Raw genomic sequence first — 531,898 nt, 5'->3', positions numbered from 1 at the left:
GTGATCATGGATTCCTAGACTGGCCAGAGGGTGTGTGGGACAGATGGAAGGACAGTCAGTCCCTTGCTTCTGGGCACACAGAAGGTGTGGGATCTCTCCGGCCATTTAACCATGAAGGGGCTGAGGAAACGGCCCAGAAAACAGGTGCAGACTGTAGGTCCCGGCCAGGCTCCCAGGACAGTGGTGTGCTCCGTGACAGCTGAGGCCAGCAGAAGACCCAGGTCCCTCAACCCACCCATTTGCAGCCAGTAACTGAGGGTGCCACCAGCCAGTGACACCACTTACGAGGGATCTGCAGAAAACAGGGGTGAGGGATGGTCTGAGGCCAGTCCCTCTACCTGTCCCCACGCCCACCAGGGAAGTCAGGAGAGCCTTTGTGCTCAAAGTCACCCCAGTCCAGCCCCCGGGAGGTAGGACAACACTCCCCCATCCCAGAGGGCACAAAGACGGTCAGCCCTGGGCAATGGTGGTGGGAACCCTGGCCCTTGGGGTGGCGGGGTGGCAGATGGCACAGCAAGGAATCTCGATGGAGTCAATGAGCTGGGCCAGTTCTCTGGTATCCCGCCCTGCCCATGCAGGGTCACCGTGCCCCTAAAGTGCCAGCCATGGGGCTCCACACATAAGTAGTCTGCACGGGGACAACCTACTTTATTTATTTATTTATCTATCTATCTATCTATTTTATTTTTTTGAGACGGAGTATTGCTCTGTCGCACAGGCTAGAGTGCAGCTGCACGATCTCAGCTCACTGCAACCTCTGCCTCCAGGGGTTCAGGCAATTCTCCTGCCTCAGCCTCCCAAGTAGCTGGGATTACAGGCGTCCGCTGCTATGCTCAGCTAATTTTTTGTATTTTTAGTAGAGATGGGGTTTCGCCATGTTGGCCAGGCTGGTCTTGAACTCCTGACCTCAGGTGATCCACCCACCTCAGCCTCCAAAAGTACTAGGATTACAGGCGTGAGCCACCGTGCCTGGCCCCCACTTTAGTTAGAAGGTACAGCCGCTACACTTGTGAATAAAGTGAGGACCGTCTCCCACCTGCCCCCAATACAGCCCTGAATACTCTTCCCCATACTCCATCCGGATTTCCACCACAGAACGTGGCCCCTTCAGATGTGCAAACACACCTGGGGAAGAGTGACCGCCCGGTCACTGTGTGACTTCTTCCTTCGGTGGCTGGACGGCTTCCTCCCTGGCTGCAGCAGGGACTCTGACCAGCAGGAGAGCCTGGGGCACCAGTGGGGGCTGGGGTGGAGGGGAGGGGGAGTTCTGCTGAGGTCTACAGCTGCTCAGGCCCACCTGACTGTGAGGGCCAGACCTGTGCCCTGGACTGGGGGAGGAGGGGGAGTCAGATTTGTGTTTTCTGGCTCAGTTTGGCCTCTGCCTCGGGTAAGTGCTTTCTGGACTTCCATTTGCCATTCTTGCACTGAGAAAATATTATGAAACACAAGGTTCCTGGCCGCAGAGGCTGTGCCATGCTACGAGGAGGCAAAGACAAAGGAATAATTACAGCACCACTAAGGCTATGAGGGGGTGCTGCAGGGGCCCAGGGAGCACAGACAGGGGGCCCCAAACCTTGTTGAAGGCATCTGGGCAGGCTTCCTGGAGGAGGTATGCCTGAGAGGATGAAGAGTTCACCAAAGAGGGGGAGGGGCAACGGTGTTTCTGGCTGAGGGGACTGCATGAGCGTAGCCCTGGGGCAGGCCAGAAGCTTCTCTTTGGGCCAGTGGGAGCTGTTCCCGGGCTGGATCTCCTGGTGCCGGGTGAAGGTGGAGAGGAACAGGAACTGGCTCAAACGAGGTTTGTGTGGCCGGGACTAGATGTTTGGATGTCACCCTGTCTGTGGGGAGCCATGGAGGGGATTTGCTTGGTGGAGGGACGTGCCCTGAGCCCCATGAGGAAGGGGGACCGTGGGCTAAGAGTGAAGAGTGAAGGAGAGAGCCCCTTGCGGAGGCCAGGGCGGGTGTCCAGGTGGGAGGGGCTGTGGCCTGGGCCAGATGGGGACAGAGTTGGTGGAGCTGGGAGATGTTTCGGATGCAGCAAAAAAAAAAAAAACAAAAAAAAAAAACCAGGAATTGGTGACTTGGTGATGGGCTGGGGAGACTGGGAGCCTTCAAAGCCAGTTTGCAGACTGGGCATGTTGGCTCACGCCTGTAATCCCAGCACTTTGGGAGGCCAAGGCAGGCAGATCACTTGAGATCAGGAGTTCGAGATCAGCCTTGCCAACATGGTGAAACCCCGTCTCTACTAAAAATACAAAAATTTGCCGGGCATGGTGGGGCACACCTATAATCCCAGCTACTCGGGAGGCTGAGGCAGGAGAATCACTTGAACCCAGGAGGCGGAGGTTGCGGTGAGCCGAGATCAGGCCATTGCACTCCAGCCTGATAGAGTGAGATTCTGCCAAAAAAAAAAAAAAAAAAAAAAAGCCGGTTTGGGGTTAGACACACAGGAGTGACCAGGAAGAAGAGACCCTGGCCATGGGACTTGCCTGTTGGAAGCCTCTGGAAGATGCAGGCCTGTCCTCCCACCCAGACAAGAGCTGGGGTCCAACCTGGCTTGAGCGTCCTCCTAGGCACAAAGCTTGCTCCCTTTCCCCATCTGGGGGATCTGTGCCTGCATTTGGTCCAGAGCATGGGGGCCCAGAGCAGAGCACTCACGGGCAGCCGGGAAGAGCAGGCTGTTTTCCCCCAAGAAGCACTAACCTGGGAGCTCGTGAGTGGACAGACCCCCCAACCCAGGCCCCTGGCCAGTGCTCCAGGCCTGGTGCAGGCATCTCAGGCCTTTCTACTTTTCAACCCAAAGGGAGGGCACCCTGAAGAATCGCCAGGCTGAGGCTGCCTGTGCAGTGATGAGGTCACACCAGGTGGGGGCCTGGGAGGCCGGTCCCAGGAAGGCCAGCTTCAGAAAAAAACGGGGACCTTCCCACGGAGGTGCTGGCCTTGCCGTTGGACCATGAGGATGTTAATGTCACTTCCTCCGAGCGCTCTAGAGAAAACAAACCAGCTTAATCGTTTACACATGCTGCTCCGGGAAGCTGAGGGAGGGGTCGAGGCAGCCCTCCCTATAAAAGAGAAAATATTCAAACACTGCTGTCGCTATTGTAGCCCTAATTGCAGGGCTGTGTGGGCAGCTTCCTGGGCACCCATCCCACGGTATCATTTTTCCATGAGGACAAGGTACCCAAGGCCCTGCCCTGGGCTGGAGAACTTGCTGCCTTTGCCCATTTGGCCAAGTGAGCTTGAGTTTGGGAGAGGGCATTGCGTGTCTCTGCTTTTATTTTTTTTTATGTGAAATAAAAGAACTTGAGAGAGAAAGGGAGGGGGAAGGAGAGAGAGAGATTGAAGGAAAGACAGTCAGCTCTTGCAAAAACCCAAACCAGAGAAATAAAGACTAGAGTTTCTGGTCCTGTGACCCTGGACAAGGCACTTCTCTGGGACTTGGTTTCCTTGTCTGTAAAATGGGGATAATTACAGAACCCACTGCATAGGGTTGTTGGCACAAAGTTCCCGCCCATAAATGGGTGCCTCAGTGTTTACGGTGGAGGAGCACAGGGTGAAGGATGGAGTTTGAGAAAATATACGTACTCCCCTTCCTGGGGTGAAATGGCACTTTCTCTGTCCAGAGACCCGGCATACCCGGTCCAGAGGCTCTTCCCCCGTTCCTTTGATGCCCACTCGCCTTAGGAGCCCCAGTTGGGGACCCAAATCAACTTGGTACCTCCGGCTCCTGCACCTTTGCTTCTCGCCCCTGGGGGGCGCCGTGGGGCCGCTGCAGGGCCCTGGACTGGGTTCCCGCGATGTGGCCGCACACACCCCATCCTCTCCGCTCTCCTGGGAGATCTCCAGAGCTGGCAACGGGCTCCTGACCCAGCCTCCTCTGGAAAGACAAAGAAACAAGCAAATCCCAAACCACCAGCAGGGGTTACAGCGTTTACAGAAGCGTTAGGAAACAGGAACCAACAGCCGTGAAGATATTCACATGCTTTCACCCAGCAAACCCATCTCTAAGCTCTACTTTGAAAAATAATCAAAATCTCAAAATCAGGGGGCGGGGGAAGCAATGTGCACATCAGTGTTTATCACATATTTTATATGTGCAATGTAAAAAATCTGGAAAGACACCAGCCAAAATGTGAGTAGCTTAAATTTTTTTTGAGACTGAGTCTCACTCTGTCACCCAGGCTGGAGTGTGGCACAACCTCGGCTCACTGCAACCTCCGCCTCCCTGGTTCAATTGGTTCTACTGCCACAGGCTCTCGAGTAGCTGGGACTACAGGCCTGCGCCACTATACCCAACTAACTTTTTGTATTTTTAGTAGAGACAGGGTTTCACCATGTTGGCCAGGCTCGTCTCAAACTCCTGACCTCAGGCAATCCACCTGCCTGGGCCTCCCAAAGTGCTGGGATTATAGGGGTGAGCCGCTCCGCCAGGCCAATTAGCTTAAATTTTATGGTGACTCACAATCCACGAGTCTCCATATTTTTTAAATAACTGTATAGAAAAAACAATCTTTAAAAAGAAAGCAGGCCAATGTAACAGCCTCGAGTACATAATAAGGTCTTCAAAGGTTAAAAAAAAATGTGCTTTTGGCTGGGACTGGTGGCTCACACCTGTAATCCCAACACTTTGGGAGGCCGAGGCGGGCGGATAATGAGGTCAGGATTTTGAGACCAGCCTGGCCAGCATGGTGAAACCTCGTCTCTACTAAAAATACAAAAATTAGCCGGGCGTGGTGGCGCACACCTGTAGTCCCAGCTACTCAGGAGGCTGAGGCAGGAGAATTGCTTGAATCCGGGAGGCGGAGGTTGCAGTGAACTGAGATCATGCCACTGTACTCCAGCCTGGGTGACAGAGTGAGACTCCGTCTCAAAAAAAAAAAAAAGTGCTTTCTTCCCTGTGTTTTGTGTCCCCCTGGTGCCTCACACAGAGCTAGATGTGTCCTCCGGATACTTGCTGGTCAGTGGAGGTACTGGAAACAGTGTGTTTGAGAACATCTGTCTCCCAGGCTGGAGTGCAGTGGTGAGATCCTTGCTCACTATAACTTCAAACTCTTGGACTCAAGTGATTCTCCCGCTCTGGCCTCTCCAACTGCTGGGATTACAGGTGTGAGCCACTGCGTAATGGCTCTCCAAGAACTTCTTAATTCTTAGTTCACACCTTAGAAAAAGTGGGAATGGATTGAGCTTGGGATATAAGGCAGTCAGGAATGAGCACCTTGAAATCAGAAGGGGGACTCAAAAGAGAGATGGTGTGGTAGATACAATTCTAACATGGCCCTGCCAGCCGGGCGCAGTGGCACGCACCTGTAATCTCAGCACTTTGGGAGGCCGAGGTAGGCAGATCACCTGAGGTCAGGAGTTTGAGATCAGCCTGGCCAACATGGCATCTCTACTAAAAATACAAAAAATTAGCCAGGCGTGGTGGCGCACACCTGTAATCCCAGCTACTCGATAGGCTGAGGCAGAAGAATCGCTTGAACCCGGGAGGTGGAGGTTGCAGTGAGCCAAGATCACACCACTGAACTCCAGCCTGCACTGCAGAGCAAGACTCCATCTCAAAAAAAAAAAAAAAGATGGCCCTGTGATTCCCACCCCAGGTAGTCCCACCTTTGTGTAATCCCTTCTCCATGAGCAGAAACTGTGGCTTGTTTCTGACAAATAGAGTACGGCAAAGGTGAAAGGATTTTTCAGATGTAATTAAGGTCTCCAATCAGTTGACTTTGATGTAAGCAAAAGGAAGATTCTCCCTGATGGGCCTGACCTAATCAGGCGAGCCTTTTGAAAGATCCAGGTTGTCCCTGAAAGAAGAGATTCCAAGCAGACAGCCACTTTCCTGCTGAGCTGGAAGACACAAACAGCTATGCTGTGAAGTGCCTGCGGAAGGGGAGGCCGCTAGGAACTGAGGGCTTCAGTTTCAGAACAACAAGGAGCCCAATTCTGCCTACAATTCAAACAAGCTTGGAAGAAGACACTGAGCTTCAAGTGAGACTCAGCCTGGATGACACCTCGATTGCAGCCCTGGGAGGTCCTGAGCACAGCACCAAGCTGAGCCTTGCCCAGACTCCTGACCTACAGAAACTGTAGGATCGTACGTGTGTATAGTTTTAAACTGGCAACTTGTTACACAGCCATAGAAAACTAACACAGGTGGGAATGAAGCTTGAAAGTTTACCTTGGCTGGGTGCGGTAGCTCACACCTGTAATCCCAGCACTTTGGGAGGCCGAGACGGGAGTATCACCTGAGGGTCAAGAGTTGGAGACCAGCCTGGCCAATAAGGTGAAACCCCGTCTCTACTAAAAATACAAAAATTGGACAGGCGTGGTGGTGCACACCTGTAATCCCAGCTTCTCCAGAGGCTGAGACAGGAGAATTTCTTGAACCTGGGGGGCAGAGATTATAGTGAGCCAAGATTGCCCCATTGCATTCTTGCCTGGGCGACAGAGCAAGACTCTGTCTCCCCCCCGCAAAAAAAAAAGAAAGAAAGAAAAGAAAGTTCACCTTGAGCTTGGCCTCCCTTGGCCCACAGGACACCCAGGGAACCTGCAGACCTGCCACAGAGCAGACTGGATGGTAGGCCCCTGCTCTAATTACCTGCCAGTCCACAGTAACAGCCTCTTGTCTTATTTAGCTCCTTCCTGGCCATTCTGCACAGTCAACAGGCCAGTTGTCTAAAACACAGCCTTGATCATGTCTCTTCCCTGCCTAGAGCCTCCCTTGGCTCCCCAGGGCCCTTGCAGCAAAGATCAATCACCCAGGCCAGGTGTCTACAGTGCCACCATCCAACCTTAACCCCGCCTTGTCCCTACCCAGATTTTTTTTTTTTTTTTTTTTGAGACAGAGTTTCGCTCTTGTTGCCCAGGCTGGAGTGCAATGGCACAATCTTGGCTCACTGCAATCGCCACCTCCCAAGTTCAAGCGATTCTCCTGCCTCAGCCTCCTGAGTAGCTGGGACTACAGGCACCTGCCACCACGCCTGATTCATTTTGTATTTTTAGTAGGGACAAGGTTTTACCATGTTGGCCAGGCTGGTCACAAACTCCTGGCCTCAGGTGATCCGCCCGCCTCAGCCTCCCAAAGTGCTGGGATTACAGGCGTGAGCTGCTGCACCTGGCCAGATTCTTCAGACAATCCTAACAATTTGGTCCCCTCTTTCCACTGTATCCCTCCTCCCTGTCCCCCTGTAGCAACAGCTTCCCATCTAACCCATTTGCCAGCAAAAATCCACTCCAATGAGGTTACAATGTAGTGTCACCTTTTAAATTTATTTTTATGTATTATTATTATTATTTTGAGACGTGGCCTCACTCTGTCACCCAGGCTGAAGTGCAGTGGCATGATCTGGGCTCACTGCAACCTCCGCCTCTTGCCTCAGCCTCCCAAGTACCTGGGACTACAGGCATGCGCCACCACACCCAGCTAATTTTTGTATTTATTTTTTGAGACGGGGTTTCACCATGTTGCCCAGTCTGGTTTCGAACTCCAGTCTCAAATGATCCACCCACCTGGGCCTCCCAAAGTGCTGGGATTACAGGCGTGAGCCACTGCGCCTGGCCAAGTTCAATTCTGGACAGTCAGCAAACATAATAAAAAATATATATAACTCCGTGTTATAATTTTATATTTGGAAAATGGAAAAAAAGCCCTCGTTTCATAATTCAAACTTCTAAAAGTGAAGCTACTCAAAGTCTTCTTGGCTGGTGTAGATACTGAGGGGGCAGCCACCGTCACCTGGGTGGCCTCAAACCTGCATCTCCAGGGACCATCACAATAACATCATCAAAAGGGGCTTAGAGGTGGAGAAACACTGCCTACCTCCCAGGCTCACTCTCTCTTTTAGACATATATATATATATCTATCCACATATATCCATATTACATTATATATGTTTAACATGCATAGTAAAATAATCTGGAAAGTCATAAACCATAATGTGACCAGTGACTTTTTTCAGGGAGGTGGGATTCTGGGTGGTCCCTATTCTTTATATATATGCTTGTAAATTTCTCTACTTGGGTGCTAAAAATTGACAACACTCTAAAAAATCCCGTCCAAATTGGAACCATCTTTTTGGAGGACAATATGTACTACACGTCTTACAAACAGACATGCCTTTTTGACCCAGCAGTTTTACTTCTAGAAACGTATTTTAGGAGGGGCACAGTGGCTCACGCCTGTAATCCCAGCACTTTGGGAGGCTGAGGCACTAGGATCGCTTGTGTCCAGGAGTTTGAGACCAGCCTGGGCAACATAGCGAGACCTTGTCTCTACAAAAAAGTCAAAAAATTGGCCAAGTGTGATGGTGCATGCCTGTGGTCCCAGCTATTTGGGAGGCTGAGGTGGAAGGATCACTTGAGCCCAGGAGGTCAAGGCTGCAGTGAGCTATGATTATGCCACTGCACTACAGCCTGGATGACAGAGCAAGACCCTGTCTTGGAAAGAAAGAAGAAAGAAAAGAAAAGAAAGGAAGGGAGGGAGGGAAAGAAGGAAAGAAAGAAAAGAAAAGAGAGATGGGGAGGGAGGGAGGGAAGGGAGGAAGGAAAGAAAAGGAAGGAAGGAAGGGAGAGAAAGAAACATACTTTAACGAAATGGCTGTGAGGTAGGAGGTGGGACTCAACTCTGGAGGTGGGGCTCAGACACCGGACCAGTTGAGGACTAGCCAAAACAGGGACGAGGGCAGAAGCAGCTTTCCATACCACAGGTCACCAGTGTGCCATGTCAGTTTACTATCCCCATGGCAACACCCGGGAGTTACCCCCCATTTCCATGGCAATGACCCAACAACCCAAAAGTGACTACCCCTTCCCTAGAAATTTCTGCATAAACTTCCCCTTAATCTACATTAATTAAAATATAATTAAAAGTAGGTATAAATATGTCCGCAAAACTGCCCTAAGCTGCCCCTCTCTACCCGTGGGGGTAGCCCTGTTCTGCAGGAGCAGTCACGGAGCTGTGACACCGTTGCTTCAATAAAGCTGTTTTCTTCTGCTCTACCATGGCTTGCCCTTGAATTATTTACTGGGCAAAGCCAAGAACCATCACGGGCTAAGCCCTGCTTTGAGGCTCGCCTGTCCTGCATCCGCTGTGCACAGAGATTGATGTACGAAGACGCCCATTGAAAGCATGGCGTGTGCTCATGCACCCTGATGAATCAATTATCCAACAACGAGGGCTGATTAAATAAATGATGAGGGTCTCCAGGATGATGACGTACCGTGCAAGGGCACTGTCACAGTTCATGCTACTGACCACCGAGACCCCTAGGAGTACATGCAGATGTATGATCAAAGGAAATTCTCAAGCGATGATAAAAAAAAGCAAGTCTTAGGTGTCTCTTCAAGGCTGTGAGCCCCGAGCACAGACAGCACTCACCGCTGTGACACACTGGCGTCTCCCCAATGCTGAGAAACCCTCTGTAAATATCTTTTGCTGTGGAATTCCATCCTGAATATAAACAACCCTCTAGTCTTCAATTTGGTCCGGTGGGGGAAAAAACAACCTGAGCCTCCCTGTGGCCCTCTGCTTATGTCCACACACACGTGCATGTACACACTCATCATTCACATCCGTTTCTTCACTTAACATGTCTTCCCCAGGAGCCGGGGACACAGGCACGGCAGAGAACGGCACAGACCGAAATCCCGGTGCCCCTCAAGTGCACATCCTAGGGGGACATGGGCAATGAGATAAAGACACAGAAGGTAAAGGGGGTCTGCACACCGACGACCTCGAGGTACCTTGCTGGCCTCTTGAGAACTTGGCCTTCGTCCAAGCAGGATCAAAGCCACCTGAGGGCTTTGCACACAGGGGTGATGGGGGCCTCTGACTCTGGGTGGGGAGTGACCGTAAGGGCCCAGGGTAGACTCAGGGATCCAGTCGGGAGGTACTGCAGTGACCCAGGGCCCCACTGCAAGGCGCTTGAACAGGAGTCCCAGAGCGCCCGGAGCCCGGCCTGGGTCAGCCTCCGCATGGTGATTCCTGGAGGGGTTGATGTTTCTCTTGTGAGCTCTTGTGAGCTTTCCTGTAGTTTCTAAACCTGTGACATTGACCATTACTTGCAAGTACATATAATTAACAAGTTCAGAAACTTAAACAAGCCTTTCTTTTGTTTTCGAGACAGAGTCTCGCTCTGTCACCCAGGCTGGAGTGCCGTGGTGCAATCTCGGCTCACTTCAACCTTCGCCTCCCGGGTTCAAGCGATTCTCCTGCCTCAGCCTCCTGAGTTGCTGGGATTATAGGCGCGCGCCACCACACCTGGCTAATCGTTGTTTTTGTTGTTGTTGTTGTTGTTTGTGGTTTTTTTGTTGTTGTTGTTTTGAGACGGAGTCTCAATCTGTCACCAGGCTGGAGTACAGTGGTGCGATCTTGGCTCATTGCAACCTCCGACTCCAAGGTTCAAGCGATTCCCCTGTCTCAGCCTCCCGAGTAGCTGGGATTACAGGCACCCGCCCACCACGCCCAGCTAATTTTTGTTATTTTTAGTAGAGATGAGGTTTCACCGTGTTTGCCAGGATGGTCTTGATCTCCAGACCTCGTGATCTGCCCGCCTTGGCCTCCTAAAGTGCTGGGATTACAGGTGTGAGCCACTGCACGCAACCTAATCTTTGTATTTTTAATAGAGATGGAGTTTTGCCATGTTGGCCAGGCTGGACTCGAACTCCTGGTCTCAAATGATCAGCCTGGCTGGGCCTCCCAAAGTGCTGGGATTGATTTACAGGAGTAAGCCACTGCACCCAGCCTAAAAACGTAAACAAGTTTTAATTCAAGCGATGCCTCTCCTGGGAAGCCTGCCTGGATTCTTACCAGCCCCAACAGATAATCCCCTCTTTGGACTGCCTTGAATTAGAAACAGTGCAACCTTCTAGCCTGGCCTGCCTGGAAACCTGTTCCCAACCGCAGCATCCTCCCAGGATACACACACAGAGGTCCAGGAATCCCCTCAATCCTGTGGACTCTGCCTCCCCAGGGGGTCCCCAGGTTCGGTCCCTGCCTCGCAGACCAGCATCCAAGGCGGTGAACAGCAGGCCCCTCTGTCCACTGTCATCATTGCCTGCCCTCATCCTCACCCTCAAGGTCCTCACGCACCAGGGAGGTTCTCAGAAGCCTTGAGACATTAGACTCATTAACCTGTTTGTCGAGGGAGCCCCAGGAGGTCCTTGGTGGGCCTGTCATGGGAGATGGGGGAGCCCAGGTGGGCAGGGCACAGCTGCCATCACCTGCCATGGGCTTCCTCCTAAGAAGGTGTGTGGGGTGGGAATGAAGGCTTCTGTAACATGAGATCTCACTGACATATCATGAAAAGAGGCCCCCAGATTGCTATCCTGTTCCCTGGGCCTTGGGTCTACATGAATTCCAACTGCTCACTCAGAGCTCGGGAGAAGATGCCCCAGACAGTGGGCCCCAACTAGGGCAGCTTCAGCTTCGCAGGCCTGGACCTTGGTCCCATTCACTGCCCCCAAGAGGAAAGAGTCCTTGCCTGCCTCCCTGAATCGAGGCTCTGGGCCCCCCAGGCTTCTGCTCAGTGCCCTCTGCCCCCTAGACCACAGACAGCCGAGGCCCACCCTTCCCAGTGCCCCCAACTCCAGGGTCAGGAAGGAGGAGACAGCCCCCAGGGGTTGAGCTAAATCTGGGGGGAGTTGGGAGGAAGATGGGCTGCAGGCATGGGGGGCCGCAGGCGTGGGGGGCCGCAGGCGTGGGGATGAGGTCAGGAAGAACCCCGCCAGTGCCTGAGGTCATCTTGCACTCGGTACCAATTCCCGCTCTGCCTCTGGTCAGTTCAGAAGATGCGATCAACCATGAGGTGCTTTAGCCAGGCGTGGTGCACACGTCTGTGGTCCCAGCTACTCAGGAGGCTGAGGTGGGAGGATTGCCTGAGCCCAGGAATTCAAGGCTGCAGTGAGCTGCAATCGTGCCACTGCTTTCCAACTCGGATGATAGAGCCAGACTCCCCCCGCCCCCATCTGTTAGAAAAAGAAAAGGATGCGGCTGGGCGCGGTGGCTCACACCTGTAATCCCAGCACTTTGGGAGGCCGAGGCGGGCGGATCACCAGGTCAGGAGTTCGAGACCAGCCTGGCCAACATGGTGAAACCCCGTCTCTACTAAAAATACAAAAATTAGCCTGGTGTGGTGGCGCATGCCTGTAATCCCAGCTACTCGGCAGGCTGAGGCAGGAGAATCGCTTGAACCCGGGAGGCGGAGGCTGCAGTGAGCCGAGATCATGCCACTGCACTCTAGCCTGGGCTAGAGCAAGACTGTTGTCTCAGAAAAGAAAAAAGAAAACCATGAGATGCCCTCCCTGCCTTGCTGGCCTACTGTGCTCCACTGCCGCCCGGGAGATGGGCCCTGGCCCCCTAGGGCCCTGGCTGTGGAGCCAGGAGACCTCTTCCTGGCCCTCCCCATCCCCGAGGGTTGGGTCTGATCTTGGGTGGGAGCAGCACAGGCCTCCAGGGCCTCCTTCTCTCCCTTAAAAAATTCAATGGGCTCCTCATAGCAGCCCAGACACCATCGTGGGTACTGCCCCTCTCTTCTCTCCCCCGCACCTGGGTCCTCCAGCTCCTGGGCGAGTAGCCAGGGGACTGTCCAAGCCACTGGGGAAGCAAGAGCCATGCCACTGCCCACTGTGTCCACTGCCTGGCTGTCCACACCCCCTGCCCTCCCACAGCAGAGCCAGAGGTCCCCTTAGGAAACAAAGCCAGCCATGCCAAGCCCATCCCGGCGTGACCCACAGCCCCAGACTCCCTGATAAGGGCCAGAGGCTCGTGACCCCACACTGCTGATCCCTTTAGCCCCTCCCACACCTACACCTCCTTTCTATGCCCATCTGTCTCCCACCCCCACCTCCCTTCCATACCCACCACTCCCCCACACCCACCCCCAACCCAGCCCAACCCAAGCCTCCCTTCCATACGCACCACTCCCACAACACCCTCACCCACCCCACCCCACCCTGTCTTCCTTTCATACCCCAATCCTCCCACACACACACCCCCAACACCCACCCCACCCCACCCCTCCCTTCCATGTCCCAATCTTCCCCCACCCCCACCCGCACCCCTGCCCCTCCCTTCCATACCCACCCCTCCCCCACACTCATCCCCAACACCCACCCCACCCCTACCCCTCCCTTCCATATCCACCCCTTCTCCACACCCCCCACGCCTCCCTTTCATACCCCATCCCTCCCCCATCCCCACTCCCTCCCCCTACCCCCACGCCCCTCCGTACATCTCCCCTCCACACCATCAACCCTCACACTTCCCCTCCCCAACTTTCCCCACCGCCCTCCACTTCCCAAGCTCAAGGTGGAGGGGTCTGGGGAGAGCTGCTGAGCTCTTCTCTTTGCTCCTTGCTTTCTTGGCTTGGACGGTCCCCTTAAAACCGCTCTTTCACCCCCCACCGCAGGTGAGTTGCCCCCTCCCCAGGCAGCCGCTCCCCAGCAGAGGTTAAAAGGCCCCATCTGCCTCCATCAGGGCGCTGAGCCTTGGGGTCATCACGGGCGCCGTCCTGCGGAGCCCGCCCACCCCAGGCTGGAGCTGCATGCATGGGGACGGGGGGCAGGATGAGGTTGCCACCCCAGCATCGGGCACCACCCCACCCTGAGGAGGCACTCACAAGCCGACATAACAGGGGCGGTGCCGGGCAGGGGACCTCATGGGCTTGTGGTCTCTGCGGCTCCAGTGTGGTGGGGGCCGCCTCCTTCACCCACGCCCCAGGTTCACAGTATTGCCATGGGCATCCGATGCCCCTGCTCACCTGGGTCCGGTGGGTTCCCAGCAGGTTATTTTGCCCACAGAGCCCCTCTTTCCCCAGGAAGGAAAATATAAATATAAAAACGCACGCTGCTGTGGCCAGGCACGGTGGCTCACTCCTGTAATCCCAGCACTTTGGGAGGCTGAGGCAGGCAGATCACTTGAGGTCAGGAGCTCGAGACCAGCCTGGCCAACATGGTGAAACCCTGTCTCTACTAAAAATACAAAAATTAGCCGGGTGTGGTGGCGCATGCCTGTATGTAATCCCAGCTACTCGGGAGGCGGAGACAGGAGAATCGTTTGAACCTGGGAAGGAGAGGTTGCAGTGAGCCGAGATGGCACCACTGCACTCCAGCCTGGGTGACAGAGTGAGACTCCATCTCAAACAACAACAACAACAACAAGAATGCACGCTGGGTTCGCCTCCTGGATGGCCCCTGCCCTGGGATCTGTCCTCCCTCTGGCCTTACACTGTCTGAGCCCAGGGACAGCGGGCAAGTCACCTCTCCCCTGTGAGGAGACACCCCCCCACAAGCCTCCTTCCTGTGAACCTTGCCTCTCTCATCTAAAAACCCTCACCTTCCTCATCTAGAAAGCGGAAATCCCTCCTGCCTCGGATTGTTTTGGGGATTTTTTTTTTTTTTTTTTTGAGACAGTTTCCCTCTGTTGCCCGGGCTGGAGTGCAGTGGTGGGATCTCGGCTCACTGCAGCCTCAACTTCCCAGGCTCAAGCGATCCTCCTGCCTCAGCCTCCCGAGTAGCTGGGACCATAGGCAGGCACCATTACACCCGGCTAATTCTTTTTTTTTTTTTTTTTGGTAGAAAAGGGATCTAGCTCTGTTGCCCAGGCTAGTCTCAAACCCCTGGGCTCAGATCTTCCAACTTCGGCCTCCCAAAGTGCTTGAATTACAGACATATGTTGGAAAAAAATCCAACTAGTATGCCCAGCCCAACGCTTAGCAAGCAGTAGGTGCTCAATACTGGATCGCGCCCTTCCCGTTTCTCTCCCGAGAGCCGCCGCGGCCCAAAAACAGAGGCGTCCCCTTACCACCAGGGGGCAGTGTTTCCCCTCTCAGCTCCGAACGGGACCCGGGGCCTCACGGCGCTTTCTGGCGGGGCCTGGGGTCCCTGCGCTGCTGGAGAACCCCCGGCACGGCAGGTCCCATCCGTTAGAGGGGCTCCGGCCTCGGGGTGCTGGGAGGGGGCGTTCAGGGAAAGTGAGGCCGTGCAGCACAGGGGCTCCGCCCAGGGACTTTGGCAGCCCCGACTTTCAGACCCGGCCCTGCACTTCCGGGCGCTGGCCTCCTGGAGTCTCCGTGTCCTAGTTGACGGAGCTGATAATGGCAGCCCGCGGGCAGGGCAGCCCCGCAGGGAGGGGTGACCTGGCCGGGGCAGGATTTGGGTGCTCCTGGCTCCCCTCGCCAGATGCCACCTTACCCGCCCCAACGGGAGGCAGGAGGCTGCTGCTTGCTGTGTGATTAACACCCAGCCAGGGCGCGTTGGTGTCTGCGCCAGAGATCTTGTCCCGCCAAACTGGCTGTAGACAGTCACCGGCAAGAACGCCCAGCGCGCTGGAGCATCAGGCCAGCTTGGGCAGCAGGGAACACCAGGAACGCGCAACCCAAGACGAGGTGCTGGGCCCAGCTGGCAGACACTTCCATTTAATGACTAAAAATCACACATCTCGGGTCTAGGAGCACACACACACACACACACACACACACACACACACACACACACACGGATTCCCCATCAAGGGGACATTTGCAGTTTCCAAACCTTGAAGATACTGAAGGGACCAGAAAGTTCCTTTGAGTGGCTGGTCACCCAAAGCTCCCGGTCCTCCACCCACAGCCCTTTGGAGGGACTCAAACCTTGGGAGGAGAAGGCTGAGCTTCCTGTGGGCCCCTCCCACCCACACCTGAGCCAGAGAGAAGACTGCAGCAAAGACATCCAAAGCCAATGGCAAGGGAAGCGTCAGCGGGGGCAGAGGAGCCAGCCCTGTCCTTGGCTCACCCAGCTTCCACCATACAGGAACCCAAGACCCCAGCCTTGCTTCCACAGAGAACTGGCAGGGGTCCCCTGGCCTGGCCATCACAGGGACTCACATGGGAGCCTTTTAAAACTCCAGATGGTGGCTGAGCACAGTGATTCATGCCTGTCATCCCAGCACTTTGGGAGGCCGAGGCCGGTGGATCACTTGAGGCCAGGAGTTCGAGACCCTCCTGGGCAACATGGTGAACCCCTGTCTCTACTAAAAATACAAAAATTAGCCGGGTATGGTGATACGCGCCTGTAATCCCAGCTACTCAGGAGGCTGAGGCGGAAGAATCGCTTGAACCCGGGAGGCGGAGGCTGCAGTGAGCCAGATTGTACCACTTCACTCCAGCTTGGGCAACAGAGCAAGACTCTGTCTTGGAAAAAAAAAAATACAGATGGCCAGGCTTGCCTCTAGATTGGCTGGGCCAGAATTTCTGGGGTGAGTCTGAAAAGTCTGCATTCTTAGCCCGGGATTCAGATGATCATTAGGTTTGGGAATCTTAAATAGAGTCTCCCTTCTCTCTTTTCACTGTTAGGGAGGGAGAGGGAGTGATGTTTTTGATGCTCTGTTACTTTAGCTGAAGGATTTTCTATCAGTCTTCACAATCTGTCTTGAAATGGTTCCCATCAGCCACTTCGTGCAGGAATCCAAGGGGCTAAGAAACATACACACACACATACACATACACACACACACGGGCACACACACAGGCCCACTGTGCCCAGAGACCCACACGCGCAGCAGGCTGCCAGGAAACCAGGACTCAGGGCCCACCACAATCTGGAAGGAACATCAAGTCCCCAGGTATAGCCACGGCGGCTCTTGGCCCATGGTCTGGTGGCCAAGGAGGCATCAGCTGCTGGTCACAGGTGGCGGGCCGCTTCCCAGAGGATCTGCAGAGCCATGGAGGCGCAGGGGAGCTGGGCCAGGGTGTAGGTCACGGAGCGGATGGGTGCCCGCAGCTTCCCCAGGTAGGCCACGGTGTGTACCACACGGCCCAGGAGGAAGACCAGGAAGTGCATCCAGGCGACAAAAGGGTTAGGACCCAGAAAGGAGTAGACAAAGCCCAGGAAAAGGAAGGGGTAGATGGTCTCCATGTCGTTCCGGTGGGCCCTGGGGAGACAAGAGGGGTGCGGTCAGCCAGGTATTAGCTTTGGGGCCATAGGCCCTTTTGAGAGTGTCATGGAAGCTGGGGGTGCTTTGACCCACTGGGGGTCATTTCAGGCATATCACACACTCAAATCCATTCACGGCCAGGTCAAGGAGATGGATACCCCAGAGTCCAGAAGAAGGCAGCTCCAAGCTTATGCTTGCAAGCAGCTGAGGCAGCGAGGCCACGTCATGGGCTGGGAGTCAGAGGGCTACTGGTCCAGGATGCTCTTACCATACCTCTATGGCTTGCCAGGACCCCACTCCTGCCATACTCTCCCCCGCCTTCCTCTCTAGCCCTTGGACACCAGGCAGGAAAAGTGGGACTCAGAGGTGCTGAGAGCTTTACAGAGCCAACGAGTGGAGGAGCTGGGATTGGAACCGAGTTCTGACTGGAGTTTGTGCTCTTTACCTCCAGGGCAGGGCTTCTCTGAGTCAGGCCTGAGGTCATCCTCCTTCTGAATGCAGCTTCCTGGGCCCCTCCCGAGTAGAAGGGGCTAGAGCCCAAGAGCAGGCCTTTGAAATGAATGCCGGGCTCTCTCCTTTTCCCCCTAAATCTAACTACCACCTGTCCTTTCAGGGACAATCATAACAAGATCCGCTCCCACTCACTGGAGCCAACTGATGGCCAGCCCCCGGTGAAGCTCTTCATTTTACATATCCTTTCCTGCCTCTTTTTCTGTTGAAAGGAATCAAGCATGTGCATATGTGTGGCGGGGGCGGAGGGGCTCTGTATAACCCCACCATAAATAAATGACCAAGAAAGAAAACTCAGAAAACTCACCTACTTCTGCTGGTTCACATTTTCCAGACTTCTACTAATGGCCGGCTTCCTTTATGAAGGGTGGGGAGGTTGAGTCCCATAAATTAGAGACTGAATGAGCAACTAAACCCATAGATTGCCACATTGGAAGCTCAAATAAACAGGAATTCAGTGCCCAGGCCATGACCTCCCCCAAGGACAGGCCACGCGTGTAAGGTGCAGGAACAGAAGCATGTTCTCTGGGCCTTCCTGCTGACATACATTCCACCAATAACACCGTCTCCTCGGGCCAGGCCCAGACTAGCAGCACTGAGTGGGGACCCGCTGCAGGATCCTCCTCTTCCCTCCCACTGGCAAGATGATTCTTGGGCCAGTGCGATGGTGTGTGGGCCTGACCAAAAGGAAAGAGGGGGCCTGGAGTGCTTGGCCACCACACACTGTAGGAAGCTCTGCAGCGTGCCTGGGGTGGGGGTGGGCAGGGAAGGAGACATCTGTGCAGAAGCCTGAATGATGAGAAGCTGGCCCTGCAGGGGAAAAGCATTCCAGGAAGGAAGACCAGTGTGTGCAAAGGTCCTGAGGTCACAATAAGCACAGCATGTTCAATGTGCAGAAAGGTGAGCCCATGGCTACAGTGCGGTGCACAAGAGGGAGTGAGGCAGATAAGAGAGGGAGAGGAATTCAATCTGAGTGTACAAAACTCCTGTAAACCCAGCAGGGCCTAGATCTTTCTCAGGCCAAACTCAGGACACAGCACCTGGCATCTGGGTCCCCATATCCCGAGACTGACATGAACCCCTCTTCTTCTTTTCCCCCAGATCCTGACCTTGCAACCCAGACACAAGGAAAGCAAGTCTGTGGCAGGGCAGTTCTCACCCAGCGGTGGGGAACACTGTGGCCTGCCTGTGTCTGTCAGAGGCTGGCTCTGGATAGATCCTGGGGTACTGCCCTCAGGGAAGACATAAGAGGGAGATTACAGACTCACGCCTGTAATCCCAGCACTTTGGGAGGCCAAGGCGGGCGGATCACCTGAGGTCAGGAGTTCGAGACCAGCCTGGCCAACATGGTGAAACCCTGTCTCTACTAAAAATACAAAATTAGCCAGCCATGGTGGTGCATGCCTGTAATCCCAGCTACTCAGGAGGCTGAGGCAGGAGAATCACTTGAACCGGGCAGGTGGAGATTGCAGTGAGCTGAGATCATGCCATTGTACTCCAGCCTGGGCAAAAAGAGGGAAACTCCCTCTCAAAAAAATAAATAAATAAAATAAAAGAGAGGGAGAAACCAAAGACTGGGGCCACCTCCCTGTCAAGTAAGTCCCTTACCAGGACTGATGAGGAAAGGCAATAGGTGTTCCTCCAAAATCACTCCATCCTTGGCCGGGTGCAGTGGCTCATGCCTGTAATCCCAGCATTTTGGGAGGCTGAGGCTGGTGGATCACTTGAGGACAGGAGTTTGAGACCTACCTGGCCAACATGGCAAAATCCCATCTCTACTAAAAGTACAAAAAAAAAAAAAAATTAGCTGGACATGGTGGTGTGTGCTTGTAGTTCCCAGCTACTCAGGAGGCTGAGGCAGGGAATCACTTAAACCTGGGAGGTGGAGGTTGCAGTGAGCCAAGATCGTGTCACTGCACTCCAGCCTGGGCGACAGAGTGAGTGAGACTCTGTCTCAAAAAAAAAAAACAAAACATAACAAAACAAAAATCACGCCGTCCTCTGGCAATCGAGCTGTGGGTCCCCACATCCCCCTACAGGCTGATTAGAGGGACACCCTTGGAAAACCCATTTTTGATTATGTCCCAAAATGAGGTCTGCCTGTCACAAGTGATTCACAAGGGAGTGCCACCTGGATGAGGAGTTTTGTAATGTTTATTTGAAAGTTCCAGGAAAAGCACAACCAGCATATGCAACTCGTTCACTCAGCTATTCCTTAAAGTATGTGTTGATATTTTAAGAGTAAGTCCTTTGGGAGGCTGAGGCGGGCGGATCACGAGGTCAGGAGATCGAGACCATCCTGGCTGATATGGTGAAACCCCATCTCTACTAAAAATACAAAAATCAGTCAGGCGTGGTGGCAGGCGCCTGTAGTCCCAGCTACTCGGGAGGCTGAGGCAGGGGAATCTCTTGAACCCGGGAGACAGAGGTTGCAGTGAGCCAACATCGCGCCACTGCACTCCAGCCTGGGCAACAGAGTGAGACTCCGTCTCAAAAAAAAAAAAAGAATAAGTCAATGTTTGGAAAGCTGTTAAGAGAATCATGGTACAGATAGTTCACAAACATAGCCAAACCCTGAAGAGTGGGTGAAGGAAAGAAGTTGGGGAACACAGGGTGGGAAAGGAGGAACAAGACGGGAAGTTCATGGCAGACGTGGATCCTGCTCTGCCTGGCATGTCTGCAGGCTGGGGAGGAGCAGGCCTTGCAGAAAAAGCGGGGACTGAGCCCCAACTTCTATTTCCAGCCATTGGGCAGCAATTCAGCGGTCACCAGCGTGGGAGGAGAGGTGGTCAGGAGCTCTGACTGTCAGCCCCTGGGGCTGGCCCGGCCCTCCCTCACTCGTCTGGTCTGTCTCAAACCGCAGAGGGGCCCCTCCGAGGCCGCAGTGGCCAGGGACAGGGAGCAATGGAGACACCAAGGAATGATGGAAGAAAGCTCACCTCCCTCCTCCCACCTCCAGGCTCCAATCCGAGAGACATGGAGGCAGGCACGTACCACAGACATGCTCGGGTGAAATGCATCATTCAAATAATAACCATTTTTTTAAGGTAAAAGCCACCCAAAGCAAATTCCTACTACACTGGACTTGTATCGCCTCCTGCAGCATCAGGCCTGCCCTCACCCTCCACAGAGTTTTCCACACCAGCTGCATTTTCCTGCATAGGTGACAGCGGTGAGGACAGTGATCCCCAGATGGCCAGGACAGGGACAGCTGCTGGCCGCTCCACAGGGTCTCCTCTTCTCTCCCCCAGCCCTGCTGGCATCCACGGTGGGACCAATTTCCTTGACTTTGTATCGGGGTTGACGCAATGCAGTGCCTGCTTTGTTTCAAAGGCAGGTATACAAGACAGTGAAATCGCCTTCCCGTAGAGGGACAGCCTCAGGAGCAGAACCGAGAGTGCCAGGCCCCTCCTCAGAGTGCCAAGTGAGTGAATTCCTGGAAAGTGCTTACAACACTCCTGGACACTGAGTAGGAAGATCTTTTTTTTGAGACAGAGTCTCGCTCTGTGCCCCAGGCTGGAGTGCAGTGGCGTGATCTCGGCTCACTGCAACCTCCACCTCCTGGGTTCAAGCGATTTTCGTGCTTCAGCCTCCTGAGTAGCTGAGACTACAGGCGAGCCCCACCACACCTGACTAATTTTTGTATTTTTAGTAGAGACGGGGTTTTGCCATGTTGGCCAGGCTCGTCTCAAACTCCTAAGCTCAGGTGATCTACCCGCCTCAGCCTCCCAAAGTGCAGGGATTACAGATGTGAGCCACTGTGCTTGACTGAGTAGGGAGATTTTAAGCAAGCCGCCATCTCCTCCATCGCCATCACCAGCCCTGTCCTGGACACCATCGCTAAAGCTCACTTCACCCTCTTGGCTTTGCCAGACTTTCTGACTGCCCTCAGATGCTCCAGCCAAATGAATCGAAAGCACGTTATGGGGCTGGGTGTGGTGGCACACACCTGTGATCTCAGGCTGAAGTGGGAGGATCACTTGGGCGCTGGAATCAGCCTGAGCAACGTAGCAAGATCCCGTCTCTACAACAATAAAAATTTAAAAATTAGCCAGGCATGGTGGCACGTGTCTGTGGTCCCAGCTACTCAAGAGGCTGAGGTGAGAAGATCGTTTGAGCCCAGGAGGTCAAGGCATCAGTGAGCCAGGATTCCACTGCACTCCAGCCTGGGCGACAGAGCAAGACCCTGTCACAAAAAAAAAAAAAAAAAAAAAAAAAAGACCGGGCGAGGCGGCTCACGCATGTAATACCAACACTTTGGGGAGGCCGAGGCAGGCAGATCACTTGAGGTCAGGAGTTCAAGACCAGCCTAGCCAACATGGTGAAATCCTGCATCTACTAAAAATACAAAAATTAGCCAGGAGTGGGGGCAGGCACCTGTAATCCCAGCTACTCAGGAGGCTGAAGCAGAAGAATCACTTGAACCTGGGAGGCGGAGGTTGCAGCAAGCCGAAACCACGCTATTGCACTCCAGCCTGGGCAACAAGAGTGAAAGTCCATCTCAAAAAAAAAAAAAAAATTTTTTTTTGAGTACTTCATGGTGCAGCCGGAAGGGAGTGTTAGGCTGGAAACCTCCAGTTCTGCTGTGGTGCTTATTAGCTCCATGGCCTCAGGCAAATCTCTCTCACTCTCTGGGACTGCGTTCACTATGTACAAAATGTACATGCTGGATGACATCTAAGGGACTTCTAGGGCTGACATTTTGGGACCCAATTTCCTGACAAACCAGTTCACTCAGTTTAAGTCTATATGCTCCAAACAGAAATGCTCCAAGCTTAGGTCGCACGTTTGCCTCTCTTCTTTGGGACCACACAGGTAACCCCTCCGTGCAGTTCCACACACCCAACCTCAGATTCTGGCCCAGACGCACATTGCCGGGAACTCTGGATAGGTATCCTGAAAAGGTGGCTGGTCCCTGGCTTCTCCCAGAACTAGGCTCACATTTGGACTCCAGCATGTGCTAACCTGCAAGGCAGATTTATGCTCCAAGAACCAAGACTGAAGTGCTTTCCTATTTGACAGAAGGGTGACTCGAATCATACCATAAACCCTGGTCTAATATTTAACCAACTTTTGCTTCCAGGTGGTCTCCCCCTTCGGGTTCCAGCCAGTTCTCCGGTAGCAGACGGCAGGATATAGAATTCTCTTAGTTCTGCACACTCAAGTTTCCATGAGGTTCTGTGAAATCAGGTGGCAGAGGAGGGGCCCAGGGGACCCAGGCACTCCCCAGGTCTGACTTGGGCCCAGTATACAGTCGGCCTCCAGTAAGTCCAAATGGCTATAAAGTATTATTAGATAAGAGGCGCTCAGAAAGTGCTGAAATGAATTTCAACCATTGAAACCCCAGTACTGTAGATGATGGGTTATTTTGGGCTGGGCGCAGTGGCTCACGCCTGTAATCCCAGCACTTTGGAAGGCCGAGGCAGGTGGATCACCTGAGGTCAGGAGTTTGAGACCAGCCTGGCCAACATGGTGAAACTCTGTCTCTACTAAAAAAAAAAATACAAAAATTAGCTGGCGTGGTCACAGGTGCCTGTAATCCCAGCCACTCGGGAGGCTGAGGCAGGGGAATTGCTCGAACCCGGGAGGCAGATGTTGCAGAGAGCCGAGATCATGCCATTGCATTTCAGCCTGGGGGACAAGAGCGAAACTCTGTCTCAAAAAAAAAAAAAAGATTGGTTAGGTGGAAATGTCTCGGCGCCACCCGGGTCTATTGTCTCTCCATGGGGCATGGTTTCAGTCAGTAAAAATAAACCAAGTATCTGTAAGGCCACTTGGCCACTCCTGTGCCACATTGTGCCACATGAAAGCTTTGCTACATAAAACCTCTGCAGCCTGGGAGGAGCCAAAACGCATCCTCTTGGTGGCTGCTGTGAGCTGGCCCCGGGTGACCCACCGTCCTGGCCTCCTGCTGCCTGGACAGCTCATCCCATCCTTCTCCACTGTCCAGGAGGGCCGCCACAGCTGGGGACAAGAGTCACCAATGGAAGTCATGTATGGAGAAGGCTTCTGTTCCTGAAAGTACAGCCAGTGCTTAGCACAGTGTCTTGGATGTAGTAAGTGCTAATGGAGAGACGGGCCTCATATGAAGGATTTGAAAGGGTAAAATAGCAAGGAATTTCACTTCCTACATGACACAGGTCTGTAATTTTTTTAAAACCACAAGTGGACATATTATTGTCAATGGCCAAGAAAAACATAAGAAAAAAAACCCACAGACTTTCTTTCAAGTGAAAGAAATTTGTATTATTTAAATGACAGTGTCCCACCCATTTCCGCCTGTGATGCAGGGGAATGCGTTGAGACCCGTGAGACAGTTTGTCTCCGGCCTCAGCCTGTCCAGCTCTCCGTCCTCCCCACTTCCCCTTCAGGCTCTTCCGATGACCCCAACCCCTGGAGTGCCACCGCCTCACTCTCCAGCTAACTGGTAAAAGATGGCAGAGCAGAAACTGCCAAAAAAATTTAATATTGACTGTGATTATGTGAAATTAGCATTTAGTCTCTGAGGGATTTTACGAAGCCAGTTTTTTAAGAAACTTTTTTTTTTTTTTGAGATGGAGTCTCGCTCTATCCCCCAAGCTGGAGCGCAGTGGCGCAATCTTGGCTTACTGCAACCTCCGCCTCCTGGGTTCATGCCATTCTCCCGCCTCAGCCTCCCGAGTAGCTGGGACTACGGGCCCGTGCCACCATGCCCGGCTAATTTTTGTATCTTTAGTGGAGACAGGGTTTCGCCATGTTGGCCAGGCTGGCCTAGAACTCCTGACCTCAAGTGATCTGCCGGCCCTCGAAAATGTTGGGATTATAGGCATGAGCCACCACATCTGGTCAAGAATAATTTGTTTAGTAACATTTACCAACATGGAAAGTGTTCGCAAAATAATGTTAATAAAAGAAAATCAGAACTCCAAATTGGGTGTACCTAATGCATGCCTAATTTTATGGAAAATATTTAGCTATAGAAGACAAAGAGGAGAGAGATGCAAGTGTGAACTGTGAATAGAACTGTGAGTGGTTTTCCTTTCTGTCTCTGTGTTTTTTCAGTATTACCCAAATCCTCTGTAATGAGTTCTGATTTTTATAATGAGGAAATTCATTTTAACTGACCAGGGGGATGTTAAGCATATGCAAAGATGTTCAACTTCACTAAGAATAAAGAATTGCAAAGCAAAACAAAAATGTGATATAAATTTTCACCTATCACCTTGGTAGGAATCCACCCAAATATGCCAATACAATGAGTTGTCAGTTGCATTGTCAGAGGGATGGAAAAATGGCTCCCACACCAGTAGTGAGACATGATTTTGTTGCATCCTGCGGTTTTGCTCACACATACCCATAAAGGCAAATGAAAAAAGTGTTGAGGCCGGGTGCGGTGGCTCATGCCTGTAATCCTAGCAGTTTGGGAGGCCGAGGCGGACAGATCATCTGAGGTCAGGAGTTCCAGACCAGCCTGGCCAACATAGTGAAACCCCATCTCTACTAAAAATACAAAAATTAGCCAGGCATGATGGTGCACGCCTGTAGCCCCAGCTACTTGGGAGGCTGAGGCAGGAGAATCGCTTGAACTCGGGTGGCGGAGGTTGCAGTGAGCCAAGGTGGCACCGCTGCACTCCAGCCTGGGCAACAGAGTGAGACTCTGTCTCAAAAAAAAAAAAAAAAAAAAAAAGAGGTGTTGAGGCCTTCTGTTCATAACACAGAAGGAGCCCAAATGCCCATCACAGGGGAATTGGTTAGGGAAGTTATGGGCTGTACATTCAACAGAGTGGCAACATAAATACTGGAGCACCAATGCAGTGAATGCAACTCCTCTGTGAGCCGATATGGAACAACCTCTGTTGCCATATTAAAAAAAAAAAAGCATAGTACGGACCAGAGGATAAAGGGTGATTCTATGGGGCGGAACGGGAAAAGCGTGGTACACACGTTTGTAAATGCAGCAAATCTCTGTGGGAAGATGCATGGCCATTGGCAGGAGTGTTTGCCCCTGGCCAGGAGAACTGCGTAGTGCCTGGAGGTCAGAGGTAGGAGGGAGACTGAATGTTCACTGAAGTCACCACCTTTCTCACTTTGTAATTATGAGTCATGACCACGTCTTACTTTTCCAAAGTTCATTTGAAATTAAATCATTGAATAAAGTAAAACAGTCAGAGAAGATCAGGAACACAGAAAACCTCAGCCCCTGGGAGTCCTCCAAGTCCCCTGTGTGCAGAAGAAGTTCTGAAAGGGCAGGCCATGGCCAGGTGTGGCCAGGCCAGGGGCCCGAAGTACTTGCCTGAGGCAGCGTTCCACGTCAGGGTCACTCCTGCAATACTGGGGGCCTCCGTGTCTCAGGGCATCCTCGGGGTTGGCAAAGGCCTGAAATATACCAGTTGAGAGTCACTCCTCGTGAGACAAACGGCCCCGTCGCCTGGGGCTATGTTTTGTCCATGACCAGAGTTCACAGTGGCAGGACAGAGGTGCAGTTGCACACACACCCATCCAACCATCATCCACGATTCCTACCCTGTGCCAGGGGCTGGTAGCTCACCATGAAAAGGCCCCCCTGTCTCTGCTTTTATGAAGCTCACAGTCTGATGGGGGAGTTGCCTATGAACCAGGGAAGGCCAGGGTGTCTCACCTGTTAAGGAGAAGACACGGCTGGCCTTGAGAATGTTTACGTGGGACCTGACCCAGTCTGAGGCTCTGAGAAGGCTTCTCTGAGGCAGTGACATGAAAGCTGAGGCTTAGGGCTGGATGAGGTGGCTCACACCAGTAATCCCAGCACTTTGGAAGGCCAAGGCAGGGGGATCGTTTGAGCCCAGGAGTTCAAAACCAGCCTGGGCAACATAGCAAGACCCCATCTCTAAAACAAGCCAGGTGTGGTGGCTCACGCCTGTAATCCCAGCACTTTGGGAAGCCAAGATAGGAGGATTGCTTGAGCTTCCAGGAGTTTGAGACCAACCCGGGCAACATAGCAAGACCCCATCTCTAAAACAAACAAGCTGGGTACAGTGGCTCATGTCTGTAATCTCAGCACTTTGGGAGGCCGAGGCAGGTGGATCACTTGAGCTCAGGAGTTCAAGACCAGCCTGGGCAACATGATGAAACCCCCTCTATAAAAAATACAAAAATTAGCTGTGTGTGGTGATACACACCTGTGGTCCCAGCTACTTGGCAGGGCGGCTGAGGCAGGAGGATTGCTTGAGCCTGGGAGGTCGAGGCTACAGTGAGCCGTGATCTTGCCACTGCACACCAGCCTGGGCAACAGAGCCAGACTCTGTCTCCAAAAAAAATAAAACAAACAATCTGAGGCTTGAAAGATGCATTGACATTAACCAGATGAAGGGAGGGCTGGAGCAACAACATTCAAGGCAGAAGGGACAGCACGTGCAAAGGCCCTGAGGCTGGAAGAAGCTGGGCATGTGTGAAGAACAGAAAACCAGCACACGGGAGCACAGAGGGCAAGGGACAGGGGCCCAAGATAAAGGGACAGGGGTCATCAGGGGTCCTGGCAGCACCTGAAGAATTTGGACTTTGCACTAAAAGCCACGAGAAGGTCTTGAGAGCCCCGGGCTGAAAACCCAGCTCCGCGCTGATTAACCACAGGATCCTGAACTCTGAAAACTCAGGAGAAATCACAGCTCATGTGCTGTGTGACGAGTGAGAGGGAGACCTGGAGAAGCCGCTAGGACAATGCCCAGCACAAGGAGGTGCTCAGTGAATTGTCACTTTCTCTCATTGGAAAGCAGAGACATAAAGTCACACTGAGATCATCAGAGGCCCATGACTCTTGCTCCACTGTTCCCTGCTGGCATCCAGACAGTCAGACCCCACCAGGCCCACAGCAGAGCCTGAATCTCAGGAGCAGGTTTTCTAAATTGTTCAGCTGACGGCAAAGCCTGTGCGTCTGACTCATGACTGTCCCCCAAGGGCTGGTTTGTCCTCCCTGGTGGGCCTGCCCTGCCCTACCCCAGAGGAGAATGCAGCTCAGATCTTCGAGATTGGAACCTTCACACCCAAAATTCCTCTCTGCTGGCCCTGAAATCAGTGAATCACCAACACCGAAGGCTCTGTCCGTGGATCTGTGATACGTTTCAAGGGGCCTCAGCATACAGTGGGCACTGCCTTTAGGAGTCCACTGCCCATGGAGTTGCTCCCCCTGGAGATACAACTCAGATACAAGTCAGCCAGGCCAGAGCCAGCTGCAGTGCAGACCAGGAAGCCCCCAGTGTCAGCGGCCGAGGTGCCACCTTAGCTGGGGTGGAGGCCAGCCTTTGGTTGAGGTCCCTTGAAAGTGACCTGAGGCTGCGGTGCTCATGTTAATTTCAGTTACTTATAAGTCTTAAGGACAAACATTGGTGGGGCGTTGCATTTCTCCTGGCGCTGCTGTCACGACCCCCGTTTACAGGTGAGGACACTGAGCTCCCAGACTTTTCCAGGTCCCCAGGCTGGTGGGTGGAGGAGCTAGGGCCTGTGACTGTCACCTCCAGCAAGTCCTTCCTGGATGATGCTTAGCGCCCAGAGCAGAGATAAGAGGGGGCCACATTGTCATGAGGAACACCTCAGGAGCAGCCCAAGGAGTGGGGGTTTCCTTCTGCGGTGTCCCTGCCAATCAGGCAGAAAGGCTCTGGGACAGGTTCACCTCCTCCCTTCCGCGAATTCATGTTAAAAGGAAATCACAGCTGGGCACAGTGGCTCACACCTGTAATCCCAGAACTCCAGGAGGCCAAGATGGGAGGATCACTTGAGCCCAGGAGTTTGAGACCAGCCTGGGCAACATGGCAAAAGCCATCTCTACCAAAAACATAAAAAATTAAGAGCAGTGACGCACACCTATAGTCCCAGCTACTTGGGAGGCTGAAGTGGGAGGATCACCTGAGCCCAGGAAGTCGAGGCTACAGTGAGCTATGATCGCACAATTGCATTCCAGCCTGGGCCACAGAGCAAGACCCTGTCTCTAAAATAAATAAATAATAATTAAAAAAAAAAAAAAAGGAATCGCTGGCCTGCTGGTAAGAACCCAAGCCTCAGCCAGGTGTGGTGGCTCACGCCTGTAATTCCAACACTTTGGGAGGCTGAGGCGGGTGGATCACCTGAGGTCAGGAGTTCAAGACCAGCCTGGCCAACATGGTGAAACCCCATCTCTACTAAAAATACAAAAATTAGCAGGGCATGGTGGTGTGCGTCTGTAATGTCAGCTACCGGGGAGGCTGAGGCAGTAGAATTGCTTGAACCCAGGAGGTGGAGGTTGCAGTAAGCAGAGATCATGCCACTGCACTCCAGCCTGGACAGCAGAAAAAAAAAACAAAACAGAAACCCCCGCCTCCAAGACAGGATGTGGGCTCTGAAGCTGGACACTGGAGTTCAAACCGGGCTGTGTGACCTTCATAAGTGATGTCTCCTCTCTGAGCCCAGGTTCCTCACCTAGAAAACAGGATGACTATGGCGCCTCCCCTGCCCTCAGGGCTATGGCGGGGATCTCATGCTCAGCTCCGGGCCACATTCGGTCCTCGGGGAAGGATTCAATGAGTGAATGCAGCTGTTCTACTTGATGCCCGGATCCCATATCCCAGGACCAGCCAAGGCAGGGAGAAGTCAGAAGCTATCAGTGTGCTGTAGCCTCCGGGTATCCTATCACTTGGGCAGCTGCCCTGCCTTTAATCCTGCCTGTACCTGCAGCAGGGCCTGAGCCTGGCTTGTGGCCAAGATCCTCACTCCCCAGGATCCACCCGCATGCAGTGCCAGAGGCAGCCTCGCCTCACCTCGCCTTTGAACTGGACACAGGGGAAGACAGAGACAGTTTCAGGAAATGATTGCTTTATTAAAATACCTGGGGAGGAAGTAACAGGTGCCTGGGGTCTTTCTGCATTCTGCCGCCAGGACAGCCGACAAGCTCAGCCTATGACTTTGCAGACTCGCCAACCAGTGTGACGGACGCTACTGGAACTTGCCCCAGCCCAGCTCTGGGACTCGTTAATGTTGTTTTGGTTCAGGGGCTCGGATTAGTGGGGAAATTCCTCGCTGAGCACCCCGACGGTGCCCGGCTGGGAGCTGGCCTTTGGAGGCTACAGTGGGCTTGTTAGTGACATTTGCCAGGAGTTGGGAATTTCCACTTAAACGTTTCTCGGACTCCTGTTTCGCCGGTTCCCACTCCACCCAGCTATCAGACCTCCCGTGCCGGGAAGCCACCAGGTTAGACAGAGGCTTTGTGCTGTCACGCTCCCACACTCCACCCTCCAGAACCTGCTTCTCTCACAGACACTCGCTGGCTCTCTCCATGCCAAGAACTCAGCCCGGTGGCACGGCAAGCGAGTAAGTGCTCTTAAGCCAGAGAGGAGAAGGTGCAGGCCTTGCTGACACGTGGGACTGGCAGGAAGCCCCCCGGCAGGGCTGCAAGAGGTGCCCGCCTCCCAGCCCTGCACACACCTTGGCCACGTTTCCCTATCCCGGGGCTTTCCTGACAGGACGTGGAGAGAAGCAAGTATGACCCAGGCCAGGGACCCCCAGGGAAGCACGTACCTTCTTCCGCAGCCTCACTTGGCCCGTGATGATGGCCACCACGTACATCTTGATGACCAGCAGCGTGCTGCAGAGCAGGAAGGCCGGGAGGGCCGGGCTGCTCATCACCAGGCTGTGGGCAGGCATCTCTGGCCAGCGCAGCTCAACTGTGGGTGTGATCAGCTCGACAGAGGAGCAGCCTGCAGGGAAAGCACAAAGTGGGAGGGGAGAGCCTTCCTGCAGCCAGCACCGCCCACGACCCGCCCCACGGCAGCGGCAGCAGGGCCCCCTCCTCCTGTGAAGAGAAAGACAAGCAGTCGCCGGAGCTCCAAGAAGCAGAGAGTCTCCGGGTGTCCCGGACCCAGTCCCTGGCTCTGGAGCCCTCCTTCCAGGCAAATCCTCAAACACTTTCAAATCTGTTTCAAAGCTGTTTCCTTATCTATAGTGTGGGAGCATGTGGTGGTGCCTGCCTTCTAGGGAATGATAAGGCTGGGCACCTGGCAGGACCTCTGCACGTGGTGATTATCGCTGCCTCCTGCCCACCTCCGCAGGGTCAGGGTAGGTGGTGGGCATGAGAACCACGCCGTGCGCCCCCACGCTCAGCCTGGACAATGGAGCTGCAGCCACAACGGCATGACTTTGCCATCTGTGGCAGGCTGAAGGACGCCCTCCACCCCTGAAGACATCCATGTCCCAATCCCTAGAACCCGTGACTGTGACTATGTGGCAAAAGGGACTTTTCACATGGGATTTAGTAAGGATTTGAGATGGGAGAAATTATCCTAGTTTATCTGGGTGAGCCCAGAGTAATCAGAGGGGCCCTTCCAAGAGGGAGGCAGTAAAATTAGAGAAAAGATATAAAAACAGAGGCAGAATTAAGAGAGGAGATGAAAGGACGGAATAGGGGTCAGACAGGAGAGACGCTAACCTGCTGGCCTTGAAGATGAAGGAGAGATCATGGCCCAAGGAATACCAGGGGCCTCTAGAAACTGGAAAAGGGGACGAAACAAACTCTCTGCGTTCAGACAGAACGCAGCCCTCCCGACACTTTGATTTTAGCCCTGTGAGACCCACTTCAGCCTTCATCCACCAGAACTGTCAGAGAATGAAGCTGTGTTGTTTCAAGCCACTAAGTCTGTGGTAATTTGCTATAGCAGGGACGGGGAACCAGCACGTGGCTCCACTGACTTCCTGAGCATCACTTGACTATCCTGGAACTCTTTCCCCAGTCAAATGCTTTGATTCTTCATCACAAAATCTCCCCGAAAGACCCATCAACTGACTCTTCAGTAGAAAGCATCACCAGGCCGGGCGCGGTGGCTCACACCTGTAATTCCAGCACCTTGGGAGGCCAAGGGGGGCAGATTACCTGAAGTCAGAAGTTCAAGACCAGCCTGGGCAACATAGGGAGACTCCGTCTCTACAAAATTATTTTTAAATTAGCTGGGCATGGTGGTGCTCACCTGTAGTCCCAGCTACTCAGGAGGCTGAAGTGGGAGGATCACCTGAACCCAGGAGGCTGAGGCTGCGGTGAGCCATGTTCTCACCACTGCACTCTAGCCTGGGTGACAGAGCAAGACTCCGTCTCAAGAAAGAAAGAAAGCATCAATGTTTATTTCCTAAGATTCTTCGAATCCCTCACCTCAAAATCCTCACCTTGGCCAGGTGGCTTACACATGTAATCCCAGCACTTTGGTAGGCCGAAGGGGCGGATTATCTGAGGTCAGAAGTTTGAGACCAGCCTGGCCAACATGGTGAAACCCCCTCTCTACCAAAAATACAAAAATTAGCCAGACATGATGCAGACACCTGTAATCCCAGCTACTTGGGAGGCTGAGGCAGGAGAATCGCTTCAACCTGGGAAGTGGAGGTGCAGTGAGCCAAGATTGCACCACTGTACTCCAGCCTGGGCGACAGACCGAGACTCTGTCTCAAAAAAAATCCTCACCTTGCTGCATCCTGCCCCCTTCCCCGGGTTCTGGCAGGACCTCCACAAGGGCAGGGATCTTTTTTTTTTTTTTCTTGTGAGACAGACTCCTGCTCTGTCACCCAGGCTGGAGTGCAATGGCATGATCTCTGCTCACTGCAACCTCCACCTCCAGGTTCAAGCAATTCTCCTGCCTCCGCCTCCCCAGTAGCTAGGACTACAGGTGCCCACCACCACGCCCAGATAATTTTTGTAGTTTTAGTAGAGACGGGGTTTCACCATGTTGGCCAGGATGGTCTCAATCTCTTGACCTTGTGATCCACCCACCTCGGCCTCCCAAAGTGCTGGGATTACAGGCATGAGCCACCGCACCTGGCCAAGGGCAGGGATCTTGTACACGGTTCTTGCTCATTTATTTTTGCCAACACGTTTGGCTTTGCTGAGAGGTGCCCTGGGGAAGTGGGGCAAAGGGGAAAGGGAGAAACCAGTCTCCCATGCCTACTTCACTCTTGGGCTTGACCAGGTGCTTTGGGACAGCACCTGCCCAGAGAGACGGCTGTGTCAGTCCAACCTATGCCCCAAAGCAGCAGAGATCAAAGGGAAGATTGGCCAGAGCTAGATTTAGCCAGCCTCGAATCCCAAAGCCAGCCCTCAGCTGTAGCTGTGTGGCCTTAGGCAGGCAGGTTCCTCCTCTGAACGAGTTTCCTCAGCTGTAAAATGCAGCTGACCCTAAGTCACTCCCCAGCACAGTTGTGGGAGCTAAATAATTATTAAGCCCCTGGAACAAGTAGGCGCTCCGTTCAGTATCAGCCTCTGAGCTTCCGTTTCCTCCTGCTCAAAGGGAATAATGATCCCTACCTAGTAGGGTTGTCAGGAGGGAGACTCATAGAAATCCCTGCCCTTGTTGCTGGGGGAGGTGGGTGTGAGCAAGGTGGGGGTGGTGCCTTGCCCATTTGCTGTGTGCCAAGCAGTCCTTTATCCGAACAAAAGATGTGCTTGATAAACTGACTCCCGTGGGGAACTGCCAGGCCAGGCTGTCCCGGCCCCACAAGATAAATGATAGGTCACCATACCATCAGGGACGGAACATGGAAAGTACAAGATGCCCTGAGACACGTTTTATCTCTGGTTGTCTGTTGGAGGAGCTGTGCAAGCTCGCTTCTGGCTGATATTTCTGTCGGAGAAGAGAGAATCCCTGCCTCTCTCGCCCCCAGCCCGTGGGAACCCCTGCAGATAGCTACCTTCCTTGTCAAAAAGCTCAGCTATGAGGTTGGGGTCTGGTGGCTGTACCACCCCCAGAATCGTGGACCAGACACAGCCCAGGAGGGGCCCTTTGGTTGTCCTCCTTGGACTAGGGAGAGTGGCTCTTCCCTGACTGGTCTTCTGAAATAACAAGATAGAAAGCAGAGGCTGGGAAAACCAGCTTGGGGCAAAGAGCAGACGATCACCTCCTGCTACCCTGAGCCGAAAATAAGGGAGAGACTGTGTAGGGGAATTCGTATAACTGATGGACGTGATCTCAAGATAGGAATCTTTTCGTCACTGTCTACTGAAATGAACCTGCTAAGCCAGGGCCTGCCAAGGAGGACAAAATCTCTGATCTTTGGCCAAGAATTTCCCTGAAGCTGCCCTTGGCCAATGGAAGCTGCTGTTGTGGCTGTTGGGGGTGACGGTGATGGTGGTGTCACTTCTCTCTGAGCTTCCATTTCTTTGCCTGTAAGATGGGCTTGGTGTCCCCTGCCTTGCAGAGGGTGGGGGACAGGAGATGGTGTGTGCACAGTGTTGGGGGCTGGGGGACACTCACTGTGGCCTGGTCCTGAGGCCCACGGGAACTACAGCAGTGTGCCCACAACAATGAGGACAACAGAAGCCCCTGGAAATATTTTACATCTTGTCCTGGGTGGTGATTACCCAGGTGAATGCATATGTCAAAAGTCACTGAGATGGGCTGGGCCTTGTGGCTCATGCCTGTAATCCCAGCACTTTGCAAGGCCAAGGCAGGGGGATCACTTGAGGTCAGGAGTTCAAGAACAGCCTTGCCAACACAGTGAAACCCCGTCTCTACTAAAAATACAAAAATCAGCTGGGCGTGGTGGCGTGTGCCTGTAATTCCAGCTACTCAGGAGGCTGATGCAGGAAAATCACTTGAACCTGGGAGGCGGAGGTTGCAGTGAGCCAGGACTGCACCACTGTACTCCAGCCCGGGCGACAGAGCAAGACTGTCTCAAAAAGAGAAAAAAGTTACTGAGATGTATCTTCAAACCTTTTTACTTTACTATATTTTTTCGACCCATGAAAGTGAAAGTTCTTCCTATCCCCATTCGAAACCCTGAGCAGAGGCTCTGCCCTGTTGAAAACCATCCCGTGGCTTAGACCAGCGCCCTCCCTGGCATTTCCTGAGGAGCAGAAACCAAGCTCTTCACGCTGGCTGATTGTCCCTAACATCAGAGGAGGCTTAGAGAGGAGGAAGTGGCCCCACCTCTGCTGCTGGTTCCTGACCTTTGGGAGTATTGCTAGGCTTTCTGTAGCCAGTGATGGGGAAATAAATGCACAGTGATTTTTGTTTGTTTGTTTGTTTTTAAGACAGAGTTTCGCTCTTGTTGCCCAGGTTGGAGTGCAGTGGCGTGATCTCGGCTCACTGCAACCTCCGCCTCCAGGGTTCAAGCGAGTCTCCTGCCTCAGCCTCCAGAGTAGCTGGGATTACAGGCATGTGCCACCACTCCCAGCTAGTTTTTGTATCTTTAGTAGAGACAGGGTTTCACCATGTTGGCCAGGCTGGTGTCGAACTCCTGACCTCATGTGATCCACCTGCCTCTGACTCAGCCGAGCCTAGAAATCTAGGATTTTTCATTTTTGCTTAAAAAAAAAAAAAGTCAAATCACTTCCTTCCTTTTCAGCAAAGACCGCAGTGGCTCCCAATCTCACTCAGAGTAAAGCCGTCTGGGCCGGGCGCCGTGGCTCACTCCTGTAATCCCAGCACTTTGGGAGGCTGAGGCAGGAGGATCATGAGGTCAAGAGATTGAGACCATCCTAGCTAACATGGTGAAACTCCCTCTCTACTAAAAATACAAAAAATTAGCTGGGTGTGGTGGCACCGGCCTGTAATCCCAGCTACTCCCGAGGCTGAGGCAGGAGAATCTCTTGAACCTGGGAGGCGGAGGTTGCAGTGAGCTGAGATCGTACCACTGCACTCTAGCCTGGCAACAAAGTTGAGACTCCGCCGTCTTAAATAAATAAATAAATAAATAAATAAATAAATAAATAAATAAATAAAAAATAGCCAACGTCTGGACAACACCTCATGGTCCTGTCCTGTCTGCTCCCCATTTCTCTCGGAACTCCTCTTTTCTTCCGCCCCCCTCACTCACTAAGCCCAGCCACACTGCCCTCCGTGCTGGAATCTGTCAGACATAGTCATGTCTCTGGGCCCTTGCTATAATGGATCTCTCTGCCTAGAATTCTCCCCCAGGTTTCCACAAGGCTGACATCTCATCTCCTTCAAATCGTGGTTTGACTCTCACCTTCTCCATAAGGCTCACCCTGGCCACCTTATCTGTTCTGCAGTCTGCCCTGCCCTTCCCACTCCTGAGGCCACTTCCCTGCCTCCACTTTTCTTTCCATAGCGCATATCACCCAATAACACACCATCTAACTTTTTTTGTGTGTGTGAGACGGAGTCTCGCTCTATCACTCAGGCTGGAGTACAGGGGCGCGATCATCTCGGCTCACTGCAACTTCCGCCTCTGGGGTCAAGAGATTCTCCTGCCTCAGCCTCCAGAGTAGCTGGGATTACAGGTGCCCGCCACCATGCCCTAATTTATTTATTTTCTTTCTTTCTTTTTTTCTTTCTTTCTTTCTTTCTTTCTTTCTTTCTTTCTTTTTCTTTCTTTCTTTCTTTCTCTTTCTTTCTTTCCTTCCTTCCCTCTTTCTTTCTTTCCTTCTTCTTTCTTTTCCTTCCCTCCCTCCCTTCCTTCCTTCCTCTCTCTCTCTTTCTTTCTTTCTTTCTTTCTTTGACAGAGTCTTGATCTGTCACCCAGGCTGGAGTGCAGTGGCCCGATCTCGGCTCACTGCAATCTTCGCCTTCCAGGTTTAAGCGATTCTCCTGCCTCAGCCTCCCAAGTAGCTGGGATTACAGGCATGTGCCACCACGCCCAGCTAATTTTTGTATTTTTAGTAGAAACAAAGTTTCACCATATTGGCCAGGCTGGTCTTGAATTCCTGATCTCAGGTGATCCTCCCACCTCGGCCTCCCAAAATGCTGGGATTACAGGTGTGAGCCACCGTGCCTGGCCACGCCCAGCTACTTTTTGTATTTTTTAGTAGAGATGGGGTTTTGCCATGTTGGCCAGGCTTGTCTTAAACTCCTGACCTCAGGTGATCCGCCTGCCTTGGCCTCACAAAGTGCTGAGATTACAGGCATGAGCCACCATGCCCAGCCTCACACCATCTAACTTATTATCCCTACTGCCTAACATCTGTCCTCCTGGGGCAGGGCTCTTGGTTCACCAGTGAACTACAGGCACCAGTATCGTGCCTGATATATAGCCACAACCCCAATTTGTTAAATTGAACTAAGCTAATTTGTTTTGGATTTCTCTCCCTTATAAAAAAGAGTCTACACTGACATAAGTGAAAACCTCCACTTCTCTTCCAGGAGCTTGGCTCTGCATCCTGAAGCTTGGCCCTGGGTCCTGACTCCTGCCTTCCCGGAACACCCTGGGGGAGCCTGGCTGCCTGTCTTCTGATGGGGACAGAGCCAGGAGAGAGGCTTGTGCGTCTCCGAGAGGGACTGGGTGCTGAGCAGGCTGGTCTCCGAGAGGGACTAGGTGCTGGGCAGGCTGGGACCAGAACAAGGCCACTGAGGCATTACCCCAACACACCCTCCTTTGAACCATTCCATTTGGACTGGAAAAGACCGTGCATTTTAAATTTAGTTTGCATGTTGATACCACAAACACCCATCCAGGAGTGAAGAACACAGAAGCTGATATTTATTGACAAGTGTGAGTGGTTAGGACTAGAAGCTCCCTGTTAGGGAACCACTCATTGTGAGCTGCCTGCCTGGCTCCCAGGCCCAGCCCAGCCCCTGGAGCTCATTCCTGAGATAGCCAAGAGGGCTTTCAGGGATGATGCCACCCTGCTTAAGGACAGCAGTCAGATGGGTGATGGCCACGGGGTCACTGGGCATTGTCCTCTCACTCGACACTGGGCTAATCACAGAGGTCATCAGATTTCAGGGAGGTATATCTAGGAGGCCCGTTTTAGAGATATGGAGCCCGAGTCCTGGGTTAGTGGTTGTCCTTATCCTGACCCCACAGCTGGCCTTTGGTAGTGGAGGATGTTCTTGTCACACAGGCAGCCCTGTTCTAGCTGTGGGGCTGTCGGCTCGTGCCCCTGATACCTGGTAAGCTCTCAAGAGACAGCTGACTTTACTACTCAGCCTTCCACGTGCAATCTCAGGGTCCCTCCATTCCCTAACTTCATGCTTCCCTGAGTCAGGAAAGTGAAAGTGAGCTCTTCCCCTCTTAGAAATGTGGAAAAGCGGGACTGCTCCAGTGATAAGAAAGTTCCAGTGGTCAGAAAAGCCTGGAGGGCGGGCATGGTGGCTCACACCTGTCATTCCAACACTTTGGGAGGCCAGGGCGGGAGGGTCCCTTGACTGCAGAAGTGTGAGACCAGCCTGGGTAACACAGTGAGACCCTGTCTCTACCAAAAAAAAAAAAAAAAAAAAATTAGCCGGCCATGATGGTGCGCACCTGTAGTCCCAGCTACACTTGACCCCAGGTGTTCAAGGCTGCAGTGAGCCATGCTGTGATCCCGCCACTGCCCGGGTAAAAGAGCGAGACCCTGTCTCAAAATAAATAAATAAATAAAAATAAACAGGCCAGAAGCAGTGGCTCATGCCTGAAATCCCAGCACTTTGGGAGGTTGAGGCGGGCAGATCACGAGGTCAGGAGTTCGAAACCAGCCTGGCCAACATGGTGAAACCCCATCTCTACTAAAAATACAAAAAAATTAGCCGGGCATGGTGGTGGGTGCCTGTAATTCCAGCTACTCGGGAGGCTGAGGCAGGAGAATCACTTGAACCCAGGAGGTGGAGGTTACAGTGAGCCGAGATCACACCATTGTACTCCAGCCTGAGTGACAAGAATGAAACGCCATCTCAAAAAAAAAAAGAAAAGAAAAGAAAGCAAAGACAGGGTATCCACGCAATGGAATATTACTCAGCCATAAAAAGAAATGAAATCCTGACCCATGCTGTGACGTGGATGAACCTGGAAAACATGATGAGAAGGGAGAGAAGCCAGACATAAAAGGTCACTTTTTTTTTTTTTTTTTTGGTTTTTTTTTTTTTTTTGAGACGGAGAGTTGCCCAGGCTAGAGTGCAGTGGCGCCATCTCGGCTCACTGCAACCTCCACCTCCTGGGTTCAAGCGGTTCTTCTGCCTCAGCCTCTGGAGTAACTGGGACTACAGGTGCGTAGTCACATGTTTTATGATGATTCCACGCATATAAAATGTCCAGAATGGGCAAATCTATAGAGAGAGAAAGCAGATTTGTGGTTGCCAGCGGGTAGGCGGGGTGGGGAAATGGGAGTGACTGCTTCATGCGTATAAAGTTTTCTTCTGGGATGATGAAAATGTTCTGGAAATGGATGGTAAAGATGGTTGCAAAATATTGTGACTGTACCAATGACATGGAATTGCACACTTGAAGATGGTTAGTTTTATGGTCAGAGAAAACTGAAACTGAGCTTCTGTCTTGTTTATGGCTGAATTTACAGTGCCTAGCGTGGTGTGCGCCCAGAGCTGTGCTTGGTAAATATTTGTGGAAAGACAGACGGCCTGAACGTGTGCGTTAAATGCAGGGGAATTCTGCATTTAACTGCTGACTGTGATGCCGCCCTCTCCTTCTGTCTCTGGAGAGACAAACACACTTGTGACTGCCTGAGTTCTGACCACAGTCCAGCAGCCCCTGATGGAACCCATCTGCTGCTCCTTGGACTCTGGGCCTCTCATCCCACTGCTGATGTGCAGGGCTGTGGACACACAAGGAGCATTTCCTGGCTGAAGCTCCGGGACTGGACCCCGCTCACAGGAGAGGCGGATGGGGGAGAAGGAAGAGGAGAAATGTTTGTCTCAGCACAAACCACTGCCATTTCCAGGGAAGCTGCTGTCACCCTGAGTGTGGCTCAAAGCAGAGGCTCTGGAGTCAGAGGGAGCCGAGACCCTCCCATGCCTGGCTGCCCATGCATTAACTAGGCACATACAGTCTCAAGCTCACACGCACACGGCCCACACATGCTGCTTCCCACGGGCTGCAGAGGAGATGGGCAATTCCTGTGTGCAGCTCTCAGACACATCAGGGACCCATTTCCTAGGAGCCCTATGGGGAGCTCCGCATTCCTCAGATTGGATTCAGCCAGTGATTAGCTACCAGGAAGTTGGCTGGAGTTTTCAAACCACTCCCACTTTCCCAGTAGCCTCCAAGCCCCAAAACAACCTCCATTCCACAAGAAGCACCACCCCTTTCCCTGAGGGCCTTTGTCACCGGGACAGCACTTTATGACTTGTTTGTGTTTTTTTTTGTTGTTGTTTTGTTGTTGTTGTTGTTTGAGTCTTGCTCTGTTGCCCAGGCTGCAGGCTGGAGTGCAGTGGCATGATCTTGGCTCAGGTTCAAGTAATTCTCCTGCCTCAGCCTCCCGAGTAGCTGGGATTACAGGTGTGCACCACCATGCCTGGCTAGTTGTTTTTTTGTATTTTTAGTAGAGACGGGGTTTCACCATGTTGGCCAGGCTGGTCTTGAACTCCTGACCTCAAGTGATCCGCCCGCCTTGGCCTCCCAAAGTGCTGGGATTACAGGCGTGAGTCATCACGCCTGACGGACTGGTTTTTACTAATCATCCAAATATGCCAGATGCTGCAATTGTCAAGGAGGAAATGTGTGCATCTTATTTTACTTCTGATACAAGGGTCATCTCTGCAACTTCCTGAGTTCCATCTCAACTGCAACCTTCCCAGGCACGAGGAACTCATTATAGTAACAGTAATAACAGCAAACGGCTGGGCGTGGTGGCTCACGCCTGTAACCCCAGCACTTTGGGAGGCCGAGGCAGGCGGATCGCCTGAGGTCAGGAGTTCAAGGCCAGCCTGGCTAACATGGCGAAACCCCCATCTCTACTAAAAATACAAAAATTAGCTGGGCATGGTGGCGTGTGCCTATAATCCCAGCCACTTGGGAGTCTGAGGCGGAAGAATCGCTTGAACCTGGGAGGCGGAGGTTGCAGTGAGCCGAGATTTCGTCATAGCACTCCAGCCTGGGTAATAAGAGTGAAACTCTGTCAAAAAAAAAAAACAAAAAACAGCAAACAACGGTGTCATTTGTTAGGCACCTCCTAATGGCCAGACACTCTTTAGGTGCTTTATATTTTATACCAGCATCATCACCCTGTACTGTGGAGCATTATCAGGCACATGTTACAGAGGGAGATAAAGGATCAAGCCAGTGAATGACCTTACCTAAGAATAACAGATCTGGACAGAGATGTAGCTGGCTCCAGCCAGAGCCCATGCTCTTGACCCCCAGGCAGAGCTGAGAGAGCTGAGGTTTGAGTTCAGGCCAGCTGTTCCCTTCTTGCACAACTTTCCTTGTTCAAAATTATTCAAGATTCTTTCCTTATAGTGAGCTGGATCTGCCTTTTAGGGCCACAGAGAACACACACACGTACACACACACACACTCCCTCTCTCCCTTTTCCTCTCCACTGCCCTTCAGAAATTGGAGGACACCACCCAGTTCACCCAAAATCTTGTCTTCCAGGCGAAACAACCACTGCCCCGTGAGCTCATCCTTGGATGTCAGGTTTTCCAGCCCCTGTAACCACTGCTTCTTTGCAGTTTGTAAAGGTCCCTCTTAGAGGGGCCTTATCCCATGTGCTGCTGACTCAGCTCAGACTGCCGGGAGCCTCCATCCTTTGCTGGGACCCCCCTCACTGCTATTAGCACAGGAAGAATTGTGACTCCAAGCAGGTCTGGCCACATCATTTGTAAAGTCCAGTACAAAATGAAAATGCAAAGCCCCTTGTTCAAAAATTGTTAAGGCTCACGCCTGTAATCCCAGCACTTTGGGAGGCAGAGGCGGGCGGATCACGAGGTCAGGAGGTCGAGACCATCCTGGCTAACACGGTGAAACCCCGTCTCTACTAAAAAAAAAAAATACAAAAAATTAGCCGGGCGTGATAGCGGGGACCCGTAGTTCCAGCTACTCGGGAGGCTGAGGCAGGAGAATGGCGTGAACCCGGGAGGCGGAGCTTGCAGTGAGCCAAGATCGTGCCACTGCACTCCAGCCTGGGCGACAGAGAGAGACTCCGTCTCAAAAAAAAAAAAAAAAAAAGAGAATTTCAAGACAGGGACAGAAAAAATTAAAGCAAGCCTGGGGGTTCCTTCTTCGTGCAGGGCCCTGTGTGACTGCAGGAAGCCGGCCCAGATTCCAAGCTCAGGACGACTCGACAAAGGGCGAGTAAGGAAGACACGTCCTAATCAAAACCCACACAAACATAACATCAGAGATAGCTGAAGACACAATCAGCTTGGTAGGGCCTCTCATGATATAGCAAATACCAACATGTTATTATGAATAATAACATGAGCAGTAAACAGCAGCTAGCATCCTTCTGTGCTTCCTCTCAGCCAAGCAACAAGCAATTTTTTTTTCTTTTCTGAGACAAAATCTGGCTCTGTCACCCAGGCTGGAGTGCAGTAGTGAAATCTCAGCTCACTGCAGCCTCCGCCTCCCAAGTTCAAGCAATTCTCATGCCTCAGCCTCCCAAGTAGCTGGGATTACAGGCGCCCGCACCACACCCAGCTAATTTTTGTATTTTTAGTAGAGATGGGGTTTCGTCATGTTGGCCAGGCTGGTCTCGAACTCCTGGCCTCAAGTGATCTGCCTGCCTCGATCTCCCAAAATGTTGGGATTACAGGCGTGAGCCACCAGGCCTGGACGCAATTTTTTTTTTATTTTTTATTTTTTGAGACAGAGTCTCACTCTCTCACCAGGCTGGAGTGCAATGGCGTGATCGCGGCTCTCTGCAAGCTCTGCCTCATGGGTTCAAGTGATTCTCCTGCCTCAGCCTCCCAAGTATCTGGGACTGCAGGTATGCGCCACCACGCCCAGCTAATTTTTGTATTTTTAGTAGAGACAGGTTTCACCATGTTGGCCAGGCTGGTCTCGAACTTCTGACCTCGTGATCCGCCTGCCTCGGCTTCCCAAAGTGCTGGGATTACAGGCGTGAGTCACCGGGCCTGGCCTGTTTTTTAATTTTTATACTTTTTTCTTAAAAATGAAGACACAAACACACACGTTAGCCTAGGCCTACGCAGGGGCAGGATCATCAATATCACTGTCTTCCACCTCCACATCTTGTCCCACTGGAAGGTCTTCAGGGGCAATAACAGGCATGGAGCTGTCATCTCCTATGATGACAATGTTTCTTCTGGAATCCTTCCTGAAGGACCTATCTGAGGCTGTTTTACAGTTATCTTTTTTTTTTTGAGACAACACTGTCACGCAGGCTGGAGTACAGTGCTGGGATCGTGCCACACTGCAGCCTCAATTCCTGGGCTCAAGTGATCCTCTTGCCTTAGCCTCCCAAAGTGCTGGGACTATAAGTGTGAGCCATATGCCAAGTCTTTTTTTTTTTCTTTAATAAACCTTAGAGTGGTACAATGGCTAAGACATCACTAGGTGATAGGAATTCTTCAGGTCCATTATAATCTATGGGATCACCATCACGTATGCAGTCAGTTGTTAACCAAAATGTCATCATGAGGCACATGACCATAAATATATCCTTTTATATAAAAGTAGGAGCCAGGCATGGCAGCTCACACCTGTAATCCCAGCACTTTGGGAGGTTGAGGGAGGAGGATTGCTAAAGGCTGGGAGTTCAAGACCAGCCTGGGCAACATAATGAGACCTCATTTCTAAAATCAAATTTTTAAAAATTAGCCAGGCGTGGTGGCTCACACCTGTGTTCCCAGCTACTCAGGAAGCTGAGATGGGAGGATCACTTGAGCCCAGAAGGTTGAGGCTGCAGTGAGCAGTGATTGCACTGCTGCACTCCAGCCTCCTCCCGGGTGACAGAGTGAGACCCTGTCTCAAGGAAATGCAGATAGAGAGATAGATAGATAGACAGATAGATAGATAGATAGATAGGTAGGTAGATAGATAGATAGATAGATAGATAGATAGATAGATGATAGATAGATAGATTTACTATGCCATATAATTGACTCATGTGATTACGGCAGCTGAGAAGTACCATTAACTGCTGTCCACCCGCTGGAGACCCAGGAGAGCTGGTGGGGCAGTTCAGAGTCCAGAGGCCTGAGAACCAGGAAGCCAATGGTATAAATTTCAGTGCAAGGGCAGAAGATGAGAGGAGATGTCTCAGCTCAAGCAGGCAGGCAAGGAAAAAGGTGCAAATTCCTCCTTCCTCTGCCTTATTATTATTATTATTATTTTGAGACAGAATCTCACTCTATCTCCCAGGCTGGAGTGCCCTGGTGCAATCTCAGCTCACTGCAACCTCCACCTCCCAGGATCAAGTGATTCTTCTGCCTCAGCCTCCTGAGTAGCTGGGATTACAGGCGCATTTCACCACGCCTGGCTAATTTTTGTATTTTATTTATTTATTGTATTTATTTATTTTTTAGTTTATCTTTTTTGAGACGGAGTTTTACTCTGCAGCCCAAGCTGGAGTACAGTGGCGCGATCTCTGCTCACTGAAAGCTCTGCCTCCCCGGCTCAAGCAATTCTTGCGCCTCAGCCTCCTGAGTAGCTGGCACTACAAGTGTGCGCCGTCACATCTGGTTAATTTTTTGTATTTTAGTAGAGACACGGTTTTACCATGTTGCCCAGGATGGTCTCGAACTCCTGAGCTTAGGCTCTCTGCCCTTCTCAGCCTCCCAAAGTGCTGGGATTACAGACGTGAGCCACTGCACCTAGCCAAATTTTTGTATTTTTAGTAGAGGCGGGGTTTCACCATGTTGGCCAGGCTGGTCTTGAACTTCTGACCTCAAGTGATCCACCTGCCTCAGCTTCCCAAAGTGCTGGGGTTACAGGCGTGAGCCACTGTGCCCAACCTGCCTTTTGTTTTATTCAAGCCCATAACAGATTAGACGATGCCCACTGCCACTGGGGAGGGCACTGTATTGTGTCTGTGGATTCAAATGCCAATCACAGCCTCACAGACATACCCAGAGACAATGTGTAATCTGGGCACCTTTGGCCAATGAAACTGACCCAAAAGACTAACCATCACAAGTCCACCCCTTGTCAACTAGGTACCCTGTAGACATTTCCTAAACCGTACTTAATCTCCAAGTAAAGACAAAGCGAAGTCATAATTCCACCTAACACGATGCAACTCTCCTGCATACACCAGAAACACACTCATCCCTTCCCCGGAAGAGGATGTAAGAAGAGGAGAGTGATGTTTACGCTTCTCCTTGATATCCCATAGCTTAAATACTATGATATAAAATCAATACATCTTATGTTACATGATAAGAGAGTAAGAGAGGAAAGGAAACAAAGATATATACATATATATACACACACTCACAGACACACATGCAGAGAAAAATAAAGAGGAAAAACTGATGACAATCACAGTCTCTGTTTCTGTGGCTGACCACATGGTTATAGCTGGTATTTATAACCACCTTCTTCCACTACTGGTTCTGTACAACCTTTGCCTTCAGCAAGCACCTCAGCTGGTCATGTTTTTTTTTTTTTTTTGTCACCCAGGCTGGAGTGCAGTGGTACGATTTTGGCTCAATGCAGCCTCGACCTCCCGGGCTCAAGCGATCCTCCCACCTCAGTCTCCCAAGTAGCTGGGACCACAGGCACGCAGTTTCTGTATTTTTGGTAGAGGTGGGGTCTCTCCATGTTGGCCAGGCTGGTCTCAAACTCCTGACCTCATGTGATGCTCCCGCCTCAGCCTCCCAAATTGCTGGGATTACAGGTGTGCACCACCACACCCAGCCAGTCGTGATTCTTTATCTGGGTGGAGTGACACCCAAACCTTCATTCCTGAAGGGTCTGGGCCATTCATAGTCTGATCTAGATTGGGTTATTGTCATTTTCCACAGGCCATGGTGATACTAAGAGACGGCCTAAGGAGGCCGGGCGCTGTGGCTCACGCCTGTAATCTCAACACTTTGGGAGGCCAAGGTGGGCGGATCATGAGGTCAGGAGATCGAGACCATCCTGGCTAGCACGGTGAAACCCTATCCCTACTAAAACTACAAAATATTAGCCGGGCGTGATGGCGGGCTCCTGTAGTCCCAGCTACTCGGGAGGCTGAGGCAGGAGAATGGCGTGAACCCGGGAGGTGGAGCTTGCAGTGAGCCGAGATCACACCACTGCACTCCAGCCTGGGCGACAGAGCCACACTCGTCTCAAAAAAAAAAAAAAAAAAAAAAGACATGGCCTAAGGGGTCTCCTGCATTCCACACTCTTCCCTACCTCCATTGTGGAGCAGCAGCCCAATGTCCCCTTGGTGATCTGGATCAGTCACCCCAGCCCACACCATAGCTCCCTTCTTTCCCTGTTGACCCAGAGGCATGAGGAGCCCAAAGTGGCCGGGTGGCATCTTAACTTCCAGCTCAAAGGAATTGTTGTGTCTCCCGCTGGAAACACTCCTCCCTCTGGAACTAAGATCTTTAGGCCAACAGAGAATAAAGTCACAAGAACAAGAAGCACACATTTTTCCAGTAGGCCACTCAGAGTAATAGTGAGTGGTGCCACTCCCATTTTCACCTTTTGATTCCAGACCCATGAACCCTGGCTTTCAGAGAAACAGCACCATATATGGGCCGCTGGTTAAGAACATACACAGCGCGTGGCTGGGAGCGGTGGCTCACGCCTATAATCCCAACACTTTGAGAGGCTGAGGCTAGCAGATAATCTGAGATCAGGAGTTCAAGACCTGCCCAGGCAACATGGTGAAACCCCATCTCTACCAAAAAATACAAAAATTAGCCGGGTGTGATGGTACACGCCTATAGTCCCAGCTACTTGGGAAGCTGAGGCTCAGGAACCTGGGAGGCTGAGGTTGCAGTGAGCCGAGATCGTGCCACTGCACTCCAGCTGGGGTGACAGAACAAAAGAAAAAAAAAAAAGCAAGAATAAAGAAAAGATGGCTGTGTGCGGTGGCTCACACCTGTAATCCCAGCACTTTGGGAGGCTGAGGTGGGTGGATCACCTGAGGTCCAGACTTCAAGACCAGCCTGACCAACATGGTGAAACCTCATTTCTACTAAAAATACAAAAAATTAGCCAGGCATGGTGGCTCATACCCGTATCCTAGCTACTTGGGAGGTTGAGGCAGGAGAATCGCTTGAACCCGGGAGATAGAGGTTGCAGTGAGCTGAAATCGTGCCACTGCACTCCAGCCTGGGCAACAGAGTGAAACTCCGTCTCAAAAAAAGAAAAAAGAAAAGTGCACAACTAGGTACACTGCTTAAGTTTCTGCCCGCTGGGAGGATGACCCTTCCCCACTGTCCCTCAGGGGTGTCCCAGAGGGGAGCTGTAGTGCTGCAGTTGGCCACCTTCAGAGGATGCCCACATATCCTGCAGAACCATCCATAAACCAGGCCTGAGTCTCCTCTTCCTCGGTCACCTGATAGCGGGGAACTCCCTGTGAGCCATGGGTGCTTGAAGAGAGAAGGCAGGGTTGCAGGAGTGGGGACCTTCAGCATTTGGGCCACTTCATGTCACTTACTTCTGCCTTCAGGGCCTGCTCTGGCCTCGCCATGTATCTACCACTTCTAGGTGATGATGGGGTGCTGCTGTGCACACCCAACTTTATGGCTTGGCGGTCAAATTGCACCCAGTTCATGATGAGAAGCTCAAGTCACATGGTAATTTGGTTGTCCACGGTTAGGTGTTCAGTCTCCACTAAGGCCCTGTTCTGAACCTTACCCAAAACTAGTAGCTTTTTAGGTCACTCGGTAAATGGGCTGGAGTAACTAACACACCCAGATAAGGCATATGTTGCCTCCACACTGGGCATTGTGCCTCTTTTTTGCTTGCAGGAGAGGCGTAGTGCAACAATTTATCTTTCACCTTAAAAGAGACATCTGGACAGGCCCCACACCACTGGACTCCCAGAAATTTCACTGATAAAGAACTCTGAATTTTACTCATATTTATTTCTAACCTTGACATGCAAATGTCTTTACCAACAAGTCTAGATTACTTTTTTTTTTTTTTTTTTTGGAGAAGGAGTCTCACTCTGTCATCCAAGCAGGAGTGCAGCGATGCAATCTCGGCTCACTTCAACCTCCGCCTCCCAGGTTCAAGCAATTCTCCTGCCTCAGCCTCCCGAGTAGCTGGGACTACAGGAGCCCGCCACCACGCCCGGCTAATTTGTTTTGTTTTGTTTTTGTTGGTTGGTTTTTTTTTTTTTGAGACAGAGTCTCGCTCTGTCACCAGGCTGGAGTGCAATGGTGTGATCTCGGCTCACTACAACCTCCACCTCCCGGGTTCAAGAGATTCTCCTGCCTCAGCCTCCCAAGTAGCTGGGACTACAGGCACAAGCCACCATGCCCTGCTAATTTTTGTATTTTTAGTAGAGACAGGGTTTCACCATGTTGGCCAGGCTGGTCTCAAATTCCTGACCTCAGGCCTCGGCCTCCCAAAGTACTGGGATTATAGGCGTGAGCCACCATGCCCGACCTAGATTACTTATTGCTACCAATACTTCTTGCTCACGAGTTCCAATCAGAATAATGTCATCAGGTCGGGCTGGTACAGCAGCTACAATTGGAGTTACCACCTGGTTAAATGTATCATAATCCACTGTCATTCTCCAAGATCCATCTGTTTTCTGCACAGGACAAATAGGAGGGTTGAAAGGGGATGTGGGGAGAATCTTCAACCCTGCATCTTTCCAGTCCTTAATGGTGGCACTCATCTCTGCAATCCATCCAGGAATAAAGTGCTGCTTTTGATTTCCTAGGTAGAGGCAGTTCTAATGGCTTCTGCTCGACTTTTCCCACCATCAGGAAATCAATGTGGGATTCTGTCAGCTGCTCATATGTCTGTTCCAATTATGCACCTGGAGCTGGGAAAATAGCCGCAGGATGGGCTCAGGGACCCACTGGACACACTGTGAGAAGGACCTGAGTGAAAACTCGTGGGTCACGTGACCTTCATAAGCCCCTGCTCTGACTAGAGGGCCACAGTGACAGGTGAGGTCTCCTGGTGTCAGTATCAGTTCAGAGCCAGTGTCCAGTAGTCCCTGGGATATCTGATTATTTCCTTTCCCAGCGCAGTTACCCTGGTAAAGGTCTCTTTGGGGAAAGGTTGGGAGAAAGATTGGGGGTATAAATTTTTAGTAGCATACCAAAGTCCTTCGCCAAGGGCACCTGGCCTCTTCTTCATTCAAGAGGTCCTGGGTCTATAAACTGTCTCAAGTGTGAGGATTCATGGAGGGGCCCTGACTTTTTTTTTGAGGCGGAGTTTCGCTCTTCTTACCCAGGCTGGAGTGCACTGGCCTGATCTCGGCTCACTGCAACCTCCGCCTCCTGGGTTCAAGCAATTCTCCTGCCTCAGCCTCCTGAGTAGCTGGGATTACAGGCATGTGCCATCACGCCAGGCTAATTTTTGTATTTTTAGTAGAGACAGGGTTTCTCCATGTTGGTCAGGCTGGTCTCGAACTCCTGACCTTAGGTGATCTGCCCACCTCGGCCTCCCAAAGTGCTGGGATTACAGGCGTGAGCCACCGTGCCCGGCTTTTTTTTCTTTTGAGATGGAGTCTCGTTCCCGTCACGCAGACTGGAGTGCAGTGGCGCGATCTTGGCTCACTGCAACTTCTGCCTCCTGGGTTCAAGCGATTCTCCTGCCTCAGCCTCCTGAGTAGCTGAAACTACAGGCACTCACCGCCATGCCTGGCTAATTTTTTGTATTTTAGTAGAGATGGGGTTTCACCGTGTTGCCCAGGCTGGTCTCAAACTCCTGAGCTCAGGCAATCCGCCCGCCTCGGCCTCCCAAAGTACTGGGATTATAGGCGTGAGACACCACGCCTGGCCAATATTGACAAATTATTAGTGAGATATTTTACTTTCTTTTCCATATTAGGTCTCAAGGCCCAGTGTTGATTTTACACTCACTGCACGTGTCAGTTGGACTCAATTTGGACTCACCACATTTTGGGCCCTCGGTGATCACACCTGGCTTGTAGCTGCCATATTGGGTAGCACAGTTCTATAAAAAGGGATGGGTGAGAGTTATTTACTTTTTACTATATAATAAAGTATTCTAGGGCCAGGTGCAGTAGTGGCTCACACCTGTAATCCCAGCACTTTGGGAGGCCAAGGCAGAAAGACTGTTTGAGACCAGGAGTTCGAGACCCCATCTCTACAAAGAAACAAAAAGTTAGCCGGCCATGGTGGCACAGGCCTATAGTCCCAGCTACTCGGGAGGCTGAAGCAGGAGGATTGTTCCAACCCAGAAGCTCGAGGCTGCAGTGAGCTATGATCATGCCTGTGAATAGCCACTGCACTCCAGCCTGGGCAACATGGCAAGAGCCCATCTCAAAAACAAAACAAACAATACGAAGATGAAGCTGCCTTTGAGGGACGTGCCCAAGTCGCGGGCTGATTTTGAGCAAGCTGGTCTTAAAGGTCACCTCTACAAACTCTAACTTAATGCAGAAAGAGCAGCAAAAATCACTCTTCCCTCCATCTGTGAAATGGGAAATGTTAAAAAAGAAACAAAAACAAAAACAAAAAAAACTCCCCTTTCCATCCAAGATAATAATCCCAAACTAGGGGCTGAGTTTCACTGTTTGAAAAGTGCTTATTTTCTGTAACCACTTCATGCATTAAGCTTTCTTTTTTCTTTTCTTTTTTTCTGAGATGGAGTCTTGCTCTGTCACCCAGGCTGGATTACAGTGGTGTGATCTCAGCTCACTGAAACCTCCGCCTCCTGGGTTCAAGCGATTCTCCTGCCTCAGTCTCCGGAGTAGCTGGGATTACAGGTGCCTGCCACCACGCCCGGCTAATTTTTTGTATTTTTAGGAGAGACAGCGTTTCACTATGCTGGCCAGGCTAGTCTCGAACTCTCACCTCAAGTGATCCACCCACCTTGGCCTCCCAAAGTGCAGGGATTACAGGCGTGAATCAGCGTACCCTGCCACATTAAACCTTTTTTTTTTTTAGACAGAGTCTGGCTCTGTCACCATCCTGGAGTGCAGTGGTATGATCTTGGCTCACTGCAACCTCCACCTCCCAGGTTCAAGTGATTCTCTTCCCTCAACCTCCTAAGCAGCTGGGACTACAAGCGTGCGCCACCACACCTGGCTAATTTTTGTATTTTTAGTAGAGACAGGGTTTCACCATGTTGGCCAGGATGGTCTCGATCTCTTGATCTCATGATCCACCCACCTCGGCCTCCCAAAGTGCTGGGATTACAGGTGTGAGCCACCGCACCCAGCCACATTAAACTTTCTTAACCCATTTGCAGACAAGGGGAAACCGAGTCCTGGAGAGGCCAAGTAACCTGCCCACGATGGCCCATCAGCTGAGGAGCAGGAAGGAGAGAAGCCCTGAGCCCCTGCCTGGTTACCACCAGGCTCTACTGCTTCCTAGCTGAGCACCATACTGAGCCTCACTTCTTCCTTCTCTAAAATGGGCATGATAATAGACCTTCCTCCTAGGATTACTGAGATAGTCCAGATAGGAAATCATACCTGGTGTTACATGTAAGCTATCACTGCTATTGGTATTGCTGTTGTTATTTCAACAACTGAGACTCAACCAGGCCAGGCTAATCCCAGAGGCAAAGCTTTTATGCAGAGGACAAGCTTTTAACCAGTCCCACCAGCTAAAAGGGGTAGGAAGTGAGTACACCAACCACATTTACTCTGAGACAGTCAACAAATACACAGCAGCCGCTTAGGACACACAAGGAAGTTAACTCATCCCCCTTATGACCCTGGGTCGCCAGGGTTAGATGTGCTTCTGCCAACATAGCCCGAGGAGGAGGGAGTGTTTTGTGGGAGCCGCTTAACACCCTGTCCTCCGCACCCGGTGAGGTCCGCACCCGGTGAGGTCAGCACCCACTTTCCCACAACTATTGGGTAAACACACACCCAGCAAACCCTGCCTGAGGCCCAGGGCCAGGGACTCACGTGTGAAGGTCTGCAGCCTTCCACTGACTATTAGTGCAATGGGGTAGAGACTGGTAGAGAAAGCGTTGTCTCAGGCTGGGTGCAGTGGCTCATGCCTGTAATCTCAGCACTTTGGGAGATCGAGGCAGGAGGATCACTTGAGCCTTAGGAGTCTGAGACCAGCCTGGGCAATACAGGGAGATCTTGTCTCTACAAAAAGTTAAAAAAAAAAAAAAAAAACCCAGGCATGGTGGTGTATGTCTGTGGTCCTAGCTACTTAGGAGGCTGAGGTGGGAGGATCGCTTGAGCCTGGGAGGTCGAGGCTGCAGTGAGCCATGATCATGCCACTGCACTCCAACCTAGGTGCAAGAAAGAAAGAAAAGAAAGAGAGAAAGAGAGACAGAGAGAAAGAAAGAAAGGAAGAAAAAAGAAAGAAAGAAACAAAGAAACAAACAAACAAACAAAGAAGGAAGGAAGGAAAGAAAGAAAGAAAGAAAGAAAGAAGGAAAGGAAGGAAGGAAGGGGAGAGAGAAGGAAGGGAGGGAGGGAGGGAGGGAGGAAGGAAGAAAGGGAGGGAAGGATGGGTTTGTCTCTCAACGTAAGAACCAAAATGAAGACATGTGTGTCTACCAGGTGAGGAGAGAAGCACGGAGAAGAAAGGGGAGGGTTGGTGGGTCCCCCAGGAGCCTGGTTGGCTGGTTGGAAACCAGAGGGTGTACTGGACAAGGCCCAGAATGCGGACCTGCCTGGGCCCCAATAAGGGGTCCCTCCCCATCCACAGGTAGACGCATCGCCCCGAGGTAGACACATGTCCCCTAGGGAAGAAGCCTTCGGCTACTCCTCACGTGCAAGTCACATGCTCCTCTCCCTGCTGGCACCACCATGGCCACAGCTGATGGGCAGGGGTGAGCACCTGGCTGCAGGCAGCCAATGGCGAGGCCAGCCAGCAGCCTATGAAATCAACAGCCCGATGTGGGCCTGGGCTGAGACCCACCCCCCAGAGGAGGCTAGGCTCGTGGCCAAGGACTCGGCTGCCAGCAGCAGGAGCGGCCACAAGAATGTGTACCCCTGGGGATGACAAGAAGCCCCTACAGTGAAATCCACTTCGGCTCTTCACGGGCCCTGGGGTCTTCACCTGGGTCCTGTGCCCACAAGGTCTTGGGCCCCAGCACCCTCACAGCAAACCCCTTTATCCCGGGGTCTTCAGTGCACGTCTGGCCCAGCAACGGCAATGAAACCAACAAACTGCCACACACTAGAGCTGGGTCCTGCGGCTCTGCCACCTGCTCTGTCAAACGCTGGGGTCCACCAGAAGCCACGGCCCCTGCCAAAGGTCATTTTGGGTCTCACTTGTCATCTGGGTACTTAGGGTAAAACGATATTTTCTGTGCAAGCCCCTCATTGCTTCCCTGTCTCTCCCATCCCCTAACTCCACCACCATGAAGGCCTCCCTGCTCTCACCCCCTCCAAGAGCTGGATTTTCCCTGGCACAGAGAGCATAGCACCGACCCAGACAAGCCCTTTGCCACATGCATCCTGCCAGGCATGATTCTGGCCACAAGGACGCATCAACTGCCACTGGAGCTGTGGGTGTGTTGTCACTGTGAAGCACATTGCAGCAGCAGCTGAGAGGAGAGACCAACCAGCACCCTGGGGAGAGGGCTGCATGCAGAGGTTGGGAAGTCACACTTTGGCTTCAAGCCAAGCAGAAGATCTGGCCCAAGAAAACAGGCTCATACCTCCTGGACAGGGTGGCCAAGAGACAGAGCTTCAGCTCAGGCTGGGACGCCAATTGGGCAATAAAATTAATGACAATAATTATTATTATATAACAATGTTGATGACATTACTGGCCAACTTTACCTGCCAGACACTATGCTTGGTGCTTTATGTAGATCAGTTCATTGTCCTCATGTAGCAATCCTAGGAGGTGGGTCTATTATTATCTCTATCTTATTTTATTTTATTTTATATTTTTTAGAGGCAGAGTCTTGCTCTGTCACCCAGGCTGGAGTGCAATGGTGTGATCTTGGCTCACTGCAACCTCTGCCTCCCAGTCTCAAGCAATTCTCCTGCCTCAGCCTCCCGAGTAGCCGGGACTTCAGGTGCGTGCCACCACACCTGGCTAATTTTTTAATATTTTTTAGTAGAGACAGGGTTTCACCATGTTTGCCAGGCTGGTTTTGAACTCCTGACCTCAGGTGATCCACCTGCCTTGGCCTCCCAAAGTGCTGGGATTACAGGCATGAGCTACCTCGCCCGGCCTAATATCCCCATTTTAGAGATGAGAAAATTGAGGTTCAGAGGAGTGACATGACTTAACCAATGTCTGTGCTAAACTACAGTAAGATAGATTGATAGATAGATAGATAGATACCTATGTCTAACTATCTACCTACCTATTGACCTATCTACCTACCTACCAACCTGCCTGTCGCTCTATCTATGTGATATATATGAAAAAGACTCTTCAGAGAACTGACTCTGCTGATGCCCAGAATAGGGTGCGGGAGACTCATCAAGCTGATCTCCCATGCTGGGCCCAGCTGGATGTTCTGACTTTACCCAGAGTATCCAGATTCCAATTAACTATCTCGGAACCACAGTAAAGGAGCGTGTGCACTATAGTTGATTGCTCAGCCCAGAGCACAGGGCTGGGTAATCTTACTCCCAGAGGGTTCTGAGGTTGGAGCCTGGAATGGACCAGCTGTCTCCCTTGCCATTCAGCCCCACCCCCACCCCTGGAGCCAGGGACTCAAGCAGCCCAGCTTGACAGTCCTGGGAGGCCTGACCCCCGGCTGGGATCTCGTCATCAGCAATGCACCCAGGCTCTGGGGACAGCATGGTCTAGGGCCTCTGAATTGGCCATTATCCTAGAGGGAAGAAATGCTTCTCCCTCCTGGCTGAAAGCTGTCTTTGCTCCCAGTGATCACTTGCTCCCCAGCTCTGCACAGATTGACCCGCACACCTAGGCAGGCAAACACAGCAGTCCTAAGACCAAGAGCCAGGGTGAGGCCCTGGCAGAACAGCCATTGGAATGGGACACCGGAGTGTCCCCAGATGGCGCCCGGGGGTGGGGTGGACCTCTTGCCACAGCAGAGTCTCCAACCGGAGCCTGGGGTTCACCCAAGACAGCCGTGGCCCTCCCTCTCACCACTTACCCCGTCCCCAGGCGCCTCTGCCTGAGCTCATCAGGCAATGACCGCAGTGACGTCACCCGGGAGGCCACGGCCAGCTTGAAATCCAGGGAGCTCCAGGATCCTGCCTGCTCCTCCCTCTCTCTCTAGCATGACTCAGGCAGGGACTGGCCCTGGGCTGCGGAAAGGCTCTCCACTTTTACACAATTGCTTTCCTCACTCAAACCACAGGCCCTGTGGGGGCCCCCTCCTCTGTCTCTCAACCCTTTGCGGTTAGGGTTCAGATGCTGGGCAGATGAAGACCCTGTTTGCTGCGAGAAGCCAAGACCAAGCCTCAGGAAATTGCCACAGTGAAGGGAAGCTTCCTCCAGAGACACCCTCTGCCTTGCACTACTGGGTCCCGTCAGAGCTGCTTCATCCTCCCTCCTCCCTCCTCCTCTTCCCATCTCCTCCTCCCCCTTCCTCTTCTCTAACCAAGAAAGTGACTTGATAACTAAATTCAACTTGTTAGTGACGGGACCTGTGATTTTTCCAAAGGGTTGCTATATTTCTGAAAAACAAAGTCTGGTAGTAGAACGTATGTTCATTCATTCATTCATTCACGGAGGCGTGGAAGAGCAGTTAAAATCACGGTCAGACACCCTGTGGGTGTGTCCCAGCTCCTCTGCCATTTGCCACCTTTGCAACCATGGCCCAGTGACTTCCTGTCATTCCCCCATCCCCTCATCGGGGCTATGGCTCTGGCTTGTTAAGATGAGGCTTGCTGGGGGCTCCCAGCAGTTAGGACCCACCCAGGGCAAGGTGATGATTAGGAGAAAGGCTGAGGCTGGGCGAGGTGGCTCACGCCTGTAATCCCAGCATTTTCGGAGGCCTAGGCGGGAGGATCACATGAGGTCAGGAGTTAGAGACCAGCTTGGCCAACATGGTGAAACCCCATCTCTACTAAAAATACAAAAAATTAGCTGGGCGTGGTGGCTGGCACCTGTAATCCCAGCTACTCAGGAGGCTGAGGCAGGAGAATCGCTTGAACCTGGGAGGCGGAGGTTGCAGTGAGCTGAGATTGTGCCACTGCACTCCAGCCTGGGTGACAGAGCAAGAATCTGTCTCAAAAAAAAAAAGAAAAGAAAAGAAAAGAAAGAGGATGTCTCCAAAGGAGATGGGAGGGTTCTAGAAACCCAAATAGTAGAGTAGTAGAGACAGGCCCCAGGGGTGGAGAGGCCCAGGAAGGCAGATTTCTCCTTAATCACAAGGAAAGAAAGAACATTTTCTAGCAACAGAGAGGCTCTGGGGACATGGGATGCACAGCCTCAGGCCCACCTATCACTGAACATGTTTCAGCGTCCTGCAGAGGAGGGAGGCAGGCCTTGGAAAGTTCAGATTCCCCAAAGAGGAATGCATGGAAGCTTCTTTCCCTGCTGTCTACCTTAGTCAGCTCAGGCTGCCATAATAAAATGCCATTGCCAGGTGTGATGACTCACACCTGTAATCTCAGCACTTCGGAAGCCTGAGGCAGAAGGATCACTTGAACCCAGGAGTTCAGGACCAGCCTGGACAACATAGCAAGACCCCATCCTAAAAAAAAAAAAAAATAGCTAAGCGTGGTGGCATGCACCTGTAGTCCCAGCCACTTGGGATGCTGAAGCAGGAGGATGCCCTGAGCCCAGCCGTTTGAGGCTGCAGGGAGCCATGATGGTACCACTGCACTCCAGCCCAGGTGACAAAACAAGACCTTGGCTCTAAAATAAATAAATAAATAAATAAAATGCCACAGATTGGGTGCTTAAACAACAGGAATTTATTTCTTATGTTTGTGGAGACTGGGAAGTCCAAGATCCAGGTGCCTTCTCACTGTGTCCTTACATGGTGAGAGAGAGTGGAAGGAAGTTCCCTGGTGTCTCTTTTTATAAGGGTACTGATCCAATCTTGAGGGCCCCACCCTCATGACCTTATCAAACCCTAATCACCTCCGAAAGGCCCCAATCTCCAACGCCATCACATTGGGGATTTGGAGTTTGACGCACAAATTCTAGGGGGACACAATTCGGTCCTTAGCAAAAGGCCCCAATGGGTGCCTGCCCTGCCTCTCAGAACTGCACCCCACACCAGCAAAAGGGGGTGGCAACCTCCATGCTAGATTCCAATAGTATGTATGTATACATGTATGTATGTATGTATGTATGTATGTATGTATTTATTTATTTATTGAGATGGAGTTTTGCTCTTGTCGCCCGGCTGGAGTGCAGTGGTGCGATCTCAGCTCACTGCAACCTCCACCTCCTGGGTTCAAGCAGTTCGCCTGCTTCAGCCTCCCAAGTAGCTGGGATTACAGGCGCCTGCCACCAGGCGCCAGGGAAAAGACAAAGAAAGAAAAAGAAAGAAGAAAGAAAGAAAAAAGAAAGAGAGAGAGAGAGGGAGAGAGGAAGGAAAGAAGGAAGGAAGAAAGAAAGGAAGGAAGGAAAGAAGGGAAGGAGAGAGGGAAGGAAAAGAGAGAAAGAAAGAAAGAAAGAAAGAAAGAAAGAAAGAAAGAAAGAAAGAAAGAAAGAAGGAAAGAAAGAAAGAAAGGAAGGAAGGAAAAAGAGAGAGAAGGAGGGAGGGAGGGAAGGAAAAGACAGAGAAAGAAAGAGAAAGAAGAAAGAAAGAGGGAGAGAGGAAGGAAAGAAGGAAGGAAGGAAAGAAGGGAAGGAGGAGGGAGGGAAGGAGGGAGGGAGGGAAGGAAAAGACAGAGAAAGACAGAGAAAGAAAGAAAGAAAAGAGAAAGAAAGAAAGAGAAAGGAAAGAAGGAAGGCAGGGGAGGGAGGAAAGAAGGAAGGCAGGGGAGGGAGGAAAGAAGGAAGGCAGGGGAGGGAGGAAGGAAGGAAGGAAGGAAGGATTGATTGATTTTAAAAATGATTATTTAGGGTCAGGCGCGGTGGCCTGTAATCCCAGCACTTTGGGATGCCGAGGCGGGCGGATCACCTGAGGTCAGGAATTCGAGACCAGCCTGGACAATATGGCGAAATCCCATCTCTACTAAAAACACAAAAATTGGCTGAGCGTGGTGGCCCATGCCTGTAATCCCAGCTACTCAGGAGGCTGAGGAATGAGAATCTCGAACCCAGGAGGCAGAAGTTGCAGTGAGCTGAGATTGCACCATTGCACTCCAGCCTGGAGGACACCACCTCTCTCCATAAAATGTGGACAGTGGCACCTAGCAGACCGTTCTGAGGATTAAATGAGATTCAGGGTGCACTGCACTTTCCCCAGGCGCCTGGCCTGTGCAAGTTTTCACATGGGCTAGCAATGTTCATTAACCTGGATTCAATTCAGTCTGGGTTCTGGCTTCCCAAGACAACGAAATGCAAGGTTTAATCCTTGATTAGATCTTGAATTTAAAAAACAAAACAGGTTGGGCGTGATGGCTCACGCCTGTAATCCCAGCACTTTGGGAGGCCTAGGCACATGGATTACCTGAAGTCAGGAGTTGGAGACCAGCCTGGCCAACATGGCGAAACCCTGTCTCTACTAAAAATACAAAAATTAGCTAGGCATGGTGGCAGGTGCCTGTAATCCCAGCTACTGGAGAGGCTGAGGCAGGAGAATCGTTAGAACCCGGGAGGCGGAGGTTGCAGTGAGCTGAGATTGCGCCACTGCACTCCAGTCTGGGTGACAGAATGAGATCCCATCTTGAAAAAGAAATGAAAAGCAAAGCAAGACGGTATGGGTATTGTGGTTTTGGAAGAGCTGTCCTTAATCTTAGGAGATACATGATGAAGGGTGTAGGGGTGACATTTAAAAATGTCTGCAAAGTGCTTTGAAATAGGTCAGTTAAAAAAAACAAAAAAGAGAGGCCAGGTGTGGTGTGGCTCACACCTGTAATACGAGCACTTTGGGAGGCCAAGGTGGGAGGATCACTTGAGCCCAAGAGTTTAAGACCAGCCTGGTCAACATAATGAGACCAAACTCTAGAAAAAATGCAAAAATTAGTTGGGTGTGGTGTTGCATGCCTGTAGTCTCAGCTACTTGGGAGGCTGAGGTGGGAGGAACGCTTGAGCCTAGGAGGTTGAGGCTGCAGTGTACAAAGATTCCGCCACTGTACCCCAGCCTAGACAACAGAGCAGGACGCTGTCTCAGAAAGAGAGATCATATTGGGATGATGAAAATATTTTAAAACTGACTTATGTTGGTGGTTACACCATAGTAGGTTGGTAAATTGACTATGATGATGTGGTAAAATCCCTAAATTGCACACTTAAAAGGGTAAATTATGATATGGAAAATATGCCTCAATAATGCTACTTGAGACATTCACTGGATTAGACCAAATTGACCGATTTATTTATTTATTTAAGACGGAGTCTCACTCTGTCACTCAGGCTGGAGTGCAACGGTGTGATCTCAGCTCGCTGCAACCTTCGCCTTCTGGGTTCAAGAGATTCTCCTGCCTCAGCCTCTCGAGTAGCTGGATTACAGGCTCATGCTACTATGACCACTTAATTTTTGTATTTTTAGTAGAGATGGGGTTTCATCATGTTGGCCAGGCTGGTCCTGAACTCCTGACCTCAAGTGATCTGCCCACCTTGGCCTCTCAAAGTGCTGGGATTATAGGTGTAAGCAACCATGCCCCGCCTATTCTTTTTTCTTTTTCTTTTTTTTTTTTTGAGACGAAGTCTCACTCTGTCACCCAGGTTGTAGTGCAGTGGCATGATCTCAGCTCACTGCAGCCTTGGTCTCCCAGGCTCAAGTAATCCTCCCATCTCAGCCTCCTGAGTAGCCTGGGACTACATCCTGAGTAGCTGGGACTACAGACACACCACCATGCCCGGCTAATTTTTAAATTTTTCATAGAGACAGGGTCTCACTATGTTGTCCCGGGTGGTCTCAAACTCCTGGACTCAAGTGATACTCCCACCTCGGCCTCCCTACAAGAATGAGCCACCACGCCCAGCCCTGATTTTTTTTGTTGTTGTTCATTCCAAACAATTTTAAGTTTATCCCTGTGCTGGCCCTGGGATATGAGCGAGATAACCACCACCCCTTCCCAGAGGAATGCACAGCCCAGTCTAGGCAGAGCAAATACATGGTGAGGATTCTAGGGCCAAGAAGAGGGCAGGGATAAGATCACATGAGCTTAAGTTATGGGGCCCTGTGTGCCTGCTGGAGATAGGATAGTGTTCTCACTCTGTTGCCCAGGGTGGGTGCAGTAGTGCGGTCACAGCTCACTGCACCCTTGAACTCCTGGGCTCAAAGGATCCTCCCACCTTAGCCTCCCAAATAGCTGGGACTACAGGCTAGGTAATGTTATTATCATCCCTACTTTACAGATCAGAAAACCGAAGCCTAGAAAGGCTAAGACCATCACCCAGGGTCACAGAGCTGATCAGGAGCAGAGCCAGAAGATGGACTCAGGGCCTTTATGCCAAAGCCCAGGCATTCAGACTAACACGAATCATTCCAGCCTCCAGAAGGTGCACACGCCTCTGGTTGGTTCAGTGAACAGGGGTGGAATGATATCAATCAGACAAAGGGAAAGGGTCTGGGCATGGTGGTTCACATCTGTAATCCCAGCAGTTCGGGAGGCCGAGGTGGGTGGATCACCTGACCTCAGAAGTTTGAGACCAGCCTGGTCAACATGGTGAAACCCCATCTCTACTAAAAAATACAAAAATTAGCTGGGCGTGGTGTCATGCGCCTGTAATTCCAGCTACTTGAGAGGCTGAGGCAGGAGAATCGTTTGAACCCTGGAGGCTGAGGTTGCAGTGAGCCGAGATCACGCCACTGCACTCCAGCCTGGGCGACAGAGCGAGACTCCATCTCAAAAACAAAACAAAACAAAACAAAAAACCCAAAGGGATAGAAACTGGAATTTCCCTGAACCCCTGTTGGCATCTGTTTTAATGCTTAACAACTGCATCTCGGGTAACTTAGGAGACTAGAAAATAGGTATTTTGGCCGGGTGCGGTGGCTCACGCCTGTAATCCCAGCACTTTGGGAGGCCGAGGCGGGCGGATCACGAGGTCAGGAGATCGAGACCATCCTGGCTAACACGGTGAAACCCCGTCTCTACTAAAAATACAAAAAATTAGCCAGGCGTGGTGGTGGGTGCCTGTAGTTCCAGCTACTCGGGAGGCTGAGGCAGGAGAATGGCGAGAACCCGGGAGGTGGAGCTTACAGTGAGCCAAGATTGCACCACTGCACTCCAGCCTGGGCGGCAGAGCGAGACTCTGTCTCAAGAAAAAAAAAAAGAAAATAGGTACTTCACCAATACCTGTGAATGGTATTGAATGATATTGCTACTTTAACTAGGGGTTCTTTTGTTACCTGACTCCTGTTTTTCTTTTTCATTTTCTTTTTTCAAGACAGTTTCACTCTGTTGCCCAGGCTGGAGTGGCACGATTGTGGATCACTGCAGCCTCAAACTCCTGGGTTCAAGTGAACCTCCTGCCTCAGCCTCCAGAGTAGCTGGGACTACAGGTGCCATGCCACCACGCCCAGCTAATATTTTATTTTTTGTAGGGACAGGGGTCTTGCTATGTTGCCCAGGCTGGTCTCGAACTCCTGGACTCAAGCAATATGCCCTCCTCAGCCTCCCAAAGTGCTGGGATTACCAGCGTGAGCCACCGCACTCAGCTGTGACTGCTGTTTTTCTACCTTTACCTGTCTCTCATGTTCTCAAGTAAATTATCATCCTCTGTTTCTCTCTTGCAAAAACTGATTCTTCCTTGTGTCAAGTTGCTAGAAGGATCCCACAGCCCTCCCTCGGGTCTCCCCATTTCTAACCCGTAGTACTGGCCCCATCTAGTGGTTAGATTAGGGAAGTACCCCAGGCTCCCTCGGCCAAGCCCCTGGCGAGGCACGGTTGGGGAGAAATGGATGCTTTCTAGCCCTTCTCTCGCCCGCAAAAATAGCAACACTCTTCAGGTTACCAAAGGCCAGATTCTCCTGATGTGTGTAAGCTACCCCTCTAGAGACCATCTTAACTTTTTCATTTAATTATCAACTATTTCATCAAAGATAGAGGAGAGAACATACTCTCCACCCAGATTTAGCAGAGATTACATTTTGCATTTTGCTATATTTGCTTCAAATCTCTTTTTTTTTTTTTTTTTTTTGAGACAGGGTCTCGCTTTATTGCCCAGGCTGGAGTGCAGTGGCGCCATCACGGCTCACTGCAACCTCAACCTCCCGGGCTCAAGCAGTCCTCCCACCTCAACTTCCCGAGTAGCTGGGACTATAGGCGCGCAACACCATACCCAGCTAATTTTTGTATTTTTTGTAGAGACAGGGTCTTGTTACGTTGCCCAGGCTGGGCTTGAACTCCTGGACTCAAGTGATCCTCCTGCCTCAGCCTCCCAAAGTGCTGGGATTACAGGCATGAGCCACCGTGCCCGGCCTAGATCTCTGTATCTTTAATAAAACTAAAACTTCAAGCCCCATCACTTTGGGATTCCTCTCCAAAAGTTATCTCCATCTCTAAGTTGAAGTATATCAATTCCTTTTTTAAAAAAATTTTGTCACTCTCAGGATATGCTTAAATATCAGTTCCTTTTTTGTGTTTAGTTTTTACTTCAGCTACACATGTATTATGTGTCCATAAAAATGGATAGGGTGCTGTGGTGTTTTCTTTTTTTTTTTTTTTTGGAGATGGAGTCTCACTCTGTCACCCAGGCTGGAGTGCAATGGTGCAATCTTGGCTCACTGCAACCTCCGCCTCCTGAGCCCAAGCGACTCTCCTGCCTTGGCCTCCCGAGTAGCTGGGATTACAGGCGCCCGCCACCAGGCCCAGATAATTTTGCATTTTTAGTAGAGACAGGATTTTGCCATGTTGGCCAGGCTGATCTCAAACTCCTGACCTCAGGTGATCTACCCACCTCAGCCTCCCGAAGTGCTGGGATTACAGGCATGAGCCACCTTGCCCAGCTGTATTTTTATTTTTATTATTTTATTTTATTATTATTTTTTGAGATGGAGTCTCACTGTTGCCCAGGCTGGAGTGCAGTGGCGCTATCTCGGCTCACTGCAACCTCCACCTCCCAGGTTCAAGCAATTCTCTGCCTCAGCCTCCTGAGTAGCTGGGATTACAGGTGCCCACCATCACGCCCGGCTACTTTTTTGTATTTTTAGTAGAGACAGGGTTTCACCATCTTGGCCAGGCTGGTTTTGAATTCCTGACCTCGTGATCCACCCACCTTGGCCTCCCAAAGTGCTGGGATAACAGGCGTGAGCCACCGCACCCGGCATGCTGCATTTTTAATATGTAAATAGGCCAGGCATTGTGGCTTATGCCTGTAATTCCAGCAATTTGGGAGGCCAAGGCAGGCAGATCACTTGAGGCTAGGAGTTTAAGACCAGCCTGGCCAACATGATGAAACCCTGTCTTTACTAAAAATACAAAAATTAGCTGGGCGTGGTGGCTCATGCCTGTAATTCCAGCTACCCGAGAGGCTGAGGCATGACAATCGTTTTTTCTCGGGAGGCGGAGGTAGCAGTGAGCCGTGATCACACCACTGCACTTTAGCCTGGGCAATAGAGGAAGGAAGGAAAGAAAGAAGGAAGGGAAGGAAGGAAAGAAAGAAGGAAAGGAAGGAAGGAAGAAAGAAAGGAAGGAAGGAAGGAGGGAGGGAGAGAGGAGAGTGTATATCATCTTGCTACTTTTGCTTTTTCCTCACCTCTGACTCCTGAGATTTACTGATATGGACACACAATAGTTCAAGTGTATCCATTTTTAACTGCTATATAATATTTCGTTGTAGAACTGAACAATGGTTCATCCATTCTCTTAGTGATGGAAAATTAGGTTTGATTCCAATGTCTAATGTCATAAATCATGTTGCCATGAGCATCCTTGAATGTGTCTCCACATACAAATGTGTGGGTTCCTACAGGGCAGGGCTCTGCACCCTCCTTGCCATGAAGGTCACAGATGAGCAGCAGGAAGGTCTGCAGTAGCCAGAGCTGTGGCCCAGGCAGCTCCTCTGCCAGCTCCTCCCCTAGCCTCACTGGCTGTACAAATACCTACACTGTCCACATGAGCCATAATGTGATAAAGACTCAAAGAGTGGAATTTCTGGGTTGCAGGGTACACACATCTTCAGCTTCACTGGACATTGCCGAACTGGCCTTGTCTTCCTCCTTTGCTCTTTAACTGACTTCAGGGACTCTTGTTGTCCCCAAGAAATCTGGGGCTGCCATTTCCTGGGTATGTAGCTTAGGACTGAAGATCATCCAACCATCTATTCATTTCACAAATATTTGTTGACATCTGCTGTGCCATGAGTAATAAAGTTGTTTGTCTCTGACCCAGGAGACTCATGTCTTTGCCAGCCACCTTGTAACTGGCAGGCTAACTTGTGGGCTTGCAAGCAGGGCAAAATATCAGACCCTTCCCAGTTCTTGACAAGATGCTCTCCTTTTCCTGCCATGTGCGAAGCACTGGTCCAAGCCCTGGAGGGTGCAAAAGAGCCAAATCCCTGTCTCTACAAAAAAAAAAAAAAAAATTAATTAGCTGGGTGTGGTGATATGTGCCTAGTTCTAGCTACTCTTGAGGCTAAGGAGGGAGGACTGCTTGAGCCCAGGAGATTGAGGCTGCAGTGAGCCATGATCATACCACTGTACTCCAGCCTGGGCAAGAGAGTGAGACCTGTTTCTTAAAAAAAAAAAAAAAAAAAAGTCCCTATGGATACAACCCATTAACCTCCTTCTCCAACCTCGGATTGGTACCTTGGTGGTTGTCGGGCCTCTGAGCCCAAGCTAACCCATCATATCCCCTGTGACCTGCACGTATACATCCAGATGGCCTGAAGCAACTGAAGATCCACAAAAGACGACATTCCACCATTGTGATCTGTTCCTGCCCCACCCTCAACTGATCAACTGACCTTATGACAATACACGCTCCGCGCCCTTGTGATAATGCACTTTGTGATATTCCCCGCCCCCACCCCTCGCCCTTAAGAAGGTACTTTGTAATATTCTCCTCACCCTTAAGAAGGTACTTTGTAATATTCTCCCCGCCCTTGAGAATGTACTTTCTAAGATCCACCCCCTGCCCACAAAAAAATTGCTCCTAACTCCACTGCCTATCCCAAACCTATAAGAACTAATGATAACCCCACCACCCTTTGCTGACTCTCTTTTCGGACTCAGCCCGCCTGCACCCAGTTGAAATAAACAGCCTTGTTGCTCACACAAAGTCTGTTAGTGGACTCTTCACACGGAAGCGCGTGACAGTGGCGTGTGATCCCTTTGGACAGCAGCTTTCCTTTCCCCACTGTTTTGCTTTCTAAGTGGGTTGACAGCCTTTGAGTCCACAACCACCGGGAGGTCAACAGGCGTGGGCAAGTCTCAGGGTAAGAAGAAGCCAGCTCAGGGATAACCATATCCTGTAGAGAACTCACAGGTGAACAACTGAGCCTTGATTGAAAATAAATGACGGCCAAGGTCACACAGTCTATAGCGGCGTGGCTGGGCTTCAGACCAGTTATTCCCACGCCCAGTGCTTGGCCATCCCGTTTGTGATCGGTTTGGGGCTGGAGGTGGCACTTGGTTAGGGAACAATAGTGGGAGACCAGAGTACTGTGTATTCACAAACCCAAAGAACAGGAAGCTTTTCAACAGCAGCAGTAGCAATGTCCTTGGGGTGTATTTCAACAATACTGCACTTATAAAGAATTCTCCATGGGACAGCAGGAGTATCTCAGGTAAGGTTGGGAGAGCTTGGAGGAACGAAGCCTGGAGGGATTATGAAAGCAAAATGGACAATATGTGCCTGTATTTCCCCCAGCACAGCACTGATCCCACTGGACTGTAATTGCTAGAGACTTGCCCCTCTGCCCCCACCTCCCGACCAGGTGGGAGTCCTGGTGGGTGGTGCCAAGTCTTTCTTATTGACTGTTGAGTCCCAACACCTGACAAAGAGGAAGCCCCTGGCCACAAGTAGATAGGGGATACATTCCCAACATGAGTAGAATGGATGATAGTGGCCCAGAGTTCAAGGAGAGAACTTCCTGGAAGACTTGGCTCCCGCAACAGCCACCCCCTTATTTATTTATTTATCTTTTTTTTTTTTTTTTTTGAGATGGAGTCTCACTCTGTCACCTGGGCTGGAGTGCAGTGGTGAAATCTCGGCTCACTGCAACCTCCGCCTCCCGGGTTCAAGAGATTCTCCTCCCTCAGCCTCCCAAGTAGCTGGGATGACAGGCACACACCACTACACCCGGCTAATTTTGTGTATTTTTAGTAGAGAAAGGGTTTCACCATGTTGGCCAGGCTGGTCTCAAACTCCTGACCTCGTGATTCGCCTGCCTCAGCCTCCCAAAGTGCTGGGATTACAGGCGTGAGCCACCGCGCCTGGCCGCTAGCCATCCCCTTATTATCTCAGATTCCTGCACGTCCGTCTCACCGTACTTGCATCCCACACCGTGGCCACTTGTTTACTGGTCTGTCCTGAAAGCCCTCTGCTGAGAGGCCTCCACACTCATCATCTTAAGTGACCCTCAGGCAACCCTATAAGGTAAGGACAACCATGCCACCAACGAGGAAATTGAGACCTAGAGGGGTTGGGCAACCGGCCCAGGGTCATGTTCATGGTCATGGCAGAGGTGGAATTGGAACCCAGGCATTGTGCTCCTCCCTGTTGGACTGCTGGGGGAAAGAGGCAGGACAGTGGGGTGGAGCCCCCACATGAGCCCAGCGTCTGTCCTGGCTCCAGCACTTTCTTTTTTTCTTTTCTTTTTTTTTTAAGACGGAGTCTCACTCTGTCGCCCAGGCTGGAGCGCAGTGGCGCTATCTCGGCTCACTGCAATGTCTGCCTCCCGAGTTCAAGCAATTCTCCTGCCTCAGCCTCCTGAGCAGCTGGGATTACAGGCGCGCACCACCATGCCCGGCTAATTTTTTGTATTTTTAGTAGAGACGGGGTTTTACCATGTTGGTCAGGCTGGTCTCAAACTCCTGACCTCGTGATCCCCCGCCTCGGCCTCCCAACAGCACTTTCTAGATGTTTAGGAACTCCCTTGGGCAAGTGACTTCATTTCTCTGCAAGTCACCTTCTTTGCCTGCAAAACGCAGATTTCCAATCCGCTACCTCACAGGGTTGCTCTGGATTTAAATGAGATAATGACTGTAACGCTCCCAGAGCCTGGCACTGAGCAAGCATTTCATAAATAAAACACTATCTATCTAATAATAATATTTGTAACCGTCTATAACAAGTATACTAATCTATAGTGACAGAACGAGATCGGTGGTTGACAGGGAGGGAACGTGAGGGGAGAGACAAGAGAAAGGGATGACAAGGTGGCACGAGGAATCTTCTGGGCATGGTGGGTATGTTCACGACCTTGTTTGTGGCGATGGTTGCATGGGTGCGTACAAATGTCAAAACTTAGCAAATTGCACTTTTTTTTTTTGAGATGGAATTTCACTCTTGTCGCCCAGGCTGGAGTGCAGTGGCACGATCTGGGCTCACTGCCAACTCCACCTCCCGGGTTCAGGTGATTCTCCTGCCTCAGCCTCCCAAGTAGCTGGGATTACAGGTGCTCGCCGCCACACCCAGCTAATTTTTGTATTTTTAGTAGAGATATTTTTAGTAGAGCTGGGCGCTGCAAATTGCACACTTTAAATATGTGCAGTTTGTTCTATGTCAATGATACCTCAACAAAGCAGGTGAAAGCACATGCGATATTCTATGATCTTAAGATTTCATAGAAATAGGGCTGGGCTCAGTGGTTCACGCCTGTAATCCCAGCACTTTGAGAGGCCAAGGCAGGGGGATCACCTGAGCTCAGGAGTTCCAGACCATCATCCTGGGCAACATGGCAAAACCCTGTCTCTACTACAAATACAAAAATTAGCCAGGCATGATGGCACATGCCTATAATCCCTGCTACTCCGGAGGCTGAGGTGGGAGGATTGCCTGAGCCTGGGATCTTGAGCCATCACTGCACTCCAGCCTGGGTGATAGAGTGAGATCCTGTATTTAAAAAAAAAAGATTTCATAGAAATAGGCCACACATGGTGGCATGCACGTGTAATCCCAGCTACTCTGGAGGCTGAGGCAGGAGGATTGTGTGAAGCCAGGAGTTCAAGGCTGCAGTGAGCTATGATCACACCTGTGAATAGCCACTGCACTCCAATCTGGGCAACATGGTGAGACCCTGTCTCAAAAAACAAAACGACGAAACAAAAAGGTTTCATAGAAATAAACTGTGTAATATTGATACACAAAATACCAAACAAGAAAAGGAGAATGCCAAATACCATGTACCCCTTGCAAGGCCCCCTGAAAGATAGAGGCACTAACATTTGGATGAGAACAGAATTTAATGTAAACTTTTGACTTTTTTTTTTGAGACAGGGTCTCGCTCTGCCTTCAGGCTGGAGTGCAGTGGCACGATCACGGCTCACTGCAGCCTTGACCTCCAGGCTGAAGCAATCCTCCCACCTCAGCCTCCCGGGTAGTTGGGACTACAGGAACTCGCCATCACATCCGGCTAAATTTTGTAGTTTATAGTAGAGACGGGGTTTCGCCATGTTGCCCAGGCTGGTCTCAAACTCCTGGAATCCACCCACCCTGGCCCAACGTATTGGGATTACAGGTGTGAGCCACAGTGCCCAGTGGAACTGTTGACATGTTAAATAATCTAGACTTTTGAACTTTTTCTGTTAAGTTGTTGTTGTTTTTAGCCCATCTGGAGGTTGCAGATAAGCCCAGCTGCAGGTCCTCAAACCTGCAGCTCACCAGCACCCTCTAGTGCCTTCTTGGTGTGAGCACATGAAGTCTCCCAGCTGTGGGCAGTTTCTCGTCTATCAGCACAAGGATACCTCTCTTTACAATCCTCAAGTCTGACGCTGGGTGGGAAATGGGTGTGGATCCGGGGCGCTGTCTCTGGTCCTGAAAGTCACAGTCAGCCGCGAAACCTAAGTCCAGAGCCCTCTCTGCAGCTGAATCACCCTTCCACACCTTTCCCGGGCCTTCTTTCCATTTATGATGGCCTCGAGGAGTAAGCTGGTAGTTTTGAATGTTTTGGATTGACAATTTAAATGTCATAGGCAATGCTTCTGGACAGCAATGATAGAGTAAGGAGAGTGGCCAGGAGCAGTGGTTCATGCCTGTAATCCCCGCACTTTGGGAGGCCGAGGCGGGCGGATCACAAGGTCAAGAGATTGAGACCATCCTGGCCAACATGGTGAAATCCCGTCTCTACTAAAAATACAAAAATAAATTAGCCGGGCATGGTGGCGCATGCCTGTAATCCCAGCTACTTGGGAGGCCGAGGCAGGAGTATCGCTTGAATTCGGGAGGTGGAGGTTGCAGTGAGCTGAGATCACACCACTGCACCCCAGCCTGGCGAGAGAGCGAGACTCCATCTAAAGAAAAAAAAAGAGAAAAAAGAAAGAAAGAAAGAGTAAGGAGAATGGGAACGAGTGTGAGATGAGTAATATGCTGGCCTTCTAGCCACTCAGGACGACAGCCACCACAGACTCGGACAATTTATGAAAACCAAATATACAGTCTTAAAATAGAATGTGGGCCTAAATACCTGGAATCACCCCCTTGGTAAGATTTGTAACAAAAAGATTAATATGAGACCAGGCACAATGGCTCACATCTGCAATCCCAGCACTTTGGGAGGCCGAGGTGGGTGGATCACTTGAAGCCAGGAGTTCAAGACCAGCCTGGGCAACATGGTGAAACCCCGTCTCTACTAAAAATTAGCTGGGCATGATGGCGGGCGCCTGTAATCCCAGCTACTCAGAAGGCTAAAACATGAGAATCGCTTGAACTCAGGAGGCAGAGGTTGCAGTGAGCCAAGATCGCACCACTGCACTCCAGCCTGGACGACAGAGCAAGACTCTGTCTCAAAAAAAAGAATTAATGTGAACGGAGTTAATAATTTGAATGGAGCAGTGGACCCAAGAGCCATATTGGTGCTGACAAAATGGCAGCATTTATTATATAAAGCTTCAACGTGGTCCTGCAAGAGCTCTGACACCTAATGACATCTAGAGAAAATGTGAAAGTCCCTCAGCTGCCTGAAGGACAGTGTTATGGCAACTAATCCAAAAGAAAAGCTACAGGTCCTTCTTGCCTTTTTGACTTAAGCAGTCTTCATTGTTCACAGCAGTAAATTTTCTTTTTGGTTGTTGTTGTTTTGTTTTGTTTTTTGTTTTTTGTTTTAAGATGGAGCCTCCCTCTGTTGCCCAGACTGGAGTGCAGTGGTGCGATCTCGGGTCACTGCAACCTCCACCTCCTGGGGTTCACGCCATTCTCCTGCCTCAGCCTCCTGAGTAGCTGGGACTACAGTCACCTGCCACCACACCCGGCTAATTTTTGTATTTTCAGTAGAGATGGGGTTTCATCATGTTGGCCAGGCTGGTCCTGAACTCCTGACCTCAGGTGATCTGCCTGCCTCGGCCTCCCAAAGTGCTGGGATTATAGGCATCAGCCACTGTGCCTGGCCAATACCCACACTTTTAAGGGAACAAAATGTTATCCAAGTATTTACAGTAGCACTAACTGGGGCTGGGGAGACCCAGGCACAACGACCCCCAGCCCATGGCTCATTGATCCAAGGTCAACCAGCCCAGGTTGGGCCAATCAGGTCCTCTCTCTGCAAACTCAAAGTTGGACCCAAGCATGCAGGTATGGGAAGTGGCCAAGCCTGATCCACCTGTGGGCAATGTCCCAGCAAAAGGGCCCCCAACTCCTGCCCCTGAGTCCTAGACAACACCCCGGGGATCCTGCTCTTCCTGAGATGTGGTCAGTCCTCATTTCTCACATTTTTGTGAGTCACCCTGACTTCCTCTAACAAACCCTAAAAAAGCCCAAATCACGGTCAGCGTCTGTTGTTTGGCAACAAAGAACTTCAACTGATGGAGCAATTGGCTACCTAAGAGAGTGGGAGATGGGCAGCAGGTGCTTAGCGAATTGTGGGGACTGGGAAGCGATTACTGAGCCCACATGGGGAAAAATGCAGAGAGGTGCCCCCCTTCCCGCCACCCATCTTCCAGGAGAGGGGAGTACCAGTGCCCACAGTGACAAAGCAGCTAAGCCAATTTCACCTGGACCTCCCTGAGGACCACCTGCCTCCAAGAGGTCAGCTCCAGCACCCTGGGAAGTCACTGCCTCCGGCCAATCAATGGAGGGGTGACAGAGGCCAAGATCCCACCACCACCAGCACCAGGGCAGAGCAGTGGCTCTTCATGAAAGTGGGACCCTGAAATCTATTGAAAGATACCTTTGCTGGGCACGGTGGCTCACGGCTGTAATCCCAACACTTAGAGGCCAAGGCGGGAGGATTGCTTGAGCCCAGGAGTTTGAGACCAGCCTGGGCAACACAATGAGACCCCATCTCTATAAAAAATAAAAAATTAGCTGGGCACGGTGGCACACGCCTGTAGTCCCAGCTACTCAGGAGGCTGAGGTGGGAGGATCACTTTTGCCTCAGAGGTTGAAGCTGCAGTGAGCCGTGATCACACCACTGCACTCTAGCCTGGGTGACTGGGTGAGACTCTATCTCTAAACAAACAAACAAACATATCAGTGCTATTTTGGCAAGTTGTAATCAATGGAATGCTGACTCAATTCGGAATTTTAAATTCAGAGGCTCATGGTCATAGGAACTTAAAAAAATTTTTTTTGAATTTTAGTTGTGCTAAAAAACACATCATATAAAGTTTACCATCTTCACCATTTTTCAGGGTACAACTCAGTGGCATTAAGCATATTCACCTGTTGGACATCCAATCATCTCCAGAACTTTTCCTCTTCCCAAACTGAAGCTCTTGTCTCCATTAAACACTAACTCCACAGCCCCCCTTCCCCAGCCTCTGGAAACCACCTTTCTACTTTCTGTCTGTATGATTTTGACTTCTCTAAGGACCTCATAGAAGTGGAATCTTACAGTGTTTGTCTTCTTGTGACTGGCTTATTCTACCTAGTATAATGATCATAGAAACTTCTGATACACTTTAAAATTTCACTATATAGGCCGGGCGCGGTGGCTGACGCCTGTAATCCCAGCACTTTGGGAGGCCGAGGCAGGCGGACCACCTGAGGTCTGGAGTTCGAGACTAGCCTGACCAACATGGAGAAACCCCATCTCTACTAAAAATACAAAATTAGCCGGGGGGGTGGCGCATGCCTGTAATACCAGCTACTCCAGAGGCTGAGGCAGGAGAATGGCTTGAATCCAGGAGGCAGAGGTTGCTGTGAGCCGAGATCGCGCCATTGCACTCTAGCTTGGGCAACAAGAGTGAAACTCCATCTCAAAAAAAAAAAAAAAAAACAATTCACTATACAGCCAGGCGCAGTGGCTCATGCCTGTAATCCCAGCATGTTGGGAGGCCGAGGCGAGTGGATCACCTGAGCTCAGGAGTTTGAAATCAGCCTGACCAACATGGTGAAACCCCATCTCTACTAAACAAAAATCAGCTGGGTGTGGCGGCAGGTGCCTATAATCCCAGCTACTTGGGAGGCTGAGGCAGAAGAATCGCTTGAACCCAGGAGGCGGAGGTTGCAATGAGCCAAGATCATGCCATTGCACTCCAGCCTGGGCAACAAGAACAAAACTCCATCTCAAAAAAAAGAAAAAAGACACCAAACATGTGAGGTGGGCAGGAAACATGGATGGAAAAACCCCACTGTGCTTTCCTGTACCTGGGGCGGTGGAACTGCTGAGGGGTCCCTAGAGGCAGAGATGTCCAAGGCACGACTCCTGACATGTAACGGGGCTAGAGTTGCTGCCCGAGAAAAGGTCCCCCAAGCCCATCAGAATGAGCCTGCTTGGAGGCAGCCTCCCTAACCTCTGCAGAATAGCCCCCCTGGGGGTGCTAGCTTTTGAGTTTTTGAAGCGAAGTACCTAGAAGGACTTAGCTGAGATCACAAAAGAAATTGAGTTCACTGCCATAGGGCCCCCAGCACTTGCTTATGATGACATAGGAGCCGCGCTAAACCCGCTGCACTGGACGGGATGAGAAGCCTGAGGCTCAGAGAAGGTGGGTGACTTGCCCTGGGTCACATAGGAAACATGACAGCCAGAATGTAAACTCAGGCGGGTCTGCTTCCGGAGGCAGCATTTTGGAAAATTCTTTGTCCGACAGAAAGGGAGTGTGTTTTTCACAAATATTTGACATACGCTGTGGACATAGTACTGCACTAAGCACTACAGGTGAATAGAACAAACCCTGCCTTCGAGGTTACCGTACATTCGAGCAAACAGGGAAACGAGTCCCATTAGAGTATGAGAAACAAGACAGGCAGGGATGGGATGGGGAGGAGCAGGAGGACACCTGGGGAAGGTGGCAGGTCAGGGGAAGAGGCTGGGCCTGGAGCAGTCACCTAGCCTGGGGCTTGTCTTAGCTTCTCCCAGTAGTTCCCTCACCTGCAAATGAAACATTTGTTTCACAAGGTGTCACGAAGACACCTGGCTCAATCTTAGATGCTCAATTAAGGTAAACTCCTTTCATTTCCAAGGGGAAGGAGAGGAGCAGGGAAGAGGTTTCCTGAGACCTGTGGTGGATTAGAGATGCCCAGAGGGTCCCCAAAGGGGATGTCCTGGCCCTTGTGTGGTCGGTCCTTCATGGTGGGGACAGGCCCTTACTCTGCAGGGCCTTAGGCATCCCTGGCCCCCAGATCAGTCTGCCCTCTTGGAGAGTGTTCTATCCTTGAACACCAAGCACATATTTATGGAGCACCTACTGTGTCCTGGTCAGAGTTCTGGGAATTAGAGACACAGAGGACAAAAGACAAGGTCCCTGCCCTCCTGAAGCTCTCGTGGCAGTGGGAGAGGAGGGCAATAAACAAGGACTCAGATGGGGTGATAGGAGAGCGAGCAGGTGCCTGGGGGGTAGGAGTAAGGCTACTGTCGATGGGGGAGGTGGGCTTGGAGCTGAGGGTTAGAAGCTGTTAGCTGTGTGGGACTTGGAGGCAAGAGTCCAGGCTGAGAACATGTTATATGTGAAAACTCCGAGGCAGGAGAGAGAAGGGGTGGGGGGCCTGAGAACGAGGTAGCCTGTGGGATGAGAACGAGGGAGGCTGTGGGATGAGAAAGGCTCTCTGAGAGGAAAGTGCGCACATCACCGGGGCTGGGAGGTCAGAGGAAGGAGGGCACGTTTCTTCCCAAGGGTTTTGGGAAGCCATAGACAGGCACCAAGCAAGAATAGCAGGACCCAGTTCCTTGTAAAAAGACCACCTGTCCCAGTTGTAGGGAGAATGACTCAGAGAGGATGGGGTGAAGATGTTTGCACTTACCGTGACAGACACCCCGGTGGGAAGGACTTTTTTTTTTTTGAGGCAGAGTCTCACTCTGTTGCCCAGGCTGGAGTGCAGCAGCACAATCACAGCTCACTGCAAACTCCTGGGCTCAGGTGATCCTCCCACCTCAGCCTCCTGAGTAGCTGGGACCACAGGTGCAAGCTATCATGCCTGACTAATTTTTGTATTTTTTGTAGAGATGGGGTCTCGCTATATTGCCCGGGCTGGTCTCAAACTCCTGAGCTCAAGTGTTCCTGGGAGGGACATGTTTGGGGAAAGTGACCAAGGCTCCCATTTCAACTGTGCAGCTACTGGGCTGTCTAGGGAATAGCCAGAAGTGTCCTGGGTGTGGCCAGGTATGGGTCCTGGAGAAAGTTGGGGGCCTCTCACCCAGGGAGAGAGGGGAGAGAAAGAAGATCTGGAACTGAGCCTAGGGGCCTCTCAGGAGTTTAAGTGGGGAGGCTGGTGGCAGGGAGGGAGGATACCATTTAGCCAGGATGCAGGCTCCAGATCAGTTCCAAAGTCCCTCCCTGGCAGCTGCTGATTCAGAAGGGGGTTTCTAGCACCTGCAAGAAAAAGCATGACGCGGACGGGAGGATGGAGGGGGAAGGGGCTGCCAGGCAGAGCATGATTTGGGCAGAGGTCGTCACACATTTTTGCTCACACATCAGATTAACATTGAAAATTTTCATTGTGAGTTTATTTATTTATTTATTGAGATGGAGTCTCACCCTGTTGCCCAGGCTGGAGTGCAGTGACGCAATCTTGGCTCACTGCAACCTCCACCTGCCAGATTCAAGAGATTCTCCTGTCTCAGCCTCCCAAGTAGCTGGGATTACAGGTGCACATGCCACCATGTCTGGCTAATTTTTGTATTTTTAGTGGAGATGGGGTTTCACCATGCTGGCCAGGCTGGTCTGGAATTCCTGACCTCAGGTGATCTGTCCCCCTCGGCCTCCCAAAGTGCTGGGATTACAGGCATGAGTCACCTCGCCCTGCCCATTGTGAGTTTAAATGGTCACAAAAGACATAATTTTTGCACTTTAAGATAACACTGTAGGGCCGGGCGCGGTGGCTCACACCTGTAATCCCAGCACTTTGGGAGGCCAAGGCGGGCGGATCACGAGGTCAGGAGATCGAGACCATCCTGGCTAACACGGTGAAACCCCGTCTCTACTAAAAATACAAAAAAATAAATAAATTAGCTGGGTGTGGTGGCGGGCGCCTGTAGTCCCAGCTACTCAGGAGGCTGAGGCAGGAGAATGGCGTGAACCCGGGAGGCGGAGCTTGCAGTGAGCCGAGACCTCGCCACTGCACTCCAGCCTGGGTGACAGAGCGAGACTCCATCTCAAAAAAAAAAAAAAAAAAAAAAAGATAACACTGTTGCATTGCTTGTCTAATTACTCAGTGGAATCTAGATGCCACAGCAATGTAACCTCCCATCCATGTATCAAACACATGAACAAGTCAGACACTTATGATCTTTTTTGTACTAGAACCCGTATTTCCATTCCACTCTCTCATCAAATGTCATGTTAATGAAATTTTTTTCTTCCCCTTTTTTTTTTTTTTTTGCCTAACAGTCTTATTGATCATGCTATCTTATTTCTCTGCAACAAAAATATGTATATACTACAAATGAAAACTTAACATAGGCCGGGTGCAGCCTAAAACTATAAAACCTAATATAGTTTTTTTTTTTTTTTTCTGGTGACCACAAAACCCTAGGTATTAAATATTTCTTTTGGATTATTTTCAGTATACAATTGCTCAAAATAACATAAATAGGTTACAAACTTTTTTTTTTTTTTGAGAAGGAGTCTCACACTGTGGCCCAGGCTGGAGAGCAGTGGCACGATCTGGGCTCACTGCAACTTCCGCCTCCCGAGTTCAAGTGATTCTCCTGCGTCAGCCTCCTGAGTAGCTGGGATTACAGGTGTGCGCCCCTATGCCTGGCTAATTTTTGTATTTTTAGTAGAGACGGGATTTTGCCATGTTGGCCAGGCTGGTCTCAGACTCCTGATCTCAAGTGATCCGCCTGCCGAGGCCTTCCAAAGTGCTGGGATTACAGGCATGAGCCACCACGCCTGGCCAAAATTTTTTTTAAAAAGAAAAAACAATTAAAAAGAAATGTATTTCTCACAGTTCTGGAGGCTGGGGAGACCAAGATCAAGATGCCAGCAGATTTGGTGCCTGGTGAAGGTTGCCTTCTGCTTCCAAAATGGCGCCTTCTTGCTGTGTCCTCACGAGGCAGAAGTGGAAGGGTCTAGCTAGTTCCCTCAAGCCCTTTTTTTGAGACAGTCTTGCTCTGTTGCCCAGGCTGGAGTGCAGTGGCACGATCTCGGCTCACTGCAACCTCTACCTCTTAGGCTCAAGTGATTCTCTTGCCTTAGCCCCCCGAGTAGTTGGGATTACAGGCACCCGATACCACACCTGGCTATTTTTTGTATTTTTTAGTAGACACAGGGTTTCACCATGTTAGCCAGGCTGGTCTTGAACTCCTGGCCTTAAATGATCCACCTGCCTCCTCAAATGCTGGGATGATAGGCGTGAGTGACTGTGCCCAGCCCCTCAAGCCTTTTTTTTTTTTTTTTTTTTTTTGAGATGGAGTCTCACTCTGTCGCTCAGGCTGGAGTGTAGTGGCATGATCTCAGTTAACTGCAACCTCCGCCTCCTGGGTTCAAGCGATTCTCCTCCCTCAGCCTCCCGAGTAGCTGGGATTACAGGCACATGCCACCATGCCTGACTAATTTTTTGTATTTTTAGTAGAGATGGGGTTTCACCGTGTTAGCTAGGATGGTCTCGATCTCCTGATCTTGTGATCCGCCCGCCTCGGTCTCCCAAAGTGCTGGGATTACAGGCGTGAGCCACTGCGCCCATCCTCAAGCCCTTTTTATAAGGGTATGAATTCCATTAATGAGGGTAGAGCCCTCTTGGCCTAATCACCTCGAAAAAGGCTCCACCTCTTACGACCACCACAAAGGAGACTAACCATGGCACCAATCCACTTGTGTCTTGCAGGACATCGTGTGTATTTTGCTTGATGAATATCAGTTATTGAGTTTTGTAATTCCAGATCTATCTAAACACCACTCATCAAATCCTGCCAGCACCCCGGTATAATCCTTAAAGACAACAAACATTTCCTTTGTGAGCTAAACTGTCTCTCCTGACTTGTGAACTTCACAGGATGGTTGAGAGGGTCAAAGGAGGTGATAGTCCCAGCAAATGGTTCCTGTTGAACTCTTACTCTATGCGGTGCTAAGTGCTCCACGTGCATCAGCTCACTGGTACCCCAGCAATTCCAAGAAGGGACTGTTGTGATCCCCACTTTACAGTTAGGGAAACTGAGTCCCAGAAAGGTGGCATCACATTTCCAGAGCCACTCAGCTAGGAAGAAAGGGAACAAACCAGGTTGTGATTTATAATCCCAACCTCCTCTTCTCCCTCCCAACTCCTGATGCTGCAAAGCCTCTGGAGACAGCAGAGCTGCCCCTTTGTCCCACGTGGCTGCACCCTGATGAACACACCGGACTTGTCCAAGGCAGCCTCTTGGTCCTCAGGGTCAGCTGGAGAAGCATTTCAATTAGACAGACAGCATGGCCCTGGGTGCCAGGCTGCTTGTTAGACGGCCCTTGGAGAGATGCCGGCACAGCCTGACTCTTTCGGGCAGTGGTGGTGACATTCCTTGTGGTGGGACTTTCCTGCCTTAGGCCAGGCCTCTTCAGCCTGGGGTATGTGACCCTCTGAGGTAGGTGAAGACTTCCTAAGGGTGCATAAGAGTGGATCACTCTAAGGATCCTAATTCCAGAAACTCAACCTCTTTCCTCTTTCCTCCCTGGGTATGGCACCGGTGGCCCCAGCGGCCCCATGCTCCTTCTCATTTCCCCTTTCCCACTGGACTCTGGCTACTTGGAAAGGGGAAAAGTCACTTAGTAATTTCTTCCTATGGATATACGAAGTAAATGGAAAAAAAAAAAAGAGAGAACCCCAACCATCCTATTAAGAGATACATTTTCCATACACTTTTAGTTATTTAATTACTTATAAAAAGTTTGTGGGCTAAGAGTGGTGGTTCACATCTGTAATCCCAGCACTTTGGGAGGCCGAGGCAGGCGGATCACTTGAGGTCAGGAGTTCCAGACCAGCCTGGCCAACACGGTGAAACTGCATCTCTACTAAATCTCTACTAAAACTACAAAAAGTAGGCCGAGCACGGTGGCTACACCTGTAATCCCAGCACTTTGGGAGGCCGAGGTGGGCGGATCACGAGGTCAAGAGTTCGAGACCAGCCTGGCCAACATGGTGAAACCCCATCTCTACTAAAAACAGATGGGCATGGTAGTGCACACCTGTAATCCCAGCTACTGGGGAGGCTGAGGCAGGAGAATGGCTTGAACCCAGGAGGCGGAGGTTGCAGTGAGCGGAGATCATGCCACTGCACTCCAGCCTGGGTGACAGAGCGAGACTCCATCTCAAAAAAAAAAAAAAAAAATAGCTGGGCATCGTGATGCACACATGTAATCCCAGCTACTCGGAGGCTGAGGCAGGAGAATTGCTTGAACCTAAGAGGCAGAGGCTGCAGTGAGCCGAGATCATGCCACTGCACTCTGCACTCCAGCCTGGGCAACAGAGTGAGCTGCTGTCTCAAAAAAAAAAAAAGTTTAAGCCACTTCCCACGGCCAACTTCTATTCTTTTTTTTTTTTTCTTTTTTTTTGAGACGGAGTCTTGCTCTGTCGCCCAGGCTGGAATGCAGTGGCGCAATCTTGGCTCACTGCAACCTCTGCCTCCTGGGTTCAAGCCATTTTCCTGTCTCAGCCTCCCGAGTACCTGGGATTACAGGCGCGCACCACCACACCTGGCTAATTTTTGTATTTTTTGTAGAGACGGGATTTCACCATGTTGGCCAGGCTGGTCTCGAACTCCTGACCTCAGGTGATCTGCCTGCCTCGGCCTCCCAAAGTCCTGGGATTACAGGCATGAGCCAGTGCGCCTGGCCCTTCCATTCATTCTTTAGATCGCAACTGAGATAGGGAGGAGAAGATCCCTCCCCACCCACAGGCCTCTGTGCATCCTGCATTACAGCCTTGGCCCACCCTGGACATAAGCTGCCTGCTTGCTCATCTGTCTCCCTGACTAGTTACCTGGACCACGGCAACAGCCTCTTCACTGGCTCTCTGCCTTCCATTTCTTGTGAACCCAGCAGCCAGAATGATCTCTGATCTGACCATGTTGCTTCCTGTGTAAAACCCTCTGTGGCTCCCTATTACCCCCCAGAACAGAGGCCAAACTCCTCACAACATTCGCAAGGACTTCACCTTCCAGTCTCTGCCTGATTCTTCATCCCTATCTCTCACCACCTTCCGCCACGTGGAATCCTTTCAGTTCTCCAAACTGACTGTTGTTTTCTGCCTAAAACACTCTACTCATTTTTTGCCTGGCCTAACTCCCTCAGTGCCCAGCTTAGACAAAAGCCTTCCCTGTACCACTGTCCTATACTTCTCTGCCCACTCAGCATTGAGTCTCACCCCTTTGTCGGCCTCCCCCATAGACCGTCAGCTCTGAGAGGGCAGGGGCCAACTCCGTCCCCTCCTCTGCTGTCGTTCCTGGCATCCAGCAAGGGGCCTGCCACCTAGCGTGCTGAAAGAATGGACCTCGGGGTTTCAGTGTGGAAGCCTGGGCAGGTCTGTCTTGGGGCCGCTGCATCCCCAGTGCTCAGTCTAGGGCGCAGCACGGAGAGTTCGCAACTGTTTCAGGAAGAAGGCAGGCGGGTGGGCCGACCCAAGAAACGCACATTATACCTCCGGCGAAGTGAAGGGAGGGATAACAAAGCAAAGCTTGAGGGCTCTGAGAAGCTCTGAAGAAAACAAATCCAGCCATAAGCCCACTCCTGTAACCCCAGGCTTTGGAAGACGGAGGCAGGTAGATCGCTTGAGGTCAGGAGTTCGAGACCAGCTTGGGCCACATGGCGAAACCCCGTCTCTACTAAAAACACAAAAGTTGGCTGGGCGTGTTGGCGGGCACCTATAATCCCAGCTACTCCAGCAGCTGAGATGGGAGAATCGCTTGAACCTGGGAGGAAGAGTTTGCAGCGAGCCGAGATCCTGCCACTGCGCTCCAGCCTGGGCGACAGAGCCAGACCCTGTCCCCAATATACATATCAGATAAGAAAAAAAATATAAGAAAGTTTAAAAAAAATTTTTTTTGGCTTTTTTTTTTTTTTTTTTGAGACGGAGTCTAGCTCTGTCGTCCAGGCTGGAGTGCAGTGGCACGATCTCGGCTCACTGCAAGCTCCGCCTCCCAGGTTCACGCCATTCTCCTGCCTCAGCCTCCCGAGTAGCTGGGACTACAGGCGCCCGCCAACTTGCCCGGCTGATTTTTTGTATTTTTCGTAGTGATGGGATTTCACTGTGTTAGCCAGGATGGTCTTGATCTCCTGACCTCGTGATCCGCCTGCCTCAGCCTCCCAAAGTGCTGGGATTACAGGCGTGAGCCGCCGCGCCCGGCCAGCCTTTTTTTTTTTTTGAGACAGTTTCGCTCTTGTCGCCCAGGTTGGAGTGCAGTGGCACGATCTCGGCTAACTGCAACCTCCACCTCCTGGGTTCAAGAGATTCTCCTGCCTCAACCTCCCGAGTAGCTGGGATTACAGGCGCCCGCCACCACACCCGTCTAATTTTTTGTATTTTTAGTAGAGACGGGGTTTCGCCACGTTGAGCAGGCTGGTCTCGAACTCCTGACATCAGGTGATCCGCCGGCTTCAGCTTCCCAAAGTGCTGGGATTACAGGCGTGAGCCACGGCGCCCGGCCAAAAAAAAAAAAAATTTTTTTTTTTTTTTTGAGATATTTTTTCACTCTTGTTGCCCAGGCTGGAGTGCAATGGCGTGATCTTGGCTCGGCCTCCCAAAGTCCTGGGATTACAGGCGTGAGCCACCGCGCCCGGCCCGAAAAAATTTTTTTAAAAGAAAAGGGAAACAAAACAGTCTCCTACACCTTCGGACCACTCACAAGAACTATGGCACCGCCCTCCTCTCCGCCCCTCACCAACATGGCCGCCCCCAAGGGAGTGGGCGGGTCTGCGGGGCGGAAGTGACGCACGGACGGAAGTCCGTCCTGCCGCTTGGCCGCGGGGCGCCTGGCTCAGTGGCTTCTGCGGGCTTCGAGGAGCGGGATGTTGCGGGCTGGGTGGCTCCGGGGCGCCGCGGCGCTGGCGCTGCTGCTGGCGGCCCGAGTGGTGGCGGCGTTCGAGCCCATCACCGTGGGCCTAGCCATCGGGGCCGCGTCGGCCATCACCGGCTACCTGTCCTACAATGACATCTACTGCCGCTTCGCCGAGTGCTGCCGCGAGGATCGGCCGCTCAACGCTTCGGGTACGGCGCGCGCGCGAGCTGTGGGTCGGCGCTGCGGGGGGCGCGGGGGCGCGGAGGGACGGCCTCGTGGGCGCCTGGCACGGACCGGGCCCGTGGCATCTAGACCGCAGTGGTCCCAGCTGGGGTGGGCGGGGAGCGGATGGGGCGACCCCGGAACCGTTCGCGGGAACGCAGAAGCGGTGCCTTCGCAAACAGTCTCCAGATCGTGGGGCTGCCCCAGCGCCCTTCTAAAGCTCCCGTTCCTGGGGATCACAGGCGGAAGAAACGGAAAGTAGGTGGGCGGCCCTTCTGCGCCCTGCCAACCCTATTAAGTAGCTTTCAGACGTGCTGCGTCGCCCAGAAAGCCCACATTTGGCCCCTGGTTTTCCTGCAGGTCAGCAGGGGTGGCTGGGATTAGCAAGCGCTCAGTCAAGCGATGGTTCATCTCTGAATGAATGAACATTTAGCTTCCTTATCAGACCCCGAAGCGTTAAGGACCTCCACATACTCTTGAAAGTGGCATCGTTTGACTGCCTCGGCCCTAGGGTTTGGCAGACACCCTGCTGTGTCCCTGGATAATCTGTGCTTCTTGCTTTGGCTAGCTAAGAAAGTGCTGCGTTGCTGATGCATTTTTAAGGTCTGTTTCTCTCTTTGTTCTGGGGCTGTTCTTGCAGCTCTCAAGCTGGATTTGGAGGAGAAGCTGTTTGGACAGCATCTAGCCACGGAAGTGATTTTCAAGGCGCTGACTGGCTTCAGGAACAACAAAAATCCCAAGAAACCACTGACCCTTTCCTTACACGGCTGGGCTGGCACAGGCAAGAATTTTGTCAGTCAAATTGTGGCTGAAAATCTTCACCCAAAAGGTCTGAAGAGTAACTTTGTCCACCTGTTTGTATCGACTCTGCACTTCCCTCATGAGCAGAAGATAAAACTGTACCAGGCAAGAGAACCCGCTATTATCTCGTCCGCAGGCCAGTCGGACTGGTCCGGGTGACCTGCTCACTAACTCTGGCCTCTGCTTCTCTTTCCTTTGTGTTGCTGTAGCCCCCGGCTCCACTGAGTTAAGGCACACTTAGTCCAGGTAGTTACAAAGCTCTCCTACAGCATTTCTCTTACTTGGTTCCAAAACAGTCCAGTGGGGTAGGGGATGTTATTTCCATTAAAAGATGGGGAGCCAAGGGCCTGGCGCCGTGGCTCACGCCTGTAATCCCAGCACTTTGGGGAAGCCGAGGCGGGCGGATCATTTGAGGCCAGGAGTTTGAGACCAGCCTGGCCAACATGGTGAAACCCCATCTCTACCTAAAAGTACAAAAATTACCTGGGCACGGTGGCACGCACCTGTAATCCCAGCTACTTGGGAGGCTGAGGCAGGAGAATCGCTTGAACCTGGGTGGCAGAGGTTGCAGTGAGCTGAGATCGCGCCACTGTACTCGGTCTCAAAAAAAAAAAAAAAAAAAAAAAAAATGCCGGGCGCAGTGGCTCACGCCTGTAATCCCAGCACTTTCGGAGGCCGAGGGGGGCGGATCACGAGGTCAGGAGATCGAGACCATCCTGGCTAACACAGTGAGACCCCGTCTCTACTAAAAATACAAAAAATTAGCCGGGCATGGTGGCGGGCGCCTGTTGTCCCAGCTACTCGGGAGGCTGAGGCAGGAGAATGGCGTGAACCCGGGAGGCGGAGCTTGCAGTGAGCCGAGATCGCGCCACTGCACTCCAGCCTGGGCGACACAGTGAGACTGTGTCTCAAAAAAAAAAAGGGGGGGATGTAGTCAGGGCCAGGTGCAGTGGCTCACGCCTGTAATCCTAGCACTTTGGGATCCGCCAAGGCGGGCAGATCACCTGAGGTCGGGAGTTCGAGACCAGCCTGACCAACATGGAGAAACCCCGTCTCTACTGAAAATACAAAATTAGCCGAGTGTGATAGCGTGCGCCTGTAATTCAAGCTACTTGGGAGGCTGAGGCAGGAGAATCGCTTGAACCCAGGAGGCGGAGGTTGCAGTCAGCTGAGATTGTGCCACTGCACCCCAGCCTGGGCAACAGAGTGAGACTCTGTCTCAAAAAAAAAAGAAAAAAAAAAAAAAAGATGGAGCCTGGAGCCGAGAGGCAAGGTGACTTACTCCTACAATCTTTGTAGCAGAACAGGACCTTTGTAGCAGAACCAAAACCTCCCAACTCCCAGTTGACATGGTAGCCACCTTCTCTGGTGAGTGAAGGGATTTCACATCCCTAGCAGTGCAGTTGGTGAGAAGGGGCAGTCAGTCTTCAAGGATTTGCTCAGGCGTGGCTTCATTCAATGCTGCCCACTTCTGGTGCAGCCTCAGCTTTGCCTCTGTTCTTTGCAATGTAGCCTAGAGGTCTTTTTTCTCCTAAACAGGTTTTATTCCCTTTGTTCCTCCCATCCTTCATGTCCTTGGCATTGCTTTCTTCAAAGGAAGCCTCAAAGAACTGAACCTTGAGACCGTTTCTCCTTTTGAGATATTGTTTCCACATTCATTTTATATTAAGTTGTCTAGGAGGGTTAATTCTCATTTAAATGAATGTTGCCCTTGTCAAGGTTAACATTCCCACTGGCAACATAGCAAGACTCCATCTCTACAAAAAATAAAAAAATTAGCCAGGTGTAGTGGCATGCACCTGTAGTCCCAGCTACTTGGGAGGCTGAGATGGGAGGATCGCTTGAGCCCGGGAGGCTGAGCCTACAATGAACCATGGTCATGTCACTGCATTCCAGTCTGGGCGACAGAGTAAGACTCTATCTCAAAAAAAAAAAAAAAAAAAAAAAATTCCTCCTGTTAGGTGGGGACTGGAGAAAGAAATAGGAACTTAACTGAACAAGGAAGTAGAAGTGTTTGCCCAACAAACTGATGTGAGACAGGGAAGACTGCCAAAAAGGAAGGAAGGAAGGATTTTCTTGTTCTTTACATTCTTTATAAATCTCCGGAAACAGAGTAATATAAATGGATGAGGGCATGTCTGGGGGAGCTTCATGGTATAGCCTTTCACGCTTTGGGGTTGAGGGCTTGTTGCTTGAGTGTCTTTATGTTTGTTTCAAGAAAACATCTGGAACAGATGCTTTTCATGAAATGTCATTGAGTCAGCTCTGTTGGTCTGGGGCACTGTGTACTGTGCAGGTCTTGATCTAGTTCCTTATTCCTCAGTATGTCTGATAGTACTAACTTGAGATTGTAGTCCAAGAGAGATGAAAACTATGGCTAGGTTAGCAGTGAATGATATTCACGGATCTTGCCGGGTGGCTCATTCCTGTAATCTCAGCACTTTGGGAGGGTGAGGTGGGTGGATCACCTGAGGTCAGGAGTTTGAGACCAGCCTGGCCAACATGGCACAACCCTGTCTCTACTAAAAATACAAAAATTAGCCAGGCATGGTGTAGGGGATCGGGGCGCCTGTAGTCCCAACTACACGGGGGGCTGAGGCTGGGGAATCGCTTGAACCCAAGAGGCAGAGGTTGCAGTGAGCTGAGATCACGCCACTACACACCAGCCTGGGGGATAGAGTGAGACCCTGTTTCCAAAGACAAAAAAGAAAAGAAAAGAATCACGGATCTTGTACCTCTTATACCTTTAAAAAGTCAGATTTAATAGTCATTTGAGTTAGGAAAAAACTTCTCTGCATTTTAGCATCTATCTCTGCCAATTTCCACTTTTTAGAGATAAGGTTTTAGAAAAGCTGCTACCTAGCGAGTGGGGGTGAGGGTGCCATTCTAAGAGCTCTGACCTCGTCCTTCAGTGCATGAGGAGCAGATGGAGCCTGCGCGCCTCTTGGTGCACCCTTTGAGCTTCGCATCCTATTTCTTCTTTCATGGTCGGTCCAGGACCAGTTACAGAAGTGGATCCGCGGTAATGTGAGTGCATGTGCGAACTCTGTTTTCATATTTGACGAGATGGATAAATTGCATCCCGGGATCATTGACGCAATCAAGCCGTTTCTAGACTACTACGAGCAGGTTGACGGAGTGTCTTACCGCAAAGCCATCTTCATCTTTCTCAGGTCAGCGGGAGGCGGTTTTTTGGGGCACACAAGCCCTTCATTCTCTCAATGATAAAATGAGGTCCTGAGGACCATCAGCACTTTGTTTACCAGGACGAAAGTGCCTGCTTGGCACAAGGCACTTACCTACTGCTTTACTTTTCCTCTGCCAGTCTCAGCATGGCACACAGTGTGGGTTGTGGAAATGAACTAAAGAAATAATCACTGGGCCAGGCGCGGTGGCTCACACCTGTAATTCCAGCACTTTGGGAGGCCATGGCGGGCGGATCACCAGGAGATCAAGACCATCCTGGCTAACATGGTGAAACCCTGTCTCTACTAAAAATACAAAAATTAGCCGGGCGTGGTGGCGGGCGCCTGTAGTCCCATCTACTCAGGAGGCTGAGGCAAGAGAATGGCATGAACCTGGGAGGCGGAGCTTGCAGTGAGCCGAGATCACACCACGCACTCCAGCCTGGGTGACAGAGTGAGGCTCTGTCTCAAAAAAAAAAAAAAAGAAATAATCACTGATAGCAGGCAATTTTAGCCGGGCATCGTGGCATGTGCCTGGAGTCCCAGCTCCTGGGGAAGTCGAGGCAGGAGGATTGGTTGAGCCCAGGAGTTCAAGGTTTTATTGAGCTATGATCATACCACTGCACTCCTGCCTGGGTGACAATCAAGACCCCGACCCTAAAAATGAAACAGAAATGAAAACAGTTAATTTTATTAACTGTGCATGTTGGTTTTTACGGTTATAAAGGGCCATAGCATTATCCCAGCTAGTTGTGAATAAACACTTGAGGTTCCATGAGAGCACACTTTTTTGTCTAGTAGCACTCAGTAAATATTCCTTGATGAAAAATAGATCTTTGGCTGGGTGTGGTGGCTCACACCTGTAATCCTAGCACTTTGGGAGGCCAAGATGGGCAGATCACTTGAGGTCAGGATTTCAAGACCAGGCTGGCCAACATGGTGAAACCCCGTGTCTACTAAAAATACAGAAATTAGAAGGGGCGTCGTGGCGGGCGCCTGTAATCCCAGCTACTCAGGAGGTTGAGGCAGAAGAATCGCTTGAACCCGGAAGGTGGAGGTTGCAGTGAGCTGATATTGCGCCACTGCACTCCAGCCTGCATGACAGAGTGTCTCAAAAGGAAAAATAGAGCAGATTCATTTCTTGGTAAGACACAGAAGTCTTTTTTTTTTTTTTTTTTTTTGAGACCGAGTTTCATTTTTGTTGCCTGGGCTGGAGTGCATGATCTCGGCTCGCTGCAACCTCCACCTCCCGGGTTCAAACGATTCTCCCGCCTCAGCCTCCTGTGTAGCTGGGATTACAGGCATGCACCACCATTAGCCTGGCTAATTTTTGTGTTTTTAGTAGAGATGGGGTTACTCTATGTTGGTCAGGCTGGCCTTGAACTCCCGACCTCAGGTGATCTACCTGCCTCGGCCTCCCAAAGTGCTGGGATTGCAGGCGTAAGCCACCACACCCAGCAGACACAGAAGTCTTAATATGTGATTTTAATCTTTATTTCTCTGGCAAACTCAGCAATGCAGGCGGGGACCTTATAACTAAGACGGCTCTTGACTTTTGGCGGGCCGGAAGAAAGAGGGAAGACATTCAGCTGAAGGACCTGGAACCTGTACTGTCTGTCGGAGTCTTCAATAATAAACACAGTGAGTCCACCAGGGTAAAGGAGCCCCTTAACTGTCCAGCAGTGAGCCGTCTGCTCTTTCATTGAGTGTTTCACAAAGCCACAGGATCCCACTGGATTTCCTCACTTTGCTAAAGTCAGGAATTTCTTAGGGCATACTGTCCTAGAAACCAGTTAGTGAGTGTCCAGCTGAGTCCTACATGGGCTTGTTGCACACTGACAAGAGACTCTCTCAAGGGGTACGGACATGAGGAATGTGCTGAGGGTCGGGACTGGAGCTTGGCCAGGTGGTGGTGGTGGCAGGAAACCCAGCTGTGTCTTGTTCTGCAGGTGGCCTGTGGCACAGTGGACTGATCGACAAAAACCTCATTGATTACTTTATCCCCTTCCTGCCTTTGGAGTACAGACATGTGAAAATGTGTGTGAGGGCCGAGATGAGGGCCCGTGGTTCTGCTATAGATGAAGACATTGTCACAAGAGTGGCAGAGGAAATGACGTTTTTCCCCAGAGACGAGAAAATCTACTCAGACAAGGGCTGCAAGACTGTGCAGTCGCGGCTGGATTTCCACTGAGCTCCTATCCAGGTGGGGTAGGAGACAGCTGGGAGGCTCTGCACGCCAGAGGCCTTGCCTTTCACAAGAACCCTGAAGACCGCTTTGGGGTTTTGCCTGTTTGCACCTTAGACTTTTGGGATATAGAATATTTTTTTTTGAGACAAGGTCTCACTCCGTCATCCAAGCTGGAGTGCAGTGGTGCAATCCTCAACTCACTGCAACCTCCGCTCCCGGTTTGAGTGATTCTCATGCCTCAGCCTCCCGAGTAGCTGGGATTACAGGCATGAGCCACTGTGCCCAGCTAGGATATAGAATCACTGTGGAAAACACGTGAATCTATTGCGTGCATTTGTCATTTAGCAAGATGGCAGCAGTCCAGCTGTTCTTTGCAGCTGGAGATGAACTTTTTAAAATCCCCTTCGCACTTAATGTACTGACCGTGACAGAAGTACCTGAAAACAGCTGTGCGCGGCAGGCCCGGCAATAGCTTCTGACCCACAGCACCCGCGCCTCAGAAGCTACGGTCACAACTAAAGGAGTCCAGGGACTTGCTGCAGGCTGGGGGGCACTGGGTTCCCACCCGAAGGCTGGGGGGCACTGGGTGGTTCTCACCAGCAGGCTGCGGGGCACTGTGTTCTCATTGGCCAAAAACATCCTTTTGCTCTGTCTCGTTCTTTACACAGAGTTCACTGACCTGAAGTATACTCAGTTAAAATTGGGGGTGGAGGTGCAGACGGTGTCTGACCGGAGGATGTGGCCGTGCCCGCTGAGCACTCTTGATCTGAGCTGACCTGTCTGTGTGTGGGGTGGGGCCTTCACCTAAGACCTCTGCAGCAGACCTGGATAGACAGGTCCCTCCCGCCTGTCCATTGCTCTAGCTGCTAATACAGCCCTGGCTGTGGAATCCTTCACTGTCTCAGCGGGTATCAGCCCCAGCCTGCCTTGTGCCATATCTCAGCTTGGCTCTCTGCTAGAGTCCCCCCAACCATATATCATAGAGTTGAACAGTGAGACCGTTGGCTTTGAATTTGAGTCGTTGGTTCCCATGGTGAGATGCTTGTTAAGACTTTATACTTGGGTCAGTCTCTCACTTTATTTTGTAGAACCATTTGAAATCCTAGGATGTGCTTGTTCTGGAAGGATGACATGGGCCCAGACTGAACAAGTCAGCTTGATGATCTTAAATGATGGAAGTATAGGACGTTGCTTATTTTAAAAGAAGAGAAGGACACAAAATGCAATGACTGCTTAGTCCTTTCTCAGATACTCTTAAAACAATTTTTTATTGTTACATTTGTGGTAATACATGGTCACAACATGGATCAAACAAGGTCAGTCTAAAGTGGCAGGTCCTAGGTGTGACCTGATACCACCACCTTTGTGGCAGCACCAGGCTGGACTGCCCTGATCCCTGGGACGTGAGACTTAGCTTCCAGCCAGTGTGAATCATTGTATCTGTCTCATAATCAGCACAGCTGCAGACACAACAACGTGCAGCATTTTTTACATAAAAATATGGTAGAATTAATTTATGACATGGAAATGCCTTACGTGGTATCACACTTAGTCTTGAAAAAAAACACCAAGGTGACGGTTAAAATTTTTAGTACCTATCCTCAAATTGGAGCTAAGTTATACTTCTTTTATAACCTTTTGGGCATCTGGTCGAGAGGAGACAAGATTTTCTCTGTTTACAGTGATGCAATAAATATGTTTGCCACCTTTGGACTGCCGTTACTGATTTGTAACTTGAAAAGGCTATGGTTGATCATGACCCCCGCCTCCCCCACCTCCCTTATAAGATGTGGACAAGAGCTTTATTGACCTACTGACTATAAAATAGTAAATTCTAGATTTTATCATGTGAAATGCCACTTGCTAACTTTTTTTTTCTAGTTTATTTGGTTCCAAAGTTCAGAATGAATTTCAGCAGCACAGCTGTGAGACTCACCATATCCGGGACAGGCGGGTGGGCAGTCAGCGCGATACAGAAGCAATATTTACCTTAAAGGCTCTTCCCCAGACAAATAGAAGTTAAATTAGCTGATGGATATTTCATCAAAGAGATGGACTTTCTCCCAAAATTAACGTGGGAGGAAATTGATGTACTGGTAAAGTAAAACTCACCTCTGACATCCTGAACCTGAGCTCAGGTGAGGAAACCTAACCGTTGAAACTGGTAAATAAATCCTGGCCGGGTGCGGTGGCTCACACCTGTAATTCCAGCACTTTGGGAGGCCGAGGTGGGCGGATCACCTGAAGTGGGAAGTTTGAGACCAGCCTGACCAACATGGAGAAACCCCATCTCTACTAAAAATACAAAATTAGCTGGGTGTGGTGGCACATGCCTGTAATCCCAGCTACTAGGGAGGCTGAGGCAGGAGAATCGCTTGAATCTGGGAGGCAGAGGTTGTAGTGAGCCGAGATCGTGCCATTGCACTCCAGCCTGGGCAATAAGAGTGAAACTCCGTCTCAAAAAAAATCCTAGTTATGCTAATCTGATCTCAGCTTAATTACACATAACCCAGTATTGTCTCATCAGTGAATGGCTAACACCCACCCTCTTCACAGGATTGAGGATTAGCAGATTTACTAGAAAGCACAAACCCTCATCACCATCACCCCACCCACTCACTTATTTTCTCAGCTGAAGTTACTCAATTCCCAGGAGACTGACTTTCTAGGTCTGGTTCTCAGTCTTAACGCAGTTCCTATTCTACCTACACTGCCTCATCTACTAAGACTGAACCTTCCAAAACTGTCAGGGGACCCGTGTTCTCTAACTAGGGACTTCTGGTGCCTGGGCCACACTCTTCAAATGAATGATTAGACCTAATCTGTGACTCCCAGGGACATAGCAGGCTGGCTGCAGCTCAATACCAAGAACTTTCTAACGCTTGGAGCCATCTTTAGGTGCCCTGGGCTGCCCTAGCGGGACTCCATGCAGGCTGGGAAGCCATAAGGCAGAGGGTTCCTGCGTTAGACCTGCAGTCGAGGCCACAAACTCGTCTTCTGTGCCTACTAGAAGTGGTCCCTGCAGTGCTCTCTGCAGCAGCCGCACCCATGGGAGCACTGCCCACGTGCTGGGACACAGGCGTGTTGCATAAAATAAGGTGTGCTTACCTTAGTCTACGGCACTGTTCCTGCTGGCATCTCAGCTGTACTTGAACTCCGTGGCTGGGTGTCAGGAGCTCCAAGAACCCCACAATGGAGAGCGACTTCCCAGACCACTGGGTGAGGGCACAGAGCCATCCTAGGATCCTCAGATCCCTGTGTGAGACTTCGTTTCTTTCCAACCTGGATTGTTCTGCTAGGTCTTCACTTGCAGCCTTACCTCATAAGGTCTACAGTGGAGGGGCGCTTCTCCCTCTTCAAAAACGTACTCACCAATGACACAAGCAAAATTTTATTGTAAAACGGTAGCCGTTTGCATTTATAAAGAAAGACACCGTTCTCAGCATCCTCAGAAGGGGCAGCTAAGCTTTATAGGAGGTTTCGGGGATTCTGATTGAACCTAACAAATAATAGTATAAATGAGGAAGATTTAATATGGCAAAATTCACATAATTTAGAATCCAGCAGAGAGCACGTGTGGCTTATTCGGAATGGACAGTGAAGGGCCACCTTTTGCAAAATGGAATGACTGGCAAGTGACAAGTTGGAAATACTTTTCTTTCAAAAGACTGGTTCTAACAAATGTTGACAGTGTGGCCAAAATCACTCCCACAGCTCCCGTTGTTGCTAAGGTGAAAACCCTTGGAGAGGCTGTTTCAGGCTTATCTGTGGTGCCTGAAGGCGTCCTCTTACCTATATGTCCTTCATCTAAACACTTCACTGCCCCTGGCAGCATCCGCTGGGACTATCCTGGGACAGAGCTGGCTCATGCTCCAGCCACATCCCCAGGGATGCCCTCCTGTGGCACAAATGCCATGCATGTGTGCTTGGGCTCATTTCCAGTAAAGATACATCACAGTCTATGTAATAATGATGAGAACTTAAAAAAAACACACACACAAGGCCAACAACTTAGAATCTGAGCAGTCTCTCATAATGTTAAAAATCATTTTAAATAAAGTTACCACATTTTCAATAAAACTTATTCATCCTTCCTTGAAACAGAAACACTTGGAATTAAAACATAATTTGTAAAAAATCATGAGCCCTGCTATGAGTGGGCTGGGAGCTGGCTCCTTCCTTCTGTGCGTGTTTGGGAGGCTTCACGTCCTCGCCCGTGGTCCCTGGGTGGCCTGCAGGCACCAGGGGGTGGAAACAATGCCAGGGAGAATTCCTGTCACATCAGACAGGAACATTCACTGGATTCCTCTTCCAGGGAAAGGAGCTGGGGGTGGAAGTGTGGAAGGACTGAGTGTTGTTTCTTTTCCAACTCCAGGCAGTGACTCCGGCTGCCAGTCATGACTGTCAATCATCGTAGTAATAATCTAACTTGGTGAACACTGTTTTGCAACCTTTATCTGAGAAAACTCTCTCCTCTTTGGGGAAAAATGTCATCTCCTCAGCCACTCTGCTTACAATGTCTTCATCAATTTCATAGCCTCGGGACTGCATTTCCACTCGGATACACATTTTTAGGTGTTTGTATTCCAGGGGGAGGAAGGGAACAAAATAATCAATGAGGTTCCGGTCAATTAAGCTGCTGTGCCAGAAGCCACCTGGGAAGAAGAAACAAGGTGCTGTTCATCCACATCCACCCACCTGCCCTATAGACGCCTCCTGGGGGTCACTCACCTACCCTCCCATCCGTCCCACAAATGTCTACTGGGGGTCACCTATCCATGCCACACACACCTACTGGGGGTCACCCACCCTCCCATCCATCCCATACACACCTACTGGGTGTGCCCTCTCCCTTGTGGAGCTCCAGATCAGTGGGGAAGGCAGATGTTAACAGGCACCTGCACATTGTAATGCTTCTGTGACAGCCCTCTTTACACGGCGGGCTGGGGGAGGCCTCCCAAGGTATGACTTAAGAGATCGAAGATGGGAAAGAGGTCCTGGGGCCCAGGAACAAGCAGAGAGGCAGAGTGGGGAAGGCAGAGTTCCACAGAAAGCGGGAAGCAAGAAGAATTCCCGGGAAGGACTACCAGCCACGACTCTGTATTTGGGAACTTTTTGACTTTCCCTGGAGTTTCAGCAGCTGGACTAGCAACAGGGAAGCCTGCTGCCGCTGCCACAGTGCCCAGACCCTGCAGAGCATGTGGGCACCAAAACTAGCCTGGAGAGTGCAGATGTGCAGCCCACGCTGGGCTCCCCGTGAAGGCCTGGCCTTGGCCGTGTTTTCTCCCCTGAATGCGGGCTGGCTCTGCACTGACCCGTCCACTCCTCCTGGGCTCCTGGAACTCCTGACCCAGGACACTTCCTCCCAGCCCCAGATGACACAGCACACACTGCGTCGCCCACGAGCCCATGCGTGTCTTCTACTGAGCTGATTCCCTTCTGGTCTGCCATGTAATTCTGGGGCTCCGTCCCCAACCCAAGCTCCTCCTCATTCACTGGGTTAATGCTTTTCATGCCCAACAGTGCTTTGCGCACAACTGGTACTCAATAAATGTGTGGCTGACTGACAGAGTGGAGCCTATGGCCAGGGAAAGAACAGAACCAACCACTGAATGGGAACGAGGGGCTGTCTTGCTATCATGAACTCACGTGGGAGGCTGGTTCTCAGAGGCCTGCTCTGTGCCAGGCACGCCCTGGGCCTGGGGACACAGCTGAGGGCAGACGGACCTCACGGCTTTACCACTCTAGGGCAGGAAACACCCGACAAGCCAGGAAACAATCTCAGATGGTGCTTGGAGTGGCGAATGCCACACAGCAGAACGGACATGGAGAGCGGGAGGTGGAGCAGGCTGGGCAGGACCTCAGGGCAGAGCCCGAGCAACAAGGACCCAGCCACGCAGACCCAGGAGTGACGGCAGAACAGGTGACCTCAGGCAGCCCTGAGACTTCACAGTCATCTCCTGAGGACTCCCAAGTTTGCCCTCCTGGCCTGATGGCCTCCCTGGAGCTTCGTGGCTCTGCTCTGATGCCCTGATGCCACTGCCCACTGAGCTTGCCCGTCCTTCCTGCTGTCCCTTCCCTTCAATGGCAGTGCCACCCTTCCCATCGCTCAAGCCAGGTCCTTGATTCTTCTCTCATTCCCATATACAATTCTGCAGGAAGTCTTACAGGTTCTACCTTCAAAACACACCCAGAAGCCAACCGCGTCCCTCCACCCCCACCGCTTCCACGCTGGGCTCCCTGCCCCTGTGGCTGTGGGTCTGTCCTCCACCCAGTTGCCAGCAAGGTCCTGTGAAGGCCCCGTCAGATCACAGCACCACCTGCCCAGGACCCTCCAGGCCTCTCTCTTCCACTTGGAATAAGACTCAAGGTTCACCATGGCCCGCCAGGCTTCCCACGGTCTGCACCTCTACCCCAAATCTCGCCTCTTCTATCACCTCCCGTTTCCCTCCTCTGTTTATCCTCAACCAGTCACAGGGACCCCAAGCACAGGCCCCCCTCGGGCCCCTGGACGTGCTGTCCGCACTGGGGAATGCTTTTCCCTCAGACATCCACATGGCTCACTCCCTCGGGTCAGCCCAAATGCCACCCTCACAGGGAGCCTTCCCTGTCCACTCTATTAAAGCAGAGCCCATCCTTAGCCTGAACCCCAAAGCCTTTCTTGATTTTTTTCCCCTACTGGCCCCGGGGGGAAAGATATCTATATGTCCACATGTGTACATGTGCGATGTGTGCATATGTACTGCATGTATACACACAAACACATCACACACATCAACATATCTATCCCCCATCATCTGATACATTTTCTTTCTTTATTATCACTAGGATGTAGGATTGATAAGGGCAAGAATTTCTGTGTTTGTTCACTGCTGTGTCCCCCGTCCTAGGTATGATGCCTGGCACTTACCAGATGCTCCATATACATGTGCTGAATGAATGTTCAGCCATCTGCCTGAGGTCACAGTCAGTCTGTGGGCCAGGGCTGCCCGACTCCCAGGTTGGCACTCCTAAGCACCGTGTAACCTCCACAGCGTGGATTCTAGGCCACGGGGCTCATCTGCCTCAGCATTAGGCTAAAGTTTCCGCTGCATGTGCTCATGTTTTTTGGCAAGGCAAGAAACTATCCAACATGTTACAAAATACTTGTCTTGCCTCAGTAGTATTCCACTTGCACACACTGACATACTGTACCCCATGCTGTTCACTAACTGTAGGATTAATTTCTTGGCAAGTCTGTTTCAAATGAGCCAACTCCAGAACCTGAAGCGCAAAGACTTGAACAGCCAGCCCTGCACAACTCACAGGTCTTAGCCAGTGAGTCAGCCTCCATCAGGCTGGCTTTCCACCTCCCCAGGTTCAAGGTCAAAGGTCTCATGACATTCCCTGGAGAAGTAGTGAGCTAAAACTTAAAAGCTCAGGTTTTAGAATCAGAGATACTGAACAGGCTGCATGGCCCTGGGCAAGCTGCCACATCTCTGAGTCTCAGTCTCTACCCTGCGAGGTATGGTGAAGACTGAGTGAAATCCGCAGGCAGGCTGTTTCACACGGCACCAGTACAAAATAAGGGCCCAACCGCTATTTGGCTGTTGCTCTTGGGCAATGCAGAGAAAGGGAGGAACTAACAGGTCATCTCTCCCCCTGAGCTGCCCACGGCATCCTTCCTTGCTCAACCACTGGCTCTTTCTTCTACAAAGAAAATCATGTAGCTGAAGAAAATGGGGGAACTGGCCAGGCGTGGTGGCTCACGCCTGTAATCCCAGCACTTTGGGAGGCCGAGGCAGGCGGATCACGAGGTCAGGAGATCAAGACCATCCTGGCTAACATGGTGAAACCCCGTTTCTACTAAAAATACAAAAAATTTGCCGGGTGTGGTGGCGGGTGCCTGGAGTCCCAGCTACTCGGGAGGCTGAGGCAGGAGAATGGTGTGAACCTGGGAGGCAGAGCTTGCAGTGAGCCAAGATCGCGCCACTGCACTCCAGCCTGGGCAACAGAGCGAGACTCCATCTCAAAAAAAAAAAAAAAACAGCAGGCCAGGTATGTAGCTCATGCCTATAATTCCAGCACTTTGGGAGGCTGAGGCGGGAGGATGACTTAAGTCCAGGAAGTCAAGACCAGCCTGGGAAACATAGGAAGACCCAGTCTCTACCAAAAAAAAAAAAAAAAAATTAGCCAGGCATGGTGGCGCAAGCCTGTGGTTCCACCTACATGGGAAGCTGAGGCTGGAGGATCACTTGAGCCTAGGAAGTCAAGACTGCAGTGAGCTGAGATCACACCACTGGACTCTAGCCTGGGTGACAGAGTGAGACTCTGTCTCAAAAAATAAGCTAAGCACAGTGGCTCACGCCTGTAATCCCAGCACTTTGGGAGGCCGAGGTGGGCGGATCACCTGAGGTAAGAGTTCAAGACCAGCCTGGCCAACATGACAAAACCCCATCTCTACTAAAAATACAAATATTAGCTGGGCATGGTGTGCACCTGTAATCCCAGCTACTCAGGAGGCTGAGGCACAAGAATCGCTTGAGCCCGGGAGGCAGAGGTTGCAGTGAGGCAAGATTACGCCACTGCACTCCAGCCTACGTGACAGAGTAAAACTATCTGAAAAATAAAAATAAAACAGCACTTGTCAAACATTAGTGTTCATAAAAGTTACCTGGAGTTTGTGAGCAAAGATTCCCCTCATGACTCGGAAGGGGACTGAGAATCTGCATTTCTTTCTACCCAGCTCCCAGGAGATGCTGACAGTGACCCTGATGCTTTTAACACTTAGGGTGCAGGATTAGGAACCAGATGGGACTGGCGGTGGATGGCCCTACTCACTGTTCTTGTTATTGAAAACCGACACAGACAAGGCGTGTTCAATGTCTTTGAGCTTGATGTCTTCCCTCTGCTTTCCACTCCTCCAGAAATCCAAAGCCACATCTGTGATCCTTTCTGCTCCAGCATTGCTGCAAAACAATCCCAGTGGGTAAGGACAGGGTTTTCTCCTGGAGCTCAGAGGCTTGGGCTCGGGGCCCATCATGTCCTAGCCCTGACCTTACCTGAGAAATATGAACATGGCTTTCTGGTAGGAGACCCCATCCACCAGGTCATAATAGTCGAGGAAAGGCTTGATGGCATCTATGAGGCCTGCATGCATCTTATCCATTTCATCAAATATGAAGATGGACCTCGCACAGGCACTCACGTTGCCTCGAATCCACAACTGTAACTGATCCTGAATTAAAAGGGGAAAAAGCGAACACAAAGTTCTCAGCCAGGGCCATCAATCAGCTCCTTCTACCACTAAGAACCGCAGCTTCACTTACAGACCACTGTGCACTCGGCACTAAGAACTTTACACGCCCAAAATCTTCTTTGTTCCTACCAACCCCATGGAGTGGGCACTATCGTTCTCATTTTACAGATGAGGGAACTGAGGCACAGAGAGCGCTTACTCCACTTGCCCAAGACTATATGTGGCAGAGCTGGGACCTGAACCCAGTCCTGTCTCACTCCAAAGCCCGATACTTTGGTTACGGTTCCCGCACTGCGAGATGCCACACGGATGCTGTCAGAGATGCTGCTCTTTTGTCATCAAAGGGGCAATGTGGGATGTCATGAGGATACTGATTTTTATTTAAAAAGGGGGTGGGGTCGGGCATGGTGGCTCACACCTGTAATCCCAGCACTTTGGGAGGCTGAGGCAGATGGATAAGTTGAGGTCAGGGGTTTGAGACCAGCCTGGTCAACATGGTGAAACCCCATCTCTATTAAAATACAAAAATTAGGGCCAGGCATGGTGGTTCATGCCTGTAATCCCAGCACTTTGGGAGGCCAAAGTGGGTGGATCACCTGAGGTCAGGAGTTCAAGACCAGCCTGGCCAACATGGTGAAACCTGGTCTCTACTAAAAAAAATACAAAAAAATTAGCTGGGTATGGTGGCAGGTGCTTATAGTCCCAGCTACTCAGGAGGCTGAGGTAGAATTGCATGAACCTGGGAGGCGGAGGTTGCGGTGGGCCAAGATCAAGCCACTGCACTCCAGCGTGGCGACAGAGCAAGACTCCATTAAAAAAAAAAAATACAAAAATTAGCCAGGCATAGTGGCAGGCGCCTATAATCCCAGGTACTTGGGAGGCTGAGGCTTGAGAATCGCTGGAACCTGGGAGGTGGAGGTTGCAGTGAGCTAAGATCGCCCCACTGCACTCCAGCACTCCAGCCTGGGAGACACAGTGAGACTCTGTCTCAAAATAATAATAATAATAATAAATAATAAAATAAAATAAATAAATAAAATAAACAAGGATTCACTCAGACCTGTTAGGCTCCAGCAGCCAAGGTTTCTCACTCTGGTGACCAAACTTATATGCAATAACAGGGAACATGCACTGAGTGTTCACTATGGGTACAACAATATTCTAAGCACTGTTCATATAACTTTTTTTTTTTTGACAGAGTCTCGCTCTGTCACCCAGGCTGGAGTGCAATGACATGATCTCAGCTCACTGCAACCTCTGCCTCCCAGATTCAAGCGATTCCCTTGCCTCAGCCCCCTGAGTAGCTGAGACTACAGGCACCTGCCACCACGCCCAGCTAATTTTTGTATTTTTAGTAGAGATGGGGTTTCACCATCTTGGCCAGGCTGGTCTTGAACTCTTAACCTTGTGATCCACCCGCTTCGGCCTCCCAAAGTGCTGGGATTACAGGCGCGAGCCACCACACCTGGTCTGTTCATAGAACATTTTACTGTGACCTCCCAAAACCCATCACGGTAGTTACCATTGTGCTCCTTCTTTTACAAATGAGAAAACTGAGGCACAGACAAGTGAAGTAACTTTGCCCAAAGTCACAGTTATTGTTAGTGAAGCCTCAATTCTAAGATGATCAACTTATCCTGATTCGTCTAGAATGGTTCTTGTTTGTTTGGGACAGGGTCTCACTCTGTCACCCAGGCTGGAGTGCAGTAGCTGTCTGCTCACTGCAGCCTCAACCTCCCAGGTTCAAGCCATCCTTCTGCCTCAGCCCCCCAAGTAGCTGGGACTACAGGTGCATGCCACCATGCCTGACTAATTTTTTTGTATTTTTTTAGTAGAGATGGGGTTTCACCATGTTCCCCAGGCTGGTCTGGAACTCTTGAGCTGAAGGGATCAGCCAGTTTTGGCTTCCCGTAGTGCTAGAATTATAGGCATGAGCCACCACACCCGTGGAACATTTGCATTTTAGTACAGAACCTCTGGACAGTGGGTGACCCACACGCTCACCCACAGAAGGGAAAAATGTGTTCACATTTTTCCATAGATACAGTCAGGGATAAATAACTGATTGAGGCCAGGCATGGTGGCTCATGCCTGTAATTTCAGCACTTTGGGAGGTAGAGGCAGCTGGATGACCTTGAGGTCAGGAGTTCAAGACCAGCCTGGCCAACAAGGTGAACCCCTGTCTCTACTAAAAATACAAAAATTAGCTGGGTGTGGTGGCAGGTGCCTGTAATCCCAGCTACTTGGGAGGCTGAGGCAGCAGAATCACTTGAATCCAGGAGGCAGAGTTTGCAGTGAGCCGAGATCAAAATCCAGATGGTACTACTGCACTCCAGCCTGGGTGACAAGAATGAAACTCAGTCTCAAAAATAAATAAATAAATAATTGACTGTTTTGCCCATCTTGCAGGTCTGCTACAAGGATCTAAAAGGCAACAGTTAACATTTATTTGTAACATGCACCAGGTACATGTTACACACTTGACAGACAGAGCTCCCTGGATTGTTACAAGCAACACTTTGTAAGTCAGAATCTGAGTCTCAGGTCAGGCGACTTTCCTAAGACTACGGAGCTGGGAGAGTGTTAGGACTCAAATCCAGATGTGTCTGCTGCCAAAGCCCAAGCTGCTCATCAGTGAGTTCAACCATAAAAGCTGTTTGCGGCTGGGCAAGGTGGCTCATGCCTGTAATCCTAGCACTTTGGGAGGCTGAGGTAGGCAGATCACTTGAGGTCAGGAGTTCGAGACCAGCCTGGCCAATGTGAGGAAACCCCATCTCTACTAGAAATACAAAAATTAGCCGGCTGTGGTGGCACATGCCTGTAGTCGCAGCTACTTGGGAGGCTGAGGCAGGAGAATCACTTGAACCGGGAAGGTGGAGGTTGTAGTGAGCCGAGATGGCGTCACTGCACTCCAGCCTGGACAACAGAGTGAGACCCTGACTCAAAGAAAAAAAAAAAGGCAGTTTACAACAGTAGGTTCAACAAACTTAGGACTCTACATGTTTCCTCTTTCACAAAATGAGTGAGATGTGGCCAGGCATGGTGGCTCACGCCTGTAATCCCAGCACTTCGGGAAGCTGAGGCAGGCACATCACCTGAGATCAGGAGTTTGAGACCAGTCTGGCCAAGTTGGCAAAACCCCATCTCTACTAAAAATACAAAAATTAGCTGGGCATGGTGGCAGGAGCCTGTAATCCCAGCTACCTGGGAGGCTGAGGCAGGATAATTGCTTGAACCGGGAGGCAGAGGTTGCAGTGAGCTGAGATCATGCCATTGCACTCCAGCCCGGGTAACAAGAGTGAAACTCCGTCTCAAAATAAAGAAAAAAAGAAAAAAATGAGTGAGATGTGTTGATCTCTAAGATGGATTTGATCATGTCCACCTCTAAAATCCCATGACCCTACATACTCACTGGACCGATTTTCAGAACCCACCACAAAGCTTTGATGGTATTAACTGCTCCACGCATCTCAAACTCTAACTTCTACACCTTTCCAAGGGGAACTGAGACATGAACCGTTTTCCGGGCTCACTCATTTCAACATAGAACTCCCAAATTTCATCCCACAACAAAGAGACCCCAAACCCGATGACATCCAGGAAGGGATTCCAAACTTCCATCCTTGCCTTGTACAAGGTGATGTTTGAAGCATGTGGAAAGTGCAGTGTGGCCACAAACAGGTGGACATAGTCACTGTTCAGACCACCCTCGTAAATATTCTCTGCGATGATCTTGCTGACGAAATTTTTGCCGGTGCCTGTCCACCCGTGCAGGGAGAGCGTGAGAGGTTTCTTGGGCTTTGGGTTGTTTATGAAACCAAACACAGCATTTAAGATGATTTTCTTTGCAAGATGCTGTCCAAAGAGCTTGTCGTCCAGATCCTTCTGCAGTGCTGGGAAAGACAAAGCCAATCAGAAGTGGGGAAGAAACAGTGGCAAAATGTAGCCACATTTACAGCCCATAAGAAAGCCAGCAAAGCCGTCTAGACGCCCTCCAAGCACCTTGCGAAACCCAAAGTACTGCGGTCTGTAAGCTCCTGGCCCAGAGGGGAGGGCGGTCCAGGGAGCCCTCCCTTTGCTGGTCCTGCCTATTCTAAAGCCCTGGCCCGACTCCTTCCCGAAAAGCCCCTTGGTGCCACTGCCACCAGTTTGCACCCCTAACCCCTGTGCTGCTCCTCCCACCCCAAGGCAGAGCCGGGAAAGGAAGCAGTTTGGTCCCTCCTGGTCGGCTACGGAAGAGTCCTCACCATCCTTCCTGTCTCCCGCTAGGCTAGAAAGGAGGCAGAACCCACTTCGGAGGGAGGTTACCACTGGTCCACCCCCAGCTTAGCGCAAAGTAGGCCAACCTGCAGCCCGGCTCCTCAGGTCTCCGACTTAAGTCTGGCACGTCTGTGGTCATGGCCGAGGAGCCAGGCCTCATCCTGCAGGCCGGCCGCTTGGCTTCCAGGGTCCGGCCCCCGCGGACTCAGCTCTGCCCAGGCCCGGCCCTCCTGGGATGTGACCCCTACCCCGGCCTGGCCCTAGTGCCATCCCCCAGCCCCAGCCCCCGCTCCTGAGCCCCAGCCCCCAAACTCCGCTCCAGCCCCAGTCCTAGCCCGGCCCTACTGCCATCCCCCAGCCTCCATCCACCATCCTCAATCCCCTAGCCCCAGCCAACCGCCCTGGTCCTAACCCAGCCCTAGTGCGATCCCCCAGCCCCACCCCCAGCCCCAGCCCCCGGGCCCCGCTCCACCCACCAGCCCCAGCCCCAGCCCCAGCCCGGCCTTAGTGCCATCGCCCAGCTCCAGCCCCCAGGCCCCGCTTCAGCCCTAGTCCTAGCCCGGCCCTGGTGCCATCCCTCGGCCTCCATCCTCCATTCTCCATGCCCTGGTCCTAGCTCAGCCCTAGTGCCATCGCCCAGCCCCAGCCCCAGCCCCAGCCTCCAGCCCCCGCCCCAGCCCCCGCCCCAGCCTACCCTCCCGGCTAAGGCTCCGCTTCTGCCCGCAGCACTCGGCGAAGAGGCAGTAGAGACGCGGGCAGATGTAGCCGGTGAGGACGCCGGCCAGGGCCAGTCCCAGGCTGATGGGCTCCACCGCCTGCACCACGGACGGCGCCAGCAGCAGCAGGCCCAGCACGGCCCGGCCCAGCTTCATGCCCGGACCTGCGCCACCCTGCTTGTTCTCGCGCCGACCGCGAACCGGTGCCGCCGCCAGACCCACGCTTCCGGTTCCTCCTCTCGCGGAGGCCATCTTTCTTCAGGGCAGCCCTCCTCCCGACGCCGGCGGCCGCCATCTTTGTTCGGTACAAAGCCCTGTTTTGCTTCCGGAAACTCGGTTCTGCACCGCCCCTGTTGGCCACGTGTTTTTGTTTATGGACGTTATTTTTGCCAGGCATGGTGGCTCCTGCCTGTAATCCCAGCCCTTTGGGAGGCTGAGGCGGGCGGATCACCTGAGGTCAGGAGTTCGAGACCAGCCTGACCAACATGGTGAAACCACGTCTCTACTAAAAAGATAAAATTAGCCGGGTGTGGTGGTAGGCACCTGTAGCCCTAGCTACTGGGGAGGCTGACACATGAGAATCGCTTGAACCCAGGAGGCGGAGGTTGCAGTGAGCCGAGATCTCACCACTGCACTCCAGCCTGGGAGACAGAGCAAGACTGTGTCCCCTCCCCGCAAATAATAATAATAATAATAATAATAATAATAATAGACGTTATTTTTTAGAACAGATTTACAGAAAAATTGAGAAGATAGTAGAGAGTTCCCATGTGCCACCCATCCCTGCAATTTCCCCTATTACTAAAATCTTACATTATTAGTGTGCTACATTTGTTAAAATTAACGAAGCACTGTTGTCATATTAACTAAAGTGTACAGTTTATTCGGATTTCCTTCCTTTTACTTAATGCCTTTTTCTGCTGCAGGTTTCCATTCAGGATACCACATTACATTTCGTTGTCATGTCTTAGACTACTGTTGATGACAGTGTCTCAGCCTTTTATTTTTATTTTTATTTTAGCTGGAGTGCAGTGGCATGATCTCAGCTCACTGCAACCTCTGCCTCCCAGGTTCAAGCGATTCTCCTGTCTCAGCCTCCTGAGCAGCTGGGATTACAGGCACACACCACCATGCCCGGCTAATTTTTGTATTTTTGGTAGAGACGGGGTTTCACCATGTTGGCCAGGATGGTCTTGATCTGACCTCATGATCTGCCCGTCTCAGCCTCCCAAAGTGCTGGGATTACAGGCGTGAGCCACCGCGCCTGGCCTCAGCTTTTTATTTTTGATGACCTTGATAGTTTTGAGGAGTACTGGCCAAATCTTTGGTGGGCTGGCCCTCTATTGGGATTTGATGTTTTTCTCAGGATTAGACAAGCGTTATGGCGTTTTGGAAGGAAGATCACAGAGGTAAAGTGCTATGCTCATCACATCCTACCAAGGAAGGGTTCTTACTGTTCAACGTTACTTATCACTGTTGGTGCTGACTTGATCACTTGACTGAAGTAGTGTTTGTCAGGTCTCCCCACCCCTCTTTTCTCTACTGTACTCTTTGGAAGGATGTCCCCATGCACAGCCCACACGTAAGGAGTCGGGGATTTTGCTCCACCTCCTTGGGGGCAGAGTATCTACAGAAATTATTTGGAATTCTGCATGGGAGATTTGTTTCTTCTCCCCCATGTATTCAATCATTTATATCAGTGTGGACCATTGTTATTTTATCCTTTGTTATACTACAGTACTAATTTTTTTTTTAAATTGTTCTCATTTTGGCCACTGGGAATTTGAGTGGTTCCTTGTGCTCCTTTGACATACACCCAGTGTATATACCAGCTTATTTGGGTTTGAGTGCTTCTTTCCTTTCTGACACTACAGGATACTCCGGGCTCATCTTGTATTTCCTGCCCCAGTCCTAGAATCCTATTTTCTACGAGGAACCCTAATTCCTTTCATTGTAAAATGGCATTAGAAACTGGCTGGGCATGGTGGCTCATGCCTGTAATCCAGCACTTTGGGAGGCTGAGGCAGGTGGATCACCTGAGGTCAGGAGTTTGGGACCAGCCTGACCAATATGGTGAAACCCCATCTCTACTGAAAATACAAAAAAATTAGCTAGGCATGGTTGCGTGTGCCTGTAGTCCCAGCTACATGGGAGGCTGAAACAGGAGAATTCCTTGAACTTGGGAGGTGGAAGTTGCAGTGAGCCGAGATCGCACCACTGCACTCCAGCCTGGGTGACAGAGCGAGACTTCGTATCAAAAAAAAAAAAAAAAAAAAAAAAGAGAAACCAAGGTCTGGGTGCTAGGTGTGCTTCTTGCTATTGAGATGTCATTTCTTTCAGTCTCAGCTGACAGAAAAAAATGTGTGTATATACTGTTAAACACACACATATCTATAAATATTTCTATAGGTAAACATCTGTACCTATATTAAGCTAAACATGAGCTCGTGCTGACATCTCCAACTCTAATCCATTACACAGATCATTGGAGCCTCCTCCCCTTGCTTATCTGTGAATTCCCACCCCAACAGTGAGAGACCCAGCTCCCTCCATCTGGCAGCCACTTTTAAGCTGGATAAAAGATTACTCATTTTCTAGCAAAGGGAACTCTGGCAAGTGAGAACTGTTGACCATCCACTTATTTGCCTGTTCATCCCATAAACACGTGTTGCGTTGCTGTGTGCCAGATGTGCTAGGCCTTTAGTATTCATCTTGGGTTACCCCTGCACATCGCTGGGACCTGTAAATGTTTGTTGAAATATCCTGAAAATATTTTTTAAGTTTCGACTTTTTCATATTGGATTTAAAATACTTTTGTGCACCTGTTACAAGCCAAACACTATAGGGATCATTCATAGTTTTGAGGACTGCCTATCTGTCAGATTATGGGCTATGCCCTGGGGATTCAAATTTAAAAATTAGGCACACATGGTTCCTGCCTTCACTGACCATATTCAAGTGGAGGAAAAAAAAAATCTCCATTTTACAGATGAGAAAACTGAGGCTAAGAGTGAAAAGGATCTGTCCAAGGACACAAGTAGTAAGCTGCGAGGTGGGCTCAGATCTGACTCCTGGGCCAAACCACTGTAACCACAATACCTGCTCTAAATCCACCCAGAAGTCAGCCAATCTGCTCTTTCCTCTTTTGGACCCCTGTGGATGCCTCAGGAAAAATGAGGGCACAGGTAAGAAGGTACTTGACAGCAGGTTGCAGCATGTCTATGCTGCAGTGGTCCAATCATAGCTCACTGTTTGAAATAAATGAGAAAATCCATCTCAGTAATTCAGTTTTACATTTAGGCTACCCAAACCATGGGCTTTAAAAACATTACCTGATGCTGGTATAAGAAACATAATACAAACAATAAGGTTGGATTCATTTTGAAATTTAATAATTCTAATAGTAATAAGAAACATAGTTTATGCTTTTTCTTTTTTAATGAAAACAAACAAGTAATTTTGTAAAAGTCAGAAAACACCAGTATCCTTCTGATCTCATCCTGGATTTTTCTGTCAGCTGGAGGATGCATTTCTGACCCCATCCCAGACACGTGAAAGCAGAAGACATGATGCATCTATAATAATGAAAGCACAATCTAAAGACTATTATCACACCGTGAACAGCTTCTTCCTGACCCAGAGCAAATATTAAGAGAAAGACAATATATTTACAAACAAGATTTAATAATGCTCACAAGAATAGAGTTTGCCCCCAAATGGAAAATTACACATTATTTTGTTTCAAAAAGTTATAAATTTAGTGCTTGAAAAATCCAGCAGGTAAGTAGAAGGACTAACAGGGTCTGTTTCTGGAACTGTCCGCCAGCAAATGAGCATGCTCTGTCCTGGAAGCCATTTTTCTTTTTCTTTCTTTCTTTTTTTTTTTTTTTGAGACAGAGTTTTTTGCTCTTGTTGCCCAGGCTGGAGTACAAAGGTGCAATCTCGGCTCACCACAACCTCCGCCTCTTGGGTTCAAGCAATTCTCCTGCCTCAGCCTCCTGAGCAGCTGGGATTACAGGCATGTGCCACCACGCCTGGCTAACTTTTCTGTATTTTCAGTAGAGACTGGGTTTCTCCATGTTGGTCAGGCTGGTCTCAAACTCCCGACCTCAGGTGATCCGCCCACCTCGGCCTCCCAAAGTGCTGGGATTACAGGCGTGAGCCACCACGCCCAGCCAGGAAGCCATTTTTCATGGGAGGGATATAGGGAGAGGAAGGCGATATTTACATCCCACTCTGCACAGCTCAGTACCGCCTATTCATTTTCTTGAACTTCTCATAATGATAGTCATCAGTTGCCTTCTCGTTAGCAGGACGCTTGCGGTTAGGAGGGGACCCTGAGAAGGAAAAGAACAGGAAAGGTGGTTTGCCATGCTGGAACCCACTGCTAGACTTTACTCCATGCAGGCAAAGACAACTGCCTGTTTCCTTCCCCACAGGAGCCCCAGCGCCTAACCCAGTGAACACAGTAGGGCCTCAGTAGATACGTATTTGTCTTTTTTTTTTTTCTTTTCTTTTCTTTTTTTTGAGATGGAGTCTCACCCTGTTGCCCAGGCTAGAGTGTAATGGCATGATCTCAGCTCACTGCAACCTCCAACTCCCGAGTTCAAGTGATTCTCCTGCCTCAGCCTCCTGAGTAGCTGGGATTACAGGCACCTGCCACCTCGCCTGGCTAATTTTTGTATTTTTAGTAGAGACGGGGTTCACCATGTTGGCCAGGCTCGTCTTGAACTCCTGACCTTAGGTGATCTGCCTGCCTCAGCCTCCCAAAGTGCTGGGATTACAGGCATGGGCCACCGAGCACGGCCAATACCTTTTTCTTTTCTTTAAAAAAAAGATGTGGCCTCACTCTGTCACGCAGGCTAGAGTGCAGTGGTCCAATCATAGCTCACTGCAGCCTTGAACTCTTAGTCTCAAGCAATCCTCCTGTCCCAGCTTCCCCAGCAGCTGAGACTACAAGTGTGAGGCACTGCACCCAGCTAACCTTATGAGTAGCTTTTATTTGTCCTTACTGAAATTTTCTAACTTCTTGAGTCTCTACTGTGCGTGAGAATATGAGAGAGTATGAATTCTCAGAGCAATCCTAACAGGTAGGTTCTATTAGGATTCCAATGAGGAAACTGAGGCTTAGAAAGGGGAAGGCACATAGTCATGGTCCAGAGCATGGACTGGAACCCAGATGCCCCGGCTCCAATGCCAGGCTCCACCCTGTCCCCCGCTGCATCCTGCCTCCATGGGTTCCCACATTGCTGAGCACTCCAGGCAGCCCCGAGGCCTTTGTTGCACTCACGCTCAGGCTCTGGCTTCTCCGTGTCGCCTACTCTCAAGGGCCGGGCCTTGGGCTCTTCTTTGTTTCTCCGTATGGGCGCGTTGAGCTCCTCATGATAAACTGGACCCAAAGAGACCAGGGGACACGTTAGAACATGAGGTTCCTAGGGATCTCAGCCCAAATAGGGGAATGGGGGCAAGACTGCTCTCCCTGAGGGGCTTACATCTGTTGTGCTGCACGTAATTCACAGCCATGTTGGTAGGCACGAAGGAGGTCTCGCTGTCTTTCTTCTTGTTCTGCTGCTCTGCCAGCAGACGGGCCTTGGCATCCTCCGTGGAAATGATATTTTTTATTTTAGCACTATGGAGAGAAAGAAACCACACCACTTAGAAGATGATAGCACCTTACTACTCAGACATGAGTGGTGAGGCTAGCAGCCCAGCAGTACATAAGAAAATCATGTGTCCTGGGGCACAGCTCTCCACTTTATCAAGCACACTTGTAGTCACATTCTCACGGGACTCTCACGGCCGTTGGAGAACCACAGTTACTCTGCTCTTCTGATCAAGAGCAAATTGAGCTTCAGAGAAGTAAAATGCTTAAGGCTCAAAGTTTGTAAAGGCCAGAAAAGAGCCCAGAAGCCTCCCAGCTTTCTACTGTACCAGAAGATTATTCTAACAATTGTACTTCTTCCCTAACAATTCCCTTTTAAAGTGGATATTTTAAGAAGGATCATGGGGAGAAGGGGTGGGTGAGCCTTTAACATGGCTCCTGCTAGAAGAAAACAGAAGAATAAAGGGCCTGATACAGCTGAACAGCTGTAACACGCTAAAGAACCACTTTTGCTTCCAGCAGTCAGGGGCCCTTACTACTCTGATCAAGCCTTCAGCAAAACTTCTAGCAACAACCTGCCAGGGACAATCTCATTTGTATTTGTAGGATTCTAAGGACACAGATAAGAACATGGGGTCTCATTACATTGCCCAGGCTGGTCTTGAACTCCTGGGCTCAAGTGATCCTCCCACCTTGGCCTCCCAAAGAGCTAGGATAACAGGCACAAGTCACCATGTCTGGCCTTTTTTTTTTTTTTTTTTTAAAGGGTCTTACTCTGTCACCCAGACTGGTGTGCAGTGGTGCAATCATGGCTCACTGTAGCCTCAACTCCTGAGCTCAAGTGAGAGCCCAGCTAATTTTTTAAATTTTTTGGAGAGACAGGAGTCTGACTATATTTCTCAGGCTGATCTCCTGGCCTCACGTGATCCTCCTGCCTTGGCCTCCCAAGTACTGGGATTATAGGCTTATAGGCATCAGCCACCACACCTGTCCCCCATAAATTTTTTTTTCCTTTTTTTTTTGAGATGGAGTCTTGCTCTGTTGCCAGACTGGAGTGCAGTGGCATGATCTCGCCTCACTGCAACCTCCACCTTCAGGGTTCAAGCAATTTCCTGCCTCAGCCTCCCAAGTAGCTGGACTACAGGTGCCTGCCACCATGCCCAGCTAATTTTTGTATTTTTATTAGAGACGGGGTTCGACCATCTTGGCCGGGCTGGTCTTGAACTCCTGACCTCGTGATCCACCCGCCTCAGCCTCCCAAAGTGCTAGGATTACAGGCATGAGCCACCGCGCCTGGCCTGTCCCCCATAACTTTTAACTGGAAAGCACTGTGTCTTCTGCCTAGGGGTCTCAAACATACTCGATGCCCAGGTCCACCTCAGGAATGCCACTCAGCATCTGGTTGGAAAGCATCTCCTCGGTCTTCTTTGCTGAGGAAACGCGGATGTTTTCTGGAAGTTCATAAAGACAGTCCTCTGCATTCTTTGGCTTAACTTTCTGTTCCTCATGTTCCACGATCCCTTTCCTCTTCTTTAGCTCTGTCTCAATGTACTTCATCCTGAAGTGAGAAACCCAGAGGCCTCAGGGAGGGGTGGGAAACACACACCAGGTGTCCTCTAAATCAGTGGTCCCCAACGCTGGCCCGCAGACCAGTGACAGTCCATGGAGAAACGAGAAAAAAAAATAACTTGAGTTTTTTCATCAAGTTAGAAATTTTCTAAAGAAGCACCAACCTATGAGGTTATGTCCCACTAATCTATTGGTGTTATGATGTACAAGGTTCTTTGAAGACAGAAAGATGATAGTTTGCCAATAGCTTTGTTGGCAAAATAAAAAGTGGGCAAGCCCATGTTTTATCCCTGCAATGTTTTGGGGAAATATTACTAGTCATGAAACCACCTTTGAAAACAAGTTTTTATTTTTTATATTTTGGAGACGGAGTTTCGCTCTTGTTGCCCAGGCTGGAGTGCAATGGCGAGATCTTGGCTCGCCGCAAGCTCTGCCTCCCAGGTTCAAGCAATTCTCCTGCTTCAGCCTCCCGAGTAGCTGGGATTACAGGTGCCCACTACCACACCCGGCTAATTTTGTATTTTCAGTAGGGACGGGGTTTCTCCATGTTGGTCAGTCTGGTCTCGAACTCCCCACCTCAGATGATCCACCTGCCTCGGCCTCCCAAAGTGCTGGGACTACAGGCGAGAGCTACCGTGCCCGGCCTGAAAAGACCTTTTAAGAGGTTTTCAAAGTTCTTAAGCTGGGAAGTAGAAAGAGAGGGGCCAACTTTAACATCTTCTAGAAAATTCTAGAAATGTCATCTGTTGACTAAATATCTTGGACTCTGACCGGAGTCCAGCCCCAACTGCTCACAGCCAAACAGACTGACACTTACATGTCTGCATCCTCATCCCTTCGGTTGGTTTCTGCAGAAAACGATGTCCCCAGGTGCAGGTCCTCCTCCTCACTGATCCTGGAGGGAGAGAACAATGAGGCAGAGCTTTCAAGTCACAACTCAATGAGGCTGAGTTTTATGTTCTAAGAAGAAAACAAAGTCATAAGCATTTATAATATCCTATTTACAGTTGGCAAAAAAAAAAAAATGCCGTAGTATATGTAAAGAAAAGAAACTCTAGAAATATATGCAAGCAAACTGTTGGCTGCTAGTGATACCTCCAAGGATTGAGTGGATACAATCCATGGGGGATTGGTTCTAGTGTCCCTCAAGGATACCAAAATCTGCAGATAGTGAAGTCCCTTACATAAAATAGTATAATATCTGCATCTAACCTACACACACACTACCATCTGCTTTAAATCATCTCTAGATTACTTATAATACCAAATACAATGTAAATGCTATATAGTTGTCACAAAAGTACACAGTAAACTTTTATTTTTTTAATTTTTGAATTATTTGAATGTTTGATTTATTTATTTATTGAGACGGAGTCTCACTCTGTCACCCAGGCTGAAGTGCAGTGGCGCAATCTCAGCTCACTGCAACCTCTGCCTCCCGAGTTCAAGCAATTCTCCTGCCTCACCCTCCTGAGTAGCTGGGATTACGGGTGCCCACCACAATGCCCGGCTAACTTTTGTATTTTTAATAGCGACAGTGTTTCACCATGTTGGTCAGGCTGGTCTCGAACTCCTGACCTCAGGTAATCCGCCTGCCTCAGCCTCCTGAAGTGCTGGCATTACAGGCATGAGCCACCGCAGCTGGCCTGAATTTATTATTTTTGTTAATTGTTTTTATATGAAACTTCCCCACAGGTTCACTTATTTTATTTTTTTGAGACAGGGTCTTTCTCTGTCACCCAGGCTGGAGTGCAGTGGTGTGATCGCGGCTCACTCTAGCCTCAACCTCCCTGACTCAAGTGATTCTCCCACTTTAATTTCCTGAATAGCTGGGACTACAGGCACATGCCACCACACCCAGATATATACACACACATATATATATGCGTGTGTGTATATATATATGTGTGTGTATATATGTGTATATACACGTGTGTGTATATACATATGTGTATATGTGTGTACGTATGTGTATATGTGTGTGTGTGTGTGTATATATACACATTTTTTTTTTTTTTTTGTAGAGACAGGGGTCTCACTATGTTGCCCAGGCTGGTCTTAAACTCCTGGACTCAAGCTAACCTCAGCCTCCCAAAGTGTTGGGATTATAGGCATGAGTCATCATGCCTACAATACACTTTTACAAAAGGAGTCTACCAACTTGGCTCTAAGTTAACTTTTAAAGACTTTTTGCTTTCTTTGTTTTTAAATAACACACCCTTTGCAAAGCACAAAACCTGCTTCAAGATGTCCTACTAATGCTGCTGTTACAGGCCCCAGCTCTCTGAGGGAACCTAGACCCAGGCAGCGGCTAAAGGTGAATTTGCATCTAAGCTTGTCCTGCACTTACTTATCTTTGCCCCTTTCCTTCAGTTTCTTCATATCCACCATACCACCTGTCTTCATCTGAAAGGGATCATCCTGCAGAAAGCAAACACAGTTAAGAGGAAGCATCTAAATACATGGTAGTGGAATTTTTTTTTTTGTAAAGCACGCTCACTCACTGAAGAGCACTGCAGGGAGGGCTGCCATAACTACTCAGGGAAGACCCCATAACTTACCACTAGAGTGGTCTCCTCTTGTACCTTCTCTCCCACCAGCAAGGCCACAGCACTGAGCAAAACCAAAAAAAAAGGAGAGGGGGAGAGAGAGAAATGGCATAATTCAGAGATAAGGAGGAATCCTCTCAGGTATGCGGATTGCAACATTAGTGCAAGGGTGGGATTTGAGGGGTGGGTAGGCAAGCCAGCTGGAAAAGCCTGTAAGCATAAGACAGGGCTCAACGAGCACCGCAGATGCTGGAAGAAGGGTGCGCTGGTGGTGAAGTGGTACACTTTCCCACTTTCCTGTAAAGCCATTTGGCATTATCTTGGCTTGGAAATCTCATTTCTAAGATATTCTCATCATGGAAAGTGCAGCTAAAGATAAATTTAAGAGAATATCCACTGCAGCCTTATCTGATAGTACAAATTTACAAAATCACCTACATGCCCCAAAATAGGGGATTTGTTAACAAATTACAATACACACATCTGGTGGAATATTATGCAGCCATTAAGAAGGCTTTCTGAAAAATATTCCACAATATGGGTGAATGCCCACAATGTCATAATGAGTTGAAAAGAACAGGAAATAAAAGTACATAGAAAGATGTTCACAATCTGAGAGAGAGAGAGGAAAAAAAACAGATTGGAAAGAGTATTAAATATTAATACCAGTGCATTCTTGGGTGGCTCTGCAAGGAAAAAAAATGTTAACACTGATCATTTCCGGATGGGAGAATTATGGGTGCTTTTTATCATCTTGACTATACTTTTCTAAATTATACAAACTCTTAACGATCGATATGCATTTCACAATTAATTGGTTTTAATAAAAAACACGAGTTAGTGATCTGTTTCTGTATCTCTGGAGCACACCCCGAGACGACACAGCTCAGGGCATGTCCTGGTTAAACATGTGCAAAGAACGCTGTTCTCCAAGTTGGGCAGTGGAAGGTGTACAGTATGTCAAGAGAAAAATCTACGTCTGAGGAGATATTTGTGACAGCGACCCGGACGCGGATGTGTCTGTCGTCCCCGCCGCCGCCTCCTCCTCCCCGCGTGGTACCCACCTCACCCCGTTGGGCCTCTTCCTCAAGTTCTGTACCTCTCTGGTCTCTTCCAGTTTTAATCTTTAAAAAGAAGAAGAAGAAGAAGCAATGCATAAGCTGAGTGATTCCCCGCGGAATCCAAAGCTAACAGAGCCAATAAGGCACCTTCGAGGGCATCCCAGCCCAGCTACTGAGCCACCAGCACAGTGGTCCAGAGGACGACCTTGTGCCTAGACCCACCGGGAGTCAGAGCCACTGCGCATCCCGGAGGCATCTCTCTCAACCGTTCGAGCTTGGGGCGGTGGCCTCACTCCTTGAGCCTCAATTTCTGCGTCCGCAGAAGGAACCACCACCCGAGCTCACAGTTAACAATGTCAGCGAAGCGCCGAGCCGGTGGTGAGTCCCCCAAACAAGTCTATCTTTACCAAGCCTATGGGATCCCCGCCCCAAACGCACCGAACCTCCTCTGAGTCCTGCTCATCTTCCTCTGACTCCGAGTCGCCCCGGCGGCGACGGAAAATCTTCCGGACGACCGGCATGGTGACAACGGCCCAGTTGTACAGCCGCCGCGCCTCTGCGCAGCAGCCCAGTCTGCTTCCGGCGCGCGGCAGAGCGGTCAGAGCGCCTGCCCCGTCTGGCCCCGCCCCCGGCACGCACAGCCCGCGTGGCCACGCCCCCTCTCCTGACGTCAGCCTCTTCCGATTGGACGGTAGAGGGAAGGAGGTGGGGCGTCGCCCGAAGGCCCCACAACCCTGCGCGGCGCCTCAGAAGGGGCGCGCTTGACTGACAGGCGGCGGCGGCGCAGTTGCGAGCGCAGGTGAGTTCCGGGCCGCCACCGGCTGCTTCTGTGGGCCGGGCCTCTCAGAGCATTGGCGACCCCAGCCCGGCTCCGGGCTGACAGGGCCTGGCCTCGCCAGGTACGCCAGACGCAGCGGCCCGGTGAGCGGAGCCCGGGACCCCCCCGGCCGCCGCCGCCCCTCTCCCCTCCTCCGGTCGGCGCCCAAGGGGGCCTCTGGGCCCCAGCACCCCACTCTGAGCTCCCTGGGGGCTCGTGGCTTCTCCAGAACCGGGGCCGACCCCCTCTCATTTCTGCCGGGGCCTGACCTAGCGTTGAAAGCATCCGCGTGGCGTCTCGCGTCTCGGGCGCTGACTTTTCTTTCCTCGGGCTCTGAGCCCTGACGTGCGTTTTTTTCTTTCGGAACAAAAGATGACCACTTCCCTGCGGTGCTGACTTAGAGTCCCAGCGCCGACTGCCTCACAAATAATGGCCCCCAGCTTCTCCGCGAGGAGAGGCGCGTCTGATGTTTTGAAGCCACGCAGGAGGGTTTGAGCCGGGGGACTCCTCCTCGGTGCTTGCCGGCCACCCCCCTGGACCTTCACGGGTCTGGTTTTCCTCCTTCGGCAGGTCTGTCGCTCTACCCTCTGCCCCTTCCACCCCGAAGATGCTGTGAGGATAAAGTTTATTTGAAAAACGGGTATCAGCAAACGCTTAGGAAATACCTAAATGCATAAATAATGGCTTCTAGGACTTTTAAGAACCCCTTAAGTAACAGTAGTTTTCCTTTTCTCAGTGTCATCCCTTACTTTGAGAACTACCTCTTATTAAGCAGTTACTATGTGGCAGGCCCTGGGCAAAGCATCATCTCATTGAATTCTCCCAGCAATCCTTTGAGGTAGATTGTTTTTCGTTTTACAAACGAGAATGCGGAGTCTCCGAGGGGCAGTGCACGCCTCAAGTTACCCAGCTAGGAGGTGGAACAGGAATTGGTTGCAGGTCAGTCTCTGCCGCACGGTTTGCACAGGGCCTGGCACGGTAGGAGTGCAGTAGATGTTTGCTGCTGCTGCAGCTGCTGTTACATCTCATTGGCTAGGGGGAAGGGCCGATGGGGGCTGTCTGGGGTTCCCCTTTCTGGAAGACCATTCCGAAGCAGGGCAGCATTTCTAGAATGCCTTACGTTTTCTCTGGAACAGTCTCCACTGAGATTGTTCTTCTCTTCCTTGGGCTGGAAAAAATAGTAGACTCGGGACTTCTTGCACCAGCGTTTTATCTTTGGTCAAAAGCCATATATTAAAGTCTCAAAGTCTTGCCCTCTGCAGACTGGTTCAGCCAAACCCAGATGCACGTGCACTCACTGGATGCGGAGTCCCTGTCAGATGATGGAGAGGCTCCTTGGGAATTGCTGCAGGAGTCCAGGGGGTCAACGTCTGCAGCTCTCACGCTCTCAGAGGTGGCTCTGAATCTGCGCATCAAGCAGCCCATCCACCAGGGGGTACTGGACACTACTAAGGAAAGGGCAAGAAGGCCAGGGGCATTTCTGGACCCTCCTCCTCAGCTGAAGTCCCAGGGTACAGATGAGCTGCTCCCACCCTTGCTCCATGAGGCCAGAGGACCCAGTGATAACCACCACCTGTGCTGTGGCAGATCTAATTGAGTGCTGTTTAGCAAAAGGAATGCTGAAAAAGTGGCAGCTATGAATCTGGCAGTAAGTGGCTTTGCCAAGAGACTGCAGCCCAAGTCTCACTGGGCCCTTTTAAGCGTAGGATGAGACTGTCTCTCAAAAGGACCCTCCCAGAAATACAGGTTCTATGCAGTTCAAAGATGAATCCAAGCTCTTAGTCTTGTTTGGGAGTTCAGTTGTTTTAAGAAAATGTACAGATTCAACCTAGGTTTTGGTTGGTTTCCTAGCTCCTTTCTGGAGCCAGATGAAATGTTGGCTTGTTTCAGGGTTCAGGGAGCATTCATGTCCGATTGGATTTGGGATCCAGCAACGTGATACAGTTCACAGCCCAGCTATAGTCGGCATCCAATAAATGTATTTATTGGATCAATGTATTCAACAGATTCTTAGCATTTACTGTATGAAGCAGGCACTGTTCTAAGTGCTTGAAATAAGTCAGCAAAAGAGACAAAAGATCCCTGATTAGTTGAGTGTATGTTCTCACAGTAAAGTATGTAAAGTGTGTTAGAAGATGGTAAGTGCTGTGGAAAAGAAACAAATAGAGCAAGACAAGGGAATCACCTCCGGGAGGGTGGCAAGGTTGAGTTGCAAATTAAAATTAGCGCATTCTGGTTTGGGATTTGGTTGGAAACATGACAGATAAAGCAGTGGATTGAATGATAGGCCTTGGGTTCCAGTCACTGCCTGGTGGTTTTAGGGGTCTGTAAGCTTGAACTTTATTTTACAAAAGCTTTTATTTAGAGTGTACACCCTGAACTCAAGTCCTGATTGTGGGGTATTTAACAGTGATGAAAGAGCCAGGCTGTTCTTAGCCTTTTACCTTAGCAAGACAAACAGTATCCAACTGGTTCTCATTAGCATGAAGGAGGAAACTTGGAGAAGCCATGCACGTTGACAACAATTTTTTTTTTTTTTTTGAGACGGAGTCTCACTCAGTTGCCTAGGCTGGAGTGCAGTGGTGCGATCTTGGCTCACTCCAACCTCCGCCTCCCAGGTTCAAGTGATTCTCCTGCCTCAGCCTCCTGAGTAGCTGGGATTACAGGCGCCCACCACCACACCTGGCTAATTTATGTATTTTTAGTAGAGACGGGGTTTCACCATGTTGGCCAGGCTGGTCTCGAATTCCTAACCTTGAGTGATCCGCCCGCCTCAGCCTCCCAAAGTGCTGGGATTACAGGTGTGAGCCACTGTGCCCGGCCAACAACAAATATTTAAAGGCAGGAAAGTGGCAGTGCTCTTTGGCTCCAGTGAGCAGTCATGGCTCAATAAATAGAAATTTCAGGAGAGCCAATTTCCATTGATTATAAAGACTTAGGTTTGAAGCAACTAGAGCTGCCCTCTGGGAAAAGGGTGATTTTTATCATCAACGACTGCTCAAACTGGGTTTGGAGAACAACCCAGTAGGGCTTTTACAGAGCAGAGTTGTGCCTTAAGGGGAAGATGCATGGTTTCTAAACCCCTTTAAACTCTGAGATTGCATGGGGGAAGGCAGCTGCAGATCATGCTGCCTGAAAAGAGAGGATCTGATTTCAGGCCCCAGAAATCATGATTTTCCTAGTTCTTAGTTTCCGCATCTCTAATGTGAGTTTTTTCTAAGGTTTCTAGTCTGAGCTTCGAGACTGAGTTTCTGCTCATGCTTACTCACCACTGAGTGTGAGGCTTTTAATGACCTGGGCCAGTGACTGGCTGCAGCCTAGGGTAGCCCCAAACCCACGCCTTCTCCAATTAAGGGACTCTTCCGGACAGAGCTCAGAGCAAAGGGTAGTAGCAGGCTTTGAGCTGCAGGGAGATAGTGTCATATCCTAGACTGAAGGAAGTTAAGCTGAGCAGAAAAATGCTCTGAAGAATGACTCAGAAGAGGCTCTTGTGAGGAAGCTTCCTTGGAGTACGCGTGTTTGGATTTGGGGAGGTGAAGGTCGTCCCCATGCCAGGCTGGCCAGGGCTGTTTGTGACATCGTGGAGCTGAGTGTTCAGAGCATGGGCTTCAGGGCAGGTAGTCGTGGGTTCGAATTTTGGTTCTGCAGCTCAGTAGCTGTGTGACCTTAGCCAGTTATTCCACTTCTCTGAGCCTCGGTGTCTCCATTGTTAGTGATGGAGATGGATTTAATTTGGAACCTTGCCACCTCCCAGGGTGGTTGTGAGGGTCCAGTGAGGTCACATGTGAGAACACCAGACTAAGATGTTAGTGTCAGTTCCAATATTCAGGGCCGTGGGGCAGGGGGCAGGGCGATGAGGAGACACAGAAGTGTGTGGGCAGCAGAGACTGTGGAAGTGCGGAGGCATGGGGAGGCCTGAGGGCTCTGCTTTGAGAGTCAGAGGATGGTGGCCTCCGAGTGAGGACTGGGTTAAGGGAAGGGGTGGGTGTGTCTGGGACTTAGGGGGAATGCTGTTGTGTGGAGGTAGAGTAAAGACAGCAGGAGGGAGAGAAAGGGTGTGCGAGGGCCAGAGGGGAATGTGGAGGGGGTGGGCACACACCCTGTGCAGGGCTGGGGGTGTGAGATGGCTAATGTGGTTGGGGTCAGCGTGGGCAGGACTGTGGGCATCGTTGTGTGGGTGGGAGGCCGGGAAGTGTCGCCGTCCCCATCCTGAGGGACTGGTTCCTCGCTGGGAGGAGGAGGATGTAGCCAGAACCTCTGGGAAAACAATGAGTAACAGGCACCAGAGGCAGCCAGGTCCAGATGTGCTGCCCACCTAGGACCACAGGCTGTGCTGGCTGGTCCCTCCCCTGCCCTTCCTCAGGCCTTGCCCCTCCACTTTGCCCCTGTGGGTGGAGTGGCACTTTCCCCCTCCCTGGAGGCCCAGGGAAGGAAAGCTGCCTTTATGAGCCTGAAGCATCTTGGAGGTCTCCTGGGGCCAGCAATGGTGGGCTCTTTGCCAAAAGTCTCAGGCCTTCCTCCTCCCATCCTGTGCTCTCCTGCCCCAAGAGAGGAGGCTCTGGTGGGCCGGGAGGGCGGGGCACACGCTGCACCTTGCTGACTTGTCGTACAGTAGGTCCTACTCTGCGTGGCTGCACCTGGAAGCACATTCTTTCAGCTGCACAGGTGTCTTTCCCTTTTGGCCTTTATGAAATGCCTGCTGTGCACACTCCATATATTTGCACAGAGGCACAGGTGGGACAGAAAGAGTGGGGAAAGCAGACACAACCTGCTTGCTTCCTGCTGTGTTGCTTCCTGTCTGGGACCTTCCATTCCTCCTCTGTGAGATGAGAAACAGCCGCCCTTGCCCGAGAGAGTGGGTGAACGAAGCCCTGGGTACCAGGTCTGGAGGCTCAGTGGGTGCTGGGTCCTGGATCCTGCGATGGGGCTGCCTGTTCTAGAAAACCCGCTCCCTGCTCCCACCTCAAAGGTGAGAAAGGGAATCTATTTTTTTAAAAAGTCAAACTTAAGAAAAATTACAAGAATACAATGAACTCCCACATACCCCTCACCTAGATTCACCAACTAGTAACATTTGCCTTATTTACTCTAATCTCTATAGTTATTGTCATAATTATTGCTGATTCAGGTAGGAGTAAGCTGCAGACATCACAGTCCTTTTCCCCTAAATATCCCAGCGGGAATTAACTAAGAATAAGGATATTATCCTACATAACCAAAGCGTGAGTTCCACCTTTAGAAACTTTTTTTTTTTTTTTTTTTTTTTTTTTGAGACAGGGTCTTGCTCTTGTCACCCAGGCTGGAGTGCAGTGGCGCCATCTCAGCTCACTGCAACCTCCGCCTCCCAGGTTCAAGTGATTCTTCTACCTCAGCCTCCCAAGTAGCTGGGACTACAGGTGCCCACGACCATGCCCAGCTAATTTTTGTATTTTTAGTAGAGACGGGGTTTCACCACGTTGGCCAGGTTTGTCTCAAACTGCTGACCTCTGGTGATCCGCCAGCCTCAGCCTCCCAAAGTGCTGGGATTACAGGTGTGAGCCATCATCACTCCCGGCCTAGAAACTTTCACATTGATGGAATCATGTATTTGTTTCCCAGACCTGCCATAACAAAGTACCACAGACTGGGTGGCTTAAACGACAGACATTTATTTTCTCACAGTTCTGGAGGCTAGAAGTCTCAGATCAAGGTGTCGACAGGTTTGGTTCTTCTGAAGGCCCTTTCCTTGGCCTGCAGATGGCCATCTTCTCACTGTGTCCTGGCTTGGTCTTTCCTCTGTGTGAGTCCAGATTTTCTCATCTCATAAAGATACCAGTAAGATTAGATTAGGGCCTGCCCTAAAGATCTTATTTTAACTTAATTACCTCTTTAAAGACATTATCTTCAAATATGATTACATTCTCAGGTCCTGGTGGTTAGAACTTCAGCATATGAATGGGGGAGAGAGAACAATTCAGTCCATAACAAATACTGTGATCTAACAGGCAGTCCACACTCAGGCGTGCCGGTTGTCCTGGGGATGTTCTTTGTGGCATCCCCCCACCTTGACCCACAATCCAGCTTTGTTATGTCTCCTCAAGTGTCTTGCCTGAACAGTTTCTCAGCCTTGGTGGAGAAAGGGAACCTTCAAGTTGCAGGGAAGCAAAGGTGCTCAGCAGGAATGAGGGTTCAGAAGCGCAGGCTGCCCCAGAACAGGGAAGCTGTTGAAGGGTTTGCTCTAGTCCATGAAGTTGCCTTTCCTGGCTTTTTCTTTGATGTCAGAAGCACTAGGAGGTGAGCTTAGATCTGAAGAAGCGCACCAAGAATCTGTGCATGAGTCCCCTGCTGTGTGTCTGACTCCATCACCATGGTGCCTGTTCGTTGCTGGGCTGGTTGGCCTGCAGAGCAGAGTGGTCTCATGGAGGGTGCTCTACTGAGTGACCTTGAGCATGTGACTTCTATTCCTACCAATTTCAGTGTCCTAATGTATAAAACAGCCAGTGACACAAATTATAGTAGTAAACATTTTTTGAGCATTCTTGTCATGCAAATCAATAGAAAATCTGAGCCACCCAGAAAGTCCATGAGGCCCTAAGTCATTCAACTTAGCGTTTACTGTGCATTGGCTCACTTCATCTTCTCAGTAACCCTAGGTGCTGTCATTGTCCCCATTTTATGAATGTGGAGACTGAGCGATTTATCTAAAGTCACAGACTTGCAAGGGGCAGAGTGAGGTACTGAACCCAGGGCTACTTGTCCCTGTAATTTCCTTCCATAGTGACTGTTACCTCCCGGGATAATGTATGTGCAGCAGCTGACCCTCAGTGAGTGTAGGAAACAGAGGTGCTGGTGGTGATTATCACCTCCCTAGTATCTGCTTGCAAGTACCCTGAGGTTGAAGTATGGGACTCTGTACACTACAAGAGCAGGGCCTATGCCTGGCTGTTTCCCAGCACCCCAAGTCACTGTTCCTAAGGAGGTACATGGTCAGTGTTGGTTGGGTACCAAAAGGAAGCAAAATGATAACTTTCAGACAGCTGAGATGTGCGCCCTCTTGTCGACCCCCATGCTTCCGATATTTTAGGTCCTGTGTGTGGAAGTTTTTTTTGTTTTTTTGTTTTGTTTTTTTTTTTTTTTTTGAGACGGAGTCTTACTCTGTTGCCCAGGCTGGAGTGCAATGGCGTGATCTCGGCTCACTGCAACCTCTGCCTCCTGGGTTCAAGCGATTCTCCTGCCTCAGCCTCCTGAGTAGCTGGGCATACAGGCATGTGCCACCATGCCTGGCTAATTTTTTGTATTTTTAGTAGAGATGGGGTTTCACCATATTGGTCAGGCTGGTCTCGAACTCCTGACCTTGTGATCCACCCTCCTCAGCCTCCCAAAGTGCTGGGATTACAGTTGTGAGCCACCGCACCTGGCCCTTTGTGTGGAATATTAAGCACCCAGTGTTTTCTGTACTACCGCCCTTTTTCCTTCATAGAAATGATTTTTAACCATTAATTTTTAAAATGTTAGTAAGCCTTAAACTTTTTATGTTGCACATACTCATATACTGCTGATAGGCAGATAAATGTATATACTGTTTCTAAAGGGAAGCTTATCAATATCTATGTAGAGCCTTCAAAGCACACATTTTGACCAATAATTTTTTTTTTTTTTTTTGGTCAAAGATGTAGGCCGGGCGTGGTGGCGTACACCTGTACTCCCAGCACTTTGGGAGGCCGCAGTGGACAGATCACTTGAGGTCAGGAGTTCGAGACCACCCTGGCCAATGTGGTGAAACCTCGTCTCTACTAAAAATGCAAAAATTATGTGGGTGTGATGGTGGATGCCTGTAATCCCAGCTACTCTAGAGGCTGAGGCAAGAGAAACGCTTGAACCCAGGAGGCGGAGGTTGCAGTGAGCAGAGATCACGCCACTGCAGTCCAGCCTAGGCAACAGACTAAGACTCCGTCTCAACCACGACAACAACAAAAAAACAGTCTGGTCGCAGTGACTCACGCCTGTAATCCCAGCACTTGAGAAGCTGAGGCAGGCGGATCACCTGAGATCAGGAGTTCAAGACCAGCCTGACCAATGTGGTGAAACCTCATCTCTACTAAAAATCCAAAAAGATTAGCCGGGCGTGGTGGTGTGTGCTTGTAATCCCAGCTACTTGGGAGGCTGAGGCAGGAGAATTGCTGGAACCCAGGAGGTGGAGGTTGCAGTGAGCCAAGATCGCACCACTGCACTCCAGTCTGGGTAACAAGAGTGAAAACTCCATCTCAGAAAAACAAAACAAAACAAAACAAAAAGATTTAGTCAAAGTTTCACATTCCTGGTGGCTCACACCTGTAGTCCCAGTACTTTGGGAGTCCAAGGCAGGCAGATTGCTTGAACCCAGGAGTTCCAGACCAATCTGGGCATCATGGCGAAACTCTGTCTCTATAAAAGAAAAATTAAAAAGTAGCCAGGCTTGGTAGTGCATGCCTGTAGTCCTAGCTACTTGGGGGGCTGAGGTAGGAGGATCACCTGAGCCCAGGGAGGTAGAGGCTGCAGTGAACCATGATCACACCATTGCACTCCAGCCTGGGTGACAGATTGAGACTTGTCTTTAAGCAAAACAAAAGATTCATATTCCAAAATGTTTCTCAGTGCCTTCTTTATAATGGCAAAACACACATACACAAAATACAAAAATACCACGTCCTATGATGGATAAATAATTCAGTAAGGGGTTGTATAGCTTAAATTATATGTGGTATAATATTATTCACCTATTAGAAATGAAGCTGAAAAGAAATTTAGTGACATTAGAAATATATAAACCAAAAAAAGCTGTATACAAATTTATTGGTTATATTGCAGTTTATTTTTAAAATTTATATATCTGGTTGGGCGTGGTGGCTCACGCCTGTAATCCCAGCACTTTGGGAGGCCCAGGCAGATGGATTGGTTGAGCTCTGGAGTTTCAGACCAGCTTGGGCAACATGACGAAACCCCACATCTACAAAAAATACAAAAATTAGCCAGGCGTCGGAGTGTGTGCCTGTAATCCCAGCTACTCGGGAGGCTGAGGTGGTAGGATGGCTTGAACCTGAAGTGGAGAGTGTGTTCAGTCGAGATCGCGCCACTGCACTCCAGCCTGGGTGACAGAGCGAGACTGTCTCAAAACAAAACAAAACAAAAAATTATATATTCGTACATGTAAATAAGACTTACCAAAACCAAAAAGGTAACCATATTTTTTTTCCTGTACAGCAGGATTACAGGTGATTTTTATTTCATTTTATGTCTGTGTCTGTTTCCAGCTTCTATGAAGGTATATATCAAATTTATGAAAACCAGACAAAAATGCCTTTAAAATTTTCAGGACAAGTAGGAGAAGATGAAAAATTTGAATACAACATGGAGGTAAATGAGGCAAAAATGAATATTGAGAGGGCCGGTCATGGTGGCTCATGTGTGTAATCCCAGCACTTTGGGAGGTGGAGGTGGGCAGATCGCTTAAGCCCAGGAGTTCAAGACCAGCTTGGGCAACACGGCAAAACCCTGTCTCTACCAAAAATACAAAAATTAGCCAGTCTGGAGACCTGGTCTCTAAATAAATAAATAGATAAAAATACAAAAAACACATGCTGAGGGCACTTCTTGGCCCGTGTGAGTCACCTGGAGAAGTGTGCTTAGGAGCCATCCAGGTAGCAGCTCTGGGGACTTCTGGGACCACTCAGATGCTCCCACCCCTTCTCTGAAAACCACCCTGTGTAGGCTCAGGGCAGTGCCTGGCACAGGGGCCTGGAGAGCTCCAGGGAACGGAGGCTCTGTCCCCTATGGTGCCCTCAGGAGTTTGGGGAAGAGCAACATACCTAGGAAGCCAGATGCACACTCTTCTTATTTTCTTATTTTGGAAACTTGAAAAACCATTAACAGTAACCAATTTAGGTATTTTTGTTTGTTTGTTTTTGTTTTTAGGAGCAGAGGTTTAACAGGCAAAAGAAAAAGAAAGAAAGGAAAACAGCTCTCTCTCTAGTGAGAGAGAGGGGCCTTCTGAGAGGAAAAGCATTTTTTGTTGTTTTTTGATTTTGGTTTTGTTTTAGAGATGGGGTCTTGCTCTGTTGCCCAGGCTGTAGTGCAGTGGCACAATCCTAGTTCACTGCAGCCTTGAGCTTAAGGGATCCTCCCTCCTCAACTTCCCAAAAGCACTAGGATTACAGGCGTGAGCCACTGTGACTGACCTTATTAGATTATTAGATTAGAATGATTATAACACAGTCATTCAGGAAGCAAGCATAGGAAGAAAAAAAAGGCAACACAAGTTCATTGTGGAAAATGCAGAAAAGCAAAAAGGAAATAAAAATCACTTGACTCTATCCTCCAGAAATGATAATAGCATCCTTTCTCTAGGCCTAAAACACATTATTTCACCAAAGTAAGAGTTTACTATAATAATAGGTTTTTTTTGTTTTGTTTTGTTTTGTGTTTTGTTTTTTTTGAGACTGAGTGTCGCTCTGTCGCCCAGGCTGGAGCGCAGTGGCGCGATCTCGGCTCACTGCAAGCTCAGCCTCCTGGGTTCATGCCTTTCTCCTACCTCAGCCTCCCGAGTAGCTGGGACTACAGGCGTCCGCCGTCATGCCCAGCCAATTTTTTTGTATTTTTTTTTTAGTAGAGACGGGGTCTCACCATGTTAGCCAGGATGATCTTGATCTCCTGACCTCATGGTCCTCCCGCCTCGGCCTCCCAAAGTGCTGGGGTTACAGGCGTGAGCCACTGCGCCCAGCCATATATATATATATATATATATATTTTTTTTTTTTTTTTTTTTGAGATAGGGTCTTGCCCTGTTGTCCAGGCTAGAATGCAGTGGTGCCATCATAGCTCACTGCAGCCTCATACTTCTGGGCTCAAGCCATCCTCCCATCACAGCTTCCCGAGTAGCTGGGACTACAGGTGCGTGCACCACCATGCCCACCTAATTTTTAAATTTTTTGTAGAGATGGGGTTTCACCATGTTGCCCAGGCTGATCTCAAACTCCTGGGCTCAAGCAGTCCTCCTGCCTCGGCCTCCAAGAGTGCTGGAATTACAGGCATGAGCCACCCAACATGGCCTAATAGTGTTTTATAACTTTGTATTTTGGGGCCATTCAGCAAATATTTTCTGAGAAGTTACTGTCTTTTTTTTTTTTTTTTTTTTTAGATGGAGTTTTGCTCTTGTCACCTAGGCCGGAGTGCAATGGCACGATCTTCTTGGCTCATTGCAACCTCTGCCTCCCAGGTTCAAGCGATTCTCCTGCCTCAGCCTCCCTACTAGCTGGGAATACAGGCTCCCGCCACCACGCCCAGCTAATTTTTGTATTTTTAGTAGAAACGAGGTTTCACCATGTTGGTCAGGCTGGTCTCAAACTCCTGACCTCAAGTGATCCGCCTGCCTCAGCCTCCCAAAGTGTTGGGATTACAGGCATGAACCATCGCACCCAGCCTGACTTGTTTTACTGAGTAGGTGTCTTTAGGTTTCATGTTGTAGCGTGTGTCAAAATTTCCCTTTTTAGGCTGAATCATATTTCATTGTATGAATATATCATGTTTTGTCTATCGATGGGCACTTGGTTTGCATTGTCTTTTGGCTGTTGCACATAATGCAGCTATGAACATGGGTGCACAAATATTTCTTTGAGTTGCCGCTTTTAGTGCATTTGGGTGTATACCCAGATGTGGATTGCTCAATAGTGTGGTACTATTTTACAGTTCTTGAGGAACTGCCATACTGCATTCTGCAGCAGCTGCACCATTTCACATTCCCACCAACAGTGCACAGGGCTCCAATTTATCCACACCCTCGCCAACAGCCAACACTTTTTTTTTTTTTTTAAGATGGAGTCTTGCTCTGTCGCCCAGGCTGGAGTGCAGTGGTGCGATCTCAGCTCACTGCAGCCTCCACCTCCCAGGTTCAAGTGATTCTTCCGCCTCAACCTCCTGAGTAGCTGGAATTACAGGCGCTTCCCACCACACTCAGCTAATTTTTGTATTTTTAGTTGAGACAGGATTTCACCATGTTGGCCAGGCTGGTCTCTAACTCCTGATCTCGTGATCCGCCCGCCTCAGCCTCCCAAAGTGCTGGGATTACAGGTGTGAGCCACTGTGCCTGGCCTCATTCTGATTTAAAATGCTTTTAATCAACTTTATTGAGGTATAATTTACATATAATAAAATGCACACACTTTAAAGATACAGTGCACACGATTTGACAGGTGTATACACTTGATTAAACCCCACACCAGACAAGATCTAGAACATTCCAACACCACAGAAAGTTCCTTCTTGTCTGCAACATAACTCTACCCTTTGCCCCAGGCAATCACTGATCCTGTTTCTATCATCATCAGTTTTGTCTGTCTTGGAATTTTATATAAATAGAATCATACGGTATATATGTTTTTGTATCTGATTTTTTTATTTTTATTTTTATTTTTTTTTGCTCAGTTTAATGTTTCTCTAAATCCGACTCATGATTTAGAGCAAGACTCTGCACCACACAGATCTGATGAGGGCCACACCTGTTACAAACTAGCCAGGTGGGCCAAGCACGGTGGCTCACGCCTATAATCCCAGCACTTGGGAGGCTGAGGCAGGCGGATCACCTGAGGTCAGGAGTTTGAGACCAGCCTGACCAACATGGAGAAACTCTGTCTCTACTAAAAATATAAAATTAGCTGGGCATGGTGGCGCATGCCTGTAATCCCAGCTACTCAAGGGGCTGAGGCAAGAGAATTGCTTGAACCCGGGAGGCGGAGGTTGCGGTGAGCTGAGATTGCACCATTGCACTCCAGTTTGGGCAACAAGAGCGAAACTCCATCTCAAGCAAAACAAAACAAAAAAAACTAGCCAGGTGATTGACCTCTGCCAAGTTCCTGAGTTACTTAAGTTCCAATTCTGTTTCTTCATCTGTAAAATGGGAGTAGTGAGAATACATTGAGGGCTGTTAGCCACAGGGCTGATTTTTCTCTCTGAAGTTGCAAGAATGTAAGTCCAATTGCACTTGCAAATCAAGAGTGAGCCTGTTAAATTAGCCGGGCGTGGTGGCACACAGCTGTAATCCCAGCAACTCAGGAGGCTGAGGCAGGAGAATCTCATGAACCCGGGAGGCAGAAGTTGCAGTGAGCCAAGATCATGCCACTGTACTCCAGCCTGAACGGCAGAGTGAAACTATCTCAAAAAAAAAAAAAAAAAAAAAGAATGGGCCAAGTTATAACCTGCCCACTCCCTCCCCAGCCACCCGACTGGAGAGATGATCACATACCAAAGATGCTAGCAAAACCCCCACCACTGCAGCTTAAAATAGTGTAAGACTAGTGCCGACTCAGGGCACATGGCCTCAGCAGAAACAATGAAGAAAACTAAAAAACCTGGCTTCAAGTGAGGAGGTTTGAAATTTGGAATCTTGAAGCTGTCATTGTCATGTGACTATTTTAAATGGTAGCTTCGAACTGCCTCTCCTTCTTTGAGCTGTCCACATCTGGGAGACTGTGACCTGCCAGTGAAGTGTGGGTAGTGGCAATGTGTGGATGAGCCCGGTTGTGCCTGCAGCCTGGGCCTGCTGAACACTTGAGGGTCGGGGGTTCTCAGGAAATCCCTGAGAGCTCAAAGGATGGCCTGAGGGGCCTGGTGGCATGTGTGGAAGGGGCCAGGCCTTCCTGTCCAGAGGGTTGATGGGCTGTGGTAGCCTGATGGGACAATAGGAGAGGCCCTGCAGACCCCTCCAGCAGACCTGTGCAGGTTTCCTCCTGGGGAGCACCAAGGTAATGCCTCAGCAGTGACTAGTGAAGGCCAGCACTCCCTAGGAGGGGCTGCCCCTGTGTGCCAGCTCTGCCTGAGCCTTGGCCAGCTGGCCCAGGAGTGATGTGGTGGTATTGCTCTCTGGCTGCACAGGGAGTAGTCTAGCCTGTGGACATCCCCAATATCCTGAAATTCGTTCCTCCCAGGAGGAATGCTGGGCCCTTTTTAGCTTCTAGTTGGTGCTAAGAGTGATTTTAAAATAATGGAACTGTCTGGGCACAGTGGCTCACGCCTATAATCTCAGCACTTTGGGAGGCCTGAGGTGGGAGGATTACTTGAGCCCAGGAGTTCAAGACCAGCCTGGACAACAAAACAAGACCCTGTCTCTACAAGAAATTTTAAATAAATTAGGTGGGTCTGGTGGTGCACACCTATGGTCCCAGCTACTTGGGAAGTTGAGGTGGGAGGATTGCTTGAGCCTAGAAGGTCAAGGCTGCAGTGACCTGTGATCATGCCACTGCAACCCCAGCCTGGGCAAGCGAGCAAGAGCCTGTCTTAAAAGTAATAATAACAGAACTGTGTGAAATGCTGTGGTTCATCCCCCAGGCTCCTTGCCAGAGGCCTCCACTCACTCCAGACCCCTATAGCCCGTCGCTGTCAGCTGTCAACAAAGGATGCGAATGCTGGCCGCTTTCTGTGGGCTTCGTGTCACCCAGAGGTAAGCCCATGGCCTCCTCTCAGGTGGGTCCCTTCAACACGGACTGAGGAGGACACATGGATTTTTCTCTTTAGATGAAAGAATGGAATTGTGATTATGGGTTTGTTTGTTTTTTTAAGTCTTTATCTCTTAGAAAAATACAGATGGAATGTGATCGCCTGTGTGTCTGGGACTTGCTACAAAAGCAAGAGGAAGCAGGAGGTTGAGATGAAGCAAGATTGGCCATGAGTTGTTAATTGATGAGTCTAGGTACATGGAAACATGGAAGTGCGTTATATAGTTTGGTCTACTTTGTTTTTTCCTTTTTTTTCTTTATGCTCATCTTTAATGTGACAGTAAGTTCTGCCTGCTTTTCACATTTACATTTTCTATAAGTTAGAAAGCAACTGAGCGGGCCCTTAGGATCTGACCCACTTGAGGTTCAGCTCTAGCGCCAACATTCCTGTGAGACCTTAGACAAGAAGGAGCCTCTGTTCCTTAGTCTGTGAAATGGGGCTGATCACAGCTGCCTCAACGATTGCTGGAAGAGTTTTTCATAAACGAATGCACAAAAAGCACTTAGCTTGGTCTGACACCTCATGAGTGCTAGTAACTCATGTTCTGAATGAGAATCTGGCCAGTTGACCCTGGCTGACCATTTGGGACAGGGAGGGGCACGTAAGGAGGAGTCTGGGGGTCCGTCCACCTCTCAGATCAGGTGGGCACACATGCAGCTTCTGCCTTTGTTTTTTGTTTTTGGGTGTGTGTGTGTGTGTGTGTGTGTGTGTGTGTGTTTTGGGATGGAGTTGCGCTCTTGTTGCCTAGGCTGCAGTTCAATGGCACGATGTTGGCTCACCACAACTTCCGCCTCCTGGGTTCAAGCCATTCTCCTGCCTCAGCCTCCTGAGTAGCTGGGATTATAGGCATATGCATCATGCCCGGCTAATTTTGTATTTTTAGTAGAGACGGGGTTTCTCCATGTTGGTCAGGCTGGTCTTGATCTCCTGACCTCAGGTGATCTGCCCACCTCGGCCTCCCAAAGTGCTAGGATTACAGGCATGAGCCACCACACCCGGTCTTTTGTTTTGTTTTTAAGACTCATGCAGTCACAGAGGCTTCTGCCTTTGGTTAAAGCAGTCTTGGCTCCAGTTACATCTTTGGTTGGTTTGGACCTTATTTGGCAACAGTTTGAAGCTATAATCAGCAGTCAGATTCCTGGATTTGATTCTGCTAAAATACCGTAGGTGAAGCATTTATTTAGTTACTCATTTTTAAATGTTTTCTTTTGAAATAATTATAGATTCACAGGCAGTTGCAAAAAATGTACCCTAAGGTCCTTTGTACCTTCACCCAGTTTCCCCTGATGGTAAGAATAACATATACTTTTTTTTTTTTTTTTTTTTTTGAGATGAGGTCTTGCTCTGTCACCCAGGCTGGAGTGCAGTGGCATGGTCACGGCTCACTGCAGCCTTGAACTCCTGGGCTCACATGATCTCCTACCTCAGCCTCTTGAGTAGCTGGGACTACAGGCATGCACCAGCATCCCAGCTAATAATACATCTTAGTATGTCTGTAGTACAATCAGTAAACTGACATTGGCATAATCCATGGAGCTTATTCAGATTTCACTAGTTCTGTAGGCACTCATGTGTGTTCAGTTCTTTGCACTTTTAACACACGTGTAGATCCATGTAACCACCCCACACTCAAAATACAGAGCTGTTCATCTTCACCAAGGTGCTCCCTTGAGGGAAGCATTTATTTTCTAAGACAGATATCTATTTATACCCCTGATTTAAAAGGGAAAGAAACGCAGGAGAATGTTGGGAAAGATGTTTGCTACTTGTTATCAGTGATTTATTTTACTTTGTGCTTTCTTGTTTGAGTTTTGTTTTCATGATGAACATGTATCAGTTAGACGAAAACAACAGAGCTTTTTTTTTTCCATGTCTTGAAACCCATCACCCAGCTGCACCACTGCTGATGTTTTGGCAAACACAGACTGCTTTCTAGGTTGTTCTCCTGCCTTTCTCTCTGACTTTCTCCCTACTCTCAGAAGACATTCTCTGGAGGCAGTGCTGCATGGCCTGCTCCCATGGTGGTCTGGTGTTCAAACCTCACTCCGCAGGGGGCTCCCACAAGACGTGGGATAAGTGGTCCGCCAGCACTTGGCCTCCAGAGGCTCTTGAGAAGACCTATGTCAACATCTGCTGCTTGCCTTTTTGAAACCCAGCCTTTCTACACTGCCGCCTTCTCTGCCTGTATCCTTGGATGGACATGGATTTGGCCTCCTCTAACAAAACATCTGTGGTTTTAGATTGTCTGGTGTGCAGCTCCCTGCATGCATGCAGGACTCCCGTGTCTTCCCTACCAATAATTCTGATCACGATACCTGTCACCTGCCATGGGCTTTCCCTACATCAGGGACTACACCAGGCATTTGACAGACATTGTCTCCGTGACCTAGGAGCGACCCACTGGGGCAACTGTTATCTTCTTAGACAAGGAAAGTGATGCTCAGAGAGGTTAAGCAACTTCCCTGCGTTACCAGCTGGTTTGTGGCAGACCAGGACTCAAGGCCAAAGTCATGTACTTAACTACTCACCTCCCCACCTCCTGCCAACACTGGCTGCCATTAACCCGGGATTGCTTGTGTCTTCTCATAGGTGAGCCCAGGCCAGGATGGGGGACTCCAGGGACCTTTGCCCTCACCTTGACTCCATAGGAGAGGTGACCAAAGAGGACTTGCTGCTCAAATCTAAGGTAAAGGGTCAGACCTTACGGGGACAGGGCCCACACCCAGGGCTGCCTCTTTCCTGGGGTGTGGACATTTCTGAAGCAGTGGAAAAACTGGTTCCCTGACAGTCTCTGCTCAGCCTTCTGTGTAAATGGAAATGCTGGCATCTGCTTGGGAGGCCACCTTCCGGAGGCTCTGTCCTAATAGCCATTAATTATAGTTTAGACAAGGCCATTTGGGAACCACTAATGCTCTCTGTCCATTAGCTGTTGGGGCCGGTGCACAGAGCCTCTCCAAGGCAGGGAATGAATGCTGCTTTCCAAGTCCAGGAGCGTTTTTACACATGTGGCTCCAGGAGGGCTCAGGGAAGCCTGAGCAGGAAGCTGGGCCTCTTCTCAGAGTAGGAGGATGTGTTGCCATCCTTTTGGTGTTGTTAAATGAAAATTTTTGAAAAGGTAATACTTGAACAGGGTTACAAATGAAACAGTATAAAAAGATAAATGTCAAGAAGTCCTTCTCTCACCCCTGTGCCCACCCTCCCCAGCCCACCCTCGGGTAAGCACTTATTCTCTTTTGTATCTTTTCAGTTTCTTTATGTGAATACAGGCAGATAAACTCATTTTAAGTTTTGCCCTTTCTTACGTAAAAGATGGATATGATCCTCTCTGTTTTGTAACTTGCTTTATTCACATGACAATGTATCTTGGAGCTCTTTGGACGTCAGTGCATAGAGACAGCTTTCTCATTTGTTACCTTGAAGCTGCATCATATTTCATCATGTGGCCACAGTGACTGATGCTCTCTGGGTGGACACCTGGACCCTTTGCAGCCTCTTGCCGATACACATGATGCTGCGATGAATGGCCTTGTAGAAAAGTCATTGCATCCATGGGCAGAGCTGCATGCAGGCATGTTCCCAGGAGTGGGATTCCTGGGCATATTGGCACCTAATGCTGGTCGCCTGGCCTCGCTGCACCAGCAGGTCCTTGGTGGCCTTTGGCCTGAGCTGGTTTTGTCATGGGGCCTGGCATGGGAGCGGTTCTTCATAGTGTCTATAGCTGCTTTTGAAGTGACTTCGCCTCTTGCAGCATGAAGTGGGGCAGAGTGAGGCCCGGATGTGTTTGCACTGTCTGGTGCTGGGTTTCTCTCCACTTCTTAGGGAATCTGAGAGCAGGGAGGGGATGAAGCAGGTGGCAGAAGAGAGGTGGAGCACAGGAAGGTTTGCACTGGGCCTGGCAGCCGTTCAGAAGCCTGTTAGTGCCTCTAGAGCAGAGACTGGGCTTGTCTGGGGTGCTCTGGGCCTGTGTGTCAGAGATCACGGCTTCAGCTCCTCTCTGGGTATCCAGAAAGTTACAAAATAAAACCAACACCGTTCTAAAATACTCAGAAAGAGCAAGGATATGAGCAGGTCCTTCCCAGTAAAAGAGGTAGAAATGACAAGAAACTTTCGGAAAAAGATGGCTGACTTCACTCTCATTCTTATGGATATTGCTAATGAAATAGGATGATACCATTTTGCAGATGGGCGGAAAGAGACTGATCCCATTCATAGCTGACAGTTATGGAGAAAATGGGCCACTCACGTTGTGGTAGGGCTAGGAATTACCGTAACTTTTAGGGAAACAATTCTGCTTCTGGGAATTTATCCAGTAGAAATGTAATCACCAGTTATAAACATATGATACAGCAGTATTTATTGAGCGTTATTTATAAAAGGGAAAAACTGGTGGCACCTGAATATTCCTCAAGAAAGGAATGGGGGAATCAATTATGGTGTGTCCAGAGTGTGCAGTTATCACAGAGGAATGAAGTCTTCATGTACAGACTTGGGTGACCCTCAAAGGCACATTACAGAGAAATATGTATTGCATGATCTTATTTTTTACTAAAAATCACCCCCTCAAGATCCAGGCATATGTGTTTTATGTAAGAAGAATGTACAGAGGGAAATATTTCATATCATACACAGCATATAGATGTCATCTGAATTGTTATAGCAAGCATTCAATACTTTTATAAATCAAATAACTGAAATGGAAAAAAAAACTGGGAAGAGGAGGGTGAATTGTGAAGTCAAAAAATCATGAGAGAGATGACAAATTCAGGAAGGTTTGGGGCTGCGGTTTTGAGTCTGCTAAGCAGACTGATCTCCTGGCACCCACAGCATCCTCCGTGAGAGACCCTAAACCACAGAGTGCAGATCTCAGCTTCATCGTATGGGACAAGCTGCTTCACTTCAACCCCATGTTCAGGCTTTTTACAAACACAGCTGGAATCTGGGTGTAGTGACAATGAGAAGGAGGCCATGGAGGCCTGGGAGCCGACATGGCCACCCTGGGGGAAGCCAGGCTTTCTTGGTGAGAGGTTTGTGACCTTGCTGCACTGGGGTCCAGGCTCACTGGCTTCACCTGCTGACCTTGCTCTGTGACAAGGGTGTGACCTCTCTGAGTCCCAGTTTCTCATCAGTGAAAGGGGGATGTTGCTGGGCCCTGCTACAGAGACTGGAGGGGATTATGTGAGCAGTGTGTAAAGAACTCAGTGGGCTGGGTGCGGTGGCTCACGCCTGTAATCCCAGCACTTTGGGAGGCCAAGGCGGGTGGATCACAAGGTCAGGAGATCGAGGCCATCCTGGCTAACATGGTGAAATCCCGTCTCTACTAATAATACAAAAAATTAGCCGGGCGAGGTGGTGGGTGCCTGTAGTCCCAGCTACTCGGGAGGCTAAGGCAGGAGAATGGCGTGAACCTGGGAGGCGGAGCTTGCAGTGAGCCGAGATTGCACCACTGCACTCCAGCCTGGGTGACAGAGCGAGATTCCATCTCAAAAAAAAAAAAAAAAGAAGTTTCTTTTCTCTCACAGAACAGACCACAGGTAGGTAGGACTGGTAGTGTAGCTCTGCCATTCTCAACATGTGGCTTTCATCCTGAGTCCAAGGTGGTTGCTTCAGCTCCTGCCATCACATCCACATTCCAGCCAATGGTAAGAGGAGAAAGAGCAAGGGTAGCACACAGCGCAGAAGTGGCACACATCGTTTTTGCTAGTTTGACTAGAACTGAGCCACGTGATCATGGTGGAAGCTGGAAAACGTCATCTGCAGCAGGCTAGCTGTGTGTTCAGCTAAAATCCATGCATCCCATTGTTAAAGCAAGGAGGAGAGAAAGGATTCCAATAGACACGGAGCAGGCTTTGACGCCCAGACCACCAGAAACCTGGGCATTTCCTGGGGTTTGCCAGGTCTAGTGAACTCTTCATTTATACCAGGCCCTGTGAACTCACAGGGGTAGGCAAAACAGACCATCCCTCTTTCATGGCGCCCTTGTCTAATGGGGAGAAAGGCTGAAATAATTCAGTGCAAGAAAGGAAGAGTAGAAGGGGTGGGAAGAGAGCGTGTTAACGAGTCTCTTACATGATTTTATTTTCCAAGACTAGGTTATAGACACTAAAATCATAAAATGTTGATTTGAACATGTTTTTACAGGCACAGGATAGAATTCAAACAGTAAAGTATAAAGTGCTCCCCTGGGAGCCTAATTTGGACAGGTAGTCTGGCGAAGGCCTTTCTGGGGCCAGGGCTTGAAGCTGAGACCTTCTGAGTGCATGTCAGCCAGGTGGGGCCCTCCAGGCAGGAGCAGCCCCAGTGCTCAGCCCCGCAACGGGCTCCTCATGCCTGCTCTTTTTCTCTCCTCTCAACCCACACAGGGAACCTGTCAGTCGTGTGGGGTCACCGGACCAAACCTATGGGCCTGTCTCCAGGTAAAAGACCCTTGTGGCCGTCAGGGGTGTAGAGCTGCTTCCACCTGTTATCAGCACTGCACAGGCTGGTGCAGTGGGCTAGACTCTGGGCTGGGAACTTCCATCCCTACTGGGCACTGCCAGAAACCTTGGGCTGGGGCACAGGGGCACAGGACTCCAAAGTCAGCGAATCCTGGGCTGGCCATTCTGGCAGCAATTAAAAATGACAGGAGAAAAAAGTAGGTCGGAGAAGGCTCTGGACTGAAGGCTCCCTTCTTCATAGGACAGTATTCTAGCTTGGCATGAGTATGTGTGAGTCAACGTGGGTGTCTTGGCTTTGAGGCCTGGCACTGCTGCTCAGCAGCGTCTCTACCTGGGCCAGTCTCATTTTTTCCCTGAACCTTCATTACCCATCTATAAGAAAGGGGCTGCAACACTGACAGCTGACAACCGTCCCCACCTCATGGGGTTAGGGTAGAACTGGACAAGACGGATGCCTGTGACTGGCCAGGAGACAGTGTCCGGGAGAAGCTGGAAGGGTTTGGGTGATTACTGGTTACTAAAAAGAGTAAAAGTAGATGTATGAAAACATGACAGTTTCCTCTGAGTGGTAGAATTATGGGTAATTTTCTTTTTTTCTCTGTAGTATTTAAAAAATGTTTCCAAGTATGTATTTTTATAGTCATACTAAAAATGACTGTTACTTAAAATTTCTTTAAAAAAAAAACAACCCACAAGTAAAAACAACAAAGACAGCAGCAGCGAGTGAAGACAGCCAGTCAGTCTTTGCAGAAGCGCAGGAGCCTCCAGTGGGATTCTGGCCTCTTCTGCTCAGCCCTGTCACTCAGCACAAAGTAGATGGCAAGACACTGCGTATCCAGGGGGCAGCAAGAAGGGCTAGATGTTATCTCCTGGGCTGTTAGAAGTGCAGGACGTGGTCCTACCTCATAGGAGCCACAGTCCCCTCAGACAGATGTGGGAGCCTGATGCAGAAAATGGCACATGCTTTCTGAGTCGGCCACATGATATGATTCCACTGTTTTCCCAGAAGGCCCTGCTGATCACAGGTGGCAGTGACAGCAGGCGCTCCTGTAGGAGTATGGCATTGGCTACTGGCTGGCGTGGAGGCTCACAGTGGAAGCACTGAGCAGGCCTTGGAGGATGGGTAGATTTGGGATAGGAGAGTGCGAGGGCAAAGGCAGTGTCATCAGGGGCATGTGGGCCCTGCTCTGGGGTACTGGGTCAGTACTGGGTTCCCACTACCTGTGACCCTTGTTTCAAACACCTGGTCCCCATTCATCATCCCCCATTAGAAAATGGCTGTGAGGCCTAGGATCCCCACCAAAAACATAGGTCCCAATAACTGACCCCACTTCACATGGGGTTTTTGTGGAGGGAGAGGGTCTTGGTCCCGAGCAGCCAGGCCCCAGCTGGGACCCCGCCTGGGCTTCTTGCTGGAGAGCAGCAGCCCAGGGCATACTGCTCGTCTCACTCAGAGGGCAGGGACGCTGTTTACTGTCCATCACTGCCCAACAGAACTTCAGGTGTACAGACCTACAGACCCGTGTTCCTTTGAGATGGCAGAGCCTCAGTCCCTTGTGGTCCCTGTTCAGTAGAGGTAGGGGCACTGACTTTGGGATGGAACCAGAGACACTGTGTTGACACCATCCTTTTGGCAAGCTCCAGTCCACTCTCCTTCCCTCTCTTCCCAGGTTGCCTGCCCCTATGTTGGCTGCGGAGAATCCTTCGCTGACCACAGCACCATTCATGCACAGGTAAGTGTGGTGGCTGAGAGTATGGGCCCTGCAGTTAGATGGCCTGGGGTTCAAACCCCAGCTCCACCTTCCTACTCTGGGCCTAAATGGCTGGGGCAATAAATGGTGTCATCCTAGCATGGCTTCTGCAAAGAAGCAAGAGAGAATGCAGGTAAAAACATTTTGCATCTGCACCATTTGATAAGCAGCAGCCCTCAGGGTCCTGACTGGGGGTGGGTAAGCAAAATTCGAGCTTCCGGCCTCTGTCCTGACAGGGCCTCTTACTGAGAGGCTGGGGAGCGGAGCAGCCATTACAGGTTGGGGCACTTGTTAGGCCAGAGTACCCTGGACCTTGTTTTGGATATTACCCTCTAGGCAAAAAAGCACAACTTGACCGTAAACCTGACCACGTACCGACTGTGGTGTTACGCCTGTGAGAAGGAGGTATTCCTGGAGCAGCGGCTGGCAGCCCCTCTGCTGGGCTCCTCTTCCAAGTTCTCTGAACAGGTAACCTGTGTGGTGGGCTCTGTTTGGTTGTTGGTGACACTGTGTTGAGGATGAGGCAGTGTGACCTGAGCATCCGTGGAGCATGGGGCAGTAGGTCCCAGAGGTGTCTGTTCCTGGGTCAGTATGTTTTCAGGTGACTTTGAGGAGCTCACATCAGCACATGCTCACTGAGCCCAACTCTGTGCCGAGGCATGTGTGAGACCATGAGGGTGCAGAGGTGACTGAGAGTAGGGCCTCCCTTGAGGAGCTCGGAGACCATGGGTGGCTGTGTGGAGTGCAGGGGTTGGGGTGGGCCCAGGGCCATGAGGTGAGTGTAGACCCTTCCGGGCCTTATGGAGAGGGTTGACAAGGTCACAGATGGCCCTCTCAGATCTGAAACCATTCCTAAGGGAATTCCAGGTAGTTGCTACAGGACACTTCTCTATGGGAAATGCCCAGAAACCACCTGGGTAACGTCAACCAGAGAATGGTCCTTTGATCAACAGTGTGCTGTGCAACCTTAGAGATGGCAGGTCAGCAAGCCTGTGACCTGGAGGGCCCGGCCCCAGGTGTGTCCTCAGGGAATGGTCAGTAATCCTGGATGGCAGAGCTGCCTGCTAGAGGAGAAGCCAGCACATGTGTGCAGCATCTGCATGGCTCTCTCCTCCATTTATTTTATTTTATTTTATTTTATTTTATTTTAATTTTTTGAGACCGAGTCTCGCTCTGTTGCTCAGGCTGGAATGCAGTGGTGCAGTCTCAGCTCACTACAACCTCTGCCTCCTGGGTTCAACTGATTGTCCTGCCTCAACCTCCTGAGTAGCTGGGATTACAGGCGCCCACGACCATGCCTGGCTAATTTTCATATTTTTAGTAGAGTCAGGGTTTTGCCATGTTGACCAGGCTGGTCTTGAACTCCTGACCTCAAGTGATCCGCCTGCCTTGGCCTCCCAAAGTGCTGGGATTACAGGCAGGAGCCACCGCACCTGGCCTCTCCTTCTGTTTAGACAGTCACATGATAGGGCTCAATATTGCTCAAAATGCTTATTGAATGCATTTGTGAACTTGGTAGATATTTATGAATTTTTATAGAAAAGGCTATAAAACAGTATATGCAATATCTTGTTTTTGTTGTGCATGTGTATTAGCAGTTAAAAGTCTGTATAATATAGGCTGGGCGCCATGGCTAATGCCTGTAATCCCAGCCCTTTGCTGGGCCAAGGCAGGAGGATCACTTGAGCCCAGGAGTTTGAGACCAGCCTGGGCAACAGCATGAGACCTTGTCTCTACAAAAAATAAAATTAGCTAGGCATGGTGGCGCATGCTTGTAATCCCAGCTACTTGGGAGGCTGAGGTGGGAGGATCACTTGAGCCCAGGAGTTCAAGGTTGCAGTGAGCTATAGTTGTGCTACTGCACTTCAGCCTGGGCGACAGAGCAAGACTCTTATCTCTTAAAAAAAGTCCACATAGCCCAGGCGCGGTGGCTCATGCCTGTAATCCCAGCACTTTGGGAGGCCGAGGCGGGCAGATCACGAGGTCAGGAGATCGAGACCATCCTGGCTAACACGGTGAAACCCCGTCTCTACTAAAAATACAAAAAATTAGTCAGGCATAGTAGCGGGCACCTGTAGTCCCAGCTAGTCAGGAGGCTGAGGCAGGAGAATGGCATGAACCTGGGAGGCGGAGCTTGCAGTGAGCCAAGATTGCACCATTGCACTCCAGCCTGGGCAACAGAGCGAGACTCCGTCTCAAAAAGAAAAAAAAAAAAAAGTCTACATAAGATACATACAGACTATTAACAGCAGTTCTCTCAGGAAAATGGGGTTGCATGTTTATGTTTCTATTTTTCTCCAAATTTATTATAAATAAAATATTTTTTTATTGCCAATAAAAAAATGCAAGTCAACAGCTGGGCACAGTGGCTCATGTTATCCTAACACTTTGGGAGGATCACTGGAGCCCAGTAGTTTGAGACCAGCCTGGGCAATATAAAAAGGTTAGCTGGGTGCTGTGCATGCACCTGTAGTCTCAACTACTGAGAAGGGTGAGGTGGGAGGATCCCTTGAGCCCAGAAGTTGGAGTCAGCAGTGAGCTCTGATTGTGCCACTGCACTCCAGCCTGGGTGACAAAGCAAGACCCCGTCTCTAAAAAAACACAGACACACACAAATCAAGGAGTTCCCAGGGCAAGGCCACCAATCCTATCTCTTTTCACAGTGCCTTCTGCTCAGCTGGACTGGCTCAGCCCAGTAGGGCCTTCCGGGCAGTAGGGCTGGACTTCCAGCCCTTGGGAGACACCTGGGCCTCTGACCCCAGCCCCTCTGTTCACTGTTTTCCTCACTTTGGGTCTTTAACACAGGACTCCCCGCCACCCTCCCACCCTCTGAAAGCTGTTCCTATTGCTGTGGCTGATGAAGGAGAGTCTGAGTCAGAGGACGATGACCTGAAACCTCGAGGTAATGGCCCCCACAGCAGGGGAAGCTGATGGGCTGGGCTGGGGGCCCTCATCTGGAGGCTGGAAACCGCCCGAGTCTTGGTCTCTATTTGCACCTGCTATATGGGCAAGGAAGGATGGGGTGACGGATAAGCTGTTTAGCATGGTGGCTTCACCCCAGAAGTTGGCTGGCCTAGCTAAGGTTCTGGAGAGCCGGCTATCTTGTCCCCTCTCCCAGCTGGGTGACCCTGGGCAGGCCGACCCCTCTGCTGTATGGTCTGGACAGTGGGCCTGGCTGGGCGGAGGGGCAAAGGAGTTCATCTGTTTAAAACACTCAGGTAACCGCAGCTGTTGTGAGCAGGAACCACGTTAGTTTACTGGGAAGATTCCTGGGGTGGAACACTTCCACCATGTCCTCTTCTTGGGTCCTGGGCAGTTGAGAGCCACACCTTTGTGCCAAATGTGACTTGCAAGGTTTCCTCGGCGGGGCAGGATGCTCACCTGCTCCTCCCCGTTGTGTTTATTTCCCAGGCCTCACGGGCATGAAGAACCTCGGGAACTCCTGCTACATGAACGCCGCCCTGCAGGCCCTGTCCAATTGGTAGGTCGACACTTTGTCCGAGGGCCGAGAGCTGTCCCTGGCAAAGCCCCGGAAACAGCAGCAGTAGCAGCCCCCAGCCGGTTGCCCACAAACACATGTATAGGATGCACAGCAAAATGCCTGAAAGCATGCATACCCTTTGACCCAGCAATCCCCCCAGTCAGAATGTATCCTGAGGAGATAACCGGAGATGCTGGGGAAGTTGTACATGCAAGGAGGCTCAGCGCTCTGTTGTTTACTGGAAATGATTTAAAGGCCCATCTGCAAGGGAGTATAAATTCTCATAGCCCTTGCAGCAAGTGCAGGAAAAATGGCACAAGACAACATGCATTGAAACAAGAAGGGGTTCAGAATCTGGTGAGTGGGGGAAAAAGGAGGTTATAAAGCATTGCATGGTACAATCCCGTTTTATGGGAGAAATGCGATTTTCCATTAAGGATAAGGCTGTGAGCTCCATGAGGCCAAGGATGTCTCCTGTGTCTGACGTGCTTCTCCTACCCAGTGGAGGTTAGAGATGCAATATATGTATGCGGGAAGCAGAGAGGGAATGGGTACAAATGCGTAGAAAAGTCTGGAAGGCTATGTCCCAAAATGTTCCTAGTAACTATCCTCAGGTGGCAGGATGCAGGTCAATTATTGTTAATAATTGACCACACCCAGGCTGGGCGCAGTAGCCCACGCCTGTAATCCCAGCACTTTGGTAGGCCGAGGCAGGTGGATCACGAGGTCAGGAGATAGAGACCATTCTGGCTAACATGGTGAAACCCTGTCTCTACTAAAAATACAAAAAACTAGCTGGACGTGGTGGCACGCACCTGTAGTCCCAGCTACTGGGGAAGCTGAGGCAGGAGAATCACTTGAACCCGGGAGGCGGAGGTTGCAGTGAGCTGAGATCATGCCATTGCATTCCAGCCTGGGTGACAGAGCGAGACTCCGTCTCAAAAAAAAAAAAAAATTGACCGCACCCAATCAGTTTTAACTTTAATAACCTCTTTAAAGGCCCTGTCTTGGCTGGGCACCGTGGCTTACGCCTGTAATCCCAGCACTTTGGGAGGTCAAGGCAAGTGGATCGCCTGAGGTCAGGAGTTCAAGACCACCCTGGCCAACTAGTAGAGCCTGTCTCTACTAAAAATACAAAAAAATTAGCCAGGCATTGTGGCATGCGCCTGTAATCCCAGCTACTTGGGAGGCTAAGGCAGGAGAAGCACTTGAACCCGGGAGGCAGAGGTTGCAATGAACCAAGATTGCACCACTGGACTCCAGCCTGGGCAACAGAGGGAGACTCTGTTTCAAAATAATAATAATAATAATAATAAAATAAGGTAAGATAGATAAGATGAGATAAAATAAAATAAAAATGCCCTGTCTCTGGGAGTTAGGGCTTCACAGATGAATTTTGGAGGATACAATTTTCTCATAACTGGTAGGAGCCTTCTAGTCACCTTCAGGAGTTTCTGGGTCCAGGGCCACTGTGCTCCCTGTGCGAGCACTCAGGGCTCCCCGCTATGCAGCCCTTTCTAAACTGCCGCGTGCCTCATTTGCTCTCCTGACCTGGCTCTCTCTCCCCTGCACCCAGCCCGCCGCTGACTCAGTTCTTCTTGGAGTGTGGCGGCCTGGTGCGCACAGATAAGAAGCCAGCCCTGTGCAAGAGCTACCAGAAGCTGGTCTCTGAGGTCTGGCATAAGAAACGGTGAGCAGCTGCATCCCTAGCCTCGGGCGGTGTGTGGGGACTGGGGTTTCCTGTCAGCACCCATGATTGAGTACTTCCTGTGGATTCAGCCCCCAGCGAGGACTTGCCTCACTTTGTCCCGGGTAATGCTTGCAGCAAGCCTGCGGGGTGGAAATTGCATCCAGTCCTGTTTTACAAATAGGGAAACTGAGGTGCAGAGCACTTTAAGTATCTTGCTCAAGGTCATAGAACCTGCAAAAGGTGAGCTAGAATTTGACCTACTGTTGACCCTACCGAGCAGCCACTGGTAGACGTCTTTGCCAAGAGACATGGTGACCCGGCCTCAGCCAGGACTGTGTGTGTAGGAGGAGGTGTGGGGCAGGAGAGCACAGACTGGATGGAGCTTCTGGCACAGTATGAAATTAATTTAAAGATCAGAGTCTGTGATTAGATCTGTTTCTCCAGGAAAAGTCAAAGTTGGGAATAATTTTAAATGAGCACATAGAAATATGTATTATGTGTAGAAGCAGATGAAAAACCAGCGTAGGGCCAGGCGCAGTGGCTCACGCCTGTAATCCCAGCACTTTGAGAGGCTGAGGCAGGTGAATCACGAGGTCAAGAGATCGAGACCATTCTGGCCAACATGGTGAAACCCCGTGTCTAATAAAAATACAAAAATTAGCTGGGTGTGGTGGCGTGTGCCTGTAGTCCCAGCTACTCGGGAGGCTGAGGCAGGAGAATCACTTGAACCTGGGAGGCGGAGGTGGCAGTGAGCCGAGATCGCACCACTGCACTCCAGCCTGTTGACAAAGCGAGACTCTGTCTCAAAAAAAAAAAAAAACCAGCATGGGAGAAATATGTATTACATGTAGAAGCAGATTAAAAACCAGCGTGGGGCCAGACGCAGTCACTGACACCTGTAAATCCAGCACTTTGGGAGGCCGAGGCAGGAGAATCATTTGAGCCTAGGAGTTTGAGACCGGCCTGGACAACACAGCAAGACCCCGCCTCTACAAAAACTACAAAATTAGCTGAGTGTGGTGTGTGCACTTGTGGTTCCAGCTACTCAGAAGGCTGAGGTGGGAGGATCGCTTGAGTCCAGGAGGTTGAGGCAGGCTGCAGTGAGCTTGATCATGCCATTGCACTTCAGCCTGGGCGACAGAGTGAGACCCTGTCTCAAAAAAAAAAAAAAAAAAAAAGTCTGGGTGCAGTGGCTCACTCCTGTAATCCCAGCACTTTGGGAGGCCGAGGCGGGTGGATCGCAAGGTCAGGAGTTCAAGACCAGCCTGGCCAATGTGGTGAAACCCCGTCTCTACTAAAAATACAAAAATTAGCTGGGCGTGGTGGCGCGCACCTGTATTCCCAGCACTTTGGGAGGCTGAGACAGGAGAATCACTTGAACCCGGGAGGCGGAGGTTGCAGCGAGCCAAGATCATGCCACTGCACTCTAGCCTGGGAAACAGAGCAAGACTCTGTCCCAAAAAAAAAAAAAAAAAAAAAAAACCCAGCATGGTACAATATAATTCTGCTTGTGTAAGAAGCCAAGTTTAAATGTGTATCTGTATGTATTTTTGTATATGCATCTGTAGTTTCACAGAACCAGAAATCTAATGGTAAGTATCTGGTGCCATTGGTGGTGGTGTTTTTCTCTTGTACTTTTCTGAAATTTTAGATTTGTCAATAATGAACATGTCTTACTTTTGAAATGAGAAAACCACAGTAAGTGTTTCAGAATGAAAACAAATCATGTTTAGGCGAGTTTGTTGTGCACCAGAAGGAAATGATGCTATTTTATTTGAGCTCTTTGCTTAATTGAGGCAGCTATGACTTGACATTTTCTTCTTGTCTGTAGAGATGTGTGAGCCTCTTGGGGCTCCTGGCTGAGTAGGCCCCTCCCCAAATGTCAGGAAACGCCACACTCTGATCCAGCCTGACGGGCTGGCTGCCTGCTTCTCTCGGGAATGAGCAGCTCAAGGCAGGCTACCTGGACTAATGGGTTTGGGCTTCCTACAGGCCAAGCTACGTGGTCCCCACCAGTCTGTCTCATGGGATCAAGTTGGTCAACCCAATGTTCCGAGGCTATGCCCAGCAGGTAAGCCATCTGAGCTGCCCAGGGGACACCCAAGGCCATGACCCACCAGGCCTGACTTTGACGCCAAAACCAGAGTGGAAAATCGCAATGGCAGCTGAGCACTGGTTGGCAGGTCTCACGGACCAGGCTCTCACTCCTAAGCCCTTCACACGTGTGAGGACAGTGGAGCCTCCCAGCAACCTGCTGACATTTAACCCCACTTCACAGATGGACAGACTGAGGTTCAGGGGCCGAGCCACTTGCACAGGCCACACAGCTAGTAAATGGTGGAGGGGAATTCTTTTTTTTGTGGGGGAGGGTGGGTACAGGGTCTCACTCTGTCACCCAGGCTGGAGTGCAGTGGTGCAGTCATGGCTTACTGCACCCTCGACCTCCCGGGCTCAAGCAGTCGTCCCACCTCAGGCTCCCAAAGTGCTGTGATTATAGGCATGAGCCACTGCACCCGGCGGAGGGGAGATTTGAACCCAGGCAACCTTGCTGCAGGGCCTCCACGTTGCACCCAAAATGACACAGGGTTTCATTTCCCCAAACCACAGGCAAAATTTCACTTTTATTAAAGTAAAAAGTTTGATTAAAAATTTTTTTTAAATCTAGAGAACCCTTTTGAAACCAATCACATTTTTCTATTTTATAAAATAATGAGACCAAGACAAAGAGTGCAGCCACGCGTACACCTCAGCCCCGGGCTGATGGCTCCTGCCCTCCAGCCTCCTGCCCCAGATGGCCCACAGCCTGGGCTTTCATGCCAGGCCTGCAGGCAGAGCTGGACCTGGCTGGGTCACCTCTTGTGCTGCCTGAAATGAGCGCCATGGACGGAGTGGCAGTCATGTGGGGACAACTTCCGCCCTCCTTTACCCCCTGCCTGCTGTCCCGTCCCAGGATGAAGGCTGCTGGGCCTTTGGCTCCTGCTTGAGAAGCTCAGCACTGCCTGGACACCTCTTTTTGGGGAGTGATAACATGCACAATGACTAAAATTCACTGAGCACCATTTAAGTGGTCACAACTTAGTCCTCATAGAACTCTCACAAAGTGGGCACTGTTGTCACCCACACGTTACAGGTAAAGAGCTGAGGCTCAGAGAGGTTCTACCCCTCACCCAGGTCACACAGCACATCCTGGCAGAGATGGCATTCAGGCCTACCTGAGCCCATCCCTCAGCACAGCACCACCCTGACTCTGTGCAAGGCGCCCTGCCAGCTTTCAGCTCTGGGTCAGGATGCCGTTACGGAGGGCCATGCACTGCGGCAGGACTCCATCTGGGCTCCGGCAGAAGCATCCCTTTCTGTGGTTTTAGGATATCGTGTGGGGACACTTCTGAGGCTGAACTGTAGACGCAGCTGCGGGCGCCTCTTAAGGGCCAAAAGACGCTTTCGTGCTTCTGCATGGATTGAGATTTTGGCAAGGAACACGTAGTACTTTTGTTGAAAGGAAGAACCAGAAAGAGAAGTAGATGGCAGATTGAAAGCCTCTTCTTGAAAGGGCCTTTGATTGTGCCTGCCACAGGACACATGTCCCCTCCCTGATGCAACGTAACCTAGTGGTTCATTCCTCTGATCTTGGAGCCTGACACTTCGCCTTGGGGAGTCCCTCCCGAGCCCTCCCTTCCCTGCACATGAGCAGAGAGAGCCGGGATCCTCTTCCCAGATGTGTGACATGAGGCTGGCTCTGGCTGCTATGTGACCCCTGCCTCCTGGGGATCAGAGCCTGGGCTGAGGGCTGCTTCTAACATCCAGGTCAGGGACTGCTGGGGCTGATTTGGGCTTGGAACCCAAGTCCTTCTCCAATGCCCAGCACCACCCGAGCACCCCCTAGCTGCTGGGGTCTGCTGCCACCACCACGTTCTGACCTCCCAGTGCACCCCTTGTGTGAGCACACAGATCTCAGTGGGGCTCACTGGGCGCCTCTGCCCGAGCCCCTGCTGCCTTGGCTTCCTGCTGTGCTGGTGGCCCAGTCACAGAGTGGTCAGGACAAAATGGTCATTGCTGGGATTTGAGACCCAGGCAGCCTGCAGGGGCAGCTTAGACTGAGTCATGCCCAGGTCTGTGGGAAGGTGAGAGCAGGCAGTGAGGGTATGTGGGGGCTGGCACAAGGACTGAGGGAGCAGGGGGAGCCAGAGGAAGGGTAGAGCATGCAGGCGGTCTGGCCTGTGGGTAGCATGGCTTGGGGCAGGACTCAGGTGAGTCCTCTTTTGGCATCACACTCCCTCATCCTTCCGCCACCTCCCTGCCCACCTCCACTGGTCTCATCTGTAGGGAGAAAGGTGGCTCGGGCTTAATGTGGTACTGCCTCTCTGTCCCTCCCGTGCTGAGCTTGCAGCAGAGGCAGGAGATTCAGAGCCGGAGCCGGGGAGTTGCATGGACCCAGGTGCATACCTGGCTCTGACACTTTCTAGCTGTGTGTCCTGGTAGGTGTCCTTTAGCCTCTCCAATCCTCACTGTTATCCTCAGAAGAATGGGGTTAGGACAGACTGCCATGGGAGGCCGCTGTGGGGGTGAGCAACTCTTCTGCAGGGGGCGCCCATGAGGTCCTCCTAGATGGAGGCTGGCGCTCTCATCAGCCACAGGGCGCTGGAGGCTGGTTCCTCCTGCCTCCAGGGGAGCCCTGTTGATGCAGCCCCTGGTTCTAGGACACCCAAGAGTTCCTTCGCTGCCTGATGGACCAGCTGCACGAGGAGCTCAAGGAGCCGGTGGTGGCCACGGTGGCGCTGACGGAGCCTCGGGACTCAGATTCGAGTGACACGGATGAGAAACGGGAGGGTGACCGGAGCCCATCAGAAGATGAGTTCTTGTCCTGTGACTCGAGCAGTGACCGGGGTGAGGGTGACGGGCAGGGGCGTGGCGGGGGCAGCTCGCAGGCCGAGACGGAGCTGCTGATCGCAGATGAGGCGGGCCGAGCCATCTCTGAGAAGGAGCGGATGAAGGACCGCAAGTTCTCCTGGGGCCAGCAGCGCACAAATTCGGAGCAAGTGGACGAGGACGCTGATGTGGACACTGCCATGGCTGCCCTTGACGACCAGCCCGCGGAGGCCCAGCCCCCGTCACCACGGTCCTCCAGCCCCTGCCGGACGCCAGGTATCAGCTGGCCAGGGACTGCGGGAGGAACCTCAGCCTATGGCCCAGTACCTACCGGGTGCTGAGCGCCGACCTGCAGTAGCCCCCGGGGGACAGGTTCTTCACTAGACCCGAATGACAGTGGGGAAGTCAGCCTCCGGGGGGGCTCAGTGATGTGCCCAGGGTCCCCTAGCTCATAATGCTGGAGCCCAATTCAGAGCCCTCTCCCAGAGCCCTGAGCCTTCCAGCCAGACATGGATTGGACAGGTCTGCTCCGGCCTGTGTGCTGGGGCCAGGAGTGGGCACATGACAGAGGAGACACATTAGGGTCAGGCTTTCGTCCCTTTAGGAGGGGCTGGCAGGTCATCTTCCTGCTCACTCGTGGAGCTGGCCTGGCTGCCCTGGCCCAGCATGGTACCCTCTCTGCCCCCAGAGCCGGACAATGATGCTCACCTACGCAGCTCCTCTCGCCCCTGCAGCCCCGTCCACCACCACGAGGGCCATGCCAAGCTGTCTAGCAGCCCCCCTCGTGCAAGCCCCGTGAGGATGGCACCGTCGTACGTGCTCAAGAAAGGTTCGGGGGGCACAGGGGAAGGTGGGTCAGCTTGAGGCTGGGAGTACAGATTACGCCCGTAGCTGCCTTTCTCATGGCCCCGTGTGGCGGAGGGCAGGGCTATGGGCTCCTCTCAGGTGCACCCCTGAGACACCAGTGTGGGAGCCACGTTTTGCAGAGGAAGACACAGAGGCATGAGATGGTGAATTGCTTACCCAGTCATGTGACTCACGGATGTCACTCCACATCCTGTGAAAGGAAGCCCCAGGGCCCGCACCTCGCCGCGGCCAGGCAGGTGGAGGCTGGGCTAGTCCTGTGCTGTGTCCCCAGCCCAGGTATTGAGTGCTGGCAGCCGGAGGCGGAAGGAGCAGCGCTACCGCAGCGTCATCTCAGACATCTTTGACGGCTCCATTCTCAGCCTCGTGCAGTGTCTCACCTGTGACCGGGTGGGTGCCCCAGGGATGGGGGGAGCTGGGCCAGGCTGCCAGTGGCCTCAGCAGCTCTTACCCTGACTGGGTGCAGGGTGGGCTCTCCACGGGTGCTCCCTGCTTTTATCCAGGGGAGGGCCCTGCCTGCGTGGATCCCCTGTCTATGGCCTGGGGAGTAGTCCCTCTGCCCCTCACCTGCTGCTTGGGGTTTGGGATGCAGACATTGCCAGAGGATGGGCAGCAGACTGACCTTCAACCCCACAGGTATCCACCACAGTGGAAACATTCCAGGACTTATCACTGCCCATTCCTGGCAAGGAGGACCTGGCCAAGCTCCATTCAGCCATCTACCAGAATGTGCCGGCCAAGCCAGGCGCCTGTGGGGACAGCTATGCCGCCCAGGGCTGGCTGGCCTTCATTGTGGAGTACATCCGACGGTGCGCCCACCTTGCCACTACTGGGCGACACGGGCTGGGCCCTGTCCTGGTTTTCCTGGGCGGGAGACAGTACACAGTGAAGTCCATGCATTTGGGGAACCAGGGAGGTCCTGGGAGGAGCTGGGGGCCGAAGCCTGCAGAGGAGTTGGCTTAATATGCAGGGGATTTCTTGGCTACTTTGAAGTGGCCAGGATTGGATAGTCCCTTGGAGCTGGAGGGCGATGGACAGCAGGGAGGTGACCACGTGGCAGGTTGAAGGGAGGGCAGCAGCAGGACACAGGCCTGGTTGGCGGGAAGGGCAGCAGCTTTCCCAGGGCTGCCTCTTCCTGCCTGAGGCCAGAGACCCGCACGACCCCAGGGAGGGGGTAGCATGATCATGGCCGCAACACAGATGAAGGAGGCCAGGCTTGCGGAGAGATGATGTCACTCGGCCCAGGACACGGACGTGTCTGGCTCCAGGCCTCTGCCCTGACCCGCCGTGCCCGGCTGCTTCTCTGGGCCTTCAGGGTCCTTCTGCGGCTCAGGCCTGACAGACCTCAGCCAGAGTCCCTTCAGCTCCTGTTCTTGCCCAGGCCCTGGCAGCACCCCTGCACTCCTTTTCTGTCTGTAGGTTTGTGGTATCCTGTACCCCCAGCTGGTTTTGGGGGCCTGTCGTCACCCTGGAAGACTGCCTTGCTGCCTTCTTTGCCGCTGATGAGTTAAAGGGTGAGGGGCCTGGCTGGCAAGGGTCGGGGAGGTGGAGGGTTGTGGGGACGGGGGTGTGCAGACCCCAGCAGGCCAGCATGCAGCCCAGGGCTTGTGGGATGCACAGCCAGGCTAGACTTGGCTTCCAAGGTTGATCCCATCAGATACCCATGCCCACTGCCAGCCACGCTGGACCAGGGCCACATGCTATCCCAACCCCATCATCTTGCAGCTCTTGAGTGTTTACTTATTTTTATTTTTACCAATTTGGTGGGCAAAAATGATGTATGTTAATTTTTCATTTCCTTGATTACTGATGAGTTTCTACATTTTTTGTTAAATATACACTCTCTATGTATTTATTTAAACATTGCCCATTCCTGTTCTTGTTCTTTTTCTCCGTTGGCTATTTGGCATCTAAACCTTTGGGAAAACTCTCTCTTTTTTTTTTTATTTCCAATTTTCAATTGCGATAAAATACACAAAATGTAAAATTTACCACCATAACCATTGTAAATGCTATTTTTAACAGAAAGTGCACAGTCGAGTAGTGTTAAATACATGCACATGGTCACGCAGCCATCCTCCCCATTCATTTCCAGAACTTTTCCATCTTGCAAACCTGAAACTCAGTATCCGTGAAACAGCTCCCTACTCCCACCTCCCAGCCCCTGGCAACCTCCACATTCAAGTCTGTGAATGTGACTACTCTAAAGGCCTCATAGAAGTGGAATTATACAGTACTTGCCATTTTGTGACTGACGGCTTTTACTGAGCATAACGTCCTTAGGGTTCATCCACGTTGCAGCGTGCGTCAGAATGCCCTGCCTTTTGTATGCTGGTTATTTATTGTTCCATTGTGTGGATGGCTGGGGCCTTTCTGCTTATTCGTTCATCCATCAGTGGACACTCAGGCCGCTTCCCTGTTAGCTATTGTGAGGAATGCTGCTCTGACCGTGGGTGTGCACACCTCTCTTCTTTCATCCCTTTGGGTCTATGCCTATTTTTAATTTCTCGAGGAGCCACTGTACTGGGTTCCACAGTGGCCACCCCATTTCACATTCCCACCAGTGACGCACAAGAGTTCCAGTTTCTCCACATCGTCGTCCACACTCATTTTGTTTACTTTTTTGATGGGAGTCAACCTCATGGGTATGAGGTGGTATCTCATTGTGCGTTTTTTTGTTTTGTTTTGTTTTATTTTTGAGATGGATTCTCTCTCTTGACGCCCAGGCTGGAGTGCAATGGCATGATCTCGGCTTATTGCAACCTCCGCCTCCTGGGTTTAAGCGATTCTCCTGCCTCAGCCTCCTGAGTAGCTGGGATTACAGGCACGTGCCACCACGGCCGGCTAATTTTTGTATTTTTAGTAGAATGGGTTTCACCATGTTGGCCAGGCTGGTCTTGAACTCCTGACCTCAGGTGATCCGCCTGCCTTGGTCTCCCAAAGTGCTGGGATTACAGGCGCGAGCCACCGCACCCAGCCTCATTGTGGTTTTGATTTGCATTTCCTAATGATAGTGATGTTAAGTGTCTTTTCATATGCTTGTTGGCCATTTGTAAGTGTTTGGAAAAACATCTATGTGAGTCTTTTGCCTATTTTGTTTTTTGTTGCTTGTTATAGGGATTCTTTTTTTTCTTGAGACAGAGTCTCACTTTGTCACCCAGGCTGGAGTGCAATGGCATGATCTTGGTCACTGCAGCCTCCACCTCCTGGGTGCAAGCAGTCCTCCCATCTCAGCCTCCCGAGTAGCTGGGATTATAGGCACGTGCCACCACACCTGGCTAATTTTTGTATTGTTAGTAGAGATGGGGTTTTGCCATGTTGGCCAGGTTGGTCTTGAACTCCTGACCTCAAATGGATTTGCTGCCTTGGCCTCCCAAAGTGCTGGGATTACAGGTGTGAGCCACGGCGCCGGCCTCGTTAGTTAGAGGAGTTCTTTATGTGTCCAGATACGTGACTTATAACCCTGTCCTCCCATCCTGTAGGGTGCGTTTCATTCTGTGGTTTGTGTCTTTTGCTTTGGTTGCCTGCACCTTTGGTGTTGTGTTTCAGAGATCATCACCAGATCCAATGTCATGAAGCTTTTTTCCTATTTTTCTCCTAAAAGTTTTATAGTTTTAGGTCTTATATTGAGATCTTTGATCCCATTTTGACTTAATTTTCACAGTGTGCATGGAGGGGGAAACTATACATTAAGATTTTAAGCCGGTCATGGTGGCATGTACCTGTGATCCCAGCTACTCTGGAGGCTGAGGGTCCCCTAAGCCTAGGAGTTCGGGACCAGCCTGGGCAACATAGCAAGACCCTATCTCAAAAAAATTGTTTCAAATACATTTTCTGTAATTAATGTTGCACTTCCCCCCCACCTCCATTTTGCCTTTTGCCTTTTAATTTTGCTTTTGGTGGTATCTTACAGATGTTGAAGTATTTCTAGGGTCAAATATATCCATTTCTCCCTTGTATGGATTCTGGCTGTGGGGCCCAGCCAGGACCTTCCCTCCCTCCAGTACCTCTCAGGTTTTATTTCTTTTTCTTTTTCTTCTTCTTCTTATTTTTTTTTTGAGATGGAGTTTTACTCTGTCGCCCAGGCTGGAGTGCAGTGGCATCAGCTCAGTGCAGCCTCTGCCCTGAGCCCCCCAGGTTCGAGCGATTCTCCTACCTCAGCCTCCTGAGTAGCTGGGATTACAGGCACGCACCACCACGTCCAGCTAATTTTTGTATTTTTAGTAGAGATGGGGTTTCGCCATGTTGGCCAGGCTGGCCTCGAACTCCTGACCTCAGGGGATCCGCCCGCCTCGGCCTCCCAAAGTGCTAGGATTACACGCATGAGCCACCATGCCCGGCCAGGTTTTATTTCTTAAGCAGAAATCATTATAATCACTTTTTTTTGCTCCCTCATTTTGCATCCTTGCTAACCTCTGACCCTTTGTTTTACTGCCCTAGGTGACAACATGTACAGCTGTGAGCGGTGTAAGAAGTAAGTGAGCCTTCCACCACCTTTTCCCTAACTGCTGTTTCTGTGCCCTACATATTCCCCTTGGGTTCCTGCAGAGAGCCCCCCACAATCCTGCCTTCCCAGAAGGGAGCCGGGTGGAGGGCTGCTCCCCTGGCCCCTGGCCCTGATGCCGGACACTGATGCTGGCTCGTGCTTCCTCCCCAGGCTGCGGAACGGAGTGAAGTACTGCAAAGTCCTGCGGTTGCCCGAGGTGAGCCGGCGGCCTCGGCAGCCTCCTCCTCAGCTATCTCGGGATGCACACCAGCACACACCAGGCAGGGGCTGAGCCCGCTCCACTGCTCGGGCACTTCTGTGCTGCAGGGGCCGTGGAGACTCCATAGCTTTGGCTGAGAAACCTCTGGGAAGGGTTGGCAGGGGGCACATTTTTCCGACTGTGACTTGGTGCCCTCTCTCGGTAGCCTCAGCACATGTTGTCTAACATGTTGTGTGAGGGCCCAATGGGAGGCAGGTGTGTGGGACACTGGGTTACCACCCCCAGTGAGACAGCTATGGCTCCTGCCAGCTGCAGAGTGGCGGGAGGAGAGCTGGCCCAGCCGGGGCTGTTGCCAGGGGTCTTTCTGAGGAGTGACATCTGAGTGAGGCCTGGAGGGTGTAGGCTGGTGTCAGCGTCGTGGATGGAAGGCACAGAAGGAACAGACAAAACCCCAGTGCAGAAGCAGGCTTGTCCGCACCAAGGAAGGCACGTGTGGCTGGAGCAAAGAGGAGAGGGCCCTGGCAGAGGGGGCCCAGGATGGGGCTGTGGTGGCTCGGGGAGGCTTTGTGGCTTCTCAAAGGCAGTGCCGACAGAACTGGTAAACTTGATGGCTCATTGCAGCTCTTGGGGTCCAGTTCTTAGCAGTGGAGCTGGGAGTGATCTGTGTGACTTAGAGCGAGCCCAGTCTGGCCCCCACGTGGAACTCTTGGATTTGTTCCAATGGAGTCAGCTTGCATGATCCCATCAGCTGTCCTGGGCCCGTGGGCAAGGCTGCGAGGGTCCGCGTCATTTCTTCCTAGATGACCGGCGCTCTCTCTGTCCCCGCAGATCCTGTGCATTCACCTAAAGCGCTTTCGGCACGAGGTGATGTACTCATTCAAGATCAACAGCCACGTCTCCTTCCCCCTCGAGGGGCTCGACCTGCGCCCCTTCCTTGCCAAGGAGTGCACATCCCAGATCACCACCTACGACCTCCTCTCGGTCATCTGCCACCACGGCACGGCAGGCAGTGAGTCATGTCCCCTCCCCTGCCGTCCCCATCCGCTAGGATCCCTGTGACCCGTCTGCTCTGCCGCCGCAGGTGGGCACTACATCGCCTACTGCCAGAACGTGATCAATGGGCAGTGGTACGAGTTTGATGACCAGTACGTCACAGAAGTCCACGAGACAGTGGTGCAGAACGCCGAGGGCTACGTACTCTTCTACAGGTGGGCGCCAGGCCGGGCCTGGTGGACGAACCTCACCATCCCCGTCCCCTGGGACCCGTGGGCCTTCTGGGTGTGTGTAGGGGACAGCGCCTGGATTAAGCCAGGGAAGTAAGGACTTGGATTGTTAAGAAACAGCCCTCTGGCTGCTGTAGGGAACCCAGGAAGGCAGCTTGGAGCCTTCTCCAGGGCCCTGGCCGGCGGCACAGGGGGCTGCTCACATGTCCAGGACCCCTGAGGGACCCAGGAGGTGGTGGACAGGGCCGGTAGCCCGAGGTGCACTGGGATGGGGGCCCTGCATGTGTCTGAAGGTGGCAGCCGTCAGGCACAGCTTCTCGCCCCCTCCTCACCCCACAGGAAGAGCAGCGAGGAGGCCGTGCGGGAGCGACAGCAGGTGGTGTCCCTGGCCGCCATGCGGGAGCCCAGCCTGCTGCGGTTCTACGTGTCCCGCGAGTGGCTCAACAAGTTCAACACCTTCGCGGAGCCAGGCCCCATCACCAACCAGACCTTCCTCTGCTCCCACGGAGGTGAGGCGCCCCCTGTGGTGGGAGAGCAGGGTGGGCAGGTGGGCCGAGCCACAGCTTCGCTCCCTGTACCTTCTTCCCAGGCATCCCGCCCCACAAATACCACTACATCGACGACCTGGTGGTCATCCTGCCCCAGAACGTCTGGGAGCACCTGTACAACAGGTGAGAGCCTGGGAGGCCAACTTGTCTCCGTCCTGTCCAGGGCCCAGCTGGGCAGGAAAAGAGGGGAGGGCAGGGAAGGAATGCCACCAGGACCCCACACCACACTCTGGCCTCCACGCGGGCAACACAGAGCCGCCTTCACTTGTCTCATGGAGAATGACACATGTCGTTTGTGGGAATCCGCTTGGATCCTTCCAGCGGCAAGGGACAGGAAACTGGCTGAAGCACAGCTGAGTGTGTTGGCCATCTGCCCTTCAGCCTTGAAGCAGGACCTCCCTTGGGCTGTGGGCGCGCTGCTCCGTTGCAGGCTCTGTGGTGCTCACACAGAGGTGCATGCAGGCCTGCGACAGCGCTGAGGGGGCACTGATGGCTTGAGGGGGAAGTGGAAGGCAGTGATCACTCTCCCCTCCCTGGTACCCCACTCAGGCCGTGTCTCTCTCTCCCACCCTGGGCACAGATTCGGGGGTGGCCCCGCCGTGAACCACCTGTACGTGTGCTCCATCTGCCAGGTGGAGATCGAGGCACTGGCCAAGCGCAGGAGGATCGAGATCGACACCTTCATCAAGGTGCGTGTGGCGAGGGGGCGGCTCTGCCAGCCTCTGCCTGGGGCAGCTGTGGACTTGGGGACAGAAGAATCCTGTGCAGTCCCTGAGCAAGTTTGAAAGCAGTCTTTTGAGGCTGGGCATGGTGGCTCACACCTGTAATCCCAGCACTTTGGGAGGCTGAGACGAACAGATCACTTGAGGTCAGGAGTTTGAAACCAGCCTGGCCAACATGGCGAAACCCCATCTCTACTAAAAATACAAAAATTAGCTGGGCATGGTGGCGGGTGCCTGTAATCCCAGCTACTTGGGAGGCTGAGGCAGGATAATCGCTTGAACCTGGGAGGCGGAGGTTTCAGTGAGCTGAGATTGTGCCACTGCGCTCCAGCCTGGGCAACCGAGTAAGACTCCATCTCAAAAAAAAAAAAAAGAAAAAGAAAAGAAAGGAGTCTTCTGCGGGGAACTAGATGGCCAGGTGTCTAGGAGGGCTTTTCCTGGTGGGAGGGTTGGCTTGAGTAAGTGAAGCCTCATCGCCCGGGTGCTGTTGAGCTTAAAGAACCATTAGATGGATCCCATTCTCAGCCTTGGCTGTGTTATTTTGGGCTGAATCATTCTTTATTGTGGGGCCGTCCTATGCATTGTAGGATGTTTAGCAGCATTCTTGGCCTCTACCCACTAGTGCTAGTGACAACCAAAATGACCTCCAGAGATTGCCAAGGGTCCCCTGGGGTGCAGAGTACCCTCCCTGCCCTGGGTGAGAACCACTGGGCTCTACAGACTGCCCAAGATAAAGCAGGAAGTGAAAACCAAGGTGCAAACCAGGACTCAAGTGTGATTGTGTTTAGAAGAGGGACTTCTGTGAGGGAGCTGAGTGCAGGCGAGGCTGCTGGCACACTCCCTCCCTGCCACGCTACTTCTAACAGGGTTAGGACGTGTTCCACTCACAGGGAGGGCCTGGTGAGAGACACTGAGGGACGCCCGTGCTTTTTGGCCATTAGGAAATGATTCTGCTGCCTGGGCATGGTGGCTCACGCCTGTGATCCCAGCACTTTGGGAGGCCGAGGCAGGTGGATCACTTGAGCCCAGGAGTTCAAGACCAACCTGGCCAACATGGCGAAACCCCATCTCTACAAACAATACAAAAATTAGCCAGGCATGGTGATGTGTACCTGTAGTCCCCGCTACCTGGAGGGCTGAGTGAGTTGGGAGGATCACCTAAGCCTGGGAGGTTGAGGCTGCAGTGAGCCGTGATCATGCCGCTGCACCCCAGCCTGGGCAATAGAGTGAGACCCTGTCTCAGAACACAAACAAAAAAGAGACTGTCAGGGCTGGGCCTAGTGGTATGCACCTGTGGTCCAACCTACTCAGGAGGCTGAGGTGGGAGGATCACTTGAGCCCAGGAGGTCAAGGCTGCAGTGAGCCATGATTGTGCCGCTGCACTCCCGCCTGGGCACAGAGTGAGACCACCCCCCATCTCGAAAAAGAAAATGCTCCTGTCAGAAGGAGAGCTGCCTCTCTGAGCAGATAGGCACATTCTATTCAACCGGAGAAAATTAGCATCTCCCAGGCCGGGCGCAGTGGTTCATGCCTGTAATCCCAGCACTTTTGAGAGGTCGAGGTGGGCGGATCACCTGAGGTCAGGAGTTCAAGACCAGCCTGGCCAACATGGCGAAACCCCATCTCTACTAAAAACACAAAAAGTAGCCAGGTGGTGGCACACACCTGTAATCCCAGCTACTCAAGAGGCTGAGGTGGGAGAATCGCTTGAACCTGGGAGGCAGAGGTTGCAGTAAGCCGAGATCGCGCCACTGCACTCCAGCCTGGGTGACAGAGTGAGACTCCTTCTCAAAAAGTAGAATCTCCCTTGTGGTCTCAGTTGGGTCAAACAGTTATTGAAGAGACCCACAAAATGTTACCACCGTCCTCTCTGAGCGATGGGTGTGTTCATTTTGTTTGAGCTTGTCTGGGGGTTTGATTTCTCACCTTGAGTATCTGGTGTTTTTGTAAGACTCTTGGGTGAGGGACTGGGGCAGGGGCATTTGGGAAATCCTTGCTGAAGGTAAATAGAGACTGACCTGCCCTCTGTCTCCTCCCGTCCCTGCCCGCCTGCCAGTTGAACAAGGCCTTCCAGGCCGAGGAGTCGCCGGGCGTCATCTACTGCATCAGCATGCAGTGGTTCCGGGAGTGGGAGGCGTTTGTCAAGGGGAAGGAAAACGGTGAGCTGAGGGGGACCTGGCACTTACCTGCCCTGGGGGCCTCCTGGGAGATGGGATGCTGGCAGGGGAGGGGTGGCACACAGGGGCTCCTGCAGGCCCCATGCCTGCCCCCGGGTGCCACCCATCCAGGGTGAACAGAGAGCATGGGGCTCTGCCAGTCCCCAGTGGGGATCACTGTCCCCACCCAGAGGCAGGAAGCTGCTCCTGCTCTGCGCCCCCTCCCCTTCTCCACTCCCTGCCATGCCAAGCAAGCTGCTCTGCCCTCCTGCAAGGCCCTTTCCTCAGGGGAGTGTGTCGCCCGAAATGACAGATTTGTCATCTGACTCCTTGGATTTACAGAGGTGGAGACAGGCCCCATCACAAGGAAGCTCCCAGGGTCCCCCAAGTCCCCAGTGAAGAACAGCAGAACCAAGCCATGGAAGCCCACAGGCTCTAAACTATTAAACCTGCATTACAAATTTCGGTTGGGGCGCCCTCGGAGCAGAATCCAACCTGTGGCTCCGGGGCCCGGCAGGGTGGGTAGAGCCCATGGTTCTGCTCACGGGACCCTTGGTGTGGAGCATGAGCACCCACCTATGCTTGGGAAGGGAGGCCTCATTGCCATCCCGCTGGTCGGGGAAGGTGCCAGGGCCACCGTGAGGCCTCTCTGGTGGTGGCTAAGGCCTTCAGCATGGCTGTGGTTGAGAATGTAGCTCCGGAGCCCTCGCCCTGGCCTGGACGCTGGCCTTGCCTTCTACCAGCTATGACCTGAGTGGTTACTTCACCTGCCCAGGCCTCGGCTCTGTCTCTGTAAACCTCTGTCTTGTCCTGTGGTTGCCGAGGCTAAATGAGATAGCTGGGCAGAGGGGAAGGGGCATGGTGAGCGGCAGCTGCCAGCAGAGATAAGGGCTTGGGCCACCCACCGCAGCTCCTGCGGCCAGCACAGAGTCTGAGACCATCTCGTGTGTCCTGGAAATTCCCTCTGCTGGGTCCTCAGACTGCCACAGAGGAGCATTGGGTGGCTCAGGCACCTCATCCATTAGAGACTTCACGCTGACCCCCAGGCCTGGGGCGGCCCCACTTGGGATGGCTCTGCTGCTGTGGAGGGTGGAGGGCATGGCAGGGGCTGAACCCGAGCCCACTGTGTCTGTTGCAGAGCCCCCCGGGCCCATTGACAACAGCAGGATTGCACAGGTCAAAGGAAGCGGCCACATCCAGCTGAAGCAGGGTGAGTTCCCCCCGGGGTCAGCCAGGCTCCTCTCTGCCCTTCCTGGCTGCCAGGCTGCTGCCCAGTCCCGTCCTTCCAGGAGCCCCCTTACCACCTGTCTTAGAGTCAGGCTGAGACGTCCACCTGAGTCCAGACCCAGGCGGCTGAGAGATGGCCCAAGGGGCTTGGTCTCTGCTTGTGTCCTCCAGGTCCCACCCCTCTGCCTGCTGCTGGCCTTGCCCACCCTGCTGTTTATGTCAGCCCCACCCCCAGGAACAAGGGACACAGCCAGAGATGTGTTATCCGGGGCCCTTAGCGGGATGGACATTCCTCTGGGAAATCCTGGTTTCCATCTGACAGCTTTGCATAGAAGCCCTGATTGCCATCTTCCCGCTTCGGGGCCTGGCCCTGCGGAGCCCCCACTGCCCAGGCTGGTGGCTTCCTTGAGGAGGCAAAGGTGAGCCTAGGGGTGCCTCTCGTGCCCTGCAGGAGCTGACTACGGGCAGATTTCGGAGGAGACCTGGACCTACCTGAACAGCCTGTATGGAGGTGGCCCCGAGATTGCCATCCGCCAGAGCGTGGCGCAGCCGCTGAGCCCAGAGAGCCTGCACGGGGAGCAGAAGATCGAAGCCGAGACGCGGGCTGTGTGATCTGCTGGGCTCGTCTGTAAGTCGCCCCGGCTGGTCCCTCCATGGCACTCTGGGTCCTCTCCTCACTCTCCAGAGACCCTCACATGTCCTTTTGAACATCCAAAGAGCAGGTCCCTGAAAGCACCTTCCTGGAGGCTGTGGGAGGGCCCTGGACATGGCCCGGCCCCACTGCTGAGTGCCCGTGTCCCCACAGCCCCACGTGCCCCACCCCGCGGAAGGCGTGTTTGTGCCCAGAAGAGAGGCCGGGCTGCTGCAGAACCCCGCCGTGTAAAGAGGCAGAAAAGTTGGTTTGGTTCGCAGTGAGTAACGCTGCAACTAGAAAATATATGCACTTCAGGCTTGTTGAAACGACCAAGACTCTGTGACGTTAATTTGGGTCTTTGTCCTGGCAGTGCCTCTGCCAGTCACTGTCATCGTTGTGTCCCCCACAACTGTCCTCTTGCTAGCTCGGCCCAGCTTTGTCCCTGGAGCCCGATGCTACCCCTGTCAGACAGAGGCTGCGGCCTGGGCCAGAGTCAGGGAGTAGCTGCTGCTTCACGGCGTCTCCACTGTGCTATTGGCCCGGACCCCCGAAGACTTGGAGGGAGCTGCTCAGGGCCGGTGAGCGCAGCCAGAAGCCCTGGCCAGTGAGGAGCTCACAGGTCCTCCCTGGTGGTCCCGCCGCACCTCTGCATCTCCTGGGCGTCACCAGGAAGGCTCTGAAGTCCCGGGCTGCTCTCAGCACTTCTCCTGCAGACTGAAGACTCTGGACTCATTGCTGATTGGAACACCAGGAGGAGGTTGGATTTCTGCCAGTGGGGGATGTTTCTGGAGGCAGCTGGTCCCCCACACCGCGTCCTGCTGAGCCTGCCCCCTGGATTGGCTGTAATTTGCCTCGAAGTTCAGCAGTTCATCTTCATGGGAAATTTGCTGAGCCCCCACCAGGGAACCAGATGATGAAACAGGGATACCTCACAGCTTGGCCATTTGCTGCAAAGGCAGCTTCCCGAGCTGATGCTAAAGAAGACAGACTTTCCCTTCGTCCCAGCAGCAGCAGTGCGGAGCCCGCCTGGAGGCATGTGGGGGCTGTGCAGGGTGCAGCGCTCAGGTGGATCCTGGGAAGCAGCCTCTGGATGCTGAGTGGAGGGAGCCACTGAGCACAGCAAGGCACCAAAGCCCCTGGAGAAACCGCCAGGGCGAGGTGCGGCCATCATCAGGGTCAAAGCAGACGGGGCGTGGGTGGGGAAGGGGCTCTGGGACCAGACCCCCCACACTACTGCGTCTTTGTTTCTATCAGTCTTTGTAGAAGCAGATGGTGGTGGAAATTCCAGCAGGTGGGTCCCGCAGAGGCCCTGAGGCCTCACTTTTCGGATCTTCTGTCCCAGATCCTGCTCCCTCCCTGCTGAGCCTGGGGTTCCCCTGGCATTGGCCCCAGCCTTCTGAAAGCTGGCGCTGCAGCCAGAGGCCACACGCTGCACTGTCGCGACGCAGAGAGGCTTCTGTGCAGGCTGGGATCGGGCCCCATGTCTGTGCTGTCTAGTTTGTGTTCAAAATGTCAGAATAAACACAGAATAAACGTTCCCACGGCCACACTGTCGTCTCTCCTTCACTGCAGTTCTGTTACTGGAGGGAAGGTGAGGCTCTCCGCCACGGGGACAGCCCGCCAAGCCCTGGGGCTCACATTGCAGATCACCAGGCCCAGGAGGGGGCTTTCCATGTGGCTTTCTGAAACCAGAGACCACCTGGAGGCTGTGGAGGCGAGCAGAAGAGGGGACCCAGCTGCTATAAAGGCCTATTGGCATCTCCTTTCCTGGAATCAGCCCCAGCCTCAGAGAAGTAGGGCCAGATGTGGCCAGTGATTGAGGCCAGCACATCCCACAGGCTAGTCTCCCTCCGGCCACCCAGACAGGCGGCTCCAGAGTGGCCGTGAGCAGGGGGTTACCTCCCCTTTGCACACTGGCCCTGGGCGTTCAGCAATACTGGTGTTCAGTAGTCTTGAGTTTTTTGTTGGGTCTCATTTTGGGGGAGAGAAGAACTTGAGATTTTTATATATAACTTATCAACATTTATTTGTGAAATCCCATCGTTGCAGGAAAAAGGGGTTCCGATCCAGACCCCTAGAGACGGTTCTTGGATCTCATGCAGGAAGAAACTCAAGGTGAGTCGCAGAGTTCACTGAGAAGAGTTTGCTGAAAGCTGCTCAGGTATAGAGTAGAGCGTCCTCAGAAAGCAAGCGGAGGGATGCCCGTCGCTGTTTTCAACTCCTCTTATGTAGGGGTCTTAGCTATAGAAAAGCTACGCTGTGTCTGTCAGATGGGCTGACAGCCTGACGCAGTGGATCGCTCTGTTGATTTAAAGAAAGCCATCCTTGGCATCTTAGTGCATAAACACATGGAAGCCTCACTGTGGTCATCTTCAAGCACACACTGTTGTGCGGCATCTGAACCTTCTCCACCGTAGGGGTTTGTCCTTGCAGGCGTTATGTAGCTGCTTCCTCAGACGTAAACATCTTAGGTTGTGACTGGCCTGGACTGTGCCTAATTTTTTGTTTTTTGAGATGGAGGCTCGCTATGTTGCTCAGGCTGGGGTGCAGTGGCGCGATCTCGGCTCACAGCAACCTCCGCCTCCCAGGTTCAAGTGATTCTCCTGCCTCAGCCTCCCAAGTAGCTGGAATTACAAGCGTGTGTCACCACACCTGGCTAAGTTTTGTATTTTTAGGAGAGACAAGGTTTCACCATGTTAGCCAGGCTGGTCTCGAACTCCTGACCTCAAGCGATCTGCCTACCTCGGCCTCTCAAAGTGCTGGGATTACAGGTGTGAGCCACCGGGCCCGGCCTCCCTTGCTAGTTTTAGGTGGAGCCGAACTCAAAATGATGTCACCCTGGCTCCCCTAGGGTTCTGCTTCCCTACTGCTATCAGATACGAGTGTACAGAAACATTTCAGCATATGCAAGGAGAACACGGTGACAAGGAACCAAGATGACACATTGCCAGTTCCATGGAAAGCCCCGGGCCCCTCCGGAGTCGGCCACCTTGCCTGACCCCAGAGGTGGCTCTTTGCATGTGGTTCCCTCATCCCGCCTTTTTTTTTTTTCCTGAAAAAAGCTTCATTTTATTATTATTTTTTGAGACAGAGTCTCGCTCTGTTGCCCAGGCTGGAGTGCAGTGGTATAATCTCAACTCACTGCAACCTCTGCCTCCTGGGGTTCAAGTAGTTCTCCTGCCTCAGCCTCTGGAGTAGCTGGGTCTACAGGCATGTGCCACGACGCCTGGCTAATTTTATTTTTTATTTTTTTTATCTTTAGTAGAGACGGGGTTTCACGGTGTTAGCTAGGATGGTCTCGATCTCATGACCTCGTGATCTGCCTGCCTCAGCCTCCCAAAGTGCTGGGATTACAGGCGTGAGCCACCACGCCTGGCCGCTTGCTGACATGTTTTTGGTTTGGGGCAGTCTCATAGGAGCTTTAGGTCTCACAGCACAAACCCCTCGAAGTCAGCCCAGGCCCACGCCATGTGCAGACTTCGGCAGTTTCCCAATCTTGGTATAAAGGTAAACGATTCTCTTCCCAGGGGTTCGGGCCGGCCTAGTGCTGTTTAGAGGCTGTATTCTAGGAAAGCCTATGACGGTTTGTGAAACTGGGCCATGCTGAGTGCCTGTAGACAGCGTTCCCGGAAGAGGAAAAAGCAACCTTTGTCTTTATGTGGGAATCTCTAAGCAATATTTTTGGCTTTGTTCACATTTGAAGGTTAGATATGTGTCAATCCACGTGATTGACATTGAACATGGAAAATGAGAATGAAAGAGTTTTGTCTGGAAGATTTATTTAGGAGGTTTGGAGACAGTTCTTGCACTACAGAAAGGTGAGCTGGAAATAGGTACCAATTTGCCTTAAAACGTTTCCTTTAAAATACCTGGCTTTTAAGGAGTTCAGACCGAGATGCCAAGATCTGAAGTCTGTGCTTGATTACTGAGCAGGGACAGGAAGTGCTCGGTGGCTGGGGAGGCGGGGCTCAGGCCTCGCTCCCCACGGTGCCCCACGGTGGCTCCTCCTCCGCGCTGAGCCAGGGCGTGGCTTCAGCAGCGCTTCTTAGAGGAGCCGGAAAGGCGCCCCTGCACCGTGGGGGAGGCTGCAGGAGACCTGCCGCCTGCCTGTGGTTCTGTCGGCCATGGCGCTGCTCACAAACCTGCATCCGAATACATTTGCAAGGCGCAGCCACCCAAAAAGTGTAGTTTCCTACCTTTGTTCTGTTTTAAATTCAGTGCAAACATAAATTATCCTGAGGGTCTTAATGCTACCTAATTTTGAGCCCCAGAGAGCCTTGGGGGAAGTGAGCAGAGGTTTCGGAATCACAGCCCCCTCTGGCTCGTCCCTTCTGCAACTTCACCTACACAGAGAGACACCTGCTACCTGGACGAAGCAAGGGTGAGCTGGGCGCAGAAGAAACACACGCCTTTGGGGAAAGCTAGGAGCAGTAGACAGCCTAGGCAATGTATGTTCTGGAAGGGTGTCCCAGGGTTTCTCAGGGTGCAGCCTCCATTCCTTCCTTCGATTTGACCCGGGACCAGCCTAGATGAGGGGGCCTGTGGAGAGCTGGAACTGGAAACAGGTTCTGAAGGGCAGGGCTCGGCACAGCGTGGCAGCCAGGGGCTGTGCGGACGGAAGGGATGCGGCCCTGTCCTAGGCTGAGACGTCCGTCCAGCAGGTGCCGCAGGGAGGAGGGGAGCCTTCCCCATCCCCGACGGGGACAGTGGGTCCGTGTTTCCTCCCACAGCTTTCGGCCCCTTAGCCCTGAGGACAAGGATAGGGTCCTTCCTCTGCTTCTTCTGTACCTTTTGTGGTCCGGAGATGTCCCCGGCGGATGTCACTATACCATCTGGAGGTCTAACGGGAGGCAGGAGTGCTCAAGTCAAGGCCGAATGGGCACTCTGGGACCCTGGAGAAGCAGCTGACACACCAAGGGGCTGCCACGTGCCTGCTGGCAGCCTTCACACGCTCATCCCGGGTCTCAGAGGGCGCTGGCAACACAGATCCCTGCCTCCCCTATCGGGAAAGCGTTTTAGGACCAGGAAAAAGGAGGCCTCCCCCAGGCGAGTGCACAGAGCCAGGGAACCCGTCTGGATGGTGGCTCTTTCCCACCATCCTTCTCTGGCAGCAGCAGTTCAAAGTGGAGCTCCAGGCTGTCCTATACATTTCACGATTTCTGAGTCTTTCGCTTCAATTTAAAAAAAGCTGGGGGCACGCCCGAATCCTGCCTCTGTCCACCTCCATCTCGTTCCTCACCGCAGGGGGCCCTTCTTGCTCCCTCCACCTCCACTGCTGCGCTCTGCCGTCTGCTCCCGCCAGGGGTCCCCACCACCTCTGCGGACGGAGGAGCCGCCTCCCAGGCCCGGGCGTGCCCAGGGCGGGTGGAGGGCGTGGGGCGGGCCGGTATTTCCTGACCCGCCGGAGGAGCCGGCCCCACAGGCTTGGGGCCTCCCCGGAGCCGGTGAGTCAGGAACTTCCTACTTCAAGAGGCTTCCCCAGTGCAGCAGAAAACAAACTAGTCGCCCCCAATGCTCCCGACCTCTGTGATGTCCACACCCGCGGAAATGGGGTCTCCAAACCAGCAGGCTCTGTTCTAGGCTTCTCAGTGCTGGTGCGGCTCTTGGAGAAGGCTCGGCAGGGGCGGGTGGGGCATGGGGGGGTTCACAGGTGGAGACAGCCCGTCTCTGCCCCACAGACTGCTGGGCGCAGTCCCGAAATATTCTTCCCAAGTGGACTTTTTTGCTGACGACCTAGAGGAGAGGGTTTCGGGTAGGATAACAGTAGATCCACCTTGTTCCCTTGTGCCACGCTGTGTCACACTGGGAACCAGCAATTCTCAATGGTGCCTTGAAGCCAACTGCACGCACTTGTGGTTAGAGGTTACCAATGACCCCATATTGGTGCCCTCACCTCCTGCCCTCTGCAAGTGAGGATGCTTGGCATCAGCAGAGCTGCCAGGCCTGCACTTGGTGTAGCTGCGAATATGTCATTTCCTGGACAACTGTTTTCCTAAAACAGTGCTAAAAAAAAAAAAAAAAAAAACCCTTGGGACACAGAGAAGTGTGGGCACAAACCAATCCTATCTTCCCCCAAAAGGCCAGGGTGAAATTTTCAAAGCTGGCTATGGAAACGGGGCCTCCCACTGCACATGTCCAGCGAGTGCCAGGCACAAGGCTGCTGCCCTTTCGAGTTGTTCACGTGAAAACAGCTCCGCACTGCCTGCAGCTTCACAGAAACTAGTGATTCCAGCCACGCCACCAGGAGTACCGGCTTGAGCACTGGTGATACCGGATCAATGAAACTCAGGTGTGCCCTCCTTTCACCACCTCCTCCTGCCCCAGCCCCAAGCAATGAGGTCCCCAAAGAGCTAGAGCAGCAACCAGTTGAATGTGCAGGCAAAAAATACTCCTAGCCATAAGCAGCCTCTCGCAATCCTCGCACTACATCAGCCCGAATTCCACGTCACCACGGTCTGAGAGCCTCCCCCTCCACCGTGGATGGGGGTGGAACTGAGAGCTATCTAGGTCTCCAGCTCCTCCCAGGGGCCAGCTCCCCAGCCCAGGGGGGCTTCCAATGACACCAGGCTGCTTCCGCAACTAGGGTCATGTCTTCATGCAACAAAACAGTCCCGTGACACGGAGCCACAAGTTATATTTTATTTTAACACGAGATTAACATATAGTTACAAGGTCAATACAAGCCTCCAGTGGAAGCTCTTTATTTGGTTTAATTCCATCTCCAGAGACAAACAAACAGGCAACTCTAGGACCTTTACAGTGGCGATCGGCCTCACACAGCAAAATGCCTCCAAAGTTTAGAATTAGTGCAACACACATACGAACGTTTTAAAGATGCTCAACATCAGGTTAAAATAGAATTCTGGACCTTTTAAAAAAGTTTTTGGATGATATAAGCACAGGAGGCAGAGCCAATAAGAAACATGAAACCAATATTTCTGGAAAAACACTTAGCATGAACGTCACTTTTTGACGTCGTGTAAACTTTCTTCTGCAATGACGGATGTTACCAAAAGGCATCGAGACCTTTGTGCTGCGCTGGTTAGACAAGCCGCAGGCTTATCTCCACGGTGAGCAGGATAAAAACCCCCAAGGAACAGCCCATGACAACCTTCCGGGCCTTTTTATACTTTCCCATCCTGCAAAGGAAAAACTGGGTAAAGGACAAGTTCCTCCCTTTCATTGCGTTTCTAAGAACTTTTCAGGGCAGGTTCTTTTAAAATTAGTCATCTTACAACACAACAGTATTCTAGCACGGCGGCGAAGTGACAGGCGGCAGATACGGGGGAGGAAGGAGACGTTCACGGGAAATTCCACGTTCTACTCTATGTGAACTGCTCCAGAAAAATACAGACATGATTTCACAGTAGGATTCCCAGAGTAAATGATGATACATAGGACAACTGACCTCCTCTAAGAAGCCCGGCTGGGGCAGCAGTGAGCTTTTCATGGAGCCACGCAGACTGGCCCGGAAGCAACACCCAGGTTCAACATTTAAGAGCACTCGCTATAACATTCTTTTTGCACGCAGGTGGTGGAAAAGTTTAAAAAACAGGCGGAGGAGTGACGGGGGATACAAGCATATCCTATACTAGGGGTGACGGTCATTCAAAGAGCAAATTACTGCAGCTGATACCTTTTCCACTATGTTGCAAGAAATGAATCTATCCTGACCCATCATATGAAAGATGCGACGCACATGCATTCCCGAGGCTCTAAAATCCCATTTTAAAGAACCGTTTCACATCCTCGTGGAGTGGAGAGTGGTCCACTTGACTTGGTGAGGTCAGAAGTTCCTGAAGATCCCTGTCGTCCCCGTTGGCGGGGGAGCCCATTGCGGAGCTGTGGGGACTGCCACACTCACCATGCACCTGTTGGTTTGTAGGGACAGAGGCGCGGCCCTGACTCTTCTCACCCTGTGTCATCCGGGCTTGTCTTTCGTCTGTCAAGTCAGTCCTCCTGCGTGACTGATGGGTGCACCACGCTTAGGTCACCCGTTGCAGGGACCGGAAGTCCATGGCTCTGCCGCAGCCCTGAGCGGTTTGCAGTCCCCCCGGGGAAGAAGCAGTCAGAGAGGCTCATGCTCACCCACTTTAAAAACCCAAAGCCACTTCCTCTTCACCTGCCTGGGCCTCAGCGTCTCTGCGCTTGTGGTTTCTCGTCCCCGAGGGCTGACTGAGCTGCTCCGGAAGGGTGGTGTGTGGTCAACCCTGGTTGGCTGAGAGGAGCAATTTCCTGGTTTCCCCGAGTAAAGACAGCCCCATCCCTTGGGACCTGTCCTTTCCGTCCCTGTCCCTTTGGCTTCTATAGGACTTCCTTGTCTTAGATTCATAAACAGCAAGAGGAACTGAGGATGCTTGAGGGGACCACCTAGTTACCAAAGCCAAGCAAAGAATAAAGCTGCCCGACGTCATCCCCAGGCTTCCGTGGCGCTCTCGGTCACAGGAGCTCTAGGCCAATGGTTCCTCTTGACTGTTTCTGCACCAAATGAGAGGGGGGGGCTGCTCTGCTCTAAGGCGTGGGGGGGTGGGGGTGGTGGCCACAGATTAGGGGACCTCAGGTTTTCCTCAAAAACCCACACAGGGAAAGAAACTTGGCTCTAAAAGCAAACTCAACGAATTCCACATGCCCTGAAGAGCACGTGATAAAATACAAGGGTGGTGGCCGCGGGATCCCTCAAAGGACCACGAGAGGCACGGGGTCTTTGGTGATGAAAGTGCTAACCTCGGTGGGGTGCGGTAGCTCACACCTGTAATCTCAGCACTTTGGGAGGCTGAGGCGGGCGGATCACCTGAGGTCAGGAGTTCGAGACCAGCCTGACCAACACGGTGAAACCCTGTCTCTACTAAAAATACAAACATTAGCTGGGCGTGGTGGTGCACGCCTGTAATCACAGCTATTTGGGAGGCTGAGGCAGGAGAATCGCTGGAACCCAGGAGGTGGAGGTTGTAGTGAGCCGAGATCATGCCACTGCACTCCAGTCTGAACAATAGAGCGAGACTCCGAGACTCCGTCTCAAAAAAAAAACAACAACAAAAAAGGAAGTGCTAACCTTTTCAGATGCTAATCCTGGGGCTCCTGGAAAGGAGAGGATGTTCACTTTGCAATGAGCTGGTGCAGAGGGGAGGGCCTCGCTCACAAGCGCATGATCTACAGTTCTCAGGGACAGGAAAGTGATGGGGAGGACAGGCGTGGGCTCCTCATGGCCGGTGGACACAGGCGAGTCAACAAGGCGAGCTGGAATTCGACTTCCAGCGTGGACCTCCCCAGGCCACTGAAAACAGGGCGTCAAACCAAAATGTGTGTATGCGCACGCGTGTGTACTGGTGGGTGTGCCTGTGGGGGTGTGTGTACCTGCCCCGCTGCCTGCCAGATGCTCCCAGGTTGAGGGCATAGTGAAAGGGTCAATGTTTAGTATGAGGTGCAAGCCTAGAATCCAAAAAGGACCACTGAGGACTTCACAGACTCAGGAGAGGAGGAAGTGTTTTCTACAGCAGACAGTCTGGGACACACGGATGACATCGACGTGGATGACATCGAGTGCTCAGTCCGCCTGATGTGCGCTGGACCTGCCTTGTCTCCTCAGGGGACCCGTGATGACATTTTCACAAAAGGCACTGTGTGAAGCGCGGAAGGGCTGCCAGGACGAGCCCGGGTGGACTGAGGGCCCAGGAAGGAGCAGGTGGGGGCGTGTGTCCCACCGTCTCAGTGGCCTGCGCGGGGTGGGGAGGGGGAGCGATGAGGACTGACCCGAGCCATGGGGGTGGGCGCTGGCGAGACTTGTCCCCCACGAGGTGGCCCGGGCTGGGCGGGAGGGCAGGGCCGCAGGGAGCATGCTGGAGAGAGAGAGAGAGAGACCGCCCCGCAGGGATGGGGCTGCGGAGGGGTGGGCTGTCCACAGGGCAGGGCGCTGGAGGCCTGTGGGAACAAGCAGACGGAGGCTCCTCCAGGAAGGCTCACCCGAGGCTCGCAGGCACTCCCCTCTAGGAATCTACAACACAAAGAGAAACAGAAAGAGAAACTCTCTGTTAGAGAGGAAGGCGCGGGTTCCAGGCGGGCATTTTGCTCTTGGCTACAAACTGCACCGCCCTGGGAGGGGAGGGTAGTGGGAGGGGAGGGATGGGAGGGGGCATCTTAGAGCAATTGGTTACCACAGGGCAGGTCTGAGATGAGGAACTTTCGCGGTTTTCTCTCTAGCCTTTAGCTGGTCTTTCCTTCAGGGTTAAGAGAAGCGCAAACAGGAGACTGATGAGGCCATCCGCCCCAACTCGTCTTTCTCATAAGTTTAGTTTTGAGAGAAAGTAAGAAACGGAGGCCGGGGCTGGGCGCCGTGGCTCATGCCTGTAATCCCAGCACTTTGGGAGGCTGAGGCAGGCAGATCACGAGGTCAGGAGTTCAAGACCAGCCTGGCTAACATGGTGAAAACCCATCTCTATTAAAAATACAACAATTAGCCTGGCGTGGTGGCAGGCGCCTGTAATCCCAGCTACTTGGGAGGCTGAGGCAGAAGAATCGCTTCAACCCAGGAGGCGGAGGTTGCAGTGAGCTGAGATCGGGCCACTGCACTCCAGCCTGGACAACAGAGCAAGACTCCGTCTCAAAAAAAAAAAAAAAAAGGAAACGGAGGTTGGGTGCAGTGGCTCATACCTGTAATCCCAGCACTTTGAGAGGCTGAAGAGGGAGGATGCATGAGCTCAGGAGTTCAAGACCAGCCTGGGCCACAACATAGCCAGACCTCATCTCTACAAAAAATTAAAAAAAAATTAACCAGCATGTTGGCATGCGCCTGTAGTCCCGGCTATTCGGGAAGATGAGTTGGAAGGATGGCTTGAGCCCAGGGAGGTCGAGGCTGCAGCGAGCCAGGATCGCGCCACTGCACTTCAGCTTGGGCAACAGAGTGAGAACTCAAGTCCAGAAAAAAAAGAAAAGAAAAGAAATGCATCAATTTCCTAGAATGGTACAAGGAACATGAAGGTCCGATTCTCTCAGAAGGAAACTCTTGGCTCTTCAGCAGTACAATGTAAAATCTTTGGTGAAAAGGAAAACCTGTTGTTCTGTATTCATTCCGCAATAAACCGTGAAAAGCTCTTCATCTCAAGGAGAGAGAAAAGAAACAAAAGAAACACAGACTTCTCAGGCCCTGAGTGCACGCAGGATCAGAAACAGGGGAGGTGCCATCATTTAAAGGAGGAGGTAGGGGTGGGAGGCAGAATTTTTAAAAAAGCATTGGGCTAGAAAATCCCCTATTACTGGAGATGAAAGAGTTAAATATTCACATTACACAGAATAATTTTCTTGGAAACATGAAAAGTCACTTAAAATACACAATACTGAGAAAAAATATAACATTTATTAGAGAAGCAGATACGAGGGTACAACTAAAAGATGCCAGACAGAGTCTTTTAGGATAAGAATAGAAAGAGACAATCATGTTGCTGTATTCAAACAAAACTTACTCAGAACCCCAGAGTTTATAATAAACTCAAGTGCGGAGCCGCAGCGGGGACCTAGCTCCCCATGCGAGAGGCTTCGCGGCTTTCCGGCAGTTATAAAAACAGAAAGGTCATTAGGCAGCAGGAGAACCCATAAAACAAACAGATAAAAGTACAACATTAAAACAACTCATTCAAGTACTGCTTTTAGTTTTTAAGTTGCAGTATATACACACGTATTCTGTGGGGGGAATTATGAAAATATTTAACAGAGAGCAATCGAAGAACCAAAAAACCACAAAAGAAAGTCACAATCCAATTGACCCACCGGAAGTTACACTAGTCTAAATATTTTGGCAATTATTAAATAAGCACATCGTAGACACACACACACACACACACACACACACACACAAACAAAAGGTTGACCGGCATTATAAAAATAAAACAGCTGCACTGAGTTATGGGCCTAAGAAAACAGTGGCTTTGCCCACATCAGATGGGTTGAAGGAGGGCAGTGTTTGTGGGCAAGTTGGACAGAGTTATAAACAGAGTAGGCAGGAAAAGCTTCTCTGTACATATTATTAATCTCTAAGTGTAACTTTCAAATAAAAGGAGAAAATTATATAAGTAGCTGAGATTTTGCTGCTTTTATATTAACAGACAACTGCTAGAAGATAATAAAGTATACTTTGGGTGGAAATGGAAATTCCTGATTCTTTGGAATTTGGTTTTCTAATATTTCATGCATTGATGAGATGGACGTGAAATTTACAAAATATCTTTTAACTGTTTAGTCAATATTACAGAGATTCACCTGTTATAGTACTGAGGCATACAACTTAATGATCGTACATTTAAAATTATCATCATAAATTTATGTGCCCAAACCCCTCCCACCCCATTCCCCCTGAAACCAACTGAGCTATTTTCTGAATTAAATTTGAATAACGAAATAACTAAATTTGAATAATCAAGAAAAAAATACACAGCTTGACAGAATGCCTTTTTTCAAAGCAGACTTTCACAAGGTTAATGTCGTCTTGCCCTATTTTCGAGTTTTTCAGTGGTTAGTTTGCTTTGTCCAGGAGTTCACAGACTGGAAATGAGTTTGTCATTGGATAGAAAGGTCAGATTTTAATACCTTAGGTTTCCCATTCACTTGTTTACTGGGTAAAGCTGGAAACTTCCTACTGCTCATCTAAACAGATCCTTGTGGTTGAAGGGTCAGCTGATTTTCTTGCTGCAATATTTACAAAGAGGCCTGGGGTCGGGATGGGTGGCTTTATTGATACTATGCCAGCAAAAGTATCCAAAAGAAATTTGGGCCTGGCACGGTGGCTCACCCTGTAATCCCAGCACTTTGGGAGGCTGAGGCGGGCAGATCACTTGAGCCCAAGAGTTTGAGACAAGCCTGGCCAACATGGTGAAAAACCTGTCTCTACTAAAAAAAAATAATAATAATACAAAGATTAGCCGGGTGTGGTGGCAGGCACCTGTAATCCCAGCTACTCGGGAGGCTGAGGCACAAGAATTACTTGAACTCGGGAGGCAGAGGTTGTAGTGAGCCAGGATTATTGTATCACTGCCCTTGAGTCTAGGTGACAGAGTGAGACTCTGTCTCAAAAAAAAAAAGGCCAGGCACAGGCTCATGCCTGTAATCCCAACACTGTGGGAGGCTGAGGTGGACAGATCATGAGGTCAGGAGATCAAGACCATCCTGGCTAACACGGTGAAACCCGTCTCTACTAAAAATACAAAAAATTAGCTGGGCATGGTTGCACACGCCTGTAGTCCCAGCTACTCGGGAGGCTGAAGCAGGAGAATCGCTTGAACTCGGGAGGCAGAGGTTGCAGTGAGCCAAGATTGTGCCACCGCACTCCATCCTGGCGACAGAGCAAGACTCCATCTCAAAAAAAAAAAAAAAAAAAAGTTTTTAAAAAAATCAGGCTGTCACTAAATAAAGGTTAACTGGCTGTGAGAATCTTGAAACACGGCCCCTAGCATCCAGAACCCCTACTAGGTTCTAGAGCCCGAATGTGCAGCTACTGCTTGGAAAATCAGCTTTAAATGGACTTGAGCTGATCAAATGAACCCACAATGTAGAGCCAGGCAGGGGCTAATTTCCTACTTGAAAGTAGGAAGGACACAAGGAAATAATTTTCAAAATCAAATAAAAAGAGAATCTGAACCAACACCTTCATTCTGACCCATTTGTAGTGGGTTGTCTATGATCTCGGGGTGGATTCTGGAAATGGGCACAGTGAAATGCCTGGCAACCATCTACACATGTGACCAACTTCACTATCTCCCCTCCCACATCAATGCCAATTTAAAAATGCAAATTCTCATGTGGCCTAGATTCCTTTCGATGTGGTGAGACATTTTACTTCATTCTGGCTACAGTTAATTGTATAAAATGAGCCAGAAATTCTAAAATAATTTCCAGTAAATCCAAACTTTGCCAATGATTAAAAGCAGAAACAAAACAAAACAAAAACAACAACAACAACAAAAACAAAAAAACAAAAGCAAACCCCCAAAGTCTTTGAACAGCGATGTGCTGAGATCTGTGTCTGTGGGGAGAAGCATTTGCTGCCACACCACGTTCTCTTTATAGCCCCACCTGGGCAAGCGTGAGTGCAGCTCTACTTGTAAAACCAACAGAAACAGAACCAAGTGTGAGAGGAAATCACAGCCAAAAGGAGCTGATGCAGGGACACGCTCTGCCTTTTAAGTAACTCCATCTAAACAGCACTAGCACATCTGATCAACTGTCAATTTGGGCCAGGTGCGGTGGCTCACGCCTATAATCCCAGCACTTTGGGAGGCAGAAGTAGGCAGATCACTTGAGGTCAGGAGTTTTGAGACCAGCCTGGCCAACACAGTGAACCCGTCTCTACTAAAAATACAAAAATTAGCGTGGCGTGGTGGTGCGCACCTGTAATCCCAGCTACTCGGGAGGCTGAGGCAGGAGAATCGCTTGAACCTGGGGGAGGCGGAGGTTGCGGTGAGCCACTGTACTCCAGCCTGGGCAACAGAGCCAGACCCTGTCTCAAAGCAACAACAACAACAAAAACACAAACACAACAACAAAAACCTGTCAATTTGATGACACTTGGAAAATCAGCAATGCAATGTAAAAATCAACTGGTCAATTCACCAAACTTTTCCAGATTTCAGCTGGTTGTCTGGGATCATGTAGATGGAACAGGATACTCGTGATGCCCTACCAAGGATGCTGACCACGTTTAAGTAAAAACACACACTTTTGGTGCCGATATAAGAATCTTATTTACTGCTTTAGTCAAGAAGGAGATGTTATTTCACTTGTGACTTCCTCCCAAGTGAATGAGTACACAATTTAACAAACTAACACAGTTCAGTTTATTAAGTTACAACCTGTAACCACCTAATGTAGCTCAGTGTATGGTGGATACTAGATATAAACAAGAGTAGGGAAGTCTTTGGCACCTGCATGATGTGTGCCGGCTTTTAAATTCAGAAAGATGAGAAGCTACAATGCAACTTTCTTTTTTAATCTACAGATACCGCCAAAAGAAGAAATGCTTATCAGATTTTGAATGACATAGCTGTAAGTTGGCGGTTGGCAGCTTTCCACATAAAATTTCATCAGCAAGTGAAACTTGATTACAGCCCAAACTAGACAAGGCAATTCAGGTGCCCGGACCCTGAAGTCCACGTGAGACTACAGGAGAACGTGCATTATGGTGCTTGCCAGCCAGTCTCTTGAGGAACTGCCTGTAACAGTCACGGTTGTGGGGAGAAACAACTCCATTTTTTTTAAGTTTTTTTTTTTTTATGGTATTAAATATAAGTCTTAGCACCTTTGGCATTTTTGTCCAAACAGACTTCGACATATGAAGTGGGGACATAACCCTCTTCATCTTCATTTCTCCGAATGCGGGTCCAGCCATCGCCTTTGTCTTCCTCTATGACATACAATGTTTCTCCTTCAACTACGGAAATCGTTCCTTCATTCTGACCTGAAAAAGCAATATCAGGATATGTTAGATGTCTTGGCAAATGCAGGGAGGAAGCAAACAGTGGCCTTCGCAATGAAACAAGTGTCGTCAAAGATGAAGTCCACACAAAATTCACCCCACTCGGACCTTCTCAGATGCACGGACCCCTCACCCACTGCCTCAAAACCGTCTCCTTCTGCACAGAAATGTCCAGGTTCTTACCTCTGTCTCTCTAGGGACCCTCTCTAAGTCCTCCAGGGCCCTCTTTCTCCTCCCTCCCAGAATGGTAAGTGTTTCCCCCTGGATAAATCTTTGGTTCTCTTCTCTAGTCTTCTTCTGTCTCACTTGGATCTCTCTCAGGAGAAAGGTACCCTCGTGGCTCCAACTGCTTCTCTTTTGTCTGTTATTTTTTGGGGGGGTTGTGGGGGATGGAGTCTCGCTCTTGTTGCCCAGGCCAGAGTGCTGTGGTGCAATCTCAACTCACTGCAACCTCCACCTCCCCGGTTCAAACGATTCTCCTGCCTCAGCCTCCCGAGCAGCTGAGACTATAGGTGTGCGCCACCACACCCAGCTAACCTTTCTATTTTTAGTAGAGATGGGGTTTCACCATGTTGGTCAGGCTGGTCTCAGACTCCTGACCTTAGGTGATCCACCAGCCTCAGCCTCCCAATTTTTTTGTTGTTGTTGTTTGTTTGTTTTGAGACAGAGTCTTGCTCTGTTGCCCAGGCTGGAGTGTGATGCCACTTGTCCCGGGTTCAAGTGATTCTCCTGCCTCGGCCTCCCGAGTAGCTGAGATTACAGGCATGTGTGACCACGCCCGGCTAATTTTGTATTTTTAGTAGAGACGAGGTTTCACCATGTTGGTCAGGCTGGTCTTGAACTCCTGACCTCAGGTGATCTACCCGCCTCGGCCTCCCAAAGCGCTGGGATTACAGGCGTGAGCCACTACGCCCGGCCCAACTGCTCCTCTTTAAACACTGTCCTCACATATTGCTTCCATTCTGGTACTTTCTGCAGCCAAGATTCCACTTTTCCCACTGTCTGCAGCACACTGCCACCTAGACATGGCCCCAACACCTGAAACAACATAGATGAACCTGGATTCACTGTTCTTCCTCCTAACTATATCCTCCTGCTTTTCCACTTCCCTAGACCTCTCCGTCCTCCCAGGAATGCAACTCTGGGAGCTGTCTTGGATTTCCTCTCCTTTTTGTTCCTGGCTTCTGATCAGCCCCGAATCTATGCAGTTTGTCAATGGTGGCATCTCTGTATCCATTCCTTGAACAAGGCCCCCAAGACCTTCTGCTAGGATCATTTCAAAGGCTGCCCACCACCCACCAGTTTTCTGCAAGGCAAAGAGTTTAGGGAGCTGTTAACAGGGCAACAGGGAACGGTGGGGGATGGTTGGAATATGAAGTAAAAGTGGGAACGTTTAAACTGGTACTTCTTTCTTATTTTGTCACGATGAACATTTAGTCTATTAAAGGCTCTGAAAAGTCCTGTAGTAAAGAAATCTGTAAAATCTATTTATCCCAGGGCTTCCCAAACTTACTTGAGCTCTGATTGCTAGTTTTAAAAATTTATTCATTATATTAAAATGCAACTGTTTCGTAATTTTATTTATTTATTTATTTTTTAGAGAGGGTTTCACACTATCGCCTAGGCTGGAGTGCAGTGGTACGATCATAGCTCACTGTAGCCCTGAACTCCTGGCCTCAGCCTCCCAAAGTGCTGGGATTACAGGCGTGAGCCACTGAGCCTGGCCTGAGAGCTTCTTTCATGGCCTCCTTATTAACGCTCTGCAGGACATCGTTTCAAGGTTCATTGGTTTAGAAACACTAAGCTAATTTATCTTTTATTTCTTTTTTTTGAGACAGAGTTGCCCTCTGTTGCCCATACTGGAGTACAATGGCACGATCTTGGCTCACTGCAACCTCTGCCTCCTGGGTTCAAGCAATTCTCATGCTTCAGCCTCCCGAGTAGCTGGGATTACAGGCGCCCGCCACCACGCCTCACTGATTTTTGTATTTTTAGTAGAGACAGGGTTTCATCATGTTGGGCAGGCTGGTGTCGAACTCCTGACCTCAGGTGATCTGCCTGCCTCAGCCTCCCAAAGTTCTAGGATTACAGGCGTGAGGCACCACGCCCGGCCTGGGCTAGTCTTTCTACCATCCTCCCTGTCTTCCAGTGGATCCTACACGTCTGACGACGACTTTCCTAAGGTCCAGCTCTGACTGCATCCGCGCCCGGCTAGAGGACCTTCCATAGCTCCTCAGTGTTTGCCACAGAAAACCCAGATGTTTCCCTACCTCGCCCCCATTGGCACTTCCCACTCTTGAGTGCCACATTTCACTATTAGGACTTCAGACATCTAAGCTCCAGCCACACCACGCCCATTTTTGGCCACACCCCCCATGCCATGGCAAGTTCTCCAGACTTCCTTAAGGAAGTGATCTCATTCTCCCCTGTCCGCCCCGTTCCTCTGTATCCCACCTCTGGCAAACACTGCAAGCTGCCTGCTTTTTTTTTTTGAGAGGGAGTCTCGCTCTGTTGTCAGGCTGGAGTAAAGTGGCACGATCTCGGCTCACTGCCACCTCCGACTCCCGGTTTCAGTGAGTCTCCTGCTTCAGCCTCCCAAGTAGCTGGAATTACAGGCATGCGCTACCACGCTTAGCTGATTTTTGTATTTTTAGTAGAGATGGGGTTTCACCATGTTGGCCAGGATGGTCTCGATCTCCTGACCTCACGATCCGCCTGCCTCGGCCTCCCAAAGTGCTGGGATTACAGGCGTGAGCCACTGAGCCCAGCTGCTGCTTGCTCCTTAAGTGTGTCTGCCTGATTTCCCTCCGGACAGGTGCCATATCATACGACCTGCATCCCCCCACTTCATGGGCCTTTACAAGACAGGAGCGCTATAGATACTAGATATTAAATGAATGGATGAAATGATCATCCTCCCTATCGTCCACTGCAGTGAAGCAAGCTCTCTGGAAGCTGTTAAGTTATATGAACCAAAAGTCAAAATATACAACCAAATAATAATCATACCATGAGTAGGATAAAAGCATAGTAGAGAAAGATCTGGAAGGCTGCTGCTGCAGCTTTCTTTTTTTTTTTGAGACAGAGTCTCGTTCTGTCACCCAGGCTGGAGTACAGTGGCGGTATCTCAGCTCACTGCAACCTTCGCCTCCCGGGTTCAAGTGATTCTCGTGCCTCAGCCTCCCGAGCAGCTGGGATTACAGGCGCCTGCCAGCATGCCCGGCCAGTTTTTGTATTTTTAGTAGAGATGGGATTTCACCATGTTGGCGAGGCTGGTCTTGAACTCCTGGCCTCAAGTGACCTGCCCGCCTCAGCCTCCCAAAGTTCTAGGATTACAGGTGTGAGCCACCATGCCCGGCCAGATCTGGAAGGCTTCTAAAGAAAGTTCTGGTCACAGAAAGAGAAGAGTGTGGCTAGGCACAGTGGCTCACACCTGTGATCACAGCACTTTGGGAGGCTGAGGCAGGAGTACTGCTTGAATCCAGGAGTTCAACACCAGCCTGGGCAACATAGTGAGACCCTGTCTCTACTGAAAAGTACAAAAAGTACAAAAGTACAAAAATGAGCCAGACATGGTGGTGCTTGCCTGTAGTCCCAGCTACTCAGGAGGCTGAGGTCGGAGGATCACTTGAGCCCAGGAGGTCAAGGCTGCAGTGAGCCATGATTGCACCACTGCACTCTAGCTTGGGCAAGAGAGCGAGACCCTGTATGAAAAAAAGGAAGGAAGGAAGGAAGGAAGGAAGGAAAGGGAAGGGAAGGGAAGGGAAGGAAGGGAAGGGAGGGAAGGGAGGGAAGGGAAGGGAAGGAAGGAAGGGGAAGGGAAGGTAGGAAGGAAGGACAAAGGAATAAAAATGATCAGAAGGAAGGAAGGAAGGAAGGAAAAGTGAAAGAAGAGTAACTCAGATATTATGGTTTATAAAAGGCAGGGGAATCCAGCAGACATGAAATGTCACCTTCAAATGTGTAGAGAGCTTTGCACGTCCCTATGGCAGGGAGGGGCTCCTCATCATCAAACTCGTCGTCAAAATCCGTGGCCAGCACCTTCACCTCACTCTCCTGACTCTGCTCCTCTGTGTAACTGCCATCTGGGCTGCTCAAGAAAGGAAAACACAAAGCAACTAAAGCGACTGACCCCAGGGAGGACTCAGATTGAGTCCCTGCGACTGGAGAGCGCCTGCAACCCCGCCCCTCAGCGAGTGCTGTAACTGAGGCCACAGTAAATCATCGCACGCTCAGATCACCCATCCCATGTGGAATTATAAATCTGCATCATGGAAAAAGTGACAGGTCAATCGCAACAGACATTTTGGCATTGAACAAGTGCCTTATGGTCATTCCAGATTCCAAAATTTAGAAATAAATACAAAGCCAACAGGCTCCCTTGCCAGAGGCAGGCGCTGTGCAGATACTGTACCTCTCACGGTCCTGGGCGCAGTTGTTGACTGTAGGTGGGTTCTGGCTGTCGTACAGTCCGCTCTGCCGGCGCGCCTGCTCGTTGCGTGCTGGGAGCCGGCCTTCAACCTCAGCCAGCCAGGCCTGGAGACAAAAGCAATGAGAGACTCCAACCTAAGGCCATCTGAGGGTCAGCCCAGAGTGTCCTAAGGTCCCAAAGGCCATCTGAGGGCCAGCCCGGAGCGTCCTAAGGTCCCAAACTCAGGGGCTACTCTTGGCCATTTAACCCAATGTGAGGAAGTCCACGTGGGGGCAGAATGGCCACGTTTTCTGCCTTCGACTGTTCAAATGTACTGAAGGACGGTTGCTTCCATTTCACCCGAAGTTGGAGACATAAAAACAAACTCATATTTATGTGGTTGCCCACGATGGGGCAGAAAGCACACTGGACTACGCTATCCCCTTGGGCTTTTAAGCAGCAGTGCAGTCTTGGATAAGTCACTTCTAGTTCCTTCTTGACCATGAGGTCGCCCTGTGATACCTGAAGGTACAGCCATGCTTAAGCAGTGACTCAGTTTGAAAGCCACACTTCCTATTTTTTAGGAGTGTAACTTTTTTTTTGATAGAAATGAAACTTGTACTTAAAAATTAAAGTAGATAAAATGATCTTCAGCATTTGAAACAGTATAAACAAGTTAAAGGAATAAAAATGAGAAGGCCGGGCGCGGTGGCCACGCCTGTAATCCCAGCACTTTGGGAGGCCGAGGTGGGTGAATCACTTCAGGTTGGGAGTTTCAGACCAGCCTGGCCAACATGGTGAAACCCTGTCTCTAATAAAGTACAAAAATTAGCTGGGGGTGGTGGTGAGCGCCTGTAATCCCAGCACTTTGGGAGAGGTGGGCAGATCACCTGAGGTCAGGAGTTCGAGACCAGCCTGGCCAACATGGTGAAACTCTGTCTCCATTAAAAATACAAAAATTAGCTGGGCATGGTGGCACATGCCTGTAGTCCCAGCTACTCGGGAGGCTGAGGCACGAGAATCACTGGAACTCAGGAGGTGGAGGTTACAGTGAGTCGAGATTGCACCACTGCACTCCAGCTTGGGTGACAGAGCGAGACTCTGTCTCAAAAAAAAGAATAATAATAAGAAAAGGACCGTTCTAAGTTCTAAATGCTCAAATGAACATTAACGATGGATTCTGAAAAGAATGGAAAAAGCTGGCCAGGTGTGGTGGCTCACGCCTGTAATCCCAGCACTTTGGGAAGCCAAGGCGGGTGGAGCATCTGAGGTCAGGAGTTCGAGACCAGCCTGGCCAACATGGCAAAACCCTGTCTCTACCAAAAATACAAAAAGTAGCCGGGTGTGGTGGTGCACACCTGTAGTCCCAGCTACTCAGGAGGCTGAGGCAGGAGAATCACTTGAACCTGGGAAGTGGAGGTCACACTGAGGTGAGATCACGCTACTACACTCCAGCCTGGGCAACAGGGCGAGACTTCATCTCAAAAAAAAAATGAAAAAAGCCATAGTTGACCCTTCATTGCTGAAAACAATCTATTCTGATTGGTAGAATCGGTTGCTAACGTATTTTTCCATGCTCTGTAGTCTTTAAACGTGGTATGGAGAGTGGGTTCAGGAGGCTTTTGTTGACAGCTTTTGAGTGCTCCTCTCCCTCCCTCAAGCTTTGATTATTTATGTTTCCTGCTTGTTTCTCCTTTGTGTTTGCTGCTGGTTCTCACACACACCCTTTCCATAATGGGCCTGCTGAGAGAACAATTGTATATTTCAGGGGATTTTTTTCATTGCTTCTTTGATTCACTGGGATAACGGATCGCTCTATACTCCCAATTTTATTACCATGAGATGAAGCAGAACAACTTAAAGTACAAAAAATACTGGCCAGGCACAGTGGCTCACAGTGGCTCACAGCTGTAATCCCAGCACTCTGGGAGGCCAAGGTGGGAGGATGGCTTAAGGCCAGGAGTTCAAGACCAGTCTGTGCAACAGAGCAAGACCTCGACTCTAAAACAAATAAAAAATTGAAAAATAAAAGTTAGCCAGGTATGGTGGCATGTGCCTGTAATCCCAGCTCCTCAGAGGCTGAGCCAAGGAGATCAAGGCTGCAGTGAGCTACAAGCATGCCACTGTACTCCAGCCTGGGCAACAAAGCAAAATCCTGTCTCTAAAATTAAAAAACAACCCCGCCAACCCCCCACCGTATACAGATACAACATTAAACATTGTCAGGTTTTACAGCCATGATTAAGATAGGCTATGATGAGAAGCAGAATGTTCAATGGCGAAGAGTGTATTTTTCCTTTGACCATAACTCATGAAACAGCCTGCCATTCCCACTGTGTACCTCCCAGTGAGAGGATCGTCAGGGCCGCACACCATTCTACACCGAGGAACACCTGTTCTTCGTTTCCAACAAAGCTTTCCACAACAGAAGTTTCATACCTCAAATTTCTGGGTCTCTAGTCGCAGTTTCTCTATATTTTGGCTGACTTCTGCTAATTTGTGATCCAAACTGGCTGGGTCTCCCATCTGAGGATTCTTTAGGTAGACATCTTTCATTTTTGTTATGGCATCTCTGAAAGAAAGAACGAGTAGAACGCTGTAAAGGTTATTCCATTTTTTTTTTTTTAGACAGTTTCACTCTTGTCACCCAGGCTGGAGTGCAATGGTGCGATCTCGGCTCACTGCAACGATCTTGGCTCACTGCAACCTTCACCTCCAGGGTTCAAGCAATTCTGCTGCCTCAGCCTCCAGAATAGCTGGGATTACAGGTGCATGCCACCACACCCACTTAATTTTTGTATTTTTAGTAGAGATGGGGTTTTGCCACGTTGGCCAGGCTGGTCTTGAACTCCTGACCTCAGGTGATCTGCCTGCCTCAGCCTCCTAAAGTGCTGGGATTATAGGCGTGAGCTACCGCACCGCCCGGCAAAGGTTACTCTTATCAGCCAATATTCTACCACTTTGAAAACCATATGAATGGAAACGTGGGAAGATTAGAGTATGGATAAGGGACTATTGGGCCAGCTTCCATTCTGGAAATTCTCTATAGGAATTCTGCTACCAAAGGCTATAAATAAAGAAGCTGATTTTTAAATTTCAGTTCTCTTCTCTAATGGTTATCTCCTTATTGTCCCCAATAACTGAGAAGCATAAATTAATCCTGCCCTTCCCTTTGCCACACAGATAAAATAAATAAATAAATAAAAGCCAATACTTTAAAATTTTTTAATTAATTAATTTATTTTTGAGACCAGGTTATGAGACTGGCTAATTTTTGTATTTTTGGTAGAGACTGCGTTTTGCCATGTTGCCCAGGCTGGTCTTGAACTCCTGGCCTCAAGCAATCCACCTGCCTCGGCCTCCCAAAGTGCTGGGATTACAGGCATGAGCCACCGAATCTGGCTTCAAAATCCAAGTATTTCCAACATGGTGAAACCCCGTCTCTACTAAAAATACAAAAATTAGCCAGGCGTGATGGCATGTCCCCTTAATCCCAGCTACTTGGGAGGCTGAGGCAGGAGAATCACTTGAACCCAGGAGGTGGAGGTTGCAGTGAGCCGAGATCACGCTACTGTACTCCAGCCTGGGCGACAGAGCAAGACTCCATCTCAAATAAAACAAAACAAACAAAAACCCCCAAATATTTCCACATGTGCATTCTTCATGCAAACCAAAGGTACAGCTGGCATCCTGGGTCTCATGGGCTGCATGTGCTCACCTGACGAAGAAGCACAGTCAATTGCTTTGGAAATGTTACACACCCATTTCCACTGTTAAGAAACTGAATCCATAGTTGGTATCCACGACAGGTAAGTGACAGAGCCTTAAAGCTACACACTGTGGATCCCACATCCTTCCTGAAATCATGTCTGGAAGCAGCCCATGGTAGCCCGGGCAGGCATCCCTAGAGAAGTTCGGGGCATGTTTGGGTTGAAGACCAAAGAGCTCTACTAATTTTACCCTTGTTGCAGGGCACTTTTGGTAGGCTTCGAGTCATTAAAAATTTAGAGCAAATGACTGCCAGGGTTAAGGGCCAACTTTGATGAGTGTCAGCAAAAGAAAATCCAAAGCAGGCCATACAATACAATAGAAGGCCAAAAGACAAACCAAAAGATACATTCTGAGTCATGAGAAATAGTTTAACTAAAAATATAGAAATAACAGGAAGAGAGCTTCTACAAGTCCTCACCACCCTCCACCTAAGAGGCTGAGACCCACTTGGACTTCCAGCCGCTTTATCTTGTTTCTTTCCTCTCTTCCTTCCTTCCTATCTTCCTTATTTCCTTCCTGCCTTCTTTCCCACAGCATGCATCATTCATTATTATTATGCTTATTGTTCACTGTCTGTCTCCTCCTGTTACAATGGAAGCTCTTGGAGGAAGCTCTATGAGCTCAAGTTACATTGTTAACTTGATGGATCCCAAGTGTCGAGGCCATCCTTGGCACATAGTAGATGCTCAATGAATATTTGTTAAATAAATACATATTTAAATAAACATTTAAAAATCATGTTTATAAATAATTTTTAAACATTTTTAAATAATGTTAAATGTTCTTAAAAATGTTTAAATAAACATTTATTTATTTAACAAATAACAAACATGACAAGCCAAGTGTAATGTTGTCCACCCTTATGATGTCCTTCCCGAAACCCGTCTCGTCTCTTGACTTCATGGCCCACACCTCCCACTACCTCCCTATTTCTCAGCAAAAGCCCTCAACAGAGTTGTCTATATCCATTATCTTTAGCTCCTCTCCTCCCAGTCTTTCCTAATCAATCTTTCCACATGTTTATCAACTTTATTGATCTTTTTAAGGAAGAACTTTTGGATCTGTTGAATTGTGTGTGTGTGTGTTTGTATATATATATATTTTGTTAATTATTTTTGAGATAGGGTCTTACTCTGTCGCCTAGGCTGGAATGCAGTGGTATGATCTTGGCTCACTGCACCCTCTGCCTCCCGGGTTCAAGCGATTCTCCTGCCTCAGCCTCCTGAGTAGCTGGGACTACAGGCGCCCCATCGTGCCCAGCTAATTTTTGTATTTTTAGTAGAGACAGGGTTTTGCCATGTTGGCCAAGCTGGTCTTGAACTCCTGACCTCAGATGATCCACCCACCTCAGTCTCCAAAGTGCTGGGATTCCAGGCATGAGCCATCATGCCCAGCCGCTTCTACTTCCTTTGGGCTTAATTTGCTGTTCTTTTTCTGACTTCTTGAGATAGATCGTAAGTGAGGATCTAAGTGAGCTAAGGCTCAGTGATTTTTACCTCTCTGTTTTTAATATGCATTCAGAGCAATAAATCTCTCTATATGCGTGGCTTTAAGGACATCCCACAAACTATATATAGAATGCATGTTAAAGTTCAATTCTATTTCATATATATGAAAGTCAAATGCTTTGGAAATGTTAACACACACCCATTTCCACTGTTGGTCAGGCTGGTATTGAACTCCCGACCTCAGGTAATCCGCCTGCCTCAGCCTCCCAAAGTGCTGGGATTACAGGCATGAGCCACTGCGCCCGGCCAATTTCTTAATATTTGTTATTGGTATCCAGCTTAATTGCAGAGTATAGATAATATAGTTTGAATGATACATTTCCTTTGATATTTATTGAGATTTGCTTTGTGAAACAAAGATATACTCAATTTTGAAAATGTTCTTATGTGAGCTTGAAAAGAGTGTTGATATGGTTTAGCTGTGCCCCGGCCCAAATCTTATCTTGAATTGTAGCTCCCATATCCCCATGTGTCATGGGAGGGACCCAGTGGGAGGTAATTGAATCATGGGGGCGGTTTTTCCCAGGCCGCTCTCGTAATAGTGAGTCTTATGAGCTCCAATGGTTTTATAAAGGGCAGTTCCCTTGCACAAGCTCTGCCGAATGCCGCCATGTAAGACATGCCTTTGCTCCTCCTTTGCCTTCCGCCATGATTGTGAGGCCTCCCTATCCATGTGGAACTATGAGTCCATGAAACCTCTTTTTCTTTATAAATTACTCAGCCTCAAATATGTCTTTATTAGCAGCATGAGAACGGGCTAATACAGTGTGTGCCCTGCAGTTGTTAGATGTTTATGTATTAGGTCAATGTTACTAAATGTATAATTTAAGTCTTCTATACTAACTTTGAGCACTTTTTTTTTTTTTTTTGAGACAGAGTCTCGCTCTGTTGCCAGGCTGGAGTGCAGCAGCACAGTCTTGGCTCACTGCAACCTCTGACTCCCCGGTTGAAGGGATTCTCCTGCCTCAGCCTCCCCAGTAGCTGGGATTACAGGCACACACCACCACTCCCAGCTAATTTTTGTATTTTTAGTAGAGATGGGGTTTCACCATGTTGGCCAGGATGGTCTCAATCTCCTGACCTCGTGATCCACCCCACCTCGGCCTCCCAAAGTGCTGGGATTACAGGCGTGAGCCACTGCGCCTGGCCCGAGCACGTTTTTTTTTTTTCCTTTCCTTTTATTCAGCCCAAAAGCCAGCCTTGTAACACCAGTTTCCTTTTGATTGGCCCTTGCATGGTATATCTTCTCTTCCATTTTTTTACTTCTACATTTCTAGAGCTTATAAGTTAGATGTGTCTTTTGTAGATAGCATACATTGCTTTGTGTATTGGGTTTTAAATTTTTTGGTCCATTCTGGGAATATCTTTTAATTGAAACATGTAGTTTGTTTACCTTTAACATATTGATTCATTTTATTTTGCAGACACTTATGTGCCAGGCACGGTTCCAAGCATGTTATGCACACTGATACATCAGCAGTAGTAACTGATAGAGCCAGATTTGACCCCAGGGTATCTGGAGTGCTTGGTATTTAACATCTATCATCCTACTTTGTGCTTTTTTCTTGGAGACGGGGTCTTGCTCTGTTGCCCAAGGTGGAATGCAGTGGTATACCTCTTGAGACAGATCCTTAGCTCTTGCTAGGAGTGAGGGTGTGTGTGTGTGTGTGTGTGTGTGTGTGTGTGTGTTTGACTGGCTTTTCCTACAGCTGTTTTAATGAACGCACCTTCCCCTCACAGAGGCCCTCCTCCTCTATGGCATCTCTGCTTTATGGCAAACGGGTTTTGATTTTTTTGTTTTGTTTTGAGACAGAGTCTCGCTCCATCACCCAGGCTGGAGGGCAGTGGCGCGATCTCGGCTCACTGCAAGCTCCGCCTCCCGGGTTCATGCCATTCTCCTGTCTCAGCCTCCCAAGTAGCTGGGACTACAGGCGCCCGCCACCACGCCGGCTAATTTTTTGTAATTTTAATAGAGACAGGGTTTCACCATGTTAGCCAGGATGGTCTCGATCTCCTGACCTTGTGATCTGCCCGCCTCGGCCTCCCAAAGTGCTGGGATTACAGGTGTGAGCCACTGCGCCCGGCTGGGTTTTGATTCTTAAGCAAATAGCTCACTGCAGCCTCCACCTCCCAGGCTAAAGCGATTCTCCCCACCTCAGCCTCCCAAGTTGCTGGGACTATAGGTGTGCCATCACACCCAGCTACTTTTGTTTATTTTTGTAGAGATGGGGTCTCACTATGTTGCCAAGGCTGGTCTCTCTCTCTTTTTTTTTTTTTTGAGATAGAGTCTCACTCTGTTGCCCAGGCTGAAGTGCAGTGGCATGATCATAGCTCACTGTAGCCAGGACCTCCTGGGCTCAGGTGATCCTTCCACTTCAGCCTCCCAAATAGCTGGGACTACAGGCGCAAACCATCATGCCTCGCTAGTTTTTTTCTTTTTTTTTTTAGGGGTTTTGCTATGTTGCCTGGGCTGGTCTTGAACTCCCGGACTCAAGCGATCTTCCTGCCTCAGCCTCCCAAAGTGCTGGGATTACAGGCGTGAACCACCATGCCCAGCCTGAACTTGAATTTCTTTTAATTTTTATTTTATTTTTAATTATTTTTTATTTTTATTTTTTTGAGACAGAGTCTTGCTCTGTTGCCCAGGCTGAAGTGCAGTGGCATGATCTTGGCTCACTGCAACCTCTGCCTCCCGAGTTCAAGCGATTCTCCTGCCTCAGCCTCCTGAGTAACTGGGACTACAGACATGTGCCACTGCACCCGGCTAGTTTTTATATTTTTAGTAGAGATGGGGTTTCACCATGTAGGCCAGGATGGTCTCGATCTCTTGACCTCAGGTGATCCACCCACCTCAGCCTCCCAAAGTGCTGGGATTACAGGTTGTGAGCCACTGCGCCTGGCCTTGAATTTCTTAATAAGTCATATTGATGCACTATACCTTTGATCCATCTCCTTCTGAATTTCTTTATTTAACTCGTCGACTTTCTGCTGCAGCTTTTTCCTTCTTTGTTCAGGTGGGAGGTTGCTGAAATCCTCCGGCGTTGCACCCTGCAGACACAAATATAAATGAGAAACCAGAAAGCCCAGGCTTTCCTTGAAAGAAGGCTGAAAGCAAAGCCTGCAGCCATGGGGGGTGCAGACATCTGCATGTGGCTTCATGAAATAGATTAAGCTCTTTCCCACTACACCCAGCCGAGATGCAAAAATCAATGCATGCAAACTGCATAAGTCCCATAAACCATTCCCAGTTCCATGGATGCTGGCCAGAATGCCCCAGAAAAAGCAGTGAGCAACGCTACAGTAAAGGAGAGTAAGAGATACGTCTGACTCTAGGGAGAATCCATGAAAAACACATTTTGAGACAGTCTTCTTCCTTTTCCTACCAAGTGTCACCATCAATGTCAGTGGCAACACTGAAGTGTTAATGAAATTTATGTTTCCTTAATACAAACCCCATCAACCACTGCACGCCTAGCTGCTGCCTTTTCCCTAGCGTGAGTATTCCTGCCAGTCTCTTCACACAGGCTGAGGCCAAAAGTCTCCACCCCTGTAAAGTGACAGATGGGACATCACATTCCTCAGAGAATGTGGGTGAAAAAGAACATTAAAAAAAAAAAAAATCTCTTCCCCTTACCCCATGCACGCCTCCCTCTGCTGCCTCTAAAAGTCTAGTTACTTTTTTTTTTTCCTTGAGACGGAGTCTCACTCTGTTGCCCAGGCTGGAGTGCAGTGGTGCGATCTCAGCTCACTGCAACCTCTGCCACCCAGGTTCAAGCGATTCTCCTGCCTCAGCCTCCTAAGTAGCTGGGACTACAGGCATGTGCCACCACGCCCGGCTAATTTTCCACAGTCTCTAACTCTTGACTTCAGGTGATCTGCTCACCTTGGCCTCCCAAAGTGCTGGGATTACAGGCATGAGCCGCCGTGCCCAGCCTAGTGACTTCTTTTAGGCCTTTAGGAAGCCTCTCAGAGTTCAGAGAGAATGCCCTCCCTGACCTCAAAATCAGTTTTCCACAGTGTACAAAACTCATCTCCACGGTTTTTAATCTGTCAGAAGAACTGCATTTTGATATCTTGATTCCCTTTTGAAAAGCAGCTGCTCTCTTTACGCTGTGCATGAGCTTTAAGGAGAAAGTATCAACAGTTTCAGCCTTTGACATATGCTTACTTGTTAGAAAGCTCTGGCTAAATTGTGATGTCAAGTGCTTTTACTTAAGTGAGGCTATGTTCATAAAGAGAGAGAAATTTCGTGCTGGGCACGGTGGCTCATGCCTGTAATCCCAGCACTTTGGGAGGCCGAGGTGGGTGGATCATAAGGTCAGGAGTTTGAGACCAGCCTGGCCAACAATGTGAAACACCGTCTGTGCTAAAAATATAAAAAACTAGCTGGGCATGGTGGCGAGCGCCTATAATCCCAGCTACTTGGGAGGCTGAGGCAGGAGAATTGCTTGAACCCGGGAAGCGGAGGTTGTAGTGAGCCGAGATCGTGCCGCCGTACTCCAGCCTGGGTGACAATGCGAGACTCCATCTCAAAAAAAAAAAAAAAGAGAGAGAGAAATTTCTTCAAATAACCAGGGATAAGCCAGGGCATTTAGAAAAGAGATTTTACTTTAAACCCTCAATTCTTTTGAAACAAGGGCAAGGCAGGCTTGGGGCAGGGTAGAAAGAGGAGACCCAGTTAATGTAATTCCAGAAGCAAGTTGCATTTGCCAAGCAGCTTACATGTGGGCTTGTGACTGGGTTCCTAGGCTGATTATGATAAAATGCCAGGGTGATGTGCTGGAAGTGTGTGATTCAGCAAATAGTTGACCACAAAAGGCCACGCAAAGACCTTTCAGCTAATGCTCTCAAAGACACACCCATCAGACACACTGACTGACTCTCTAATGTGTGTGTGTGTGTGTGTGTGTGTGTGTGTGTGTTAGAGATAAGAGTTGAGTGAAACCAGAATGGAAGTGACTATTCCTAATAGCAAACCAAAGAAGTTTAATTTGACTCTAAATCTAAGATGAAGCAAAACTAACCTTTAATATAAAAATAAAGACTTGTTTTCCATATACTATGGTGCTATAATATTTATTTGAAAACTGGATTATTGTGGATTATGGATTTCACCATGTTGGTCAGGCTGGTCTCGAACTCCCGACCTCAGGCGATCTGCCCACCTCAGCCTCCCAAAGTCCTGGGATTACAGGAATGAGCTACCATGCGCGGCCTCTTGCTACAGTCTTTTGTTAAAATATCAGAGCACTTTCGACCTCAGAAAACAGAATCTCTCTATCTGACCTCCACATGCCCTTCTTTCACCTGCCCAAGGCAGGATTCTGATTGTGGCCATATGATCCTCATTCAAGAGGCTTCATGAGGATCCTGCCCCATACCCTGAAGGAAGGAAGGCTGCACAGGGAGGCCAAGAAGAATCTGCACAGACAGGCCCTGCTGGGTGTCACTACCTGATCCATTAGGATGCGATCAGGCCGTTTCTGACCAATCTCATTTCCACATGGTTGTCCATACTTCAATCATGTTTATCTGATGAAGTCTCATAAAAGGCCCAAGAGGACACAGGGTTTTTGGGGAGATTCCTAGAGAGTGGCTGCCCGGGGAAGCCATGGATGCTCTGTGCCCCCTCCCCCATACCTTGCCCTAAGCATCTCTTCATCTGTATTTTTTATAATATCCTTTGTAATAAACCAGTAAATGTGGTGGCCAGGCGCAGTGGCTCACGCCTGTAATCCTAGCACTTTGGGAGGCTGAGGCAGGCAGATCAAAAGGTCAGGAGCTCGAAACCAGCCTGACCAACATAGAGAAACCCTGTCTCGACTAAAGACACAAAAAATTAGCCGAGTGTGGTGGCACCCGCCTGTAGTTCCAGCTACTTGAGAGGCTGAGGCAGAAGAATTGCTTGAACCTGGGAGGCGGAGGTTGTGGTGAGCCAAGATCACGCCATTACACTCCAGCCTGGGCGACGGGCGAGATTCTGTCTCAAAAAAAAAAACAAAACCCAAAAACAAACCAGTAAATATAAGTGTTTCCCTGAGTTCTGTGAGCTGCTCCTGCAAATTAATTGAACCCAAAGAGAGGGTCATGGGAACCCCAATTTGAAGCTAGTCCATCAGAAGTCCTGGAAGCCTGGACTTGGAACTGGTGGGAAGGAGGGGGCAGTCCTTCAGGACTGAGCCCTCAACCCCCAGGATCAGCCACTATCTCCAGGTAGATAGCATCAGAATGGAATTGAATTAAAGGACACCCAGCTAGTGTCTGCTGCTTGATATATAGCGGAAGCCTCCACATATTTGGTCACAGAAATCTTCTCTGTTGATTGTCATAGTGGAACAGCAGAGGAAAAACGGTTTGAGTCTTATCAAATGAGCATGTTTTCCAGAACTGAAAATTTTTTAAAAGCTGGAATACAGCAAAACACAATGCTAAGATACACTGCTTCAGAAATCAGGAAATCTAGGCCAGGCGTGGTAGCTCATGCCTGTAATCTTGGCACTTTGGGAGGCCGAGGCGGGTGGATCACCTGAGGTCGGGAGTTTGAGACGAGCCTGACCAACATGGAAAAACCCCGTCTCTACTAAAAATACAAAATTAGCCGGGCGTGGTGGCGCCCGTCTGTAATCCCAGCTACTCAGGAGGCTGAGGCAGGAAAATCGCTTGAACCCAGGAGGTGGAGGTTGTGGTGAGCCGAGATTGCGCCACTGCGCACTCCAGCCTGGACAACATGAGTAAAACTCCATCTCAAAAAAAAAAAAAAAAAAAAAAGTCACGAAATCTGGCAAGTGGTCAACATTCACCTCGTTAATATGTGCTGAGCCTTGCTATGTGCTGTGAGTCCAACAGAACTTTCTACAGTGATGGCAATGTTCTATGGCCGCTGTTTCCAACACAGAAGCCATGTGTGGCTGTGAAGCATTTGAAATGTGGCTGGTGAAATTGTGGAACTGAATTTTTAAAAATTTATTTAATTTTAATTAATTAAAACTCAACAGCGGTTGGGCGTGGTGGCTCACACCTGTAATCCCAGCACTTTGGGAGGCCAAGGTGAGCGGATCACCTGAGGTCAGTTCAAGACCAGCCTGGCCAACATGGTGAAACCCCGTCTCTACAAAAATTAGCCAGGCATGATGGCAGGTGCCTGTAATCCCAGCTTCTCGGGAGGCTGAATCAGGAGAAACGCTTCAACCCGGGAGGCAGAGGATGCAGTGAGCCAGGATCATGCCACTGCACTCCATCCTCAGTGACAGAGCGAGACTCCATCTCAAAACAAAAACAAAAACAAAAAACTCAATAGCTACACGTGGTAGTGGCTACCACAATTAACAACAGCTTTAGCCTCTGTGCAGGTGTATAAACAGGTGCAAAGAAATCTATCAGTAAAACACATTGTACTGATGACTTATAAATAGATAAGAAAACAACAAAGACAGGCCATAACAGGAGGAGTTGGTATGGGAAGAGAGGGTCATATACATGTACCTATGTTTTAAGTGGCTGGAGTTCTGTAAGAGAACCTTGTTCTATGTACTAATAAAATCAAACCTGGCCGGGCCTGGTGGCTCACGCATGTAATCCCAGCACTGTGGGGGGCTGAGGTGGGCGGATCACCTGAGGTCAGGAGCTCGAGATCAGCCCGGCCAGCATGGTGAAACCCCGTCTCTACTAAAAATACAAAAATTAGCTGGGTGTGGTGGCGCACCCCTATAATCCCAGCTACTCGAGAGGCTGAGGCATGAGAATCGCTTGAACCCAGGAGGTGGAGGTTGCAGTGAGCCGAGATCGCGCCACTGTACTCCAGTCTGGGGGACAGAGCGAGACTCTGTCTCCTAAAAGAAAAAAAAATCAAACCCTTGCTTGTTGACAGCTTCCCCCGACCCCAAAATAGCACAAGCTCCGTGTAATACTACCTCTTCAGATTTTGGGTTTTTTGTTTTGTTTTATAGTTTTTTTTTTTGAGACAGGGTTTCATTCTATCACCCAAGGCTGGAGCAGCCTCGACCTCCTGGGCTCAATCAATCCTTCTGCCTCAGCCTCCAGTATAGCTGGGACCACAGGCACAGACCACCATGCTCGGCTAATTTTTGTATTTTTTTGTGGAGTCAGGTTTCACCATGCTGCTCAGGCTGGTCTAGAACTCCTGGGCGCAAATGATCTGCCTGCCCCCACCTCCCAAAGTGCAGAGATTACAGGCGTGAGCCACCACACCTGGTCCCACATCTTTTTTCTTTTGTCTTTTTTTTTTTTTTTTTCAGACATGGTCTCACTCTGTCACCCAGGCTGGAGTGCAGGGGCGCAATGATAGCTCACTGCAACCTTGAACTCCTGGGCTCAGGCAATCCTCCTGCCTCAGCCTTCCAAAGCACTGGGATTCCAGGCATGAACCACCGTGCCCAGCCAGCGCTTCACTTCTTTGTTGCCTTCAAGGTAATGATATAAAGCAACAATTCAATACCAAGTTGGTAAAATAATTTGTATTTCAAACAGAAAGACTGCCTAAAAATATTACCTTTTGCTCCTAGCACCCAGAAAAACAATGAATAAAGGGAAATAAGGAAACCCTGGCAGCTGAGAAGGCCTCCTAGTCAATAGATCCAGTTTCTCCCAAGTTCATACTGCAGATGAGCTTGTAGTTCATTTAAGTATCTAGATCTCTTTCCTTCATGTAGAGACCTTAATCAAAGACTCTTCTCAGGATTTTATTTCACAGCCTAAGAAATGTTTATTTAATTTAATAAAATACTCTTTTTCTTTAAGGTTGGGTCCATTACCAAATACTAAGTCATGTTGAAAAAATTATGTATATACATACATATGTCTATATATCTATATCTATATCTATCTATCTATATATATATATCACCATAAAATACTATCCTAGGTTATCAATAGTGTGCTTATAGTGCTGATCTTACTCCTAGTAGAACTGTCACAGTTGATCACTGTCCATTATTTTAGGATATTCTTAGCTGTGGAGTTTGAGAAGACTATGAAACTATTATACATATTTGAAGTATAGTTATAGGTTATGTTAGTTACTTTTAATAAATTTAATGATTAGTTTGACTGTTGACTAGGCATATACAATTAAGTAGAAACGACACAAAACACTGAGTGAATAATTCTAAAAAGGCTTAGGAGGCTCTTTTCATTGTCCATGAAATCATCTTGTGGCCTCTTGAATCAGCTATGCACAAGGCACCAACATATCTACGTCGCACCATAAAGATTCCACAGTCTTCTATTCCCACAGGTGGCCTCAAACCTGGGTAGCAGCTGCTGGCTGGGATCATTCCTGCACAGCTCCTCCAGGCTCTCAGATTTTTTCATCTACTTCTATGGTTCTCAAATAGCAACATTTTTCAACTATTAATTTACTTTTATTCAAAATGATCCAACAGACACCCCCCAAGATTTAATATTTACGTTCATATATATATATTTGGAGACGGAGTCTTGCTCTGTCACCCAGGCTGGAGTCCAGTGGTATAATCTCGGCTCACTGCACCCTTCACCTCCCGGGTTCAAGCAGTTCTCTGCCTCGGCCTCCCGAGTAGCTGGGACTACAGGCGCACGCTGCCACGCCCGGCTAATTTTTTGGTTTTTTGTAGAGACAGGGTTTCACCGTGTTGCCCGGGTTGGTCTCGAACTCCTGAGCTCAGGCAATCCACCCGCCTTGGCCTCCCAAAGTGCTAGGATTACAGGTGTGAGCCACTGCGCCCGGCCTTTACGTTAATATTTATATAGACACTTTAACATTTGTCCTCCTCTTAAGGCCCCAGGAATAACACCAAGTCGTGAGTTAAATGTTAATTTTCTTAGCAACTTGAAAAGATTAAGATCACCTCTATTAGATTCTGGACCTTTGCATCCAAGAAGTCTAATAAGGAAACACCAACAAAAGCACACGTAAGAGAAACACAAACCAAGTTAACTTTGAAGATACGTTGTGCATGGCATAGCATTCATAAAAGACACGCCAGAAAACCTGATTAGACTCAGGACATGCATGGAACAATTGTGCTTACCAGCTTGAGAGAAAGCTTCATGTAAAAATTGGAGAGGTATGGGAAAAATAGAGAGAAAGAGAGAGAGAAAGAGAAAAAAAAACAACAACACATCAGAAGAAGAGGAACTTGGTCAGTTCCGCCATATTAAAATAACACACACGTCTACCCGCTGATTTATAAAAATGACTCGTAGCAGATCTGTGCAAAAGTTCACAAGAAGGGCTGCTCCCTAATAACATTTTTCTTAGGCTCCACGTTGCCAGAGCCAAAGATCAGATAGAAAAGGAGGGTTTCTGTTACAGGCCTGTACTGGCCACCTCAGCCTAGATGTAAATTAAAGTAAGCTTATAGTCAGTGACACATAATGACTATAAAAGAAAAAATACAGGGCCGGGTGCAGTGGCTCACACCTGTAATCCCAGCACTTTGGGAGGCCAAGGCAGGTGGATCACCTGAGGTCGGGAGTTCGAGACCAGCCTGACCAACACGGAGAAACCCTGTCTCTACTAAAAATACAGTATTAGCCGGGTGTGGTGGTGCACACCTGTAATCCCAGCTATTCAGGAGGCTGAGGCAGGAGAATCGCTTGAACCTGGGAGGCGGAGGTTGCAGTGAGCTGAGGTCGCGCATTGCACTCCAGCCTGGGCAACAAGAGTGAAACTCCATCTCAAAAAAAAAAACAAAAAAAAAAAAGAAAAAATATAATCACACAACCTTTTGTTCTCCAAATTTCCCATGGAAAGTTTTATACAGACTAAAACAAGTCTGAACACCAATTACTTCCATGACAGGAAAGTAATATTTTAATCTTAAGGAGCTCTAATAAATATAAACATTGACATGAAGGCAAAGTCTGAAATTGGTGAATTGGTAACAAAGGGCTGACTAGCATTGCTCTAAGAAACTACCTGCAGGACCCAGAATGCCTCTCGCAGCCAGGCTAGAGGACAATATTCTCTCCCACCCGAGAAGTGTGTGCCACCCCTTGCTCCGTGGAGGGTGTCTGCTGATGCTTTCTATGAAACTCAGCCCTGTCCACAGGGGTTATTTGGAGAATTATCCACTGTGACTGCTCTTTTTTTTCTTGAGACAGGGTCTCACACTATCGCCCAGGCGGGAGTGCAGTGGCGCAATCTCGGCTCACTGCCACCTCTGCCTCCCAGGTTCAAGCGATTTTCCTGCTTCAGCCTCCTGAGTAGCTGGGATTACAGGTGCCTGCCACCACGCCCAGCTAATGTTTTGTATTTTTAGTAGAGACGGGGTTTCGCCTTGTTGGTCAGGCTGGTCTTGAATTCCTGACCTCGTGATCCGCCCGCCTCCCAAAGTGCTGGGATTATAGGTGTGAGCTACTGTGCCCAGCTGTGACTGCTCTTTTAAAAGTATTTATTTACTTATCAATTTGCTGATTTTTGGTTTTGTTTTTGGAGACAGGGCAGGTTGTATGGTGGCACAATCCCAGCTCACTGAAGCCTCAACCTCTAGAGCTCAAATGATCCTCGCACCTCAGCCTCCTGAGTAGCTGGGACTACAGGTACGTGCCACCACGTCCAGCTAAGTTTTGTACTTTTTGGTAGAGATGGGGGTTTCACCATGTTGCCCAGGTTGATATCGAACTCCTGAGCTCAAATGATCCACCCACCCCAGCCTTCCAAAGTGCTGGGATTACAGGTGTGAGCCACCACACACAGCCTAAAAAACTAATTCTTAATTTAAGATTGATTCAAAGTTGACACTTCCTTGTAAATAAAAAATAACCTTTTAAATAAATTGTCCCTATATAGAAACATGAGATTTTAAAGGAAAGAAACAGAAAGACAAACTTTTGCAGGGGGAAAATGGTACATACAGTCACATTCCTGACTGTCTGACATGGGCAGTCTACAGTGATTCCAGCCCGCCTGTGAACTTGAGCATAGATCTACTTATCACAACCGGAATTCATTGTACGCACAGACAAGACTTATGGTGCACAGCAGAAAACTCCAAGTATCTTTCCTACAAGGCACACTATCATATACAGATATTTTCTCACACATTATTGTCTAAACATTGCTAATTCAAAGAACTAACATTTCAACTAGATACACTATTTGCTCTCTACTCGGCTACTTTCTTTACGCAAAGTTATATATTCTTTCTTAAGCATTCCACAGACAGAGTTCTCACCTCAAAATATTGTATAGGAAGATTATTAACACTTCATAGTAAAAACGAGTCATTAGGATTGAACAGAAATCCCCATTGAATAGGAAATACCAAATTCTCAGACAAATTCGACTTTATTTGTGACGGATGATCTATTAATACAAGAAGTGCCATCACAGTACGTGGAATTTCTTTTTAATCATTATATACTGGTTTTCAGTCTGAAGTTGTAAGCCAGCCAATTAGAATTTCTCTTAAAATTAGAAAGCGAAATCATTGGCTAAAATAATAATTTTGAAGATTTCATTAAGTGCATTGCTAGACACCTGAAGAATTAAAAAGCTGTCAGTTTCAGGCGACAGTTAAAGAGCCGTGGGAGCCACAAGCGTCAATAACACATGGGGAACACAGCCCAGGCGAGTCCATGTGTTATTGGACAGTCACAGTACTAACCTCAAGTACAAAGAAAGGGGACAGTGAAAATAAATATATAGATATATAGAGAGAAGCAAAATCATTTTACTGTGCTAGGAGATCGCTCATGCTTCCTTGATTTGTTTGTTTGTTCTCCAAGCTTTAGGGCATAACTCCCTTATGGATCCATTTGTTACAAACATGGATATGGGTGACTGAGCTACACTGCCGTCTGTAAGAGCGTCACTCTCCCGTGACCACGCACTGCAGCTGTGTTTTATGCGTGAAATTCTGCGGTAAAGTCATACCCAATGGCATCTCAGACGGCAGTCACAGTCCCTTTAAAGATTTTACCAGAACTAGAATGAAAAGAGAAAAAAAACAACAACAAAAAAAAAAACAAGCTCAGCTCACCACTGTTATTAGAAAGTTTGCTTCCTTTATTCATGCAAGCTTTTCGGATAAAGTTCCGTATGGTTGAATTTATACAATTAGGCTTTTCTTTGTTTTTTTTTTTCCTGGTGTCCAGTTCTGTCAATTAAGAATTTCATTTCGTAGTGTGGAAGCATAACAAGTGCCTCTGGGTCCCCAGTCTTGGTGCTGTGAATGGGGTTAGTGGCTGTGCCATGACTGTATGACCTGGCCATCACAGGTGAACTTACAACATAGTCCCTAGCCTCAAAGGCATACGTGGGTTTCCCTACCGTCCTCTTCATGAGTTCTTTGTGAAAACAGAAAGACTGAGTCTGCCAATAACCAGCAAGAGAACAAGATAAAATAAATAAAATTAACCATAAGACTTTAACATATGACAAACAACTGGTAAGGATTTTCAAAATCTTTTGGTCAACTTTGATGGTATTTTTCCATACAATGAACTCTAAAATATGAAAAACGTACATCCATATTTTAGATATAGAAGTCTCTTGCACAGGCCAGAAAATGAAACTTTAATTTAAGCAATAAAATTCCCCTTTGTAGACTGCAAATAGAGAACATGCTATCTAGTTTCATTTTTCTTCAACTTACGTAAAAATGAAATAATGGTTAATGTTCTGGGGGCATCTTTAAACATATTCAGTGAAACAAAATTTCCTTACAAATGTCAACAGCTTACAACAAATAACATTTTATCCTGTTTAATTATTTAGAAACAAAATCAGTTATGCTGAGATATGTTTGCATGGGATTTACATACTCTGATAATAGAAACAATTATTGACATCTGAATCTGAAAGCTGCAAAACATGATAAAAGACATAATAAAATCACAGATTTGTTATTCTCTCAGGAACTTTTTCGAGTTAAATTATCGTTGGCATAATGCTGTTAAGTTACAAAGTAGAATAAATGAGAAGGTAGGAAGGGCTGTACCATGTTGGTCACGGAAGCTGTCAGCCATGCCATGGATGTCCCATGCAAGATCCATGTTGAGACTGCTTAAAAATGAAATCTATTTCTCCAAACTTTAGATTTGCTTTTTGAGCTTGTGCTTCCTCTTTTTTTGCACTGCTATGTCCTAGAGGAAGGAACATTAATTCTGACCCTAAGAACAGATTGACCAAAAGTGAGGAAAGCAAAACTATTTCTCTATTTCTTTACGATTGCTTCTAGTGGGTATATGTATGTGGTTTAACCTCAGGAAAATAAACACATCATTTGGGAAATTTTTTTTAACAAAGATTTGCTGAGCACACGTTTGAGGAGTAAGAAATAAAATTCATACTGCTGATTATGGTAAAACAGAGATTTTCCTTTAAATCATCAAAAGAACCAGTTTCCGATTCCCATTTCACTGTTTTAAGTGTTAATCTTTTTTTTTTTTTTTCTTTTTTTTAGACGGAGTCTCACTCTGTCACCCAGGCTGGAATGCAGTGGCATGATCTCAGCTCACTGCAACCTCTGCCTCCTGGGTTCAAGCGATTCTCCTGCCTCAGCCTCCTAAGTAGCTGGGATTACAGGTGTGCACCACCATGCCCAGCTAATTTTTGTATTTTTAGTAGAGACAGGGTTTCACCATGTTGGTCAGGCTGGTCTCAAACTCCTGACCTCGTGATCCACCCACCTCAGCCTCCCAAAGTGCTGGGGTTACAGGTGTGAGCCACAACGCCCAGCTTATCTTTTTCTAACCATCCTTTTCTTACATTTATTGATTACTGAATTCTTTGGTCTTTTTCTAAATAGTTAGAGAATATCATGAACCACAGATTCACAAACCATTTTTGGCCAACAGACTGTGTAATGTTAAGAGAAAACTGGAATAGACACATAAACAAATGGTAAACAATCATGAATATTCATCATGAGAGTCCAAAAAAATACAGAGATAATATATAAATATAACACATGAGTGCTTGGTAAAGCGGCAGAGATGGGTTAACTGACAGTTCATATGAAACTTTCAGTCTAGCAAAAACACCCTTGTCTTGGAAATTCTTGGATTAACAATGAGTGGAGTTCTAAACGCCAGCATCGTTGAGCCAAGAAGCTGCAGATTACTCAAGTCCTAATTATACATCTCAGCTCAATCCATCATCCACTTTTGAAGCTGTATTCTGCCTTCCACCAACGGCTTTTTTCACATCTTTAGGAAATTACATTTCTAATTCTTAACCTGATATGATAGATAGCATTAAAGCAAGATAATTCAAGATAATTCTACCAACTATAAATTTGAGATTCTCATATTAAAGGAACTCTGCATGTGAGGAAATATTGTTTTGTCCCCTATTTTTAAAAAGCATTGATAATAAACTTGTTATCAATTATGAATTTACATTCTTTACTTTTTTTTTTTTTTTTGGAGAAAGGGTCTCACTCTGTTGCCCTGGCTGGGCTCCAGCAATCCTCTCATCCCAGCCTCCGCTAGGACTACAGGCACATGCCACCACGCCTGGCTATTTTTTCATGGGTTTTTTTTTTTCTTTTTTGAGACAGAGTCTTGCTCTGTCGTCCAGGCTGGAGTGCAAATAGCGTGCGTGATCTTGGCTCACTGCAACCTCCACTTCCCAGGTTCAAGCGATTCTCCTGCCTCAGTTTCCCGAGTAGCTGGGATTACAGGCACCCGCCTGTAATTAGCCGGACATTAACCATGCCCGGCTAATTTTTGTATTTTTAGTACAGACGGGGTTTCACCATGTTGGTCAGGCTGGTCTCGAACTCCTGACCTCAGGTGATCCGCCCTCCTCGGCCTCCCAAAGTGCTGGGATTACGGGCATGAGCCACTGTGCCAGGCCTCTTTTTTACACAGAGTTGTTTTTGTGGAAATACGATTGTCAGGTTAACAATGACTACTGTTATTCTTTTACTGGTAACCAGCTGTTGATTCCAAGTCTAAGAAGGACATCTCTCCTCTAGTTAATTAGTTGTAGTTTAGAATCTTTTCCCAGGCCAATGTGTCAGTTGACACTCAAGAAAGGATGGCATCCACCTCTGGCTTTGGGGCACTACCAGGTACTATTTGGAAAGAAGTAACCCAACCGTCAGTTGACTGGAGAGTCCAGGAGAAGGGAAAAGTAAAACTTATGTTTGTACAAGAAAGCATTCCACTACAACTGTATTGCAACTCCCACAGGGTAGGATTTAAAAAAAAAAAAAAGGAGCAAACCTTACTGGATATGTTAACGCTGCTGGGATTACAGGCGTGGGCCACTGGGCCCGGTCTAAAGATCTGTTTACTCATTATATTCATTATAAAAGATATTTTGGGAAGGCATAGACTAGACTGGCCATTGAGAATGATTTGGGAATCTACACATTGCTTTATGCCAATCTTTCTCTATAAACGAAACTGGTATCTACATTGGATGGCTGCATCAATTCCATTATCTCTATGATGTAAGCACATCAATCTTAATGAGGACAGCGGACTTCAATCTTAATAACAACCACTTACGAGTCAATATAGTAGTTTCTCCCTGAATGTGGATGTCACAGAATCTCAGACTCTGTAATCAGACTCCCCAGATCTAAATCCCGGCTCTGTATCTTCCCACCTTCACCTTTTTATGCCTCAATTTCCTTACAGTAAAATAAGGAAATATGAGTACTACCTGGGCTTCATAGGGTGGCTGGAAAAAAGTAAATGAGCACACAGAACAGAGCTTTGCACACAATAAGTGCTCAGTAAGTGTCAGCTGCTTTTATTGTTTCATCCTTTAAAGAGAAATTCTGCATCAGGCCCCTTCCAATCAACAGATATTTTATCAACATCTTATATAATCTCACTAAAATAGCGAATGAAACCACTGTGACTTATGACTCTTCTCCTTTCGACCCTGAGGCGTAGCTCAGGCAAGTATCTTCATTACACTCACATTGCTTCAGTATTTATTAAGGCAATATTTTCTGACTTACACAGTGACTTCCAATTCCTCATCTCATAGGTTGCTAGTTTTATGTTTTTATTATTTATTATTTTTTTTTAGAGATGGGGTTTGACTATGTTGTACTGGCTGGTCTTGAACTCCTGAGCTCAAGTAATCTTCCTGCCTCGGCCTTCCAAAGTGCCAGGATTACAGGCATGAGACACTGCGCTTGTCCTATTTATTTTTATATATTTTTTTAAGAGATGGGGGTCTCACTATGGTGTCCAAGCTGGTTTTGAACTCCTGAGCTCAAGCAATCCTCCTGCCTTGGCCTCCTAAAGTGCTAGGATTACAGGTGTGAACTATCACGCCCAGTCTCAGGTCGCTAGTTTTAGAAATGAAATCTAAGTGGTTTTTTTTGGTAAAATTAAGGTAGAAAATGCATGACTTGGATGCTTTAAAGAGGAAGAGGGGTAAAGTCCTTCCAAAATGTACTAGAAACGAAAAGAAAAAGGCTGGGCGCAGTGGCTCACACCTGTAATCCCAGCACTTTGTAAGGCCGAGGCGGGCGGATCACAAGGTCAAGAGATCGAGACCATCCTGGCCAACATGGTGAAATGCTGTCTCTACTAAAAATATAAAAATTAGCTGGGCGTGGTGGCATATGCCTGTAATCCCAGCTAATCAGGAGGCCGAGGCAGGAGAATCGCTTAAACCCGGGAGGTGGAGGTTGCAGGGAGCCGAGATCACGCCACTGCACTCCAGCCTGGTGACAGAGCGAGACTCTGTCTGGAAAAAAAAAAAAAAAAAAAGAAAGAAACAAATAGAAAGAACTCTGGGCTGCCTGGTTTTCTCCTTTCTTCCAACCACCATGCTTCCTTCTTTCTTTCTTCCTCTTTCTGGCTTTTCTTTCTAGCTATAATGGTTTTTGTTTTTTTTTTTTAACTTTTTTATATGTTATGGGAAAACACAATGGATTCATTCACAAACAAAATTAGTTATGCAGAACCAAACATGCAACAAAAGCACGCCAGAGAGACAGGATTCCGGAGCAGAACTTACCCCACGCTTTAGGCTCCTGAAGCAGTGGATTTTGGGTTTGGAGGTCATGAACTCGTTGAAGCGGTGGGAGAGGGGTTCCTTTTGCTGCTTGGGAGACTGGGGGCCGTTGGGAACAGCAGAGGGTGAGGCAGAGGCAGGAGGGGGAGGGGGAGGCTGATGGGGGGATGTTAAAAGGGACATAAGCTACATGTAAGAGATGGAGCCGTGACAGAGTAAAAATCAGAAACAAGAAGACACAAAACAAAAATAAGCATCAAATAATATTTGAAATCCAACGCAAGTAAAACACAAACAATTAAATTTTAGGCCATGGTCCAAAAGAAAACATGTAGGAGGTGGTTAAATGAAGAATATGATGAGAGTTGGGAGGTTTAGTAAGTAATGCGACAGAAGAGCAAGAAATATCTGACAAGAAGCTCGTGCAGACTTTCCCATGCAAACTATAGCTCTAGTTAGTTATTCTAAACCAGCTTAAGCCAGAGGGTAAATATTTCTACATTACCTAAACTAACATAGCTTGATGGGAGAAAATGAAAGACCTTCAATGCTAAGGTTGTGGAAACAGCAGTCTGTTTAAATTAATAAATAGTAAGTCATTCTAAAGTTAAAGCAGTAATGCTGCCTTGATCATATTCTACGTCCCCAGGTTAATGCTGTCATGCACCTATGTATCGCACTATGAAAAGAAAATGAAAAATGTTCATGGGTACACATGTTAACATGAATTCAAAACCAAGTTATTAACATGGTAACGATTTCCAGTAGATGTGCGGATAAAGTGTTACAGGAATGTCCTACTACATCCTCTCTCCCAGCCAAGGTAACCAGCAGTCTAGGAGAGGAAGGAGGGAAAGGCATGATGCGAAATGGTGGAGAGGTCAGTACTCTGTTAGTGTGGGAGTCACGGTACGAGGATAATGCATCTGAAATAAGACACAGAGCCATGGCAAAGATACCACCACCAAAAAGAAATACTGTCTCAACATAAGGTAGCACACTAGCTTCTTCTTTTGCACTCCGAAACTACAGGTTTAGGATCTTAGTTTTTCTAAGACTAAAAGATCAAGTCAAAATCTCCACACCTTAGAAAACTCATTTCACGCCAACCATCAGTACCTTATTTTTTTTGATGAACGGCCATAACTTTCCTTTGGATTTGCCACCAAATTTGAGGTCTGGTTTGCCTTCTCCTCTGGAATTTGAAAGGCTGTTATCTGACACAGTGCGCTTCATTGGCTGAGTGTAATCCTCAAATTCAATGTCTCCAGGAGGTTCAAACCCTGATTTATAAGCTTCTATTACCAGCTGTGAATCCTGAAATTATACCCACAGGCATATAAATACATTCAGAAGCATGCAAACACTTTTTAAACAATGAATTGGCCAGGTGCGGTGGCTCATGCCTGTAATCCCAGCACTCTGGGAGGCAGAGGCGGGTGGGTCATGAGGTCAGGAGATCAAGACCATCCTGGCTAACATGGTGAAACCCCGTCTCTACTAAAAATACAAAAAATTAGCCAGGCGTGGTGGCGGGCACCTGTAGTCCCAGCTACTCAGGAGGCTGAGGCAGGAGAATGGCATGAACCCAGGAGGCGGAGGTTGCAGTGAGCTGAGCTCGTGCCACTGCACTCCAGCCTGGGCGACAGAGTGAGACTCCATCTCAAAAAAACAATGAATTATGATGATCTCATACAGATGATAACTAACGAAATTGTACTGACTGATAATAACTTTTTTCCTAGTAGCTTTTTTTTTTGAGACAGTCTCAATCTGTCACCCAGGCTGGAGTGCAGTGGCGTGATCTCAGCTCACCGCAACCTCCGCCTCCCAGGTTTAAGCGATTCTCCTGCCTCAGCCTCCCGAGTAGCTGGGATTACAGGCGTGTGCCATCATGCCTAGCTAATTTTTGTATTTTTAGTAGAGATGGGGTTTTGCCATGTTGCCCAGGCTGGTCTCAAATTCTTGACCTCAGGTGATCCGACTGCCTCGGCTTCCCAAAGTGCTGGCATTACAGGCTTGAGTCACCACAGCTGGCCAGCTTTTTTCATTCTTCTCAAAAGCCATCATTTGAGCTTTTCATCTGAGCTTTTAGAATTTAGAACTATTGTTTTCTGATTTTTTTGTTTGTTTTTGAGACAGAGTCTCGCTCTGTCACTCAGACTGGAGTGCAGTGGCGTGATCTTGGCTCACTGCAACCCCCTGCCTCCTGAGTTCCAGCAATTCTCGTGCCTCAGCCTCCCGAGTAGCTGGGACTACAGGGGCATACCACCACACCCAGCTAATTTTTGTATTTTTAGTAGAGATGTGGTTTCGCCATGTTGGCCAGGCTGGTCTTGAACTCCTGGCATCAAGTGACCCACCCGCTCCAGCCTCCCAAAGTGCTGGGATTACAAATGTGAGCCACTGTGCCCAGCCAGCAGCATAACTTTTATGTTGAATATTTGTGTCTTCAAATTAACAGTAAAAGCCTATGCTGGTGTTCTAGTTTATATTTTTTTGAGAAATAGGTCTCTAGGAATTCAAATGGAGAACACTGCCCTAAAGCAGTATTCTCAACCAGAGAAGCTTTTGCCCTCCCAGAGGACATGTGACAATGTGTGGAGACATTTTTGATTGTCACAACTTGGGGAGTGCTACTGGCCTCTGCTGGGTAGAGGCCAGGGATGCTGCTAAACATTCTGAAATGCCCCCAACAAGAAAAATGATCTGGCCTGAGACAATGTCAAAAGTGCTGAAGGAACCCTGTTTTGGCCGGGTGCACTGGTTCACACCTGTAATCCTAACACTTTGGGAGGCTGAGGCGGGCGGATTACCTGAGGTCAGGAGTTCAAGACCAGCCTGGCCAATATGGTGAAACCCTGTCTCTGCTAAAAATACAGAAATTAGCTGGGCGTGGTGGCGGGCGCCTGTAGTCCCAGCTACTCAGGAGGCTGAGGCAGAAGAATCGCTTGAACCCGGGAGGTGGAGGTTGCAGTGAGCCAAGATCACGCCACTGCACTGCAGCCTGGGCAACAGAGCGAGATTCCATCTCAAAAAGAGAAAAAAAAAAAAAAAAGAAAAAGAAAAAGAGAAAGAAACCCTGCCTTAGAGGAAACAAAGCCTTTACCTTTTTTCCAGGAAATACTTCAATTCAATTCTGTCATGTCTCGGACAATTTACCACTTAAATGTGTTTACCAAAAAAGGAATTATACAGCTAAATCCAAGACACAGAGCATGTGTGACCACCAAAAGCAACCATCCACCATGAGATGATGACATGAGGTCAAATGGAAAGGGGGCGGGGAGAAATAATGGATCTGCAAATAGTTATCAATGAAGTCCAAATGGCAATACTTACATTTTTCTGATCAATTGATTCGGCTGCTTTTACTATTCCATCCAGGCACTTCCCAATGATTGGGATCACCTGCCGATCAACCTCTGCATATGTCTTCATGGACTCTCCCATTCTCACAATCCTCCTTTCCTCCATCTCTTGTATTTTCTGCAACATTAGATTTTGTATAAAGTAAGTCTGGTCCATTATTATTAAACGAAGTTGTTTTTCGGCAGCATTGTTACCTCTAACAAGTTCTCTTTGAGGAAAAAATGGGTTAGAGTTAGAGCGGCTGTAAGTACACAGAGCCTCCATATTACCCAGCTGTACACTTATTTTATAAATTGCTAGACATGTTAGGCTGCCCAAATATATGCTTTGCACAATTCCATTCTAATTTTAGTAAGAATGCCAAACTCAATAGTTCTTTTTTGTTTTTCTTTTTGTTTTTTTGAGACGGAGTTTTGCTCTTGTCACCCAGGCTGGAGTGCAGTGGTGTGATCTCAGCTCACTGCAACCTCTGCCTCCAGGTTCAAGTGATTCTCCTGCGTCAGCCTCCCAAGTAGCTGGGATTACAGGCCCCACCCCCACTCCCCCCGCCACCACACTTGGCTAATTTTTTGTATTTTTAGTACAGATGGGGTTTCGCCATGTTGGCCAGGCTGGTCTCCAACTCCTTACCTCAGGTGATCCACCTGCCTAGGCCTCCAAAGTGCTGGGATTACAGGCTTGAGCCACCACACCTGGCCAATAGTTTTATTACTAACAGTATTTGTAATCTACCTCAAACGTTTTCTCCATCTTTAATCTACTACTTTACCTTTTACCAAAAGCACAGTATTTAATTAACTGCCTCAACCTAATACATGCTAGTGTATCTTCCAACTATAATTTACAAGGACTTGTTTGCTGTGTGTGTAGACACCAAGAAGCAAATATATTATTTATTTTTTCTACAATTGGACTCAAAGTTGCAAAAGATCTGTAAAATGGAAGAACATATGTCTATCTTTTCTCATACCATTTTTGACAACCTAACATGAGCAAAAGAAAACAATCCAAAAGAAAGAACTGTCATTTGTTTAAATCCTATAACTCTATGAATGCTGCTTTGACTTCTATAGTTAAGTTGGCATTTTTATAACCACAATCATCCCTTTAGCAAAGACAGCATTAATCACAGAATCATAGTTTAAGACTGACAAATAGGCGCTGTGGCTCACGCCTGTAATCCCAGCACTTTGGGAGGCCAAGGCGGGCGGATCACCTGATGTCAGGAGTTCACGACCAGCCTGGCCAACATGGTGAAACCCCGTCTCTACTAAAAATACAAAAAAGGTAGCCAGGTATGGTGGCGGGTGCCTGTAATCCCAGCTACTCAGGAGGCTGAGGCAGGAGATTCGCCGGAACCCAGGAGGTGAAGGTTGCAGTGAGCTGAGATCATGCCACTGCATTCCAGCCTGGGTGACAGAGCAAGACTCCATCTCAAAAAAAAAAAAAAAAAAAAAAGAAAAAAAGAAAAAAGACTGACAAATAATTGGCTGCAGGTGCAAACTATGGAAATTTGCAAAGTTTATTGATTAATCTTGAGATTATTATATTTCATTCATATTGCTAGTCAATGCTTGATCTAGATGCTTTAAAAAATGATTTATCATGCCTATAATCCTAGCACTTTGGGAGGCCAAGGCTGGAGAATTGTTTGAGTCCAGGAATTTGAGACCATCCTGGGCAACACAGCAAGACCCTATCTCTATAAAAAATTTAAAAATTAGCAGGGCATGGTGGTGCATGCCTGTAGTTCCATCTACTTAGGAGGCTGAACTTGGAGGATCCCTTGATCCTTTGAGCCCAGGAGTTCAAAGCTGCAGTGGGTCGTGATTGTGCACTGCACTCCAGCCTGGGCAACAGAGTGAGACTGTCTCAAAAAACAAAAACAAAACAAAACAAAAAAAAGGGCCAGGCATGGTGGCTCAGGCCTGTAATCCCACCACTTTGGGAGGCCGAGGTAGGCAGATCACCTGAGGTCATGACTTTGAGACCAGCCTGGCCAACATGGCGAAACCCCGTCTCTACTAAAAATACAAAAATTAGCCGGGCCCAGTGGTACGTGCCTGTAGTCCCAGCTACTCGGGAGGCTGAGGCAGGAGAGTCACTTGAACCTAGGAGGCAGGGGTTGCAATGAGCCGAGACTGTGCCATTGCACTCCAGCCTGGGCAACAAAGCAAGACTCTGTCTCAAAAAAAAAAAAAAAAAAAAAAAAAAAAATTTAGTGGAAATTTGGAATTATATAAAGACTCAGACTCAGAATACAAACCCAGCAATCACGATTCAGAAGTGTCATGTTTCTAAGGAAAGCAAAGCATAAAACATGAAATCTGAGAGATGTTCAGGACTTACCTGGAAGATGTTGGGGATGTGAGTATGGTAATATTCATGCTGCTCATGGTTGAATTTCTGGAGAATGGATGAGTAATCTGCTTTGCTGTCCTCTGCCATTTGGTGACGTATTTGAGCTTGTTGTCGGGCCTTAGGGCAAAAACAAGAATACTCCTACGTTTATACACCATAAATAAAAGCCTGGGTGCAATCAATAAAAGCCTAGAACTGCACACTGGGATGCCTAGGGGCCAGATTTACCTCAAATGTATTCCGCGGGTGCTTTTTAATGTTCTGAATTGAATTGACTTTAGGTAAGCAATGTGCATCCTAGTTTGTATAAACCTCCACCATTCCCTACTGCCTTAACGTGGCGTGTACCTTCTAGTTTGACACACCATTCTATACTGTCTGCACTTGGGCCAATTTACATTATTTGGATGACCCTTGTGGGAACCTCTGCTCATCTCATATACACATTTTTTTTTTTGAGGAGGGGATGAGAAATTCACACTTTTTTTTTTTTTCTTTTTTTGAGACCAGGTCTCGTTCTGTCACCCAGGCTGGAGTGCAGTGGCACGATCCTGGCTCACTGCAGCCTCAACCTCCTGGGTTCAAGCGATCCTCTTACCTCAGCCTCTCAAGTAGCTGGGACTACAGGCGTGCACCACCATGCTTGGCTAATTTTTGTATTTTTTTTGTAGATAGGAGGTCTCACCACATTGCCCAGGCTATTCTTGAACTCCTCGACTCAAGCAATCTACCCACCTCAGCCTCCCAAAGTGCTGGGATTATGGGCATGAACCACGGTGCCTGGCTGGGAAATCCATGAATTTTTAAACCCAGTTCTCAATGGGGTTCATGCACTAAAAAGGCATGTGAACCACTGACCTAAGGAGACCTTTCTAAAGCTCTCTAGCATGTTTATATTTAGTATATACGCTAAAGAGGGAATAAGTATGGCAGCTTCTTTATGCTTTTTATGTTTTTTGAGGAGTGCTATTTTATGTTTTACTGCATTGCTTTTCTCCTAAAAAATCAATAATTTACACATTTGTTTTTCTCTAATTCATATTCTGATTGATCACATACCTAAAAAAGGGGCAACAATTGTTGACTAGTTGCAGAATGGATTTTAAAGTTCAAACAGGAATGTCTATAAATTCTAAAGTCATCCAGAAGTACAAGAGGTTGTGCTGTTAATACCACCTTAGATTCACATAGCATTGTGGTGTTATTTTGATAAATATAATCTTGTGAATCTCTAACACAATTTGAGGTCCACACAAGGCAAAAAACTACCTCCAGCCAGATGAAGATAGGGTTTTTGGTCTTTAAGTGACCTGGCAAACTCACTGCAGTGAGCCAAAAACACAACAGGAAATAGGCTGTCTTCCAACATAACCAGGGCAACTATTTGTTTGTTTGCTTGTTTTTGTTTTGTTTTACTGAACCAATGTTTCAGAAAACTAAGACCTGGCTGGGTGTGGTAGATCACGCCTGCAATCCCAGCTCTACGGAAGGCTCGGGTGGGCAGATTGCTTGAGCCCAGGAAACTGAGACCAGCCTGGGCAACATGGTGAGACCCCTCTCTCTACAAAAATTAGCTGGGCATGGTGGTATGTGCCTATAGTTCCAGTTACTCAGGAGGCTGAGGCAGGAGGATTGCTTGAGCCTGGGAGGCTGAGGCTGCAGTGAGCTGTGATCACTACCACTGCATTCCAGCCTGCGCAACAGAACGAGACCCTGTGTCAAAAAATAATAATAACAAATAAATTGGCTGGGCGCCGTGGCTCACGCCTATAATCCTAACACTTTGGGAGGCTGAGGTGGGCGGATCACAAGATCAGGAGATCAAGACCATCCTGGCTAACACGGTGAAACTCCGTCTCTACTAAAAAAAATACAAAAAATTAGCCGGGCGTGGTGGTGGGTGCCTGTAGTCCCAGCTACTCGGGAGGCTGAGGCAGGAGAATGGCGTGAACCCGGGAGGCGGAGCTTGCAATGAGCCGAGATCGCGCCACTGTACTCCAGCCTGGGCGACAGGGCAAGACTCCGTCTCAAAAAATAATAATAATAAAATAATAAATAAATAAATAAATAAATTAGTTGGGTGTGGTGATGTGTGCCTGTGGTCCCAGCTACTTGGGAGGCTGAGGTGGGAGGATTGCTTGAGCTCAGGAGGTCAAGTATACAGTAAGCTGTGACTGCGCCACTGCACTCCAGCCTGGGTAACAGAGCAAGACTGTTTCAAAAAACAAAACAAAACACCAAACAAACAAAAACAAGAAAATTAAGACCTAATCATGAAAGAAAGAAAATCAGAAACACAAGAAAAAGACAGACAGAAAAGAAGAAAAGAGAGAAAGGGAAGAAAGAACGAAAGAGGCCGGGCGCGGTGCCTCACGCCTGTAATCCCAGCACTTTGGGAGGCTGAGGCGGGCGGATAACGAGGTCAAGAGATTGAGACCATCCTGGCCAACATGGTGAAACCCCGTCTCTACTAAAAATACAAAAATTAGATGGGCGTGGTGGCGGGCGCCTTTAGTCCCAGCTACTCGGGAGGCCGAGACAGGAGAATCGCTTGAACCCAGGAGCCGGAGGTTGCAGCGAGCCAAGATCGCACCACCGCACTCCAGCCTGGGCGACTGAGCCAGACTATCTCTCTCAAAAAAAAGAAAAGAAAAAAAAGAACAAACGAATGAAAGAGAAAGAAAGAGAAAGAGAAAGAGAGAAAGAAAAAGAAAGGAAGGAAGAAAGAAAAGAAAAGAAACACATGAGAGGAACGCTGAAGTAGTTGTTCCACTTTCTTCTTGATGGGAACATTTAGTATCGGCTTTTTTTTTCATGTCAATCTTCTTTATTGGTTTCCTGCCTATGTGACTTGAAGGGTTAACCTGAATTTCACTTCACACATTTTACTCATACTCATCTGGTGAAAGCCTAAGGTAATTCACAGTTGCTTCCCTTATTTTCTTCCCTATTCACACGTGAACACTTCCCAAATGAAGGTAACAATATCAGTATTTCCAAACACATTTCCTTATTACTGAGGTTTTTTGGGTTTCTTAAGGCCTTTGGATCTGTCGGTGCCATTTTATCCTCTTTTCATCTACCCTCAGTTGATTTCAGCTGCCGCATTCTTCCTCTTTGTTGGTTGCCTGTTAACTCCCTTCCTGACCATATGCCTTGGCGTCTGCTTCTTCCTGTGTCCACTAGTAAATATATTAGTCTAGCCCCAAAATGTTAAGTACCCAGCTACCCTCAAAAATCCACCCCCTTCCAATACACAGTAGCCCTCCTCTGTTTAAATAATAGCTTTCCCACCTACATGCATTCCATCTGTTCCCCGAGCCCGTCCAGCACAAATGCCCTATTAACTCTTCAGCTGCTGAGTTTCATCATGTATCATTTCGCTATGAATGTTTAAAAAAAAATTCCCATTAGACCTCAAATTTCTAAAACAGTCTCTATTTTATTCACAAGGCTTCCTCAGAAAGTCTCACAAAAATCCAGTGGGGGATTTCTTCATCTCTTCTGTAAAGAACAGCAAGAGCTCAGGAGGTAGTTTCCCCGTTTATTTTGGAGATTCTATCTAAGTGAGTTTTTAAAATAACTTAAGATCTCAAACAGGCATCACATCAGAATGCCATCATTATATATAATATGTATGCATGTACTTACACGCACACACATACACACACACACAACCCATGAGAGCAGAAAAAAGCTTCCTGACAATAAATCCACTCACGCCAATATTTTAGAATATTTTACCCAAGTAGAATATTTTACCCATGAAAGCTGGTGCCAGAGGTACCCCACCCAGCACCATTTGGTTGGAAGTGGCTGTGATCCTCTTCCTGTAGCTCCACAGAATCCCTAATCATGTTTTAGCTTTAGCTGCATAATTCCTTCTGTAAGCATATTACCTCCTAATAGATTCATAATGCCCTTTGCCCTGTTTCTATGCAGTAATCCTGAAAACATAACAAGGGCCCTAGACGTGAACTGTGGAAGACGCTGAATAAGGACCAACATGTCTACAGTCCAGCCTAGAAAGTAAGCTGTGTAGAAGAAAATAAATCAAAGTATATTTTAGACGGTCTGCCTTTTATGTTAAAGGAACACTGTCTCTCCAGGAGTTTTTCTTCCATGCTTGGACATACAATTGCAAAGGACTATCTATTTCTACAGTCTCACTCACTCTCACTGACTACAAGGATAGGGAAACCTTCAAAAACAGCAAAATACTGTGATACATCAGATTCTCCAAAGCCGCAGCAAAAAGACAGGACTGTCTTCTTCTCGGTCCCTGCATCCAGCTGCTTTGAATTAATATCCACTTCTGAAACTCTGGCCTAGGAATGCACCATTGTTCTAACCAAATTTCACTATGGAAAATCTATTTCTGTTTAGCAAATTGTTTATTTGACAATGGAATTTAAGAGTCGCTAAAACTAGTGTTGAATCAATTACTCATTATGACAAAAATACCTTTAAAATACCTTGTATTTTGGAGAACTTATTTGGGATAACAGTTAATGGTATTTTGGAGACTATCTCCTAATGTCTAAGACTAAGTGGAGCTAATAAGCATCATGACTTCTCATCTCTTTTTAAAAGTCAGTCTAAAAATAGCAACTATTACCTCAAAGAGATAGTGTTTCCATTCTAAACCAGATCATAAGCTATTCTTTCAATTAAATTAAATTTCCCATTCTGAGAATAAAGACACTGCATCTTACAGCAATATTACTACAGGGCAGAAAGATGTACAGAGAGTTGGCTTGTTTTACTTGCAATGAGTCAGTGTCACAGAATTTCAAGATAATGTTCTAAAAAGTCCAGAATAACCCCCGCTGCCTAGGCTGGGTCACAGACGTCTTAGAATCAGATCTACGCTGCTTTTGTTGTCCAACAGGAAGACAGAATTTAAACTTGAGAATTTTTTGACAAACCCTTGGGAATCTCCCTCAAATAAATCCAAACAGACCTAAGGATGTATGGCTTATACATGATTTCACTTCTTGGTAATTTTTTTTTTTTGAGACAGAGTCTCACTCTGTCGCCCAGGCTGGAGTGCAGTGGCACAATCTTGGCTCACTGCAACCTCTGCCTCCCGGATTCAAGCAATTTTCCTGCCTCAGCCTCCTGAGTATCTGGGATTACAGGCACCCGCCACCACGCCCGGCTAATTTTTGTATGTTTAGTAGAGACAGCGTTTCACCATGTTGGCCAGGCTGGTCTCGAACTCCTGACCTCAAGTGATCTGCCTGCCTCGGCCTGCGTTAGCCTCCCAAAGTGTTGGGATTACAGATGTGAGCCACCACGCCCAGCCCACTTCTTGGTAATTCTTAACATAGTCCATTCTCAATATCATTATGGAACTAAGCCATACTGCCTAAAAGGTCAGAGTTGCAGTTTCTAAATAAAGAAAACAATATTTTAGAAACTGAACTGTAGCCCAATATTTTGAAATCCTAATGGGTTTAAAGACAAAAATACCGTCATCCATTCAGTTAGCTAAATTTAGATTATTAGCATGGCCTAAATGTGTGGCTATTTCCTGTTTAGCTCATTTTTTTTTTTTTTTTTTTTTTAAGACAGGGTCTCCCTCTGTTACCCAGACTGGAGTGCAGTGGCACCATCATAGCTCACTGCAGCCTCAAACTCCTGGGCTCAGGCGACCCTGCCACCTGAGCCTCCCCAAATGCTGGGATTACAGGCATGATGAGGCACCATATGCCAGGCCTGTTTAATTCAATATTACTTTTTCCTTAATATTTCAAAATATTAAGGAGAATAACACTCTTGGCAGTGTCTCAATTGTCATAAGCAGAGAATACAAGTGTACTAAGAAACTTGCTCATTTCACATGAGGCATGTGGTATAACCGAGTTATAACCTTGCATCTTACCACTCTTGCATCATCATTTTTCTTTTCTTTTCTTTTCTTTTTCTATTGAGATGGAGTCTCACTCTGTCGCCCAGGCTGGAGTGCAGTGGTGCAATCTCGATTCACTGCAACCTCCGCCTCCCAGGTTCAAGTGATTCTCCTGCCTCAACCTCCTGAGTAGCTGGGACTACAGGTGCCTGCCACCATGCCCAGCTAATTTTTTGTATTTTTAGTAGAGATGGGGTTTCACCTTGTTAGCCAGGATGGTCTCGATCTCCTGACCTCGTGATCCGCCTGTCTCGGTCTCCCAAAGTGCTGGGATTATAGGCGTGAGCCACCGCGCCTGGCCCTCTTGCATCATTTTTCAAGGCTGCCTATGGCTTTTGACCTTTTAACTAGATGAGCAAATATAGACTGGTTCTATTTATACATTGATCGAATGAATAAATAAAGAGACTTACTAAGTTTTAACATGGCCCCAGATCTCTCAGTTTTATACATTGCTGTTCCTTAAATGATAAACTATAGGTTGGTGCAAAAGTAACTGCAGTTTTTGTCATTTGAATGGAAGAGCAAAAACCACAATTACTTTTGCAGCAACCTGATACTTAAAGCAGCAGTGTCCAGAGCTTTTGGAAAGCTGCTTTTCCTTTGTTGAAAGGATATAACAAATTATAAATGCCCATCTTTTGTCACCAAAAGTTTGGGGAAAGCCATGTGGAATATTTTACAGTATCGCTGGTAGCCCAAACAACAGTCAATGTTTTTTGGAACAGCTGCATCTTTAGTATTTAATGTCATTGTTATCACAAGAAGAGACCAATTATATGTTAGGATGGATGGAAATGGGGGCTCAATCTAGATTTTATTCCCTTTCCTCTAAGAATGCACTCCTTTGCCCACAGACGGGATGCCTGTAATCATTATTCAGTGAGCAGCAACCCGCAGCAGCTCCTCCTGACTGGCAGATGGGCCTGGCGGCCACCCAGAGACTGGGGACACAGCAAGAATCCAGCACAGCACCGATCCCGATTCCCTCCTGCCCAAACTACCTGAGCCATGGACCTCATTTTGTGGACAAAATTAAACTTGCCACTTTCACAACCTGTGTTATCTAGCCACCTTTTGTTCTTTTTTCTCCTGCTTAAAAAAAAAAAAAAGTTTGCTGTAGGTAATTCAAACTTACAGAATTGTATGGTTTAAGAAATAAAAGTTTCTGCACATTCCAGCTCCTGATAACCACTAGAGGATCATGACTTTCAGACGTGGCCAGGTAAATGAGAATAAGCACTGGTATTTTTATAGCACACACATGAGGTAGAGGCCACTGGATATTATTTTCTATTTCTAGGTATTTTTGAGAACAGAAAAAATAGCAACCTGTTGGAAATCCCTGAAAATCCTATTCGTATTTCTCTAGGATTTGTCAATGGTTAGGAATAAAACTAATGGCCAGGTGCAGTGGCTCACGCCTGTAATCTCAACACTTTGGGAGGCTGAGGCAGGTGGATCACCTGAGGTCAAGAGTTCGAGACCAGCCTGGCCAACATGATGAAACCCTGTCTCTAGTAAAAATACAAAAATTAGCTAGGCATGGTGGCACATGCCTGTAGTCCCAGCTGCTTGGGAGGCTGAGGCAGGAGAATTGCTTGAACCCAGGAGGCAGAGGCTGCAGTGAGCCAAGGTTGCGCCACTGCACTCCAGCCTGGGGGACAGAGTGAGACTCTGTCTCAAGGGGAAAAAAAATAAATAAAAGGAATCAAACGAATTTTACTCTAGTCTTTGACCCAAAAATTCTGCTTCTGAAAATTTATCCTAATGATATAATAACAAAAGATATCCAACAGTGCTGTTTATAATAGCCAATAATTTAAAATAATTTGAAACAAACAAATCATTGGTTAAATGTCACACTTTTGATGAGCTATGTATATCCTGTTTTAACAATGTAAAGCCATATTTAATAAGATGAAGTAAATGTATATATAACTTTTAAGAATTTTTAAAGTTGGCCGGGTGCAGTGGTTCACGCCTGTAATCCCAGCACTTTGGGAGGCTGAGGCGGGCGGATCATGAGGCCAGGAGTTCAAGACCAGCCTGGCCAACATAGTGAAACCCCATCTCTACTAAAAATACAAAAATTGGCTGGGTGTGGTGGCACGTGCCTGTAATCCCAGCTACTTGGGAGGCTGAGGCAGGAGAATTGCTTGAACCCAGGAGTTAGAGGTTGCAGTGAGCCAAGATATCACGCCACTGCACTTCAGCCTGGTGACAGTGAGACTCCATCTCAAAAAAAAAAAGAATTTTTAAAGTTTATCAGAGTTTGCCTTTGACAAATTTATAAGGGCAGCTAAAGCACAAAACAGAGAAAAACTTCAAAATAAGTTAACCAAAGAAATATGCTTTATATAACCTAGAAGTGAACCAAATTTTAAAAAAGGCTGGCCACGGTGGCTCATGCCTGTAATCCCAGCATTTTGTGAGGCTGAGGTGGGCATGTCACTTGAGGCCAGGAGTTTGAGACCAGCCTGGCCAATATGGTGAAACCCCATCTCTACTAAAAAATACAAAAATTAGTCGAGTGTGGTGGTGCGTGCCTGTAGTCCCTGCTCCTAGGAGGCTGAGGCAGGAGAATCACTTGAACCTGGGAGGCAGAGGTTGCACTGACCGAGATTGAGCCACTGCACTCCAGCCTGGGCAACAGAGTGAGACTCTGTCTCAAAAAAATTAATTAATTAATTAATTTTTTAAACAAAGCTCTGAAAAGCTAATGCAGTAGAAGGGACACTAAGGAAGAGATGAAAAAGCCCTTTGTCCAGAGCAAAGTTGTTGGATGATAAATGGCATTGTTTAAATTTCCCAGCAAACTGTTGTATCTAGAATATATTTTCAATTTCAAGACTAAGAATGCATTTAAAAATTCCTTTTCAGATAGAGTGCTGTGAGTTTTTGTTGGAGACTTCCAGGCCAGGAGCTTGCCAAAACAATGAGTCTGTCTTTGATAAATTATAAGGGCAGCTAGAATACAAAACAGAGAAAAACTTCAAAATAAGTTAACCAAAGAAATATGCTTGAACTATTCCAGCAATTTCCTGACTCTTTTTTTTTTTTTTTTTTTTTTAAACAGTCTTACAACTTTCTAGCTCCAGTATTGTAGGTGGAGGGCCACTGAAATAGAAGGAGAGAATGCAGAAAGCCAGTGAGACCAGCATCTCAATCCCACATGGCCCATTCACTTGCTCAACAGTTTTAAGAAAAGGTCTTCCGTTTCCCTATGCTCTGGTTGCCTTATTTGAAATATCTATTTACTCAAGGTGAGTGACAATTTCTGCTAAAGGAGAAGAGGCCAATGCTGATATTTCTCATCATGATGTTGGCAAGCCTCCAAGGGAGGCTGGTAGAAATTCAGCACGAGCTTGGAGATCCTGCTAAGATGTAAATGATGGTTTCCAAGACTTGGCCCCCATTCCCCCCCTGGTTTCTCACGCATGGTCACTGGCAAGAGACTTGAGTTTTTCATTATGGTAGGTTTGAAATTGATTATTATTACTTTTGAGACAGAGTATCCCTCTTGTCACCCAAGCTGGAGTGCAGTGGCATGATCTTGGCTCACTGCAACCTCCACCTCCCAGGTTCAAGCAATTCTCCTGTCTCAGTCTCCCAAGTAGCTGGGTGCAGTGGCTCACGCCTATAATCCCAGCACTTTGGGAGGCTGAGGCGGCGGATCACCTGAGGTCAGGAGTTCAAGACCAGCCTGACCAATATGATGAAACCCCGCCTCTACTAAAAATACAAAAATCAGCGGGGCATGGTGGCATGCGCCTGTAATCCCAACTACTTGGGAGGCTGAAGCAGGAGAATCGCTTGAACTCACGAGGCAGAGGCTGCAGTGAGCCGAGACTGCACCACTGAACTCCAGCCTGGGCAACAAGAGCAAGCCTCCGTCCCAAAAAAAAAAAAAATCTTGCATATGTTATCACATGTTATTCAGTAATATACTATCAATGAAGTAAATATGTAAGACTATAAGCCCTTCCTGCACTAACCTCAATGTTAGTTTTGTCTTCTTTCTTTTAGATGGGAAATAACTAGAGAAACTTCTTGTGACCACAGAAGACCAGGAAGCTTATGTAGGTCTCAAGCTGTGGACTGGGGGAAGAGTGTCTTCTAAAATACAAAAGCTTCAGCCTGTGCTAGTACAGATGGTGCAAGATTCCCCAAGCCAAGAAATTAACATAAAAATTAGTTCCAGGTTGTCTGGCAGAAACACTATAAAACCTCACTGGGGGGATACTTCTACAATCCTGTTTTTATAAGATTCCCAGAGAAAAAACAATCTGTGTCAAAGTTATGCTCATACAAAAAAGGTAGTAATAATATAAATGCACAAGGAAATAAACCACCATGAGAGCTGATGCGATAGTAAGAAAAATGAGAACCTGAGCTAAAAGAACAATGTGAAAGAAAATATAAGAACAACAGGCCAGGCACAGCGGCTCACACCTGTAATCCCAGCACTAGAGGAGGCTGACGTGGGAGGATCACTTGAGGCCAGGAGTTCGAGACCAGCCTAGGTAACATAGTGAGACTCCATTTCTAAAAAAAAAATTAAAAATAAGTAGGGCATGGTGGTGTACAGCTGTAGTCCTAGCTATTCCAGAGGTTGAGGTGGGAGGATCACTTGAGCCCAGGAGTTCGAGGCTATAGTGTACTTCAGCCTGGGCTTAGGTGACAGAATAAGACCCTCTCTCAAAAACAACAACAAAACAATGACAACAAACAACATTTTGAAGGATTAAGTTAGTAAAAGATGCAACAGGAATCATAAGAAAATAATAAGATGCTCTAAATATAGATCAGGTATATCTTCAAAAGAATAAAATGGAACTTCTAGAAATAAAAAATACAGTCATTGAAATTTTAAAATTCAATAGATGAGTTAAATAGAATAATTTGAAGAGACTTCATGAAGTAGCTGACAAAGTTACACCATATGTAATATATAGGAAATGAAATCTATGAAAAAGAAGTTATGAGGTGTGGAGAACAGAATGAGAAATTTCACACACATCTAATATGTATCCCAAAACCAACAATATTAATAACAACATAATATAGGAAGAGTTAATGCTGGAGAGTTTTCATGTATATATATATATACACATATATACATATTTTTAGATGGAGTCTCACTCTGTCACCCAGGCTAGACTGCAGTGGCACAATCTCAGCTCACTGCAACCTCTGCCTCCTGGGTTCAAGCAATTCTCCTGCCTCAGCCTCCTGAGTAGCTGGGACTACAGGCGCACACCACCACACCCAGCTAATTTTTGTATTTTTAGTAGAGACGGGGTTTCACCACGTTGGCCAGGATGGTCTCAATCTCTTGACCTCATGATCTGCCCACCTCGGCCTCCCAAAGTGCTGAGATTACAGGCATGAGCCACCACACTGAGTTTTCATATATTTATGAAAGGAACAAATCCTCTAGGAACCCCAAACAGAATAAATTAAAAATAAAAAGTCTGTGCTTTGAAACATCATATTGATGCCATGGATACCAAAGGGAAATACAAGGTCTTCACGACTACAGGAGAAAGCAAAATATCTACAAAGAAATGCTATTAAATAGAATGTCAAGGCCGGGTGTGGTGGCTCACGCCTGTAATCCCCGCACTTTGGGAGGCTGAGGCGGGCGGATCACCTGAGGTCAGGAGTTCAAGACCAGTCTGGCAAACATGGTGAAGCCCCGCTTCTACTAAAAATACAAAAATTAGCCGTGCATGGTGGCCCACGCCTGTAATCCAGGCTACTTGAGAGGCTGAGGCAGGAGAATCACTTGAACATGGGAGGTGGAGGCTGCAGTGAGCCAAGACTGCATCATTGCACTCCAGCCTGGGCAACAGAGCGAGATGCTGTCTTAAAAAAATAAATAAATAAATGCTATTAAATAGAATGTCAAATTCCCAAGAACAATTGACAATGATAGACAATGAAATTACATTTTGTTTTTAACTGAGACAGAGTCTCACTCTGTTAACCAGGATGGAGTGCAGTGGTATGATCACAGCCCGCTGCAGCCTCAACTTCCCAGGCTCAAGCAATGATCCTGCCTCAGCCTCCTGAGTAGATGGGACGACAGGCACACACCAGCCTGCCCAGGTGACTTTTCATTTTTTGTAGAGACAAGGTCTTCCTACGTTGCCCAGCCTGGTCTCGAACTCCTGGGCTCAAGTGATCCTTCCACCTTGGCCTCCCAAAGTGTTGGAATTACAGGCATAAGCCACCACACCTGGCCTGAATGATATTTTTTTAAAGTTTAGGCTGGGTGCAGTGGCTCACGCCTGTAATCCCAACACTTTGGGAAGCTGAGGCAGGTGGATCACATGAGGTCAGGAGTTCAAGACCCCCCTGGCTGACATGGCAAAACCCCATCTCTACTAAAAATACAAAAATTAGCCAGGTGTGGTGGCAGGCACCTGTAATCCCAGCTACTTGGGAGGCTGAGGCAGGAGAATCGCTTGAACCTGGGAGGCGGAGGTTGTAGTGAGCTAAGATCGCACCACTGCACTCCAGCCTGGGAGACAGTGAGACTGTCTCCAAAAAAAAAAAAAAAACCAAAACCAAAACAAACAAACAAAATGTTTAGAGAAAACAATTGTCAACCTAGAATTCTATATCTAGCTAAACTATCACATTAGAGGGAGGACAAAAATAAAGACATTTCAAACAAATAAAGAAAATTTACCAGTCACAAACTCTCATGGAAAAAAATTAAAACAACCCATCTTCCAGGAAGAAGGAAATTTAACTCCAAAAGGAGTGACATGGAAGACGTGACAACACTTGGTCTGCATTACCACACGGCTACAGATGTGTAAATGGATGGTGAATAATGGCCGCCCCCTTTACGTGTGACTTGGGCCTCCTAGGCCAGTACAACCCCCACCTCTCTTTATTGGGTCCTGATACTGAGGCCCTGCGCTAATAGCTATTTGTCATCTTACCTCAACTCACCAGTTTCACATGTCTATTATCTGCCTAGTTCTGTAGGAAAAAGCGGTGGCTAAGAGTAAGGAGCTTATTTAATACAATCCAGTAGTAAAGCTGAATGGTAAACTGGCAAGAACACTGAACTTGAGGCACAGAAACATGCTTCAGTCTTGGCTGTACCTTATCCAGCAGGGCCACTTTAGGCTAATGGTAATTTCGCATTTTATAGGTTCGCCCTATTTATCTATAAAGGGATAAAGGAAACATGGAGAGGACTAAAAGCCCTTTGGAAAATATAAAACACTTTCCAGTGTAGGTTTTTTGAGGAGTAGGTTCAATAGCATTTTATCGGGGTCACATTCATCCTGCCATTTGGCTTTTTTCTTTTTTTTTCTGAGATTGGTTGGGGCGGGGGTGGGGTGGTCTCACTATGTTGCCCAGGCTGGTCTTGAACTCCTGGGCTCAAGCAATCCTCCTGCTTTGGCCTCCCAAAATGCTAGAATTATAGGCATGAGCCACTGCATCTGGCCCATTTGGCTTTAAATATCTTTCACAAACTGTTCTCATCTTACTTCTCCAGCTAGGTCCCACAGAGTCCCCTGTCCTGGCAGGCAGGTCAACGTCGGCAACATGCTCCCTCAGTGCCCTGGATGAAGTTGTCTCTACCTCAGTGGCGCTTTCTCTTTTCTGTTTCTACATATCCTTCAGGTTCAAGTCCTGATTCCGCCTTCAGGCCTGTCCCAACAACCTACAGTCTGCACAGACCTTTTTCAGATGCAGAATGCAGGAGCAACTGTTGAGCTCCTAGTGTTTTGCTGATGAAAGGACCAGGTGATTTCATATATGATGGACCTCATTGATTGTTTTTATAATTTTTTTTCCTTTATCTCACTGGCAAGTATGTAGAGCAATCATTAACTGCTTTTTTTTTTTTTTTTTTGAGATGGACTTTTGCTCTTGTTGCCCAGGCTGGAGTGCAGTGGCGCGATCTTGGCTCCCTGCAACCTTTGCCTCCCAGCTTCAAGCGATTCTCCTGCCTCAGCCTCCCAAGTAGCTGAGATTACAGGTGTGCACCACCATGCCCAGCTAATTTTTGTATTTTTAGTAGAGATGCGGTTTCACCATGTCAGCCAGGCTGGTCTCGAACTCCTGACCTCAAATGATCTGCCCACCTTGGCAGCCTAAAGTGCTGGGATTACAGGCATGAGCCACTGCGCCCGGCCTAATTGCTTTTAAACTGCTATTGTGGTCGGGCACGGTGGCTGATGCCTGTAATCCCAGCACTTTGGGAGGCCGAGGTGGGAGGATCACGAGGTCAGGAGATCGAGAACATCCTGGCTAAGACGGTGAAACCCTGTCTCTACTAAAAATACAAAAAAATTAGCCGGGCGTGGTATCGGGGGCCTGTATCCCCAGCTACTAAGGAGGCTGAGGCAGGAGAGTGGCGTGAACCTGGGAGGCGGAGCTTGCAGTGAGCCAAGACTGCACCACTGCACTCCAGCCTGGGCGACAGAGCGAGACTCCATCTCAAAAAAAAAAAAAAAAAAAAAAAAACCTGCTATCGTTCTGATGATCTTCACACAATTTGGCATGCTACATATCATACTGTACCTTATTCCCCAACTGACTCAAGTTTTCCTTCTCTCTCCGTCTCATGCTTCTCTCATCCTTCTCTCTCCAGTCTGCTAACTGGGGACTTCATGAAAGGTATCTATTATAGTCCTACTGGTGTTTCACACTCTTTGTCAAATAAATATTCTTGCTGAACGTCTAGATGCCCAGAATGCCTAGAATGTTAAAAATATGGCTGGGTGCGGTAGCTCATGCCTGTAATCCCAGCACTTTGGGAGGCCGAGGCAGGAGGATCACGAGGTCAAGAGATTGAGACCATCCAGGCCAACCTGGAGAAACCCTGTCTCTACTAAAAATACAAAAATTAGCTGGGCGTCGTGGTGGGCGCCTGTAGTCCCAGCTACTTGGGAGGCTGAGGCAGGAGAATTGCTTGAACCCGGGAGGCAGAGGTTGCAGTGAGCCGAGATCATGCCCCCGCACTCCAGCCTGGCAACAGAGCGAGACTGCGTCTCAAAAAAAAAAAAAAAAAAGGAGACTAAAGGGTAAGAGATGAGGAGGAAGGAGGCAGAAATAATGCAAGGAGAAGGATACAGGCAAAATACAGATGGCAATAACAGTGTCAGCCAATCAATTGCAGTTCAAAAATAGGCCACTACACATACATCACACCCACTGAAATCTCACACCCAGCCCTTGAGGTGCATAATTGCATCCTTACTTACAGAACAGGAACCAGAGATGAAGTAAGTTGCCACATGTCATGCCATTTGTAAGCGACAGAAACAAGATTTGAACTCACTTCCACGTAATACAAAGATCAGGAACAAGCTCTTAGCCATGGGCTAGGCCATTTACTATCATTGAAAATTAAAATACCTTATTAAATGACTTACCATACAAAAGCCTTTAGAACAGTTCAGGCCACATACTAAGTGCCAAGTGTTGAAGCTAAACACACACACACACATAAATAAATACATATATATTCTGGGAATTCATTTCTTCATTTCTATCTTCAGATCTAGGGTATGAGAACGATGCTGCTCGATTGCTATTTTGTACATTTACTTATAGGCTTGTTAATAATTATGCTTTTAGGAGTAAATATAAACTCCACAGACATAAAGAAGAGAATAATAAACGTGTCTTTTCTAGAATCTTTCATTTGAACCTTGATCCACTTATAAAAGAACAGTTATAGCAACAATATCCATTTTTGGTAATACTTATAATAAAATTCTGTATACTTTTCTCTTCTTTGCAATAAAAAGCATTTGAAACTTTTTTAAGCCTAAAAAGATTAAGCTGCAGTTGCAAAATTTATTTCCTGCATTTATACTAACCACTTCCTTTTTTAAAAAAAATGTTCTCTAAATTGTTATAGTGAACAATTCCTTCAGATGACTACAGTCAGACATTTTAGAAGAAACAGAAACGTGGGGAAGGCACTGAAGATATTAACATGTTCCATAAAGATGTCAACCTAGTACTACAGCAATGGTAACCAAAATATTCAATAGTACAATTCCTTATACGTACAATAACTAAAGTGGTCATTGTGCTAGAGACTGTTTCCCCAAATGGTAAAAAAATTTAACACTCTGCTACGCAGCTGGCTTCACTTAGAATAGAGCCAACTCCATCCTGTTGGCTTCACAGAGTTGGCAACACTGATTCCAACTGAAGAAAACCTAAACTACTAAATTTCGTTTGTTTTCTTGAGATAATTATCAAACTGATCATCATTTAAAGTAAACTCCTTCATTCTTGCTTAAAATTGACAGATTCCTATCTATAACTTTCTTTTTCTCTTTAAAATATTCTATTATAGAATATATGACACATTAAAAATTACATGTGGCTGGGCATGGTGGCTCACACCTGTAATCCCAGCACTGTGGGAGGCCAAGGCAGACGGATCACTTGAGCCCAGAAGTTCAAGACCACCGTGGGCAATGTGGTGAAAGCCTATCTCTACTAAAAATACAAAAAAATTAGCCGGGTGTGGTGGCGTACGCCTGTAGTCCCAGCTACTCAGGAGGCTGAGGCACGAGAATCACTTGAACCCAGGAGGTGGAAGTTGCAGTGAGCTGAGACGGTGCCACTGCACTCCACCCTGAGCGACAGAGCAATATTCTGTTTCAAAAAAAAACAAAAAACCAGAAATGAAATTTTATTTTTTATAATTTACATCACAGAATTCTACTTTAATTCATAAATAACTCAGGATTTCCTATTCTGCTTCACAACAGGGACATCTATATGTAGAATTAAAAAGTTAATCATATTCAAAGCCAAATACTTCAAGAAGTCTGTATACAAAAAATGGAAGGCAAACTCCCAAGGAAACTGATACACTGTTCAGTGCTCATGGTCAGATTTTAACTTAAGTTTTAAAGCATTTCCTCAAATCGGGTTATATAATAAAAACTCCTAATTAGTCAGAAATAAGGAAACCTCTCGCACTGTATAGAGAGCTCTTCTGGCCATCCAGTACTCAGAAGTAATTGCAATGAATTAGAATGAAGAGGCACCATTAACTTTTGGTGGAAAACATAGGCTCATAAATTGAGACTCTAGCAGAAAAAGAACCATACAAGTTAAATGAAACTAGACCGATAAGAAAAGGAAGAAATTGTTACTGGCGTTTAAAAAACATAACTTGAACTTAACTAACAATTTCTGCGGCTGTTTGTAACCACTAACTGCAGATTCTGTTAGACAATATCCTATTTTGCATTTAGAAATTATGTAAGAGCCAACAGTCACAAGGCAAGGGAGAATTAGAAAAAGGGAATTATTCATTGCCTGACATGGATGAACTCAGTTTAATGCATGCATTTAGAAAACACTGTTCTCTCTGTTCAGAAATATTAGTTCACATTCCACTCATTTTGATAACCTTTTCCTTTCTCATCCCAATACCACACTAAACCCATTGCTACACTATCGGAACACAAAGATTAGGTGTAGCCTCTCATCCAAGTTTGTATAGCATGGTGTTATTTCAAAGCAGAGTGACAGACAAACTGTGATTTTAAAGTCTTTGTCACCAGAATGCCATTCAAGAGTTGTCTGGGTGGGCAAGTGGGAAAATTCACAATACAGTAAACCAAACATTAGAAAGAAAACAGGCTGGGCACGGTGGCTCACGCCTGTAATCCTAGCACTTTGGGAGGCCAAGGTGGGTGGATCACCTGAGGTCAGGAGATCGAGACCAGTCTGACCAACATGGTGAAATCCCGTCTCTACTAAAATACAAAAATTAGCCAGGTGTGGTGGCAGGCGCCTGTAATCTTAGCTACTTGGGAGGCTGAGAAAGGAGAATTGCTTGAACCCAGGAGGCAGAGGTTGCAGTGAGCAGAGATCGCGCCATTGCACTCCAGCTTGGGCAACAAGAGTAAAACTCCATCTCAAAAAAAAAAAAAAAAAGAAAAGAAAAAAGAAAAAACAAAAGGCAAGTTCCTCAGAGTCAAGGATTGTTTGATTATGTGCTGGTATCTATACCCGCATACCTTGCCAGTAGATAGTCAGTGAACAACGGGCAAGGGAATGAATGGATACATGTGAATACTTCATGACTTAGGAATCCCACCAGTGAGTTACTTTTTTTTTTTTTGAGGTGGAGTTTTGCTCTTGTTGCCCAGGCTAGAGTAAAATGGCGCGATCTCCGCTCACTGCAACCTCTGCCTCCTGGGTTCAAGTGATTCTCCCGCCTCAGCCTCCCGAGTAGCTGACATTACAGGCATGTGCCACCACACCTGGCTAATTTTGTATTTTTAGTAGAGACAGGGTTTCTCCATGTTGGTCAGGCTGGTCTCGAACTCCCAACCTCAGGTAATCTGCGTGCCTCAGCCTCCCAAAGTGCTGGGATTTCAGGAGGGAGCCACTGCGCTTGGCTGAGTTGCATTTTTAAAAAGATAAGTCCATGAAGTCATAATTCTACTAGAATTCCCTTAAATTAAAAAAAAAAAAAAAAAAAGGAGGGGGGCAGGTGTGGTGGCTCACACCTATAATCTCAGCACTTTGTGAAGCTGAGGCAGGAGGATCACTTGAGGCTAGGAGTTCAAGACCAGCCTGGGAACACATAGGGAGACCCCGTCTCTACGCTGTGCATGGTGGCATGCCCCTGTGGTCTCAGCTACTTGGGAGGCTGAGGCAGGAGGATCACTTGAATCCACGCGGTTGAGGCTGCAATAAGTTTTGATCACACTACTGCACTCCAGCCTGAGCAACAAAGTGAGAGACCCTGTCTCAACAAACAAACAAACAAAATATCTATTTAATTTAATTTATTTGTCTGTGCTATTGCTCATACAAAACACCTATTTTGGTGTCTTTTTTTTTTTTTTTTTGAGATGGACTTTTGCTCTGTCCCCCAGGCTGGAATGCAGTGGCGTGATCTCGGCTCACTGCAACCTCCCCGTCCCAGGTTCAAGAGACTCTTCTGCCTCCGCCTCCTGAGTAAGTGGGATTACAGGCATGAGCCACCACATTCAGCTCATTTTTTGTATTTTTGGTATTTTTTTTTCAAGACGGAGTTTTGCTCTTGTCCCCCAGGCTGGAGTGCAATGGCATGATCTCAGCTCACTGCAACCTCCACTTCCTGGGTTCAAGTGATTCTCCTGCCTTAGCCTCCCGAATAGCTGGGATTACAGGCACGTGCCACCATGCCCGGCTAATTTTTGTATTTTTAGTAGAGACAGAGTTTCACCATTTGGCCAGCTGGTCTTGAACTCCTGACCTCAAGTGATCCGCCCGCCTCAGCCTCTCAAAGTGCTGGGATTACAGGCGTGAGTCACTGTGGCTGGCCCAAAACAGCTGTTTTAAAAGGGTTCAGAAGGACATACCTCAAGGGGTTAAGAGTAACTACCTCTGAGAAGAATGGCAAAGAATACTTTATCTCGGTGTTTTAATTAATTTTTTTTTTACAAGAGTAAGATGCACATGGTATAATTTTCCCATGTTCCTTTGCAGTTTCCCTCTCAATATCCCAAAACAGAGAGTAAGGCTGTCTAGTCCACCTCATTGAAAGGGCAGCAGGGGAGCCTGTTTCACCTTCAGCTGAAACACAGGGGTCATGAGCTGCAGGATGACCTATCCCAACATATACTGCTTCTTGTACAAACCCAGATTAACTAATTCCAAATCACTCGAGCTCATTCAAAGCCTTCAAGTTCAAAACTCTATGACAGCTGCAAAATGTCAAAGAAGAAAAAGAGACTGCATGGTTCCTTGAGTTTTCCCTGCCAATAAAAATTGTTCAATTAAGCTGATTTCCTCTCTTCATTTTTCCTCTAAGGAACATGGCATCCTCATGGCATCCAAATCTGCACTCTTGCCCAGAGATAAAAACTGCTAGCTTTTTCTTATATCTACTTTATACTGTAAACTTACTTTTAATTAAACTGGGTGCCTTAAGGATGACATATACTGTCTTATAAGGGAACTACTAAACATCTGGTCACACGCTGGCATCTAACACAATGCCAAAGCGTACCGAAGTCTGAGCGTGGATGTGGATGAATGGAGGTGATTTGAACACAGTGCTGGCCAGGCACATTGGCTCACACCTGCATTGCCAGACTTAGGGAAGCAGAGGTGTGAGGATAGCTTGAGCCCAAGAGTCTGAGACCTGCCTGGGCAACATAGCAAAACCTCGATCACCACAAAAAGTAAAAACAAACAAACAAACAAAACAAAACAAAAAAAACAGTGAACACAGTGCTAATAAAAATGTGGTTTCAAAATGTGGTTTCAATCCATATCTGGGCATTAACTCTCAAAAAGAAAAGAAAATCAGGCTTATACCCAGGATCCTAGGTAGTTTAAAAAATGAACGTATGCTTATAGTTCATATCAATTGTATCAAGCACAAGACAAAGTTCACATGTACAAATAAGGCTTTTGTAAGCACAGGCTTACTGTTCCCAGTGCTGTGTGGCTGGCTGCTAGAAAAAAAGGAGGATGCGCTGCTTTGAACACAATTAGATAATTTAATCATTTGCGGGAACTGGGGGAGAAACATTTATGTTAGATTCAGAGACTGTCAGAAATCATAATGGGAGATGACATTAAATAATGATAAGAACTAAAACTGCCTCCAGTTAGCTTGACGCTGACATAAGCCTTCACAGGCAACAAAGTAAAAAACTGATAGAACAGTCAAAGTACTGGGTGTTTTGGGAAATTACAGTGTTTCAAGTCAAATCCAAAGCAAAATAACTTAAGAATTTCAATGTTTAGACATTGCTGCTCCCTCAGTTTCAATGTTTGTGATGCCAAAATTGGGTAATTCATCATATCCTTGGAAAGGAGGTAAGTGGCACTTTCATAAAAATAGCAAAACGATGCTCCCAGTGTAAGAAAAAGTACTAGATCTTTGGAAATATCCAAATAGTTGAGGATAGCAATTCAATTTGGCAGCACAAGTTAAAAGTCCTAAAATCACCTTTGGATTCAGCAAGTGCACTTTTTAAAAGTTAAAACTGCCTTGGATCTGGCCTCAGGGAGAAAAACAAAGAAAAAAGTCATCCTGGAAATTTCTGAACCACAAACAGCCAGAACTCAGAGCATGTGTGGAGTCCAAACCCTAAGTTGAAAACTGACATTAATGCAGCTTGGTAATGAACCCAGGTAATGCCCGCTTCGGGAGAACCCACTTTAAGTCTAGGCCTCCATCACCATAGATAAAAGATCCATGAAACACACATTCATAATTACACACAGTCTGCTCTGAACCTCACAGTTTTCTCTGCTACGACTTGTACCTTTTTCTTTTTTTTGAGACAGGGTCTTGCTCTGTCACCCAGGCTGGAGTGCAGTGGTGCGATCACTGATCACTGCAGCCTCCACCTCCAGAGCTCAAGCGATCCTCCCACCTCAGCCTCCTAAGTAGCTGGGATTACAGGTGCAAACCATCACGCTCAGCTAATTTTTATTTTTATTTTTATTTTTTTTGAGACTGAGTCTCCCTCTGTCACCCAGGCTGGAGTGCAGCCGTGCGATCTCGGCTCACTGCAACCTCCACCTCCTGGGTTCAAGCGATTCTCGAGTAGCTGGGATTACAGGCACATGCTATCGTGCCTGGCTAACTTTTGTATTTTTTGTAGAGATGAAGTTTCACCATGTTGGCCAGGCTGGTCTCAAACCCCTGATCTCAGGTGATCCACCTGCCTCGGCCTCCCATAGTGGTGGCATCACATGCGTGAGCCACCATGCCCGGTCTAATTTTTTGATTATTTTGTAGAAACTGGGTTTCTGTATGTTGCCCAGGCTGGTCTTGAACTCCTAGCCTCCAGCACTCCTCCTGCCTCAGCCTCCCAAAGTGCTAGGATGACAGGTGTGAGCCATCATGCCCAGGTGACTTGTACCTTCTTATATAATTTCTTTCTTTCTATTTATTTATTTATTTGTTTGTTTGTTTGAGACAGGATCTTGCTATGTCACCTAGGCTGGAGTGCAGTGGTGCAATCTTGGCTCACTGAAACCTCTGCTTCTTAAGTTCAAGTAATCCTCACATTTCACCCTCCAGAGTAGGTGGGACTCCAAGGGCACACCACCATGCTAGGCTAATTTTTTAAAAACTTTTTGTAGAGACAAGGTCTCACCATGTTGCCCAGGCTTGTCTCAAACTCCTGGGCTCAAGCGATCCTCCCGCCTTGGCCTTCCAAAGGGCTGGGATTACAGGCATGAGCCACTACACCCAGCTTTATATGACTTCTTATATGGGGGAATTATCTTAGTATAACCCAGAAGTCTTGCTGGTCTATCTTGCAGTTTTACACAGCATCTTCAGGTTTGGATGCAATCACAGTGAGCTTTCTTTTAACAGTGAACTTGAACAATACCGTGAAAAGCATGACAAACAAGCTAAGGCTGGGTGTGGTGGCTCACACCTGTAATCCCAGCACTTTGGGAGGCCGAGGCGGGAGGATCACCTGAAGGCAAGAGTTCGAGATCAGCCTGGCCAACATGGTGAAACCCCATATCTGCTAAAAACACAAAAATTAGCCAGGTGTGGTGGCTCATACCTGTAATCTCAGCTACTCAGGAGACTGAGGCATGAGAACGGTTTGAACCCGGGAGGCACAGGTTTCGATGAGCTGAGATTACACCACTGCACTCCAGCCTGGGCAACAGAGCGAGACTCTATTTCAAAACAAAAAAACAAAACAAAAAACAGGCCGGGTGCGGTGGCTCATGCCTGTAATCCTAGCACTTTCGGAGGCTGAGGTGGGCAGATTACCTGAGGTCAGGGGTTCGAGACCAGCCTGGCAATATGGTGAAACCTCGTCTCTACTAAAAATATGAAGATTAGCCGGGTGTGGTGGCAGGCACCTTAATCTCAGCTACTTGGGAGGCTGAGGCAGGGGAATCGCTTGAACCTGGGAGGTGGAGGTTGCAGTGAGTGGAGATCATGCCACTGCACTCCAGCCTGGGCGACAGAGTGAGACTCAAAAAACAGAAAAAAACAAACAAAAAACCAGAAACCAGCCACATGCCATTTGCAAAAGACACATCTAAATATGAGGACAAAGAAAAGTATAAAGTCAAAGTATGGGAAAGATCTGCCAGGCAATGTTAACTTAAAGATATCTGGTTTACATCAGGTAAAATAGACTTTAGGGGATTAAGCTTGACTGGGAAAGGGGGCCACTTTTTATTGATGAAAAATGAAATCACTTGAACATATTACAATTCTAAACTTCATTTGTTTAATAGAATAACTCCATAATAAAAGAGTAAAATAGAACATCAATAATCCTCTACCATTATCACTGTAATAGTTGTAGATCACTGGCAACATCCCATAAATGGTTTTGTGCACCTTTTACCTATTAACTCAGTTAATATTCGCATCAATCCTGTTCCTCAGTGTCCCTATTTTATAGACAAGGAAATTAAGACTTAAGGATGTTACACATTTTTCTCAGAAAGTGTTAGAACAAGTTGAAAAACAAAATCCTTAATGATAGGAATATTTGGATAAAACAGTAAGTTTGGCCTAATAAAAATACTAGAGAATACATATTATTTTCAATTACTTACAGAATATTTATAAAAACTGACTGTGTACTAGGCTACAAAACAAATCTCAACAAATAGAGAAGACTCAAACTCATACAGATTTCCCAGGACCATAATGCAATTTAGTTAGAAATCTCGCCAGGTATGGTGGCTCACGCCTGTAATCGCAGCACTTTGGGAGGCTGAGGCGGGCAGATCACTTCAGGTCAGGAGTTTGAGACCAGCCTGGCCAACATGGTAAGACCCTGTCTCTCCTAAAAATACACACAAAAAATTATCCGGGCGTGGTGGTACACACCTGTAATCCCAGGACTAGGGAGGCTGAGGCAGGAGAACTGCTTGAACCCGGGAGGCAGAGGTTGCAATGAGCCAAGATAGCACCACCGCACTCCAGCCTGGGTGACAGAATGAGACTACATCTCAAAAAAATAAAATAAAATAAATAAACATCTGTAACAAAAGTTGAAATATGTCATACATTTGGAAATTTAAAACCATGCTTCTAAATTGATCATAGGTGAGAGATTAAACAGTAAAAGAAAGGACAAATATCTGGAAATGGATGACATTAATAATACCACATACCAAAATATGTGGGATACAGAGAAAACAGTACTTAAGTGGGAAGTCTGTAATCTTAATGTTTATACTGGAGAAGAAGAAAGACTGAGGTAAGCATCTAAAGAAAGAACTTTTTAAAAGGGTAATGGAATAAATCCAAAGGTAATGATAGAAGGAGAAGGAGGGGAATGGGGGTGGTGGGGGAAGAAGTTAAATAAATAGAAAATAAAAATAGAAAAGGGAGGCTCCACAAAGATAAAATCTGATACTAGTAACAATGATTTTAAGGCTGGGCACAGTGGTTCATGCCCATAATCCTAATACTTTAGGAGGCTGAGGCTGAGGCCAGCCTGGGCAACATAGTGAGATCCCATCTCTATATACAAAAAATAATAATATAATAAAATAAGCATAAATAATTTCTTTAAAAAACGTATCCAGAAAAAAAGAAAAAAGTATTAAAAAAGGTATTAGGAGTAAATAGGGGAGATATAACATATGCAGCAAAAATTAAGGTGAGAACATATTATGGGCAACTTTTTGCCAATAAATTTGAAAATTTATGATGAAATGGATATATTACTACAAAAAGGTAATCCACTAGGATCAACCCAGAAGTAGACAATAAAATATGGAATCCGTAGTTTGTCACTGATTTACCAAAGAAGTATCATAAAACATTTAAGGGATAGCGAGTTTAATTTTACATATATTATTTCAGAAAAAAGAGCAAACACTCCAAAACTCGTAAGTAATGCAAAGTAGAACAGACAAGAAAGGAAAATTATAGATCAATTTCAATGAATACAGACCATTTCAATGAAAAATCTTAAATAAAATATTAATAAATTCAGCTACACATGAAAACATAATACATCATAATCTAGTTGAATTTGTCCCAGGAACACTAATTTGGCTCAATGTAAAAAAACTGATTAATGTAATTGACCACGTTAATGAATTAAAGGAAGCAGAACAAATATTTAATGATATTCAATAATAAGTCAAGCTTAAAAAAAAGCTCTTGGCAACACAGGAAAAGGAAAATTGTTTAACCAATAAAGTGTATATTAAAATCATTCTTGGCTGGCGCAGTGGCTCCTGCCTGTAATCCCAGCACTTTGGGAGGCCGAGGCTGGTGGATCACCTGAGGTCAGGAGTTTGAGACCAGCCTGGCCAACATGGTGAAACCCCATGTCTACCAAAACTACAAAAAATTAGCTGGGTGTGGTGACGCCTGTAATCCCAGCAACTTGGGAGGCTGAAGCAGGAGAATCGCTTGAACCCAGGAGGTGGAGATTGCAATGAGCGGAGATTGCGCTATTGCACTCCAGACTGGGCAACAAGAGTGAAACTTTGTTTCAAAAAAAAAAAAATCATTCTTAATGGGGAACCTTTTGAAGCACTCTCTCTGCAATCAGGAACAAGCTGAGGAAGTCCACAATGATGACTCAGCAGAACAGAGGGCATAACCAGCAGAGTTAAGATAAGAAAAAATAAACAAAAGGCATGAAGATTGGAAAAGAAATGCAACTATCATTACTTGCTGCTGATATGACCATCTCTACAGAAAAAAACAGAAATGAAATGACAGTTTAGAGGCTGAGTGCTTTTTTTTTTTTGAGACGGGGTCTGGCTCTGTCATCCAGGCTGGAGTGCAGCAGCAGGATTGTGGCTCACTGCAAACTCTGCCTCCCAGGACCAAGCAATCCTCCCACCTTGGCCTCTGGAGTAGGGGGGACCACAGGCATGGGCTACCATGCTCCACTAATTTTTCTGTATTTTTTATGGAGAAAGTGTCTCACCATGTTGCCCAGGCTGGACCTGAACTCCTGGACTCAAACAATCTGCTCACCTTGGCCTCCCAAAGTGCTGGGATTATAGGCGTGAGCCAATACACCACACCAAAAAAAAAAAAAAAAAAATTATTTATTTAGAGACAGGGTCATTAGCAGGGTGTGGTGGGCTCCTGTAGTCCCAGCCACTCAGGAGGCTGAGGCAGGAGGATCACTTGAGCCCTGAAGACAGAGGTTGTTGTTAGCCAAGATCACACCACTGCACTCCAGCCTAGGCGATACAGCGAGACTCCGTCTCAAAAAATAAAATAAAATAAAAAATAAAAATAAATAAATAAACATAAAAAATAAAATAAAAAGAGACCATATCTCGGTATCTCTAAAATATATACATATATACTTCTTTTAGCACATACACACACACACATATGAATGATACACTGATTTGCCTCATTCAACATAAAATATCTTTTTAAACTTTGGGCTAATCTAACTTATTTTAATTGAATAACATTTTAAATATTTAACGTTAGCAGCAAATTAATGTCTTTTGGTAAAGTAAGTATCTCCATTTTGAGATCAAATACAGATATTGAGAACACTCCCCTGCTCCTGAGATGGGGTCTCGTTATGTTGCCCAGTCTGGACTCCTGGGCTCAAGCAATCCTCTCGCTTCAGTCTCCTAAGTAGCTGAGTCTAGGGATATGTGCCACAGCACCTGGCAAGAATATGTATTTTAATATATTTAATAATTTTAGAGAAAGGCATACTAATACTAACGTATACCTAGTCTTTAAGCAAGGAATTTGGCAGAATTTGGCAAATAATAGTTCACACCATTTCCCAACTAAACTCAACTCTAACTGATCTGTCAAAAGCTCAACAAATCTATAAAAACTCAGTGCTTTCACCCACATACAGCATGAAGCTATGAATGCCCAAACAGCCATGGGCATCATGAATGAGTCCTTGTTATGTAAAAGCCTAATTTTGTTTACATTGTATTGATGACTTTAATAAAAATAAAATTCAGCTTCTAGGGAAAAAACGCATATTGAGCCACAATGAGAAACAGTATACACTTTATAATATTTCTAGTTGGCAATACAAGTCCATTTAGAGAAAAGCTTTTGAGAGGACTGAAATATGCAAGCCTTCAACTACAACCTCACTGTTATCAACCAGGAGGAATCAATTAGAAGTCAGGCAAGCAGTGAGACTATTGCTCTAAAAGAACCATTATAAGCAGCCAAGCTCTTCCAGATGGCCCTGTCCTGTCTCCTCCGGCTCTCAAGAAATTGACTTTCTCTTTGAAAAGCCATTAAGAGCCACAACCTTCTGGAATGTTGTTCCCAGATTGCTCATAGTCTAAGTCTCCACTTTATCACTCTGGTGACTCAACAGATAAAACGTCTCAAATTCTAACACCGAAGATTCCCCACACTTGAGCTTCTGGTCCCCACAATGGTTGACACAAAATGAAAATGATTCCCCATGTAGCGCGCCTTTTGTGGCTACATCAGTAACGGGAACTTGGGGATGGGTGGTCGGTGATGAACACTCACAGGGGAAATGAAAGACACACTTGAGCTTTCTTTTGTCTTTTTTTTTTTGGCGATAGTTTCGCTCTTGTTACCCAGGCTGGAGTGCAGTGGCGTGATCTTGGCTCACTGCAGCCAACGCCTCCTGGGCTCAAGCGATTCTCCTGCCTCAGCCTCCCTAGTAGTTGGGATTATAGGTGCCTGCCACTGCACTCAGCTAATTTTTGTGTTTTTCGTAGAGATGGGGTTTCACCATCTTGGCCAGGCTGGTCTCGAACTCCTGGCCTCAGGTGATCTGCTCACCTCAGCCTCCCAAAGTGCTGGGATTACAGGCGTAAGCCACCGTGCCCGGCCCACACTTGAGCTTTCACCTCACCTTTTCAACATCCGCTTTTGTGACATTGATGTCAGCGTCCATTTTCTCAAAGTACTGCTGCGCCCTGTCCGCCTCTTTGCAATCGCGTTCAAATCGCCTTTTACTCTAAAATCAGAGGAAAATAATTATGAAACCATAAGAGTCCTACGAAAAGATGTAATTTTATCTAAAGCTCCCAAAGAGCATTGTTCTTTTTCTTTTATTTTTCTTCAGTCAGGGTCTCACTTTGTCACCCAGGCTGGAGTGCAGTGGCGCCATCTTGGCTCACTGCAGCTTTGACCTTCCCGGCTCAGGTGATCCTCCCACCTCAGCCTCACTAGCTGCTGTGACTACAGGCATGCACCACCATGCCCAGCTAATTTTTGCATTTTTTGTAGAGACTAGGTTTTGTCATGTTGCCCAGGCTGGTCTTGAGCTTCTGAGCTCAAGCAATCCTCCCGCCTCCGCCTCCCAAATTGCTGGGATTACAGGCATGAGCCAATGTGTCTGGCCCAAGAATACTCTTCTCTGAATTGATTTTTTATATGTCATAATTTCTAGAAGTTATTTTAAAATCTGCATTTATTTCCATCAAAACTGTCTAATCTTTATTATTTCCACGTGACTTTTAGAAAAATACTCAACTTGAGCTCTTTTGGCTCAACTTTAGATAATGGTTCTAGAAACAAATTAAATGAGAAAAATCTATAAGGATGTTTTGTTAGTGTTTTTATGTGCATGTTTTTTACTTTCTGATTGACTCAAGCTTAAATTAAATTGAAACTGGAAAATCTATAAAGACATTTCTTAGGCTGGGTGCAGTGGCTCACGCCTGTAATCCCAGAACTTTGGGAGGCCGAGGTGGGTGAATCACTTCAGGGCAGGAGTTCAAGACCACACTGGCCAACATGGCAAAACCCCATCTCTACCAAAAATACAAAAATTAGCCGGGCATGGTGACGTGTGCCTGTAATCTTAGCTACTTGGGAGACTGAGGCAGGAGAATCACTTGAACCTGGGAAGCAGAGGTTACAGTGAGCTGAGATCGCACCATTGCACTCCAAACTGGGCAACAGAGGGAGGCTCCGTCTCAAAAAAAAGAAAAAAAAAATCTATAAAGCCATTTCTTTTGCTGTGCATTGTTCACTTACGGATTCAAGCTGCTTCCAGCAAGTCTCGATGTGCTGCTGTGCTTTACGGCCATCGTGAAAGTTCTGCAAAGGGGAAAACACACTGGCGATTAGTACCCTCTGCTTCTCTTATGAACCCAGGAGGAAACATTTTCATCCACTTAAACAACATCTAAATATTGAACCTCTAGTATGTATGCTCCAAAGAAATTTAAGAGTTGAAAGGGGTAGCCGGGTGCGGTGGCTCACATCTGTAATCCCAGAACCCTGGGAGGCTGAGGAAGAAGAATCGCTTGAGCCAAGGAGTTCGAGACAGCCTGGGCAACACAGTGAGACCCCCCACTCTACAAAAAAATAGAAAAATTAGCTGGATGTGGTGGCACACACTGATAGTCCCAGCTACTCTGCAGGCTGAGGTGGGAGGATCACCTAAGTCCAGGGAGGTTGACACTGCCACATTGAGCTGTGATTGCGCCACTGCACTCCAGCCTGGATGACACAGTGAAACTCTGCCTCAAAAAAAAAGGAAAAGGGAATAAAAAGCTTAATGTGGAAACGAAAACAAGAATAGTCATCACAGATGAAACAAGTTTCACTTGGGGGGAAAAAAAAGCAGTCACAGTTCCCTTTACAGCTTTAGGTACAACTGTATAAAATTTGAAGACAGGCCAGGCATGGTGGTGAGCACACTTGTAGTCAGTTACTTGGGAGGCTGAGGTTGGAAGCTCACCTAAGCCTGGGAGGTTGAGGCCGCAGTGAGCCGTGATCATGCCACTGCACTCCAGCCTGAGTGACAGGATGAGACCCCATCTTAAAAAAATAAAATAGGCTGGACAGTGGCTCACACCTGTAATCCCAGCACTTTGGGAGGCTGAAGTGGGTGGACCATGAGGTCAGGAGTTCAAGACCAGCCTGGCCAATATGGTGAAACCCCATCTCTACTAAAAAGACAAAAATCAGCCAGGCGTGGTGGTGCGTGCCTGTAATCCCAGCTACTTGGGAGGCTGAGGCAGGAGAATTGCTTGAACCTGGGAGGCAGAGGTTGCAGTGAGCTGAGATCGTGCTAATGCACTCCAGCTCTGGGCAACAGAGCAAGACTCGGTCTCAAAAAATAAATAAAATAAAATAAAATTTGAAGACATATACGCCACTTGGAAAAACGACAGGAATGTTTTATTAAGACAGCAATCGCTTCATCTTTTTCAACTGCTTCGAGATATGATTCAGATATGATCTGATTTACTCATTTAAACTGAGCAATTCAATGGTTTTTAGCAGGGTCATAAAACTGTACAACCATCACCACAACCAATTTTAGAATATTTTTATCACCCCTAAAAGAAACCTGTACCCCCTAGCCGTCACCCTCCATCTTCCTCAGCCCTAGGGAGCCTATTTCTGTCTGTGGATTTGTTTATTCTGGATGTTTCCTATGAATGGAAACACGATCTGAGGCCTTTGGTAACTGGGATGTGTTCATTATCTCCTAATGTCCACTTCGCATGATTTCAAGGTCCACATTGTCACATGTATCAGTACTCCATTCCTTTTTATTGCCAAATGATTATTCCATCATGTGGCTATCCCACATTTTGTTTATCCATTCAACAGTTGATAGACATCTGGGTTGTTTCTAGGTTTGGGCTATTATGAAAAATGCGGCCAGGCCAGCACTTTGGGAGGCAGAGGTGGGCGGATCACGAGGTCAGGAGTTTGAGACTAGCCTGGCCAACATGGTGAAACCCTGCCTCTACTAAAAATACAAAAACTAGCGGGCATGGTGGCGTGCACCTGTAATCTCAGCTACTCCGGAGGCTTAGGCAGGATAATTGCTTAAAACCTAGGGGGCTGGAGGTTGCACTGAGCCGAGATCGTGCTGCTGTACTCCAGCCTGGGCGACAGATCAGGACTCCGTCTCAAAAAAGAAAAAGAAAAAGAAAAGTGCTGCTATAAACACTTGAGTAAGAGTTTTGAGTGTTTTGTGTGCATGGCTGTTTTCATTATTAGATTATTTTAAATATAAAGATAAATTTCCCTCCTGGCCATCTGCAAAGGCCCTGAGGCAGGCTCTGGTGTGGTGTTAACCTGGCCGCCAGATCTGGAGGAGCCTCGGGGAGAATATCATAGGAGGTCAGAGAAGAAAGAGGGAGTTGTATAGGGTCTGGTAGGCTTTTTTGTCTGAATGAACCAGAGTCAATGAGTAACTCTAAGATGTTGTGAAGGAAAGATTTCAGATGGTGGGAGGCTTTTGTAACAATCCTGGAGATTACTGCAACTTGGACAGGTTGTATGTAGCGAGCAGTGCAGGTGGTGAGAGGGGTCAGGTTTTGGGCACCTTTTGATCACCCAAACTTCCAGGATTTTCTGGGAGATAAGATGAGATGTGCAATAATGAGCTGCCCAGGGTGACTCCGAGGTTGTCAGTCTGAGCTTTAGGAGAGGAAGACTGAGAGAAGTGGGTCTGAGGAGGGAAGATCATACACGTAGTTTCACATGTGTTAAGGCTGATATTTCTATGAGACTCCCAAGTAGAGAGACTAGCCGAGCGTGGTGGCTCATGCCTGTAATCCCATCACTTTGGGAGGCCAAGGTGGGCGAACCACCAAAGGTCAGGAGTTCTAGACCAGCCTGGGCAACATGGTGAAACCCCGTCTCTACTAAAAATACAAAAAGTAGCCAGGCATGGTGGCGCATGCCTGTAATCCCAGCTACTCGGGAGGCTGAGGCAGGAGAATCACTTGAACTGGGAGGCGGAGGTTGCGGTGAGCCAAGATAGTACCATTGTACTCCAGCCTGGGTGACAGATAGAGACTCCATCTCAAAAAAACCCCCGAAAAACAAACAAACAAACAAACAAACAAGTAGAGAGACTAATATGTACTTGGACTTGTGGATCTGAGCTTAGGGAGCGGTCTGTACTAAAGACCAGTTTGGTAGTCTTCAGTATAAAGTGGATAGTTAAAGCCAGGAGACCAAAGAAGACAAAGATCCCAAGGAAGGAAGTGCTAGAAATATGCAGAAATGTTAAGAGAATGGTGTCTTTTTTTTTGTTCAGTGACCTAAAATCACCAGTTCCCTAAATCCTTTATATATTTTATTTTCTGAGATGGAGTCTTGTTCCGTTGCCCAGGCTGGAGGACAGTGGCGTGATCTCGGTTCACTGCGACCTCTGCCTCCCGGGTTCAAGTGATTCTCCTGCCTCAGCCTCTCTGGTAGCTGGGAATACAGGTGCGACCCACCACGCCCAGCTAATTTTTTGTATTTTTAGTAGGGACAGGGTTTCACCATGTTGGCCAGGCTGGTCTCGAACTCCTGGCCTCAAGTGATCTGCTTGCCTCGGCCTCCCAAAGTGCTGGGATTACAGGCGTGAGCCACCGTGCCCGGCCCCTAAATCTTTTAGTATCCTTCCACTGTACCATCGCTGACTTGGTCAATGTCCTGCAAATTTCCCAGGCGCATTCTCCACCCTGTCTGGGTCCCCAGAGACTGACATGCAGGGATCTCATGAACCCTTGCCCTCTGGTTCTGATGAGATTTGCCGCAAGGATGTTCTGAGTGATCAGAGGGCAGGAAACTGTACCTGCAGCTTCTCACTGAGATGATACAGGTTGGCTGGGTCCTTGGACCAAAGGGCACAGCTCCAATCAGGCAGTGCCCCGCATGCAGCTAACCTCAGAAGTTCCTGATCTGTGAAATTCCTGGAAGGCTCCTCCAGCCCTGTGAGGCCTGGGGGCAACATCAGCTCCCCACTGTGACTTGCTCCAGGGTACTGCACCATCCTCACTGCTTTTCCTAAACTCTATCCGCCACGTTGTAAATGCTCCTTTTAATAACCGACCTTCCTTCAATTACTGAGTTTGAATGTGCTGTCTGTTTTCTGGCTCACAAGGTAAGCATTGGTGTTAGGGGTGCACTACAGAGAAGGTCAGGTGAAGGAAGGATAAAAACAAAGAGGTCCACTAGGTAGAGCCTCGGAGCTTTTCCCGTACCTCGTCAGAACCTAGGATTTAGCAGAGTCAGAAAACAGAGCTGACAACTGGAAAGGCTGGGAAGGCAGAGACAACATCAGATTTAGAACAGTGCTCCTTTATAAGGGAATGTTTTCTTGTCTCTCTTTTGAGGTCGAGTTTCACTGTTTTAAGTGCCTCTTTGCAGTCAGTTTTATCTATCCAGCAATTTTTTGGTCTCTGCAAACCCAGGGGGAGCCCCTTGGGGCTTCGTTTTTCAGCTCTTGTAATGGACACAAGGATAGAACAGAAAAGAAGGGATCCAGGCTGTGGGAGAATTAAGAAGTAGAGCCAAGGGCAGGGTTAGGGAAACTCTGGACCTTAGTGGAGAACGTATAGAAAATACAAGCGGGTTTTCTGAAAGCCACGCTTTCAGGGAGGACCCCCCAGAGACCAGAGCGTCAATTTCAAACCATCTGGGCTCAACTGTGCCCTTTTTGGAAGGCACCTCTGGTCCTGAAAGTCTTTATCGGGTGACTTCTCTGCGAAGAGAAAGATCCCCATTTCCTAAGCCGGAGCACCGAGTTATGCAGTTTGCTGAAGAGATGCAGCTGCTCCCAAAAGTTTTACTTTGAGATTCAAAGACAGGAACAAAAAGAGAAAACCCCAGCACCAATTCAGAGCTGTACTCGAGGGTGACGATCTATCTCTCCAGCACCTCTGAAAGTGAATGTTTTAACAAAGTGAAAGCTCCCTCCAGCTTGGGGCAATGCTGTGGGTGGAGACAGGAAATGCACAGAAGCCCAGCAGACAATGACAGGCATTGCCTGGGACATGTCACCTGACTTTCATATAAAATAAATCTCTGAAGACAAGAGTCTTAAAAAAAAGTCTTATTTTAAAAACACGAGGGATGATTTTGATTGAAAAATCCATAGAGTGGTTCCCTTGCCACTCCTTAGTTTAAATATATAATAAATATGCATTTGTGTTTAAGGCACGGTGTGCACCTTGAATTTACTGGTAAGTTATCTCTCATGAAGACTGCTCAGCTACACCTCTCCCCACATTCTTAAACCACTACCTGAAAACTGCAATTATCATCGTACCATTTCATGGGGCTTAGGAGATTGTGGGTGATGCCCATCTTCCTTCCTTCCAGCCTTTTTTTTTTAAAAAAAAAAAAACAAGTCTCTGTCACCCATGCTGGAGTGCAGTGGTACAATCTCGGCTCACTGCAACTTCCGCCTCCTGGGTTCAAGCAATTCTCCTGCCTCAGCCTCCTGAGTAGCTGGGACTACAGGCACGCACCACCACGCCCGGCTAATTTTTGTGTTTTTAGTAGAGACAGGGTTTCACCATGTTGGCCAGGCTATCCTCGAACGCCTGACCTCAAGTGATACGCCTGCCTCAGCCTCCGAAAGTGCTGGGATTACAGGCATGAGCCACCATGCCCGGCCCCAGCCTTTTTCACAGTACCTGTCCCTCTATCATTTCCTTGGCCATAACATACGAAAAACTATCCGTGCTGGGGGATCCTTTAGGAAATTAAGGGAGGGAACAAAAGCCCTCCTTTGTGCTCTGTGCCTACCATGACCTGAATAGCTGGGGTTTGTTTCTAGCTCTATCTTCGCTGCTTTCACCGGAAAAGCTATTTTAACAGTTACAAAGTTAAACAAATAAACCAGCTTTGCCAGATGTATTTGTTGTTTACCAACAATGGCCGAACATTTCTTTTCTGGACAGTGAGCAAGTGTGTGTCTAAAAAGTGTGCCTGCAAGCGCTAAAGAAGGAGGAATTGTTCTCCGGACAAAGATAAAAAGTGCTTCTTTTGGAGCCATAGAATGAAGTCATCACAGCTCCTTTCTCTCCTATCAGAAAAGAAACAGGAAATGCCATCTCTAGAGACCCAGAGAAATGCTTCTTACTTTCTGCTGTCATAAGATGCTTTTAGTTTCTTTTAAAACATAATAAGCTAAAACAAACAAACAAACAAAAAAACCCAAACCCTAATAGTTTCTGGGGTGACAGCTACACTTACTTATTTCAACTTTTTAGTTGAAATAAAAGTCTACACAGATCAAATCACCCTTCAAATTTTTTAAAGAAATTTCCCAGTGAACAGAGGTGGCTGAGATTAAAAAAAAAAAAAATCACAGATAATCTAAAATAAGCAAGCATTAACTTTAAGAAAAACGACAATGGCAAAGCTTTTGAGACAATTTTACTGAACTGCAAGAAATCACAGACAGACAAACTCACACAAATGCTATGAGAATGTTTAGTATTCACACTGCAATTAGGTACAACAGCTGCTCATTTTTGCTATTTATATAGATATTAAACCATTAACAGTTAAAAGAGCAAAATATGGCACTGATGTGAGAACAGCCCTTTCAAAAAAAAAAAGTAGAAAAAAACATAAGAATAAACACTCAACGGAGAACAGTCAACCATCTGGAATTTTAAATAAAACTCAGATTCCACAAATGCAAACAAAGAAACAAAAAGACTTGAAAAGGGCAAAGAAAGAGGGAGCTTCCAGCAAACATGCCTGTGACAAATCCTGTTTCCTCTAAACTCACAGCGTAGTAGTGGGTTTGAACAGGAGCAGCTTCCAAGTCTGAATCAGGACTCCCAGTTTTAATTGAGCTAGAACTCTAAGTGGCGTGGATATTTCTATGGACCATGTGGCGTAATGGCAAAACGCCTTAGTCCTGTTCAAGTGGGTATGTCGTACCCCATTTAAAACCCAAACCAGAAACCAGAAACGTTCACTAAGGGACACCCATTCTATTTTTACTTAGCAAGGCTTATTTTTCCAAGTTTATCCATGGTAAAAATACCTTCTTAATGAACGTGTTCAAAGTTTTCTAAATGCCTACCTCTCAGAGGCATGCTCAGTTGCTTGACTTTACCCGTTAACACTGAGCAGCATGAGGCAATGGGCCAGGGTCAGGCCTAAGCAGCAGCATTTTCCCTCCCTCCTTCTCTGGCTACTCCTCTGCTCACTGTTCCTCGGTTATTCTCACCCAGAAGGCTCCACATGCAGCAATTTACCTAGACTTCGGTGATCTTTTATCTGTTTTTCAAAGCAATCCTGTCTTCACATTCCTTGAAATTCGCATCCCTAGGCCGCAATCCCAGTACTTTGAGAGGCCGAGGCAGGGGGATCGCTTGAGGCCAGGAGTTTGAGACCAGCCTGGGTAACATGGTGAAACCCCATCTCTCTTAAAACACACACACACACACACCCGCGCGTGCACACACACACACATAGAAAGAAAAAGAAAAGAAGAAAGGGAAGGAAGTGAAGGAAGGGAGGGAAGGGAGGGAAGGAGGGAGGAAGGGAGGAAGGGAGGAAGGGAGGAAGGAAGGAAGGAAGGAAGGAAGGAAGGAAGGAAGGAAGGAAGGAAGGAAGGAAATCAATCAAGAAATCTTAATTCCTCTCATGGAATGGCTCATTTTCTTGCCTGATCCCTTCTGAGGACATAAAGCTGTTACTTGCAGCATCTGATACAGAGAATCTCCCATCAATAAGATTTTTAGATAGAGTGCCAGGGTGATCATCCCATGCTCACTGACGTGCCCACTTGTGCACAGGGCTGCTCCAGGCACGAGGAAAGCTGTGTAAACAAAACAAAGTCCCCTGTCCCAGTGAAACTGAGTGGATCCAGAAGTAAGACAAACAGGGTAAAGGAATAAGGAGGGATGGGTGTAGGTGAAGGTAGCTATTTTAGACAAGGGCAGTCTGGGATGACATTTGAGTAGAGACTTGCATAAAACGTGGGAGTGAACTTACAAGGGTCTGAGGAATACCCTCCAAGCCGCAGGCAGAGCAAGTGCAGATGCTCTGAGTGTGAAGGGGCTTGCCCTGTTTGAGGAACAGCTGGATGCCAGTGCCACTAGACCAAGGTAAAGGGCACAGGGACGGAGGGCAGGCAGGGGCTTGACCATGGACAGCCTCACCAGCCACGGTAAGCATGTTGGAAGACTTAAGAAAGGAAGTGACAGCGGGATGCAGTGGCTCACGCCTGTAATCCCAGCACTTTGGGAGGTCGAGATGGGCGGATCATTTGAGGTCAGGAGTTCGAGACCAGCCTGGCCAACATGATGAAATGCCGTCTCTACTAAAAATACAAAAAAAATTAGCTGGGCATAGTGGCACACACCTGTAATCCCAGCTACTTGGGAGGCTGAGGCAGGAGAATTGCTTGAACCTGGGTGACGGAGGTTGCGGTGAGCTGAGATCGCACCACTGCATTCCAAGTCTGGGTGATGGAGCGAGACTCCGTCTCAACAACAACAACAACAACAACAACAACAACAACAAAAGAAAGGAAGTGACATGGCCTGATCTACATTATTTCAATGTCAAGCTGGCTGCTGCAGGGGGAGGCTGTTACACTTGCACTCTCTCTAAGGGAGAGCTGGTGGTGGCTCTGACATGGAGATGGACAGTTGGACCACTGGCCACAGGGTAAGCACGGAAGCAGAGAAATGAATTAGGAGGCTCAGCAGAGTCCTCTAGATGAGAGATAATGAGGCACAGGACTGGGGTAGATGGGGAAGAGGGGTGAGAAGTGCTTGGACTCAGAACATTTACTGAAGGCAGAGCCAACTAGACTTGTTAACAGATAAGAGATGGTGTGTAAGAGAAAAGAGAAAAGCTCTGGGTGACTATGTGTTTGGCCAGAGCACCTGAGTTTAAGAAAAGGTGTCCCATTTATTGAGAACTGGAGGGAGTGCAGACTGGAATGGAACATGGATAAGGACTTTGGGGGATCAGAAGTTGGTTTTGGGGCCGGGCGTGGTGGCTCACGCCTGTGATCCCAGCACTATGGGAGGCAAAGGCAGGCAGATCAGCTGAGGACAGGACTCCGGGATCAGCCTGGCCAATATGGCAAAATCCCGTCTCTATTAAAAATACAAAAATTAGCCAGGCGTGGTGGCGGGTGCCCGTAATCCCAGCTACTTGGGAGGCTGAGGCAGGAGAATGGCTTGAACCTGGAGGCGGAGCTTGCAGAGAGCCGAGATAGCGCCACTGCACTCCAGACTTGTGACAGAGTGAGACTCCGTCTCAGAAAAAAAAAAGTTTGTTTTGGGGTGGGCTAACAGGGTCACTGCACTACACCACTCTGGAGCCATCATTCACACTTGCTGGACTCCAGTCCTCTGCTGACAAAGGTGCAATGGTGATGCTGTATTAGGCATCTAAGGAGAGATGTCAAACAGGTGGCCGAACAAGAATCATGTGAGATACGAACTGTGAGTCAAGTAATTCTCACAATTCCCAGAAGAAAAGGAAATCATTAATTCTAGCTTGCAAAGGAGAAACACAAAATCCAAGATCACATTTCAAGCCCATGAAATGAAGAAAAGAATTTGAGTGTCCTGTTTACTAAGTATGTTATCCCATGAATGATAAAATTTAAAAAGAAATTTTTTTTTGAGATTGGGGGGTGGATCTCACTATGTTGTCCAGGCTGGTCTTGAACTCCCCGGCCCTGAGCAATCTTCCTGCCTCAGCCTTTCAGGTAGCTGGAAAACATTTTTTTTTTTTTTGGCGGGGGGGTCACCAGACCAGTGGTTTTGCAGGTGAAACAACCACAGTGGTGAAAGGGCCCACTCTTAATGAACAGAATGCCACTTTTACATGTTCTTTCAAAACAAAGAAGATGGCTGGGCATGGTGGCTCATGCCTGTAATCCCAGCACTTTGGGAGGCCGAGGCAGGCAGATCACCTGAGGTCAGGAGTTTGAGACCAGCCTAGTCAACATGGTGAAACCTCGTCTGTACTAAAAATACAAAAATTAGCTAGGTGTGGTGGCGGGCGCCTGTAATCCCAGCTATGGGGGAGGCTGAGGCAGGAAAATTGCTTGACCCTGGGAGGCAGAGGTTGCAGTGAGCCGAGATTGCACCATTGCACTCCAGCCTGGGCAACAAGAGCAAAACTCCGTCTCAAAAAAAAAAAAAAATCAGAAATGGACTTGTAAGTAGCTAGATTATATACATAAACTACTTTTAGTTTTTGCTTTCCTTCATGCTAAGCTTTACCTATTTGCTGTCATCTCTTATAACAACATTTTGTTTTCCTAAATGTACTGGAGTCAGTCCATGCTGCAGAACTGGCTTATAGGAAATTAAGCCCCTTCATAAGATCCATAAATAGGACCTATTGAATTCTAACTTTGAAAAGAATGTTATAGGTTTTAGTGCAGTATCCATTTTCAAACATTTCAGAAACCTCGGGAGAAGTTTTAAATGGTCAATTCTAAGTAATGTGGAGTCTGTAAGCATACAGGTCTGAGGTTTATAAACATTTTAGTGAGTCACTGAAAGTATTGTATAATTGTTTCCTCTAGAACTCTTCAGATAACTGCTGCCAAAAAGTGATTCTGCTTCTGGCCAACACTTTGTGAGTAATGAACCATATTTTCCACCTGCAGGGAGAAGTTTTCTTGGAATTCCAGAAAATGTTGGCAAGAACCTCCTGGTTCTCCTTCTGGAGCTATAAATCTTCACAAATTTCTCATATATGATTAGTGGTAATCGCTGTGGAAAAACCCAGACGTACTCAAAGGCTGCAGCTACACCAAACAACCTCTAAAACTCTTTTCTTCAATAACTTGACTCAATGTTCAAAAGTTGCTGATAAGAGTACATTTACAGTAGTTCTTATGGAGGAATATATGTGTTATCAACTCTGAATTACCCACATCTCAGATAAGCTAATTCCACACCCATGTTGATCATTTCAGTGACATTTGGAAATCTATCTATAAGTCTGTAAATCTATTGATAATTCTATCTGTAATTCTACTATAATTATCTGAACATAAATTATCAGAGTTTTATCAAGAACCATAAATCATGTATGTTTAATCATGTATGCTTTGACCTCATAGTCTCACTTCTGGGAATTTAGTTTGGGGAAATAATCTCAGCCCACACACAATGCAAACAGCTTTGGAAGTAAAGAGTTTACTGCTGTATTGTTTACACAACTAACTAAATGAGTCAAAAACTGGTAATACCCTATAAATCAAACAATACACAATTAGGCAAATTATAACTTTGTTAGAACAATGCACAGCTACTAAAATTCCAAATATTTTTTCTTTCTTTTTTAATATCTCTTCCAATAACTTTGAAAAAATTCCAATTATTTAAACTACACTTTTGGCCAGGCACAATGGCTCACTCCTATCATCCCAGCACTTTGAAAGGCTGACGCGGGAAGATTGCTTGAGCCCAGGAGTTCAAGACCAGCCTGGGCAACACAGCCAGCCCTATCCCTAAAAAAAATTTAAAAAAAATTTTTTTTTAATCTAAAAACAAAAACGTATACTTTTTGAGGTAGAAACATGGAAAATACTTACAATATTAAATGGAGAATCAAGAAGAATATAAATTATAGCTATAGTAGGATTAATATTCCTAACTTTTTTTTTTTTTTTTTTTGAGGTGGAGTCTCACTCTGTGGCCCAGGCTGGAGTACAGTGGCACGATCTCGGCTCATTGCAAGTTCCGCTTCCCAGGTTCACGCCATTCTCCTGCCTCAGCCTCCTGAGTAGCTGGGACTACAGGCACCTCCCACCACGCCTGGCTAAGTTTTTGGGTTTTTTTTTTTTTTTGTATTTTTAGTAGAGACAGGGTTTCACCATGTTAGCTAAGATGGTCTCGATCTCCCGACCTCATGATCCCCCCACCTCGGCCTCCCAAAGTGCTAGGATTACAGGCGTGAGCCACTGCGCCTGGCCTTTTATTTTATTATTTTTTTTAGACTGAGTCCTGTCTGTCACCCAGGCTGGAGTGCAGTGGCGCGTTCTCGGCTCACTGCAACCTCTGCCTCCTGCATTCAAGCAATTCTCCTGCCTCAGCCTCCCGAGTAGCTGGGATTGCAGACATGCACAACCAAGCCCAGCTAATTTTTGTATTTTTAGTGGAGACGGGGTTTCACCATGTTGGCCAGGCTGGTCTCAAACTCGCCACCTCAAGCAATCCACCCGCCTTGGCCTCCCAAAGTGCTGGGATTACAGGCATAAGACACTGCGCCCAGCCAATATTCTTAAATGTTATACATATCTGCAAATGATATCAGGAAGAAAACTTTGAAAAATGAGGATTTTTGATTTATAAGGGATTGTGAGATTTTGTCCTTTAATTCAGTTTTAGTAATATTCTTTTTATATGCACCCCCAAGGACTGGCCACTGATTCCATTATGTCTAAAGAGATGGCGAACATCTCACTGAAAATGCAATTGCCCTAAGTGGAACCCACTAGGTGAAGAAGCTATAGGACCTCCTTGTCCAGGGCTTCCAGGACTGCTCATGTTTTCCTAAAGAGACAGATGCAGGCTCAGATGTCAGGCAAGGAAGAACCTAAACTGCTAAGTTCTTGCAGGGGGGAAAGGTTCTCTTTTTAGTGAATCTGCTTTTTGTTTTGTTTTGTTTTGTTTTGAGATGGAGTCTCACTCTGTCACCCACGCTTGAGTGCAGTGGTGCAATCTTGGCTCACTGCAACCTCTGCCTCCAGGTTCAAGCAATTCTCCTGCCTCAGCCTCCTGAGTAGCTGGGATTACAGGCGCACACCACCACACCCGGCTAATTTTTTTTTTTCTATTTTTAGTAGAGACAGGGTTTCACCACGTTGGTCAGGCTGGTCTGGAACTCCCGACCTTGTGATACGCCCACCTCAGCCTCCCAAAGTTCTGGGATTACAGGTGTGAGCCACCGCGCCTGGCCGTGAATCTGCATTTTTAAAAAATCAACATTTTCACCAAAATGAGCCTACAGTTTTGTGCATCAGGAAAAACAATGGATATTCATAACATTAAAATGAACTGCGTTGTGATACAAAAATATAGTATATGTGCAGAATAAAAAGCATCTTTTCTCCTAGATACTTAAGTAGAAGTAGTAATCCTATTTTACAGTTAGATTTTTGTTTTTTGTTTTTTTTGAGACAGAGTCTCACTCTGTCACTCAGGCTGGAGTGCAGTGGTGCGATCTCAGCTCACTGCAACTTCTGCCTTCTGGAATCAAATGATTCTCCTGCCTCAGCCTCCAGAGTAGCTGGGACTACAGGCACATGCCACCACGCCTGGTTAATTTTTGTATTTTTAGTAGAGACAGGGTTTCACCATGTCGGCCAGGCTGGTCTCAAACTCCTGACCTCAGGTGATCCACCTGCCTTGGCCTCCCAAAGTGCTGGGATTACAGGTGTGAGCCACTGTGCCCATCCTACAGTTAGATTTGAAGACTTAAAGATCAAACAGCTGGTAGGGCTACAAAGGCAAGAATGCCATACAACAAAAAGGAAGGAAACATCGTCTTTGCACAGAGAGCCATTTTTCATCACGCTTACCCTTGTCAGAGATTCATCCATTTAAACACAGCAAAATGTAGATAAAAAGTAATTTTCAACCAGTATTGTCCACTGAACTTGGACATTCTTTCTATATGCAGTAATGAGATCCAGCAGTAATCCTGTAAATTCAAAATCATCCCTTTGGGCAGCCAGGATTCTGCCGCTGTATCAAATGGCCCAATCTGTACTGTGCTGATGGTTAAGGATGGTACTTAAGTAAGGCATTATTTCTAGTCAGCCACGAAAAATAGTAGCTGGGTCTAAAATGTTAAAAGCAGCTTCTTGTTTCCTATGCCATCAACCAATTCCACATTTTATTTATTTATTTATTTTTCGAGATGGAGTCTTGCTCGGTCGCCCAGGCTAGAGTGCAGTGGCACAATCTCAGCTCACTGCAACCTCTGCCTCCCGGGTTCAAGCGATTCTCCTGCCTCAGCCTCCCAAGTAGCTGGGATTCCAGGTGCATGCCACCACGCCCAGCTAATTTTTGTATTTTTAGTAAAGATGGGGTTTCACCATGTTGGCCAGGCTGGTTTCGAACTCCTGTTCTCAAGTGATCCACTCGCCTCGGCCTCCCAGAGTGCTGGGATTACCACTTCAAGTGAGCCACTGTGCCTGGCCCAATTACACATTTTTAGAAAGGTCATTTTAAAATCACTGAACAACTACCGTATGACACCTGCTCACAGAAGGCCTAAACATGCTCCGTTTTCTTTTTCTTTTTTCTTTTTTTTTTTTTTGAGATGGAGTCTCACTCTGTCACCCAGGCTAAAGTGCAATGGCATGATCTCCGCTCACAGCAACCTCTGCCTCCCAGGTTCAAGTGATTCTCCTGCCTCAGCTTCCCGAGTAGCTAGGATTACAGGCACGCACCACTGTGCCTGGATAATTTTTGTATTTTTAGTAGAGACAGGGTTTCGCCATGTTGGCAAGGCTGGTCTTCAACTCCTGGCCTCAGGTGATCTGCCCACCTTGGCCTCCCAATGTGCTGGGATTATAGGTGCTCCGTTTTCTGTAACAAGCCGTGATCGAGAAGCTCTGGGATGGAAATGAGACTCTGCATTAAGTAACAGAATGATTACAGCAAGAGAAACTGGATATGCAGCATCTATTTATCAGTATACTGGAACGTTGTGCTGGGAGGTTCATATTTGTCTTCTCATAATTGTCCCCACAACTTCCTAAGGTGGCTATAATCAGCCTCAGCTTACAGATTCCTAAGTGTATGCTCATAGAGTTTTCATAACCTGCCTAGGGCAGGGCTGCCAGGAATCCTGAGCAGGGTTGTTGGCTGGAAAGCTTGCATCCTTTCCTCTCGCTGCCCACCACCAAGCAGGGGGCTCCAGCTCTGTGAACACAGAACTTATGTGGCCTCGCTGGAAAGCTTGCATCCTTTCCTCTCGCTGCCCACCACCAAGCAGGGGGCTCCAGCTCTGTGAACACAGAACTTATGTGGCCTCTCCCTGTCTTTTAAGACAGACCTGAAGCATGCTGTCAGCCCCTCATCACAGCATAGTGGGAAGGCGACTGAGTCTGGCCTCAGAAAACCTGGATTTGAGCTCTAACTCTGTTATGCTGTGTGCGCCAATAATTAACCTCACCAGAAGACAGAAATGATAGCATTCCACTGTTGTTTTAAGAATCATCCTTACAAAAAAATAGTGTTTACTAAGTCAAGTCAGGGTAGCCAAAAGTAAAAGCTCTAAAGGAGAAATGTTGGTTATTACGAGAAGGTCTTAAATAGCTCCTTTTCTTCTTTTCTTTTCTGTTTTTTGTTTGTTTGTTTGTTTTTTTGAGACGGAGTCTCACTCTGTCGCCCAGGCTGGAGTGCAGTGGCGTGATCTCGGCTCACTGCAAGCTCCGCCTCCTGGGTTCACGCCATTCTCCTGCCTCAGCCTCCCAAGTAGCTGGGACTACAGGCGCCCGCCACCATGCCCAGCTAATTTTTTTTTTTTTTTTTTTAGTAGAGATGGGTTTCACCGTGTTGGCCAGGATGGTCTCGATCTCCTGACCTCGTGATCCGCCTGCCTTGGCCTCCCAAAGTGCTGGGATTACAGGCGTGAGCCACCGCGCCTGGCCTCTTCTTTTTTTTTCTTTTTTTTTTTGAGACAGGGTCTCACTCTGTCACCCAGGCTAGAGTGCAGTGGTGCCATCTCAGCTCACTGCAACCTCCGCCTCCCAGGTTCGAGCGATTCTTGTACCTCAGCCTCCTGAGTAGCTGGGATTACAGGCATGCACCATCATGCCCAGCTAATTTTTTAAAATGTATTTTATATTTTTAGTAGAGAAGGGGTTTCATCACGTTGCCAGGCTGGTCTCGAACTTCTGACCTCAAGTGATCTGCCCGCCTCAGCCTCCCAAGTGCTGGGATTACAGGCGTGAGTCACCGCGCCCAGCCAAACAGCTCTTTTTCTAAGACTAGCTGCAGATGAGGATGTTCATACTGTTTACTCCAGCATCCTTGAAGGTATGTCGAAAAAAACTCACTGGAAAAAAAACCATGCCTATAAACACGCACTGCCCCGAGAGGGAAGCAGCCTGGGGGCCCCCCAGCTCCGCAACAGAGCAACACGCCCAGCTCACTGCACCTTCCTGTGCTCCAGGGTCCATATCTTGGGTAAAATCTGGAGAACCAGCAGTCCCCATTGAGGTTAGCTATTATAATCTATAGCAAGCATGAGGCTAAACACTCGGCCTCCCGAAGTGCTGGGACTACAGGCGTGAGCCACCACGCCAGGCCTCCAATATTATTGGAATCATTTTTTAAATTACAGTGGTTAGTATACCATAATGCTAATTCATTATTTACTCATTCAAAATAATGGCAACGATTATGTAGAGAAAAGAAAAAACAGAGCAGGCATGGGGGTTTATGCCTATAATCCCAGCACTTTGGGAGGCTGAGGTGAGAAAATCACCTGAACCCAGGAGTTTGAGACCAGACTGGGCAACACAGCAAGACCTTGTCTCTACAAAATTTTTAAAAACTGGCTGAGCATGGTGGCATATGCCTGTGGTCCCAGCTACTTGGGAAGCTAAGATAGGAGGATCACTTGACTTCAGGAGGTTGAAGCTACAGTGAGCCATGATCGCACCACTGCACTCCAGCCTAGGCAACAGAATGAGACCCTGAAGAAAAAAAAAAAAGAAGAAAGAAAGAAAAAAGGAAAAAGAAAAAAAAATGCTCATGAAGCATTATATTAAAATAGTACGAACAGGTCAGGTGCAGTGGCTCACGCCTGTAATCCCAGCACTTTGGGAGGGATCACCTGAGCTCAGGATTTCGAGACCAGCCTGGCCAACATGATGAAACTCCATCTCTACTAAAAATACAAAAATCAGCCGGGCATGGTAGGGGGTACCTGTAATCCCAGATACTCAGGAGGCTGAGGCAGGAGAATCACTGGAACCCAGAAGGCGGAGGCTGCAGTGAGCCGAGTTTGTGCGACTGCACTCCAGCCCGGGCAACAGAGCGAGACTCCGTCTCAAACAAAATTAAATAAATAAATTAAATAGCACAAATACACACATTTGCTTACTGATATTTGTTCTAATATTTCAAAAGGTTTCATGATTTTCTAAAATGTCATTTTAATTTAATTACAGAATGTTTCAAAAGAGCATGATGTTTACAGCTCCTCCCAACAGAACATCTGACTCAGAAACCTGTACTTGCAGTTCTTCTTAAAATAAAAGGAACACTATGTATTGCAAGATATTTAATGTGTATCTGTACCACCTATAATTTATTCCATAAATTACTATAATTTTTGATTAACAAAAGGAACTAAATCCAAAATACAGATATGACAGACTATAAAAAAGTCATCATTAACAGTGAGTAAATAAAATATAAAACAACTTGGCCATAACACAGCAAAGGAATACGAAGGGGCACGGTGGCTCACGCTTGTAATCCCAGCAGTTTGGGAGGCCAAGACGGGTGGATCATTTGAGGTCAGGAGTGCGAGACCAGCCTGGCCAACATGGTGAAACCCTATCTCTACCAAAAATATAAAAAATTAGCCAGATATAGTGGCATGTCCCTGTAATCCCAGCTACTTGGGAGGCTGAGGCAGGAGAATCGCTTGAACCTGGGAGGTGGAGGTTGTGGTTAGGCGAGATCATGCCACTGCACTCCAGTCTGGGCAACACAGTGAGACTCCATCTTAAAAAAAAAAAAAAGGAGAGAGACAAAGCATTGACAAAAGAAACAACCAGGAAAAAAATATAAACCTTTGCAAGGTCAAGGGAAGTTCAGGGTCCAGGGAAGCAGTCCACGATCACGTTAAGATTTCTGGTATTTATTTTATTATATTAGATATTTGTACTTCATTCTGAACCTTAGTATTCTGTTTCACTGCATCCTTTCTGTCACTAAAGAAATCTTTAATGAATGGTCCAGCAGAGACTGTCATCTAATTTAGGGCTCCAGTGCAGGGTTTCTCACTCTCAGCACTATAGACATTTTGGGCCAGGTCATTCTTCGTTGGGGAGCTGTCCTGTATATTGTAGGAGGCTTAGCTGCCTCCCTGGCCTCTTCTCTCTAGATACCAGTAGCAACCCCTTAGCCACAATCCCTGAGACAACCAAAAGTGTCTCCAGACACTGATAAATGTGGCTGGAGTAGGGAGTAAAACTGTCCCTAGTTGAGAACCACTGTGCTAATGTCAACAGATGAAGATTCATCTCAGTTTATTGGCATATTGTTGTTTTAAACCAATGGGTTGATCTTAAGGCATTTATCTCTTCCTAACTTTTAAACCTATCCAAGGCCATATGCTACACATTTATAGTTTAGAAAGAATTAAATTGAGACATTTTCAAACGCCTTCCTGCCCAAGTGCCCTGGCTGCTCTCTATTGAATGCTTGTCCCAGGCAGGTCCTAATCATCCCTCAAGTCTTGTTAAGGCCTTAACTGCGAAGTCCCTTGGGAAGCTTCTTCCTGACCCCAGAGCATGAGCATATCAGAAATCCTATTATATGCTCTCATAGCACGTTCTACTCTTACTTTGTGGCAACTACCATAATTGCAATTAAATAATCACTTTTGTCATTATTACTTAATGTCTCCTCCATTTCAGCAGAAGCCATAGTAATCTTGTTGGCTCATGTATCCCCAGGGCATTAAAAGAACTGTTGTGGCTGGGCTCAGTGGCTTACGCCTGTAATCCCAGCACTTTGGGAGGCCAAGGCGGGTGGATCACGGTGGTCTGAGGAGTTTGAGACCAGCCCGACCAATATGGTGAAACCCCATCTCTACGAAAAATACAAAAAATTAGCTGGGCATGGTGGCGGGCACCTGTAATCTCAGCTACTGAGGGAGGAGAATCGCTTGAACCCGGGGGGCGGAGGTTTCAGGGAGTCGAGATCGCACCACTTCACTCGGGCCTGGACAAAAGGGTGAAACTCCGTCTCAAAAAAAAAAAAAATTTTTTTTTTTTACTTTATTACTAGTAACAAATTTTTCCGCACTTCACATGCAATCGAAGTACAATGATACAGACCATGGCTTAAAGATAAATCCCTTAAGGCAAAATCATGACTAAGAATAGACTTTGAGCATCCATTTTTCTCTTTGGTTACCAACAAAACCTATTTATGAAAAGACGATAATGGTGGCAAGAGGAACAATAAGGTTTGCTTCATTAGATAGCAATGAATGAGCTGAGGAAAAGAATGGATGTAACTGGAGACATCTTTCCATTTTTTTGACCTACTTACAAGCACTAATTTTTTTTTTTTTTTTTTTGAGATGGAGTTTTGCTCTTGTCACCCAGGCTGGAGTGCAATGGCGAGATCTCGGCTCACTGCAACCTCCACCTCCTGGGTTCAAGCAATTCTCGTGCTTCAGACCCCCAAGTAGCTGGGGTTATGGGTACCCGTCACCACGCTAGTTTTTATATTTTTAGTAGAGAAGGGGTTTCACCATGTTGACCAGCCTGATCGCGAACTCCTTAGCTCAGGTGATCCATCTGCCTAGGCTTCCCAAAGTGCTGGGATTACAGGCGTGAGCCACCATGCCCGACTGATAAGTACTAATTTTAATACCATTTATTCCACAGAGCATACACCATATTATATTACTTACTTGTTTTTTAAATGTCTGATACCCTGAAACATATTTAAATTCCTCAAAGGGATGCATATTCCTTTGAATATGGGTCCACAGATGAGTTTCAGAGTGTCTGAAGGACCCTTGACATTTTACGTAGAGACCTAGAAACACTTTCTAGGAACAGGGTCTGTAACTTTTTTTCTTTTTTTTTTCTTTTTGAGACGGAGTCTTGCTCTGTCGCCCAGGTTGGAGCACAGGTGCAAAATCTCGGCTCACTGCAACCTCCGCCTCCCAGATTCAAGCGTTTCTCCTGCCTCAGCCTCCTGAGTAGCTGGGATTACAGCCACATGCCACCATGCCTGGCTAATTTTTGTATTTTTAGTAGAGATGGGGTTTTGCCATGTTGGTCAGGCTGGTCTCAAACTCCTCACCTTGTGATCCACCTGCCTCGGCCTCCCAAAGTCCTGGGATTACAGGCATGAGCCACCGTGCCCAGCTGGGGTCCATAACTTTTATATGATTCTCAAAGGTATGAGTTTAAGACCCATAGTCTTATATGGTTTTATTTAATTTTAATCTTCTAGGGATATTCCCACTGTGTTTGGTCCATCTTTTAGGAAGAAAAAGAATAAAGTTTTGCTTACTGATTTCCTCTCCTGTTTCAGTTCCTGAACATAGCGTGCCAAGTCCACAATGATCTGTGATGCCATGTTCTCGGAGATAACTTCATGCTGCCCTGCGTAATCATTCATTTCGTTCAGGGTGGAAATGAAAGCTTTACATGACGTATACCTATGGAACAGAACACACGCCACTCTGTTTCACACAAGGCCACGTTCATTCATATTCTGCTTTACACCAAGAAAATATTAATTAAAATCAGGTTAATTGGCATCCATCTCCCATAGGATCCTGAGTATTCATTACACATCGAGTGTTCTCATCAAAATGGCTCAGAATTAATTACAATTGAAACACTTTTCATTTTGCAAAACTGAACCGCATAATGTAATATTTGGCTTCATTGATACTTAGTCAAGATATAATCCAAAATTCATATACATGCTATATGTACTAATGTAAAGGATATTTAGATATACATTAGAGATGTAATATTTGAGCGGTCTGTGTTAAGATGCCTTAATTGCTGACTGAAATGGACATATTTCTTGGATGAATGACTAGCATGACAGGGACTCCTGACAGTGCCAAACCAAATCAACTCTAGAATGCAGATTCCATACTTCCTGCTTTTGCTTAATTACATTCTAAAGTTTTCCTAATTACTTTAATTGAAACAATCTGGCATAGGTCCAGTGACTCCATATAAGAAAAGTTAATTATGTTTTTATTGTTCTCTCCTCCAATTTAAAAACTGACACAAAATGAATGGGAAATGCAACTTATTTTTATAGACATGTATTTCTCCTTTCCGTGTGTAGTCATCAATGGCATGTGTCTATTACAAGACAATTTTCAATGGTAAACATACTTGTATTCTTCTTCCTCCTTCGAGTTCTTTTTAGGTTGGTACTTCTTTGAAAGATTCCTGAAATAAAAATGCAGACATGTCAGCTTTATACAGAAAGAGAATTAAGAAATCAGGAATGAAAGATAACATTAGTGCTTTTGTTACAAGTTTAAAACAAACAAAAAACTCCACAGCTGAAATCCATTTCCTTCAATCTTTCAACATGTGTGATGAAGCTACTGTTATTAAGAACGTGCACAGCTTTTCATCTTTTGTCTCAAAGGCAGAGCAAATAAGAACAGAATTATTTAATTGGAGAGGACAGACCATGTGTAAATATGCAGTGGGTTTCTTTTTTTTTGAGACGGAGTCTCATTCTGTTGCCCAGGCTGGAATGTGGTAGTGTCATCTCAGCTCACTGCAACTTCCGCCTCCCGGGTTCAAGCGATTCTCCTGCCTCAGCCTCCCAAGTAGCTGGGACTACAGGTGCACACCACCACGTCTGGCTAATTTTTTTTGTATTTTTAGTAGAGACGGGGTGTCACCATGTTGGTCAGGCTAGTCTCGAACTCCAGACCTCAAATGATCTTCCTGCCTTAGCCTCCCAAAGTGCTGGGATCACAGGTGTGAGCCACGGCGCCCGGCCGTGCAGTGGCTTTCATTTGTAGCACTGAGCTGTTTTTCTTCTCAGGCCACCATTCTCTCGTGGTTATCCTGAGTTGGGGCATTATTTCTTCAAATCCAAGGAAAACTGTGTCCAAATGTTTAAAAATCAGAGTGCCGGCCGGGCACAGTGGCTCACGCCTGTAATCCCAGTACTTTGGAGGCCGTGGCAGACAGATCACCTGAGGTTGGAAATTCGAGACTGGCCTGACCAACATGGAGAAACCCCGTCCCTACTAAAAAATACAAAATTAGCTGGGCATGGTGGCGCATGCCTGTAATCCCAGCTACTCAGGAGGCTGAGGCAGAAGAATCGCTTGAACCCGGGAGGAGGAGGTTTCGGTGAGCCGAGATCGCACCATTGCACTCCAGCCTGGGCAACAAGAGCGAAACTCCATCTCCAAAAACAAAAAAAATCAGAGTGCCAAGGGCATGTTTCTAAGGCTGTGTGGCTGCTCTACCAGCGAGCGCATGAAAACCACCTGTGAATAAATCTTCTTGAAGGAAGTCAAGACAATATTTTGGGGGTGTTGATGCTAAGACATTTAACTAGAAAAACTTTTAACCTGCCTAGCAGGTTTGCATTGAACACATTCAGATTAGCCAAAATCATCCTAGTTTCCCTTCCTAATCTCATCTCCACGTTAAGAATCTAAATATTTTTCTTTATATTCACAAATAGACACAAAAACTAAGAGGTAATCACAGAAAAAAAAAAAACCCCTCACTAACACTGGTACTACTGACTGATTTCTCCTGGGTCCTGACTTTAGGTGACTATAGTTAGAGAAATAGCCATAGCAGCCAGGCACAGTGGCTCATGCCTGTAATCCCAGCACTTTGGGAGGCTGAGGCGGGTGGATCACGAGGTCAGGAGATCGAGACCATCCTGGCTAACATGGTGAAACCCCGTCTCTACTAAAAATACAACAAATTAGCTGGGCATGGTGGCGGGCGCCTGTAGTCCCAGCTACTCGGGAGGCTGAGGTAGGAGAATGGCATGAACCCAGGAGGCGGAGCTTGCAGTGAGCTGAGATCGCGCCACTGCACTCCAGCCTGGGCAACAGAGCGAGACTCCGTCTCAAAAAAAAAAAAAAAAGAGAAATAGCCATAGCATGTTTTCTTGTTTGTTTGTTTGAGACAGAGTTTCACTCTTGTTTCCCAGGCTGGAGTGCAGTGGCATGATCTTGGCTCACTACAACCTCCACCTCCTGGGTTCAAGTGATTCTCCTGCCTCGCCTCCCGAGTAGCTGGGATTGCAGGCATACACCACCACGCCCAGATAATTTTTGTGCTTTTTAGTAGAGACGGGATTTCACCACGTTGGCCAGGCTGGTCTCAAACTCCTGAGCTCAGGTGATCTGCCCGCCTTGGCCCCCCAAAGTGCCACTGCACCCGGCCAAGAAATAGCGAGAGCATGCTGAGCAGTAAACCACAGTAGGAACTCCATGTGTCAGCATCTCAGTCCTCACTTCCTTGTTAATTCCCTGTTGCTATTCCTCTTTATTATTTCACATGTTACTTTTATTTCTTCTACTTCCCCCAAATCTACAGATGTGCCTAGAAAAATGTGATAATCAATTTACAATTTTGATCATGGTATGTTTTGCATACCAAGTGATATGTGGTTTCATCTGTAACAAATGCTACTAGATGACGGGAGAGGCCACCGGCTTCAGTACAAAGGGCATTGCTCTGGGAATCAAGAGACCATGTGCCCGGACAGCATGACCTCAGCAAATGAGCCAGTCTGTGCTTCCCATTCCTAATGTGTACGTCAGCAGGGGTTGGACGACATGACCTCCATTGTCCTTCTTGTTTTGAAATTCTGTGGGACTAGATAACATCCAGTAGAATATTAACTGCTGCAATTATTCAAAAAATGGAGGCATGTATATATAATAGTTTAAAAGTTATAATTAGACCAACTGATGAAAGAACGTAGTTAATTCAAGACTGAGATCATGTAGGCATACACGTCAACATATCAACTATGACATGCTTTCTCTGCTGATACTGAGGATACATAGCAGAGTTTAATAATTCTAGATGCAAAAGAATGTGAAAAAGCAATTATTTCCTTAAAGAATGTCCCTTGTAGAAAAAACAATGCAAAAAAGAGAAATATTTTATGTTAAAAGCACAGTACAGGTCTTTGAGTTGGATTATGATCACAATCACTTCTTAAAAACACCATCACAAGGATCAAGAATGAAAGGGGGCCGGGCGCGGTGGCTCACGCCTGTAATCCCAGCACTTTGGGAGGCCGAGGTGGGCAGATCACAAGGTCAGGAGTTCGAGACCAGCCTGACCAACATGGTGAAATCCTGTCTCTACTAAAAATACAAAAATTAGCTGGGCATGGTGGCGCATGCCTGTAATCCAAACTACTTGGGTGGCTGGGGCAGGGGAATGGCTTGAACCTGGGAGGCAGAGGTTGCAGTGAGCTGAGACTGTGCCACTGCACTCCAGCCTGGGCAACAGAGCGAGACTCCATCTCAAAAAAAAAAGAAAGAAAGAAAGAAAAAAAGAAAGGGAAATGTGTGCAAAACAGATGACTACATAATCAATGGGTTATTTTCCAAATATATTGAGAGCAGCACATATGGGTGATTAGAGTATTGGAAAAGCGTAGTGGCTGCATGTGAGATATTTCTAGTGCGTGGTTTATTTTACAATTCATTTTTATTTTTTATTTTAATTTTTTTAGAGACAGGGTCTTGTTCTGTCACCCGGACTGGAGTGCAGTGGCATGATCATGGCTCACTGCAAGCCTCGAACTCCTGGGCCCCAGGGATCTTCCCACCTTAGCCTCCCAAGTAGCTAGGACTACAGGTGCACACCACCATGCCCAGCTCATTTTTATTATTTTCTGTAGAGACAGAGTCTTGCCACGTTGCTGAGGCTGGTCACAAACTCCTAGCCTCAAGCAGTCCTCTCACCTCAGCCTCCCAAAGTGCTGGAATTACAGGCATGAGCCACTGTGCCCAGACTACTGCATGATTTTAAATATTAATCATTTCTTCTGTTACCTATAACTTACAAATTGAAAATACCACTTCTAAATTCACACCTCATATAAAAATTATTCCAAAATGTTAAATCCACATTTTCTTTGTAGCTTCCTTCCAGTCCTTAGCAGCCATAAAAATCATGTAAGTTTTATAACTAGTTGAAGGAAGGCTTACTTGACTCTGAATCTATTGATCCAGGTAAACCAATATTCTTTATAGTTCTCTTTTACCAGTCAAATCCTAAACAGGATTAAATTAGATCCCTTGTAGGTGATATACTGAAAAGACCATCGAGTTCTGATGAATGGGAATCACTTTGACAATACTGGCATATATAGCATTCAAAATGCTTCTTAAAAGCACTAATAAATAATTCACTCTATAAATACCAGCATAAACCAAGAAGCTAAAGAGATCTCAAAGTGAACTTCATTTCAAAGGATATTTATCTCAAGAACTGCTACAAAAAAAAGATCAACTTTCCATTGCTGTTCTCTTGGGACAAGGTTTTTGCCCTATTTGTATTACCGTTATTTAAAAAATGAACACGGTTCATTCAGGCGCAGTGGCTCACGCCTGTAATCCCAGCACTTTGGGAGGCCGAGGCAGGTGGATCGGGAGTTCGAGACCAGCCTGGCCAACATGGTGAAACCCCATCTCTACTAAAAATGCAAAAATTAGCTGGGAGTGGTGGCACATACCTGAAGTCCCAGCTACTTGGGAGGGTGAGGCAGGAGAATCGCTTAAACCTGGGAGGCGGAGGTTGCAGTGAGCCGAGATCATGCCACTGCACTCCAGCCTGGGTGACAGAGCAAGACTTCGTCTCAAAACAAAACAATCAAATAAAAAAACCCACAACAACAACAACAACAAAAACGAACAAGCAAATAAACCACTTAAAAAAACTTCCGATTTATGGGGTCTTTCTGAGAAATCTGATGTGTTTTCAGGTAAAAAATCTCGACTTGTTTTTCAGGTAGCCTAACTAAAAGGTAAAAGAAAAAATAAACATTCTTTTATAAGGATGGTGGATTTAGACCTGGCTGATTCGAAGAACCACAGGAAGGCTTTAAAAATGACTTACTCGGCCCTATTCCAGAGCCTCTGCAACAGAAGGTCTAGGGTGGGGCCCAAGAATGTTTTGTGTTTTTTTCACTCTTTTATTTTTTTAAAGCTCACCACAAGATTTCTGGATCAAGATGGCAGAATAAAATCCAGCCAGAGAATTGTGCTTTCCCAACAACAAAAGGTGAAAAAATAAAAGCCAGGGAAAATTTTAACAGCAGAAAATAAAAAAAATTTAAAAAGTGAAGAAAGGAGTCTAATCTCAGTCCATACACTTTAGAAAGTGATGACCAAGAAGAGCAACAGAAAATTCTGGGACAGCTTAGAATGGGTGCTGACTCCTTCCTCCCCATCACAGGAAGGGAAATACGTCCACAAACCCTGAAAATCAGCCCAGACAGAAGTAAACTGGGAGGCAAGCGCTCAGGGAATAGTGACAGAAAAATTCTGAGAGGAAAACATCTATGCTGACCACCCAAGGCCTTGGGCAGGAGCCGGGGCTCACCCCTGGAGGTCTACTTTCCAGACCTCCAGGCTGAGTGCCCTGGGGGTTCACCCCAAACCCAGGGATTCCACAGGATAAGGGATGTGGGTTGGCTGTGTCCCCACCCAAATCTCAACTTGAATTGTATCTCCCAGAATTCCCACATGCAGTGGGAGGGACCCAGAGGGAAGTAATTGAATCATGGGGGGCCGGTCTTTCCCGTGCTATTCTCGTGATAGTGAATAAGTCTCACAAGATCTGACAGATTTATCAGGGGTTTCCGATTTTGCTTCTTCCTCATTTTCCTTTGCCGCTGCCATGTAAGAAGTGCCTTTCACCCCCAGCCATGATTCTGAGGCCTCCCCAGCCATGTGGAACTGTAAGTCAAATTAAACTTCTTTTTCTTCCCAGTCTCGGGTATGTCTTTATCAGCAGCGTGAAAATGGACTAATACAATTAGGGCAATCTTTGACCTAATGGCGTAAACCCCATAACAGAACCTCTAACAAAGTTTCAGAAGAAATGACAGAGCTCAGAGTCTCGAAGCCAGGCCCTTTCGCGACCCTGACTCTATAAACACCTGTCCTCGGCCTTTAGCAAACCAAGCAGAACATATAATACCCCAGCCTCAAGTGGAACTCAAAGGGAAAGACCAATGGTACCAGAAATGGAACGAAGTGTGGCAAGGAACACTCACCTACACTCCATCAGAGCAGACAGGGCACTGGTGCGGCTCACGTTAGAAACAAACACACGCCAGGTGTTGGCCTAAGACCTTTATGCTCTTTATTACCTTATTAAGCCCACTCAGCAACCTTATAAGGTGAGAATGATGATGATGATGATTCATACTTTACAGATGAAAATGATGAAACAAGGAGAGTAATTTGACCCAATTCATACGGCTGTTAAGTGGAAGAACCAGGATTACATCCCAGGCATTGGGACTCTTGAGTCTGAACTCAACCACTTCACTAAACTGCCCCTATTAAATATAAGCAACATGGCCAGGGGGGGTGGCTCATGCCTGTAATCTCAGCAGTTTGGGAGGCCAAGGTGGGCAGATCAACTGGGGTCAGGAGTTTGAGACAAGCCTGGCCAACATGGCAAGACCCTGTCTCTACTAAAAATACAAAAGCTAGCCAGCCGTGGGCCAGGTGTGGTGGCTCATGCCTATAATCCCAGCACTCTGGGAGGCCGAGGCGGGTGGATCAACTGAGGTTAGGAGTTTGAGACCAGCCTGACCAACATGGTGAAACCCCGTCTCTACTAAAAATACAAAATTAGCCAGGTGTGGTGGCACATGCCTGTAATCCCAGCTGCTCGGAAGTCTGAGGCAGGAGAATCGCTTCAACCCAGGAGGTGGTGTTGCAGTGAGCCAAGATCATGCCATTGCACTCCAGCCTGGGCAACAAGAACAAAGCTCCATCTCAAAAAAAAAAAAAAAATTCGCCAGATGTGGTGGTGTGCGCCTGTAATCCCAGCTACTTGGGAGGCTGAGGCAGGAGAATTGCTTGAACCCGGGAGGCTGAGGTTGCAGTGAGCTGAGATCGCGCCACTGCATTCCAGCCTGGGCAACAGAGTGAGACGTTGTCTTTAAAAAAAAAAAATTAAATAATAAATATAAGCAAAGTGAAAGATATGACAGGTAATACAGAAGCAAAAGAAAAATCCAAAATCCAGTCTGCAAGAAAACATATAAGGAAAATAAGCAAAAATCACCCTCCTTCAGATTATTTATACTACAGACAAACTTAGTAAAAACACAAAGGCAATAAATCAAGAATCCCAATACTATGGGATAAAATAAAATGGAATGGAATAAAATAAAATAAAATAAAAAGGAAGACACAAAGCTGAGGAAATGAACTAAGGACTAAAATATACCACTATAGAACCCATCAATAAATGAGGGTGGATATCAAATTTAATAGAAGGAAGGTCTGAAATAACCATAATGTGAAAACAATCAGAAAAAAAAGGATCTAAAGATAGGCCGGGCGTGGTGGCTCACGCCTGTAATCCCAGCATTTTGAGAGGCCAAGGCGGGCGGATCACAAGGTCAAGAGATCGAGACCATCCTGGCCAACATGGTGAAACCCCGTCTCTATTAAAAGTGTAAAAATCAGCTGGGCGTGGTGGCGGGCGCCTGTAGTCCCAGCTACTCGGGAGGCTGAGGCAGGAGAATCGCTTGAACCTGGGAGATGGAGCTTGCAGTGAGCTGAGATCACGCCATTGCACTCCAGCCTGGGGGACAGAGCGAGATGCCGTCTCAAGAAAAAAAATTAAAAAAATAAAAAAATAAAAATAAGAAAAAGATGAAATGTAAGGATAACGCATATCTCTGAAGTATATGACCCAGTAAGTAGAATAGAAAGAACATTCAGACATAATCAAAGAACTTTCTCCTGAAATAAATGAAGCATAGAATTTACACAGGAAAGAGCACTAAGAAAAACTATCTGATAAAGGATGATCAACTCCAAGGCATTGTTTAGTGAAGTTATCAGACTGCTAAGATGAACTAAAATTATTCATATTTTTACTCAGAAACAGCCATGTTGCCTACAGAGAAAAACATCTGGCTGGCCCCAGACTTTTCCTCCAAAAGACGATGCAGCCACATGGAGAGAAAGTGTGACCAGAGAACAACCGAGTCAAAGTGCTGTAAAGTATGGTGGCATTTTCAAGCAAGAAAGAACGCAGGGAACACGTCCCAAGCTCTAACGAGGGGGAGAATATTCTTCCTTAATGCCAAGAGTCAAGGAGAGAGGCTGTTGTAGAGAGAAGTGCTGAGATGACTCTACGTTCAAATATAGAACCACGACAAATCAACTGAGGGCCTCGGGTTTCAGAACCCAGTCACACAACTCAACTAGAAGGAGCAAAACATGTATATATTATTTCCCTAATCTTTTATAGCAGTGAGTCAATTGAGCCTGTTTAGAATTTCAACATGGAAGTACACACACACAATAATGACATCCTGTAAGTTTTTCATAATCTTTTTGATAAATTTTACCAAAGTTTAATATTTATTTTTTTGAGACAGAGTCTGTCACCCAGGCTGGAGTGCAGTGGCATCATCTTGGCTCACTGCAACCTCTGCCTCCTGAGTAGCTGGGATGACAGGAGCGCCTGGCTAATTTTTGTGATTTTAGTAGAGAGACGGGGTTTCACCATGTTGGCCAGGCTGGTCTCAAACTCCCAATGTCAGGTCATCTGCCCACCTCGGCCTCCCAAAATGCTGGGATTACAGGTATGAGCCACCGCGCCTGGCCTAAGAGTTTAATATTTAAAGCTCAGCGCATCCCTCAGTTTCACTTTACTGTCGTTTGTACTGTTAAATTTAAATTCATTTCTTTATATATATGATATATACAATATGCAATTTGTTGTATAATATGATTTCTACCTAGTTACCCTCTATATACAATGAGCTCCAATTAAAAACAGACCAAGACTTGAATGGTTCATTTTTTAAAAGCATAAATGGCTCAAATGTATCAAAAGATGTTCAACCCCCATGCATACTAAGAGAAATGCAATTTAAGACCTAGATGTACCAGTTGTTAAGTAGCAAATTGACAAAGATCAGTTTGGAAACAGAAAGCAGCAGTGAGGGTGAGGTTGAGCAGGCCCTGTTGCTCTGCTAATGGAGTGTCAGGGGCCATAGTTTCTGGAAAGGGACTGGAGATCATGCCACTGCACTCCAGCCTGGGTGACAGAAACTCTGTCTCAAAAATAAATAAAATTAGGTTGTTCAGACTCAGAAAAAAAAAATTATATTAGGAATTTCAACCTATACTACCTTGAATAGATAGTGACCTCAGGGGTTGGCAAACTTTTTCTGTAAAGGACCAGAAAGTAAATATTTCAGGGCCGGGCGCGGTGGCTCATGCCTGTAATCCCAGCACTTTGGGAGGCCGAGGCAGGTGGATCACGAGGTCAGGAGTCTAGGACCAGCCTGGCCAATATGGTGAAATCCTGTCTCTACTAAAAATACAAAAATTAGCCGGGCATGGTGGTGTGCACCTGTAGTCCCAGCTGTTCAGGAGACTGAGGCAGGAGAATCGCTTGAACCCTGGAGGTGGAGGTTGCAGTGAGCTGAGATTGTACCACTGCACTCCAGCCTGGGTGACAGAGTGAGACTCCATCTCGAAGAGAAAAAAAAAAATCAGACTTGCAGGTAACTGCATCTCTTTTGCAACTACTCAATTGCCAATTGTTTGCAAAAGTGGCCATAGACAATACGCATGGGCACGGCAACATTCCAACAAATCTTTATTTACAAAACCAAGTAGTGGATGGATTTGGCCCATGCTAAGACCTGACCTACAGGAATCAAAGTCTCATGTTTATGTCTAAAATAAGTTAGCATTCTCCCCTGCAATGCAGAAAAAAAATATTTAATGATAGTTATCTCTCCCAAAGGCCACAATGATTTTTCAACATCATATTACTATTTCAACCAAGTATCTGTTGAATATGCTGTAGCCACACTGGCCTTTCTATTCCTTGTACATGTTCCCGTCTCAGGACCTTTGCACTCTCTCCCCCCACATCCTTACATGTCTGGCTTCTTTTTGTAATTCACTTCTCAAGTGATGGTTTTTCCCTGACCAGCCTAGCTCAGTAACCACCCCCACTTCAATCTCTATCACATCACTGCGTTTACATATTTGGAGTCATGCATGCTATCTTTAAATGCTCGAATTCTTTGCTTATTTGCATGCAGTTCTGTTTTCCGCTGTGAAAGGTGAGCACTCCAGGTTCAGGCACTTCCTGTGTCTCGTTCATTCAAGCATCCCTAGTGATTGAAACTCGGCCGGCACCTTGTTGTTCTACTTTTTGTTGTTAAAATCTCATCAGCTCTCACAGGCCGGTGTAAACACATAATTCCCCATAAAGCAAAGCTGGCTAAATATCTTAGGCCTGTACCCTACCGATTCACTCACAATCTACAAATATTTACTGGGCACCTACTATGTGCCAGGCACTGTTCTGCACTATGACACATTAGTGAGCACAACCCAAAGATCTCCACCCTTAAGGGGCTTGCATTCTAGCTGAGAGGCTGCAGGAGACAATGCGCAGTAAATATAATACCCAGATTTCTCTGGGAAGGTTTGGGGAGATGTTATTCAAACGAGACAAAATTGTAGGAGAAATAAGTTCAAGAGATCTATTGTATAACATGGTGTCTCCAGTTAATAACAATGTATTGTATACTTGAAAATTGCCAGGCCGGGTGCTTACACCCGTAATCCCAGCACTTTGGGAGGCCTCGGTGAGAGGATCGCTTGAACCTAGAAATTCAAGACCAGCATGAGCAACATGGTGAAATTCTGTCTCTGCAAAAGATACAAAAATTAGCCGGGTGTGGCAACGCATTCCTGTGGTCCCAGCTACTTGGGAGGCTGTGGTGGGAGGTTCACTTGAGCCTGGGAGGTGAGCCAAGATCGTGCCACTGCACTCCACCCAGGGTGACAGAGTGAGACCCTGTCTCAAGAAAGAGGGAAGGGGAGGGGAGGGGAGGGGTTGCTAAATTGCTAGAAGAGTAGATTTTAATGTTCTTCCCACAAAAAAAATATTAAGTTTGAGTAGTAATGCATATGTTAATTAGCCTGATTTGGGCATTCTGCAGCGTATACATATTTCAAGACATCATGTATACCATAAATATATACAATTTTATATACAAATAATATAGAAATAGATATTTTGTCAATTTTCAAAACTAAATAAGAAAACTATATAAAATGGTAGAAAGTTACCAGTAATATAGGAAAACTGAAAAAGCAAAGCAGGCTAAGTGGGCTAAGGGACGAGGTGGGCCTCACTGAGCAGAAACTGGAAGCAGGAGAGGGAGTCAGCCACTTGGAGCCTGGGGAAGAACACATAGGTGATATCTACATGGAAGGGCTAGCGCAATAGCTCTCGGGTGAGGGGATGCCTGGCATGTACAAAAAACAGGAAGGAGGCCTCTGTATGGTTACAGCAGAGAGGAGGAGGAAGAGAGTTAAAACAGATGATGTCAGAAAGGTGTGGGAACCAGATTATACAAGGTTTTGGAGGACTTTCACTGTAAGGTTTTTGGATTTACTCTGAATGAAATGGGGACGCACTGGAATTTTGAATAGAGGAATACTGTAATCCGGCTGCTCTGTAGAAATCAGGGAATAGGGGATAGAGGTAGAATAAGGGAAACTAGTTAGTAGACTCATCATAACCAGGCAAAAGATCATGGACCACGTAGGCCATGTGACATGGACCACAGTGGCAGCAGTGGAGGTGATAACAAGTGTCAGATCCTGGATAAATCTGTAGAGAAGTCAAGATTTCCTGATGGCTGGAGCTGGGGAGTGTGAGTGTGTGAGAAAAGAAGGCAGACAGAGATGATGATGACACCAGGGTTTTTTTTTTTTTTTTTTTTTGAGATGGAGTCTTGCTCTGTCACCCAGGCTGGAGTGCAGTGGCACAATCTCAGCTTACTGCAACTTCTGCCTCCTGGGTTCAAGGGATTCTCCTGCCTTAGCCTCCTGAGTAGGTAGGGATTACAGGCGCCCACCACCACGCCTGGCTAATGTTTTTGTATTTTTAGTAGAGACAGGGTTTCACCATGTTAGTCAGCTGGTCTTGAACTCTTGACCTCCAGTGACCCCCCTGCACCTGGGTGATGCTAGGGTTTTTGACCTAAACCAGGAAGGATGCAGCTACCCTCAGGTGAGTGGAGGAAAATCTAGGTCGTGGAAATGCAGATTTTTATTTTTTTGAGATAGGGTCTTGCTCTGTTGCCCAGGCCGGAGTGCAGTAGTGCAATCATGGCTCACTGCAGCCCCAGCGTCTTGGGCTCAAGCATCCGCCCTCCTCAGCCTCTCGAATAGCTGGGACTACAGGTGTGTGCCACCATGCCTGGCTAATTTTTTAAAATTCTTTTTAGAGGCAGGGTCTTGCTATGTTGCTCAGGCTGGTCTCCAACTCCTGGGCTCAAGTACCCACCTCGGCCTCCTGAAGTGCTAAGATTTTAGGTGTGAGCCACTTCACTTGGCCTAGACATGTGGATTTTTAAATTGGGGAGATCCGGAGTTCAGTTTCAGACATGTTACATTTCAGATCATTTCAGATGGTTTTTAGACATTTCCTTTTTTTTTTTCTTTGAGATGGGGTCTCACTCTGTCGCCCAGGCTGGAGTGCAGTGGTGCGATGTTGGCTCACTGCAAGCTCTGCCTCCTGGGTTCACGCCATTCTCCTGCCTCAGCCTCCCGAGTAGCTGGGACTACAGGCGCCCACCACCATTTCCAGCTAACTTTTTGTATTTTTAGTAGAGATGGGGTTTCACCGTGTTAGCCAGGATGGTCTCGATCTCCTGACTTCGTGATCCGCCCGCCTCAGCCTCCCAAAGTGCTGGGATTGCAGGCATGAGCCACCGCGCCCAGCCAAGTTTTTAGACATTTCTAAGTGAAGACTTTGAGCAAGCTGTTTCTGGAATTCAGGAGAGAGGTCTGGCTTGGAGATCCATATCTGTGAGTCATTGCCATATGGATTATACCTAAAGCCATGAGACAGTTGAGGTCACCAAGAGAGTACAGACTGGGAAGGGAGAAGGACTGAGAAGCAGATGCTGGGCACAGCAATGTGAAGAGGCAGGGGAAGAGCAGGGGCCAGCAAGGGAGACTGTCGTGGGAAGAACACCAGTAGCCCGCTCGAGAGCTCGCACGTAGCCCATTTTCACATGAAAGACAACACTGCATGACTAATAGTGCAGTATTCAAATAATCAACGTGAAACAGACCATGTTCTATTCCTACTTTCAGTTCGAAAAGCCCCTGATGTGTTGACGAGGCTGATATGCACACAGGGCACTAGAAACTGATCTGGATTCTCCACTTATAAAAATTATTTCATTGTGTGATGTTTTACATGTTATTCACTCAATAAAAACAAAATCTGGGGCCAGGCACAGTGGCTCACACCTGTAATCCCAGCTTGCTGAAACAACAACAGAAACCCTTATAAGAACACATAGCTTTTTTTTTTTTTTTTTTTGAGATGGAGTCTTGCTCTGTTGCTCAGGCTGGAGTGCAGTGGCGCGATCTTGGCTCATTGCAACCTCTGCCTCCTGGGTTCAAGCGATTCTCCTGCCTCAGCCTCCTGAATAGCTGGGATTACAGGCGCCCGCCACCATGCCCGGCTCATTTTTGTATTTTTAGTGGAGACTGCGCCCAGCCAAGAACACATATCTCTTATGCAGATGCTCTTTGGATTAAAACTCAATGGTGAGGGAGTTTGAAGAAAATTTAAAAAAAAAGAAAAAGAAAAAAAGGGCTGGGCACGGTGGCTCACGCCTGTAATCCCAGCACTTTGGGAGACCGAGGCAGGCAGATCACTTGAGGTCAGGAGTTCAAGACCAGCCTGGCCAACATGGTGAAACACTCTCTCTACCAAAAATACAAAAATTAGCCAGGCATGGTGGCACAAGCCTGTAATCCCAGCTACTTGGAAGGCTGAGGCAGGAGAATCACTTGAACCTGGGAGGCAGAGATTGCAGTGAGCTGAGATTGTACCACTGCACTCCAGCCTGGGCGACAGAGTGAGACTGTCTCAAAAAAAAAAAAAAAAAAAAATTAAAGAGAAAGGAAAGTAAATGTTCCTAAATCAAAATCATCTAGCTCTTTAACAGGCCTTAAAACAATATCCACAAACCAATTCAACTACAACTACACAACATGAAATCATTAAGGACTTTGCATGCCACTTCAAGTTCAAGCTTAGTTCTACCAAGAACTTTTAAATATATTCTATAAAAACACAAATTTCTTGGATAATCTCATCATTAAAGATGTAAGGAGATCCAAAGTACTTAAAAAAAAAAAAAAAAACAGACACAGGGGTCTCACTATGTTGCCCAGGCTGGTCTTGAACTCTCTGGGCTCACACTATCCTCCCTCATCAGCCTCCCAAAGTGCTGGGATTGCAGGCATGAGCCACCACGCCTGGCCCCAAAGCACTTTTTTTTTTTTTGAGAAGGAGTCTCACTCTGTCACCCAGGCTAGAGTGCAGTGGCACAATCTCAGCTCACTGCAACCTCCACCTCCCGGGTTCAAGCAGTTCTCATGTCTCACCCTCCCAAGTAGCTGGGATTACAGGCGCCTGCCACCATGCCCCACTAATTTTTGTATTTTTAGTAGAGGCGGGGTTTCACCATGTTGGCCAGGCAGGTCTCGAACTCCTGACCTCAGGCAATCCGCCCACCTTTGCCTCCCAAAGTGCTGGGATTACAGGCGTGAGCCACTGCGCCCGGCCCGAAGTACTTTTAAAATACTATTCCACATGACCCCTCAACACATTACGGGAGGGAGTGTGAATTAGTACAAGCACATTGGAAATGGCTGAACCCTATCCACCAAAGCTAAGCATATGAGTAGCCTGTGACCTTGCAATTAGATGCCTACGTAGATCCTAGGAAATGTGTTCAGATACACACAAAAAGCCTTGTACAATAATGCTCGTTGGGGTGCTACTCATTATAGCTTAAATTAGAAACAACCAATCACCTAGTCAGAACGGATGAGTTCTGGTGCATTCACAGACCAAAATACTCAACAGCAATGAAAATAAGCAGACTCCCATCACATGCTACCACATGGTAAATCTCACAAACGTAATATAGAACAAAAGAAGCCAGATACACAAGAATGCATACCAAATGACTACACTCATGTAAAGTTCAAAAGTGGGCACTACTAATCCACGCGGTTAGAAGTCAGGAGAGTGGTTACCGCTGGGGGGAGAGTGGGGAGCTGGAGGGGGCCAGGGGGCCTGCCAGGCTGGTCTTTCTGTTTCTTGACCTGGGTGCCCGGTTACATGAGTGTGTTCACACTGTCAAAATTCATGGAGCTGCACACTTATGATTTGTGTACTTCTCTGTACATATGTTATTAATATATTTCAATAAAAAGTTTACTGAGATACAAGCTGCTCCAAAACTCAGCAAATATCTTGTTGAAAAAAAAACTGGGCCTTAAAGGAGTAATTTAGTTTTTATTTTTAATGTTCTATGAAAATTAATTTTCTGTATGAAAAACAATCACTTCTATTGAAATATTACCTTACATAAAAGGAAAAATATTTAAAATATACATTTATACTGTAAAATGAGAATATACGTTATCCTTACATCATTTTGCAGTTAACAAATAACCTTTTTCAATATCAACTTACCTGAGTTGCTTTGCATAGCTGAGTTCAATCTCTGTCCTTTCTTTCACAAACTTGATATATTTCTCAAGAATATCAATTCCCCACTGTGTGTGTTTTTCTAAGTTGTCAAACTGATCCTGTTGAAACAAACCAAGAGAGAAGTTATGGTCTTTCCCTGTGATTAACATAATTTCAATGAATAATTCTCTTAACAACATATTACTACATACAAAGTAGTACTAATATTTTCCATGATTATACTTGGGGTGCTTTTCTGTTGAGCCATTTTAAATCAACATTACCAAATTTGGTTTGAAAATCGCCTGGAGTACTGAACTCTGACCTATTCATTCATATTTCCTATTCCTTTTAGAAACATAGTTTTCAGATATAACTGATGTCTCAGTGCAAAGAAAAATGTCATTCCCAGACGCCAAAAACCGACAGGTGAAACATACACACAAACGCAGCCACACACGGTTTGCACCTTAACTGTTATCTCTGGGTAATCATTCAAAACAGCTGATAGAATCTGAGCCGAGGAACGGGGGGAAGTGTTACAAAATTTTGCTTTCTTCAAATGATTAAAATAAAACACATGGATTTTATTCTTTCAAACATACACCAAACCCACACTGTGAGCCAGGAACAGTGCCTGGAGCTGGGGAACCAAAATGAACAAAAATACAGCCTGAGTTTGCATTGTGCCTTGGGGTTTCTGGTCTGGAAGAACAAGAGGGAGCCTGGGTAACATAGAACCCATCTCTACAAAAAAAATTTTTTTTAATTAGCTGGGCATGGTGTTGTACCACTGCACTCCAGCCTGGCTATAAGAGCATGACTCTGTCCCCCCAAATAAAGAATGAGAGGGGACAGGTATGCTAGCAACAGCTAATGCAAAGACATGGAGATATCCAGGAATCGAGTGAATTTGTCTTTGAGTGCAAGGTGGAGGTGGGTGGGGCAGAAGGGAAGTGGAGTTGGCGAGTGATGAAACTAGAGACAGCTCAGAGCCAGATCACCCAAGGCCTTGAAGGACGAGCTTAGGAGTTTAGACTCTCCAGCAGGCACAAGAGGACTTGGAAGAGAAAGCCAGGAAATGGCTCCAACAGTCTAGATGAGACAAAATAGGCACAGAAGGGAAGAATTCTATGGACATTTAACAAACACAATCAACTAGTGTGTGAGTGGCCGGTTGGACGTGGAGGCTGGCAAGGGTATGAGGGGGAGGGAGGATTCCAGAGTGACTTTCAGGTTCTGCTTCCCGGAATTAAACAGAAGATCCAGATAAGAAAGAGCTACAGTTTGGGGTGAAAATTAAATGTCGTTTTGACATGTTGAATGAGGGACTGGCCTGTCCAGAAGAGAGCTGGAAACACAGAAGGATTTAGAACTCAAGAAGGGCAGCAAGTGAGTAGGTGGATCTCAAGCAACAGCCGAGGATCAGAACACCAAAGACGACAGCAAGGATACACAGAATTAGCAAAGAGGGCCTGGCCCAGGAAGCAGAGCCCAGAAAGGACGAAGGGGGCGAGCCAGAGGGGGCATGAGCACATCACAGGGAAGAGAGAATACCAGTGGAAATGGAATTCTCCATGGAAAATTTGCTGCCTCCTGAGAGGTAACAGTCATAAATGAGGGTTCTAGCCCCAGCAAAGGGATTTCACAGAGACAGGCCCCCAAATGTTTCAAGTTTTAGTCATTTGCCTGTAAGATGCAGCTATAATCTAATTTCCTAATTTCACAAATCAGTCATGAGGATCATGCGAAATGGGGAAGTGCCAACTCAAATATAAAAATATAAAGCTAGTGTTTAATCCTACGCTTGTGCAATCTAACAGTATACATTCAGTGTCTTACTTCAGACTGTTTTTTGTTTGTTGGTTGGTTTGTTCTGAGACAGAGTCGTGCTCTTTCCCCCAGGCTGGAGTGCAGTAGTGCAATCTCAGCTTGCTGCTGCCTCCCAGACTCAAGTGATCCTCCCACTTCAGCCTCCTGAGTAACTGGGACTATTGGCACCCACCACCATGCCTTCACTAATTTTTGTATTTTTTGCAGAGAGGAGGTCTCACTATGATGCCCAGGCTGGTCTTGAATTCCTGGGCTCAAGTGATCCTCCCGCCTTGGCCTCCCAAAGTGCTGGGATTACAAGTGTGAGCCACTGCCTCCGGCCGGCCTGTTTTTTTTTTAAAACCACTTTATTAAGGTATGACTGAGATTTTGGCCGGGTGAGGTGGCTCACGCCTGTAATTCCAGCACTTTGGGAGGCCAAGGCGGGTGGATCACTTGAGGCCAGGAGTTCGAGACCAGCCTGGACAACATGGTGAAATCCCATCTCTACTAAAAATACAAAAGTAGCCGGGCGTCATGGCAGGCACCTGTAATCCCAGCTACTCGGGAGTCTGAGGGAGGCAGGAGAATTGTTTGAACCCAGGAGGCAGAGGTTGCAGTGAGTCAAGATCACACCATTGCACTCCAGCATGGGTGACAGAATGAGACTATGTCTCAAAAAATTAAATACAAAATTATAAAACAAAAGTGCAAAATGTTTGTCTTTATGACTAATAATTTTTAATATTTAAAGTTGATTCTTGGTCCTCAATAATATATATTCCACAAACCCCTAGATTTCAGTTTAAGAAACACTAGATTATGTTATCTATAAAGTCAAGGGTCATCAAGTAAGCTAATAGTGTAAACGAGACTGAAGATCACCTTAAACTACTTGAGAGAACAAATATACACACAACTCAAGCTATGATTACAAATCATTCTTATAAATTGAGAGCATGACTTCGTCAAAGCCCTCTGCTTATCAGTAACCCTTTGTGGATCTAGTTTCACAGTAATCATATTTATTTTTAAAATGATTAACAATTATCAGGGCATCATGGCACACATGCCTGTAGTCCCAGCTACTAGGGAGGCTGAAGCAGGAGGATCACTTGAGCCCAGGAGTTCGAGGCTGCAGTGAGTCATGATCAGGCTACTGCACTCCAGCCTGAGCATCAAAGCAAGACCCTGTCTCAAAAAACAAAAACCAAAAACATAAACACCCTTTCCTTTATTTAAAAGCCCTCTCCCAGCTGGGTGCGGTGGCTCACATCCAAAATTCCAGCACTTTGGGAGGCCATGGTGGGCGGATCACTAGAGGTCAGGAGTTTGAGACTAGCCTGGCCAACACAGTCATCTTTACTAAACCTCATCTCTACTAAAAATACAAAAATTTGCCAGGCATGGTGGCATGCACCTGTAATCCAAGCTACTCAGGAGGCTGAGGCAGGAGAATCCACTGAACTCAGGAGACAGAGGTTGCAGTGAGCTGAGATTGTACCACTGCACTCCAGCCTGGGCGAAAGACAGAGACTCTGTCTCGGAAAAAAAAAAAAAAAAAAAATGACCGGGCGCGGTGGCTCACACCTGTAATCCCAGCACTTTGGGAGGCCGAGGCGGGAGGATCAGGAGTTTGAGACCTGAGGTCAGGAGTCTGAGACCAGCCTGGCCAACATGGTAAAACCCTGTCTCTACTAAAAATACAAAATTAGCTGGGCCTGGTGGCGCGCGCCTATAATCACAGCTACTTGGGAGGCTGAGGCAGGAGAATCGCCCAAGCCCAGGAGGCGGAGGTTGCAGTGAGCCAAGACGGGGCCATTGCACTCCAGCCTGGTCAAAACAAGCAAAACTCCACCTCCAAAAAAAAAAAAAAAAAAAAAAAAAAGCCCTCTCCCTGTATGATTTCCCATCATCTCCAAAGCCTTAATTGTTTTCAGCAGTCATAGGTGCCACCTTGAAAACTTGCCCAGAGGATATGCTCTTAGGTTTCATTCTTGGCCTATTAACAACCTGACTACAGATTTCCCCCCAACATATCACTTTGCATTCAAACTGATGTATACTATACAAAGCAACAGCTTTCGATACCAAAGCCCTTAAAAACAACAGAAAAAGCCCATCTACATTTGAATTGAGTCCACCTTAAAAATTACTGGCCTCAATCCAACAATATGTTTTCCATAAAGTTATCTCTATTCAGGACCATTCTACAAGCTATAATAAAGCGTTTACCAAGATGACAGAGCCCAAATAAGATAGAAGATCTTAATAATAAAAACCTTACTCAGTAACAAATGAGCTGGTGCTTGTTTGTGACTATAGCAGAGTTCTTTTGATGCTCTGTGAAACCTGAGGATGCCCCCACGCTCCCGCTATCACATGAACTGCTGCAGCACTGACTTGACAGCAGCTAGAAGAAAATTCAAGACAGATGAAAAACGAATCAACCCACTTACATTCTTGACTAAAATGTGGAAAAGTTAATGGAAAAAAAAATCCAAATCTTAAAAGGACTCCTTTGTGAACAAATATTATAAACGGTTCTTTAAAAACAGCCTTTGCTACTTTGGGGATGGTGTCATCAAAAATGCATCCCTTCCTGCCTGATGTCACATCACGGTGGTTCTGGGGGCCCCTTTGCCCTCCTAAAAATCCTTGAGAACCAGCCAGCCACAGTGGCTCATGCCTATAATCCCAGCATTTTGCGAGGCCGAGGTAGGTGGATCACTTGAGAACAGGAGTTCAAGACCAGCCTGGCCAACATGGTGAAACCTCATCTCTACAAAAGAAAAACAAAAAGTAGCCAGGCATGGTGGCATACACCTGTAGTCCCAGCTACTCGGGAGGCTGAGGCATGAGAATCACTTGAACCTGGGAGGGAGAGGTTGCAGTGAGTGGAAATCGCACCACTGCACTCCAGCCTGGGGCGACAGAGTGAGACTCTGTCTCAAAAAAAAAAAAATCATTGAGAATCCCAAAGAGCTTTTGTGTGAGTTACATCTATCAATATTTACTCAATCAGAAATATAAAATGGAGAGATTTTTAAAGGTATTTATTCATTTAAAAAGAAAACAAACCCATTACCATTACATGTTAATGGAAAGAGCATGTTTTTATTTTTTAAAACTGTACTTTCCAAAACAAAACAGTAAGAAGAATGGCACCGTGTTACATTTTTGCAAATCTCTTTAATGTCTGGCTTAATAGAAGACAGCTGGATTATCACAGAGACTTCTGCATTCAATCTATTATGATTCTTTACTTTGGCTGAAATATGTGAAAAAAACACAACTTCACACAGATACGTAGCTAGAAAACAAAGGACACTTCAAGGCCCTTTTTAGATTAGTGCAGACATTCTCCTTTGATACCACACCAAAACTTGACAAATCATAGCTTCTCAAAGGCTAGTTGCAATATGAAATCTGAAACCATAGAGATGCAGTTTCCAACTCAGCTACAGTAAGATCCACTGGTCCACCTTACATTTTGAATGGATCTTTTACCTGTATATGATCATGTAAATTACTCATTGATCATTTAGAAAATATTATCTCAGCCGGGCATGGTGGCCCACACCTGTAATCCCAGCACTTCGGGAGGCAGAAGCAGGCGGGTCGTCTGAGGTTAGGAGTTGGAGACCAGCCTGGCTAACATGGTGAAACCCCGTCTTTACTAAAAACACAAAAATTAGCTGGGTGTGGTGGCGGGCACCTGTAATCCCAGCTACTCGGGAGGCTGAGGCAGGGGAATTGCTTGAACCTGGGAAGGGGAGGTTGCTGATCTCGGTTGAGCTGAGATTACGCCACAGCACTCTAGCCTGGGTGATGGAGCGAGACTCCATGTCAAAAACAAAAGAAAAAAGAAAAAAAGAAAATATTATATCATAGATATATGCAGATCTTCCAACTGTTGAAACATTTTTTGTAAAATTTTTTTTTGAATCACATTTGTTTATATCAGTACCAATCTCATCTTTTCTGATGAGTCTTTAATATCTGGAAGCTGTCAAACTCACAGTGGAAAAACAATTTCCCCAAGTTCTAATTTTCACTTTAAAGTTAGAATTTTATCATTGGCAACAAACATTGCCAGCTGTTTCCCTGAAGTGACAGGCTCACTTCATTTATTTTTGAGAAAATGTTTGCCAGATACTCAAAAGTTTGTCTGTCGATCATTCTTTGAAGTAAAAATGGTGTTCATGAAAAAAGCAGCTAGTTCAACTTACAACTCAGGATCATGTATTTTAGTCTGCACTAAAGAGCTTCTCATCTTACTATACACACTATTAAAAAGATGTATCTTCAAGGGTTTGAGATTTAGTAAAATGAATAATCTTCACTGTTTCATTAAGAACATTTTCAAGTAAAACTGAAATTTTTTAAAACAGCTAATGGTGGGCTGGGCATGGTGGCTCACGCCTGTAATCCAGCACTTTGGGAGGCCGAGGCGGGCGGATGACAAGGTCAGGAGCTCGAGACCAGCCTGGCCAACGTGGTGAAACCCCATATCTACTAAAAATACAAAAAATTAGCCGGGTGTGGTGGCGGTCGCCTGTAATAACAGTTACTCGGTAGACTGAGACGGGAGAATTGCTTGAACCCAGGAGGCGGAGGTTGCAATGAGTCCAGCCCAGGTGACAGTGCGAGACTCCATCTCAAAAAAAAAAAACAACAAAAAAACCAAAAAAACCAAACAGCTAATGGTGAAGAATACAGTAGTTACCAGTGCAATTTGGAGCCACAGCCTTGATTTAACTGATACTAAAGCATCAGCTTTACCCACCATTTCCTTTGTAACATTGGTGCAAATGTCAACACGGTTAAAAAGACAATCCTTAATAAAATAGTTTTGACCTTGTAAACTCCATGAGAAAGTTTCAGGAAACTCCAGAGGTCCAGGGACTGCACTTTGAGAACCACTATCATATAACATATATGCTAAAATTTCTATTTCAGGTTGGGTGTGGTGGCTCAGGCCTGTAATCCTAGCACTTTGGGAGGCTGAGGCAGGCAGCTCACCTGAGGTCAGGAGTTCGAGACCAGCCTGGCCAACATGGTGAAACCCCATCTCTACTAAAAATACAAAAATTTCTTCCTAGCCGGGCATGGTGGCTCACGGCTATAATCCCAGCACTTTGGGAGGCCACGGCAGGCAGATCACCTGAGGTCAGGAGTTCAAGGCCAGCCTGGCCAACATGGTGAAACCCCATCTCTACAAAAATACAAAAAAAAAATTAGCCAGGCATGATGGTGGGCGCCTGTAATCCCAGCTACTCAGGAGGCTGAGGCGGGAGAATCATTTGAACCTTGGAGGCAGAGGTTGCAATGAACTGAGATCGCGCCACTGCACTCCAGCCTGAGCAACAGAGTAAGACTTCTGCCTCAAAAAAAAAAAAAAAAAAAAAAAAAGCCGGGCATGGAGACCCATGCCTGTAATCCTAGCTACTCGGGAGGCTGAGGCAGGAGAATCACTTGAACCTGCGGAGGTTGCAGTGAGCTGAGATCGCGCCATTGCACTCCAGCCTAGGCAACAAAGCAAGACTCCATCTAAAAAAATAAATAAAATAAAATTTATATTTCAAAGTTGCACATTCTAAACATTAAGAAACTTAGGTAATAAACAACCTAATAGAAAATAATGCTTATTGTATAGGTGCATACTGTGTATACATACTGCTATAGTTTGGATGTCTGTCCCCCTCAAACTTCATGTTGAAATTTGATTCCCAATGTCAGAGGTGGGGCCTAATGGGATGTCTTGGGTCATGGCGGCAGATCCTTCATGAATACCTTGGTGCCGTCCTTGACGTAATGGGTGAGTTCTTGCTCTATGAGTCCTGGCCAGAGCTGGTTGTTAGAAAGAGCCCAGCACCTCCCCCCTCTCTATTGTGCCCTCTCTGGCCACGTGACCTCTGCCATGCAGGCTCCTCTTTACTTTCTACTATGAATGGAGCAACCTGTGGCCCTTTCTGGATGCAGGTGCCTTATCTTGAACTTTTCCAGACATCAGAATTATAAGCCAAACAAAGATTTTTTTCTTTATTAATTACCTAGCCTCTGACACTCCTGTGTAAGCACCACTGAACAGACTATAACCCATACTTTCAACTATTCACTCTAAGATTGCCAAGAGGACTACAAATGGATGTTTCCAAGCTGTTGGTTACAACCTGATGGTACCTTTCAGGAACCTCGCTGAAGCACTCACCCAACATCACACTTCACCTTGACCTTACACTCCCCCTTGACCTTGACCTCACACTGCTCCTTGAATTCAAACCAACCAAAGGTGTGTGCCAGGTGCTGTTATTTATGAGACGCTGAATAAACTGAAGAGTTGAATGAAGAAAGTGTTATTGTGTTAATCAATATGCAATTGCTACATTTTACAATTATTTTCAGGTCTGGTTTTAGGTACTATATTCTGATTAAGTTACAATAAGCATGGGCTATGGGATTGGTTTGGGTCATTATATCTTCAGAAGTTCAAAAAAAAAAAATCTTGCCCTCACAAATCTGTAATAAAAACCCAAAAATTGGCTGGGCACACATGGCTCACACCTGTAATCCCAGTACTTTGGGAGGTCGAGGCAGGCGGATCATGAGGTCAGGAGTTCAAGACCAGCCTGGCCAACATAGTGAAACCCTGTCTCTACTAAAAATACAAAAATTAGCTGGGTATGGTGGCACGCACCTGTAGTCTCAGCAGTAATCTCAGCAGTTAGGGAGGCTGAGGCCAGCGGATCACTTTAGGTCAGAAGTTCGAGACCTGCCTGGCCAATATGACGAAACCCTGTCTCTATTAAAACTACAAAAAAAATGAGCCAGGAGTGGAGGTACATACCTGTAATCCCAGCTATTCGGGAGGCTGAGGCAGGAGAATAACTTCAACCTGGGAGGTGGAGGCTGCAGTGAGCCGAGATTTCATTACTGCACTCCAGCCTGGGCAACAGAGCGAGACTCTGTCTCAAAAAACAAACAAAAACTAACAAAAAAGTAGTCTTGGCCAGGCACGGTGGCTCACACCTGTAATTCCAGCACTTTGGGAGGCCGAGATGGGCGGATCACAGGGCCAGGAGATCAAGACCATCCTGGCTAACACGGTGAAACCCCGGCTCTACTAAAAATACAAAAAATTAGCTGGGCATGGAGGCAGGTGCCTGTAGTCCCCAACTACTCGGGAGGCTGAGGCAGGAGAATGGCGTGAACCCGGGAGGCAGAGCTTGCAGTGAGCTGAGATCGCACCTCTGCACTCCAGCCTGGGCGACAGAGCGAGACTCCGCCTCAAAAAAAAAAAAAAAAAAGTAGTCTTCTGTAACCTATTTTTTGCTCAAATTATGCAAAAGAGTTGTCACAGGAACTACATTCAGAAAAGCTATTTACTTTGAGATGAGGAGACCCAAGTCATCCACAAGGAAGTTTTCCTCCAAAGTCTAGGTCAACTTTAATATGGTGTTTTCCTGTAATTAAAAAGTGTACTAAACCGGCTGGGCGCGGTGGCTCACACCTGTAATCTCAACTACTCTGGAGGCTGAGGCAGGAGAATCGCTTGAACCTGGGACGTAGATGTTGCAGTGAGCCAAGATCGCGCCACTGTACTCCAGCCTGGGTGATAGGGCAAGACTCCATCTCGAAAAAAAAAAAAGTGTACTAAACCAACATTAATTCAAAATCCCTGGAATAAGCCAATCTAGTAAGAGACTAAGTTGCTAAAATTACCTACGTAAGTGGCACAGACTCCAGGAAAGGGGGTCCTGAGGCCAGTCCCCCTCTGCAAGCAAATCTCTCCTGCAGTGAATTATTCACCCAGTGAAGGGAATGATCTCCTCCACACTACTGAGACTACTTTGGTCTGTGCTATCTAGACTGCTATTTTTGGATACTCCAGTTTTTGATAAATTCACCTTCCTGAGGACTTGGGCATTTTAAGAAGCAGGACTTAAATGGCTCTGTTTAAACAGAATCCCTTAGGATTATGTTACTAGCATTAGCTTCCTCAAACTGTGGAGGAAAATGTGTCAGAGGGTATAGATTTACTCAAAGAGTAACTGTAAGAAAATATCCATTTAAAATGTTTTAAAAAATCAATTTGGTTCTGAATATTAAAGAAGCTGCACTTACAGAAACGTAGGAAGTTTTATAAAACTTTACAGGCCGGGCGTGGTGGCTCACGCCTGTAATCCCAGCACTTTGGGAGGCTGAGGTGGGTGGATCACCTGAGATCAGGAGTTCAAGACCAGCCTGGCCAACATGGTGAAACCCTGTCTCTACTAAAAACACAAAAATTAGCCATGCATGGTGGCAGCTACCTGTAGTCCCAGCTACTTGGGAGGCTGAAGCAGGAGAATCGCTTGAACCCAGGAGGTGGAGGTTGCAGTGAGATGAGATGGCGCCATTGCACTCCAGCCTGGTGACAGAGCAAGACTGTCTCAAAAAAAAAAAAAAAAAAAAGGCTGGGCATGATGGCTTGCACCTGTAATCCCAGCTACTCAGGAGGCTGAGGCAGGAGAATCACTTGAACCAGGGAGGTGGAGGTTGCAGTGAGCTGAGATCGCACCACTACACTCTAGCCTGGGTGACACAGCCAGACTCTGTCTTAAAAAAGAAAAAAAGAACTTTACAAACAAAAATGTGCCATCACAAATACCACCTGAAATTAACTTCTCGAGCTTTTAACAAAGATTTAAATTAATTTCCATAGACAAATTGAGATTTTTTTTTTTTTTTGAGACGGAGTCTCGCTCTGTTGCACAGGCTGGAGTGCAGTGGTGCGATCTCAGCTCTCTGCGACCTCCGCCTCTCGGGTTCAAGCGATTCTCCTGCCTCAGCCTCCCGAGTAGCTGGGACTACAGACGCCCGCCACCACACCCGGCTAATTTTTTGTATTTTTAGTAGAGATAGGATTTCACCATGTTAGCAAGGATGGTCTTGATCTCCTGACCTTGTGATCTGCCCACCTCAGCCTCCCAAAGTGCTGGGCTTACAGGCGTGAGCCACTGTGCCCTGCCAAATTGAGAATATTAAAAGCAGAAATACTCAAATATATTTTTCAACCTAAAAGTGATGAAAAAGGATTACCCAAAGTGACTTCATTGCTTGCCCACAAAAAGAATAAATTACATGTGAAAGGCAGAATTAGAAGGTTTATTTGTTTTTTCCTTTTGTTGTTTTTCTTCCAAACACTATGGTGACTTAGGAATAGAAGGTTTATTTCAAGGATCACAGATACCTTATGTTTTGACAATAGGAGTAGATGCAGATTCCACAAAATCATATATTCATCTGCTGTTTCTGAAACTGGTTTTTGAATTAGGGTGCTGTGCTCCCTGGGTTGAAAATGTCTCCTATAGCAGGAGCCTGTGAGGTAACTGACAAAAAGGGGCTCCAACACCACAGTGCCCTAGTTGTACATTCAAGTTAATACAACAGATTTTAATTAGAAAGGAAAAGCACACAAAATGAAAGGTCTTACTGAATCCAAATCTCATTAAAATGCAATTCTAGAACTTGCCATTAAAAACAGGTACAGGCTGGGTATGGTGGCTCACACCTGTAATCCTAGCACTTTGGGAGGCCAAGGCGGGTGGATCACTTGAGGTCAGCAGTCTGAGACCAGCCTGGCCAATATGGTGAAACCCCGTCTCTACTAAAAATACAAAAAAATCCATCCTGACCAACATGGTGAAACCCCATCTCTACTAAAAATACAAAAATTAGCTGGGCATGGTGGCAAAGGCCTGTAGTCTCAGCTACTCTGGAGGCAGAGGCAGGAGAATCGCTTGAACCTGGGAGGCGGAGGTTGCAGTGAGCTGAGATTATGCCACTGCACTCCAGCCTGGTGACAAAGTGATACTCTGTCTCAAAAAGAAACAAAACAAAACAAAAAAACTAGCCAAGCATGGTGGCAGGCGCCTGTAATCCCAGCTACTTGGGAGGCTGAGGCAGGAGAATCGCTTGACCCCAGGAGGCGGAGGTTGCAGTGAGACATGATGGTGCCACTGCACTCCAGCCTGGGCGACAGAGGAAGACTTCATCTCAAATAAGTAAATAAAATAAAAACAGGTACAAACTTAGGCTTAATTGTTATAATTAGTCATAAGTCTGTTTCTGTTGCAGAAATGAAAACACTAAGGAGTCTGTTTCTGTTGTAGAAATGAAAACACTACGTTCATGGCTCTTTCTAGTTGCATTCTGAACACGAGATAAGAATGTAAGCAAATATATGATAAAAATATATGTGTGGGTTAAAAAAATAAAACTTAGCTGAAGTTTAGGAGGCAGCTGCATATGGATGAAGTTAGTGATATAAAGAATGTGGAGGCCGGGTGCAGCGGCTCATGCCTATAATCCCAGCACTTTGGGAGGCTGAGGAAGGAGGATCATTTGGGCCCAGGAGTTTGAGACCAGCCTCGGCAACATAGCAAGACCCTCATCTCTACAAAAAAAAAAAAAATACACAAAGTTAGCTGGGTGTGGTGGCGCACGCCTATAGTCTCAGCTACCCAGGAGGCTGAGGTGGAAGGATCACTTGAGCCTGGGAGGTCAAGGCTACAGACAGCTGTGATCACACCACTGCATTCCAGCCTGGGCAACAGAGTGAGATCCTGTCAAAAAAAAAAAAAAGAAAAAAGAAAAAAAAAAGAATACAGAAAGACACATAAGAGTACAAAAAGTTGCATTTTCATATTTTTATAACAATAATTCTATTGTGTAAAAGGGCATTAAGGAGGCTGTTGGTGGATGTGCAACAAATGGAAGGGCTCAGAAAGTAGAAGCCTCAGGACTAATGAATGCAGCGGTGCTCTGAGCCAAATGTGTTCTGAAATGAAGAGAAAGGGGAAAATCATAACCTGTAGAAAAAGTGCCAGAATTTTGACTGTGCTAGAGTCTGAGCAGATGAGATTAGGAGGGGAAACTGCTATGGAATGTATCCCTTTAAGAAGCAGCAATAAACTTCTAGCCTATTTTGACGTTCTTAGAACACCTTAGTCACTTTCAGTTCCTCTCTGTTTCTACGGATGCGGTAAAAGCAACAAACAAAAACATCTCTAACTGCCCCAAAGATGCGGAGTGAAAGACACTGTAAAAAAATAAGATTTTAAGGCCGGCGTGGTGGCTCACGCCTGTAATCCCAACACTTTGGGAGGCCCAGGTGGCTGGATCACCTGAGGTCAGGAGTTCGAGACCAGCCTGGCCAAAATGGCAAAACCCCGTCTCTACTAAAAATACAAAAATTAGCTGGGTATGGTGGCGAGCGCCTGTAATCCCGGCTATTCAGGAACTTGAACCTGGGAGGTGGAGGTTGCAGTGAGCCGAGATCGCACCACTGCACTCCAGCTTGGGTGACAGAGTGAGACTCTGTCTCAAAAAAAAAAAAAAAATTAAACTGCTTACTTTTTTTCATTAAAAAAAAAAAAACACCTAATTTCTGCTGGGCGTCATGGCTCAATGACTATAATCCCAGCACTTGGGGAGGCTGAATGGGAGGATCACTTGAGCCCAGGAGTTCGAGACCAGCCTGGGCAACATGGCGAGACCCACTCTGCACAAAAAATAAAAATAAAAATTAGCTGGGTGTGGTGTCATGCGCCTGTGGGTCCCACTACTTGGGAGGCTGAGGTGGGAGGATGACCTGGGCCTGGGGAGGTCGAGGCTGCAGTGAGCCAGATTGTGCCATTGCACTCCAGCCTGGGCAACAGAGTGAGACTCTGTCTCAAAAAACAAACCAAAAAAACCACCTAATTTTTTAAATAGTTTAAAAATTACTCCTCCAGATAGGTATTGTCAAATAACTTGAAGAGGAAAAGTATTAGGGATAATGAAGTTATAAAATTAGTCTTAGAAGGATGGATATAACTTGTAACTGTGTTTGGCTGCATCAACACTGATGAAAGATCGACGCTAATCTCAGAAAGCAAAATCTTGCTCTTTATAATTTAAAAAATGCTCCATTTTATTGTAAGCAAGAGGAGCTTAGTCAAGCCCCTCAGTGTCTGGCTTCAACCTGAAAACGGAATCTTCTGGTTCATTTCCTGATTTCTATGCAGAGATTGGACGACGAAAGCTGTCTAAATATGAATTGGTCTCTTTCCCAAGCTTGATCAATCAGCAGGTGCAAAGGTTCAACCAGCTTCCCCGCCTCTAGCTGTCCTGCATTCTTTTCAGCCCTGGAAAACCAACTGTGCCTCTCAAACATCCCATACTAGTCTCCATAGGTGATTCTCTCCCCCAGAAAACAAGTTCAAGACCAACCCAGGAAAGGAAGAAAAGAGGGTGATAGAGAGAGAAAGAAATCTCACTCTAAATACCAGGGAGAACTTTGAATGCAATCCAAAGACTAAAGAAGAAAGAAGTATACAAGCTAAATTATTAATGAGAAGAAAAAGCCAGATTTTTAAAGTCCTGACTTATTTCTAAACTCTATAAATATTTCCAAGTTGGAGGGGGCAGTGGTAGAGTGGGTGCAAAATATTGCAAAAATATTACAGGAAAAAAATGTTTAAGGCCCTGGCATCTGAAACTTAGTTAACACCAAGGAAAAAGATTTTCCACTAAAACGCTTGCCAATTAAATCACTTCCCACTTTAAGATGGCTCTGCAAACACATAGGTGATGTCCCTTTCTAAGAGAAGGGATCCCACTTCTCAACCCCACTGCCACAGTTAAGCATCTGACTCAAGGACTTGCATGAAAAACTCTATGGGAATAGGTGCTAGAGCTAAAAGGTAAAAATTGCTAAGAGGGGCTGGACGCAGTGGCTCACGCCTATAATCCTGGCACTTTGGGAGGCCGAGGCAAGCGGATCACTTGAGGTCAGGAGTTTGAGACCAGCCTGGCCAACATGGGCATCTCTACTAAACCTCATTTCTACTAAAAAAAAAAAAAATGGCTGGGCACAATGACTCACGCCTGTAATTCCAGCACTTCAGGAGACCAAGGCGGGCGGATCACAAGGTCAAGAGATTGAGACTATCCTGGCCAACATGGTGAAACCCCCAACTCTACTAAAAATACAAAAATTAGCTGGGTGTGGTGGCATGGGCCTGTAGTCTCATCTACTCGGGAGGCTGAGGCAGGATAATTGCTTGAACCCGGGAGGTGGAGGTTGCAGTCAGCCGAGATCGCGCCACTGCACTCCAGCCTGGTAACAGAGCAAGACTCCGTCTCATAACAAAAACAAAAACTAGCCTGGCATGGCGGCACGCACCTGCACCTGTAATCCCAGCTACTCAGGAGGCTGAGGCAAGAGAATCCATTGAATTTAAGAGGAGGAGGTTGCAATGAGCCGAGATTGTGCCACTGTACTCCAGCCTGGGTGACAGAGCAAGACCCAGTCTCAAAAAAAAAAAAAAAATCGCTAAGAGGTAATTTTTGTCCATGTGCATGCCAAATTAGTGGAAAAAACGCTAATCTGCAGAGATGGAGAGGAAAGCAAACACAAGACATTATTACCCCCATATGTTCAAAATGTACCTGTGGACTTTCCACTGGCCGATTTAAGTCCCTTGTGAGACTGGCCTGTTCATCCAGCCACTGGTTCTGTGAGATATCTCTTGCAACAGACACTTTTGTCTGAGCATCTTGGCTGACAATCTAGCAGCTATCCCCCACCCATCCCATCTTCCCTTTGGCAGAGCACCTGTCTTATTACAGGATCACTTTCTCCATCTCTCTTGCAACACAGACATGGGCATGTGACATTACCCTGGCTAACCAGATGTAGCAGATATCTACTAAACACGTACTGAGAAAGGTTTCCTCCCAAAAAAACCCGGATACTTTTTGTATTTTTAGTAGAGATGGGGTTTCACCATGTTGGAAAGGCTGGTCTCCAACTCTTAACCTGAAGTGATCTGCCTGCCTCGGCCTCCCAAAGTGCTGGAATTGCAGGCATGAGCCACTGCACCCGGCTCCCTCCTCTTCTTTACTTGACGTGGTCATAGCTACCTGTGATGCTTGAAATGGCAGAGCCAGAGATGGAAAGCACCTGGCTTTTTGATGACAATTTCTCAGCTATTACTGAACTGAGACACCAACCTGGAATTTCCCTGCCTCTGGACTCTTTGTCATGTGAGATAGAAAATGTGCCCTTGTTGTCTAAGCCACTTTTCTTTGGGTCTTTTTTTTTTTTTTTGTCTCCTTCCAAAATGTTGCTATAATTCAACCATTCTTATTGAGAGCTCACTCTCAGCCAAGCTCTGTACTGGCACTGGAATGAGAGTAGGGAACAGTAGAGTGCTAATGAGCACTCTAGGCTAAAAGAGCAGTAGAAACTAGACGTGCAGGGCTCAAGATAGACATGGGATTAGGGAAGGCCTTTCAGAGGGAGGGATTTCTAAGAGGAAATGAGAAGAATAAGTAAAAATCAGCCAAGCCAAACAGACAGCAGAGATGGAAGGAAGGTGGAAAAGCAAGAGACAGTTAGGTGGGCGTGGTGGCGGGCACCTGTAGTCCCAGCTACTCGGGAGGCTGAGGCGGGAAAACAGCGTGAACCCAGGAGGCGGAGCTTGCAGTGAGCTGAGATCGTGCCATTGCACTCCAGCCTGGGTGACAGAGTGAGACTCCATCTCAAAAAAAAAAAAAAAATATATATATATATATTATATATATATAACATTATTACTTATAACAGCATGAAGAATTACAAGTAGACAGAAACAAACATAATAAAAGGTGTGCAAGAACATAATAGAGCAAAGTATAAAACTTTATTAAAATGCATTTGCTAAGGTTTTAATGAATGTGTCCTCCAAAAGTCATGCTGGAACTTAACCTCCAAGGTGACAGTACTAAGAGCTGGTGCCTATGGGAACTGATTAGGCTATGAAGGCTCCACCCTCATGGATGGGATTAATGCCCATATGAAAGATGCTTCAGAGAGCTGCTGTTGCTCTTCCATCCCTTCCCCATGTGGCAACACCAACACCTAGATAGCACCATCTGAGGAATGGGCCTTCACCAGTCACTGAACCTGCTGGCACCTTGATCTTGAACTTCCCAGCCTCCAAAACTGTGAGAAATAAATTTCTGTTGTTTATAAATTATCCACTCTCAGGTATTTTGTTATAGCAGCACAAATGGACTAAGACAACATTAAAGAAAAACAGAATAAATATAGAAATATACCATGTTCATGGATTGGAAGGCCATATATTATAGATACATCAATCCTCCCCTAGATTATCTACAGATTCAATGCAGTTCAATTAAAACCCCAACAAGTTTTCTGGAGAACAAAATTCTAAGATTTAAATCAAGATGCAAAGGTCAATTAATAGCCAAAACACTCTTGAAGAACAACAAGGTAGGAATATTAGCCACACCAGATACTGACTTATTCTAAAGTTAATTAAGAGGCTTTGTGCTATTGGCCAGGGACAAAGACATAGACAAATACAAAGAATTGAAAGGCCAGGAACAGGTCCATGCAAAAATGACTTTTGATTTAGGATAGATGTAGCCATGTAGAAAAGATGCAGAGCCTAATGGCTAAGAATCTGGATTCTGGAACTAGAATAAATTGGTTTGAATGCTGGCTCTTTGACTACTAGGTATGCCACATGAAGCAAGTATTTAACTTCTGTGTTGCTGTTTCTCAACTCAAAAGAGGATAGAAGCAGGACCTACTCACTAAGTTACTAAAAGGATTAGTAAATTACCTCATGCTTAGCATATGCCTGGCACATGGTAAGCCCTCAGTAAGTGTTAATGCTATCATTTTCATCATCATCATCATCACTGTCATCGACCAGTAGGGAAAGAACAAGCTGTTCAATAAGAGGTACGGGGATAATTGCGTACCTATCGGGAAAAATGAGATAAAACCTCTACTTTTAAAAATATACAAAAACTTATTCCAGGTAGATTAAGAATTAAGAACCTAAATGTAAAAGGCTAGGCTATAAAACTTTTAGGAGATAATACAGGATAATATCTTTTGGAACCTGAGGTAGGAAATTTTTTTTGTTTTGTTTTGTTTTTTAATTGAGATGGAGTCTCGCTCTGTCACCCAGGCTGGAGTGCAGTGGTGCAATCTCGGCTCACTGCAACCTCCATCTCCTGGGTTCAAGCGATTCTCTTACCTCAGCCTCCCAAGTAGCTGAGAATACAGGCACGTGCCACCACACCAGGCTAATTTTTTGTATTTTTAGTGGAGACAGGGTTTCACCATGTTAGCCAGGATGGTCTTGATCTTCTGACCTCGTGATCTGCCCGCCTCAGCCTCCCAAAGTGCTGGGAGTAGAGGCATGAGCCACCATGCCCAGCCAGAAATGATTTTTAAACAAGACATCAAAAAGTGTACACCATAATGAAAAAAGTCAATAAATTTGACTACATAAAAACTAAAAAATTCCGTTCACGAAAAGATAGCACAAGGAAAGTGAACATAAAAAATACAAACTGGGAGAAGATATTTGTAACACATATGATCAACAGAGAATTGGTATCTAGAATATAGATAGCACTCCTTCAATTGTTCTATTTTTTATGTTTTTAAGAGACAGGATATCACTATGTTGCCCAGGCTGGTCTCAAATTACCTGGGCTCAAGCAATCCCCCTGCTTTGGCCTCCCAAAGTGCTGGGATTACAGGCATGAGCTACAGTGCCTGGCTCCAACTGTTCTAAAAAGAGTCAAATAACTTAACAGGAAAAGGGGCAAAAATAAATAAATAAGAATTTTAAGCAATAAATATATTTAGCTTAATTAGTAATCAGGGAAATGCATATTAAAACCACAATGAAATACCATTTCATATCCATCAGTCTGGCAAAAATTTAAAGTCAGACAGCACCAAGTGTAAACAAGGACGTGGTGTAATGGCAACATTCACACGCTGCTGGGGACCTCAGAAAACAGGTTGGTTTTACCTAGTAAAGGTGAACCTGTGCCTCTGTATGACATCTCTAGGTATATAACTTAAGGTTTAGGAGCTAGACAATAACTCTTGCTCATGTGCACCAAGAGACATGCATATGAATGTTTATAGCAGCATAATTCATGGTAGAAAAAATATTGGCAACAACCTGCTTTGTTTTCAATGTGTTCCCCAAAGTTCATGTGTCAGAAACTTAATGGGAAATGGGGCCAAATAAAAGATGGCAGAGCCCTCCTGAATGGTTTAATATCATTATCAAAGGAGTGGATTAGTTATTTCAAGAGTGGGCTTGTTACAAAAGGGAGTTTGATGCCCTCTTGCTTTCTTGCCCTCACTAAGTGGCAAAAGGCCTTTAACTGGTGCCAGCACCATATTCTTGGACTTTCCAACCTCTAAATTCATGAGCCAAACAATTTTCTACTGTTTATAAATTACCCAGGTTGTGGTATTCTGCTATAGCAACACAAAATAGACTAAGACAAACCCACCTGTCCATCTGATTCTACTTGAAGTCCAAAAATAGGCAAAACTAAACACTGTATTTTACTGGTATATTCATACAGGATGAAACTGTAAAAATAATAGAATATGTTCAATGCAAAATTCTGAACACTCAAACAGGGTGGCAAAGGCTTAGAAAGGGATGTGATCAGGGAGGGGCCAGCAGGAGATTCTGGAATAATGTTCTATTTCTTTCTTTCTTTTTTTTTTTTTTCTTTTTGAGACGGAGTCTTGCTGTGCTGCCCAGGCTGGAGTGCAATGGCGCAATCTCGGCTCACAGCAACCTCTGCCTCCCAGGTTCAAGCAACCCTCCTGCCTCAGCCTCCCAAGTAGCTGGGACTACAGGTGCACGCCACCACGCCTGGCTTATTTTTGTATTTTTAGTAGAGATGGGGTTTTGCCATGTTGGCCAGGCTGGTCTCAAACTCCTGACCTCAAGTGATCCACCTGCCTCGGCCCCCCAAAGTGCTGGGATTACAGGCATGAGCCACCGTGCCCAGCCTAATGTTCTATTTCTTAGCCTGGGTGGCATGTACATGGATGTGCATTTTACTGCTATTTTTGTACATATTATTCTATACATACATATTTTCATACATTCTTTTGTAATATGCCATAATTATTTATTAGTTTACAATTTGGTTGATAGGAAAATCTTCAGGATAAGAGATACTTAAGATCACTTGAGCCTCTGCCAATTAGAGATCAAAAATGAAGGTAAAACATTTATGAAGGAAAAACTTAAGTGGGTAGAAAAAGCTACTACATAAAGTATTGAACTATTACTTTTTCCTTGATTGATGTACCTCTATTTTCTTCCCTTAAAAAAAAAACATTTTTCAGAAAATGGGCATCATTTAGTACCCAACTATGGATTGATGATTGATTGCAAAAAAGACTTCACCCTTGGGGGAAAAACTTCTAAAAAAAAAAAATCCAGGATGATTACTGTCTAAAGGCCAAAAATATTTTTCATATACCACCATAGTAATATTAATATAATAAATACTGTCAAATAAAATGTTCTTAAAAGAGAACACAAAACATTACAGTAAGCAACATATGCTGTTTCTACTGTATGCCCAAAACACATACACCCATCCATTCTTCCAACAAATATTTTGTTGAGCACTTACTATGCCAAATACTATTCTAGAAACTGAGGGCCTAGCAGGTAACAGAAGACACAACTTCTCTATTCTCATGGAGCTCACATACTAGTAGGTCTTTACAGTACAGAGCTATAAAGAAATATCAGAAAGATTAATTCAAAATTTATTTACATTCCCATGAGGAAAACCAATAGGTCTCTGTATATGAACATTTTAAAGTGTCTTGATACCTGCTAGCAGGAATGATAATAAAACTATTTAACAATCCATTATCAATAGACTCCCTGTCCAATCAGAAGAGGCCAGCAGTACCAAGCATCCTGGCTAAAAATCCAGCCTCAAATATTGCCCAGGTCTTTACTAGAAAAGGTGAACCAATTACACACTCATCAACAGTATGCAAGGATCCCTAACTTGCTGAACCCTGACTAGGACTGAATACTACCATTCGCAAAACAAAAAAACTATCTTATTTGGTAGGCAAATTGCTTTTTGTGCATTTATTTCTTTTGTTTTGTTTTGTTTTGGAGATAGGGTCTCACTCTGTTGCCTGGACTGGAATGGCATTGGCACAATTTCGGCTCGCTGTAACCTCAACCTCCTGGGCTCAGGTGATCCTCCCACCTCAGCCTCCTGAGTAGCTGGGACTACAGGCGCAAGCCACCATGCCTGGCTAATTTTTGTATCTTTTGTAGAGATGGGGTTTTGCCATATTGCCCAGGCTGGTCTTGAACTCCTGGGCTCAAGCAATGCACCTGCCTCGGCCTCCCAAAGTGCATTTATTTAATTATTCATGAAATTAATGTTTTAGACATTTTCATTTGGAATTTGGAATTCCTTTTGTAACTGTTCTCTTCTAAATCTTTGTTCATTCATCTATTAGAAATTTTGTATTTATTGTTTTGCATAAGCTTCTTATATATTAAGGTAACTGTCTTATTTTGAATAAATGTTTATCTAGTTTGATTTAAAATTTTGTATATTATTTTTACAGACTGAATGTTTACGCCTCCCTTCCCCAATTCATATGTTGAAACCTAATCCCCAGTGCGGTGGTACCTGGAGGTGGGCCCTTTGGGAGGTGATTAGGTCATGAGGGTGGGCCCCTTGTGAATGGGATTAGTGCCCTTTTAATACTCCTTTTGTAAAACTCCACTTACCAGGAGGTGCTCTTGGCACTGTTCAGGTAGTTCTAACATGAGTTTTTTCTTCACAATACCTGATTCATCACATCCCCCATTATCAGTCAAGACATACTGCGCTACCAATCTAGATGTCCTTTGAAAATATTTGCTGAGGCCAGGCATGGGGGCTCACACCTGTAATCCCAGCACTTTGGGAGGCCGAGGCTGGCGGATCACCTGAGGCTGGGAGTTCAATACCAGCCTGACCAACATGGAGAAACCCTGTCTCTACTAAAAATACAAAATTAGCTGGGCGTGGTGGTGCACGCCTACTTGGGAGGCTGAGGCAGGAGAATCGCTTGAACCTGGGAGGAGGAGGTTGCGGTGAGCCAAGATCTCGCCATTGCACTCTAGCCTGGGCAACAAGAGCAAAACTCTGTCTCAAAAAAAGAAAAGAAAAGAAAATATTTGCTTAATGCATGAATGAGTCAATGGAAACTTCTACTGAATTCTTTCTAGCCTGTGGTCAGAGTTGGTTTTGTTCACATACGTAGTTTATTATCTTGGGTTTCAGGAATGTGCCAGTGACTCTGCAAGGTGCTGGGGATGTAACTGTGAACAGAAGAGTGCCCTGATCTCATGGAGCTGTTAAAAATGTCATTTGGCAGAGCAGGGTGGCTCATGTCTATAATGACAACACTTTGGTAGGCTGAGGTGGGAGAATCACTTGAGCACAGGAGATCGAGACCAGCCTGGGCAACATAGCAAGACCCCATCTCTTTAAAAAAAAAGGTAATTTATGAAGAGCATGCAATAACGTGAGAATTTTACCTATTAAAAAATAATTCAATCATACCATAAGGAGTTCTTCAAGTCCCTGAGATCAGCTGCAAAAAAAAGCTAAAAGTCTCTAGTACATGGCTGCCTTCCCTAAGCTGTTGCCAAAGAATGTGAGATATCTAAGTGTTTATATACCTATAAACCTAGCACAAGTGTTTTCTTTTCATTAATTATACACGGGTAGTTGGTTCTACTTAATAACTGAACAGTATTCAGCTTTAAAAAATAAACATTAACATATTTCAAAGAAATCCCACCATGTTTGGCTCTATTTTTAAGTGGCTGTAAATTATTTGTTGCTTCATCTCATTTCAATGTTTTGAGCTCCTATTTCTGTTACAAATTTCTTCTAGGCAAATGTGAATGTAATTAACACACTAATATCATGTTTTAAAAACAAATCCAGGCTGGGTGCGGTAGCTCATGCCTGTAATCTCAGCACTTTGGGAGGCCAAGGCAGGAGGATCACTTGAGGTTGGGAGTTCAAGACCAGCCTGGCCAACATCGCGAAACCCAGTCTCTACTAAAAATACAAAAATTAGCCGGGTATGGTGGTGGGTGCCTGTAGTCCCAGCTACTGTGGAGGCTAAGGCAAGAGAATCACTTGAACCCGGAAGGCAGGGGTTGCAGTGAGCCAAGATCGCACTACTGCACTCCAGCCCGGGTGACAGAGCGAGACTCCATCAAAAAAATAAAAAACAATGGACATCATGGTCTGGTCTAACGTGGTTTTTTTTGTTTTTTTTTTTTACCTCCCCAATACAACACTCTTCTTTTTTTTTTTTTTTGAGACAGAGTTTCACTCTGTCACCCAGGATGGAGTGCAGCGGTGCGATCTCGGCTCACTGCAAGCTCCGCCTCCTGGGTTCATGCCATTCTCCTGCCTCAGCCTCCCAAGTAGCTGGGACTACAGGCACCTGCCACCACGCCTGGCTAATTTTTTAATATTTTTAGTAGAGACAGAGTTTCACTGTGTTAGCCAGGATGGTCTCGATCTCCTGACCTTGTGATCCACCCACCTCGGCCTCCCAAAGTGCTGGGATTACAGGCATGAGCCACTGGGCCCGGCTAATACTCTTCCCTTTTATTTAAAAAAAAAAAGTGTGTTTAAAGTGTGTGTGTGTCTGTATGTGTATATATATATCATACAATTTGCCATGTTAATCATTTTTAAGTGTATAGTTCTGTTGCATTAAGTACAATACTATTATTATTTCCATTTACGGATGAGGAAACTAACATAGCAGTGAAGTGACTTCACCCCTACTAGTAAGACAGAAACCCTGTGACAGGCATGCAGGCAGCCAGCTCTAGCGTCTCAGGCTGCAGAGCCTACAAACCTCCCTCTTCCTTGCAATAAAAGACTTGGTGTGACCAATAGTGCTGTAAGTTTTTAGTTTACTTATTTGGGTATTTATTTATTTATTTATTTAGAGACAGTCTCACTCTGTCACCCAGGCTGGAGTGCACTGGTGCGTGATCTCAGCTCACTATGCTGCCCAGGCTGGTCTCGAACTCCTGACTTCAAGTCACCCGCCCATCTCCGCCTCCCAAAGTGCTGAGATTGCAGACATGAGCCACCATGTCCAGCCAAGATAGTCTACTTTTAAGTACAGTTGCTTATCACATAAAAAATAAGAATATAGTGTAGCTAAATTGTACAAGGAGAATTTCTACAAACTGTAAATTCTTGTTCCCCGAAAACCTGAAGTGGGGACTTTATTTTAAGCAAGCAAGAATCATCTTTTGCTAGCTAGAAACAGTAAAATAATATATCAAAAAAGATGATTAGGGCTGGGCACAGAGACTCACGCCTGTAATCCCAGCACTTTGGGAGGCCGAGGCAAGTGGATCGCCTGAGCTCATAAGTTCAAGACCAGCTTGGGCAATATGGTGAAACCCTGTCTCTACCAAAAATACAAAAAAATTAGCCGGGCATGGTGGTCTGCATCTGTGGTCCCAGCTACTCAGGAGGCCGAGGTGGGAGGATCGCTTGAGTCTGGGAGGCAGAGGTTGCAGTCAGCCAAGACTGCGTCAAGGCACTCCACTCCCGCCTGGATGAGAGTTAGACTTCCGGGAGACGGAGGATGCAGTGAGCCGAGATCGCGCCACTGCACTCCAGCCTAGCGACACAGCAAGACTCTGTCTCAAAAAAAAAAAAAAAAAAGATCAAATTGTTATATTTCTCCCCCAGATAAAAACGATCATAAGCCAGCCAAATGATTTTTTTTGGATTAAACTAACAATTAGATTGCATAGGTTTCATAAAAAGTCTTTATAGGTTCAATAGTGATGTCAGATGAAAGATACAACTTTGGAGTGATTTAAGAAAATATTTTGGAATATCAATTTTGTAATTTGCTGAAGTTTACAAAAATCAATGAGTGAACTTCCAAAAGCAGATCATCATGACTGCTCCATCTGGAACCAAAATCTGCCATATAAATTCAAATTTGGCAATAGTTAACTGGAAAGAAATAAATGATAACCACTCTTGCTTGTTTTGTTGTTTGTTTTGATCTTTGGAGTAATGGCTAGCCAGAGAGAAACCTCATTTTTTTCAAGTGGTCAAATGCATAATGCTTATTTTATTTATTTATTTTTTATTTTTTATTTTCATTTTTTTGAAACGGAGTCTCACTTCATCACCCAGGTTGGAGTGCCTCCCAAAGTGCTGGGATTACAGGCGTGAGCCACCGCGCCCGGCCCACAATGCTTATTTTATCTATGCAAACACTGGGCTATTTTCACAGGACCTCATTAGATTAAAAACAAAACAAAACAAAAAAGGCTACAGAACTTGAGAGTAGCTGCCATGGTCCCTTTTAAAGCTGTTCTAGCTGCTGATTTGCCTTTTAGGCAACAGAATGATGTTTAATCACATTTCTCAATGTGAATACTAAGAAGGAAATTCCTGTTGGCTGTCAAAACGCTACCATGATACAAATAGCATCAAAAGCAGTGACTCTGCCTAGGAAACAATGTGAATGATGTTCATTTTCATATCAACGACATAGATCTCATTTCATCAGAGGACTCCAGAATGGTCTTTTAACTTTTCTTTTTCGTTTCTTTTGAGATGGAGTCTAGCTTTGTAGCCCAGGCTGGAGTGCAGTAGCGCGATCTTGGCTCACTGCTACCTCTGCCTCCAGATTTCAAGTGATTCTTGTTGCCTCAGCCTCCCAAGTAGCTGGGACTACAGGCGCCTGCCACCACGCCCGGCTAATTTTTGTATTTTTAGTAGAGACAGGGTTTCACCATGTTGGTCAGGCTGGTCTCGAACTCCTGGTCTCAAGTGATCCACCCGCCTTGGCCTCCCAAAGTGCTGGAATTACAGGAGTGAGCCAGCGTGCCCAGCTTATTAGGCAATTTTTTTTCTTTTTGTTTTACTAAGTGCTGCCTATTTGAGAAAAGCAATACCATAACTTTAAAGCCACTGTTTCTGTAACACTTAAACTACTTCGCATCAACATAAAACCAAAAGGTACTAAGAATTTAGCAACAACAAAAGTTACCAATAGAAATAGAAAATTAATATGCTACGCCAACTCAGCAGAGACACAGTCCAATTCAAACCTTAAGTTTCTTGTACTGTGCTCTGAATGCCTTAACAGATTCAAGGGAGGTTAACATTCGAGAACTTTGAAAAGCTGCCATTTTTCTCATGTGGCAGGCAGCTTTCAGGCCTTTGTTCCCATTGCAGGAACAACGGGGAATGTAAAATGAGATGGCCCCGTTAGGTTGTGGTACTTAGATTTAGTGCCAACATCCTCTATCACTGAAACGAACTGAAATCCCTATGAAATACTCAGATCCCTGCCTCTGATTTTTAAAAAAACAAAACATCACTGCTGCTTGCTTGGTTGGTGAAAAACAGAAGAGAATAAAACATTTCTCCAAAACGTCAAATTGCTGGTTATTTTTTCCCAAGTACTTCTGATATAGGATAACAAAAAAAGTGGTCATTCAGAACAGGTGAGTTTTAGGCAATGACACATTAGTAGAGCAGTATCTAGAAATCTCACGCCTATTAAACTTAAGGACAGTTGTCAAGCCATTTCTTATCTATTTTTTGTGGCACCTAAATCAGTGCCTGGCACAATACATGTTTGTGGAAATGAATCACAACACAGGGAAACTGAATGATGTTTATAGTCCATCTAACTATAGTGGTTTAAAAAAAGAACCAAATAGTTATTTTCAGCCACATGCTGTAATTACTGTAAAGTATTTTTAAAAGTTCGCCTTGAACACTCAACTGCAAATACCATTTTCTGCTACTTCAGCTTACTTCTCCCACGTGCCATGAGAAGGCTACCATTAGCCAACTTGACTAAAAGCCACTAAATACTGGTTTTAGTAGATAGCTTAACGACTGATTTGGTGGAAATTACTTTGCAGAAATAACAATTTCCAATTAATTCTTTGAATTTAGTTTAATGTTGTGGGTGTATTTTAAAATAGCACCTAATATACTCTCATTACCTGTTTTGCAACAGGGAGTAAGTACATAGACAATCATTAAGGAGACCTCAAAAAAAAAAAACACAGCAATCTTTCATTACTCAGGAGAAAATTTATAGATCCCGCTGAACCGTTAAAGATCAATTGTTTTATACAGCATTTGCATTGGCTTTTAAATTTCCAAACACCAAGGAGTGTCCATCCCAAATTAGCCCTTTGTCGTCTAAGAGATAGCTAAGATGCCCAGTACTAACCTGTTGTTTTTTTCCTGAAACAAGGTCTTGCTCTGTTGCCCAGGCTGGAGTGTAGTGGTGCTATCTTGGCTCACTACAGCCTTGACCTCCTGGGCTCAGGTGATCCTCTCACCTAAGCCTCCCAAGTAGCTGGGACCACAAGTGCAGGCTACCATGCCTGGCTAACTTTTGTGTTTTTGTAGAGACAAGGTCTCACCATGTTGGCCAGGCTGGTCTCAAACTCCTGGGCTCAAGTGATCCACCCGCCTAAGCCTCCCAAAGTGCTAGGATTACAGGTGTGAGCCATTGCACCCAGCCTCTTTCTCTTCTTTTTAAATTGAGGTGAAATTCATCTAACATAAAATTAACTTCTTTTTTTTTTTTTTTTTTTTTGAGACGGAGTCTCACTCTATCACCAGGCTGGAGTGTAGTGGCGTGATCTCAGCTCACTGCAATGTCTGCCTCCCGGGTTCAAGCGATTCTCCTGCCTCAGCCTCCTGAGGAGCTGGGAGGCTGAGTTGAGTTGTTTGCACCTTTGGCTATTGTTCATAGTGCTGCTATGAACATTCCTGTAGAAGTATTTGTTTGAATACCAAATTTCCAGTTTGGGGGAGTTTACACATAGAAGTGGAATTCCTGGAGCATCTGGTCAATTGTATGTCTAACTTAACTGCCAAATGGTTCTCCCCAGAGGCTGAACCATTTCACACCCGGCCAGCAATGCACAAGGGTTCCAATTTCTCCACATTCTGACACTTGTCATTTTCCTATACTTTCCTGATTAGAGTCACCCTAGTGGGTATCTCATTGTAGATCTGCATTTCCCAAATGAGTAATGATGTTTAGCATCTTTTCATGTGTTTATTAGCCATTTGTATATCTTCTTTGGAGAACCCATCTGCTTTTATTCCTCACTACCATGACAATAAATAAAAATCATCTTAATCTTTACTATCACTTTCTTTAAAACTGACCACACACTTTTTTTTTTTTTTTAGACAGTCTCGCTCTGTCGCCCAGGCTGGAGAGCAATGGCTCGATCTCAGCTCACTGCAAGCTCCGCCTCCCAGGTTCTTGCTATTCTCCTGCCTCAGCCTCCCGAGTAGCTGGGACTACAGGCGCCCGCCACCAGGCCCAGCTAATTTTTTGTATTTTTAGTAGAGACGGGGTTTCACCGCGTTAGCCAGGATGGACTTGATCTCTGGATCTAGTGATCCGCCCGTCTCGGCCTCCCAAAGTGCTGGGATTACAGGCATTCAGCCACTGCGCCCAGCCCACACACTTACTTTTTAAATCTGTGTTTGGAAGTCACGTGAATTAAATAAGAGCTTAAATTGGTCTGTTATCAAAGGGCAAAATCCAAGATGGTTTCAAGCTTGGCAACTGTTATATTTGTTGAGCATCTACTGTGTACAAGGTACTGTTCTAGGTGCTGGTAACACAGCACTGAACAAAACAAATAAAAACCCTTGCCTTCATAGAGCTTACTTCCCACAGAATGTATGATCAATACAAAATCTATTAGCCTGGAAAGTGAACACAGTAAGATGGCTAACTTGAAGTTTTCACGGAAATATTTAAAATTGTATTATAGAATCCAAAAATAAGCCAATGTAGGGTGCTTGTGCACTGTTATTAAATAACATTGACGGAATATCTTTTTTTTTGAGACAGAGTCTCACTCTGTTGCCCAGGCTGGAGTGCAGTGGCGTGATCTTGGCTCACTGAAACCTCCGCTTCCCCGGTTCAAGCAATTCTCCTGCCTCAGCCTCCTGAGTAGCTGGGATTACAGGCACGCGCCAAGATGCCCGGTTAATTTTTTTGTATTTTCAGTAGAGATAGGGTTTCACCATGTTGGCCAGGCTGGTCTTGAACTCCTGACCTCAGGTGATCCACCCACCTCGGCCTCCCAAAGTGCTGGGATTACAGGGGTAAGCCACCGTGCCCAACCTTAAGAATACAGTTAAGAATACCGTTTGGTATACTAAGCAGGCATATTTTACATAGTTACAAGTAGAAAATGAGTTACAAAGCTTTGGGTTCAAAGTATAGAACATCAACACTTTGTCTTAATATCCTCAATAAAAATTTCACACAAATACCAACACTCGCTCTTTTTTTTTTGAGACAGGGTTTCACTCTGTGGCCTGGTGTGCAGTACGCTGGTGTGCAGTGGCTCAATCACCGCTCACTGCCGCCTTGATCTCCTCAGGCTTGGGTGATCATCCCACCTCACCCTCCCAAGTACCCAGGACTACAGGTGTGCGTTAGCACGCCCAACTAATTTTTGTTTTTGTTTTGATAGAGACGGGGGTTGGCCATGTTGCCCAGTGTAATCCCAGCACTTCGGGAGGCTGAGGCAGGAGGACTGCCTGAGGCCAGGAGTTTCAGACTAGCCTGGGCAACAAAGCAAGACCCTGTCAAAAAACAAAAACAAAAAACAGAAGAAGGATTAATAGTTACATTAAGAAGAATGAGGCAGCTAAGGAAAAGAAAACCCCACCAAGATATTATAAGTGGTAAAAGGTACCAAAAAGTGTGAATAGTATGCTAATATTTGTAAGGGAGGGGGGAATTTACTCATAAATGCTTGATAGCTCTCTGTAAGAATTCACAAGAAACCAGTTATGGTGGTTGCCTCCAGGGAAGAAAAAAAAAAATCCCCTAATGACTGGGGCAGTCACACACCCACGTGTGGCCTATTCAAAAATACATAAACAAGTAAGAAATAAATCATGCTTTTAAAATCTGGCTTTTCCCCCAATTCCCCTTCTTTAACAGAGTGTATTCAATCTTGGCTGAACCCTCAGAGCTCACTGGTGTGTGTAACTGACTTTAGAGAGAGCCAGGAGGTCGGGATTGCACACAATAGGGTTAGCTGAAGGTGAAGCACCTAGGGCTAGAGACTTTCCCGGCCAAGGGCAAGGCAGAGCTGGGATAAAGGAGTTCAAAGCCCTGAGGTGGAAGAAGGCTGGTGCATATAAAGAAGGAGAAGGCAGCCTGGCCGGAGGAGACTGTGTTGCAAGAGGGACCAGCAACATAAAAGGGTTGTCTAAATTTAGCTTTACTTGGAGTTGGGAAGTCCTTGTTGGGTTTCTGCTCAGATCTGAGCCCCACTCACTCCATGTTAGGTGATCTGGGTTCCTAAGTGTTCTCCCAACAGTACCCTCTCGGTGATGCCTACAGGATCCCATGGAAACGTCATCCTTTTATCGTGAGCATTTGGCATTTTACTCAGTTTCCCTGGACTCAATCTTCCATCCACGTGAGTGTATCCTACATTTCCCTCTAGTCTTTTTTCCTTTCCTTTCTTTACTTTTGCCCCATGTCCCTAGGACTGGCCCACAATTCAGACTGGTTACCAAGTACCTAGTGTATAAAATAGTACCCTTTACTCTCCCTATGAGCTGCCTTGCCTGATCTCGGCCACATCTGAAGAATCAACATACATATAACCTTTAGGTTGGCTTACATTTGCAGTCATTTAACCCCCAGGCCCCTCACCCCAAGCATATGAGCTGGGTGGGGTCCATACTACAAGCAAATATTATCTAAATAAACAGAACTTGGCCAGGCTCAGTGGCTCATGCCTGTAAGTAATCCCAACACTTTGGAGGCTGAGGCAGGAGGATCACTTGAGGCCAGGAGTTCAAGGCTAGCCTGGGCAACATAGTGAGATCCTATCTCTACCCCCCAAAAAAAACAGCAAATAATAATAAATAAGAAATTTACAAAATTAAAAAATTAGCTGGGCGTGGTAGCGTGCACCTGAGTCTTAGCTACTGGGGAGGCTGAAGTGGGAGGATGGCTTGAGGCCAGGAGGTTGAGGCTGCAGTGAGCTCTGACGGTGCCTGGGTGACAGAGCAAGACCCTGCCTGTCTCAGACTATTGCACATTGGTGACACGTAATTGAACACTGCTAATGGAGAGTATCTGTTGCCCACTCATGCAACTAACATTTTACATTTTCAATTTTTCTCTAACAATCCAATGCCAATTTCTAGATCTGCTTGAAGTTATCAGAAAGTTCTTTATCCCACCCAACTACTTCCAACTTCTCTCTAGGGTTTTCTTCCATCTCTAATGACTGTTCATTCCGCTTTCTCAATTACTGGCATTTCATAATCCAAGGAAAGTGAGAAAGTGAAGGAAGAAGCCATCGTATCATCCTGTTTTTCATTTCCATCAGGTGGTTGAATCTTTTTGGCAAATAAAGCACTTGACTGCCTAAAATTTTTCTGCAATGACACTGTTTATCTACCTTACTCACTTGCTGATCTGCCAAACTGACAAAATAAACAATAAACCTTAGCCAAAAGGTTTCTGTTCAGCAAACTACTCCCTGATGCCAGGCGGCTCACGCTTGTAATCCCAGCACTTTGGGAGGCCGAGGTGGGTGAATCACCTGAGGTCAGGAGTTTGAGACCAGCCTGGCCAACATAGTGAAACCCTGTCTCTACTAAAAATACAAAAATTAGCCGGGCGTGGTGGTGCACACCTGTAATCCCAGCTACTCAGGAGACTGAGGCAAGAGAATTGCTTGAACCCAGAAGGTGGAGGTTGCAGTGAGTGGAGATCGCGCCACTGCACTCCAGCCTGGGTGACAGAACAAGACTCTATCTCAAAAAAAAAAATAGTCCCTGACATTTTTCCCTATGGAGTCACACCCAAGACATTCAATCTATGTACCGAGTGCCTCACAACTTAAGGAATGTGCCTGATGATTCTAGGTGTGTGTCACTTTTTGAATTGTTGAACCCTTTACAAACCTCCTGTTAACATTAGCATTTATTTGAGCTACAGTGTGGGACTCAACATAAAATTTCTAAGTAAAGTTTCTAACTTTAGAAATCGTCTATTGTAATTGGCATTGCCATGTTATCTGCTCATTATGAATCAGTACTCCTAGGATCACTATTTCAGTGTCAGTTGATCCTGGAACTCAGATTACCTTGAAACACTTGAGTTGAAGGGACTCGAGGTCACACAGTCTAGTTTATACCAAATTCATTGATCACGTACACAATACCCCTAACAAAAAAGTGATCATTCAGTCTCCACATGGAATTTAAGATATCAATGGAAGGCCGGGCGCAGTGGCTCACGCCTATAATCCCAGCACTTTGGGAGGCCTAGGCGGGTGGATCACCTGAGGTCAGGAGTTCCAGACCAGCCTGGCCAACACGGTGAAACCCCGTCTCTACTAAAAATACAAAAATTAGCCGGGCGTGGTGGCACGTGCCTGTAATCCAAGCTACTTGGAAGGCTGAGGCAGAAGAACTGCTTGAACCCGGGAGGTGGAGGTTGCAGTGAGCCAAGACCGTGCCACTGCACTCCAGCCTGGGTGACAGAGACAGACTCTATCTCAAAAAAAGAAAAAAAAGATATCAATGAAATATCATGACAACCAGCAACATGTGGAGGTGGATAATGATAGCCAACACTAGTAGAGCTTATTTCGCATATAATCCTATGGAGTAGGCACTATCATTATCTCCATTTTACAGATGAAGGAACTGAGGCTAAATGACTTGTCCAAAATCAATCAGTTAGTTAATGTCAGGATATGAACCAAGCAGTCTAGCTCCAGATCCACACTCTTGAACAATATGACACACGGACTAAATTGTAGAAATCTTATAAGAATGAGAGAATTGGCCAGGCACGGTGGCTCATACCTGTAATCCCAGAACTTTGGGAGGCTGAGGTGGGTGATCACCTGAGGTCAGGAGTACGAGACCAGCCTGGCCAATGTGGCAAAACCCCGTTTCTACTAAAAATACCAAAATTAGCCAGGCAGGGTGGCATGCGCCTATAGTCCTAGCTACCTGGAAGGCTGAGGCAGGAGAATCGCTTGAACCTGGGAGGCGGAGGTTGCAGTGAGCAGAGATCATACCACTGCACTCCAGCCTGGGCAACACAGCGAGACTCTATCTCAAAAAAAAAAAAAAAAAAAAAAAGAGCTTAAAATAAATATTCTTTCAAGATTTGAGGAGTGAACACAATGAATAAGTAGCAGAGACAGAACTAGATCTAAGATGCCTAACTTTAGTCTGGCTGATTTACTGCCTCCAGAACAGTAATTCTATTTCACAACTAAAGCTATAGAAAGTTGTGGGTCAGGTGCAGTGGCTCACACTTCTAATCTTAGCACTTTGGGAGGCCAAGGCGGGTGGATCACTTGAGCCCAGGAGTTTGAGACCAACCTGGGTAACATGGCAAAACCCTGTCTCTAACAAAAAACAAAACACAAAAATTAGATGGGCGTGGTGCTCACACCTGTAGTCCCAGCTACTTGTGAGGCTGAGGTGGAAAGATGGCTTGAGCCCAGGAGGTGGAGGTTAGAGTGAGCCAAGACTGCACCACTGCACTCCAGCCTGGGCAACAGAGCCAGACCCTGTCTCAAAAAAAAAAAAAGTTTTGTCTTTTGTTTTATATTCCTCAAAACAACACTTCTGAAGTAGATTGGCATGGCTCATATTTCAAGGAAGAGGAAATGAAATTTGGGGGGGAAATGGCAAAACCATATCTTACTAAAGGAAATTGCAATGAAATGTACCCTTTTGTGACTCAGTGGTTATGTGGTTATGACAATAATGTAAAAACCCTGAGATTTTATGAAAAATGACAGAATCACCATATTCAAAGTGTATGATCATGTGACAAGAACCTTAGAAAAAACTGTTTATGGAGTTTGCATTATGAAGACATTAAGCCATCATGAAGTCTTAATGTCTTCACATCAGAGCTTTTTGGTTTGCTATTTTCTCATTTTCAGATAAAAAAGTATAAAACTCTTTGAATGTTCCTCAACTTTTAAATTTCATATTCTAAGCATTTCTTCAAAGAGGCAATGATTTCATTTTATCTTTAAACTAGAATAAAAGGATACATGGTAGCTTTGTCCTTGAATAAATGAAGAAGGGGTAGTGTTAATACTATCTATTACAACTTCTAAGGATATTGTTCCAGTTACTATTGTTGTATAATAAATCACTCCCAAAACTTGATGGGAAACAACCATTTTATTATGGGTCAGGAATTTGGACAGGGACAACTTTTCTCTGCTCCATCATTGCTGAGGCCTCAGCTGGGAAGGCTTACAGGCTGGGGGGACCCAACTGCTGGGCGTTAGAATCATCTGGAAGCCCTTCACTCATATGGCTGGCAGCTAAGTATGACTGTTGGTTGAGACCTCGACTGAGCTGTCAACATGAACCTCTATGGTTGGCTTCTCCGTATGTCTCTCTATGTGTGCTGTTTGGGCTTCCTAACAATACGGTGACTGGGTTTTAAAAGTAAGTATCCTAAAAGAGCAAGGAAAAAACGCACGGCATATTTGTGATTCTGCTTCAGAAATCATTAAAAAAAAAATAGGGTCTCATTGTGTTGCTCAGGGTAGTCTCAAACTCGTGTGTTCAAACAATCATCCCCCTCACCTCTACCCCCACCTGGGCCTCCCAGAAAAACCAGGATTCCAGGTATGGGCCACCATGCCTGGGGGCATTGCTTTAACCATACTCTATTGGTCAAGGCTGTCACACAGATCTGCCTAGATTCAAATGAAAGTGGTATAAGTCCCCTCTCACCCACTCAGTGGGAGGAGTCTTGGGGTCACATTATAAGATGAGCAATGTGGGATGGGCAATATTGTTGTGGACATCTTTCCAAAATATAATCTGTCCCACATGTGAAGTATCTCTAAGAAAGATAAAGAGGAAAGTTAAACAATATCAGGTACAACAGAAATCTCAGTCAACAAGGTGTGAACTGAGTAATTCTAAACTTTCTCTTTTTATCTCCATGTCAAAATAAGCACATGGGCAGCTTTCAAAGGAAAAGCCTACACTATTAGTCTGTCTTCAAAAGCCTATTAGAATGATGTGTGATATTAACTTCTGATTACTACCAAAAATTGAATGCCCATCAGTGGACATTTATTTTTTTTTCCACTTATGACTTGGTACATTAGTTCTACTTCTAAGCCTATCAGAACTTCCAGCTCCACTTATTATGTTGTTATAACAATTTGCAAACCAATCAACTCTTAACAGTCTATACCCCTCCCAGTCTAAAACACGGTTTCACACAATGGTTCTCAGTGAGGTAAACACTTTGGCAAACACAGTGCAGAGTTACTGTCCAAAAGGGCAACACGTTATGACAGCTATGCTAGGTAACAGAGTTCTAAAGTTAAATAAAGTGCTTGGAGGAATTTAACTCTGCCAAGAGCTTAGCATTTTACCAACTTAATTCTAGCTTTCTGGTTATCCAAATTTATATCTCCAGCCTGGATCTCTTCCCTGGGCTCCAGATGCATATACTAAGCTATCAACGCAATATTAGATAATTAGTTATATAACAGGCATCTTGTAAAATGTCTAGCACTACACTTCTGTTCTTCTCCCCATCAAGCTCAATCCTACTGTTCTCCATCTCATTCTCTTGTTTCTGTCCATAGCATTTATCATTATCTGATACACTGTAAATACAGGTTACATATAAGCAAAACATTTTTTGCTATTTGGTTAACTGCCATTTTCCCTTTGCCTAGAACAATGCTTGGCACATAAGTAGTTTAAAATATTGTTCTTTCTCTTTTTTTTTCTGAAACAGGGTCTTGCTCTGTCGCCCAGCCTGGAGTGCAGTGGTGCAGTCACCACTCACTGTAGCCTCAACTTCCTGAGCTCAAGCGATCCTCCCAACTCAGCCACCACATCTGGCTAATTTTTTGCAGAGATGGAGTTTCACCATGTTGCTCAGGCTGGTCTCAAACTCCTGGGCTCAACCGATCCACCCATCTTGGCCTCCCAAAGTGCTAAAATTAGAGGCATGAGCCAGCATGCTCAGCCCTATAATCTTTTTCAAATGAATTAATGAATGATGACTTATCTGGGTACCCGAATAAGTCATTACTAGAAAACCATAGAGAACAAAGAGTACCTTAAAATGATGATAATGTTTGTCAGTAGCTGACTGGGTAAGGAAGTAGAATATTGCTAGATTTCAGATTTGCTATAAAGAATAAAAATGAGCAAAAACTGAGAATGCTTGAGAAGGAATCAAAATGTTAAACAGTGCTACCTAAGCCACATCAAAACTACCTAGAAGAGCTTTTAAAATGACAGACTCTTATAAATGGCCAAGTGCAGCGGCTCACACCTGTAATCCCAGCACTTTCGGAGGCCAAGGCAGGGGCATCACTTGGACTCAGGAGTTCAAGACCAGCCTGGGTGACATAGCGAGACACCATCTCTACAAAAAATGCAAAAACCAGCCTGGTGTGGTGTTGCAGGCCTGTAGTCCCAGCTACTTGGGAAGTTGAGGTAGGAGGATTGCTTGAGCCCAGGAGGTCAAGGTTGCAGTGAGCCTTGATTGAGCCACTGTACTCCAGCCTGGGTGATGGAGTACAAACAAACCAAAATTACAGATTCTTATACATAAAAAAACTACAGATTTCTCAGACTTGCCAATTTGGGGAATGCTAGAAAGCGATGAGATAATAAATATCCAGCATTCAATCTGGGTACCTGAATATAATCTCAGGCATGAAAGATTGAATAGAGATTGGAATTAAAAAGACCTAAACAGGGCCAGGCACACTGGCTCATGCCTGTAATCCCAGCACTTTGGGAGGCCAAGGTGGGTGGATCACTTGAGGTCAGGGGTTCAAGACCAGCCTGGCTAACATGGTGAAACCCCACCTCTACTAAAAATACAAAAATTAGCTGGGCGTGGTGGGGCACACCTGTAATCCCAGCTACTCAGGAGGCTGAGGCAGGAGAATCTCTTGAAACTGGGAGCCGGAGGTTGCAGTGAGCCGAGATCGCGCCATTGCACTCCAGCCTGGGTGACAGAGCAAGACTCCGTCTCCAAAAAAAAAAAAAAAAATCTAAACATAACTAACTGTGCTATAGTCTGCCTAAAGAAAGAATGGATTAACAGGAAAGGAATCACCTACACAGCATCTATAAAACAGACTCTATTCTAACTGTAACGTAGACTGTCCTCCAGAGGAGGCAGATGCCTAGGGCTCCCATTGTCATCAGCCATTACACTCATCCAATCCTATTTTCATTTTATGCTCTCCAAGAAATGCTATAAAGAATTTAGCTTTCCACCCAGATTAGCCTACAGGGAGAGAACGTACGGATCAGCCAACATGAATATCCAGTCTGCTTATGAATATACTTCTCACTATAAGTTTAAAATTCATTCTGGTTTATTCAACAGGCTTGGGAATTAGGTTAGCATGAGTCACCTCCAGGCATACTGAAAATAAGAAATTTGCTAGCTTAAAAGAGCGGGGGAACAAACCCTGATAACCCTAACAAGGTTGTATCATCTGAGCAGAGACAGAGAGGACAAGAATAAAGTGCTGGTAGGTTTAGGTTTTGCACCCAGCTGGTGGAAAAAAGGACCTGTGGCCGATATTTGATTTACCCCACAAGCCAGAGCAGGGAACATGCCTCCCCCTTGAACATCTTGAAGTGGGAGGAGGCAGAGGGTGGCTCCTAGGCCTTCTTTGTTCACTACGAGGCCTTCCCTTGAATGTCCAAGGCTCCCCAGCAATCCATTTTAACCTAATTCCACCCACATATAAACAGGTTGAGAAATGCAATACATAGAAAGGCTCTCTACTGAAACCCACTCCAGTAATCCAGTCAGCCAATCGGCCCAGTGTGGCCTGCAGCTACCGAGCTCCTCTCCATCCTTCTCCACACTGAAAACTGGCACCACAGGTACCTGCTTTCAGCAGTTCAAGGGTATTTCCCATGCTCTCAAGGTGAGGCCATAGTCCTCGCATGGTTTTTAGCTACAGTCTGCCTCTTCAGGCTCTTATTACAACTCTATCACCTGCTCATCATTTGAGAGCTCCGTGCCCTCCATGACCCTTTGGACATACCATTTCCTCCTCCTTTTCCTGGAAGGCTTTGTCCAGATCCCCTCCACCCTTCTGACCACCCCACTTCACCTGTAAAACTTACTAGTCCTTCAGGACTCCACTTGGATGCCATTTCCCCACCTGAGTTACACTCCTGTACACATTTCCATGGAGTTACCCTACCTTAGTCCTTATTACACAATAATTTATTTCCTTTCTTTCTTCCTTCCTTCCTTCTTTCTTTCTTTCTTTCTTTTTTTTTTTTTTTTTTTTTTTTTAGAGGGAGTCTCGCTCTGTTGCCCAGGCTGGAGTGCAGTGGCACAATCTCAGTTCACTGCAACATCCACCTCCTAGATTCAAGCGATTCTCCTGCCTCAGCCTCCTGAGTAGCTGGGATTACAGGCGAGCGCCATCATGCCTGGCTAAGTTTTTTGTATTTTTAATAGAGATAGGATTTCACCATGTTGGTCAGGCTGGTCTCAAACTCCTGACCTCATGATCTGCCCGCCTCGGCCTTCCAAAGTGCTGGTATTACAGGAGTGAGCCACTGCGCCTGGCCTGATGAAATTTTTACAATTTTGTTTGGTTTCCTTTTATGTACAAAGTTATAAACATTGAGCACTACCACCACTACTCCTCTTGCCAAAAACGGCCGTAACAAGAACTAAACCTCTCCTAGGATGACAGGGAGACTTCACACGTACACCTTACTTTTGAAACTGAACAATGTAAATAGCCTATTTTTAAGGATAAGTTAAAATAAACTTTTTTTTTTTTTTTTTTCAGACAAGGTCTTGCTCTGTCACCCAGGCTGGAGTGCAATGGCACAAATACAGCTCACTGCAGCCAGCCTCGAACTCCTGGTCTGAAGTGATCCTCCCATCTCAGCTTCCCAAGTAGCTGGGACTACAGGCATGCACCACTATGCCCAGGTAATTTTTTAATTTTTAGTAGAGATGGGATCTCAGTATGTTACCCAGGCTGGTCTTGAACGCCTGAGCTCAAGCTATCCTCCTGCCTTGGCCTCCCCAAATGCTGGGATTACAGGTATGAGCCACCGTGCCTGGCCAATAAGTAAAATGTGAATTTTAAAAGTCAGTCATGGTGAAGAATATATTTTACATACACATATACACTTATGAAATCTAAATGTCCTTGCCCAAACATTTCCAGAAATTTCCATATCTGTTCCAATGCAAATACTTCTAAACCTCTTCATTATCTCTGCCAAGAAAAAATCAATCCCAAACTAAGCTGATAGGCAGAATAATTCATTAGATGTTTCAAGCAGCAAATATCCAGCTTTTTAGGTGGGGAAATCATGTGACTTCAGTGGAACTTTTTTTTTTTTAAAGTGGTAATAATAGCCAAAGAAAATTATTTCCCCCTAGAAAAAACTTAAATCTTAAGAAGGCCCAAGTATACTGCTAAAAATTAGTATGATTAGTGTTTTGGAGTGGATTTTATTTTTCTTCAAGGAGGAAAAGATAAACATGCTATTAATATGACCTCCTAAAATCCAGATTTCCTGTCCAAAGCAACGATTTCCAGGCATTTTCCAAATATTAGGTTTATTGTATTGTTAACATGTACACCAAATTTTAAATCAGAAGGCTAGGACAGAAAATAGCTCATTTTTCATGAATCCTGCTTACCGCAGGAGAGTTCTACAGTTTGTTCCCAGGGACCAGAGTTTTTTTCATTAACCTTCCCCATGATTATAATAATTTGTATTTACCTATCACCTTTCATCCAACAACCTCAAAGTACTTTACGAACAATCTCTCATCTTTATGCCTTCTTGTCAAGAGAAATACCATGCTTTATAGATTGGGAAAGCGAGGAACAGAGATGCAAGGACTTGCCCGATACTAATAAATATTAGATTAGGCAAGCAAGGCAACCCAGGCTGAGCCCTCCAGCACTGCCTCACTCAACTGGGAGCACCCACACCGTTTGTCCCCAGAGCCTGTCTGGTCTTTAAATGGATTTCAGGAACCCATTCTCAATTTTGGCTGTGCAAATAGAAGTACAAGGGGAGTAGATTCCTTTACAGGTCCCAAGTTTTCTTCTGCTATAGATAATAGAGAAAGTGTTTCGTTTCTTGTTCCTGAAGACTCAAAACTTTAAAACCCTGAATGTCGGCCAGGCATGGTGGCTCACGCCTGTAATCCCAGCACTTTGGGAGGCCGAGGCCGGTGATCACTTGAGGTCAAGAGTTCAAGTCCAGCCTGGGCAACATAGGAAGACCCCCCCGCCTCTACAAAAAAAACTTTTTAAAAAAAGTTAGCCAGGCTGGGCTGGGCACGGTGGCTCACGCCTGTAATCACAGAATTTTGGGAGGCTGAGGCAGGCGGATCACGAGGTCAGAAGATCGAGACCAGCCTGGCTAACACGGTGACGAACATGGTAACCCCGCCTCTACTAAAAATACAAAAAAAAAAAAAAAAAAATTAGCCAGGCATGGTGGCGGGTGCCTGTAGTCCCAGCTACTCGGGAGGCTGAGGCAGGAGAATGGCATGAACCTGGGAGGCAGAGCTTGCAGTGAGCAGAGATTGCGCCACTGCACTCCAGCCTGGGTGACAGAACAAGACTCTGTCTCAAAAAAAAAAAAAAGTTAGGCCAGCTGCGGTGGCTCACACCTGTAATCCCAGCACTTTGGGAGGCCAAGGCAGGTGGATCACGAGGTCAGGAGATCGAGACCATCCTGGCTAACGCTGTGAAACCCCATCTCTACTAAAAATACAAAAAGTTAGCCGGGCAAACGCCTGTACTCCCAGCTACTCGGGAGGTTGAAGCAGGAGAATCGCTTGAACTCGGGAGGCGGAGATTGCAGTGAGCTGAGATCACACCACTGCACTCCAGCCTGGGCGACAGAGCGAGACTCCATCTCAAAAAAAAAAAAAACAAGTTGGTCAGGCGTGGTAGTGTACACCTGTGGTCCCAGCTAATCAGGAGGCTGAGGCGAAAGGCTCATTTGGGCCCAGGAGATTGAGGCTGCAGTGAGCCATGTTTGTGCCACTGCACTCCAGCCTGGTCAACAGAGTGAGACTCTGTATTCCTCCTTGTTCTTTCTCAATTTCCTTAAAAATAGTTTTCGCCAAGACATACTTCTATTGGGCAAATTCAGAAACTTGATACTACTCCTACTAATTAATATCCACGCAAATTAATTTATTCAAATTAGAAAAGAGAAACAATAACTGGCTTTGAAAGAATTAGGAGATTACTAGACATCCATGAAGCATCTGCTTGAATACGAGCTTCATTCATGACTGTTTCTGCTGGCTCTGCAGCATTTAGTGGTGTGAGTCATTGATTCTCAGTGATTCTCAATATGAATAACATCAACTGTTTTATAAAGCAAAATCTACGGCAGTGATGGGGAAATATGAGTGAGTGGTGGGGATAAAGGGAACTGTGCACTACTAACACAGAAGATCCAGTTTTTGGCCAAGTGGCTAATGCCTGTAATCCCAGCTCTTTGGGAGGCCAAGGTGGAAGGATCACTTGAGCCCAGGAGTTCAAGGCCAGCCTGGGCAGCATAGAGAGACCCCGTCTCTACAAAAAAATACAAAAATTAGCAGAGTGTGGTGACATGTGCCTGTAATCCCAGCTACTTGGGAGGCTGAGGCAGGAGAATCACTTGAACCCAAGAGGCAGAGGTTGCAGTGAGTCGAGATCGTGCCACTGCACTCCAGCCTGGGCAACATGGAGAAGTGGCAAAAAATGACTCGCTGCCCAGCTGCAAGGACTGTGGCTGGCATGCAGCCTCCTTTAGGGTCCACCTCATCTTTTGAGTTGAGGGCATCTCTTCTTGTAGCACCCCCAGCCAATGACTAAGCAAGCTGGCAGCCAAGGCCATCCTCTTCTTGGGACGACCTCTGGCCAATGATAAAGGAAGGCAGAGATACAGAGGCCGAGCCATTTCTGCCAGAGGATTCTTGTGTCTGCTCTGGAGCTCCCCATTGGCCTGGTGGGGACTCTGTCAGGTCTGCATCGTGATCTGATGGCTTCCACTCTTTCCCCTTCACAGCTGTTACTCCCCAATAAAACTGTACTAATGACTCCATCTAAGCATCTTCTTCCAGGATATTGGCACAAATGGTATTTACCTTGCTGGATTCTTGTAACAAATAAACAAGATGATGGATGTAAACACTTTGCCCAGCACCTGGGGCATAGTAGGCACTCAATAAATGGCAGTGATGATAACAATCATTCAAGACTTTAAGATAATAGGGAGGTCAGGCACGGTGGCTCACGCCTGTAATCCCAGCACTTTGGGAGGCCAAGGCGGGTGGATCACCTGAGGTCAGGAGTTTGAGACCAGCCTGGCCAACATGGTGAAATCCCATTTCTACTAAAAACACAAAATTAGCCAGGCGTGGTGGCACACGCCTGTAATCCCAGCTACTCAGGAGGCTGAGGCAGGAGAATCGCTTGAACCCGGGAGGTGGAGGTTGCAGTGAGCTGAAATCGTGCCATTGCACTCCAGCCTGGGCGACAAGAGCAAAACTCCATCTCAAAAAACAAACAAACAAAAACTTACATACCCCCAAATTACTCTCTAATATAATACACATATTTGGCCTCTTATCATTAAAAAAAAAAGTTTTTTAACTAAACACATTACTAGGCTCAAGCTAGTATGAGTGTACAAGTAACACAGGAAACAAATATTCCTTTATAAACACTAATTCCAGAAGACTTCACACCCACATTCTAAAATCTAATTAGATTAATTTCCCAGGGCATTCATGTATTCTTAGTAGCTTTCAATTTTTAAGTGTCAAAATAAAGCCTTATTTTTAAATGTGGGTGGTGTTGATGAAACAAGTATGAGTAATACTTGCAGGAAACATAATATTAGCTTTAGCTGCTTAGTGGGTGATACTTGAATAGTCCTTCAAAGAAGCACTTTCCATGTCTCACCAATGTAAAGCATGAGTTGTAATGTGTTCACATAGTAAGTATAGACACTTATAAAACTCTTTTATGTGCTTAAAGTACAGTTTTGCCTACCAAAATGGCAATTTACACAAATTTTCAGGATTCTGTCTAATGTACAAAGTGAGGGCAACAAAACTGATATCTAAATATCAACTGCAAAATCTCCAGGCCTCCCACGGTTTGTTTTCTTTTAATATCCACTAAACAGAAAAGACATGTGCAAAATTTGTTCTCATGGAGAAGTAAGGATGGCAAAACTAAGTTGATTTTGTTTCTCTTCTGAAGCAGTTCTGCCCTACCCACCATGGTTCAGGGAGTATTATCTCCCCTGTTGGTCTTGCCATGCTCATCCCAAACAGAAATCTCTGAAGGGTTAAGAAAAAGGAGCAGTAGGCCGGGCGCAGTGGCTCACGCCTGTAATCCCAACACTTTGGGAGGCCGAGGCAGGCGGATCACAAGGTCAGGAGATCGAGACCATCCTGGCTAACAAGGTGAAACCCCGTCTCTACTAAAAATACAAAAAATTAGCCGGGCGCGGTGGCAGGCGCCTGTAGTCCTAGCTACTCGGGAGGCTGAGGCGGGAAAATGGTGTGAACCCGGGAGGCCGAGCTTGCAGTGAGCTGAAATCACGCCACTGCACTCCAGCCTGGGCAACATAGCGAGACTCCGTCTCAAAAAAAAAAAAAAACAAAAGAAAAAGGAGCAGTAGAGGCCAGGCATGGTGGCTCACACCTGTAATCCCAGCACTTTGGAAGGCAGAGGCGGGCGGATCACTTGAGGTCAGGAGTTTGAGACCAGCCTGGTCAACGTGGTGACACCCCATCTCTAGTATGAAAAATACAAAAATTGGCGGGGCATGGTGGTGGGGGCCTGCAGCTACTCAGGAGGCTGAGGCACGAGAATCACTTGAACCTGGGAGGCAGAGGTTGCAGTGAGCCGAGATCGCGCCACTGCACGCCAGCCTGGGTGACTGAGCAAAACTCCATCTCGAAAAAGAAAAAAGAAAAAAGAGCAGTAGAAGAGCTAGGGACGATTGTTAACAGGGTTCTCCAATTTAGCATTCAAGGGCAGTAAGAAGAGGTAATAATTCTCCAATACCTGGAACTGTTAATAATTTGTTACTTTAAGATTAAAAAACGTTGAAAATTTCGACACACTAGGGAAAAAAATTCAACACACTATAAAGTGTTCTTATATAAACATATGTACACATATCATGCCTAAGTAGAATGAACAACAGAGAAGGGATAATTTTTCAAACCCTACTTTAAAGGCAAAAAAGGTACTTAGACTGTGTATTTGGGGGCAGAAAGGATATGGAAAATCTCTGTACCTTCTCAATTTTGCTATGAACCGAAACTGCTCTAAAAAATAGTCTATTTTCCAAAAAGATACCTAAAATTATATATATTTTTTACAACTGCCGAAGTGCAGAAAGGTGTTATAATTATCTTCCCATTATTTTTAAAAAGCAAATGTTAAAACAAAAGAAAAAAAGGGATTTATTCATTTATCCAATAAATATTTATTGAACTCCTACACAGAGTCAGGCATTGTTCCCAGTACAGTTGGTAGACAATCCTCACACGGCTGCCTCTTGAAAGTGCACACCACGATCAGGGTCAACATATTCAACAGTTGAATGTACATTATATGCCTAGCATGGTTCTAAAAATCACGGGTAAAAAAAATTACATACAATCGGCCGGGCGCGGTGGCTCACGCCTGTAATCCCAGCACTATGGGAGGCCGACGTGGGCAGATCACGAGGTCAGGAGATCGAGACCATCCTGGCTAACACAGTGAAACCCCGTCTCTACTAAAAATACAAAAAAATTAGCCGGGCGTGGTGGCGGGCGCCTGTAGTCCCAGCTACTCCGGAGGCTGAGGCAGGAGAATGGCGTCAACCCGGGAGACGGAGCTTGCAGTGAGCCGAGATCGTGCCACTCACTGCACTCCAGGCTGGGCGACAGAGTGAGACTCTGTCTCAAAAAAAAAAAAAATTACATACAATCAACACAGGTGGCTCTTTTTTTTTTTTTTTTTTTTGAGACAGAGTCGCTCTGTAGCCCAGGGCGGAGTGCAATGGCGCCATCTCGGCTCACTGCAACCTCCGCCTCCCGGGTTCAAGCGATTCTCCGCCTCAGCCTCCCGAGTAGCTGGGATTACCTGCGTGGACCACCACGCCCGGCTAATTTTTGTATTTTTAGTAGAGATGGGGTTTCACCATCTTGGTCAGGCTGGTCTCAAACTCCTGATGTCGTGATCTGCCCGCCTCGGCCTCCCAAAGTTCTGGGATTACAGGCGTCAGCCACCACCGCGCCCAGCCCACAGGTAGCTTCTTACTATGCTAACCAATATGCATTATTCAGGTTTCTCTGTTCTCTTTCTTGTACATACTTCATTTCTCATTAGCACCAGAGCAAATAAATAAAGATGACAGAGAGGATACTAGGAGGCAGCAAAACCAGGTTCTGTCACTGAATAATTTGTTAGCTGCAAAGAGAATAATTACGAGGAAGGCTTAATTTTCCAATGGATTTATTCATACTTCACACTAATGAGCAAGCTAATAAAAAGCTGAACTAACACTTCAGTAACCTGTCACTTCCCTCAGTAAGTAGGCAAGAAAAAAAAAAAACATTCAAACGTAAGCAACTCTTGCTTTGCCATTTCTCCAACAACCAGCCACAACTTCAACAAGTCAGTGAACATATTTACCTTACTAACACTGCCTTTTTAACAAGTCTTGAGTAAATGTATTTTGGTTAATTTTACATACAAACATTTTTCTTTTGACTCTGATGTTACAAGCTAGAGGTAAAACCTACTTTCTATGCTTCCACGTAGATATCTTTCAATGTATATAATGTAACTTACAACAGATTCAGACTGGTGTCTTGTGCACACCATAGTTGTTCAATAAAAATTTTGAAAATTGATTAAAAGGCAATGTTATGAAGAGCTATGTTATGAAGAGCTGTAAACTATTTTATTATAACCCAATCACTTCAAAATGGCCATGTAAGCCTGGGCGAGGTAGCTCACACCTGTAATCCCAACACTTTGGGAGGCCGAGGCGGGCAGATCACTTGAGATCAGCAGTTCGAGACCAGCCTGGCCAACATGGTGAAACCCCATCTCTACTAAAAATAGAAAAAATTAGCCAGGTGTGATAATGCACACCTGTAGTCCCAGCTACTCAGGAGGCTAAGGCAAGAGAATCACTAGAACCTGGGAAGTGAAAGTTGCAGTGAGCCAAGATCGTGACAGTGCACTCCAGCCTGGGCAACAAGAGCGAAGCTTTGTCTCAAAAAAAAAAAAAGAAAGTTTATTTCTATGGAGGGGTTAAAGAAAAAGTAAAAAAGAAAGAGGAAGAGAAAGGTTTTACTCCCTCTACAAAGCAGGATGTGGCTTAGGAGCAGGTCTTCAGTGTAAAATGCACGTTAGAAACCTGTAGTTTCTAAAAGCCTGTATTGATTTTAACCTGAAGTCCTAAAATGTATGTAAAATCTGATAGTATTTGTGAAGGTCCCTGAAAGCTGCAACCACCTGTTACAAATAATTCATGGCCACCCAAACCATAGCTCTTTCTCCATCTAGAAGAATAATTCTGCCAAGTTCGGCTTGAGCGCCCCATCATTATCTCATTATACATGTGCATGATTCCAAAGCCACCATTCAAGGAAAACCCTTAATCACTGCCCTCCGCTGGGCTACCCAATGTACCGCACATCACCAAGTCTCTGACCACTGGAGAAACTGGGGTTTACTTTTCATAATCCTTCATTATTCTAGTTTTTTTAAATCTCAAAAGCTACTAAGCCTTATACATCTTTGCATTTCACCTGAAAACTTAGATTTTGCATTTCTCTTAGTAGCACAATCATGTGTTCATTCCTTTTCCTATATTAAACTGTAAGCTACTCAAAGGCAAATGCTGGTACTCATAAGAATGTCTTTTTTAACGTCAAGCGTGGTGGCTCACGCCTGCGATCCCAACACTTTGGGAAGCTGAGGCAGGCTGATTACCTGACTTCAGGAGTTTGAGACCAGCCTGGCCAACACGGCGAAACCCTGTCTCTACTAAATACACAAAAAAATTAGCTGGACATGGTGGCAGGCGCGTGTAGTCCCAGCTACTTGGGAGGCTGAGGCAGGAGAATCGTTTGAACCTGGGAGGCAGAGGCTGCAGTGAGCCGAGATCACGCCACTGCACGCCAGCCTGGGCAGGCAACAGAGCAAGACTCCGTCTCAGAAAGAAAAAAAAAAAAAGAATGTCTTTTTAAAAACTCCTCATTGCCATACACTTGCATATATAGAACTGTTAACTGATTCATTCTTCCTCATAAAATTGTCAAGTGAAAAAATTACAAATAGTTCACATCCTTCTTTAAAACTATTTTCCAATTATTTTTATTGTAGAAAATGTCAAATATATATACTAGAAAGAATAGTGTAATGAATACTTCTGTACTCAGCATTTGGCTTCAATAATGGCCAACTCTGTCTCACTATCTCCCATCTACTAACAACCCAAATTATTGTGAAGCAAATCTAAGATTTCATATCATTAATATTTGTATATATTCCAGTTCCCATTTATTATTTTTTTCTTTTTTCTTTTCTTTTTCTTTTTTTTTTTTTTTAAGAGGAGGCCTCTCCAGATATTCCCCAAGCTGTTCTTGAACTCCTGGGCCCAAAAGATCCTCCCGACTCGGCCTCCCAAGGTGCTGGCAATACAGGCCTGAGCCACTGCGCCCGGCCTCTCTCATTTATTTTCAATCACTCCTAACCCTGCCTTCCTTCCCACTTCTCCACCCTCAAAAAGAAATGTACAGAATAATGCAGGCAATTGCCGCTGTTTTAGCAGTTTTGCTCATAGCCACTGCCTCTCTTTGGAATTATATTCTATCCCATTCACCAACATCACTGAACTGTCCACCAAGGTATTGTGTTCGGTCCCTATTTCACTCAGAAATATATTGTACATTTTCCCTCCATAATTCCATCCACCTGTCTGAACAAGTGAAAAAAAAATTGTGCCACAATTTCTACTGTCTTGACAAAGATTACTTCTGATTTGCTTCCCCACCCCAGATAAGCTAAAGAGAGCTAAAGGGAGTGGAAGGATTAGAAGAGGAAAGAAACTTCAATACGGTACTCAAAGTGGTAGATTTTGCCTAAACTGGTGTGTGCAAATATTTTAAACTATTTTATTTTCAAAATGGATACTTGTAAACATCAGCGGAAATTTTGTCATGAATCCCTTTTAGGCAGAAGATGTTTATAAAATGAATTATCTTAATTTAAGGGAGCGATTGCCCTCAGGATTTTGGTAGTAACAACTGTAGCTGCTTCTGTACCTAACAAATGGTTATGTAAAAACAATTAAAGCAAAAGAAAACAAAACAAAAACAAGGGAGGATGTGCTCTGTTTCTGTAATTGCTCTAACCTTGTTTTATTTTGACATGAGATTTCTTGGCCTCATCTCAGATAGCAACACCACCCTACACTTTCTCCTCCACACCCTTTGCAAATAGAATTCCAAAAGGTAGTGCAGGCACTTCAGAGTTCATCCTGGGAAATGGCTCATCTTGAGGGCATTTCAGTGCAGTAACTGAGATTTCGTCTACTCCTTCCCGGGCCGCTGCACTGCCCATCCCCTGCCCAGTGATTTCCCCAGGAATCCGGGGACGGCAGGAAAAGAGCTCCATCCACAGCCAGCCCCTCGCCTTTCCGGGGACGGCCCTCAGCCCTGAGGGCTGCCCGTTTACCGTGCGCATCCCCCGGCCAAGCATCCCCGCGAGGCGCCCCTCACCGCCAACTTTCCCCACTGGAAACTCTTCTCCGAGCAACCGTTAAAGATCATTGACCCCGCGAACGCCTCTTCCTGAGGTAGATCACGTAAGATCTCTCCCTAACTCCCACTTTCCCCTCCAGACCAGACGTCGCAGTGCCCACATCCCACTCAGGATTGAGCTACCCCGAAAGAACAAGTGCGCCCGGAGCCGCCACGGGCCAGAAGTCCTCGCCTCCAGAGCGAAGACCGCACTCTCGCCCCAGCACCCCAAAACCCGACCCCCGGCGCTCGCCCCGGCCGCCCCGCCCCCGGGGAAGTGCCCGATCCGCCAGCGCCTCCGCGGAGCCAGGACAGAACTCGCGGCCGGGGCGCCCCGAGACCCAACGCAGCGCCGCGCAGCCGGGGCCTCCACGCCCCCACGCCCGGTCCCGGCCCTCTCCGGGCATCCGCGGCTCGCCCCGGGGGATTAGGGCTCGGCCCGACACACACCGTCCGCTCCGGGGCGCCGGGGACAGGGAGGCCCGCCCGCGCCGTTCCTCAGGCCGCCGGGGACCCGCACCAACTCCCCTCGCCCCCAAAGGACAAGCCGGCCCGCACCTCCTGCTCGGGCCAAGGCCGACGAGGGGGATTGGAACCCCACCTCCTCCCCAGGCCGCGAGGACCCCGACCAGCGCGCCCTCGCCTCCGCCCGGCAGCGCGGCCCGCGCCCCCTCCCCAGGCCGCGGGGAAACGCAGCGCGCGCCCCGCATCTGCCCGCTGGCCCAGCCCCTCACTCACCCAGAGCTCGGTGCCCCAGCTCATGGTGCAGGGGACGCGAAGGGGCGCTCCGCGCGGCGGGCGCGGCTCTCTGGTGCCCCTCCCCGGCGATCCCTTTGCCCCCCGAGATCCCCGCGACGGCGGAAAGCCCGGAGTCCGCGCGGCCTCCTACGGCTCGCAGCTCCTCGCCCGGGGTCTCCTCGGCGGCTCCTCCTCCCCGCCGCTCCACAGCAAAATGGCCCGAGGAAGCAGCAGCCGCGGCCGCCGCAGCGCCCGCCCGCCCTACACCCGGAGAGCGGGGGAGGGGCGGGAGGGGAGGGGCGGGGCGCGGGGGCGGGGCCGGTCTGACAGCTCGCGCACGCGCGCCCGCCCCACCCCGGCCCGGCCCCCTCCCCCGGGCTCCCCTGGCCGGGTCGGCGTCGCCCTGGGGTCCGGAAGGACGCGGAGGGAGGTGTGAGGGACGGCGGGACCCGGATCCCTAGGACTCCCCCAGCCAATCTGGTAATGACTTCTTAGTGACCACTGTCTGCTCGCAGTACTAGCGCTTGCCTTGGAACGCGGCAGGCCCTGGGATCACCGATGCTCCGCCGCGGTCTGAGATCGCTCCCCTGCGCGTAGCGCCGCTCTGGATTTAAGGACAATACTTTCCCCTGGCAGCCATGCGCGCCGAGCAGAGTCAGCCCGGGAGGCTCTTTTCCCACCGCCCGAGGGAAGCCCGAGAGTCCCGCAGGCTGGCGCGGTGGGAGTGGGGCGGTGGTAACTGCGCGCTGTGCGAATAGAGACGTCGAGGCAAGTGCGACGGCCTCGAGTGGCTAGGGAAAGAATCCAGGGGCGTGCACCCAGTGATTTCCAATCTCTGAAACCAGTGATTTCCACCTTGTTCAGCCAAGAAACTCTCAGGCGTGAAATCACGTTACCGCCTAGTGGGTAAAAGCAAAGGCGTGGGGTACACAGATAACTTGTTTGGTTCAAATCCAGCCTCCCGCACGTGCTGGCCGGGCGGAGGCGGACAATTGCTCCACCTCTGGAAGCGCAGAGCGCAGTCCACCAGATGGAGGCAAATAACGCGTCCATCTCACTGCCCGGCGGTGAGGATCAGGGGTGAGCCAAGGCCTAAGGTTGGTAAACCCAGCGCTCATTTTATCAGCAGACGGAATCCCTCTCTATATATCCAAAGGTCTGCACAAATGTTCCTGACAAGCTATGGAAAATGTTTGGAATTCCAACTCCTGAATCACTAGCCCTTTCCCCACAGCTTATCTTTCTCCCTTGGTTAATGCTAGTACTGGATCCTTCTCTGAGTAACCGTGCGACTCCCAACATGGGCCCCCAGTTAAAAAATATTTTACGATAATGCATTTCTCCAATCCTACCTCACCATTTTCAACCTGCTTATCATTCTCCTCCATTAAAAGGTGGAGCTAACCCGGGTCTGGTGGTTCACGCCTGTAATCCCAGCACATCAGGAGGCCCAGGCGGGAGGATGGCTGGAGGCCAGGAATTTGAGACCAGCCTGGGCAACATCGCAAGACCCTGTCTCTACAAAAAGAAAAAAAAAAAGCTAGCTGGGCATGGTGGCATGCACCTGTGGTCCCAGCTACTTGGGAGGCTGAGACAGGAGGATCGCTTGAGCCTAGAAGGTTGAAGTTGCAGTGAGCCATGATGGTGCCATTGCCCTCCAGCTTGAGCAACAGAGCAAGACCCTGTCTCAAAAATATTAACAATAATGAATTAAAGCCGGGCATGGTGGCTCATGCCTGTAATCCCAACACTTTGGGAGGCAGAAGTGAGTGGATCATCTGAGGTCAGGAGTTTGAGAGCAGCCTAGCCAACATGGAGAAACCCCGTCTCTACTAAAAACACAAAAGTTAGCTGGGCGTGGTGACAGGGCGCCTGTAATCCCAGCTACTCAGGAGGCTGAGGCAAGAGAATCGCTTGAACCCGGGAGGCAGAAGTTGGAATGAGCCAAGATTGTGCCACTGCACTCCAGCCTGGGTGACAGAGCGAGACTCTGTCTCAAAAAATAAAATAAAATGAATAATGAATTAAGAGGTAGAGCTACAAAACAAAAAAAAAACCTCTTGCAGATAAACCTCCAACTCTACTTCCTTTGTTGGGCAGTTATAATAAATTTAAGTTGTCAAAACTGTTTTGGTCTGGCTTTTTTCAGTTACAACCCTCCCTTCCTGCCCACCCCCATTCTTGTGTCTGTATAAATATTTTGCTCTCAGTTACCAGGTCTGAGTTCTCTTTCCTCCAGAGACTGCTAGATATATAACAATGAGAACGGCCAGCTACCTATCTCCTAAGGCATATTAATAGCCAGAGTGAGTTGGAGGGGGAAATTCAAACAATGCTGCACAGTTTAGTCTGCTAAAATTTGGAAATGATACATGCAATGCAGGTTTATCTAACAAGACATTGCCTCAGTAATCACCTTCCTGCCAGGGCTTGACATTTTAGTCAAATACAATGATCTAATCTTGACCAAGTTCTTGGAGACTTCTCAAAAACAGTGACCACTTGTGAAAATACTCTAATCAAGAAGTAAAACAACCTGCTGCTTTAAAGAGGAGAAAGAGGAAGAGGAAGGGACAGCAGAAGAAAAAAAGAGACCACATGAAGATGAAACTTTTTAAGACGAGTAAGCAGGAGATTGTTAGTTATAGGAAGGAACCCATTAAAAGCTGCCGCTGAACTCTATGGATGTGAGTTAATTATACAACACTGCAAATATCTTTAACTTCATTAAGCTTTGGCAGTAACTGGAAAATGCTTGAAAGTGTCAGAATCTTCAAAAAATAAAGGAGAGAGACACCAATGATCATGAAGCCATGAGATAAAATGAAATAAGCCAGCAGAAAAAAGGCTAAAATATAGCACAGTATTTTTTAGGAAGAACTAAATCCATTTCAGTTTCCCTTCAGAGCAGGAGGAAGTGATTCTAAGACAAGGAAGTATCCCCATTAACAAACTACTGTGACCTGACCTACTTAGGAATCAGTTTTCACCAGGGGTACTCTAAACTCTATGTAAACGCTGATATTATCTAGGGGGTTAATCTGGGTTGCATATACTGGTTTCACCTCTCAGCAAAATCTAGGGAACACTGATTTACAAAATTATGATCTTGGTGTGATATTACAAAATATATATTTGGTCTTCAACCTTGTTTCCTGAAGTATAGCTCCTAAAATCCTTAAAAACCCCAAAATAATGTATTTTTATATACTAATGAGATGACTGATGGCTGACAGTCCCTAAGTATTAGTACCTCAAGATGGGACTGGTCACCATAAAGACCATAAAGATTAGAGGTGTGGGACTTTTATCTGCACCCACACTGTCACTCCAACCTCCGGGGACTGGGGAGAGGCGCTGAAAGTTAAGTTGTTCAGTAATGGTCAATAGCTTAATCAATCATGACTACATAAAATAAAGCCTCTATTAAAACTCCAAAAAACAAAGTTCTGAGAACTTCCAGATAGCTAAACACATAAAAGTCCCTAGAGAGTTGGCCGGACGTGGTGGCTCACGCCTGTAATCCCAGCACTTTGGGAGGCAGAGGCAGGCAGATCACCTGAGGTCAGGAGTTTGAGACCAGCCTAGCCAACATAGTGAAAGCCCTGTCTCTACTAAAAATACAAAAAAAAAAAAAAAAAATTAGCCCAGTGTGGTCGTGGGTGCCTGTAATCCCAGCTGCTTGGGAGACTGAGGCAAGAGAATCGCTTGAACCCAGGAGGCGGAGGGTGCGGTGAGCTGAGATCGCGCCACTGCACTCCAGCCACTGTACTCCGGCAACAGAGTGAGACTTCATCTCAAAAAAAAAAAAAAAAAAAGTTCCTAGAGGGTGGCATGCCCAGAGAGGGCACAGAAGTTCCACTCTCCTTCCCCCGTACTCCATATATCTCTTCATCTATATCCTTTATAATAAACATGTTTCCCTAGGTTCTGTGAGGCACTGTAACAAATTAAACCCAAAAAGGAGGACTTGAGATTTCTGATTTATAAACAGTTCGTCAAAAAGACAGATCACATAACCTAAAACTTAAGATTGACACCTACTTGGGGTGGGGGGCAGTCTTGAGGACCAAGCCCTCAACTTGTGATATCTGACACTATCTCCAGGTATATGGTGGCTGAGGCAGGTGAAGTGCGAGGCTGCAGTGGGCCGTGATTGCACCATTAGACTATGGCCAGGGTGACAGCAAGACCCAGTCTCTAAAAAAAAATAAAAATTAAAAAAACACTAAATTAAAGGACACTCAGCTGATGTCCACTACAAAATTAATTACTTGGTTGGTGGTGGGAAGAAATCCCAACACATTTGGTCACAAAAGTCCCCTATGTTAATTATTAAGTAAAAAACAAAACAGCTGGGCGCAGTGGTTCACACCTGTAATCCCAGCACTTTGGGAGGCCGAGGAGGATGGATCATGAGGTCAGGAGTTCGAGACCAGCCTGGCCAACATAGTGAAACTCTGTCTCTACTAAAAATACAAAAATTAGCTGGGCATGGTGGCGCACGCCTGTAGTCCCAGCTACTCGGGAGGCTATGGCAGGAGAATCGCGTGAACCTGGGAGGTGGAGGTTGTGGTGATCCAAGATCGCACCACGGCACTCCAGCCTGGGCAACAGAGCGAGACTCCATCTCGAAAACAAAAACAAAAACAAAAAACCCTGTAAGTTTATGTTTTTTTTTTTTTTCCTATTCTCAGTGGGGGACTCAAACATGTTCCACTGAATAATCTGATCACATGGACAGTATTAGCAATGAAATAAGGTATCCGGTCAAACAGAACAGAGACCCTGTATAGGTGGCTGTGTGGTTAGAGGCAAACAATTGTATCAGGGCTTTTTGGCAATTCTAACCCTGCTTGCAACTAACTAATAAACATCTAATTCAGGATCTTAGGTGGACAGATATTTATATAGTTGTAGATAGATATGAGATTTTAAAGCAGATAGGGTTTTGAAATTGTTAAATTGGGATCCCAGTGTTCCACTACTTATTAGTTGTGTGGCCTTCTGCAAGTTACATTATCTGAGCTTCAGTTTACTCATTGAGAAGACAGGGATCTTGGCCAGACGCAGTGGCTCACGCCTGTAATCCCAGCACTTTAGGAGGCCGAGGCAGGCGGATCGCTTGAGCCCAGGAGTTCAAGACCAGCCTGGGCAACATAGCAAAAACCCATGTCTACTAAAAATACAAAAAAATTAGGTGTGGTGGTGTGCCTGTAATCCCAGCTACTCAGGAGGCTGAGGCAGGAGAATCGCTTGAACCCAGGAGGCAGAGGTTGCAGTGAGCCGCGATCGCGCCACTTCATTCCAGCCTGGCGACAGAGCAAGACTCCATCTCAAAAAAAAAAAAAAAAAAAAAAAAAGACAGGGATCTCATAGGTTGTCATTAGTCTGAAATGAACGAACTGGGGTTAAGTACAGTCTTTGGTGTTAGCCAGATTTGGATAGTTCTGTCCAGACAGCTATAGAGAGCTTTGGCTGAATTACTTTCCTTCTCTAAGCCTCAGTTTCCTTTTTTTTTTTTTTTTTTTGAGACGGAGTCTCACTTTGTCGCAGTGCAGTGGCGCGATCTCGGCTCACTGCAAGCTCCGTCTCCTGGGTTCACACCATTCTCCTGCCTCAGCCTCCCAAGTAGCTGGGACTACAGGCGCCCGCCATCACGCCCGGCTAATTTTTTGTACATTTAGTAGAGACAGGGTTTCACCATGTTAGCCAGGATGGTCTCGATCTCCCGACCTCGTGATCCACCCGCCTCGTCCTCCCAAAGTGCTGGGATTACAGGCGTGAGCCACCGCGCCCGGCCCAGTTTCCTCTTTTTTTTTTGAGATAAGAGTCTGGCTCTGTCGCCCAGGCTGGAGTGCAGTGGTGCCATCTCCGCTCACTGCAAGCTCCGCCTCCTGGGTTCAAGCCATTCTCCTGTCTCAGCCTCCCGAGTAGCTGGGACTACAGGCACCCGCCACCATGCCTGGCTAATATTTTGTATTTTTAGTAGAGACGGGGTTTCACCGTGTTAGCCAGGATGGTCTCATCTCCTGACCTCGTGATCCGCCCGCCTCGGCCTCCCAAAGTGCTGGGATTACAGGCATGAGCCACCACTCCCGGCCAGTTTCCTCCTTTAAAATGGAAATATGGCCATGCACAGTGGCTCACGCCTGTAATCCCAACACTTTGGGAGGCCAAGGCAGGCAGATCGCTTGAGACCAGGCATTCAAGACCAGTTTGAGCAACATGGAAAAACCTCGTGTCCACAAAAAATAAAAAAATTTGCCAAGCATAGTGAGGTGCACAACTGTAATCCCAGCTACCCGGGAGGCTGAGGTGGGACAATTGCTTGAGCCTGGTAAATTGAGGCTGCAGTGAGCCTTGATCATGCCACTGCACTCCTGAGAGCGAGACCCTGTCTCAAAAATAAAAAAATAAAATAGAAATAATGCTACTTTAAAGGTTATTGTAAAGGTTGAAAGAAAGGTGGCTTATGCCTATAATCCCAGCACTTTGGGAGGTGAAGGTTGGAGGATTGTTTGAGCCCAGGAGATTTAAACCAGCCTGGGCAACATGGCGAAACCGTCTCCACAAAAAAATACAAAAATTAGCCCGGCACGGTTGTGCTTAGCTACTTGAGGGCTTGAGGCAGTAGGATCGCTTGAGCCTGGGAGTTGGAAGCTGCAGTGAGCCGTGATTGCACCACTGCACTCCAGCCTGGGAAACAAAGTAAGACTCTGTCTCAAAAAAAAAAAAAAAAAATTAAAATTAAAAGAAAGAATATGTATAAAATGTTTAGCACATAATATACACACAAGTATCAGTTCCCTTTCCTTTCCTCCTGTTTTCTGGAGGATTTTTACTTATTGTAGAAAATAAAGCAATCCTTTCAGCATTTTCTTTTTTTGTGTGTGTTTTGTTTTTCTTTTTAGAGAGGTCTTGCTCTGTTGCCCAGACTGGAGTGCAGTGGCATGATCATAGCTCACTGCAGCCTTGAATTCCTGGATTCAAACCATCTTCCCCAGTAGCTGGGAATACAGGCCTTTAAACATTTCTGATGCAGCAGGACCGCCTGCCTGAACTTACAGTTGATTGGTTGTCTACTGGTGAAGAACTACTTCTAATGAAATTCTCAGGATTTTTTCTTCTTCAAAATAACTTGTTTTTAGCTTAAAATTTCCAACTTCTTTTGCATTCGAACTACTTACTAGGGACTCAAGAAAGCAATCAACTGGAAAAAGTGAAGTAGGATAAAACCAGGAACTCCATGGTGAGTGAAATGCTAAAACTGCAATGAATTTTTACAACGAATAATCCAATTCCCCTGTAAAGATGTACATAAAATCAAGAAAAACTGCCTGTCCTGTGGCTGAGCAAGTTATACACTAGGGTCGTCAGGTTGAGGAGTAATTTTGAAGTTTCTCTCCAATCCACAGGACTCAAAGTGTGTCAGAGCCTGGCTTTTCCATGATCACTTTCTACAAAAAGATGCACTTGGAGGCATTCCCGACACCCCAAGAAATGCATGAAAACTTTAGCTGCAATCCTGGAAGAAATGGTGTTTCAAGTCAAAGAATGAAAAGTAGCATTTGACTTCTGAATGTATTGCTAGGCCCCAATTTGACCACTAGTTTCCTATACTGTCTTAACAGAGGCTTTTGGTTTGCAATATCAATCAACTCTTTTTTTTTTTTTTTTTTTGACAGGGTCTTGTTCTGTCACCCAAGCTGGATAAAAGTGTCATGGCTTACTCCAGTGTTGACTCCTGGGCTCAAGCAATCCTACCACCTCTCTGCCTCCTGAGTAGCTGGGACTACAGGTGCGTGTCACCATGCCTGCTAATTTTTGTGGTTTTTGTTTTGTTTTGTTTTTGAGACAGAGTCTTGCTCTGTCGCACAGGCTGGAGTGAATTGGTGCAATCATGCTCGCTAAATTTTTTTTTTTTTTGAGACAGAATCTCGCTCTGTCACACAGGCTGGAGTGCAATGGTACAATCTGGGCTCACTGTAACCTCCGCTTCCCAAGTTCAAGCAATTCTCCTGTCTCAGCCTCCTGAGTAGCTGGGATTACAGGCATGCGCCACCATGCCTGGCTAATTTTTGTATTTTTAGTAGAGATGGGGTTTTGCCATGTTAGCTAGGCTGACCTCAGCCTCCCAAAGTGCTGAGATTACAGGCCTGAGCCACCGCCCCTGGCCTAATTTTTGTATTTTTTGTAGAGAAGGTGTTTCACCATGTTGCCCAGGCTGGTGGCAAACTCCTGGGCTCAAGTTATCCACCAGCCTTGGCCTCCCAAAGTGCTGGGATTACAGGCATGAGACACCAGCCAGGCCTATCAAGTCTTTTGATAAGAAAAACAAATGGCAATTATACTTTCTTAAACTGGAGACTATTAACACATTAATTACTTAAACGAGTTCTGAAAATGTCTAAACCGATATCAAATAATTATTTAATAATAATAGCACTAGATTCAACACTACACATTCTAGTAGCAACCTTAAGCTGATCCTGAAAAGTTAGAGAAAATAGTCCAGGCAGGGTGGCTTACGCCTGTAATCCAGCAATTTGGGAAGCCGAGGTGAGCAGATCACTTGAGGCCAGGAGTTCAAGACCAGCCTGGCCAACATGGTGAAACCCCATCTCTAGCAAAAATACAAAAATTAGCTGAGCATACTGGCGCACACCTGTGGTCCCAGCTAGGGAGGCTGAGGCATGAGACTCCCTTGAACTGGGAGGTGGAGACTACAGTGAACAGATGTCACACCACTGCACTCAGTCCTGGGCAACAGTGTCTCTGTCTCAAAAAAAAAAAGGAGAGAAAATAGAAAAATAAAATGTACTTGACTAAGAGAGTAAGGCTAAAAGCCAAGCTTAGGAGATCAGTCTTTCCAGCCCCTGCAGGCTTTTTCAGTCAATACCTTAAAGTGTAACGTCCCTTTGAAAATGTTGCCAGGAGAAGCAGGCATAACTTGTTCTGTTACTCAACCTGTCTGTTTCCAGTCACAGCATAATGATTATGCAAATAATCTTTTCTTGAAACTATGAAATCACATGGCTAAATGTAATTGTCAAGGCAGCAGTTTTCTCAGAATTTAAGAAGTAACTGTAGAGAAAATGCTCCACAATGTCTTTGTAGTCAGTTTTCCCTCATTCTTATTCCTCTCAATTCCAAAATAATGACTGGCACAATACAGCTTTCAAATATGTGAAAGAAGATATCCTCTTAAACCCCTGGACAGACAGCACTGGTATGACCCTATGTAGGTCACATGATAATACCCAAGTATAGAGAAGCAAGGAATCCTATGAACCCAGTTTTAAGCCCTTATAAAACTGTTGTCCAGAAACTAAGACAAAAGTCTCCTATTTAAAACTATTTTAATGTTTCATCACTATTGTATTATAAAATGGGATTAAGATTCTTACCTGATTTTTTTTTATTGAGACAGAGTCTCACTCTGTCACCCAGGCTGGAGTGCAGTGGCATGATCTTGGCTTACTGAAACCTCCGCCTCCCAGGTTCAAGTGATTCTCCTGCCTCAGCCTCCCCAGTAGCTGGGACTACAGGCGCGCGGCCGTGATGCCCCGCTAACTTTTATATTTTTAGTAGAGACGAGGTTTCGCCATGTTGCCCAGGCTGGTCCCGAACAACTGACTTTCAAGTGATCCGCTCGCCTCGGCCTTCCAAAGTGCTGGGATTCAGGCGCGAATCACCACCCTGCCAGGCCTCATTTCGTTTTTAGTACAGTATTATATTCAAATTTAAAACCAGAGATTTTCAAAGATGACACTTAACTTTAAAAGATAAAAAGTACTCCAAAGCAGGTTGGGCGCAGTGGCTCACGCCTGTAATCCCAGCACTTTGGGAGGCCGAGGCGGGAGAATAACTTGAGGTCAGGAGTTCGAGACCAGCCTGGCCAACATGGGAGAAACCCCGTGTCTACTAAAAATACAAAAATTAGCCGGGCGTGGTGGCGCAGGCCTGTAATTCTAGTTACTCCGGAGGCTGAGGCAGGAGAATCGCTTGAACCCGGAAGGCGGAGGTTGCAGTGAGCTGAGATCGTGCCATTGCACTCCAGCCTGGGTGACAAGAGCTAGACTCCGTCTCAAAAAAAAGAAGTTCCTATAATTTCTAAAAGAAGCAAAGAAAGTTTCCATACAGAATTAAGAGAAAAATGTTAAGACCCAGACTTGGGGTTGGATGAAATAGCATGAGGCAACAGAACACAGGAGTTAAGAGCTTCCGTGTGATTCCCAGCTCAAGCTGGAGCAAATGACTTATTTCTCAGAGCCTCAGTTTGCTTACCTCTAAAGTAGGAATAATGATAATACGTACCTCCTAGCTCATCAAATTGTTCCAAAAATTAAATACAACAAAAGGCCTAACAAATTGCCTCATAAGGGCTCAATCAATCGTATTATTGCAACCATTTCGCTTGTATTTGAGTGTGAAGCGCCTAGAAAACCACAGGACCCCTACGGCGAGCCGGGAATTTTTAGATATTTTCCTCCGAGTCAACGCTCAGTGAAATCAGTTCAATCAGTGGCCCGACACCGTGCGGCTGACACAGCTTATCCCCCGACCCTGAGGTCAGGGGTCCCCGGAGCCCAAGGTCGCTTCCAAAGCTCAGCGAGGCGGAGGTGCGGCCCGGGCTGGTCTGGTTCGGCCACCGTTGTTATGGCAACCGCCAATAGGTTGGCTTCATCTCTAACTGAAAGTCTGCACAGGAGGGGCCGATCGAAGGGCCCCGAAGTGGGCAGCACAGGCTCCTCGACGACTTCCTAGGTCGCAATCTCCAGGAAAACGACCACAGGGTCAGCGGAGCTAGCCGCCGAGCCCCGCTCCCTGGGCCCTTCCGGCGGCTGCGCCCTTTCACCCCGGAAGTGGGCGGGAGAGGAAGCGGCTGGTGATGCTGGAACAAACATGGCCGCTCTGGCGCCCGTCGGCTCCCCCGCCTCCCGCGGTCCTAGGGTGGCCGCGGGCCTCCGGCTGCTCCCAATGCTGGGTTTGCTGCAGTTGCTGGCCGAGCCTGGCCTGGGCCGCGTCCATCACCTGGCACTCAAGGTAAAGCTTGGCGAGGCCGGGCCGGGGGGCGGAGGCCGAGGCCACTCCCCCGGGTTTTAGGGTAACTTTGGCCCATTGGGGACCTCTGAGCCACTGAACCACTTCTTTGCCCCTGGCTGCGGCCTTTCACTGACAGGTGGCGGGGTCTGTGGGGAAGGCGGGTCTGGGCGGCGCTGGGGTCCTCGGGCTGACCGGCACGGGGCGGGAAGACTCGAGCTGAGGGAGGGGAAGGGGCTGAACTGTGGCGTTGCCCCCACGGACTCGGGAGGCTGCTCTTAAATCCCTGCTGGCTTGCCTGAATATCCTCACTCAGGGCAGCCCGATCGCTTTTCTCCTTTCTCCCCTCCAGCTTTTATGCTGGCTTTCCTTGTCCGCGGTCTGCGCTCTTCCGTGCCCTTGTACTGTACCGGCGGTTTGAAGGTACTTGGAACCTTAGCCTCAGTTTCCCATTTCGGTTTAGGGCGCTCTCTGGAGCGAGACTCTTCAGAAGGAATTTCAAATCTTGCTTAAAACACGTGACTGAGAATGTAAAGCCAGCATTAAGATGTGTCTCTAATCAAAGGGCCTGCTTTTTCTTCCTCTATCCAGCCATTGTCTAGGGAAGAGAGATTTTTGATAAACCTAGAATGATACCCTGGATCTTGTTTTGTAACTAGCAGAGAAAAGACCTCTAAGGCTGAAACGCACCCTAAGGTGGTTCAGCAGTTTACTATATCTGGGAAATTGTCCAGGTGCTGTGGCTCATGCCTGTAATCCCAACACTGGGAGGCCTATGCAGGAGGATTGTTTGAGCCCAGGAGTTCGAGACCAGCCTAGTCAACGTGCTAAGGACCCCCCTCCCCAAACCTGTCTCTACAAAAAATTAAAAATTAACCAGGTGTGGTGGCAAACGCCTGCAGCTTCTGGGGAGGCTGAGGCTGGAGGATCACTTGAGCCTAGGAGGTTGAGACTGCAGTGAGCCGTGATTACTCATTGCATTCCAGCCTGAGGAACAGAGCAAGACCCTTTCTCAAAACATATAAACAAAATTAGAGACATAGAAAAGTAAATTGTTATGACCCAAACTCTTGTACATTATTTTCATACCATACAGTCTTCTAAGAAGTGGAATTGTAGGCGGGGCGCAGTGGCTCACGCCTGTAATCCTAGCACTTTGGGAGGCCGAGGCAGGCAGATCACGAGGTCAGGAGATCGAGACCATCCTGGCTAGCACGGTGAAACCCTGTCTCTACTAAAAAAAAAAAAAAAATTAGCCAGGCGTGGTGGCGGGCGCCTGTAGTCCTAGCTACTCGGGAGGCTAAGGCAGGAGAATGGCGTGAACCTGGGAGGCGCTTGTAGTCCCAGCTACTCGGGAGACTGAGGCAGGAGAATGGCGTGAACCCGGGAGGCGGAGCTTGCAGTGAGCCGAGATCCCGCCACTGCACTCCAGCCTGGGCAACAGCACGAGACTCCGTCTCAAAAAAAAAAAAAAAAAAGAAGTGGAACTGTAGAAAGTTTGTCTTGTAAAAACACATTGTTTTAGCAAACTATGAAGCATTGTATTTTGTTAATGTAGAATTTAAAGAATACAGAATGAAATTAAAAGCCTGGCTTGACTGGGCGCGGTGGCTCACACCTATAATCCTAGCACTTTGGGAGGCCGAGGTGGGCGGATCACCTGAGGTCAGGAGTTCGAGACCAGCCTGGCCAACATGGCAAAACCCCTCTCTACTAAAAATACAAATATTAGACGGGCGTGGTGGCACATGCCTGTAGTCCCAGCTACTTGGGAGGCTGAGACAGGATAATTGCTTGAACCCGGGAGGCTGAGATTGCAGTGAGCAGAGATCGTTGTGCCACTGCACTCCAGTCTGGGCGAAAGAACTATACTCTGTCTCAAATAAATAAATAAATAAATAAATGCAAGCCTGACTGGATCCATACAACCATACTTTTTGGTAACAACTTTTGTTGTTTGTAGGTAAAAATTATCCTGATTAAAATGGTTCAATCACAGGGGTGGGGGTGGGGCAAGTGAATTTTGACTCTTTGAGAATCTGTTGAGAGCTGTAGAACCTCTCTCCAGAAAAGTGCATGTAGAAATGTAGACAAAACTTGGCCGGGCATGGTGGCTCACACCTGTAATCCCAACACTTTCAGAGGCTGAGGTGGGTGGATCACTTGAGGTGAGGAGTTTGAGACCAGCTTGGCCAACATTGTGAAATCACATCTCTACTAAAAACACAAAAATTAGCCAGGCGTGGTGGCAGGTGCCTGTAATCCCAGCTACTCAGGGGGCTGAGGCAGGAGAATCGCTTGGACCCAGGAGTAGGAAGTTGCAGTGAGCCGAGATCGAGCCCCCGTACTCCAGCCTGGGTGACAGAGCAAGACTCCGTCTCAAAATAAAGAAATAAATAAAATAAAATAAACATCCGAAGTCAGGGGTGTCCAATCTTTTGGCTTCCCAGGGCCACACTGGAAGATGAAAAGTTGTTTTGGGTCACACATAAAATAGACTAACAGTAACCATAGCAGATAAGCTTTAAAAAATTGCAAAAAAATCTCGTAATGTTTTAAGAAAGTTCACAAATTTGGCTGGGCGCAGTGGCTCACGCCTGTAATCCCAGCACTTTGGGAGGCTGAGGTGGGCGGATCACAGGGTCAGGAGATCGAGACCATCCTGGCTAACAAGGTGAAACCCCGTCTCTACTAAAAATACAAAAAATTAGCCAGGCGTGGTGGCAGGTGCTGGTGGTCCCAGCTACTCGGGAGGCTGAGGCAGGAGAATGGCGTGAACCCGGGAGTCGGAGCTTGCAGTGAGCCAAGATCACGCCATTGCATTCCAGCCTGGGTGACAGAGCGAGACTCCTTCTCAAAAAAAAAAAAAAAAAAAAAAAAAAAGAAAGTTCACAAATTTGTGTTGGGCCGCATTCAAAGCCATCCTGGGCCGCATGCATCCTGGACAAGCTTGTTCTGAGTTCTTGCCCAAGGAAATGGAAATCATTTGAAGAGAGCCTGTCAGAGCAGCAACTTTAGATTGTCTGTTTTGCTTGAGACTGAGTGAAATAGGATACTTGATCAGATTAGAGACCCATAATGGCAAGGATAACTTGAAGAGGTCACTGAGTACCAGGAGTATGCGTTGATCTCTTAAAACCTGGCTGCGCCTGGTAGCTCACACCTGTAATCTCAGCACTTAGGGAAGCTCGTTTGAGGTCAAGAGTTGGAGGCTGCAGTGAGCTATGATGGCGACACTACACTCTAGCCTGGGCGACAGAGCAAGACCCCATCTCAACAACAGCAACAAAAATTAGCCAGATGTGGTGGTGCATACCTATAGTCCCAGCTACCAGGGAGGCTGAGGTGGCAGGATCCCTTGAGCCTAGGAGTCAGAAGCTGTAGTGAGCTATAATGGCTCCAGCCTGGGGGACAGAGTGAGACCCTATTTCTTAAAAAAAAAAAAAAAAAAAAAAGACAAAGCAAAACAACCTTTTTATTGGGAGAATTTCCAATATACTAAAGCAGATAGAATAGTATAATGAACTCCCATGTGCCTGTCACCCTCAATAACCATCAACACATGGCTGATTCTGCCTCATCCCACATACATCAATTTCTGGTTCTTATTTTTTATTATTTTTAAAATTAGAAATGAGTCCTCTTGTATTTTTATTGTCTTACTCCATGCTACATTTTCCACCATTCTTCTGGCTTTCCCAGTCTTCTCACAGTCCATCTCTTTTGACTTTTCCCTATATTCCTTGCCTTTTTATTTATTAATTATTATTATTTTTTTTTTTTTGAGACAGAGTTTTGCTCCGGCACCCAGGCTGGAAAGCAATGGCGCGATCTCAGCTTACAGCAACCTCCACCTCCCGGTTCAAGCGATCTCCTGCCTCAACCTCCCAAGTAGCTGGGATTATAGGCATGCGCCACCACGCCTGGCTAATTTTTGTATTTTTAGTAGAGATGGGGTTTTGCCGTATTGATCAGGCTAGTCTTGAACTCCTAACCTCAGGTGATCCACCTGCCTCGGCCTCCCAAAGTGCTGGGATTACAGGCGTGAACCACTGCTCCTGGCTATTTATTATTTTTGTTTATTTTTTTAAAGACCTGTCAGCAGGAAATACTCCTTGCCTTTTAAGAACAACTTTATTGAGGTATAATTTACATACCATAAGATCACCCATTTTAACTGTATAATGCAATGATTGTTAGTAAGTTTACCGAGTTGTAAAGCTATGACCACAATCTAGCCACAGAACGTTTCTGTCACCCCATAAGATCCCTTGTGTTGGTTTAGAATCAATTCCCATTCCCACCACTAGTCCCAGGCAGCCACTAATCTACTTTCTGTCTCTATAAACCTGCCCTTTCTGGATGTTTAATGTAAGTGGAATCACAGGATGAGTAGGCTTTTTTTTTTTTTTTTTTTTTTTTAGACGGAGTCTCGGACTGTTGCCTAGGCTGGAGCGCAATGGCGTTATCTCGGCTCACTGCAACCTCTACCTCCCAGGTTCAAGCGATTCTCCTGCCTCAGCCTCCCGAGTAGCTGAGATTACAGGCACCTGCCACCACGCTCAGCTAATTTTTGTATTTTTAGTAGAGACAGGGTTTTGCTGTGGCAGCGAGGCTTGTCTCGAACTCCTGGCCTCAAGCAGTCCGCCCGCCTCGGCCTCCCAAAGTTCTGGGATCACAGGTGTGAGCCACTGTGCCCGGCCGATAGGCAGGCTTTTGTGCCCATCTTTCTTTCTTTCTTTTTTGAGCTTCATTCATTTTGTGCCATGTGTCAGTAATTCATTCCTTTTTACTGTTGAATGGTCTTCCAGCGTGTGGATATATCTTCTTTTGCTTAGCAGTTCACCAGTCGATGGATGTTTGGGTTGTTTCCACTGTTTGGCCATTATGAATGATGGTGCCATAAACGTTCACATTGCAAGGCTTTGTGGGACCATATGTTTTCATTTCTCTTGGATGATATCCAGGAGTGGAGTAGAATTGCTGGGTCATATGATAGATTTATGTTTAAGTTTTTAAGAAACTGCCAAACTATTTTCCAAAGTGGCTCTACCATTTTACATCCCACTAGCAATTTATGAGAGTTCTCTTTCTTCACAATGTTATCAGCATTTGTCATTGTCTTCCTGTATTATTTTAAAGCATATTGGCTGGGTGTGGTAGCTCATGCCTGTAATGGCCTTTGGGAGGCCAAGGCAGGTGGATCACCTGAGGTCAGGAGTTCGAGACCAGCCTAGCCAACATGGTAAAACCCTGTCTCTACTAAAAATACAAAAATTAGCTGAGTGCGGTGGCGGGCGCCTGCAATCCAAGCTACTGGGGAGGCTGAGGCAGGAGAATCACTGTAACGCAGGAGTTGGAGATTGCTATGAGCTGAGATTGTGCCACTGCACTCAAGCCTGTGCGATAGAGTGAGACTCCCATCTCAAAAAAAATTAAATAAATAAAGCAAATCAAAGACATTGCATCATTTCATTCTTAAATATTTTGATATTACCTGTAAAAAATAAGAGCTCTTTTAAGAACATGGCTACAATGCTATTATAACAAAAAAATCCTTAGTATCATATAATGTCAGATCAGATTCAAATTTTCATTGGTCATAAATGGATTGAAAAAGTTTTAAAAAATCAGGATCTAAGTCACATCCTCATACTGTGATCAGTTAATACGTCTTTTTTTTTTTTTTGAGATGGAGTTTGCTCTTGTTGCCCAAGCTGGAATGCCATGGTATAATCTCGGCTCACTGCAACCTCTGCCTCCCAGGTTCAAGTGATTCTCCTGCCTCGACCTCCTGAGTAGTTGGGATTACAGGCACCTGCCACCACACCTGGCCAATTTTTTGTATTTTTAGTAGAGACGGAGTTTCACCATATTGGTCAGTCTAGTCTCGAACTCCTGACCTCAGGTGATTTACCCGCCTTGGCCTCCCAAAGTGATAGGATTACAGGCATGAGCCACCAGGCCCAGCGTGATCAGTAAATAAGTTTTATTTCGGGGGGAGGTGGGGGGGCACGGAGTCTCATCCTGTCCCCCAGGCTGGAGTGCAGTGACGCAATCTCAGCTCACTGCAACCTCTGCTTCCCGGGTTCAAGCAATTCTGCTGCCTCAGCCTCCCGAGTACCTGGGACTACAGGCGCCCACCACCACGCCCAGCTAATTTTTGTATTTTTAGTAGAGACGGAGTTTCACCATATCGCCCAGGCTGGTCTCAAACTCCTGACCTTGTGATCCGCCTGCCTCGGCCTCCCAAAGTGCTGGGATTATAGGCATGAGCCACCATGCCCTGTGTGATCAGTTAATATGTTTTTTAAGTCTCTTAATATAGAGGATCACACTCCTCCTAGTCACTCACGCTAGATTTTGCTGGTTGTTTCTTTGTAATATAGTTAAATATGTAGGTTTAACCTTTGTATTTTCTGTAAGTTGGTGATTGGATCCAGAGGCTTGATTATGCTCAGGTTTGATTCTTTTTTTTTTTTTTTTTTGAGACAGAGTTTCGCTCTTGTTGCCCAGGCTGGAGTGCAATAGCGCAATCTCGGCTCACCACAATCTCTGCCTCCCGGTTCAAGCAATTCTCCTGCCTTAGCCTCCCGAGTAGCTGGGATTACAGGCATGTGCCACCATGCCTGGCTAATTTTGTATTTTTAGTAGAGACGAGGTTTCTCCATGTTGGCCAGGCTGGTCTCCAAAGCCTTACCTTGTGATCCGCCCGCCTTGGCCTCCCAAAGTGCTGGGATTCCAGGTGTGAGCCACCATGCCTGGCCAGGTTTGATTGTTTTAGCAAGACTGCTTCATAGGTAGTGCTATGTTCTTCCTTTGGGAGGCACAGTGTCTGATTGTTGTTCTTTTGCGATGTTGGTCCCTGTTAATGCCCAGTGCTTATGTTCCTTTGTTCATTAGGTTTATTGAGATTTAATTATGCTATTTGGTATCAAAGGATAAGACTGTTAAGTTACATATTTTATTTTTATTTTTATTTTTGAGACAGGGTCTCATTCTATTGCCCAGGCTGGAATGTAGTGATATGAACACGGCTCACGGCTCACCGCAGCCTCCACCTCCTGGGCTCAAGCAGTCCTCTTGCCTTAGTCTCCTGAGTGGCTGGGACCACCCGCCACCATGCCTGGCTAATTTTTAAATTTTTTTGTAGAGATAGGGTCTCACCATGTTGCTCAGGCTGGTCTCAAACTCCTGGCCTCAAGTTATCCTCCTACCTTGGCCTCCCAAGGTGCTGGGATTATAGGCATGAGCCACGGCGCCCAGCCAAATTATATATTTTATTGTACAGTAGGTCTTGTTGTGTTTTTCTAATGTGGCACACAAGACAAAAGAAGTGTATAAAGTGCAAACAAGAATCATTCCTTAGGCATTGACACGCCCAGGTAACATTTATAGATTAATTACATTAAGTGCAGTCCAATCCCACAGAGGAGGACTGTGTCTAATGTAAGCAGCCTAAGGCAGCAGAGAAAACAGATATGCTTTTCCACATTCTGTGTACAGTCTAGAATCTCCTTTGTTGATGGGAATTTTTCTTAAGTATCTTAATACTTCTTGACTTCTTAGACTTGATGTGGAATGTAATTTAGCCATTTCTGGATGACAGGTGATTAATGTGTTCTTACTCATAACTTTTAACATGGGAATATTTAAATAGTCATTGATATTATTTTAATAGTAATTTTCTAATCCATTTCTTTTTTTTTTTTTGAGATGGAGTCTTGCTCTGTCTCCCAGGGTGGAGTGCAGTGGCGTGATCTCGGCTCATTGCAACCTCCGCCTCCCAGGTTCAAGCAATTATCCTGCCTCAGCCTCCTGAGTAGCTGGGATTACAGGCACCCACCACTACGCCCGGCTGATTTTTGTATTTTTATTAGAGATGGGGTTTTGCCATGTTGACCGGGCTGTTCTCAAACTCCTGACCTCAGATGTTCTGCCCACCTTGGCCTCCCGAAGTGCTGGGATTACAGGTGTGAGGCACCGCGCCCAGCCTATCCATTTCTTATTAATGGAATAAAAATGATAATCTGAGGTTTTTTTTTTTTTTTTTTTTGAGATAAGGTCTCATTGTGTTGCCCTGGCTGGAGTACAGTGGCTATTCACCAGTGCAAACATAGTGCACGATAGCCTCCAACTCCTGGGCTCAAGCTATCTTCCGGTTTCAGCCTCCAAAGTAGCTAAGACTACAGATGCTTGCCACTGTGCTCGGCTAATCTGAGTTTTACATCAAAAATTGTCTGAATATAATTTTTATATTGTGTTAAAAACACAATATTTTGATTACTGATCATTCTGGCTTTCAAGTAGATGCTGCAAATGAGCAAGTGGACAGGAAGTGCTTTGCTAAAGCCTCAGAAATTTGGGCATTTCTTGGGTTTGATACTTTTATGATAATTATCCACAAATTATAACTTAAATACTCTAGACTTTGTGCCAGCAGCTTAGCAAGGCATGTAGTTTAGAGCAGAACTTGGGAATAGCCAGTCCTCACTGCTGTCGAGTGCAGTGTAACTTCTGGGCTAGTCATATTAGAAGCCTTCCTCGCTGATGGGATCTAGGCTAGAAGATGTTGGATGAAAAGATAAGTTAAAGCAGAATATCACACAAAAGGAGTATGCACCTGAAACTTTATTTTGACTTAAAATCTGCCAATATACATTCATTGACTTAAATGAGTGACATTAAGCTTACTGGATGACTTCGCAACACATGCCTTCTGTCTCTTACTCATTCAACAAATACTCTTCAGGTGTCTTTTATATACCGGGTGGGCACTTCTAGACACAGGCTGAGTCAGTGAGCGGGACTAAGCCCCGACCTTTGTGGAGTATTCATTCTAGTGGTAATGGGCAGCTAGCTTCTAAACACCTGAATGCACAAGTAATTTAAAAATGGGATAAATTGATGAGAAAATAAAACAGTATTGGAACCAAGAGTAATGGAATTGGAAATTACTCTGGAGAGAGACTCTGAAGAGTTAATATTTGAGCGGACTTAATGAATGAGCCAGGCATTTGAGGGTCTAGGGAAGAATATCACAGGCAGAGGAACAGGAAGTGCAAAGTCCCTGAGTGGGAGCATCTTCATGTTCCCATGTCTATGGAGGCCCCTATGGCTGGAGCAGAGTGATCTAGGGGAGAGGTACACATGAGCCTGGAGGCCATGGTAGGATGTGTGGATTTTATTCTGCGTGATGAGGAACCTGCCCTGGTTTTTGGCATAGGGAAGTAGTTTCCTGAAGAAGTGACATTAAAGCTGAGACTGGAAGAGTAAGAATTAGCCAGGGCAGGCCGGGCGTGGTGGCTCACGCCTGTAATCCCAGCACTTTGAGAGGCCAAAGTGGGCAGATCCCCTGAGGTCAGGAGTTCAAAACCTGCTTGGCCAACATGGTGAAATACTGTCTCTGTTAAAAATACAAAAATTAGCCGGGCATGGTGATGGGCACCTGTAATCCCAGCTACTCGGGAGGCTGAGGCAGGAGTACCACTTGAACCTGGGAGGCCAGTGAGGCCAGTGAGCCGAGATTGCACCACTGCATTCCAGCCTGGGTGACAGGGTGAGACTCTGTCTCAAAAAAAAAAAAGCATTAGCCAAGGCAAAATGAGGTTAGAGCTTATGTCTGGAAGAGGAAGTGAAAGAGATTGATTGTTCATGTGCCACTCGGATTCTTAGTTTCCGACTTTGTAAAATAAGGATAATGGTAGCTTTCCCACAGGGTAGTTATGAGGATTAGATAAAATTATGTAAAATAATAGCACTAAGGCTGGGTGCGGTGGCTCACACCTGTAATCCCAGCACTTTAGGAGGCCAAGGCGGGTAGATCACCTGAGGTCGGGTTTGAGACCAGCCTGGCCAACATGGTAAAACCCCATCTCTACTAAAAATACAAAAAATTAGCCGGCGTGGTGGCGCATGCCTGTAATCCCAGCTACTCGGGAGGCTGCGGCAAGAGAATTGCTTGAACCCGGGAGGCGGAGGTTGCAGTGAGCTGAGATTGCGCTATTGCACTCCAGCCTGGGTGACAAGAGCAAGACCCTGTCTCGAAAATGATAATAGTAATAATAATAGCACTGAGTAGTAGACTGATCTAAGTAGTAGTTCATTCATTCAACGTTTATTAAATGCTTACTATGTGCTAGACACTAGAGATATACAAATGAGACAGGCCCATAGACAGGTAGTTATGATATAGCATGGTGGCTCTTTCGCCTGCCTGCCTGCCTGCCTGCCTGCCTGCCTGCCTTCCTGCCTTCCTGCCTTCCTGCCTTCCTGCCTTCCTGCCTTCCTGCCTTCCTGCCTTCCTGCCTTCCTTCCTTCTGTTTGTCTGTCCATCCGTCTTTTATTTTTTTTTAAATAAGAGTGTCTCACTCTGTCACCCAGCCTAGAACTCAGTGGTGCAATCATAGCTTACTGCAGCCTCAAACGTTTGGGCTCAAGGGATCCTCCTGCCTCAGCCTGCCTGCGTAGTAGCTAGTACTACAGGTGCACACCACCACATCTGACTAATTTTTTTATTTGGATTTTTTGTAGAGATAGGGTCTTGCTACTTTGTCCAGGCTGGTCTTGAACTCCTGGTCTCAGGCACTCCTACCACCTTGGTCCTGAACTCTTTATGAGAGGATAAGACAGGGAAGATTTGGTTATTTTAATACCAATGTCTGGCGTATTTGAACTAGAATGACTCCTAACCTCAGTGTACACTGTAAATGATCTTTTTTTACAGACATTTCAGGGTTTCATCTCTTTTAAGTGTGAATATCTATTAAGCAGCTGCTCTTTAGCATGTGTGTATACATGAAAATATAACATGCTTTTTTTTTTTTTGAGATGGAGTCTCGCTCTGTCGCCCAGGCTGGAGTGCAATGGCATGATCTCAGCTCACTGCAAGCTCCGCTTCCCGGGTTCATGCCATTCCCCTGCCTCAGCCTCCCGAGTAGCTGGGACTACAGGCGTTTGCCACCACATCCGGCAAATTTTTTGTATTTTTAGTAGATACAGGGTTTCACCGTGTTAGGCAGGATGGTCTCGATCTCCTGACCTCATGATCTGCCCGCCTTGGCCTCCCAAAGTGCTGGGATTACAAGCATGAGCCACTGTACCTGGCTATAACATGCTTTTTAAATTATTTAAAATTTTTTTCAGTTTTTAATTATTTTTTCCTATTATTTGTTTTTCTTCTTTATTCAAGTTTCCACACTCCACATCGAACATGCCTTTTTTAGTGACTGCTGTTTGGTGGCATGTATGCCAGTGTGCTTCCTTCTGAAAATACCAGTGTAGTATAATAAAATATTTGATTGCTGGGGTTTCTTAATAAAACAGCCCTGGGAAATTCCAGTGATTGCTTTGTCTTTTTTTTTCTTTTTCCTTTGTATTGCTTCCCTTTACTACTGCTGTATAGATTTTTTTCTTCATGGAGTTTATTCTTTTTTTTTTTTTTTTTTTTTGAGGGTCATGCTCTGTCACCCAGGCTGAAATGCAGTGGCACGATCTCGGCTCACTGCAGCCTCCATCTCCCAGATTCAAGTGAATCTCTTGCCTCAGCCTCCCAAGTAGCTGGGACTACAGGCATGCGGCACCATGCCCAGCTAATTTTTGTATTTTTAGTAGAGACGGGGTTACACCATGCTGGCCAGACTGGTCTCGAACTCCTGACCTCAGGTTAGGGAGGGTTTGGGAGGCGTTGGCCTCACAAAGTGCTAGGATTACAGGTGTGAGCCACTGCGCCCAGCCAGGGTTTATTCTTTTTGTAACTAATAAAAAGTAGGTGTCAAGAAATTGTGTCTGAACTATAAAATAGCTTTTCTTTATCCCTTTCTACATCTGTTTAGTTGCAGAATAACAAAAATATGGGTCATGTAATTAGGCACTAGGACATTTCAGGGTAAATGAGTAAGAGGATGGATCTGTATGTGTTGGGTTGACTAGTGCCCCCACAAGTTCATGTCTGCTTGGAACCTCAGAATGTAACCTTATTTGGAATAGTGTCTTTGCAGTTAACATTAGGTCATATGCGGTTAGGATGGGCCCTATTTTCAGTGTGCCAGGTGCCATTATAACAAGTGGAGAGGGCGCAGAGGCATACACAGAGGGAAGAAGGCGATGTGATGGTGGAGGCAGAGCCTAGAGTGAGGCAGCTGCAAACCAAGAATGTTAAGAATCCTGGTAATCACCAGGAGCTTGAAAGAGGCAAGGAAGGATTCTTCCCCAGAGCCTTTAGAGGGACTGTGGCCCTGCTGACGCCTTGATTTTGGACTTGTAGCCTCCAGAACTGTGAGAGAACAAACTTCTGTGGTTGTAAGCTACCCAGTGTGTGGCTATTTGTTACAGCAGCCTTAGAAAGAGAATGCAATGTATACCAATAACCTCACCCCAAAGCTCTAACTTCATAGGAACGTGTTATTACTTTATTTTTGAGTAATAACTTTCAGAGAACATGTTTAGCCATTAAGTGATATTCGCAGCCGGGCACGGTGGCTCATGCCTATAATCCCAGCACTTTGGGAGGCCGAGGTGGGCAATCACCTGAGGTCAGGAGTTCGAGACCAGCCTGGCCAACATGGTGAAACCCCGTCTCTACTAAAAATACAAAATATTAGCTGGGCGTGGATCCCCAGCTTCTTGGGAGGCTGAGGCAGGAGAATCGCTTGAACCCAGGAGGCAAAGGTTACAGTGAGCCGAGATCGCGCCATTGCACTCCAGCCTGGACAACAAGAGTGAAACTCCATCTCAAAAACATAATAATAATAAATAAAAACCCATTAAGTGATGTTTGTAGGCCTGGTGCGGTGGGTCATGCCTGTAATCCCAGCACTTAGGGAGGCCGCAACGGGCACATCGCTTGAGGTCAAAAGTTAAAGACCAGCCTGGCTAGTATGGTGGAACCCCATCTCTACCAAAAAATGCAAAAATTAGCCCGGCGTGGTGGCAGGTGTCTCTAGTCCCAGCTACTTGGGAGGCTGAGGCAGGAGAATCACTTGAACCCAGGAGGTGGAGGTTGCAGTGAACCAAGATGGTGCCCCTGCCCTCCAGCCTGGGTGACAGAGTGAGACCCTGTCTCAAAAAAAAAAAAAAAAAAAAAGTGATGTTTGTAAGTAAGTAAATCAAATCCTTCTTTGCACAAATACTCTAGAATCGGTGCCAGTCGATCAGGACCCACCTGATTACACCAGCTTTATGCAGTGGATCTTTCCTAATCCATTGGCTGCAGCCTCACTTTACATACTGCTTTGTGAATTCTGAGTAGGGAGGGATGCATTTATTCACTCCCCCCCAAAAGTATCTGGAAAGTTTTGGGAAATTAAAAGGATTTTCCTGGCGGGGCTTGGTGACTCATGCCTGTAATCTCAGCATTTTGGGAGACCAAGGCGAGTGGATCACCTGAAGTTCGAGACCAGCCTGGCCAACATGGTGAAACCCTGTCTCTACTAAAAATACAAAATTATCTGGGTGTGGTGGTGTGCACCTGTAATCCCAGCTACTTGGGAGGCTGAGGCAGGAGAATCGCTTGAACCCGGGAGGCAGAGGTTGCAGTGAGCTGAAATTGCGCCACTGCACTCCAGCCTGGGCAATAAGAGTGAAACTCTGTCCCAAGAAAAATAAAAATACAAATAAATCTAAAAAGAATAAAAGAGGATTTTCCTCATCTCATGCCCATTGATTATTATGATTGTGCATTGACGATGATGATGATGATTGTGCCTCATCTCGGGCCCATTGATTATTAGCTGCTCCATTCTAGTAAATCTCAAACCTTTCCTAGGCATGCCTCCAAAACTATGATCAGTATGAAAAATTAATGTTTGCTGCAACTGGGCACATGTCCATCCATAGGTTAGCCATGTCTGTCCAGAATTTGTAGTTGGCCATGTGGACCCAGTGAGGTAGAAAAGGAGACAGTGTACTGTCGCAGCAGTGTGTGGTCAAGCCCAGCACACTGGGCTTTGTCTTGGGAGTGTAGAAAAGAGCTTGGTTGGCCGGGCGCGGTGGCTCATGCCTGTAATCCCAGCACTTTGGGAGGCTGAGGCGGGCAGATCACGAGGTCAGGAGATCGAGACCATCCTGGCTAACACGGTGAAACCCCGTCTCTACTAAAAATACAAAAAAATTAGCTGGGTGTGGTGGCGGGCGCCTGTAGTCCCAACTACTCGGGAGGCTGAGGCGGGAGAATGGCGTGAACCCAGGAGGTGGAGCTTGCAGTGAGCCGAGATGGCACCAGTGCACTCCAGCCTGGGCGACAGAGCGAGACTCCGTCTCCAAAAAAAAAAAAAGAGCTTGGTTATGGCAGCCAACAGCTTACTCAAGCTGACTTGGATGGAAGGACAATAGGAAGAGAGCTGGGAGAATGTGACACTGAGGGAGATGGTGTTGATACATTTAGTGTCCTTTTAAATCTTTCTTCCCTCTTAAGTATGCAGAGAGAGTTCTAGTATAATGAGACTGTGCTGTGTACACAGACAGGTTGAGACTACTGAGCTAATAATGATAACTGTTTTGAGCTTATTTGGGGAAAATGAAGTGTCCTATAGAATCCAAATTTTAAGTGATAGTAATAGCTGCTTGTTATTAAAGCATCTGTGATAAGTCAGAGACTGTGCTAAATATTTGATGCTTTTTATTCGACTCCTCATAGCAGCCCCTTGAGATAGATGTTATTATCCCTGCTTTATAACTTAAGAAAATGGAGCTCTGGTTAAATAAGAGGAGGAGTCAGAGTTTGAACCCAGGTTAGCGCACCTTCCATTTTACCTGCCCTGGGTAAGCTTCCAGTGCCTAAAGCCCTCAGTGACTGTCTGAGAAGACAGCCCGTTTGCCAGCACCTCAGTCTTCTGTGTAGTTCTTCTCTCACTTCATGTGCTTAGCTGGTGGATTTTTGTTATGTGAGTGAATTTGACCCCATTCCATTTGTGAATTGCTATGTATGTGCAATGAGCCAATAATTATAATATTAAACTTCTTAGGTTAGTTTCTCCTACCACTAATAGAAGGCAGCTAATGACTGGTAGTCCCCCCCACCGCCCCCTTTTTTTTTTTTGAGACAGTCTCACTCTGTCATCCAGGCTGGAGTGCAATGGTCTAATCTTGGCTCACTGCAACCTTTGCCTCCCAAGTCCAAGTGATCCTCCTGCCCCAGCCTCCCAAGTAGCTGGGATTACAAGCGGGCGCCACGCCTGGCTAATTTTTGTATTTTCAGTAGAGATGAGGTTTCACCATATTGGCCAGGCTCAAACTCCTGACTTCAAGTGATCCTCCCACCTCAGCCCCCTAAAGTGCTGGGATTACAGGTGCGAGCCATCGAGCTCAGCCATGATTGGTAGGCTTATTCTTGTTTTCTATTTTTTTTTTTTTTCTGTATTAGTAGAGAAATTGCTTGTGGTGCCTGAAGGTACTTTTTGCTTACCTTTTGGATCTGATTTTTGTTTTGATCAGTGGTCACAAATTCAAGATGCGGTTAGAAGCCAGCTTGGTTTTGTAAGTCAGCTGGCTCAGTGAGACCGCAGGGGGAGGGGTAGCAGAAGAGCACAGGCTCCTGCCACAGTGGCCCCTGCTCGTTGCTCCAGAGAATGGATTCTTATTTTACTGGAACGTGGCCTACAAGCTCTGGATCTTGTGGCTTTTTTTTTCTTCTCTTTTTTTAAATAAGAGAAGCTGGAAATTCATGTTTTTACGTGGAATTCATTGGCAACTGATTCAAATTTAAAAACAAAAGTAAAACAAAACACTGTGTTAGCCATGTATAACATGTGGGTTAATATAAGTCTGTAGACCCCCAGTTGGTGAGCCGAAGCTAGCTCAGTTAAGTGTTACTGTATTTCTTATTTTCTAAAATTCAGTTTATAAGAAAAACTAAATTGAGGTATCATTGCTCTATTTTTTTTATGACTGAAAGCAGTTTAATATGAAGTCGGTGCAGAAGTTCTGACATTTAGTTAAAATAGCAGAACTGTCAGTATAAAACAACCGTTTTTAAAGTGAGGAAGAAAAGAGCAAATACATCAAAACAGTATGTCCTCTTTTTTTTTTTTTTTTTTGAGACGAGGTTTTGCTTTGTCACCCAGGCTGGAGTGCTGTGGCACAATCGTGGCTCACTGCAGCCTCCGCCTCCTGGATGGGTTCAAGTGATCCTCAGCCTTCTGAGTAGCTGGGACCACAGGTGCACACTGCCACACCCAGCTAATTTTTTGTATTTTTGGCAGAGATGGGGTTTCACCATGTTGCCCAGGCTGGTCTCAAACTCCTCAGCTCAAGTGATCTGCCTGCCTCGGCCTCCCAAAGTACTGGGATTACGGGTGTGAGCCACCGTGCCCTGCCCTAGGATATACTTTTTATTTGGTTGTAAAAAGTATGTGGTAGTTAAAAGAATAGATTTGGGACTTAATTCTGAGTTAGGTTACTGGCCCTGCCATCTACTAGCCAAATGATTTTATGCAAGTTTTAACTCTGAGCCTCTGTTTCCTCATCTACCAAATGGACATGTTTGAGGCTACTTGCCTCATAGAGTTGTAAGAACTTGAGGTGATATATGAAGCTCTTAGTGTAGTACTGGAGACAAGGTCAAGTGCTTGCAGTCTCTGAAATCCTTGGTGAAACAGGCACCCTTTACCACGGTGTCAGTGTTACTGGAAATGGTAGGCTGGAGGTTGAGAATGTAGCTGAACCTCCATTGCCTGTGTCAGTGCTAATGGAAATGATAGGGTGGAGGTGGAGAAGGTAGCTGAATCTCCATTGCTTGCATCTGGTATTGTTATCTTCATGCTGCTTTGTCACATCCTCCTCGCTTGTACTTTCTTCAGTCTCAAGATATGTATGCCTCTGTGACTTTTATAGTGAGGTATAGTTTACGAAGTCACTTCCATACATATCTTATTTGACATGACACGATAGCTTAAAATGGAGGTGGGGAACAGGTTAGGTGAAGGTCCTACAGATATTATTGGCAACAGTACTTTCTTTCTTTTTATTTTATTTATTTTTTGAGACAGAGTCTCACTCTGTCACCCATGCTGGAGTGCAGTGGCACGATCTCAGCTCACTGAAAACTCTGCCTCCCGGGTTCAAGCGATTCTCTTGCCTCAGCCTCTCTAGTAGCTGGGACTACAGGCATGCACCACCGCACCCGGCAAATTTTTGTATTTTTAGTTAGAGATGGGGTTTCATCATGTTGGCCAGGCTGGTCTCAAACTGACCCAAGGGGATCTGCCCACCTTGGCCTCCCATAGTGCTGGGATTACAGGCATGAGCCACCGTGCCTGGCCTCTTTTTTTTTTTTTTTTTTTTTTTTTTTTTTTTTTTTTTTTTTTGAGACAGGGTCTTGCTCTGTCGCCCAGGCTGGAGTGCAGTGGCACGATCTTGGCTCACTTGGCCTCGTGGGCCCAAACTATCCTCCCACCTCAGCCTCTTGAGTAGCTAGGACCATAGGCTTGCACCACCACACCCGGCTAATTTTTTTTTTTTTTTTTGGTAGAGATAGGTTTTCACCATGTTGCCCAGGCAGGCCTTAAACTACGGGGCTCAAGTGATCCTTCTGCATTAGCCTCCTGAGTAGCTAGCATCACAGGCACCTGCTATTACTCCTGGCTATTTATTTATTTATTTATTTTGAGATAGAGTCTCACTCTGTCGCCCAAGCTAGAGTGCAGTGGCGTGATCTCGGCTCACTATAAGCTCCGCCTCCCAGGTTCAAGTTATTCTCCTGCCTCAGCCTCCCACGTAGCTGGGATTACAGGCATGTGTCACCATGCTTGGCTACTTTTTGTATTTTTTGTAGAGATGAGGTTTCGCCATGTTGGCCAGGATGGCCTCAAACTCCAGACCTCAGGTGAACTGCCTGCCTTGACCCCCCAAAGTGCTGGGATTACAGGCATGAGCCACTGCGCCCAGCCAAAAAGAAAAAGTTGAAAGGATATATATTTGCCCTTATTTATGAAAGACTTGAAAGAAATTCACGAAAATATAAAAAAGTCAGTGCCAGTGGGATTGTGGGTAACAATTTTTTTTTCTTTTTTTCTTTTTTTTGGAGATAGCCTTGCTTTGTCTCCCAGGCTGGAGTGCAGTGGTGTAATCATAGCTCACAGTAGCCTCAAACATCTGGGCTCAGGGGATCCTCCATCTCAGCATCTCCAGTAGCCGTGACTACAGTTGCACGCCACCACGCCTGGCCAAATTTTAAAATGTTTTGTAGAGGTGGGGGTCTTTCTGTGTTGCCCAGGCTGGTCTTGAACTCCTGTCCTCAAGCGACCCTCCCACCTCAGCCTCCCAAAGTGTTGGGATTATAGATGAGAGTCACCAGGCCCAGTCCTAACTTTTTTTCTTTCTTTTTTTGTTTTTTTTGAGACAGAGTCACACTCTGTGGTGCAGGCTGGAGTGCAGTGATGCAGTCCCAGCCCACTGCAGCCTCGACATCCTGGGCTAAAGCAATCGTCCCACTTCAGCCTCCTGAATAGCTAGGATGCCACCACACCTGGCTAATTTTTTTTTTTTTTTTTTTTTTTTTTTTTTGTAGAGATGGGGTTTCTCTGTTGCCTAGGGTGGTTTCAAACTCCTGGGCTCAAACAATCTGCCTGCCTCAGTCTCCCAAAATGTTGGGATTATAGGCGAGAGCCACCTCGCCTGGCCCCTCACCCTTTTTTTTTTCTATCAAATGTTACTGAATATAGCTTTTTACATTTAATGTTGTATCATGATTACTTTCCCTTGTTAGGAGATGATAATGTGAAAATGGCTCTCATATCAGATCTAGTTTGAAGCCCCAGCTTTATTAGCTATAGTCTGCTTGGCCTCAGGTAGTCATTTTTCCTCTGAACTGGTGTCTTCATCGCTACCGTGGGGCTGCTTCTGTTAACCACACTGAGCTGAGCGAGGGTCAGAAATCATAGGTAAAGCCCTTGGCACATAACCTAGTTCTTGGAAGGCTCTGAATACTGGGAGTTGTGATGCTGTTGTTATTATCATTATTATTATTATTACTATTTTTGTTTTGTTTTGTTTTTTGCGACAAAGTCTCGCTCTTGTCCCCCAGGCTGGAGTGCAATGGTGCAATCTCCGCTCACTGCAACCTCCGCCTCCCGGGTTCAGGCGATTCTCCTGCCTCAGCCTCCCAAGTAGTTGGGATTAACAGACGCCTGCCAGCAAGCCCGGCTTATTTTTGTATTTTTAGTAGAGACGGGGTTTCACCGTGTTGGCCAGGCTGGTCTCAAACTCCTGACCTCAGGTGATCCGTCCGCCGCGGCCTCCCAAAGTGCTGGGATTACAGGCGTAATCCAGCCTTATTATTATTATTTTTGAGACAGTCTCGCTCTGTTGCCCAGACTGTAGTGCAGTGGTACAACCCGGCTCCCTGCAGCCTCCGCCTCCTCGGTTCAAGCACTTCTGCCTCAGCCTACCAAGTAGCTGGGATTACAGGCACACGCCACCACACCCGGCTAATTTTTGTATTTAGTAGAGATGGGGTTTCACCATGTTGGCCAGGCTGATCTTGAACTCTTTTTATTTATTTATTTATTTATTTATTTAATTTTTTTTTTTTTTTGAGACGGAGTCTCGCTGTCGCCCAGGCTGGAGTGCAGTGGCGTGATCTCAGCTCACTGCAGGCTCCGCCCCTCGGGGTTCACGCCATTCTCCTGCCTCAGCCTCCCGAGTAGCTGGGACTACAGGCGCCTGCCACCTCGCCCAGCTAATTTTTTGTGTTTTTAGTACAGATGAGGTTTCACCGTGTTAGCCAGGATGGTCTCAATCTCCTGACCTCGTGATCTGCCCACCTCGGCCTCCCAAAGTGCTAGGATTACAGGTGTGAGCCACCGCGCCCGGCCTTGATCTCGAACTCTTGACCTCAGGTGATCCGCCTGCTTTGGCCTCCCAAAGTGCTGGGATTACTGCCATGAGCCATCCTGCCCAGCCGATGCTGTTTTTATTGTTTAAAATAGTCTTCAAAAACCTGTTTTTCATGGCATTGTATCATCAAATGAAATGATGATGCAAAGGTTAAAAAAAAAAGGAATGTACTATTTATGTGGGGTGGGGGGGACTGCTACCAGGTTGCAATCGAAACATTTTCTGGAAAAAAAACAACAACAAGAAAACCTGTATTGTGGTGGACTAAGTATAAATGAAAGCTTAGCAGGTTTCCATTCTGCTACAAAGCAGCTTCATGCTGGATCAATTAGAAAAGACATACTTTTAAAATTTAAACTTTATTGAAGTGTAATATACATGGCTAAAAATTACTCATTATAAGCAAACAACTCAGTGCATTTCCAGAATGTAGACACACTCATGCAGCCCGCAGGAAATGAGGCAGAACCATTACCAAGCCCCTCCAGAAGCAACCTAAGCCTCACCTTCCCTCAAGTCCCAGGAAAGCCCCTTTCTCCTGAGAGTCGTCACTGTCTTCATCTCCGTCACCACAGATGATTTCCCCCTGCATTCCAGTTTGTTTTACATGAATATGGCTGTGATTCATATACGTTGTTTTATGTGGCAGGAATTGTGTGTTCGTTTTCCCTCATCCTCTCCCTCTGCAGTCCTGCTCCACTGAGGATTCTGCCAGAGAATGAAGCCCTAATGTGCTAAGGCATCCATTTATGTAGTTGAGTTAATTTCTCCTGTGCCTCTAGGAGGGTAGTCATCATATACTGTCCTTGAGAGAATTGAGAAAATAGATACTGAAGACATTTTCCGTGGGTTTAATTCTCTCAGAGAATTCCAAGAAAGGCTGGGAGCCTTAGCTTTTCTGGCTTTTACCATTGACCCACTCTTGTAGATTCCAGGAGATCTGACCTCTGTTATCTTATCTGGCTTTTCTAATTGTTCTCTGTGAGAATGTTGGTTTGCTGCAAGCCACTCCAGCCCACCAGGAAGTGGAAATCCAGCAAACATGTTTTCACCACGTAGCCAAGCGCCTAAGAAAATAAGGGAAATTCCCAGGGGCCCAAAAAAGGGAAGAAGGAGCTGAAACTCCATTGGGCAAAGAACAGGGAAGCCAGGGCTTCCCTGTGACGTTGCAGAAACTTGAAGCCCAGAGGCCTGGGTTTTTTGTTTGTTTGTTTTGTTTGTTTGTTGTTGTTGTTTTTGAGACAGAGTCTCACTGTGTCACCCAGGCTGGAGTGCCATGGCACAATCTCGGCTCACTGCAACCTCTGCTTCCCGGGTTCAAGTGATTCTCCTGCCTCAGCCTCCCAAGTAGCTGGGATTACAGGCATGTGCCACAATGCCCGGCTAATTTTTTTGTATTTTTAGTAGAGACAGGGTTTCCCATTTTGGCCAGGCTGGTCTCGAACTCCTGACCCCAAGTGATCCTCCTGCCTCGGCCTCCCAAAGTGCTGGGATTACAGGCGTGAGCTACCACGCCCGGCCGAGTCCTGGGTTTTTAACAGATGTTGAGGGGAAACAGGGACCATAGCCTTAGGCCTGAGCAGGGAGGCAAGTTGGAACTGTGTCCCTCTGCTTCTCAGCCCATAATCTAGGGCTGTCAAAAAGCTATGAATGCAAGAGTGGGCAGGAAAGAAAATCCTGCTAGTGATAGTGCAGTGTGGTGTAGTTCTGTGGGGGAGAGGAGGGGATTTGGTTTATGCTGTTTCTGCCAAAGATCTGCTCCACAGCCTGTCCTCACAGGCCTTTGGTGTTTGCCATTAGACTACCCGGGATGTCCAGGAAACCCCAAATCTAGAAATAAAAAGTTACCCTTCACACCAAGAATCAAATGGCAAACTTACGGAAGGTATTGCAATTTAGCCAAATCTCAATATAAAACTTAATTGTTACACAACATAAAGTGTGTTTGTGGAAGCCCAGTTTTAGAAGTGTTCACTGACACCATTGTTCTGTTGGCCCTGCAGTGTACTGACTTAGTTGAGACTGGAGTCAGGATGTTGAGACAGCATCAAGCAGGTGGGGTAGGCGTCTGCCCATGTGATTCAGTCTCACCAAACCTTAGGATTATCTTGTATCCAAAAGACTCTGTCTCCATGTCGCTAATTCCTATTCCTGGGATTCCTCTTGCATAAGGCTTTGTTGCCTGAAAACCCATCATCTACTGTATCATTTTTAGGTGAAAATTCACCTTTTTAAATAATTGACTTATAGCTTAGCTTCATTCTTTATCCTGCCAATGGGAGGAGCCAGGTACACACAAATTGATAAGAGGATTTATATAAATGAGTGTATTCTTGGAACAGCTTCAGCCGCTCCTTTTCTTCCTCCCCACCCCCCAGCATGTTTTGAGTGCCTACTAGATGCCAGGCATTGTACTATCAGGAAGGATATGGGGATGACGAAAACATGGTTCCTCCTGCCCTGGAATTCACATTTCAGCTAACCACTGAGTTTGCCCCTAGAACCCATACCAATGCATTGGAGTGAATTTGAATCCATTGAATACTTCCTTCTGCAGAAACTGTTGATATGTTTTGGATTTCCGATGAGTTGTCTTCAGCTTTTGGAGAAAGACATGTTACCACAGCTGTGTATGTTACTGAGCATATGGAAACATTGGCTGGCTAGCAAGAAATGAGATATCATAGTTTTTCTCTTCTTTTCTTTTACTTTTTTTTTTTTTTTTTTGAGACAGAGTCTTGCTCCGTCACCCAAGCTAGAGTGCAGTGGCATGATCTCGGCTCACTGCAACCTCCACCTCCCAGGTTCAAGCAATTCTGCTGGCTCAGCTTCCCAAGTAGCTGGGATTACAGGTGCCCGCCACCATGCCCGGCTAACTTTTTGTATTTTTAGTAGAGACAGGGTTTCGCCATGTTGGCCAGTGTGGTCTCAAACTCCTGACCTCAGGTGATCCACCCGCCTCAGTCTCCCAAAGTGCTGGGATTACAGGCTTGAGCCACCGCGCCCAGCCTGATATCATACTTTTTAAAGCAAATGAATAGGTTAAATAATCAAAAGCACTTTTCCATATAACTAATTCCACCACTACAAATCTCTTTAGGATGATGTGAGGCATAAAGTTCATCTGAACACCTTTGGCTTCTTCAAGGATGGGTACATGGTGGTGAATGTCAGTAGCCTCTCACTGAATGAGCCTGAAGACAAGGATGTGACTGTAAGTACCTTTTAATGAGATCCAGGGGTTTACTCTTTTTTTTTTTTTTTTTTTTGAGATGGAGTCTTGCTCTGTCACCCAGGCTGGAGTGCGGTGGCGCAATCTCAGCTCACTGCAACCTCCGCCTCCCGGGTTCAAGCAGTTCTCTGCCTCAGCCTCCCGAGTAGCTGGGATTACAGGCACCCACCACCATGACCGACTAATTTTTGTATTTTTAGTAGAGACGGGGTTTCACCAACTTGGCCAGGCTGGTCTTGAACTCCTGACCTCGTGATCCACCCGTCTCGGCCTCCCAAAGTGCTGGGATTACAGGTGTGAGCCACTGCGCCCAGCCCAGGGGTTTACTCTTTTAGCTTAGGCGAGAGTCACCTTCCAACCCCAATGCTTAAATATAAAATACCAGAATATGGAGATAATTAAGCATGTGAGTAGCAAATTATATATCAGGCATCAAATAATTTCACTTTTAACACTTAAAATGTAATTCTGTAATAATTCTAATAATTAGTGACTTTGCTTGAGTGATTTTACTTTGCCTTCTTACAAAATGAATGCTAAGAAAACAGAGGAGACCATGTTAGAAGTACCACTTTTTCTGCTTTTTGAGTAAGAAAAGTATGGACAATTGTGTAGATATTTACTTCTACTCTTTTCACTCCCCATTAGATTGGATTTAGCCTAGACCGTACAAAGAATGATGGCTTTTCTTCTTACCTGGTGAGTATTAAATGTGTGACCTGATTCATCTCTTCACTTGAGCCCAGGCCATTGAACGGGAACACCCTACTTCTTGCAGTGCCATTTTCATTTTTTTTTTTGGAGTACGGTGGCACAATCATAGCTCACTGCAACCTTGACCTCCCAGGCTTAAGCGATCCTCCTGCCTCAGTCCCCTGAGTAGCTGGGACTACCAGCGTGTGCCACCACGCCTGCCTAATTTTTGTATTTTTAGTAGAGACAGGGTTTCACATTTTGTTGGCCATGTCTCAAACTCCTGGACTCAAGTGATCCACCCACTGCGGCCTCCCAAAGTGCTAGGATTGCAGGCGTGAGCACCACACCCGGCCACAGCGCCATTTCTTGAGGTGGTGGCTGCTTTGACTTCCAAGCATTTTTGAGAACCCACAGTTGGTTTACTTTTGTTTTTTGTTTTTTGTTTTTGAGACAGTCTCACTCTTGTTGCCGAGGCTGGAGTGCAATGGTGTGATCTTGGCTCACTGCAACCTCTGCCTCCCTCGTTCAAGTGATTCTTCTGCCTCATCCTCCTGAGTAGCTGGGACTACAGGTGCCTGCCACCACACCTGGCTAATTTTTGTATTTTTAGTAGAGACGTGGTTTCACCATGTTGGCCAGGATGGTCTCGATCTCCTGACCTCACGATCCACCCACCTCGGCCTCCCAAAGTGCTGGGATTACAGGCGTGAGCCACCGCGCCCACCGGTTTACTATTTTGAATGGAGTTTGAGCCACTCATTTGCTATGTTCCTGAAAACTCTGTTCTTGTTCTAGTGTGAATGAATAAGATGATGTACAATTGGCTCTTCCTTTCTCAGGATGAAGATGTGAATTACTGTATTTTAAAGAAACAGTCTGTCTCTGTCACCCTTTTAATCCTAGACATCTCCAGAAGTGAGTAAGTAATTCTAAAGTTCCTTCAGTTCAGTCCTAGAGTAGAGTCGGGGAGAATTTAGTAGTATGCTAACATTCCTTGGGTGTCTGCCATGTGCCAGAGACCGTGCTGAGTGCTGGAGATTCAAGACAAGGCTAGGGAGACAGACGTCCTGTCCTCAATGGGAGAGACAGAACGGCAATACACATGATCACCGCCAAACAGAGAAGTGGAAGGGAAGAACTCATGAATTGTAGAAAGGAAGGAGAGGCTTCAGATAAGTGTTGGCCCAAGCAGCTTTCTAGTGAGTAGCCTTTTACCAGATGAATAAGTAAAGCATTCCAGGCAGAGGGCATAGTCTATGCAAAGGCAGAGTGGAAACAAGACTGGGTCCACATAATGGCTTCTTCCACTCACCAGCCCTGTGACTCTGGGCCTCAGTGTCCTTACCTACTTCGTGATGATGGTATCTGCCTCATGAGATTGTTGGTGAGGATTTCTGACAATTCAGCCTCTTTAAAAATGTTGAGGCCGGGCATGGTGGCTCATGCCTGTAATCCCAGCCCTTTGGGAGGCCGAGGCGGACGGATCACGAGGTCAGGAGATCGAGACCATCCTGGCTAAAACAGTGAAACCCCGTCTCTACTAAAAATACAAAAAATTAGCCGGGCGTGGTGGTGGGCGCCTGTAGTCCCAGCTATTCGGGAGGCTGAGACAGGAGAATGGTGTGAACCCAGGAGGCGGAGCTTGCAGTGAGCCGAGATTGCGCCACTGCACTCCAGCCTGGGTGAGAGAGTGAGACTCCATCTCAAAAAAAAAAAAAAAAAAAAAGTTGAACTTTGATGAATTATCAGACTTTGTGTTTTCAAGTTCAGCATACTTCCACCTGTGTACTTTGTAATTGCTGAGGGAGCCTTTAAGATAGGAATCATGTGCTCAGACTTGCCTGTAAGGTAGACTCCTAGCAGGCCAGAAGAGGACGGATTTGAGATGAACAAGACTGGAGGTAAGAAGACTAATGAATAAGCTTCTAAAAAAAATGCTTTGTCATAAAACCATTGTAGACCCTAACTTTTAAAATATTCTCCGTGATAACCTCTGTTTTCATTTAAGAAAATTGATCTGACAGTCTCCTGTATTAGTCAGTCTACTTTTGGAAGCAAGCAACAAAAGACTTGACTTAGACTCTGGCATGAATAGTGAAGACATTGATTACCTCACCTATGTGCAGTGGGGCAGGCGAGAGACAGGCCTGCGGTGGCTTGCTGATGTTAGGGACTCTGGTGCATTTCATCTTTCTGCTCTGCCATCCTGAGTGTTAGCTTCTTCCTCAGGCAGGTTTCCCAGCCATCACAAGGTGGCTCTGCTCCGTCATTCATATCCAGCCAAGGGACAGAGAGCAGGCTCCTCTTCCAGTTAGAATGAGAAGTGCTTGAATGTGCCAGCTTAGGTTGGGCATCCACTCAGGCATGGGAACTGTCACTGGCCACTCCTGGGTGGGATGGGGTAAACAAAATTGGGTCTCATGAGAAGGGGGAAGGGTGGAAATGGATATTAGGAGGCAACTAACAGTGCCACTGCCCTCTCGCGCTTCCCTGGATTTCACTTGCTTTCTTTATTTTTTGAGATGGGGTCTCGCTCTGTGGCCCAGGCTGGAGTGCAGTGGCACGATCTTGGCTCATTGCATCCTCCACCTCCCAGGTTCAAGCGATTCTCCTGCGTTAGCCTCCCAAGTAGCTGGGATTACAGGCGCATGCCAACACACCCGGCCAGTTTTTTTTTTGTAATTTTAGTAGAGACAGGGTTTTGCCATGTTGGCCAGGCTGTTCCTGAATTCCTGACCTCAAGTGATCCACCCGCCTCACTCTCCCAAAGTGCTGAGATTACAGGCGTGAGCCACCACGCCTGGCCTGGATTTCACTTTAAAGTCTTACTGATGTTTTACATTTTGTCCGTTTCTCTTGTGCACCAATTTGCTGAGCATTTTAACGATACTTAAGGAGAAAGATGTACCTCAGAATTGTGTGGTTGCTAAGATCTTAGGCTTAAGAGAGACTACCTGGATCCTCGTCCAACTACTTCCTAGCTTGGTGCCCTTGGGCAAGTTATTTAACGTTTCTGAGCCTCAGTTTCGGTATCTGTAGAATGTGGATAATAGAATCTACATTGTAGAACATCATAAGGACTGCATGAGCTTGGCACAGGGCCTGCACGCAGCATGCTCAGTGGCCAGGAGCACTGCTTTGACCTTTTTTCCTTCTGTCTTATTTGAATGTAGGGTAAGAGTAAAGTCTCCACCAGAAGCTGGTACCCAGTTACCAAAGATCGTCTTCAGCAGGGATGAGAAAGTCCTTGGTCAGAGCCAGGAGCCTAATGTTAACCCTGCTTCAGCAGGCAACCAGACCCAGAAGACACAAGGTAAACCGTAAGGTGGAAACTGGCTTTCAGTTTTCACTACCTGCTTTGTAGCTTTTTTGTTCCTAATTAAAAGTAAAAGTAAAACATGATCTGTTGTCGTCTTAGCATTATATTTTGGAAGTTACACAAAAATACGTAAATGTTAAAGAAAAATGTGGAAAATCTGAAGCAGATGGAAAAACAACAGTCATTTCTCCTTATTCCCAGTGTTAGAATTTTAGTAATTTATGTTTTCTTATAAGCTTGTTTCATAAGTCTAGAACATTTGATTTTTAAAATTCAGTCATGCTTATAATTTTATATGCATGCCTGATTACTTTTTAGCCCATTTTATACCTATCATATATCCTGTTAAGCAGATACTGTAATTTGCTCAACCTTTCCCCTTGAGGAGACACATTTCCATTTTTGTGTGATTATGAATATTGCTGCAGTGGACTTCTTTATGCATAGAACTCTCTTCGTATAGAGAACGTTCTTTAAGATGGTTTTCAGAATTGCAATTTCTGGTTCAAAGGATATGAATGCATTTGAGAATATGGATATATATTTTTAAATTCCTTTCCAAGTGAGTTGTGTGGATTTATATTCTTATCAGAAATATGTAGGAATAGTGGGCACATTATCATGTCCTAGCCAATATGGGGTATTTTCTTTTCAAAAAACAAAATCCTAAAATAAAAGGCAGAAAAGGTATTCCTGTTTATTTATATTTACTCTTATTACTGAGACTGTACTTTTTCTCCATGTGTTGATTAACCAATTTATATTCACCATTTTTTATTAACTGTCAGGTTCATCTGATGATTCATGTGAGTTCTTTAAAGATAATTTATGGCCAGGTGCAGTGGCTCACGCCTATAATCCCAGCACTTTGGGAGGCCAAAGTGGGAGGATCACTTGAGTCTAGGAGCTTGTACCAGCCTGAGCAACGTAGAGGCCCTGCCTCTGCAAAAATAAAAATAAAAAAATTAGCCATGCATAGTGGCATGTGCCTGTAGTCACAACTCCTCAAGAGACTGAGGCAGGAGGATTGCTTGAATGTGACTGGTCTAGGCCACATTGAACCGTGATGCACTGCAGCCTGGATGACAGAACAAGACCCTGTCTCCGAAATAAATACATACATACTTACTGCTTATACAATGTTTTTCTCAAAGGAGGCTGGGCATGGTGGTTCATGCCTGTAATCCCAGCACTTTGAGAGGCCAAGGTGGGCAGATTACTTGAGGTCAGGAGTTCAAGACCAGCCTGGCCAACATGGTGAAACCCCATCTCTACTAAAAATACAAAAATTAGGCCGGGTATGGTGGCTCACGCCCGTAATCCCAGCACTTTGGGAAGCCGAGGTGGGCGGATCACAAGGTCAAGAGATTGAGACCATCCTGGCCAACATGGTGAAACCCCGTCTCTACTAAAAATACAAAAAATTAGCCGGGCATGGTGGCACGTGCCTGTGATCCCAGCTACTCAGGAGACTGAGGCAGGAGAATCGCTTGGACCAGGGAGATGGAGTTTGCAGTGAACCAAGATCGCACCACTGTACTCCAGCCTGGCGACAGAGTGAGACTCTGTCTCAAAAAAAAAAAAAAAAACAAACACAAAAATTAGCCGGATGTGGTGGCATGCGCCTGTAGTCCCAACTATTGGGGAGGCTGAGGCAAAAGAATTTCTTGAACCCAGGAGACAGAGGCTGCAGTGAGCCGAGATTGCGCCACTGCACTCCAGCCCGGGTGACAGAGTGAGAGCCTGTCTCAAAACCAACCACCACCACCGAAAAACAACAACAACAAAAAAAAAATAAGAGGTTTAATTGTCTAATTGCCTCACAGTTCTGCAGGCTATACAAAGCATGGCGCCGGAATCTACTCCTGGTGAGGGCCTCAGGAAGCTTCCAATCATGGCAGAAGGCAAGAAGGAGCAGGCAGGTCACATGGCGAGAGCAGGAGCAAGAGGGAGTGGGGAGGTGCCACACTCTTTTAAACAACCAGATCATTCCTGAACTCGGAGAAAGAACTCACTCCTTACCACAAGGAGGGCACCAGCCATTCATGAGGGATATGTCCTCATGACTCAGATACCTCACACTAGCCCTCACATCCAACACTGGGGACTGCCTTTCCACATGAGATTTGGAGGGGACAGACATCCAAACTGTGTCATTCAGTCTGTCCAACTTGACTGCAGTTAAAAGCCACACAGAAAGACTGCATTTGTGCAATGGTGTAGGTTAATGCCTGTGTACCATCTGCTTCTTGTCTAGCTTCTTTGTGCTCATATCACCGTTCTCTGGGAAGAAAATATTCTTTTCTTTCTCTTTATTCTCTTCCTTCCTGCAGGGAGCCTGAAGTCCAGTCTTTCCCAAAAAGAATATCTTTTTTTTTTTTTTTTTTTTTAGACGGAGTCTTGCTCTGTCTCCCAGGCTGGAGTGCAGTGGCGCGATCTCGGCTCACTGCAAGCTCCACCTCCCAGGTTCACGCCATTCTCCTGCCTCAGCCTCCCGAGTAACTGGGACTACAGGCATCTGCCACCACGTGGCTAATTTTTTTGTATTTTTTAGTAGAGACGGGGTTTCACCATGTTAGCCAGGATGGTCTCAATCTCCTGACCTCATGATCTGCCCATCTCAGCCTCCCAAAGTGCTGGGATTACAGGCATGAGCCACCGCACCCAGCCCAAGAATATCTTAAGTGAAAACAAAAGATAGATGCCCACTCTGTTCCATGAAAGAAGCCATTAGCAATCTTCTTCCTGTAGGGAGGAAAGTATCATTATACTAATATTACTTGCTGTTAACTTTTTCAAGTGTGTACATGTATCTCATATTTTTCTTTTTGAGATGGAGTCTCGCTCTGTCACCCAGGCTGGAGTGCAGTGGTATGATCTCAGCTCACTGCAGCCTACACCTTTTGGGTTCAAGGGATTCTCCTGTGTCAGCCTCCCGAGTAGCTGGGATTACAGGCATGCACCACCATGCCCGACTAATTTTTGTATTTTTAGTAGAGATGGGGGTTCGCCATGTTGGCCAGGCTGGTCTCAAACTCCTGACCTCAGGTGATCCACCTGCCTCAGCCTCCCAAAGTGTTGGGATTGCAGGCATGAGCCACCGCACCTGGCCTTCTTCTTAAAAATTATGTTTTCAAATGTGATTACTTAGAAAATTAGGAAGTCATTCCATGTGGCCTCTCTGGCAATAACATAAGCTAGAATATCCAGAAATGAATTCTGTTGTTACCATTACCGGTTACTAGATACCGTTTATAATATAAAAAGGTCTAATTTGCTGCTTCGACAGTACAAGAATTATGTTTTGGGACCTGAGGAAATGGCAGTCCCCAAGATTGTTTTGTTTAATTATTTGATATTAGACAAGCTGAAGCCTCATAAAATGATACTGTAATATATATATGTATCTGTAAGTTGAGTCATGCAGCACTCTCTTTTAAATGTTCTTGCTTCTAGACGGTGGAAAGTCTAAAAGAAGTACAGTGGATTCAAAGGTAAGAACTAACCACCCTTTTGTGCTCAGCTTTTCTGGATATGTGTGTACATGTGTGTGTTATATGCATGTGTGTGTGTGTGTATTGATATATATACATACATGCATGCACAGACATACATATACAGTCATCCCTTGGTGACCACAGGGGATTGGTTACAGGAACCCTAGTGAATATCAAAATCAGTAGATGCTCATGTCTCTTATATAAAATGGCATAGTATTTACACATAACCTACACACATCCTCCTGTGTACTTTAAATCATCTCTGGAGTACTCATGATACCTAATACAACGTAAATGCTTTGTAAATAGTTGTTACACTATGTTGGTTTTTTATTTATGTTATTTATTACTATTACTTTTTCATCTTATTTTAAAAAATATTTTTGGTTGGCAGTTGGTTCAATCTGCAGATGTGGAACCTGCAATACAGAGATCTAACATATATATATATATATATGCACACACATACATACATACACACACACACATATCTCATCTACAGGGGGCCAGATGTGGTGGTTCATGCCGTAATCCCAGCACTTTGGGAGGCTGAGGTTGGGGGATCACTTGAGATCAGGAGTTCGAGACCAGCCTGGCCAACATAGTGAAACCCTGTCTCTACTAAAAATACAAAAATTAGCTGGGCTTGGTGGTGCATGCCTGTAATCCCAGCTACTTGGGAGGCTGAGGCAGGAGAATCACTTGAACCTGGGAGGCAGAGGCTGCAGTGAGCCAAGATCACGCTACTGCACTCCAGCCTGGGTGACAGAGTGAAACCCTGTCTCAAAAAAAAAAAAAAAGAAAGGAAAAGAAAATTGATTTCTAAGTTGCACAGCCCTTACATGATGTAGGGTCAGGTAGTTAGGGAAGGAAGATGCCAAACCATCAGAAAAGCCCTCTGGAAGGAGCTGTCGCCGGGGCTGAGTCTGGAGTTTGTTCAGGGAAGAGAAAGACAAGGGAGGGGAGGAAGAATGCCATACGCAAAGACTGGATGATGACAAATGCTGAGCACTGGCTCGTTTGAAGTAAAAGACACATATTTGGGAGCAGAGAGAGGTCTTAGATAATACAGGGCCAAGCAATAGAGGAATTGATGTGCAGGCAACGGGAAGTCATCCTGAGTTCCTGATTGGGAAAGACTGTTTATTAAAGATCATAATTCCGAAAGTGATGTGAAGGGTAGCCTTGGAGAAGGAGAAAGGGTTGTTAGAAGGACCAGGAAGGACGCAGTTGTGAGAATACAGGTTTCGGGTGATGAGGATCTGGACTAGAGCAGAGCCTTGGATGGTAAACGACTGGGAAGCCAGTTAGGGTGATGGGAGGGAAAGAGAGGAGCAGAGGAGTGGGTCGTAGAAATAGCAGAAGTGGAAAAACTGGGAAAGTTTTGGTTTGCGATATCTTGATTTCTCCGTGAGGGGGACATCTAAATGGTGATGTTTTGTCTTAACAGCTTTGTTGAAGTATAATTGACCTAAAATAAACTGTAGATATGTAAAGCAGCAATCTGATAACTTTGACTTATCAATCAAGGTAGTGAAATATCCATCACCCCAAAAATTTCTTCTGCCTTTTTGTAAGTCCCCTGTCCCCAAGCAATCACTGATCTGTCACTGGGGTATAGATTAGTTTTATAGAACTTCATATAACTGAATTATGCAGCACTCTTTTCTGTCTTATATTCAGCATAATTACTTTGAGTTCATCCACATTGTTGCATGTATCATTTCTTTTCATTGCTCAGTTTTACTGTATAAATGGCAATATTTTGATTTTTTTTTTTGATGGGGGGAACGCAGTCTTGCTCTACCACCCAGGCTGGAGTGCAGTGGCACGATCTCAACCTCCACCTCCCGGGTTCAAGCAGTTCTCCTGCCTCAGCCTCCGGAGTAGCTGGGATTATAGACACGCACCACCACGCCTGGCTGATTTTTGTATTTTTAGTAGAGATGGGGTTTCACCTTGTTGGCCAGGCTGGTCTTGAACTCCTGACTTCAAGTGATCTGCCCACCTTGGCCTCCCAATGTGTTGGGATTACAGGCGTGAGCCACTGCGCCTGGCCAATATTTTGGCCATTTGATGTGAGGAGTGGAATTCAGGGGATGTAACGGCATGGCCTGGGTCAGCACCCTTAGTCTGGCTGAAACTTCAAGGGTAGACAAGCTGTCTAGCGGAAAGATTCAAGGCAGGGGGTGGAGGTAGGGGTTAGTGCAGAGGCAGAAGAGACAGGTGAAGAACAACTACCATTCTCTGTGAAAGCAGATTTCAGCCATCTCGAAAGGATAGTTGGTTTTATTTTCAGAGAGCTTTTGAAGGTCAGCAAATTTAGAGTTTAAGAAACATGTTTTGTTTTGTTTAATAAATTACTTTTAATTAGCATGCTTTCTATGCCGGTGTCATCCTAAAACATACTATTATGTCTTTTTAGGCCATGGGAGAGAAATCCTTTTCTGTTCATAATAATGGTGGGGCAGTGTCATTTCAGGTATGTATGCTCTTTGTGTAAAGCCTCCTAGAATTCCTCTCTACCGTGTAAAAGGGTAATTTTTTTTTAGAGGAATTTTGAATTTAGGAATAACAACTTAGGTATGCCCTGTATCAGTCACTTAAATGCAATAGCTCTCCCTATAACAAACCCACAAGGTGGATATTGTTACCCATCTACTTATCAAATCAGAAGTCTCTGAGAGTGAATAACTTTGTGACTATCTAGTGTAGGTGACACGGTACAGTTTCCAACCCAGTCCTGCCTGGCTGTTCCCATGACCCCTTTGCCCCAACCCCATGCTACCTCCCATTCAAAGTGTGCCAGAAGCATAGTACCCCATTCTGAAAGGACCATTGGTGATGATTTACGGTGATGTTGTAATTTTAGAGATGATTTCACCTAGACTTAGAGGCTTTGAGTGACCTGCTTAGCTGTCAGAGTTATTAATTGCCCATGAGTGTTTAGGGGCAGCATAATAGCATACGTATGGGAACAAGATACTGGACTGGGCCTCAGAACCCACTTACTAGCTGGGTGTATTGGACACCTCACTTCATTTCTTTTTGTTTTGTTTTTGAGACAAGGTCTCACTCTGTTGCCCAGGCTGGAGTGCAATGGTATAATCACGGCTCACTGCAGCCTCAACCTCCTAGGCTCAAGTGATCCTCCTGCCGCAGCCTCCCAAGTAGCTGAGACTACAGGCATAGACCACCATACCTGGCTAATTTTTAAATTTTTTGTAGAGATGAGGTCTTGCTCTGTTGCCCAGGCTGGTCTTGAACTCCTGGGATCAAGCAGTCCTCTTACCTGGGCCTCCCAAAGTGCCGAGATTACAGATGTGAGCCACCTTGCCTGGTCTCACTTACTTTCTGAACCTCACTGTTTAATCATCTAAAAATAAAAAATGGCAGGGCGTGGTGGCTCACGCCTGTTACCCCAGCACTTTGGAAGGCTGAGGTAGGCGGATTGCTTGAGCCCAGGAGTTTTGAGACCAGCCTGGGCAACATGGTGAAACATCTCTACAAAAAATACAAAAATTAGCCAGGCATGGTGGTAGATGCTTACAGTCCCAGCTACTAGGGAGGCTAAGGTGGGAGGATCACTTGAGCCCAGGAGTTCAAGACTATCCTGGGAAATATGGTGAATCTTCATCTCTTAAAAAAATTACAAAAAGCCAGGTGTGGTGCATGTGCCTCTAGTCCCAGCTACTAGTGAGGCTGAGGCAGGAGGATTACTTGAGCCTGGGAGGTCAAGGTTCACACAGTGAACCTCGATCATGCCACTGCACTGCAGCCTGGGTGACAGAGTGAGACCCTGTCTCAAAAAAAAAAAAAAAAAAAGCCTACAGTGAAATGCACAGGTCGTGTCTTAAGTATACGGTTTGTTCAGTACTGACAAATACATATATACCCATGTAATTCACTGTCTCAATATTTCTGTGTTTCCATCTTCTGAGAAAGCCCCTCTATCCCCATAAGCACTGTTCTGATTTCTTTTTCCATAGATCATTTTGCCTGTTCAACAATGTTTGTATGTTCTTTAAGCTTAGTAACCATCATTTTCGTCGCCATCCATATTAATAGCTAACGGTTATTGAGAACTTGCAGGGTGCTCATTTGCTCAGAACCCTCCAGCAGCTTTCCATCTGTCTTGGAGTAAAGCCCAAGTCTTCCCACTGGTCTGCAAGGCCCATGTGGTCTAGCCCCTGTTGTCTCTCTGATCTCAGCTCCTGTTATTCACACTCTGCTCTCCCACACAAACCGCCTTGCTCTTTCTCGGACAGATCAGGCTTTAGGCTCTGCTCTCGCTGTTCCCACAGGCAGGAGTGCTGTCTCTCAGAATTCCACAAGTCTTTGCTGAAATGTCACCTTCTCAACAAAGCTTCTCTTGTTTGTAGCTCACTCCTATTTCCCTCATTGTGCTCTGTCTTTCCTTAGTATTATCACTTCCAACATGCTGTATACTGTACTTAGTTATGTTTATTGCCTGTCTCCCCCTCTACAGAAGATACCTTAAGGGCAGGGGTTTTCTGTCTCATATTATTGATGTATATGAAACTCCTGATCTTGGCCTTGGGCCTATATTTATAGAGACTGATGAACCAATACCAGGCATTGTGCTAAGTGCTTCTATGTCATTATCTCAGTTAATCCTCTAAACAACTCTGTGAAGTCGGTATTGTTGTTTTTTCTCTTTTACCAATGAGAAACTGAGCTCAGAGAGGTAATGTAACTTGCCCTAAGTAGGGGATTCAGATCCACGTTTGTTTGACTCCAAGGCCCATGTGTTTAACCACTTTGCCTTTTACTGCCTCCTTGAGAAAATACAAAAAGCACTTTTCTCTCTTCCTTCTCTCACTTTAAAATGCTTGTTAATAAAATGAGTTTTTAAAATGTTTTTCAGGCCAGGCATGGTGGCTCACACCTGTAATCCCAGCACTTTGGGATCACAAGGTTAGGAGTTTGAGACCAGCCTGGCTAACATAGTGAAACCCCGTCTCTACTAAAAAAATAAATAAATAAATACAAAAAATTAGCTGGGTGTGGTGGTGGTGGGCGCCTGTAATCCCAGCTACTTGGGAAGCTGAGACAGGAGAATCGCTTGAACCCAGGAGGCTGAGGTTGCAATGAGCCGAGATCACACCACTGCACTCCAGCTCGGGCGACAGTCTGAGACTCCATCTCAAAAAAATAAAAGTTTTTCAAATGCTTCCCTCTTTTTTAATCACAAAGGAAAGTGTTACAGGATGCACACATGTCAGGCACCAGTACTTTGTGTCAGGCGAACATCCAGGCACAGCAGTCTGCATGGTGATTAACAGCACGTGCTGAAACAGCCCATCCGCAGGGTTCTTGGGATGCGTGGAGCAGGCAGTGCATGGGTAGCTTGCGTTTCTCTGGCTTTCCCCCACCTTGGAAAGAAGTCGTCATGATTTCTCGCTGTTCTACCCAGTGTCTCCCAGTCTTGGATGGTGCAGTCCACTCTGAGCGCTTCTGCTTCATTCATGGCATGGGGATAGTGGTTTATCTACCTAAATACAGGAAGGGGACTGTCAGGGCTTACTCCAACTCTAGAGTTGACATTTTTGTTTTGTTTTTTTCTCTAAGGGTCAGATGCCTACTCTGATCAACCATGATTGATTTTTTAAAAAAAATTATATCTTTTAAACTTTCATATCTTTTTTAGACTTCCCCTGAATCTTTTAAAATAGAAGTTGTCCATGTGTTTAGAAAAGTTTTCTTATTCTGGCTAGCTCAGGGGATTAAAATACACATTCACATTCACAATTGAGTTTGGCACATGGTTTAACATATTAATCATTCCAGCTCATGTGTTCTTGGTCTTTTATTTTTATTTTTGTCAGATGTCTTTTTTTCCCCATTTTTTTAAATTGTGAGGTACAGTATACATGCAGAAGAGTGTGAAGTACTTATATTGAGTTTTAACAAGTAACTATGAACAGTCACCTTTATGATCCACCACCCAGGACAAGAAATAGAACAGTTCCAGCACCTGAGAAACCTTGTGTCTCCCTCATAGTCCTTCCCAACTCTAGAGCAACCCCTGTCATGAAAAATGCTACCGTAGTCACTTCCTAGCTTTTCTTTGTAGTTTAATAGGTATATATATGTAGCCCTAAAAATGTATTTCAGGGAGATTTCTTTTTATTGGTAGAACTTATGGCTGAAGTAAAATTTTCTTAGGCTTGACCAAGAAGTCATATTCTCTAAGTCTGTCTGTCTGTCTTTTGGTTTACATTAAACTTCATTTAAACTCATGAAATGTATGAAAAACAGAAAACTGTCTAAATGTAGAAAATGTAGCCTTCATTATTGTTCTCTAAAACCATAGTTGTAAATTTTGATGAGGAAATATTGATTGGTTTTCAAGTATAAGATGAGCCTCCTTTTTAAAGAGTATTTTATACCTATAAAGAGCAAAATAATACGTTAGCTTGAAGACTAGATAACCACATCTTAGGTTATCTTTGAAGACTTCCACAAAGACCATCACAAATGGCTAGATCTGTGATAAAACAGGCATAGTAAAATGTTCACTGTAGAAGTGAGGTTGTGGCTATGTAGCTTTCACTATGCAATTGTCAGCTGTTCTGTATGCTTGAAAATTGTTGTAACAAAATATCGGAAGGGAATCATAGAATAAGAAGATATCTCTTTAAACTCTGCCATGGGAGAGTCGATAATTTAAGCAGTCTGTCTTTATTTCCTTCAATCCATTAATATTCATAACTTATTTCTAAGGTTTAAAAATATAGCTGAGTAGAATTTGAACAAAAAAGTAAACAATACTTTAAAAGAAAAAATAAAAAATATATATAGCTGAGGATTTGGGTACCTTTAAATGTTTTCTTCTTCACTTTCAGTTTTTCTTTAACATCAGCACTGATGACCAAGAAGGCCTTTACAGTCTTTATTTTCATAAATGCCTTGGAAAAGAATTGCCAAGTGACAAGTTTACATTCAGCCTTGATGTGAGTACTGTTTGGAGATTGTTCTACGTGGATTTTGTCAGCATAAAACGGGAGATTTGTTTCTGTATAAGATTAGATTTTAAGAATACTTAAGAAAAGAATGTGGGCAGACACACATTCCTGCCACTGTGCAGGATACTTCAGCAGAGGATTCATAGGAAAATACAAAGCAATTTAGGATGTGTCTGCACTTCAACCTGTGTGTTAAGAATGTGGTGGTTTTGGCTGGGCATGGTGGCTCATGCCTGTAACCCCAGCACTTTGGGAGGCTGAGGTGGGCAGATCACCTGAGTCCAAGAGTTTGAGACCAGCGTGGGCAATATGGCAAAACCCTCTCTTTACAAAAAGTGTGAAAAATTAGCCAGGCGTGGTGGTACACACCTCTAGTCCCAGCTACTCAGGTGGGAGGATTTCTTGAGCCCAGGAGGCAGAGGTTACAGTAAACCGAGATTGCATCACTGCACTCCAGTCTGGGCAAAAGGGTGAGACCCTGTCTCAAATTAAAAAAAAAAAGTGGTTGTGTGGTTGTTTGCTGGTACTCACTTTTTTTTTTTTTTTTTTTTTTTGAGATGGAGTTTCATTCTTGTTGCCCAGGCTGGAGTGCAATGACATGATCTTGCCTCACCGCAACCTCCATCTCCTGGGTTCAAGTGATTCTCCTTCCTCAGCCTCCTGAGTAGCTGGGATTACAGGCGCCTGTCACAATGCCTGGCTAATTTTTTTTTTTTTTCCAGACGGAGTCTTGCTCTGTCAACCAGGTTGGAGTGCAGTGGTGCAATCTTGGCTCACTGCAACCTCTGCCTCCTGGGTTCAAGTGATTGTCCTTCCTCAGCCTCCCAAGTAGCTGGGATTACAAGGGTGCGCCACCACACCCGGCTAATTTTTGTATTTTTTGTAGAGACAGGGTTTCACCATGTTGGCCAGGCTGGTCTTGAACTCCTAACCTTGTGATCCACCTACCTCGGCCTCCCAAAGTGCTGGGATTACAGGCGTGAGCCACTGCGCCTGGCCCTAATTTTTTTTGTATTTTTAGTAGAGACGGGGTTTCACCATGTTGGCCAGGCTGGTGTTGAACTCCTGATCTCAGGTGATCGTGATCCACCCGCCTCAGCCTCCCAAAGTGCTGAGATTACAGGTGTGAGCCACCATGCCCAGCCACTGGTACTTACTTTCTTAAGCTTAAGTGAAACAACTGAGATTCCAAATTGCTGAATAAGGGATGATATGTTTCTGAAAAGTAAAAATTAATTTCATGCTGGTTTCAGATTGAGATCACAGAGAAGAATCCTGACAGCTACCTCTCAGCAGGAGAAATTCCTCTCCCCAAATTATACATCTCAATGGCCTTTTTCTTCTTTCTTTCTGGGACCATCTGGATTCATATCCTTCGAAAACGACGGTAAGCTATTTCTCCCTTCAACTTAAGAGTGTGTTGAGATTTGAATAATGTCACTGTTTGTTGGCTCCTGAACCTGGAGGCAGTTGGCACTTAGCAGTGTTGTTCCTTTCAAAGGGCATCTTCCCGGAAACAGTATGAAGATTGTGCGGGAGCATTATGGTGTGGGAGCCCTTTGCATGCCTTGGTGTCTGTTCACTTTCTGTTGTTTTGTTTAAAAAGCAAATCTAAATTATTATTATAATTTTTTTTTTTTTTGAGACATAGTCTCACTCTGTATCCCAGGCTGGAGTGCAGTGGCGTGATCTCAGCTCGCTGCAAGCTCCGCCTCCTGGGTTCACGCCAGTCTTCCACCTAAGCCTCCCGAGTAGCTGGGACTACAGGCGCCCGCCACCACGCCCGCCTAATTTTGTTTTTGTATTTTTAGTAGTGATGGGGTTTCACCCTGTTAGCCAGGATGATCTCGATCTCCTGACCTCATGATCTGCCCACATGGGCCTCCCAAAGTGCTGGGATTACAGGCATGAGGCACCGTGCCCGGCCCTAAATATTTTTAATGGTATGCAAGCAAAATAGACTGTATAAGCTAAGTGTTTCCATGGTGGAGATCCCACAGTCCAGGACTGAGAGTAAACACATGGGTCTCATTCAGGGGCTGTTGCTTCTGGAGAGGAAGTTAGTGACGATGAGCACTGCCTGGCGAGAGCATGGAGTTACTGCTTAGAACTGAAGGTCTTGGCTCAAAGCTGCACTGGGATAGATTCTCTGCATTGACTTCCAGATACTTGTCACTGGACAAAACCTCTTCAAAGCCCATCTGCCTGGCTTTTAGCCTTTTTTTTCTGAAACCCCCGAGGCTTTAACTTCCTGTACTTGGTTCTTGAGGGGAGCAGCTGCATATGCATGAATTCTTTCTCCCTCCAAGAAAATTGAAAACAAAATATTAATATTCATTTAGAGAATCGTGTAAAGTATTTATTATAAGGCTCATAAACTGAGTAAATGATGGTATGCGAATATGCTATTATAATATGGATTGATTTAAATTCATAGAATAATTAAGCACCCTGAAATACCTCTTTCTCTGGAGCATTGGGGTGGAAATTGAGACTTTTTTAGTCCTTGGTAGCTTGATTGTCTTCTAATGAACATGCTCGGAGTCTGGTATATTAGACTCTGGCTGGGTTCAGTTGCTGGTACCTATTTGTTGTGATATCCTGTACACCCATCAGATAGAAAGAGTTTCTTGTTTACTTGGGAAGGAGCTACATAATCATGTTTGGACTAGATTTTCAAGTAGCAATTACTAAGAAAAATCCTATGGGCTAGGTGTGGTGGCTCACACCTATAATCCCAGTGCTTTGGGAAGCCAAGGCAGGAGGATCACTTGAGTCTGTGAGTTTGAGACCAGCTTGGGCAACATAGCAAGACCCCATTTCTTTTTTTTTTTCAAGATGGATTCTCACTCTCTCCCCTAGCCCCCAGGCTGGAGTGCAGTGCCTAATCTCTACTCACTGCAACCTCCACCTCTGGGTTCAAGCGATTCTGGTGCTTCAGCCACGGAAGTAGGTGGGATTACAGGCATGTGCCAACATACCCAGCTGATTTTTATGTTTTTAGTAGAGACGGGGTTTCACCATGTTGGCCAGGCTGGTCTTGAACTGCTGACCTCGGGTAATTTACCTGGCTCAGCTTCCCAAAGTGCTGGGATTACAGGCGTGAGCCACCACACCTGGCCCAGCAAGACTCCATTTCTACAAACAAATTTAAAAATTATCCAGTTGTGGGCTGGGCGCGGTGGTGCACGCCTGTAATCCTAGCACTTTGGGAGGCCGAAGTGGGCGGATCATGAGGTCAGGAGATCGAGACCATCCTGGCTAACACGGTGAAACCCCGTCTCTACTAAAAATACAAAAAGTTAGCTGGGCGTGGTGGCAGGTGCCTATAGTCCCAGCTACTCAGGAGGCTGAAGCAGGAGAATGGCGTGAACCTGGGAGGTGGAGCTTGCAGTGAGCTGAGATTGTGCCACTGCACAAAATTAAAAAAAAAAATCCAGTTGTGGTGGTGCACACCTGTAGTGCTCACTACTTGGGAGGCTGAGGTGGGAGGATTGCTTGAGCCCAAGGGTTCGAGGCTGTAGTGAACTATGTTTGTGCCACTGCATTCCAGCTTGGGACACAGAGTAAGACTCTGTCTCTAAGAAAGAAAGAGAAAGAGGCAGATGGAAGGAGGGAAGGTTATAAAAATTTAGGCCATGAAAGTTTTTGGGTGGGTTTTTTTATTTTGTTTTGTTTGTTTTTGGTTTTTTGTTTGTTTTTTTTTGAGACACAGTCTCGCTCTGTCGCCCAGGCTGGAGTGCAGTGGTGAGATTTCAGCTCACCACAACCTCTGTCCCCCAGGTTCAAGCGATTCTCTTGCCTCAGCCTCCCGAGTAACTGGGATTACAGGTGCCTGCCACCATGCCTGGCGAATTTTTGCATTTTTAGTAGAGACTGGCTTTTGCCATGTTGGCCAGGCTGGTCTTGAACTCCTGACCTCAGGTGATCCACCTGCCTTGGCCTCCCAAAGTGTTGGGATTACAGGCGTGAGCCACTGCACCCGGCCTCTGTTTTTTTTTTTTTTTTTTTTTTAAAGAAAGTTCTACTTTTGCCTTTACTGGAAAAGTGAGAAGTAGGAGTCAGACCTGATTTCAGGTGTGAACTTGGACAGTGACTGCCTGTGTGCCTTGCTTCACTGTAAATCTCTTTTTTTCTTGGCTATGAAACTGGGACAGTAATAGTTACTCTGCCTTCCTGTAAGAGTCTTGGATTCTTAGACATGTTCTGTGATTCCCCCTAAGATAATGTGTATGAGAGGGCTTTGCAAATCAGGGCACAATCCAAACATGAGGTATTTATAAAATAGTTTAGTAGCCAGGGGTTCAGTGGTGTTTTAATTTTCCTTTAGTTATTGGTGGCAATAGTCATTGTCACTGGTTCACTTATATCAAATTGTGGTAACAGTTTTATTTTATTTTTTTTGAGACAGAGTCTCGCTCTGTCGCCAGGCTGGAGTGCAGTGGTGCAATCTTGGCTCACTGCAACCTCTGCCTTCCGGGTTTGAGTGATTCTCCTGCCTCAGCCTCCCAAGTAGCTGGGACTACAGGCATCCGCCACCATGCCTGGCTTATTTTTGTATTTTTAGTAGAGACGGGGTTTCACCATGTTGGCTGGGATGGTCTTGATCTCTTTACTTCGTGATCCACCTGCCTTGGCCTCCCAATGTGCTGGGATTACCAGCATGAGCCAGTGCTCCCAGACCGTGGTAACAGTTTTCAATCTGTGGTTAAATGAGGCTGACCTATTGTGTACAAGTCTCATCTGTAATTTTTGTTGGAGTATAGTGTGCATGGGGGAAGGTCAGTTAAGTCCTGCCCATGTTTTCCCGGGAGTCTTAGAGTCAGTTCTGGTAGACTGGAAACCCACATGATACAAAGGCATATGACCAAGGCCGCCAGGCGCATTTCACTGGCCCCTGAAAGCTGGAAACGACTAAGAGATCTTTGCCTCATTTATTGAGGCCCAGAGAGGGGAAACGAGAGCCAGTGTCACCCAACAGACCTGGGACTGGAACTCGGGTCTGCTTGCTAGTATGTATCAGGCCCCTCCCAACTTCAAGTGTAGGTAGAACTAGTATTTGAGCCGAGGTCAGTGAGTATTCTTTCCATCACATCTCTGCCCCATCGTAGATGTTCTAACCATGGACTGCAAGTCAAGGTTGCCAGAGTGTGAATGAGCACAGCTCTTTGTGGTGGGTGGTTTTACACCCTGGGTAAATCTCATTGGCATTCAGTAGTTCCAGACTATTCTGGCCTTGACTTCCCTTTTGACCTTCAAGTAGGTGGGCACTGGAACAGGAAAGTACCAGGGAGGAAATGAGCCCAGAAACTGATATCCCTTTGTGGTACACTCTCATTCTCACTTGGTGCCAGGCCCCTCTCCTGCTCTATTGTTCCCCTTCATTTCCTGTCCCCTCTCCCACTCCTTCCCAGTCGTGGAGAACTGCTCAAATGTGTTGCATATACATTTTTGGACTTTTTTTTGTTTTGTTTTTTTTTTGAGACCTCGTCTCACTCTGTGCCCCAGGCTGGAGTGCAGTGGTGCAATCTCAGCTCACTGCAACCTCTGCCTCCCGGGTCAAGCAATTCTCGTGCTTCAGCCTCCCGAGTAGCTGGGACTACAGGCGCCTGCCACCACACCTGGCTAATTTTTGTATTTTTCGTAGAGACGGGGTTTCACTACATTGGCCAGGCTGGTCTAGAATTCCTGACCTCAGGTGATCGGCCTCCCAAAGTGCTGGGATTACAGGCGTGAGCCACTGCGTCTGGCCTGATTTTTGGATATTTCTATATTCTTATAGATAAGTACTGTTTACTGGTGTTGCATTTATTTTAAGTTTACATAAAATATCTATAGACATTGTTGTTGTACATTTTTTACTCATTATTATCCTTTCTGCGATCTAGCCATGTGGCTGAGTGTGCATCTCATTCATTGATTTTTACCTACTCCACAGCATCCCATGCTCTGTGTCCTCACGTTTGACTGCTTTGGTCCTTTAGTGATAGACACACGCCTGGACTGCCTACATCTCCCTGCTACCCCAGCCAGTGCTGGCATGTACCTCCAAAGATCCCCTGTGGATCTGTGCAGCCTCCGAGCTGCAGTCCCAGAAGGAAGCACACTGTGCCATGGGTAGTTAATTTCTTTTCTTTTCTTTTCTTTTTTTTTTTTTTTTTGAGACAGAGTCTCACTCTGTCACCCAAGCTGGAGTGCAGTGGCACCATCTTGGCTCATTGCAACCTCCACCTCCTGAGTGCAAGCGATTCTCCTGCCTCACCCTCCTGAGTAGCTGGGACTATAGGCGTGTACGCCTATGCCGGGCTAATTTTTGTATTTTTAGTAGAGACGGGTTTTCACTGTGTTGGCCAAGCAGGTCTTGAACTCCTGGCCTCAAGAGATCCTCCCGCCTTGGCCTCCCAAAGTGCTGGGACTACAGGCATGAGCCACTGCGCCCAGCCATCAGTTAATTTCGTTAAGGGCCAGATTGCCTTCCAGTGTGGCATATAGGTTTATACGTCTACCAGTGGTGCATACATAATAAGGTTTGCTGTTTCTGCACATTCTTACCAATACTGACATCTTAATTTTTGCCAATCTCATAGGTGTAAAGTGGTATCTTGCTTTATTTTGCATTTCTCTGAATATTGGTGATGTGGATTATCATTTTAGGGACTCATTAACCATTTCCCCTCTTGTGGCTGCCTGTATTCTTTGCTTTTTTTTTTTTTTTTTTTTGAGACAGGGTCTCACTACGTTGTCCAGGCTGGAGCAGTGGCATAATCAAGGCTTACAGCAGCCTCAAACTCCTGAGCTCAAGTGATCCTCCCACCTCAGCCTCCCGAATAGCTGAAACTATAGGGACGCACCACCACTCCTGGCTTAATTTTTGTTTGTTTTGAGACTGTTTTGAGACAGGGACTCGCTCTGTCACCCAGTCTGCAGTGCAGTGGCACAGTCACGGCTCACTGCAGCCTTTGCCTCCTGGGCTCAAGTGATCCTCCCACATCAGCCTCCCAAGTAGCTGGGACTACAGGTGTGCACTGCCACACCCAGCTAACTTTCTGTATTTTTGGTAGAGATGGAGTTTTGTCATCTTGCCCAGGCTAATCCCAAACTCTTGGGCTCAAGTAATCTTCCCACCTCAGCCTCCCTAAGTGTGGGATTACAGGCATGAGCTACTGCACCTAGCCTCATAATAGTCTTAATATGCTCTATTAGGTTAATTCCTAAGGGGAGGTGGGAAGGAGTAGAGGAATTTAATGCCCGGCAGCCGAAAGGTGGACTAGTATCTGTGACGGGGTGGGCATGGGAATGGGTGCTTTGTCTCATTGGCCTGGGGTATTTGCAGACACCAGCCATGAAGGAGAGAGAAATGGGCATGACCCTGGCACTTTCTCCTCACACATCCCTACTGCTGGCTCCCAGTCCCCCTACTCTGGGCTGCAGACTTCCCCTACAGCTATTTGTAATCGCTTTCTGCTTTCCTAGGAGTTCTGTGCTGTTTTCTCAGGTCCATCTACCTCATTCTTGCCTCTGGTTTTCCCAGGGTGGTTTCCGGGAACAAGCTGGCAGCCTGTGTTAGATTTCCATTTACTCAAGAGTTGGAATCCATCATGTCTGGCTTTAGTGCATAACTCTCAGGTTCATTCACAACATTAAATTGTGTATTAGAGATTACTTTAGGACTCCATTCAAGGCCTTTTTTACCAGCAAAACGTACTTTATAAAAAATGTGGCCAGGCGCGGTGGCTCACCCCTGTAATCCCAGCACTTTGGGAGGCAGAGGCGGGTGGATTACTTGAAGTTACAAGTTCAAGATCAGCCTGGCCAATGTGGTGAAACCCTGTCTCTACTAAAAATACAAAAATTAGCCAGACATCGTGGCGCACGCCTGTAATCCCGGCTACTCAGGAGGTTGAGGCGGTGGGGGGGCATCACTTGATCCCGGGGGGTGGAGTTTGCGGGGAGCCAAGTTCGTGCCACTGCACTCCAGCCTGGGTGACAGAACGATACTCTTGTCTCAAAAAAAAAGTTTTAGCTGGGTACAGTGGCTCATGCCTGTAATATCAACACTTTGAGAGGCCGAGGTGGGTGGATTGCTTGGCCAGGGGTTCAAGACCAGCCTGGGAAACTTAGCAAAACCCTTTCTGTATAAAAAATACAAAACAAACTAGTTGGGCATGGTGGCATACACCTAAAGCCATCCTCCCACCTCAGCTTCCTGAGAGCTGCTTGATCGCTTGAGCCTGAGTTCAAGGCTGCAGTGAGCCGTGATGACACCACTGTCCTCTAGCCTGGGCGACAGAATAAGACCCTGTCTCAAAAAAAAAAAAAAGTTTCATGTTTGTGGTTTGCACAGATTATATTTCCTGTCTCCTTATAAATATAGCTGATGTCTGGAGCTTTGGCTGTCCTTTGGGAGAATGGAATCTTCCTTTAATTCTTTTCTCTCTGTTTTTATAGGAATGATGTATTTAAAATCCACTGGCTGATGGCGGCCCTTCCTTTCACCAAGTCTCTTTCCTTGGTGTTCCATGCAGTATGTATTAGCATTTTGAGGATCATTCATGAAATTACGTATAATGCCTGTGTGAGCAGGCAAAAGAAATTTGAAGAAAGGGGATAGATTGGTGGGAAACAAAGACAAAGAATACATTTCTCATAAAGCCTCCTCTTGTCTGGGAGGGCCTGGCCATGCGGGTAAATGATTACCACCTCCCCTCATATTAGACTTCAGACATCTTCTAATACTGCTTACAGACCTACAATTTTTCTAGAACACTTATTATTGTTTTTATTTCTTTGTTTTTTGTTTTGTTTTGTTTTTTTGCCATTTCTAGAGATGAGAGTGCCACCTGCTGACTTGTTTCCACGACTTTTTTTTTTTTTTTTGAGACGGGGCCTCGCTCTGTTGCCCAGGCTGGAGTGCAGTGGCGTGATCTCTGTTCACTGCAAGCTCCTCCCCTCAGGTTCACGCCATTCTCCTGCCTGAGTCTCCCGAGTAGCTGGGACTACAGGCGCCCGCCACCACGCCAGGCTAATTTTTTTGTATTTTTAGTAGAGACGGGGTTTCACCGTGTTAGCCAGGATGGTCTCGATCTCCTGACCTCGTGATCCGCCCGCCTCAGCCTCCCAAAGTGCTGGGATTACAGGCGTGAGCCACCACGCCCGGCCTCCACGACTTTTTTATTATTTCCAGATATTCCCTCATGTTCCTATGTGATTTGAAGTTCAATTCAGTATTAGCATATTTATCTGAGAGAAAATTGATGCTATAAAGCTGGAGGCATGAGAATTGAGCCTCAGCTTTGTATATTTGGAACTTATGCAAATTAAAATGAACTTGCCCAAGGGGGTAAGATCACAACTTCTCCTGTCTGTGGGCCTCCAAGTGCCCGTGGAGCACACTTGCAAGGATGACAGTCTCTAGACATGTACTCTTTGCTGTACTTGAAAGTGGCCTCCTTGGAAAAGGCAATAATATATCCAGTGGCAGCGTCACAAAATGACAATGATTTGGATAATTTCCCATCTGGGTCCAAGTTAAAAGATTCTTTGTGGAGCCATGTAGATAATGAGTGATTCTGAAATGCAGTTGTTTGATTTCAGATTGACTACCACTACATCTCCTCCCAGGGCTTCCCTATCGAAGGCTGGGCTGTTGTGTACTACATAACTCACCTGTAAGTATGCAGGTCCATGTGAAATACACCACGAAATGACATACAAGACAAGGGGGGTGGGCAACAACCTGCCCCAAGTTAACCAGCCCTGCCCTCCTGTGGCAGCCTGTCTGGGCCCCTGCCATACCAGAGGAGTGTAGCTCATGGGTGGCTGTCCAGACTTGGGAAGTCGGGCTTAGTGGCATACTCCTGCCTCTCTGCGGCCATTGGCTGTCCAGGCTGTGGGGTGCAGAGCTAACTGTGTACCCTGAAGGAAGTGGTGCTCATGTATGATGGATTTCCTAAATTTGGCTGCCCGTCTTTTGTAAGAAGCTTGTGAACTCATAGAATGAGCTATGCAATCTAACTGGCAGTGAGAGTCTAAAGAGACCCGCTGGTGTCTGTTCCTTGTTTTCTCTTCCAGTTTGAAAGGGGCGCTACTCTTCATCACCATTGCACTCATTGGCACTGGCTGGGCTTTCATTAAGCACATCCTTTCTGATAAAGACAAAAAGATCTTCATGATTGTCATTCCACTCCAGGTAAAAGAACCCTCATCCCATTTGTCACTTCCTTTCTTGGCGCTTAGCAGGGCTCAGCTCCAAGCCTGTATGGGAAGAGGGAGTCACCTCACCCTGAAACCCCAGCTTCTGCTAGTGGAGGTTGAAGACTGAGATTCTCTTTCTGAATTCTGAACAGACTTCAGGTCATTGCACTGGGAGATGCTTGGGCATCAGTCAGCCACTGGCCTTTGGGGGCCTAGATTTTGAGTAGAGAGCTGCTGACAGTGACAGGGAGACACACAGTAACACACAGTACTGTTTTCTCTTCTGCATCATTTGCTTCATAACTAAATGGTGCCCTTGGCGAGGAAGCTCAGAGATGTAGTGATTTTATTAACAAAGTATTTTAAAACCGTGAACTACACCAGTGAGTTTCCACAGGTAGAATATGGTAGTAGACGTGAGGGGCAAACATTTCCTAAATCCTTACCATGTTTGGGGCCGAGGGCCAAGGCCAGCCTTACAAGGCTGTGAGTCTTTTGCGGGAGGAGCCTTGTCTTACTGGAAGCAGAACTTGGATGTAAAGAACTTACAATGAACAGAGAGGTTTTAGCAGGGATGCACAGCTACCCTGCTCTGCTTGACCAGACAGCGTCTGTTTGACAGAGTTGTCCCTGTGAACTTTTCTCACATTTTGGAGCACAAAGTAAATGTGGAAGGTTGGGGGTGGAAGGGGACAACTCCTGAGGCACCCAGATCAGCCGTCCCAACTCTGGCAGAGTTTGCAGCAAAGCTCCTCTCGGAGTTCTAACAGACCTCATCCACCCTTACGTTCAATAATGAGGAACGTGTGTTGACATCAAATGAATGGGACAGGCCAGTTGCTCTGTGTTTCCAAGGAGAGAGTAAGCACTCAAGTTGGAAGGATCAAGGAGGGCTTTGTGACAGAGATGGGACTGGCCTGGGTGTTGAAGGAAAGGAATGTGACAGAGGCAGTGGCATAGCAGTAAATACACATGACCCTGCTGCCTGCTAAGCAAAACATGCTGAGGGACTGTGCCGGTCTTTCGGCTGTCGAGCCACCGTGGTCACTTCTTCAGCCAGACTGAGTCCTACAGCCTGCCGAGGTCTCAGAGTTGTGAATGACGGAGCCTGGGTTGTCACCCGGCTGCGTGTGCCTCTTCCCTTTAGTAGATTCCCTCATCCCTCTAGAGTCTCCCCCCACCAGCCTGAACCAGGCTGTCGTGGGGCATAGCCTTCCAGGAAGCCCGTCCTGGGCTTCCCTGAAAGACACACAGAGTTCCATGGAATGTCAGTCTGAGGAGATAAGGACATTTAACAAATTAAGAAAGTCATGAGTATTTAGACAATAGAACTAGTCTGGGAGGGCCTTAAATGTCAGCCTGAAAAGTTAAAACTGCTTCCTTTTGGCCATGGGCAGTGACAGAAAGTTTCTAAGTAAGGAGTAGATGATGTCCCTACAAAATGGTGTTTCAGGAACACTCTTGGCACGTTGTTCAACACTGGGAACATTCTGTCTCTCATGCAGTGTGTGAATTAAAGACAAAATGGAATTTTGAATTTAAGATGTGAAAGCCTTTGTTTTCTACTTTGTCCTCTTACTTTTAGACAGGGTCTCACTCTGTCGCCCGGGCTGGAGTCCAGTGGTGATCATGGCTCACTGCAGCCCTAAACTCCTGGGCTCAGGCGATCCTCCTGCCTCAGTCTCCCGAGTAGCTGAGACCACAGGCGTACACCATCACACCTGACTAATTTTTAATTTTTTTTTTTTTAATTAGAGGCCGTGTCTCACTATTTTGCCCAGGCTGGTGTCAAACTCCTGGGCTCAAGCAATCCTTCTGCCTTGGCTCCCCAAAGTTCTGGGATTATGGGTATGAGCCACCGCACCCAGCCCTACTTTGTCTTTTTAGATGGAGCCACAGATGCTAGTGTTTTGGATAGACAGGGCTTCATGAGCAGTGTGGGACAGGGAAGGACCCAGAAGCTGGGGGTCATTGGAGAGGCTGAAATTTCAGATAATTTTTGCATTAGTTTTAAATGAAATTTCAGATAATTTGATTCTAAGTCCTGTATAGAAAGAGAAATTAAACTTAGAGACTTCCTAAATAATAGCACTACAGATTTTACATGCAAAGTGTGGAGGATTACCTTTTACAGCAAGTCAGGCAGAGATTTGGGACCAGGGACTTCTCATGGGGTATATAGGTGGAGGATAACCTCTGCATCCATTCCCAGTGGTAATCTTCAAAAGGATGTATTATAAGTGGTAAATTTCCCTTATGCTCTGTGGCATCTCAGTTTAGCCAGTGGAAAGACTTTTTATAAAGACTTATGCTAAGAGCCTAATAACGGGCCTGAGTACAGAGCTTAATAGTGGGCCTGAGTATATGAGGCTGTAGGGCTGGAATCAGCCATGCTCACCGCTCTGGTCTCTGAAAACACAGTTCCATTGTCTGGCACTTAGATGAGTTATTGTCACTGAGCACCATGGCCTAAAAAGTATGGGCATTGTGGCTAAATAGGGTATTAAGTGCCACCTATCCAGCAGTCCAGCACCTGAGTGACTCCACTGGGTTTGGGGTACCTGAAAAGCAAAGTGTCCCTGTTATCTACTGCTGCATAACAAATCACCCCAAAACTCAGCGACTTAAAACGACAATAACCCGTCATTCTCTCTCTCAGTTTCTGTGGGTTAGGAATTCAAGAGTGGCTAGCTGGGTAGGTCTGACTTGGGTCTTGTGGTCATAGTCACACCATGGCTGGGAGCATCTTGAAGTCTCCACTCGCATCTGTCTTCTGGGCTGAGAAGCTTGCTCAGGTGGGGACTGGGACAGCCGGGGCTCCTGGGGGGGCCTTTCCATCTCTGCATGGTCTGTACAGCAGGGTAGTTTCAGGGTAGCCAGACTTCTTACAAGAAGGCTTAGGGCTCCAAAGGTCCCAAGAGAGCTGGGTGGAAGCTTTATCTACCTTGGAAATCACACAGCAGTACTTCCATCTTACTGTATTAGAGCAATTACGGCCTGTGCAGATTCAGGGGGGTGGCATAGAGACTCTCCTTGATAGCGGAGTGGCAGAGTTCTGGAAGAGCACGTGGGACTGGAAAGAATGCTGTGGTCGCAGATCGTGGGTCTGGAGGCCAAGGTGTACACCCCACATTGGGGCTGCTAGCATCATAACAGTCCACCCATGCTTTGGGGCCTCAGCAAATTCTCATGTCTGTAGGTCCTGGCAAATGTAGCCTACATCATCATAGAGTCCACCGAGGAGGGCACGACTGAATATGGCTTGTGGAAGGACTCTCTATTTCTGGTCGACCTGTTGTGTTGTGGTGCCATCCTCTTCCCAGTGGTGTGGTGAGTAGCTCACAGGGAGGGAGGCCACATGACAGCTTGGCTGTCAAGCCCGACAGCTGAACTGGCCATTCCCAAATTGATCTCAGTCACATGGGACGTGTGTTTAAAAGTACAGCTTTCTGAGTCCCAGACTGACCTGAATCAGCCTCCAGGGGCAGAACCCTGTGTCTTTTTCCAGTTACTCGGGGTATTCTGGCAGAGCTAATCCGTCACCATGAGCTGGCATTTAACAGAGTTCTAAGACAATAGAGAGGAATTGGGAAATGAGAACTTGGTAGTAACTTAAAGTAGCAGCCTGAATTTGTGGTGGTGGTAGGGAGTTGGAGAAATCCCATAAACAGCCAGTTCTTGCCAACTTAGGTGGAAAATGAGGAAGTTCATTAACATAAAACTAGTGATAGTTCTCAGCACACAAACATTTTTGATGTTTTCAGAATGGATTGCTCCATTCCTGGAAATGGCAGTGTTTAGATGCACAGATTGTGCATTGGGTCTGTGTAAAGAAGTGTTAGTGTCAAGTCAGTGGTTGATGAGAAAATATCCTTATTAAATCACATGCAGAGTGGTAGAAATTCAGAAGGCTAGCAGCAATAAAACACTTTACCCTTAGTGATATAATTCCATGGCTATTGGAATGCAATTCTTTTGAAATAAATTTTAAAGAAAATAGATTCACCCCGGCCTTCCATTACAAGTGCTTCTTTTTTTTTTTTTTAACCCGAGATGGAGTTTCGCTCTTGTTGCCCAGGGTGGAGTGCAATGGCTCAATCTCGGCCCACTGCAACCTCTGCCTCCTGGGTTCAAGTGATTCTCCTGCCTCAGCCTCCTGAGTAGCTGGGATTACAGGTGCGTGTCACCATGCCTGGCTAATTTTTTTTGTATTTTTAGTAGAGACAGGGTTTCGCCATTTTGGCCAGGCTGGTGGTCTCAAACTCCTGACCTCGGGTGATCCACTTGCCTTGTCCTCCCAAAGTGCTGGGATTATAGGCATGAGTCACCGCAGCTGGCTGAGGTGCTTCTTATTGCAATGCCCCATCCAGTAAATTAATATTTTTGAGGATCCTGGGGTTTGTCAGTTACTCTCATTATTTATAACATGGTGCCAATGGAGAGTACTTCTCATTCCAGCCAATTAGATTCACTCTTCACCCTCATTCCATCATACATCACATGATCTCGTATCAGTTCAGCAGACAGCTACCAGCATAGAAGAGAGTATGAATGATGCTCCCACCTCAGCCTCCTGGGTAGCTGGGACCACAGGCACACACTACCATACCCAGCCAATTTTTTGTAGACAGGGTTTTGCCATGTTGCCCAGGCTGGTCTCAAACTCCTGGGTTCAAGTGATCTTCCCACCTCAGCCTCCCAAAGTGCTGGGATTATAGGCATGAGCCACCGCACCCAGTGGAATATGAATGACTCTTCCTCCTCACTGCAGCCTCCTGCCGTCCTGCACAGGAATTAGTCACTCAGGTATCTAACATAGGATGTCCAGCATTGTTTCCAGATCGAAAAGAGCACCTCATTGGGGAACAGAGGTTCATACCCTACTTTTACACATGCCACTATCAGAATAGTCAAATATAAGGAACCCCAACAAGCTGTCGAGGTGTAAGCAGCCATTTCCTGCCCCTTGTTAATTACAACACTAATGAGCAGATTCCAAATGGCAAAATTCCTTAAGGTAAATATCCTAAAAATTACTGTAAAATGAAAAAAGTCAGTAAGTACTGGAGAGGTGATTCAAGATTAATAATATTTTTAGGCCGGGCGCGGTGGTTCACACCTGTAATCCCACCACTTTGGGAGGCTGAGGCGGGCGGATCCCGAGGTCAAGAGATCGAGACCATCCTGGCCAACATGGCAAAACCCCATCTCAACTAAAAATATAAAAATTAGCTGGGCGTGGTAGCATGTGCCTGTAGTCCCAGCTACTCGGGAGGCTGAGGCAGGAGAATTGCTTGAACCCAGGAGGCGGAGGTTGCAGTGAGCCAAGATCATGCCACTGCACTCCAGCCTGGCAACAGAACAAGACTCTGTCTCAAAATAAATAAATAAATAAATAATAATAATAATACTTGTAAATATCCCGATTCAGCCAGCAGTGTACTGGTTAGCTTTCGTGTGGTGTTCCATTCAGTTCTCAAGCAGATAGCCCCTCTCACAGGTGGGCAAATTACGGAGGATTTAGGAAGAGTAATTGATTTGCTGACAAGAGTGAGTGACAGTGTCAGACCACAGCCGCCTTCCCTCACACAGCCTGTCTGCCTGTGCCCTGTTCAGCCCTCAGGGAAGTGTCTCTGTTGGTGGCTTTTCATGGTGCCTCCACCTCTCACCTGCAGCTCCTGTAATAATGTTAATGTTCCTCTGCCTGAAATGTAATGATGGTCATTAGGTACCAGCACATCACAGCCCCAGACAGTGTCCCTGGAGGCTGGCATTTTTCAGCAATGTTAAAAATCTCCACTTGATAAGTTTGCATGGAGCTGTATGTTCACAGCTCTTAGACCTAGACTCTGGAAGTCAGCTGGTGACTTTCTTCTAGGGTTTATTCTCTCCTGGTGGCAGGTGAGCTCAGTGATGCTCCATTGTCATGGGAGTGTTGGGTAGGGGGTGGTTATGGGAGTGAGAGATTAACAGGAGCATTAAATGATGGAGTTTTGTTTTCTCCTCACGCTCTGGTCCCTGCTAGACTTATTGCCACAGATTTGGCCAGCAGAGGGCGACTTTACCTCAGACGTGTTGATATCAACCATTTCCCCCCCTCTACCCGTTTTAGGGAGAGTGCTCTAAAGTGATGTAGTCCAACCTTTCAGCATGTAATTGAGAAATTCAGCCTCAAGTTACTAGAGCTGGAAATAGAGAGGAGTGCAGATTTGTCAGCTAACTTTTTGTTCTCTAAATGTTTATTTTTAGGTCAATCAGACATTTACAAGAAGCATCAGCAACAGATGGAAAAGGCAAGTTCTCTCGTGCTCATTTTGTGTAGCTCAGCTTGCCCTGAACTCACGTGCTGCGGCACTGCGGAGGAGTGGAGGCAGCCTATGGTGTCAAGATGCTGTCTTCCTGGGAGGAGAGCTAGGGGAGGCCTGGGGCCCACTTCATGAGAGCAGCCAGGGGTAGTTTGGAGAAGGAGGTGTTGAGTCAGTTGTATAAGGAGGAGGTTGGGGGTGACTGCTGCTTATTAAGATGATTCATTTCATTTCCACTCGTGGTTGTGATTTTCACCTTCTCAAAACTGAGTCAGCAAGAGAAAATCTTGTCTTAGAAGGGCCAGATAACACTTCACTGTGAGAACAGGAGGGATAATGGATTGGAGATGGCTATGTGTAAAGCAGCCCTGCCTGCTGATTTAACACACTTTCAAAATAGATGTGTCAGTATTCATTTAAAGCAAGACTCTGATGACAGAAGGAACCTTGAAAACTACCTGATATTGAAATGGTTGTGCCCTTTATAGCCCTTTTGCATCTCCTTGACTTTCCAGTCATGCCTCCTAAATCAGAAGAAAAGCTGCAAAGAAAATGTTTTGTGTGGTTCTGGGCTTATTCGAGTAATGTTCATGACCACAGGCTGCCATAGCACAAGTGAGAATTTCAGACCACAAGGGTTTAAGGAGCAGTGCTCTCTTCTCTCAAAGCTCAGAACGGTCTCTGGATCCATGGTATCGTACACCCAGTGTGGATATTAACATTCTTTAATGCAGGTTATGAATAATAAATAAAACAGGTTTTTGTTAATAAAGTTTTGTTGCTGACTCTATTTCTGATTATAAAGCCAATGTAGATTCATTTTAGAAAATTCGGAAAATGCAAAGTAGCTGTAAATCTTCTTTCACAAACCTGGTATATAACTAATAACGCATTATTTCTTTAAGTTAAATTAAACATGACTTTGAGGCTTCACGCCAGGGTCAGCCCTAGGTTGTTATTTAGGGCACAGTATTCTGGAGGATCTCGCCAGTTTGGGCCTGGAACAGATAGTATGGCATTCCTGCTGTCCAGGTTCACGTAACTCTTGCTCCTAGGCAGCCTGTGTGCAAGTCATACCCAGGCTTGGAGCCTTGGTCAGTGGTCAGAGGCCAGCCTCCCAAGGCCCACTCAGCTTCTGCGACCTGCACCAGCTTTTGTTTTCTTTCTAGTCCTGGGAATAGCCCTTCTCTCGTTTTCTCATTTTTTTCCCCTCAAAGATACCAGGTTCCCTTCTTTTCCCTCTGGAGTGTCCTCTTGTGATAGGTTCTTTTCAGTGGCTTTAAGCAGGAGTCACAGAGCTTTTGCTTCTAGCCGGGCTACATAGCCTTTCTTGGAGCCCAGTAAAGCACCCTGCCATCATTAGAAAAACCCAAGGTAGGAAGTACAAATCCACCTCTAGGAATAATTGGGGATATTCTTTTTTTTTTTTTTTTTTGAGACGGAGTTTTGCTCTTTTTGCCCAGGCTAGAGTGCAATGGCATGATCTCGGCTTACTGCAACCTCCACCTCCTGGGTTCAAGCAATTCTTCTGCCTCAGCCTCCCAAGTAGCTGGGATTACAGGCGCCTGCCAGCATGCCCGGCTAATTTGGGGATATTCTTCTTTTTTAAGACAGAGTTTTGCTCTGTCACCCAAGCTAGAATGCAGTGGCACGATCTCTGCTCACTGTAGCCTCTGCCTTCTGGGTTCAAGCGATTCTCCTTCCTCAGCCTCCCAAGTAGCTGGGATTACAGGTGCCTGCTACCACGCTCAGCTAATTTTTGTGTTTTTAGTACAGATGGGGTTTCACCACCTTGGCCAGGCTGGTCTCGAACTCCTGACCTCAAGTGATCTGCCTGCCTCGACCTCCCAAAGTGCTGGGATTACAGATGTGAACCACCACGCCCAGCCTCTTTGGGGATATTCTTGTCCTTATTTTTCTTTTATCGTGTTATATAAGAAGGTAGTTTTATTATATTTGTAACTTGGTGAACAGGTAGGCTTTTTCTTTCTTTCTTTTTTTTTTGGAGATGAAGTCTCGCACTGTCTGCCAGGCTGGAGTGCAGTGATGCGATCTCAGCTCACTGCTACCTCCGCCTCCCAGCTTCAAGCGATTCTCCTGCCTCAGCCTCCCAAATAGCTGGGATTACAGGCACCCACCACCACACCCAGCTAATGTTTTGTATTTTTAGTAGAGACGGGGTTCCACTATGTTGGCCAGGCTGGTCGCAAACTCCTGACCTCGCGATCCACCTGCCTTGGCCTCCCAAAGTGCTGGGATTACACGCATGAGCCCCCGCGCCCGGCTAGGCTTTTTCTTATTTTAATATATCGCGATGAGACCATTTAACTTTATTATCTTATACACTTCTGTATTTCTCATTGGTTCTTCCGGCTGTTTGGCTAAAAATGTGTAAAAATCCCAAGGGCGGTGCTTTTTGTTGGCGAGGCTTACCTGTGTGTTTCTCTTTGCTCGATCCTGCCCGTTGATGAATTCCTCCCTTCTTTGCGTCCTCCCCGGCCCCTGCTTCATCCTCCTGACTCGTCTACCTGTTCGGTCCTCCATCTTGCTTTAGCGAGTGTGGGGTGGCTGTGGTGACTGCCACTGGGACCATTTATTCCACCTGAGGTTGGTTGGTAGCTGAGGATCTTAGTAAGGTGCTCTGTCTGGAGTAGATGGCACAGCAGGTGAGGCAGCATGGGGTCAGCGTTGTCCCCCAGCATCTGCAGTAAAGGGTAACTTCCTTTAACAGGAACGCTTTTGTCATGGCCTGGGCACACAAGGCAGTTTCTCATTTTTTTCCACCAGGTGACAGCATGGGACCTCTTCAGCAGAGAGCGAATCTAAGAGCAGGAAGTCGCATAGGTAAACCAGGGTTCACATTCCCCATTCTTAGGAAGACATCTGCTGAGGAAGCACCCATTTCTCATCAGCAAATATCACAAATACTCTGAAAGAGGGACAGAGCAGATTAGAACGGGATTGTCATTTTGGTTCATGTTCTTTTCCCTGAATTGATTGAGGCTGTGAGATGCTTTTGGGCATCACTCTGTACCCTGAAAAGTGGTTATGCTTGCGACACTCCCAGAGCCAGAGCAGCCGTGTTCCCAGCTGGAGCCTCCCCTGCAGAGAGGTCTCAGGAATGGCCTGTGCTGGAGCTGCCCTCGGGTGTGACTACAGGGCGGCTATGTGCTGTGAAGCTTGCAGGAAAGCGGGAGTGAGCATGCTTCTAGTCGCTGGTTCTGGGATCTGTGGCCCCATTGGCCCTCTGTGCCCCCTCAGTTCACTCCTGAGATCTGGAGGCAACTAGGAGCACAAAGGCTACAGGCAATAATGTCTCCTATTAGATTTGGAAGCTTTGCTGGATAGAGCCTGACATTCTGTTTCCTGTTCTCAGGCTCATTATTCCAGTGACTCATTTCATGGCCTTGACAGTAACTTGGGCTTTTCTTTTTTTTTAATTTAAAATTTTTGTAGAGATGAGGTCTCACTATGTTGCCCAGGCTGGTCTTAAACTCCTAACCTCAAGCCATCGTCCTGCCTCATGAGGCCTCCCAAAATGCTGGCATTACAGGTGTGAGCCACTGCATCTGGCCACTTCGGGCTTAAGAATCTCATTTTTAGGCCAGGCATGGTGGCTTAGGCTTGTAATGCTAGCACTTTGGGAGGCCGAGGCAGGAGGATTGCTTGAGGCCAGGAGTTTTAGACCAGCCTGGGTGACATAATAGCAAGATCCCATCCCTACCAAAACCACACAAAAAACTATGGCAGACCAGCCTGGGCAACATGGCAAAACCCCACCTCTAGAAAAAGATACAAAAATTATCCGGGCTTGATGGCACACACCTGTAGTCCCAGCTACTTGGGAGGGTGAGGTGAGAAGATCACTTGAGCCCAGGAGATCAAGGCTACAGTGAGCTGAGATTGTACCACTGTACTCCAGCTTGGGCAACAGAGCCAGACCCTATCTCAAAACAACAACAACAAAAAAACACTATGGCAAAGAATCTCATTTTTAGTTTAGGTGCAGTCCGGGCCCAGTAACTGCAAGTGAGAGACATGCCATTTGTAGTTTTCCTTCCTGCATTGGGGTGAATACAGCTTTCCGTTTTGGGGTGAATACAGCTTTCAGTTTTGGGGTGAATACAGTTTTCAGTTTTGGGGTGAATACAGCTTTCAGAGAGTGTTTGTTTGGCTTTTACTTTGTTGTCTCTGGATTCCTTTTGACCAAACCTGAGGGAAATCTAAAGGAAAGCATTGAGGCCGAAGCTGCCCACTGTCCTTCAGCCGCGTCTTTGTCTCTCCTGTCATGTGCTGTGGCTTCTCTCAGGTCCTCGGTCACTGAGACTCACAGCTGCACTGCATCCTCCGAGAGGGAGCTTAATTGAGTCTCGCACAGACACACCTAGCGCTGGCTCCACTCTGTCTCGCCTGCCAAGATTTACTGGCTCTGACTGCCCTTGAGCCCGCATCCGCGTTCCCTTCTCTTTCTCCAGTGTCATTACCTTATAGGACTGGCGTCGAGATACACACCGTAAATTTAATTAACAGTCTCTGCTGCTCACCATCCTTTTTTTGGGCCTTGTGTTTCTGAGGAAAAGTTAGAAGATGTATTCTGAAGAGCCTTAGCTTTCATGTGAGCTTCAGAAGTATTTAAACAATCCCGGTTGGCTGGCTGCAGAGTTGATGGAGGAACGGCTTCATTCCGAGGTGCCGCCGTGCTCTGAAAGGAGCCGCGACCATGCGAGGCATTTGTTAGGGCAGCGGTTCTCAAGGGGGTCCTCAGGATCAAAACTATTTTCATAATCATACGGTGTGAGTCTCTTGTGCTGTTGACATTTGCCTGATGGTGAAAAGCAATGATGGGTGAAATTGCCGGCACCGTCACGTGATTCCAGGCTGTGGTACCAGAATCTGCCAGTAGCCACTGCATTCTTTACTGTCACCTACTCACAGGGGGTGAAAAAGGCTCATATCACTTAAGAATGGTCTTGAAATAATAAAACTGTTCATGTGATTAAATCTCAACCCTTGCCTTTTAATATTCTGTGAGACAGCATGGGAGGTGTGCACACAGCACTGCTGCTGGGCCTGAAGTGTGATGGGTGTGGCCTTGAGGGAAAGTACGTGTGCACTTGTTTGAATTGCAAGCTGAACTAGCTGCTTTTATTTTTTTGTTGTTTTTTATTTATTTATTTTTTTTGAGACAGGGTCTTGCACTGTTGCCCAGGCTGGAGTCCAGTGGTGTAATCTTGGCTTACTGCAGCCTCAACCTCCTGGGCCCAACCGATCCTCTCACCTCAGCCCTCAAAGTAGCTGGGACTACAGGCGTGTGCTGCCATGCCTGGCTAATTTTTGTATTTTTTGTAGAGATAGGATTTTGTCATATTGCCCAGGCTAGTCTCAAACTCCTGAGCTCAAGTGATCCACCCACCTAGGCCTCCCAGAGTACTGAGATAACAGGCATGAGCCACTGTGCCTGGCCAAGCTGCTTTTATCTCGAAGAATGACTGTTACGGTGACACAGACATGGGTTTTTGGTGGACATTTTCTTGAAAATGAACAAAGTGAACATATTACTTCAGCAAAAACAACTAATAGTATTTGTTGCCAGTGATAAAGGAAAACTTGTGTTTATCCCTGTCAGCCTGACAGTTTCCTAACTGACAGTTTCCCAGATCTTTTTTTTTTTTTTTTTTTTTCTTGAGTCAGGCTGGAGTGCAATGGCACAATCTCAGCTCACTGCAGCCTTGACCTCCTGGGCTCAAGTGAGCCTCCCACTGCAGCCTCCTGAGTAGGTGGGACTACAGGTCTTTCCACCATGCCCGGCTAATTCTTATATTTTTTGTAGGGACGGGGTCTCAATTTGTTGCCCAAGCTGGTCTCAAACTCTGACCTCAAGTGATCCACCCACCTCGGCCTCCCAAAGTGCTGGGATTATAGGTGTGAGCCACCACACCCAGCCAGTTTCCCAGTTCTTATAAGACTTATGATGTAAGCAGAGGTGATACTAACAATGTGATTTTTTTAAGAATTCTATAATAAAATGTTTCTGTATCTGGGAGATCTACATAACACACTGAAACATTGTCTTCCACCTGGCCAGTGCAGGATGTTCCATAGTCATGCACGGGGGTAAAAGCTCTCCTGAAAGTGCAGGATGGACCAGTGGAGTTTATTAATGTAAGAGTGTGGAAAGTTCATTGATAAATTTCAGATTCCCCACCTCCCTCATCTTTAGAAGCAACCTCTTGTCAGGTTTTAATGTAGAATCACAGACTATTCACAGTAATCTGAAAAGGCCTACATCTATCTGTATGGGGCCAGATTTTCTTCATATATTTTCACCAAATACTCCCTCACAGCAAGTTGAATGCTGATTGAATCACATATGAGAACCCAGCTGCATGTTATTAAGCTAGACATTAAAGAGAATTACAAAAATAATTCCGGTCTTCTCATTCTTTTTTTTTCATTTTTTTTTTTTAGAAAAGAGGTTTTTTATTTTGGGGCCAGGCACAGTGGCTTATGCCTGTAATCCCAGCACTTTGGGAGGCGGAGGCAAACGGATCAGTTGAGGTCAGGAGTTCGAGACCAGCCTGGCCAACATGGTAAAACCCTGTCTCTACTAAAAATACAAAAATTAGCTGAGCGTGGTAGCGCACACCTGTAATCCCAGGTACTCGAGAAGCTGAGGCAGAAGGATTGCTTGAACCCGGGAGGCGGAGTTTGCAGTGAATTGAGATCGTGCCACTGCACTCCAGCCTGGGCCGCAGAGTAAGACTCCGTCTCGAAAAAATATATACATATATTATTAATTAATTTTAGAGACAGGGTCCTGTGTCACGCAGGCTGGAGTGCAGTGGTGTGATCATAGTTCATTGTAACATCAAACTCCTAGGCTCATGTGATCGTCTCATCTTAGTCTCCCAAGTAGCTGGAATTACAGGCATGCACTACCATGCCTCACTAATTTTTAAAATTTTTTTTGTGGAGATAGAGTCTCACCATTTTGCCCAGGCTGATCTTGAACTCCTGGCCTCTAGCTGTCCTCCTGCCTCAGTCTCCCAAAGGGCTGGGATTACAGGTGTGAGCCACTGGACCCATCCTGTTTTACTTTCTGATCCATATTTGTAGATATAATCATACTAACCAAAAAACTTGAGGTCTTTAGGAATTTTTAAAAGTGTGAAAAGGTCTTCAGACCAAAAGATGGAGAACTGCTGTGTTAGAGATGAGGCTTGTTGAGTCTCTCATGGACATGGGGATGTGAAGATGAGTGAAAGCCTATCTGGTTCTTCTCTTCCTTTGCCTATTAAGCTTATTCCAGACTTAGTTGGCCAGATGCTTGTGGTTGTTTAAGATGTCTGTTAGTCCAGGGCAGCTTATGCCAAAGAACTCTGTTGTATCTGGGTGTGTTCATATAAACAGACCTAACAAAAAACCTACTAGGGAAGACAAGAGGAGAAATAATCACTGAGTGCATCATGGCTGCAACTCATGTTTATATATTTAATTCTTATTTTTCATCCTTGCTTTCCTTGATTGGTGGTTTTTATCCCTTTGGGGAATAATAGACCTATTTGAGAATCTAGTGAGAGATATAGACTTCCCATGTCTACATAAAGTTTTCCATGTAATATCATGGGATTCATGGACCCCAGATTTAATAACCTCTTCTTTAGATTAATTTAAATCATCTTATTACCCTTCTACAGTGATTTGGATAGGAACACACCAGCCGCATGATGTGAGACTTCCCAGAAGGACTCATTCCCAGAAGAGATCCTCCCCCTTTTTTCCGCTCATTTTTTTCTTGCTTTCTCTTTTCTATCACTTCCACTGGAATGGACCTCAAAGAGCAGTTCTGCTCTGGTCTTTTTTGTTTTCTTTAAAAAAAAAAAAATAGGCCAGGCACGGTGGCTCTCACCTGTAATCCCAGCACTTCGGGAAGACGAGGTAGGTGGGTTGCTTGAGGCCAGGAGATCGAGACCATCCTGGCTAACACGGCGAAACCCCATCTCTACTAAAAATACAAAAAATTAGCTGGCGTGGTGGTGGGCGCCTGTAGTGCCAGCTACTCGGGAGGCTGAGGCAGGAGAATGGCGTGAAACCGGGAGACAGAGCTTGCAGTGAGCTGAGATCGCACCACTGCACTCCAGCCTGGGCGACAGAGCAAGACTCTGTCTCAAAAAAAAAAAAAAAAAAAAATTAGCCAGCCGTGATGGTGCACACCTGTAACCCCAGCTACTTGGGAGGCTCAGGTGATCTGCCTGCCTCGGCCTCTCAAAGTGCTGGGATTACAGGCATGAGCCACCGTGCCCAGCCAATGTGTGTTTTTTATTAAGCTGATTTAATACAGTGATTTTAAATTTCTTTAATCACCAAAACTCTCTTGTCATTACTTTTCCTTAGCAGATTGCACTCTATTCCTGTAATGCCATCAACTAAGTCGCAGCTTCTGATGAACATTATGAAATAATCCATTAACCAGTGATACCACTCTCAGTTCATTTAAGCTACATCCAAAAGTAGAGGTCTCTCATATCATCCGGCTGAGAAGCAGTCTTGTCTTGGACACATTGCCAGGCTTTTTTAGGCCTTTAAAGTGTTGGGAATCTAGTACTTCGGGGGGCCCACAGCCACCCAGAGGGCCTGGTTAGTGGTCCGTGGTGGCAGACCCTCCCTGGACCTGCCTGGGCCTGGTTCTTCTGCCTACTGGTGTTAACATGCATGTGCTTTCTGTGTGTCTTGAGACATTGTTGAGAACCAACTCTTCTCAATTGATGACTGCAGTATTTAGGGAGGGTCAGATTCTCTTGCTGAGAAGATTTTGCCTGCTGTTAACCAGCCTTTGTCATCAAGCATTGGGAAGTCTGACCTTCATCCTTGCCTAGCTCGCTGCTGTGACTGTGTGCAGTGGACAGGAGGGGTTGGGGGTAATGTGCGCCTCAGCCCAGCTGCAGCGTTGCGTCCCAAGTCTCACTGGCATAGCTCACAGCATTGCGGCTGCAGGCTGCGGCTGGCAGAGAAACAGGAGAGACTGACGGGAGCTGAGTCCGAGATCAGCGTGGCCCTTTGCACACCACCTTCTCGGGTGCCTTTGGTGCATTGTGGCTCTAGAATCGAAGGTAAATAGGAGCTGGAAACCTAACAGGCTTGGCAACAGAAGTCTTTGTCAGAGCTAGCTTTCCTAGTATTGTGTGGTCTTTAGTGCTACTCTCAGGAGCTGTTTCTGCTGCTTTTGTTGATGCTTTTTATTTCTCATTTAAGATATAATTTCATTTACAATAATATGCACAGTCCTTAACTGTTCGGTTTGATGACTTTTCATATCTCCTGGGTCATTGCTTCAAATGTATATTTGAAATGTATTTTTTTTTTTTTTTTTTGAGACAGAGTTTCGCTCTTATTGCCCAGGCTGGAGTGCAATGGTGCGATCTCAGCTCACTGCAACCTCTGCCTCCTGGGTTCAAGCGATTCTCCTGCCTCAGTCTCCCGAGTAGCTGGGATTACAGGCATGCACCACCACGCCTGGTTAATTTTTGTATTTTTAGTAGAGATGAGGTTTTACCATGTTGGCCAGACTGGTCTCAAATTCCTGACCTCAGGTGATCCGTGCACCTCAGCCACCCATAGTGCTGAGATTACAGGTGTGAGCCACCATGCCTGGCCAGAAATGTATTTTCGATTCATTTTCACATGACTCAACATTTTGAAGATCAAAGAATTTTATTCTCTGTGTAGTTGTTCTTGACCACTCGCAGCCTTTCCCATACTTGCTCCTGATATGGTCTTTGAGTGGGATTAGTGGGATCTTTTCTTAGTGGAGGCCAGAGGGCAGCTCGTGAACTAAACCCTCCCCAGAAGGGACATTTCAGGCCAGTGTGGTCCGAGGTCAGCCCGTGGCCTGCGTCCTTCGGTGCCTTTCTGGTGACTGAGAGAAGCTGTTCGCCAGACTTTCAGGCCTGTATCTGACCACAAACGGGGGAGCTCCTCTGTCCCCCATGCTGAGCGAGCTGGAGCCCAGGACTTAAGCACATTGTGGAAATGCCGAGACTCAGCGTAAGTCAGAGGTACTCTTAACGCCAGCCAGGCTGTCCATCGTCTTTATTTCTTTAATTTTTGTGTTTGACTCAAAATTCCCTCTGAAGCCCAGCAGAGAGGAAGCAGGCAACAAGGATGAAGAGTAGTTGGGGGTGTTTTAGGCTCTGAGGCTGTCCTTACACTCAGGGAAGGATTGTTTTAGAAATTTTTCACGCTTTAAGTGGCTGTTGTGGGCCTTTGCTTCTGTGTGTCCCATAAATCATGTGGTGTAAACTCCTTAGAAAGGATTACTGCCTGCTCTTGGACATCACCCAGCCTTTTGAGTCATGATTGCATCGTCCTGAACTAATCGTCCTGACCTGTGTCATCCTAAAGTCACTAGTGGACTTTAAGGTTATGAACTGCCTTTCACTTAGCATGAAGCGTAGGTGTTAAGAGCTTGGTCCTTGGAGGGAGGTGGACTTGGGTTTGCATATTGGCTTCTCCACTTACAAGCTGGGTAACTTTTGTCATTTACTAAACTTCTCCAGGCCTGAGTGTGTCAGGCCTGCTTCCCCCACAGAGGCCATTGTGAGATGAAGCATGAGAGGTGCCCAGCCCAGCTCCTGGCACATGGTGATGACTCAGTTGATGGCAACGACCAGTGCTGTTGTTTTTGTCCTTGTTACAGTTCCAGGATCCTCTTGGGAAGTCAGCTGGGAAGGAGGGGATAATCTGTCTCCTTGCCGGCCTTCTTAGTTCCTCTTTCACTCAGAGAGGACAGGGGACCACCTAGGGCAGGGGCAGCACCTCCTGTGCACTGTGGGGGGCAGTGCTCTTCTGCTGAGTCATGGAGAGTATTGACTTGGGCATTTGCAGGGGCTGTGGTATTTCCTGCCTCAGTGGGCACTTGTCCTGTTCTCGTCAGTAAGAAGGACTTACCAGAATCGAGTGTCATGGTCATTTTCCTCAGAGTGAGTTGGAGGTAGAGGAACCCACAGGACAGGAGGTCAGCCTTACAGGACCCCCAAGACCAGGTGGACATGACACCCTCCCCCACCCCTGTCTCCTCCTTTTCTCTCCCCTGCAGAGGTTTCAGCATCTTCATAGCCGGGCCTGATTCCCTAAGATGGGCAGGGGCAGGGGCAGCCTGGGCATCTATACTTTAAGCTCTTCCGATGATTCTTTTGCTCACCCCCATTAAGAACCATTACTATAAAGGAATTCTCCTCCACATGAGGAGGTCGATGCCTGGAGACAGAGGCAACAGGCCAAGGGCAGGCACACCCAGCTGAGATGGGGCAGGGCTGGAAGGCAGGCCTCCTGGATCCTGCCTGGGGCCTTGTCTCTCTCCCCACACTCATTCTTTCACCGTATTTGCTGCTCCTCATGGTGAGGTCAGAAATAGCCCGCCCAGCCTTGGTGAGCCTTCGCTCCCACAGGAGCCCAACACCCAGCCCGCCACAGTCCGGTGAGCAGCAGGCTGTCGGTGTTCCTAAGTCAGGGATATCTTTGGAAGAACAATGGAGGGAGTCGTGGGACCCCAGGCTGCGACCTGCTGCCTGGCTGCTCACTGCATCATGCTGGTTTCACCCTGCTCAGAGCGGGCTCCGCCCCTGCTCGGCATCCTGACTCATCCTATGCATATGGCAGCGCTGCTTGCAGGAGAGCCCAGGCGCCCTGGCAGCCCCCAGGTCACCATTTGTTCCAGTTTTACTCACTGGATTCTTGCCAGAGGTGGCAGCCGCTGTGACACAGTATATGCTACATTTGGTATTGGGCTAATCCTATATGACACTAACACTGTCATGGCAAGTAGCCAACTGCTCACTGCGAGCCAGTTGCTTTCTGTGTACTATCCCATTAATTCCCCAGCAACCCTAAGGGCGGGTATCGTTACTCCTGCCTTAACAGGTGAAGAAACCGAGGCTCAGAGAGGGTTAGCTGACTTATCGGAGTCCACACAGCCAGTGAGCAGCAGAGTTGGAATTTGAACCCAGGATGTTCAATCGTGCAGGGCCCAGACTTTTAACCCCCCTGCTCTCCTTTTTCTTACTCCACGAGTAAGCTCAGTCCCTGCCTCTGCCGCTTCAGCTGTGACTGGATCTCCAGTGTAGGGCTTGGGATGCTCACCCCCGCCAACTGCTATCCGATAAAGGAATGTCTTATGCGTGACTGGAAATGATGGCATCACGACTGGTGGGTTTTTATTTTTAGTCTGTTTTTTTTGTTTGTTTGTTTGTTTTACTGAGACAGGGTCTCACTCACCCAAGCTGGAGTGCAGTGGCACAGTCACGGCTTACTTTGGCCTCAGCCTCCCCTCCTACCTCAGCCTCTCAAGTAGCTGGGACTACAGCCATGTGTCACCATGTCCAGCTGGTTTATGTTTATTTTTAGTAGAGACAGGGTCTCCCTATGTTGCCCAGGCTGGTCTCTCCCTCCGGGGCTCAGCCTCCCAAAGTACTAGGATTATAGGCATGAGCCAGCCTGCTGGGTTTTGGAAACAACTGTGAGCTCTGCTTATTCTAACTACATTTCTCAAAGACAGCACTTCTTGTCCCCAAGGTCCATTTGTCAGTCTTAGCACCTACATGGCCTGGCATCTGCGCCGTGGCGATGTTTCTTCACTGGTGCCCGTGTGGGGCGCACAGGCTCATTTATGGAGCGGCTCATAGCCCACCTCCCTTCAGAGGGTGTCTTGCCTGAGCCTGGAGGATGTGACGTGGTGACGCATGATGCCAGGGAGGTGCCAGGCAGAGTGCCTTCCTCTCTTTTGCTCTCACCGCACCCCGGTCCTTACTTGGTTAAGACCTGCAGTGCCTTAACCTCTTTGCTTTCTCTCAGTCCCCTCCCCATCTGCATTTCCTTCCCTGTGAAAGGAGAGACCCGTCAGACTTTACCTTAAAGATTCTCTCTGCTGTCTTCAACTTCATTGCCTTGTTGCTCTTCCTTCTTTCCTAGCAGCCACTGAGGTGGGATCAGCCTGCTGTTCACTGCCCTATCCACTCCTCGATCGCTCTGCATCGATGGACATCTCACTGCCTTTTAGAGGGGCCTCCGCAGACTCAAGGTCTTTGACCTCATTTGGGCTTTTCCTCTTTTTTCTCTCCATCCTTCCTCCACGGAGGGATTGTTCTCAAGTGTAGACCTGATCATGGTGTTGCCTAAAGCCTTTGGGAGGCTGGTTCGAAGGTGGCTGTGACCCCTCTCCGTTGATTTTTCAGTTACAGATCCAACTCCTTGTTCTGCTCTTTCCCTTCTTCTCACTGCTGCAGTTGACTAGTTTAAAAAACAAACAAACGGGCTGGCAGGGTGGCTCATGCCTGCAATCCTAGCAGTTTGGAAAACAGATGGGAGGATTGCTTGAGCTCAGGAATTCGAGACCAGCCTGGGCAACATAGTGAGACCCTGTCTCCATAAGAAGTTAGCTGGACGCGATGGTGTGCGCCTGTAGTCCCAGCTGTTTGAGATCATGTAAGCCCAGCAGGCTGAGGCTTCAGTGAACCATCATCACACCACTGCACTCCAGCCTGGGAGACAGCGAGTGAGACCCTATCTCAAAACAAAACAAAACGAGAAAAAACCCTTCAGAATAGCAGTGTCCAATCTTTTGGCTTCCCTGGGCCACACTGGAAGAATTGTCTTGGGCCACACTTAAAACACACTAACACTAACGATAGCTGATTAGCTAAAAAAGAAAAATAAAATAATGGCAAAAAAATCTTATAATGTTTTAAGAAAGTTTACAAATTTGTGTTGGGCCGCATTCAAAGCTGTCCTGGGGCGCAGGTTGGACAAGCTTGCTTTAGAGGTTCCCTGGGACCCCCAAAACCAACAAGGAGAACAAGCTCAGTCTTCTGTGTCTTAATTTTTGGCTTTACTCTTAGCCCTGCCCCATTTCCTAGGCTCTCCACAGTCCAGCCGCTTTGAGCTACTTTTCCTTCCCTGATATGTGCAGCTCTCTCACCTCTGAGCCTCCGCACCTGCTGTTCCACAGCACTCTCCGCATTGCCTTCTCCCACTGTGGCTCACTGCTGAGCTGTGTTCAGGCCCTTTGGGAAACCCTCTCTTTCACCCCTTTTCCCTGGTCTGGCTTGGGAGCCCGTGCTTACCCCTTCAGAGCACCTTGAAACCCAGCAGTGAAAACATGACACTTCCTTGTCTGGCTGATTTTCTTAGTGAAGTGAGTAGGAGTTTCCTTTGTCAGGACTTCAGCAAGCAAAATTCAGGAGAGACTTATTTATTTTTATTTTTATTTTTTATTTTTTTTTTTGAGGTGGAGTCTCGCTCTGTCACCCAGGCTGGAGTGCAGTGGCGCGATCTTGGCTCACTGCAAGCTCTGCCTCCTGGGTTCATGCCATTCTCCTGCTTCAGCCTCCCCAGTAGCTGGGACTACAGGCGTCCGCCACCATGCCCGGCTAATTTGTTGTAATTTTAGTAGAGACGGGGGTTTCACCGTGTTAGCCAGGATGGTCTCGATCTCCTGACCCCGTGATCCACCCGCCTCGGCCTCCCAAAGTGCTGGGATTACAGGCGTGAGCCACCGCTCTCGGCCTCAGGAGAGACTTTTAAAGCATTTTTTATCATTTAAACTGTCTAATTGTTAGTGCTGTGAAGAATCGAGTGTTCATGTTGAAGAGGTGTTTAGCTGGTTTGGGAGGGCCACGGTTCCGGTCATGTCACTGGTTCTGTTAGGCAGAGTACAGTATGAGCTGGTCGTTTCATTGTCCCCTGCCGATGGGAACAGCAGGTTTGCATCCAGAGAGGAACACAAAAGGTTCATCCCAGAGGGCGAAGGTTAAAATCCCTGGGAGCACTTCATTATCGATATCTGATGCTTCTCAGTTCTCATGTCTTGTCCTCTGTGAAGGCCTTCCCATCCCCCAGGGGAGGAGGAGCACCTGATCGCACACTGGTCAGCAGTGGCTGTGTGTGCATGTCACTCAGTGAGTGCATAATTCGTGCTTCGGTGCCCTTCTCTTCTCACAGGATAGCAGCTGCCCCAGGGGCAGAGGCTGCAGCTGTCATGTATACTGCTGTATCCCAGGGCCTGGCTCAGAGTTGGGGCTTGGTGAGTTTGTACTGACTGAATAAAAAAGAGATGAGGCCAGACGCAGTGTCTCACACCTGTAATCCCAGCACTTTGGGAGGCTGAGGCAGGCTCTTGCCTGCCTGAGCAACATAGTGAAACCACATCTCTACTAAAAATACAAAAATTAGTCGGGCATGGTGGCACACACCTGTGGTCCCAGCTACTCAGGAGGCTGAGGATCACTTGAGTCTGGGAGGTCAAGGCTGCAGTGAGCTGTGATCGTGCCACTGCACTACAGCCTGGGTGACAGAGAAAGTCCTCTCTCAAAAAAAACAACAAAAAAATGATGAGAACCAGAGAGATTTAATTTTTAATTTACTTTTTCTGTTGTTTTTTGAGACTGGGTTCCTTTTGTCACCCAGCCTGGAGTGCAGTGGCACGATTTCAGCTTACTGCAACCTCGATCTCCAGTGTTCAGGCGCCTCCCATCTCTGTTTCCCAAGTAGCTGGGACCACAGGTGCGTGCCATCACAAACAGCTAAATTTTTTTTTTTTTTGAAACAGAGTGTTGCTCTGTCACCCAGACTGGAGGGCAGTAGCGTGATCTCGGCTCACTGCAACTGCCATCTCCCAGATTCAAGCAATTCTCCGTCTTAGCCTCCCAAATAGCTGGGATTACAGGCGCCCACCACCATGTCTGGGTAAGTTTTGTATTTTTAGTTGAGATGGGGGTTTCACCATCTTGGCCAGGCTGGTCTTGAACTCCTGACCTCATGATCCACCCGCCTTGGCCTCCCAAAGTGCTGGGATTACAGGTGTGAGCCACTGCACCCGGCCTATTTCTTTTTTTTTCTTTCTTTTTTCTTTTTCTTTTTTTTTTTTTTTTGTAGAAACGGGGTTCTACTGTGTTGCCCAGGTTGGTCTCAAACTCCTGGACTCAAGCAATCCACCTGCCTCAGCCCCCCAAGTAGGCAGCACACCTGGCTAATTTTTTAATTTTTTTTTTTTTTTAAGAGACAGGGAGGGGTTTCATCCTGTTGCCCAGGCTGGTCTCAAACTCCTGGGCTCAAGGGATCCTCCCATCTTGGCTTCCCAAAGTGTTGGATTACAAACAGGTATGAGCCACCGCACCTGGCCAAGATTTAATTTTTTCAAAATAACAAGACTGCCAGAGAGGTTGCTAGATAAGAAAGCTGCTGCGATTTTGCAGATTTTGCATCTTCAGGTGTTGTGTGCGTGCCTGCGTGAATCTGCTGCAGCCCCAGAGGCAAGTGTTCTATCCTCTCAACTGTGAGACTTTCTGAGTGTCCCTCATTAGTGCATTGGGTTTCTCAGAGGAGATTCTTGTAGATTCTGTCAGTGATGTTCATCTTGAAGATAATTTAGGATTACAGGAATTTCTTTTGGAATCCTAAGCCTGATTGCTCCTCCCTCCCCGACAACTAATCATGAGCCCAAAGGAGGAAGAAGAGGAAATTTGAACCTTCACCACCCACGGTCCCATTCTTAAACTGAATCAGTAATTGAATGCTATTAAGCAAAATTAATTTGCCTCCTGCAGGAAGGTTTATGATGTATGAAAGGATTGCTGATCTGGGAGGGAGCCAGGCTTCCCTCTACTCATCAATATTTCAGAGCCGTAGGCAGTGTCAGGAAGGTAGCTGTCCTGGCTCAGCTGACCTTAAGCATGCATGAAGGTAGGATCCAGCCAGGGAGGTTGTACTGAAAGGGCTTATTACAAGTCACTTAATGATAACTTCAGTGAAATTTGCAAAATGCACCTGTGGGTTAATTGAATTTACACCCTCAGCTAGTGGGAGACCCCCCCAGGTGGTTCTCTGGGACCAACCTGAGACTAGTCCCAGTGGAGGTCACAGCTCTGTGCATAGCTGAAATGTTTAATGCTGGCTCTCTGGGGGGAAAAAAAATTCCTGATTTGTAGCATCTGCCAATTCCTGTGATGTCAGTATACTCCCACCATAGCCAGGTTACAGCTGCTGACCCTGGGGCGGGAATCGCTTGTGCAAGCCAACTCCAGCTCAGGGGGCTCACTGGGGCTGTGCTGCTCCCACATTTTTTCCTGGTGATTGGAGGAGAGCCCGCCCAGCGGACTTGATTCCAGATAGATGGATGTGCCTCTGAGTGGTCCTCATCTGCATTAGAGGTGGCCTCTTGACTGAGAAGGTATCTGAATGAGGCTTACTTTTAAAAATGAGAAGTTAACGAGCTCTTCATTTTGTTCTTTCTTCTCTCTAGCTGCTATTAACTTAGCAAAGCTGAAACTTTTCAGACATTATTACGTCTTGGTAAGTAAAAAAAAAAAAAAATCCTCAATCTATAAATAAAATCAATTCAAGGAGTAGAGCAAATGAACTTCCAAAGGATTGGTGAAAGCACAAGATGTGCCACCTGGAGCTGAGCAGTGTGGCTTGCTTTTTTTTTTTTTTTTTTTCTTTTTTTTTTCTGGAGACGACGTCTAGCTCTGTCACCCAGGCTGGAGTGCAGTAGCGCGATCTTGGCTCACTGCAATCTCCACTTCCCGGGTTCAAGCTTTCTGAGTAGCTGGGATTACAGGCACCTGCCATTACACCCAGCTAATTTTTGTATTTTTAGTAGAGACGGGGTTTTGCAAAGTTGGCCAGGCTAGTCTCAAACTCCTGACCTCAGGTGATCCACCCGCCTCGGCCTCCCAGAGTGCAGGGATTGCAGCGTGAGTCACTGCGCCTGGCCAGTGTGGCTTGCTTTTTTGCTTTTTTTTTTTTTTTTAAGACTGGGTCTCTCTATGCTACCTTAAGATGGACTCCAACTCCTGGGCTCAAAGCTCAAAAGATCCTCCCGCCTCAGTCACCTGAGTAGCTGGGACTGCAGGTGTAGGCCACCATGCCTGGCTTTCATTTTATAAAATCTAGCTGTGTCTTTTAAAATGGGAAATTAAATATCTGAGTTCCTTTTTTTTTTTTTTTTTTGAGACAGAGTCTCGCTCTGTCACCCAGGCTGGAGTGCAGTGGTGCGATCCCAGCCACTATTTTTACTCATTTAGAAAAATGGGATCACACTGTCATGTTCTTCTGCAGCCATTTTTGTTTTATTCATTTAAAAAATTATTGGAGTATCAGCCGGGTGCGGTGGCTCATGCCTATAATCCCAGCACTTTGGGAGACCGAGGCAGGCAGATCACGAGGTCAGGAGATCGAGACCATCCTGTCCAACATGGTGAAACCCCATCTCTACTAAAAATAAAAAATAAAAAAATTAGCTGGGCATGGTGGCGTGTGCTTGTAGTCCCAGCTACTTGGCAGGCTGAGGCAGGAGAATTGCTTGAACCCAGGAGGCTGAGGTTGCAGTAAGCCGAGATAGAGTGCCACTGCACTCCAGCCTGGGCGACAGAGCGAGACTCTGTCTCAAAAAAAAAAAAAACAAATATTGGAGTATCTACCTCTCTCTTCTTTCAAATTTCTCTGCAGAAAACTAGTTACATGTTGTGGTAATAAATTTTCCTTAAGAACAGAAAAGTTAAGACAGTTTTTTTAAAACCTAAAACAGGACTCTGATGGACATGAAAAGTTCTATCAGCTAGCACCAAAAGACAGAGCTTGCTAGAAATTATTAGGATCATAATTTCTTGGAATATATAAGGTACAGGCCTCCCAGAGTTAGTTTGCTTCCTGAGTCTTGAAAGAACATTTCCAAGTCTTTTTTTTTTTTTGAGACGGAGTTTCGCTCTTGTCTCCCAGGCTGGAGTGCAATGGCGTGATCTCGGCTCACTGCAACCTCCGCCTCCTGGGTTCAAGCGATTCTCTTGCCTCAGCCTCCCAAGTAGCTGGGATTACAGTCATGCGCCACCATGCCACGCCTGGCTAATTTTGTATTTTTAGTAGAGATGGGGTTTCTCCGTGTTGGTCAGGCTGGTCTCGAACTCCTGACCTCAGGTGATCCGCCCACCTCGGCCTCCCAAAGTGCTGGGATTATAGGCGTGAGCCATCGCGCCCGGCCCTGTTTCCTGAGTCTCTCATCTGTGAGTTTGGCATTGTCACTTCAGACAGTTCCTTTGCTCACGCAAACATCAGACTTAAGTGGTAGAGAGAGATGCAAGAGCAGACACTCCACTTGGGGTTGATTTTTTTTTTCTTTCTTTCTTTTTTTTTTTCTTTCCCATGGATTTTATATCATCCACCAAATAGGCACAGGTCATCACAGAACCTCTCTTGTTGCATGCAGTGATAATGAGTGGTCCTTGACCAGCAGGCCAGCTGAGCTTAGTCCCCTTGCACAGGCCATGCTCTAGTGGCCAGCACATTGAGTCTTTGTCACTGCAAGGAGAAATGAAGGCATCCTGTCTTGCTAGAGAACTTGGTAGTATTTGTACTTCTGTGAGTGTGGACCTCGAATGCTTGCAGCATCTGCCAGAGAAGAGGACAGAAGTCAGTGATTTCCCCGTGTGGCTTTATTTTGCTATTACTACTGGTAAATATTCCTCAAAGCCTGAGAATAAGAAATAAAATCTTTGGAGATTGAAATCAAGGGCTTATGTCTGTGGATAGGGTGAGGAAGGGTTAAGAACAACCTGACTAAAGTGTCTTGTGCTCCCGGTGGGTGTGGCTGTTAGCAATATCTTGGTCACCTGGAGAGAGAGAAGAAATTCAAGTGTAACTAGCAGAGTAGCCATGTCTCTCTGCTGCATGTATTAATTCACACTATAAGTGTCACATACTTTTCTTTGAGTGATTCTGTTTTCTGTTTCCTAGTTCATTTGTGAAAGCAAATTGTTAAAGTGGTGTCCTAATTTTAATGTTGATCTGATTTCCTGTTTCTTTCCTCCTCATGCAGATTGTGTGTTACATATACTTCACTAGGATCATTGCATTTCTCCTCAAACTCGCTGTTCCATTCCAGTGGAAGTGGCTCTACCAGGTACGCTGCTCACAGGGCAGAATGCCAGAGAATTTATGCCTGAGGATAAAGTCTTGAAGTGTAACTTAACAGTTGTTACTAATTTATCTGGGAATGACCACTAAGACCTCCCATCTCTTCTTTTTTTTAACTAAAAAATTTTTTTTTAGTTTTTGAGACAGGGTCTCACTCTGTCACCCAGGCTGGAGTGCAGTGGCGCAATCTCAGCTCACTGCAACCTCCACCTCCCGGGTTCAAGCGATTCTCCTGCCTCAGCCTCCTGAGTAGCTGGGATTATAGGGATGCACCACCATGCCCAGTTAATTTTTGTTTTTTTAGTAGAGATGGGGCTTCGCAGTGTTGGCCAGGCTGGTCTCAAACACCTGATCTCAAGTGATCCGCCCACCTCGGCCTCCCAGTGTTCTGGGATTACAGGTGTGAGCCACCACGCTTGGCCTCCTTCCATCTCTTCTGGCCTATAATTGAGATGATCTGTTTGTCCAGAAATGCTGCTGGATTCTATGAGGAATCTGAAAATAATTGCATTCTTGATTTTAGTTTTCAGTCTTAAAAGTCAAGAGAAAAGCTTCAGGCAGAGAAAGATTTGCCCTGAATCATTAGAACTTAGATGAGATGTGGTCCTTTCCTTTAGTTACAGGGCTGAGTAGTTAGAATTCAGGCTGCCCTTCTTCTTTGCCCATTTTATTATTTCGGTAATAAAGTATCTTTGCGATAAACTAGAACTAGCCTAACTACTAGAGGAAGCCACCAAATGACTTTTTTCTTGAATAACTCACTGGGTGCTGTAGGCACTCTGGGAGGAAGTGGGTATGTGGTGAGCTCTTAAAAGCTACCCATGAAGACTGGTGAAAGCACAGCAGAGCACGGCCTCGGAAATGTCAGCCCTGGGCTGGACGCTCCTCGTTTAGGCCTCGGCAAGTCTAAGGAAAATGCCCTGTAGCAGGAAGTGGCATCTGAGTAAAGAACCATCGAGTGGGGGGTTGTGGGGAAATATGTCAGTTTGTTGAATTCCACTGCTTTCTGAAGAACATTGTTGCTAATCTCTTTATTTTGGGGTGGTTTTTAAACTTGCAGCTCCTGGATGAAACGGCCACACTGGTCTTCTTTGTTCTAACGGGGTATAAATTCCGTCCGGCTTCAGATAACCCCTACCTACAACTTTCTCAGGAAGAAGAAGACTTGGAAATGGAGTCTGTGTAAGAAATCTCTCTTCCCTCTTCCTTAGCCCTGACCCCTTTGCCTAACTCAAAGCAGCACAGTGTGAATCGGGCCGGCTGCTCTCAGCATTTCGTGGCTGCAGGGGTGGTTCCTCTATTTTTAGCAGAAGGAAGCGGACACTGGAGCCCCAGGCTGTCTGATCTGGTTTGAAGTATAGTATCTGCCAAACCTTGCTGGGTCTTGTCAGGGAAGATGGAACTTGCCGTTCCACTAAGCATCATTGGAGCCTGCTTTCAAGAACTCAGTGGCAAGAACTTAGGAATATACGTGGCCAGTTCATGAGGGAGAACAAGGGGCCGACTTTCTGTCAGGCCTGCCATCAGGCGCTTACGTCTGAAAATGGAATCTTCTGAGTCATATCTAAGTCTGCTAATGATCCTCAGACATCCTCTATCGTCAGATAACTACATGGCTTTTCACAGCACAATGACTTTGACCTATATCTGAGCACTAATAGGGGCTTTTCTGAGTCACACAGTGAATGACTCTAGGGTCCTATTTTCTGGGAAAGGGCCATCATTGTCTAGAAAAATGAATAGTGATTAAGCATATTTGCTTGTTAACTGAAATTTGATAAGCCAGGTCAGTGCTATGTTTGATGATTAGCCTAAGGCAGAGTTTTCCCTTCTTGGTTCACTGGTATCAAGTGTTCTGCCCCCAGCCCTGGCAGCCTTTGAATTCTTCCCAATTCAGAGGCTGAGACTCGGCCCATGCTAGGCTCTGCTTGGCTGTCAGCGGGTCAGGCAGCATGGGACAGCTCTCTGTGCTCAGCTCCACGGCAACAGTAAAGGAAGGCAGGTCCTGCCAATGGGCACCAAACAGCATCTCCCCATGCACAGGAAGAAACGCCTCCTTCTAAACAGTGGAGAGGAGTGCAGAAGGCCCATCAGCTGTGCCTTTCCTAGAAGTAGCAGGATCTGAGCAAGTGTCTGTTGGTTGAAGAGGCACACATGTCAGGCTGGTAACCAGCAGCATCAGGAAATAACCTAAAACGTGGTGTGTTTATCATTCCCCTGCTAGGAGCCTTTGGCTTGGTCCGTCCACATAACACGGGGTTCTTTGGGTAGGCGGCTAGAAGCCGAGTGGCTGGGTCGCAGCATCGTCTCCTTTACTGCATTGTACTCCACAGTGGTAATGGGAGGTTCCCGCTTCCCACATCCTTTCCCTCAGCCATTACATCTTGGAGCCTGGATGCATTATGAAGGTATTTTTGTTTCATGGCAGCAATTTTTTTTAAATTTTGTTTTGGTGCTTGTTTTCTCTCTGACAACGCGGCCCACGCGGCTGCCCTCTGTGCAGCCATTACCCCACCAGGCCTGACACAGCTTCTCTCTCTGGGCCTGGGTATGAGGGCACAGTCCAAAGTAACACTGACTTTCTCTCTCTTTCCCCTTCTGTTTCTTTGACCATCTCTCTTTAGGCCTACCAGTTTTGGCAACAGAAGTTACCGGTCAATAATCAGCAAGTTAAAAAGTATTGGATGCGATTTCAATTATCAGACTTGGTAGCTGCCTCCTAGGCTGTGGGTATCCTCAATGATCTGAATTACTTCTGTCATCTTGAGGAGTGAGAGTGGAAGGAAATGTTTGGTGTGGGTTCCTGGGCCAGGAGGTTTTCTCCCTGGGGTTCCCATTCCAGAACGCTGTCCTCGTTCATGGTTGCTGTTCACCTTTCACCACTGCCTGTGTTCTTTCATGTGGGCGAGGAACGAGTGTGGAGATGGGGATTGGGGACTAATAGACTTGTCTCTTCACCAGGTCTCCCCACATTTCCAGTCCAGAAAACACTTTTTAGTTATAGAAATGGATATATCGGCTGGGTGCAGTGGCTCATGCCTGTAATCCCAGCACTTTAGGAGGCCGAGACAGGCAGATCACGAGGTCAGGAGTTCAAGACCACCTGGCCAACATGGTGAAACCCCATCTCTACTAAAAATACAAAAATTAGCTGGGTGTGGTGGCAGGCACCTGTAATCCCAGCTACTCGGGAGGCTGAAGCAGGAGAATCTCTTGAAATTGGAAGGCGGAGGTTGCAGTGCGCTGAGATCACACCACTGCACTCGAGCCTGGGCAATGAGAGTGAAACTCCGTCTCAAAAAAGAAAAAAAAAAAAAAAACGCATGTATCCGTGGACCATTTAGGCCCAAGCCACATTTGATTGCAGTCTTGTGTGGCAGAAGGAACCTGTGTCCCATTTGGCACTTTTGGTTGCAAGCACAGAGACTTGGGGCTTTGCAAGGAAAGGGGGTTACTGTTCAGATGTCAAGGAAAGAACGCTTATCTGCGGCGGTCGGATGTTGGCCCTTCAGCTGTTCGGTCCCTTAAGTGTCTGCACCAAAACTAGGACACCTAGTGAGGTGGCTGTGAAGCTGCTGAAGCCCCACCGCCGTGTGTTCCTGCCAGGGAGGCTTTTGGGTGTTCATCTGACCCAGGTCTCTCTTCTCACTGCTGCAGAGCCTGAGCTTCCAGGAGCGTTGCGGGCGCCCTGTCTGCAGGGGGCTAGCCAGGTTTCCTCACATCGTGGGGGCCCCAGGTGTCCCTTCAGCTTCCCGGAGGTTTGCTGGGGGAACGGGATGTAGCGCCTACCCCACCCTGGGCATCTGCCATCAGGTTTCTTCCTCTCCTTGAGTTCACTTCTGCCACTCCCAGTCCTGGCCACACACTGAAGATCCCTGTCACCCGCCCTGCCTGTGACAACCTCCCGCGCTACCACACACCCTTACTCCCGTTCTCCCTCTTCGCACTCCCAGGAGTCACCCAAGCCCAGGGTTGCCCCTGCTGCCCCCTCAGTGCCCCCGGCCCCTCCCGAATGCCAGGTGCCCTGTCCTCCTGCTCCGCGTCACCTCAGCCTTGAAGCCACAGTCTTCCTGCATCACACCACGCTCGCCTCTCCCCGTTGTTCCCTATAGGCCTTGGTGATACGGACATCCACCCAGTCTCCTGCAGCCATGGCTGAACCACCTCCCTCTTCCTCAGCCCATGCGGAACGTCCTGTAGGCCTCACTTTGTGCCTCTCACCCCAGCCCCACCCCGCCTCTTTCTCTCGTGCCTGGGCTTTGTGGTGGCTGACCTCTTCACTCCCGATCCTCTCCCCTTCCTGTCCATCCTTCTATTCCCCTGGAGACAGGGTCTCACTCTGTCACCCAGGCTGGAGTGCAGTGGCACTATCACAGCTCACTGCAGGCTTGAGCTCCCCGGGCTCAGGCAATCCTTTCACCTCAGCCTCCTTAATAGCTGGGACCACAGATGAATGCCACCATGCCCAGCTAATGTTTTTGTATTTTTTTGTAGAGATAGGGTTTTGCCATGTTGGTCTCAAATTGCTGGGCTTAAGCAATCCTCCCGCCTCAGCCGCCCAAAGTGCTGGGAATGCAGGCGTGAGCTGCCCTGGGAATACAGGTGTGCCCAGCCCTTCCTGTCCATTCTCCTGGGCTCTAGAATCACCTGTAGAGTGTTTTTGCAGTGCCGGTTTCCTGGCCGCACCCCTGGAGACTCTGATTCTCACCCCTTGGGCTCAGGATCTGTGCTTTTCTCACTCCCCAGGGCAGCCTGAGCAGGAGGCAGGGCTGAGAACCACCAGAGTAAGAATCAGGGCCATCCTTGGGTGACCAGGCAGACTGGGCCCTCAACAACCCTGCCGTCCTGTGTCCGCCCCGGTTCTCTCCCTGCCACTCTCCTTCCCAGACTGGCTGGATGTATTAAAATATATTTGCTGTAGGCTGGGTGCAGTGGCTCATGCCTGTAATCCCAGCATTTTGGGAGGCCGAGGCAGGTGGATCACCTGAGGTCAGGAGTTTGAGACCAGTCTCGCCAACATGGTGAAACCCCATTTCTACCAAAAATACAAAAATTAGCTGGGCATGGGGACATGTACCTATAATCCCAGCTACTTGGGAGGTTGAGGCACGAGAATCACTTGAACCCAGGAGACGGAGGTTGCAGTGAGTCGAGATGGCGCCACTGCACTCCAGCCTGGGTGACAGAGCAAGACTTCATCTCAAAAAATCAAATAAAAAAAAAAATATATATATATTTTATATATTTATATATATATACACATACACATACACACACTGCAAATACTTAGCACTCCCTGACTGCCCTGGGAAATGTCCTGGGTTTTTCCTTCATGCTTTTTGCCTGTTACATTTCTTCTTTTTGGAAACTCCCCTGACCTCCCACCCATCTTGTGGGCCAGATCCTCTGCATCTCATGACGGGCTTCCTGGCTTCCCCGGTTCCCCAGCAGAGGGATTCTTCTCAGCCCGAGCCATCACCGAACCCGGTTCCCAGCACTCCTGTCTCTGTTGGAAGTGGCTTTGCAGGGTTGCTGTGGAAGACCATCTCTTCTCCTGGGCTGTGGGCTCCTAAGAGCAATAAGACCACTTCTTTTTCCTTGATGACCTAGCATGAGGCCTGTCTTGAAGAATAAAAGTTGTTTTCTCACTTGGCCCACCATGTGGAAAGGAGTATTTTCTTAGAGAAAGAAAGGGAGAAAATGTTTCTCCCAAGTCTGCCGTCAGGCCCATACCTGGGTCACAGTGAATGCGCTTTGCCTCTTAGAATCAACGTGCATTGAACTCTTTGTCCTTTTTTAACAAGATGCGGTAACCACAGGACAGCTGTGTGATTACTGGAGTGTTTCTGGAAGACGTGGGGTCGCATTTCTTTGTGGTCTCAGTCGCTGTGGAGAGGCATGGGGGCTGCTACGTGGCTTGGGGCAGGGGCTTCTCTGGCTCATGCAAAGGCCCTACCTCCTGCATCCCCGTCTAGAGAAGGTCCCTTCAGGAGCAGCCCTGTGCACATGGATCCCTCCTGGGGCAAGTGTCTTCCTAAAGAGGCCAGGCCTGAGACACAAGACAGCTGGCCGGAAGTGACGCTGGGCGGCTTCAGCTGAGGCATTTTCGTCTTAGGGGATGCTTTTAGAGTCACTTATAGCATCTATGGGATCTGGCCACATACCTTGTCCCAACTTTGCCATAAGTACAAATAACCTGTGAGTCTAAAGAACTCGTTTGAGAAAGGTTCCGGCTCGGGGGATTCTTTGAGCCTGGGCCTGGTAGCACCATAATGGCAAGAATGAAGAGATGAAGAAGAGGGGGAAGTTTTCTTCCCTTACCCCATACAAACATTTACTTACCATGAGGTCCAGCTGCATGCACTCTAGATGGGTCACATATACGGCCACTGTGTCGCCATTTGTAGGGGAAGGGGTTAGGTAGTTGGCAGAGGGATGGGTTGGGTCCTTGGAAAGAGCCTGTTGAGTTGATTGAATTTATTTTACTGATGAGGAAATTTCTTTTGGTCCACCATGGGGGAGCATAAATCCTCATTGTTTCCTCGCATGCAGGGAAGATGCTGGGCCAAGCGGCTTTTGACACCCAGTATCTCTGCCTAGTTCTCCTGCTACTCACAGAGCCGCCCAGTTCCCTCATAGACCAGCTCACCTTCTGTGAGGCAAGAGATTATCCTCTTGAGAAGGTGGGGCCCATGCATGTGATTCCTTCTAATGGAAAGGGCTGCCTTGCTCAGCTCCTCATGCCCTGCGAGACCAGCGATCTTCCATTTTTAATCCTTGATTTCAACGAATGGCTCCATGGGGCCTCCTCAGAGACAGAGCCCCGGGAGCTCACAGAGTGGAGGCAGAGGCCACGCGCTGAGGCACAGCCACATGGCCCAGCCCCAGCTAGCAGAAAGCAGCCAGTTCTCTGTCTATAGTGGCCAAAGAATCTTTGATCCTGGAAGGTTCCTCTAAACCTGTGGTTCTGTCCCCTGGCTCAGAAATGATCCATTGTGGCTGCTTATTAAAAATGTCTGGTTGGCTAATTAGCTTTCTTTTCTGAATGTCCATTAAGAGTCAGATTTCAGTCTCATAAGCGTAACTATCACATATCTGTGCGCCACAAAAATTCTGCAAGCTGTGACAAAAAGATTCATGATGATTGTGATAATGATGGCTGGTGTTTATTGATTAGGCACTCTGGAGAATCTCATTTTTCCTCATGACAGTTCTGGAAAGTGAGAATTACTTAAGCACAGAGAGGTCAAGTGACTTGGCCAAGGTTACACAGCTAGTAAGGAACGGACCAGGAATCACACTTAGATTTTGTCTGTTTCAAAAACCAACACCCATCATCAGTCCTAACCACCGTGCTGTGGCAGAGATGGCCTTTTACTAAGAGACTGTGAGATGTTCCTAATTGTTTTTTCTTTCCTTGTTCAGTGTGACAACATCTGGGGTGATGGAAAGTATGAAGAAAGTCAAGAAGGTGACCAACGGCTCCGTGGAGCCCCAGGGCGAGTGGGAAGGCGCCGTGTGACAGAGCCGACCCTGAGGATGGCACTGTCCAAGGAAACTGTTAACTTATTCATAGTCCTATTGGACAGCAGGAGCAGCTCCTACAGTGAACTATTGGCACCTCCGACAGTGACACCAGGGCACATGGCTGGAGCACAGTGCCGCGGAAACCTGATTTTGTACTCTCTTTTATGGAAACGATCTGTGGCTGTTTAGAGGCAGCTGGATCCTCTTTCAGGCGGGAATGGGAGGGTGGGCACAGGGAGGAGGAGAGGAAGAGAAAAGGAAGAATTCATTTTTAATTTAGGTTTCTTTTTTTCTTCTTCATTTCGGAGCTCTAAGGTGTATGCAGTTGTGACCCCATGTGTGGGGAAGTGTAGCAAGGACGGCTGGTGGAGGGGGAAGGAGGGTGCGAGGTGTCTGTCTGATGCTTTAGGAAATGTCTACTGAGGACCCTGGGACTTAAGAAGAAGGGCAGGGAGAGTGCCATTGCCTGTTTGGGAGACAAAAATGAATGAAAACAGGTGACTTTGGAAAGCAAAGTCAAAACCCAGTTTAGGATGTAGCACCTGCCCCAGGATTCCTGCCCTCGGCTTTGCCCCAGACCCTTATTCCAGATGCTGAGAGTGACCAGGACAGCAGCTCCTGAGGCCCAGTGGTCTTCTTTCCAACAGGAAAAGAAGGCTGTGATGTCGCTGTCAGAATCGTGCCCTGTGGCACAGCACAGGTGGTGGGAGGTGATTTTCTGACTGAGATGTTGCCTGATGGATGGAAAGAAATGTATTTTTAAGTTCAAAAAGCATTATCCTGTGGCGTTGCCTGGACATCCACTCCCTGACAGCCCAGAGCAGCACTGTCTGGCTTCCCTTCATGCTTGTGGCTTTGTTGTGTTTGATCAGAATTTTGGGGGAAATGGAAAGTTTTCCTTAAGGAGCAGCTGGGGGCAGAATAGGTAGTATTTAAGCAAATACTTAAGTCCAAGCAAATCATCCCCATTAAAAAGCTTTTCCTGTAGGCTAGTAGGATTTCTAAATAGATGAATTCAACAGACTTGGTCCCCATAGTCCAAGAGTATGTATGTGAAGAAAGCATGATTCAACAGTTTCACTCTCAGGGATTTTAGGATGGCAAAATATTTCACAGAAACTCAATGATTAAGTTCCCTTCCACACTTCCAGAGCTTGAATGAACACAGGTAGCCACCTAAATTGAGCAGTACTGCAACTCAGAGAGAAAATCATCTCAATAGTAGGACAAGCTCAGAAGGTCCATTGTGACTGAGGGCTTAAAAGGAGACCAAAACATGGCCCCATCAGGGAAGCTTCTTAATGCTTGGGGGGCCAGCTAGGTAGGGTTGCTTCCAAAAGCTGGAGCCCACCCCTGCCTGGGGGTTGTCAGAGAGCCACACCTGCAGGGGAACAGGTACCTCCGGGGGTGAGAGTCGTGGTCTCTGGGAGTTGTTTTCTCACCTCTGGCTTAGAAGGGTCAGGCAGAAACCACAGGATGTGGGGTCACACTCACTGTCCCAGGTTTGGGAACCTGAAAAAGTCTCCATTCAGAACATAGTTGTTCTCCCTGTCCCATGCTGTCTTATCTTCCTAAATGACTAATGAGGAAGCGGGTGTTCTTTTTCTGCACTTTGATTCGCCATCTGGGTTCTGTAGGGTTCTCTGAAGGTGCGATCTGCCTTCTGGCTGATGTGGAGGAAGAGCAAGCGCCTTCCCAGGCCACAGCTGCTCACCTCTCGGCAGATATTTTAGGCAAGCATCCATGTGTCTTCCCATCTTCAGGAGAAGGGTAAATGCACCCTAAGTGTTCACTTCTGGACCTTTTTCAAGTTCACTTGGGACTGTGTGACAGAAGAGAGTTGGAGGGAGGATGGGAATATTTTTAACACTTTGTTTTCCTGTGCAGAAACATAATACCAGTTTTCGCAGAAATGTGTCTCAATCTGTGACTACCAAAGCCCTCCTCAGTCCTTCCCTCAGAGGGACACATTTGCTGTTTCTCCCGCAAGCAGATGTTGTGGATGAGGCGATAGACTCCTTGGCAAGAACGAAAGGTGTGATGAAACCTCCCTGCTCGGAAGGGTCTCCGTGGAGGTGTCCTCATTTCACATGCTGGGTTTTGCAAGCAAGGAAGCCAGGCAGTGGAGGAACTAGAGAGAGGCAGGCGTGTGTGTGGACAAGCGCTGGAGCCGCAGCCCTCAGACTGGCACGGGAACGCCAGCGTTGGGTGTTCAGATTCCACGCGTATGTCTGGGCTCACTCACAGCATGGCCGAGTGTCTGCAGTGCTGGTCCTGACCCTTCCAGAGCAGCAGTGGACAGATGAGATAAGACTGTTTCAGAAACAAAGATGGCCACAGCCTTCCTAACAAGCAGGTCATCTGGCCATGTCTGTATTGTAACTGGTAAAAGGCTTCAAGTCAGATTGATGATCAAGAAAAGTCAAAACCCCAGCCCAAGATTGAGAAAGCGGGTGGTGGTTCCAAGTTTTAAAAAATTATTGAAGCTCTCCATCCTGTTCTGTGAGTGTGTCTTCTCTTTCTCCTTCACGTCATAGCCGTGACCCACCGTTCATCTCTGCTCTTGTGTAAAGATGACCAATGGAGTCCAAAGCCAAGTGGCTTCACCAGCTGACAAGCCACCCTCCTGCAGCCTGAGTTTCACAGTCCACTGGGTTGGTTGTCACGCGGTGTTTGAATGGTTAAGCCCTTGCAGTATTTCAGCGATCGGGCAAAAAATATCGGATGCACATAGCAGAACCATTGGTGGTATTTATAGCTTTGCTTTGTACTCCTCACTGTTTCTGCCTACGCAAAATACCCATGTTTCCTTTGAGAAATCTGTTGTGGACTGAAAGCGCTGCCGGCTGTGAAATTTAATAAAGTGTGTATGCTTTGCTAGAAAATTATTTCTTGGACAATAGGAACAGTCATTGATCTGTAAATCCTGGCTCTTAACAGTGAGTGGCCAAGGACTTGATCAGCCCATTTCTTGGTCCCTCAGTGCTTTAAAATTTAAGTAGCACTGCATTTTGTAATGTTGAATATGACTCTAGTGACTTGTAGGAGGCACTTGTGAGGAGATGCTTGCTTCAGTGTAAAAGATGCTCATGGCCTGAGTCAGTTGAGTTTTCTTTCAAGAAACCACTTTAGAGTGAAATATCCAGGGTTTCCCCGCCCTGGACATGTCCAGCCTGCCCAGGCAGCACACAGCCCCGTAAGTCCACCTCGTGTGGGTGAGATTTCCTCCTGCATGATGACCTCATCGCCGTCTCTGCTGTCTCTCATTCCACAGCCTCCCTCCCTCTTCTCTCCTCCTCTGCCCTCGCCCTTCCCCCTTCCCCATCCCCTCCCCCTCCTCCTCTGCCCTCGCCCTTACCCCTCCCCCTTCCCCTTCCGCTCCTCCTCCCTCCTCCACCTCTTTCTCCTCCTCCTTCCCTCCTCCTCCCTCCTCTTCCCTTCTCTGCCGTCTTTCTCCCCGTGCCTATTGATCCCACATAGGCTCATTCTGGGTACACGGGCTAAAGGCTTTGGTGCATTGCAGCGTTTTCTCCCAGCAGCTGTGTGAAAGATGCATTTTCTAAGCTAAGGAGAATTTTCTCAAGAGTGGCATACTCATGCCAAATATTATTGCTCTGGGCCATATAGGCTGGTCTTCCTCCACACTAAAATGGGTGTCTTGTTTTGGTACTTAAAACAGTCTACTCCAGGCATCCAGTCCTTACAGACCAAGGAAGAGCATAGCGATGCCTGTTGGAATTGCAGATGCCTTCTGGCCTTCTCCCCCGTCCTGAAACATTTTCTTTGAGGAAGGCTCTTAGAACATTAGATAGTCTGCTGAGGTTGTTGGCCCAGCTCCATACACCCAGTAGAACAGTGGAACAACTCATGCTTCATGCTGCCAAGCTGCTGTACTTCAAAGGAAACAGATCTAGCACACTCCTGCACCCCTGCTTCCACACTCCACACTTCACCCCTCTGCTTTTCTCTGACCCGCCCCTGGCCTTGTAAGACTCACGTAAGCTAAGTCCAGGATGCCTGTGGCCTGCGGCTTGATTCTTCCCTTTAGGATTCAGCAAGTTAATGGCTTCCTCGCTATAGAAGTGAGACTTTGACTTGATACCTCTTGGTATATCAAAAAGATATTCATCCAGAACGTACCAAATGTTCTGAAAGACCCGCTCTTCACTCCAGTTTTCCCTAGGGTGTTTCTGGCAGGGCGTTTTTAAAAGGCATCTACCTGAGTTGGCGCTAATACTTGTCACCACCTGGAACGTAGTTATTGGTCCGCAGGCTGAACATACTCCAGATTCCCCAGAGGCCACTTCTGTAGCCCAGTGATGCATCTGAGCCTCTCTGCGTGGTTTATGCTTGAAAAACAGACAATGCTTTTAGATGGTTCACTGCCAGGCCATGGGCCCCACACATCTCAGGCCCTGTGTGAGGGAGCACACTGAGATGGTGCAGGAGTGAATGGGCATGGCTTGGCCTCGCTACCTCGGGGACCTGTTGGAGTTCTGGCAGCAGGGTGTCTGCAGGTGGGACGGCGTTCTGGGCAGAGTCAGAATGGTCAGAATGAAACAGAACAGCCAACTCACCCACAGGACAGCTCATTTTGAGGCAAGGTTTTGGATTTTGGAGGAAGCAGCCAGATGAGGCGGTGAGCCTCCAGAAGGTCAGCCTTTGAAGCACGTAAGATACTGTTACAGGGTCCAGAAATCGTGTTCACATGGGGGCTTTGACTCTTCAAACAGCTTTTGCAGATCGTAAATTGCATTTGCCTAGTCGTGTGACCTCAAAAGAAGTCAGACATATTTAATCCGGAAATAGTTTCGTTTGAGGGAGGGCTTGCAGGTCTGTAAATAGCATTTGCTTTCCTGGTTAGAGATTGGGATGCAGAAGGAGTTTTCAGTATTTTTTTTTAAACACTAATGATCATTGAAGAGTATTTATGTAAACATACAACGTATAATGGGTGGGGGATCCGATCATGGTGATGTACGGGGTGAATTCTCTTGCCGTGTTGCAAATGTGTAAAATAAAGATTATCTGGCAGAACCGTGTGTGTATGAGATGCAGGGAGTCGCCGGCTCCTGGTGCTTTCTCTCCTCCACCTCCCTCTCATAATTTTTTTCTTTGTGATTTTTGTTCATTAAATTAGTTAACTGCCTCCCACCAGCTCCTACTGACAATAGTGACACCTACTAGAGAAGTTCCAGGCATCTTAGCCGATCTGTGGCAGCGCAGTTAAGACCCAGATAACTGAAAACCGGTTGTAGGTTGCCGCTGTCCTGCTTACGCTGGAGGCGGGCGATGCCTTGTGAACCAGTGTCGGGGCACTGCTGCCATTTGAGGGGAGATGGCAGGCCTGGCGCAGAGCCCGCACTGTGACAGGCGCGAATGCACCTTCTCCTGCATCGGTTAGCAATAGCTCTGGGTTACCCCATGTTGGAAGCAGAGAAATCCAGGATTTTAAACTCAAAGCATTTTTAGAAGTCATTCAGTTCCAAAGCCCATATTTTACTAAGAATGTTTTAAACTGAGGCATATTTGACCTACAGTAGAATCCATCCTTTTTAAATGTACAGTTTGTTGCGTTTTGACAAATGGATGTACGGTCCTGTGGCCTCCACCACAATCAAGATGGAACGTGCCCGTCACCCCACGCAGCCCCCTTTTGCCCCTTCCCGGTCCAAACTGCCCCCTTTCTGAAACTACCGCAGCCCCGGCTCTGATTCCAGCGTAGTCTCATTTGCCTCGTCTAGAACTTCATGTGAATGAAACTGCGCCGGGTGCCCTCTTTCGTGTCTGGCTGCTTTCACACAGCATACTGATTTGTGATTCATCCCTCCAAAGCCCTGCCTTCAAAACGCAAAAACTGGGGCCTAAAGAAGGTTCTGCCACTGCCCACCCACATCCTTCCCCTTTTTCCCCTTAGCTAGTAGGTGTCAGAGCTGAGACAAGAACCCAGGCCTGCTGACTCCAACCTTGTTGGGATAATAAGGATTAAGTCAAGGGCTTGGCCCAGTGCCGGGCGCAGGAAGGCCTCAGAAAAATGGCTCTGTTGGTTACTGCCGTTGTGCTTATAAAAATGTGAGCATGGGCCAGGTGCAGTGGCTCACGCCTGTAATCCCAACACTTTGGGAGGCCGAGGCAGGCGGATCACCTGAGGTCAAGAGTTCAAGACCAGCCTGAGCAATATGGCAAAACGCTGTCTGTACTAAAAACTACAAAAATTAGCCGGGTGTGGTGGTGCGTTCCTGTAGCCCCAGCTCCTCGGGAGGCTGAGGCAGGAGAATTGCTTGAACCCCAGAGGTGGAGGTTGGCAGTGAACCGAGATCCTACCACTGCACTTCAGCCTGGGTGACAGAGTGAGACTCTGTCTTAAAAAAAAAAAAAAAGTGAGCATGAACCTCAGTTCACCAGATCGTAGGATTTCAGAATGAGAAGGAGAGAGAATCCCTGTCCATGGCCAAGGTTTCCCAGTTAGTGGCCATGCCCCACCTGCAGCTCTTTCTGGAGGCCTTGCCTGTGCCGCAAAGCATGAGTAGGAGGCATGGGGTGTCCTGAGAGTGGGGAGTCCAGGATTCAGAACCCAGGATGAGAGATGCCAAGGCAACTCGAGAAGGGGACAGCTGAGAAAAGACTCGGGAAGGACCTTGCTGATATCTAATCCAGTGGTCCTCAAACAGCAAGCACCCGAATCCCCAACAGAGTTCCTGGGGGGCCTGAGAGTTGGCATTGCTAACACACTCCCAGCTGGTGCCAACATGGCAGATCTGGACCACACTGAGAACAGATCCAACCCAGTTCTCTTCCCGAGTCTTGGGTCAGTCTTCAGCTGGTGACACAGACAAGGACCCACCTTGCACACAGCTCTTATGGGACAGAAGTCAGCGGCTCTGTCCTGCCAGGAGGCATTGCAATGGGGACCAGGTGAGAGACCGCAGGCGGGTGCTGGCAGGGGCCTGGCTGTCCTGCTGCTCCCCTGAACCATCCCACTTGGGGTCCCCTTGCAGTTCAGGTCTCTCTGGCTCCTTCTTCCCCCACCGCTAGCGTGGAGCTTTGCCAGTTAGAAATTCAGGGGCTGACAGGATGAGCTTGAGAAGCCTTGGCGCCCGTGGGTTTGGCATTAGAAAAGCCCACGCCCGCAAGTCTGACCCCGGCTTCAGTAGCTGAGCCTCGCACCCTCCTTTGATCAGTGTCGGCAGAGGAAGAGCCGCCTGGCGCAAAGCAAGGGCTCAGCAAATGAGAGCCCTTCAGTGCCTGTGGTGGGCTGGACTTCAGTAAGACCACCTCTGAGGGTGATAGGTCGTTTCAAGGTCATTTCAGAACAGCCCCTCTGCCTCCTCTGTTTGCTGAGCCTCCCATCACTAGGGTCCTGACCGCAGACACCAGCCAGCCAGGAGCTCCAGTGTGAGGCTGAGGAGGCCAACCTGCCCTGCTGGCCCCGAAGACGCAGGTCATACGAAGCTGGTGTATTGACTTACTCTGAATATAAGCACCCATAAGCACTTACTCTCTGCAGCACTGGAACAGGCCTGGGCATTGCAGTTGCTTAGTAAATATCAACTGGACTTGAACCTACACCAGCGTCCTGGGAGGAACAGTTCTGTCCCAGGAGGTCTGGAAGCCAGCTTGGCGATCGGCAGGCATTGTCAGGGGAGCCAGATGCCTCCCAGGTTGGCCGCCCTCCTCAGCTGCAGCATCTCATTTCTTCCTTTTGTGCAGGAGTCTTGTCATGTGATTGGTCATCTCCGGCTGGTCCACTCTGATTGGCAGCTGGAAAAACATAGCGGTCAACAACTCTAGTCTGGTAGGCAAACTCTTGAAGTCAGAGAAATAATTGGGTCCTGATCTTCGAGAGGCCGGGGGATTTCTGCTTGTTCTGATAAAACAGGCAGTGCAGGCTAAATCCAGAGCAGATATTGGCCCCAATATGTGTTTCTGAGAAGAGCCTATTGCTCCCAGGCCCCAGGACCCTGGGTAGATCCTCCCTGCCCCTACCCAGGCTCCTTAATTTTCGCAGCTGCCTTTGGGTGGCCTGCCCTTCACCAGGAATCTGTCAGGTCGGCAGATTGGTAGCTGTAGACTCCCTCAGGCTAAGTAACAAGGAGGCTGGGTAAGTGCTTACCCTAAGGAAAGAAAGCGCAGACTTCCTTCCTGGAGGCTGGCATTGGCTTTGCCCTCCCGTAAGCCACCTGCATGGTGGGGCGTTTCTGAGAATCCGTCCTGAGCCCCTCGGCACTGGCCCGCCCACCCCCACGAAGAGAAGCACGCTTAGCAGTTGGGAACTGGATGTTGGGGGGTCGGTGTGACCCACTTGGGAGCTGCACCTTAAACTGCTCCTTCCCAGTTTGCCAAAGGAATGCTGACCTTTGCAAAAATGAGGGAGCTGCTCATTAACACACATCTGCAGGAATTGAGCTTGCGCCCTGCATCAGCCATTCTAGCGTATGTCGTTAGACATAACTGCGTCTCTGTCACTCAGAGCCCTGGTTCCAGTTGGCCCCCGTCGCCTAAGGTTCAACATCGTTCAGCACACGCTGGTATGGGCAGGGCTGCAGATGAAATGAGGAGTAAGCCTGGCTGTGCCACACGGGAGAGAACAGTACTGGGGAGGGGAGCAAGCACGGGGCAAAGCCATGGGGCACAGCTGAGCCGCGGGACCGCGTCTCCTCCCTTCCCACTCACTTCTTCCCTCCACCTTTGCAGCCATCTCGCTGTCCCTCGGTCCCCTTACTCTGCATCTTTCCCCTTTGCATGTCACTTGGCTCCTTCCATGAAGCAATCAAGCTTGTTCAAGTTTTCCCATTAACAAAAAGCAGCTAACAAAAAAAACACCTGCAGGCCCCTGTCCCCCTTAAGAGCTCTCTGAGTTTCCCTGCTTCATCTTCCAGACGCCCCGGTGCACTGTGGGCTGGTTTCCACCCTGCCACGGTCTGGCTAGGGTGACTCGCAACCTCTGGGGGCTTGACTATTGTCTTCCTTGACTTTAGCAGCTTATAACACAGTGGGAAAGTCTTCCCCTCTTGAGATGCCCGCCACCACTCCTCATATGCTCCGTCGACCAAATTCAACTTCCTGTGGTTTTCCAGGTTCTTCAGCTGTGTGGCCACGGTCAGCTCGTGTCCACCCTTTAGTGCCGGGTCCTGGGCTCTGTCCCAGCTCTAGCCCTGCCCAGTCTCTCCCACTCCCTGGCTGACACCCAGGAGTTTATTTCAGCCTAACGCTGTCCTGAGATCCTCATGGCTCATTCTGCTGCCTCCTGGGCTGGTCCTTTTTTTTTTTTTTTTTTTTTTTTTCCGAGACGGACTCTCGCTTTGTCACCCAGGCTGGAGTGCAGTGGCACGATCTTGGCTCACTGCAAGCCCCACCTCCTGGGTTCAAGCGATTCTCCTGCCTCAGCCTCCCGAGTAGCTGGGATTACAGGCACCCGCCACCACATCCAGCTAATTTTTTGTATTTTTAGTAGACACACGGTTTCACCCTGTTGGCCAAGCTGGTCTCGAACTCTGACCTCAAGTGATCCACCTGCCTCGGGGCGCTGGGATTACAGGTGTGAACCACCCTGTTTTAAAGAGACATCAAAAGCCATACTTTCAAAATGAAATGACCATGCTCCTCCCTGATCCTGGTTAAAACAAAACAAAACAAAACAAAAACCCACCTGGCCCTTATCCTGGATGCTTCCCTCTCCCCACCCCCACCCCGTCCTGTGGTTAAAGCCCACCCACTTCTGTCCCCACTGCTACTGCCCAGGCCAGCCACCCTCATCTAGATGACAGCACCAGCCACCTGCCAGCTGGCAGCCAGGCTTCTAGTCTTGCCCTGCTTCCAGCCTGTTTGCCATGTGTTAGCCAGGGTGACTCTTCGAAAGTGCTTGCCCTCTGTGTTAAGTATAGAGATTACAGAAGTGAGCCAGGAGGGTACAAGATCAAGATAAAAAACAATTGTATTTCTATACAAAATAAACAGTTCAAAAATAAAGAAAAGAACTTCATTTACAATAGCATCGACAAAATGAAATACTTAGTAATAAATGTAACAGCTACAAAACTTATACTGTGAAAACTATAAAATGTTGAAAGAAATTAAAACCTAAATAAATGGAAAGACATCCCATATTCGTGGATTGGAAGACAATATTGTTAAGATGACAATACTCCCCAAATTGATCTACAAATTCAGTGTAATTTCTATCAAAATCCCAGATGGCTTCTTTGCACAAATTCACAAGCTGAAGCTCATATGCAAATATAAGGAATCAAGAATAGCAAAAACAATGTTGGGAAAAAAAGGACAGAGTTAATGAACTCACTTCTCAGTGGGGTTTTTTGTTTGTTTGTTTGTTTGTTTGTTTATTTTGAGACGGAGTCTTGCTCTGTTGCTCAGGCTAGAGTGCAGTGGCACAATCTTGGCACACTGCAACCTCTGCCTTCTAGGTTCAAGTGATTCCTGCCTCAGTCTCCCGAGTAGCTGGGATTACAGGCATGTGCCACCACGCCCGGCTAATTTTTGTATTTTTAGTAGAGATGGGGTTTCACCATGTTGGCTAGGCTGGTCTCGAACTCCTGACCTCAGGTTATCTGCCCACCCAAAGTGCTGGGATTACAGGTGTGAGCCACCACACCTGGCCACTTCTCAGTTTTAAAATTTACTGCAAAGCTACAGTAATCAAGAGAGTGTAGTACTGGCAGACGTATAGCTATGTAGATCAATAAAACAGAACTGAGAGTATGAAAGAGTTGCCCAGGCTGGAGTGTGCAGTGGCTATTCACAGGCATGATCATAGCTCATTGCAGCCTCAAACTCCTGGGCTCAAGTCATCCTCCTGTTTCCTGAGTAGCCAGGACTACAGGCTTGTGCCACCACACACAGATCTTTTTTTTTTTTTTTTTTAATTGAGACCAGCCTGGGCTGGTCTCAAACTCCTGGCCTCAAATGTTTTTGTTTTTTTGAGATGGAGTCTCGCTCTGTCGCCAGGCTGGAGTGCAGTGGCACAGTCTTGGCTGACTGCAACCTCTGACTCCCTGGTTCAAGTGATTCTCCTGCCTCAGCCCCCTGAGTAGCTGGGACTACAGGCACGTGCCACCACACCCAGCTAATTTTTGTATTTTTAGTAGAGATGGGGTTTCACCATGTTGGCCAGGCTGGTCTCGAAATCCTGACCTCAGGTGATCCACCTGCCTCAGCCTCCCAAAGTGCTGGGATTTACAGGCATGAGCCACTGCGCCTGGCCAAAATTTACTGTCTTTTACATGTACAGTCCAGTCATGTTAAGTACATTCACTGATCTCCAGAACTCTTTATCTTGCAAAAATGGATACTCTATGCCTATTCCACAATTCTCTATTTCTTCCAGCTCCTTACCCCCACCCCTTGCCCACCACCGTTCTGCTGTCTTTGTGAATCTGACTACTATAGAGATTTCATATATCTGGAATCATACAGTATTTACCTTTTTGTGACTGACTTATTTCTCTTAGCGTAATGTCTTCGAGGTTCTCTTTGCTTATTTCTGTTTTTTGTTTTTTTGAGACAAGGTCTCCTTCTGTCACCCAGGTTGGAGTCAGTGGCATAGTCAAGGCTCACGGCAGCCTCGACATCCTGGGCTCAAGCAATCCTCCCACCTCAGCCTCCCAGAAATTCTTTGTATATTCTGAATATTAATCCTTTTTCAAATATATGGTTTACAAATAGCTTCTCTCATTCCGTGGGTTGTCTTGTCACATTTTTTATAGCGTCCTTTGATGCACAAAAGTTTTTAATTTTGATGAAGTGCAATTTATTTTTTCTCTTTTGTAGTCTATGCTTTCAGCATCCAATGATATCCAAGAAATAACTGGCAAATCCAATATCATGAAGATTTCCTCTATGTTTTCTTCTAAGAGTTTTCTATTTTTAGCTTTTCTATTAGAGCTTCGATCTATTTTATTTTTGTATATAGCGTAAGACAAAGGTCCAACTTCATTCTTTTGCATGCAGATACCGAGTTTTCCCAGCAACCACTGTTCGAAAAAAACTGTCCTTTTTCCATTTCTCCAAAGAAGGTACACAGCCAGCCAGCACGCAAACAGACGCTCAGCATCATTAGCCATCCAGGGAATGTAAATGAAAATCACAGTGAGATTCACTTCACACCCACCAGGGTGACTGTAATCAGAAAGACAGACAACGACAAGTGTTGGTGAAGACATGGAGAAACTGGCACCCACATACACCACTGGTGGGAATGGAAAAGGGGGCACCTGCCCTGGAAAAGTTTGACAGTTCCTCAAGACAGTAAGTGTAGAGCTACCATACGACCCAATAATTCTACCCCTAGAGACAAGGGGTAGAATGCTTTTCCTTCTTTTTTTTCCTTTTTGAGACAAAAGAAATGAAAACCAGCCTGGGCGCAGTGGCTCACGCCTATAATCCCAGCACTTTGGGAGCCCAAGGTGGGCGGATCACCTGAGGTCAGGAGTTCGAGATCAGCCTGGCCAGTATGGTGAAACCCCATCTCTACTAACCATACAAAAATTAGTCAGGCATGGTGGTGTGCACCTGTAATCCCAGCTACCCAGGAGGCTGAGGCAGGAGAATCACTGGAACTGGGAGGTGGAGGTTGGAGTGAACCAAGATTGCGCCACTGTACTCCAGCCTGGGCAAGAGAGAGAGAGACTCTGTCTCAAAAAAAAAAAAAGAAAGAAAGAAAAGAAAAAAAGAAACGAAAACCTATCTCCATACAAAAACTTGTCTACAAATGTCCATGGCAGCATTAATTATAATAGTCAAAAAGTGGAAACACCCCAGCTGTCCGTCAACTGATAAATGGGTCAATGAAATGCGATTGGGATATTACTCAGCAGTGAAAAGGAAAAAAGTCCTTATCCACACTGCCGCATGGAGGAAACTTGAGAACGCAATGCTCAGAGAAAGACACAAAGGCCACAGGTTGTGTGACTGTTTCCATACAGTGTCCAATTTCCACTTTCCATACAAAATCCAATTTTAGATATGTCCAGAATAGGCAAGTCTATAGCGAGTGGATTCATGGTTGCTTAGGGGTAGGGGAATGAGGATTGTGGGGGTGAATGCTACGGGGCATGAGGTTTCTTTAGGGGAGTGATGAAAATGTTCTAAAATTGTGGTGTGTGGTGATGGTGGCACAACTCTCTGAATAGACTAAAAGCCACTAAAATGTACACTTTTTTTTTTTTTCGAGAGAGGGTCTTGCTCTGTCACCCAGGTTGGAGTGCAGTGGCACGATCAATGCCCACTGTAGCCTCCATCTCCCGGGCTCAGGCAATCTTCCCATCTCAGCTCCCCAAGTAGCTAGGACTATGGGTGTATGCCACCATGTCCAGCTAATGTTTGTATTGTTTATAGATAGGAGGTCTCCCTATGTTGCCCAAGCTGGTGTCGAACTCCTGGGGTCAAGTGATCCTCTCTCCTTGGCCTTCCAAAGTCCTGGGATCACAGATATGAGCCACCATGCTCAGCCAGAAGTATACACGTTAAATAGGCAAATTGTAGGCCAGGCGCGGTGGCTCAGGCCTATAATCCCAGCACTTTGGGAGGCCGAGGCAGGTGGATCACGAGGTCAGGAGATCGAGACCATCCTGGCTAACATGGTGAAACCCTGTCTCTACTAAAAAAATACAAAAAATTTAGCCGGGCCTGTTGGCAGGTGCCTGTAGTCCCAGCTACTTGGGAGGCTGAGGCAGGAGAATGGTGAATGAGCTGAGTGAGCCACTGCACTCCAGCCTGGGTGACAGAGCCAGACTCCGTCTCAAATAAATAAATAAATAAATAAATAGGCAAATTTTATGGTATATGAATTATATCTCTTTAAAGCTGCTTAAAAAATAGACAAGATATACCATTATTTGAGTTGAGAGGTGCCTGTAGGGGCACAGCATCAGGTACTCAGCCCTGTTGTGTTCAAGGAGGGCTGCCTGGAGGAGGTACTAGCCACACTCTCCTGTGTAGGATGAATTAGCTTGATAAAGTGGATGGTGGTGGGCAGGTGTTCATGCAGAGGGAACAGCATGTGCTAGAGCTGGTGGTGAGAGATTGCTGTGGGGGACGTTTCCTGGCTGCCTCTCTGGCCTTTATCCCTTTTTATTATTTATTTTTTTGAGACAGAGTCTCACTCTGTCACCCAAACTAGAGTGCAATGGCACAATCTCAGCTCACTGCAACCTCTGCCTCCAGGGTTCAAGTGATTCTCGTACCTCAGTCTCCTGAGTAGCTGGGATTACAGGTGCGCACCACCATGCCTGGCTAATTTTTTTTTTTTTTTTTTTTTTTGTATTTTTGTAGAGATGGGGTTTCACCATGTTGCCCAGGCTGGTCTTGAACTCCTAACCTCAAGTAATCCACCCTCCTTGGCCTCCCAAAGTGCTGGGATTACAGGTGTGAGCCACTGCACCTAGCCCTTTCTTCCCTATTCTCGACTGGACCTCACATTCTTCAGGCTTGTGGTTTAGGTGGGACTGACCCCTACTCCTAGCTCTAAGCTTGGGCCTTGATTGGCTGAAGCTTATCAACACACCCCTTTTCTTCCCTCCTTGCCCCTTGTGTTGATTGGTTCAAGAACAGACAAACGGCCCCCTTCAGGCCCATCTGGGCCAATGAGACCCAGTTCCTAAGACTTGATTGGCAGGGTCAGGGGTCGGGAAGAAGTGGGTCATTTTCAGCAAGATATGAACACCGAATAGAAGCCCTAAGCTGCTGCCTTCAGCCAAGTGGAGTGCCTTCCTGGGAACGGCTCCACTACGAAGGAAGCAGAGCCAGACATGCAGAGAGGAAAACCAGATTCTCTTATAGCCTGTGAACCCTGGATCAAGCCTTGCCTGAAGGCATTGTTGCTGGACTCAAGTTTCATGAGTCAAAAAGTTCCCTTTTTGCTTTATCCAGTTTGGGTCAGGTTTTCTGTTGCTGTAAAGTGCTTTTGCAGATAATTGTTACTGGAAAGGGGTCCAGATCCAGACCCCTAGAGAGGGTTCTTGGATCTTGCACAAGAAAGAATTTGGGGTGAGTCCATAAAATGAAAGCAAGTTTATTAAGAAGGTAAAGGAATAAAGAATGGCTACTCCGTAGGCAGAACCGCCCCAAGGGCTGCTGGGTTTTGTTGTTGTTGTTGTTGTTGTTGTTGTTGTTGTTTTTGTTTTGTTTTGTTTTTGAGATGGAGTCTTGCTCTGTCGCCAGGCTGGAGTGCAGTGGCGTGATCTTGGCTCACTGCAACCTCCACCTCCCAGGTTCAAGTGATTCTCCTGCCTCAGCCTCCCCAGTAGCTGAGACTATAGGCGTGTGCCACCAAGCCCAGCTAATTTTTGTATTTTTTTTTTTTTTTTTTTTTTTGAGACGGAGTCTCGCTCTGTCGCCCAGGCTGGAGTGCAGTGGCGCGATCTCGGCTCACTGCAAGCTCCGTCTCCCGGGTTCATGCCATTCTCCTGCCTCAGCCTCCCGAGTAGCGGGGACTACAGGCGCCCGCTACCACGCCCGGCTAATTTTTTTTTTTTTGTATTTTTAGTAGAGACGGGGTTTCACCGTGTTAGCCAGGATGGTCTCGAGCTCCTGACCTCAGTTGATCCGCTTGCTTTGACCTCCCAAAGTGCTGGGATTACAGGCGTGAGCCACCGCACCCAGCCTGGTTGCCCATTTTTACGGTTATTACTTGATGATATGCCAAACAAGGGGTGGAGTTATTCATGCCTCCCCCTTTTAAATCCTAGAGGGTAACTTTCTGTCATTGTCATGGCATCTGTAACCTGTCATGGTGCTGGTGGGAGTGTAGCAGTGAGGACGACCAGAGGTCACTCTCGTCGCCATCTTGGTTTTGGTGGGTTTTGGCCGGCCCCTTTACTGCAACCTGTTTTATCAGCAAGGTCTTTATGGCCTGTATCTTGTGCCGACCTCCTGTGTCATCCTGTGACTCAGAATGCCTTAATCGTCTGGGAATGCAGCCCAGTAGGTCTCAGCCTTACTTTACCCAGCCCCTATTCAAGATGGCGTTGCTCTGGTTCAAACACCCTGACAGAAGGAGCACACGAGGCGTCGGGGAGCCTGAGGGTCTTCACAGTCTCCCTGGAGCATCTGGGGGGACTCCCCAGATAATGTTGGCGCAGAATTCTGAAAGAGGAGAAGGGGGTAATTAGGGAAGGAAGGGCAGGGCTGTCACAGGGAGGACTGAGACAAAGTGTCCCTCCTGAGAATCTGCGGAGGAATTCATTCATCACAGTGGCAGCCTAAGAGTGCCCTGCAGGCAGGCAGGCAGGCAGGGAGCCAGGTGGGACGCATTAGCGAGGGCCGCAACCCCAAGCCAACACCGAGAGCGTAAGAGGGGGCTGAGCTGGCACTGCCCCTAGACTAGCTCATCCTCCCATCTTGTTCTTTTTTTTTTTTTCTGAGATGGAGTCTCGCTCTGTCATCCAGGCTGGAGTGCAGTGGCACAATCTCGGCTCACTGCAACCTCTGCCTCCTGGGTTCAAGCGATTCTCCTGCCTCAGCCTCCTGAGTAGCTGGGATTACAGGCACACACCACCATGCCCGGCTAATTTTTGAATTTTTAGTAGAGACAGGGTTTTACCATGTTGGCCAGGCTGGTCTCGAACTCCTGACCTCAGGTGATCCGCCTGCCTCGGCCTCCTGAAGTGCTGGGATTACAAGCATGAGCCACTGCACCCGGCACCTCCCGTCTTATTCTAAGGTGAGGTCCAAGGGGATCACCCAGGAGCCCTGGCTGGGGAGTCTGGGTGTGCTGTCTCCTGGACCAAGCCCTTTCCAGCTACCACTCTGGGTTTTGGCTGGAAGCAAACCTTCCAGGCCTGAGCCCGGGATAAGGCTGATTTTGTTGTTTTTGAGAAAAAGCTCCTTTGCTTCAACTAGAGTTCCCATTCTAGAGGGCTCCTTTGCCCTCCCTGCTTTTCGGCGAGTTTGCCTCTTTCTCCTGCCTTTTTACTGTCCAGGCCTCAGAAAATCCATCAGCAGGTGGCTGCATTGATTTTTAATCATGTTTTACCTCTGTGGAATGAGTCTCTCTGGACCCTTTGGAGCTGCTCTGAGCATCTGGGATCCAGAGCGTCTTGCACTGGGCAATTCAGACAGAATTATGAACAACGGTGCATTACTCTTCTGGAGGGGCCTGCTGGGAGCCTTGTCCACGTGGCAAAGCAGGGGAGTGTCTAGGGCCACTCAGGAGGCAAAGGGCCCAACTGTTGCAGGGCCTTCCAGGCTAAGGGCTGAACCTCACCCTCCGACCTGTAGACCATCAGAGACAGCTGGTAACCACTGGCGCGTAAGTCACCCCCAAGCCACCAGCCCATTTGGAAGATACTTAAACCTACATATTCCCTTCTCTCTAGTCTATTTTCATTCTGTCCCTCAGCCCTCTGAAGGGCACCCAGTGGCTGGCAAGACCCTGTCACCAGCTTGGTATTGAGAGGTGTCTTAGTCTGTGTGGGCTGCTATGGCAAAATACCATAGACTGAGTGGCTTATAAACAACAGAAACTTATTACTCACGGTTCTGGAGGCTGGGAAGTCTAAGACCAACGTGTCTGCAGATTCCATGTCTGGTGAGGTCCTGTTCCTCATGGCCATCTTCTCACTGTAACCTCACATGGCAGGATTTCTCTGGGGCCTCTTATTTATTTTTTGAGACAGAGTCTCACTCTGTCACCCAGGCTGCAGTACAGTGGCACGATCTCAACTCACTGCAACCTCTGCCTCCTGGGTTCAAGTAAGTTTCCTGTCTCAGCCTCCTGAGTAGCTGGGACTACAGGCACATGCCACCACGTCTGGCAATTTTTTGTATTTTTAGTAGAGACAGGGTTTTACCATATTGGTCAGGCTGGTCTCGAACTCCTGACCTCAGATGATCCACCCACCTCAGCCTCCCAAAGTGCTGGGATTACAGGCGCGAGCCACCGCGCCCGGCTGGGACCTCTTTTTAAGGGCGCGAATCCCATTTGTGACAGCTCCATCCTCACGACCTGATCACTTCCGAAAGGCCCCACCTCCTCATACCGTCATCTTGGGAGTCAGTATTTCAACATAGGAATTTAGGGGAGGCCGGTTTGGTGGCTCATGCCTGTAATCCCAACACTTTGGGAGGAAGAGGCGGGATGATAGCTTGAGCCCAGGAGTTCAAGACCAGTCTGGACAACATAATGAGACCCTGTCTCTATATGTTAAAAAAAAAAAAAAGAAAGAGGCCGGGTGCAGTGGCTCACGCCTGTAATCCCAGCACTTTGGGAGGCCGAGGCAGGCAGATCACGAGGTAAAGAGTTCGAGACCAGGCTGGCCAACATGGTGAAACCCCTTCTCTACTGACAATACAAAAAATTAGCTGGACATGGTGGTGCATACCTGTAGTCCCAGCTACTCAGGAGGCTGAGGCAGAAGAATCACTTGAACCTGGGAGGCAGAGATTGCAGTGAGCCGAGATTGTGCCACTGTACTCCAGCCTGGGTGACAGAGAGTGAGACTCCGTCTCAAAAAAAAAAAAGAAAAGAAAAGAATGAAAAAGGAATTTTAGGGGAACACAAATATTCAGTCCATCACAGCATATTTCCTTCCAGTGGAGCAGGGCTGAGGACCACGAGGAGCGGGAGAAGCTGGGTGGTCAAGAGCTAGAGAGAGGCCAGTCTCCATGGACTGCCCCCCATTTTTGCCTCTTCTTCCACTTCCTGTCCCCGACCTGGAACCCAGCTCTGGGCAAAGGCAATTGGGTATTGCTGTTGTTGCTGGACAGGAATGGGGGCTGAGGAGCTGCTCCACTCCCCCATCTCCATATTTCACCTGTTGGGAGAATAGGAGGAGGGGCTGGGTCACTAGGTTGGGTGCATTTCAGAGCCCAGGGAGCAGATACCATTGTTTTGCAAATGAAGCCCAGGGAGGTAGGGGGCTGTCCCAGACCTCCTGCCTTGCTGCAAGTCCTAGAGAGTGTTCCAGAACTTCACCTAGGCCTCTAAACTCTCAGCCCTGTGCCCTCACCTGGGGCTTTTCGTACATCCTATTTTTTTCTTTTTTCTTTTTTTTCCGAGACAGAGTCTTGCTCTGTCATCCAGGCTGGAGTGCAGAGGCGTGATCTCGGCTCACTGCAACTCCATCTCCCAGGTTCAAGCGATTCTCCTGCCTCAGCCTCCTGAGTAGCTGGGATTATAGGCACCACTATGCCTTATTTTGTTTTTTTTTTTTTTTTTGAGACGGAGTCTCGCTCTGTCACCAAGCTGGAATGCGGTGGCACGATCTCAGCTCACTGCAACCTCTGCCTCCTGGGTTCAAGCGATTCCCCTGCCTCAGCCTCCCGAGTAGCTGGGACTACAGGCACATGCCAACACGCCTAATTTTTTTTTTGTATTTTAGTAGAGATGGGGTTTCACCATGTTGGCCAAGATGATCTCAATCTCCTGACCTTGTGATCCGCCCGCCTTGGCCTCCCAAAGTGCTGGGATTACAGGCGTGAGCCACCGGCTAATTTTTGTATTTTTACTAGAGACAGGGTTTCACCACGTTGGCCAGGCTGGTCTTGAACTCCTGACCTCAGGTGATCCACGCACCTCGGCCTCCCAGAGTGCTGTGATTACAGGTGTGAGCCACCGTGCTCAGCGATTTCAGGCTTTTTATATCACACAGTGAGCCCAGCATGCACAGAGAGGGGCTCAGACAAGCCTGACTTGAATCCTTTATGGCCGGTCACCAGCTGTGTGACCTGGTCCCCAGCTCCTCAACCTCTCTGGGCCTTGCTGCCTAACCCACAGGATCCTGCAAAGGCTCAGCGAGCTGATGCACAGGGAGTACGTGGCGCCCTGCCTGGCACACAACCAGGCGCAGTAAGTGGTAGCTGCCATTGTTGTCGCTGGACTTACTAATTACCGAGGCTACGCCAAATTCAAGTCTAAAAACAAGAGCCGCTAAAGGACTCCAGAGAAGGCAGTGTGTCCTGCTTTCTCTCCGGGTCAATTCTGATGCCTCAAGACTGGCCCCCAATTTAGAACTGTTTTGTTTGTTTTTTTGTTTGTTTTGAGACAGAGTCTTGCCCTGTTGCCCAGGCTGGAGTGCAGTGGTGTGATCTCGGCTCACTGCAACCTCCGACTCCTGGGTTCAAGCGATTTTCCTGCCTCAGCCTCCTGAGTAGCTGGGATTACAGGCTCGTACCACCATGCCCAGCTAATTTTTGTATTTTTAGTAGAGACGGGGTTTCCCCATGTTGGTCAGGCTGGAACTTAGAACTGTTACAGCACACACTGTCTCAGCTGGACGGAACCTTGAAGCCCCTCATTGTACAGACAGGGAAATCGAGGCCCAGAGAGTGAGAGCGATTGTCTAAGTCTGCACCAGAGGTTAGTGGGTTTGGAGCCCAGATAGTTGCCTGGGATTATTGGATTCCACGTGTGGCTGACCTTAAGGATGGACTTCATGTCATTGCCAAAGGGCAGCTGGGGGTGGGGGACCGAAGAGGCCACGTCCACCCATTCAGCATTGTTGTTGTGGCTTCACTTTCAGTTGGGCATGGGGCAGGCGGCAGTGACAAGACACACACAGCCCTGCCCTCATGGGGTGGGGCTCCTGGATTGGCCCACATATAACTCATGTATGGGGGCTGAGACCCTGGGAGAACTGGGCCAGGACCTATCCCTTGTATCTGTCTGGGGGAGTCCATGTCTCAGACCCGGCTTGGGAAACCAGCAGGTGTCACCCTAACGGGCAGTGCTGGGACAGGCCAGATGGTGGGCAGCTCCCTGGCACCAGAGTGCGGAAGGGCTCCAGGGCCTGGCTCCTCCTCCCAGCTCATGGTCTGAGCATCTCTGAGCTTGACCCTGGGAGAGCCCGCTGCTTGGAGGCTCAACTAGGAACCTGGTCAAAGCATCCACCCCACACCGGGAGGAGCAAGCCCCAGTTCACCTTCTCCCATCTGTAAGATGAGCACATTGGACCTGGTGGTCTTTGAAGTGTACCTCCCAGCTTTGAAGGCTCTTGAATCCTATGATAGATGGTATTTGGGGTGACTGCCCAGCACCCCCTTTCCTGAGGGTAGACCTCTGGAGCCATAACGACATGATCCCACCCTCATTGACCACAGCTGATGGACTGTGCCAAACAACTGGCTCATGTGGGCCATTCAGATCCTCCCTCCCAGATTCGGGCACTGTGACTCAGCCATCAGTCTGGTGGGCACGTGAGCTGGGGGGAAGGTGAGATCCAGGCGGGGGCAGAGGCTCAGGGAAAGCTGTCTACAGAGACAGAAACTGCCCTGATAGCTGGGGTCCCGGGACTTTTCATTTAGCCTCTCCCCACCATTCATTCCCCATACTTGCAGACAAAGCACCTAAGTTACTTTGAGGCACCTCTCCGGCCCCCGCCCCTCCCGCCCCACCTACTAGGAGCAGCCTTGGTGAAACTGTCTAGCAAGCTACCCTGCCTACTTCCTGTCCGGTGTGGTCCTGTGACCCCTGCATACCCTCTCCTGGGACTTATGTATTTATTTATTTACGTTTTTGAGACGGAGTCTCGCTCTGTTGACCAGGCTGGAGTGCAGTCGTGGGATCTTGGCTCACTGCAACCTCTGCCTCCTGGGTTCAAGCGATTCTCGTGCCTCAGCCTCCTGAGTAGCTGGGATTACAGGCACCTGCCACCATGGCCAGCTAATTTTTGTATTTTCAGTAGAGATGGGATTTCACCACATTGGCCAGGCTGGTCTCAAACTCCCGACCTCAAGTGATCCACCCACCTCGGCCTCCCAAAGTGTTTTGATTACAGGTGTGAGCCACCATGCCCGGCCTCCTAGGACTGAATTTTGAGCAAACGGCTACACAGAGGGAGGAGAATGGCCAGGGCCAATGGCTGTGTCCTGAACTGACAGTCTGGAGACCCCGTGCCCTTGTTCCTGCTGTGTCGACCCCAGATCCTGCAGATTCCCAGGCCCTGCCCTTCCTCCTCTCCTGAGCGCTTCCACAGGCACGTTGCCAATTCTGCTGCCACCTTTGGTCTCTGTTGCAGGCCACCCTAGAGCCTGGGTGGTTGGAGAGAGGAACCAGCTCCCTCCCAGTGGCTGTCCTCACTGTGGGTGCCCTGGCTGGCTCTCCTGCCCTTCTACTAAGTTCTCCTTTTTGCTTCACTGGCTTGGGAGCTTCTAGCCTTGCAAACAAAGATTCCCTGGCCTTCCCTCAGACACACGAAAACCATGAGTGAGAAAATGACAGGCGCTGGGGAACATAGCCGGCTCCCCTGGCCCCCGGGAGAGTCTGTACAGCTCAGCCCATCACTGCCCCATGCTGGGATACCAGGAGGCCTCACCGAAGCCTCGATACTCACTGGGGAAGGTGAAGTTCATAGAGGGCATGTCTTCCCCAGGAAGCAAGAGGCTGCGAGGACCAGAACACACTGCCTGATGGCTCCCTGGAAAGAGAGCAAAGAGGTCCCTTCTCACACGCAGGGCACCTAAGAAAACTGAGGAGGGGCCGGACATGGTGGCTCACGCCTGTAATCCCAACACGTTGGGAGGCTGAGGTGGGCAAATCACCTGAGGTCAGGAGTTCAAGACCAGCCTGGCCAACATGGCAAAACCCTGTCTCTACTAAAAATACAAAAATTAGCCGGGCATGGTGGTGCACCTCTGCAATCCCAGCTACTCCAGACGGGCCATGCCGGGAGCGGAGGGCCAAGGGCTGTGGTCAGCCCGCTCCAGCAGGAGGACATGAGCCAGGCCTGTCCAGAGGGCTTCTGCATCCTCTTCTGGAATGCGGACCAGGGAGGTACCTGTTTCATGCCCAGGAGGTCATGATAGTGCCTATCAGCGTTAAATGCCATCTGGTCCTCGCAAGGAGCCCCGTCCCCTGGTTCACTAGCTTGGGGGTGCCCCCAGGTCAGGGTTTCCCCAGTGTGGGGTGGACACCCCCAGTGACCTAGGAGACAGTGATGTCAGGGATCACACAGCCTCGTACCACACAAGTTTGTGCCACTGTACTCCAGCCTGGTGACAGAACAAGACACTGTCTAAAAAAAAAAAAAAGAAAAAAAAGGAAACTGAGGAGGGAGGCCTTTGTCCCTCTCCAGATGGACTTTGCATCTGTCTCTCAACAAGCAGGCTGCATGTTTATTCACAAATGCACTCGGCTCGGCAGCTCCATGTAATGACTGCTTCTCCCATGCAGGAGAGGCCAGCTTCAAGGTCCACAGCAGGCACCCGGGGCACCTCCATCCCCACTTACCACGGAGGAAACCGAGGCTCAGGGGCCACACGCCCAGCCCCGGCCCCACAGCCAGGACTAGCACTCAGACTGCTGGTGTGGGGGCCTTTCCACAGGAAGTTTGGTGACATGGTTTCTTTTTCTTTCTTTGTCAATAATAAGTATTATAAGAATATTGCCAAAACAAATATATTATTGTTTGTCAGTATTAATAGCCAGGTTTTACTAAATAGTGCTAAGCATTCTACACACATCACTTAACTCTCATAACAACCCTTGGGGGGGTGGGTGGTATTTTTATTATCCCTACTTTCCGGATGAGAAAACTGAGGCTTAAGGAGTTTAAGCGACTTACCTAAGGCCACACAACAAATAAGTGCAGTCCGGCTCCAGGGCCTGTGCTAACTAACCCGTGTTCCACTCTGTTTTTCTCTCGCACAACAAAAAAACAAGGACTGGCCAGGGGGCCCAGTAAGACTGTGACCACCATGGCGGACAGCTCTGATGTGCGGGGATGCCCATCTCCTGGTCCTGTCTGAACACAGACTTGCAAATTGCCATTTGCCCTGAGTGGGGAATGATGTACTCCAGGGGAAGTCAGCCTGCCACCTGGCAGGCGAGGTGGCTGGGAGACACTATAGAATTCTCCCTAAGGGAGCACAGAGACACCTGTGCCCCAGCTGACTCCTCCTCCCCAGTGACCATGATTGACAGCATAAGGGATCGAGCCACTCCCTCCAGCTGATTCTGTCTTGCCTCCCATTCCTCCCGACATAATGGTCCAGCAGCCACTACCCATGGGCTGGAGTTGGCAGCCTGCTGAAGAGGATGGTGGGGACAAGCGAGAACCAGCTCAGCGGGAGCCGGTGCGTGGTTACTGAGCTCCTGCTGTGGGCTGGCCACCTGCCGATGTGACATCAGAAGCTGAAGGAGCTGGTTGCTGGGTGGGCTCTCTCCACCACTGTCCATCCTGTGAATTTCAGCACTGTATTAGTCTGTTCTCATGCTGCTGATAAAGACATACCCGAGACTGGGTAATTTATAAAGGAAAGAGGTATAATGGACTCACAGTTTCATGTGACTGGGGAGGCCTCACAATCACGGTAGACGGCAAAAGGCACATTTTACATGGCGTCAGGGAAGAGAGAATGAGCTGAGTGAAAAGGGAAACCCTTTATAAACACATCAGATCTTGTGAGACTTACTACCAGTATGAGGGGAACCACCTCCATGATTCAATTATCTCCCACCAGGTCCCTCCCACAACACATGGGAATTATGGGAACTACAATTCAAGGTGAGATTTGGGTGGGGACACAGCCAAACCACATCAGGTACATTCCACAGACCTACTCGGGAGGCTGAGTGCTTCACTCCCTTCACCTGAGCCTCCCGCTGGGGTTTAATGTCACTCCACTCACCTGTAGGAAATGCTCTCTTCACTCCCCAGTATCTTCTCCCAGGGGAGCAGGGACTCATACAACAATGGGCTCCTCGTGGTTCTTCTTATTTTTTTAGAGTTGGGATCTCTCTCTGTCACCTAGGCTGGAGTGCAGTGGTGTGATCACGGCTCACAGCAGCCTCCTTGAACTCCCAAGTTCAAGCAATCCTCCTGCCTCGGCCTCCTGAATAGCTGGGACTACAGGCACGCCACCAAACCCTGCTAATTTTTAAAAACTATTGAGATGGGGTCTTGTGCTATGGCCCAGGCTGGAAGGCAGTGGTGCAATCATGGCTTATGATTCTTCAGCCTCAAACTTCTGGCCTCAAGCGATCCTCCTGACTCAGCCTCCTGAGTCACTGGGATGATAGGTGTGAGCCACTGAGCCTGGCTTTCCTCATGGTTATTTATTCCATAAGACATTGGTTCTTCAGTATGCTAAAAGGAGTTTTAAAAGAATGTCCTACCCAAGTAAGTGTGGAAAATACTTCATTAAATAACACAGATTTCTTTCCTGCAGGACTTCTCAGAGCATTTACTATGCTAATGTGCATTGTGACTGGTCAACAGGGTGCTTATAGTATGGGATGCTCCCTAAAAACATTTGACAAGGGAATTTGTTTCCACACAGGACATGTATACCACAAAGACTGGTTTTTCTTCAGAAGATACTGGATTATATACTTTTGACAATCTTTCTTTTAAATTTGGAGAACAAAATATGATCTAAAACTACTTAATTATTAATAAAATACAGTGTTGGCCAGGTGCAGTGGCTCATGCCTGTAATCCCAGCACTTTGGGAGGCTGAGTTGGGTGGATTGCTTGAGTTTAGGTCAAGACGAGCCTGGGCAACATAGTGAGACCCCGACTCTTAAAAAACAAAATAAAGGCTGGGCACAGTGGCTCACACCTGTAATCCCAGCACTTTGGGGGGCTGAGGCGGGCAGATCACGTGGTGGTGGGCACCTGTAGTCCCAGCCACTTGGGAGGCTGAGGCAGGAGAATGGCCAGGACCCAGGAAGCGGAGCTTGCAGTGAGCCGAGATCACGCCACTGCACTCCAGCCTTGGTGACAGAGCAAGACTGTCTCAAAAAAAGAAAGAAAGAAAGAAAGAAATACAATGTGACAAACACGGTGGCAGGTGCCTGTAAATCCCATCTACTTGGGAGGCTGAGACAGGAAGATTGCTTGAGCCTAGGAGTTTGAGACCATCCTGGACAACATAGTGAGACCCCGTCTCAATTTTAAAAAAGGACAGACAGGCCGGGTGAGGTGGCTCATGCCTGTAATCTCAGCACTTTGGGAGGCTGAGGAGTCCACTTTGGGTGGACTGCTTGAGCCTAGGAGTTTGAGATCAGCCTGGATAAGATGGCGCAACCCCATCTCTACTAAAAATACAAAAACTAGCTGGGCATGGTGGCGTGTGTCTGTAGTCCGAGTTACTCAGGAGGCTGAGGTGGGAGGATCACTTGAGCCTGGGAAGTCAAGGCTGCAGTGAGCTGTGATTATACTGTGCTATAGCCTGGGAAACAAGAGTGAGATCATGTCTCAAAAAAAAAAAAAAAAAAAAAAGAGAGACAGAGAAAAGAAATATAATGTAAGCACATCTGAAGTTGTTTTTTGTTTTGTTTTGTTTTGTTTTGTTTTGTTTTGAGACAGGGCCTTGCTCTGTCACCCAGGCAGGAGTGCAGTGGTGCGATCTGGCTCACTGCAACCTCCATCTCCCAGGTTCAAGCGATTCTCATGCCTCAGCCTCCCGAGTAGCTGGGACTACAGGAGCCTGGCATCACACCCGGCTAATTTTTCTATTTTTTGTAGAGACAGGGTTTCACCATGTTGCCCAGGCTGGTCTCAAACTCCTGAGCTCAAGTGATCCGCCCACCTCAGCCTCCCAAAGTGCTGGGATTATGGGCGTGAACCACCGTGCCTGGCTGTTTTTTTGTTTTTTGAGACGGCGCTTCACTCTTTTGGCCCAGGCTCTAGTGAAATGGAGTGAGCTTGGCTCACTGCAACCTCTACCTCCCAGGTTTAAGCGATTCTCCTGCTTCAGCCTCTCGAGTAGCTGGGATTACAGGTGTGCACCACCACACCTGGCTAATTTTGTATTTTTAGTAGAAAAGAGATTTTACCATGTTGCCCAGGCTCGTCTCGAACCCCTGACCTCAGGTGATCTGCTGACCTCAGGTGATCCACCCGCCTCAGCCTCCTGAAGTACTGGGATTATAGGCGTGAGCCACCTCGCTTGGCTGTTTTTTTATTTTTTGAGATGGAGCTTTGCTCTTTTGGCCCAGGCTCGAGTGAAATGGCACAATCTTGGCTCACTACAACCTCTGCCTCCTGGGTTTAAGCGATTCTCCTGCCTCAGCCTCCCAAGTAGCTGGGATTACAGGCGTGCCACACACCCAGCTAATTTTGTATTTTTAGTAGAGAAGGGATTTCACCACTTTGGCCAGGCTGGTCTTGAACTCCTGATCTCAGGTGATCCACCCACCTTGGTCTCCCCAAGTGTTGGGATTACATGCGTGAGCCACTGCGCCCGGTATTTTTCTTTTCTTTTCTTCTTTCTTTTTCTTTTCTTTTCTTTTTTTTTTTTTTTTGAGATGGAGTCTCGCTCTGTAGCCCAGGTTGGAGTGCAGAGGCACGATCTCAACTCACTGCAGCCTCTGCTTCCCAGGCTCAAGCGATTCTGCTGCCTCAGCCTCCTGAGTAGCTGGGATTACAGGCATGCACCACCACGCCCAGCTAATTTTTATATTTTTAGTAGAGACAGGGTTTCACCATGTTGGTCAGGCTGGTCTCGAACTCCTGACCTCATGATCCGCCCACCTCGGCCTCCCAAAGTGCTGGGATTACAGGTGTGAGCCACCACGCCCGGCCGTTTTCTTTTTTTTTGAGACAGGGTTTCACTGTGTCGCCCAGACTGGAGTGCAGTGGCGAGATCTTGGCTCACTGCAACCTCTGCCTCCCAGGCTCAAGCCATTCTCCTGCCTCAGCCTCCCAAGTACCTGGGATTACAGGCATGTGCCACTACCACCCGGCTAATTTTTGTATTTTAAGTAGAGATGGGGTTTCTCCATGTTGGCCAGGCTGGTCTTGAACTCCTGACCTCAGGTTGATCCACCCGCCTCGGCCTCCCAAAGTGCACATCTGAAATTTTAAACTTCCTAGTTGGCACATTAGCAAAAACTTTTAAAAGGTGAAATTAATTTTAATGCTATATATTTAGCCCATTACATCTGAAACATTTATCAATTCGATATATAACGAAAATAAAAATACATTAATTAGGTGGTTTTTATTCCTTTCCTTGTACAGGAAGCTTTGGAATCGGTGTGTATTTGGTGCTCACTGTGCATCTCCATTTGGACTGGCCACATTTCAGGTGCTCAGTGGCCACATGTGGCTGGGGGGCCTCCCTGTTGGACATCACAGGTCTAGGCGTTTGCTACCATAGGGGAGTAGACGTCTGTGAGGGTTTGGATGTCATGGTTTGGTTTGTTAGAGGAACAGAGATGAGGCAGGCAGGACCTCATAAGCCTTGTAGAGGCTTTCCCCTGAGAGCAAAGAGAAGCTTCGCTGGGGGGATGGATGCGGAAGAGTAGCAATAGAAAGTCTTACTCTGGCTGTGGTATGGGGATTTGAGAAGGAGCAAGAAAGATGCTGCGGAAATTGCTTCGATGGCTTGGAGAGAGAGGGTGGTGGCGGGATTCCACTGATTGTGGTGGAGGTGCAGAAAACCGTCCAGCCACCCGGCAGGCGGAGCTTGCAGTGAGCTAAGATCGCACCACTGCACTCCAGCCTGGGCGACAGAGTGAGACGCCGTCTCAAAAAAAAAGAAAAAAAAAAGAAAAGAAAGAAAGAAAAGAAAGAAAGAAAAAAGAAAACTGTCCAGCCCTGAGGGATTTTTTTTTTTTTTTTTTTTTTTTTTTTTTTTTGAGATGGAGTTTCTACCTTGTTGCCCAGGCTAGAGTGCAATGGCGCGATCTCGGCTCCCCGCAACCTCTGCCTCCCTGGTTCAAGCGATTCTCCTGCCTCAGCCTCCCGAGTAGCTGGGATTACAGGCATGCGCCACCACGCACGGCTAATTTTGTATTTTTAGTAGAGATGGGGTTTCTCCATGTTGGTCAGGCTGGTCTCAAACTCCTGACCTCAGGTGATCCGCCTGCCTCAGCCTCCCAAAGTGCTGGGATTACAGGCGTGAGCCACCGCGCCCGGCCGAGGGCTCTTTAAGAATTGAAACCAACGGATAAGGTGTGGTTGATTGCATACAGAGGATGGGATTCTGCAGAGCAGGAAGGGCCAGGAATGTTTCAGACTCTGGCTGGAGCCTTTGGTTGTCAGCGGACCATTTGTAAAGGAACAAGGATTCTTTTTGTGGGGAGTGGACCGCGGTGAGTTATGTTAAGGGCCTGTTGAGTTCGAGATGCTTATGACATGAGAATGGATACTCCCGGTAATGCACCTACCTACAGGTCCACAGACTAAGCCCTTGGAAGGGGGATAGGCCAGGGCTGTTCATCTGGCAGAGGAGGAAACCGGGGCTCAAGGATGCGGCAACTGAGCGGAGCATTTGATCCAGAGTTTGCCCAACCTGTGTTTAATTTTTTCCCCATGGACTTCCTGGAAGAGCAACCGAGCAAGCTTCCCTAACCCTAACCCTAACCCTAATCCTAAACCCAAGCCAAAACCTAACCCTAAGCCTAAGCCAAACCTTAACCCTAAACCTAACCCTAACCCTCACCCTCACCCTCAGAAGAGTGAGCTTATGAAACCGTAGCAGGGACCCTTTTTGCTGAAAGGCAAGGGGGAGGGCTAGAGGCTGGGTTAAAATGCAGATTGCCAAGCTATGCTCCAACCTCAGTCACATTCATCGTGTGTGGAGTGGAAGCTGGGGATCTGGGTCATGGACAGGCCCCCTGGGGGAGTCTTGGTGATTCTAGAAGGCCTCTACTTTGGGGTATTTGTGGATGAGTGAAAAAATTTGACAAAATACTTTTCTTATTCAAAAGAAATGTGTGAGCTGGATGTGGTGGCACACGCCTATAATCCCATCATTTTGGGAGGACAAGGTGGAGGGATTGCTTGAGCCCAGGAGTTCAAGACCAGCCTGGGCAACATAGTGAGACCCCATCTATACAAAAAATTTAAAAAATTAGCTGGGTATGGTGGTGTGTGCCTGTAGTCCTGCTGCTAGGGAAGCTGAGGCAGGAAGATCACCTGAGTCTGGGAGGTCAAGGCTGCTGTGAGCCATGATTGTGCCACTGCACTCCAGCCTCGGTGACAGAGTGAGACCCTGTCTCAAAAACAAACAAAAACCACAAAACAAAAACACAGAAGCAATGTGTTTAATTGTAGAAAACAATCTGTATAAAATACAGATGAGCCCGGGCGCGGTGGCTCACGCCTGTAATCCCAGCACTTTGGGAGGCCAAGGCGGGTGGATCACCTGAGGTCAGGAGTTTGAGACCAGCCTGGCCAACTTGGTAAAATCCCGTCTCTACTAAAAATACAAAAAAATTAGCCAGGCGTGGTGGCGCACGCCTGTAATCCCAGCTACTTGGGAGGTTGAGGCAGGAGAATCACTTGAACCCTGGAGGTGGAGGTTGCAGTGAGATGAGATCTCACCATTGCACTCCAGCCTGGGCAACAGAGCGAGACTCCATCTCAAAGAAAAAATAAATAAAATAAAATAAAATAAAATAAAATAAAATACAGATGAGATTCTGAAATTAGTGGTGATGGTTACACAATATAGCAAATATACTAAAATGGCTGAATGTGTGCTAATTTAAAATGATGAAATTTATGTGAATTATATCACAAGAAAAAAATGCAAGGAAAAAATGCAGATGAGAGAAAAAATAAAAGTGACTCATAATCTACCTATACTGACAACTGATAGGATTCCCTGGAAGCCTGTCCTTCAGACAGCTTCCTACATGGGTGCAGAGATTTATTTTCATTATTCTATACACAACGGTTTATAACCTGGGTTTTAAAAATCATTTAATTTTATTTATTTATTTATTTTGATACGGAGTCTCACTCTGTTGCCCCGGCTGGAGTGCAGTGGTGCAATCTTGGCTTACTGCAACCTCTGCCTTCCGGCTTCAAGCGATTCTCATGTCTCAGCCTCCCGAGTAGCTGGGACTACAGGCAGTGCACCAACATGCCCAGCTAATTTTTGTATTTTTAGTCGAGACAGGGTTTCACCATGTTGACCAGGCTGGTCTTGAACTCCTGACCTCAGGTGATCTGCGCAACTCAGCCTCTCAAAGTGCTGGGATTACAGGCGTGAGTCACCAGGCCTGGCCTGGTTTTGTTTTTTCTGAACATAGACCTCAACATCCTCCTTGGGTGTTTCACAGACATCTCAGATCCATTGCTGAGATCATCACCCCCTCTCTGAACCTGGTCCTCGTCTGGTGACCCCATTTTGAGAAATGCATCCATCCCTCAGGGGCTCCTGGACACCACCAGGGGGCCACTCTGACGCCTCTGTCTCCTGTAGGGCTGCTCTTCCCAACCCAGAGATCCACAGTCATGCCTTCCTCTCTTGTCCCTCCAACCCACATCTAATCAATGGCCACTCAATTTCCCAAGTCCTCAATGGCATCTCTGCCTTCACCCTGCCTGCTCCAATCTGCACAGCAGCCAGAAGGATCCCTTAACCTGTGAATTGGCCATGACACCCCAACTTGAAGATGGGCTGCACGTTTTTCGTTTGTTTGTTTGGTTTTTTTTTTTTTTGAGACGGAGTTTCACTCTTGTCGCCCAGGCTGGAGTGCAGTGGCGCGATCTTGGCTCACTGCAACCTCTACCTCCCAGGTTCAAGCACTTCTCCTGCCTCAGCCTCCTGAGTAGCTGGGACTACAGGTGTGCGCCACCACGCCCGGCTAATTTTTGTATTTTTAGTAAAGATGGGGTTTCAGCATGTTGGCCAAGCTGTTCTCAAACTCCTGACCTCAGGTGATCTGCCAGCCTCGGCCTCCCAAAGTGCTGGGATGACAGGTATGAGCCACTGCGCCCAGCCTGGGTTGCACGTTTTTTTCACTTAAACATCAAAATCCTGTAGTGGAAAGACCTAGAACCTCTGCTTCTTGGATTGTGACCAGGGCATCAGAGAGCAGATCTGAGTCCTTCATGTGGTGGCTCAGGCTCAGCATTTTAAGCTGATGTGGGCAGGGACCTTTTCAGCTAAAAACCAGGTCAGGAAGAGGGATGGCTGGTCCCAAGGCCCAGCACTTTCCCACATGCTGTCCCCACATCACGGGGGTCCAAAACACTCCCCCCACCCTTCCCCAAGCAGTTCCCATGCTTCTCCCTCCTTCCTAAAACACATTCTTCCCCGGCTTCCAGGACTGCCTCCTGGTGGTCTTCCTACCTCCCTGCCAGCACCCCTGCTGTCTCCCTGACCTGACCTTCTCAGCCTACACTCCCTCCCTCGGTGACCTCATCCTGTCTCAAGACTTTAAAGGGCATGTCTGCCAGGATGGCTCCCAGTGCATACCTGCAGCCTGGACCTGTCCCTGAACTCCAGACGCCTGTGCCACCTGCTTTCTCCCGTCACCACTTGGACATCTGGTAAGCATTTCACACTTCACCTGTCTGCAGTAAGATTCCAGCTCTTCCTGTCCAAACCTGTCCACTCCCCATCTTAGCAAATAGAAACCCCACTCTTCCATATGCTCAGCTCAGAAACCCCGGCCTTGTCCTTGAGTTCCCTCTCTCTGTCTCATACCTTCCAGCCCCCAAATGTCTCTCCTGCCTCTAAGCATGCTCCATCCACTCCTGCTTTCCCCTGAAGCCCCTGACCAGGCTGACCCCTGGGCCCCAGGAAGTCTTCAGATGGGGATGGACTTGCTGGCCTGGAGGAGCTCATTCTGCAGAGGAGGTAGGATGGGCCTCAGCTGGAGGGATCTGGTGTAGACTTGGGAGCAGAATGTCTCTCAACCTTGAGGACCAACTCAGAGGAGACAGCAGTGAGGGAATCCTGCTCTCACTACCCTCAAAATGTCACCGAGTCTAGCCAGTTCTGTGTCCTCCAAGGCCACACTACACGTGGCCACCACCACCTCCTGGCTGATGATACAGTGACCTCTGGCAGGTCCCCATTCTTACCCATCTGTGCCTGGAGTCAGTTCTTCCTGCAGCAGCAGCTGAAGGGGCCGGCTAAGCACATCAGATCCCTTGAGTCGGGAGTCTGACCTCGCCTCCCCACTCTGCGCCTCGCCCTTTAAAGCCCACCTGACTGTACCCCTGCAAGGCCACACACAAGGCTGCACGTGGGCCAGCTGGGCTCCACCTGGGCTCTGCCACAGGGCCTGGGCGATGCTCCCCCTCTGCTCTCAGTGAGGCTCCTTCACCAACCAACACCACACAACTCCGGCCCTCAGCCCTTCCCATTTTCCTTCCCGCCTCATTTTTCTTCTTTCACCTGTGAGATACATTCTACTCATGCAGCGTATTTATGGTTTCTTTTTTCTTTTTTCTTTTCTTTTCCTTCCTTCCTTCCTTCCTTCTTTCTTTCTTCCTTTCTTTCAGACAAAGTCTTGCTCTGTCACTCAGGCTGGAATGCAGTGGTGCGATCTCAGCTCACCACAACCTCTGCCTCCCAGGTTCAAGTGATTCTCCTGTCTTAGCCTCCCAAGTAGCTGGGACTACAGGCATGCACCACCATGCCCGGCTAATTTTTGTATTTTTAGTAGAGACGGGGTTTCACTATGTTGGCCAGGCTGGTCTTGAACTCCTGACCTTGTGATCCGCCCGCCTTGGCCTTCCAAAGTGCTGGGATTACAGGCATGAGCCACTGCGCCCCCGTGTTTCCGGTTTCTATGCTGCACTTATGCATGTTGTTTATTGTTTATAGCACTCTCCCCTCATGAAAGTGTAAGGTCCCTGATGGCAGGGATCTGGTCTATGTCCCCAGGGCACATAGTAGGTGCTTAGTAAACATGTCCCGAACGATGGGACGAGTCTGTGAAGTCCCTGAGTTCCTTGGCAGGTGTTCCCATGTATGTTCCCCCACCCTCTCCATTCCTTGCATGGTGTTTGTTGCCAGTGTGATTTTGTGATCGCTGTGCAGCAGGTTGGGTCAGATCCGTGAGCTCCCATGTTGGTCTCAGTGCCCAGCACGGCACCTGGCACAGGGGCAGTGAGCAAGAAATACTCACAGGATGAGTACCCGGGTTTCTTTGTGTGTGTGTGTGTATGCGTGAGTGTGTGTGTGTGAATGCATGTGAGTGTGTGTGTGTGTGTGTTGAGACAGGGTCTCATCACCTAGGCTGGAGTACAGTGGTGCCAACAGGGCTTACTTCAGCCTCTACCTCCTAGGCTCAAACAATCCTCCTGCCTCAGCCTCCCGAATAGCTGAGACTACAGGCATGTGCCACCATGACCAGTTAATTTTTTTTTGTATTTTTTGTAGGAATGGGGTTTCACCATGTTGCCCAGGCTGGTCTTGAACTCCTGAGCTCAAGCCATCCACCTGCCTTGTCCCCCCAAAGTGCTGTGATTATAGGCATGAGCCACCATGTCTGGCCTGCCCTCCCTCCCTCCCTTCCTTCCCTCCTTCCTTCCTTCCTTTCTCTTTCTTTTTTTCTCTTCTCTTTTCGTGTGTGTGTGTTTGTGTGTGTGTGTGTGTGTGTGTGTGAGAGAGAGAGAGAGAGTCAGGGTCTTTCTCTGTCACCCAGGCTGGAATGCAGTGGCACAATGACGGCTCACTGAAGCCTCGCCCTGCTGGGTTCAAGTGATCCTTCCACTTCAGCCACCCGAGTAACGGGGAGTTAGGCATGTGTCACCAAGCCCAGCTAACTTTTAAAAATTTTTGTAGAGATAAGGTCTCCCCTGTCAGGCTGGTCTTGAACTCCTAAGCTCAAGTAATCCTTCCACCTCAGCCTCTCAAAGTGCTGGGATTACCAGCATGAGCCACTGCACCCAGCCTGAGCACCTGGGTTTCTAAAGGGCTTTAACTACTACTGCTGTCATCCAGCCAGGCCCTGGTTCCCGTGCTGGCTCTCCCTCCTCCCAGGCAGGATGCTCAGCACAGTCTGGTCAACTGTTAGCCCCCCACTGTGGGCCCCTCACTGCTGTCCACTCTGAGTTGGTCCTCAAGGTTGGGACATTCTGCTCCCAGGTCTACACCAGATCCCTCCAACTGGGCCCACCTCTTCTGCAGAATGAGCTCCCCAAGCCAGCAAGTCCATCCCCATCTGAAGACTTCCTGGGGCCTGGGGCTCAGCCTGGGCAGGGGCTTCAGGGGAAAGCAGGAGTGGATGGAGTATGCTTACAGGCAGGAGAGATATTTGGGAGCTGGAAGGCACTCGGCCCTGCTCAGGGTTCCTCTGAGCTTTCTGGACCCTCCGAGGTTAGAACACTGTGGAAAGAAGGGAGAAAGAGACCCCACTCCTGCCTCATCCCTGCTAGCCCCGGGGAGGGCTGCCTCATCCTCCCCGCTCTCTCCCCTACCCCAGGGCCCCAGCAACGGGTGTCATTCTTTCCTCCGTCCTTCGCTCATTCACAGAGATTTGCTGGGTAACTACAACACCTCAGGCGGCCTTCTGGGTTATGGAGATGCCTCTGCCCTCTGGGAGGGTGTTCTCCCATGGAAGAGACAAACAGGATGCAGAAAACATAGGTGACGTTTGTGATGGATGTGAAGGAGAGAAACTAAAGCCGAAAAGGATAGGAGAGGTCTCAAGATATGATGATATGTTGGATGAGGTGGACCGGGAAGGCCATGCTGGACCTACCACCTGAACCACACCCCCCTACGCGAATCCACTGGCCTCTGTCCATTCAGGTGGAGCCTGTCACCCCAGCCTCGGCTCAGAGAAACAGCTCTGAGCAGCTCTGACCTGTCACTCCAGCAGCTCTGACCCATCACTCTCTGCTGAAGTCCTTTCATGGGCGCTGGTGGGCAGGGGCCCAGCTCCTCGGCGAGGGGCCTCTCCTGGCCTGCCCCGTGGGCCCTGCCCTTCTCCCAGGTCCCCTGTGCCTGCAGCCGTGCGCAAGCCCGCAAGCCGGGGAACTCTCCCTCGGGCATGCAGGCCTCCCCGCCTCTCCAGGTTGCCTGGGCCAGAACGCTTCTCCATCCACCTCCCTTCCTGACCCTGGGTTTGGAGGTCGCCTGCCCCCAGGCCGAGAGTAGGTGCTCCCACCGCTACCTGCCGCATCCCGCACAGCCCTGCCCGCCCTGCGAGGGCTGGGGCACTCCTGTCCCGTGGGCCGCCGTGTCCCCGGCACCCCATGAATCCGTGTCGAATGAATGAATGTCTCCGGGCCGGGACTTGGCCTCATTCACATCCGATCTTCCGGGCCCTCCCCGCCGCGGCGGGGGCCGGAGCGCCAGGGCTGGATTCGGGGAGGGGGTGGCGGGGGTGGCGGGGGTGGCTGCCCCGCCCTGGGGCCGCGTTGAGCCGAGGGGACGCCCCTCCGGCGGGCTGGCGAGGCCGGGGTCCAGCTGGCGGAGGCCGCGGCCAGGCGGGTGCGGGGCGGGAGGTGGCGCCGGGCGCTGAGTGGCGGCTCCGGGTCCACCCCTGGCGCGCGGGTGCGGGCGGGAGGGGGGAGGCGGGAGGCGGGGAGCGCAGGGGCGGCGGCAGGCGGGAGGCAGCAGCGAGCATGTGCCGCGGAGCCCAGTAACCAGGGACGACCGCGGCCACACCGCGCCGGCGCCGGCGCCCAGCCCAGGCAGCCCCGCGCCGCGGCGCCCGGACCGCCCGGGCCTGCCCAGCGGCCGCCCCACGCCCCGGGCGCCCCGGCGCCGACAGCCGCGCAGCGCAGCGCGGGCGCCGCAGACAAAGGCGCGGCCCCGGCCCGGCCCGCCCGGCCCAGCCGCTCCTGCTGGGCGCCCCAACCGGGTCCGGCCCGGGGGGGCGGGGGCCGCGGCCGCCGAGGATGGGGAAATCCAACAGCAAGTTGAAGCCCGAAGTTGTGGAGGAGCTGACCAGGAAGACCTACTGTGAGTGCTCCCAGCCCCCCGCCCGCGCCCCGCGGTCACCCCCACACCCACCGCCCCCGCCCCCGCCCCCCGGACCCGCGCGCTACCCGCTCCGCGCTGCCGCCTCCGCTCCGTCCTCCCCGCCCGGCCTCCGCTGTGGACCCCTCGGAGGTTCCCGGGCCGCGCCCCTGCCCCCCGCCCGGCCCCATTGTTCTGGCACCCCCAGCCCGGGGAGTGCGCGCCGGTCGGCGTGCGCGGCGCCACCCCTAGGTCCGGAGGGGCAGCCCCAGCCCCCTGGCGGCCCCCTCTCCGCAGAGCTGTCCCAACGGGCAGGGGCTATTGCCAGGGTGGGGCGGTGGTCCCGGGAGGGGGCGCCCGGCTGCGCGGAGCCGACTGGCACGAGCGCGCGGGGCTGGTGATTCATGCATCACGATGCCGCCGCCGCCGCTGCTGCGAGATTGGCCTGTCGCCCCCTCCCTGGCCCCGTTCGTGTGTGGGGGGTGGCGAGACTTGGCACAGCGCTCGTCGTGCGGTGACGGCGGTGAAGGGTCCCCGGCACCCTGTGGGTTGCAGCACTTACAGGCTGGATTCTCCCTGGCCCCATCTCTGTCTGCCACACCGGGAAATGGGTTTCTACAGCCCGGGCCATCTGGGCCGCATGTGATCATTAGCTGTCGCGGGCTGCCCGGAGGAGGATGGCCTGTCCTTTCTGGACGTCTCCAGATCAGTCTCAGTGTGTCTCCCTCCACTTGCCTAACTTCACAACTCTGCAGTCCCCTTGCAGCCCTAGTTTCTCCATACCAGGCTTCCCCCTTCCCTGCAGCCTCTCCGGAGGTGCCCTGGCATACCAGGGGTTAATGGTAATGGGTCCAGACCACCCAGGGGATTGCCAGAGGGAAGGCTTCAGCATCGGGGTCTGGAAGGACCTCTGCCTGGGTGTTTGACTTGGAAGGGGACAGTGGCTCTGGGCTTGGGTTGGAATTCAGAACCCATCCCCGGGCAGCTGCGTGGGCCCAGGCCCTCTGCACCACCCCTGGAGGCAGCAGCTTGACCGCCAGCCCCATGTGTTGATGGAGGCTGGGGAGGCAGCTCCTGGTGGTGCATTGCACAACCTCTGCTCCCCGCTTCCCCCCACTCCATCGGTCTTCTGGGCACGTCTGCAGGTCTGTCCAAGCCCACGCTTCAGCTCCATGCCCCTCACCCCTCATGCTTGGAACAAAGGGGGCTTTCCTGAGCCGGTGCTAGTCTGCTGTGAGGTGCTGGCCCTTCTCCTGTGGAATCCTGCAGCATGGAGCTCACATCCCAAGAGCTGCTACCTGGAAGGGGTGAAGCCCCTGGGCACAGGGGCTGTTCTCACCCTCTCTCCAAGGTGGGCAGGTGGGTGGCCCATTCCAGTCTGGCTGCTGTTTTGTGAGATTCGCTGGGGACTCCTTCAAGCTAAGTCCAGATGTGGCCCACAGCCGCCAGCAGGTGGACTTCCTGGGTCCCTGTGCCGGGGGAGGGTGAGGACACAGTGGGCTTCATCGGGAGTGGTGGGCATGGGCTGCACGGGATGCCTCCATCATGGTGGGACAGGGGAGTGAAGCCAGGTTTCCTGCTCATTGAGCATGTCACGTGCCAAGCTCTTGGCTTCATTAGCACCTCGACTCTGCCACAACTGCTCTACCAGGCTGGGTGCTGCTACGATCTCCATTTACAGATGGGGAAACTAAGGCTCAGAGGGGCAAAGTGGCATTCCCATGATCCCACAGCTAGTGACCAGGCAGTGCCAGGACTTGAACTCCGGTCTGTCCTGCTCCAAGGCTAGTGAGAGACCTCAGAGCTCGTGCCAAGAGCTCTTCTGGGCCAGGCACAGTGGCTCACGCCTGTAATCCCAGCACTTTGGGAGGCCGAGGCGGGTGGACCAGCCTGACCAACGTGGAGAAACCCCCATCTCTACTAAAAATACAAAATTAGCTGGGCATGGTGGCACATGCCTGTAATCCCAGCTACTTGGGAGGCTGAGGCAGGAGAATCGCTTGAACCTGGGAGGCGGAGGTTGCGGTGAGGTGAGATTGCTCCAAGAGGGAAACTCTGTCTCCAAAAAAAAAAAAAAAAAAAAAAAAAAGCTCTGCTGGGTGTCTTTTTCTGGCTTTTGCTAGAAGCCCATGATGGTGGATTCTAAATGGGAAGGGCCTGGGGAGATAGTCCTGTCCAGCCCCCTCTTCCGGGCAGATCAGTCAACTTTAAGAGAAGTTGAGTCAACAAAGCTTTGTTAGGAACTGGCCCTTGTGGTGCTGGGCTGGGCTATTTTTAAAGGCCTTTGGAGACGTGGAACAGTTTTGGGCAGAGAGAGAGTTGGCCTGGGTACTTTTCCTCTGTCGAAGCCCTTATTAGGGGTGGGCCGTTGGAGGTGGCGGTGGGTTCATTGGCCTCCTGTCTGCCTCCCGCGCTGACGTCAGCTCCCTAGTGCAGGCCCTTGTGTGTGGAGCTCACAGCTGTGTTCCCCTCATGTGTTGGCCTTTAGTAGGTTCACAGAATGAAAAGTCTCCCAACAGGACAAGCAGAGAAAGCCTCCAGCTTGTTCTCCGGCCCCCAGATGGGCTTCCTTCTGATGGGGAGTGGAGCCATCTGCTCTTTGTTCTGGGGGATTCTGTGTATGGGGTCAAGAGAAGCACCCCAGGAAGGACTCTCAAATGTCAGAATCTCCTGGTTGATTAATAAACATGAAGGTACCTGGGCTGCCCTCCCGGATTTCCGATTCTTTAGGTCTGGCTGGGGCCCAGGAATTTGCATCCTTGACACGTGTTTGTGCTGCAGATGGTGGTCCTGGGGAGCCCGGATTGAAGACCACAGTTCCAGCGTATGCTGGGGGTCCTAGCCCACCTCGTGCATAGCTGGCCACAGTGCCAAGGGGGCCTAGAGGGGAGCCATGGGTCCACGTCCGAGTCGGTGCTGGGCAGTGTCCTTGGTGGGCGTCTCTGGCTCTGTCTGTGGTGGTCTGTGTGTGTGAGGAAGCAGGAGTGTCTAAAGGCCCCAGCAGTGTGGCCCTCACTGGACACACTGGGATTCCACCTGGCTCAAACCCTAACCCAATCCTCAGCCTTCTACCAGCAACAGGTTAGGGAGAGATGGACAGGGTCACTCTGCAGCCAAGACTTAGACAGTGGCAGTCAGCATTGCGGGCGGCCCAGTTTCTTTCAGGTCTGGCCCACTCTCTTCCAACCTGCTGGTGAGGCTGTTGGCCTCCCCGTGTGTCCCGGCTGTGGGATGGGCCGGTCCCCTCACCTACCTGAGCCTCAGTTTCCTCATCTGCAAAATAGGTGTGCTCATGGCACCTGAACTCAGAGGATGTGAGAAGTCAACAGGGTAACTCATGTGCAGTGTGGGGCCTGATATGTGGCGTGGGGTATGTGGTCAGTAAATGCAAGTGATCGTAATTAATGCTTATTTGTTCATTTTCTTCATTTTCTTTCTTTCTTTCTTTTCTTTTTTTGGAGACAGGGTCTGGCTGTGTTGCCCTGACTGGAGTGCAATGGTGCAATCATGGCTCACTTAAACCTTGACCTCCTGGGTCCAAGCAATCCTCCTGCCTCAGCCTCCCCAGTAGCTGGGACCATGGGTGTGCAACACCACACCTGGCTAATTAAAAAAATTTTTTTTGTAGAGTTAGGGTCTTGCCCTTTTGCCTGGGCTGGTCTCAAACTCTTGGCCTCAAGCAATCCTCCTGCCTTGGCCTCCCAAAGTTCTGGGATCACAGGCCTGAGCCACCGCACCCGGCCTTAATATATATCATTTTGACCATACAATACAGCTTCATCTTGAACTGGGCTTATGTGTATTTTGTGGGCAAATTTCTTCTCTCCACAGAGGAATCTTGCTGACTCTGGTCTTTGTGCCTGGCACACAGAAGGTGACATCTATGACTGCTGTGCCTGAATCCCAGCAGGGGCCTGCTCTTACGTGTAGCGGCCTCCACAGCCCCACTTGTGAATTGTGAAGCTGCCCTGGCCTGTTCATTAAGTGCTCACTGTGTGCCAGGCATGGAGACAGAGGAGTGGACGAGAGAGATGGAATCCCTGGCCTCAGGAGGAAAGCAGCCGGGTTATCTGAAAACTCGAGCATGGGGGTGCAAGCCATTTGTGGTGGTCTGAGCTGCATCCCCTTAAAGGCTTCTGAGGCCACTGCAGGCCCAAGCCAGCCAGGCCCAAGAGGCAGAACCTCTGCCCTCCTCCCTTCTCCTTCTCCTCCCCATGATGTTTGCGGCCCTTCCCAGGGACCCTCGGTCTGGGATTCAGGGGTGGCCACCTCCTCCCTGTTGCCTTTGGTCAGCCCAGGCTCTGCCTTGACCTTGCCTGCCAACCTTGACTCTCCTCTGCCTTTTCCCTAATGCCCAGAATGGTGCCAGCACACAGGAGCAGGTGGAGGGCAGGAGCCCACGGCTGACGCCTCTGTGACCCCAAGCAGAGGACGGGTCCCTGGCTCCAGGTTGGGGTCAGCAGTTGGGTTCTTGGGTGTCTCTGCTTGTGGACTGTCCTGGGGCCCATGAGGGCCCCTTCCTCTAGGGTGAGGAATATTCTCTGATCATCACTCCCCACCCGACTCTGCTCAACCAGGGTGGGCCAAGCTGCTGCCTTCGGGAGGCAGTCACTGGAGACCATCTTGGGACAAAGCTCAGGGTTGTGTGATGGCTGCGTGGGGACATGGAGGGCCCACAGCCAGGCACAGGGTGAGCCACAAGGAGAGGAAAGGACCAAAGCAAGGGAGGGGCTTCGGCCGTCCCTGTACATCCCGTGTGCGTGGGCATGAACCAAGGAGGCCTTTCCTTTCTCTGACAGTGGAGCAGAGCAGCAGCAGGAGAGACTGAGGTGGACTCTCGGCATCGGGATGGGCATCTGGGCAAGAAACATCACCTGTGTTATTAGGAGAGGACTCGATCCCCTGCGGTGCGGGGCTGGGTCCTCCCTCGGCCTTGGTGACCTTGGGGAAGTCCCTTGGCCTCTCTGAGCACCAGTTTGCTCATCCTTCAGACCTGCCTTCCAACTCCATGGATCTAAACAGGAGAAGCTTTGCAGTCCGGGGAGCGGGCCAGAAAGACAAAGGGGTTGTTTGGCAGGAGAGTCCCTGGGAGGGAAGGAGGGCTCAGGGGCGAGTTCTGCGGTTCTGGCCCCTTCCTTGGGCAAACCTCCTTTCACCGGCTTCACTTTCCGCCTCTGGAAAATGGGCAGTTTTGGAAGGCCTCAGTGTTGAGGAGGATTCGGGGCATATGAAGGGTTTAGCTTGGTGCCTAGTTCTGAGGGGAACCTTTATTTATTTATATTTTTATTTCTATAGAGATGGGATCTCGCTATGTTGGCCAGGCTAGTCTCGAACTCCTGGCCTCAAGCGATCTCCTCCCATCTCGGCCTCCCGAAGTGTTGGGATTACAGGCATGAGCTGCTGCGCCTGGCCATGAGGGGAACCTTTCAAAACTTTCCTGGCAGCAGCTGGTCCTTGGGGTGCAAGTCTTCTGCATCCAGGGCAGGTGGCCTGTGGCCACCCCCTTGTACAGAGAGGAAAGGGGCAGCTGGTGAATGGCAGGGACTCACCCAGGCCCGAGAGCCCAGCCTCCTCCTCACAGGCTCTTTTTGCCCTTTCTGCCTCCTTGGGCTCCAGGTTAAATGGGACCCAGCTTCTCCCTTCCCTACATTACCCCGCAGAGTTCTCCCATTACCCCGTGTCAGGGGAAAGCCCTTTTCCCCGGCAGAGGCCTTGGGATCGGACCCAGCTCCTGCTGCTCCCAAGGCCTGTCTTGAACCCCTTTGGGGCAAGGCGTGGGCAGTGGTGGGGGGGGGGGTGTCCTGTCGAGTGGGCCGGGCCCATGTCACCCTCTGAGAGGCCACAGGAAGGAATTTGGACATTATTCGAGATCCATAGGGAGCCGTGGAAGGGAGGTGATGGAGACACATTAGATTTGGGTTTAGAAAAATTGTTGTTGGCTGCAGTCCCGGAATGGACTGGCGGGGAAGAGGGGTGGTAACGAGACTGAAGGTGATCATGGTGATGAACTGGAGTATCAGTGGGGATGACATGAAAGACAGATTCCAGATATATTTAGGAGGAAGACTCAGTAGGACTTGGTTTCCCTCCTCTCTCCTCCCCTCCCCTCCTCTCCCCTCCCCTCCCTTCCCCTCTTCTCCCCTCCCCTCCCCTCCCCTCCTCTCCCCTCCCCTCCTCTCCCCTCCCCTCCTCTCCCCTCCCCTCCTCTCCCCTCCCTTCCTCTCCCCTCCCTTCTTTCCCCTCCCCTGCCCTCCCCTCCCCTTTCCTCCCCTTCCCTCCTCTTTTTTTTTTTTTTTGAGACAGAGTCTCACTCTGTCACCCAGGCTGGAGTATGGTGGCACGATCTTGGCTTACTGCAACCTCCACCTCCCGGGTTCAAGCAAATCTCCTGTCTCAGCCTCCCGAGTAGGGGATTACAGGCATCCGCCACCACTCCCAGCTAATTTTTGTATTTTTAGTAGAGACGGGGTTTCACCATATTGGTCAGGCTGGTCTCGAACTCCTGACCTCAGGTGATTCACTCACCTTGGCCTCCCAAAGTGCTGGGATTACAGGCATGAGCCGCTGTCCCTGGCCTCATAGTTTTCATTACCTTGTAAATTTGGGATTATCTACTTTTTATTTTCTGACTTAAAAAAACCTGACCGTTCTGAATGTTTGCCCGTATCATGAACTATGCTTTTAGAGCATGATTTTTTTTCATGGTGCATCATATGGACAGAACATATTTTATTTAATCTCCTGTCATTGGACAGTTAGCTTCCCCCTCCCATATTGAAAATACTGAGATGAACATCTTTGTACCACATCTTTGCATGAATGTCTTTGCACTAAATCTTTGCACTTATCTTTTCTTGAAGATAAGAACCCAGAACGGGGTTATGGAGTTAAAAGGCTGGGGATGTTTTGAAAGGCTTTTGATTAAAAATTGTTGAATTGCTCTCCAGAAAGGCTGTTCCAGTTTACATTTTCAGCAAAAGTAGATGAGAGAGTGCCTATTTCTCTGCATTCTTGCCAGCACTGGGTATTACTGTTTTCCTTAATTCTTGCCAATTTTATGGGGAGGAAAAGAGGTGGCTCACTGTGTCAACGTTTATTTCTTTGAATACTATGAAATAGAATCCTAGAATCTTTCAGCTGGAGGAGACTCTTGGGGCCAAGTAGTTCAATGCCCTCATTTTACAAGTAGGCAAATTAAGCGCCAGAAAGGTGAAGCATCTTCCCCAAGGTCACACAGCAAATATGTGGCAGGAACTGCTTTGTTCCTGTCAGGGCACCTCCCACTGTGCCAAGGTGAGTTGGCTGTTGGGGTTCAGATAGGGATGTCTTGCCTTCTTTTTATCTATCTATCTATCTGTCTATCTATTGAGATGGAATCTCACTTCCGTCACCCAGGCTAGAGCGCAGTGGTGCGATCTCGGCTCACTATAACTGCCACCTCCCAGGTTCAAGCTGTTCTCCTGCCTCAGCCTCCTGAGTAGCTCGTATTAGAACGTGCACCACCACACCTGGCTAATTTTTGTATTTTTAGTGGAGATGGGGTCTTGCCATTTTGGCCAGGTTGGTCTCAAACTCCTAGCCTCAAGTGGTCCACCCACCTTGGCCTCCCAAAGTGCTGGGATTACAGGCGTGAGCCACCACGCCTGGCCTAGGGATGTCTTGACTTCTTCACTGAGGTCTTCTGCTGGGGTTCATCTTGCCCCAGATATCTCTAGCACTCTGGTAAGAAAAAAAGCCAATATAAATTAAAAAGCACATCATCATTATGGTCATAACAAGATGAATCAATTTTCACATTCTGTGTATGATCTATTTTGCAGGGCAGAGAGTGTCAGAGATTACCTTGCGGCGTTTCTAGGTAACTTGAGATTGGGGTCATATTCTGACCAAGGGCAGAACGGCAGGTGCTGAGGACTTGAAGGTCAGTTCTGCTGTTTCCTGGCTGGGCGATCCTGGCCAGCTCCTTACGTCTCTGAGCTCTGAGGTCCCTTGCGCATGAGACAGGGATGTTTGCACAGGGATCTGCACGTAGTACGTGCTCAGTAAATGCTCTCCCAGGAAGGAGGCTGCTGGACCGGCCGTATCAGGGACAGCCGTTCTTGGCCACTCCCCTGGGCAGTCACAGAGTGAGCTGTCACAGGCTCTCGGCTGAATTGGGAGCGAGTGGCAAACATGGAGGGCCTCTGTGGTGGCCCGGCTGGGTTGGTGGCCAGATTGTTCTGTGTCTGGCTCCTGGCTTGGTGAGTTGGGGAGGGAGAAGGGTTGTGGCAGGCTGGCTTTTAGGCTCCTGTGCGCCCAGGGGCTCAGAGGATGGACAGCAGCCTGCCTGGGCTTCAGTCCCAGGACCATCATGGCCTGGACAGTGGCTTTGGAGTCACTAGTTCCCTCTGGGACTCAGTTTCCCTTTCTGTACAATGTTCAAATTGCCAGATAGTGAGACCCAGTGGGGAAGGTACGTCAGGGCCCCAGGGACGGAGTGTGCTTGGGCTCTGGTGTTCAAGACCCAGGCCCTTGGATCTTCTCAGCCTCAGGCATGGTTCTTAGCCTCTCGATACCTTAGTTTTCTCATCTGGGGGTTGGGGATAAGGGACTTCTACTACACAGAGCCGTGTGCGGGGTTAGGAATAACAGACGTTGAACTTGGCGGCTCATCTCGGCCCTCCTTTTGCTCCTGGTGGTGGTGGAGGATCTGCGAGCTGCAGCACGGGACGGTCAGGGGCTGTCGCTGCGGTGAGAATCTGGTATTAGGCACGTTCCGTGTGACCCAGGCCTGTCCTTGGTGTTCACGTGTGTTCCTCACCAACTCCACCCAGGAGCCCTGTGGGGTCCCCTTTTTACAGATGAGGAAATGGAGGCTCAGAGTGGATGAGAGCTGGCTCATGGTCCCACGGCTGGAGAGTGGTGCCATTGGGGTCTGATCCCCGTCCCCTCTCAGCCTGGAGTCCGCACACTGAAGCCCTGGGCCACGGTGAGGGGCCCCTGCTTGGTGGAGGTGCCAGGGAGCCGCCACGGAGGTGTGCAGGTGAGCGTGAGCGGGCCCGGGTGCCTGGTGTGGGTGTTGCAGGCAGGGCGGGTGCTGCGGGGCACGTGGGCAAGTCCCGATTCACGTGGGCACGCTCCGAGCGTGAGTGACGGGGTCATGGCGTGTGTCAGGAGTGGGTGAGCCGGGCACTCCTGTGCGCACGCGTGTGGTGGTGTGTGAGGGCAGCTCTGTACAGGTTGTAAATGTAGGTGTGCCTGGGGGTGGGGGACGCTGGGGAGGGAGGCACAGACAGGCCGGGAGCCGCGCCAAAGGCTGGGAGCTCAGCTGCCAGGTCTGGAACCAGGTGATAAGCTGCCACTCCCCGAGGCAGTAGGGGAGTATTGTGGTTGGGGGGAGATGACAGCAATGACGACCACCGTTTACCCAGTGGGCACTCGGGACCAGGAGTGCTGAGTGCTGCCCTCTCCCCAAAGCCCTGGGAGTAGGGACCCTTATACCCATTTTACAGATGAAGAAAGGGAGGCCCAGGCAAGTTCAGGGACACGCCCAAGTCCCCCCAGCCAGCTAGTCGATGGCCAATCGGGGTTCAGGCTTAGATCTTTATGTTGCCAGAGCCACGCCCTTCCCACCAGGTGCCTGCCTCCCACCGTCTCTGTGAGCCTCAAAACCTTGGAGTTCCCTGCCAAGGGGAGGGAGCGCCCAGTCCCTGGGAGCATCCAAGCCGCTGCTGGAGCATCAGACACTGGCCAGGCATCCCGGACTCCTGGGCTGGGTGTGAGGTTGGTGGCAGATAGGATCCTTCCCGCTGGTTCCAGAGGTTCTGCCTCCTGCAGGAGATTTGGGGCAGCCTCCGCCTTGCCTTCCTCCAGGAAGGAGGCAGAGTAGAGGCCTTGTGGAAAGGCGGCAAGAGGAGAGGCGCTGATAGGAGTGTGTGGCGCAGCTGTGCCCTGGCCTCAAAGGCTTCCTCAGCCTCCACCCACCCCAGTGGAGGCTCAGCAGGTGCTGACCGTGTGTGGGCGCTGGGCTGATCTCAATGGTCATCCTCCCGCCCTGGGAACTTAGGAGCAACGTACCCCCATCTTACGGTGCTGGCACCACCCCTGCTCCTGGGAAGCCTTGTCACGGACAAGGTGGTGAGGACCGAGTGCCCCTGGCCATCCTGCCCTGCCCTGTGCCTGGCTCAACCCAGGTGCCTTTGGAGGTATCTGTCCGACAGAGAAAGAGACCAAGTCCTCACGGGTGCAGTGTGGGTTTTGGGGGCATGGTGGCCAAGGGGACCCCTGTGACTTTTAGCTCCTTGAGGTCTGGGCCACATCTTGTGGTCTTTGGTGTCTGTGGGGTGTGTGGCCCGGGGTGTCCTCGCCTCTGCAGAAGGCTGGGATCTTTCCGAAGAGTTTTTCCCTGCAGTGCTGTGGTTTGCTCTCCCTGGTGACCAGGACAGGACCTGCCTGTGCTCCTGACCTACAGTCTGTCGGGGAAGGGGGACAGCCAGGGAGTTGAGAGTTGGGTCCTGGTTCCAGCCTGGCTTGCTGTGGCCTCTGGCTGCCCCTCTCAGGGCCGCAGTCTCCCCATCTGTTCCACTCTCTGTGAGATGCAATGTCACCATTTCTCAGCTCCGGGTGCCCTGACCATGCGGCTGGGGGGAGGAGCTCCTTGCCCAGGAGGGGTGCAGGGCAGTTGCTGGCTTTGGCACTTCTGAGCCACCGAGGGGGCCCCAGGAAGCTGGTGAGGCATCCAGGCCACTGTGCTCTGGATTCCCTGGCAGGGGAGCAGGGGGAGGGCAGGAGGAATGTGGCTTTGAGGAATGTTTAACCCAAGGCAGAAATAGCACTCTGCCTTTTTATTTCAGGCTTGAGTTTTCAGCAGGGAAGTGGGTTCAGTGTGCCTTTCTCTCTCTCCAGCTGTGGGCCATGGCCACCTCGGCTCCCCCACAGCCCTAGCTTTGGGGATGGAAAGTGGCCTCTTTATCTCTTTCTTTCTTTTTATTTCTCTCTCTCTCTTTCTTCCTTTCTTTCTTTCTTTCTCTCTCTCCCTTCCTTCCTTCTCTCTTTCTCTTCCTTCCTTGTTTCTCTTTCTCTTTCTCTTTTCCTTCCTTCCTTTTCTTTTCTCCTTTCCTTTTTCCTTCCCTCCTTCTTTTCTTTTCTTTCTTTTTTTTTTTTTTGAGACAGAGTCTCGCTCTGTCGCCCAGGCTGGAGTGCAGTGGCACGATCTCAGCCCACTGCAAGCTCTGCCTCCCGGGTTCACGCCATTCTCTGGCCTCAGCCTCCCGAGTAGCTGGGACTACAGGCGCCCGCCACCATGCTCTGCTAATTTTTTGTGTTTTTTAGCAGAGATGGGGTTTCACTATGTTAGCCAGGATGGTCTCGATCTCCTGACCTCATTATCCGCCCGCCTCGGCCTCCCAAAGTGCTGGGATTACAGGTGTGAGCCACCGCACCCGGCGTCTTTTCTTTTCTTTCTTCTGCTATGGGAAACAGAAAGAGCCCTAGACTTGGAACCAAACAGAGCTGGGTTCAAATCCTTTGCTCTCCACTTCTGGCCCTGTGACCACTTCCTTCTCTGAACCTCTGCAGAACTGGGAGAGGGATGCTGAGCCAAGATGGCTTTTCTGGTCGTCTGGTGTCCGGGGCTCCTCTCAGGGACCCACAGGCCTGGATTCAAATCCCAAGTCCTCTACTGGTTAGTTCTGGGACCTTGGTCTGGCCTTTCCCACCGAGCCCTCAGACTTCATCTGTGAAATGGGCAGATGCCTCCCAGGATTGTGGATGGGATTCATGCGAAAACATTGGTGACAGGGCCTGGCATGGCTTATCCCAGGCTTTTAATCCCTCCTGATGCATCCCCGCGCCTTCACCTATAAAACAGGAAGACAATGCCTCTTGCAGACTTTTTGCTAGGTTGGATGAGGGAGCCATGCAGCGTGCTAGGGCAGCCCAGAGGCACCTTTTCTTTCTTTTTTTCTTTTTCTTTTTTTGTTTTGAGACAGAGTCTCGCTCTGTCACCCAGGCTGGAGTGCAATGGTGCAATCTCGGCTCACTGCAACGTCTGCCTCCCAGGTTCAAGCGATTCTCTTGCCTCAGCCTCCCGAGTATCTGGGATTACAGGCGTGCACCACCACGCCTGGCTAATTTTTTTTTTTTTTATATTTTAGTAGAGACAGGTTTTCGCCATGTTGGCCAGGGTGGTCTTGATCTCCTGACCTTGATCCGCCTGTCTCGGCCTCCCAAAGTGCTGGGATTCAGTGAGCTGAGATTGCGCCACTGCAGTCCAGCCTGGGCGACAAAATGAGACTCTGAGACTCCGTCTCAAAAAAAAAAAAGGGCTGGGGTTACAGGTGTAAGCCACCGCACCCGGCCATCCCCGAGGCAGGCACCTATTCATCGGACCCAGCCCTCTGCTTCCTCCCACTGGCCATGGGTGGGACCCATCCTCGTCCACACTCGCATCAAAGCCCAGCGGCTACTTCCAGGGGGGGATGTCCTTGGGCCCGGCCTCCTCCTCAGTCCTGGTGGTGACGACATGTTTCACCGTCCCCCTTGATTCAGCTGGGAGCTGTGAGGACCGACTGCATCTTATTGCATGACTGCGTCTCGTTGCGTGGCTGCTGGAGTAGCCCCCTGCTCCTAGAACAGAGCCTGCGCATATTGTTGGAATGAATGAGAAAACAAGTACATAAACGAGCAAGCCAATGAATGAATGAAGTTCCTTCTTATCCATCTTGGGCTTTGCTTTCTGTTTCTGTCCAGCCCTCTCCTACCTCCTGGGCTGGGGGAGGGGGGTTTTCCTCCGTGGCTGGGGGATCCTGAGAAGTGGGGTGTGGGGAGGCTGGGCCCCAGCTGGCCAGGCCTCGTGAGGACCCCAGACCCTTCTCACCTGCTGGGGCTGGGGAGTTGAGGAGGGGTCCAAGCCGCCAGCCACCCAGCAAGGCCCCTCCTCCCGGCCCTGCTCCTGCCTCTTTGTAGGAACCGAAAGATTCCTGTTCAAAGGCAGGAGCTGGGGCTATTTTTGGCACTGTGGGGGAAACAGCGAACGCTTTCCTTCTGTTCAAAAATATATGGTGTGTGTGCTGGGCAGAGGAGGAGCTTGAGAGCTCAAAGCCTGCACTGGCCGGGTTCTTGCCCCTCCGCCAGTGGCCCCACCACCCCCTGCGTGCCCAGCAGCCCACACAGCCTTGCCGGGCCATTGTTGTCTTCAGGCTTCCCGTGATGAGGCCTTTGCTGCGCCTGAGCGCAACATGATCTCAATTAAAATGAAGAGCAGCTGTCAAAATCGCTGAGCGGAGCCTGCCTAGGTGCCCCGGCCATGATTCCCCAGCTCAGGTTCTGTGGAGCTGGGGACGGCCTTGAGAAGAGATCTAGGTGCATCTCAAGGAAGGAGGCCTGGCCAGCAGGGAGCAGAGGGGAGGCCCTGGGTCCTGTGGGGGGCGTGTGTGGCCAAACGGGTTCCTGGGCCACCTTGCCAGCCCTCACTCCTTGATTTAGAGAATGTTTATGGAACAGCTGCCTCGTGTTAGGCCCTGCAGATGCTGGGGACACAGGGCAGGCTGGCTGGCTGGATTTCTGGCCCTGCTGGCATTCACAGTTTGGCGGGGAGGCAGATGTCAGGCCGGGATAAGCGTCAAGACAGGGCTTTGCACAATGGACTGGGAATCTCCCTGGTCTGGGGTGCATCTGGGAGGGCTTCCTGGAGGAGATAATATTGTAGTTGAGACCCGGGGCTAGGGTTGCCAGACATACTGAAAAATGATTTGCTGTTTATCTGATATTTGAACTTAACAGGGTATCTGTATTTTTGTTTGCTGAATTTGATAGTACTGCTTGAGGGAGATGAGAAGTTTGCGGGGAGGGTTTGTGTGGGGGACGATGAGAGTGCTTCAGGCAGCAGGAACAGCATGTTCCAGGTCAGTCCTCACCTTCCAGGGCTCCCGAACCCCCAGCCCCAGGAAGGGGTGGGAGACACAGAGCTGGTCTCCATCACAGCTCAGGCAGAAGCCAAATTGGTCACAGAAGCCACACGGTCACATCTAATGTCACAGTCGGTAGAGCAGGGAGCCCTCTGAATGGAAGCCCTGAGAGGGTCCCAAGGAGGTGTCAAGGTTTGGCAACTCTGGGGACATGAAATTGCACGGTGACTGCAGCATAGAGGGCCTGTGGCCGTGAGGGTGCTGATGGCGGGAGGGCCCTGATGGCAGGAGGGCCCGTGCTGTGCTCAGCCTGGCTCCAAGCACGAGGGGCACTGACGAGCGATTGAGCAGCTCAGAGGTGAGCTTATGTGGCCAGAAGCAGATCCGCGGAAGTCCCTTGGCCTCTCCAAGCTGCCGTTTCCTGGTTGTGGAGTGGGGTTGCTGATGGCCCCTGCTTTAGGAGGTACCTGGAGAGGCGGGGCGGGGGCGCGGGCAGTGGGTTGGTCCCTCAGAGCTGTTGGCTGACCCAGCAGGGCAAGGGCTCCGCTAGGAGGACTGTCTCGGAAAGCAAGGGAGCAATGTGAGGCCACAGGGCACACCTGGGAGACGGGGGGCCCTGCCCAGGGAGGCACTGGCAGGTATCCCAGTCAAGGTCAGGGTCCGGCCTACAGCGAGCTCTGGCCAGGCTGATGTGTGCGCGTCTGTGCCTCTCTGTGCCCCGTTGCCGCCATCCCTGGGTCCTCCTGCTCTCTGAGCACCGTGATAAGGACCCTGATGAGTCACTTTGTGCCTCCTCCAGGAGGGCAGGCCAGGGCCGAGCCTCCACCCTCCGCTCTTAAAGGGCCAGAGCCGGAGTCAGGGCTGCTGCCTGCTGCTGGCCAGGGCTGCCTCTGCCTGGGCTCCAGCAGCAGCCCTCGCCACCCCTCCCAGCCAGTTGCCCTGGAACACATGTCCTAAAACCTCCTGTGGTCCCTGCAGGAGCCGTTCTGCCCTCTGCAGCTCAGGGGCCAGACCTCGGTGTTTCGGAAGCAGATCCACTGCATTCTGGGAGGGGAGGTGCTGGCGGTGGCCGATGCTGGTTCCACCCCTGGTGCCGCCGTCGCCCAGTCTCTGCGTCCCTGCCAATGCCATCTCCATCTATCCCTGTGTGGAGGGCCTCGCACCTTCCCTGGGGTCTCTCTTCACCTCTCGCCTCTGTTGCATCTTGGGAGCCTCACAGTGCTTCCATTCAGAGGGCTCCCTGCTCTACTGGCTATGACATTAGGTGTGACCGTGTGGCTTCTGTGAACAATTTGGCTTCTGCCTGAGCTGTGATGGAGGCCAGCTTTGTGTCTCCCACCCCTTCCTGGGGCTGGGGTGGGGGTCCCTGGAGGGCTAGGACTGAAGCAGGAATGTGGGGACTAGGGTGGGGGAGGCAGATGCCACATGATCCAAAGTGGGGAGATGGGGGGTGGTGGCCTGCTCGGCTTCTTGCAGTTCCTGCCCCTGCGGGGTGCCCCCGTTACTGGCCCTGGCCATCTGGTCTTGTCTTTGGGTGCTGTGACACCTATATTAATAGTAGTGGCAATTGTTAACATTTTGGGTTACTTGCTGTGTTCTCTCCACCTGGACCACGCCACGCTGCCTCTGGATAAGGTTTTGTTCTAGTGTGATGTGGCTTCTTGTGGTTCCTGAACTCGCCAGGCTCTGGATGGCCTCTGAGGCTTGGACCTGCAGCCTCTCCTGGAAAGCTCTGCTTCTTCTTCTTTGCCTGGCTGAGGCCTGCACATCAGCCCTTTCCTCAGGGAGCACGCCTGACCCCCTAGGCTAGGTTGGGTTCCTGCTTCACATTTCATTAACCCTGAACTTTCCTTTTTTTTTTTTTTGAGATGGGGTTTCGCTCTTGTTGCCCAGGCGGGAGTGCAATGGCTCGATCTCGGCTCGATCTCGGCGGAGCCTCCTGGGTTCAAGTGATTCTCCTGCCTCAGCCTCCCGAGTAGCTGGGATTACAGGCATGTGCCACCATGACCTAATTTTATATTTTTAGTAGAGACGGGGTTTCTCCATGTTGGTCAGGCTGGTCTCGAACTCCCGACCTCAGGTGATTCACCCGCCTTCTTGGCCTCCCAAAGTGCTGGGATTACAGGCATGAGCCACTGCGCCCAGCCTCTTTCCTTTGTTTTTTTTTTTTTTTTTTGAGACGGGGATCTCACTTTGTTGCCCAGGCTGGAGTGCAGTGGTGCAATCTTGGCTTGCTGCAACTTCTGCCTCCTGGGTTCAAGCGATTCTCCTGTTTCAGCCTCCCGAGTAACTAGAATTACAGGTGCCTGCCACCATGCCTAGCTTATTTTTGTATTTGTAATAGACACGGGGTTTTGCCATGTTGGCCAGGCTGGTCTCAGACTCCTGACCTCTGGTGATCCGCCCGTCTTGGTCTCCCAAAGTGCTGGGATTACAGGCATGAGCCACTGGGCCCAGCTGAGCTTTCCTTTCTTATTATGACAGATAGCTGTGTGGGTGTGTGCTAACAGGGTGTGTCTCCCCTGTTGTATCAGGGACTCAGAGGACAGGAAACTGTGTCTAGGTCATTGCTGTGTCCCTGGAGCCTGGCTCAGGTTCTGACCCATTGAGAGTGCTCAGAAATTAATTGCTGGATGAAGGAAAGGGTGAAAATCCTGTTTGTTCCTTTAAGCACCCTGCAAGAAAGGTATTGTGACCACCACTATTCCCATTTTACAGCTAAGGAAACTGAGGCTCAGAGAGGTGAATTTAGTTACCCAAGGTCACTTGTCTACAGGGGCTAAAGAATGAGTCAGTTTAGACAAAGACCCTTTCTATTGAGTAGGTCAGTTGCTTCAGTGCCTTCCACAATGTCGGACCTTGGCAGTGTTTGGGAAATGCTTGGGGAATGGGACTGATCCGAATCCCTGAGTGCCGGGGTCGGCTCTGAAATGTTTGAGAGGGTCCCCACCAGGAATCTTGAGAAAACTCCACACACCCAAGATTTCCCCAGGGTCTTGGCCAGCCACGGTGGCTCACGCCTGTAATCCCAGGACTTTGAGAGGCCGAGGTGGGCAGATCACTTGAGGTCAGTAGTTGGAGACCAGTCTAGTCAACATGGTGAAACCCTGTCTCTACTAAAAATACAAAAATTAGCCGGGTGTGGTGGCGCGTGCCTATAATCCCAGCTACTCAGGAAGCTGAGGCAGGAGAATTGCTTGAACCTGCTTGAACCCAGAAGGTGGAGGTTGCAGTGACCTGAGATTGTGCCACTGCACTCCAGCCTGGGTGACAGAGCTAGAAGATAGACTCCATCTAAAAAAAAATATATATATATATATATATATATATATATATATATATATATATATATATATATATATATGTATGTATTCCCAAGGTCTCGAAGGCCCCGAAGAGGCAGAAGATGTGGCTCACTTCCTTTTGGAAGATTCTGAGCTGAGTCTGGCAGGAAAGATGGCTTGAGCCAGGGGGTAGTTCTTGTATGTTTATGCAAGAGAGAGACAGAGAGAGAGAGAGAGAATATATGTGGTCATTGGAACAAGTTCCTTTACTAGCCAGGAATAACTTTGGGTTTTAGAAAATAAAAGTAGCCCTGTCTACTTTCCAACTTACCCACCTAAAACAAGAACATGCATTCTGTGAGAACACACATACATTGAGCACCTACTATGTGCCAGATGCTACCATTTGGCTGCAACTTAGGCAGACATAGATCCTGCCCCATGGAGCACCCAGCCATTGGGGAAGGTCCAAATCGGACAAAAGCAGGCACTCACAGAGACAGAACAAAACCATTTCTCATACAGCTTCTCTGAGGCCACTGTGTACATTTTCAACTGGTTTCTTTCCATCTATTTTCTACGTATGTAACTATGGTAGGTTTTATCGCCCTTAGTTTTCTGGTGAGAAAACCAAGGGAGGTTAACTGACTTGTTCAATGTCACACAACTGGAACATGGTAGAGCCGGGATTTGAACCTATGTCAGTGCGACTTGATCTGGGTCACTCAGCCAGTCAAAGCAAGTTAACAGATCAGCAGATACTGAGAACCTTTGCCTGCCAGCACCAACGGTACTTTGTTGGGGCGTCAGAGATGCCAAAGATTCAGTAACTCTTTGACAGCGTGCGGGAGGTGGGCAGGATCATCCTTGGGGATGATATCTCCCAGCTAAAGCCTTCCTGAGCCTGGACTCTGGAGTCGATAAACCTGGCCTCCATCTCCACTCCTCCACCCCTGACTGCGTGATCTTGGTCGAGTGCTTTGCCTCTCTGTGAAACCGCAGTTTCTTGGAAGTGGGCTGGCAGGGACCCCCGCCTGTCAGCACAGGGCCTTGGGGAGGATCCCAAGGGGCTGAGAGGGAAACGGGGCTTTGATTTTGAATCTGAGCGGCTCTAAGCAGCCTCTCTCCTGGCTCCACTTCCTGCGGGAGCGGCAACAGCTTCCCATCTTGGTGTCTGCCCCAAGGCCTGGCCCTCTGACTTTTATTCAGACCCCACGACTCCTCATCAGCACAGCATCTCCAGGGCGCCCACCATGTGCTGGGCTTGGTGCTTGTGACCTGTATCCTCTCGTTGGCCCCTGACAGCAGGGCAGGGAGCACGCTGACCCAGGCCACGTGGCGACTGGATAGTAGGTAGACCCATCTGTGCAAAGGCCCTGGGTGATCCCTGCTGGACTGTGTGTCCCAAGCCGAGAGCCTGGCTTTAGAGGGCCTCGGGCAGGAGAGCCAGGCCTGGGTGCAGAGCGGTGAAGAGCAGCTCCCGGGAGCTGGGGCTGAAGGTTACCTGGCCCTGGCCCGAGTCTGCCCTCCGGGGCCAGGGACTCCATCTACTCGCCATTCCTGAAGACAGGCTGGGAGATCCCCCAACAGGTGAAATACCCCCCGATTCGAGTGCTCAGCCTTCCTCCCACCAGCCCGGAGGCTCTGGCATCTTTTACATGGAGGCGAGGCAGCCGTGGGGATGTAAGGAAGGGAGGTGGGGGCCGGTAGGGGGTGGTCAGAGCCTGGTCAGCTGGATGGCCGTGGGCATGGGGCTCCCCTGATGAGCCCAGGTGCCTCATCCTGAGACAGATACAGCAACAGCCCATGGCCCCCTGGGCTGTGTGAGACGCTAATGAAATGAGGGTTCAGGCTGGTGCCGGGCAGACCGCAGTCAGCACCCGATGGCGACAGCGGCCGTCACAGCTGCTCACCGCTGCACATGGCGATCTGATGGCCCTGGCGGGCAGCCTGCTTGGAAGGGGCAGCGAGCAGAGCAGACGGGGCCCGCCTACCTTTCCTGCTGGCCGCTGTGTGCCCCAGCCCAGTGCTGGACCAGTCCTGGCTGGCACTCAGCGAACTGGGGTGGAGACAGTGACTGCCAAGGAGGCTGGGACACCACTCCCACAATGGGGACACGTGATGGGGGGCTGGAGGGCAGAAGGGCTGGGGAACGCGCGGCGAGTGGGTCAGGGCGAGGGGCTCCTGCAGCGGCTTTGCTCAGCCAGGAGTGCCCGGGAGCTCTAGGCAGCAGGCCAGGCCTCCTTTCTGGGGCAGCTCAGGCCTGGTGCTGGGGCCCAGCTGCCCTTTAGCCAGGCAGCGGTGGCAGACAGGTATGGGATTGGGAGTGGGGGGTGGTCTCTCTTCTCACCCTGGCTGGGGCATCGAGTAATAAGTACAACAGCAGTGATGATCATGCTGACTGCCTCGTGCCAGGCAGCTCCTGCGTCTGCTGTCACGTTACTCTGAGCTTGGAGGCAGTGCCGCCAAGCACTCCATTTTAGAGAAGAGGCTGCCGCCCTTGTCCAAGGTCGAGGGTTAATGAGTCTGGGGCCCGGCCACGTTGTCTGGCCCAGAGCCTGTGCCCACCTTCCTGTCCTCACTCCAGCCCTCTCGGGGGCTGCTCTTCCTGGACACGGGGTCTGTCGTCGTGGGAAATGAGGCGCTCCAGCCCCTCATTTACTTGTTGCCTGAAGGTCACTTTGTGGAGCGTGGGAGCTGGGGGGCCTGGAGGTCTCAGGAGTTGACCTCTTTCGTGGGACAGAGAGGGGAGGGTGCGTGGCCACGTTCACACATTGGGTCAGGAGCAAAGGTGGGCAGCCAGGACTCCCTGCCCATCCAGGAACACCAGTATATATCCCCGGGGCCTTCTGAAATCACCTGATGCTGCCGTGTGACTCCAGGGAGGTTCTCCCCCAGGAGCCGGTGCTGCAGTGAGAGGGGGGAGTGATCTGAGGCCTTGTGTGCTTGGGGCACCTGGAGGATTGGAGCAGCAGGTGGCTGCTTCCCAGCCCTCGAGTGTAGCAGGACCCCAGTGGGAACCCCACAGGTGTTTCACTCTCTTTTCTGTCCTCCCCACCTCCCAGTGTGCGGTACTCCATGGTTGGCACAGCTAGTAATGTCCTCTCTCACAGATGGGGAAACCGAAACCCAAACTGGGGAAAAAACCGGTCACACAGCAACGGAGTGGCAGATCCCTGGAGTCCAGGTCCCACAAGAGACCACCACCATCTTCGCTTTGAGGAACTGCCCCTCCCCAGGGGTGGGCCCGGTGTGGGGGCAGGAGGGTGTGTGCGGCCAGCGGTGCACTCCCTCCGCTCTGACTTAGCTGTGCTGTTGCTGCCCAGGGAGGGCTTGGGGCAGAGCACCCTATTCTCAGGAGATGGTACCGAGGGGGCTCTCAGGTACTGCAGGGAGAACACAGCTGCGGGGTGCTGTGAGGAGGGGCAGGGGTGAGGCTGGAGAGGCTGGAGACGCACTGAGGCTCTGGAGGAGGGTTCTAGGAGGGGAGGAATGTGACCACATTAGGGATGCTGGCAGCTGCAGGTGGGGACTGGATGGGAAAGTGGGATGGGGTGGGGGCTGAGAAGAGGCCGGCACAGCAGCTGGGATGGTGTGGGGGCGATGTCCAGCCAGCCCTGGACAGTGGGGGCATTCTCGTATTTTTGAGGCAGCCAGGTTGGATGGGACTTGTCTGCAGTTGGTGCAGGACTGCCTGTAGGGAGATCTCTGGATGGGGACCTGGGAAGAGGCCCGGGGGATCCCTCTGGGCCACGTGGAGCCTGAGGGGCCTCTGGGCCATCGGTGAGGAGCTTGGACGGGGGTGGGGGAGCTGAACTGCAGGAGGGGCCAGCCGGGAGGAGACTGGGAGTGAGGGGCGCAGGGAGCAGAGCCGCCCCCGGAGAGCGTGTGAGCTGGGCGCTTGGAGGAGCCCTGGTGCTGGGAGATTGAGCACAGGAGAGGCGTGGGCCTGGGAGGAGCTTCTGAGGCCCGCTGCGCTTCTGGAAGGAGGACAGTCAGTGATCAAAGGTGTCAGGACCGAGGGGACTGTCTGATTTAGTAAGATGGGTCACTCGTGGCCAGGCCCAAAGGCCCTGCCTTCTATTCTTGTGCTGCGCAAACCCAAAGGCCCCCTTGCTGGTGCGGTTTTCCTTCAGCTGTGGTGGAGGGCTGGGGCCAGGTACAGACACACTCGGGCAGCCCTCATCCCTGGAGGTGGATCCAGGGCCAGGTCCGCCCCAGGAGGGACGGCGGAAGAGGCTGGATTGGCTGGCCGTCTGCCCTCCATGCCTCTAGCTGAAGCCAGCGCCGGGAGGGGGCTGCCAGCCCCTGCCTTTTGCTCCCACCATGTTTGAGCTGAGCTTCAATCAGGAGAGAGGTGTTTTGCTTTAGGGAAATCAAAATCAGACTTAACATCCTCCTGGGCTCCTGGGACTGGCTCTCGTGTTCATTCCTGGCAGACAAGGGCTGTGTGGAAGGGAGGAGGAGCTGGAGTAGAGGAGCTGGGGACCTCAGGAGCGCTGCCGGGGTGGAAAGGAGGCTGTGGGCACCGCGGGTGCTTCCTGGCTGTGGGGTACGAGCCTGGAGTCTGTGGGCGTGGGGGTGCGGTGAAGGCTAGGACCCACTCTCTGCTCTGAGCCTGCAGCTGCCCTCCCCTTCTGCAGCTCTGGCTCTCTGGGGGTCAGTGAAGGGGAGTAGAGTGGATGCCCAGCCCCCCTTCTCCCAGGGCCCTGTGCAGGCTCTGACTTCTCCATCCACTCCTCAACAACCTTGACAATGGCTCTGCCTGGTAGGAGTTTATACCCCATCCTACGGGTGAGGACTTGGAGGTTCAGAGGGGTTAAGAAACTTGTTTGGAATCACCCAGCCTTCAAGTGGCCCTGACAGGATGGCACCCCAGAGCTTTCCCCTGTCTGGCCCCATGGAGAGCATGGCCCATTGCCAGTTTTAAATCCTGGTTTTGGTACGAGCCTGGGCCTGCAGGCCTGGAGGCAGAGTGTGATGGAGATAGTTCGTTTTAAAAATTGGCCAAAGCCAGATGAAATTGTGAAGGTCAATGCATGAGAAACATGTTTGAGGATGTGTTCTAAACCCAGCCCAGTGGCTGGATGACGAAGGAGGAATCAGCAGGTGTTTTTCTCTGTCCCCTGTGTGCAGGGTGCTGGGCCAGGCTCTGAGGGTGACGCTAGGATGGGCCAGGAGAAGTGTCCTGGCCTCTGCAGGCTTAGTGTCCAGCTAGGAAAATGAGGGGAAGAAGTGCTTCTATCTCGCACTTGCTGGGTGCTGGACACTGGGCCGAGCACCAGTCCCTCCTCTTCCTGCTAGATGCCTGAGTCCCATTTTACAGATGAGCAAACCAAGGCTCAGAGATGCGGGGTCACTCATCCAAGACCACAGATCAGAGGGAGCCCTGGCCTGAAGTGCTCGCTGGGCTGGCCAAGGCCCTCTCTGGACCACTGTACTTCACCACTGCTCCCCCAAGCCCAGCCTGTGCCCCCTTGGTCAGACTCCTGTTGGCCCTCTGTCGTAGAACCCATGGGAAGACAGACCTCATGTGAAGGGAGCTTCCCAAGGGGCCAAGGCAGGGTCGGGAGGGCCTCCTAGAAGAGGGCCATCCCAGCTGGGCTTTGTTTTTTTTTTTTTTGAGACAGTCTCTGTCACCCAGGCTGGAGTGCAGTGGTGATCTCAGCTCACTACAACCTCTGCCTCCTGGGTTCCAGCAATTCTCATGCTTCAGCCTCCGTGGTAGCTGGGATTATAGGCACGCGCCACCACACCCGGCTAATTTTTGTATTTTTGGTAGAGACAGGGTTTCACCATGTTGGCCAGGCTGGTCTCGAACTCCTGGCCTCAAGTAATCCGCCCACCTTGGCCTCCCAAAGTGTTGGGATTACAGGCATCAGCCACTGTGCTCGGGCCCAGCTAGGCTTTGAAAGATGGATGGGGTTCCCTGGGTGGAACGGGTGAAGTGAGGAAGTGTTGCCGGCAGAGCACAAAGACCTGGAGGCTGGAACGGTCAGAGGAACTCCAGTGGGGTCAGGATGCGGGCCAGGGACCCAGGGAACAAGCTGTGCAAGGACTGCCTGCGTTCCTACCCTGCCCTAAACCCTGAGCCCTGAACCCAGAGCCCGGAGCCCAGACCCACCGAGGGAGGCAGAGGCGGAGGCCCTGTTAATTTCACATGTGGTTGGAGGCTCTGGGAGGAGGGGGAAAATGGGCCGGGCTGGGAACCAGAGCCTGGGAAGGTCACTCTGGCATCTGGGTGGAGGCTGAGGCAAAGGGAAGCTGAACCCCCAAATTGTCCCCCATCTCCCTCCCTCCCAGTGCCTGTCTTGGTGGGAACTGCTGGGGGCACAGGACCTTGGGCAGGACCCCCCAGCCCTCCTGGCATTGTGCAGTGGGGAGGGGAGGCAGGCACAGTGGTTGTGGGGTGAAGAGGACAAACATTTCCCTCAACTTTTTATTTTGAAAAATCAAGAGGAACATTGATGTGGTGGTGCAGGGACGCCTCTGTGTCCTCGAGTCTCCGGCTCTGCTGCATCTGTCCCCTCTCTTTCTACATACGTTGAGTGTGTATATTTCTAAACCATGTCACAAGAGGCTGCAGGCGTCTTGACCCTCACCCCTGAATAGCTCAGAGCATATCTCCAAAGCCGGGCGCGGTGTCTCACGCCTGTAACCCCAGCACTTTGGGAGGCCGAGGCAGATGGAACACTTGAGGTCAGGAGTTCGGGACCAACCTGACCAGCATGGTGAGACCCCGTCTCTACCAAAAATACAAAAATTAGCCAGGCGTGGTAGCAGGTGCCTGTAATCTTAGCTACTTGGGAGGCTGAGGCAGGAGAATTGCTTGAACCCTGGAGGCGGAGGTTGCAGTGAGCCCAGATCAACCATTGCACTCTAGCCCCAGCCTGGGTGACAGAGGGAGACTCCTCAAAAAAAAAAAAAAAAGAAAAAAAGAAAAAGAAAAAGGGCGTTAGCCTCAGTGCTGTTACCACCCCCACCTCATCCCCATGGCAGCACCTAATTACCAGTCCACAGTGCAGTGGCTTCCCAGCTGGCCCAGTGACAGCCATGATAACAGTTTTTTCCTGCTGATCTGGACCCGATCCAGGCATCTTGAGTTACATTTGGTTGCCTCGTCTGTTTAGCCTCTTTTTTTCTGGAACAATCCTCCAACTTGCTTTGCCTTTCCTGGCCCTGACTTGAAGTGTCCTGGTCAGTGGTCTTGTAGAATGTCCCACAGCCTGGATTTGTCTGATTATGTCCTTGTGGTTAGACTCAGGTTAATTATTTTTGGCGGGAGACCTTCACGGAACGTGCCCTTCCACTGCATCAAATTAAGGGGTACATGATATTGGGCTATTTCACGATCGAAGGCAGGGCAGGTTTGATCAAGGACGGTGGCTTTTTTTTGAATTTGTTATATTTTTTATTGTGTATTAGAAAAGGTATGACCAGCACAGTCACTGGTAACTTTATGGATATTATTGCTTAGGCTGAAGCTAGATTAAGCAGGTAAGTAAAAGCAAATTGAGATGATTTCAAGAAAAATCCTGAGTGAATCACTGGACACTGGACAGAGAAAGATCTCGAAGGTGATCTTGGAAGAGTTGAGCTTCTGGGAACCCAGACAGAATGGTTGAGAACACAGGCCTTGGTGATGGGCAAACCCAGGCTGAGGATGGGCACGTTCCTCTGGTCACCTCCCCCCCACCCCCGGCTCAGCTTCCTCTCCAGGTTGGGGTGGTAGCTGCTCAGCAGCGGGCTGGGGTTTGGACAAAGGACAGCCTGACCTGTGCTAGAGCTCCCTGGCTGGCGGGAGGGCTGGGGGCAGGTGGCCAGGACCCCAGAGATGTGGGTCCTGCCTGCTGTCCTTCAAGACCCTCCGTGGCTGGGCGTGGTGGCTCACGCCTGTAATCTCAGCACTTTGGGAGGCCAAGGCAGACGTATCACTTGAGATCAGGAGCTTGAGACCAGCCTGGCCAACATGTGAAACCCTGTCTCTACTAAAAATACAAAAATTAGCTGGCCGTGGTGGTGTGTGCCTGTAGTTCCAGCTACTTGGGAGGCTGAGGCACACGAGGATCACTTGAACCCGGGAGGTGGAGGTTGCAGTGAGCCAAGATAGTGCCACTGCACTCCAGCCTGGGTGACAGAGCAAGACTTTGTCTCCAGAAAAAAAAAAAAAAAAAAAAAAAGGCCCTCCAAGGCCCCAGGCAGTGAAGCAGTTAGGATTGCTGGGCCCTGGCTGGGTGCCAGGGGATACCTGCCAGCCTCAACTGTTTCCTAAAGGTCAATTCGCTGCTTAAAGCATGGGCAGGACTTATCTCCCCCACCCTAGCTCCGGTTCCCTGGGGCTCGGCTGCCTGCTGCACCCAGGGTTCTGTGGGGGGACCTTTCCAATGGGGGGAGCCCTAGTCATATGCCCTTCTCCCACCTCCCTGCCGCATCCTGGGAGTGTAGTTGGGGGTGAGGAAGGACGCGGAGGCTGAGGCAGAGCCCTGGGGGAAGGCTGCTGGGAGACATGGGTGGGGGGTGTCAAGGGAGAGTGGGACTTCTGAGCTGGGGGTCCAGGGAAGCCTCGCTCTGGCACTGTGAGGCCCGCCTGAGACAGTGGCCATGCCACCCAGCTCCTGCTGTTTGTGTCGAATGCTGCCACCCCTTGCCAAGGTCATACAAGGTCATGCAGACTCAAGGAGTTGTACCCAATTGGGCCTCCATCCTGATCTCTAGGGGCACCGTCCCAGCTCTGCTGTTTCCTGGCAAAGAGACCTCAGGTGATCTCAGACAAATAAGCAGACCCGTTGGAACTTCAATTCCTCATTGGGAAAACGGGGTCACACCTCCCTGTGGGGTTTCTGTGAAGCTGAGGAGCGGCAAGCACTTCAATTTTCCCAACAATCCCATTTCACAGATGAGAAAACTGAGGCTCAGTCAGGGGAAGCAATTTGCCCAAGGACACACAGTGCCCTGTGGGGCCGGATTTGAACCCAGGCGGTCTGTTCTGGCTTTAGCACCTGTGGCCCTGAGCTCCTGGCGGTACTGTGATGGGTCGCCTGTGTCTCCAGGTTTGGGCTTTCAGCATCCGCCCCACAGCCCCAGCTGCCATCACAGCGGGTGTGGGGGGCAGGCCCAGGCAGCCAGCCTGGATCAGACCAAGGACACCTTCCCTTTCCACCCCCATGCCGAATCCTGAACCCGTTCCTGCCCCATACCCTTTGCCAAAACTTTATTTCAGAAGATTTCTTTCTTTGACTCCAGGCCCGGTGTTTCTGGGTAACCGGCATCTCCCGCTGTTGCCTTCTCTCTCTCTCTTTCTCTTTTTTTTTTTGAGACACAGCCTCGCTCTGTCACCCAGGCTGGAGTGCAATGGCGTGATCTTGGCTCACTGCAACCTCTGCCTCCCGGGTTCAAGCGATTTTCCTGCCTCAGCCTCTAGAGTAGCTGGGACTACAGGAGCGTGCCACCATGCCTGGCTAATTTTTTGTATTTTTAGTAGAGATGGGGTTTCACCGCTTTAACCAGGATGGTCTCGATCTCCTGACCTTGTGATCTGCCTGCCTCGGCCTCCCAAAGTGCTGGGATTACAGGCGTGAGCCACCGTGCCTGACCTGCCTCCTCTCTTTTTATCTGAGGCCTGCTTGCAGACAGGTCTCTTCCTCCATCTCTGATTTGGGCTTGTGGGAGGAGAGTGCTGACCAGCACGGGGATGGAGGCATCTAGCCTGCCCAGGAATCTGGCTGCCTGGTTCTGAGCCACAGACCTAAGGTCAGACCCTTGCCTTGCCACTTCCTGATCTCTTTGTGCCTCAGTTTCCACATTTGGAGCTGGGGCAGAGTCGTGCCATCCTCCCTCCATGCTGTCATAAGAGCCGTTGAGCTAAAGCACAGAGGCCCGCCTTGGGCGCAGATTCGGGCTTGCGGCAGGCTCTTGGTATTTGGCAGCTGTTGCGAGCTTGCTTTGAGTGGTTTTTGAAAAGTGGCTTCCTCAAGTCTGGTCAGGCACAAACAATTCAGAGACACCTCTTTGGGCTTCCTTCCCACTTCCCTGGGAATAGATTCTAGTTCCTTTACTCATCTGACCTCCACCTGACACCCCTTTCCTGTCTGTTCATGTGTTCATTCATTCATTCATTCATTCATTCCACAAACCAGTATTGAGCACATTTGAGGGCCCTACGCCGTACCCTTTGCCAAAACTTTCTCTTGGAAAATTCCATTCTTTGACGCCAGGCCTGGCCTTTCCAGGTGTCTGACATCCCCGGGGATCCAGTAGCTTCCATGCGTTTATGAGTGAGTCCCCACAACAGGTCTGTGTGGCAGGTGCTGATAATATGATGCCCACTTTATGGATGAGGCGCCCAAGGCAGGGAGTGCAGGAGGAGCCGTCCCGCGCTCACACAGGCAGGGAGCGAGGGTGGCCTTGGTGGTGGTTTGATGTTCTTGTTCGGTGACTTTAGAGAGAACATTGATTTGGTTCCAACTTGAAACGATTCTGTACTTTTCAGAAAAAGCATTTTTGTTTGTTTCATGGCTCAGTAAAGAATGGGTATGTGGGCTTGGCTCCAGGCTCAGCTGCTCTCTGTAGCCTCTTTCAGCTTTTGCTTCACGGCTCTGTTCATGTCTTGCCAGTGAAAGAGCCCGGGCTGACCACGGAGAGGGGCTGCAGGGACAGGCTGACAGGGAGGGTGGTCCACCCTTCTGCTGAGAGCTGCCTCTTTTCAGCCTAGCTCCCCCCTCCCCCCCACATAGGCGGGGCAGCCGAGTGCCTGGGGAAGCCAGGGCCTTCCCTGACATCCCGTCCCCAGGGATTGAGAGATGGCAACGAGTAAGTCTTAGATGTTGGCCTGGGAGCAAGGGCTGTGGGAGAAGCAAACCCTTGAGTGCCACAGGGCATTCCTGGGGGCTCTCCCAGCAGCGGCAGTGGCAGTGGCAGGTAGCACGTGGGCACCGGGAAGGGGTGGGGCCAGTGTCCCCTGCTGGGGTGGTGGGTGCAGAGCCCCTGGCTAGGACTGCTCACCAAGGGAGCATTTTCTCATCCAGAGCAGGCCAGTGCCCGGGGACATAGCCGTGGGGAGGGGAGGGCTGGAGGGGAGGCCCCCCAGCGAATGTCTGCCCGTCTCCCGGGACACCTTCCCTGAGCTAAAAGCCTACTTTTCTGCTTTCTCTTGCAGTTACCGAGAAGGAGGTCCAGCAGTGGTGAGTAGCTGCTTTTTCTCAAACCGTGGAGGGGCTGCGGCTGTGGGCTTTGTGGGCTGTGGGCTGATGGGGACAGCAGTCCAGCTGCCCAGGACGGGGGCATGTGGAGGGGCCCCTGAGCATGGGGTCCAGACAGCCTTTGTTCAGTGGCCCTTGTCCTTGCGGGACTGACGTGGTTTCAGTGGAACTGGGTTGGGGGTGGCGCTGGGGTGTTTGTTGGTGGTCCTTGCTTTGAGTTGCATCTTTAGGGACCACCAAGGCCTGAAGGGTTGATTCCAGGCCCTGCTCACCAAAGAGAAGGGTATGGATAAGAAAGTCCTTCTATGACCTTGAGAGGTCCTTTCCCCTCGCTGGGGCTCCGTCGCCCCTTCTATAGAATGATCGATTCGATTGGATCAGGGATGGCAAATGGGTTTGCTCTTGGATGCCAGCTCTAATCAATCTGTCGTAGCTGCCTGGAGGGCCGTGATAAGGATTCCGAGGCCGTACGTCATGGAGCAAATGGAAAAGCGGCAGTGAGGGATAAGTGGGGCCTGTAATGGATGAGCAGTGCCAGGGCTGGGCCTGGGGGAGGAGGGCGGTGTATTGTCCGTCTTTGTGGAATGTGGAGCAGACAGGAGGCTCACCATGTAAGGTGGCTGAGCTGCAGGGGTGGCACGTAGGGACATGAGGCAATGAGCTTGGAGACTTTCCAGTCAAGTCTGGCAGGGCCAGGCACCCCCCAGGAGCCTCCAGGGCCACTCCCTACACCTCCCTGCCTCAAGTCCAAGCTGCAGATGGGGCAGGGCTATGCTGGCCCGCCTGGCTCTGCTGAGCCCTTGCTGGGAGGTGCCCCATTCTGGGATTGAGTTTCCGTCCTCACTTTCCACTTCTGCACTTCCCCAGGTGAGTGCCCTAGAAACACCCTCCTTCTAGGTCTTCACCCATGTGGCTCTGCTTCCTGGAATGCCCGCCTTCCTTCCTGGGCCATCTGAACTCTGCCCCTCCCAAGGCTCAGCCCAAGTCGCCTCCGCCATGAAGCCTCCCTAGATTCCCCATCCGTAAATGTTCTCCCTGCCTTCGCACACGCCAGCCAGAGGGGTCTTTGCTGAACAAAAACCTGACCATGCCAGGTGTCTGCCACCCCCCCCAGACCTCAGGGTGAAGTCCTCACCCTTGACATGGTTATGTGCTTACGAGGCCTGGTTCAGTCTGGCCCTGTTGACCCCTGCAGTCTGGTGTCCTCTGCCTGTTGGCCTTTGCCCTTTACCCTCTGGCCAGCCTGAACTGCTGTTTGTTCCTTGAACTCACCTTTGTCTCGGGGGCTTCCTGATGTTTGCCCAGGCTGCTCCCGCTGCCTGCTGGGCTGTTACCTCCTCGCCCCTTCCCCCCGCCCACTGAAACCCCCCAGGCCTCTGTCGGGTTTCCCACTGCCCTGTGCCTCCCTGGGACAGCCGATGACTTACTGGGCAGCAGGTAAGCATTTTGCCCCTCTCTGCATCCTGTCGGCGCTCTGAGGGCTGGCTAGCTTGGCCTTGTCCATGTTGTGTCCCTAGGGCCTGGCCACGGTGGGTGCTTGGCCCCCAACAGGCATCGCCCTTGGTGCTTCAAATCCATGTTTTTTTTTTTTTTTTTTTTGAGTTGGAGTCTCTCGCTCTGCCACCCAGGCTAGAGTGCAGTGGCATGATCTCAGCTCACTGCAACCTCCGCCTCCCAGAGTCAAGCGATTCTCTTGTCTCTGCCTCCCGAGTAGCTGGGACTACAGGTGTGTGCCACCATGCCCCGCTAATTTTTATATTTTTAGTAGAGACGGGGTTTCACCATCTTGGCCAGGCTGGTCTCGAGCTCCTGACCTCAAGTGATCCACCCACCTCAGCCTCCCAAAGTGCTGGGATTACAGGAGTGAGCCACTGCACGTGGCCTGCCATTGACTTCTGGGAGCAGTACTAGGGGTTAACAGAGCTCATCATTCCACATGGCAGATGAGGAAACTGAGGTTCAGAGAAAGTCCAGTTGGGAGGTGGCAGGGTTGGGATGAACCATAGGCATCGAGACTCCAGAAGCTGAGCTCTTGCCTCCAGGGTAAATTGTGTGTGTGTGTGTGTGTGTGTGTGTGTGTGTGTGTGTGTGTGTATATACACATACATATATGTGTGTGTGTGTGTGTGTCTGTATATATATATTTTTTTTCTTGAGACAGAGTCTCTCTGCTCTGTTGCTCAGGACAGTGGTGCCATCTCAGCTCAATTACAGTGATTCCCCTGCCTCAGCCTCTCAAGTAGCTGGAACTACAGACATCCACCTGACACCTGGCTAATTTTTCTATTTGTAGAGACGGGGTTTTGCCATGTTGGCCAGGCTGGTCTTGAACTCCTGGGCTCAAGCCTTAGCCTCCCAAAATGCTGGGATTACAGGTGTAAGCCACCGTGCCCAGCCTCCAGTGTGAATATGTGAATGAGGGATGAATGAGTGGGCAGCAAGGAGTCTTCGGGGGACCATGAGAAAGCTCAGCATCTCCCAAGGAGGGCCAGGGCAGGGGAGGGCAGTGGCTAGAGTTGCTGGGTGGCCAGTAAGGGACAGACGTGAGCAGCTGTCCCCCCACGCCCATTGCCCTGGCCCCGATTGTGGCTGCTCATGACCAAGGCACCTCCCCAGGGGTCTCAGGGGACTGGGGGCTAAGGAGGGGACACCAGGAGCTGTCTGCCTGGGCCTCTTCCAGGGCAGGGAAGAGGACGAGGTTTGTGTTTGAGAGATGGGGATGCTTCCCAAGCACCGCTGTGAGCCAGCCAGGCTCTCAGGCACAGCCTCGTTCAGTTCATTCTCACAATGACCCAGAGGAGACGACCCCATCATGGCACCTCAGCATATCATAGATGAAGACACTGAGACCTGCCTGAGTTCCCCTGGCGTCCTCCCCTTCCCACACCTGGGCCTTCTCCTGGAGCCGCAGACGGCAGAGTGGCTGGGATCTTGGGCTCCAGAACTGGGCAGGCTGAATCCTTTTAATTTTTATTTAAAAATTTTTTTTTCTTTAATTTTTTTGAGACAGAGTCTTGCCCTGTTGCCCAGGCCAGAGTGCAGTGGCGCAATCTCAGCTCACTGCAACCTCTGCCTCCCGGGTTCATGCGAATCTCCTGCCTCAGCCTCCCAAGTAGCTGGGATTACAGGTGCACACCACCATGCCTGGCTAATATTTTTGTATTTTTTTTAGGACAGACGAGGTTTCACCATGTTGGCCAGGCTGGTCTTGAACTCCTGAGCTCAAGTGATCTGCCCTCCTCGGCCTCCCAAAATGCTGGGATTACATATATTTAAATTATTATTAATATTATTTTTTCAGAGACAGGGTGTTGCCCTGTCGCCCAGGCTGGAGTGTGGTGGTACTACCAAAGCTCACTGCAGCCTTGACCTCCTGGGCTCAAGTGATCCTCCTGACTCAGCCTCCTGATTAGCTGGGACTACAGGCATTTACCACCATGGCTGGCTAGTTATTTAAAAAATTTTACTGTAGAGCTGGGGCCTCACTATATTGCCCAAGCTTGAGCTTCTGGCCTCAAGCAATCCTCCTGACTCAGCCTCCCGAGTAGCTGAGACGGCAGGTGCGAGCCACTGCGCCCGGCTCTGGGCTTGAATCCTGACTTGCCCACTTCCTGGCTGAGTGACCTTGGACAAATGACTAGACTTTTTAGGACCTCAGTTTCCCCATCTGGAAAAGGAGGGTGATAATAGTAAAACTTTCTAGGAGTAGTGTGAAGAATAAATGTGCTAATTCACATAAGACGTTTGGAACAGAGTCTAGGAAACATTCTCTCTGCTGGTGTCAGTAACCGTAGTAATCATGGTCCTGACATCATCCGTGGAACCCAAAGAACAGCCCTGAGATTGAGGACTTTCTCCGCATTAGGCGGATGAGGAAACTGAGGCCCAGGGGGGTGAGTGACTTTTGTTTACTCATCAAGCATCAATAGAGCGTGCTCCCTGTGCCAGGCACCGTCCCACACCCTGGGGAGACAACGAGAACTGGACAAAACCCCAGGCCCCGACATACACATGAGTACAAAGCGGGGTCACTGTGGGCTGAGAAATGTCCTGTGGGGAAACGAAGATGAGAGCACGGCAAGGTCGGGGCCTCGTTAGGAGGGAGAGGTCAGGCGAGGCTGCTCTGGAATTCTGACATTTGAGCTGCAACCTAGAAAATAAGGACTCGGTGGTGGAACTTGGGTCATATCCACCCAGGCGTAGAAAACAGCAAGGACAAGGGCTGGGAGGGGGACACGAGCCTGGCGAATTAGAGGACCAGCAGGGAGCCAAGGAGGCTGGCCTGAGGGGGCGGTGTGGAGGCTCCCGCAGCAAAACAGGGACCCTCAGCTGTGTGAGGCCCAGTCCTCACTGTGGGGGCACTTCCCCTAAAGAGCTTATAAAGAAAAAAGCAACCTGCTTTAGGGATGCACCTATAGTCCCAGCTACTCAGAAGGCTGAGGTGGGAGGATGGCTTGAGCCCAGGAGGTCGAGGCTGCAATGAGCTATGATTGCCCTGCTGCAGGCAATACAGTGAGACCTCGTCTCTTAGAAAAAAAAAAAAAAAAGCCTGGGCACGGTGGCCCACACGTGTAATCCCAGCAATTTGGGAGGCCAAGGCAGAGGATCATTTGAGCCCAGGAGTTTGAGACCAGCCTGGGCACATAAGGTGATCTCGTCTCTACAAAGGGAAAAAAAAAAAAGCTGGACATGGTGGCACATGCCTATGGTCCCAGCTACTTGGCTGAGATGGGAAGATCGCTTGGGCCCCAGAGGTCAAGGCTGCAGTGAGCTATGATTGTGCCACTGTACTCCAGCTTAGGTGACAGAGTGAGACCCTGTCTTAAAAAAAAAAAAAAGATAAGAAAATAGGTGGTCTTTTCTCTGCCTTCTGGCAGAGAAAAGTTCTGTGTGTCTCAAGTAAATATCCTATGGTTCATTTTGGCAGTACCTTGAAGGCTAGGAGATGGTTGAACCAATGCCTTTCTCTGGCTCTCCTAGGTCAGCCCACTACCCACTTCACTGTTGTATTCTACAATGGTCCCATCCCCTCAGGGCGACGCTAGACCAGGGATGGTTAGACAGTGACACTCTGCCCTCCTGTGCCCATGGCAGACATCAGTAATGGATCACAGAGTATGTTGCTCTGTGCTCTGGGAGCCAGGGGAACTGCTGTTACCATACAAAATAAACCAGTTTGCTATTCCTTGATTGTCTTAAACTTCACTGGTTAACCACGAGCCTGCCTACTCACGGGCTGGATTCGCCAGGCCCACTGTCCCCTCTGTCCTTTGCACAGAAGGCAAATGAGGTGAGCACCTGCATCCCAAACACCCTGGCCCATTTTCAGAGGGCCCTTTCTCACCGTGGCCTCCTGCTGGCACCCATTCTTGTTCTTTTTCTTTTCTTTCTTTCTTTTTTTTTTTTCTGAGATGGAGTCTCACTTGGTCGCCCAGGCTAGAGTGCAGTGGCACGATCTCAGCTCACTGCAATCTCTACCTCCTGGGTTCAAGTGATTCTCTTGCCTCAGCTTCTCGAGTAGTTGGGATTATAGGCCCCTGCCACCATGCCCAGCTAATTTTTGTATTTTTAGTAGAGGTGGTGGTTTCACCACGTTGGCCAGGCCGGTCTCGAACTCCTGACCTCAGATGATCCGCCCACCTCAGCCTCCCAAAGTGCTGGGATTACATGTGTGAGCCATCGCGCCCGGCCCCGTTCTTGTTCTGAACAACTCTCAGGACACCCAACAGCCAGAGACTCCACCCGTGCCTGCCTCTCTCTTGGGAAAATGCAGGATTCCTGAGCCCAGGCTTTCAGGGCAACAGGCAGTGTAGGGTCCAGCCATCCGGGGTGGGAGCAGCAGTAGGAGGGAGGGACATCCAGGGAGCAGCGGGCCACAGTGGACATGGTTTTCCTCTCCCACCTGAGAAGCGCCGGGTCAGCTTCAGCCGAGGAAGTGGCTTCGACAGCCTCCTGTCTCTCTTTGTTCATCACGTGTGTGGGGCTCCTCTTGTCTCTGCACACATGTTACTAGCCCTCTTGTTCCCTTGCCTCATGTCCAGCTCCTCAGCCCAGCCAGCCTGCCTCCCCCAGACAGCAGATCCTGAATCTGATCCCAGCCCCTGGCCACACGGGTCCGAGCCCCTGGTCTGCAGTGGTGCCACAGCCTCGGCCTCACTGGGCTGCTGCCTGCCTATGCTGGCTCTGCTGTTCTTGGCCCCGTACAGCCTCTGCTAGAGCTTTGGAAAATGGGACAGCCCCTCTGTGACTTCCCACTGCACTTAGAATAAAGCCCTAGCACCTTGCCTGGCCCACAGGGCTCCCTGAGGTCTCTGACCTCAACTTTTCCCCTGGGTCACCGTGCACTGGCCACACTTGCTGTCCCTCACCTGTGCCGAGCTCATCCCACCTCAGAGCCTCTGCCCCTGCTGTTCCTTTTGCTAAGGAGACTGTGGCCTCCAGTCTCGGCTTGGCTCGTTCTGTCTCGATAGTCACACCTTCACCCCAGTCAGCTGCTCAGAGAGGAGGTCCCTGTCTGTCCTGTACAATCTAGGGTCATCTGGGTTTGTGCTGACATATAGCAGCTGCCATACAGGGTCTTAAGTGATTCTGTGATTTGTCCTGGGGCGCAAAGTCAGTAGAAGCAGAGCCTGGACTAGAACTCGGGCTCCAGTGCCGGTCAGGTCCCAAGTCCCCAGGAGAGCACAGGCCAGGGCACGGCAATAGGAGGCCCGGGCCAGGCCAACTGGGCATGCTCACCCTGCACCAGGCTCCGCACTGGGCATCCCACGGTGCCAGCTCCTTGGTGCCTCCCAGCTCTGAGCTGCTGGTGCCGTTGTCTGTATTTGGCAGAGGGAGGAAGCTGGAGGCTTTGAGAGGTAGAGCTGGCATTGGTGTCCACAGCCAGCTTCCGGGTCTGCAGCCAGCCCAGTATCCCCCGCTTCCCCATCCCTTGTTCTTTTATCTTAGTTCCTGCTCACTTGAGCCCAGTTCACCGTCGTGGAAGATCAGGAACCACAATGAGGGCTGCTTAAGAAATGGCAGATCCCAGGCCTCTAAAGGTGACTGTGAGCTCTGTAATCACCTGGAAAGTGATGAGGGCATTATCCTGAGTGGAGACAGCAGGGTACACACCGTCATCGGGCACCAGTCCATGATGGAAAAAATGTAGGCAGAGAAGAAAGATGGGATGGATGCAGGCTGAGGCTGGTCGTGGGTGTGTGAGGTGGGGGTGGGGGGCGGGTGTCCTCTGGTGGATTATGTGTCCTATTTTCCAACTTTTCTGCAACTATTTTTTTTTTTGAGACAGTCTCGCTTGGTTGCCCGGGCTGGAGTGCAGTGGTACAATCTTGGCTCACTGCAACTCTGCCTCCTGGGTTCAAACGATTCTCCTGCCTCAGCCTCCCGAGTAGCTGGGATTACAGGCACCCACCACCACGCCTGGCTAATTTTTGTATTTTTAGTAGAGATGGGGGTTTCACATTGGCCAGGCTGGTCTCAAACTCCTGACCTCAGGAAATGCCCCCCTCGGCCTCCCAAAGTGCTGGGATTATGGGCATGAGCCACTGCGCCTGACTCTACAATGGCTTTTATTACTTTTATAATAACCAAATATCCTAGCAATATGATAGCAAAAGTAGTGGGTGGAAGCCGGAGGAATGCTGTCCTCGCATCGACACGGCCAGCTGTTGATTCTGGGCCGCGCCATGCAGAGTGGGCGCGGAGACAGCCTCTCAGCAACACACTGGGGGCTTTCCTGCGGGCAGGCACAGTGCTGATGAAACGGTGCCATGCGGAGAATACGAGGAGCGGCCCCATTTTACAGATGAAGAGACTGAGGCTCAGAAGGGTGGAGACCCTTGCCCAGGTCACACAGCTCTGTGTGTGTGTGTGGAGTCTGGGTCCAGCTCGCTCTGCCTCCGTGGTCCTGAATACTGGGGCTCAGACCCGCCGGCTTCTTGCTTTCTTGCTCTGGGAAACCTGTAAAACCGGAGGCTACTGGGGGGAAGGGAAAGGAAGAGGAACCATCTCATGGCTGTTTGGGACCCTGCTCCAGGTCTCCAGGGAGTGTGGGGAGGGGCATGCCACTGGAGAGAGTTGTTTGAAGAGATAATGGGAGAATAATTTGCCGAGGCTGCCGCTGCGCCCATCCCCGCTGCGCCTGGCTGATTGCAGCTTGGGGTAATGCTTTATGATTTATCCGTCTAGCAATCTCTGTCCCACCTTTTGCACTGCAGAGAGCAGCTGCCGCAGTATCATCAGCATGGCAGGAAATGCAGGGCTGGCCTCCCAGCAGGATCCCAGAGGACATGAGTCTGCAGGAACTGAGAGTGGCAATTTCGGGGGAAGTCCTAGAGGACCGGGGCTTTTGGGAGACTGAGGCCTGGCAGTGCGGGGGCTTGCTCAGGCCCTCAGAGAACTAGAGGCCAAAGTGGAGTTGGACCCGTGTGTCCTGGGAGCATTCAATCATTGATTCATTTGTTCACTGATTCATTCAGTACATCTTTACTGAGCACCTACTCTATGCCAGGCCAGTGCCGGTTGCGGGGGGGCATCAGGGACTGAGGGGGGCAAGGTGCTTGGAGTCTCCTGGTGGACGAGGGCATTCACCCAGCCTGGCGCCGTGTTGGGGAAGAGAAGGTGGGAGGTGTGGGAGGAGATCCAGCACGGAGTGGGAACTGTTTTGCAAGTGGCAGTCAGCTTTCAGGATTTTTATGAAATGAGATTTCTTTTCTCCCCTGCCCTTTTAAAGAAGTGTAAGAACGCCGTTGTTGAATCTAGGATTTTCTTTTCTCATCTCTACCCTGTCTCGTGGAGCTGGTTCCCAAACACAGTCAACCATATCAGAAACCTCGGCTTCCCGTGGCTGGGGATCGCAGGCCCCGTTCTTCACAGCCTGGGCCTGCCTCTGAGGCCTGGCACCATGGCTCTTCTCTAATCCCCAAAGGGGTCTCTGGACCCCAAAGAGTTAAGACCCTGTTCACGAACAAGGTTGTGTGAGGTGTGGCCTCTGTATAAAAATCTCGGGCTGAGTTACTGGGTGGGGAGGGGCAGTGAGGGGTCTTGGTACGTCCCTGCCCATGTACTAGGAGATTGGGTATTAGGAAGGACTTCCCGGCCGGGCGCGGTGGCTCACACCTGTAATCCCAGCATTTTGAGAGGTTGAGGTGGCCAGATCATGAGGTCAGGAGTTCAAGACCAGTCTGGCCAACATGGTGAAACCCTGTCTCTACTAAAAATACAAAACTTAGCTGGGCATGGTGGCACGCACCTGTAGTCCCAGCTACTCGGGAGGCTGAGGCAGGAGAATTGCTTGAACCTGGGAGGCGGAAGTTGCAGTGAGCGTAGATCGTGCCCCTGTACTCCAGCCTGGGTGACAGAGCGAGACTCAGTCTTAGAAAAAAAAAAAAAAAAAGAAAGAAAGGGAAGGACTTCCCATGGGGCCAGAGTGGGGACTCGGGAGGGTATTGTGGAACCTTCCTCTTGGGACAGCTGGTGGGACGAGGTAACGGGGGTTGGGCTGTCCCTGGCCACTGGCTCTGGTGTTTGCGGAGGTCGTAGATCAGGGCTTGGGGCACGGCCAGTGCTCAGGACGTCCTGTGGTGTTAACAATCTCAGCTCATTTGTCCAGGCCCACTCAGGGGTCTGAAAGGAGGGTGTAAGCTTGGCTCTCACCTCGCAGATGAGGAAACCAAGACTCTGAGGGGAATCGTCACCTGCCCCAGGTCACACACAGGTCAAGAGTGGGGCAGGATCAAGCCAGGACTGAAGCTTGAGCCCTTCTTTTTCAGTTTCTTAAACTTAAAAAAAAAAAATTCAACACCTTTTTCTTTTTCTTTTCTTTTCCTTTTTTTTTTTTTTTTTGAGACAGGGTCTGGCTTTGTTGCCCAGGCTGGAGTGTAATGGTGTGATCATAGCTCACTGCAACCTCAAACTTTTGGGCTCAAGGGACCCTCCTCCTTCAGCCTCCCAAACAGCTAGGAGGACAAACACAAGCCACTACGCCCAGCTCCACTAATTTTTTTTTTTTTTTTGTAGAGAGATGGGGTCTCACTATGTTGCCCAGGCTGGTCTCAAACTCCTGGGCTCAAGTGATCCTCCTGCTTCGGCCTCCCAAAGTGCTGGGATTCCAGGTGTGAGCCACCTGACCCGGCCTCCTGTTTTATATTACAGAGTTCCTGCATGCTCAATGCCACCAGTGAAAATAATCACGGAGATTCACAATCATAATGATAATCATAGGGACCCCTCTGCCACCCCTTTCTCCTGCACACATGAAGCACTTGTCTGAAACTGGGGGCCTGCATGGTGGACCCCCAGAGCCATCCATCCTCTGGAGCCTGCAGATGCTGGGGCTGGACTCCGAGATCCTGCCGTGAACCCGTGACCATGCTGAGCACCTTGAGTCGCCAGTCTGCAGGGAGACTCGGGATAACGGGTTGTTCCTGGTGCCATCTCTACTCCTCCACCCTGGCCTGGCCTGAGCCAGCAATGATGCTGGGACTCCTGTCCCTTCCACTGTGGGTCTGGAATCAAGCAGAAGATGTGGAAGAAATCAGGTCCGCGGAGGACTTTCGGCTTCCACCTGGCTGTCAGAGAGGTGGGCAGGGCCAGGAGAGCCGGTCCCTCTCTCCCCTTCCTGGTACTGAGCACAGAGGCAGCTCCCACTCTGGAGTATGGGCTCTGGTCCTGGCCACCTCGTTGGCTAGCTGTGTGAGTCTGACATTAACCGAGTGACTACTATGTTTGCCAGGCACAGGAGTGGGCAGTGCAGGTTTGGAGGTGAACTAGAAGATAGGGCTCCTGCCTCAACAGCCCGTGGCCTGTCACTGCACAAGTCACACAAATCATTCCCAAGGCACAGCTGCTTGAGGTGCCACCAAGGCCCAGCTGGGGGATGGGGTGCTGGGAGTGTGTCCTGGAGCATGACCCGGCCTGGGGTGGTCAGGGAGGCTTCTCTCAGGGAGATGCTCTGGTGCTGAGAAGGAAGCGGTGAGCGGAGTCAGGCAGGTGGGGAGGAGGGGGAAGGGCAGACCATGTGGAAGACATCCACATGGACGCCCTGAGCCAGGAGGGGCCTTCACCTCCAGAAACCTCAGTTTCTCCATCGGTAAAGTGGGCGGGATCGGCCTCACCTTCTGGATGTTGGGACGATGGGGCAGAATCGTTCCTGGAAAGCACACGGCCGCGTGCCTGCCTCTCAGATCTCCTGAATAGCCGTTAGAATCACAGATGCTTATGGCAGATCCCCTGAGCTTGTGGGGGTCCCCAGAGACCATCTGGTCCAGTGGTTCTCAACCTGGGTGGTTCTGCCCCCGAGGGGATATTTGGCAATGTCTGGAGACACTTGAGGTTGTCCTAACTTGGGGAGGGGGTGCTACTGGCATCTGTCTGGCAGAGGCTGGAGATGCTGCTAAGTGTCTACTATGCACAGGACAGGCCTCCACGACAGTGACCTGGCCCCGAACGTCAGGAGTGCCGGGGTGGGGAAACCCTGATCTAGTATGAGCCACTTACTTTACTCACAGGGAAACCGAGGGGCGTTGTGGGGAAGGGGTTTGCTCAGGGTCCTCCCCCAGCACAACAGGTTAGTGCCAGGCCAGGGGCACAGGCCCGTGTCCCAGCACCAGAGCAGGTCTGGGAGCAGCGTGTCTGAAGGAGAGAGGGAGGGACTGGCAGGAGGGGAGGGAGGAGGTCCGGGTCTGTGGGAACCTGACCCTGGACCAGGGGTGGGGGATGGAGTCACGTCTCTCAGGCATCCTGGGGACAAAATTCTTGGGCATGATCTTCATCATAAGCCAGCAGCTCAGTCGGGTGCCCACTGCAAGAGGGAGTGTGCAGCTGCTTCAGGGGGTCCTGACTCAGCCAGCCGGTGGCAGATGGGTGGCACGTCAGGCTGGGACCATGGTGTGAAATCCCAGCCTCACAGCTGTGATTTGCAGGGTGGTAGAGGCCTGGGGGTGGCTGGGGTGTCTGGGAAGGTTCAGACCCCCCCATCCCGTCTCTCTGCTCCAGTTGAGGCAGGCTCCCTCCTCCACCTTCTGATGATGAGCAGGGGGTTACGTAATGTTTGGGTAGCAGTCGCTTTACCCATGCGCTTACACGGGGGCGGTGCAGCCTGGCTTGCCGGAGGGGCGGGTGAGGCGGGGCGCCTGGGAGGCAGGAGCCCTGGGTCTGAGCCCTGTTTCTGCTGGTGACTTGCTATGTGACTTTCGGCCTGTCTCTCTCCCTCTCTGGGCCAGTCTTCTCCATACACAGAGGGTGGGAGCACATCACTGGTTTTCTTTTCTTTCTTTTTTTTTCTTTTGAGACGGAGTCTCGCTCTGTCCCCCAGGCTGGAGTGCAGTGGCGTGATCTCGGCTCACTGCAAGCTCCGCCTCCTGGGTTCACACCATTCTCCTGCCTCAGCCTCCCGAGTAGCTGGGACTTACAGGCGCCCGCCACCACACCCGGCTAATTTTTTTGTATTTTTAGTAGAGACAGGGTTTCACCGTGTCAGCCAGGATGGTCTCCATCTCCTGACCTTGTGATCCGCCCGTCTCAGCCTCCCAAAGTGCTGGGATTACAGGTGTGAGTCACCACGCCCGGCCCACTAGTTTTCTTTTCTTTTCTTTTTTTTTGAGATGGAGTCTCACTTTATCGCCCAGGCTGGAGTGCAATGGTGTGATCTCGGCTCACTGCAACCTCTGACTCCTGGGTTCAAGTGATTCTCCTACCTCAGCCTCCTGAGTAGCTGGGATTAGAGACATGAGGCACGTGCTTATTTTGTATATATAGTAGAGACAGGGTTTCACCATGTTGGCCAGGCTGGTCTCAAACTCCTGACCTCAAATGATCTGCCCACCTCTGCCTCCCAAAGTACTGGAATTACAGGCGTGAGCCACCATGCCTGGCCACACCTCAGTGGTTTTCTAACTGTGCCCACAGAGCTCTTAGGTCTCAGCCAGGGTCTCTGGAGGTCCCTGTTCCATGGGGCTCAGGAAGAAGGAGCCGAACACCAGCTGGGCTCTTGCTCCCTCTGCCCCTGCCTGGCAATTTGTGTGTTTATTCATTCACCTCACCGGACAAACATGCCCCAGGACCATGTTACACGCCAGGCCTCATGCGGGTCATCAGGGCACAGCGGTGTCAGGGGGCCTACATTCCGGTGGGGGACTGGCCTGGAGGCACATATGGTATAGCATGGTCCAGGCTCTGCTGGGACAGACAAGCGGGCAGGGGCACAGAGGAGGCCCGGAGGCCTCAGTCCTGGGGCTGGGCCAACTTCCTGAAAGCAGCAGCATCTAAGCTGGGGCCTGGCGGGAGAGTAGGTGGGCCCATGTTAAAGAAAGCGATATTCTGACGCTTCTTAAAATGGTCAGGAAGGCTTCACTGGGGACTCTTGCAATAGGTGTCAGGACTATCACAACCCGGGAGAGAGAGGGGACTCAACTCCGAATGCGAGGAAGTGAGGCTTCACAGCCAATGAACAGGGTGAGGGGTCAGTGGATGGAAACTAAGAGGAGGCCTCCAGGGCAGGGGATTCCTGCTGAACTGACTGGGCAGGCTGATGCTGGAGGCGGGATGAGGACTCACAGGTGAAGCGAATTGGGGAGGAGGCACTTGATCAGATATGGTGGGGGTGGGGATTCTGGCTACAGCTGGGCCAGGCAGGCTGAAGAGCAGGGGAGGGGCCAGGGGACAGGTAGAGGCCAAGTGAGAAGAGGGCTCAGAGGAGCCTGTCTGAAGTCTGGGTGTGGAGTATGGGGGGTTTGGCAGGAGGAAGCTGGAACATCAGGCTGGGCACCCTCTCATGGACATCACCTCATGGGGGGCTTCTTGGGGCCCCTGCTATTGGCACAGAAGGGAGCTGGGGCCCCACAGTGATAACCTCTGCAGGGGTAACTGGATAGGCCCCCAAAGGCTCCCCGCTGAAGCCGGTTTCCCTCTGCAAAGACCTTCACTGCCAGCCTTCCACAGCTGCTCACTGTGCTGGCGCTGTGCACAGCCTCCATCTCCTTAGAGCAGCCCCTGTGAGCCATCTGCAGGGACGCCTTTGGGTGCCTTTTGTTTTGTCTTTATTGTTTTTAATAACCTTTTAGAATCACTCAAGTAACACAAAGTCATTGTGGATAAGTTAGAAGGTTTGCACGAAGAAGAAGTAACCATCTGACATCCAGAGATGTCTGGTGACAGCTGGGTGTGCCCCCACATGGGTCATTAAGTCCTGGTGCCAGGCATGTTCCCTCCCCTGCCCAGGGGCCCATCCTGGCCTGGGAGTCTGGAGTCATGGGCCAGGCTGAAACAGAAGAAACTCAAAAGAAGCAGGGAGAAGGCAGGTTTAAGGGCCAGGACGGGGGTGGCTGTGTCCCTTCCTCCTGCTGTGGGAAGGGACTTGAGATCCGTGTGCTTTGCTTCCTTCTTGCTTGGCCAATCCAAGCAGGGGCTCAGAACAGACCTCAGGGCTGAGCAGAGGCCAGTAGACCCTGAGAGTCCTGCCAGGCTGCAGGGATTCTGGGTGGGCCTGCGGACATCACATGCACGGGAGGGACGGATGCTGGGGTCGCACACTGGCCGGCAGGGCAGAGGACAGGACAGGCAGGGCGGGCTCCGAGTCTCACGCGTTGCTGTGGATGAATCTCCTGATCTCTCTGTGCCTCAGTGCCTCATCTGTGAAATGGGATGGTTGGGCCGACCTGCCGAGGGAACCACCCTCTCAGCACAGTGCCCAGGTTTGGGCTGCTATCATGGGCTGTTACAAAGGCCTGTGGTTCCTGAGCCAGGACCTACTTCCCTGGGCCTCTGGCACCCTTCAAGGTGTTCTGGGGTGGGGACAGGGAAAGGTGCAGAGGGCTGGCCTATTCACAGCCTCCTGCTTGCTGTGGGCACTGCTGGGACGGTCATGTGCCCGCTATGGTCTGACTCAAGAAGAACTGCCCTCCCTCCCACATCCTGCTCCCTCTTCTCTGCCCTCCCCCATCCTCCTCCTCCCCTCCCCCATCCTCCTCCTCCCCTCAACCGCCCTCACTCCGGCAGCAGCAGCCACAGTACTGGCAGGAGGCTGGGTGCCTGAGCTTCACCTTCCAGGCCGCAGAATTTTCAGGGTGCCACCCCTGGGTGCCCCACATGTCCCTTCACATGTGCCCAGGATCCATTCCAGTCCCTTAGATTCCTCTTCATTGGGGAGGGGGACGGTGGCTTTTCCATGTGCGTCCTCTCTGTATGGACCCTAATCACAGTGCCGCGCGCACCATGCACGGTACTCCCATAACCCTCTCCGATGTTCGAGGGGAGGGTGGAGGCTTTGTGTGGATCACATTAGAATGGGGGACAGTGGGACGTGTGAAAGTCTTCGGTGATCTGGCTTCTCTGAGCGTCGGCCTCTTCAGCATTCACCTTCGATCCCACCTCAGCTGTAGTCTGGGCTTCGAGGACTTGCAAATGTCTTCCTCTCTCTGAGCCTGTTTCTTCATCTGTAAAATGGGCTTCCTCGGCCGGGCACTGTGGCTCACGCCTGTAATCCCAGCACTTTGGGAGGCTGAGGCAGGCAGATCTCCTGAGGTCAGGGGTTCGACACCAGTCTGGCCAACATGGCAAAACCCTGTCTCTACTAAAAATACAAAAATTAGCTGGGTGTGGTGGTACATGCCTGTAATCCCAGCTACTCGGGAGGCTGAGGCAGGAGAATTGCTTGAACCCAGGAGGTGGAGGTTGTAGTGAGCCGTGATCCTGCCACTGCACTCCAGCCTGGGCGACAGAGTGAGACTCTGTCTCAAAAAAAAAAAAAAAAAGGCTTCCTCATAGTACCTTCTCAGGGCCATTAGGGGCATCCTGGGAGAATAAGGTGTGCAGAGTTCCCAGTCGCATCGGGCCCTGCAAAGCTAATAGCTGGTGTTGGTGATAGATGACCTCTCTCTCTGGCTTCCCGATGTGGAAGGAATCGTCCTCTGAGGAGTGCGTGTCCTCCTGGGGGTGGAGCGGGAGGGGTGGTTAAACTGCCTACAGGAGCCAGTTTGTGAATTGGTTTAGAACAACACATATTTAAGTTCACAATTCTAAAGATCACACTCTTGACTCATTTTTGTGCTAAGCCCTGTGGTTACATGCGCCATGTCCCCTGATACCAACAAGAGGGGTATGAGAACCATCCCTTGTTATGGATGAGGAAACTGAGGCTCAGACAGGTGAGGGCATTTGCTTGAGGCTGTACAGGCAGTGAATGGCAGAGATCTGTCCTGGGATTGGGAGTGCAAAGCCATTCCGGGTCAGCCGCGTAGGGATCTGGAGGGTTTTGTGCTGGGCACTGGGACTGCAGGGTGGACAAGTCCAGTTGGAACAGCCAGGATCCCCCCATGCTGTTTACCCAGTTCCCTGGGAACAGAGACTGAGGGGCAGGGTGTGGGCATGTGGGAGGAGCCACCTGCTGGCTCCATATGGTGGTCTACCCACCAGCACCAGCAGCAGCCCACCCAGCCTGATGCCAGGAGGGGCTCAGCAGAGAAGGTGGGGAGGTGGGAGGGTCTTGTGCAGGCATGCGGCTTTGGGGAGGCCATTCATGTGACTCTTGTTTTAGCCCCCTTGGGTGGAGCACAGGGCTGGGTGGCCAAGTGCTCACTCTGTGTGCAGTATCTGGGTTAATTCCTATGTCAGTTCGTAACCCCCTTATGCAGACGAGGCTAGGAGAGGTGAAGTCTGTATCCAAGGTCACACTGCTAGTGAGAGGCAGAGGTGGGACTGCGCCTGTGCCTGTCAAGTCCATGGCCCCATGGGGCACCATCTCTTTGAACAAGGAGCCACAGCTTTCCTGGGCCCCGGGAAGGCGATGTTGGTGGTGGGTGGGTGATGTTGGCATCTCCTTTACCCTCTCTGGCCCGGTCTGCTGCCTCCAGGTACAAAGGCTTCATCAAGGACTGCCCCAGTGGGCAGCTGGATGCGGCAGGCTTCCAGAAGATCTACAAGCAATTCTTCCCATTCGGAGACCCCACCAAGTTTGCCACATTTGTTTTCAACGTCTTTGACGAAAACAAGGTGAGCTGGGGATTGATGGGGCCTGCGGCAGCTGGCTCAGCTCCTGTGGGTACCCGCAGCGTCTCCACACCCACTCTCTCCTGCCGATGTTCCCTTCTAGAGAAGGAACACACACACGAGTGCATACTGACATGCACAGATACATAGTCGCACATAAATGCATGCACATGTACACCTGCAGACACACAATAAACACAGATGCATCCAAATGCATGCACATGTGTGCACACATATGTACACCCACACATGTACTGACATGCACATCCAAGCTCTCACACAGACGTGTATGTGCACATGCAGGCGAATACCATGCACACATGTGGGCACACATACATGGAGATGCAGCCACACATGTGAACACACATGTATATTCATACAGTGCACAGAAATGCACACATATGCACACAATGCATGGACTTGCAGGTGCACACACATGTACACACAGAGAGACATATACACATATGCATATGTATACAGTGCACACACATGCATGTATACACATGTACACCCTGACACTTCTCTTACAAGCATAAAATGCAAATACCTCCCATGATAATAACAGGATTAATAATAATAGCCAATATTTCCTGAACATTTACTATGTGTAAGCTCTTTACTTGGATTTTTTTTTTTTGAGACAGAGTCTTGCTCTGTTGCCCAGGCTGGAGTGCAGTGGTGCAGTCTCGATTCACTGCAACCTCTGCCTCCCAGATTCAAGCAATTCCCCTGCCTCAGCCTCCTGAGAAGCTGGGATTACAGGCGCCGTCACCACACCTGGCTAATTTTTGTATTTTTAGTAGAGATGGGGTTTCACCGTATTGCCCAGGCTGGTCTTGAACTCCTGACCTCAGATGATCCACCCACCTTGGTCTCCCAAAGTGCTGGGATTTCAGGTGTAAGCCACCTTGCCCGGCCATACATGGATTATTTTTAATGAGGCCTTACAAGCACCTGGGAGCTGGGTATTTTAATACCCATTTTGTAGGTCAGGAAACTGAGGCTCTGAGAATCGTAGGCTATAGGATCTTTTGTTCCTGGCTTTTTCCACTGAGCATCATGTTTTCAAGACTTACCATGTGGTAGCTTGTGTCACCTCCGGGCAGTGGCTGCACGGATAGCTGTTGGGTTATCTGCGATGACCCTGATTCTGTCCTGCAGTAGCATTTGAGGGTGGATTTACTGCCACTTGTCTCTGTACCCCCTGCTGCTGGCACCATGGAGGTTTCTATTCTATCCCATCCCCAGCTTCTCCCAGGTGCCCCCAGGCTGGGAGTCACATTCCTGACCCTGGGAAGGGCTCTTCCCTTCTTGGGCCTCGGTTTCTTCATTTGCAAATAAGAGGTGGAATTAAACAGCCTGCAGTGGCCTTTCCTCTGCAAAAGCCCATGAGCCCACAGCTCTAGGCCGAGGGGCTTCCAGGCTGTTGCTGAGAGGAGCTCAGGCATTGGTGCTTCTGGCACCTTCTCCCATCAAGAGTGGAGTAAGCCTCTCCGTTCAGCCTCAGTTCTTCCTGTGCCTCCCTCCTGGCCTCTCCCACTTCTAACCCCCGACACAGTCCCCCAGCCTCTGCTCCCCACCCTCTCCTTGCCTCTCGCCCCCCATTCCTTCGAGCCTGCCCTCTCCACCTGAGTGTCCATTGGCCACAGTGTCTGGAGCCTGCGACCGCCCCTCGCCCGTCCCGAGGTTCAGCCTGACCCGGTGGCCTGGCCGGCACTGACCGAGGCAATCCCCTCTCTCTCCTGTCAGGATGGGCGAATTGAGTTCTCCGAGTTCATCCAGGCGCTGTCGGTGACCTCGCGGGGAACCCTGGATGAGAAGCTACGGTGTAAGTCCTGCCCCCTTGGCCCTGTGTGGCAGCAGCTGGAGGGCCCAGGTCAGAGGGAGGCAGCCCTCGGCCCTCACCAGGCAGGGGTGCCAGACACCCACTGCAGTGACCACAGATGGCGTCCCAGCTGCGTCTGCAGAGGGCAGGCCTGGGCCCTGGGCAGGTGGCCCTCACACGGCCACGTAACTAGGCCAGGCTGACTGTCCAGGGTTCAGAGAGCAGCGCAGACATCTGTGCTTCCAGGTGGGAGGGTTTCCTGGAGGCACCGGCAGCAGGAAGGAGCTCGCTGAGGCAGGTGGACAGGGAGGCCTGGGGGCAGAGGCTGGCAGGAGCCTTGGCTGCACTCGGGCAGGTGCAGACCTGGGCCGCAGGAGGGTCGGTGGGGACCCAAGACCCAGGTTCAGTGCCGGACCCACCTCTTTCATAGCCATTGCTTTGATTCTTGCTTTCAGTCATTCACTTACTCACTCATTCATTGACCAAATAACGACTGAATGCAGCCACGTGTTGGTACCAGGGATCCACTGGGGGATAAGATAGATGGGTCCCTGCTCTCAGGGCGATCAGTCTAGAGTGGCAGCAGGATTTTAAAAAAAAACCTCAGGAAACTGCAGGCGAGGAGGAGAGAGGGAGTTGTGAGCAGGAGAGGACCTGCCTGGTAGGCGCAGAGCTGGGGATGAGAGGAGCTGGGGAGGGGGCCCGCGTGTGCGAGGCCCAGTGGAGGGAGGCTGAGAGGGAGTTGGGAGGGGAAGCTGTGCAGGCCCCTGGCGGCATTAGCAGGAATGCAGGGTGCGTGGAGAGGAGGGAAGATGGAAACCAGATGGCCAGAGCTCCCTGCTCGGTAAGACTTTCACACTTCAGTCCATCGGCAGCAAGAAGACCCTGCAGTTTCTTTTTCTTTTTCTTTCTTTCTTTTTTTTTTTTTTTAAGAAATAAAAGAGAACTTTATTTATGTAAAAGCTCCTCCTCTCAATGCACTATTTTATTTTCTAATGTTGACTGTAGCAGGCCACACCATAATTGTGGGAGCAGAGTGGACTGTGGGGAGGAGGTAGGGGCTGGAGTTGGGGGAAGGAGAGGGGTGCTCCTCTGGGTAACATCCCAGGCCCCGGGCTCTCCCATGCACTCAGCTCCAGCCACTGAGACCTCGGCCCTGGCAGCCCAATGCCCCATCCCTTTATTTTATTTGTTTATTTATTTATAGACAGAGTCTCGCTCTGTTGCTCAGGCTGGAGTGTAGTGGCACAATCTCGGCCCACTACAATCTCTGCCTCCTGGGTTCAAGCAATTCTCCTGCTTCAGCCTCCCAAGTAGCTGGGATTACAGGCATGTGCCACCATGCCCAGCTAATTTTGTATTTTTAGTAGAAATGGGGTTTCGCCATGTTGGCCAGGCTGGTCTCGAACTCCTGACCTCAGATGATCCACCCACCTTGGCCTTCCAAAGTGCTGGAATTACAGGTGTGAGCCACCGTGCCTGGCCCTGTTATTTTTAATATATATATAATATTTTATATATATATAAAATATTATATATATATAGAGAGAGAGAGAAAGAGAGAGTCTTGCTCTGTCACCCAGGCTAGAGTGCAGTAGTTCAGTCTTGGCTTATTGCAACCTTTGCCTCCTGGGCTCAAGCCATCCTCTCACCTCCTCCCAAGTAGCTGGAACTACAGGCGCCCGCCACCACACCTGGCTAATTTTTGTATTTTTAGTAGAGCAGGGGTTTCATCATGTTGGCCAGGCTGTTCTCCAACTCCTGACCTCAGGTGATCTGCCCGCCTCGGCCTCCCAAAGTGCTGGGATTATAGGGGTGAGTCACTGTGCCTGGCCCTGTTATTTTTAATTTATAAATAAATAAATATATATATACACATAAATATAAATTATGTATGTATACATATATACATATAAATATAAATTATGTATATATAAATATATATCCATAATATAAATTATGTATATATAAATATATATCCATAATATAAATTATGTATATATAAATATATATCCATAATATAAATTATGTATATATAAATATATATCCATAATATAAATTATGTATATATAAATATATATCCATAATATAAATTGTGTATATATAAATATATATCCATAATATGAATTGTGTATATATAAATATATATCCATAATATGAATTGTGTATATATAAATATATATCCATAATATGAATTGTGTATATATAAATATATATCCATAATATGAATTGTGTATATATAAATATATATCCATAATATGAATTGTGTATATATAAATATATATCCATAATATGAATTGTGTATATATAAATATATATCCATAATATGAATTGTGTATATATAAATATATATCCATAATATGAATTGTGTATATATAAATATATATACATAAATATAAATTGTGTATATATAAATATATATACATAAATATAAATTGTGTATATATAAATATATACATAAATATAAATTGTGTAAATATAAATATATATACATAAATATAAATTGTGTATATATAAATATATATACATAAATATAAATTGTGTATATATAAATATATATACATATATATGTGTGTGTGTGTGTGTGTGTATATATATATGTATAGAGAGAGAGAGAGAGGGAGAGAGACTTGCTCTGTCACCCAGGCTGGAGTGCAGTGGCTTGATCTCGGCTTATTGCAAACTTCGCCTCCTGGGCTCAAACCATCCTCCCACCTCAACCTCCCAAGTAGCTGGAACTACAGGCACCGCCACCAGGCCTGGCTAATTTTTGTATTTTTGTAGAGACGGGGTTTTGCCATGTTGTCCAGGCTGGTCTCGAACTCCTGGGCTCAAGCAGTCTGCTCACCTCAGCCTCCCAAAGTCCTGGGATTACAGGTGTGAGCCACCATGCCCAGCCTTATTTTTTTTAACCCTAGTTGCAATGGTGTGTGTGTGTGTGTGTCTGTCCCTGTCTATCCTGATGTAAATATTAGTTGACCTGATGAGGAATGGGCCATCCGGTCGCTGACTTCATGTTGGGGTGCAGAGAGGAGGGGCGAGTTGAAGACCCCTCCCCACTGCCCCAGCCCAGGATCACTCAGCAGTGCTGCTTGCTTACAGGGGCCTTCAAGCTCTACGACTTGGACAATGATGGCTACATCACCAGGAATGAGATGCTGGACATTGTGGATGCCATTTACCAGATGGTGGTGAGAAGCCGGGTCTCGTGTGGTTAGGGGTGGCAGGAGGGGCAAAGCCAGTGACTGAGAGACAGAGAGAGAGCACTTGTGCAGCCATGCTCCTGCCCAGGGTGGAAGCAGGGGTCACTGGCTGAGCCGTTCTGTACATCTCTGCCTGGGCAGGCAGGCACAAGCTGGTAGATAGTGGGGCTGGGGTGTGGGATATTCCAGGGCACAATGGCAGGGATGGGGAGGGGAAAGAAGAGGGGGGCGGCCCTCATCTGGAAACTGCCAGGTCTTGGGGGGCAAATGCGTGGCCAAGAGCCCAAAGCCCAGAGTGCCAGGGCCCACCCCCGCCTTGTCCGTCCCTGCAGGGGAATACCGTGGAGCTCCCAGAGGAGGAGAACACTCCCGAGAAGAGGGTGGACCGGATCTTTGCCATGATGGATAAGGTGAGGCGGGGGGGGGGGGGGGGGCGGGGCTGGTCCTGGACCAGGGAGGCAAGGTGTCGGGGGCAGGAATTGGAGTCCCTGGAGCCTGGGCCTGGCTTTGCTGCCAACCTCCTCCATGGCTCACGGCAGGCGGCACGGTGTCCTATCCCTGCTCAGCAGCTAGCCCCATCCAGTGTCCAGAGTCTTAAGTCAGTTTGCTCAGCATGTTTTCTTTAATCAACCAAAGTCCTTAGCCTTTTTTTTTTGTTTGCCATGGACCCCTTTGGCATTCTGGAGAAGCCTACAGACTTCTCAGCATAATGGCTTTAAGCGCGTAAAATAAAATCCGTAAGATCAAAAAGGAAGCTGATTATTTTAGAAAACAGCTGTCAGAGTATTTTTAAAAAAGAATCTGTGATGTAGCGTTCTGTGAGCTGCTTTCTTAACGCATTCACTAAGATGTAGTGGTGGGTCCAGCAGCCCCCGAAATTGCGAGCTGTAATATCTGCAGCAACTGGGGTGTGTTATGAAAATACCTGTGATCCCTACTGTCGACAGATCACAGGTACTGCAGGTCCTGTTGGGGACCGTCACCTAGGTTTCCATCAAAGGAAACGCTACATTTCAGTTAGAGGTTAGTAAAAAAAGGCTGATTTTTTTTTCCCCCAAGTTCATAGACCTGCTGACTTCTATCCACAGGCCCAAGGTTAAGAAACCCTTCTCTTTTTTTTTTGAGACAGAGTCTTTGCCCTGTCGCCCAGGCTGGAGTGCAGTGGCGGGCGCGATCTCGGCTCACTGCAAGCTCTGCCTCCTGGGTTCACGCAACTCTCCTGCCTCAGCCTCCCGAGTAGCTGGGACTACAGGCGCATGCCACCACACCTGGCTAATTTTTTGTATTTTTAGTAGAGATGGGATTTCACCGTGTTAGCCAGGATGGTGTCGATCTCCTGACTTCGTGATCCACCCGCCTCGGCCTCCCAAAGTGCTGGGATTACAGGCGTGAGCCACCGTGCCTGGCCAAGAAACCCTTCTTTAAAGGGAACCAAAGCCAGGTGTGGTGGCTCACACCTGTAATCCCAGCATTTTGGGAGGCCGAGGCGGGTGAATCACCTGAGGTCAGGAGTTCGAGACCAGCCTGGCCAACATGGTGAATCCCTTTCTCTACTAAAAAAAAAAAAAAAATCCGGGAGGCAGCAGTTGCAGTGAGTGGAGATCGCGCCATTGCACTCCAGCCTGGGCAACAGAGTGAGACACAGTCTCAAAAAAAAAAAAAAAAAAATTAGCCAGTCATGATGGCACATGCCTGTAATCCCAGCTACTCGGGAGGCTGAGGAAGGAGAATTGCTTGAACCTGGGAGGCAGAGGTTGCAGTGAGCCGAGATCACACCACTGCACTCCAGCCTGGGCAATAAGAGTGAGACTGTCTCAAAAGAAAAAAAAAAAAAAGGAACCATAGACACTGGAGCCTACTTGAGGGTGGAGGGTGAGAGGAGGGTGAGAGGAGGGTAAGAGGAGGGTGAGGATCAAAACCCACCTATTATCAGATACTATGCTTATCACCTGAGTGACAAAATAGTCTGTACAGCAAACCCCCACAACATGGGATTTACCTATATAACAAACCTGCACATGTATCCTTGAGCCTAAAATAAAAGCCTAAAAAAAGGGACTCCAAAAAAATAAGGAATCCTTCTTTAAATTAAATCAAGCTTACTTAAAACTAAAATAACTTAAATGTAAATTTCAAATAATGACGTTAGGGAAATCCAGGTGTTACGTGCCTTCAGCAAAATAACATAAAATGGTCAGGTGCGGTGGCTCACACCTGTCATCCCAGCACTTTGGGAGGCCAAGGCGAGTGGATCACTTGAGCTCAGGAGTTTGAGACCAGCCTGGGCAACGTGATGAAACCCCGTCTCTACAAAAAATACAAAAATTAGCCGGGTGTGGTGGTGTGCACCTGTGGTCCCAGCTACTCGGGAGGCTGAAGTGGGAGGATGGCTGGAGCCTGAGAAACCAAGTCTGCTGTGAGCCGTGATGGTGCCATTGCACTCCAGCCTGGGTGACAGAGTGAGACCCTGTCTCAATCAATCAATCGATCAGTCAATCATAGAAATTCCTGTAACGCAGGGCTGCTTATTAGATTCTGGCTGGAGACAGCTGTTTGCCCTAAAAGCTTTGACCTGAGGCCTGTACTTTCTTAATTAAAAAAGGGAGATTAGCCCATGTTAGAGGAGCGGTAGAGACGTGCTGGCCTCAGACCCAGCTGGCGTCTTGGTAATGATCAAAAGATTTATCGACAGAGTGTGGAGCACGGAATAATAAGTTTCTCGTGGTGTGCGTCCACGTGGCTTAAGGTCAAGGCCGCACATTCCTTACTGTCCCCCTGTCTGCACTTCCGTCATTTTGGGAAACAGCACAGACCCTGTAGTCACACTGACTGGGGTGTGAATCTGACTTCCCCGTTTCCCAGCCCTGGGGCCTGGGTAGGTGACGGAGCCTCAGCTTCCTCACTGGTAAAATGGGGATGAGAGCAGCACCCTCCTCTTGGCTTGGCCGTGAGGGTTCCATGCACTGAGGGTCGCGCCGAGCTTGGCGTATGTCATGTATGCAGCGAGTGATCCCTGAGCATGGCTCGGGTGTGCTCCTCGGCACTGTTTTCGGCACTTACCCTCTGGATACCCGAGATCGAGTAGGTGCTCTCCGTGGCCTTTTCCTTGTGGTCCACCGGCTTCCTTGAGAGATGCTCTGGGGAAGGGATTCTGGCCCAAACATCCCCTCCCCAAGAGACCCACTAAAATTCCTCTTTCTGAGCCATGTCCAGCCCCCTGCCGGGTCTCCCAGGGTCCAGTGTGGGCTGCTCCAGGAGCAGTTTAAATGCCCTTCCAAGAGTGACCCCAGAGAACTGCACGAGGCTCTCAGCCTTGTCAGTTACTCACATTGATGGGGATTAATAGCATTAACCATGACACGTGTGGAGTTACAGGGCGCTTCCAGTTGGTCAAGCACAGAGCTGTCACCCGAGTGCCTGGAGAAAGCCAGGTGTCACCCGAGTGCCTGGAGAAAGCCAGGTAATTACCCTCCATCCCCAGGTGAAGAAACGTGCCCAGAGAGGTGGGCCACGGCCCAAGGCCACGCTGCCATGAGTGCCAAGGTCTGTCTGGTGCTGGCTGCTTGTAGGCCCTGAGCCACGTTGCCTCCCTCCTGGTCTAACCTTGGAAGGGCTCTTGGGACCAGCCCTGGGCTGGGCTTGTCTAGAGCCCTCTCCTGGGAGGCCCTGCACCCTCAGCCGCCTCTCTCTGCTCACAGAATGCCGACGGGAAGCTGACCCTGCAGGAGTTCCAGGAGGGGTCCAAGGCAGACCCGTCCATTGTGCAGGCGCTGTCCCTCTACGACGGGCTGGTATAGTCCTGGGCTGGAGCTGGGTGAGTGCAGACTCGGGGCCTGGGGTGGGTCTGGGATGGGTCAGGGGTGAAAACCCAGCAGCAGGACACCTAGGGTTGGCAGGTAATTACCTGGGTCTCTGGGGGTGTTGGGGTCAGCCTAGCAGGGACATAGCTGGGAGGAGGAGGCTGGAAGGGGGGCCTTCAAATTGGTCAGAGCTCCTCTGTTTTGATCATTTTTATAGAACCAGATCAGCCTGCGAGTTTGCTTGAACAGAATTTTTCTGGGCGCAGTGGCTCACGCTTGTAATCCCAGCACTTTGGGAAGCTGAAGCAGGCGGATCACCAGGTCAGGAGTTCAAGACCAGCCTGACCAACATGGTGAAACCCCATCTCTACTAAAAATACAAAAATCAGGCTGTCGTGGTGGTGCGCACCTAGTCTCAGCTACTTGGGAGGCTGACGCAGGAGAACCGCTTGAACCCAGGAGGTGGAGATTGAAGTGAGCCGAGATCGCGCCACTGCACTCCAGCCTGGGTAACAGAGTGAGACTCCATCTCAAAAAGAAAAAAAAGAAAAGAATTGTCCTGGGTGGAAGACACTTTGAAAATCAGTTGCCAACCAGGGCCAGGGGCCTGGGAGAGCAATTTCTTATCCCCTCTCTGAGCAGCCGGTCGAAGACCTAACTAAGCTCCTAGCTGTCACAGAATGATAGCACGCCTGGCAGAGGCCCCTGTTGCTGGTAGAGAGCTGTCTCCCTTCTTTCCTTCTCCTCTCCTCCCTTCTCCCCTTTTTTCCTGCCTCTTCTTTGTGGAGTGTTCGATGTAGTCTGCGGGGAGTGGGTGTGAATAACGTCCAAGGTCTTGTCCAGAGATCAGCGTTCTTGTCCACGTCCTGGTGAACCAGTGGATGCCTGCTGTTGGTATATATGTAAGGGTAGAATTGCTGGGACATAGGATGTGTGTAATATTTAGCTTTGGTAGTTACTAGAAAACAGTTTCCAAAGTGGTTGTGCTGTTTTGTGGTCCCACTAGTAGTGTATGAGAGTTCCAGTTGCTCCACATCCTTGCCAACACTGGGTATTTTCTGTCTTTTCAAATTTTAGCCATTTTTGTGAGTATGGAGTAATAACTTGTTCTAAGTTTACTTTGCATTTCTCTGATAAGCAGTGACGTTGAATGCCTTGTTATAAGTGTATCACCCATTTTAATGTGCTCATTTGTGATGTGCTAGGTTAGTTATCCATTGCTACATATTACATTACCACAAACAGCAGCTTAAGAACAAACATTAGGAATTTGGCACAGTTAAGCTGGGTGCCTCTGGCTCAAGGACTCTCAGGAGTATGCAGTTCAGCTGTCAATAGGGTTTGCCCGGGTCTATCCTGGATTTAGCAGTGCAAGTTCCATGTTCTAGGAAACTTCTCAGTCCTGGGAAAATTGGGATACTTGTCAGCCATTGGCCAGGGCTGTGGTCTCATCTGAAGGTTTGGCTGGTGATGACCTGCTTCCAAGCTCACTCATGTGGTTTGGCAGCCTTGTTCCCTTGCCATGTAGACACCTGCACAGGGCTGCCTCACAATATGGCTGCCGGCTTCCCTCAGAGCTTTCCAAGAGAGAAGGAGAGAAAGAGAGCCAGGATGAAAGCCACTGTCTTTTTATAGCATAATCTTGGAGGTGATATCCATCACTTTTTTTTCTTTCTTTTTTTTTTCTGCGACTGGGTCTCACTCTGTTACCCAGCCACCAGGTCATGGCTCACTGCAGCCTCAACCTCCCAGACTCAGACAAGCCTCCCACCTCAGCCCTCAGCTTTCCAAGTAGCTGGGACTACAGACATTTGCCACCATATCTGGCTAATTTTTAAAAAAAGTGTTTTTTTTTTTGTTTTGTTTTGTTTTGTTTTCTGTAGTGTAGAGATAGAGTCTATGTTGCCCAGGCTGGTCTCGAACTCTTGACCTCAAGTGATCCTCCTACCTCGGCCTCCCAAAGTGCTGAGATTACAGGTGTGAGCCACTGCACCCAGCCATGGATTGGTTTTTGAATGCTAAGTCACCATGCATTCTTAGAATAAACTCCACTTTGCTGTGATGTGTTATTTTTTAATGTATCATAAAATTTGATTTGTTGGCATTTTGTTTAGGAGGTCTACACTGTTTTTTTGTTTCTTTCTTTCTTTTTTTTTTTTTGAGACAGGGTCTCACTCCATCACCTAGGCTGGAGTGCAGTGACATGATCTCGGCTCACTGCAGCCTCTGCCTCCTGGGTTCAAACAATTCTCCTGCCTCAGCTTCCCGAGTAGCTGGGACTATAGGCACCTGCCACCATGGCGCCTGGCTAATTTTTCTATTTTGAGTAAAGATGGGGTTTCACCATCTTGGCTAGGCTGGTCTCGAACTCCTGACCTCAGGTGATCCACCCACCTCAGCCTCCCAAAGTGCTGGAACTGCAGGCGTGAGCCACCATGCCTGGCCAGGCCTACACTGTTTTGAAGCGTCTGTTATTATTATTATTATTTTTCACAAGAAATCCTTTTTCATTGAAGAGACATTGAAAATATGTTTAATGAGAAAACCTCAATTAAAAAGTTTATTTTAAAAAAAACCCCTTATGTATGACTCAGATATAATCACAGTGAACATTTTAGTGTCCAGAGTGATTTTAAAAGAATTGAACACTTACAAAACTTAACACTCAGTAAACTGAGTCACACAGAAATATATAATTAAAACCAATTTATAAAGGAACTATCACTGTTATTAATATTTCTTTTTTTTTTTTCCAAGATGGAGTCTCCCAGGCTGGAGTGCAGTGGCGTGATCTTAGCTCACTGCAACCTCTGTCTCCTGGGTTCAGACAATTCTCATGCCTCAGCCTCCCAAGTAGCTGGGATTACAGGTGCTTGCCACCACGCCCGGCTAATTTTTGTACTTTTAGTAGAGATGGGGTTTCAGCATGTTGGACAGGCTGGTCTCGAACTCCTGACCTTGTGATCCACCCGCCTTGGCCTCTCAAAGTGCTGGGATTACAGGTGTGGGCCATCGCGCCTGGCCAATATTTCCATCATAGAAATGTTTGACGTGTACCTTGACATGTCCCATGGTGAATGCTGATCCGTTGTCTAATTTTTCACAGTCCTCTTTTGCAAATCACCATGTCATATTATTTCCATGACAAGCTTGTCAAAGTGACAAGAGCCCTCGCATGATATGATCCCCCTTTCTATTAGCTCTGCTGGGAAATGGCCTTCTTTCTTCTATAGGGCTGTTCCTTGTGCCTACGCGGTAGTAATTATATCCAATTTGTGTTCTATCATTTTAATGATTTATTTGCCTGCTCAGGTTCCTGATAGCTCATAATTCCTAGATCACTTGCAGTGATGTAAGTCATTGACTTATTCAGAAACTGAGATGAGGCTTATTTTCCACATCATTAAATGTTGAGCCATCATTTTTCATAGCTGCATAATGCTCCATCACATGGCTGGGCCATAATTTAACCAGTTCCACAGTGTTGGACACTCAGGTTGTTGGGAATTTGGGGAAGGGATTAAAAAGTTATCTATTATGGGCCAGGCGCAGTGGCTCCTGCCTGTAACCCCAGCACTTTGGGAGGCTGAGGCAAGTGGATCACTTGAGGTTAGGAGTTCAAGACCAGCCTGGGCAACATGGTGAAACCCCGTCTCTACAAAAAATACAAAAATCAGCCAGGTGTGGTGGCGGGCACCTGTAATCCCAGCTATTTGGGAGGCCGAGGCAGGAGAATCGCTTGAACCTGGGAGGCGGAGGTTGCAGTGAGCCAAAATCACTCCACTGCACTCCAGCCTGGGTGACAAAGTGAGACTCTGTCTGAAAAACAAAACAAAACAAATTATCTGTTATGGAAACATTCATACACAGTGGCAGAGAGAATAGTGTAATGCTGGGTGGGCACGTGTGGTCACTCACACCTATCATCCCAGTGCTTTGGGAGGCCGAAGTGGGAGAACTGCTTTAGGCCAGAAGTTTGAGTCCAGCCTAGGCAACATAGAGAGACTCTGTCTCTACAAAAAATACAAAAATTAGCCAGGTGTGGTGGCACATGCCTGTAGTCCCAGCTGCTCAGGAAGCTGAGGCAGGAGGATCCCTTGAGCCCAGGAGTTAAAGGCTACAGTGAACTAGGATTGTACCACTACACTCCTGCCTAGGTGACAGTGTAAGACTCTGTCTCTTTAAAAAAAAAAAAAAAAAAAAAAGGTGTAATGTTTTGTACTCATCACTCAGCTTCCGAATCCCCAGTTCCCTGCCAATCTTGTACCATCTGTGCCCTCCCCCTCCCACCCCCACTCTTGTGATTTTGAAGCAAATTCAAGACATCATCATACTTAATCCATTTCAAAATGTATTTCTAAAAGATAAAGATTCTTTGAAAAATTCATAAAGCAAAAGCAATCAATAATTCCTTAATATCCTCTGATCTCTAGTTGCTATTCTAGTTTCCTGTTATCTTACCCTTTTTTTTTTAACTTTGTTTACTGAAATCAGAATCAGAATAAAGTCTACCCATTGTAATAGGTTGATAGGTCTCTTAAATTTATTTAGACCATGAGCAGTGGCTGACGCCTGTAATCCCAGCACTTTGGGAGGTCAAGGTGTGTGGATCACTTGAGCCAAAGAGTTCAAGACCAGCCTGGGCAACATGGTGAAACCCTGTCTCTACCAAAAATACAAAAATTAGCTGGGTGTGGTGGCGGGTGCCTGTAGTCCCACCTACTTAGGGGTGCTGAGGCAGGAGGATTGCTTGAACCAGGGAGGTTGAGGCTGCAGTAAGCTGAGATTGCACCACTGCATTACAGCCTGGGTGATAAAGTGAGATTTTATCTCAAAAAAAAAAAAACTTTTTAATTTTGTTTATTTTTTATGTATTTATTTTTTTGAGGTGGAGTCTCACTCTTTTTGCCCAGGCTGGAGTGCAATGGCGTGATCTTGGCTCACTGCAACCTCTGCCTCCTGGATTCAAGCGATTCTCCTGCCTCAGTCTCCTGAGTAGCTGGGATTACAGGCACACACCACCACACCCAGCTAATTTTTGTATTTTTAGTAGAGATGGGGTTTCACCATGTTGGCCAGGCTAGTCTCGAACTCTTGAACTCAGGTGATCTGCGTACCTTGGCTTCCTAAAGGGTTGGGATTACAGACGTGAGCCACCTGACCTGGCCTGAGTATGGATTTTTGGTTCTTTGGGTATATACCTAGGAGTGGAGTTGCTGGGTCATATGGTTAACTCTATGTTTAACTTTTTGAGGAACCACCAAACTGATCTCCAAACTAGTGACAGCATTTTGCATTCCCACCAGCAAAGGACAGAGGTTCCGGTTTCCCACATCCTTGCCAACGCTTGTTATTTTCCATGAAAAAAAAAAAAGGTAGCCATCCTAGTGGGTATGAAGTGGTTGCCTCACTGTGGTTTTTTGTTGTTGTTGTGGTTTTTGTTTTTTGAGACAGGGTCCCACTCTGTCTCCCAGGCTGGAGTGCAGTGATGCAATCTCGGCTCACTGCAATCTCTGCCTCCCAGGTTCAAGTCATTCTCCTGTCTGAGCCTCCCAAGCAGCTGGAATTATAGGTGTGCGCAGCCACGTCCGGCTAATTTTTGTATTTTTGGTAGAGACCGGGTTTCACTGTGTTGGCCAAGCTGGTCTTGAACTCCTGGCCTCAAGCGATCCTCCTGCCTTGGCCTCCCAAAGTGCTAGATTTACAGGTTTGACCCACCGCTCCTGGCCCTCCCTGTGGCTTTGATGTGTGTTTCCCTAATGACTAGGGATGTTGGGCATCTTTTCATGTGTTTATCGACTGTTCTATGTGTTGTTTTTAATGGTTTGTAAACTGTTTTATCCTGTGGGTGTGTCCTAATGTATCCCACCACTCGTCTGATACTGGACACTTAGATTGTTTTCTCTGCTTCCATTTTTGTTTTCTGTTTTCTGCTGTTACAGATGGTGCAGTGGTAAACATTTATTTATTAAGGATAAATATAGGCTGGGCACGGTGGCTCACGCCTGTAATCTCAGCACTTTGGGAGGCCGAGGCGGGTCTATCATGAGGTCAGGAGTTCGAGACCAGCCTGGCCAAGATGGTGAAACCCTGTCTCTACTAAAAAATACAAAAAAAAATTAGCCAGGCGTGGTGGTGGGCACCTGTAATCCCAGCTACTTGGGAGGCTAAGGCAGGAGAATCGCTTGAACCCACGAGGTGGAGGTTGCAGTGACCCGAGATTATGCCACTGCACTGCAGCCCAGGTGACAGAGCAAGACTCCAACTCAAAAAAAAACCAAACAAAAAACAAACAAAAAACCCAAAGGGTGCCTCAGAGGTTATGCACATTTTTAGGACTTCTGACATAGAATGCCAGCTTGCCGTCTATCGACCTTCCTGCCAGCTCTCTGTGCCTATCCTCCGTGGCCAGACCTTAACCCCTATCCGCTGTGGCTGGATCTTAACCCATCTTGCCTCCTTGTGTCTTCCAGATGCCTGGGAACCACTCACCTCCTTCTGTGCCATGAGGCCACCTCAGCCCTGACACCAACCCCGTGCGTCCACCCAGCCTTCTTCCGCATCCACACACAGCCGGCTGCCCTTGACCCGGGAGGCCCCGGCTCTCCTCTCCCCTGTCCTGCACCCATCCCCCGCCTGAAGCCACCGGCTCCAATTGCCAGCAACCTCTGCTTGTCCGGAAAACGACAACACGAAACGGAAAAGGCTACAGCCCTCTGCATAAACCAAGGACTTGGCTGCCTTGCAGGCAGCCTCCGTTCCTCCCGCTCTCTTGCGCGTGTGCTTTTGTTTTTTATTTTGAACAGACGTTTTAAAAGAAAAAAAAAACAACTACCTTCTGTCCTAGAAGACACAGACTGACAGATGGGGTGAAGGCCTGGGGACCTCAGAGAACTCTGCCTTGCCCTCGTCCCTCGTCCTTCGGCAGCCAGAGAGGCTGTGGGTGGGCCGAGGGTGTCTAGGGGTTCTGCCTGGTCAGCGTTATTTGTCGTCCCATCTTTTGGCAGCAAAACCACCTGCGTGGCTAGGATGATTAATTATGAGGATGATGATTTCTTTTTGTGATAACAGTATTGTGCTTTTTGTGGGGAAAGTGAGGTTTTTTTTTTATATACATATATAATTGATATCTTTAATTTATTGGTTGTTAACTGTTGCTGCTGCCTGGTGTGTCCTCAGCTCCCAGGGCTGCGGGCCCACCGTTTACATGTGCACGCCCTGACCCACCTGCCCACGCCGACTTGGGAGGATGGTGGCCTGCAGCGGCCAAGAAGCCAAAAAAAAATTTTTTTTTTTTCAGATACTGTGCTTGATTTTTGGAGAGGCGAGAGGTGGAAATTCCTAAATGGCTAATGCACTGTTCCCTCCAGCCCGAATGCCTCCTGCCAAACCCCTTTTCCCTGCTGCCTCTGTCCCCGCATCCTTGTTCTCCTCTGGGTCCGTAACATTTTTTCCGAGGATGAACAGGGGACATCTTTAGGTTTCTCAACTCTTGCTTTGGTGTTTGCCGCAGCATGGAAAACAGGGCGCCTAAGGCTGGGAGCTAGAAGAAGGGGCATTGGGTACCCAGGCAGAGTCAGGAGAGGTGGTCTTTGAAGTAAGTTAGCAGAAATCAAGGGGACCCCCGCCTCCTTGGGCTGGGGAGGGGATTTCAAGATAGTTCATGACTCTCTCCCGCTCTGCCTTCCCTCCTTCCTATCTGCTTTTTCCAGTAAACTGCATGGTGTCCTTCCCTGGCCTTCTCTTGGCTCAAAGGCTGGGAGGGAGGGAAGGAGAGAAGAGTTCCAGGCAATCCCATCAATATAGTCCCTACACCTGGGGCTGCGGCCCACATGTCTTCACGGAGGCTTCCAGCTGTGCCTGCCACTGAGGCAGGTGCGGCCCCAGGACCATCACCAGGAATGCGAGGCCACCCTGGACCAGAGGTAGGAGCCCAGGGTCCGGCCCTTGCTCTTTGATTGTGGGCAGCCTCCTGCCCTCTCTGGGTCTCAGTTGCCCCATCTGCAGAGCGAGGAGGCCCGGGCTGGTTGGTCTTGAAGGCCCTTTTCCATGCCGACATCATGTCATTCTAGGGCTGGTGTTCAGTTTCCTGTGGCTGGTGATGCTGTGGTTAAGTCTGCTTGACCCCAGCAGCCCGAGGGACTGTCTGAGTCACAGCACAGCCCCTATTGCGTGGCTGCTGGTGTGTGGGGTCAGTTCCAGCAGATGAATGTGTCATGTGGCACACCTTGTCCCTTCCCGCAGCATTTCCTGGTTCCCCCCAGACCCTTGAGCGCTCTTTGGGACCCAGAAGGAGTCCTTGCACAGGGAAGGCTTGAGGTGAGAAGCCGCTTCCCAGACTGTCAGGGCCAGGCCTGGGTCTAGAATTCTTGCTGCTGCTTTGCAGAGTCAACAGCCTGTCAGCCCATGTTTTAGAGGGGACACTTTGGTCCTCGGTTCCCACCCTCAGCAAGCAGGCCTCCAGCCCGAGGAAGGCCTCCGCCGTAGTGACGTTGCCGTGTGGGGCTGCATGGCTGTTCCCCTTGGCTGGAGCATTCAGCCAACCCCAGCGTCCCCCCTGAGGCATTCATTGGCAGCCCCCTAGGACTGCACGCTGGCCCCACGGTAACCCCCCCTCCCCCACCAACATCCTGCAGGGATGGGGTCAGTGGTTCCACCTTCACAGGCCACTTTGAAGGGCGGATTCTTTGAGCCCCCTGCCAGTCGGCTCCCTGCTCAGCTGCTGGCCCGGGCTACCTGGGACTCAGCACCAACAGCTGAAGTTTCTCAGCTGGGCTCTGACCTGGGGTCTGGGGCAGGGAACGAACATGGTGACTTGGGGCTGAGAGGATGAGGGAGGTCTTTCCTAGGTCAAATTACTTTTCTTTGGCCTCTGCCTGAGGCTCGATTTGCCTCTCTGGTCCAATGGGACTGACACTGTTGTACAACCTGACCTGTGGCTGAGGGTGTCTGGGCTTAAGCATGTGGACCCCTTCGGTGTGTCCGGCCTTCCTCCATCGTCCTGCCCTTTGGCCTTTTGGTTTGAAGCCACAGGTGTGGCTTCTGGCCTTAGCAAACAGTATCCTTGCGGACTGCAGCCCAGCATGCCGGTGGGCCCACATCCCGAGCCAGCCCAGAGCTGCCGGAAGGGCCGCCCTTCCCGGCCCTGGCGGGGTGCTGGACACTGGCCATTTTCACTAGAGTTTGCCTGGCAGGGACCGATCTCTGCCCCCTCCTCTCCCCAGGCCTCTGGCTGCAGTGATGCGGCAGAATCCCGAGCCAGGTGCCTCCTGAGCAGCCCGTGTGCCTCTCCACAGCGGCGTTTGCCACCCAATGCGGCTCGCTTCAGATGCTCTGATGCAGAGGGCACGCCCATAGTCCCTCTGCAGAGCCTCGCACTGGGGCCAGGGCAGGCACCAGCCCCAGGCGGCCAGTCGGCCACGGCCTGTCCTCTTCCTCGTAGCGTCTGCTCCTCACTTTGTGTTGATGGTGACTTAGGAGAATGTTCCGATTTTCCATGATCTAAGCAGGCCACGTTTAAAATAACATCAAGGCAAGCGTACGTGTCACCCTCTGTCCTGACATCTCTTCCCCTGAAATGCTTTTCAGTTTGACAGCCCGTTTCCTAGACAAGTGCACCTGGGGTTTCAGGAACTTTGTGTCTTTTCGGAGGGGGTTGGTGGGGAGGTCGGGATGCCTGGGATCCCTTCCTGGAGAGGCAGGCTGTCTCTGGAAAAAACCTCCATTGCCCACCCGCCAGGCGGAAAGTCACCCTGTTCCCAGCGCGGTTTCAGCATTTAATTTTAAATGCTAAGGAAGCGCGGCGCGCCCCCTGGTGGTGGTAAGCCGCCAACGCACCTGGGGGCTGCAACCCCACCGGACGGGTGGTCCGGAGGGAGGCTGGAGCGGGGAGGCGAGGAGGGGGCTGTGAGTCCTCAGGGCCCTGGGCCACCACATTTCTGGCAGCGTTTCCCAGACACCCCTCTGCTAGGCCATCCCTGGATAGCAAGTGAATTAATTTAAGGGCACTGTGATGGGAAGCCTTGCCCCCCTCTTTTTTTTTTTTTTTTAAATATCTGCGGAATAAACCCAATGGTTAATTTTTGAATGAATAAAAGGCTTTTGTTGAATAAACAGCTGGTCCCATCTTCTGTCTTGGCATCTTAGCATCCAGGCTCAGGCTCTGCCCCTTCTCCAGGATGGGGTAGCCCCGAGTCGCCCTCCCCAGTCTGCACATTCCCTGTTGTCCCTGTTCCTGCAGTGGGCCCCGGCCCCAGGGAGGCCCACCTCACTCCCAGCCTGACTCGGTGGCTGGCTTCCTTCAGGACTTTGCGCAAGTCAATTCTGCTCATTGGGTCTCAATTTCCCCATCCCTTGGATGGGAGTAAGAGTCTCTGCTGGGCCTGCCTCGCAGGGGCCTGGTGAGACCCAAATGTGAGTGTCATCATCAAAGCCCCTCACAGAAGTGGAGGCCGGTGCCCAAGGGTAGCGGTTTGGACTGCTGCTGCCTCCCACCCGGAGCCTGCCACTTGGGGGAGAAATTGGTGTAATGCTTGCAAAAACAAACAAACAAACAAAAGGCAATGTCTTCTGGTTGTGGTTATTTCCTTTCCTGCTTGCCTCCCCAGCCCCCTTTGAGTCTCTTTTTGGGGTGCCGTCCTGTCTGTACCTGCCGGTGTGTGTCTCTGGGGCCAGGGTCAGGGCGAGGCCCAGGGGTGGACAGGGGCAGTGTAGCATGCCCCAGCCTCCCCGAGCTCCTGCTGTATGTCGTCCATGTCACGCCAATTAAACACACTTCCTGGACTTGTCCTCGCCTCCCTGTGTGGGCCTGTTGCTTTGTCTGTTTCCATTCTTCTCCGTTTCGTTTTAGGTTTCTTCCCTTTGTGACACCCTTTCTCTGGCTTTGGGTGTTGTCTTCCCAGTTTCCTGAAGAGAAAGAATGTGTAGGCCGGGTGCGGTGGCTCATGCCTATAATCCCAGCACTTTGGGAGGCCCAGTTGGGCGGATCACCTGAGGTCTGGAGTTCGAGACCAGCCTGGCCAACATGGTGAAACCCCGTCTCTACTAAAATACAAAAATTAGCTGGGTGTGGTGGCAGGCGCCTGTAATCCCACCTACATGGGAGCCTGAGGCAGGAGAATCACTTGAACCCGGGAGGCGGCGATTGGAGTGAGCTGAGACCACACCATTGCACTCCAGCCTGGGTGACAAAAGCGAGACTCCATCTCAAAAAAAAAAAAAAAAAAAAAAAGAGAGAAAGAATGTGCAAAGTGAGAACCTTGAGTATACTTTTAAATCAGAAAAATCTGCAGGAGTGTTTCTGCGAGGCCTAGAGTTGAGTGGTGTGAGGCCCCGCCCATTGCCTCACCCACGACATCCCCTGACCTGCCTGTTTCATCTGGAGAGGGCGGCTGCTGCTTTAAAAATGTCTGAAAACCATTGGCCTAGATCAGTGGCTCTCAAAGTCAAGTGTGTCTCAGAATCACCTGGATTGGAGGCTGCTTCAAACCCAGCTTGCCAGCCCAGCCGCTGAGTTTCTGATTAGGAGGGTCTGGGCAGGGGCCTGGGAATCTGAGTTCCTAACAAGTTCCTGGGCTGCGCTGCTGCTGCGGGTCTGTGAATCACACTTTGAGGACCCCTGGGAGGTGTGTGCGCTGCAGCATGTCCGGTTGGGTCCCTACCTCCATTGGCTCAGGGATTCAGGCAAATGATTCATTCACCTCATCTGACTTTTGCACCTGTGATGGGCCAGGCGCAGGGGGCCTAGAGATTGGTTGCTGACCATATGGAGGGTTGCGTCGGGAGGGAAGGTGGGGAGATGAGTAGCTCTTGTGCAAGCTCCCAGCAGGCATCCCGAGAGGTGGCAGTCTGTGTGGCTGCCCTCCCCCGAGTCACCCTTGGCCTGGAGCCTGGGATAGAGGAGAGCCCTCCTCTTCCCCCTCTGGTCAAGTAACCCCGTGTTTGCTCAGTATGCATGGGCTCTGCCATGCTGGGGAGAGGGGGATCAGAGGAGGTGGTGGTTTTCACTTTCATAGCTTGTTAAAGGAACACGAATTCAGAGAGCAACAAAAGCCAGCGCGGACTCAGGAACATAACTGTCAGTTAGAATTCATTGCTCTTGGCCAAAAGCTCTTGAAAGACGCATGAAGCGTGTAGATTGATAAGATCAAGCAGCCCATGTTAGAATGAACCACCACCTGCAAACACAGGCCATGTTTCAGACATGTTTCAGAGTGAAAGGAATCATCAGATCGCCACCACCTTCCAGGCAAAGCTGGAGGCCCAATGTGACTTCCGCTTTGGGGTTGAAGCAACCGTTGAGAAGTGGATGCAGCGATGTCACCCTCTGTGGCCACGCTGGGCATCCAGCATTGTGCGTTGCTCTGGCGGGTCCTAGAGTGAAGATGCCAGAACTCCCCAGACCCTCAAGAGGGTTCCAAAGGCAGCATGGAAAGGCAGTGTGGGACGGTGATTGGGGCCACAGGTTGTGGAATCTGACCTGGTTCCCAGCCAGGCTCTACCACTTGACGCTGGGCATGTGTTCTAACAGACAGGGTTTTCTGGTAAAAACGTGGACCCTCGGCCGGGCGCGGTGGCTCACGCCTGTAATCCCAGCACTTTGGGAGGCTGAGTCAGGCGGATCATGAGGTCAGAAGATTGAGACCATCCTGGCTAACATGGTGAAAGCCCGTCTCTACTAAAACTACAAAAAATTAGCCAGGCGTGGTGGCAGGTGCCTGTGGGAGGCTGAGGCAGGAGAATGCCGTGAACCCGGGAGGCGGAGCTTGCAGTGAGCCGAGATCGCGCCACTGAACTCCAGCCTGGCGACAGAGCGAGACTCTGAGACTCCGTCTCAAAACAAACAAACAAAAACCCCATGGACCCTCAATGAGAGGCAGGCGATGGCTCGACAGCCCCTGCCCCACAACCTCGCCAGAGGTGGAATGTTGCAATGAAGGCAGGTATTAGATCAAATTCTGCCAGAAGTCCAGATATTCACTGTCAAGTAAGTACAAAGACAGGCAGGCACCTGTACCTGTCCATCCAGGGGGTGGGGGCCCCAGGACCCCAGGAGCCCTGCCCCTGAGCACAGTCCTGAAGCACCAGGCTGCTTGCTGCTCTTCCCTTGTGGTGCACAGTGCTAAGCTCCGAAAATCTTTGTAGCCAAGCATGTATCTTCACCACATTACACTTCTATGAAAAGGGACTTCTAACATCCTTTGTGTGGATAAAATCTGTGGTGTAGGTTTTAATAAAAGTACATATTTAAAATGCTAATATGACACCCTCTGGAGGGCTGATTCCTGACTAGACTGTTTCACACACTTGGGGACTGTCCCTGAGGCAGAAATTGGAGGTAATTTACATACCCACACAATGTGCTGTTTCCACCGAAGCACTGAAAGTAAATCTGTGCACGGGCGCCTGTCTTTGGAAATACCAAGCTCTGGTTCAGAAGGCCGTTGTGAGGGCAGCTGGGGCAATGTTTCCAGCAGAGGGTGAGCTTGAACGGGGGTGGCTGTTGGTGGAGGAAGCTCAGGTCTTTTCCAGCAGCCTTGGGCGTGGTGCCTACAGGGACTACGGTTCAGAAATGGTGTTGCTGAGGGCACATGATGGGTCATGGTCCCTTGCTCTGCTCTGGGTCAGGCTAAAGCCTGTGCTGACTCACCCCCTGGCCCAGCCTGCGCTGGATGGCTTACTGTGGGCTGAAGCACAGTAGAGGCACAGACCTGGCCACCTGCTTTATCAGGATGGCTCAGATTGGCTGCTATTCCCTGGGTGTGATAGCACCGGTGAGTCCTCCTAGAGGGACCATCCTAGAGGTCCCATTTCTCCCCACCTCGGGCCTTCCACCCTGTCCCCACTGACCCTGCCAAGCCCCAAACTCACATCTGCATATTAGAAAGTATCTCTCTAAATTGTACTCCCCAAAGCCCAGCTCAGGGCATCCCCAGGCATACAGAGGAGATGACAAGGAGAAGAGTAGGGAGTCGGGCTGGGAGTGGGAATGCAATGTGGATCCCTGCCCTACAGTGGCCCCCTCCTCCCTGCCATCTTCCTGCCCAGGGAGTACAGAGGCAGAAACTTACCCTCCAGGTTCATTGGTCTGGAGGAACTGGTTCAGGACAGTGGGCATGGAAAGGGGCTGGGAAGGCCCCCTGAGCTTAGGCAAAATGAGCTTGTGTAGGTATGGAAAAGCTTTCTACTTCTTCCCCTTATCTCTTTTTAGCTGGGCACAGGGCCATGTGGAACAAAGGACTACATTTCCCAGCCTCCCTTGTGGCTGAGTGTGGCCATGTGACCCAGTTCTATCCAATAGGATGAGAACAATGAGCATAACTTTCCCTCTTCCCTCTTCCTGCTGACTGGATGGAGGACTCTGAAACAAGCCTTCCTAGAACTGGGTCTTTGACCCCATGGAGCTGCCACACCAGCTTTGGACCATTTACACTGGAGCTCTTAGGAGGAAGAGAGACACACATTTATCTTGATTAAGCCATCCTGAGTCTCTGTGTCAACAGCCCAATTTATATTCTCCCTAATGTACCCAGTGATCTGCTGGGTCGCTTTCAATGACCTGATGCTACCTGCAAATGTTTGCATCGAAACTCTCAATGTTTCCCAAAGTGACTTAATAAACAACCATACAGTGACATGTGCTGGTGTAACTACTGCTTGCTCATGCCTTTCCCACCCGTCTTCTGCCTTTTCCCTCTTCCTGTCCCAATATGCCCTCCTCCTCCAAGGGCTCAGGGGACTGAGGGTCCCAGCCAGAGGGACTCCTGTGGGAAAGACTTTCTTTTGCAGAAGCACTAGGGACCTAGAGGCTCTAGGTTATTGGGGAGGACCGGGCCAGTTGGGTTTTCACTGGGTAACCACAGGAAGGGGACTGGGCAGGCTGGCCTAGGGTTGAGCTCAGGAAGGATTCTGCCAGGGGTTTCAAGACTTGGGGACCAGACCTTTTCTTGTCTCTACAATTTCCTTCCTCAGAAATTGCTCCCTTCCTCCCAGAAACCTGAAATAAGCCATCCACATGAGCAGATCTTGGGGATAAAAAAATATGATAAAGAGTAAAACAAGCTTTTTTTCTGACAGTCAGGGAGAAGGGTGGGAAGAGTCCCTTTGGTATCATTGTCAGATGACTGAGAGTAGGTCCCGTTTTAGTCACTGGACTGTTGGTTGCCCCCAGAGTGAGGGGAAGTCTTTGTGATATTGTGGAGGGCCCACTTTATTCTTTGAGGATTCTGAAGACCCAATTCCTATGTTGGGCATCAAGAGGCCCTTCCTGCCTTAGAAGGGGCAGATCTGTGGAATGCCAGGGGCCCGAGCTGGGACCTGCAGGGGAAGGTGCAAGTGCTGGCCTGGAAGGAGGGAGAAAGGGAGCTCCCAGGCCAGATGTGGTGGCTCACGCCTGTAATCCCAGCACTTTGGGAGGCTGAGACAGGCGGATCACTTGAAGCCAGGAGTTCGAGACCAGCCTGGTCAACATGGTGAAACTCCACCTCTACCAAAAATACAAAAATTAGCTGGGCATGGTGGCGTGTGCCTGTAATCCCAGGTAGTCGGGAGGCTGAGGCAGGAGAACCGCTTGAACCCAGGAGGTGGAGGTTGCAGTGGGCCGAGATCACACCACTGCACTCCAGCCCGGGTGACAGAACGAGACTCCATCTCAAAAAAAAACAAAAAGCAAAAAACAAAGGGAGCTCCCAGTCATGGGAAGGGAATCAGAGGGAACCCTGAGGTTCGGATTCTACCCCCATGCTCGTCCATCAGATCAACTAATACAAGCTGGATGCTGCTTAAGTGATTTCTAGGCAGAAGCCTAAAGCTAACCAGAATCCTTCACCCATTTCCACAGGGATGAATGAGAGCCTGGAGTGTATATGCTGGGCAGCCACAGTGCCAGGCTTCTGCCACAGCCTGTGATGAATGCGTAGCCTGGTTCAAGAAGGAAGGCCGGGGGCGGTGGCTCATGCCTGCAATTCCTGCACTTTGGGAGGCCGAGGCGGGTGGATCACTTGAGGTCAGGAGTTCGAGACCAGCCTGGGCAACATGGCAAAACCCCATCTCTACAAAATACAAAAAAATTAGCCAGGCATGGTGGCACTCACCTGCAGTCCCAGCTACTCAGGAGGCTGAGATGAGAGAATTGCTTGGGCATAGTGAGGTCGAGGCTGCAGTGAGCCGTGATAGTGCCACTGCACTCCAGCCTGGGTGACAGAGAATGAGACTCTGTCCAAAAAAAAAAAAAAAAAAAAAAAAGCAACAGCAGTAGCACACACAGGAAGGTTATGGACACCAGCCACAGATGGGCAGTGCCAGGCCAGTGACGCAGTATCGGGCGGGGATTGGGCTATTCTCCCTACCTCACTCCCCAGGGGCCTCCCTGGACAAGGGGAAACTTGAGCTACCCTTAAAGGATGGCAGGATGTACATGGGCAAGGAGGAGAGGCAAGGGCATTCCAGGCAGTGTACAGTAGGTGCAGAGGAAGGACTGCAGGAAATCGACACACAGGGGAAGAGAGGAATGCAAAGGAGTTAACGGCAGGTGCCTCCATGGCAATGAGACAGTAGATTTTTCCAGTGGATGACTCCGCACAGAAAGAAGAGGCACGAGGTCACCTTTTAAGAATTGATGCTGACTGGTACAGGCCTGGGCGCTCTGAGCACACAGCACCGAGGTCCGCCTTTCTGAGCTTCTTGGGAAGCCCCGCGGAACGGCTGTTCTCTGTAACTCCGCCCATTTTAATGATTAGCAAAGTGGTAACAGGGACGAGCCAGGTCATAGCAACGGAAGCGGAGTGCTTGCCCTGTGCTGGGTTCACCCGCATTATCGCATTTAATCCTTGCAGCAGCGCCCCTTGAGGCCGGTGCTGGTATTACCATCCCACATTTTACAGACGAGGTCGCTGAGGCCCAGGGTGAAGGGGCTCCTCCAGTCTGACAGTTCGTGGGGGGCTTCCAGGCTCCGACGACATTGTCTTTGGTCAGACACAGGGAGTTGGGGGAGACTGCTTCTATTAAGTTCAGATCCGGCAGCGGCTTATTGCCCTGGTCCCTCCCAGATGCCTGTCGCGTGGGGAGGCGAGGTCTGCAGGGGAAGGCGCATGCCCCACTGAGATCCGTCAGTGCGGGCCCCGTGTCTGGAGGGAGAAGCAGCTCGGAGGTGGGTTGGAGGAGGCAGGGAGACTGAGGCAGGGGCAGGGGTCTGGGCCCACGAAGGAGGTCCCTCCCACAGCCTGCCAAGCACTGGGGGCACTGGATCCCAAGAGTGCCCCAGGGCCCCATTCCCAGGGGGGTGGCCACTCAGGTAAGCACTGTGGGCAAAGGTTGGGGGTGCTGAGTCTGGGGGCAGGACGGGGTGTGCCCCAGGGAGGGGTCCCCAGGGCACAGGAATGGAAATGGCAAGTGTGGGTAGGCAGGGTCTCAGGCACCCCTCCCAGCCCGGGCACACCCAGAGCTGCAGGTGGGGTTACCCGTGGGACTCCCTGTGCACCGTGTTACCTGGCAGATGGTACCCGGACCCATGGCTTGCATGCTGCTGCTGCCACCATTGTGGTCACTGCTATGCTCATGACCGGCTCTCAGCCCCTCCTGGCCCGTGGTTCTGCCACCACCGCTCCTGTGTGCTGTTCCTCTTATGCCCCATGAGGTAGCTACAGTTGTCCCCAGTTCCAGATGAGGAAACAGCCTCAGAGAGGCTCACTGACTTGCCTGGGGTCACACAGCTGATAAATGGCAGAGAGGGGGCCAAGCACGGTAGCTCACGCCTGTAATCCCAGCACTTTGGGAGGCCGAGGCAGGTGGATCCTGAGGTCAGGAGTTTGAGACCAGCCTGGCCAACATGGTGAAACTCTGTCTCTACTAAAAATACAAAAATTAGCCGGGCGTGGTGGCAGGTGCCTGTAATCCCAGCTACTCAGGAGGCTGAGGCAGGGAATTGCTTGAACCTGGGAGGTGGAGGTTGCAGTGAGCTGAGATCACGCCACTGCACTCCAGCCTGGGCGACAGAGTGAGACTCTGTCTCAAAAAAAAAAAAAAAAAAAAAAAAAAGGCAGAGGGGATTTGAGGCCAACTGGACCCCAAACTGTGACCACCACCGTGACGCATCACCTTTGGCCTGATGTCCTCTCCCTTGGGTCACCTAGAACCAGCACTTCCCAGAATCTGAAATTTTCCACGAGGCCACAGGGCTGAGCCCTCGTGTGAGGAGAAGCCACCTTCCTGGTGCAAGCACAAGTCAGATCCGTGGCTCCTCGGAACCACCCAGCCCCAGTGGCCACAGGGCAGCAGGTGTCCTTGGCTGACTTCTGGCCTCTCCCTGCCAGGGGCTCTCCCAGAAGTAAAGGAAGGTGATGAACCGGCCACTCCCATAAGCCCTGAGACCCCCGAGGCCTCGGCCCCATCCTCACCCTCCTAACCAGTCTTGCGACAGGGCTGGAGAAAGGGTTTCCCCCATAAGAGGGACTCTGATTGGCCAGTGGGGGACCTAGGGAGGCCTGGGATATGACGGGCAGGTGGGGCTGGAGGAAGCCGGCTCTCTTTGGTGCTCTTGGCTGGTTTTCAAATGTCTTGAAGCTACTATGGTTGCCATACCCATCTGGCTGTAAATTAAATTTGGGGCGAAGGGACCTCTTGTCCCAAAGTTTCTCATCTCATCCAGCATGACTGGCAGTTAAGGTTCCTTCTCTGGGTTCCAGTGCTGGCTGCATCCCCACCAGCAGTTGGGTCTGGAGATAGACTGAATCTGAACTTCTCTGAGCTTCAGTTTCCTCCTCTTTAAAGTGAGGATAATAGAAGCACGTTTCTCATAGGGCTGCTGGGGAGCAACTGTGTGATGCTCAGATGATCTGTCTGAGGGCCTTTCCTACGTGAAAACAGTGAATGTCATTGATATTATCCAATTCTCTCCACCCCAAAGTTGTTGCCCCTTCATTTTGGTCCATCGATTTGGCTATCAGCTTTTATTTCTTGCCACTTGGGCCATGGGTGAAGCTGCACTCAAGATCTTGGTCCAAGTCCAAAATTTCAGAGAGGAAAATACCTTGAAACAGGAGCCTGTCATGAACTAGTCGATAGCAGAGGGAGGCTCCCCACTGCCAACATGGCCTCTTGCCCCACCAACCCCAAGGGGCCCCCCACAACCACCCAGGGAGCTATCTCTGGGGCACCTGGCCCGGGCGCAGTGGCGCACGCCTGTAATTCCTCCCTTGGGAGGCCGAGGTGCGTGGATCACTTGAGGTAAGGAGTTCGAGACCAGCCTGGCCAATATGGTGAAATCCTGTCACTATTAAAAATACAAAATTTGGCCAGAAATCCCTTAAACCTGGGAGGCGGAGGTTGCAGTGAGCTGAGATCGCACCACTGTACTCCAGCCTGAGTGACAGAGTGAGACTTTATCTCAAAAAAAAAAAAAAAAAAAAAAGAATTGGTCTGGCCCTTGCCTCTGCTTTTTCTGGAGCCACGAGGACCCATATAGCCAGATAAATAGGAAAACTGGAGCCCCAGGGCCTGTGATGAGTTTACATCAAATAGAGCCCTGCTGTATGCAATCACTGTCACTAGAATCACTACTTGGAAATTCCCCAGCTCAATCCCCAGCACAAAGTGGGCTAAGCTTTTGCTCAGTGCCAGAGAAAAACTGAGAGGTTAGAAAGATGCAGGTGACAGAGAAGGATGATAAAATGATGTTTCCCATGGAGTGAAATGAAAGGTTTTGCAATGTGTTCCTCTGTTTCCTTACAAGTAGGAACAGCCTCTCCAGGGAGCACCAGCTTGGAGGACACATAGCCACTCCCAGAGCCCCGGTCCCTGCTGTCCATAGGGGTAGCATGTCACCGGCACCATGTCCTGGCCTCTGAGTCAACAAGACCAGGCTGAGACCCAGTGGAAGCACCAGCTGGTGACTCTGAGCAGCTTCTTTTCCCTAATCTCTCTTTTTTTTCTTTTCTTTTTTTTGAAACAGGGCCTTACTCTTTTATCCAGGCTGGAGTACAGTGGTGTGATCATAGCTCACTGCAGTCTCGAACTCCTGGCCTTAGGTGAACCTCCCATGTCAGCCTCCCAAGTAGCTGAGACTACAGTCACATGCCATCACACCCGGCCTGTTCCCTAATCCTTTGTGTATGTGTGTATTAAGTTGATAATTATAAAAAATAATATACTTTGCACCTTAATGCTATGAGTGAGTGCTCTTCAACTATGAAGAACAAGATTAAATTATATCCAACGGAATGAGCTTGAAATGTTTAACAAATCCATACCAAAAAACACAGAAGAAAAAGCCTTTTTATTCCAATGAAGCTTGGGTGTTACTTCCATGAATGTTCCTTCCAAAACACGTGTTTGAAATGTAATTGCCATTGTGACGGTATTATGAGCTGGTGCTTTAGGAAGTGGTTAGGCCATGACAGTTCTGCCCTCATGAGTGGGTTAATGCCTTGGTTGGGTACGGTGGCTCACACCTGTAATCCCAGCACTCCGGGAGGCTGAGGCAGACAGATCACTTGAAGTCAGGAGTTAGAGACCAGCCTGGCCAGCATGGTGAAACCCCGTCTCTACCAAAAAATACAAAAATTAGCCAGGTGTGGTAGCACATGCCTGTAATCCCAGCTACTCAGGAGGCTGAGGTGGGATAGTCACTTGAACCTGGGAGGCAGAGGTTGCAGTGAGCCGAGATCAAACCACTGCACTCCAGCCTGGGTGACAGAGTGAGACCCTGTCTCAAAAAAATTTTTAAAAGGCGTGCTTTGAGGAGTGGGTTCTTTCTTTCTCATGCTCACTTGCCCTTCCACCTTCTGCCATGGGATGACACACCATGAAGGCCCTTACAAGATGCTGGCACCTTGATATTGAACTTCTCAGTCTCCAGAACTGTGAGAAATAAATTTCTTTTTTCTTTTCTTTTTTTTTTTTTTTTTTTGAGACGGAGTTTTGCTCTTGTTGCCCAGGCTGGAGTGCCATGGCACAATCTTGGTTCACTGCAACCTCCACTTCCCACGTTCAAGCGATTCTTTTGCCTCAGCCTCCCGAGTAGCTAAGATTACAGGTATGTGCCACCATGCCCGGCTAAATGTGTACTTTTAGTAGAGACAGGGTTTCACCATATTGGTCAGGTTGGTCTCAAACTCCTGACCTCAGGTGATCCACCTGCCTCAGCCTCCCAAAGTGTTGGGATTACAGGCGTTGAGTCACAATGCCAGGCCACGTTATGAATTTTGATAAAGTCAGCTTCTCAAGTTTTCCTGTCATAGACTGTGCTTTTGGTGTCATGTGTAAGAACTCTTTGCCTATCCTCAGGTGGTGAATATTTGTTCTCCTGTGTTTCTTCTAAAAGTTTGAAAGTTTTGGCCAGGCACGGTGGCTCATGCCTATAATCCCAGCACTTTGGGAGACTCAGGCGGGCGGATCACGAGGTCAGGAGATCGAGACCATCCTGGCTAGCACGGTGAAACCCCGTCTCTACTAAAAACACAAAAAATTAGCCGGGCGTGGTGGCGGGCGCCTGTAGTCCCAGCTACTCCGGAGGCTGAGGCAGGAGAATGGCGTGAACCCGGGAGGCGGAGCTTGCAGTGAGCTGAGATCGCGCCACTGCACTCCAGCCTGGGCGACAGAGCGAGACGCCGTCTCAAAAAAAAAAAAAAAAAGTTTGAGAGTTTTATGTTTTTTCTATTTAGACCTATGACTTATTTTGAATTAATTTTTGTATAAGGTGTGAGGTTTAGGTCAAGGTTCATTTTTTGTTTATTATTATTTGTTTTTTCTTTTGCATACGGACGTCCAATTGTTCTAAGGCCATATGTGGGAAAGATGATCCTGTCTCCACAGAATTGCCTTCGCACCTTTATCAAAAATCAATTGGCCAGGCCGGGTGCGGTGGCTCACGCCTGTAATCCCACACTTTGGAGGCGGAGGCAGGTGGTCAGGAGTTAGAGACCAGCCTGGCCAACACGGTGAAACCCCGTTTCTACTAAAAAATACGAAAAATTAGCTGGGCGTGGTGGCGCACGTCTGTAATCCCAGCTACTCGGGAGGCTGAGGCAGGAGAATCGCTTGAACCCAGGAGGCAGAGGTTGCAGTGAGCCAAGAGCGCGCCACTGCACTCCAGCCTGGCAACAGAGTGAGACTCCATCTAAAAAAAAAAAAAAAAAAAAATCAATTGGCCATAATTGTGTGGTCTATTTCTGGACTTCCGATTCTGTTCCACTGATCTATGCATCCCTTTGCCAATATCACACTGTCTTAATAACTGCTGCTGTACAGTAAGTCTTATAATTCAGTAGTGAAATTCCTCCCACTTTGTTTTCATTTTTCAAAATTGTCTTGGGTATTTCTTTTGCCATTTCAGTATAAATTTCAGAATCAGCTTGTTTATACCTTCAAAAAAACCTGCTGCAATTTTCACTGGAATTGCATTAAGTCTACAGATCAATTACTGTGTTTAGCTTTCCAATCCATACACGAGTATGTATTTCCATTTCTTTAGGTTTCTTTGCTCACTTTCATCAGCATTTGTATTAGTTTTCAGCACATGAATCCTGTGTACAGTTTGTTAGATTTATACCTAATATTTTATTTTGGGGAGCGATTGTAAATTATAGATTATAATTATAATAAATTATATTATTAATATAATATATAATATAATTAACAATTGTATTATTTAAAAATTTTTGATTTCCAATGGTTCCTTACTAGTGTATACAAATAAGATTAATTTTTGCATGTTGACCTTGATCCTGCCACTTGCTAAACTCACTTATTAGCTGTGAGATTTTTGAGGGGTAAATTCACTGGAATTTTCTATTCTGATAATCATTCACCTGAAAACATGAACAGTTTTACTTCTTCCTTTTCAATCTATATGCCTTTTATTTTTCTTGCCTTACTGAGCTGAATAGAACATCCTGTATAATGTTAAATAGGAGTGGGGAGTGTAGACATCCTTGTCTTGTTCCCAATTTTAGGGGGAAAGTGTTCTCTCGCCAGCAGGTATGATGTTAGCTGTAGTTTTGTGGGTTTTTTTTTTTTTGTAGATGTCATTTATCAAATTAAGTAAATTCCATTCCTTTCTTATTTGCTGAGAGTTTTTTCATGAATGGATATTGAATTTTGTCAAATGCTTTCTCTGAATCAATTGATTGTATGGTTTTCTTCTTCAGGCTGTTCATATGGTGAATTACACATCGATTGTTTTTGAAAATGGAGCTAGTCTTTCATTCCTGGGAAAAGCCCTACTTAGTCTTGGGTAGTATTCTTTTTATGTGTTTCTGAATTTGATTTGCTAAGATTTTGTTGAGGATTTTTGCATCTATGTTCATCTGAAATATTGGTTTGTAGTTTTTGCTTATTATAGGTCTTTAGTTTTGGTGTCAAAATGAGTTAGAAAGTGTTCCCTTCTCCTTTATTGAGTAGAATTGATTTTTTTTTTCTTTAAACATTTGGTATAATTCAGCAATAATCCATCTTGGCATGAAACCTTCCTTTTTAAAAAGTTTTACAAATTCAATTCCTTTTCTCTCTTGTTCCTCCCTTCTTCCCTCCCTCCTTCCCTCCCTCCCTTCCTCTTCCCTTCCCCTTCCCCTTCTTTCTTTTTTGAGACAGGTCTCACTCTGTTGCTCAGGCTGGAGTATAGTGGCACCATCATGGCTCACTGCAGTCTCGATCTCCCTGGACTCAGGTGATCCTCCCACTTCAGCCTCCTGAGTAGCTGGGACTACAGGTGCATGCCACTGCACCCAGTTAATTTTTTTGTATTTTTTGTAGAGACAGGGTTTCACCATGTTGCCAAGGCTGGTCTCGAATTCCTGACCTCAAACAATCTGACCACCTTGGCCTCCCAAAGTGCTAAGATTACAGGTGTGAGCCATTGTGCCTGGCCACAAATCCAATTTCTTTAGTAGCTATAGTATAATTCAGATGATCTGTTTCATCTTGGGAGAGTTTTGGTACTTCGTAGTTTTGGAGGAATTTATCCATTTCATCTAACCTGTTGGGTGTATGTTCATAGTTGTTCAGACTATTCTCTTATTGTCCTTTTAATGTCTGTGGGGCCTGTAGTTTTATGCCTTCTTTCATTCCTGGTATTGATAATTTTTCTCTTTTTCTCTGTCAGTCTTTCTGGAAGTTTATCAATTTTAATGATCTTTTCAAAGAACCAGCTTTTGGTTTCATCAATTTTTTCTAATTTCTACATTATTGATTTCAGCTCTTTATTTCCTTCCTTCAGGTTTATATTTTGTGTTTCTTTAGTTTATTAAAGTGGAAGTTTAGATTGATTTGAGGCTTCTTCTTTTCTAATGCGAGCTTTTAATGCTATAAATTTTCCCCAAACCCTGCCTTACCTGCATTGTGAATATTTTGATATTGTATTTTATTTTCCTTATTGATTTCTAGTCTAATTCCATGATAGCCAAAGAACATACTTTATATATCTTAATTCTTTTGAATTTCTTAAGGTTCGTTATGACCCAGGATTTGTTCTATCTTGGTGACTGTTCCAGTTGCAATAAAAAAGAATGTGTATTCTGATATTGTTGGGTGGAGTATTCTCTAAATGTCAACGAGATACAGGTGGTTGATGGTAAGGTCATTCTGTATCCTTGCTGATTTTCTCTCTACTAGTTTTATCAGTCTACTGAGAGAAGTTGAGCCACCATATGCAGAAATTGGTCAAGTAGAGGACAAAATGCTACTTCTGAAGGACAAGATGACTTGGTCACCCAGTAGTCTGAGTCAGAGCATCGTGCTGGGTCTTCATGGCAACACTGGGGTCATTAACTGCACCATCTTGGGAGAGAGACACACATTGGTTTGAATCTTGCCAGTCCTCTTGCTCCAATGCTTGAGTTTCAGGCATCAACTATGTATATCCAAACACATGTACGCTTTGTTTTTCTGTTGTTTTTTGTTTGTTTTATTTTTGAGGTGGAGTCTCACTCTGTCACTCAGGCTAGAGTGCAGCGGTGCGATCTTGGCTCACTGCAACCTCCGTCTCCCAGGTTCAAGTGATTCTCCTGCCTCAGCCTCCTGAGTAGCTGGGAGTACAGGTGCACGCCACCACACCCAGCTAATTTTTGTATTTTTAGTAGAGACGGGGTTTCACTATGTTGGCCAGGCTGGTCTCGAGCCCCTGACCTCAGGTGATCCACCCGCCTTGGCCTCCCAAAGTGTTGGGATTACAGGCCCACCGTGCCCAGCCTGTTTTGTTTTTTGATGAGGGCTGGCTGCACTCTGGGTAATCATTGCCTTTTCCTCCTGATCTCCTAATGAACATTTTGTTGTTTTCTTTGAAGCTTTGTGGGCTGAAGGAGGTAATGGGTGGAGAAGTTAGGGAGGGGGTCTAAAGGGGATAAATTTATTTGCATTTTAAAAACAGCTCATTACCATTAGAAGGAGACAATTATACTTGATTTATTTATTTTTTTAGAGACAGGATCTTGCTCTGTCACCCAGGCTGGAATGCAATGGTGTGATCATAGCTCACCATAATCTTGAACTCCTGGACTTAAGCAATCCTCCCACCTCAGCCTCCCAAGTAGCTGGGACCACAGGTGCACACCACTATGCCTAGCTGATTTTTAAATTTTTTTGTAGAAACAGGGTCTCACTATGTTGTTCAGGGTGGTTTTAAACTCCTGGCCTCATGTGATCCTCCCACCTCAACCTCCCAAAGTGCTAAGATTATAGGTATGAGCCACTGCGCCTGGCTGGGGAAATCACAGATTTGGAAGGGAGAGGAGAGCTGAAGCAAGAGAAGAAGAGAATTTAGAGGAGCAGCTGTAAGGATGACAGGCATTGCGGGGAGACGTGTTGACAGGCGGTTTTTGGGAGGTTGAGCGGGTGCTTTTGAGGTGTGATTCTGCCTTTGCTAAGACTCCAAGAGTCTTCGGTAGGGAACTACTTAACTCTGATGCCTTTGAGTCTCACTTGTGTTTCTTTTGGCTATTATGCCTCACTGAGTGAGGCCTGAAGGTCAGACGGAGGCCAAGCCATCATGCTCAATGTGTTGATTTGAGGAATATCCTGCAGAAGCTTTGGGTGGGGGTAAGGGGGTGGGGGGTTAGTCTTTCTCTCATTCCAGTCCCAAAAGGTACAGATTTGAGCTCCCCAAGCCAGGAGGGGAGATTTGGCAAGAATGTTACAAGCTGGAATTCAGGGAACTCTTTAATTATTAAAGCACTGTATTTAAAGTGGATTGCTTTCTCCAAGAGCAGATTACCAACTCCCTCAGTGAGCACAGTTTTCTGGTTACATCAAAAAATATGGCCGGGCATGGTGGCTCACAGCTGTAATCCCAGCATTTTGGGAGGCTGAGGCGGGTGGATCACCTGAGGTCAGGAGTTCGAGACCAGCCTGGCCAACATGGCGAAACCCTGTCTCTACTAAAAATACAAAAATTAGCTGGGCATGATGGTGGGCGCGTGTAATCCCAGCTACTGGGAGGCTGAGGCAGGAGAATCACTTGAACCGGGAAGGCGGAGGTTGCAGTGAGCTGAGATTGCACCATTGAACTCTAGCCTGGGTGACAAGAGCGAAACTCTGTCTCAAAACAAAAAAACAACACAAAAATACATCTTTCCCTTCCTGAAGTTCACAGAGCTAGGAGGAACGACTTGGGGTGGGGCCTTAGAGATGTTTGGAAAAAAAAGGGGCCAAAACCCATCCCAAATCCTGAACCCACCCTTTCCATCCCCTTGTGCCTGACCTGTAAATGGAAACGAACTGTTAGCACCAATGCTAATCATAGCTTGTTGTACCCAGCAATTACTGAACATTTGCTTGATGCCAGATTATTTTTCATATGGTGCAAGGGCTTAGGCCAGGACCACTACTAAGGAAGATGTTCAGTTAATGTTTGCTGGCTGAGTGATGTTGGCCTCTGCTCTGCCAAAGATGTTTTTGTTCCCAGGGACTTCGTTTCGTTTAACTGTAAGTCACTTGTCATCTCAAGAGAAAGGCCCATGAGGCCATGTCCTGAATAAAGCAACATTTCTCCACCTCCATTACTTAGGGCTTTTGTTACAAATGGCAAAAATCCAATCTAAATGAGCCTAAGCAAGAAAAGGGAATTTATAGGGCCAAGTGCAGTGGCTTATGCCTGTAATTCCAGCACTTTGGGAGGTCGAGGCGGGTGGATCACTTGAGGCCAGGAATTCGAGACCAGCCTGGGCAACATAGTGAGACCCCCCCGCCCCCCACCAACTCTACAAAATAAAAAATAAAAAAAAATTAGCTGGGTGTGGTGGTGTGTATGTGGTCCCAGGTACTCAGGAGGCCAAGGTGGGAGAATTGCTTGAGCCCAGGAGCTCAAGGCTGCAGTGAACCTTTTTTTTTTTTCTTTGAGATGGTGTCTCGCTCTGTTGTCCAGGCTGCAGTGCAATGGCACAATCTTGGCTCACTGCAACCTCTGCCTCCCCTGGGCTCAAGTGATTTTCCTGCCTCAGCTTCCTGAGTAGCTGGGATTACAGATGCCCACCATCACGCCTGGTTAATTTTTTGTGTTTTTAGTAGAGACGGGGTTTGTCCATGTTGGCCAGGTTGGTCTCGAAATCATGACCTCAAGTGATCCGCCCGCCTCAGCCTCCCAAAGTGCTGGTATTACAGACGTGAGCCACCGTGCCCGGCCTGGAGTGAAGCATTAGCACCACTGTACTCCAGCCTGGGTGGTGACAGAGGGAGACCTTGTCTCAA

General features: G+C 48.5%; 9 protein-coding genes and 1 long non-coding RNA gene across 49 annotated transcripts; 4 read left to right on the top strand and 6 right to left on the bottom strand.

Moving 5' to 3' along the window:
- Positions 1-15,392: 15,392 nt before the first annotated feature.
- Positions 15,393-54,397, bottom strand: PTGES (prostaglandin E synthase). Its single transcript, XM_003822363.5, has 4 exons — positions 54,159-54,397; positions 29,913-30,091; positions 25,687-25,769; positions 15,393-16,901 (listed from the first exon to the last, which is right to left on the bottom strand). Exons 1-4 carry the CDS (start codon positions 54,187-54,189, stop codon positions 16,652-16,654), a joined length of 543 nt encoding a protein of 180 aa, XP_003822411.2. The 5' UTR covers positions 54,190-54,397; the 3' UTR covers positions 15,393-16,651.
- A 26,050-nt stretch (positions 54,398-80,447) lies between these two features.
- On the top strand, positions 80,448-88,630 carry TOR1B (torsin family 1 member B). Of its 4 annotated transcripts, XM_003822364.5 has the most exons (5): positions 80,449-80,733; positions 81,387-81,652; positions 84,545-84,720; positions 86,246-86,373; positions 86,682-88,630. In XM_003822364.5, the coding sequence occupies exons 1-5, from the start codon at positions 80,535-80,537 to the stop codon at positions 86,921-86,923; spliced, it is 1,011 nt and encodes a 336-aa protein (XP_003822412.1). In that variant the 5' UTR covers positions 80,449-80,534; the 3' UTR covers positions 86,924-88,630. The 4 variants fall into 4 exon arrangements, 1 of the variants encoding a protein (XP_003822412.1); XR_004664373.3 differs by lacking the exon at positions 86,682-88,630 and having other exon boundaries at positions 80,448-80,733; positions 84,545-85,021; positions 86,246-86,369; XR_003028852.4 differs by lacking the exons at positions 84,545-84,720; positions 86,682-88,630 and having other exon boundaries at positions 80,455-80,733; positions 81,387-81,793; positions 86,246-86,369.
- A 1,665-nt stretch (positions 88,631-90,295) lies between these two features.
- Positions 90,296-101,450, bottom strand: TOR1A (torsin family 1 member A). Its single transcript, XM_034929265.3, has 5 exons — positions 101,113-101,450; positions 99,786-100,051; positions 95,962-96,137; positions 95,741-95,868; positions 90,296-91,575 (listed from the first exon to the last, which is right to left on the bottom strand). Exons 1-5 carry the CDS (start codon positions 101,384-101,386, stop codon positions 91,325-91,327), a joined length of 1,095 nt encoding a protein of 364 aa, XP_034785156.2. The 5' UTR covers positions 101,387-101,450; the 3' UTR covers positions 90,296-91,324.
- A 3,054-nt stretch (positions 101,451-104,504) lies between these two features.
- On the bottom strand, positions 104,505-112,549 carry C11H9orf78 (chromosome 11 C9orf78 homolog). The gene is made up of 9 exons (XM_003822369.5): positions 112,354-112,549; positions 111,919-111,978; positions 110,867-110,918; positions 110,656-110,726; positions 109,123-109,200; positions 108,097-108,294; positions 106,627-106,763; positions 106,425-106,523; positions 104,505-105,471 (listed from the first exon to the last, which is right to left on the bottom strand). The coding sequence occupies exons 1-9, from the start codon at positions 112,434-112,436 to the stop codon at positions 105,380-105,382; spliced, it is 870 nt and encodes a 289-aa protein (XP_003822417.1). The 5' UTR covers positions 112,437-112,549; the 3' UTR covers positions 104,505-105,379.
- Positions 112,550-112,584: 35 nt separating this feature from the next.
- USP20 (ubiquitin specific peptidase 20) lies at positions 112,585-159,073 on the top strand. Of its 6 annotated transcripts, none has more exons than XM_055117117.2 (27): positions 112,669-112,714; positions 113,995-114,380; positions 127,067-127,178; positions 129,824-129,920; positions 133,594-133,647; positions 135,339-135,401; positions 135,756-135,887; positions 138,225-138,321; positions 138,831-138,900; positions 140,477-140,590; positions 142,583-142,661; positions 145,288-145,732; positions 146,145-146,285; positions 146,595-146,710; positions 146,957-147,129; positions 147,740-147,834; positions 150,761-150,794; positions 150,978-151,023; positions 151,855-152,035; positions 152,108-152,234; positions 152,589-152,758; positions 152,839-152,920; positions 153,378-153,486; positions 155,576-155,678; positions 156,814-156,885; positions 157,354-157,530; positions 157,708-159,073. In XM_055117117.2, the coding sequence occupies exons 4-26, from the start codon at positions 129,840-129,842 to the stop codon at positions 157,512-157,514; spliced, it is 2,745 nt and encodes a 914-aa protein (XP_054973092.1). In that variant the 5' UTR covers positions 112,669-112,714; positions 113,995-114,380; positions 127,067-127,178; positions 129,824-129,839; the 3' UTR covers positions 157,515-157,530; positions 157,708-159,073. The 6 variants fall into 6 exon arrangements, with proteins under 6 accessions (XP_003822413.2, XP_054973092.1, XP_003822414.2 ...); XM_055117118.1 differs by lacking the exon at positions 112,669-112,714 and adding an exon at positions 113,474-113,671; XM_003822365.3 differs by lacking the exon at positions 113,995-114,380 and having other exon boundaries at positions 112,585-112,714.
- Positions 159,074-164,161: 5,088 nt separating this feature from the next.
- On the bottom strand, positions 164,162-321,203 carry FNBP1 (formin binding protein 1). Of its 29 annotated transcripts, none has more exons than XM_034929268.3 (18): positions 320,884-321,203; positions 271,497-271,612; positions 256,068-256,124; positions 255,220-255,367; positions 235,217-235,279; positions 234,087-234,191; positions 206,340-206,468; positions 203,961-204,107; positions 201,738-201,935; positions 200,622-200,804; positions 195,915-195,998; positions 192,712-192,726; positions 185,622-185,731; positions 179,844-179,976; positions 177,408-177,529; positions 176,947-177,086; positions 172,817-172,975; positions 164,162-167,527 (listed from the first exon to the last, which is right to left on the bottom strand). In XM_034929268.3, exons 1-18 carry the CDS (start codon positions 320,905-320,907, stop codon positions 167,520-167,522), a joined length of 1,941 nt encoding a protein of 646 aa, XP_034785159.2. In that variant the 5' UTR covers positions 320,908-321,203; the 3' UTR covers positions 164,162-167,519. The 29 variants fall into 29 exon arrangements, with proteins under 29 accessions (XP_034785159.2, XP_034785161.2, XP_057159099.1 ...); XM_034929270.3 differs by having other exon boundaries at positions 176,947-177,083; XM_057303116.2 differs by lacking the exon at positions 195,915-195,998 and having other exon boundaries at positions 176,947-177,083.
- Positions 321,204-330,696: 9,493 nt separating this feature from the next.
- On the top strand, positions 330,697-418,523 carry GPR107 (G protein-coupled receptor 107). Of its 2 annotated transcripts, XM_008975930.4 has the most exons (19): positions 330,697-331,932; positions 354,863-354,976; positions 355,643-355,693; positions 356,530-356,609; positions 358,864-359,003; positions 362,466-362,503; positions 364,935-364,991; positions 369,379-369,486; positions 370,752-370,885; positions 377,947-378,022; positions 379,093-379,166; positions 379,570-379,687; positions 382,892-383,022; positions 385,942-385,985; positions 388,785-388,841; positions 403,291-403,340; positions 405,862-405,945; positions 407,020-407,141; positions 413,385-418,523. In XM_008975930.4, exons 1-19 carry the CDS (start codon positions 331,792-331,794, stop codon positions 413,479-413,481), a joined length of 1,716 nt encoding a protein of 571 aa, XP_008974178.1. In that variant the 5' UTR covers positions 330,697-331,791; the 3' UTR covers positions 413,482-418,523. The 2 variants fall into 2 exon arrangements, with proteins under 2 accessions (XP_008974178.1, XP_008974179.1); XM_008975931.4 differs by lacking the exon at positions 388,785-388,841.
- A 704-nt stretch (positions 418,524-419,227) lies between these two features.
- On the bottom strand, positions 419,228-420,613 carry LOC103786758 (uncharacterized). Its single transcript, XM_034929783.3, has one exon. The coding sequence runs from the start codon at positions 420,460-420,462 to the stop codon at positions 419,686-419,688; it is 777 nt and encodes a 258-aa protein (XP_034785674.2). The 5' UTR covers positions 420,463-420,613; the 3' UTR covers positions 419,228-419,685.
- A 7,881-nt stretch (positions 420,614-428,494) lies between these two features.
- Positions 428,495-434,320, bottom strand: LOC129398731 (uncharacterized). The gene is made up of 2 exons (XR_008626644.1): positions 430,979-434,320; positions 428,495-429,587 (listed from the first exon to the last, which is right to left on the bottom strand). It is a non-coding gene; the product is annotated as an uncharacterized LOC129398731 (long non-coding RNA).
- A 15,510-nt stretch (positions 434,321-449,830) lies between these two features.
- On the top strand, positions 449,831-514,339 carry NCS1 (neuronal calcium sensor 1). 3 transcript variants are annotated; one of them, XM_034929292.4, is made up of 8 exons: positions 449,831-450,050; positions 478,373-478,397; positions 495,263-495,401; positions 497,148-497,226; positions 500,326-500,414; positions 500,759-500,836; positions 504,125-504,240; positions 510,700-510,732. In XM_034929292.4, exons 1-7 carry the CDS (start codon positions 449,987-449,989, stop codon positions 504,221-504,223), a joined length of 573 nt encoding a protein of 190 aa, XP_034785183.1. In that variant the 5' UTR covers positions 449,831-449,986; the 3' UTR covers positions 504,224-504,240; positions 510,700-510,732. The 3 variants fall into 3 exon arrangements, with proteins under 3 accessions (XP_034785183.1, XP_063450211.1, XP_003822418.1); XM_003822370.6 differs by lacking the exon at positions 449,831-450,050 and adding an exon at positions 477,907-478,026; XM_063594141.1 differs by lacking the exon at positions 504,125-504,240 and having other exon boundaries at positions 510,700-514,339.
- The last annotated feature ends 17,559 nt before the right edge of the window (positions 514,340-531,898 follow it).

Source organism: Pan paniscus, chromosome 11 (genome assembly GCF_029289425.2).
Source record: "Pan paniscus chromosome 11, NHGRI_mPanPan1-v2.0_pri, whole genome shotgun sequence".
Taxonomy (NCBI): domain Eukaryota; kingdom Metazoa; phylum Chordata; class Mammalia; order Primates; family Hominidae; genus Pan; species Pan paniscus.
The sequence above is the reverse complement of the archived record's forward strand: the minus strand, read 5'-3'. Positions and strand labels throughout refer to the sequence as shown.

Bases quoted from the DNA above. Each gene is read 5' to 3' on its own strand.
- USP20 (XM_003822365.3), top strand. From the start codon at position 129,840: ATGGGGGACTCCAGGGACCTTTGCCCTCACCTTGACTCCATAGGAGAG. The intron at 135,888-138,224 runs GTAACCTGTGTG...TCTTTAACACAG, and splicing joins CTTCCAAGTTCTCTGAACAG to GACTCCCCGCCACCCTCCCA. The intron at 152,036-152,107 runs GTGAGTCATGTC...CTGCCGCCGCAG, and splicing joins CCACCACGGCACGGCAGGCA to GTGGGCACTACATCGCCTAC.
- C11H9orf78 (XM_003822369.5), bottom strand. From the start codon at position 112,436: ATGCCGGTCGTCCGGAAGATTTTCCGTCGCCGCCGGGGCGACTCGGAG. The intron at 111,979-112,353 runs GTGCGTTTGGGG...TTCTTTTTAAAG, and splicing joins CAGGACTCAGAGGAGGTTCG to ATTAAAACTGGAAGAGACCA. The intron at 106,524-106,626 runs GTAAGCCCCTCA...CTTTGGGTCCAG, and splicing joins TTACGTGCAGCACAACAGAT to TTTATCATGAGGAGCTCAAC.
- FNBP1 (XM_034929266.3), bottom strand. From the start codon at position 320,907: ATGAGCTGGGGCACCGAGCTCTGG. The intron at 195,999-200,621 runs GTAAGTTCTGCT...GGTTATTGGCAG, and splicing joins TCAGGAGCCTAAAGCGTGGG to ACTCAGTCTTTCTGTTTTCA. The intron at 172,976-176,946 runs GTGACATTTCAT...TTGCTTTTTCAG, and splicing joins AGCTCTCTACACATTTGAAG to GTCAGAATGAAGGAACGATT.
- GPR107 (XM_008975930.4), top strand. From the start codon at position 331,792: ATGGCCGCTCTGGCGCCCGTCGGCTCCCCCGCCTCCCGCGGTCCTAGG. The intron at 378,023-379,092 runs GTATGTATTAGC...GTTTGATTTCAG, and splicing joins TTTCCTTGGTGTTCCATGCA to ATTGACTACCACTACATCTC. The intron at 388,842-403,290 runs GTAAACCAGGGT...TCTTCTCTCTAG, and splicing joins AAGAGCAGGAAGTCGCATAG to CTGCTATTAACTTAGCAAAG.
- TOR1B (XM_003822364.5), top strand. From the start codon at position 80,535: ATGTTGCGGGCTGGGTGGCTCCGGGGCGCCGCGGCGCTGGCGCTGCTG. The intron at 81,653-84,544 runs GCAAGAGAACCC...TGGTCGGTCCAG, and splicing joins AGAAGATAAAACTGTACCAG to GACCAGTTACAGAAGTGGAT. The intron at 84,721-86,245 runs GTCAGCGGGAGG...TGGCAAACTCAG, and splicing joins GCCATCTTCATCTTTCTCAG to CAATGCAGGCGGGGACCTTA.
- NCS1 (XM_034929292.4), top strand. From the start codon at position 449,987: ATGGGGAAATCCAACAGCAAGTTGAAGCCCGAAGTTGTGGAGGAGCTG. The intron at 450,051-478,372 runs GTGAGTGCTCCC...TTTCTCTTGCAG, and splicing joins GCTGACCAGGAAGACCTACT to TTACCGAGAAGGAGGTCCAG. The intron at 497,227-500,325 runs GTAAGTCCTGCC...GCTTGCTTACAG, and splicing joins CCTGGATGAGAAGCTACGGT to GGGCCTTCAAGCTCTACGAC.
- LOC103786758 (XM_034929783.3), bottom strand. From the start codon at position 420,462: ATGGTTCAGGGGAGCAGCAGGACAGCCAGGCCCCTGCCAGCACCCGCC.
- TOR1A (XM_034929265.3), bottom strand. From the start codon at position 101,386: ATGGCCTCCGCGAGAGGAGGAACCGGAAGCGTGGGTCTGGCGGCGGCA. The intron at 100,052-101,112 runs GTAGGCTGGGGC...TGTCTTTCCCAG, and splicing joins GCGGAGCCTTAGCCGGGAGG to CACTGCAGAAGGATCTGGAC. The intron at 95,869-95,961 runs GTAAGGTCAGGG...ATTGTTTTGCAG, and splicing joins GCCATGTTCATATTTCTCAG to CAATGCTGGAGCAGAAAGGA.
- PTGES (XM_003822363.5), bottom strand. From the start codon at position 54,189: ATGAGCTCAGGCAGAGGCGCCTGGGGACGGG. The intron at 30,092-54,158 runs GTAAGTGGTGAG...CTTTCCCTGCAG, and splicing joins CAGAGGCGCCTGGGGACGGG to GCTGCTCCTCTGTCGAGCTG. The intron at 16,902-25,686 runs GCAAGTACTTCG...TTGTCTCCCCAG, and splicing joins GACGTGGAACGCTGCCTCAG to GGCCCACCGGAACGACATGG.